This window comes from Buteo buteo, chromosome 3, assembly GCF_964188355.1.
Source record: "Buteo buteo chromosome 3, bButBut1.hap1.1, whole genome shotgun sequence".
Classification (NCBI taxonomy): domain Eukaryota; kingdom Metazoa; phylum Chordata; class Aves; order Accipitriformes; family Accipitridae; genus Buteo; species Buteo buteo.
In genome coordinates this window covers 48,347,442-48,866,759 of record NC_134173.1, presented here as the reverse complement: position 1 = coordinate 48,866,759, position 519,318 = coordinate 48,347,442, and the positions used below count along the sequence as shown (strand labels likewise).

The window sequence follows — 519,318 nt, the reverse complement described above, 5'->3', positions numbered from 1 at the left end:
CAAGAAACATCACATACTTAAATGATTAATCTATTAATATATGGTGTTATTTTTTTATAATTACAGTCAAATTACATGTGTAAAGTCGTTTTTCAAATCTATTAAAGCTTGGCAACACAACCAGTAGATGGCTCCAGACTAACATCTCTCTCACACCGTGATATTCTGGGTTGCTGGATGTTGTATTGGGGAGAGAAATAGTTTTACAGAGCATTGTATTATAACACGTACAGTAGAATGAAAAAAATTCTTTCTAGAAGATTCAATTCTCTGATGTATCAAGAGGTCAGAATGATAGATACTTTATACATAGCTGCCCAAAGTATAGGGAACCCACTGACAGTGCTGGGAACCAATTGAAGGTTTAGGAGGATTTGACTTTGCACTGGAACAAGCCCTCAAATGAAAACAAGTACATAAAGAAAGTGGCTTTTCTGACAGCTGGTGATGTACACGGAATGAAAATTTGAAGTAAAAATTAGACCTCTTAAAATGCTGTCCTTGCAAGCGAGGAGTGAAGTGAATACAGCTGAGCTGGAGACTGGATCCTGCTGAAAGCAAGGCAGGAATCAATGTTTAATTTCACTCAATAGTGCTGTCGCAAAAACATTTCTCTTGCTATATAAATTTAAAAAATCACAAGACTCAACAAAATGTTATGGAGTAATATTTTAAGAACTGAATTTGAGTGAGTATTAAAAGGAAGGAAGGATTTTACTGAGACTAAAGCACCAACCAGGGATTTGTAAATGCAGGTATGGTGCCTGGCAGTGCCACAGATTTTCAACTGACCTTGAGTCACTTATTTAAACCCATGTTTTAATATGTAAATAAAAATGGAAGTCATAAGAAAAAAAAAAAGCATATGGGACAATAATACTGTGTTGTAGACCACACGGTTAGAAAAAGCAGACATCGGTGGGATGTTGCTCAACTGGATGTGTAATTTCTATGTAATTTCTTGTTAGTAGATCTACTTGAGCTTGTTTATACACTTGAATTCCATAAGGATTTGGGTACCTAGTGAAGACATACGTCAGGGTATGTTTGGGTAATTGGAGCATGTATCTGTTAATCATACAAACTTTGAATTTAGAGGTTTAGCAGTTTCAACAAATTAGGGAACTCAAAAGTCCCAATGAAATGTAATATGAAATAAATTGCATCTGTGTATCTTTTTGCAATACGAAGTAGATAGTTTTTCTTTTAACAAAAATCTAGGAAGTGGCACATAAACAGGCATGCACATACCCCATAGTTTCAATGGTTATTGCCAAAGGATCAGCAAAGACAAGAACAGTTAGAAGAGCTCAGAATTAAAACTGCCCATGCAAACTTAACCTGCTCCTTTTGTGAAGGCACCTTACAATGGCCTTTGATTATCAGATCATAAACTATTCTTTCAGTATACCATTACCTCACTTATTGGATAGAATGGATGGTGCCCAGATAATTCACTATTTTCTTCCAGTTTCAGTGTGTGACCTTGGACTTTTTTTATCACTCTCTGCTCAGATGCTGTTTTTGATAGACATTATTAATTTCTTACAGACTTTTCTATGGTGTTCTTCACGTCAGCATCTGAGCATTTCACAAACAACCATTAATTTGTCTGCACTCTTATGAGATGAATCAGTGGTATCATCTTTGCTTTGTGGAAAGTGAATTAAGCTGATGTGTAGGTTGCACAACAAATGTATTTTGTGATGTTCCCTGAGATCCTTCAATTCAGATCAAGCACCTCAATGGAGAACCATTGATGGAGATTCAGGTCCAACTATGGATGTTTCTTTAACTTAGGAAGCAGGGCAAAGAGCTGGAGAACTGGTGTACATAGACCTTGTATGGATATGCAACCACTATATACAGATTTCAGTTCTTCCACATCTCTTAGATGGAAACAAAAGAAGTATGGCCAAAATTGTTCACTAAGTTTGGATGCCTAAGCTGAGGTACCTTGGACCTGATTTTTCATAGTAATTAATAAGTTCAGAATGCCTATAGTCTCCTGGAATTAAGTTCAAAGAATAGTAAAAACCAAAGAAGTACAAATCATCACAGTCATTTTGGTTTACATGAATAGCAGGTATCCTGTAACTCAACTTCTGACTAACTGTGGGTAGCTGCAATTCCTTTAAGACCTATAGTCTATGAAATGTTAGATTACAACTATGAGAGTTTAAAATTCCACCAAATCAAGCCATGAGGATTTAAGATGGGATTTAGATAATGAGGAAAAGAGAATTAATGAAAATTTAAAAAAATGTTGGTTTAAGTGATCCCAGTATGACCTTGGAATTTTATAGGGAAAGAGACGTTTGAATTCTTCTGGGCAATATTCATATTTCTTAATCCAGCAATCCTTATGCAAATGCCACCTCATTCACTGCTTCAAATTCCATTTCTACAGCAAATGAGGGATTGGCTACCTCACATTTAGCGTCTTCTTCAACGCAAGCTGTTGACGTATTCCCAGGTCTGGGTGAGATAGAGGTCTTCTGAGAAAGAATGCTCTCATTAAATGACCCACTGTTTGGAAAGGGACTCACACAGCTGAGCTGAATTAACATTATAAAAGCAATCTCAGATATGGTATTGCCTATCTTCTGAATATGAGTCACTTGATGTTCTCTTAATACAGCCTTTCTTTTGCCTGAGTGTTTTAGAATGCTAAATCACAAAGAAGCAAATACAGTATTCAATTTATATAGATTTCTTATTGTTGCTGGATCATTCCACATTTCCCGGCAGTAAGCATAAAGGAACAGAATTCAAATTTATAATTCGTATTAGCTACTCTGGCCAAGAGCAATTCCATATTTTAACATTATAGCTTGTTTTCAGTGACACTAGTTGGTCTCAGCTGCTTTCCTACTTGAACATATCTCAGAAGATGCTGTATAGAAGTGTGACTGTTTTAGTACTAGACTATATCAGACATTTATTTAAATTCTTAATTTATGTTTTTACCTTTGACTTCATAGTTCTTTTAAGCTCATGCATACTTGCATAATGCAGAAGTTCAGCCTTACAACAAATAAACTTAAAATGTGGATATTTGTTTTTCGATACTGTACTGGCGCAGTTTGGCATGTAACGTCCCTAGCTGTTTTTCTGGGTTCCTAACACAATATTTGTATGTATGTCTGCATTACTTTTTTTTTTTGCCATTATCTCCATAAAAAATACAACATGAAAAAAAATGATAATCAGTCTTATTTTAAAAATTACTTGTAGTTATACATCATGGTAACTCCATGTGTGCTAACTGTTTGTCCTGGTTTCAGCTGGGATAGAATTAACTGTCTTCCTAGTAGCTGGTACAGTGCTATGTTTTGAGTTCAGTATGTGAAGAATGTTGATAACACTGATGTTTTCAGTTGTTGCTCAGTAGTGTTTAGACTATAGTCAAGGATTTTTCAGCTTCTCATGCCCAGCCAGGGCACCTGACCCAAACTGGCCAACGGTGTATTCCATACCATGGAACGTCCCATCTAGTTTAGGAACTGGGAAGGGGGGGGCAGGGATTTCGCCGCTCAGGGACTGGCGGGGTGTCGGTCGGCGGGTGGTGAGCAATTGCCCTGCGCATCATTTGTACATTTCAATCCTTTCATTACTACTGCTGTCATTTTATTAGTGTTATCATTATCATTATTAGTTTCTTCTTTTCTGTTCTATTAAACCGTTCTTATCTCAACCCAGGAGTTTTACTTCTTTTCCTGATTTTCTCCCCCATCCCACTGGGTGGGGGGGGGAGTGAGTGAGCAGCTGCGTGGCGCTTAGTTGCTGGCTGGGGTTAAACCACGACACTGCTTTACAAAAAAATTTCACTCTGCAAAAGTGAAATTTTCTCACTCGGCAAAACCCAGCAATTGTACAGAAGAAATTAAAAAAATCAGCAATTAATTGATTTACTTCTTTTTCCATACTCATTGTTAACTGTGATTCCAATAAAAAGATAATTGACTAATAATAAACAGTTGTAGATTTTTGTTTGTGCTTCGATGTGGTGATTTTTGGTTGGAACCTCTCGTTTACACAGGGGAGGATATGTGAGGAGCTGCCTATAGCTGTTAGGCATGGAGGGACTGAGATGTTCTGACTTCTCATCTTAGGTTTGATATGTGCACTGTGGGCATTGCTAAGGTTCCCCACATCTCAGTTTCCACATCTGCTAAAACAGAAACAATTGTGTTTTAACAACTTACAGGTCAAAGAGTATTCACTTGTCACCTTGCTTGTCACCTTCTTTTCTGGATTGCAGTCAGAAATTATTCTTGTCATTGCCCTCTATGACTTATTCCAAGTGATGAGGGACCCTGAGCATTCCCAGTTCTTACTGGCTTGATTTGGAGGAGGAAGAGCTGTATGTGCTTCAGGAACTTTGAAGCTGTTTCTATTCTGGTTTAGAACAGGAAATGAAACATTTTTCAATTAGCAGTTTTGGATAAGCTGTATCTGACAGGTTTAAAGGCACCGAGGAGGAGCTTGACTATGAATGTTGATTTTCAATAACTCTTGCAACACAGGGGAAGTTTGGGGAAAGCAAAAGAAAGTTCACATGCCAATATTTAAAGAGAATAAAAGAGGTGACCCAAATAATTGTAGGCTTGTCAGTGTGACATAAATCCTTGGAAAAATAATGGAACAGCTAATACAAAACTGAATTAATAAAGAGTTAAAAGAGACTAGCATAATTAATTCCAGTTCATTTGTGTTTATGGAAAATAATCCTATCAAACCAGCTTCACATTATATTTTCTGTAATTTTGGTTGATTAAAGGATAATAATGTTGATGCATAATAATACTCAAACTTCTTTATTTGAAATGAGATGAGAAAAGTCTTATGAAATATCCCAAAGATGACAAAATCAACATGACACACATTAAATGCTTTAGAAACTGGCAAATGAGATCTCAGTTTAACCTGTGAAAAGAGTCTCCAAAACAGCCCCACAGAGATCAGACCTTGATTCTACCCTCTTTCATGTGCCTGTCAATGGTCTGTAAAAATGGAGCTATTGCTGAAAAAGTTTATACATGACTAAAATGGAAAATGGCAAAACAAAATTAAGATGACAGAGCACAGAGCCTGAAAATATCACGATTCTGTGATCAGCTGGGCAGAAGCAAACTATGTGCTCTGCAAAAGTTATGGTCATATGTGTAATGGCCAAAACCACTGCCCCCTTGCTGGTGGTAGCACACTATTAGGTGAGTTTTGTTGCCAGTGACTATGAGAAGTAGTCCCCAGTTGTTGTGAAAGGTCGACTGAACTGGGCTTCAGTGAGGTCCTGCTTCTCTGTGGCGCATTGGCAGTGATGCTTAGGCCTCCTCTGAAGACCTGGTTTCAGTTCTCTCTCCACAATGGGAGAAGTGGCTGTGATTTCTCCCTGAATCCTTTCTAACAGCAGACAGTTAATGACGCAAAACCAACCATGAATGATAGCTGTTACTTGGATATTTTAGCTTAGCCAAATGGAAATTGTTTGACTTGATGCAGAGCAAAATATTACTAATTGTCTTTTTAATTTACCAGATAAATATACAGCAAGATCCTGGACCTGAATATTGAAGCAATTCAGCCTAAATCTGAAGTACAGATATAAATTATTTTGCTAGGCTCAATATGTTCATTCAGAACTTGTTAAAAATAAGAATATATTCAGGAAACATGAGAATAACTTTTAGTTCTCTCATTGTTTCTTAATCCCTTTTTGCAACAAGTAAGTTGCAGCCTTTGACATACTTTCCAGCAGAAAACTCTGTCAAAGCCATTCCTAGGAATGTTTAAAAGTTTCTCTTTTGCAGCACATTTTGACAGCTCTATTTTTTTTCCAAAATTGTGTAATCATTTCACTTTGTGGTCTTGAGCTCATTCTAAGCCAAAAAGGTTATGGCATCATTTTGAATTTACTTTCAAAAGCTGCTGAGGATAAACACGACATCTGCCAAAATGTGTCAGTTGAGTTTGATCATAATGTATTTCAGTCTTTGTAAAAGATGCCTTTCTGATCTGCAGTTTATCCTCATTGCAGACAGTGGTTGGACTAGCTTGGCAAACTGCTGCAGCCAGTGAATGTGAAATACTCAAAAAGTAACCCAAACATGAAAACATGCAGGATACTGGATTGTGGTCTTCAGCTTTGTCTCCAGCATAGGAAGTTTTTAAATTTGCTGTCAGAAATGGCATCTCCTTTCTGTGTTCATTGCTATGCAAGTTTACTGCCTGTTACCTTACACTTGCTGGTTGAGTAAGTTTTTGTTTACACTAATACTCAAGCCTGAGTAATTGTCCTGATGTGTAAAAAATGCATTGCTAAAAGTATTTCCCTTCTGAATTTGTCTCCTTTGACTTTCGGGTTTGGTTTTAGCTCTTTCTTTGTTTGTTGTTAGTGAATTTCTGTTCATTGTATAGATTTTGTTAGACTGACCGAGTCATTACAGAACTTTCCCTCTTCACAGTGGGAAATATTCACTAAAATTAGGTGGGGTTTTTTTCAGTTTATTTAATTAGATTGATTAAGTGATTCTTTCTTAATTTGCTCTTAAGTTAGCTCAGTCAGCATCCTCTGAGGACACTAAAACTGGGGTTAGTATCCGAAAAGCAGTCACACAAATGATGTAATGTAGAGTTCTTGTGGGGTGAAACAGAGGAATTTTTACTTGGACTGCATAAATTACATTCCAAGTCTGGCCACAGTGTCACTCTAAGGAGTTATTCTTAGCTAGTTATTTGCCAAGGCTTCTAAAACCTGCTCCAAAGCAGCGATTCCCAGGAGAGGCTCCCACATCCTGAAACGTGACTTGTATTTCTTGTGTTGGATGGGTGATACAGAAATTCATATTTCAGTGTCTCTGTCCAATTATTCGGCGTGCCTTGTAGCAGCAGCTTGCCATTTCATTACCTGTGATTTTCCTCAGCTTTGTCAGACACAAAGTTTGTCAGGGATAGCTTTGGTTTTATGTTCTCCAGGTTAGATAAAATATTTTAAGGAACCTGAGGCCAAAAGGTCATACATGAGGGACTCAACTAGGAATACATCTTTTGGAGGATGCATTCTTGTTCACAATTACATTTTGTGATTTACTGGCTTTTAATCCATTTAGCATATGGTGTGGTAGTTTTGTGTAACTCCCGGTTTTGGAATTTAAATATAAAGTAAGGCTAAGCCAAATACCTTAAAAAATTATAACCTTATTGCATTGTCATTATTATATTTAACTTGGGGGATCCCATACATAGTTCATAATCACTTTCCCATTGCAATAAAAGAGTACATTGCATTTGTGGTAGCTGATCATTCTTGCAATAATTTGACTTGATATATATCAGAGAAAAACTCTGCTGCTTCTTGATTCTCTTAGTGTCATTCAGAAATCTTGATATGGGCTTTTTTTTGGCCTTTTTCCTGTAATCAAGATAATGCCTATGTTTTAGTCGGAAGAAACACTAAATATTCTCTGGAGCTGAAGCCCACTGACACATTCCCTGCTTAGTACTAACTTCATCCTTACTGACTTTAGCCTTACAGCCATTTAAAAATCTGCACAGTTGGAAGAATCAATACTTAAGGTATCATCACTATGAGCATAATTAATCTTTGGGATTTTATATATAATCAGTGTCAACATTAACCCCTAGAGACAAGGCTTTTCCTTAAGGAATAAAAAAGAACCTAAAGATCAGCTTTTTAATTGATCTTTTAGTCTCAGAAATCCTCATTTCCTAAAATGCTTGGCAACATGTCGTTCTTACTCAACTATTCAAAATCAGACATGTAATTTGAGGTCTAAATTAAGGACTCATTTTGGTTTTGCTCTTTGTTTTCAGAACTTGCGTGCATAACAATACTGGCCAGATATTTCACTAAGTTATACAAAATTATTCCTATGCTCAAGTAAGTGGCAGAGCAACTATCAGGTTCATAACCTTAACTTGGAACTAACTGAAGTGCATCTGATCCTTGATCATGTCACAATATTTTTTCTTAAAATCTTGATCACGTAATGCAGACTTGGGAGTGGGTTTTCAGAAAGGTATGTTGAGATCTCAGCATCACATAGAGGTGTCTGAAAAAGTTTCAAATGACCTGCCACCATGATTTCTGCATGGTCAATGGTGCAACTTAGCCACCTTCAACTGAGAGCTGCATAAATGAGCACCTTCAGGTAGGAGGTGTCAGCAGCAGCCCTCAGAGGCAAGGGTATGTCTGAGATCACAGCTCCTTTTGTGTCTGGTCTAGTGGAAGCATCTCCCTTCACCCACGGTTAATGTAAGAGCCTTCAATTAAATGCTGAAGGTCTTTCATCAGAGAAATCCATCAACAGCAAGGTGAGGGTGGAAAAAAAAGTCATTCTTCCTTTTAAGCAGCACTGCAGACAGAGAAGCCTCTCTCCCTCTCTGATCCCTTTGACTTGACTGGTTGGAAAGCTCACTGATTTCTGTATTAGTCTTGCAGCCTTTAGCTGTGCTTTCCAAGTGATCTGGATGGTAATCTAGGAAAAAAAAAAATAAATCCTTAAAGCCAATGAATTTACTTAATATAGGTGTAAAGGACAAACTTACAACTTCTCCAGTGTCCCCATACCTTTACAACCACTTCAGCTGCAGGCCAGGTGGGTATTGGTACTTGCATCTTCCTTGTCTGGGACTTTGTGTGAGGGCCAGGCAGCCTTCATCGGCACTGACATGGCAGTGAGACCCTCCAAGAGGAGGTTTCCTGGCACCAGTGGAGGTGTCAGGAGCCAGCAGCCCTAGGTAAACCACCACAGCCGCAATGTCTGACCCCATCCTCTGTGCATTTATTATAAGAAGTGTAATTTCCCTGGTCATGATCTCACACCAGCTGAGGTGGTCAAAAAGGTTGACAAATGAAAGGTTAACTCCCTCAGAGCCAGAAGGCTTTTCTGCTCCAGACCCAAGATGGGGTAAGGCGAATTTAGTGTAAGCTAACACTACAAAACAGAGATCAGTGATCTGGCAGAGGATCAGGCAGAAATAAACCTGCAGGTAAGCGCAGTGATGCTGATCAGTGAGCAGCTGTCTCTGAGCTGATCTGAAGCATGTAAAAAGCAAGAAACTGAGAGATGGGCAGGAAAGCAGCATTTCTCTTTCTCTGCTGGGTTTCAGTACAGCTTAAGAAATCTTCCTCAAATAAAAAGTACTGATTTGAGTTTGCAAATCCAACTTTAAATTAAAGTAGCACTATATCTGAGGCTTGCTGGAGTGAAATCCCAGTGAAACCAATGGATAAGGTCCCATTAACACAGCAGGGTTTTGTTTCTTTATTGGCTTGAATCATATATAGGATTGGAAGGGTCTTGTTTGAACTTTCATTCCACATAAATGTTAATGCATTTAAGAACACCCTGCCTACATTTTAACTCCTTGAAGATCCTTTGAGGGTATTTTTCTTAAGTTTCTAAAACATTCTCGTTAATTTTATTAAAATGCATCTCTTGGAACATTTTCACATATTAAGAGGGACCATTTGTCCCTTCGTACTATAGTAATCCAAATGACATTGTTTAAAATTAATCTACTGCAGTAGTCTCTTTTGACACCAGAATTTGTCTTTTGAAAATTTTCTGTAGTGTATTTTTCTGAGACTTTTCAACTTTTTTCCTCTTAATGTACTTGCATGTAACACCTCTTCTTTCCTGTCCCTTTGTGCTCTGAAGACCCGCAGTAACTGCTGCAGTATTTAGTACTCCATCACTGTTCTTGCACATCCTCATGCAATCAATAGCTACTGTAATCTGCTCTTCTGGATAAATAATGGGAGTTTTCAAACATTCTGCAAGTGTTCCCAAAACAAGGGGACTGCATGACAGTGTAGGATTCTCAGAAGGACAAACTGAAAGCCTGTGACACGAACACACTGATTGACACAACTAAAAAGTAAGAATGCGCCTTTTTTTCCTAGGGCCTCTCTTACTGTTTCAGCAGCCGGAGTTGGAGTCGGAGCAGCAGCTTTAACTGAGCTTTCCTTTCTCCCAGAATTTGGTGTCCCGTTAGTCCCTTAAGCGTCCATTGTGGGTGCATCGCACCGCTTCATTGCTGGAAGTCTGCTGCTAAGGGGGCTGCCACTTCTATTGACATATGGGGAGCCTCTGGTGAAAAAACCAACTTCACTAGTTTCACATCATCCACTCCCTGTCTCTGTGTACAGGGTATTTTGGAGGAGAGAACAGAGCAGATAGCTTTGGCGTGGCTCTGATACACGCTCCTAGGTCAGTCCCAAGGAGTGCCTGACATTGGAGCTCTCTATTTACGGTCCCTCGGCCTCCAGCCTGCACCCGCTTTTCTGTTCTGCAGTTTCTGCTCCAGAAACACTTGCAACACGTTTGCCAAGGCTTTCCTAGCCTTTGTCCCCATCTCTGTCATCAGTATCACCCTTGAAGACATAATGCTGTCCTGTAAAAGGGGCCAGGCTTGATTTGTGTCAGTGGTAACTGATGCCTCCGAAGAGAATGTTTTTTTTTAAGGGATGGAGGAGATGGAGAAAGGACCCTTCCAAGGACTCTGGGTGAGATGACTGGCCTGTTAAATCTCCACATTTCTGGCTCATTGACTTGACAAGAAACAAAGCAGGGAGTCACTCTTTTCTCTTTCGATGTGTGTAGAGAGAGAGAGGTGTTTCCCCCTCCTTAACTGAATCATTGGCTGCCAAGGTATGCCAGCATGGGCTTCCACATCATCTCACCGCTACGTGAGATAATGCAGTGAGAATAAAGCTCAAAGTAGTGAAAATTATGTTGAGGGCCATTTCAGCCCGTATTACCTGAGAAATGGTAGAATTTATCATTTAGATGCATCATTCCTCCATTTTGCAGAAGTAGGAAAGCATAACATGTTAGCAAAGCTTTTATTCTTGCCAGTGCCACTTACTATGTGCTTGCTGAAGTACTTGCTTTTATCTGAAAGAAGTCCATGAGTCCAAGGTCACAACAGAATAGCATCATATGTTTTCATTTTAAAATTATTTTGTCTTCTTCCTATCTGCACCTCTTTTGCATTTCCTATGTATATCTGGCAAGTGAACTGTCTGGTAAACCGCTAATTTTAAGCGAACATTGCAGTTTTAAGAAATGAATTTTGAATTTTCTACTGCTTCTGCTCACACCATGAACCTAATTTTAAAGGTTATCATAATCAAGCCAGGTAATGAAATATACTGTGCTCAATCAAAGCATTAGTATGATAAAATTTTTGCTCTTCCTGAAGAGCAAGTTAAAGAGCAATATTTGTAAAAACTTTGGAAATCAGTGTGGAAAAAGAAACCAAGAAAAGAGCAGAAAAAATTCAGATAGCGAGAAAGCAAAACTTATTTACTGCATTACTGACAAGGAATTATGTTCCTAGGAGTGAAGTACTATTCAATGCAAACAGGGACATGGCCTATATTGTGGTTGTTTTTCTTGAAAGATATTTACCTGTCCTGGTCAGTACAATAATCTTTATTTTGTCCTTAACATAATATAAACAGTTTTATACTTTTAAAACATTTTTGGTTGCATATTTGTAAAGCTGGACACATTAAATGTGTCTTACAAACTTAAATGTAGTTACCTTCAAGGAAACACTTTGCAGTATTTTCTGTAAAATTTCTGTTCTTCTTACCAATGTTTAGAGAAGTTGTTTTTCACTAATATAAACCAGAACAATTTTTTGATTTTTTGCATTCACACTTGAATTTATGCTAGAAATGCTTTTCCAGCCACTTCTTCACTGCAATGAGAATTAGAATAAAAGCAGCAAGGAGAAGACAGAAAAGTAAATTTTATATTGTGAATAAGACAAAATAAAACTGATTGTGAAGTCTGATTACTGGAAATAAACCTGATATATTACTGTCTCTTTTCTTTAGTACTGAGAGAAAACAGCTATTTTTAAATCATGAGTCCATGAACATTATTAAATGCAATATAAACTCTTGGGAAAGAGCTGATGGAAAAATATTTTAATATTTAAAAAATTTGAGACCTGCTTGCTCCTGTTTCATCTCTCTCTGACGGTTTCAAAGTCTTCAGCGTCTCCCATGCTTGTAACGCACTGAACCAGCCAACGAAGGGGATCGGAATCCCTTGATCTGCCTGGCTGGCTGCCTAAATCACATTGTATGAGTTATGCTGATCAATCCCAGTGGTTAAGTGCTAAAGACACACTTTCTTTTAAGAGCTCTCTCTTCTTTTGGAAGATGCAAAGACATAAATGCTCTTACATGAATATTTTTAAAAGATGTAAAATCTTAGGGATGAATCATTGTCAATTCAAACAAATTTTTACTGCAAGTGTGTAAGCTCTATGAAATACTATGTTATTTCACTGGGATTTTTCACTGCTGCTTCTACCATCCGCTAAAGCTCAGGGATTTGTCTTTTTAAAGCCAGTATGCACAACTACAGTCATCTAATTAACCTGAATACTTATCAAGATATTCAGATAGCTTTGCTACACCATTAACTCACAAAGCAGATCAGCAAATATCATACTCAGTGTAAAAACTGTAAAGTCATTCAATGACGGACTCACAGCAATGTTTGTTGGGGAAACCTCTGACAGTCACCAAGTTCAATCTGCTGCTCAAAGCGGGACCATCACCAGCACTAGACCAAGTAAGCTGTGCTGATGTCTAGGCACAAATCTTGAAAGCTTCCAAGGATGGAGATTTCACAGCTTTTCTGGGAAACCTGTGCTACATTCCCAGTGAAAAAGTTTTTCCTAATGTCCAACATCAGTCTCCCTCGCTGCACTGTGAGGCTCCTTGTTCTATCATTTGCCACGACTGAGGAGCTGTTGGCTTTGTCACCTTTGCAACTATCCTTTAAGTAACTGCTGGTTGCTCTTGCAGTGTCTCCTCTTCGCCCAGCTCTGGCAATCCCTTCTCATGGTGCTCTCGGCCCCTTGGCAGCCCACCCCCTTTCTCAGCACTCTTAAACTGGGGACCCCCAAACTAGACCCTGGTGCTGAGGAGGACATCAACTTTCCTTGATCTTCTGGCCACGGTCTTCATAAAGGGGTCCAGTATACAGTTTGCCTTACATAGATGAGAATAATAAAATGGTGTGCACTGGAAAAAAATGATCCTTATTTTAAAATGTTAGGAAATGAAGGGATATGAGCAGGCTTCAGGAGGTCACCTCGGGGTTAAAGCAGGTTCTTTTGAGGAAAATAGCAGCTCTGAGCCCAGCAGCATTAACAAAATGAAGCAAATACCATGCCAGAAGAATGATCAGAAAAGGAACAGAAAACAAAACAGAGAGCAGCACTATGCCCTTCTTCAAGTTAAAACCAGTATGCACAGTTTCAGTCCTATTTCAGAAGGACATACTAAAACCAGAAAAGATACGAAGGTTGCAAGGGTAGACACAGACTGACTCCTTACCAGTCATAGATACTAAGTAGTTTAGAATTCATCAGCCTGGAAGAGAGACAACTGAGTGAAAATGAAAAAAGAGGCTTGTAAAATTGTGAATACCATAGAAAAAGTAGACAGGAAATTTTTTTTTTCTTTGTATTTTTCAAGACAATAACTAGTAGATATCAAGTTATATTATCAATTGGAAGCAAAAGCAAAAATGAAGGTGTTTTTCACACAATGAATAGTTAATCTGTGGAATTTCTTACCACTGGATGTTGTGAATGCTGGATTACCACAATTCAGAAAAACCCTGGACAAATCAACAAAGTAAAATCCATTGTGGTTTATTAGAAGTCATATCTCTAGTAAGTGCTAGAGGCTGAGAAAGTACCATGGTAAAATATTCACAACATGCTTTCTCTCCTTTCTATATTTTTATTAAGCATTTGCCACTGGCCAATGTTGGAGGCAGGACAGTAGGAGCTAGAATGTCCTTTGGTGATCCAGTACAGCTATTTGATATGTATGTTTTGAGTTCTTATGAAAATCATATTTACAATGTTCATATTTATTTTCTCCTGAATTTAAATTAAGTTGAAAAGACCATGATACATAGATTTCTAAATCCTCCACAGAAAGAGCACTTCTGTCCTGTTAACACCAGTCCACCTCTTGAGTCCAGTGGTGAGACAGGAAAGACAGGAGCTGACTTTATTATAAAGTCCAGTGGGGATATGCTAAGTGAGAAACAGACAATTTGGAAAAGGAATTCACTACACTGTCAAATATTTGTCATATCTTAATCCCCCTGCAACCTCTCATGTAGGGAAGTAAAATAAAAAAAAAAGCTCTCTAGCTTTTTTGCTACATTATGAGTATTATTGTTCCCAAGTAGCAAAAGTTTCACCTTCCATGTACAAACTTTTAGCTTATGAGCTCTATTAACTTAGAGGCAAAGCTTCAAAATAGCTGGTGACAGCTTTTATGGGGCTGGAAAATATTTTCTGGGGACACTGGGCTTCTGATACTGAAAATGACAGTGTACTTCCTAAGGTCAGTACATGCTTCAATTTTTACATCAGCTGTAGTCCCCTTCAGTGCTATGAAAGTGATTTCTTTTGTGCTATCAATACAATGGTGAGACAGTTTTTCCCTTGCTTTTCAGTGAAAACTACTAAATAAAAGTAGCAGAGCCAATTTCAAAAGGCAACTTGAAGACATTATGCAAACACTATGCTTTCAATTAACTTAAGCATTTGAAGCCATACTCTTAGAGCATACTAAACAAAAGCTGAATCAGGATTTACAGGGTCCCATAAGTTTTTCCTCTCCATGGCCAGGATCAAAAGCCATTGAAGTTCTTGAGGAACTTTCTATTTGACATCATAGAATCATAGAATCGTTTAGGTTGGAAAAGACCTTTAAGATCATCGAGTCCAACTGTCAACCCAAAACCACCATGCCTGCTAAACCATGTCCTGAGTACCATGTCTAAAGTTTGAACACCTCCAGGGATGGTGACTCCACCACTTCCCTGGGCAGCCTGTTCCAAAGCTTGACAACCCTTTCAATAAAGAAATTTTTTCTAATATCCAACCTAAACCTCTCCTGGTGCAACTTGGGGCCATTTCCTCTCGTCCTATCACTAGTTACTTGATAGAAGAGACCAGCACCATCAAAGGGCTTTGTATCCAAACTAATTGTGGGGTGAGAGTAATCCCTGTAGCAACTGTGAAATGTACTTTTAGCTCATTTTGCAGCTTCTGTCATGTGTGGGGGTGTTCACGGCTCTTGCTCTTCCATGGGCATGCTTTTCTTGCAGATGGTTTAACGCTTCTGCTAATGTGAGCATCTTAATTTCATGTGTTTGGCTTCCAAGGCAGGCAGGAACTACCATGAGCTTGTGCCTTCCTGTGCTGGGCAGACCCATCTAAACACAGCAGTTAATGTGCCTGCAACAACCTGTGCTGAGCATCATGGCTGAGCCTTTCCAGACCTCAGGCTGCTGTCCCGCAGGGTGAAATCCAGCCAGCCGCGGCTCTGGTGCCCGCACTGAGCATCGTGTCACGGCTGACGGTGCCGCTGCGCGGGAGTGATCGTCTGGAGAGTCCCTCCCCTGACAGACTGTAGTTACAGCCATCTCTTAGGTCTTCAGGGGTTGTTCATTATGGATGGGTCGGTTATCCTTCTACAGCTTTTGCTCACTCATCAGCAAGCAGCCTGTTTCCAGATCATGCCCTCCCCACTGAATATGCCTGTATGTGTGCTTGCTCGATGCTGTTACTGTGCAACACAGACTTTGGAACAGTGCTAGAATTATTTAAAGAAATAAATAGATAGCAACCTATCCGTAGCTACTTCAAGAACAGACGTTTTGTTTTAAAAATGCAATCCTGAGCTCTTATTACTACCATTTAAAAATAAAAAGAAAAAACCTAATAAAGAGAAAAAAAAGACATTACTAAGCTTTGCATTTCAGCTGTGCAAAGCTGAACCTGTCATATAGAAGGTCTGTAGTGTAGTAATATTATTACATTGCTGTTAGTGCTTAAATACCGTTCACGTCCACGCATTCAATTTCACTTTTTAAAACTCTCCTCTAATACTTTGGACTGGAAAGAGGAAAGAAAATATATTCCAGCTTTTTACACCTTTCTGGCAAAGGCTATAAATCAGTTTCTGTCTGGGGACAAATATGTAATCTCCTATATAATCTGTGACCTTAATAAGAAGACAGAACAACCAAAAGCAATTTCTCTCGTTATAAAACTGTGAATACATAACCACTTCTAGAGAACCTGGTGACTCTTGGTAGGAGTAGCTGAAGAAAGGCAGAATTCTCATAGAGACAATGAATTTCTATTACTAGGCACAGGAGGAAACAGCTTTGAATGTTTTCAGAGATAAATTAGTAGGATGTGGAATTAGTATATTTGGGGTCCTGTGCATTTCCTACCAATTACTGACTTGTAAGAAGAAAACATATTTCTGTACTATACAGATGGCAAAGTTGTAGTCAGGTTTTGTGGTGCAAATCCATACCTTGCTTCTGTCTAGGATGCCTCCTTCAGAGAAGAAGTGGAAGAGGAGAAAGTTTCCAAACCTGAACATACGTTAAAGGGGCTGAGAAACGGTAGGTTCATACTCAGTGCAGAGCCCTGAGTTCAAAGTAAGCACAGACCCTCAGTATGCTATACCCACCGTGCCCCTCCGAAACATGCATTAGTAAACTATGTTGCACAGTGCCAGCAATGACAAAGGAGGAAATAATAACTGTATTCTTGGTAACACCCTATTTTGCATGCAAATGAAAACTTTTGAGCCTTGGTTTATTTTCTAGTCTAATTCCGTATTACTGTGGTCCATGTTCAAAATGCAGAGCTGTGGTAATTCAAGCTAGATAATGTATACATGCCTGGATTTTTTATCATTTTAGGCTCAAAATTCCTGTTCCTCATTTGCTTTCTCTATTGGTAGTAGACTCCCAAGGTCTGAGGCTTGCATAGGATACCATTCGCAATTCTTTACTTAATGCAAAAACTCCATGAATAAAAAAGATTTGCCACTCGATGATGCACTGTGAAACATCTTCAGAAACAACTTCAAACAGGGATTCATTAAGTTTGATTAATCATTCACTTGTGTCACTGCAATTTAAGCAAGATTCATTTAAATTTACAGTAAGTTTAAGCAAGAGGAAAAGCTGGCCAACATGGGCCATTAAAAACCACGGTGTTCAAAGTGATTTCAACTTCAAAGCAGGCTTTCTCCCCAGAGCCAGCTCACGGTTTTGTAGTGGCACAGACAAAATAGAAGTTCTGCCCCAAGCTGATGGTGTTGGTGACCTTGTCCTTCACCTCTGCAGCTGGCACTGTTCAGGGTATGGGGGCAGAGAATGAATCCTGGGAGGGTCTGCGGGAGGGAGGACAGGAGGGCGAGGGGAGATTTCGGGGGCGGTGGGTGACAACCATAAAGTGGCAGGGAGTGGAGGTGGGCTGGAGTCACAGGGCTCCAGGGGGAAAGGAGGTCTGTGTGTCTCCCCTCACTAGTATGAGTTACCTTCTCCACTGGGCGGGTGTCTCCTCCCAGCCCTGAACAGCATGCAGTTCATTCCCCCTGCTGCAAGGTGAGGGCAGGGCTGGGAGCTGCCCTTCATCCTCTGCCAAACCAGCCCCTACACCCAGGACGGGCAGTAGCAGGGGTTGTGCAGGCAGCAGAGACCCTGCCCTCCTCAGGCTTTTGAATTTCCTCAGCAGCCACCTACTCCATCTACTTCTGTTTGCAATTATGAAGACTTTCTGCTCTCAAATTGTCTGTTTCATACCTGTGTGGTCCTAATCTTTTTTGCAAGAATAACTGTAATTGCAATGCTTTTCTTGGATTCACCTACAGTATCATTATCCAGAGCAAAAGATTGCATTCAGCAAACATAAGTGTTAAAACAGATTGTGGGCTTGAGGTGGAATTCATGTGAAAATGTGGATATGATAGAAGCAGCAGATTATTTGATTTTCTTTTCATGAGTTTGGCCAGATTCTTATTGCACTTTTGATGATGCTGAGTCCTGGACTTCAGATATTTCTTGTTTGTAAGTCAAGGAAGTTTTTCCCGGTAGAATGACACCTAGGGAAGACAGATAGATTCAGTTTGGTAGAATTATAATAGGAAGAGTAAAAGATTTGGTAAATTCAGCCTCAAAGTCCAGAAATAAATGAAAGGCAATTGTATCAACTGTTTTACATGGCAAGAAATCAAAGCTATTCTATTTATAACATCACATCAATCAAATCCCAAGATTTTTCTTACTTATACATACATATTCTTTAACTGTAAACCTGTTCAAGTAAGGGCTAAATCCCTCCCACATTGAAGTTGAAAGATGATAAAGCTGTGGTCATAATTTAAAAACCCAACACATGTTTACATTTCATTATTCATAACAGCTAAATTTAGTTTTGCATCACATATCTAACTTCCTTTTTCTAGGTAACTCATTCATAATATCAAATGGTAATATCAATTTAAAACTAACTTAAATATTTTAAAGCTGTTAATGTAGTTGTAGATACATCTGAAGAAAAAGTTTACATATTTATTAGACGTATTGCACTGAAAATCGGTGAATTGATCAAAGCATAGGACAAGAAGGACAACAATGACAAGCAAAAAAGTATTTTTTATTCTAATTTTTTTATTCATTCTGGTAGCCTCTGTTTTAACAGGGGTCAGCATGAAATTGATGTGAAACATATAGTATAGGTGAACATCACTCAGATACTCCAGAAGAAGCTCCTGGCTGATATCTTAGACAAACCCTCATCTTTGGTCTTTATTTCAAGTCTTATGTTGCAGTGCAAAAAAATCCCATATGTTTTGTGAAGATATTTGTTGGTGTGTTATAGATGCCAGTCTGCCATGCCTAGAAAGCTCTCAGCTTGTTCTTGTTTGAGTTGGCTCTCCAAGAGAAACAGTGGTTGTCTCAGAGACAAAAAAATGGTCCTTGGTTTGTGCAATGGTGTAGGTTGCGTTTAGTGTTTAAAGGCATTCCTGTAATATTTTCGACTTTTCATGAAGGCTCACATCACCCAGATTGATGCTGAGTTGCACACAACAGCCAGAAATAACTGTAATTAGAAACTTGATTATTAAAAATTGAATGTACTCTTCTCAATATGTCAACTTCTTTAATCAGAGCAATTTTATTTGGGTGGTTGGCAAGACTGACTGTTCTTTCAATTAGTACCCACTTTCTCTATATGTAGCAAATCTACTTAAATCTTTCTGTCATTTGATGTAAATCTGGAATACTTCAGTTCCCATCCTCTACTGCTGTGTTGTTGCTGTGCTCTTAAATTGATGCTATAAGCCATCAAAACAGTAGATGTATTTCACTAGAAAATAATGTGACTAAATGTGAGTAAACATAGAGTTTGTAAAAGCAGTTGGGTATCTTTCATGATGAAAATGCTGTGCTGTAAGTAATATATTTGTTAGCCTGTATAAACACTATTTTTTTATTTGACCAGCTCAAAGGTACAGCTAAGTTGACTAGAGCTTATACATAACAGAATACATCTCTGGAGATTACCCAAACTGACATGAGACCAGATACTTTAATTTGAAATTTTTTATCACCTTAAATTAAAAAAAGGGAGGAGGATATTTAATACCCCTATCTGGATACACACATAGAAACTCATATTCATCCTACTATTCAGTTTATTCAATGTTTCCTCTAACTAATGTGGCCTTTTCAGTATTCTTCTGGAAAAAAAAAAAAAAAGATTGGAAGTTCATATTTTATTGCTTTAGCTTGAATTCCCATGTTTGAAAAGATTGATAACATAAGGCAAACAGCCAGTGCTACATTGCAATATAGAATGGCCTTTTCTTTTGCCAAAATGCTGATTAAATGAGTTCTGACCTATATTGTTTTTTACATCAGTGCCCTTTCACATGCACCAAAAAAGTGGAAATAGAGATAATTAACATCAATGAAGTGTGACTTAAATGGGGAACCAGATTTTTATAGGTTCCTAAGTGAAATATTCTTTTCTTCTTAAAATCCCTGTGGCTGCTTCTGTGTGTTGTGCTGCACATCCAAAGGTTCAGGCTAGAGGTTGGATTTAGAGAGATGCTTCTTTCAGAGACAAAGCAGGTGACTGTGTAAATATTTTACTCAGTAGCTCTAGATTTATGTTTAAAAAACAAGTTCTTCAAGTCACTTCCAACCCAAACTATTCTATGATTCTATAATTCCAAGTGGATGAGGTTAACCTTTCTTGCATCATTAGTCTGTAAGTGTACTGACTACAGAAGTGCTCAAATTTAGTCACTATAAGCAATTACTTACAGACCTGGGAGAGGCTGGAGTTTGTCCCCAGAACCCAATTTACACATAGTCCCTTTTTAATATATTAAGAAAAAAAATCTGCATCTGAACCCCACAAAATTTGTTTTGGGGCATTACAATTTGAAGATGAATTTTGCAGCATTGGTCCAACATCCAATATTTATGCTTGGCTTATGAAAGCACCAGCTGTGAACAATCAAATCCAAATAATAAATATCTGGTTTCTCTATTGTGTTGTTGGGGAAGAAGCAGTTAGTGTAGTTGCTTTTGCAGCTGGCCTTTTGTCAGGGTATTTTAAATGAGGTGGTTGTGGGGAATGAATTAGTTAATGAGTTTACAGAGTTGTTGCAGGAAAAAGATGTCCACTGAAAAATATATTCCTATAAACCAATATTTGTCAATTTTCAGTCTGTTGAAAAAGGTAGGCAAAAAAATCCTAAAATTAACTGGGAGACAAATTGATGATTTTGTATGTATCGAAGTGACAGAAGAGATTAGGACCATTAGTATCATGACCATTATCACAATTGTGACCATGCTGAAGTTTGCAATTCAACAAAGGATCAACATTTGTAGCTAGATGTGAGTGCATGTCCAACATCTGGAAAAAACCAATCTAATCCAGGGAGAAATCTTTCTTCCTATCCAGTTGAGACATCAAGTGTAAGCAGTCAACTAAATTTTAATGCAAAAGACAAAGGTACCTCTTTATATACTGCAAATAGAAAATTAAAATACTGTCAGGAAGTTCTGGGTGAAGTTTATAAAGTTTATGGAGAGGATAGCTGTCTTTTTTTTTCTTTTTTTTTGTGCCAGCAGCAGTCCCTTTCCACTTGAAACAATAGACTGGAAAGTTTCCTTGTACTACATGGAGAACCCACAAACACCTTCAACAAAGAAAAATAACTGAGCTACCAAGGACCAAAGAGAAGTAAGTGTATCAAGGCAGGCACAGATCAGTGCTCGTGTTCTCTTCTGGTCTTTTTGACTTGGAGAGTTTTTTCCTGGATCTCCGTAGAACACATTTTACAACAACTAAATACAGATTGTGATGATTTTGGAATTTCTGCTGTCATGATTTGTAAATATTGCTTTTATGTTTATTAATTACAACTGCATGCTGTTTCTCAGTAAGCCTTAAAAAATTATTTCATAACACTTAATGTTATCCCAGTTATTGCATATGAAGAAGTTTGTAGAGTGTTTACAGTTTCTTGTAGCTGAAGGAGTGTTTCACTTGAAGCCACCAGTTCCTTACTCTGTATGGTCCTTCAATTTTATTGAAGTTGAACAAGGTTTAATTATGGTAGATTGTCTGTCTCTATCTGTTGGTCACCCTGCATACCAATCTGCATAGGTATGATGGTTGTGCACATGTGACAGAAGTGCCTCATACACATTATGTGGAGTAACGCATTTGCCCTTATAGAAAGATGTCTCCTTTCCTCTGGTGCATGGGTTCAAAACCCAGACTGGCCAAAGTAGTTTTAGCTCTGGTCAGCATACCACTGCAACTCCCACTGCTCTGTACATCATCACTCTCTATTGCTAAAGGTGACTTTTCTGAGGTCTACTCATTTGAACACTACTGCAATATCAAAAACTAAGTCAGTGAAACAATTCTACTCCTTTTGCCCTCTTACAGTTTTGTTTTGTTTAGAGAGGAGCTGATGGTACTACTTCTGCAAATCCGAGGACTTCTAAACAGCCTTCAGGAGGAGATATATAGATTCAACAATGAAAGTCCCTTGCTTCTCTTTTCCTGGCCTGTCTGGGAAAAGTCTGAGTTGTGTTGGGTATCTCTGTATATACAAAAATAGTGTGGGAACGTAATCTGGATTCACCTCTCCCAAGGAAAGTAGCCCTCTCTGCTCCACTGATTATTAAAGTGAGCTCTGAGCTCACCAAGCAGGATCTACCTTAAACAGATTTGGGAGAGAGAATCTGGTCTGTATCCAACAACGTTTCATGGTCAAGTTATTAAGACATGTTGTTTGATCAACATCTGCTACTGCAGATGCTGATGCTAAAAGCAGAAGGTTCTTACTGTAGCCTATAAGTTTTGTTTGGCTCATCTTTAATCCAACAGCTGAATTTTATCCAGTCCCTATACACTATGTATTGCATAGCTTCAACTTTGAAATCAGTCTTATTATGCAGTAAAGTTTGAAAATCAAGCAACTTCTCTAAACACAGTGACATTATCAGCCAGTAAATATTGCATTAAATGGCCTCTTGACAAATACTAGATATCAGCATGTTTCACAGATTTAGGTAGTCACAAAACAGTGAGTCCGAAAAACACAGCTGTGTTCATCTAATCTTAATGGGGAACAGGAATGACAATCTGAACAATTATCTGGAATAATTCATACATAGTATGAATTAATACAAAGTATGAATTATTATTGAAATTAGGGAAATGCTTATGTTGCTGTTATAAAAAATGCTCCTCAAGAATCACTGTCTGCCACTGTATTTTCCACTCATGTAGCCAGAAATTCTTTCACGTCTCATTCCAATATAATGACCAAAGGTGGTGACAGAAACAGCTTAGGACAATGAACAAGCCTGTTAGCCACTTTCTGGACTAAACTGAACTACGGAACAGGGCAAAATTAGCAGAGACTGAACAGTGAAGCCAGAAGTGAGGCATCCAGCTCAGAGATGGACAAGGTTTTACTAGGTTGGGGGTTTTTTTGATGATATAAGGCAAAATGAAACACCCAAATTAAACAGGAACTACAGCTAAAGAAGAAAAAACTTATTTTTAAAAAAGACACAGATGGAGCAGCAGAAGTCTGTGGAAAGGGATAAAATCTATATCATAGACAGGAGAAGGAAATTCTTGAAATTATATGAATAAAACTGTAGGTCCAGAAATGTGTTGCTGCACTGAGAGAAGGTGTGTTGGTAGGTGAAGAGATATTTTAGGGTTCTTAAGAGGACACCATTGCATGGATGAAGTAATGTTATATCAGCATCATTAACTTTTTGAGCCAAACTTGAAAGGTCATTAAACTTCTAAGATTAATTATACAAGATTTATTGTCTATGAAGCAGAAAAACAGTTGAGACAGAACCAGGAATCAAAATACACTCTTACAAGATCCCCTCATTTTCCTAAATCTAGACCAGTATGTTCCCAAACAAATGCAGTTTGGGTTAGCTATTTAATTTTAAGTTAGACAAAGAACTGTGTTCTCATGTTCCACGAAACCCATTCAACTCCCAACTACAGAATTTCTCTCCTTGCTATCCAGTTAAAATACCAATTAAACACTTAACCTTGTTAATCTTTAATCAAGAAAATGAATGCTACTTTTGAACTCTTATTCAAGTCCCATACTGTAGCATAACAACAATAATTCCTCTCATTTATGAGGACTTTAGTGTTGCATCCAGCTGCTCTACTAATGTAACAGCTACGCAGTACTGGCTGGTTATTTGCATTCTTTTTTATGTAATTTATGTGGTAATAGAGATGGCCGAAATAGCTTGCCTAAAGTATTCAAATAATTTAATAAATTTTGTAACCTATTTGAGATAAGCAGATAGTATATTCAGTCACTTTTCTTTACTGCAATTTATTTTTCTGTGTGTATGTCAAGCTTCCCTTGCTGACGGATCTTGATAGTATTTTTGTTTGTTTATTAGTTGTTGGGTTTTTTTCTTTTTTCATTCTGTGAATGGTGAATGACTCAAATCAGATGAACTACTGCCAAGATTCCCCAGGTCACATGTACCTAGTATATGAAACTGTCTCTGGGTGGTATTCATTTCACCTAACTTTTACGTGACAAATATAACTGTGCCAGTATGAGATATGTTGGTAAGCCCTTTCTGTAATGGTGGAGAGGGATAAGCACCTCTAGAAAGCAGGGGACTAAGACCTGTGGGATAAATCAAGGTCTCTCTCAGAGACGGACTAGGTATTGAGCTTAGACCACATACCTGCCTTGCAGGTGGCTGTTTATGTTTGACTGTAAGTGTTTGATGTGGTGAAGGAGGCACATGGTGATAACCATTTAGGGATCGGCTCTTGAGAGCTGGCCAAAGCTATGTCTCAGTTATATGACTCTAAACATTTAGTTTCCAGTAAGTTGTACCCATACCAGTGTCACACAAGCTTCAAGTGTCTTCTCGATCTCACTATTCACACCTTGTCACAGAAAGTTTTAGCCCTGGGGCCATGACTTAATGGACCTGGGAATGGTTTGCATCAACACCGTAGTAGCACAGTAGTGGCTATGGGCAAAATGCACTAAGTAATGATTGGATTCTCTTTAATGGAAATAATTTATAGATAGAAAAATCCGTTTAAGCTATGCTCTACACTAAAAGGCAAATCCAGGCATGTATCCAGGCATATAGTTTTCTTCTACAAATAAATGTCACAGCTGTCAACTGTAATTTTGCACTGAAAAAGTGGTCTGCAACTTGTGTGGTGTATTCTTAGTGATCAAGCTTTTGCTACTATGGTATTCTAAGCAGGTAAATGAGGAAGGATCTGAAGTGAGGAGTAATACCTTTAATCAAGCCAATAAAACAACAACAAGCTGGATATAGAAGCCATCTTTTATGTCTGTTTTTTGCCTTTGTCTTTTAGAAGGAAGGTGGCTTTCTTGTAAAAGTATGAAATTGTATCTTTCTGCATTTGCATTCGGAGACAAATTTATTTTGGCAGAATAAAATGCATGTTCTTTTCTAAAATTTGCTTTTGAGAGATAATTGTTGCTTTGTTATTATTTTTTCTAGATTTCTCAGTGGAGGAACAAACAGGAAACAGTTGGCAGAAAATCATATGGTTAACACATAAGCCTTAATAGGCTTGGGTTGTGAGGGTTTTTTTTAGTGTTCCTCTTTTAAATTATTTTTTATTTTAGCACTTTATACTAGAATTCTTCACTCATATATGTTCTCCTGAAATCTTCATTGTAGATCCTGTGTTTCATGACACCCTCTTGCTCTTTTAAATTGAAAATACGTTATTCTCAGCTGTTGCTCAAAGCTACAAAAAATGTCTGCCAAAAAAATTTACCGGTTAAATAATTACCTCTTGTTTTGCATTATCAAAATCACTGTGTAGATTAACATCCATTAATTAATGAAAGATTTGCAGAAGTGCATCCATGACATGGGTTTACGAATATGCAATGGAACTACGCCTTGGTATTTTGTCTGTCAGTTTTCTTCTCCTGATACCACAGGTGCTCTGGAATGTGGCAAGAGAATTTGCATTTTAAGGTAGTTTGCTTCATCTGATTTATATTTACCATCTCCATCTCTGAAAAAGCCAGCACTGTTCCCATTCCCCTTGTTATTAATGAACACAAAGGAAAATTTCTATTTATTATCTCTGACTAATGCTATCTTACAGCTTTTGAAGATCCTCTACATCCTGTCATTTTGGTACATGGAAAGTCTTTCTTTTTTGCATTACCAATCTTGGCTCCTATCTAGCCAGGCATTCACGACTGAAAAGTATGCCACATCACTTGATAAAGAAGAGATAATGAAGTGTAATCAGCTTTTGCAATAATTGGCAAACCTCCCAATGACTGGCAGGGGTTGTATTTAGTACTGTTATATTTTTTCATGACCTCAGTTTGCAAAAGCATCATGCAGCTTTTGTTTCTAATCCTGCTCTGTGTGCAGCGTTCTTGCAGGCCAAGTTCAGCCCTCTGGGCACCACTTCTCTCAGCCTTAGCTGTCCTCTTCAGGATTTTAACTTCAGTTGTTCCTTGGTAAAAAGAACTTCATATCCACTCTTCTGCACTTTTGTACATCTCCTTTTCTCCTGAAACTTGATCTTTGCCATTCAAGAGCTCCTTCTGCCAAGAATTGACTTGTTCTTTCAAGAGTATTAAAAAAAAGCCAGAACAACATTTAGCTTCATAAAGGAAAAGATCATAGGATTTTTCAGACTGTCTGGAAGAAATTACAAATTTTCCTCTCCCATATTTGATCTCTAATGAACTCCCTTTTATTGATTTAAGTAAGGTATCTGTCTGCAGCTGGTGCTGTCAGGACAAGCTGATCCCCGTGGTGATGGCCCAGGAAGTGGTGTGCCAGGAGTGAAGCCTATTGCTGTGCAGCTTATCAGTGTGTGGGGAAAGAGCTTTGTCACAAGTGTACCAAGTCCCTGAAATCTCCCTAAGTCTTCTGACAGCAACTCTGGTTTATTGGCCGCTGGCATCTCCACTGGCTGGCAGTGGTTTCCAGTGTTTTCCCAACTGCTTTGATGCCGTCAGGTTCACCACTGATGCTGTCACACTTCCGTTGCCTGTGGAGTGACCAGGAATCAAGTGCCTTGTCAGAGCCCCTAGGACTACTGCCATGGTCAGGGTGGCCAATGCAGAGTTCCAGCACCCTTCAGATGCAGACAAACTGCTATGCCCCACTTTTTTCTCTGTTCATTATGGACTCCTTCATTTCACTCTATGCCAACCTTTAGCCCCTGTATGCTATATCGTTTGCATCCAAGGGACATTCCTCCCATTCCCGGTATACAGCAGGGGAGTTACAACTCCCCTCAGTCCTCTTTCTGGGTGGATGGAAACCCCCTTGGAGAAGTGCTGCCTCTACCCTTTCTGGCTTCTCTGCAGGCATGCTCATCAAGTCACACATTTTTCCCATGCCTATGACATGACTTGCAGCAATACGGAACAGTCATTGTTAACAGCATAGGGTCCTGTCCTTCAAATCCATCCGAGTGGCCACCATGGGGAAAGACCAGAAGAATGGAACCTGAAGTTGTGAGACAGACATGCTGTGAGGGACAGGTGTCAGACATTTGTCTTAAACATTTCTTGGTACTGAGGAAACAATGAGACTGCATAAACATTTCTTGGCATAAAGGAAACCACCAGGACAGAGCAGAGCCCTGCAGTCTACCTGTACCCCAACAGCAATACCCACAGCCTGGCACGATCTGTCACAATCTTGACGGTGCAGGCGCAACAAAGGTTTAGCAGGTAGTTGCGGAGACATGTGCATTGGACTGGATACACCACACGATCGTCGCATGGGTCTCTGTTACCTTGACTACTCAAGTTAGGACTGGACGGAGATTTTGGGGACTTGGACTACATAAAAGGACACCATCGGGAACAGAAGTGGGGAGACCTCCTGCACCAGGCCGACCTCTATCACCAGACCATCACCAGGTCGACACGCAGGGAGACCCCCCCACCACCCAGCCAAGAAGACCAGGACACCAGCAATCAACAGGACCAACGGAACTTCGCTGGATCCTAGGATGGTGATACCTTTTATCTTTCTCTCTCTCTCTCTCTCTGTCTTCTACATTGTTCTTCCTTTTCTCTTGGTGGCCAGCACCTTATTTTGCTCTTTCTCTTTCTCGCCGCATTTATCTTGCCTTGTGTACATGGTTTGATGTTATTAGTCATCTGAATAGTTCATCCATAGAGTTTAAGTTTCATGTTGAATCATTTTGGTAAAATCGGGTAAACTTCTCCCCTCCTCTTTCCCTTCAATTTTGTGACTTACTTGGCAGACAGCAATTTCTTGAGTTATCGTATGATTGTTTTGGTTTTGTTTATGTTTGTGCTCAATAAACAATTTGGTTGGTCGTTTGGCGTCATTTTGCCTTAACCTACTCTGAGGGGATTTTGAGCTTTCCATGACCTCCCGCGCTACCCAGGGTAGTGTGCTGTTCCGGTCGTGACACATGCCCAGCATGATCTTCACATTACATAGTAGCAAAGGATTACAGGTTCTAGCTGTTATAACTTGGTCGAGTTTGAGCAACTTTGGTCACAATAAGCTAGATGAGTTAAAGTAGCTGTGGAAAGTAGACGTTAATAACGATTAAAATGTATACACTGTTCCAAAAGAGTTGTGCCACAGAACAGTTACAAAGGAAAAAATAAATGAAATAGTTGCAGTACAAGTTATTTCTGAAAAAAAAGTTAGAAAAAATACAATAAAATGTTCTTTTCAAAGTTCTAAGACCATTATAGCACATGTAGTCTTTTGTCTTACTCAGTTATCAAGCCAATGCTTGCTTGCTTAATTAACTGGCTTCAGTTAAAGCCACTGAGGAGGGTGATTCTTTGTTGACTCTGGTTTCCCAGATAATTCCACAACTCTAAAAAAATCCACATCATGTTTTACTTTCCTCTGAGTAATGAATGAAAAAGAATTATAGTTGGCAGTAACATTACAGTCCCATGATGTGAATTTATATAAAAACTCAATGCTCAAGATAATGACTACACAAGGCTTTCATCTTTTACTATGGGTGCATATGTTTTTAATACCAGGTATTAAATCATCAATAGTAAATCATTAGTTCCTGGTATTAAATCATCAATACTCTTTTCCCTCAAAAGTTGGAAATAAAGTGCTCTATCTGCCACTTACATAAAAGGTATGTTTCTTTCATTCAATGATTTATTCATCCTTCTAACCTGCCTAAACTTGCCATCATGTTCCCTAAACATAAAACAACACTTTTTATGGTGAACATGACAAATTTACGGCCCAGAGGTATCACAAGTGTTGTCTCCAAAAGCATTGCTCATTGTCAACTCTACACTAGCCTTAGCTTTTAGTTGGAGGCCTTTTGATGGCATTATAAGAACTAAATTTTTTTCTTCCTGGTATAAGCAGTTGGTCACCTGTTTCTTCCTGGATCTCAATAGCATTGGCACAAATCTAAGGTGAAGATATCCACTTTCACACATCTTTCTTCTGTGTTTCCTAACAGATCAGACAACAAAAGTGGGAGGGGGAAAGGAAATTCACTTTCCTCTCTATGAATGTCACAGGAATTTGAAAGCCAAGCAGAAGACAGCAAGGAGAAAGTTTCATTATTTGGTGGCCTTGGTTAGACAGGATGGGTAAGGTGCCCTGCCTTGCTCTTGATGCTCAGTTTGAGGGATTACCTCTCTCCCATCTCCAGAGGCTGGCTGAGCACTTGGGTGGAATTGCAGAGACTCTTCTCATTAGTTCCCCACTCTGCAAGGAGACAGAAACATCGTACTCTGCCCACCTATCTCCATCGCTCCCTCAGAGCAAGGGATTCAGGTCTTCTGCTTAAACCATTCTTTTCCACCAGCCCTCCTCTCATGAGAATATTTTTGAAAATGTGTTGATTTTGACCAGGGGCCAGATGCCGACACCTTTCTCTCACAGTAACATCTTACTCCATGATTATCTATTGCCTTGTGGAATAAGGTGCTACTCAGTTAAAACAACCATCTCACATGTTAATCAGAGTTACTATCCTGAGAGACCTTTGGAAATCTTGGGAGTAGTAGCCACTGATTTTTACATCATTGTAAAATAATGGTGGAGGGAAAGATCTCTTTCTTCTTTTGAATCAAGCAGGGCATTTCATTAACCATTTCCTTCCTGGCATTCTTTGGCTATGTCCTGACTGGCAGATCATAAGGGAATTTGGAGGGCTTATATCCAAGTGCACATACTGGCCCAATCCTGACTCAGTATCAAGGCCAGACCCTGGGTGAGCATCAGGCCCTGTGTTGTCCCATGCCAGAGACCAGAAGCCTCAGTCCCAAGGACACACAGAATATGCACATTAGCTGGTGCTGTATGGCTTTCACAAACTGGGTGGGCCTCTGGATAAATGTACTGGCCTATTTTAGGATACATCATAAGAGTCCTTACGGGTAGCAGACAAGACTTGTAAAATTACCTAATTAAAAGAACTCTTTTGCCATTCAAATTTTGATAAGGGCATTTATCAGGATTCAGCTGTAACATTAAGTACATTCACTACTTTATTGCCTTGGGTGCAGGAGGATTCTTCACTTGGATAAACGGTCTTTCATGTATGGAGAATGTATACAGTACATAGTTCACTGTGGCAGAAGTAGTTTTATCAACTTTTGGTTTCCCTTAGAAGCCTACAGACCACTGAATAACTCCTCAAGTCTCTTAGCAGTAAACAGCCAATATGACTTCAAAGCAAAAGGATCAACTTGCTTTCTCTTAACTTCCTAGGTATTCTTACTGGGATTTACTGTTTAATTTTTAAAAGCATTGATAATCTGATATTATTAGCTAGACGTATGATAAACTATGTGGTAATGACTAGTGTCTATTTTATAATAAATCAGCGTATAGATATTCAATATTTAATAAGAGTTGCACACTTTAACAAAACATTAACAAAACAACACTGACTTTGGTGTGTCCAGGATTTCACCCCACATATGCCTCACGTTTGTTTTATTGTATTGCTCAAGTAAACATGTATTAAATATACTAGAGTCTAGGCCTGAGGTATTATGTTACTAACTTTCAACAAAATAAGATTTCTCCAGAAAGCTTTAGCTACTGCTTAGTGGAGGAGGAATACAGAAATATTAGTGTTTATTTTTAAAAGGGACATTTTAGGGTAAAATATTTGTCTCACTAGCTTGTATTTCGTAAGTTTTTTTTATGATATTCTGTTTTTAATAACACAAGCATTTGTTTGAACAACAGTTTCAAAAGTTTTCATTAAAATTCTTCTGGCAAATACTGCTTTATCCAGAATGAGAATATAGAGAGGAGAATGACAATTAAACCAAATCACTTAACAGCTGATAGTCACTTTTGACACTAATTACTAAAATGAAGTTCTGTTAAAAAGAAAGGCTTGCAAGCACTGGGAAGCAAACTTCACTGTGATTTTCATGAAGAAAACCAGTTCATCCTTTTAGAGATTATTCTTTCAGGGTCTCCATCCAACAAGACTGTTTAATCATTACGGCTACAACTGAATGTTTCAGTATCTGCAATATAAAATACTGAAACAAGACTTTTGTCAGTTTAATGCAGCTATTTTTATGTTATTGCTTTCAGCCTTAAAGTGTCATGAAGACTTAAGGTTTTATTGAAACTATTACTTAAAGTTTGATGGAAAGCCCCACTTTCCAGAGAAAAGGAATCTTCCCTCTCCCCCTCTTCTCCTCATCTCTCCCCTTTCTCTCCCCTTCTCATCTTGCCTTTGCTCACTCTTCCTTCCCTTTTTTAAGGCCTGCCTCTAGCTGTCAAGTTTATAGAGCAGCACTTGAAATTTGTGATGAGAGTACACATCAAAAATCTCTGAACAACCCCAAACAGAAAACAAATGCAGTGTCCACATGCATTTATTTTTCATGAGTGTTAAGCAGGAGCCCTGCTTATGAATATTTAGGGTTGACCTCTTCTTGCATCCCATACTACCTTCCTTCTCTTCACATGTCCATTCAAATGTAGACTGTTTTATTTTTACCTGCTGAAAACAATATCTCCCTCACCCCTCTGCTCTTGTGTGTTACTGCATTTCTTGCCATCTCATGTCACATGCATAGATAACCAGGACCTTCCTTGCTCAGTGCCTACCCAAAGGCTGTGAATTAAGGCTCGTCAAAAGCATCCCATTTTCTACTCTGTGCTACACTTTTCACCCAAGAAGAATGCAGAGCAGACATGTAAAAGGTGAGAAACACATTGCCTAGTCTTCTGCTGAGAGTTGCTCACATGTCATGGAGATTAGTGTGGTTAGGAGAAGCTTTATAAAGAATAGAAGTTAGTTTTCTATTTTTCGTGCTGAGGTCTCTGTACAGTTCCTCACACTAGGGTCCACAGTGTGCATGAGGTTGATCACTGATGGGGCTGCACAGACCCTTGAGGGGAGCAGAGCTCACTCAACGCTTGGCTGTGAATCTGAGCTAGTTCCTCTAGAAATGTGCCACTCAGCTGGGAAGGTCTCTTGCCCTTTCATCCCTTCCCAGAGCCGACAACTGATAATGGCTTCTGTAATGCACACTGCGGCATCAACATAACTGAATACTTCACTGTCTGCTAGCCACTGTGCACGTCTTCAGCTTGGAGATCTCAATGGAGATGAACAGAGAGCAGCCGTGCAGTGAGAAGCGGTCGGAGGCAAAGCTAACACAAGCAGGTGCTCTCACCAGCACCTTGGCTGGTGGTCTGTGCTGGTGAGAGCCCTGTGTGGTTGCCCACGTTCCCCACAGCTCAGCAACCACACTTGTGTCAGAAACAGGGGGCAACTGTGGATGCCTAAGGAAAAACACACACAAACCCGGGTCAGAACAGGCTTTACAGATCAGTAAAAAGAATGAGGAATTTGAAAAAAAATAGCTGTCTAGCAGTGGAATTATTTTGTGGAGTTTAAATTGCTGCTTACGGGCAAGAGATTGCTGTCCATTGGCCTCTAGGTTTTAGAAGTCATCAGCCAATTCTCATGCTAACTAGGAGCATTTGCTTGTTCAGAACTGCAGAATCCATGAGAATATGACACAGAATCAGGCATTTATGCCAATGTGTGAGCAAACTGCAGGGTCATTTTTCAAAGTCAAGCTTCAAAGTTAAAGTAAGGATATAGGGCATTTGAGTCAATAATAAAGTAATCCTTTTGTCTTTAAAGGTGGATGACTATTTCTCTGCTATTGGACTTTTCTGCTATAGGGTAAGCATTTTGACGGCTTTCAAGAATTTTATCTGGGCATCAGTTTTGTTTCTGGTACAGAGAAGAGCTTGCTTTGTCCTTGCTAGGTGGAGACTAAGTGCATTTGTGTGATTTGAGTAGTCCATTTCTTTATCACTTTGTGGATCATTAAGATGCAATGATGAAATTGAAAATAGTCAGAGCTGATATTTTAAAATGGATTCCAGTAGACTCAGATTTCTTACTGACCCTCTGTGCTAACTCATTTTTAAAGACTACCTGTAGAAGTGAGAACTTGGACAAACAAAGCAATAAGCTAAGAACCATGACAGCTTAACTATATTTAATCTCAATGATGTAGCACACTCATCTTGAGGGAAAAATGAATCTGCCAAATTGCAAGTGCTTCATCTATGTTCAGAACTTGAAAACATTTTACAACCTGTTTTTAAACTGTATTTCAAAATCATGTTTCTGCTATCCTTAAAGAGGAAACAGCCTTGGCAAAAATGTAAGGGAAACCTCTAGCACTGTTATCTTGAAATGACAGATTAACCTATTATTTCAGTGAAGGCTGGGGACATTACAGTCTTGGGCCAGTTGTATAGGATTACAAGAGAAACTGTTTTGCATCATTGCCAGTTAGTTGGTCTGAACCAGTTGTGTAATTTCTTTAAACTGGACATGGATGATTTAACACAATATTGAACCAAAATCTTTCCAAACTACCACAAGCTTTTTGGTGGTATGGTTTTAACAGTTCTATAAGGCAAATGACATTTGATGACATAGTGATGTGTAAAGCTAGTGCCTTTTGCCCAGTATGCCTTGAAACATTCAAATCAGAAGTGTTCCTTGCAGTTATGAGGCGTACTGAGGAGATTTGTAACTGGTAATTGTTTTAACAAAGAGCTCTCTATAGAGTTCTAGTTTGTTTTTTAGAAAGCAAATCATTTCACTTAGCAACTTTCCCATGCAGAAGTTTGCTATTTGAAATTCAAAAGAGATATTCATAAATTCTGTCATATTTACTACCTCATTGGACTTAATTTATTAAAATTTTAATGGCAGGATTCTGCACTGAGTAGGGCAACATGAGCAGTGCTATGAGAAATGGGCACAGCAATAAGATTCAAAAGGGAGATTTTTTTTTTTAATGTGCAATATATACTCCATATGAAAACATACAACATACTATGTACTCAAGAGCAAGACCTGGCACTGGTTTTTGTTCACTGGTTAAAACATTTCTCAAAGTGGGAAGTAGAAATAATATACTCTGTCTTAGGTGATCAATCATAAACATGCAGGAAAAATAGATAACAACAAATCAGTGTATCATTTATCCAAGGTATTTGGCAAATACTTATAAATATCAAATATGTACACAGCAATCAAGGTCTATTTATGACTGGCATGTGAACAGAAAAGAAAGTTTGTCAATATATTCATAATTAGACCTATTGTGTTCTGTAGTTACTTGTTCTATATTTTCCTGTAAACTGCAGTCAAGTGTAACACACAGTTTGCTGAAAATACTGCTGACCATTGGATCTTGGAAGAATATGTCACCCAGCATAATGAAGCATAAAATACCTTTTTTCTTCTATTGTTGTGTAGAGAAAAACATTATCTAGAAAGATTAGGAAAAAAGAAACATGAAAATCCAAATCCCAAGCAACAACTTTTTGTTCTATTATTGTGTAGGGAAAAGCATTAAAAAGAAACACAAGAACCCAAACTCTAAAAATCTTATGAACACAGTTTTTATAAACTATTGCAAACACTGGAGGCAAGTTTCAGAGAAAGTCCAAAAAACTTTTGACAATATATAAGGTACAACAGAGCTAAGACACCTCAGTGAGTGTGTCCTTCCCTTAAGCCTGTGTATACATATAGTTCTAAATGCATAAATACATTATTCATATGTATTTTATGGGGAATCATGGCATGACTGTATTCCTTCAGCAAATCCCAATCTCCTTCAGCTTTTTCTAATGAGCACAGAAAATGTTCAGTACATTATAGATGTAGATCCTCAAACAGAATTTAGATTGCAACCAAATTATTGAATAAAGGAGGAACCCCTGTGACATTTTCCCGGAGAAACTGCATTAGGTCTGTGAACACTTGTTAATTTAACAGCTACATTCCCTAATTCACAGTTATGCAACACACCATTAGTTTCCTTTTATCAATTACATCAAAGACCATATAAGTAGTTTTATCTAGTGAAGAACAGAATTTTTTTAGCACACACAGTGCAAGATGGTGTTGTGCAAAACAGCAGACAGCCCCACAGCTTCAGTGAATTTGGCAAATAGGCTTAGGCAGCATTCAGTTAAAATTTCAGACAGTTTGCCACCCTCTGTCAGTTCATCTCATCTTCTTTGTCCTAATGATCCCTGTTGCATTGTGCGGTATTGACAACGTTCTACAGAAATTAAAGTGTCAACTGCTAGTCCATAAATGCAGGAAGAAATGTTTTCTCCAATTCTTCTGTTCCTATAAACATGTGCCTTGTGGACATAATTAAGGGAATAAAACACATCTTAATAAATCTCCTGTAGTGGTCATAAGCATTGTGATAAAATACATTTGTCATCAAGAAGCAAGAACTGACAGTCTCATTTGAAGGAACAATATTATCTCTATAAATATGACTGTGCTTGTTTCTTGCTATATTTGAAACACTTAGTCTCTAAATAGTTTGACTTCCCAGTTTTCCTGCTATGAAATCAGCAGGGAGAATGTTCACCTACTATGAAGTGAATTTCATGTTAATTTTATTATGGTTTGAAAACTATCATTTATCACCAGCTTTCCGGTACTGTAGTTTGAAAAGATTAAGACATCAATACATGTGTTTTTTTGCTTATTCTTTTCAAGTCTAATCACTTTTCACTCTAGCTGCTGACTTACGTGGGAAAAGTTGAATACATTTTTCAAATGAAAGAAGAGTGCTTACAGTAATCTGTAGATAAGTGCGTTGCAGTGGTAGCCTGTGCCTCTTAGAAATAGGGCAACCAATGGTTTTCATGGCTTTAGAAGGAGGCAAAAGGCACTTAAAGGCCAACTTATCCCTGAAAGCTCTGAAAAATAAAATATGTAAAGGCATTCTCCTGAACTATAAAGGCTGCTTCCAGAGACAGATAGGGAGAAGAATGCGTAAAAGGAAAATATGATGTGGGATGCTTGGCAGCCATCTGTACACAGTTCAAAAAAGTACTAGTTTTTTTATGTGTATTGGCCCTGTGCTAATCTTAAGAACATTATCCGTAATCTAAAGAGAAGGCAGTGAAGTATAAATCAGGGGCTTATAGATGGACAGGTCTTTCATGAGACTGAAATGGCAAGTGGTGAGCAGGATCCAACTGAAAAGGAAAGATACTATTAGTAAGAAGCAATACAGACAATTGGGATCGCAGACTGAATGCATTAGTAAGCACAGTTTCTTAAATGCAAACCTTTAGTAGTAAACAGAGTCAGATTATTTTCTTACTTTTGATGATTGTCAGAAAATATCTATTTGGTGGGCTGAAGTTTTTCAAAGGAACAAACCTGAAAAAATGAAACACACCAGAAATAACACTGTCCCCAAATACCTTCTGGTCCTGTAGCTATGGCACTCAGTGTGGCTGTAGGAGACGTGTATTCAACTTACTACTTTACTGGGTACTTTCTTAAAACAGAGAATAGCTCTAACACATGAGGCTGTGAAAAGTAAATCTCCAGTATCATGGTGAGTAGGGCACCACTCTGCTCAGTTTCCCAAGGGGAAGATACAAACCAAGGACAGCAGTTGTCTCACCTTCTTTCAGCCAACCAGAAGTTGAGAATGAAGTATAAAATCTTCATTTAGACAGCTACTTTACTAAACGGGGAAAAATGTTTCCTGATAACGGTCATTCATGAAACTTGAAATGCAGCATAAAGGGAATGGCATGGCACAACATCTAATGACTAGACAGCTTACACATACAGTGCTGTAGGCAGGAGGCTACCGGCTGCCATTACAGAATTTGGTCCAAAATTTCTTTTCACTTATAATATCATTCACTTAATTATTATGAATTTTTCAAACACAAGTCTTTTCCTGAAGATTATTTTTAATAGCCTGATCAAATCTATGGGATTTTTTCTACTTTATTTATGTGCTGTAAATGATACAATTCAATATTCAGTCACAGTAGCATGCCTAAATGAGTGCAAAGTTTAAGTGAAGCTGTATAACTCTCCACTCAAAAGTTTCTCAAATAATTTAGTTCCTTTCTCAGAAATAAGTATACTGTGGTCTAGAGCTGGCTGAATAATGAAAAAAGTCATTCATGGGTAATTATTCTATGAGAAATGGCCAAATTTACAACAGGTTTTATTCACAATAGATTATTTGACCAGTTTCACTGGTGACTGCTGTGAATCAAATTTTCTAAGCAGTCAGGCTATCTCCTATATGAAATGCACATCTCAATGCTATTAAACGAAATTAAGCATTTCTGCAATATTATTCATGGTTCACTGTAGCCAAAGAAATACCTTATGTTCTGCAGCAGTTTTTATGGTGATATAAAATACTTCAAACACCTTTAAAACTATCAGAGTGTTGTCTTGGGATTTGTCTGCTGTTAAATACATCCTTTTCTGCATCACCATTTCTGTATCATTTCACTATTTGTATTTTACAATGCCTGCATGATGGCAGGCAATACACTGGCTTCATGAATAAATCATTTATTTGCAGACTGTTCTCTGATTAAATACCTATGAGATCCAAAGGGTTTATTGTACTTCAGTTGTGTATAGTATATTTTATTATTGTTTACTTATATCTTCTAACATCTTACAGTAGGGAGAATACTCTTGTGATGGGTAACAGAGATTTCAGCTGATGAGATATACAATTCACTTTTCAAGAGCAGCTAAGTGACCTGAAAGATGGCAGGGCTTACTGAACTGCAGAAAGCCACAAGGTACCCTGGATGAGCTTGTGAAGAAATCTGAGGAAGGGTGTGAAAACAGTTGTAAATGGAGGTAGAAACTGGATAGATTTTTGGAAAGTTAATTTGAGTCATTCTACTAATGTGGAATGGTTCCTTGAACTGCAGTCAGTGGCACTACACACAGAAAAAGCTGTCTGGCAGTCTTACCAAGTACAGGTACTCTAGCTGAAGTTTCCTCGGATGGTATGATTAAAATGCACATAGTTAAGAGAAGTGACATCAAAGGTTCAAGGCCAAAGTAGTCAGTGTTACAAAGACTTTTTTATGACCAAAAAGGAAAGATTACAATGTAAATTTATTATTATAATTTTAAAAATAATGGGAGCCATTACACAATCTCTCCCAAACTGCAGGAAAATAAACCAGTTTTTATTATGATACTATGACTGCACAGATTTTTACCTGATATCTGTAAGGAAAAAGACATTAGAAAAGATTAAATGTGAAAACCCCACATATAAACCAAGAGGAAAGTTAGTGTTACCCTAAGCTGGAAGGAGTTTATGTCAAATAAAAAGAAAACTAACAACCCCCAAATCTCTGTTCCTTCTTTTTAATTGTCTTTCATGTCCAGTTTCATAAACATAGTCTTTGTATAAATGAGAACTTTAGTTTAATTTCTCTAATAGACTATATTTTGATTTTAGTCTTTGACTTTACCACAGAACAGTTTTTAGTTAGTCCTTGGTGCCTTGTCTTAGTTAGAAGTTACTACATTTCCAATTTGCTTAAAAAAAATAATTCCTTATTTTTTTTTTCTGTCTTTGAAAAGGCCAAGGTAGTAAAATTTCCCAGACCACTGGTGCTTCCTTATTTGCCCTTTACCTTCTGTATCTGGCATCATTTTCTGCAGCATCAGAACTCTGAAAGTATAAAATATAGATATATATATATACACCTTTTCTTCTCACCAACCAAAGAAACACCTGTTATTTACAATGAATGTGAGATCATTGAATGATAGAATCATAGAATGGTTTGGGTTGGAAGGCACCTTAAAGATCACCTAGTTCCAATCCCCCTGCCATGGGCAGGGACACTGTCCAGTAGACCAGGTTGCTTGAAGCCCCATCCATCCTGGCCATCCAGCCAATTTCTTATCTGCCAGGTGGTCCATCTGTCAACTCCATACCTCTCCAATTTAGAGACAAGGTTGTTGTGTAGGACAGTGTCAAATGCTTTGCACAAGTCCAGGTAGATGATGTCAGTAGCTATTTCCTTATCCACCAATGCTGTAACCCTGTTGTAGAAGGCCACCAAATTTGTCAGGCATGATTTGCCCTTAGTGAAGCCATGTTGGCTGTCACCAATCACCTCCTTATTTCTCATGTGCCCTACCATAGTTTTCAGGAGGATCCACTCCACGATCTTGCTGGGCACAGAGGTGAGACTGACTGGCCTGTAGTTTCCCAGGACTTCCTTTTTTCCCTTTTTAAAAATGGGGCTTACACTTTCCCTTTTGCAGTCAGTGAGAACTTCCCTGGACTGCCACAATTTCTCAAATATGATGGTAGTGGCTTAGCGACTTCATCCACCAGTTCCCTCAGAACCATGGATGCATCTCATCAGGTCCCATGGACTTATGTACCTTCAGGTTCCTTAGATGGTCTCAAACCTGATCTTCTCCTACGGTGTGCAGTTCTTCATGCTCCCAGTCCCTGCTTTTGCCTTCTGCAATTTGGGTGCCGGTGAAGACTGAGGCAAAAAAGTCATTGAGCATCTCAGCCTTCTCCATGTCCCAGGTAACCTGGTCTCCCTTTTCTTTCCAAAGAGGGCCCACATTCTCCCTAGTCTTCCTTTTATCACCGATGTACCTACAGAAGCTTTTCTTGTTGCCCTTGACGTCCCTGGCCAGACTGAATTCTATCAGTGCGTTAGGTTTCCTAGCCTGATCCCTGGCTGCTTGTACAATTTCTCTGTATTCCTCCCAGGCTACCTGTCCTTGCTTCCTCTTTGTGTTTGAGTTTGTCCAGGAGGTCCTTGTTCATCCATGCAGGCCTCCTGGCATTTTTGCCCGACTTCCTCTTTGTTGGGATGCGTCACTGCTCCTGAGGAGGTGATCCCTGAATATTAACCAGCTTTCTTGGGCCCTTTTTCCCTCCAGGGCTTTGTCCCATGGTACTCTACCAAGCAGATCCCTGGAGAGGCCAAAGTCTGCTCTCCTGAAGCCCAGGGTAGCGAGCTTGCTGTGTGCCCTCCTCACTGCCCTAAGGATCTTGAACCACCTTTTCATGGTCACTGCAGCCAAGGCTGCCCTTCAGCTTCACATTCCCCGCCAGACCCTCCCTGTTGGTGAGAACAAGGTCCAGCATAGCACCTCTCCGCGTTGGCTCCTCTGTCACTTGGAGAAGGAAGTTGTCATCAAGGCATTCCAGAAACCTCCTGGACTGCTTATACCCTGCTGTGTTCTCCCTCCAACAGATCTTGGGGTGGCTGAAGTCCCCCATGAGGACGAGGGCTTGTGAACATGAGGCTGCTCCTCTCTGTCTATAGAAGGCCTCAGCTGCTCGGTCTTCCTGTTTGGGTGGCCTGTAGCAGCCCCCCACTATAATGTCACCTGTCCCTGCCCTCCCTCTAATCCTGACCCATAAGCTCTTGGTCAGCTCCTCGTCCATCCCCAGGAGGAGCTCCATGCACTCCAGCTGGTCATTGACATAGAGGTTCATTGAAATTGATATAGGTGTTTTCTATGTGTAGCATCTTAAAATAGATGCTTGGCAATAATGCTGGTGGGGTTTTTTTTAGCTTGAAATGCCTTTGCTAGCTCGCTGCACTTATCAGGATTCTGATTCAGCAGAAGCTCTTTGGAGCACTACAGCAAAGCCCTCATACCTTATAGCTCAATAATTAATACACTTCTTGTGGTCTATGGGAAAAGCAGGCCAAGAGCCTCCAGCTGGTGCCTTACAAATTTGTTCTTTGTCCTTCATTGTGCATGCTGCCTGGGACCCACTTGCCACTGAAATCTCTCTTTCTTTCTGCATCTTCATTGTTTTTGTTAAACTAACCTTTTTAAAAGCCTGAAATGGAAACAGCAGAGATCATGTCATGACTAGTAACATTTCAGTTCAGAATTACTTGAATTAGTGAAAAGTATCCTCCTTCCTCCAAATGTTGCTTCATATTTACCATAATTTTCAAATATTTTCTTGGATCTCCTGGAAGTAAAAAAAGAAACCACCTCACTATTTTCATAGATTTACCAATGCTTAGAAGGTCTAATTTTATCTCAAAGCAAAAATAAACAGGTTGAAATCCAGCATCTTATTACTGTCAACTTTTGAAGGAAAACTTACTGCTGAATGCAACATTGGTTTTATGGATATCCACTAATGAGAAAAATAAATGTAAAAATGTAGCTTAATCAAATTCAGGTTTTGGCTGTTCTCAAAGAAGGCTATCAGTCCCATTTCAGGGAAGATGAAAAAGCTTGTTATTGTAGGAAATTAAAGGCCATTGATATATGGGCTGTTATTTTCTTGGTTTAGACATTTATGCATGTTTAGTTCATTTGACTATACTACCTCAATGCTGGTTAAAAATGTTTGAAGACAAATTAGAGAAGATACTAGCTAGAGTTTTATAGGAAACTAAATGATGATTGCTGCTATTTGCCAACACTAACTGGGGAGGCAAAGGTATAAGAAAAAGGAACTGAATCAAATGCATCTTGAAGTGGATTTTTACTGGCCCACAAATATCTTGTGATAATTAAGGCAATGAATAGGCAGCAGACTAGGACAGTTGTGTGTCACCATTTCACCTGTGGTCGGCATAGTTCAGTTTATCCCGAAGGCTAACTTATTTCTCCTGTATCTCATTCTGAATGCGATTTATAATCACTCTGGGGAAAATACAGATATAAAAGATTCAGAAGAACTTGTGAGTGAAGCTTGTGGGTTGCTTCATAGGGGGCTCTGGTATTTTAAACTTTAGATATGAGACCATTCAGTGAAAGTAAGAAGTATCACTGTGCATGGTATCATGCATAGAAAGCCACTACAGTTCTCTGCTGTAAAGCTGGTTCTTGCTCTTACTGGTATAATTTATGAACAAAAAGAGAGACTCAAAAACCTCAGAGGATCCCTCTAGGTCATGGAAATAAGGTTGTATGGTCATGTGACTTTTAAAGAGTGAGCAGCCAGTAAGACATAACAGCTAATCCACAGAACACCACATAGGCTTACATTTGATATTTTAAGCCATTCACTGAAGAACTGTGTCAAACAGCATATTAAAAAAACAAAAATGAACCAGCAGCCCATTTATGCTGCTTTACTGAAGAGTATAAGTTGAGGCTTGGCTTAATTTTCTCCTGCCCTGGAGCATCAGTGAAATAAGACTCTAGAAGTTTTACTGTGTCACATAATGCCTCTGGATGTAGCTGGGCACCTTTGCTGCCACGCTAATCATGCTTTCAAATAAACTGCTATTTGACCCATGCTCTGAGAAGCTGAGGGGGCGAAATCTCAGAAAAATACCTTTGTCTCTGATTCATGACAAACTGGAGGGTGAGCAATCAAAGGATGGCAGAGGCATGAAGAGTTTAAACAATGGCCATGATTCACAAGGGAGTAAATAAGCATAAGGAACCATTTTCCTCTGCACCAGATTGCATTTTTGAAAGCAGTGTTTTGGCCTACAGTATCTGACACTTCACTAAATCTCTTTTTTGTGTGTGCTGGCAGAAAACAGAGATCTTGGCTTTGTTGTAAGTTTCTCAGTTTCCCAATGAGTGGGAAATGTAGGTAAACTGAAGAGTGTATGTTGTGACCTGGCTTAATTTGCTCCCTTCTAAGGGCATTTCCTAGAGAAATTATGATTCTATGAGTCAAACTACTTGTAGGTGAGTCAAATTACTTGTAGACTTGCTGCAGTAGCACCACATTGCCGCTTGCCTGGAAGCTATCTACAGAGTGGTCTTTTTATGAATATCTAGTAAAGCACTTGAATGAAAATGGTAACAGACTCAGGGTTCACATACAAAGCACATTTTAAAAATAAACTCTTGAACCTTTTATGTGGAAATACGTGCAGTCCTGATAAATCAAGGGACAGGTCTCTGGGAATAAATTCTTCTGAATTATTAGGCATGCACACACTATGTTGAAAGTGTCATTATAATGCATATAATTTCAACAAAATTATAGATAATCATCGTGAAGTGCTGGGTTTTTTTTGGTTCTCTTTCTTCAGTAATTGGAATAATTGCCAGAGGTTTCAGTTGTCAGCATTGTGTCTGGGGTGTTTCATATTATTCATTTCGGGGTCCATGAGGTGGAAGTGAAATTCCTTTACAAAACTGGTGACAACACTTGCTGAGATAAAAGAAAGAGGTAGCAGTATTGGCACTGAAGGGATCAGTCTGGCTGTCAAAATAGTACTAGAGAAAGAGGGAAAGGCAGTTAAATAAAATTGACTTCTTTTGAAAGTCAGACTGAAAAAAAAAGAAAATAGTTACATGATTTTGATGTTCTAAAGACAAAACATGCAAAATTTGGGAATGTTAAATCATAGCATTTGAAACCTGATTTTTTAAGTAGCTGCCTCGGTCTGCTGTACTCATGGAGATTTGTGAATGTACATGAACCTCATTAGAAAATGTCTTACGAAGTTTCTTATTAATTGCAAGACTTTCCATAAAGTAGTGAGAGACTACATGTGAAAACTGGCAGTCTCAAGGGAGTATGAAGCAGGGTCTTATTTTTGCAAAACTCTTGCATACATATGTAAGCATATATATACATATTCATCCTGACATTCTTGATGCCAAGTGACTACTCAGAATAATAATGTTAACCTCAAAGGTGGGCCCAGGAGAAGCATATTTTGGGGTCATGGGTGTCGTGGTTTAACCCCAGCCAGCAACTAAGCACCACGCAGCCGGTCACTCACTTTCCCCCCACCCAGTGGGATGGGGGAGCAAATCAGGAAAAGAAGTAAAACTCATGGCTTGAGAGAAGAATGGTGTAATAGAACAGAAAAGAAGAAACTAACAATGATAATGATAACACTAATAAAATGACAACAGTAATAATAAAAGGTTTGGAATATACAAATGATGCACAGGGCAATTGCTCACCACCTGCTGACCGACACCCAGTTGGTCCCCAAGTGGTGATCCCCCCACCCCCACCCCCCCCAGTTTATATACTAGATGTAACATCACATGGTATGGAATACACCGTTGGCCAGTTTGGGTCAGCTGCCCTGGCTGTGTCCTCTGCCAACTTCTTGTGCCCCTCCAGCCTTCTTGCTGGCTGAGCATCAGAAGCTGAAAAATCCTTGACTTCAGACTAAACGTGACTTAGCAACAACTGAAAACATCAGTGTTATCAACATTCTTCTCATACCTAGCTCAAAACCATAGCACTGTACCAGCTACTAGGAAGACAATTAACTCCATCCCAGCTGAAACCAGGACAACGGGCCATTGGTCTGGAGTACATCAGCCCAGGGGCATTTAATATAGTGTACATATAATTTTATAGTATTAAGCAGAATAATGTATAATTGGGAATTTTTATTTGAGTAATCAATGTTCCTAATCTATTTTAAATTAACTAAGCTAGTGTGATGTTTTCTGTCAAAGCTGGTGTTATGATTTCTAGCTTCATATTATGTTGAAGAAAATGGGATTACTTTATGGTAATAGATATATAGACATTTTCAGAGCATGTGTTGTTATAATTTTCCCTAAAAGGTAGTAGCAGCTTTCAGACAGCCTCAAATAAATCCCCAAATAAGAGAATCCAGACAGGTAATGGGATAATAATTTATTTGTTATCTCTCTTGTAACAATCCTTCTCTTCAAACAGTGCTAGAGATTTAACACTGGAAAAAGATAAAATTATAAAAAAGTAGCATTTTTCTGAATTATGAAGGCAGTGACGTGTAGTATAAACTCAGAACATAAAAATCTGAGAAAAATAGGTGCATTCATTTCTTGTCTAAAGTAACTGCAACTACTTTCCTCTCAGCTTTACTGGCCTAATGATCCATAAATTTTGCTGCTTCTCCAGGTACAGTAAAACTATGAGTATTGCCTTAAAAAGTAATTGGAAGTCTTTCTGGGTAAAGCTTGATATAATCCTATTTTAAATCTCTCAGCCACAGTTAAGATTGTGGAGGATTTAGAGAAAGAAGAATTATAATAGAGATTTTTTTCCTTTAAAGTTCTCTATTCAATAAGCCTGTATCCCTCTGTCTCTTTTTAGTTAAATGTTCAAGTCAGTGGCACTTGAGAAGAGTGCTTCATGAATCAGGACCTTGGTTTCTTGATAAAGCAGACTATTTTATGTCAGGATATGCAAAAATCCAAGCCACAGACCATTTGCTTGCATACATTTTAAATATTGCAGGCTGTAACTTCAGCTGATGTAAATCAAAGTACATCTTGGTTCCAGTGATTGCAGGTTAACCTACATCTGTTGGGGATGGTCTGCTTCCATTCTGCACTCATGGGTCTATATACATATGTTGAAGAAGAAAGGTAAGCTTTACTGATTTACTGTTTGAATCATACCTGAAGCTCCGTAAAATTCAAGATTCTCTATCAATCTATCATACTGTCCAAGAAGGAAACTAGCAGCACAATTTATTGTTAATGTTTTCAGTGTCACATGTACCTTTAACATTTAAAATAGACAGGAAGAGCTCATCATAGTGAATGGGCATGTGGTGCTAATCTTTATTTTGTTCCAGAAAAGACTGATAATGCTTGAGGTATTCAGTCTATATGGGAGAAACTAATGAAAAATTTCAGTAACTTCACTTATTAACTTCAGTAACTTACTTTATTGGGAAGCTTAGCAGGGTCTTGCCAAAAGATTAGAGAGTTACAGCAGAGAAGTTAGAAATACGTTTCAAAGCACAAACCAGCCACTGGCAGGTGACACTCCAAATGGAGTCAGGATTTTATTCCAGAGCAGCTTACCCTGAGGCATCTTGTGGCTGCCTTGAAACACTGAATTGTGTCCAGTGGCAGACAGAGGTTCACTCAGAGACTGAGTGGATCACTTGAGGGTGCCTCTGTTCCTGAAAATGCATGTCTGTTCTGCTGCCTTTAACAAAGAAGTGTGTCAGTTTGTCACAAGATTTATTTCTGTTACAGCAGAGAAACTATTTCACAGCAGCAAATACAGACAGTTTAGTTTCTCCACTGGAATGCATTAAAAATGGGAAACATGCACTGTGAGGTATGATTCACCCCCAAATAGAGAGAAAAATCTCTTCTGCTGTGCTAGATTTCAGAGATCCCCAGCACACATTCCCACAGTAGGACACCAGCTCATTAGATTTCCCCCTCTCTGCAGGCACAGCTGGATAGCATTTCAGCTCCAAAAAGCAGGCTCTACACATTTGATGCTCTCTCTTTCTCTGTGACGTTAGACTTACACTGGAGAATTTCAACTGCATTTCTTCCTACACACCTTCTTCTTGTGTGTTCTTCACAGCTGGAAGAGTATTCTGCTTCACAAATAATTAAAGAGGAGAAACTATTGTAGACCATAGATTTTAAGTACATAGGTAACTGTGAAGTCAGCTAGTCTGACTTCCCATCTGTGCAAGCCAGGCAATTCCATCCATATTGGATATAGGTGTTCCTGGGGGCTGGAGTTCAGACTGAAAAATGAAACAGGGGAACCCAAAGTCAGAGATCTCCGCTTTGTGCTTTCCTTCAGTTCATTAAAGCAAGCAAAACAATCCTAGCCAAGAAATGAGCAGCCTTTGTTGTATCAAGGGTGATAGATGAGACGCTGATAGGACCTTCAGGAGACTCTGCTGAGGCAGGAGCCACCTTGAGGGTGGGAAGGCAACACAGGAGGAGCAAGAGGACGCTCACCCAGCAGGGAGGAAGCCTGTGACTGCTAGCAGTGGGAGGAAGGCTCCTTTTCAACCTGCAGCTATTTAACCTAAAATATAGCTCCAATGCCGTGGCAACAGAGGAAAAACAAGTCCTGATGGGGAAAGATCCTGGGCCAGATATCTCAGCTTTTACAGTTAGGATCAGTGCCACAAAATGATGAGTGCAAGTGGAAGAGGGATGGCGTGAACAAGTGGAGCACAGGCATGGATGAAACAGTCTGTTCAGCATGGACAGGAGGACAGGAAAAGGAGGGATAATTGCATACTATTAAGGGGACCCTTGAATGTTGAAAAACTCCAGTAAGAAACGAGAGGTCAAGGTGGGATGGGATTAATTTTGGTACGTTATGGTGGAGGTCTGTAACTGACTACCTGGGGCAGAGGAGGTGGTGGATGAGCCTTAAATAGCTATTTCTTGCCCTCCTGGGGGGGCTTTCATACTGCTGGAGGGAGGACACCATGGCACTGAGCAAACCAGGAAGCTGAAATACTCAACATGGTTTTTTTGTCTCAGTCCTTACAGGCAAAGCCCTCTCGTGGGACATCTGCTTCTGTCACCATAGTTGGGAAGGAGAGAAGTAGATGACAATTGGGGAGCAAAAGCTTCAGGAGACTATTTAGTGTAGCTGAATGTCTTCAGATCCATGGGACTGGATGGGATACACCTAAGTGTACTGAAGGAGATGGCTGAAGTGATGGTGAGACTCATCTATCATCTAAGAAAATTCATGTTTATCAGAGGAGGCTCTTGCTGACTGGGGAAAAAAGCCAACACTACATCCTTCTTTGAGACAGGCAAGAAGGAGGAGGTGGAGAATTACAGCATTCTCACTGTAAAGCTGATGAAGTCCAGGCTGGATAAATGAGAAATTTTCAACCCAGATAGCAGTCCAGAGATCTCTGTTCAAAAGAGATGTTGAGAAACTGGAGAGGGACAAGGGAAGGACTACCACTGGCCAGAGACACAGAGCATGTCATCCACAAGGAGAGATGAAGCATCTGATTTTTATTTAGTCTGGCAAAGAGGAGCTAAGGGGAAGTAGGATAGCAGAATGCAACTACTTGAATGGGAGTTAGAAAGGTAACAGAACCAGTAGTGAGAAGTAATATAAAAGGGGCAGTGACCAGAAATTGCTACTTTGGGGATTTAGCCTGAACATTAGAAAAACCTTTTCACCAGAATAATGTAGCACTGAAACAGGTTTGCCAGAGAGGCTACTAAACCTCCATTCCTGCTTGTTTTCAAGACTCAGATATGGCCACAGCTGACCTGATGTAGTTGTGGGAATAGCCTTGCTCTGAGCAGGATGATGGACTAGATGACCTCCAAAGGTCCTTCCAGCCAACATTTCTAAGCTTCTTTGTCCACCACAATAGAAAGACAAAAATTAGGAGTGTAGTTATGCATGTGCTGGCAGAACAGCTACACTCATGTTGTCTAATACTTAATACCATATAGGTTTTGTGCCTGATTTAATATACGGGTCCTGATGTATTTTTTAATTAGACATGTAGTATTGCCACCAAGGATGCCCACTTCCCATATCGCTTAAAACTATCTCACTCTGAATGCTTTGGAGTCTGTTGGATGAAACAAACAGTGTGGTGTTGTGCAATATAATAGAAGATACCAGGTCCTAAGAAATGTTCATCTACATAGCCATCTGCACTGAAAAGCATTAGCTAATATTAATTGTAGAATAAGTTATCCAGCTATGATAGTTCTGCTTGGTTTATGCAGTTTGATACACCTGGAAGACTGGAATTTAATTTGTCTTCAGACTGAAAAAACATCCTACCTTTTACGTGCTTATGTGGAATAGAACAACTTTACTTCCCAAAAGACCTTATTTGGTTCTGTAACAATAGCTTTTTATTCTTGCAGAGCTGAGTTACTGATGTATCTGTAGCCTACAAGAGTAAATTCAGTTAGCTTGTCAGATAATGGTGTTGACCACACAGAGAAACATATAAATAACCCAAACATCCCCTCTATAAAAGGAAACCCTGCAGTATAATTAGGTCAGTAACAGCAACATGTTGATTATGCTTATTAGAAAAAAAGGAACAATAGGCTTTTTTAATCATTTATTGTAAAGTTCCTGGATTCATATGTGCAGTTAAAGGAATAGATTTCAGGGAAATGGGAGCATTTCTCTAACACAGAGAACTTTTGTAATTTTGATATGTATCCCTATCTTTCAATTAAATTTTAGGGAATTGATCATGAAGCAAATGACTGCTTTTAAAAGACCAAGCATGGTTGAGTTGTATTCCTATTTTTCTCTTATTTCTTTTATACTATGTTTACTTTAGAAAAAATTAGATATAAGGTTGTCCAGCATCAAATGATATCATGGTAGCAAAAGAACTTTGGAATAGGGTCAACATTGTCCTTCAAATGTATCTTTCTGGGAACCGGCAAGTTGTCACGTAGCAGTAAAACAACTACTACCTGTGCTGTATTCTCTGCTTTCTCAGGTGGGTAATAAGAAATAGAATTTAGGTTCTACAAATATGTGTGTAGATAGTAACTTGCTATTAGTGGAGGACAAACACATGTGATTAACCTTGCCGAGGTCAGAACAATTCCTTCCCCTCAGTGTCTCTGGGAATCATAGTCAATCCCCAAAAGATCACAAGTCAAAGAAAAACAACCCCTTCATTTCAGATGGATTTAAACATTTTTCATTTTTTCTTTTTTCAAAATATATCTTTAGTGTGGTGTGTCACCTCACTCAAATCACTCAAAGACAAAGTAAAACATCAGTGTTACAGTAGAGGTTTCTTTTCAATCACTGTCTCTTTCTTCCTGTGAGATCTGTAGGGATAGTGTAAAGCAATAGGAGAACCGATATATCTAAGGGTATGGCTCAAAGCCAAGACTAAAAATGAGTTCAAGAAAAATCTCTCTACGTAGCATCTGAAGCAATGCCATGGATAAAAATACATTCCTAGAGAAAATGTCTCCCTAGCTGTTTAAAATATGTGGCAGTCCAACCAGCATGCCAAGGAAGATTTAGAAGTATTTTTCTGCACTGCACAGTGCACTTCCAATGCTGACTGGAAGTGATTTCCTAATTGGCATGAGATCTGCATATATACTTTTCAGATTGAAGACTGCATTGTAGAACACAGTAGAGTGCAAACCGCCCAAGGTAGCACCAACTGTTGTATTTCAGTAACTATGTCAATTCTGCAACATCTCTGCCAACCCAGTGCTTGGCCCTTCTTTCACAGGAAAGATGAACTCTCTAGAATTTGCTGGCTGTATACTGAGACAAAAAAAATTATGAAAATCAATCACATTTCACTTCCAAGATTTTATTAAAGACCAGTAATTTACTCTTATCCACCCATAGCATCCCCACCTCCATCATCCTCCTATTTTTTGTCTTGTTCAAGTCATAAATTGCAGTAAGGCTAAATAATTTTCATTCTATGCTGTATCCCTTGCACAGAGAAATTTGGGGTTGATGAGTCTTAAGAGAAGATTGTTCTTATGATGTATAGTTAACCTGCCTCAGAGAAAATCAAGTACTATGACCAAATCATTCAAAATAAGTAAATTAGTATCTGTACTTCAGTGTATGCTGTAAATACCTTTACCAAATAAGAATTAATTCCTGTCAATCCAAAGATTTTAATAATGAAGTTTCATTGTTTTTTAAAGAAGTAAAATGCAATACAAGTAAAAAGTAGATTTAGATGAAAGTGAGTGTCTTCTGAAGGTAAAGAGTTGTGATATTAATTATTAGGTAGTAATTATTGTTCAACAAGACAGTTAATTTTAAAATATGACTAAATACCTATTTTTTTAATAATCACATTTTCATTTTTGTCTTCCTCATTATAAATTTTTTCAAAATCTTAATAATTATGGGAGACAATTAACTACATTGAAAGGATCTGATTACTTTATAGTTTGATATGGTGTGGTTTTGCTACAGGAAGATACTCTCTGTATTCTGTTCAGAGTTTAAAATGCTTCACTATTTGCAGCTTCTTAAAGCAACATGCAAATATTCCTAGACCTATTTCTCAGTAGCATGTGGCATTGTCAGAAATTGGTAGCTGTGCTGGTTTTAGGTACCAGACATCACTTAATGTCCACTTATTACTACTCAATGTCACTATAAAACTTTTGCAAAGTCTAACAATTTATCCTCATTTCTAATGTGTTTACCAACTTCCCCACCCACAAATTTTATATAGATCCTTAAGAATAGTCTTCTGTGTCACGGACTATTCACAGATCTCATCACATCTGTACAGGTAGCTTGCCCACTCACAGCAATGATACTTCTACCTTAGCAAAAGGGGAAGTCAAAGCCACAAGCAGCTTTTCTGAAAAATCCAGTGCTGGCCACTTGTAGAAACCAGATGCTAAATAAACAGGTTGCTGGTCTGCCTCAGCATGGTGGCTTGTATTTGCAGATCCAGCTTTGCAACAGTCAATGAGGATTCAGCATTATCTTTGTTTTGAACCCTTTGCTCCACCTGCATACAGCACACTAACTGATATAACACTCTTGGAACTGTTCACTTAAAATGCACTGATCAATAATGGAAGAAAAAGTTCACTTCCTCTGAGATAAAACCAGAACAGCTTCACGCATTTACTTCATACAGCTAAGCTCTAGGAGTATTTTTCTGTCTTTTCAAGGCTTTTCAGAATGCTGGTAGTGGCGACAATGCTCAGGTATAAATAGAGAATGAGTCAGTTTTTACAATCTTTTGATTTGTGTGGTTGAAGTTCAATTTCTACAACTTATGTACTCTGTAAAGGAATAACACAGTAGTAGAAAAGAAACCCTGGAGTTTCTGTCTGACTGATAACTCAAGACCAATTGGTTCACTCAGCCACCTGACTGAGAAGCCCCTTTATTTATTTGTTTTTATCTGAGCAGCACCTCTAATATAGCCTCTGGGGAATGCCTAAGAAGTAAAAAAAGTGTTCTTGTTCTCCTGATAATTGAAGCAAGGCCACTGAAATTTAAGGACCTGTAGTAAAGTACAGGAACAAAGGAGTTTCTGCAGGTACGATGAGTTGATCTTCATGTCTGAAGACTGGTTCACAAGTGAACTACACAACTTACTAAAAAGCAGTCCTGTCACATTTTAGGTACTACAGATACTATGCTGATTTTGGGTAACAGCAACATTTTACTGTGTATTTATTGACCAAAATATCACTGTAAAACTTCATTAAACCTCCCAAATCAACAATCTCAAACTCTAAAGAAGAGAGGAACTGCAGATGTCTCTCCCCTGGAGAACTGTCTCCACTTTCCAGATGTTCCCATGTACAGATTGATAAAGAAATAATCCAAGTTTGCATCATCTGCCAAGGCAGCTCTTAAGAAATAAAGACCATTCTGTATTTTCAAACTGTATTCAGTACAGTTGTAAAGTTGCAGAAATTTATCAGGATCCAAAAAGAAAACCAACTAACAAACTTTCCCTCCTGTTTGGCATAACTGACATAGTCTAATTCATTTACAGTTCTTGGTCTAATAGAAGTTTTCCATTTCACAAAAGCTGGAAATTTCAAACTTTAAAAATATCGCTACTGGAATGGTTTTCCTTCCTTTTACTGTGGTGTGAACTATGTCTATCACTTGTGTTTGATATTTTTCTTTCTTCTTCTCTCTTTTTCTTTCTTTTTTTTTCTTTTAAAGGAATTGGGACAGGTCATTTTGTAGCTTTTACACGCTTTCTCCGGTCTGAAGAGCTAGATCTATATACACATTTATATTCACACATATAGAGAAAAAGGCAGGAAAAAACATCCTGGATATCATTCATATGATTTTGATTTACCACCAAGTGCTACCACGAAAGAACAAACAGCAGTAAAGTACCGCAGAAGTGCAAAATTTAATCTGCTTCATCAAAATACATTTTGCAGTGAAAGTGACTGCAAGATGTTCCACGCCATATTTTTGTGTAATCATTCTGGTGGTGTTACTCTCTAATCAGCACAATCAGTAGTGGGAGAAGACACAGACTGTCTGGCCCTCTGCTTCCTTTCCTAAACGTCTATATCAGCCCCAAATTACCTGCAGACAGCCTTGTTTAGGCAGCGTATCACCTGAGCCCAACTTGAAAAGCAGGTTGGCAAAGGTGCTCTGTGGGAGTGGGAACCACAAGGGAGCCATGTCAGCCAGAGCAAGGAAATGAAACCACCCACCCTTTCTGGAAGAGAAACCCACCACCCTTTGTTTTTCCTTCTAGTACTGTTTTATTAGAATGTGAAACACTTTGCTATCACATAGTAACTTTAAAAAGAGAAAAGTCAGGTCTACTGAGCATGGATGAAAGGATGAAACAACTGCAAAAAAAAAGTGTTGAAAGGTAGTCTAGGTTGTGGATCCTTGGAAGATAAGTAGCTCCTTATACTCTGGCTTTCTAGTCGAGAGAAGGTCTCTGGCTTCCAGTGTTGGGGCAGTTCTCACACAATTTCCTCCAGGTCTCAGAGGTGCTTTGGTATGAATCTGTTGGATGTAAAAATTGGATGCAGAGATGTGCCCTTTTCCTGATGGTTCCTGCAAAGCAGGTCACAGCAGTTAGCAGTACTTAACTGGGCACCTGCCATCCTTTTGGCTCAACTCGCTTTAAACAAATGCAGTATCATGTCCACAGAGAGAGAGACAAGGAGAAGTTACACAGTCATACCTGCGGGTACCAGTGCAGACAGTTCTGCATTGCTGTGACCCTTGCAAACACATGGAGCTGCAACTACTGAAGAAGATTTCTCTGGGAAATCTATTTGTGCCAGAGTAAGTGAGAAGGAGGGTATGCTCCAGAAGATAGATCTGACATGCTATCCAGTGCTGCAGGGATGAGTGTATTGGTCATAAGATTACTATCAACCTACAGGTGTCACCATTGAATTCTCAAGTATCTTGAGTATGAAAATAAGTGGAACATCTGCATGGCAAAGTCAAAGACAGATGTGGTTATTCTGTCTGAACCACAGGTGTGAATTTTTAAACTGAATTTAATCTCAGTGGTACAAATGATGGACAAAACAAAAGCGTCTGCTGTGAAAGAGAGGTAGTTATGTGAAGATGTTGCGCCTGCCCATACAGGATGTAAGTGAGCAGTTATCCTACCTTTTTGACAAACTGGCTAGTTATACACATTATTTCACAAATTGTGCTTCAAAACAGCATTTCAAAAGATGCTAACATGGTTAATAAGTGTGTAATAATAAAATTTCCTTCTCTTATTGTTGCAGAAGGCACTATAACACCACATTGTTAGTACTGAGTAGTGTGGGTTCACAAAAGGTTCTGCAAAAAATATGCAAGCAAATGGAAATGCCATTTCACTGACTTCAGAGAATGTTAAAATATTTCTAGGTTTAATTTAGATATATACACTGAAAGAAGATAACAGCGTAGAAAGCAGCACTGCAGTGTACTATTTTGCCTAGAACCGTAGCTTTGACTTCATGCAACTTCTCAAGAAACTCATTTCACCCTTCTTTGTGGAATGAGTACTTAAAAAGTCCTGACAAGAGCAGTTATTTATTTATTCCAATAACAACAAGAAGAAATGCATCGCAAGGGAAGAGGGAAAACCTATTTATATTGTCCTTGCTTCCTTGTGTTGTTATTACAAGCTGAAGAGACAATGTTGTCTTCAGTTCCACCAAATCTCATGTGCGTGTATCGTGCAGGTCAGGGAATCAAACCTGACATTTCCAAAGTTTGTAATCTGTGTTCAGGTCCAGATATAAATTAACTATACATTCACAGCTCCAGTGTCTCTTCAGCCTGTCTCCTAGAAACGCAGAACATGGTGGTAATGTTGGCACACTGCTTCATACACCCAAGATGTATTACTGAGGTACACGGTAGAGGGATCACAAGTAATTATAAATTGTATCAGCCCTTCTGAAACGGGAACATCAGGCAACGCTTGTCCCAAGCCAGATGTGATGTGATGCTATGTGGGACTCACAGGCTCTCGTACAGCAGCCACAAGGTCTGAGATTGCCAGATACCACCAAGGACCTGGATCAGAGCAAGGCAGATATGTTAGCCATGGCTAGTGTTACTGCAGCTGCACACATGCTTTCTGAGGGCTGTGCTTGAACATGCCTGTCTGGCGACAGAGACAGGAAGCACTCCGGGACTGCTCAGTGCTTGACTGCTGCCAAAATGTACATACTCAAGCAAAAACTATTTGGTTTTTTTTGAGTGACTCTCTCTCTCTCTCTCTCTCTCATATCTACATCTAATCATAGAATAGAAGCATAGAATCATTTATGTTGGAAAAGATGTTTAGATCATTGAGTCCAAACCCAAACCTAACACTGCCAAGCCCACCACAAAACCATGTCCCTAAGTGCCACGTCTACATGTCTTTTAAATACCTCCAGGGATGGTGACTCCACCACTTCCCTGGGCAGCCTGTTCCAATGCTTGATAACCCCTTCAGTAAAGAAATTTTTCCTAATATCCAATGTAACCTCCCCTGGTGCAACATGAGGCCATTTCCTCTCATCCTATCACTAGTTACTTGATAGAAGAGACCAACACCCACCTCACTACAACCTCCTTTCAGGTAGTTGTAGAGAGCGATAAGGTCTCCCCTCACCTCCTTTTCTCCAGGCTAAACAGCCCCAGTTCCCACAGCCACTCCTCATAAGACTTGTGCTCCAGGCCCCTCACCAACTTGGTTGCCCTTCTCTGGACACGCTCCAGCACCTCCATGTCTTTCCTGTAGTGAGGGGCCCAAAACTGAACACAGCACTCGAGGTGCGGCCTCACCAGTGCCCAGTACAGGGGAACAACCACCTCCCTGCTCCTGCTGGCCACACTATTTCTGATACAGGCCAGGATGCCGTTGGCCTTCTTGGCCACCTGGGCACACTGCTGGCTCACACTCAGCCGGCTGTGAACCAAGGCCCCCAGGTCTTTTTTGGCCGGGCAGCTTTCCAGCCACTCTTCCCCAAGCCTGTAGCGCTGCATGGGGTTGGTGTGACCCAAGTGCAGGACCCGGCACTTGGCCTTGTTGCACCTCATACAGTTGGCCTTGGCCAATCGATCCATCCTGTCCAGATCTCTCTGTAGAGCCTTCCTACCCTTGAGCAGATCAGCCCTCCCTCCCAACTTGGTGTCATCTGCAAACTTGCTAAAGGTACGCTTGATCCCCTCATCCAGATAGTTGATAAAGATACTAAACAGAACCGGCCCCAATACTGAGCCCTGGGGAACACCACTTGTGACCTATATGTAATCTCTCTATATAATCTCTCAGAAAACCTAATAACTATGCTATGCTGTATATATATATATATCATTTTAATAATTCAGAAACTCTCTACTAGGTTTATCTGGTTTGTTTTAGGGAAGCTGTCAGACCCTTAAAGCAGCAGAAGCTAGCAATGCAGAAAACCTATCTAGAGGTAAAACATGACTATTGAGTTTGCATGTATTTGCAGTGCTATGTGGAAGACAGAGGGAGAAGGAATATATTTTCCCTTATAACACCCTTGGGAAGCAGACTTTGCTGCCTGCTTTTTCCAAATGAAGTCAACCTTCTTCCTAACAAACAGCTATCGTAACATATAGATAAGATTTGATAAGATATTATATCTTGACATAATATGATTAAGATAAATTTGTCATCCTGAGGACTGCATATCAGTGGTAAAAACAGAATAGTCATAAATATAACTACATCTGTGACTGAATAAATATCTTTATCACTCCTTCTGTGCAGGGACTTAGGCAATGTTTTTCCATATGGGTCTAGGTGCACAATCAAGGGTCTCAATGCTTTTTTCCTTCAGTCTACCAGGACACTCCTTCAGATTTTAAATGGTGAACTGGATGTGAATTGGAAAGGAAACTGCAGATAGAAAAGTGACTGAGACTGAAAGGAGAAATCAAAATATTTTAGAAAATTACCACTCATAACTACTTCTCACTATTTAATACTTCCTTTCAAATAGTTTTACTTTGGTCTAAACAGATTGTAATTCTCAAAGGCATGATATTGAACTTCCACTTGCTATAAGTCTTTGCTTAGATAAAAAAGGCTTTTTATGTTGGAAAGAAAGAATTGTTCTGCTTTCCCAGTTATAAACTCAGCAGATCTTTCAGTGATTTCTTTCCACATAAAGTGATGCTTATAAATGCCATTTAATAGTGTCTCTATATTTGGCGTGTTCAAAGACTGTCTATTTTACAGTAATGGAAAATATATAAACTTCAAGTAGAATTAAAAAGAGTGAGAAAAAATGAAATTTTATATTGAAAAATCAAGCTGTTCATAAACAACATTCAGCCCTCAGAAATCTGGAAATTCCTCACAAGTACCAGAGTCAATATTAAGGCAATCATAATGATTGCATCAGATAATTTTTTTTTTTGTTTATTAAATGAAGAAGGAAATTGAACTCCTTTTAGCAAGTAAATAGGTGTCCAATAGGAAAGTTATTTTTTTTTTAAAGAGTAGGCTGAAGCTGCCTCAGACCTGAGATTTTTCTAAAGGGAGCTACAAGAATTAGATTCTCAGCTGCTCCAATATGTCAAGAGAGATCAAGCTTCCCTGGGTTTCTCTGAAAATCCCAACATGGAGAGTTACAGTAGGTGGTGGAAGATGTGTCTGATTTCCTTCCTTTGAAGTTAATTTTTGTTTATGAAAATATTAGATTTTAGTGTTTTAAATTACATATTACAAGAAAGAAAGGAACCTGGGAAGATTCAGGATTAAAAACTAGGAGTATCTCCCTACCTGAAGGCCTTGCAGAGTCTTATAATCAGAATTAATCCAAAAGGTCTTAAATACGTGTTTATCTACACTTTTTGGAATGTTAAAATTTTGTAATAGTCAATATAGTGGCACAACTGCTTCCACATTCAAGTATGAAAATAAAGACCTATCTATACTTGTGATCTGTACACTAAACAGAAGGGGCACATAAGCAAGCAAGTAATTGAAATTGCAAATAAAGAATATGATCACAGGTTATAAAAATTTGCTTGTCTGTTGAAGTGCTCACTCCCTGGTGGCATCCCCATAGTAGTAAGCCCAGGAGAACCCTGTACCTTGGACTCTGTTCCATGCTGTGCTGCGCCTCTAAGTGTTGGGGCATGGTTTGCATTGGATTGAACTAACCTATTTGAATTAACCTTGGAAGGAAATAAGAAGCTCTGACAAATCATCTTCACCTGATGTGAGATCAGACAAATTCCAAAGGAGCTTTCCTGTTCTTCTTCCCTTTCCTGGCCTCACATTTGACCGCCTCCTTTTTGTCATCTGTTGTGACTGTGCAATTTTGCTGGAAGCAGGCTGGAAGTCTTACCTTGCAAAAACCCCAAACCCTTCTGCCCTGCCTCCCCCAACAATTTAGGAGTACCTTTCCAGCAGCTCAGCCAGTTTATTCAACCCACTCCAGAAGATCACTATGGTGGATGCAGGGTGGTGGGCAGCACTGCCGCTGCCTGGGGTAGTCCTCAGCTGGGGAACTTCCCGTCACCCACAGGTATCAGACTGATGTGGTTTAAACTAATACATTTTATTTTACGCTAAAAAAAAGAGGAGTAAAACTTGCAACTAACAGTCCTAGCTGCAATCCGGTTCCAACTCTGCTGCTTTCCTGCTGGTGTATGTGGCTGACACTGTCATGACCTGGACACCCCCAAAACCCCCAGGAATCTCAGAAGGCCACTGCAGAGTCTCCCAGAAGGTGTCTGGCTTGCCCTGGTAGCTCCTTTTTATGATCTAGTATGAAGAGTGAAATACAAATGTCAAAGCAGCTGTTTACATTCTGTGTCTCGCCTTTATGTAATTACTTGCAATCTACTTCTTTGGGTCTGCTCTCAACAGTGTCCATTTTCTCTTCTTGATTAAATTTGTGAATAATTATATACTTCCAATGTTCAAATATACTTCCAATCATTTTACCTCACAAATAAACTAGATTTTATGTAGATTGCGATGTAATCTTAGTTTCTCTCTGTCATAAAATGCATATTGCCAAAATCTGAGTTGTTTACAGCCCTTGACTCTGACCTCACAGTGCACAACAGATACATGTAACCTTTATACATATGATTCACCTCTAATTGAAATCTGTCATGATGCATGCATCTCTTCTCTGGCTGACCTCTGTAATGCACCATAGGTTGGGTCATACTTCTCACGCAGCATGAGAAACAGGGTAAAACTTAATCTGTAGGAAAATAACAAAGAGCTAGATATAAATGATAACTTCTGTGGTCTAGTGAATCACCTTAAGGAAATATAGTTCTAAATTAAACTGATTTGGAACAAGATATTTTAGTTCAATAATGTGAAATAAATTATGCAGATGTAGGAATGCCATTTTTTTCTTAAAAAGCAAACACTCACCTGCAATGCTCAACATTTTCTAATTTTCCCAAAGTGTTTCATTCCATGAGAAGTACGGGTATTTCCATTCTTGCTTTTAAGATATAGAAGTATTAAAGCTATTGATAAAAATCTCTGAAATATAACATAAATGCTGGAAAATTATTTTTCTCCACAGAATAAAAAATTTCTGATTTTTGTTAAGCTCTATTTAAGAGCCAAGTTAGATAAATAAGCCTGGTGCTACCATTCATTAGCGTGCTCACTTCAGCAGCTTCTTTGCAGTAAACCAGTAAACTTACCAGATTCTCTGCATGCAGCGGTGACTCAGTTTGTGCATGTCTGGGAGCAGCAAGAGCCTGGCTGGTTCAGTGAAGAGGATGAACTAGGACCTGAGAGTGGGCACGGCATGGGCAGGGCAGTGATGAAGGCACAACCCCACTGCATCAGGGCAGGGCAGTGGTGAGAGGGACAGGATCCAACTACAGTCTCAGGCAAGGTGAGGTATCAAGTCAAGTCTGGGGTGAGCCCAGGGATCTTCTCAGGAGACTCAGGAGCTATGGCTGGAGACAAAGCTACCTACAGCCTAGGTACAAGGTCTATTGAAGAAACCCACAAACCAGGACAGCCTGTTTCCTCCTTTCCTGTGCTCCTTACTAGGTAATGGTCACCAGATTAAAGGCTATCGTGTAGCCTCAGTTTTGTGGTTCAAGAGATTGCTGCAAGCTTCTCTTAAGGAGAATATAATTTTAAAGACTTCCTTTGAAGAAAAACTTTCAGTTATATTGAATAGCTGATATATACAGTCCTCAAACCCAACAATAAACAATACAAAGAAGAAATCTAGCCATAGTTTCCCAAGATCCTTTCCTTTGCCAGGGCTTGTGTATGCAGACTTGTCAATGCACAGATCATTGGGGACAGAGGAAGGGTCTGACACTTCTAAGTTAAAGGTCTCATCACTTAATAAATTTAACTCATGAAGAAATTAAGAGCTTCCCTTGAAAATTCTCAGAAAATTAATTTTTTACTCAAAGAGTAAGTTCAGTAATTTGTGTATGATTTAGTGCATTCTTTATACATAATAAATAGGAAGTATCACTGCAAAACTGAGTGCAAAACTATGCAGTTTCAACCAGAAGACTCTCTTTTTCATGCTCTTAGTAAAAACTGTAGCACATTATGCCTAATCACAGCAGGTCAGAAGACTCCTCTGTGCATAGTTTAATAGCAATATACAGAACAGCTAGGAATTATCACTAGATTAATTGTATGTATAAGAAACCAGACAGTGGAGTGCTGTAGCATGGGTAACACAGTCTTTCAGCTAAGCACATGAGCTACTCTTATGGCCTTTTTTTTTCTGAAGAAGCAGGAAATGCTGGATAGACGACCTGGCTTGTGGCGTAGCTTCACCTCCCAAGTTACCAGCAGCGTATTTGTACTTCTCTGAAGCATGAGAAGTGTAATGTAAGCTGAAACACTATAGTGTTGTCCCCCCTGTGCTGTGAAGGAGTCATTACAGTACAGTTTTGCTCAGTAACACTAGAAATATACAGCTGTAATGTGTCTATGTCTGCTTTATGTCTTGTAAGCCTCAACTTGCCTCAATCAAGTCCTATTATACAGTCTCTGATCATGTTGCACTTCAAGGGTGCAGACAGAGGTGCTAGAGATCCTCAGGTAAGTAGTCACGGAATAACCTGTTTCCACATTCCCTTTGTGCTGTCAGTTAGTGTTTAGTTTATGCACTGGAGGGAAAAAAATGTTTATGCCCTTCTTAAAAGAAGAACTATTCCTGTTTAAATACTCTTGTGAAAGTTTTCAGTATCCACAGAATGGCTAATCCCTTTCTGAATGCTATTCAAGCTCTTGGTTTTATTATCTAACTCACAAAGAAACAAATGATATTATTATTATAATTCAGGGAAGCTGGCTCAGATACTGCAGTTCTATCAAGATCCTCAGTTTTAGCCAAGAAGGACACTGTGAAAACTGAGAGCTGAGGAATAGATTTTAAAGAAATGCAAAGGCTCTGCATTTTTGTATTCATATTTTTGCTTTTTACTCAAATTATAAAGCTGGACATGGTTCAAAAACTGTTACATCCTTCTCCAAACTGGTATCTCTAATGCTGTTTTGGCTGATGGGAGTCTCAACAGAAACTTCTGTAGTAAATATGTGAGTATGTGAGCATGAATATATAGTGCAACAAAAGTTTAACAGAGCAATATACAAAACAAGAGCAGTACAGGTTATTAATTATCAAGGTAATACTAATATAAGAATAGGTAGGTCTTCAAAAAAACACACAGAAAAGGCCAGTGTCTTGTAAAAAATCTTGTACTTTTCTCCTACCTGCCCATTTTTATGCTCTTTTACATGGCTGCCCCTGTGACAGCCAGAGAAGTGCCCAGAGTATTACTTCACAGCAGCAAGAATGCACAAGATCTCTATAATGAATTTAACTGCTATTAAGAAAGAAACTCATTACATTTCTTGCATAATAAGTTTGTATGAGGCTGTAGTTACCCCCTTTGCATTATTCTGCTGCTACTAAGACAGAAGGAAAAAGAAAGATGTCTGTAACGTTCATAAAGCTCTGGTGGGGATGGATTCCACAGCCCTCATGGTAGAGATTGCACCTGGGAATCAGCCCTTCCTTCTCTGAAAATGACTCTGTTGGCCAGTGCTGATTGCTTTTCAGCCAGGTTTGCAGCTGGGTTACAGGACTGCTTTGGTGTAGCTTTACTGAGCAAAGTGTCTCTAACTCTAAACCAGAGGTGAACCTGTAATTCAAAGGGAAAAAAAGAAGTCTACATCACTTTTATGTTAGTTTCACAGTTCATGGTGAGAAATCATTCTTATTTTTCAAGCTCCTAGAGTGCTAAGCTGAGAAAATGGGCCTTCAGTAATTTTCTTTTAATTGGGAGCCCAGCAGTACGAAGATGGCACAGGCTGGGGTGTATTTTGAAATAGCCTGCTGCAGCTAGCACTGTGGCAATAATTGAGTCTAGGTGTGACTAAAGTATAGTCCATCTAATGGCAATAATAGGTGCTGAAGTCTGACGTACTTTCATAGGTGATAAAAGGATGATTTAACACATGCTATATCTGATTCTTTTTTCAGTGGGTAACACCAGATCAGGGTTTCAGTTCCTACTTTAGTTAAGTATTATAGGACTCACCAATAACTTTGAGTTTTATTGCTACCAACTTACTTTGTCCAGCTATCGTGGTTTAGGCCCAACTGGCAACTAAGTACCACGTGGCCGCTTGCTCACTCCTCCCCACCCTGGTGGGATGGAGAGAAGAATCTGAAGAAAAAGGTAAAACACCCTCATGGGTTGAGACAAGGACAGTTTAATAGGACAGCACAAGGAGAATAATGCTAATACTAATAGTAATACAGAATATGTAAAGCAAGTGATACACAATGCAATTGCTCACCACCTGGAACCTGATGCTTAGCCCATTTCCAAGCCGCAATCCTTCCTCCTCGCCCCCAACGTCATATGGTATCGGCCAGTTTGGGTCAGCTATCCTGGCTGTGTCGCCTCCCAGCATCTTGTGAAAATTAACTCTATCCTAGCGAAACCCAGGACACCAACCTACTTTTTTCCAGTTTTCTATAACTTTCTTTAAAAAATTCTCAGTTATATGAGCAGATTTTTGGAAACTGTTGCTGATGTGAATGTGAATTATACAGCTGCATGTTACAGTTTGAAAATGTACTCCCTCGGTCAAAACTTTTTCTTGTGTTCCTCTCCCTTTTTACTGGCATCTTCCCCCAGTTATCCTATCAAAAAAACACAGTTAAAATTGGAGAGCCCATCCAGGAACTAAACATCCACACTTATGCCATTTCAAATGTCTTGAGTAACTGAAACACCCTCCTGGGTCTGGCAGGTATGGGCAGGACTATGTGAGCCTCGTTCCTTTGTGGAGGATCTAAAGGGGTGTCCAAAATGACACTAGATGGCTGTGTTTAGGCATCTAAATTGCTTCTTTGGTGTTTTGGGATCCTGATGAGGGATGCCTGAGGATTTGGTGCATGATATTGCCATTGACTTCAGTATGACTCATGGACTCTCCATACTTCTCCAAGTCGAGAACACTACAACCACTGAAATATGTGTGTGGTATATAGATGCCTCAGTTCACTCTCGCAGTCCTCAGAGCCTTCCCCTAACTCTAGTCCTACCCATGCTGCTTTGGTTCAGGAAACAAGAAGATGCTAAGTCTGGACTTAGGCTAAGCTGCCTTGGGCTTACTATGTGTGCCCTGTTCACATAGCTCATGCCCCCACCTCATCTATGTGCATACAGAAAGTCTCCTCCTGCTTATATTTTTGGTTGGACTATCTCATATGTGTCTTTAGATGTTCTACTCTGGATCCTGAACAAAACATAGATTTTTATCCAGTGGCATTTTGCCAATAAGGTAACCTCTCATTCTGCCTTCCAAGAGCCCTACAGTCTTCCCTGAGATACTTACACCTGTGTTCTGCTCCTTGGGCCAAACTCTGATTCCTTGGAAACCCCTTGCTGGCCTCTCCCTCTCTGTCTTCCCTTTGTTTTTCCCTCTGCAGTGCCCTCCAGCCACTACCATTTGCTGTTTGCTTCCCTGAAGCAGATGCATAGCCTGTTTTGGAAAGCATCTGCCAGTGGGTCTCAGAAATATCCCTCTTCTCCTGTGGGAACAACCGGGATGAGCACTTACCTAATCCCGCTTTTCTTGTACCTCTGCTTTGTCCAGTAGCTCATTACTTAGCATAGACAACCCAGATATGGAATAGGCAGGACCAGCTCCCCTCAGTGCCTCTCGGACTTTGAGTCTCCCAACTACTACCTCCCTCATGCAGGGCTGCAGAGTTTTCTGAGATAGGACTTTTGGATTTTTCCAGCTGAAACTGTTCCTCTTTGTGTGAACTAAGTGCTCATTGACTATGAATATATATTCATCCTGAATAGGATGAGAGAAAGCAATTTGAGCATGACTTCAGCAGCTGCAGGACTCTACTGGGAAATGGTTTCTGCTTCAATAAGTGATCGTGGTGAGAATGTGTTTTATTTTGAGTATTCACAAGAGATTCTTGTAAAGAATATATATAAGAAGGGAGTTACACACTGATTCTGATGTGCTCCCTGTGCACCTTCAGTATCTTTTTAATGTAGACTTTATGGATGTCATTTTACTGCAACGTAGAATCACAGCATCACAGAGTAGTTGAGGTAGGAAAGAACATCTGGAGATCATCTTTTCCAGCCATATTATGTGCCACTGATGCACATCTACACCAGTAGGTGCAGGGAAAGTCTTGGCCTTCCTTTGCACCATGGATGGGCTGAAAAACCTGAGCTGGCAGCACATGTGCTGACACTAGTACCAGGAGAGCTGCAGGGCACAGTGTGAAACATAAGCTACCACAAACACACCCACTCTGGAAAGCAGTATAGGTGTATAGGTACTGCACAGTACCCACATGGTTATACTGCTTCTGCATCTCAGCTGAAGGGTCAACATAGGCTGCAATGTTAGATTTATTGGCTCAGACCTTTACTAGCTTATGGGTCTCCCTGGCACTCTCTGTTACTCTCTGTAAATGTGCTTAATCTTTCAGCCATGTGTTGCATTAAGCCACCTTCTTGGTGGGGGACTGCTGCTGCTCTCTCTGCTTGAAAGGACCCATATTAAGTTCAAATTAAAGACTTTGTCAAGAGATTCATTAAAAATAAAGGCTGAATAAAGGGTGTGAAGGGTAGAGTCTGATGATACAGGATCTAAAAGATACTTTTGATATTATAAAGCATCTTAATCTTACATAAGAACAGAGTAGATGATTAATTTTTTGCATTGCAGGAATTAGTAGGAGGAATTCTGTATTCTAGGTTATGCTGGTGACCAGATTATCATAATACTTCCTTTTGGCCTTAAAATATATGAAGAAAAAAAATTGTTGATAAAAACAATTAAAAAATTTCATCAGGATTTTAGGCTGAAATGTATTTGGCAAATTTCTGGCTCCATGTGATCTGGAGATTTTTATTTATTAAAGCATACAGTCTTGACTAAATTATAAGAGAAAATATAAAAAAATTAATAGTTCAGCAAGTTTTATATTTGTTTGAATCAACAATATCTGCAAAGAATATGAAAGTAGATATACTTTTTCAGAAAGGCAACATGCCACAGTAGCATGATTCTTGCTCAATTATAGTGATTAATGGTAACTAAACTCTATTGTTTTCAATGGCAAATGTTGGCTTAATTTTCTCAGCATTCCTGGAAACCAAGCCTCAGTGGGATGCATTCTTAATATTATGCATTTCTGTATTTTCTGTTGGATACCTTCATGGCTTTCTAAATTTTCACCTGCATTGCTATGGAGACCACTAAAATCTGATTATCATTGCTGAAGGAAATATATACCATCACCTCAGCTTGAAGAGATTAAATAATTTTCCTTTTGCACACTATTGTCATGAATGAGATTTTGTTACATGGCTTTGGTTTAGGAGCAATTTAGGATTTATTAATATTTTTGTGATAGATCACAAGATTAGGTTGTATTTTAACAGTACTTAATTACGAGCCAATTTAACAGAGTGATTCAATTGACTTTGTTACAATCAAATTTGCAACTTAGTTAAAGATTCGAAAATGGCAAAGATCACCCAAAACCTACAGCAGGGTTGCACGCAGATGGATGCTAAATCAAATCACACAGACAGATAGACAGACAAAAGAGTTCCAAACCAAATCACACAGAGACGGGCAAAATAGTTCCAAACCAAACTGCAAATGCACATGCACAGGTACACCCAACCCCTCAGGTTAACCTATGATTAAAATTCCCCTCATGAGTTTCATGAATTACTCACTTTTATGTGCTGGCATTCATCAATGGATGGTCAGTAAACCTCAGGAAATCAGGCCGTTAAGTCCTTGTGAAATCGTTGATGGACGATCTTTTGACGATCTTTCAATCCTAGTGAAATCTACCCTGAGAGACATCCCAGTTCAGGGGGAGATACTGGGTCACACAGCCCGCTGTGGTCCCCAAGAGCTCAAAAGGTTTCTCCTTGGATCGCTATTTATAGGGTCTTGAGGTGATTGCAGTTGGTCATTATTTTGCATTCTGGCCAAAACTGGTGCGGAGTGATTCTGATATACAATTCAGGCAGCAGATGGCCCAGGTGTGTCCAAAGAGTGCCTGACGCCCATGTCTCTGCACTTGTAACCAAGATAACAGCACAATGGGGGGGTTTCCCCAAAGTATGCATGGCTTATCCTGAAATCTCAAAGTGGCCCGGGGGGGTGGGTGGGGGGTGAGAGGGGTGGGGTGCGGGACTGCACCACCACAACTATTTGCTCCAAAACCTGGTTAACACTGTTAGCTTAGAACCACCCCTACTGGGGCATTTTGCTGGAAAGTCGAATGTGATTTATGACTTAAACTCCATTACTATGCTGATTACTCACAGCAGTGAAAATTTATACCCAGCATGATGTGAAATATTTAGTTTTAGAACTCTCCTGATGAAGAAACAGAAAGACATGATCTACTATAACGCCAAAGAGTCTTTCAATCTGTAGTGATTTTATCAGGCCAGGATCCTATGTAATCCACTGAGTTTCTTGCTGTTGCCAAGCGCAAAAGCTTGTGAGCCAGCTAAATAGCCTCTCTATTCCCTACATTCCCTGTCTATAACCAAGGGATTCAACCTTCTTCTTCTGTGACTGCTTGAGTTCTGCAGATGAAAAACAATCTATAAAAATGTTTTTAAAGAGGAGCTCATAAGCTCTGTGAGAGTTTATTCCTCCAAACTCGATCTCTTGCAACTTCACTGAAAAAAGTGAAGGTTCACACTCCTCAAGGAGTTTGCCCTGGGCAGTGGAGATGGGAAGGCATCTTCTCCATTTGCAAGTTTGTGGGTCATGCATGGGTGGGTGTGCATGTACCCATTCACTCATGCTCTTCATTCCTAGGAGGAGACCACTTCATCGCATTTCTCTTCTCCGAAAAACCTTGTAGTTTAATAGATGAGACAAACCACACACAAAAGGGGGATGAAGGTGATGGGTAAAAAGCTTGAGCTTGTCCCCTATATAAAGACACCTTGAAAAGTGCTACCTGAGGAAGCAGCTGGAAATCTAACATCTGCTCAGGTTCTTTGTTCCCTTGAGCAGGCAGCAGCAGCAGATGTGCTCTCTTTGTAGCTCTGCACAGCATGGAGTTTCACAGAGCTTCTCTTGTACTTAAAGTCTACATCTGACAGAGCGGTCAGCAGTATCATCTATCTACATGGCTGCCTGCATGCAATTCCATGGGCAGTGACTTCTGTCATTTTTCTTATTGCCATTATTGATCGTCTCTATCATGTCTGCTATCATGTTATCTTGTGACATGTCTTGGATCCTCCAAAGCCAGTGAGGAACAAATTGTTCAGAATGATCCACATTTAATCTGGTAGCATTCCTGGATTACTGTTTTTCCACCTTGTTGGCCTATCTACAAAAATGCTCAGAACTTGCAATTCACTTACAAATGATCCTCATATAAATGGATAAGTATCCAAATCTGAAAGGTCACTCATCCTTGAAATCAGTACAATTGATTTTATATAGCTTGCTGTCAAAAACCACTTTTGTGTTCCTGAGACATGACCTGATACACTTGCTCTCTGAAGCCTGCTACCTTAAATAATAGTGCTCAATGAATAGATTTGTAAAACAGCGTTTCATGCACTGATATATTGATTACAAGTTTTGTGATATGTTGTCACAAACACAGTAAACGTCCCAACATATATCACTGAAAGTTGTCCTGCATAGAACTAAGAAAAGAAATGTCTAGGCACTTATTTGCTTGATATCACGTACTGCGTAATACTTTGTCCTCCTGTGTTAAGTAGAGTACTGATGGAGACCAGAATATAAAAGACTGTCTGTCAGCCAAAAAAAAAAAAAAGAAAAAAACCAGCCCAAATTAATCACTTCAGACACTGATTTATATGTTTTATGCACAATGATTTGTGTAACAATTACATAAACCAGAATTTTGACTGACTAGAGATATGAGTTGTGGCATAGCTTCATTGTTGATAAGAACGTATCTGTTGCATTTTGATTTACCGTATGTAACAGCAGTGTTTTTGTAGACAAGGCAATCAAGCCATATAAGGATGGTCTAAGGGTAAATTAGAAAAAAACCCCAAACAAATAGGCTTGTACACCTGAAAGCTTTCCTATTTTTGTCAATTCTGCTTGTCAGTCTAAAAAGATACCTTTCTGCTAAATTTGTTTCCTGTTGTGTTTGTGAATGAAAATGTCTCTTTTTTGCAAATACTTTCTGAATGTTGTATTTATTAAATGTTTACTTTCTAATAATTCCTTCCAGTTTAACATGGTAGAGAGAGAGAAAAGTGAGATCAAAAAAAGAAATTAAATCAAGAAAATGTGCTTTAAAAGCTCAAGAATATTCTGAAAAAAAAATGTTTGTTGTCTTCCCCTACTAATCAGAGATAGTGAACATTGCTTAACCTATATGGGAATGATTTAAATAACTAAAACTGAAATAACTTTATAGAACACTAAGCCAAATTCTTTGCTGGTTTAAGACAGTGCCACCTTATTTACCTGAGAGCTGTTTAACTTATTTTTGCAATAAAAACTAGCAAAACATATAAAGCCACTTACCTATGGAGGAAGGCTAATATAAGGTAAAGTGTCCAGTTGCTGCTGGCAAACAGCCACTCAGTAGAAATCGTTCGAGCATGGACTGCTGTCTGTGTTAATTTTACTAGTGGTAGTGCCTTCTTGCCATCTTGTTATGATTACATAGCCCTTCTCCTCACAGGACCAGTGTACATTTTCTTGGAGTTTGGCATTTAGATTGTGTCAGAAGTGTAGTTGTATCATCTACACTTGTCCCATCAATGGAAGCACAGATTTACAGTTAATGTAGCCACACACATAAACAGACATTTATTAAATCCCTCCCCCACCTTGTGGATTAAACAACATGCCAAAATTTTGAACAGTGGGTTAATTTTCCACGTGACTGGCTACACATTGCTGAGCATTGAATTCTCATGAAGTTCAACCAAAATCACCTGGAAATGTGGAGGCTTAGCCCTTGAAAGAATAGTCAGAATCATGGCATTGCAGGTAGGGAAGTGAAAATAAATATATCTGTGGGGAGGTTTCTTCAAAAGTAAAATGAATACAAGTGCAGCACATCCCTTTTCGCTAATTTCCTCAGTCATCCCCAGGTAAGACCCTTTCAATGCTCATTAAAGTTTCAGCACCCTGTTCAACTTGCAGCCCTACCCTGTTGTATATCCTCTGCTCCTCCACCATGTTCCACCATGTTCCTGCTGCTGTAGCAGTACTAGCAACAAAAATATGAGTTATAACTTCTTTTTTCTTTAAATAACATGCTAAATGTTGCTGTAACTCCTCATAGGGTGAGCGCCGATAACAGTTTCTGCTTAAGAGGCCAGTTGGAGTAGACACTGAAGGTACTCATTTAATGATTGATATCAGCAGAATTACCCTAGGGATGAGCTCAGTTCTTACTTTCCACAACATTAGTTGTCTCTAGTTGAGAAGAAACATTTCTAATTATCTAAAGCACAAAGCAATGGAAGAATATTTTTTTTCCATATATGCATAGCTACATGTCATAGATATATTCACATATAGTAATACACCACAGAGTGGTCACGCAAAGCTTCTTCTCCATTACCTTAGGCTGTTAAATATATGTAGCAAAAATAGTATTAGAAAGTTTCACATATAACCTTTAGACACATTTTTTGCTTGGTTAGTTGGATTTTTACAGGATGGATGATATGGGAATTAAGTTTTCTGTTAAAACACTATGTGATAATTGTGGATTAATTATGTTCACACAAGTGTAGAATAGTTATTTTTCTTTGACAGGTTAACCAAATAAATACTATAGCAAGCCGAAAATATACATAAATGAAAACCAACAAGCTCTTTTTGTTGCAAATGAGTCTCAAATGCCACCATCCAAAAAACAATAACTATTTATTTCCTATAGCACTCAGTGTTTTTTCTAAGCAGTTTCTCAAAGGGTTTTCTTATCCGTTTTCATGATCAATGATCAATGCTTGATCAATGCTACCCGCTTACTCCATGTAGCGCTGGTTGCATGATGTGTAGAGGGGATGTTTCCTTTGAACATCCAGTGTAGCACGGGCAATCATGGTGTCAAGAGGAGATATGCTTCTGTACTGACAACTTCTGAAGCGGCTCGAACCCCCTCATATGCTGCTAGTATCTCTTTTTCAGTCGGGCTGTAGTGGGCTTCTGATCCTCGGTACCCCCGGCTCCAAAACCCTAATGGTCGACCTCAGGTTTCTCCTGGTGTTTTCTGCCAGAGGCTCCAGGTGAGACCGTGCTCCCCAGCTGCAGTGTAGAGTACATTTTGTACATCTGGTCCTGTCCGGACAGGCCCAAGAGCTACTGCACGAGCTATTTCCTGTCTGATATGCTAAAAGGCTTGTTGTTGTTCAGGGTCCCATTCAAAATAGTTCTTTTTCCGTGTTACTCGATAGAGAGGGCTCACAAGCTGACTATAACCTGGAATGTGCATTCTCCAGAACCCCACAAGGCCTAGGAAAGCTTGTGTTTCTTTCTTGTTAGCTGGTGGAGACATAGTTGCTATCTTGTTAGCCACATCCATAGGGACATGACGGCGACCATCCTGCCATTTTATTCCCAAGAACTGAATCTCCTGTGCGGGTCTCTTGACCTTGCTTTTCTTTATGCCAAAACCAGCTTTCAGAAGAATCTGAATTATTCTTTTTCCCTTCTCAAACACTTCTTATGCCTCATTGCCCCACACGATGATGTCATCTATGTATTGTAAATGTTCAGGGGCATTGCCTTGTTCCAGTGCCATTTGGATTAGTCCATGACAAATGGTAGGGCTGTGCTTCCACCCCTGGGGCAGTCGATTCCAGGTGTATTGGACACCTCTCCATGTGAAAGCAAGCTGTGGCCTGCACTCTGCTGCCAAAGGAATGGAGAAAAACGCATTGGCAATATCAATTGTAGCATACCATGTGGCTGCCTTTGATGCCAGTTCATACTGGAGCTCTAACATGTCTGGTACAGCAGCACTCAGTGGCGATGTCACTTCATTCAGGCCGTGATAATCTACTGTTAGCCTCCACCCTCCATCAGACTTTTGCACTGGCCATATAGGACTATTAAAAGGTGAATGAATCTTGCTGATGACTCCTTGGCTCTCTAGGTGATGAATCAGCTTATGGATGGGAGCCGGGGAGTCTCGGTTTGTCCGATATTGCCACCGGTGCACCGTCCTGGTAGCGGTTGGCACCTGCTGTTCTTCAACTTGCAGCAATCCCACCATGAAGGGATCTTCTGAGAGGCCAGGCAGCGTACATAGCTGTTTGATCTTCTCTGTGGTTACAGTGGCTACACCAAAAGCCCATCGGTACCCCTTTGGGTCCTTGAAGTACCCTCTCCTGAGGTAGTCTATGCCAAGGATACAAGGGGCCTCTGGGCCGGTCACGATGGGGTGCTTTTCCCACTTGTTCCCTGTCAAGCTCACCTCAGCCTCCAATATAGTCAATTCTTGGCATCCCCCTGTCACTCCAGAGGTCCAGATGGGTTCTGTGCCCCTGTACCCTGATGGCACCAGCGTCTACCAGCGGTGCACCAGTGTCTACCAAAGCCTTATACTTCTGTGGGTCTGATGTGCCAGACCAACGAATCCACACAGTCCAGTATGTCTTGTCATCCCTTTCCTCCTCCTGGCCGAAGGCAGGGACCCTCTATTGCTGTTCCTCATCAGAGTATTCACTGTCTGACCCTTGTGGTGCCAGACCAGAAGTCCCCTCACCAGAATCAAGGGAGGTGGTTTCAGTTCTTCTATGCCTGGAGGATCGCTGATTGCTTTCTTGGGCCTCTACAGCAACGACACTGACAGCCTTCTTCTTGGGTGACCCCTTCTTAACAGCTGTCTTCCCTCTCGGTTCATGTACACGGGCTTCCAGCTTAAAGGTGAGTTCACCATCCCACTTCCTCATGTCCTCTCCTTGATCACGCAGGAAGAACCAGAGTGTACCACGTGGCATATGCCTTGGGCTCCCTTTCCCTCTGACCAGGGAAGGAGAGGACTGATTTCTTGGAGCGTCCCTAACAGCCAAGGCACTGTCCTGTAGGGATGAGGAGACACAGAGATTTTCCTCAAAGTTTTGGAGCCAAGATGACACTTTCTCTACAGTTGGTGTTTCCATATCTGGGCAATACATTGCTGCCAAGCTGTTAGAATACGATGCTGGGGCACCTTAAATCACCTTTCTCCACATGGCCCATGTGCACAGGACATCCTCTGGATCTTTAGAGACTTCCTCATCATCTAGATCACTGTAGATGACTTCCACCACTGCTAACTCTCTCAGGTACTGGATGCCTTCATCTGTGGTAGTCCACTTCTCTGAGGAGTTCACAAGATCTTCCTTGAATGGATATCTTGCCCTCACACTTGAGAGGAGCTGGCTCCAGAGACTGCAAATTGCTACCTCTTTTCCAATTCCTCTTTCAATTCCCCGGTTTCTAGTGAGGGATCCCAGCTGTTGGGCTTCCTTGCCTTCCAGTTGCTGACTGTCAGCCCCGTTTTCCCAGCATCGGAGCAGCCAGGCAGCAATACGCTCACCTGGCTGGCGGCTGTAATCTTTCAGCAAGTCCAGAAGTTCTGAGGATGTCAGGGACCGGGTAGTTTCCTCTTCCTGTTTAAGTTCCCTCACTCCTTCCTTCAATTTCTTTATCGAGGGACCAGCTTCTAGATCAAGCCTTTCCTCTTCTTCTTCTTCCCTCACTAATCGATGGTATGGACCTGTTGATCTCCTTGTCCACTGTTTCCTTTTCACTATTGGGGCAATTACTGTAGTTGTTGTTGTTTGGGTCCCTATCTCGAGCACGGTGTCCTCAGATGCAGTCTGTGTCCCTGCCTCAACCGTGGTCCTCTGAGAGTGTTGAACTATGGCCCGGTAGGCATAGGCCAGGCCCCAGAACAGTGCGAGAAGCTGCTGGTTTTCATTGGAATAGGCAAGGCACCCTTCTATCAGGTGGCACGTCAGTTTGCCTGGGTTACTTGCCTGTTTGGGTGTAAAGTCCCATATTATGGGAGGTGATAACCATCCTAAAAATCTGCCCAAATCCTTCCATATACCCTGCCACCCAGGGACCGGTCACTTGAGGGCACATTTCAGTATTGCCTCACCTGAAACTTGTCTTCTCTTATACCAGGACAAGACCAGATTCCACAATACCCATAATATACCACCAGTATTAATTATTAGTATTGAACAGCTCACATAAGGGTGAACAAGGACCTTGGGAGCCTGCATAATAAAACCATTCACATCAATGCCCGGTAGGGAGAGGGAGATGTGTTCTTTCACCTCCTCCACAAGATAGCTCCCACAACACAGCAAAGCCATCAGCGCCAGGACAAAGCACATATAGACATTATTTGTATTAGCATGTTCCCGCGTTCCTTCATTCTCCCCACAAGATAGCTTCCGCAGCACAACAAAGCCATCAGTGCCAGGGCAAAGCACACAGCCATTATTTGCATTACCATGTTCCCAAACTCAGCAAGATAGAGATAAGCAAGCAGTCAACAAGCTCTGTGACCTGCACAGGAGCTTGCCATTTAATAACTAGCTATAGCACTCTTAATGCAAAACTGCCATTGTCGAGCCCCACGTTGAGCCCCAAAAAGGACTGTGGTGGGTTGACCCTGGCTGGATGCCAAAGCCGCTCTATCACTCCCCCTTCTCAGCTGGACAGGGGGGAGAAAATATAACAAAAGGCTTGTGGGTCAAGATAAGGACAGTTTAATAAAGTGAAAGCAAAGGTCGTGTGTGAAAGCAAAGAAAAACAAATGCTGTTATTCTCCACTTCCCATCAGCAGGTGATGTCTGGCCACTTCGTGGGAAGCAGGGCTTCAGTACGCGTAGTGGTTGCTCCGGAAGACAAAAATGCCCCCTTTCCGTCTCCCTTTACTTAGTTTTTATAGCTGAGCTGACGTCATATGGTATGGAATATCTGTTTGGTTAGTTTAGGTCAGCTGTCCTGTTATGTCCCCTCCCAAGATCTTGCCCTGCCCCAGCCTGCCATTGAGGGGAGGGCAAAAATGTTGGAGAGACAGCCTTGATGCTGTGCCAGCACTGCTCAGCAGTAGCAAAACACTGGTGTGTTATCAACACCTTTCTAGCTACTGATGCAGAACACAGCGCTACGAGGGCTGCTATGGGGACTATTAACTCCATCTCAGCCAGACCCAATGCACCAAGGTGTGCTGGTTTTAGTGTACAGAACTTTTCTTTCATCTTTACTCATAGCCTTGGCTGGAGTCTCCTTTCTTTAGGAATAGACTATCCGTAGTCAGGTCTGTCCTTAGCTGACTGGTGAGATTGGCAGCCACTGGCCAAACCAGACATCTTTCATCCTAGTTAAGGGTGTCCAACTGTCCTTAGGTTCACCACACACACTATCCTTCCTCTTGTGTGGGAGCCTAACCATACAGAGATGGCTTTTCTGATCTGTGGCTGCTGGATCTGAGTGGGTGACTTTGGTGAGCTCTTACCATGGAGAAGTTCTACAAGTTTCTTTCAGGGAGGCTAAAAGCCTGAAGTTATGCAGACATGGAACAAGGTTGTTGTCCCAGAGTGAAGAATTTGTGAGAGAAGAAAACTGTTTTGGGTTTGTGTGGTGGGGTTTTGGTAGCAGGGGAGAGGCTGCAGGGCTGGCTCCTGTGAGAAGCTGCTGGAAGCTTCCCCAGCTCCAAGTCAGACCTGCCTTGGCCAAGGCCGAGCCCATCAGTGACAGTGGTAGCGCCTCTGGGAGAACAGGTTTCAGAAGGGGAACCGGCAGTGAGTAGGAGATTGGAGTGTGTGAGGAACCCCTCTGCAGACACCAAGGTCAGTGAGGAAGGAGGGGAGGAGGAGCGGGGGAGGAGGGGATGCCCCTGCAGCCCTGGTGAGACGGCAGGCTGTGTCCCCCAGCCCGTGGAGGGGAGCGGGGGAGCAGAGGCCCACCTGCAGCCCAGGGAGAGAGGACCCCACGCCGGAGCAGGGGGATGCCCCCCAAGATGGCCAGGACTTCATGGGAAAGCCCGCTCTGGAGCAGCCTGTGCCTGAAGGGCTGCGGCCTGTGGAAGGGACCCAGGCTGGAGCAGTTCATGAAGAACTGCAGCCCGTGGGAAGGACTCATGTTGGAGAAGTTCATGGAGGACTGTCTGCTGTGGGAGGGACCCCACGGTGGAGCAGGGGAAGAGCAAGGAGTCTTCCTCCCCCTGAGGAGGAAGGAGCAGCAGAGACAATGCGTGATGAACTGACCCCAAACCCCATTCCCCGTCCCCCTTCGCTGCTGGGGGGGAAGAGGGAGAGAGAACAGGCGGTGGAGTTGAGCCGGGAAGGAGGGAGGGGTGGGGGGAAGGTGTTTCAAGATTTGGTTTTAATTCTCATTATCCTTGTTTTGATTTGATTGGTAGTAAATTAAATTGATTTTGTTTTTTCCCCAAGTTGAGCCTGTCTTTTGCCCATGACCATAACTGGTGAGTGATCCCTCCCTGTCCTTCTCTTGACCCATGAGCTTTTTCTTTATATTTTCTCCTCGTCTTCCCACCAGGGCTGGGGTGGAGGAGGAGTGAGCAAGCAGCTTCGAGGTGCTTCGTTGCCAGCTGGGCTTAAACTATGACAAAAATCTTTTTAATGCTTTGCTTTGGAGCCACCCTTTTTGGGCTCTTAAGGCAAAGAGACAGGATTCTATTACTTATGTGGAAAACTCCCCCACTTCTCTAATAATTTTGCATTAATTTTATAATGGTTTTCCCTACAGGTTCAAAACTCAAAAATATTTGTCTTTGTCCCTAATGGCAATGAATGAGGCTCAGAATGGATGTTCATACGAGCAAACAAAAAAATACTGGAATATAATCCTGACTACAATTTAATTGCATAAATTATATTTTCTATACTTTATTACTAATCATGCGAAAGGTTAAGTACTTCTGTGTTCCAAAAATATTTGTAAGGTATTGCTCCTTTGCCCATAAAATGTTAGATTTTTTGACGTTTTATCCATCTAACACTTCAGGATGCTCTCTCTGCTTATTCTTGGCTGATTGATGCCTTAATTTCAGTAATAATTGCCCTCATGCCCAGTATCATCCAACACAGAACTTGATTATCAAAGTGAACTTTTTGATGATGTTTATTACATAAGATCTTGACAGACAAGTACAGAAAGTGAAATGATCTTATTTTGTTATCCTCTTTCCTCTCAAATCAGATGTATTCCTTATTTAAATTTTCTAGACTATTGAGGATTCTTCTGAACATGGAAACTGGAAACTTTTGAAGTTCTCAAGCTACCTTCTTTAATAAAAAGGTATTAGAAATTATTTTAATTGGCTACTATTTAATCTGTAGCAGAGTTCTTTCTGAATGAGGAATTGGCCCTGTACTGTGCATAATAAGAGTAAGTTGTTTTTAAAGTTCACAAACTTGTACAAAATCTGGCATAGCTGTAACAGTAAGGACAACACATTTAAAAATGTAGAAAATTACGTGCCACATATAAATCACACACCTTTCAAAATAGTCTTGCTTCCCAACAGTTCCAACATAATTTAAAAACATTCTTGTAGACTTTGTAGACCAATTTTCCTTAGTTTGCCTGTACAGCAGCACCTTGTGAATGGAATAATAAACGATGAATAAAAAATGTGTTTGAATACTGAACAGAAAATTTTAACTATTATTAATATGGTTTTCATAAGTTATATTCATGCTAGTTTAGTGATGCATCTGGAAACTTCCAAGATTAAGAAAATGCATTCCTCAAAGTCAATGAAATATCACCACTGGGCCTCTCTCTTTCTCTCTCTCTCACCCCACTGAAGAATTCACTTTTTTTAGGAAGTTTGTCACATTTCTTCTCAGTCATTTTTTAACACAGGACTGGTCCTTAAATTTCTCAAACTGTTAAATTGATAGCAGTATTTACCACATTTTTCTTCATCTTTCTTACTTAACGTAAGTACTTCATAAGGTGGATGCCTCTTTCTGTCTGTTCTGCTTGGAAAGTTTGTGAAGCACGGTTGTATTACAGAACTTTAAATGGTATTTTTCCATGAGACAAATATATTTTTCCTGGAAAATTTCTTAGTCACATTTTAAGAGAAGAAATTACAAAACTGAATTAGTGCATAAATCAGAGAAAATATTTATTTACAGACATGTAAAAATTATGTTACAACATTTTAAAGAAAACTGTAATGAACCATCAATCTGCTCTACATGGGCAAACCCTGAATGTTTTAAGTCTAACTTGCAGTGGCACCTATTAAAAATATGACTGCTTACAAGATTGTAGCTATCTACATAGTTTAAGTACAATGATTTTTCAGAACTAAAAATGGATCTACAGAGAAAACTAATAAGAACTGCAATAATATGTAATACAAGAGTTTACAAAAGTAAAAATATTTTTTCTTGATCCAAACTTTAAAGCTTTTTAGTAAATATTTTCCATTCATGCATCTGCACAGGTTTGAAACAAATATCTGAAATAGACAGAGTCTATAGGTCTGTGTAGAAAGTGAATTGGTTTAATTCAGGACTGTCCATAAAGGATTTTATGACTGTTGACTATCCAAACTGATTGACAAGATCCTTTATGTTCCCTATTCTTCCATATTGCAAGGGATGAGCAATGTTAAAAAAACCCCACAACTGACAAAACTCGTGTAAAACAAGTGTAGGTAGTGATGGCAAACAACACCGAGCATACCGCATACATGAAAAGTAGAGAACTATCAAGCTCTGTTGAAGCTACCAGCATCCTCTGTAGTGATTTGAAGCAAACATGCCATTAAGAAACCTTGCTAGTAATTGACTGCACAGCACAACAATCTTCTGGCTTGCAGATGAAGTAGTGCCTCGTGGTGTTATCAGAGGTGTCTTTCTGTGTTCAAAATATATTCAGGACTTAAACTGTGGTGTGAAACAGTGTCGACATTATGACAGTGCAATCATTTCTGTGAATATGTAATCTAAGGGTAATGATTGGAAAGAATTTGTAAAAATCTAATAGAGTGCTTTCTGTGATTATTAGCTCATTTGGAATGGAGGTGGTGAAGAGATGATACACCCAGCTGTTTCTCATACATAATTTATTAACACCAACATCAGAACTGATCTCCTTGGACGACATTCTGCATCTTTTAAGTCAGCCAACAGTTTACATAATTGAAATGGGCAAAATGCCTGTTGAGCTGCTAAGGTTTGGAGTTCTTTTTTTTTTAACTGTCAGCCAAAGATGGAGATCCCAAAATGGCAATTCTTCTTGCATTTTTACAGTTAAAAATGATCATAACCTATACTAATAGATAGAAAGTGGAGAAAAAGTTCACCATTTGATTTGACCTAACATTTCATTTACACAGAAGTAATATTTTTTGCTGCACTTTTCTGGGAGAGTCAGCCTTGGTGGATTCTAAAGCTGTGATTCTTTATGCTCAGGTGTAACTACTTGTACTATTCTTTCCTTAATTAAGTAGCTAGGTACTACTCAGCACTTAGGTAAACCATGTAACTCCACAGACAATAGACAAGCTAAATATAAGATACACAAACATAAATGAGAGTGCTACATTACATAGTCTCCTAGTGAAGTAAATTCCCACTCAATAATAGATAATTAAGTTTAAATGTATGCTCTTCTTCTAAATGTTTGAAGAATATCAGTCCTTTGATGACAGTCCCCATGCTAGAAACCTGACTGGAGAACTTGAGCTCCCACGTCCTCATACCTCCACTGTTTGAAGTGAACCTATCATCTCAGAAACTGCTGGTTTTTATAGAAATTGAAAGTTTGATCTATTAAAGAGACTCTCTGGTACCTTTATCTTTCTCTTGCTTTCAGCCTACAGAGAACGATTGAAAGGGCAAGGCAAGTGTTCATCTTTGTGGTGCTGGATGATACCAAATACCCCTGGCCACCAGTGTCAGTGGACATCAGGGCTCTGTGCTGCAGACAGGCACACAGCTTGGTCTGAGCTCCATTTGACTGTGTAAGGTACTTCTTAAATTAATGTGTCTCCCTCTTGGAAGGCTGTAGCTATTAAGTAATTTTTTCCCCTGCAATGGCTTTAGACATGTCTTTTTCCATAGGAGTACATCATCTCCCATAAGTATGTAGATAAATAAATATCTATTCCTTGTTTCATGTCATCTGTAGTGCTAAGGATGTCTAGCTTTGGGATGGTGAACAAGTTGGTACTTTCGTTAGAGAAGACCTTGTGCCCATATCATATATGCTTTGATACCCTTAATATCTCAGTAACACAAGAGAAGTAATGCATCCATTCTGTTTGAAAAGAAATATGATTTATTAAGAAATTCTATACTGAGATTCCCCCTACAACACCTGTAATAATTAATTATTCCAACTGCAGGCTTTAGGAAGGCTTTAGGGGTTCAGGAGTGGAAAGACTACTGCCAGAAAATAAACCAAAAAGTAATCAGTAGGCTAACTCGGGTTGTCAGAAATTGGCAGTCTGTAAGTAATTTACCTGGCTAGACAGGTGACTGACGGTCATGTAAACTTTCCATATGGTAACAACAAACTGCCTTTAGAGACTTGCGGGAACAGCTGTAACAACTGTCTAGTGAATGGCATCACAGAGAGTGTTTATCTGAAGAAAGCGATTTACAGGAGGATGCAATTTACAGTTTATGAAGGATTGCTCTCTTATTTTGACATTTTTACTTTTTAGCAGCTATCCCTATTAGTAAACATAATTATTCCAATGATAAATATAATAAATAAAATAATAGAAAATACCATACAATGTTTTTAATTGTGATCTTGTTTGAATTAAGCTGTAAACAAAGAAGTGCAATATCACCTGACCCTAAATATGGTAAAACATGCTAATCATAAAAATAGCTTTTAGAAATATATATTTGTATACAGTGTTTCCCACACCTGTTAAATATGTCCTTCATATTATTATGATACAGTACATTGGCCTTTCAGACATCAAAATTAAAAAAATAATACCAATAATTAGCCAGAGAAAAACACATTTACAGTCTAAACCATAAAAATCTGACAATTGTACAGCTTAGAACATATAAGAAATGGAATTTCTAATATTTGAACAATAACGTCCATTTTAATAAGTAAATTGAGTTTTCATACAAATTGATCAAAGGTGTTGCTAGCCAGTAAGAAACTGCAGTTCACAATTTTCTGTGGGGGAGTCAGAGTTTCTCTTCTCAGCCTTCAGGGGGTTCACACATGACATCTCATCACTTGATCTGTAGAAACTGAGAAATGAAATGTTCACTTTAGTATGAAGGCACAGAATTTCCTCCAGCAGAAACTCAAAAGGAAGCCAAGACAACTGGGGAAAAGAGGGAAGAGGACTATGACTTGACTTTTTCGTGAATCAATCAAATATTGATATCTAACAGACTTTCCCACCTTAAGCCTTTGAGGGCTAAAAGAAGTCATGTCCCTGCAGCAGTGGACAATCAGGACTGTGCAACAGTCCTAAGTTAGACTGCATGGCCCAAAATAACGACAGTGAATCAAGCAAGAGCTGTTGAAGCTGAAGTATACTTTCCCTCAATAATGCTATGCAAACAACTGCTGAATAATTTCTATTTTAGCAGCAGAAAATAGAAGAATGTATCTTAGCTGCTTTGCAATGAAATGCTTTATTTACATAATAGCATTCAATCTAAATAAACTGCCTGTAGGATTCTTTGCTTCAGTCCCATTGCACTATTTATATACCTGATTCTGGACCATTTACATTGACTGTGTGCTTAAACAATGCTTATAGTTACCAGATTAATGGTTCTTTCCTCAATGGCTTCCCTTTTGACATTGTCTATTTTATTATTTTTCTTGTGTACATGCTGTAGGCTTTAATTGCATATCCTTTGATTTCTGTTGTTTTACCAGCCACAGTGTGAAACAGCAAAAATCCAGTGTCAGCCAATACTTTTGAGGGTCATTCTTCCAGCAGAGACTGGAGGAAGGTTGCATCTAAAAATCTGAGAGTCCTGCTACGCGACCTATTAATGCTACCAGCTTCAACTAAGCTTTCAGTGATGCTGCAGGGGAGCATAAGATATATCAGCTCCACCTACCCACAGCAAAACTGACAACACTTTCCCAATCACATCTGCTTGGAAAACTGACAGTAGAAAATGTTAACAGAAGTAGATGGTTTCTTTTTTTAAGTGAAATTTTCAACCTAAGGTTTTTTTTACTTTTGACAGGAAAAATATCTTTCAGCCAATTTCTTCTTCACATTTTTTTTTTTGTTGTTGTTGTAATATTTTCTATAACTGAGACTGAAAACAGCTGGCATAACCTGGTGCACTTCTGATCAAAACCCGAAAAATGTCCAGATGTTCTTTTCAGCCAATTTCCCCCTCTTTCAGTGAGTTTTAAGTCTGCCTTTTTCTTCCCCAGAAAAAAGGGACAATTTCTGTTAAAATTTCCATTTATTGAAAACTGGGTTTTCCAGTGAAAAAGGTTTTATCAGAAACATCAGAGTTTCTGCAGGACTGGCCTCCTGCCCTTTGAAGCACTCAGCCATCAGATTACCCCTTGTTGCAAAGGGAGCACAAGATTTCTGGTTGTACTCTTCACAGGTAACCAGGATTAGGGACAAAAGCTTATGTGAGAGATCCCAGAACTTTCTTCTTACAGTTAAAATATCCTGAAACTATTATTCTGTACTTGCATAGGGAAAAGTCTTCATATCCCCTATTTTTAGCTCCTGATCCCCTGACAGACTTAACTATATGAAAAAGATTTTTAAATTTTCCTGTTAAGTCTGAGAGAGGCCTAATGGTTGTAAAGTAGCTATTGATCTTACAAGAAGTAAAAAAAAAACAAACCCCACTGTACATGCTATTAGCTCCAGAAAGAGTTCTTCTTTGCTAGCCTTTTCTTCACCTATGCTTTGCTGTTCCATTATGCCATTATAAAAAGCAACAATTATGCAAGTAAGAAGAGAGACAGATTTTCAAGTTATTTATTGAAGCTTTTTCCCTGCCATAAACCTTTCAAGCATTTACCTGTCACCAGCACTAAAAAGCTTCATTAGGCTACTATTATGAAGCGTTACTGCTAACCATCTGGATCCAAGTCATCAATGCTGCTTTGCTGTTGTTTAGAAACAATGATAAAAATTTACCAACCCCACTAGTCCAAAATTTTGTGTTCTTCCTTCAGTACATGGGCTTGTAATTTGTCTCTTAAGGCAAATAATCTTAAAGGCTGAGGAGAAACTTTAAAATCTGAAATAGTCAAGCTTTTATTTTCCATAGAATGACAGTAACCCAAGGCTATGATTAATCTAGTGTAATTCAATACTAATTTTATTCTATTTCTTTCTTCTGAATAGTGTGCAATTTATCAGCTGGCTTTATGGTAGTGCTGATGATATTAAAAAAACCTCATGATGACTAATGTTTTTTTTAATCTTTTCATTTTCTTCCTGTTATATATAAAAAAAACATCCCGACACAACAAGGATGAACTGAATTACATTTAAGCCAGCAATATGGCTTTCATTTGATGTAGTTCTAACAGAAACCCGCTTTAGAACGCGTGATTTGAACATAATGCATTTTAAGAATTGAATAACCCAACTGAGCATATAGCCTTGGCAGCCATAGACAATATCAGAGAAATAGTATATTCTGTCCTAATTGCCATCATAATCTCTGAAAAAAGCTGGAGATAGGTTATGGAATATTTATTGATTCATTTTCCACCTGAAATTATTTCTGCTGTTTTTTTCCCTATCTGGATGGCTTTTTGAGCATGAGCTATTGGAAACAGTCTTCTTAGGCATAACACTGTATTTCAGTCTTCCAGAAATGCTATTGCTACTGTTATTATAGTCCCAATATGATCCTTCTAGCATTTGGGCCAGACTCAAATTATACTAGATTCAATTAATTTTAACTTTACATTATTACAATGTATATAACATTGGAAAGCCAACATTAAACACCTCACTAAATGAAAGTGCAATTCTACTTAATGGGCCCCAAACTATAATCACTAAAAATGATGGAGTAAATCAGATAAAATTCAGTAAAAATCTAGAGAGTTTTCCATCTTGTCTTTTAGAAGTTTAATGGTTTTATCAATTACCTCCCCTCAAAGCCTAGATAATTCCAGTCTTTACATCTGTAGATCTTTAAGAATGCCCTGCATCGAAAGGGCATTTTTTGTGGAAGTGCCTGGCCATCAGACCACCTGCCAGGGGACTATTTCCTCTAAGCTCTGTGCTTTGTAGTCAGCAAGCACGACACAACAGGAATAGTTTGCACTCTGTATTTCTCCTAAAAGCCTTTTATGAGAAGGTAAGCTCAATATATGCTAAAGAGCTGCAGGCACCATTCTTTTAGAATGAGGTGAGCCACCCCCTCTCCCCAGCCTCCCCAAGCAGCTGGAAGCTGTAATCGTGGCCACCACTTCTGTGGCAGGGGCGATGCTGCTCACTTTTCTAAACTTGTTCAGGTAGACTTTATTTGTCTGTGGGAGGTATGATTTTTGATCTCTGCTAGCTAGATCCAGACAGAACTCAGCCTCTTTCCTGGTCTGGTTTAGTTGTTCTTCCTTACAGTTCTGAAAAAGGGTAAACAATAGGGCTTTGTTTCTTCTTCCCCATAAATACCTAGTTTCTTTCTCACAGGGTTTATGGGAAAAAGTGCTGGAGTTTCTTTTTCACGTTCATCTTCCAGACCTAGATGTACAGGAATAAATCTTACTATCTGAGAGTGTTAATTCAGCATATATCCTTGGGAAGGAGTATTAGGAATGCACCACGACTAAATGACACAAAAGATGTACACAATTAACATCTTCCCTTGTAGTACATTAAGAAAATGTTTAGATAAAACTCCCACAGAACATGGATGTTACAGAATTTACCGTATTGTTTACCCCAAAATAATTATAAGCAATAAGAGCATCCAACAAGTATATGCAAGATGTTCATCTGACAAAATGCATCTGTTTTTAAACAATCTATTGCTTTGAATAGCTTTCATGATAACATTAATCTTAGAAATTCTGAGAAAATGCAGCTAAACACTGGATGGAGAGATGATGGTGCACTTATACACATGAGTTTGAAACCCAAAGCTTCAAACATCCTTCCTCTTGCTTTCCTGCCTCTTTTTCTTTGCCAGACAAACCATTCTCAGGACCAGACTTCTGAGTTTAATAACTGTAAGGGAGGCATCTGAAGCTAATTCTGACCACTGCTTGGTTTCAGGTAAAATTGCATTTCTACCTCTGTCAGGCTCCTGTTGAGTAGAAGACTTGATGCCTGACACCTTCCCAGGTTGCTGCTGGTGTCTGACTAGGCTTTGGTGGTGGGTTATGTGACTGCCATACATCACTTTCTGCAAAACAACTATAAGCCCCATTAAAATGCAGCTGCTGCACTGTCCTTTCACTCACAACACCGGCCCTCATACTTGCACTACCTCAAACTGCAACTGTAGCGCGATTGCTTTGATTGCATCTGATGCTCACTCCTATACTGTTTTCTGTACAACTGAGAATACTGAATCCAAGTCCACAGATGCTGCTCTTATGTCCTCTAGGATGACATACTCTGTTTCATCTCTAATAATTTCTTCTGATTATGAAATGTAGTTTCTGGACAGGCAAGGAGGTGAAAAACTGAATCTGTTTGCAGAAGAGTCTTTTTTTAAAAAAAAATCCCAAATCTTGGTTAGCCATTATTGATCCAGATATTTCCCTAAAATGAGAAAAATCAGGATGCATCACAGAAAGTAGTAGTGCAAATTGCCATTCTGATTATTTGCTGCGTCTAACTCAAGACAATATCCTTTTTTCTCTTAAGCAGGCAGCTCACTGAGTGCAAAACCCAGTAATTTATGTTTGTAAGGTACCATGGGGGCATGTGCTTCTATTAGCTTTTACACAGCATTCATCATCATGAATGGAAAACTCTAAGCAATGAATGGGGCTTACCAAGGAACCTTGAATTTGTATTAGCTATCACATTGACTTCACAGCTGTGTTCGTTTGAGATACACCTTGTGCTTTGTCCCTTGATTTAAAGCATGAAATCTCTGATTAAGTAACACAGTTATATAGGTGATTTAGTATAATGCCCCCATACGAAATGTAAACGCTGAGTTCAGTAGGTGTTAGCAGTGGAATGTGAATGTGTCTGTGTATTATGGGTTTGCTGCTGTCATTTGTAACGCTTGTAAAACATGACAGACAAAATTATGGCACTAAAGCAAAACTTTTTATAATGAGCTAGTGATAGAATATTCACTGCATATAACAAATAGGAAGAATTGTACAGTTTGGTAAATATTAATAAAGTATAATTAAAGGAAGCAGCTGCACCTTCTTTAAACCTTTCTTCAAATGATGAAACCTAATAATTATCTTTTATACTCTGTCAATCATACTTGAATTGCTGAAAACACTACAGAATCGTTTTTCTGTTCAGTGAACAGTTTAATTGCTTTGAAGTGTTAGTACTTATGTGAGTACATGTAAGAATGGCTGTTTTACTCAGTGAAAACAAAATTCTACCTCCTTTGTATTGAAATGCTCTGTTTCACTTGTTTGCCTGATAAAAATCAGCAGGAAAAATGAGATAGCCCTATCAAATACTGATTTTTCCCCTAGACCAACATAACTTTTCTTTCTTAGAGTCCCGTGTGGGCAGATTTGTGATGAATACTGTTGGGTGTGGTGGTGGAGACAGGATCTCATATTTGGAGAGTGCCAGTGAGGGCATGCTGCAGTTGAGATGATGGTCAGGTGTGAGGCTGAAGGAACGACTTTGGGATTAGAGTCACCATGATAATTTGATACCTTTGTTGAGAGGTGCTATGAGGGCAGCAAGGAGGGGGAGGGGAAGAAGTGGATCTGTCCCCCTCACTTTACTCTGTGGGTTTTCGTCCTACTCGACTGCTTTTTGCAGCAAAATCTTCCTCTACAAGGTCCTTTATAGCAGTAGCAGAAGACTCAGGGACTAGTAGTGTAGTTTCTGGAGATGGTGGGAAGGATCTGAAGCTGGAGGCATTGGACCTTCTGCAGAGTATGGGGTGGGCTGCAGGAGCAGGAGAACATGGAAGAAGTGCGAAGATGGGAAAGTGGTGCTTTTGCAGAACTTGTTGCCCTGAAGCCGTCACCCAGAACGCACTCACAAGGCTTCCCCACGGTGAAGCTGTGCTCCCACCACCACCACTCCATTTCGTATTCACTCTTGGCTGACAAAGCCAAACCAAATGCAGTAAGGCCTCACTGATGCTTGTCCACAGAATTCCCTCAGCTTGTAACAGTGTATCTTGACAGCAGCTCCACACCTTCTTGGGATGCAGTGCCAAATACAGCATAGGTGAAAATGTCCCACTTTCCTTTAACCCTGAATATGATTGGATGTTCATAGTGAATTCCCAGAGGTATGACTCTCATTGGAGACCGCTGGGTGTTTTTTGCTTCTTGGGATTAGGCCTGTTCCATGAGAAGCAAGCCTAGCTGAGTCCTAGCAGGATCCATGGTAAGGATTGTCCTTTATCATTCTGAATGCTACAAAGGAGATGGTTTTAGGGTGCAGGATCTGTCAAAAAGTTGTAGAATAAAATTCCTACTGGATTAACCTCTGCTCATTGTGAGGAGTAGGAATTCCCCAGTGTGAGGTGGTGGTCCAGTTAGCATTAATGCTGAAGGCAATAGTTCCTCTCCTACTAATGCCAAAGGTGCAGGTTTGAACACACAGCTTATGTGTAAAGGAACTACTAAAACTTGTACCTTGAGGCCACTCACTATGCCTACACTTTAAGTAGTGTGTTTTTAAAATATATGAAAGTAGGAGCTTACTAGGAGAATTACCTTAAACTAATTACACAGAAAACACCTGCTAAACTTTCCCAGTATTTCCAAATTAGAATTTAGATAGATATCAAAAAACAAAGTGCACCCATGCAGGAAAAAGAAATTGTACGCAATGATGGTAATGAGATCAGGAATGTCCTATCTAATCAACAGGAGATTTTTCAGTTACTTGGAGGCAGAAGTTTTACTCAACATAAAGACCAGGTGGAGCGAGGTAAAAAGCAAATTAATAGAGAAGGAATGGGGAGGAGAGCTTGCTGGAGGAAGCAGCTGGAATCATTTAGCATGAGATGACAGAGATACTGGGAAAGCTCAGAGGAAACCATAGGAAGGAAGGAGGAGAGGGATGAGACTAGCATTGATGCACAATGGATCCTTAAATAGTGACAATAATGTACTGAATTAAGACAGTCAGTTAAACATACAGGATGTAGCCTGCAAAAGACTGCTACCTGTGAAAGACTTGATTTGGGAATGTGATCCAGATGGAAATGACAATAAAAGTTGGTCCTATTTTAAACAGGTTTTGCCTGGCATTTTCCTGCGTAATACTTATTTGAATGCAAAGTTCATAGTAGTGCATAATATTTATGAGGATTTCAAGAGACATTCCTTTAAAAAGAAAAATTACAAAGCAAAATGGTGGACTTGAGGTTACATTGTGGTCTGCAAATGGTGCAGAATCACCTAATAGCTGAGAAGGGATTAGTATAACCCTGCAAAGAGGAAGCAGAGAAGAATTTAGCCTTTTGATTCTTTATTTATTGGGGCTGGAACACAACTTACTCATTTTGAAAGACGTTATAAAACTGTAGTGTACTTTTAGAAATCAATAACAACAACAATTTGGAAACTTCAGATACACATATCAGCATAACAGGCTGGCTAAGATGGCATTTGATTAACTTCTAAATCTTCATTTTGGCAGACTGAGCTTGTTTTATTCCTCACTGATTGCTTTTTTGTTGAAATGGCAATTACAGTTCTATCACTTTCTAAATAACTTCCCTTTTCTGAGGTCTGTAAATGCCTATGTACAGATAAATTCAATCTGCCTTTCATGTTTTGATATTAATCATGCAGAAAATCTTCTTAGTAACACTTTTATATTTTCTCAAAAAATGGAGACCTTTTGGAATAATTGGGTCACTAACTGCAGTGGCTCTGCAATTTGTATTGAAAAAATAAAAATGTTTAAAATTTGTGTCTTTTTATATGGAAAAATAACAACCTTTTGGCTTTTCAGTGTTTACCCCTCTTTACTTGCATGAAGACTTTCAGCAGAAGAATGTTTCCTCTGAGAGTTTTTCATTCAGCTTTCTTGAGGCTCAAGCATACTGATAAAGCCTGTGAAATGACTGGGTTTTAGGGGAACCAAAGCTATTTACTTTCAAAGACTGACATGCTAAGAAAAAATGTGTGATGCATGGCAATTCCTCAATTTCAGTTAAATCTAAGTATTTGAGGATTAAGCTGATAGGCTCAAATCCATAGCCAAACACAGACCCAATGGCTGGCCTGAGTTATTGCAGAGGATTTCAGTGTCCCAGTGAGAGCCTAGAAAACACCAGTGTCCCCTTCCTGTTCTCGCACCACTTTCCCACTGTACCTCGTACTGCTGCTTTGATATCTACACTAGGTTACTATCCTGATGGCTGTTCTCCCTACACAGGACTGGGGAATGTTGGTTGCAAACAATGGGTGAACCAAACCCAACCCAGCACCTTCTACAAATCATCCAAAGTCTACTGAAGTCAACCAAAATATGGGGAGGTAAAAGAAGAGCAACTCTACCATAATTAGTGAAAATTACATTGGCAAAAATATCCAGGGGTGGAAACTGAAATCAGTCTTTATATTTAAAGTGTTGAGTTACTTCAATTAAATCTGATGTTTCTTTACCAGCCATAAGTTACAGCAAAAATCTTGTGATCTTTTTATAAGCCACCATTACCCTCCCCTGAAAAGGGATCTAGGTTTGCTTCTGGGTGGTAAGTATTTGGCTGTCCTTGTTTCTGTACTGCACTCAGTGGTTGACTCTATGCTTATAAATTTCAGGCTAGCAAAATTTGTGGAGCTAATTCTCATTTACTTAGATAGAATATACATAACCAGGCCACTTATACTGAATATTAAGGTCAATTACATTGTATCAGAGATGAATTAATCTCATTCAGGCAAGTATTTTGTCAGAGAGAATTTTCGCCTGATCTGACAGCATTATTTGCCTTTGAATCAATTCACAGGTTGGTGGTTTGTTGGGTTTTTTTGTTTCTTTTTTTTTTTTTTAATTGGAGGCACAGCAGTTCTTTTTGACAGTTGAAGCTGAGACCTTAAAATTAAATATTTTGATGTCTCAAAAACACCAAGCACCATGACTATCTTATTCTTACCTAAAAACTTAAGATAAGCACATAGTCCTGACAAAAAATAAAAAAACCCAACCCCCAAAAACCCAAACCAAAATGAAATTAGCAGAAAAATGAATAATGAATACTAAATAATGATAAATCTACTGACAGTGGGTCAACAAACAGCAGAGTCCCCGTTCCTCCCAAAACAGAGAAAGCACACAAGCTACCCTTTCAAAACACAGGTCCACAGGAAGGCAGTGCATGAGCTTGACACAAAGAACTTAGATAATTTCCTCTGTTTATACCCATTTATTATCTCAGAAAGGAGGTACCCCATTTAAACTGCTGAACATAGGTGGTCCTTCTGTGCTCAGTGGGATTAGCAGGGAGTAGGAGAAGACGACATACAACTTTTTCTGCACTTGCTGTATGTGCCTGGGCATTTTGCTGGAACTTGCTGGCAGGGTTTATTCATGTTATCCCTGCTGGGTCTGAAAGGGACCTGCACAGAATTGCCTTGCATACAGACCTCAAAAAGAGAGGCCATGCTAATAATTCTTAGCAGAAAATGTAGGAAGTTAAATGGTGAATGAAACTTCAGGCAGGTCAAGGCTGATGGCAGGGTGCAACATAAAAATAAAACAGATTCATCAAAGAGTATATTCGATGTTGTTCAATGGGCAACAATAAAATTTGCAACTTTCTTGACCGGAAAGCATATAATTTGTATAAGTTTAAACCATGTTTTTGGGAATGCTCCTTTCCCACATGTTGGCTGTAAGGCCAAAGGCAGCTATTGGTCTAACCTTAGAAAGAGGGGCTGAGTCTACAGGCGCATTAGATCTGCTGAGACACATTGCCCACCACATTGGCTCAGTGGCAAAGCTGAGAATGGAATCCAAACTTACTGATTCCCCATCCTTTGCTTAAAAAAGAGATTAACAGACAAAAACCCCATTCTTTTCAAGCTCTTTTGCATCAACTCTAAGATTCTAATGGCTGTAAATTAATTATTTACATTATAAATGTTTTAAAAGTTTTATGATTTTCGGTTTGTTTTTTTTTTAATTGTGGACTAAATAACATAGAGCAGATTCAGAGCAATAGATGTGAAAGGTGAGGAAATTATTTTGCTCATTCATTTTACAAATATGCAATTACAGGCAGGGAAGTCTAGTAGAAAGAGAGACACAAAGTGCATGATAACAGTGCTTGCATTTTCTGCAGGTTCCCATGTGATATGTAGGGCATGATAGGATGTAAATAACAATTAGAAAAATATTATGTAGTCAGTCAGGAGTAACCTGGTTAAAACCCTGAAGACTGCTTAGGAAGCCTTCCTCTGAGAAATTGACTGCCAGGAAAAATGGGGAGGAGGACCTGGTAGCAAGGCCTTTCCAATGACTCATACAACAGCATGTGAACAACAAACACGTCTACTGTGCTATTGCATATATTAAATATAACAAAAGGGCACGTCAGGAAGTTTCTTACAATTTTTGATTTCATGACACGCTTTTATTACTTTCTCCATTTTTTCAGTCACAGGTTATTAGATTTACTGCAGCTTTGGAAGGTACAACACATTAGTATCTGTCGGGTATGCTGCCCCTAACGACTTTCTTAGCTTGCTCAAGTACAAACATCTTGCACTGATATTTATCAAGTGAACACAATCTTTTACCTATTCATTTATCTTAGGAATGAAGAGCTTCATGTTTCCCCTGATACTGAAAGCAAGACTTCAATGAAGTCCAAAATGTTCAGTGCATCAAAAAGACTAAATTTTGCTTGGTCTCAATGACATTTAAAGTAATGTAAATAAGATTTCTGGCACAATGTTGCTTCAGCCATTACCATTCATTAGAAGTTTTACCCTTTTTTTTTCTGTATAAGTGCAATCGGCAAGCTGCAAATTGTCACAGTAGCTATTGATCTTTTTGACATGCCTAATCAGCCTAATTCTGTTGATAATAGAAGAGTCAGTCTGGTCTGCCCTGATGCTATTGAGAGAAAAAAAATGTATCTAAAAGGGCAATGAAAAATCCAGTTTGATTACAATAATAAATTAAGTACTATCAGTCCTATCATATAGTCACATATTTGATCAATTTTGCTATTTGAGATATGCAAAATTGGGCTTAAAGTACATGAAATGCATTGGACAAATTTTTATTCCTTTTCTGTAGATCTTATTCTTCTCTCTGCTGAGTATTTTCATTGTTGAATGCTCATGCAAAATAATGAAAATAAAGAAAGTTTCACTGTTTCCTACAGATTTGCTATTAAATGACTTTGATTTCCCATAAACTACTTCTAGGAGAGGTATGATGGATGCACTCAACCCCTTAACCAAACAAGCAGTAGTTTGGTTCAGGCTCCAAAGGAGGTCAAGTCCTGAGCTGTAGCAGCCAAGAACTCCTTTAGTTTCAGTCTGTTCTCTGAAAACCCACAAAGGAGCAAAGTAACACAGTAAGCATCGATGCATATGAGCTTTGAACACCGATCATGCTATTAAAACATGAAAAACAGGTGGCTTTCTGAAGACTCGTTTATCCAGGAACAAAGAAGATTGTGGGTGCAAGGAGTCTCATGCATACCTTTCCTATCGCATGTAATTTGACTACAAGCCAGCCACTTTATTCCATAAATATGACAGCCTCAGTGAGCCTTCCTTGAGCTCTCCCGGCTAAGCAGCGTGGCTGCACGGCAGTGATATCCCCTTGAGCTGGGACACCTCTCAAGGTTGCTCCTCGAGGCAGAGACCTTTTGCCAAGGGCAGATCTTCGGTAAGCAACCGATATCACACATAACCTTGTAGTATGGTAACTCTGATTTGTGCCTTAGTAACTTTGATTTGTGTCTTGGTAGTTTTGAATCATTGTTCAAATGATTGCACCATACATTAATAATGTGAATCTTGCCATCAAACTTTCTTAAGTCATACTTCTACAACATCATATTAAACCCACTTTTGCTGGACAATGGTCCTTTCAATGATCTAAATCACTCATTTGTGACAAGAGGGAAATGTTTTTGGTGAGCTTTAGCCAAAGTACTAGTTGGTTCCATTGATTTAAATGGTATTTGCATCAGTTCCCACAAGAAATATAGCTATTATTATATCATAATGTTTTTACTTTTGCATAATGAAACTCAGTACTGCAAGACGATTATCCTGAGTTTTTTGTCTGTGGCAGTTTCTCTATGTTTGAAACATGATTGTCTATGAGACGTTAGAAACAAATCCGATAGCCTGAAACTATGCAGTGCAGAGGTGGAGAAAAGAACAAGAGTAAGAAATGAAATATCCTTGAGAGGTAACTGTAACTGAAATATACTTAATAGAAAGGGAACTATAATTGTTGTTGAAATAACTGCTGTAAATCTACATTGTAACCAGAACTGGGCCTTGCACAGTCTCTCTACCTTTAGTTTCTGATATAATTTAATAAAAATGCCTCTCAAGACATCTCATTAAAGGTGACTCATTATTGTGAAAGTCCCATCTAATGCTTGTGTGGCTTCATTATTTTTAGCGTAGCTACACCAGCGTAAAATCACAATGCTGTGACTATGAACATATCCTTCAAATTCCAGCCAAGCACTAACCAGAGTCTGATCTGAGTTATGACACCATAAATCTATTGTGTTTGAAATCATTAGGATCACATGCTCTACCAGAAAACAGTTTGCTCTACTGAATGCTTAACTACTGAACCACCTCTGTGCTATTATTATTATAGTTACTTATTATGAAAGGCTGACAGTTTGATAGAAACTATTCTTCTCAGGCAATGTAATATAGATATGAGTGCTTGTGTGTAACTCATTCCAATTAATTAGTTTGTTGGTATTTTATTAAGCATTAGCCAAAAGTGATTTTTTTTTTCCCAAATCTACAATACTTCAGGCTTTCAGCCAATTAATTGGATGCCACCTTTGTTATTTACAAGGGGATTGCGAAGATAAGTTATAGTTCATTTTGAGCCAGTGCTTCCTCAATGATCGATTAGTGCCATTTGAAACAAGTTCAGAGAAGTTATATGAAATGCTCTGGGCCTGCACTGAGTTGTCCAGCCGCTAAATCAGCAGAGTAAGGAAACCACCGTGCATGCTAATAAAGAAATGCATTTCCTGCATTCAGCCGCACCACACACTGCTAGTACTAATTCTGGTAAGAAGGGGCTTGTTTAAGAGGTGCTGAGGCCAAGCTGCTTCTCAAATATCAAAACCCATGTTGGACTGTGCTGCAAAGGTGGCTTTCTGCTCTCCTCTGTGCAGCCACAGGAATAAGAGGAGGTTATTGGCTTTCCTTCCCACTCCTTACAATTTAAAGCCATGGCAGGCACCTGAAAACTTCTTGATACCACTGACGTGTTCTGATGATTTGTGGCCGTTTTGTGATTTGTGTGTGAGGTGAATTTAGTAAACATAAAGATCTTTCTTCATAGGAACTTGTTTTCTGTAAGGCAAGATGGGAAGCTGCGTAGGTGTGTTGCTTTCTTCACAGCGTTGTTGAGGGTCAGTTAGATTAAAAGCAATAAGAGTGGATGTGTTTGCACTAGGAAGGAACACAAAGATTTTTAATTCACTGCAACTAGAAACTGTCCAATGGAGGAGTGGATGGAAAGCCTGACTCATGGGTCCAGTAAAATCTGGGATAACCAACTACTTGGTTTTTTATCTAAAGGGAGCAAAGCAAACAGACCTGAAGTTTTCCTCCACTCCAGCTACCTCTGAAGGTCAGTTACATGACATGAGTTGAGTAGCTCAGGAGCTACATTCCAAGTTAGTGATTATTTTACATATATATAGCTACAATATATTATTGCATGCCCTTGTACAAGAGGGAGTGGAAGACCACTGTGTAAGAGCAGGTGGGTAAGAAGTGTATGACACTCTTCACTGAGCAAGTTGAAGTCAACTATTCGACATGTCCGTACATATATCTAGATCATATATCTGAAATCACCATTTAAAGAACTCTTCAGTATGTCAATGCAGCAAAAGTCTTTGGGGATTGTTCTAAAAAGATCCTCAAGCTGGAGTGTCTGCAGCACTGGAGACACTTACTGAGAGGTGTTTGTGGGCAAACAGTTGGTACAAAAGAAACTTTCCCAAGAGGTGATGTTTGATGACTGCAGCAGATACTTCAAATGCAGCATGTCTTGAATTAGAGTTTAGATGGGCAATCAAGTTATTGCGCGTAAAACTTTTTCACACTTCAGCTGAGCCGTAACAACTGTTTGTGGGTGCGTCTTTAGTCCATAGAAAATGACAATGCAGGAATGAACAACATCCTGATCTAAATGGTGGATGAAGAAGGTGTGCAGCTGTTGAATGTGATGTGTTTTTCTGTGTGCAGCCAGGCAGGCAAATGAAGAGGCTAAAGCCTCCTTAAATCCATGCCTGACTCAACTCAGACTGCAGGCTAAACTACTTTACATTTCTTTACAGTTGGTCTAGGCTGAAAGCAGGCATGAGGATAGCTGCCATCAGTCAGTTAATGTGCAGTAACCTGTTCCCCCGAATAGACAGTGTGTGAATTTAGAGAACTGATCCTACCACCTAAACCCACAGCATACATCCTGCATAGTCACTTCCTTTACAAGTAAGAATTAGAAATAGAGAAAGAAATATAGTTTTGAGTCCTCTAGTCCAAAGATGAAGATGGACATACACAGATTCAGAGGTTCCATTCTGGCAGTATCTGGACTCTGGCAGCGAGTCTGTCCTTATTGAACACTTTCCTTTACTGACAGCCTTAGGGCTGGTCACGGGAAAAAAAGAGACAAAGGTATTGTGTTCAACAGTCCTGTGGCAGTTTATTGGCAGATGGCTTGGTGGGAGATTTACAGGTAAGTATGAAGCACTGCAAAAAAAGGTTAAGATCTAAATTTAAGTCATGTTCCTCTCTCCCTCTAATAATATTCTTCAGACTAGTAGACTCACAACCAATTTTTGGTGCTGAACTGGCTTCAGAAGATTAGCTATGCCCATTTCAAATGTTTTTCTATTTGCTCTGCTGCTCTTAGTGATAAAAGAAAAGAATTTTTTTCATCATCATCCTAAATCCCTTTAGCTTTATATTGTGAAAAGATTATAGATTTCATTAGAAAATGCCCTTTGGAGGTGTATTTTTTATTCTGAGTCCAAGGTTATGTTTTTACACATGAGAAGTTTGTCCTAATTGTTTCACATTTAACACTTTTCATGCTTAAAACCCCCTTTTTTTTTCCTCAAATGAGTTGTAACTTGCTCCATTCCAAAATGACACTTTTGCTATTAGTCAGCTCTTTTTCCTAAATTACTTAGTTTTCATGAAACAGGACAACAACATCTGTTAGGACTTCCTGTTTTATAACAAGATTATCTATCTATCTACTTTACTTTTCACAAAACAGAGGGTAATGCCAGATAGCAGGGCACAGAACTGGTAGAAGCAAACTGAAATCCCAAGTATTCCTACTGGCGTATTCACTATATATTTGACAGCATTCTTATTGACTTTCCAGTTACACAGCTATCAGTGATTGGAGTAGAAATTAAAACTTATAGGAATTGGCCATTATATCTACATAAATATATGTAAGTATAAGTGAAAACCAGGCTGAATTACAAGATGCATCATAAACTACCAGCTTCATGTTATAACATTACTGGCCAATACTGCTGAGTATTTGGGTAAAAACTGTGGAGGAAAGATGTACAGTACAATTTATAATTGCCTTTCCATGGGAAACACCCATTGCCTGAGATTTCTTTGAAGTAACCCTTTGTAGTGCAATCCTTTATCCCATCCCTAGCAGTTTTTCATTCGCTGGTCTCCCTAGGCTTTGCAAAAGAAAGAAAGTGTTATTAACCCACAGTAGCAGGGAGGAAAAAAAAGGTGAAGTGGCCTCTTCCAAAGCCTGAGGAAAATGACAAGGGAGGATGAAAAGCACAAGGATTTTTACATCAGTGGCAATCTTGGTTCTGAGCTTTAAAGTCTACAATACTGCCAGCTTCTCGACTAGAGAGTCCCAGCATTTGGGAAGGTGGAAGGCATGAGGCTGATGGGCTCCACTGCTCTAGCATTGGGACGGGCTGCACCTGACGGCGGTGATGCATGTAGGTGCTCTTCCTTGCCCTGTCCTTGCTACCACCATGTCAGGGCTGGGGGGATATAATTCATGAGTGCTAGGGTGCAAGGCAGAGGACATCACTCTCCACGTGCAGTGAGCCACCTCCTCCCGGCACTCAAGGGGCTCAGTAATGGCACACAGAAAAAACGGAACTGGTTCCCCACCATGCCTTAGATGTGTGGCTCAGACCTCTGAGCTGTCTTTGGAGCTGTGTCTGCAACACACTGCACTTCAACTAATTCCATAACATAAATCTTGGAAACGCTTTTTAACTTGGAAGCAGTGGTGTGCAAATGTTGCTGTGCCGATTCCAGACTTTCACTGCTAATGAAGTCTTCCTGTGCTGTTTGCTTTTTAGAAAGTTTCCTGCTTAGGCCTTTGCTAGATGAAAAATCTCTTCTACATCATGCTTCATTATATAGTATAGATATATGCTAAATATGTCATACCCACAGGGTGAAATGACAGCACTGAACAATCAGAGGCTAATATACTGTACTTTAACTTCTCCATTTAGTTGTCTGCAGTAGGGAGTATGACACCTAATTAGTGCAAAACCCACAACTCTTGTTAAACTGAGGTCACCCCTATTACTAATATCACTTCAGCCAAACAGGTATTAGCCATGGTGGGATATTATATTTACAACTATTTATTCATTACAAAATTTCAACTTGCTACAAATTCAGTGGCAACTTCTTACAGACGTCCCTCATATCTGTACAGGAGAACCTGTTCCTTTGAGAAAATGTGATAATGTCGTCTATTCTACATCACGTGTTAAAAGATGAGGGGATTCAGGTTGTAGTAGCTTCTCCTAGGCATAATGCTGTTCAGGATTTATAAATTCACAAGGGCCTTGTGCTGGCTAAATGGACACAAACCTTCAAATTAGCAGTAGGTTTAAATTGCATTTCCAGTAAGCAGTACAAAACACTGGTTATTCACATGCCCTGTTACTCCAGACTTCGTGTTGGTTCAGCTGTGCACGTTGCTGACTGACTTCTGTTGGCTTCACTGAATGATTTTAACCGTGTACACTTGATTAAATGTGTGTTAAAAAGCAAGCAGAAACAGTGACATTGAGCATCAAAAGTGATTTCTGCTCACAGCAGAAGTATATAAAAGCTGGGAAGAAAGGGAGAGTATTATAGAGTCTAAAACAATGTGACTGATCCATTCTTATTAGGAATGAACAAAAAAAGTATGAACCTGGCTTTCAAAATATTTTTTAATATGTTTTTCTAGAAGAACTTAGAAGTTTAACAACATGATGGGCATTTCATGAAATGTGCAGGCTCAAGCTGAAAACCCAAACATTTCTTAGCCAAACATTTCTTAAGGGAAAGTCCTTGCATCAGAAAAATCTGTAGCTGCCAACACAGACTACAGAAGATAATACACACGGAAGACAGGGACTGAAGATTATGGGGGACCGCAGGTTTACAAATGAGAAAGTTCTCTATTCTAGAATCTTATTTAATTTTGAAATGCTCCAGTTAACACCCTCCCTGCCCTGGCCAAAACCAAACCACACGATGTTTTCCTTTCTCATCTACATTTCAGTAAATGTAAAATAATAAATGTAAATCAATTTAAAGTACATTTCCTTTCTAAAATCACCAAGTGTAGTAAAATGTATTTTTCTTGTTTATCCTCAGAGGGCCCTATGCTTAAATGATACTACAGTGTATGAAGAAGGACTAGGCACTAGTTGCAGAACATCACAGTGCTGCTGTGAGCTTATTTTGTTAACCCAGATTGTTGTTTCTCTGTGGTTACTTGTAGCAACTGTATAGACAGACACGGCATGATTATTCCTTACCAGCTCATTGCTGCCATCCTCATCAAAATCCTCCTCTATCCCATCAGTCATATCTTCTCCATCCCCATCTGCATCTGGCCCTCCTTCAATTGGCTCTTCTGTAGAGTTATCTGCATTCTCTGATATGCATTCCTCTTGAATCAAATCAGCATTGTCTTCCATTTGTTTCTTTTGAGCTTCTGTAAGGAAAAGATACTCTATAGAGATTCAGTAACCTTCCCTATTGGTGGCAAAGAAAAGTGCTCTGGGGAAAAAAACTAAGCTTCCCATCTCCACATGTGCTAGCTTTGTAAAAATCAGTGTGTTAATATCTACCAGGCAAATATGGTCAAAACCCTTGTTTTCAAAAATTAATGCATAAGTCAACCATACACACTCATCTATCCCATGCAGTGGATGAAGGCTTGATTTACCAGTGGATCCAGCTTTTTGATTTTCTGGACTTTGCTTTGCCTTGGGAATCCAGTTGGTGTAGTCGCTATATATTTATTTATCTGCAGCCAATGAGAAATACATAAATCTCTACGCTCTAAGAAGTGGAATGCTGTTAATTGCCAATAAGTGAACAAGGATTTGCATAAATTTGCTGTGAATATATCTCAACAACCATACAGATAATGAACAAATCCTTCTAGACAACTGAACATATTTTTTATGGAGTAAAGTAACAGTTTTTCCCAGTTGGTATAATGTGCTGAGGTAACCGGAGAATGTCTCCCTCCAATTACCCAAATATAGGCTTCCTATAATTTCTGCAAAGTGGTGAAAAGAAAGACCATTTCCATGGAGGCCCAGAGGATCTGTCATGGTTGGCTTACTGCAGATAGCTTCATTGTTGTGATCATGTATTGTGAGACTCCTGGATACGCCGAGGAATTTCATCCAGCCAGCAGAAATCCAGAGGAGGACTGAGGGAGGAATGACAGAGGCAGACTGGCCAGAAGAGTGGTTGGAGGGATCAGTCTTATTCCTATGTACACCAGGAGTTTAAATGAAAAGCTTTATGTACTCAAAGTGAATACAGGCCAGAGAATTAGTTGCATGTAGCTGGAATACCAATGTCTTTTCAGTCTGAGGGTGACAATACCCATCAATGGTCCAATTTCTAGAACAAAATCATTTCTTTCTTCGTTATATTGACTGTTTTGTGACACTAGTAGTGCATCACTTATCTTGTTGGTCAGCCAATGAATCTGCAGATTGCCTGTGAAGCTCTATATTTTTCAACTCTGTGAATATATTATCATTTTACTATAAATTGTTACCAGCTGCATATAATATTCAAATCTGCTCATACTTTTCTGTATCATAGTCTTAAACCAAGACATTTGTTTTTCCTTCTATGTCTGCACATTTATTTTGCAACTTGCTTTCATGTCTTTAGTCTTTGTTAGTCTCTAGTCCCTCATTTTCAAATCCATTTACTGAAGATCTAGAACAATGAAGCTTTTCTCCCTTAGTCACTTAATTCCTTCAGAAAGATTCTTGGACTTAAAGAATAAAAAGTCATCTTATCTAACTGCTTCAACAGCACTATAGTTATGCATATTAGGAGAAGATTCAGCCCATGGAGCCTCATCATCTATTGGTAAGGTGCTCTACACAAAACCATGCTAGTTGTAAGTCATTGTGTTACTTGCCTTACTATCAAGGAAATGTGGATTGAATCAGCTTTGCCTACTATGTCCTGCCCCACCACCTTCTGCGTCAAGCCACTTCTGAGATTAACCCAGCTGTGGCAGTGACAACTGAGTCAACTTTAGTCAAGGCTTTCAAAAAGGGTTCCTGAAATTACGGACTTAATATATTTAAATGGGGAAACTTTTAGGATACAGCTGCTAAAAAATTAGGTCACTTACTTAATTGTCTGAATGAGAACATAGACTGGGTTCCTCAGAGGAGTCTAAAATACCAGCTCAGCATCTAACTCTTTTGGCTCTTCTGAGAAGCTAAACTTAAGATCCTACCTTTCAGCACCCACCTCTGATATTACAGGGAGAACAGTCTCCTCTAACAATTTTTTCACATCAGAACAGCTTCTTATCCTTGGCTTCCTGATTCTTTTTTTTTACAAGCAAAGGAGCTATTTCTGCAGTTTCCCTATGTAGAGGAAATCCTCTTATCTATATTTCCCCCATTGGAGTGGTCAGGGGCTGATAATAGTAAAAGAGAGAATATCAACTGTCACTGTAAGGAGAGTTTTCACACAGGTGTAGAGCAGTAACCAATGTATGCACTGAGCTTGTCCAGCTTGTCTGTTTAACCTTTCACATTCCTCCAGATGTATAACTTTTAAGATTAATAATTTAATATTCTTGATGAGAGTGATGCGAACTTAAGAAACCAGAAGGGCAAGATGATGGCTTGATTATTTTTTTTTTGTGTGTAAATGAGACATAGATCCTCTCTGATCCCAGTCTTAGTGAGGCCACGCCTTCTGGCAAAGGAAAGTAGGAAATAATATTGCCAAACCGTAAAGAAGGAACATCGTCTAACATCTGACATCATAAATGAAATAGTTCAGCTACTGATGTAGCTTTATCTTACACAAATCTTTTAGCTGAGGAAGCGATCATCTGCAAATGAATCACCCAGGCTGCGTAACCCTCTTCATCAGCTCAGGAGACTTAAATGAGGATCCAGGTTTACTGGTATCTCTGAGGTGTTTTTTCTCCTCACACTCTCTGAAGAGAGGCAAAGAATATGGGGGATAGGTTCTGCACCTGATGTTTTAAAATATCAACAATTTGAAACCAGTTTTTAATCTCTGAGGATATTATTCACTGCTTGTCTTCAAAAGTCATAACAGTATGATTCAATACAAATCAACGTTTTCCTCTTTGAGCTGATTTTTATTTAAATGAGTTCACTACAGTCCTTTAGCAGAAGTGAAAATTGGATATCAAAGTACAATGACATGGAGGTTGTTTTGCATAGTAATGGATTTTATATAAAAGTTCCCTGAAGCAGGGATGCGCAATCTCAGAGCATTTCAGTACACAAGTGATTCAATGGAGTGCCTTGCAATTATATCTTCACTGATTATACCAACTTTTATCTAACTTACATAAAGTACAAAATAGAATATAATGAGTACATATTGTGTATGGTTCTCCTGAAAGAGATAATCACACTCTGTACTAATGGTTTACCTTAGACTTGAAAAAAACCCAGTCAACTCATTTTGTGGGGTAAACTATAACAGCTGAGGGATTGGTCCTGGTCTGTCAACTTAGAAAATGATTGGAAATAAAAGGTAAGTTATTTTTAAGAGTTGGCTTTGGTTGCCTGTTTGTTTGTTTGTTTTTTTTTTTTTTAATTTGTTAACCACAAAATATTTTTCTGTAGTGTTCTGCCCTAGGAAGATGTTCATTAGAGTTATTTTGGAATAGCAGGAAACTTCTGGGTTCAGAGAGATACCCTCACAATAGATCAGGAAATAGGGCAGGCACTTGGGAACAGGAAGGATCCAGATCTAAATATCTATTTTGCCTGTGTCAGGTTCATGAACCTTGACTGCTAATTCCCACCAACATTTTAGATAGTCTTGATGGAACTGTCTTTATGTGTTCTGTTGGGTCTTTTTAGCTTCACGTAAATGATTTGAGTTAGGAAAAGGGCATAAATCTGAGTGCCTAGACACCCAGGTGGCTGTGGATTCTGAGGCAGAATTTTTTTCACACATTTGACACAAAATACATAAAAAGTTTTCATCAGAGAATGGAGGGGAGAAAAAAAAGGATCATTCAGATTTTTCATGAGATAAGGCTTCCATTTCCCCACTGGCTCTCATCAAAATGAGTTTGCTAGTACACAGCTCCTGTACAGAGATATACCATGTGATTTATAATGAAATAGCCAAGAAAATTCCACAGACAGTGGTAAGAATTGAGATTGTTTTCAACATATACCCTTGTGAAAATACAACCTTGTAAATCCCTTACAACTTCTCAGCATGGTTTTAAAGTGCTGCCAGGTGAGATCATTCAGCTAACAAAATGATCACTGCAATGATAGAAAAAAAGATCTTGATTAAATTAAAAAGCAGTGTTGGATTTTGTAATTCCTAAGGTTTGCCTCAAACATTTCAAGCCAGAGAAAAGCTGAACTAGAGATGCGTCTGGTTTTCCAGAGACGCCACAGCTTCACGCAACAGCTTAGGTTGGAAGGGATCTCTGGATTCTCCAAGTCCAACCCCTCTTCAAAGCAGGGCCAGACACAAAGTTTGGTCCAGGTCCATGGGGCCTTGACCCAATGAGTTTTGGACGTCTCCAAGGATGGCACTGCTACAGTCTCTCTGGGCAACCTGCCATACCGCTTATTTGCGTCTCTTTTCCTTATATCAAACAGGAATTTCCCTTGCCGCAACTTGTGACTATTGCCTATTGCCCAGGCAATAATTCCTGACATAGACCATCTAATAATTCTTAATGTAGATAGCAGAAGCATCCCCAAGGTCATCAACCTCTAACTTAATTCTGTCCAGTCAATTCTTTAGTGATATTTTGTTTCCAGAACATCTAGTAAGAATCTTTTTTTTTTTTTCCCCTCTACTACACCATAGAAAAGAGTTCTTGAAATGATGTTACATGCTTTGTGAAGAATATTAATTTATCCTCCCATAGTTCTACCTGAGAGTTAATTTACCTTGCTTCAGGCCTCCATTATGTAGCAAAATTTCTGGAAGGCTTTCAGTCTGCTTGACTGATAACTAGGTTCTAATTTAATTCATTTGACTACAAATTGCTTTCACCTACCTGCTTCAGCTTTTTGCTGCTTTTCAATCTTTTCCAGTCTCCCTAGCAAGGAGTCAATTTTTGTTTTGATTTGGGTTAATTCCTTCTTGATTGTTTGCAACTCGTCTGATTTCACTGTGGAAAGAGAGCAAAGATGCAAAACATGAAATAAAATATATTTGCAGCCCCCCATGAACAAAACATGTTTTTTTCTTTCCTCTAGTACAAAGTCTACTCTCTCATTTCTGTCAGTATTTTTAGAGGTTTAACTTCTAAAATGAACACTGTTAGTTAAAAATGCTGAATCCTAGGAAATCACAGCATTCTAAGCCCTAATGGCAAGAGGTTATGTGAGGTGTATTGCTCTGTAATAAGCACTTCAGGCAAAACACCTTAAAGGCATTCTTAGTAAATCCAAGTAACTTTTACTAAAAAACAACCTATAGTGAAAGAATGATTCAAATATGACAGACAGTTCACAGTCTTGCAATGCTATTTTGCTGGACTATTTTGTAATATAGCAACAATAATAAAAAGATCCTTCACAGTAGCAGTCAGTATTTTTCAACAAGAGTGACTGGTAACATAAATGCTAGGGCAGCCAGGAATGCAATATTATGTTCCAGCCAACAACTTCATTGCGATAGGTGTTAAGTATTATTACTTCAAAAGCTTTCAGTTCTGGTAATTTCTTGTACTTTTTCCAGCTGTGGATAACATATGAAAATATTTCTTTTTATGATCACATCCAGGCACATGGAGGCAATTCCTATAAATTAAGATCTGAAGTTTCCAAATCTTTGTTGCATTGCATTACTCTTCAATTATGTTCATTATTGCACTCCCATTGCCTAACGTAAGAAGGACTAATGGCTTTGGAGGTGGTTTGGCTTCAGAAGAAGCAGCACTGCAGCACTCATGAATGACCTCACTATTATGGCATTATCAGGACATGTTTCTATGCTCAGAATATAGTCCAAACAAATCCACTTTCCTTGTCTATGCTAGGATATAATGTTGAAAAGGCCAAGAGAAGAAAATGGGATCCCTGTGCTAGCATGGGAGAAAAAAGACATTTATAAAGGTCAGGAGTAGGTAACACAGCTATACAACTCTTGTAGGAAGAAATGGACCATCACCTTCAACTATGAGGGACTGGCAATGGAAGAGCACTGAGCAGTATTACTCATCCATCCTTATTCTTGCTGGAGGAGGATGTGCATTGACTTTGGTGTGTGTGTCCAGAGCAATGGGAGGGCCACTAGTGAGTCTGGGAAAAGGGATGTTCTGCCATGGAGAAGGACATGTTCCGTTTCTGTCCAGAGGGTCTCCTGGCTGCATCTGGCCGTATCAGTCCCATTCATTGACTCTTGGGCATGTATCTCATCATGGTGTCTCATGGGTATGTTTTATTGGACAGTCAAAATTTGATGATGAAGTGTGCAGGCAAACTACTGCCTGCTTCAGTGGCAGTAAATGAGTATGTGTCTGCTTCAAAATCAGCCTTATTGCAAACTTGGAGCACATTCACTGGGGTTGAAACAAAGGCTTTTTATAGTAGGGTTTGGGTCATACGCATTATAGTTATAACAAGTCAGCTAAAGGCAGTAGGTTGCTATATTCAGTAATGAACTTGTTTAATCATGTGCTCATATTTAGAAATTGCATATCTCACACTATCATAGGCTGAAACCTCTGATCTCATATTGAATGAATGGTAGGACTTAGAAAACAAAACTTGAAAATAACCTTTGTGGTGGACCGTTATATCCTATACAGTATTTGTTGGAATTATTCTGTATATTTATAGAGCAATGTCTTAAAATGTTCTTAGGGAAATAACGGGTCACTGTCCAATCCCCCAGATCTGTAACAAAATGTTAAGATTCTGACAACTGTATATTTAGAAGGTTACTGCTTCCCCAGGGGCAATGGCTGGTCCATGCTGGAATAGCAAGGTGGTGCAGATTCCAGGGTGAAATAGTGTGAATCTGTCCAATGAGGAATGCTAAGTGTTTGCAGCAACCTGCTATGAAGCCAGCTGGCAACATGTCCTGTGCAGCCAAGCTGTTGTGTTAGAGGCTCTCCCTTGACTGGCAAACTGCAGGCTTGCCAAGGCTAAAAGGTCAAACGTCAGAAGTGACACTGCAAGGACCTAATGGTATTTGTTCTCAGTCTAAAAAACAAAGCAGAAAACATTTGCACTTCTGAGTTTGGTAAGGAAACAGGCCTCATACATAGGGTCACTGTTCAACTTGGGTCAAACCTTCTGCTTCACAGGGTCTTCCCTGTGGTGTCGCAGTGAGAAACCAGTTTGGGAAGAAGACTGCACCAGGGGGAACACAGAAACAACAGTGAGGATTCAATAACAAAGAAAGATGCTGTAAATGACTGAGGAGCTTTATTGCTACCTTGCAAAATTCCCCCATGCCAAAACTGTTTCCTCAAGCTTTGGTCACTGAATCTGCAACTTATCATTCACATTTAATGAGGTGATTTCATCATACAATCAATCACTTCAAGTTAACACTAAAAAAGACTGAAAGAAAAAAAGGGAAAGATTTTCAACAAAACTGCACAAGATCCAAATTTCCACCCTGTTTCCAACATTGTGATGGTGTAACTATTTGAGTTGCTTATTGTCTTAATTTGTATGGAATTGTACAAATCTTCAAAATCATTCTCCTAGAGAAATTTCACTCTCAGTTATATTGTACTGGATATTTCTGTAGTAAGCAGCAATTACTGAAGACAAATTATGAAGAGTCCTGATGGACAACAAGCTGACTATGAGCCAGCAATACACCCTTGTGACAAAGAAGGCCATCAACATCCTGGGCTGCATTAGGAGGAGTGTTGCCAGCAGGTTCAGGTAGATGATCCTTCCCCTTGTCATGGTTTAACCCCAGCCAGCAACTAAGCACCATGCAGCCGCTTGCTCACCGCCCCCCCCCCCCCCCCCCCAGATGAAGGAAAGAGAATTGGAAGGGTAAAAGTGAGAAAACTCATGGGTTGAGATAAGAACAGTTTAATAATTTAATAATAATAATAATAAATGTAATGTAAAGGAAAATAACAAAGAGAGAGAAATAAAACCCAAGAAAGACAAGTGATGTGAATGAAAACAATTGCTCACCACCAACCAACCAGTGCCCAGCCAGTCCCTGAGGAGCAGCCCCCGGCCAACCTTCCCCCTAGTTTATTGCTGAGCATGACGTCATGTGATCTGGAATATCCCTTTGGTCAGCTGGGCTCAGCTATCCCAGCTGTGTCTCCTCCCAACTTTTTGTCCACCGCCAGCCTACTCGCTGGCAGGGCAGCATGAAAAACAGAGAAGGCCTTGATGCTGTGTAAGCACCACTCAGCAATAGCTAAAACATCCCTGAAGTATCAACACTTTCCAGCAAAAATCCAAAGCATAACTCCATACTAGCCACTATGAAGAAAATTAACTCTATCCCAGCCAAAACCTTCACACCACTCTACTCAGCACTTGTGAAGCCACATCTGGAGTACTGTGTCCAGTTCTGGGCTCCCCAGTACAAGAGAGAATGAAGAAGACAAAGCCAGGGTCTTCTCAGTAGTGTCCACTAACACGTCAAAGACCATTGGCACAAATTAAAGCATGTGAAATTCCATCTAAACACAAGAAAAACCTTCTTTTTTTTTCTTTTTTTTTCTTTTTTTTTCTGTGAGGGTGGTCAAACACTTGTACAGGTGGCCCAGAGAGGCTGTGGAGTCTCCATCCTTGGAGGTATTCAAAAGCCATCTGGATACAGTCTTAGGAAACTTGATGGAGGTGACCTTGCTTGAGCAGGGCAGTTGGACCAGATGAGCTCCAGAGGTGAGGTCCTTTCCAACCTCAACCATTCTGTGATTCTGTAGTGTAGAGCTTGAGAAGAACTTTAGGCTTTTTAAGCACAGTGTTGTGACAATGTCAAAATGTGGAGACTCTAAATACTGTACTTCAGGTGTCCTGCTTTGAGTATATAAATTGTCTCTTAAACCTTCATGGATTTTTTTTTTTAAATTGATCTTGGGCAAGAAATAAAGCAGTTGATAAACATGAAACCAGAGCTGCATGTGCCCAAAATATCTGTTCATCTGCTTTTGAGTAACAGAATAGGAAAATAAAGTAGCTTACTGCTTTTTTTTTTTCCTATTAGCAGATAAGCAAAGGCCAGCAGGTGACAGAAGTGCGTGTATTGAAAGGCAAAGAAATTACTAATGAAATTCCTCAAGCACTGACAGCAAAATGGCTAAAGATCTTCAACAACTTTGATGCAAAAAAGTAAATAAACAGGTGAAATTTGCTGATGACATGAAGTTGGAAGGTATCATCTATTCAGAGTGAACTGGAATGGAAGGAGGATCCAGGTGACTTTAAGGAATGCTACATTAGAAAGAAGATTAAATGTAATTGCGCTGCAAAAAAAGTCCTACATTTGATTGACTAACAGCAGAACTCCTACTCTTAACATTGAAGATCATCAGTGGAAAAAGACAGTGACAGAATTATCCTTGGGTGTAGTTGTAATCTTAGGTTGACAATAGGCTATCACTTTAATGCAGCCATGAGAAAGAAAATGCAGTGCTAGGATGTGTCAAATGATGTATTGCTAAAGATGGGAAAGTACAATGCCGTTCGTTGTACAAGGACCTGGTGAGACCTCATCTGGAATAGTGTGTACAGGTTGAGCCACGGAATTCTAGCAGGTATGTGGGGAGAAGGGCCATGAAGATGACCATAAGAATGGAAAGCCTGTAGTGTGACAGAAGAGTTTTGCTTGTTTGACCAAGGCAAAAGAAGGTATAAGGAAATAAAACTTTTAAGCACAACAGATATGAACAAATGAGAAACAAATTTAAGCTGGAAATTAGAAGAAATGGAGACAGAAAAAACCCAAACCCTAACTAGCTTTAAGATGGAGCTTAAAGGATTAGATGATGCAGCTACTTGCAACAGTAAGGAATTAGATTCAATGACCCTTTCTAGCCCTCTGCCAGGAATACAAAGGCCTTCCAGAATGCATCTTTCATTGAAGCATCTAGCACCAAAGGAGATGAACTGCATCCAGCTCAAAACAAGAGATTTAAAATTGAGGTCAATCACATTTTTAGAAATGAAAGTGCTGCTGTTGAATTACAGCTATATTTGTGAAACATTTTTTGCCATAACTACAAATTGATTCATCCACAAAACATGATTCAGATTTCTTTGGAAAGAAATGTCATGTATTTTATCTAAGCCCTTCATGTTTAATATAAAATATTTTATCATATTGTATTACTTTAGATTTCACTGAAAAATGGGTTAGCTGGTGAAGCTAAATATAAACTATGAGTCGAAATGAATTAATTTAAAGGCATAATTCAGTACATATTGTAACATCTTAAGTGTCTACTCCTTAATCTCAAGCACACAGGGTATAAAAAATGTATTTAGTGTTTTCCTCTTGTTTTCAAATGTACTCATCAATGAGCAAGGCATTTTTGGTATTATGTTTTTATAACATCTTTGCTGTGTGCTACAACAAACCTCTGTCTTTGGATTGCTGGTTTTTAGAAGTGAGTCTCTAATCCTGGTAATTTCACTGAGGGGTCCCCTGTGTTCTGACCTTTAATACTACATGTATGCGTTCATTTTCTGGATCCAGTCCGAGTGTGGAGAACAGCTATGAGAATAGTTATGCCCATGAGATTTCTACTTGAATCTGAAAAGTCTGTTAGGAGATGTGATCTCACGAGAGTTTTGCTATTTGCTAGAGGTGAAATCTTTCAAGTATAGGCAATACTGTTTTGACATAGTTAATTCTGAACCTGCAAATAAGCTGTTTTATAGTCTTGAATTCATTAAAATCCAAAATAATTTCCTTCCCACAAACTATATTTCTCCTTATTGAAGAGATCCTTTATTTAACTAGCAATAAATTACAATTAGAATCAACAGTGCATTAGTTCAAGGAGTTCAAATTAGCAGTGTAGAGTGAGGGGCAACAAAATATTAAATTGCTTCATCTGCCAATTCAATGTGATCAACTTTTCCAAGAAAATGGCAAAAGAAGCCAGAAAACACATATTCTCTACTTTCCAACTTGAAGCCCCTAAGGGAATGGCTCAGTTATTTCTCTGATAAACGTCTTACAATAAGCTGATTACATCCCTGTCCAAGTCAAAAAAATCATGTTTCTACCTTTATGATTTGTCTGTTGGACTTGACAAAAAGGGAAGTAATTCGATGGGGAAATCAAGCATGAAAGTCTGTATAGTGTGTGTCTGACTCCTTTTAAAGGTGTGCTGCATGCAGAAAGAATATTTTCTGCAATTTATTCCAGCACGATAAATAGTCTCTGCAGTTGTGTTCCAATTGCCATTGTAAAGAACGGAGGGTGGAAACCCAACAGAGGTCAAAATGTCAGCCCATGTTTTTAGTGATGCATCTTGCAGCTCTCCCTTCAGTGTTAAAGACCTGGATCCAAAGATGATCTTGTCACCTGGAGCTCTAGGACTGACATTTTTAGAATTTGCATTGCACCTGAATACATTGAAGGATACTTTCACCAGGGCATAACACTGTCTGTTAGGATCTCTACACTCCTGATTGCACTTCCATTAAATAATTTACAGGTTCTGCAACATTTGCCATGTTATGCAGACAGTGTTTTGGAGGTCTTATAGCAAGTGGCTATGGGTACTCAGGCTAGGGTTGAATCCTATAATCTACGTTATGCATTACGTAAGTCCTGACACAGTACTACAAAACATTTTCTGAAATGCAGAATAAAAAAGCAAATTTGCTGATTATTCTGAGGAACAGATATCTATATGTTAATGTAATATGCTCTGTCCCATTCACTACAATGAAAATCCAGATTTCCGGGTGAGAGATTTTCTTGACATCTATTGGGATATACTAAGGTCCTCAGCTCTCTAGAAGAGTTTTGGAGTTATTCTTGTTCTGGACAATTAGAAATATATAAAAAAAAAACTTATCTGAACATAGTTCATCTTCTCAAGGCAAAGTGAGTACCAAAAGCCCATTCTTATTAGACCATGCTTTAGGACAATTAGTGAATTGAACGCACTGATACTACTAACTTTTCATATGGATAAGGCAACAGTAAAGGATGAACAAAGGAGATCTAGAGAATGAACCTGTAAGTGTATATACTTACTAAAGCTTTGATTCACTGTGTGAAAACCCAAAGACTCAAGGGCTGGAAAAGACTAACAAAATAATTTAAATTCTAAGTCTACTAAAGTGAAGATCTTGAGCTGTATGCTTTCTTTTGAATTAATATATGGAATCATAATTCATTATTTAAAGTATTGAGGAAAGACAAAAAGTAGCTATGGATTAGTTCAAGAAGTGTGTGACAATGTCTAGACTCATGTACATCCTCCAGAGAACAAAGGAAGTATTGCTACTCCCAGACATCCTCGTAAGGTGTAAGTGAGATCCATAATATGACACCTAAATTTAGATGTCTTCCTGTGCACTAGGTATCAAAGTTCCCATTATTGGAAATGGACATTTAGCCAATTCATTCACTGGAGACTTGTGTGTGATTCAACTGTACAGCCAGCAGAGCCTTTCTTAGAACATCATCCTTTCCAAGGAATGGCTTGAGCTCCTTGCTCCTCAGTGTACAACGTTATCTTTAGCTCTGTTTATCACATTTCCATTCTTTCAGTTACAGGCATGTTTATTACATGTTTTCTGTCAAGGTGTCTCATAACATCAGTTCATAGAATAGGATGAAGAATGGATCCTAGTGGGCTCACTAGAGGTCCATCTTTGTTAGAAGCTAGTGTGTGAGATTTGGATATGTTATTCAAGCAGCCTATATCATTGACTCATGTCGATGCTATAATTAACCCCTCTTGCAGTAAGATGTACTGTTGGTGGATTTACTTATTTCGTGGTTGTGTGTAAGACAGCATGATGCTCTGTTGGGCAGTCTGGTACTGCAAATATCTTACTGAAGTCCCTTCATTCTTTCTAATATCTGATCCCTACCTGATCTTTCTCTTCCTCTTCCAGTGACGCTTCCAAGGACAGTATCACTCCACATAAGGGGCAGGGGAAGACAGGTGGGTGCTGAAAGATGCATGAAGAGGAAGATGAAGTTCCCAGGACATACTATGGGGTGGGGAGCTTGGTAAGCACGGAGAAGGAAATGCCTATTGTGCATCAGCTCTTCTAAGGCCAACTCACTAAAGAAGGGTTGAATAACCCCAAGTTGCTAATCCTGTTTTGGACTCCCTTTAGAACAGGCAAAGACACTTTGCTTCTTTTTACCCTCAAAGGAATCTGGCAAAAAAAGCACACACAACCCAACCTCCCCTAGTCCCTCCAGCCCACCTCCCACCAGGTCACATATAATCCTCAAGTCTCAACAGAAATCAGTATGCCTCTAACAAGATTATTAGCTTTGCTTTATTAGCAGGTGTTCACAAGACCTCATGGTGCATAAGCAGTCAAGATGATAGGAGATTTGAGGCTAGGAAATGACTGCAACAGAGCTATATAGTGGAAGCTGTCTGCTTGCAGAAATTACTAGGATCTTTGTTTCAATAATATCCAACTGATATGAGCAACTCACATTTGGATCCTGAGGAAGAAGCCCCACTTGAGGTGGATCGTGATGCTCCTTTCATGGAGAAAACCCCTTTGCCTCTGCGAGTTGTTGTTACAGCCACACGAGGACGCTTCAGTGGAATCACTGCACGGGGTGGTGGAGGGACACGGCCATGGTAATCAAACAACCTAGAAAAGATTAAGTCAGCTGGACTCCATAAAACCTTCTGTGATTTCTTGTCATGGAAGCCCTGTCAACTAAATTTTCATGTTATCTTTGAGAAAATTACCCTTTGAAACCATTATCACTTTATATCACAGTCAAATTAGATTTCAAGGACCTATGCACATTAAGTGCCATATTCAGATTTCAGTCACAGACCAGTGCATAGTTCAGTTTTTTTGTGTAATTTAAATGAGGGATGTGTTATGGGACTCTCTTATTTGCAGTATGGAAAATCCATAACCTGCTTTCCACAGGTCCACATCATTTCATTGCACACAACTAACAGCAGTACATTTTGTTGTGGTGACATTTCAGTTCCTTTATTACATGCATGGCTTAAAGTCTAGTTTTCTATCTGCTATTCTTAAGGATAGAAAAAGAAATACAGTGAGGGACCTGTATGTCCTTCTGAATGCATAGGACACAGGTCCCAGCATATGTTCTTTTTACTGAAGAATGAACTGATGTAGAATCACTAAAATAACCAGGCATGCTTAATAAAAAAAGTTTTTGTTCAAACCAAAACCACTGTAGCAAGTAGATATTCAGAGAATTACCACTACAGTCAATAAAAGATACTCTACAACCAAAATGAACTAGTGTTCCCAAACAGAATACCCCACTCCTAAAAACAATGTTGTCGACAGCAGCTAAACAACCTGTGTAGAAGAAAATAAAGGCAGTAGAAAAAGTGATCAAAGCTACAGATATATTTAGAACATAAAAGCTGTGGGCTCTGAATATGACAGGTCAGGAGAAATAAGTTCAGAAAATTATTTCCAATTCAGAGACTGAAGCAGAGGGACAAGCAACATTCTCACAAAATATTCCTGAGTTTCTTTCAAATGATACTTGCAACTAGTAATTATGGAAATTTATAACTGCATGTTTAATTTTGACAATTCTGACTACTGTCACCCAGCTGGGCAGATAGATACACATTCGAAAACAGACACACAAGAAACAGTAATTCACTCACCACAGTGTCTAACAGCATGCTGAACAGGAAGCAGAATCAAACTTAAGTCTTCTAGCCTGTTTTCTGGCAAGTAAACACCTAATGCTTAAATCTCAGGATCCTTACTGTTGTCTGTACCATAATACTAGAGACAATATAACCAGCTTCCTCCTTTTCCATAGCTGCCTACAAAATGTGTCACAGAGATCCTGTCACCCCCACTGAACTTGAACTCCACAGCCTTCAACATTCTTACTGAATAAGCAGTTTCTATCCATTGTGGGCATAACTAAATTGTGTATGAAGATGAACAGTAAAACATTTTTGGGGCTTTTAACAGAAATATTATTTTTTGTTGTCACTCATCAGTTATCATATTGGATGATCTGTAGGTTGGTCACAATCTCCCATTTGATATTACTGGAACAAAAAGTTTCAGAAGAACTCTAAGCTATCATGCAAAAGATCATTACACAATTACTCCTTCAAAGGTGATTTTTTTTCCTAGCTTCCAGTAGTTCATGTTAAGATAATGTAGTGAAATGCAAAACTATGCTTCTTTTTTGAAATATATAAAAGGACTGTTATCTAATATTACTATTCTTACTTTTATTTCTGAAATTATGTGAAGCTTTTGGGCTTGGTATTTTGTTGCACCAAGTTCTACATATTTCAATGATATGCTTTCTTTTAAAAAATGCTTCCTTTTATCAGTTTTGAAGTACCCTGCCTCTTTTTCTTGTGCTTGTAATATGAGAAATGATAAACAGAAATGCTCAGTTCTAAAGCAATTCTTTGCCCCCAAAATCACTAATGTGTGTACAACAGTGTCTTTTCTTTCACCCACCCTTCTAAATTGTGCAGTCTTGATTTTGTCAATCTGTCTTCATACAGATTGTATTTTACAGCACTAAGCATTCTTGCCACCCTTTTCTGACCCCACCACTGCTTTAATCAAGTTAAGATAGGTGTATTCTCCTTTCAGGGAGGTTGGAAAATTAATGAATATTAGAAAACAAGACCTATGGTTTGGGATAAACCACAGAAATTCAGAAAGTTCAGAAGTTCAGAAATTCTATGTGATTCTATGACTATATTTCTTAATTTATATTTCCTATAGGCATGGTGATAGTACATCAAACTCTCCATGGGATTTTCTTTTTCTTGCCTACTATATAGGGCTTTTCATCTTCCACGTCCCTTCACTTGGATCTAACAGAGACCCTTAACCTTCTACGGTTTTTATTGTCAACAGACCAGCATGTCCAGTCTTGTGAGGCCAACCTCCTATTTGGGTTTTCTACCATAAAAGTTCTGCTGTCTTAATCCTGGAAGATTTAGAAATCAGAAAATTATACTATTGAATAGATTTATGGACACATTTCACTGTCAGTGGTTTTCCATTATAAGACAGTCACTGAGACAGACACCAAGTTCCACAGAAACAACCTTTAATGTCCCGTAAGTATTTCTCTTGTTGTGGAAATGTAACCATTATAGTTGTTCATTTTTTGCTACCCATAATATACAGAATTAGGGAAAAAACTAAAGACACATAACTTTAATATTCAGGTGGCATAGATCAGAAACAGTACTCTGTTTAAAAACATAAAACTCCACTGATGAAATTTGGAGCAGTAACCTTGGGGAAAGTAAACACAAGCCTGTGGAAGTTAGCTTTTTACTGGACATGAGCTGCTCCTACTGTCAAGGCTGCACTGAGCAGGATTAAACTGCATTAATGGCTTTTACTCCATATGTTTATAGCTCCCTCCAAAGTGAGCATAGTCTTTTACATGCAAAACCAAAAGTAGTGGCTCAAATTGAATCAATCCCAGGAAAAAACAAAACCAAAAAACATTGTTTCTACATTTTTCCTACAGTGTTCCTAAGCAGAAAGGTGTATAGCACATGATAACTTAACTTCAGGGTGTAATCTGCTGCACTGCTATTGTCCATTCCTTTACATAAAAGAAATCTCAGATTAGAAGAGGTTGGTGGAGCAATACTTTGTTCTCCTCTGACTCACTTGGTCTATGCTAAACCAGGCTACTCTAATGCAGAGACACAGCACTGCTGGATCATGAGTTGGTTATCCGTGGTCATTCATGTTAACCCTGTGTTGTGGTGATTCTGCTACATCTAAATGAATAAATTCCCACAGTGCTGAGCTAGGCTCTGTGTATGTATTCAAGGCACAAGCCTCCAATTGCTCAGATATCCACGCTTCTTTTCCTCCTATAGAAACACACATGCTGTTCAACTTGTGGTTTTGCTTCCCCCAAGGTCCTTCTAGACTTCTAAATGTTCTTGGAAGACACATTTTTCAGGAGACATTCTATATCTTTTCATACACATGAAAGTATGTTCCAGTGAAAGTAAGCCTGGAAGAACTCTGTAGGAAGAAACACTGAGCAATTAAACTACCATTAAACTGTTCAGCACAGAAAATGCCCCAAAAGCTCTTAGAGAAGGATAAGACCAAAAGAGCTGCTTAATAAGCACATATTTGGTAGTGGTAATCTTCTCTGTAATATATTCAAATAGTCTTCTGATACACAATAGAAATAATAAAGTGAATAATATGTAAAATCAGAACAGACCTGTCTAACCAAAAGACATGATTACATTATAAACAAACAGTAGAAATGGTGTAGGATGTGCAAAAATATAACCACACATACCGATTGTAGAAATCATCTCTGTAGTAATCATAATCAAAGACATAACCACTGTGGAAAAACACAGAAAAACAAGAATGAACTGGCTTATAGAAAAATACACATTGATTAAATCTGTTGTGGTAATATTGGCTTACTTTCACATTCCAAGCCCTTCTTCAAAGTCCTTCCACTTCTTTTCCACAACCATACACTGTACATCATATTTGTCAATCCTGTTGTCAGCTGTCACTGTAGTATGTTTGGAAATGTGAAAGTCTGGGGCATGCAGAACAGTGTAAACAGTTGACAGCACATATAGAAAGGACTTAACACAGCACGACAGCTCTGTAATTAGAAGATCATTATAGTGTAATTCTCTGAGTGATCAAATGAAGTGAGCACTCTAATACTGAAGCCCTCTTCTTTGCTGGACTAATATAGCATAATCAGCGGACTAGGAAGACTGTTAAATACGTGAAAGATTGGTAAATGTGTGAGTAGGTGAGCAGAGATAAGACAATGAATTTGATTTATGAGAAACATGAAAAAGTTGGACTGTTAGTCTTCTTTCATCATAAAGAGAAAAGGAAAAATATTAGGAAAATGAATGGTGCAAGCAATAGTATTACAGAGATGCCTTTCCTCTCAGGTTCAGAGGGGAATATACATACCAATCTGGGAAAAGACAGGCACCATCAAGGGAAACAAATATAGGTAGGAAATTGCAAAGGTCCAGGGGAAAACTATTTTTGAACTGTCAATTGCAAAGTCAATCCTAGATTGATCTTCCTAGTTTTGCATTCCATTAGCAACTTTCTACCTTTATGGTGAAGAAATAGCAATGAAGTCTATCTATCTCACACATCCGAAAAAATAGAACCAAGGAGCTAATAAATGGTCTGCACGGAAAAGTCACAAGGGATTTGTACTCTGCCTGATGAAGGACTAGTAACACAAACCCCAAGTTTTTCACCTGCCTGAGAAGGACAATTGTGAATAGTAAAGTATGAGAGGCATGAAGAAAGTATCACAAAAAAGGAGAAGCTTTAAATAAGAAAGCAGAAAGGTAGAAAGGAGAGAGTTAGAAAGGACAAAGAACAGAAGAAAACATTCACTGAAAATAAAGGGGGATGAATGATGGTAGCTACATATTAATGAAGTTTGTCTTCACTGGGAATGGACTGGTGGATAATTTCTGCTCTTGAACATTGAGCAAAATGTCTTCAGGTTTTTTTAGTGCATTATTTGAAGAATGGCTCAAGAATTCCGAGTTCTTTGGGTTTGTTTTTCTTCAATACATAATGCCCCTTTTCCCTTTTCTTCCCCTTCCTATATTTCAGAGGTTGACCACTTAAAAGAGGGAAAAATGGCAGGCTTAAATTACCTCAGTAATCATTTCATCCCAGTGTTCTGATTTTGAAAGCTTGCAATTTCCCTTGTCTGCAATGGGCAAAAGCATCCATCAAAGGAACAGGAGGTCAGGGGACAGTTTCCACCTCTGCCACAGCTGCCTCGGATGCAAGTGCCCCAGTGCAAGTGATAGGATAGGTTGTACTGCCTACCCACGTAATACTGGACCAGCAGTGAAGATCATGAGACTCACCAGGTGAGAAAGCCGACTGTAGTCCAGTTGATAACTCATTTGAGAAAAGAAAGCCCTATATGCCTTTTATGTGAAGTGCTTATTAAATAAAACAGCCCTGAGAGACTAGAACCCAGCAGCAAGTAAGCTGTGTGTAGCAGAGGAAGCAAAATAACATTAAGTAATATTACTTAGACCTTGTATAGTTATCATATTTCTGTATCTTACCTTAACACAAAACTAGCAAAATTTTCCCTAAACTATGTGACAGCTCTTATTTTGTCTTTCATTCTGTACCAGTCTACATTGAACTAAGAGGTAGCAGGTAGCAAAGCTATTATTTTATTTACAGCTTTTCACAGTTTGCCAGTGGTTTTAGTTAGCTGAATGATTAATAGCTGCAGTAAGCCCATACTTAATATTCAATCTGTGCTTTTAAGAAGAACATAACAGATAATTTGAAGAAAAAAGATTAAATTTAAAAGGCCTGTCACATGAAACCTTTCACCTGGAGTGACATTAATTTAATTTGCATAAAGACCAGATAAATTCAGTTTTTCAAGGTTGAAGACCATGAAGCTGATGAAGAATAATTCACTTTACACCAGCTAGAGTAAGGCTGAAGGACAGCTATATTTTTCTGTGGCAACTCAAGTCTGGCCCATAGGACAAAATAAGGACTGCTGACCTTTCACTGGGCTTTCAACATGTGGAACTTACTTTTAACATACAAATGCCGTGACAGAGATGGCTCAAAGCCATCCCTGGGAATGGTGGCACGGATGAGGCACAGGAGGGAGAGAGGACTCAGGCAGAGATCTGAGTGTGCTAGTGAAAAAAGTCAGTAGGTTTGAGAGAGAGTCGAGTGGTTGGGAAAGGCTCACAGGTTTCTCAGATGAGGGTAGTCACAGGCAGTGGAGGTTTTGGGTGGGCAAAATGCAGGAAAGGGTTTCTGGTGTGACAACTGATTATTTTTCTCCTTCCCTACCTTCTGCTCTCACTCTGCCACTGTACCACTGAGTAGACCCTGTGACACCGCATTCTTCATGCAGAATATTTTTATATTGTTGAAAAATGTGGCTTATTAATTTTTTATTATTTTTTTAATTTAGTGTAACATCTTGGATAATACTTCTCTTTTAAGAGAAGCAGTTTTGCACATCAGTCAGCCCCTAAGAATTTCATTCTTTTGCTCTGTTCCCTGTTCAGGTAACTTCTGTCTTGAAACTGAACTCAGTTCTTCATGTTCCTTCAGCTTTGCAGATGACAGTTTCAACCCGCACGGTCTAATGCTTATCTGGGGGACCAGAGCAGGAAAAAGTAGAAGCACATTTTGGAGTCTTGTTATCACGTGGCAGTGTAATCTATGAATTCTTGTAAATTTTCATGTGTTGCTTATACTACCCTTTAAAAATGTTTCGCTACTTCAGAAGCATCTTATACTGTCAGCATGTGTTTAATTTTCACCTGGAGAAACCCCAGCAGTTTTCATATAGTGTTTTACAGCTGAAGCTATCTAAACAACTCTGCTACAGCTGTTGCCTCTAACCTTAAAGTTAAGGTGCTTTACATTTTTTCATGGTTTAGTTCAGTAGTATCCATTGCTACCAAGGTAAGAGATAACTGCTGGTATTCTGTATGTTGCATGACAGTCAGTCTCTGAAACGGGCAAACACATGGCTTTGGCTGCAGCAAATGTAATCCAATTTGTCATTCTCATCCCTCTCTCTGGCAAAATGTTACTGAGCCTGTGGCTGGGATGAGAGATGCAAACATATTGTGGCTTCTAACAGTGCAACCTGCTAGCACAATTGACTAACATGAGTTGATTTGGTTACATTTCTAGTCTGAGTTCATTGTAAATGAAATCATCACAATTCAAGGGCATCCCTGTTAATTGAGTCCCATATCCCGCAATATGGGTTCTGGGGACTCCAGCAGAAGGTAGGGAGGGAATCTCTGCTTTCCCCACAGATCATTTGGGATCTCTGCACTGGCAAAAGGCATCTGTGTGGAAGTACCAGTCATACGGAGTGGGAAAGAACCAGTTCTGCACGTACAGGACTCCTTACCTGGGACCACTGGCAAAGATGTGGCAACAGATACTTGACCCTCAAGGTAGGAATAGCACCCAGAGGTACTAGAGGTCTATGGGCTGCTATGAGCTCTCAACAGAACAAGGGGCTCAATTCCTTTTTCCCTTTCCCACTACTTAGTCTCCTTGAAGAAAGCTGATGGGATTCAAGTGTTGGTCATGGAGGAAAGACATTTATCCTTCCATGCTATCTATTAAAATAACAGAAGAAGAATAGTACTGTAGGACCTTATCTGTAAGTGTTGACCCTTATGGAATAAGACAGGTAAAGGAGAGTGGGTTTAAAGCTTTGGGAAATCTTGATGTGGATCCTTCTTTATATCCAAGATCTGGATCTCTTTTTCACTCTCTGAAATTCTACCTGCTGCTGTGACAGCACAGGCAACACAAAGGCAACATGCAGTAGCTCCTGGGGTTAAGTGTCCTTCACTGTGAGTGCTGAGTTAACAGCCCATGGATGCAAGACATCATGTCTTAGAGGTCTGGGGTTTTATAAAGGCAGTTTCTACTCCTCTTGGCTGTGAAGGAGTTGTCCTGCATGTGTACTGAAAAGGCTACGAACCAATGACAATGAAATGAACCCAAAATGGGTGACCTAGGAGGAAAAAAAAAATGTCTTCTGTAAATCCCTTCTGTTTTTCCAGCTGATCTCACTTGGCTTTTTTCTTTTTCATTTTTTTTTAAGTTGAATGACGATGTTTCATTTGTAATAATATGTTGAAGAGATTATACTGCAAAAGCAACCAGTACATCCATAGTTCACACTTATGCATGCCAAGGGACACACATAAGCTTTGGTCAGTACTGCGGTATAAAACACGAAGCACAAAATTAGCACAGATAATCACTGGCACTGAGATCAAGGTGACTGCAGGGCTCTTAACCTCTTGAGAGTTATTCCTTAGCAACCCAACAACCTGTGTTACGGAGGCTGCAGGAATCACTCGCACAGTGTTGAATACCAAATACTCAGCAAGTTGGAAGCAGAGAAGGGTTTAAATGAGCCTGTGAACTGGTGGAGTCAGCGGTTTCCTAATGGCACTGTAAACAGGCAGATTACTTACCCACAAACATATGCCATCTCTGCAATATTAACAACAGAACTGTGTGCATGATGCTGCTATTAAAACAGAAGACAGTAAAAGACACTGCAGTGCTCACACTGAGGCAAAGAAAACTCATCAGTAAAGCGTGTTTCTGTTAAGCAAAAGTCATGGTTCCTTTTTCTGACCTGGTATCATCAAGGCAATCTTGTATGAGCTGTCTCTTTTAGCTTCACTTCATCTAACACTATGCCTGCTTTAAATTGTGTATGCCTGAAGAATAAAGGATTCCCCAAAGACCATATTTTCAGAGTTATGATGCTGTACATATTCAAATTTCCTATGCAAATCGGCAGCAGCATGTGTGTCAATCAGGCAAATGCAAAGTTATACTTCTGCATCTTTGAAATAGACTTATGGATGTTATGTCTTTATCTGATGATATTGTATATTGAAAATTTATTATTACAGTGTAATCTTTCTTGTGTTCTGTCTTCTATGCCCACAAAAGATTTTTATAAACTAATGATCACATTCTGTTTTAATTTACTTAGCTCCAAACACTAGTGAGTGTAACTGACTTCAGTGGAGTTATTCTGACTTTAGAATAGTTAATGCAGAACAGAGCAGAAAAAGCTTTTGTTATTTTCATGGCAACAAGAATTTCTGTCTTGCATGTGAGTCACCCTTAGCTAATATCTCTTTTTCCTTCCACAGGTGCAAAGATGTATTTGTAAATCATAAATGTTGACAAACCAGGCATAATGTATCTTAATTCGATTGACAGTGCTATCACCATTTATACTGTCAATTGCTTCTCTGTTGTCAGGGCTGGATAAAAATATTAAATACAGAAGCAATATTCCTTCAATCAACCTCTTTTTAGGAGGCACATATCATCCTAATGGTTGAAACTAGTATTCCAGTCACTTGTAAAATCATTTCTCTTGTCATGTAAAAAGAGTGCTAGAAATTGTTCCTGTTGAGTACAAAAGAGAATCAGTCTAAACAGACGTGATGTTAAAAAAAGAGTGTGGGTGAGGGTAACTAGATGATTTAGAGATGGAAACATTCCCTGCTAGAAAATCAATCGGATAGCAATGACTTTCATGAGCTATTGAAAAAAATGTTGGAGATTTCAGGCCACTTTTCAGAGGATGGTTACCTACATTCCCCAAAGACATGAATTACATTGGTGGGCTGTATCCTACCTTTACTTTAGAGATGATTTGGTTTTAGTTAAGGCTGAGAATGCTGGTAGAAGTGGAAGGACACTTCTGTTTTGCAGTTCAGGCTGTATATTCTGCAGAGAAAGAGAATATTCTCCAGAGCCTGCTTTTTGCTGACATACTTACTGTCAAAAGACAAATTTTGTCAGTGATTCCTTCAACTAATATAATCTTGGAGGTTTACAGCAAAAAAGAGGGATCTGGGAGAGGAAAAATAATTGCAGAAAGGTATTTTACATTCATTTCCATAGTGCAGTTATGAGGGCAAATAGGTATAATTAAAACCAAAAAATAACCACCAAAATCCCCAGCCACTTGTCCAAAAATGCCAAATGATTGAACATAACCTATTATTTGTATATTTCAATTACAGATAAATTTTCATAGTAATTTTGTAACCATAAGTTAATAAAAGTTTTATTCTAATTCTACATGTTCATTCAATTAATAAGTGCAAGACAGATTTTTTTTTTTTTTTTTGAGGTAGTGGAGAAGTATGGAGTCAAGTTTTAAAAAGTACAGCAAGGAATGTAGTACTGCTCAAGGAGAAATTTCTTCTGCAAAAGTGAAAAATTTTTTGCAAATCTAATCTGAAGAGGTACATTTTGCCCAAGCAAGACATGTATACATAAAATAGCTGACATACAGTACTCCATTTTCCATTAAAGTATCTTTCTGCAGGCACTAGGCAGAATTTATTTGCAGTATGATTAGGCTGTATTTTTTTTCTGTCTTCAGATACATCCCTTCTTTACCTTCATCCTCTCTCCTGAGAACTATTTTCCCAATGAAATGTATTTTGGGAAAACTGTTGAACTTACTCTCCAACCTGAATTTTAGGCAAAACTTGGGCAAATATTGAAAGTTGCATATAAACTATCAGGTAATTAAGTCACTTAGACACTTTCCTGTAGAGGATTAGGCAAAGCTGGTGAAGCAGAGGGTAGCAAAGACGTCAGAATCAATATTCAGACTCTGGGGATCAGCTGGTCTGGGAGTTGTTTATGGCAGCCACACAGGCACAAATGATGCAGGGATTTCAAGGCAAAATTTAGCCCCAACAATTTTCTGTACAGCTAAGTGCTAAGTGTTAGAATTACTCGTAGTAAAAACTACTTACTGTGGCTGCAGGGACAGTCTATGCTTCACACTGTTAGCCTGATGCTTTTTAGAAACATAATAGTAGCATTTGTATGTAAAGAAACCTGAGTAAGTCTACTTAATGTCTCCCTGACCTTTCTCCTTCTGCTCTTAAACTATTTTTCTGTCATCGAAAGTAATCTCCAATTACTTATGTTTCCCATGAGAACATTTTATAGTAAGGTAATGAAAAAGTTTTCCAGTGGCCTAACCATTTCCCAAGGTATCCCTTAATTGTATAGAGTGCCTGGTAAATTCCTGTTGTCCATATGGTATTTTTTTTTTTCTTAGTACAAGAGTAATGAGTCCTGCCTCTTAAAAATGTGTTTTAAATTCAGTATATTCAAGGTACTACTGTCAAACCATACACATGTGATTGATTATCCAATTTATTAGTAATATTGTATACATTGCAGGACTGTCATTTAACTTGGTTTGACAAGTACAGAAGACTGTCATTGACAGGTGGAAGAATAAGTGATGGGTTTAGGCTTTAAAGTGTTTCTACAGCATTTCACTGAACAGCAGATTGATAAATTTAAATCGCAGTGGTAGCACTGGAGCTGAAAGACTAACCACTTAAGATTACAAAAACAGAACTCTGAAAACTTTGTGTACTTGTCAGAGAAGCAGTCTTAGAACCAATGAATAAAACAGAAAAGCACAGTCCACAAAAGGTTAATCAATTACAATGTGACAATGTCAGAATTTATGTAAAGAAAAAAAAATTCTAGAAAATTGCGACACATGCTTTCCTCTCCCCTTTTCAAACTGTCAGAAGGCTTAAATTAAATTTAATTCTGTTCTTATTTACACTAAGTTTAATGATGTAATTTAATTATTTTGGATTGAGCAACTCAAGGTTTAAACTAGCAAAATGGAGACATGAAAGAGACCATAACTGTCAGTGTCCTGAGTACAGCTTGTGAAGACAAGACATACTGCTTGTTTTTCCAAGAGCGCGCTTTGCAAGTGAAGTTACAATATAAATGGAAATACCAGATACTGTGAATCTAAGAAAGCGTTCTTGTACTCCTAACCCATTGTGCAATAATTTCCATGGTAAATGGATATGGGAAGTGCACCTGATACAAAGGAGATTCTTCTATAACTGAGCACAGGATTAGACTCAATTCCAGTCTGGTCAGAGATGAGTGGAAAGGGCAGTTGTGCATCACATGACCAGTTGTGTACCCTCTAGACCAGCGCTAACTATGCTGACTACCCTTCCCTTGGTTTCTGACAAATCTGTGCCTCCTAATACTTCAGCACTCTGAAAGGGCCTGTGTCCATTCACTTTCTACATATACAGTGAAGGAAAGATTTCTTTTCTGTAAGGGAATAAAAGGTCACAAAACAAAGGAATTCCTAAAGTATCAGTGGAAAGACCTTTTGATTTACAGAAAGGTAGTAAAATTTCAGCACTCTGAACTACCTCACTGTAAATCCAGAATAAAGCTTGTTGAAATCAAGGGATCAGACATATTATTTATCTTAGATGTATATCTGTTTTTTTCCAATATATTCATTCTCATAAGAGAAAGGATTTTTGTCCCAGATGACTCACCTGAGTGTAGTATGTAGCAAAACAACCTGGTGGCTTGTCAGGATATTGGTATTGTGGTTTCCTTATACAATTTTAGATGATATGGTATAGCTAGTGATTCCTTGTCACACAGATATGATGTGAGTATGAATCATCTAGCTGAAAATTTTCTACATATCTTTTCTAATTTGCAAAGAAGTACTGTTTGACACTTACCAAAAGACTTCTTCCCATTAGGAAACGCCCATATGGGTTTCTTTTGCCTGCTCTAGTGGCTCAGCCGACTTGCAAGGCTGGCCCCTTGTCCTCTGCAACTTAACTTAGGCATGGCATGCCTTGGAGGGAGCTTAGAAACATTTCCCTATCTGCAATGGGCAAGAACTGAGGTTCTGTGCCTGTCTTTTTTGAGGAATGTCTTTTTTGCTTAGGGAGGGATCTTTCTCAAGTTTCCTCATATGGTTGTGCTCCTGCCTTACTGGGCATGCAGGGAAGACAGTGCAGTCTAGGTACTCTCCTGCTTTACTCTGCCTGGTCCATTTCTTTATGGTTACCTTCTTGCTCTGAGGGCTTACTCCACTCCCTGGTTCACTGTCAGGGCACCCATCAATATGGAGTATTAACCATTTCCTCTCTTCCTCATTCAAGATTTTTTGTGGAGCATATCCAATGTAGAGTTTGATCAGGTTACATTTTTGGCTTCAGGTTTAACCTGTTTTTCCCAACCCTAAGCTCCTTAAAATACAGTAGTCATATTTGTAAATCACATGTTGTAACCTCTGTCAAACATTTTGGTAGCATAACAAATGTTAATCATCCACAGTCTCACTATTATATTTAGCCACCCCCCCCCCCCCGATTTGGGGAGTTCAGTATGTGTTTTATGTGATCTTCTCTTCACCTCCTCCCTTGCACTCCCTGGATGTTACAGGACCTCTTCTGGAGACTCCTTCATATCACCGTATTAAGCTCCAAGGAAATGGTTGCATAGATTCACGTTTTGACAGCTTGCTTGCAGCAGGTGGGCAAATTTCATTAGCTTATTGTTATTGTCTGTTAAGAACATAATACTAATATTTGTGCATAAGACACCACATTCAATGGCTACAACACTAGAATTGAGAATAGTTTTTTATCCTGCTTGGGGAGAACATTTACAAATGTTTCTTTAGTCTTATCAACCCTAGTAAAAATGATTCTGTGTATATTAAAAAGAAAATATTAATGCATTCAGACTCTTACTTAGAAAGACATTCATCACTCCTAAATAAAATATAGTAACCATCATGGTTTTTAGATAATGATCTGTATTTCCATCTTTTCTCTTTCATACAGATTAATTTCATAATATTTTAGATATTAAGAAAATGACGGCACAAAAGAGGGCTCAGGGAGCTTTATGCTTCCGTTATTGCCATTGCCATTTTCTATAACATGTGTCCCTAGATCATGTGGTCACATTCCCTGTCAGATTAGGGCTTTGCTTGCACTGGTATGCATCAGGGCTAGTAAACATTTGTAGAAAGTTTCATTTCAAGTGTTTTATCACCACAGGAAATGCACATTAGGAGTTAACAATACAGACACATCTTAGACTAAATTTGGTTTTATATAGTCTATTGAATTAAGCTACCATAACAATTTAGTGCTGAGAATTGCCTCCAGCATCTCTTCCCAAACCACAAGACTCTGTGAAGGAATTAAAACTGTTAAGGTCTCTCTCTCTCTCCCCCCGCTCCTTCTCCCTCCCTTACCTTCTTGCTCATCTTCCCTCACACGATTTTTGCCTTCTCCCAGCAAAACTGCATTACCATTACTCACCCTTATACAACTTACATGACTGGAATGTTATTTTTCTGTGGATGCTCTACACAGCAAGACAGTTTTATAGCCTATAAAGTATCAGCCAGAACATGAAATACACCTAACTACTGACACCTAGACAAGGTCTGCTCAAAACCAAATCATATTTGATTCCAGATTTAAAGTGTAATCATGATTAATATGCATGTGTGTGTGTGTGTGTGTATGCGAATAAAAAGATTAGTTTTGTGAGGATACGAGGCCTTATTCAATACCTCTCAGGTTCCTCCATCTCTTCTAAAGAAATGCGAACACTTTGGCATAATACTGCTATATAAGCCACACTAACGACCTCCAGTTTTGCTTCACTAGCTTCACTGTCTCAGAAGATGCAGCTTCCATTTCCATCCCCTATCCTCTTGTACACCAAAAAAGGATAGATCTGCAGGATGAATTACATTACTTGAGAAATGCTTCAGTTTTCTTCTTTTGTGTATTGATCCTAACTTCTGTGAAGGTGTTCGCTATTTTCAGGTAGTCAACAAATAGTTCATAGGAAAAATGCAGTCTGAAATTTGGTAATTTTTCATTTTGACTATTTGTTGTTCATAGGGTGCCTGGAAAGCTACCTGCAGTTTCTGTCCCTTGATTTAGATGGCAAGAGAATAAACAAGGCCATACCTAGCAGGTACTTTTTGGCAAATAATTGCTTCTGATAAAATTCCTAATTTGCCGGGACTTACAAGTACTTTGGTGGCTATCTGGGTGGTTATGAAAATGTTTGACAAAAGTAGCTAGCTACAGGATGATAGCTGATTCAGCCTCCCATTCTTTCCCCTGAGAGTAAGGGCTACAGGACCCACGCATGAGAGAGTTCAGAAAGGTTGTTTTTGTATAAAGCATTAGAAGCAACTGAAAAGAAAAAAAAATAAAAATCAGTAACTGTATTTATTGGAAATTGATTTATGCTTTTAAAATTAAACAAATGCTTTAGCATTAGCTACAGACTCACTACCATAGCAATATAAACTGTCAGTTGCTGGTCATGCATGACAGATCCACTCTGATATTTCTACTTCACATTTAAGGCACATCCTCCAACTTTTAATTCAACTCTAATATGTGGTTGTGAAGGAATTCTTTTTATTGAACAAAACTGATCCTAACATGAATTCAGAACCAAAGCTGAAGACTTTACAAATAAAAGTAATTAGAGCACAGTAATTAAACTGTTAGCAATAAAACTCTTAGCATACTATTGGCAAGACAGAATGTGACCTAATTACTATTTATTTTTGTGTACATCATCAGCAAAATTGTTACAACCTGCTACGTGTTACAACCTGTGTGTACACTCCCATGGGAGCGTGTATGGCTGATGTTGACAAAGCTGCACTTTGCCTTGCAGAATGATAAGAATTGTAAGAACCCAGCCTGAACCTGAGATGAAAAAATCCCCTAACTCAATGGATAACCACAGATTGCTTGTGAACTGCAGTTCATAATTAGAACTAAGGCAAAAAAACCCCAACAAACCCAAACCAAGCCAAAACAAAAACGGTCAAAATCAAGACCCTTCTTCTTGAAATCAACATCAGTGTGGGCCAAACAGAAGCTGTTGAATATGACCCTAAATACCCTCAACTCAGTCCTGCTTCTTTTCACATTAAGGTATGTAAAGGCATTATACCAATGTAGTTGAAAAGTGGTTCTTAAATGAGGTCAGATCTCAGATTAAGCTAAATTTGTGGAAAACAACCTATGATCTGATTAATTTTACTAGTTGAAAACTTGCCTCCTATCAGGACACATCCTGATTTTGTTTTATTTTGGATGAGGGGTATACTAGAGCATGGAATGATCCAATAAGGCAAGATGTAAGTTGTTGTTCCCTAGTATCATGCACAAGGCTATCAACAGGTAACACTTAAGACAATGTATCCTAGCCTGAAGTTTAATATCCTTTAAAAAAACCTTTAACAAATGTGAGAGACAAGTAGGACCTCCAATTCGCTCTGTGTCAGCAACGCTTCTCTCTGATGTGCCTCTTTTTGCATTGCCTCCTCTTTTAACAAACTTCCCACCCTGGGACAGGCCATTCTCCTGATTTCAGAGAGGGGAGTCAGAGTCTGGAAGTATCACTGTACACGCTCCATGTCCAACAGCTAATGTGGCTTCCCTGCCTATTCATAGAGCTGGAAGGCACTTCTAGAAGGTATCTGGTTCAGCCTCCTACCCAACGGGCTAGACCCAGGGCTAGATCAGGTCAGCCATGGCTTTACCTAGCTGAGACTTGGAAAAATCAGCAAATGGAGACTCTACAATCTCTCTGGAGGACATCTTCCATTTCTTCCATGATCTCAACTCTGGTGGTGCGGCTCTCTGTGGGACACAACACTTTACTGAAATTATCAAAGTTTAAAATGATATAGAATCAAGAAAAAAATCCTTCTCTCTTCCCATCACTATTCACAGTAGTAAGCTTCATCGTTAGGGTTGTAAATTACCCCTCAACATGAAACCTAGGACAGGGAAGAGAAATGATGGCCCCATTTAAACTCAGAAAGGGTACTTATGCTCTATGGTAAGAACACAAGAATAGAAGGGAAAATATGTCCCTTTTTATCATTTCATAATTTTGCATTGCAAAGAAAAAATATGTATTAAAAAAAATTATAGGTGATACTATCTTCTTTCTTCTGCCTCCCTAATTTGCTTCATCCTTACTCAGCCTAGCCAATTGGCCAGCATGTTTAGCATTGTTTTACATGTGCCTTGTTCTTTGATATGTTCCCTTTGCTTTAAAAAAAGAAAGATAAGAAAAGAAAAAACTTAAACTAGGATCTGTGGCAGTGCTCTTGATAGGGCTTTTTATGAGAATGTCAAAGTTTAAAGCACCCAGCCATTTTTGAAAGCCAGTGTATATAGAGACTGGTGTGGAGCAATAACTTTTGAAGCAAGACCAGCTGCTGATTGCTATTGTGATCATGGGTGGTCAAACTCCAAAGAAGAAATCTCTTTATCAAGAAGCTGCAAATTATATTACTGCAGAAGGATTTGAAGCGGTTTTTCAAGTACAAGCTAGCATAGCGGTACTGGTTGTCTTTCTGTGGTTTGGTCTTTTAAGCATACATTTGTCTTTTCTGTCCCATCTTTCTCTTTTAGCACAAGTGCAAGTAACATTTTTGGTATATGGACCAATCTCAGGTTTCACTTGCTAGTGAAAATGATTAAGCTGATTTCGAAGGTGGATTTGGAGGGATCAGCCATCAGATCCTCTCCAAATATTTGTATAAGCCCTAACAAGCTAAGAACTTAATATTAAGGAAAGTTTCAATTGTTACTATCATACAAAAGTAGTAAGAGCAACACAGAAGAGCAAGGGCCAAATACAGATTGACTGATTTGAACAGCAGTATAGGGAATTTGAAATTCAATATATAAAACTTCAAAATTATTATATCTTTCAATATATTTATCAAGGGGAAGATATTGAATTAAAACTTCTTTGTAATAATCTGGAAACCTGTGAAAATAAATAAATAAAGTCTTTCAGATGGCACCAGCCACATGAAAGATGAAAACCTGTCTCGGTTTTCAGATGTGTTGTGAGTAGGGAGTTAGATCTCATTTGTGAAATTGTTTCACGTGCCTGTTACCCTGCCACAGGAAGGTGTGCATATTCACAGAAGCCCATAGAGACTGATGGGCCAAGATGCTATGTTAATACCTCAGAAGTAGGAAATAGGAACACTGTGCTAACACAGAGCTCTCCAAAGACTTTCTATAACTCGTGGATCAGTGACCACTGTTTGGACAAAACCCAGTAAGTTTGAAGTAGTGTTGTTCCACGGTGAGGTTACATACCCAGCAAATATTATCCTTCCTTCCTCCCTCCAGTTTTCATTGTAAGAAAACACTGCCCTTTTTGCCCTTTTTGCTTCTTTGTGTAGTCTTTTTCCCTGGACTTTCCTTTCTGTTCTTATGTTCCTGCATCCCTGTTTATTTCCTTCCACTCCCTGCACCACCCCCCGCTCCCCCCCCCCGCAATGTTTCAGCCTCCTGACTTTCCTTCAGAAACATTCTCTTGCACATCATTTTTCCTCCTCTAGAGAACATCCTGTCTCGTACACAGGTGAGACTACAGATATTCAGTACTGAGGAATTGTTCATCATTAACCCAGAACATAAATGACTTGTATATGTATTGTTTTCCTAGAATTACTTATTAAAAGGTAGTCTTGGATGACAGAAAAAACAGAGAGTAAATAAAGGGAAAGGCAAATATAATAACCAGAAGAGAAGAAAAGTGATCTCATGCTCTGGTGCCTTTCTCAATTATGAAGTACATTGTTACTGATGTCATTAAGGTCAGAGAGGGGAAAAAGAATGTATTAAGGTGCATATTTGTTGCTAATAAAAGTTAACAGAATTATGAAAATACTTTTCTTTTTTGGCCAAATGTATTAGTCTGTTTTCTATGCAATATATATTTTTCTTTGTGTGTGGAAGTAGAAGTGGTGTAGAATGAAAAAGATCAGTGTCCTGGTTTCAGCTGGGATAGAGTTAACTGTCTTCCTAGTAGCTGGTGCAGTGCTATGTATTGAGTTCAGTATGTGAAGAATGTTGATAACACTGATGTTTTCAGTTGTTGCTCAGTAGTGTTTAGACTATAGTCAAGGATTTTTCAGCTTCTCATGCCCAGCCAGGGCACCTGACCCAAACTGGCCAATGGGGTATTCCATACCATGTGATGTCCCATCTAGTTTAGGAACTGGGAAGTGGGGGCGGGGAATCGCCACTGGGGGACTGGCGGGGTGTCGGTCGGTGGGTGGTGAGCAATTGTCCTGCGCATCATTTGTACATTTCAATCCTTTTATTACTACTGTTGTCATTTTATTAGTGTTATCATTATCATTATTAGTTTCTTCTTTTCTGTTCTATTAAACCGTTCTTATCTCAACCCAGGAGTTTTACTTCTTTTCCCGATTTCCTCCCCCATCCCACTGGATGGGGGGGAGTGAGTGAGAGGCTGCGTGGTGCTTAGTTGCTGGCTGGGGTTAAACCACGACAATCAGGAAAACAAAGGAACCATAAAATGATTATTTAGATTGCAGATGAGTAGAAAAATACATAATCTGGGATCTTTAAACACTGAGTAACAACACAAAACCACTGACAAATGCAGTAACAGCAAGGCAACACCTTTATTATTACTGTGGCATTGTAATCTCTTCTTCAGAGATATCTTCAAGCAAAAAAACTTTTTATAAATTTATAAAACAGTGATATTCATCTACTGTTTCAACGTCTTTTAATAATGGAAAGAAGGCAATTATAGAAAAGCTTAATCCTTGTGGGTTTTGGTAAATTGTTGGAAGAGAGGTATATTAGTAATACTGCTTGAAATTAAACCATATAGATTCTCAGCATCTTCCACATGAAGATTCCCAGCTTTCCATATGTGTTATCATCCCCCAAATCCCTCCTGTCTTTCTGGGGACTACACTGGCAGCCTCACCCTCACCATCCGCAGAGCCCTGGCAGTCCCCTGACTTCTGCTTCTGGCCTCCAGGCTAAACCTCACACATAATTAAAGAATTGGTTGGTTTAGTGGGTATTCTCTGCAACTGCAGAAGACCTGCTGCTGCCTATCTATCTAAGTCACAGAGCCCGAGTGGTTTTAAGCACAAGGAATTACTGCCTGTCTCTAGACAATGAGTTTAAATAATTGGCCACTGTGTTCAGTCCTCCCATGCTTTTCATGAAAACACAGATCCTGAATACCTGGCCTGAATGTGAATGAGAATTACAAGTCTATGTTCACATTGGTAGTTTTACTGGTTTCATATTAACAGTACAAAATGCATCCAGTACCTCCTCTTCTTTTTATATTTTTCCTCTACTGAAGGAAAATAATTTTCTTAGTTATCTCTCTTCAAAAGCTGGATGGGAACAGTAGGAATAGTGTCTGCTTCTTCCACTGGTGCTATCTGATAATCAGGATGGGGGACAATTGTTGTGGTATTTGTTGTACTGAAGATGACATGTGGCTACATTCTGTTTTGTGCCTTATAACCTATTGTCTGCAACCCGCCCCCCCCCCCGAAAAAAAACAACCAACAAACAAACCAAACCCTGACTGTGAATTGAAGGAACCTGCATATTTTGGAAGTGGACTGAATATTATCCTAACAGAGCCTTCAAGGACTAGGCTTTTTTTTTAACTATCTCACTTCTTCAGAATGGGATCCCTCAAACTGGTGTTTGAGTGCGGGATTTCCTATGGATCTCTGCAAAATGGCCATATGGGAAAGAAAATATTACTGAGCAAGAAGAAGAAATGTGGGTGACAAATTCCAGTTGTTAGTTGTTTCTCAGAACAATTCTGCCAGAAGAAAATGAAGGAATTTTACTTTTTGTATTTTGGAAGCACTTCCTAAAGCTGAGCCAACCAAAATTCCTCCATCTCTTCTAGAAGTAAGTAACCGTGATTCGAAAGGTACTGTGATTAAGCTGTGATTTGGAAAAACATGGCTCTTCAGTATTTTCTATTCTCATATACTTTCTAGAAACAGGACCTCGGTGAGGAAAGTAGTAGTTCATACAGATCTCCAGTTTTTTACTGAGAATGTAAAAAAAAATGCAGCAATTAGTGCCAATTTTACTTGTATCTGTCTGCTTTCTCCCACAACAGACAACAGCTCATCATGTAATAAATGCATACAATGTGTTCATTTCACTTATGTCTCTCTCTGGGCTTTCCACCTAAATTTATACTGTTTATAGCAAACAACCAATCTTGAAAAAAAGATAAGAATGAAAAAGTCAGCAGTTTGTATTGTATTTGTTTTTAACATCTACACAAAAGAAAGAGAAATAGATTGAATCTCAGTTGACAACCAGATGTATAAAACACATGCATTTTCCAAGACCATCTGACTGAAGAGCTATTGCCTGCTTATCCAGAAGTAATGCCATTCTTTTCAGCTGGCAGCATATGAATCTAACTTCTCACTAGCATCAGAAAAAATCAGCACTGTTTCTTACTCTCTCTCCCTGTCTCTTCTGTATTCAACAATATGGGATATATTATTAAATGACATCTAAAGAAGATAGATATTTTTAAAAGTTTGACAAAGTTATTAGTTGCTCTGATGGATTTTCTACCACTGCATGTGTTAAAGTAAAGACCGGATATTATTATGAAAGTTACATACAATTACAGTTAGATACAAACAAGAACTAATTCAAAGAATTTTTACTGTGCGAGACAGTTACAAAATAATTATGGTCTCTCTTGGCTATATAATACTATTACAGGTCTTAAAAGATGCTGCAATAGCTGCGTCTTACAAAATTAAGTTTTGAATTTTAGGGGTCAGTCTGATGACCAATTACAAATCTGCATGCAGTATTTTCTGGAATTTATCAAGGGCTAAACTTTACATACAGATAGTTACCATGAATCAGCTGCCATGAAATAGCTGGGTGAATAGTTAGTAACTGCATTATCAATTTAATCATCTAGAGAGAATGATAACAGTTTTGTTGAAGGGATAATTGTGCGTCATTATTAAGAACAAAATGCCAAATATGGAGAGCAAATGTGGATAGTTAAAAGTTGTTGACATTTTAAATATTTTTTTTTAGATATTATACATGTTTTGCCACAAAGTGGGATGAACTTAATATGAGCTGGCTGTTAAGTTGTCCTTTTTGCAGTACCCAGTTTCTTGTACCTCTTGACCTACCTGGTCTTTCTAGGTCTGAATGTTTCAAAGGCTTCTGCATCAAGTTAATTTGATGCATTGTCAGTAGTCTTCACTTTGGTGGAATTTTACCAGAACTGTTGCCTCTGATGGTAAAGTCTTCCAGGCATTCTGGCTACTTGCAAAACTTCTTTTTTATACTAACCCTACATGAACATGAATGCTACATAACTTGAAGAGGAAAGAAAATCCAGACAACTGTCTGTCTTGCTCAGGTTGAATATGGACACAAACCCCCAGAAGTGTGGAAATAACATCTGTGGGGAGAAGCATCCTGTGCCCCTACAGGCTAACACTCAGCGTTCAGCACTTTCAAGAGAAGTTTCAGCTTTCCCTATGGATTTTATTTTCGCCTCTAAGAGACAAAGGAGGACAACGTGCATCTCAAATTCAACTTTGTATTCTAGCTCAAAATCATAGCATTGAATTCAGATACTCTTACCTGAATAGATCACATACTCGATGAATTTTTGCTCCTGATTGCTACCATTAGAGAATTGCATTAAAGAGCTTACCGTTACTTCAGGGCCAAATTATGCCCCTGTCTTGCACAGGGAGTTAAGGAGCATGGATTTTTCTTCTTTGCTATGCACTTTGCATAGAAAGAAGGATAAATGGAGTTTCCTTTACCAAGGGAGTACAGGAGTTGTTCTCTCCCTGCATTTGAGATACAAACTACAGCAGCAAGAGGTGGGGTATGCTTCTTTCTGTAGCTAGCTGCTTTCTGAGAGAGGGGAAACAATGCACCATTTTAAGAACCCTTTTCCTTTGTGGGATCTCTCACGGGAAGGCTGCAGCCCTGCACATACATGCAAAGCTCAACAAACTGTGGCAGTCTTGGGCTCTTAGTCTGCCACACTTCACGTTCCCTTACGCCATCAAAAGAATTAACAATCGAAAAGCACCAAGAAGTTGTTAGCTAAGGCATAGCAAAATGAAAAAGCATAATTAGCCCATACAGGCAGTATAATGAAAATGTGGGAACAAATCTCTGTCGCAGAAGGTAGATGAATGAAAGGCTGGTGTGCAGGACCAAGTCATCTGTAGGCAACTTAAAGTAATTTAGATTGGTGTTTTGACCAACTCTGGCTGCAAGAGGCATTAGGGGCACCTATGTGTTAGTCTAATTGAGGTTGATTCAGCATTTCTTCTGCAAACATTTGCTGTATTTTAAAAGCCTGGTGGTTGCAGCCGCCAGTCTGGATTAAAACCTTAGATGCAAGTATTGGCACAAGAGCTCATCCTCTGAACAAATGAGCCTCCCAATTACTGTGGGACTAGGAGGAGCATCTCTCTGACTTAACACCAAGGAGGTGGATGATGGCTAGGACCCCTCCTCAGAGCACAGCGCTCTAACCTCTGTCTGAATCCCTCCTTTAGGGTGGAGGAAATACAGCAGTAAAAGGCAAAAGTAGCACAGAGGCAGGGACTAATTTTTAAATTTTCTACCCTTATCATTACGAACTCGCAAAAAATAATTCAAGTACATTACAGTCAAACTTCTGGGAAGTCCTGGGAAGAGGCTAAGTCTATTTGCTCAGATTAGACTTCCCAAGAGGAATCCAGTTTAGTAACAGTCACATACAATGGCTACGTGGAGGTAATGTGGATTTACACAGTGGCCACCAATCTGCTCATCTGGAAACAAACCCAACCCCAAAACATACACATAATGCTTCCTCCTAGGTAGACATCCACAAATAACCTAAAATTGCCAGCAAAGTTCTTAAGATCATGACAAGAACTACAAAAGTAGGATTTATTATTCGTGGCAATTACTATTAATATAATTGCTACCATTGTCTTTTATTTGCTTCCTGGATTTTTATACTTTCAAGTTTGCTCCTCAGCCACAACAGCATGCAACTTCTTTTTTAATCTTAAAGTGGAGATTTTCAGGTCATCACTTCATTACAAGAGTGGAGGCCTCAAAAAACCAACTCAATAGGACAAGTTACAAAGTGGAGTAATGAAGGGTAATAACAGAAGTGACTGAATTTGATAATGAATTTGGACATTTCAAAGCATGCAGACCAAGAGCAACCCCCCCCCCCCTCCATTTTGACCAGCATTGAACTTATTTTTCAATAATTTTGAGTTGGTAGAAAATAGAAATGGAAAGCAATTAATTAAAAATATACTCAAACAAACCAAAGTTACTTTATGCTATAGCGACTCAGACATATCTCAATCCTGCTTATGGTGATTTGTTGTTTCTTTGTTCCTAAATGACGCACTTCCTTTGTTTGCTAACTGTAATTCGCACTTCAGAACTTGAAGTAGTTTTTTGATCTGCAGTTAATACAACAATTTGGAAGCTACTGATAATTACATGGTAGAATTAACTGTTAAACAGCTATTTTGCATGGGATGTTTTGTCTGCAGTTTATGTTTTTGGTAGCATGAAGCATGGTGGTGTGAACAAAGAAAAATGAGAATGAAGAGACAAAGAATATACAGTTCTTAAGGAAAACAGGCAGTGAGAATGTTAGGAAACTTAGGAAGGTTTTAAAGAAAGAAGCTAAAAGGAAAACAGTACATGAAAAGTGAAATTCAGACTCTGAAGTAAAATACAGATACTTACCTTTAATATATATAATGGTCTACATTTCATAAAAGAATGGTAGGGTTTTTTTCAGAATATGTTGCATTTAAAAATAAGTTTTTAGAAAGGTGAGTTAATCATTTCAATATATAATAACTTTAAGCAGCTATGAGACTATGAAGACAATAGCTGTAATGTGCAAATCAGTGTACTGATCTATAATTAGGTTAAACGTGATATTTTTCTATTTTGTAAATTAGCTTTTGTTTCTGTTATTGAAGTATCAAAAAATTTTTATTTTAAAAGAAACTATCAATTATTTGTTCAGGGGCTTAGACAGGTGGTATAGACAGTATTTGAAATGGTTTCTGACTGAAGATCAGTGAAAACAAAATCATAAACCAGCTACCTTTCAATGCAACATTTAACTCCTATATGTCTTTTAGTATAAATTTTGGTTAGTCAATAGAGGCAAAACATACTTCTTAGTATTTTTTAAGGGAGATATCCACAACGGCTGACTTTATTGGCTAATAACTACTTTTTCTAAGCTTAGGTACAGTAAATAACCATAAAGTTGAAACAGGATGTTTATACTCAACATAATCTCGTGCACATATATTGTATGGTAGTTGAATATATAAGTATTTATGGAAATATACATATTCCTACTTACCCAACGGACAGGAAAGGCTCCTTTGATTCAAGTCTGTCAAGTGAATAACAGAAGTTTTAAATATATATATATTTTATTTCAAAACTTTTATGTGATGAATTTACAACAGCTTCTCTCAGTGTCAAATTTACTTGGTGACCAATATACAATTTAACATCAATAGAAGGGCCTGATCTATTATGCTAGGAGCTTAACATGGAAAAAATCCCATTTACCTAACTGAACTTTGGTTCAGAAATCAAATATTTACAAAGCAGCACAGGTAGGCCCTTTAGATTTCACAGATTCAGGTGACTTGTGCAGGTATTTACATGGAAAGTCTAGAGTGAAAAAGTAATATTTTGTCCTTTTTTTTTCATTTTTCATGTAAAAATTTTTTTTATTTATGGCCATGATTTAGGGAAGATAGTGATTTTTTTTTTTTTTTTACATTAAACATAAAATTTAATATGGGTGTAAGAACTTTCCTGATTTGAGGGCTTCCACATCCATTTTGTTTGCTTTCCAACATCCTCTGTTCACATGACATGGTCACTTCTTCATCGTGAGAACTTCTGGCACATCTGCCACAATCAGCCTTGCGCTGGAGCTGGGTGTCACTGGTTTGGTAGACCCAGAACCATGCCCAGTTCTAAACCCAAGTGCTATTAAAAGTGCTGTTCTCCAAATCCCTGCTGTTGCTGCTGTCTCTGTGAGGAGCTGCACCACTTGCACACTGGCAGGAGTCACTTCTACTGGTAGTTTTCACCCAAGGAGGATAGATTTAAAAATCTTTGTCTATGTTAATACTGTATTTCTGCTCAAGTTCCTGGAACTAGCTGCCTTTAATTTTGTAGTGTGTCCTGGCTGCAGTGCGTTTACTAATATCAGCCACTTGTTAGGACTATTAGCATGTGACTTTAGGGTCCTTTATAAATGTATTTAAAGCAAATTTACAACTCAATTGTTTTGAGAAGTTACACAACGTGCAAATGATGCAAAAGTTCTCTGTTGTGCTAATTTTCACTGAGAGTACCCTGTTAGGAAGAACAGCAAATAAAACCCCCAGGTACTTAATGTCTCTTTGTAGTCTTTAAGAAAAGTGTTTCTAACAAAGTGAAGTCTCTCATATCTAGAACTGAACATTTCATTTGTGATGACCCCCCTCAATCTGAAACCCACAACAGAATACCTGAAATGGAACTGTAAACAGGACTAATTGCAAATAAAAGTTCTGTAAATAATTTGTCAATATTTTAAAAATGAACCTTTCCTGCAAGTCTTCTTTGTAGAAAAAACAAGTACATTTGTAGTTACTATTGATTTAGCAAAAGTTTTGGCCAAAAAACTCACAAACCAATAGAACAGTTTAGTTATTGCCATCTATCCAGAAGGGTATTTACAAAAGGTGAACTTGTTACTGTGCTTTTGAAAGGATTATATGATTTTGTCTTTAATTGAAAAATATGCATATCACCTTTTTGCAAAACATTTACTACTTCTTTTCCACTAGTGGAAATAACCTAGGAGCCTGCCTTCATTGACAATGTCTTCTTCCAATGTACTTTAAACCTAATTTCCTGGGGTTTGATTTCCGGCAGTGGTAAGGACAACTTGTATAAGGCTTGAGGAAAGACCAAAATGTATCTGAAACATAATAACTTTTCTGTTGTCCTCATGGCAATACCTCACCTTTCTATTTCTTTCTGGGGTTGTGATCCACATGGAAGTAAAAAATAAAGAGGGGATCACTGATAGACTTGCATATACCTGGAAGCACAGTGAAAGCCCACAGCTGGGTGTCCCTGTGCTCTGGGGGATGCTTCTCCAGTGCCAGTGCTGCCACGAATACTTTCCTTTGCAGACTGCCATGCTTCACACCAAAACTCTCACAGCACCAAGAAAATCCTTAGCTTGGCATCCTCTGCGCGTAGGCAGTACAACCAGAGAGCAATGAAGTGATGGGGCCCTTCATGCATGGGGTTGCATCCTTCTCCTGCAGGCTCTGGGTAGCCACCCTGCCAGCTTCACGGACCAGCTTTTCCTGCTGTGGATCACACCATTACAGGAAAACATCTGCACCTTCTTTGTAGTTTGTCTCTGGTGTATGAGGAAAAGCCCAACTAGTGTTATGGGTTTGTTTCCTGTTTTTCTGCTTAACAAAATGAACCAGACCTGGGAAGTACCCAGTGTTTGGCTTGAGAGATTAACTATAAGCAAAATGAGCAAAGAATGAAAGCCTCAGAACATATTTACCCACTTCATAATACAGAAATTTTGTAATGATAAGAGACCTGGCACTATACTGATGAAGGACACTGGTAGATTTTTACTTGCAAATGAAAAGTGTGTGATAGAATGCCCTGTGGACAAAATACTGCAATTAAAAATCTATTTGAAATCCATTCTCAAGATAGAATTCAATTTGATTTAAATAGTGCTGCCCTAGGTTTGACCCCTCTCTAGTATGTTTGACTAAATGGTTTTAGATAATTTGCTGCATTACTTTAAATTAGTTCAAGTGTTCCTCATAGTAAAGGAATACAATTATCTGTTGGCCTTTTATTTAAATTGGTAATTTACTATATGGCAAATTAATATAAAGGTTTTAAAACTGCAACACCATATGAAATAGCATCCTATATCATCCTTACTGGTGACATTTATCAATATATGTTATAGATTTTTTGCCTTTCTTTTCTAGCCTGCAGTACACAAAATTCTCTGGAGTTTTCAGGAAGTCTTGCATAATTAAATATGATATCTCAAAAAGAGTGATCCTGATAAACTGTGAGAAGGGCTGTCATAAACCTTCAGGAAAAATGTTAAAACAGAAATTTTCTTTCTTGTAAAAACATGTTAAGCATGCAAGAAATACTAGGTTGGACAGTAAACAAAGGGAATAATGTTTTAATTATGTAGGAATGGTAATGAAGCTCGAGTGATCAGGATTTTTCTTTCTTTCCTGCAAAGGTTTTCCCATCAGAAAACTTCAGTTTGTCAAAATGACAAGGCAATACATCACTTGAATAGGAGGGACACAGGCTAATCGGTAGCATGACTGGGACATGGCAAGCTGAGTTTGTGTTTCCCTTTGATTCTGAGCTAAGATTTTCTGAAAGGTCTGACTTTCTTATCTACATATACTGGATAATCTTTTGCAGGAGGAAAAAGGATTTTTACACTATATAAATTGCTCAATTAATATCAGTCACTGTAAACCAAACAGGCACAGGCAATCAATTTATACCCATTATACCCCAATATATACCCATATACATTACAGTACTGTCACACTCTGTGTTTAAAACAAGGAACCTAGAAATTTCCCATTTAGTATTTCACCCCTTGCAACCTGTCTTGGAGAGACATTTACAAGATCTGATTAACATAATTGTGTATTTCATGATTTTCTTTGCTGCTAAGTTTGCTTATATTAATGCCAGTTATTTAAATCCCATCTTTGACATGGACTGAACATGTAGATGGACAAATTTTTCAAGGTTTGAAGACAAACATACAAGGAAATGTGACTAGACTAAGGGCATGTGAATTCCTCTTTGACTTGCAATCAAATCATTTAAGGACAGGAAGATCCCAAACTCCACTTTCCTTGCATAATTCTCCTAGTAAGATTACAGGCAAGATGTTTTTTTGTATCTGACGCCTGACCCAAGATACATAAATCAATATCATTTCTTGTTAAGGAATCCTTACCTCTCCTTCCCAAAACCTATTTACAGGACAAAGTGGATAACATTTCTAAAAATCAGTGCTGTACACAAGCAAATTAATTTTAGCCAAGCATTCTCCAAGGCAACTCATTATGAATCAATATATTCTTCCTCATGGTGATCATATAATTTAATCTCTAAGGAGTTAGTAAGAAAAACATATGGAATTTAAAGCATTTGTTAAGATTCTTATACTGACTTCTTAATATAACAAAACTGTCTAGCCTGATACAAGGAAAATGATGGTCAGGAACCAAAATTTTTTAGATGAGTCACTATTTTGGGGTACAATCTTCAAATCAGAATTCCCAAGGAGGATAACCAGAGTGTGTTATTGACATCACACATTTTCTGTTTGCCTGTAAAATGCAAGAATAGTGACTGCAGTTTTCAGGGGGACTGGAAGAGTTAATACCTCTAACAGAAATTCAGAGGATTCAAGCTTTTCATTCAAGCCATGTTGGAAAGTCAGGCCAACTAAAAAAGCATTTTGGACTTCAGTCGCTTGATGAATTGGCTGTATAGCGTTAATGTATATTTTGTATGATTGATGTGGCTGACATTTACCTGTCAAGCATGTCTATCTCTTTGCACTGTAGAGCATTAGGAACCACAGATTTAGCAAAAATATGTGAAGTCAAAGAATACTCAGATTTATAGCTTGCCCTGTTTGCCAATGAATTTAATTTTTAAAATTATAACCAAGGACAACTCAAGGGATCTTTCAAAAGAAACTGAGGTATTTTGCCATTCACAGTAATCAACCAGGGTTGCATTTTTCTCTGCATGTTGACTTCATGGTTTGAAGTCAACAGTCATTATTGATCAGAAGACATCTTCCTTCAGAAATTTTTAAGCAGCATGGCTCACATTTTGTCCTCTAATTCCTGTCCTTTTTAAAGCATGCGCATTATTACTTTTGGTAACTCCCAATATTTGTATGCAATGCAAGCAGGACTAATAAAAGAATAAAAGGGAAGAAGCTCATTCTGTCTTCTGAAACTTCCATAAATATAATTATAAACATTGGGAAGTTTTATTAAGAAGCATTGTCATATCCTGGAATAGATAAATGTTAGATCAACTGTATAGAAAATCTAATCTCTCAGTAGTGTTTCAGAAGCAGAGGGTATGGAGGAATAATTTACAGCTTCATGTCAACTTTTACACTTGTTCTTAATAAATTTAATAAGTTCAACTTCCAACTGATGGTTGACATTGCAATTGATGACTCTGGTTAGAAAAACAACATAAACTGCATTCATTTCACAACTATTGTGTAATATCAAATACTGTATTAATATGAAAATATGAATGCCCTGGGAAGTTCTATTCCACAGAGCTAAATGCTTCTGTTATTTATTGAAACATAAAAATTCTAGTACAAAATGAAATGCATCCCTCAAAGCATGGATAGAAACTAAAGTACTGCAAACTCAAAATGTCATTTCTTAGTGCAAACTTACTCCTTTGACATGATAACTGACTTATTGGATAGAAGAAGAAACAGATAATAGGTAAGACTTAGCCTGATTTTTAAAGCTTTTGATAGTGCCTTATGTAAAGTCTCATATTCAATCTGGGAACATATGATCTAATTACCTTAAGGTAAATACACATTAAGCCAAAAAAACCGCAACATGCACATACACAAATAATTATGCCAGTGGGAAAGAGGCCACATTAAATACTCGGAACACTCAGTGCTATGTTTTGTTCAGTTTTGGTTTGCATAAATGATTTGAACAACAAAATAGAAACTATGCGTCTAAAATAGATGACAAAAAGCTGGTTTTTAAACAATCCAGTGAACAGAGTTTGATAAATTGGAGAAATAGTCTGAAATCAGTGTAATGAAACTTAAAAAAGAAAAAGTAAGTCCAGTGAGAATTTGAGAATAAGAACTACTTTATATGTATATGGAGTGGAGGATAACTGGCTAGGTGTTGCAAAAAAACAAATTTCAAGAGAGCAGGAACTGAGTAGCAGGATACTGTTTAGTGTGGGAATATGCTAAAACATCTTTCCTCAGAGCTGATGAATCCCTCAGCTGCTGTACTGTGCCAGCTTTGGGCACAGCATTTTATAACAGGGTGGACTTAGAAGGAGAGAATCGAAGGAGAGCAATTAAGAGTTTAAAAGACGAGAAGGAGCTTTAGAGTGATGGAAATGCCATATCAGGCAGAGGTTATTAGGTCCTCCAAGTATCCTCTGTGAAATAGGTGCTTCTACCTTGAAAATATCAGCTGGAGCTGATGCTTTCAACTCTGGGTCTTCCTGCTAGTGATCTAGGAGTTCTGTCATTTAGATCCTTTCTGCTCCACAACAAGAAGCCTAAAGTTTCTGCACATACAGACCTTAGAGACTATCTGCCTGCAACAGCTCACTAGAGTCACAGAACATGAAAGTCTGGGGCAATCACTAGATGACAGCGGAGGAACCAAGTAAAAAGGCTACCAGTCTAAATAAGCATGCTTGTAAGCTATTGATGCTTCACTCCTGAGAAATAATTTTTACCATGTCATCCCTTGCTGGTTCCATCTAATTCCCATTTTGAAAGAAGTCTTTAGCATTCAGGACCTGCCAAGCAGGTCCTAAATCACACAGGTGCTTTGCAATATCTGCTCCAGGGATGTTTCAGGTTAACTTCCATTTCAGCCTATTTTAAATACTGACGTGTCCCAACATCTCACTTGAGGTACAGCTATCATGTGAGGAACACAACTTGATGCTATAACACAAGTATGTTGTATGTTACAGTAAAAACTGATGTTGCAACTCACACAGAAATACTTAGGTTCTCCTTTGTTCTGCATTTTTGTTCTTTATCTCCTCTGAATCATTGCAGTGGCAATGAGCAATGTTCTTCAATCAGCACATGCTTCATCTCTTCTACTCTCAGATCATAGTTAATTCGAATTTCATTAAAGTTCATAACTAGAATATTTAAGTCTACTAAAACTAAATTTTACTAATTACTGAAGAATTTATTCAATAATTAAGCTACTACACTAGTAAGCCCTCTAGGGATAAACAGAGGTTTACTTAAATAAGGTTATCCCTTTGGCTACCAGAGTGTCTATATGCAGATCTATATATAATCCTTAATATATATCTAGCCACTTAAAGAGTACTGCAAGAGTATGCATTCTGACTGACAAAAAGTATACAATTTTTCTAAAATCTTATGATTTCTGACAATTTTAATTATTTAACATTGAAAATAACTTAGATAACTTCTTGAAACATCAGGTTTTCCCCAGCCCCATGAGGAAAACATTGCACCCTAAAGAAGTTAACTTTCCAATATATCTGTAGGTGATGTGGATCTTATACAACCTAATTTCTGGTGATACAGAAAACTGAAAATATGGTTGGTCCCAGTGAGAGAGCATGGTTAGAGCGTTTTCTGTCTCTGAGTGCTCGCGCTTCCCCTAGATTTGGTTTGCACTAATGCAGTTACTCTGCATTTAATATGCTGCAAGATGGAGCTGTTTTAGCCAGAGTTTTGAAGTGAAAGGAATGGAATATTTGGCTTAGCACATATATCATATGATTTTTAAGCATTTTATATGTCCAGACACCAAAAAGGTATATGCAAAAATATCAAGGTTTTTTTTTTTTTTTTAATTTAAAAAAAAACCTGCAAAAATCACTGACTATTGATGTAGTACATTTCGTTTAGCCAGTTCTACTTAGCACCTAAGCCCCTGATAGGATCGTGCCAGAGCACTCTGTGCAGGAAAAGGTTTTCAGGGAACACTTAGCATAGGATACTGTCTGCAGTACCTGATGTCAAGCTGTCTAACCTAGCATGCTGGCATTGTGCGCTGAAAACCAGATGCAATCTCATGGGGGTTTTCAAAGTCAGCCCAAGATAAAGCAAGGTTTGTCCCTTTTAATTTCTTCTGCCTTACTCTATAATAGTTTTGTTACAGATGTACATAGCATATGACCACATTTAGCTAGTTTCCTAGCAAAATCTGAATCCTGTTACCTAATTTGTAAACATCAAATTCTTGACATAAGTACAAGTTTCAGAGGCTCCTAGGATTTATTTCCACATGAATTAATAGGACAGATAATCTTTAGCCATCAGTTAGCAGAGTATGACTGAATAGTCCGTCTGGAATTATCTCTAAAATTTGACAGTTGAAAAACTGAATAAAAGGTAGCTTTCAATACAGGGAGAAAGTGCTTTAAAGAGACTGCCTCTTCCCTATGCTAATTTTCACAATGGCAAGAGGCTTGGATGAAACATAAATCAGCATATGCAAAAGCTGGTTTTGATATACCAGTAAAAATGTACTTTGCCATGTTGGATACTGAGTGCGCTACTGTTATAACACATGGGATGGAAGGGTTTTTGTGTTGTGGTAGGAAAGGGAGGCATGGGGAAGAACAGTAAAGGAATTAGTTTATAATAATCCTCATTAATGGGTGGCCTAAATTTTAGGCGGCAAAAAGAGAGGAAAACACAAAAGATCTAAGTCATCCGATGATTGTGTAATAATATAGGTTTTTTTCAGAGACCTAAAACTAAAAAATAGTATCATATCCATCTAATAGAGTTTCAGTAGCTGATGATAGTTTGTACCTGACTTTGCTTTATTTTCATCTAGGAATCCATAATTTACAAAGACAACATGAACAGTAGCATGGATTCTCATGGCTGAGATAAATAAACTAAGCTGTGACTTGGAGAGAAATTAATTCAGACTCTACATATGAACACCTTCTTAGATAGTTATGGGCTACAGTTTCTTCCCACACCACCCAAGAGAAGTCTCCTGAAGCCAAACGGAGTGGTAAGGAAATTAAACTGAATTTAATCTGTACACCACATCTGTATGATGTTTCCAGTCATGAAGAAATGAATGCTTAAATTCAAAGTGAGATTCTTGCAAGAATCAAGAATAAGAATTCATTTTCCTTCAGCTAAGAACACTCCTAACTCTGATCCCCTTCCCAAACTGAAAACATGCTCAATTTGGTACCTTTGTTCAAGTAAGCAAAGGAAACAAACTCAGGAGAATGAAAGCAACTCCATGCCACTGCTGTCAATTTTAATTTGCTTTTTCCTGTGATATGCTAATAGTTGCTAAATTTTGAAAAAATCTATGGTCCCAATGAAAGAAACAACTTTGAAAAAAATGTAGTGGTGTACTTAGCTATCTACCTTAAAGTCCTCTTTCTGAGACCTTTAATCATTCTTTGGATGAAGCTGATGTCACCTGACCCTCTTCCCTAAATCAGAGTAAGAACATTCGGGTCAATATGTACTGGTCTAAAAATGTATAGAATGAGTTCATCAGGGTGGGCTGAACAAAACAGTGTTGACTGATCTAATGCATGCAATCAATACTACTTTACTGCATGGCTATTTGTAGTCACAAATAGATGAAGGTTAATGCAGGCATTGCCTTTGAGGATCCCAAGGGTAGAGGCTTAATCTCCTTTTCCCTCAATGACACTACTAACACTTAAAAGTAGTTACAGGAGGGCCACTGCTCTGACAATGTATGATTCATGTTTGTCATGCTGTTTCCTAGAATAATTTCACTCTTGCAAGACTGAAAAATACAACATATATTTTTATGCCAATAGATATTAGAAATTGCTCAATTCTTAGGACTCATAATAAATTCACATGCATTTATGAATACATTTGTTACTTTTCAGTAAAATAGCCAATGCTTTTGCTATAAGTCCTGGGAATACCGAAAACATAATCTACCAAAAAGGCATGCAATTTGTAACCTATTCTTTAAAAAATAAAATTACATTTGACATTATGCACCAACAGCTATCTAAGTATTGGTCCTGGCAGGCTGGATAACATATTTTCAGACAGTGTACTCCAAAACTAGCAGAATTCACCAAGAAATAAACTTGTGGGGTAATTTAATTGTTAATAATTCACTGCATATTAATATACTGCTATTGGTCCTCTGTGTTGCACATAGCATAACCGTCCATGCTATTTGTAATCTTACTTAACAATCCATTTTCTCTTAAACTAAGTATACTTTAAATTTCTTCTTTCGATATTATTCATAAGACTTTAAAATATATAACAAGTTACAGCCTCTCATTAATCCATCCTTCCTTATTTATTCTCAGAATACTAAATCTATAACCCAGCATCATATTTTTATTGCTGTTTGTAAGCCACCTAAACTGTGCCCTTGCAGTACATCAGCAGCTTCCAGACTGAATTACAGCCTTCTATACAATTAGAGGTGTTACATTATGTGAGAACCGATGCCTAATTATGAGCCCACAAAGTGGTGCTCTGAAGCACAGCCTTCCCCTGCATCGCTGATTACTGCTGCAATTAAGGGTTTCATAAATTCCTGAAAATGAAGAATCCTGCTGTTCATTTGAGATGTTAGGACAGGCCCTTCTCTATTCTGTGTCATGAACCCTATGTCCTTACTTTTAAGACCTCTATAAAGTTAATAAGACAGTTACCAAACAGCAGTGATTGTAAAACCGGATACTATTTCTATGATGTCTGCTTCACTAAAACTCAAATGTGGAAAAATGACCATGGTACCTGGTTTCTGATTTTTTTTAATATGCTGTAGGTACTACCCTTTTTCTTTTTAAGCTAACTGAAACACAGCTGAGTATCTACAGAAGACATTGTCTTTCTGCTAGAACACATTGAATCCAAATTCTGATTATTTCTTAAATCAAAAGCAAGAAGCCATATAGTAATAAAAGGTAGAAATCTCGCATGTAATAAGTGATAGGAACAGGGATCAGACTGTCAAGATCTAAACTGAATGAATGACTGAAAGTATTATTTCTGTTTGCCTGCAGGTGAAACCATCAATGCTCTGGATCTTTTAGGAATTTATTTTTTTGAATTATAAGCCAAACTTTTTTCATTTGTATTAGCAAATTCTTGGATAAGGAAGGAGTCATAATAATTTCAATGCCATCAGAAGGTTGTGAATATGTTTTCTGTTCCACTGTGGTATAAACAGTGATTAAAAACCATGAAAAGAATAAGATGGTTTTACGGTTAGTTACTTAGCTGTAGTATATTGCTTCAGGTTTCATAGGAGATCAAAAAAGTAAGAAAGAAGATTAAACACCAGGAAAAAAAAAAAAGCAATAATAGGAGAACAGGCTATTCTTCTCCAAACTTGCTAATCTCTGAGCATGAGTGTGATTATGGTGTCTGGGCTTCTGTGGAAGAAAACAACATCAGTCATGTGATACCATATATCATCTTCTACAAGAGGAAAAGTACTGAGCTAGGAAAAGGGATGCAGCTCCTCAGCAGATGTGTGTAAATTGGTGTCACTGTCTTCCTCTTAAGAAAGAAAAAAAATAAACTGGGAAAAGACTGTGTAAGTGTAAATAATAACTTGAGGGGAGATGGGAACAAAGGCAAGTACTAGTCTTTAAGTCTATGTAGGACATACTTTAAAATGGATCTAAGTTAAGACCATAGTTTAAAACCTCTGGTGAAGGTGAATATAAACAAATATGAGAAAAACGTAAGTTTTAAGATATACTGATAATCTGAGAAGGAATATCTGCCCTAGTCACTAGGGATAGATTCTAAAAGGGAGTTAGTAGTATTTTTAAAATAATGAAGGGGAAGATTTAAAAAAAAGAAAAAAACAAAACTAGTTTTGTTGTCCTAGTTGTTATTGGAGTTACCAGACATATTAAGAATAATATGATTGAATGAACAAATAAAGATGACAAGTGTATTTGATGTATTTTGGTCTTTTGAACTTTTTATCTATCTGTAATTTCTGTCTAGAAGCAAAGGTTTTCCTGGGTGTTACTAGGGTCCTGAGACACCCCCCCTACCATTTTCTCCCCTCTAAACTCATCAGGTGCTGCACATTCATGCTCTAGATCATGTGAAAGGGCAAACTTATGTCCTTGGCTGGCTCTCCCAAACCCTCTGAGCACATGGATTTGTTCTTTAAACATCTCTGGGACCAAATTGATTGCAGTTATGCTGAAATAAATCACAAATGCAGAGCTGCATGTGTTGCCTTCCATCAGCAGATTTTTTTTTTTCTAATTCCTATGATTTTAGTTATTTGACATGGGACTTCTTTTTCCTTGAAAGAAAGTAAACAAAAATTCAGACCAAATGGAATCACTGGATCTGCTGTAGCTTTCTATTTGTGCCTTTTAGCTTTTGTAATACAGTTGAGAATGCTACTTAATTTCTTGACACAAGCAAAATTTGCATTGTTTGTTGTGAATTTTAAGTGAGAATTTCAGACTAAATGATAATTTTTTCTGTACAGTAATGACTGCTTCATATGTGATCACTGAGAACATTCTTTGATGAAGTGAATGTAAATAATATCCTACTAGACCTAAAATTATCTCCATTTAAACATGCCTAGAAATGTTGTTTTATGGAAGCTATGTCTTTTGTCAGGATAAGAACTGTAGAGCAACACTCATCTTAGATTCATTCCATTGTACTGAAATAAAATAGCTTGTTTCATGAAGGAAGGTAATCAAAGGCATCAAGAAGATACATTTCTGTAAAAAGGAAGCACTTTGATTCAGAAGAAATGTCACACTATGTAATCTTAATATGAAATATTCATCAAAAGATTATGTTCCATAAGCATAAATGATTATTTTTCATTCAGTATGTAGAATAAAGTAAGAGGCATAATCACAATTCAATACAAATGTAAAGTATCAGAAAATAATTGATCATGTTTATTTTCTGTTGTCTGGACTCTGTCTTTAGGCTTCTGTAGGCCAGTGATAAAAATGGACACACAAATCCATTATGAAAACAAAAAAGGAATTAAAGAAGCAAGTTGTTGGAAGTCTAAGACAATATTCAATCAAGAAAGATCCGTATACCTGAAGTTATTTTTATTATATGTCAATACGTTAAAGCATATTGTTAATACACTGCCAATGGCACACTACAGCAACAATTATGTAAAATATTGCAGTATTCAGATAGAATAGTAATGCTTGTTTGGCACAGAATTTGTTGAGTTTATGTTGCACTTCCTAATGGGAGGAATGATCTCAAGAAGCCTCCTACCCTGGAAGAAGAGATCACATTGCTCATCACTGTGCCTTTCACACTTTCTCCTGAAATGAAGGGCACCCAGGACTGCTCTGAAAAACAACCCAAAATAATGGGTGGCTCTGTGGACTGAGAGGCAAACCAAACCACACCAAACTCTACAAATGATATCTTAAAATAAAACTGAGATGTTTAGAGCAAGTAGAGAAAGACTGTAAGCAATTCTTTAAACCTCTGCTATAAAATAAAACTGCAAAACCAAAGGAAATGCAAGATGTGTAACATAATCCAATCAGTTTTGTGATGGAGGTTATAAAAGTAAAATGTACTGAGGAAACTGATAAAGTATTTTTGTCAAAGAAAAATAAAACTTTGATATAAAACATAATCATACTCTGTAAATAGAAGAGCATCTCTTTCCAGTATATTAATATTAGACATTTAAATAAAATAATTTCCTCCAGAGGCCATGGATTTATGAAATTGTAAAGTAAAGTCTGTTTAATATGGCTAATTAGTAGCATGTTAAATCAAGCATGCTGAATATATATTTCAATTGCATTACATGGAGAAGTGGTTGGGAATAGGAAAAGACCATGGTGTCTAATACGACTCAGGGAGTGCTGAACCACAAGCCTGAAACTTCAGGGTCCAGCTTAGAAAGAACTTGCCCTTGAGGGACCCCTTTGCCAGGACCACCCCATGCTATGGATGGGCAGTGCTGCAGGAACTCAGCCACCGCTGAGTGGAGATCTGGCCAGCCAAGGCAACATGGCGAGAGAGGATTTCACTCAGTATTTCCTGGTCTTGTTGATCCGTCCACTAAATCCATCCTGCTAATTGTCTCACTCCAGGACATGCCTCATCTGGATGGATCCCAGGCTAGGCAGTTTCATGCTCAGCCAGCAATGGGAACACTGGGAGGAGTGGGGCTTGAATAACTCCTCTCTGCGCCTTCAAGGTGTGCCATTGGGGCAAGGCCAGTTTTGCTTATTGTGGCCTTATAAGGAAGCTTGGAGTTTGGCAAGGGTGAAAATAACTTACAGCGAAGGGGTTAGTCTTAGCTAAATTGGTCCTGGAAATGTTTATAGGACAACTACAATATTAAATTGTGTAGAGCAAAGAGATTGACTAGATATGCTGGCAGTGCTGAGTAAATTGCCTTCCCACTTTTCTTTCAAATCCTAGTCCCCTTCTTTCCTACATTACACAAATATTAGTTTACTCCTGGGGGGTCTGTCTTTGTAAACAAACTAGTTTTCTCAGAAAGCAGGCTCAGATGTGACCTGGGACAGTTTGCTCCCAATTCCATCCAAGTTGTACCAGCATCACTGCACTAGCTCTGGCTCCCCATGCCCTGCACGGTCTCCAGCAGGTCCCCACCACCACCTCATGCAGTGGGGCCTGCAGTAGCCACATTCATTTTCATGCCACTTAAAAATCTCATCATTCTGCCAGCTTGTAGCACAGCCTTTTTGTTATTTCAAGAGACTCCAAAAGAGGTGCCCCCCTGCCCTTGTTCTTCTCAAATCCCCCCCATCTTTGTTACCCCTAGAGGGGTGCCAGAGAAGATTTTGAGCTTACCCCCATGCTGACAGCCGTACAGAGGGGACATGGTGAGTCCATCCTGGTGCAAGGCAAGCCACAGACAATGTGTGCACGGTGGCTCTGCTCTGCCTGGCCTGGAGCTTGGGCCCATTTCTGGAGCAACTGGGGATGGAGCCATTAGCAACCTCCAGAGTTAAGAACTAGGAGAGCCTCGTCCTGTTTTAATAACCCCAGCAAAGACCTCCGAAATGGAGAAAAAGCTTTCAGACGTATTTAACACCTCATAACATGGTGGTGGACTGAAATGAACAATAAATAGTTGAAAAATTCTTTTATGATGTAGAGAAACAGAATGGTGGTCCATCAGAGTATTCATTGTTGATTCTACTTTGGTATGTTGGAGCAGAAACCCAGAGGAAAAAAACAGTAAATGGACTTTATGCCGACAGAGAACTGCTTTAGTGAAATACTGATCAAAACACCATTAAATAAAAAAGACAAAGTGTGATCCTTTATTTTAACACAACAATGCTCCCAAAGAGTGCTTTAACGCATTTATGTCAGCACCTTTAATCTTCACCTTGTGTTTCAAAGATATGAAGATTAACCAGTAAAATTAACTTCTGCTGGAGGCTAGACCAAAATAACAAGATGTAAAATAATTTTAAGATTCAGATTTGTCAGGCATTTGGTTTTGTGCAGAAGTGCTGTTCTAAAAAAGGAAATTCGCAACAATTTTGAACGTTCTGGGATTTACGTCCCCCCTCACATACTGAACAGCAGTGCAAATCAGGAAGAATGTTGCTGGAGCTAACAGCTCTGTTAGATTTAAGGTGATTCTTGGGCACTACCCTAAGCATATCTGTAGTTCTTCAATGAATATGCTTAAAGTTAATAATGTGTTTAGCAGCTTTCTAAAGCAAAGCCTAAATCTTTCTGTTCTCCAAGTATATTTAAGGCCTAATCCAAAATGGAAGTTCTTTTAGTACGGATTGAGTGGCCTCACAATGACATTGACCGGCTCCCACAGCACTCTAACTCCATCCCTGCATGCCTAGACAGTGTCTGTATATATCTCCCAGGCCACCTGTTGTTACTTCCACATTTTTATGCCTCTTTTTTATGTTTTAATTTTTTTCAGGAGCTCCTTGTTCATCTGTGCAGGCCACCTGCTACCTTTGCTTGATTTCTTGTTCATCAGGATGAACCGTTCTTGAACTTGGAGCAGATGATCCTTGGAAATCAGTCATCTCTTCTGGCCCCCAATTTTGTCTGGGACAGTGTCCCGTGGGATTATTCCAAGCAGTGCAAGTCTGCCCTCTAGCAGTTAAGGGTTGTGATCAATGGGATCTTCATCTGATAGGAATTAGAGTATTAAATTACATTTAAGAGAGAAGAAGAAGTGGAAGTAAATCCTAGTCCAGTGAATGACAGAATTTTTTTCTGACTTCGTTAGGTCCATGATGCCTTTTAAATTCTCTGTACCACTTTTAATTGTAGCCCTTTTTTCAATGATCTGTACCAGGAATGCTAGCATCAAAAAGATATGAAAAGAAGTATAAGTGAAACAATAAACTGGAGAACAAAGGAGAGTTTGGATATGTGAATGACTGCCTGTGTAAGTTGAAGAAGAAATTATATATGCTTATCTGTCTTGCATCTAGTTATTCCTATAGCTGAAAAAAATGATATGTCTCATGTTTAGGCTCATGCTAAATTTCACATAGGTGAGATTAAATGAGATTATTTCCACACAGACTATAAAACTATAAAGGATAAAAAAAAGAATGTAGATCCTGAGCTGATGTATGACCAAGTATTTTTATACCATTCCAGGCAAAAGTGGATCTAATGACTTGGACACAAGCAAATTACATGGGTATCATCATCATCATATACATCGGTTGCTCTGTATTACTCATGTGTATATCCAGCTATACATGTGATGCAGGTTTCTCTTCAGAGATGCAATAACATTAGTTGTAAGAATAGTTGTTATCCTTAACACTGTGTTGTACACAGTCACTGTTTTTCCATTGGATGTCTACCTTAAGACAGCTTCTTCTAGCCAAATTTCCTGAACATGATTACGAAAACTCCACATGTGGTAAGTGTCAAAGCTTGTTTAAATGACCATGTAGCACATCTACTGTTTTCTTTTTATCCACTAATTCGGCTATCTTGTCAGAGAAGGAAATTATATTGCTTCAACATAATTTGCTCCTGATTTTTTTACCATTTTATTATTCTCCAGGTGTTGATAAATTGATTGTTTAATAATTTGTTCTAGTACATTTCTGGGAATCAAAGCTGGGCTGACCTGATAATTTTCTAGGTCGTCCTCTTCTTAAAAATAGGTATAACACCTGCCCATACCCACTGGTTTTCAACCTTACGTGACCTCCATAAGTTTTTGAAAACAATCACTGATAGTGCATACACAGATTCAACTAGTCCTTTGAACACTTTAGGGTGAATCTCATCATACCATTTCCATTGAAGTCACTTATTCAAATACTGGTTAGCCAATTCTTTTATTCCATACCCTCTGGTTAAAATTGATTTTCTTAAATAGCAGGCCAACTAACCTCTTTTGCTAAAGAGATATCTGCTCTTTGCTCTTTTTGCTAAAGCAAAATAAGCCTTTTCTGTATCATCTACTTTCTGCTTTCCTTTCCCACTAAGTAACAGCAGTATAAAAAAGCAGAGGAAGTTACTCTAATGACAATCTTTTTGTTGTCTTTTATACTGTTATGCACCTTAGCCTTTCTGACATCCCGTTAGATGACTCTGCTGTTCTTGTCTACTCACTTCCAGTCATGGGGTTTTGATTCCACATTTTGTACAATTCCTTTTCACTTTTCAGGATGTTTAAGAAACTTGATGCTGCCATATTACTCCTCTATTCTACTTCTTGCTTCAGAAGAATTTCTCTTCTACCTTAAGCACACACAGTCAGTGTAAGATTTTCTGTACTCCTTTTGTCCCTAAAATTTCTTTCTAAGGTATCTTACTTACCAGTTGTCTGAGCTCATTGAAGTCTGTCCTTTATGAAATCCATTATCTTATTTCTACTGCTCTCAGTCCTCCCTTTTCACAGTGAATATTTTGTGATTGATAACTAAGTTTTTAACCAATGCCTCTTTTAGGCAAAATCAAATCTAAAGTAACCAGTTCTCTCTTAACTTTCTCCATCTTCTGGATTGGCCCTGGCCAGCAGCTAAGCACCCACGCAGTCACTATCACACTCCCCTAACGTTGTCCCCTATTGGGATGAAGAAGAGCATAGGAAGAGCAAAAGTGAAAAAGCCTCATGGGTTGAGAAAAATGCTGTGTAATAAGGGAAGGAAGGAGGGAAAAAAAATAAGGGATGCAAAGGCAATTACTTTCCACCTCCCACAAGCAGCCCAGGCAGTCTCCAAGCAACAGCTACTTTGGAAGGAAAAACCTCCCCAGTTTTATTTCTGAGTATGATGTTTTATGATATAGAATAACCCTTTGGCCAGTTTGGGTCAGCTGTCTCAGCTGTATTCCTTCCCACTTATTGTCCACCCCCAGCCTAATTGTTGGAAGGCAGAATAGGAAAAAGAGAAAGTCTTGAGGCTGTGCAAACAGCATTCAGCAACAGCCAAAACATTGGTGTGTTTCAGTAACAAATCCAAAACACAGCACCATATGGGATCCTATGAAGAAAGTTAACTCCATGCCAGCCAGACCCAGTATAATGCTTTGAAATAAGTAGATGTTCTCAGAGTTGTCAGGAGCTTTATAAGCCATTGATCTCTTCACATATTATTATGCTAACAGATACTGAGATAATGAAAGTTCTCCATTACTATCAGATGAAGGCTTCTCTTAGTTGCTCAAAAAAGCCTCTCATAATCTTCTAGAGAAATAGTCTGTACTAGATCCATAGAAGGATGCAACCTAAGATCCTTTTTCTCTTTAAAGTTCCCTCAGAACTTTCCACAGGTCTCTCTCTTATCCCTGTCTTGTCTGTAGAACAAGTATGTATGAGAAACCATTCAGAAGCTTAGAGATGTAAGTGCATATAAATGCCAGAAACCAGAGGACATCTTCAAAATTCTTTTGAATACTGACACGGGGACACAGTAGACCATGGCTACCAGTAACACCTGCAGAGTTTAACAGCTTGCAGTTGAGGGTAATGATAAAACAGGGTTCCTTTTCTCGAAAAATAATATTTCTTTTACTTGAGCTAAGGGGAACTGTATGATAAAACTTCACATTACTATTATGTAGCATGTGGACTCAGATCTAAAATGCTCCTGGCTGTCTCATTCTGAGATCCCATCCTTGAATTTCCATCTGAAGCTTTCAGACCAGACCAGGCTTGAAACAGTCCTGCTCAAGTGTGTCTGATTTCACTGCTGAGCTGTTGGTCTCAGAGCCAGTCTATCTGCATTTCATACACAGTAGAAATCAGCCCTAACTCCTTTCCTGGGTCTAGAGCATAAATTCTGTAGTACTTTTATGAGGAGTGAGGTTTATTGAGCAGAAATATATGTGTGCATGCTTTCCTGTCAATCCCCCTAACAATCTGTAATGCTTCACTAAGCTTAATTGATTTTGAAAAAAGGTGGGGGTTTCTTCAAGTTTGTACAAGCTGTATGAAAAAAGGCACCTGGGAATAGGAGAAAGACACTATCAATGCCCTCCTGAACACCTGAGGAAGAAGTCCAGTCTTATTAGAAGTTAGTTCTCACCCTTGACACACAAATCAATAAGAAACCAGTTCTGTTTCTCTGAAATTATTAATTTCACTGATCCCTGCAAATAAAAAAAGTCACAAGAACGACTCCATAGCCAAGCAATAAAGCATAAGGATTAAAAATTGAAATAGCACTCCATTAAAAAAAAAAAGAACAAAAAATTTTATTGATTGCAGTGCTAGAAGTGGGGACATTAATAAACACTTCACAAATCACACCAGTCTTTTTGTCAGTAGGTTTAGTAAATGAAAGATTTATAATATTATTGTGTACTTCATTATAATTTTGTTAAACATTACACTTTTATATGGGCCTAAAGTCTGCTTCTTTTCTCCTGCACTTCCATTTTCACTTCAGAAAAAGCAAAAGGAGGTGTGGAGGGAAAATTAAATTACTAGTGCATAAACAAATGAATAAACAAACATCTTTTTTAATGCAACACTTATTTAAATTCAAAGCTTGAATTCCAGACTGAGCACTTCAGTGGGGTCTTACATTTAGCATCCCTGGAACAAAACCTGTGCAAGGTGATTGCATTCTGCTACTTCATCCTAAAGGAGTGTCACTGTCAAAGATCTTTTCAAACAGCTTTTTAATATAGCAAGCCTCTCTGTGTAGTATCTCTTACAGTTTAAAGCTGCAACCCCTTCCTTTGGATTGTTCTTGCATTGGCAAATAACATCCATGATATGAATACTGAGAAGGCAGAGACCAGGTTTTGGCCTCAGTAAAATGCTAGGTATTTTCACTAAGAAATAAAATTCTGGTCTGGCTGATATAGTTTTTTCTATTCTTCTGAATGCCTGTATTATCATTTAAATATCCTAAGTATTTAATTTTTTGCAGCAAACAGAAACTCTGGTGTTTGTTTCCAACGAAAAGAGGGGAATTATGTGCATATTGTGATCACTGCATCTAAGCATCAGTCTGGAATTTTGTTTGCTGGGCTTACTCCTATTTAATGTAACTTAGTGTTTTTAAGACAGGCATCACATGGACAGTCTTTATCTCCAGAAGTTAGAACATTTTGTTCTGGGATGAGTCAACGGATACACTGATACACATACAGGTACACAACAGGCACTGCAATACTGGCACTTTTACTCACATTCAAAACCTTTCGGTGTGTACAGGAGCTTGATTATATTTTGTAGGAACGTCAAAGAGTGAATGAAAAAAAATTCTTTTGTCTCATTCATGGGCTACACAGTGACATTGGTAGATACATTGCAGGTCACCACAATTTTTCTAATAAAAACTGATTTGTAGTAAGTTAAGATGAAATCTCACTTACCTGTAAAGTGCTGAAAGTGGCCGCTTGTTGCCAGGTTTAGGTCTGTATGGTTTTGGTTCTCCTGCCATGTTGATATCTGAAAGCAAACAAACATTTGTTATTAGCAAGCCAAACGTGTGAAAGTTAAGAGTGAGTTTGCAAAGGCACCTTCAATAGACGGTGAAAATGGACAGCATACCTTAAAACACCTATCTGGTTTTTACCACTTCTGAATTGATGCTATAAAACTTTCCTAAAAATTCTTATTGTAATGCATGAAGATTTTAGGCAAAAAGTCAGTTATTGGTAACAGAGAGAAATGGCATTTTTTAAACATACATGAGTTTCCAGTCATGAAGCTGAAGGCAATAACATATTTCTATTTCAGAAGGAGATTTGAATGGTAACTTAGATGTTGAGACAAACTGATCTCAAGTCAAATTCTGTTGTGGAGGACTATAATGGTTCTGAAGAGTTCCCCTTTAGGGTCTAGAGAAATGCACACTCATCTTTAACTGCCACTTCACTATCTACTCAAATGGAGACTTTTCAAAAGCAAATAAAAGAGTATCTATTTCCTACACCAATTTTGTTTTTTTTCCTCTGGCTTTAAAAATTGTATGGAGAAAGAGAAAATATGCTTTTGCACATGTTTTATCTTAGGCAGGTACTTATAATTCTCAATAACACCAGAAATCTCGTGCATGCTTTTTAAAAGTTCACTTACATTATGTCTGTGTATTTATCCTTGAAATTTAAAAATATGTCAAGCTTATATAGAAATTAGTCATGCTGGTTCTCAAATAACTCTCTTCTTTTGAATCATACTCAAAGACATACCAGGAAATACATGTCCGTCATTTTTGTCTGCTTGTAACAGTCACCCATGGAGAAAGAAGCACAGACCCTTCTGTGGAGAATACCTTGCTTGAGCTTAGGAAGCTATCTATATAAACACAAACCTATATTAAAAAGCTTTCGCCCCGCCCCCGACTGAATGTTACAAAGTCGACATTACAACAAATGACATGGATAAAGTTAAAATTCTGATTAGGAAACAAATTCCATGCCACTTGAATGCTGCTGCTGCTAAATCTCTTCTCCATTTCACTAATGTACAGAAGACCAACAGTCAACAAAATCATTCAGAGTTATTTCAATGTAAAATTGCTGTGACAGAACAATGTATCCTGTTTACTGTGGAATCACGTGGTGATCACGACTTTCAAGGAAGCACGTGTTCTTTGTAAGGCCTATGTTTAACCTGAAATTGAGTGTGGTGGAGGGAAAAGAGAAGTAGAAAGCTGAGGTCTAGAATGAGGAAGCATCACAGCCCAGCACAGTGACGCTAAAAGCCAGACATTTTTCTTTAACCTATTCTTGACTTCAAAAGCTACAGTAAAAGTCTGAGACTTACTTTTATTTCACACAAAGTGGAAAAATAATCCATCTGACTTTTAACAATCAGAAACATTGAAAATGTTTTTACCCTCAGATTTTTTGACAGAAAAGATTTTTCCATTGAAAATTTCATGCTTCAATCATTTAAAAGAACTTTAAATATGTTTTCCATTTAAATTTGATATTTTGAGCTAAACCAACATTTATTTAGAATTATACAAGGTCCTGAAATGAAAAGTTTTTGTGTAGAACTATTTTATATAAAATATACTTTTTGATAAAATTTTCTCAATATGAAGCATTTTGGAATTAAATCTAGTTGTAATTCCTTTTGTAGGAGCTGTTTTACTCTTAAATCATAGTTTCAAAAAAATATTACATTTCTTGTTTTACTTATCTCTTTGAAGTTAGATTAATATTAGAGACAGTTTTCATACCTCCTTGAAATGCTTTCCTGCCCTTAATTGTAAGCAAGTGCTTTATTAAGTATATATTATTCTTCCTCTTCCATGGTTGTTAAAAATTCAGCTATGATTCCCTTATCTGAAGAAATATAAATTCTACTAATGTTGACCCAACAAGGTAAACGTCAAGCATTTCTGAAAGCCACTGAGGAATTTTGATAGCAGTGCTGCATTTCCATTGGCTCTTGGAAATAACAGAATTGGAACGAAATTTCTGTCCTGTGACCTTTATGATAATTAGACCTTTCCACAGTATTTTAATATGTCAGCTTTAAGGTCATTGACTGTATTGACTTTCACCATCTCCTGCTACAACTAGGTCAGATTTTAGGAAAAAAGTAGAATTATAATCTCTTCTTGGGAAATACCCGAGACTGTGGGATTTATCTTCACATATTTTTCATATTTCTCATCTGCTTCTCTTTCAGAGCTACAGCCCAGGTCACTATTGCTAGGCATATGAACATTAAAGGACTTTAAAAACTTTTTTCACATCCTTCTGGGGCAGATCAATACTATCTTGATGATTATTCTTGTAGATGTACATTTGCAGCTCTACAACACCCACTTTTAACAAAGACAAGTAGTGTAGAAGACTAAGGGCTGTTTGTTATGTGTTCCCTTTATTTTAATCAAACACTGTCAGAAAAGTAATGCTGTAAGAAAACACAGCTGAAAAGCTGTTCAGAATCAGAGTCCGTCATACTTAAATAAATCTCTAAATGTACGAGCAGAAAACAGTGAACTATGTTATACAGAGAGTAATAGCCAGAATTTCTCTTTACCACAGGAAATATTTCATAGAAAAGCTGTGCACATGGGGCTTTTCTCTTAATATGAAAGCGACTGAATAGCTCTGCAACTCCCTAAGCACCTTGTAGTAAGTTAAGAATGGATGTAGGAAATGGTTTGAAAAGTTGGAACAGATTTTCACCCCATTATTTTTCAGCACTATCTACTCCAACCTCAATTTTCTAACTAAGATTAGAAGTGAACTTGTCAACATTTCATGGGATAGATTATTTCTAGCCCAGCTGGAAATCTTGTGAGATAACATGTTCTCTTGCTTCATCCATCGTTAGCTTCACAGCAGACATTTACATTTACTAGGTCATAAACTGTGTGTCAAATAAATTTGTTGGCTGCAACACAGAGATTTACCTGTGCTAATGATTCCACCCCAAGGAATGCAGAGAGGTATCACTCCTTATGCTGTAAAATTAGCTACTGCACTTGTACATGAATATGAACCAGGCAACTTGACAAAGGACACATATTCACACAGCTTCTATGTGGGAATGGAGCAGCTTAGGGACTCTTACATTATTTTCTCTGCTCATATATTATAAACATTCACTTAGACATCAACTTTAAGATAAATGCAACACTGAAATTCAAAATATTAAGGAATCATTATGAATAAAAAAAGAGATTGTGCAGACAACAGCACACTGTAATGCAGCTGCCTGCTCCCTCCATGCTTTCAAAATGAAACGAGATTACTTTCTTTATTAAGAGAAATGCATCTTCAGTTCTATCTATTTCTGTTAGCACAGCAGTGGTTAGTTAAGGCATGAGATTTAGATTTCATTCAAGGTTGTGTGTCATCAGAGAATATAGCTAATCTCGAACATGGTATTTTTATTTCTAATTATACTGAAAAGTGCCTAGCAATTAAGGAGGAAAAAAAATTTGACTTAACAAAAAAGAATATGCAAACCGTTTAGAAAGAGCAGTGATTCTATTCAGTGGCTACATAAATTTGTCTGAAAGAGCCACTCAACACAGCATGATCTACCTTTCTCCCATCACCATTTCCTACCACTGCCTGCCTACCTGCTCTAGGCGGTAGAGTGTTGACCAAGGACACTCTGGTGCATGAAGCTCCCATTTTTTGAGAGGTTATATGAGCTAGCCTTGAGGCTTTGCTCATAGTTTTGCTGCCAAAGCAACCTGAGAATCTGGTCCTGAAGACAGCAGTTGCTTTTAAACAAGCTTTGTAAGAGTAAGCAATGATACCTAAAGACTATTCATCCTCTAGAAGTATTTCAGTGCTTCTCAGTATACCTTCCCTTCAGATTCTTTAAAAAGTTTTATTGGAAAAAACCAAACCCCAAACCAATCAACTATTCTGGTTGACAAAAACAAACTAGAAGCTTCAACAGACACTTGCTCAACACATGAAAACTGGGACTCCAAGGCTTTCTGCTGCAAATCCAGGACCTGTTTCTCAGGCTATACCTGTACTATAAAATTAAATAGTGCCCTTCCCAGGCTTTAGTACTCGGTTATCTCTTGTATTAAATTGTTAGAGTGGTTTTTGGCATGACTTTTAGCCCCATTTAACAGGTACTTTCCCATGCAATTTCTAGACATAGGTAGAGAATTGACATGAACTAGGGACCGTTGTTGAATAGCATTTTAGTTGTAGCCACTCTGCTTTGCAGGGTGAGACCAAGTGAAAGAAAATGGTTCCAAGTACCTGTAATTAAGTATTACTGACATGGCTTCTGAGTGTGGACTCCATGTCAGAAAGACTGGGAACCAAGACCTGGAGCTAAGAAAAATCCAAAGGTCTCCCCAGCTCAACAGCTAATTTTCTAAGACATGTTTCATCAGATGCTCTTCCACCTATTCTTGTCAATGGTTGCAGAAACCGAGACATTCCTTGAAAAATCCCACAGTTGCTTGACTTAAAAATTTGGATGAAAAAGGATGTCATTGGGTACTTCCAGACCAGCTCTGCTTTAGACCAACCTTTAATTGAAGAAATAGTAATTAAAATTAACGTACAGAGAAAGAATTCACGCACTGAATGTACAATCTATATCCAGAGAGATATGGATATAGGGAGATCAGAATGAATTTTCTCCCTTTTCAGATGACCGAAAGTATACGGGACAGAAAAGGAAGACCAAGAGGTAGATGCAATTTAGAGAAAGCCTCTAGTCACACGATTTATAGCATAAGTGAACACCAGCAAAGCTAAAGCTAATCTATCTTTTTTATATACTCTCCCATCTACCAGTCCTATAAATCTCCCTGCTGCGTACTAAAGGAATTTTAATGAAGTTATATGACATTTTTTACATCATAGACTTCCTTTTTTCTTTATATTTTACATTAATTACATGTCCTCTCTTCCCTTTTCCCTGTCTCTAACATGTGAAAAAAGTGGAGAGGAAAGGACAGTTATCAGTTCTGTTCAATTCCGTGCCCAAATTGCACAGCTGTAAAGAAGAAACTTCCCAGAAAATTGAACACAAACTCAAATTAACTTTCAAAGCTAGTAAAATATTAAATGAAGGTCTGGGTCACACATTTTCCTTTTCCATAATGGTATGAAAAATAATTTGCTTGTGGGGCTCTCAGATGCATTTGGATTTTCTCTTAACATTGAAGTAATTGGAAGCCTTTTTTTGTACAAAGATGACAGCTATTGTTAATGCTTCATACAGAAAGAGCCGCTTGTTGAATAGTGTATGAAATTGCTTTGTTCAACCATCTCTTCTTTCATTAAATACTGCTAAAATGAAATGAGGCTATAGGATTATATAAACTAGCATTCTTAACACCATTCAGTAACAGAAGTGTCAGGCGTTGTCTTGCCAGAAAATCTCTTTCTGTTCCCCAGAGAACTGGGTTGGTGTGAGGACAGATGACAGCTAAAAGGGGAAATCCTGTCCTGTCTATACACCCGTCACAAACTGTTCCATCAGGGTTCTGGAGACAGTGGTCTTTCCCCTAGCTGCCAAACGGATGCTGATGTGCTTCACAGCTGACATGGAGCATTGCCCTGCCTTGGTTTTTGTCTGCTTGCTGCCAACCCTGCACCTCCTGCCCCACATAACGGCATGGTCACTAGGCAGACCTTCCTGGGTGTGCAACCAGCAGCGGTCCATGTCATGCTCAGGGAGAGGCACCGCTTCTGCCTGGGGAAGCGGAGAATGCTAATTTGTGGCCTTTTGAAGATTGCCCGTGGATTCCACTGTGATTGCAGTGTCTGTGGCTGAGACCTCACAAACTGCTTCTCTGCTGGTGCTTGAATCCCTGCAGATCAAGTACTGTGATGGGGCAGGAGACATGCTGGGGGAAGGCTGGAGTACTGGGCTGCAGGGGAAGGGACACCACAGAGAAAAGGACATGTCTTGTGAAGGGCTTCCTATGGGAAGGAAGCCCTGTTGCTGGCAATCCTTGTCTCTCCTCCTCCTCAGCACTGGGCTTGTGGGTTCCTCTACAGGAAGACCCATACTGCTGTTTTGCAGGCATAAGTGGTTCAGGCTCAGGTACAAGGGACTATGTGGCCGTAGCCACTTCTCTGCAGACCAGCTGTAAGAGCTATGGGAGTTTGGATGTTAATTGTGGAAATCCCTAGTTCAGTCTGTGCGATGGCAGCCATGAAGTTGGCTGTCATACAAGCACTTCACCACACCAGAGCCAAATCATCGATGCAGGCAAGTATAGCCTTCCTGTAATAAGAGCCTTTTCATTTAATCAAGTTTTCAGCTGCTCTGTTTCTCACCCAGAGAGCAAGATTTTGACATGCCAAGCTTGTTTAACACATGGACTGGCCAATTCTGCACATGAAGAAGATTAACATTGCCATGAGGATATAGGAAAGCAATGGAAAAGTACATCAGGAATTTTCTCCTACCTTCAGGAAAACACCCAACTGTTTTAGTGTAAGTTTAGCCAGCCAAAAAAAAAAAGTTCAGGCAAGGACTCTCATATGATCCCAATCCCTGCTCACACTGTACCTTCTCATTGCTGCTATTAATGGGAAACAGAACTGGTCCTTGAGTTACAGCTTTTTTTCAGACAGTGAGGTCTTTAGCACCTTTCTTTCTTTGCCTTCTCTTGATCACAATAAAGATGCTGTTTACAAATAGAAAATAAAGCACCTGCCTTCTTTCAGATCAAGCACAGTCATTACAGGGCAGCAGCCAACAAACTCTCTGCTGCTTTTCTTTGGTAACAAAAGATAGTTATTACCATGAGACTCAGACAAAGCTTAATGTTGACTAGATGTCTGAGTTTCTCAGCGTTGCAATTAGCCTCAAGCAGCAACATTAAACAGTGTAGTGGGGTTACAGTATGAAAGTCCCTCATCTACCTCTTTCAGATTTCAATATGATTTATTCTAGGCAACATGCCCTGAACCTCAGTAATTTTCAACTCTCCCTCAAAATACATTTTTTTTCTCTCTCTTCTAATACTTGGCTACTTTCTCTGCCCCACAGCCTTTTCTTTAACTCTTCTACTAACGTTAGCTTCATGCTTCAAGCAATACTTTTTCATGACAATTGAAATCTGTAGTGTACAAAAGAGTTCACTATCCCCATGGCCCCAGTCCTTTTGTCTTTCTCACTTTTTTCCTGCAGATGGTCAACTTTTTTCCTAAAACAACCATCACAGTAACAATATTTTGCCAAAAATTACCAACATTCTTTTGTCTGCTTACATTTGAAGTGCATTTCCTCATAATTTTGAAAAGTGAATGTTCCCAAGACTTTCTGGGTGGCACAAGCAGAATGGCTTCCACAGAAATTCTTTCCAATGCACAGCTCATTCTGCACATCGCAGCAGCCCGGGGGTCTGTCCTGGTTTGGGCAGGAGGACCCAGCAGCCCCAGGGGCATGAGGCAGAGGCAGCAGGAGACGGTGGGGGGCAGAGGGTGTGGATGGACACCTTCAAGGTGCTTTAGGTGGGAGGGCAAAGTGTGTCTCTCTGAAAAGTTGGCTACTGTCCCTGTTTCTGCCCCTGGGGTTTGTTGATATAACAGTCATCACTGAGGTGTAGGTTTATTTTAGATACCCTGAACTTTGCTGTCAAAACCTTCAAGGCTAGGTCTGACCTTGAGGGTATTCCCACAGGCTAGAGGCTTTTATCCAGGCTGACAATGGATCAGAGAGGAATCACGCTGTGGATTTCACTGAGTCTTGAAAAATAACATCCACACATCACAGGAAGCTGGCAGGGGAGACAGGAATGGACCTCTGCAGCCCCAAGTGCACTTCTACCACTTTCTGCTACTATTCCTCTCCCAAACACACCTGATTTTATCCTCATTCTTTGTCCTGAAATCCTTCCTCTGTTTTCCACTCTTGCTCTCTTTGCAGTGATCTAAGCTTTCATCTTGGCCCCACCTCACTTCAGCAGGCACCCTGCCCCAAACAACTACTCTCAACTGCTTCCAGCTGTTTCATTCTCCTTTCTATATACCCTCTTACTTCCCATGATCTTCATGTTCCAGGTTTATCTGGATTAGAGGATCTATAGAAGATGTTCTTTTCAAGCTCCAAATACACTTTGCAATTGCATAACACAAGTCTTACAGCATTTCCCTTGAGATACAGTAAATTTTTCAGTGCCAGTGTTATGAAAACTTGTGTCCCAAATTATAGACTCATAGACTGGTTTGGGTTGGAAGGGACCTTTAAACACCATGTAGTCCAATGCTCCTGCCATGGGCAGGGACATCTTTCAATAGATCAGGTTGCTAAAAGTCCCATCCAACCTGACTGTGAACACTTCGAATGATGGGGCATCCACAGCTTCTCTGGGCAACCTGTTCCAGTGTCTCACCACCCTCATTGTAAAAAATTTTTTCCTTATATCCAATATATCACATATTAGGTTTCTGAAAAGTTTTGTCTTTGTAACACAACCATTGTAAATATGATGGACAGCCACTGAATTAGCTCATAATGTTTTCATGTAAAAACTTTAAATATTCCCTTAATGCTATCAAGGTTTAGTATTATAAAATAATGTAGTGATATAAAGGAAAATGCCCTGTGACACTGACTAACCTAAAGCCTAACATTTTTATTAACAGGTCAGGGTTGGGTTGAATAAAATGACAGCAGAAGTGGAGGTAATTCCACTGAAATTTGGCACATGGGAGGAATCATTATTGTGGAGTTGATTTACAAACAAATGATATGCCAAATCCAATATTTCTGTATTAGCAATGCTTAGGTTCTAGCCGTGTACTAACTCCTTTTCATTGCCAGTGCATGAAGTTCCCCAGTGGATTCAGTTTGACAACTCAACTGCAATGGCATAGAAGCCTATTGCAAAAGCAGGACATAAAATAATTGGAAATACTGACAAGCTTCAAAATGAACGATATGCAGTGTTGTTTTATTCAGGTGTCTTCGGCATTTCTGCAAGGAAAATACAAAAATAGTTGATAGGAATGGAGAAAATACAGTATCTTTTCAGACTGATGGTTCATATACTGTAGTTTTCTGCCTCCAGCTGCCCCAGATGCTGTGGAAGGAGATGCAAGAACCTCAAACTAGTTAGAAACAAGATTATTTTCCCGTCATTCTCTTATCATCTCAGCATGATTCTCCTCCTAAAATGCTAAGTAGTTCAGGATTACTTTAAGTCCTAAAGCATGATGTTTTATCTTTCCTCCTATACTGATTTTGTTAGTACCTAACTGGAACTGGAAATCACTACAGCTTCAAATAGCCTTGCTGATTACATAAATATCCAATTACTCTGTTATTCTTGCTAATACATCAAATTTTTTGTATTTATCAAAATGTTGTATTTTTTAACAAAAAAAATTGTTTCTTGATTCTCAAGAAGAAGTGAGCTCTGTTTTGGCCTTGTAATGCCCTACCATTCATCCCCTCAAAGCCTTTTTCAACCGTTATTCATTTTACCCATTGCTAATAACCAAAATCATAGAAGTCATGTCAGAAACCCTTTCTCTAAACATAAAACATCATTCTTCTCCCTGCAGCTTACTGGATTTTTGCTGTTTATTTCTGTAGATTTACATTTGGTCTTGCATGCAGATATGCTTTATATGCTGCCTCAGAGGTCCTCTCGCAAGTGGTTTAAGATGTACTGCATATTATTAATTACATTAATTTGCATATGTCATGAATCAATAACAGGAAACATTGTAATAGGTTACAAAAAATCATATTAGGAAATAAAGTAATTATCCTGAAACTCAATAAATTGAGTCCGAATATTAAAGGTTCTACCAAAAAGACCATATGACATATTCTAGTTTAATTTTAAAGAAGTAAAAATATAAATTACCATGCATATTAATACACAGTGCTAGTGAAGCTCTCAAGTTGGTCATTCGTCACCCTCTTACGTTAACTGAATCCACATTCTTCTATACTTTCCAGTACCATCTTCTGTCTACATTAGCTTTGCCATACAAACAGTAGATGTCTATTACCCACAAAGAAAATATGTCATTTTGGCTCAGAGATTACAGGAACCAAGAACTCCTCCACACTGAGTTAATTCCTTTCTCCAGAAACCTGTAAGACCATGAGATATCCAATTTATTTCTTCAGAATGTGACTATTTTGAGCAAACCACACATAAAGACACAGCACAAATGTTTGTAAAAAGGCTTTGGAAACTGATCTCTACTGCACTTGACATAAGAAATATAAAGAGCTAGACAAGGCAATAAACACCCATTGGACATTCCCTTCCTCAAAGGCTTTTTGGGCTTATATCAGATTCCTGTAAGGAGTCCAGAATCTTTATTTTTGTGTCAAGTCTTATTGGAAGCCGTAGTGTTTCTTCTGCAACTTGGCCATGAATTTAAAACTGCACAACCCCCTGCCCCCTCAAGATTAAAATTTTCCCCCATGTTGCTAACCCCTACGCAAGGTTCCTGCATTTTCCCTTTCTACGCAAGGTTCCTGCATTTTCCTTTTCCCTCATATATTTGTACATGCATACTTGTATGCAAAAAATATTCACAATAGAAACATGTATTTTCAACAGGAACAATTTATGTTAAGTTTTGCAATTCATGTTTATCACAGTTTCTGAAAATAGAAGGTTGCAAAGGAACACTGAGGAGTATTGAATTCCTGAATCTGAAGTTAAGTTATTGCTGTTGAAGTGGACACTGGAGTCAATTGCTTTAATATAGCAAACAAAACATTCTTTAGTCTCAGAAATGTCGTATCTGAAATTGTTATCTATCATTATTGCTAAGGGAAGACTGGTGCCGTAGACCTATCTTAAACCTCAATACATGCAGCGCTTAAAACTGTTAGATTCATTCTTTCTTTTTCTTGTTTTCCTTTCCCCTCCCCTCTCCCCCCTTTTTTTTTTCCCTTTCCCCTCAGTGCAATGAGAGATTCCAGTGGCTCATCAAATGAAACAGCTCTCTAAGCTCACCTGGAAACATTAGTATTCTGGACATACTGCATGAATGACTAATATCATGCCTGTCATTTAAAATGAGGAAGGGAGTACAAGAAAAGATGCAGGTAGGCTTTTTAAAGCTTTAGCATTGTTATTTTAATTCATTTTAAGTCTAAAAGAAGATCCCTAAATCTTGCATTGCAACAAACAAAAACGTCCAGAGAAAAACAGTGGGCTGGGTGATCCCCCTGAATAAAAATGAATGTGATTCAACATGACATTGCTTCAGCACGCTCTCTCCTAATCTTTCGCTTCCTAATGTTTAGCTCTTTATCAGACACTGCTGTTAACATCATGACATATTTTTTGCTTGAAAGCAAAGCCAGAGTTACAAGTGAACCCTAAAAATATTTATGCTGGCCTGATATAGTTTGGCCCAACAGTCTACAGCTAGCTGTACATACCTTCACTCTGCTGTAACCTCAACCTTACAATCCTTTCCTGTGATGCCTGATACTACTTATCAATCTCATAAGCATTTACAATCCCATACTTAAAAATATTTGTACCTATTTTCCAAGCAATTAGGCCAGAATGGAAAAGCAGTGCTCATGTAAGAAAGGAGACAACTTTGGATGAGAAGTTCAAAAGCTCTCAGTGTTAGTGCAACCTTCCATTTAAGTCTGCGGTAAAATCAGATTTAGGTCAGTGTTGTTCCTTTTCAATCTTCAATCATATATTGTATAATAATCAGAAGACTTGTGGGTTTTGGTTCGTTTTGGTTTGGTTTATTATTTTTTTTTTTTACTTACTGTGGTGGAGTCTAGTACACTCCAGGAAGACGGAAGAACATTGTGGCCTTTTACCTTTGCCTCTTGCTCATTCACATGGTCACTGTCAACCTGAGCTGCTTTATTTTAGGGAAAAGGGAAAAAATACAACCAGCAACAAAGCCTCCCAGGGATTCAGGATGTCACGGCCTGTAATGGAGGCGTTCCAAAAGTGACAATGGGAAATTCCAGCTGATCGTGTGATGTTTGCAGCTGTGTTTATGGAAAAAGTGTTATACAAAGAATGGCTGTGTGCTTGAATGCATGGGATTGCATTTTCTGTACTGTCCAGTTAGTATGCTCCATGCAGGACTGCACTGCTGTCTTACCAGCAGCTGCCCCCCATTCCCAGCTCATTTTCTTTTTATACAGTGATCCACAAAGAAATGAAAATAACATTGGGAAACAATAAATGTGTTCATTGCTTCTTTTTATGCCATTCACTAGGATGCTGAGTCACCACCATAATGGCTCCAGGATCAATAATGACAATTAACCCTTTTCGTGTGCACATTGTGTTCTTTATTTTGGTGTTATCCTCCAGAAGCCTTTTTTTTTCCACTTTTTTTTTTTCACATTTTAAAGAGTTCTAAAGGTTGAGATTAATGGAAAAAAAATCATGAACCAGGACATGGAAATGCTTCTCAGCTTCAGCTCATATAAGTGGATGCTGGCCAAGATCAAGAATCAGTTACGCACCAGAAGCCCAGTGCTTACGTCAAGATATTCCAAAGTTTTGATGTGGGAGGGATACATCACTATCTGGAGTGCATTCATGTTTTCTATCAACACAGTTTTTCATTTGGACTTGTCTGGAAATAGAAGCTGTTCTAACTGTTATTCTGTTTGCAGCAAGTAACCCAGAAAGATCCATCTTTTTTTACTTAAAATCAAATAACTAGTTTAATATTTGACACGTCTCCTAAAGGAAAACAGTGCTCAAACCTACTGCACTGAAGAGATCACAGCTACCCAAATTCTGCTCAGATATTGAAAGTCTATAAATCCCTTTCTCCAAGATGTGCAAAATAAATATGCCCACAAGTTATTACATAGAATAATTAATGTCTGGCGGTACTCTCTAAATTAAAACTTGAGTATTGTGTTTCTCTGATATGTGTTGCAGTTTTGAGAAGGTGAGCAATACAGTTAAGTATGAAGGAGTATCCCTAAAGGAAAACAAAATCCACTTGCGGATAACAGTGGCTCAGTTTGGGGTTCAACAGGTTCTTCAGGATACGCTACCCCTGGTGACACATGCTGACAAGGACAGTCATGATGGATGATGCACAGCACATCTTTTTTCTGCTAGGATGCCAGCCAAAACTGAAATGGTATTGCTGCCATGGCAGAACAGCAAGTGAGGGCAGGAGCAGTAGGGATTAGTACTGTCATTGACATAGACTTCAGCTGTCAGAAAGGAATACAGCCTGTTGTATAGTAGATGGGGAACAGGAGGGCAAGTGAATTGAGACCAGCCCATTAAGAATATAAATATTCCACTCAGGTCTCATAATGTGCATAAACTGGGTACGTCCTGCTTTACTTCTGCCTTTCTCCATACCTCTGATTGCTTCACAGGCAGCTCACATACGAGTCTGTGGGTTGACTGTGAAAAATTTTCTGGCATGTGTGACAGTGTATTACAGCAGAGTGGATGCAGAAATTACCTAGTATGGCACAGACATCCCCTAGGACTCTAAGGATGAAACTGAGGTCTTGATTTTCACAGGGGAGTATGATGAAGTTTTATGGTGCATGCATGTAATCTTGCATTTGCAAATACCTGAATGTATTTTTCACGCATTATCAAGAGAGATAACTGCTGGAGCATTTGTATACAAAAAGGCTCCCCCATGCACAGATTACCAGGTTCCAAGTTCTTCTAATCTAGGAAAGGTTCTAGCTATCACATCTTTAGCTGAATTCAATTTTATTTAATTCTTTTTACATGAGAGAAAAAGTTAAAAAAAAAGCAATCAGTGTACAAAAACCATAAAGCACTGGAAAAGCTACCATGTTAGAGGTGTAAATATACTTAATGTACCAATATATCTTACATATTAATATGTTACATTTTAAATCTGTATTTATCAAAATTTTGCAGTTTTACAGAATGCAGTATCTGCAGAATGACATGGGAGCCTGGTCTTTGCTTTCACTGGTTCTACTGAAAGTTAAGTATGAACATCTGTTCTGGTATAGGATGATATTGGGTGAGAAGTGAATCACAGGTCTTTTGCTTATATAGTCACTTCTATAGTTCAGTCACTGGCATCCCAGCAATGAAAGGAATCTATCCAAAGGTCAAATAAAAACGTTGTGTCCCGGAAAGTACATCTTGGCACCAATTTTAAAAGTTAATCTAAGTTAAATACACAGTGTCAGGTTTTTTTAATAAAATAATAAAATCTTTTATTCTACTGTTTACTAGGTATATTTGCCTTTACTTACTCAATAAATTATTTCCATGGTTACTATTTTTATCCAGTAATAGAAAACATACAAGAAACTTGCAGTGTTAAATCCCTGCACTGTGAACAGAAGTAGGAAGCTAAAGATCCAAACTTCTGCAATGGGGAAGACATAGCACTGCTAACCAGTGAGTAGCATAGCCAAAAGACTGCATTTTGGAAAAAATTCTTTCAGTCATTAATCTAGGTATCAATTTATGCACCAGTATGAAAAAACCCACAAACAACAAAACAGAACTATAGAACCAGCTGTATTTTGAGAAGACCTCAGCTTTTATTTACTTTCAAAATTTAGTTGTTTCTCCCCTTCTTTCTCTTACGCACATACATGCAAAACTCAACACCCTTCATTTCCTTTTTTATTCCCAAGAACAGGACTCATTGTATGTCAATTGCTTCTGAAAAATCAGTCTTTTCTCTTAGTGAGCTGCATAAAAGCTGAGCTTTCTTACAGGCAATCCATATTGTGAAGAGTGAACACATTTGACAGGCTGCCCTGGAAACAGCTGTATCCAAGATTGTTATAAGCAAGGTTGTATTGGGCAACAAGCTTTCATATTTATTGTGCCACCGTGAAATAAATGGTGCCTCCTTGATACGCACAGGACTCCACCTTTCATGTCGCACACCCATTTTGGCATGCAAACATTTGAGCCACATGGACCTCCGACCATCCTGGAGCAGTACCCCCACCCCCCCCACCCCCAGGCTCACACACACCACCAGGATGGCTGTTGCGTCCAGCAGTATCATGCCATGTCACAGCAAGGGATAACACACTGAGGAAGTGTTGGTGTGTCCACAAACCCAGGAACATTTAATACAGGTTTCTCCAATGCTAATTGAAATATTGACTTATTTATATTGTCGCTGCGTGACATGGTTCAGTAGTAAACCCAGTATTTTTCCCACAGATCAACAACAGCAGCAGTTCCTTTTACTGAAATGGCCACACCTGAGTTACAATCCAAAACCAAGATATGAAATGGTAAACTGTTTTAAATTATAGCATCAGAATTATCTATCTACAACCAGGCTGTAACTTTGTCAAAACTAAAAATACTTTTGGCAGTGCCACAGTTTCTATTTGGCCCAATGGCTTCATTCACTGAGCAACCAAAAACTAAGATCTATAATTTAATTTGTTAAGTGTGCGCATCCCTAAACTAGTTACTCCAAAAGACAAATTGTCAAGCCATTATAATCATTCTGTCTTCTCCTTCACTTTCTCCTTTGTGGCTCCATATGAATTTGGAAAAATAATTGGCAAAAATTTGAATATTGCTAATAAGATTGATTACTGTGCCCATCACTATATGACAGCACAGATATGGTCAACATAGGTTTGTAAGAAATTCAACATGGCTTTTGTCCCTGGGGTGCATATGCAGTGAGCCTGTGCTACCATGTGGGAGCTGGATAATCCAAACCCTGGGCAGGAAAGAAATCTGACTAGCCAGGAGTGCTGTCTTAGCTTAACTTCCAGTCCATCCTGGGAGTGACAAGGATGTCTGTGGAGCTGCTCCTACTGTCCATTTCTGAACCTCATTTCACTTCTCTTCAGTTCTCTGGGATATGTGAAAGGCGTCATAGGGCTTTATTCCTGCAACCATGTCCGAACACTTGACTGTATTAATGTATTTTGTGCTTTCGGATTTAGGTTCTCCCATAGCAAGGGAGACAGAGACAGAAACCAGATTTTCTTTCTTTCAGCTCTAACTCCACTGAGAGTAAATGGATTATTGCTGCTACTTGAATTCTTTTTGGATTATGACTGAACTGAGGATAGCTTTCAGAAAAAAAGTCAAATCTGTAAACACTTTAGAAAGAAAATGGCAATTGGGATTAGGAGTTTAATGATTAGCAATGAGGAGTCTATCTTTTTACACAATTTCTTTAAATTTCTCATGTACATATAATTTCTTGAAACAGCATTTTGTGCACTCTGTCATTTTAACTAGAACCCAAAGGAAGAATTTGTTACCTTTCTTCTGGGAAGGTACTGAAGAAAAGCTCACTGCAGTTAAATGCTCATCTTTATTTGGATATCAAGACTCTTAAAATATAACATATATGAATCTTCCTGCCATTTTGAAAAAAATTAGAAACAAGATAATGAAGAGAAGGCCTTGCGAACAGGAGATTAAAAAGGAAAAATAAGGAACCAATGGCTTAATCTTTCCCTTCTAATCATGAGCAGCCTGTTGCTGACAGTAATTATTTTCCTCATCTTAACACCTCTGGTCTCTAAATTCCGTCCTGAACATACTTTTACTTTATCTGTAGCCTTAGATAATAATTGTTAGCATGGTGACCAAACGAAAGGACAGAGTCTTCCCAAATGGCAGACTGAAAGTAAAGTAACAGAAATCCCAAATTATAGTTGTGCATTTGAGAAATCACAGATATTAATACTGTAAAAGCTGAAGGGAAAATCCATTTGGCATAGGAAGCGTGGGCAGTGGAGCATGTCATTTAGTTATACTAGAAACAGAATTAGTTCAAAAGAAGAGAACTGGTTCTTCATTTATGCCTAATATCTAAAATGCTTGTACCTGTGAAATTGAAATTTAGCTCAGAGAGTTTTTCTGTTGCTTGGTTTTATCAAGTTTAAGCATTTATTCTTGTGTTAATACTTCTGTTTAAAGAAACAGTAATCAACTGGAGGATGACTGTGTGTAGGGTTGTAAAACTGACATAGAATTAATAGTATTGTTATTTTAACTACCAAGAAATAGGGGAAAAAATCCACCATATTGGTAACAAGGTCTAAAAGCTGTAATTGTTGTGGGAAGAGACAGAGGCAGTCAAGAAACAGAGGCAGTTCAAGTGCAAACTCATCCACTCTACTGTACACATAAGACAATAAATATGACAAAAATTATCCTATAAACTTTGCTAAAAAGTCCACATTTAGCTAGTCTTACATGATCTAAAATATCACCCTTCATGAACATAAAAATGGCCTTTATGTTCTTTGCATATCTATGGTCTTATCAAACACTTCAATAAACCAATTTGTGAGTACTATGCTAAATCACAAAGCAAGACTAATTATACCTATACACTATGATGATTACCTCGTTCTACCATCTCAGCAGCAGAGGAAAGTGGTGTATCAGGATGAAAGGAAAATGCAGTGAGTTATCATATGTGCTCTAGAAACTCCATAACAGCAAACAGGAAGAAGCAGTAAACAATCACAGAGGTTGAGAAATACCACAAGAACAAAGAAAGGAATACAATGTATATATTTCTATTATTGAGCTATATCCAACTGCTCAAGCATATGAGCTATGAATAGCCAACACAACCTCATGCTGTGATAAACCGTCATTTCCTTCCACCCCGTACAAAAAATCCTCAACAGCATAGATGTGAAAAAAAGTTTTAATTTGTCAACAAGTGTTAAAGTGTGGATTTTGCAGCTCTGAGCTTACTGATCAGTAATTTAATGTACTTGACCAGTGTCACTTTTTTTCTAAATGTCGACTTTTCGCACTTTGACACTGCACCCAGTCCTGTCAGTCCCACTTACATCACGTTCAGGCTCAGCTCTGGGCATGTTCCTCCCGACTGCATGGATGTCCCGTGTGCTATGACTTAGCACATTTATTAACTGGTCTCCTTTTAGTACCCTGCAAGATAAAGCCACTGACATGCAAAAACCAAACATGACTTATGTTCCCATAACAGAAATGCCACAGATTATATATTGCCCTGTAGTTTTCTGACAAGAAATGAACAATTACTTCCTGTAATCTTGAACATGTTACTACTGAAGATACTAAGATTTCAAAATAGTTGCATAAATACATCCAATAACTACATATTTTACTTTGTAAATAACAATAATAACATTTAAATTGTTATCTGGACCTGGTTTATATTTTTTTCCAATTCTGTTTGAAAAATCTTTAGATGTTAATTAATTTTCTCATATTTAGTACCTGCTTTCGTGCTTATTTCACTAGCTATGAATGTAGCAGATTTATATCCATCTCAGATTCCTAATCAATATAAAGAAAAATAGAGTTAAGATGATGTAGGAAAACCATGTCTCTTGCCTCTCTAAAAATAGGGTGAACATCAGGATGAACACACCTTCACCTATCACCAATAAGACCACCAGCAAAGTATGTAAATTTGGAATAAACAAGCGCTCTGACTATTTTTGCAGGCAATGATTATTTCTAAAAGATTTAAGGTACAAGTAAGATCACAGAACCTAAAGTAGGAGGTTTGGAGCAGGAAACAAAGGAAGGCCTGAGCTAATCAGTCTTCATGGGGATATTTAAAGAAAGAGAGGACAACTGATCTATAGAGGACAAAGAATACCTAGATACACTTGAGGAACCTTACATCAGCTGTAACATGGTTGTAATGTTGATATGACGTTGACTGAGAGGATAATAATTCCTTTGTCTGTTTACCATACAAAGTGATGCTGACTGAGAAGGATATTGGAAGGAGAAAAATGAAACAAGAAAGAGGGCATAGCACATGCAAACTCATAGACTGTGGCCTTCACAAACCTCCTGTAAAAGAGGGAGAGAGGATGTAATCCTGCTTGGTAAAATGATTATTTACTTTTTCCAAAAAATGCAGATGGGATCAACTGATCTTGGCAATAAAGACTTAAAAACAGTTGTCTTATTTATACCCTTTGTTTTATCTTAATCTGTTTTTTAATCTCTGCATCACTGAATTCCTTCCTGCCCATAGCTATGGAATTAGGCAATTTTGTGCATATTGCCAGAAAAAGTATCTCTCAGGAGAGAAGGAGCCAACAGACTTGTACTGTCAAGGTTGTCCATATAAAAGGCTTTGACTAATGAGCTGTCTTCTGTGGTATTTATTGCTTGCATACTCAAGTCCTCCCCATTAATAGGGGCAATTAATGGCAGGGTACAAATATCAAGTTTAAAGGTTCTGAACTGTCATTTATTGCTATAGCTTTAAAACACAAAATGGGTAGGTACTCTGATTAATCCAAAACTAGCTACAGCGATGGCAGGAGTTGTAATGTAGGCAGAATGCAGCCTTTTAACCATTGTATTACACAAAGCTCTTGCTGTTGCTACTACAAATTGAGTTGCTTTAGTTTACAAAAGGCAAACATTGAAAGAAATTTGTTATTAATAATATAAACCTGTTATGCTTACATAATAAAAATATACAGAGCTTTCAAAACCTGTAAGTCACTTAGAGTATTACTGCCCCAGTACCTTTCTTCAGTACTGCCATTTGCAAAGAACATCATAAAATCAAATATCTGTAATTTATTTCTTGAACTTGTTCTAATACAATTTTAAAACAAGAAAAAAATTAAATAGCAAGAATTCATCAGAGTTGCAAAAACATGATCCTGAGTAAAAGCCAGAACTAATAAACTGTATGAAATGTTGGCTGGGAGAAATTTGAAACCGTGTGAAAATAGTCTATTGATAGATTCTTCCCTCAGGAAAACTTGATTTTGTAGTCACTGTAACTGAAGAGGATGGCAAACGATTTGCAATATACCAGCAATCTACCCTTCTAATGCAAATAACCTGAAGAAAGCCACATCACAGTTAATTTCTTAGTCAAACCCAGTGATATCTAATTTCAAATTTCTAGCATGGCAATTAATTAAAAATGTTGCACTTTCATCTCACAACACAAGTTGCTATGCTAAATGAGATATCTGGCTTCTGATCACAGAAATAACGATTGTATGGTACAGAGAGGAAAAAGCTTTTGCATAGTTTGACTCCCATGCTGTTGTCAAATTGTATGACTAATGTAATAACCGTGTTATTTCTAAGCAATTTGGATCTCTGCTGGTAGGATTAAGCAAGCCAGAAGGAGCTTCTGAGACCATCAACACATCATTGACTAAAGGCAGAGCTTGGGGGAAAAGGAGAGTTGTGGTCTGTGGGATACAGGGGAGCCACTGTCGACTCCCACTCATGAACTGAGAACACCACTTCCTCCTCTCCCACTTGAGTTATGAAGTGATGCGTAAGTCTCTCACTTTCTCATCCTTCTCCGTCCTCTTCTACATCTCTAATACTTCCCAATAGTGCAATGAGGTTCTCAAAAGAGGAATCAAATGGTTTTCCAAACCCAAGGACGGATGCATAGCACATTCCTTGCCCCTGCTGCTACACCATCTCTGATTAAATTCATAGCTGACCCAGAGCACCCATCGGTAAACGCTGGTGAACTGGTAAACAATTTACTCCCAAAATGGAAACCGCTTTACCTCAAATGGCTCCCCATGGAAACTGTCAGCATGCGCCAGAAAAACTTCTGTCCTCAGAACTTCATTGGAACTCCAGAGAGGGAGAATATTTGTTCAGAAAGAGCATCTGAGCATATCTCTTTGGGGATCTGATAGAGCATTTTGTCTCCTGCATAGGGTGTGTTTATCAGAGGTGGCTATGTTCAAACTGGAAAAATTACATTACCCTGGAAGCACATGGCCCATGATAAACACCTTGTATGTGGATTCTGATGATAAATACTGTCAGCACATATCTGCTACAAAGGGAATATCTTCTTAAACCCCAGCTAGCAATCAGCTTAGCTCTGATACAGAGGGATTAATATATTCAAAGGATTTTGTACCAGCCAGTGTAACTAGAAATGGCACAAACTGGATAATAAATCAGCCACAAAACATGGTTATAGATATCTATATATAGCTTCATTCATCTAAAGATGTATGCGACAAAAAGAACATTTCTGATCTTATTTTGTATTAACATAAAACATGCATCTTTCTTTAAAAAAATAATCTACAATTTCATACACATTTTTTGAAATCTGGAACCAAATTTTTTAATAATCTACAGTGGTTATTCTCAAACTTCATTTGCATCTAACCTGTGAGGTGCCAGTTTGTTGAACAGCCTAGTTTGGTATTAACCAATTTAGCACTAAGCACGGTATACAGATTTTAGTGTACACCCCCAATAAGCTGCAGCAATTTGATACTTAACAATTTTAAAAGATTAAGAATATTACCTATGACCATTTTTACAAGCAGAGAAGGATTAAGCTGTGTTTACGTGGGTTGTTTATCATCCAGATTAGCCTTTTGCTTTTGGGCTAATGCTGATGGGTTTAGCATGTGAACCTCGGTGACACTCCTGGGCTTCACCATGTATATCCAGGGCCTGACAGTTTTAAGATCTGTCACAGAGTCTTGTGTTCCTAAATCCAGGGGACTCAGAGTCATATTTCAGTGAGAAACTTAATAGAAACACTTGTCAGGATCATGGTAAACACCAAAATTACATTTCTTAAAGGAGTTTAAGATTAAAATTTTTGAAGAAACACAATTCTTCTGTGCATGAGCAGAAGTAATATCTGGGAAAGGCCACATGCATTCAGTTTTGATTAAAACATGCATCAAGCTAATTACTCTATCACACTGGCACATCCCAAGCTTATCAATGTCCTTGTTTAATTCCTGACTAGGCTGATTCAATGATCAAAATAATTAACCAGCTTTGTGGCAAATCAAATTTATATAGCTGTGGAAATGAAACAGGTGTGACCTGCATGTATTCTTAGTTGGTCTTTTGTCATGGGACTGCAGTCTCATTTTTTATTTAAGGACCTTGCCAGTAGTTACACATCACAAGATAAGGCTATGATTTGTGTGTCAATGAAAAAATGCTTGCTGTGTACCACACCTGAACAATATTGTTGCACTGATAACGAAAGAAAAGTGCCAGAAGGAGTAGCTCATGTGTGTTGATGAAATCAGGGAGCATTAATTAGACACACACTATTTAAGACTATGTAGCAGCCTAACATGCCATAAAATTAAGGGCATGATAAATAGCAGATTGATTGCACATCAGGAAAAAACTGATGAAGTTACGCTCCATAATTAATGAATCCCTTCAGAGTACAACTTTCTTAGGCCTTATAAATATCACCTGAATTACTGGAGTAGCTTTGAAATTGTTCCACTGGGGAAATTAATTAAAATTGATGAAAGACATATAGGAGATATAGCTATCTTCAGTATTTCTGGGTTCATTGCAACCTGCTAAGTTTCCAGCTGTTTGAGCTGTATTTCAGATAGAGAATCCCTGGTCCTTGTAGGTAGAGCTGTGAGCTGAAGAGCAACATAGCAGAAGTAATGTAGATTTATAATCTTTCATTAAGTCAGCTTGTGCTGTTCCAGTTTTGTGAACTTTTTTTACTACATAAAGAGAAAAAAAAGAGGACACTGTGCAGATTACCCCCAAATCCTCTCAGTGAGGACATTATTATAGCTGCAAGCATGTGATCCCCTTCCAAGGAAAAACTAGGATGCTGTTTCCCTTCCCAAGACTGAATTCAACTTTGTTTTCACAGAGTCAAGAGGGCAGCTGTTACTTCTCCAAAATGCAAGGTTCTGGCCATAATAGCATAATGGTCCCAGTACAGAATGGAACTGAGCTCCATTTCCTCTCTTCTCCACCATTCTCTCTTTTTCCTTATACCTGACTGACTTATTGTAAGACACATAACAAGAAATGCAAATTATTGCATAAAAGATCAAACAGCATTTAATTACACAAAATAGTTTTGAAGAAATAAGTGACAAATAGTTGCTTTGTTAAAGCAGTATAAATAGAAACAGATTGTTACTAAGAGTAAAATAAAAGCATGTTTGAGGTATGTGTCCTATATCTTACTGGAGTTATAGAAAAGTTGTGCGTGATGCAATTCAACGGGAAGGATCTGGGACGAGGCCCCCTCTGGTTCTGACTCTGATCTTTAATCAGCTTGTTCTGCTATTACTTTTGATCATTAAGAGTTTAGATTCAAGCCCAGAGATCACAGCCGTGGACAATATTCTATTTATATAGCCTACAACTGTAAGCCTCTCTATAGAACATTTCAATGATGAGTTTTATTATTATTACTGGTTTTATTTTTAACAAGTTAGTAAGGACAGCACATGAATTGCTCTAATATTTAGAACTTGCATTCATCATTGGACAAATCCTTCAATATATCACACTGACTCTGCCATGACAGCATTAAATGGAAAGAAAGATCACTAATACCATTTGATTCTAGCATCTCCATCAAAAGACCACTAAATATTCTTTTTAAAAATCTTCACCTTGATAGGATGGTATTAAATCCTTTGAACTTCAATACAGACATGTACTGTCATAAACCATTTTGTTCTTATCTCATATTTTCTAGAGCCCAGAGCACTACTTTCATGCACTGTCACATGAAGTGTTAAATTACATTACTGTCCTAATGTTTCTGAATAATTTATGTTTAGAAAATTTGTAATATAACAGTGAGCAGTATGAGTGTATTCTGAATGGGTTATAGCTTCCCTTAAAAAAACACTTATTGCAGGGTTTATAAATTGGCTGCTTAATTTGCATTTGCTTGAAGCACAGCCAAATATGTGGTTATTAAAAAAACCCCAACATTTCTTTTTCTTTACTAAATGTATTTTAAACTGATTTGGCTGGTGGCTTTTCAGAACTGAGAGAATGAAAATACATACACATGCTTTTTGCTGTTTTCAATGCCCATCTGATAAAAGACATACAAAACTGACTTGCCAAGTTTGTTTTACCTCTAGTGGGTGAAGAGAGACCAAACTGGGGGACAGATCTTTGAAGATTCAGTTAATGCCCAACAACAGCCCATGCTTCTTAAAAAGCATCAGTCTTTTGCACAATAAATTCTCAAGGCCTGAATACATAATTTCCCAAGGATTGCCTAAAATATTGTATCTCAGAATATACTATTTCAGTAATTCTTTTTTGCAATGAAACAAGTTGTCTGCCAAGTACATAAGTGCAACTTGGCTTCTGCTGCTGTCCGTGACAAGATAGCTTCCATGGCCTAAATTAAAAGATCCAGGTGTGCTTTTGAGCACAAGACGTAGTTGCTTTCTTGCCAACATCACAACTCCCTGATGGGGAGAGCTCCAGCAAGAGTCCTCACTTTTGTCCTCTCCTAGAGTCTGCTCTCTACAGAGGAAAACCTGAGCATGGAGTTGGATGGGACCATCATGTGTTTACCTAACATAGATCCTGGGGAGAAACTACTTCAGAAATCAGTTTAAATGCCGGTTTAGTGTGCATTAATATCTACATATACGAACAATAATAACCTGGAAGGTTGTTTACATACAGAGTAGATCCTGGACTTTTTAAAAACTCACAGGTAGGAAAATCTGATTACTTGGAAGACAAAAGTATGTTTTGATGGTGCAATGTCTAAGTATCTAATAAGTCCAAAATGTTAATGTTTAATGGCTGTGTGGTAGCTTGTGTGTAACAACAGTAGCTGTTTCTATTAATTTTTCTCAGCAAACCACTACAGCAAATGGTAGTAAACTGAACACTTTTTTTGAAGTTTCAACAGATGCTCCGACCAAGCGGCTGAAGCAACAGAATAAATGGGCATTCACTTGTAAGACACACCTTTCAAATTTGAGTTAAATCCCAAAGGAAGGGCTCCTGGGGCATGTTACATGGCTGTTTTCTGCGAATGCAGTGTGTAGGACAACATAATTGTTACTCTTTTCTAAGCAATAAAGCCTTGATTCAACACTATTTCAGTCAATGTGAATTTTGCCATTGATTTCAGTATTGCATGACCAAAGCTTCAGTAATCGATAAAACAAAAAGAACACCTGGAGAAGGCAATCAAAGACACAAAAAGCTGTTAAAAACCTGCTTGCTGGAACTGTCTTTCGTCAGAGATTAGCTGGCAAATTATCACTGGACTTTTTTCCCTTCTCTCTGATGCATGTCCTAAATTCTGCAGACGGCCATGGATAGTGTATATCATTTACATGTAACCTAACTATGCACAGAATATCTTTGGTTTTTAACTGCATTAAATGAGTCAGAAATAAGTTATAATGGCAAATGATATACATCAGCTACTTCCCTTTAATTTTAAATTCTCAACAAACAGCATTTGTTCATCATCTTCCTGGGTTATAAATTCCTGGCAGGAAGAATGTTACATAAGGGAAATGTAAACCTCTGCAAAAATTATAAACCAGTTATATGCATGATTTTTCTTCTCTTTTTTTTCCCATTTATCTGCATTTCTGTTTATATACCTACAACTTATTTTGAAAGTGAATATTTTTATAGAAAGTTTAGATGCTTCATGTTACCGATTGAAGCTAACAGGATCTGTGGACAGTAGCTGACCATATAGAAAAATACAGATAATTCTATAGCAGATCTCTTTTGTTTGAATATGTACAGCACATTCTGTGGAACTAGGTTTTAAATTCAAATGTAAACTTTATTAATAACATTTTTGACTAATAAAATATTTTGAAAACTGAATTCTAATAAGCATTCTGAGCTAATGTAAAAATGTGTATATATATTCAGGCAAAGGTAAAAAAAAGATGTAAATATGCATGCTAATATATTTTTAGAAAAAGGAAGAAAGAAAGCAGATTTCATGATGACCACACAAACTTTTGCCATGTGGAAATTCATGCAGCATTCATGGGCAGGTCCATCCAATAGAACCTGCATTTTGTGAGATAGTCTCCGTCCTCATTTTTTAAAAAGACCCTGGTCAAAGCATAAACCCAACTTATTATAAGAAGGGAATATAGAAGATTTTGTGTTTACTTTCAAAATCTTGTTAGCATTACTGTCACAATGTTAATTTTGAAAAAAGATTTTTCAGTTAATCACTGAAGGGTTTGTTTTCACTTACATGAGATACTTCATAAAAGCACATATATGAATATTTATACCTCTGTAGACTAGAAATAATTCATTGTCCGGGCACTTTTTGGTCAAGTATAAGCAAAATGTCTGTAAATAGCAGGAAAATACTTTCTTTTTGACAGAGATCAAAAAGAACCCAAGTAAGCTCATTTTGAACATGAGTGTTTACAACAGGTTGTCTGTGACAATCAAGATTTACTAAAAAATTACTCAAAATATCTGTAACTATACAATAATTTCTGCAAACATGCTCAGAAAACTTTTCATGCCAGATTTTATAAAAGAATTACAAATTATTGCATATGCATGACTACTCTCAACTGTTACAGAAGGGACTGGTGGCTGTACGTTGTCTACTCATTGCATGCCTCTAGCTACTCACTAATGAACATACTTTAAAAAAAGTTTTCTTTCCTGCTTGTGGTATCTGCACCAGCTGATCACTGTGAAGTGCAACGCAGTATGTGTGGTACATCACAGGTCACTTACATACCAAAATATACGTTACTGGGGACTGTGACACTGTAGCATGTTCTTCCTAGAAAGCTGATCACTGAGTACAAAGGATGTAAGGACAATGGCAAAAAGATTGACAGAGTTTCATTATAGAATCGTAGAATCACAGAATGGTTTGGGTTGGAAGGGACATTAAAGATCACCTAGTTCCAATCCCCCTGCCATGGGCAGGGACACCTTCCACTAGACCAGGTTGCTCAAAGCCCCATCCAGCCTGGCCTTGAACACTTCCAGGGATGGGCCAGCCACAACCTCTCTGGGCAACCTGGTCCAGTGCCTCACCACCCTCACAGTGAAGAACTTCTTCCTTACATCTAATCTTAATCTACCCTCTTTCAGTTTAAAGCCATTATCCCTTGTCCTATCACTACATGCCCTGTAAAAAGTCCCTCTCTGGCTTTCTAATAGACCCCCCTTTAGGTACTAGAAGGCTGCTATAAAGTCTCCCCAGAGCCTTCTCTTCTCCAGGCTGAACAACCCCAACTCTCTCAGCCTGTCTTCATAGGAGAGGTGCTCCAGCCCTCTGACCATCTTTGTGGCCTTCCTCTGGACTTGCTCCAACAGGTCCATGTCCTTCTTACGTTGGCAGCCCCACAGCTGAATGCAGTACTCCAGGTGGGGTCTCACAAGAGCAGAGTAGAGGGGCAGAATCACCTCCCTCGACCTGCTGGCCACACTTCTTTTGATGCAGCCCAGGATTCGGTTGGCTTTCTGGGCTGCAATAGCACATTGCTGGGTCATGCTGAGCTTCTTGTCAACCAACACCCCAAAGTCCTTCTTTCCAGGGCTGCTCTCAAACCACTCATCACCCAGCCTGTATTTCTGCTTGGGATTGCCCTGACCTGGGTGCAGGACCTTGCGCTCGGCCTTGTTGAACTTCATGAGGTTCCCACAGGCCCATGTCTTAAGCCTGTCAAGGTCCCCCTGGATGGCATCCCTTCCCTCCAGAGTGTTGACCACACCAGACAGCTTGGTATCATTGGCAAGTGTCGTGGTTTAACCCCAGCCAGCAACTAAGCACCACGCAGCCACTCACTCCCCTCCCACCCAGTGGGATGGGGGAGAAAATCGGGAAAAGAAGCAAAACCTGTGGGTTGAGATAAGAATGGTTTAATAGAACAGAAAAAAAGAAACTAATAATGATAATGATAACACTAATAAAATGACAACAGTAATAATAAAAGGATTGGAATGTACAAATGATGTGCAGTGCAATTGCTCACCACCCGCCGACTGACACCCAGCTAGTGCCCGAGTGGCGATTCCCTGTCCCCACTTCCCAGTTCCTATACTAGATGGGACGTCACAAGGTATGGAATACCCTGTTGGCCACTTTGGGTCAGGTGCCCTGGCTGTGTCCTGTGCCAACTTCTTGTGCCCCTCCAGCTTTCTTGCTGGCTGGGCATGAGAAGCTGAAAAATCATTGACATTAGTCTAAACACTACTGAGCAACAACTGAAAACATCAGTGTTATCAACATTCTTCACATACTGAACTCAAAACATAGGACCAAACCAGCTACTAGGAAGACAGTTAACTCTATCCCAGCTGAAACTAGGACAGCAAGCTTGCTGAGGATGCACTTGATTCCACTGCCCATGTTGCTGACAAAGGTGTTAAACAATACCAATCCCAATAGTGACCCCTGAAGAACACCACACGTCACTGCTCTCCACTTGGACATCGAGCCGTTGACCACAACTCCTTCAGTGCGACCATCCAGCCAATTCCTTATCTGCCAGGTGGTCCATCCGTCAACTCCATGCCTCTCCAATTTAGACACAAGGATGTAATGTAGGACAGTGTCAAATGCTTTGCACAAGTCCAGGTAGATGATGTCAGTAGCTCTTTCCTTATCCACCAATGCTGTAACCCTGTTGTAGAAGGCCACCAAATTTGTCAGGCACGATTTGCCCTTAATGAAGCCATGTTGGCTGTCACCAATCGCCTCCTTGTTTTCCATGTGCCCTAGCATAGTTTTCAGGAGGATCTGCTCCATGATCTTTCTGGGCACAGAGGTGAGACTGACTGGCCTGTAGCTCCCTGAGTCTTCCTTTTTTGCTTTTTTAAAAATGAGGCTTATGTTTCCCTTTTTTGCAGTCAGTGGAAGCTTCCCTGGACTGCCACAACTTCTCAAAAATGATGGCTAGTGGCTTAGCTACTTCATCCACCAGTTCCCTCCGGACCCACGGATGCATCTCATCAGGTCCCATGGACTTGTACATCTTCAGGTTCCTTAGATGGTCTCGAACCTGACCTTCTCCTACGATGTGCAATTCTTCATGCTCCCAGTCCCTGCCCTTGTCTTCTGGGACTTGGATGGTGTGGCTGAAGCTCTTGCTGATGAAGACTGAGGCAAAAAAGTCATTGAGTACCTCAGCCTTCTCCATGTCCCAGGTAACCTGGTCTCCCTTTTCTTCTGGAGAGGGCCCACATTGTCCCTAGTCTTCCTTTTATCACTGACGTACATAAAGAAGCTTTTCTTGTTGCCCTTGATGTCCCTGGCTGGATTTAATTCTATCAGGGCTTTGGCTTTTCTAACCTGATCCCTCGCTGTTCGGAGAATTTCTCTGTATTCCTCCTGGGCTACCTGTCCTTGCTTCCACCCTCTGTAGGCTTACTTTTTGTGTTTTGTGCTTTCATGAAAGGGATTTGTAGACAAATATATCTTAATGCTTAAAAACTGTTTTAATTTTAGGGAAAGTTGGAGTTAGGAAAAAAATGCTAGATCTAGATCCATACTGGCTTGTGTTCATCTTTATAAGACTTATTCCAGATCATATATGTTAAATAGAAGACATAAGATGATACTCCGTGGGAAGGCCAGTCAAATCAATACTTAGTGCATTAGAAGGTATGTTTCCATTTCTCAGGACAGGCTTCCCATTTTACAAGTGGCCAGTACCAATCACTGAGATTTTCTCTGGCTTTTAGTTCGGCCACTCAGGGCAAACTGGAAGGTACCTCCCTTACCCTACCACTCTCTCCCCTGATTTTTTTTTTTTTAAATGATAGGCAGTAAGTTTAAAAAAAATAATCTTCCCTTCAAAAAAGATAGCTCATAAAATGGAAAGACCATTTTCAGAATAATAAATGAGATTGCTGAGTGTTGAGACTCGCTGGCATTAGGTTTCAGTTCTGTGCTGATGGCACATGTTGCCCTGCAGTAACACAATAAAAATATAGCAAAACCAAAGTGTTGCAAATAGCTGTGCAAAACCTTCAGAGTCCTAAGGAAATAATATCTGAAAGCAAGCAGTAAAACCAGGCTAGAAGATCACACCTAGACCCAGCTTTATGACAGACCTGGAGGTGAACCAAAATCAGCAATAGAATTGCCTTTGGAAAGTATTAATAAGACAGATACCAGCAATTTGGAGAACAATGGGTGTTCTATTTAAAGAATTACAGTTGGATGATTTTCTAAGGCAATTTCTAACTCACCAGATCCAAAAGAAGACTTATAATAAAATATATATATTCATTATCTATTTATTTATTTATTTATGGTGAAAAGCAGCCCTAGCCAGACTTTATTTTGTGGGAATTGCAAGAAAAAACGAAGAGTAGTTTGTAGAAATCACTGCATGTTTCTGCAAAGGACAATGAGGAAGAGATGCCACCTTAGTTTTAAGAGGTGGTAGAAAAATCTATAACCATAATTCACAACATAAACCAACAATGCAACCTATTTTTCAGAATGTTTTACACACTAATAACTGGGGGGGGAAAAAAAAAAGAGAGAAGAAATTAGTTGGAACAGAGGAAACCCGAAATTTAAGGCCAAAAATTTGAACACTTCAAAACGAAAAATGTGATGCTGAATGCTCCGGATAGGATAGGAGCTGGAGTGTAAATATTGGTCATACATGCTCACAGTCTTCATTGTAATGCCACTCTAATATACCTGAGATCTCTGTCCCTTCTGGGCTGTGTAAAGAGGGAGAAAGGGGAATGTTTCCAAAGTAACATCCAGAAATGTTTCTGGATTTTACTGTTGAAGAATCTCAAAGATAAAACTGCTAAAAAAATGCTAGACTTTATGTAGCATTTAGGTCTTGGCTGATGCTTTGCAACCAGCAAATATCCCTTTAATGTTTTATCAAATTTTAGATACTAATTTGAGAGACTTGAAAGGCATTTTTTTAAATTTTATGATTTTTTTCCTTGTGAAGGTGTCAGTATGCACATACTGTGCTTGGTCTTATCACTGGTTAAAGCTGGAGGTAAGTCACTGAAATATCTATTAGAAGTCCTCTGTTTTTTTCATTTTGTATGTTTAATTTTATAATAAAAAGTCTCAGTGATTTATCGAGAAAAGATTGCACATATTAGAAAGACTGGGATTTCAGCCTGTCAATGGTTTTGATTATGGAAAGAGGCAGAGACACAGGCTTTGTCTGAAGTTAAGACCTGTACTGGAGGTAGGATGGAGGTGTTCTTTCCTGCTGTGTTCCTACAGAGATAGTACATGAAAGGCAACAGAAAAAAATCAGGTTAGCTATGAAAGCAAAAAAAGGTGTGCTTAAAATCAGGACTTGTACTACTTACATATGCAGTCATGCAAGTTTTCTTTTTTTTTTTAAAGTTCATACTTTATGTGAAAATAAGCAACAGCAGATTTTCCCTTAGGAGGACAGATTCTCTGTGTTCTGAACCCCTTGAGGATTTTTCTCCTTTTTCTGAGTAGACAGGTAGATGGCACTGCTACAGCAGCGTACAGAGATTTTATAGAGGAAGGCTGGAATCCCTTCAAGATTTCCAGAATTTTATAGATTTTATGACAATAATACTCTTTTCAGCTTGCAATATACTGTAAGGTTTGAATAGATACTTTGTAATCAGGTCCATAGCACATGTTTAAAAGAGACTTTTTAAAATAGATGAACAATATGGATTTAAAATCTAAGTGATGGAGAGGAGAAATTGCAAGTACTTTTAGTAAATTATCTCTATGACTGATTACAATCAGAAAATGTGTATCTTAACTTAGCCTGCAGTCATCTAACTTCAAGTTCTAACCACTGGACTTCTGTTTGCTCAATTTAAGACCCAGAATTGTCTTTCTATATAGATTGCTTTAGATTATTATTACCTTCAACCTGTTCACTGTTATTTGAACAGACTTCACTTTTTAAAACTATGACTGGTTTTGCCAGATCTCAGTTCATTACTGGAGTGCAGTCTCAGAACTTGTAACTTTTGATTCCTTGTAGAAGACTAACCAACATACAGTAAGTGCTGTTTCACTAGTGATAAATTGTGCTATTGATGGACATAGCAGCATTTGTTGACAGCCTGAGCAGGGCTGAGAACTTGAATTATATGTGTGCATGAAAACCAGTATTACATTCATATTTCTGATACCTTCTTACTTTTAAATGACCTCTCAAATACAAACTTTCAATGTGTGGTACATTCATTTGCTAATTCCCCTAATACACTTCAAATCACATAATCCAAATTACATTATTTGCATATGTTCATCTTTTTTTAATAATTCCCTTTTTATGATCCTTAGCAATGGCTGATGTGTTTTTACGAGATATCCCTAGCTTTCCAATTATTCTTTTTGTTGAATTGCTGTATATTGTCCACTATTCTACTAACTTATGCAAAATAAAGAAACATCTCCCAACATTAGAACCATAACCTTTTTAATGGAGCCAAAGCTATTTTTAAGGGTTTTTTCTGCCCTAAAGTTCTCCTCCATAAAAATGAAATGACTGGATTTCTTTCTTATGTTCTCCACTTGCATTTCAGGTGTTCTGACGTCTGCTCTCAGACAATTTTTTTTAGAAGTCACTTCTGAATCTGTACTTGCACTGTTTATTCCTTTCCCTCCCCTTTTCAAGATAGATTGTAAGTTCTTGATTCCCCAGGCTTTCCTCCTCAGTTTCAGAATTTCCTCCCAGCATTTACTCTACAGTGACAAAAAATCTACTTTTCATCTGGAGGCAGACTCCCACGGAGCAGTGGGGAGCATCATGTAAGTTGTGAATGTAGGGTTTGGTCAGACTATTAGTCTCTCAAAAGATGATTTTGAAACAGTTATCTTTCAATACTTTTGATTCCCTTGTGCAGTCTAGAAGCAGAAAAAAAAAAAGTTTGTTTAGACGCCTGCATAGACAATTGAAAAAGTGTCAAAGAAGAAATTCTATCTTATTTACCCTGCATGCTTCACTGAGGGACATATGTCTTAAGTTTTACTGTTTAGCAACATTGGGAAGTGAATAATTTCAAGCAAGCCAGCCTCCTCAGGTCACAATGAATTCCCTTCAAAGCTATGAGAAGAGCTCTTCTATCCCTGAAGTCCCTGATTTGTTGAGTAGCAATTATATTTTTTTTTGTATAAAGATGTTATCCATGTGATGTGAATATTCAATGACATTTGTACTCCTGCAGGTCATGAGTGTCTTCTTGCTCAGCCTTATTACTCATACACTTAATTGCGCTGAACTCTACTTCCTCAAAAGGTATGCAGCAACAGGAATATCCTGGGGCTATTCTAGGATAGCTTTACATGAAGAAAGCTGTCTCTATAACATGCTGAAGAGCTATTCCCTTGTTGTCTGGGTCTCTGATGTTTTAAGGAAATAGGCAGAGTTTTCTTATATGTATCTAGGTCAGTAACTACATTTGTTTTCCCCAATGAGATTTGGTTTTCCAGTCACTTTAACTCCTAGCACACACTGTATTAAAGACTGCTATTTTCTTTGAGCAACAGCAGCTTCAGTACTGGGGGCTCTTTATTGCCCTAAGAGGCAAAAGAAGATTCAAATAATCATGGGCTGATCAAACTGTAATATAACAAGACTCAACAGATGTCAATTCTATTTTTTAAGGCTGAAAGGGATTACGCTATCTGTAAAGGTGGACAAAGAAAATGTGAACACCAAATCCATGATGAAAAGATGGCAAGTGGGACCTTATCAATAAAAGAAAATATAGCAGGCAATGCAATAGATCAAAGAATGCTGATAGGACAAAATCAAAATACTCCTTCAGACTGGAATTTCACAGAATTTCTCATCAGATGTTATCAGTATACACAAAATTCTTTCTCCAGTAAGACAAGGATACTTGACAAACACACATCAGGCAACCCCTGTGGACGACACATCTCTAAATACAGCACTAGTTTAAGCCAAAAATGTTATGACCTTCTGCAACAGCCACATGCATTCTACATTGCAGCAGCTACCTGCATAACTTTTGAAAATAATTTTTTACTTTCATTTTACTGTCGCTTATTTATCCCTTTAATAAATGCATGTTACTTTCTACAGCACTCTGCATGCAGGGAAACCTAGGACTGGACAAATGAAATTGGGGACTGAGGGCATAATCCATTTGACAACCACAGGTAAAGCTGTGACATATCTCCTATGAGGAGAGAGGAATCACCAGAATGAAAGGAAGCATGATGTCTCACCTCTCATTAGTCTTTAAAAAAAAAACCTGAAATATAACTAATCATCTGTTGGTTTTAAAACAAGCAGAATCTTTACAAGATCTGGATGATAGTTTTAAAAAAAATATTACTGTTCACAGCATGTCAGCATAAAAAAGAGCAATAACTATTACATCTAAGCAAACTATAATATGCAATGGAAACAGGTATTTTACATGGAGCTGGTAGCCAAGCCATGGCAGAATTCATTAATGCATTTGGAGCACAATTTCAAGGCCATTAAATGTTGACAGCATTCTTCGTATTGTCATGAACAAGTTTGGGATCAATGCCTTGGAATTAACCCTTTGGAAAGGGACAGGATCTGTAGCTGTGCTTATGATAACTGTTGACTTTATCAATGGTTCCTAATATTCAAAAGTAACTGCTCTTTGCCTCAACTGACATTGTACTCTGATCGTCATTGCCGACATGCATAAACAGTCCCATGAAGAACTGAAAACATGAAGCTGAAGAAAGCAGAAGATAAGTCCTATTATTCCCCTTAATTTTTCCATCTTTGCCTTAACTTTCCAACCCTCTGTTCAGGTGTGTAGCAGAAAGTCCCACACCAGCCTCTGCACTCCAGGCATTGCTCTGTCATCTCCTCCCAGGTGCAGCTGCACACCTTCCTCAAAACATGGCTGCCTGCCACACTGGCCTTTACTGTCTCTTTCTCCTCTTGCATTTCTTCTGAGTCAAATTTACAGTGTTAGACTGAAACGTCATTAAGGATCACCTTTTCATTCTTTTCATACACAGCCCTCCACAAGGTGGTCCTGATTTAAGTTGTGAAGCTGCACTAACCATGAATGTGTGCAATAATGTGAATTTCTTAAAGTTGGTTTATAGGTAAGTCATTTTTTTTCCAGTGTTATTGTCTTCAAGGGTAGTAGCCTGCTTTGATTCCTGTAACAGTGAAGTCTACAAGAAAGACCCCAGTGAAAAATGGATGCCTGCTACTCGCTTCATGAGAGGAGGCTTGGAGGCATGGCATCTCCAGAAGATGTGAATGACTGCCTCTCCATGGAGAAGACCCACATGTGCGCTGCAGCCTACCTCAAGGCTTACCCTGACCATCCTCCTCAGCAGCTGCAGCCCCAAAGCAGGTCAGTCCAATATTCAAACCTTTTGTTTCAGAAAAGCTTTACCACATGTGTTAACTAGTTCTTCAGTGTTTGTATGATTGCATTTATTATGATGGTTTCCCCTCAGTCAGTCATTAGGTCCATGCAATGAAATGAGAATCCAGCCTATCGGCTAGATAACGTCCTCAATGAAGGATAAAGCATGCTATAAATCTGGGTGTGCAGACAAATTTATGCGTGGAGACTGTGTGTATATATGTAGGTAGGTACACACAAACACTCATACAGAAATAGCCTTCATCTGAATTTTGTTTATTTAGTGATGTAAGTTTCACAATTTACTGTGATATTTAGGTTTAATTCTCATTAGTTACAATCATGTATGGAATAAATAAAATATGTTAACTACTTAATATGAGTGCCACTTTGAATAGAATCAAAACCAAAGGTACAATGAAAGCAAAACATTAAGACCAGTTTTGAACTTAGAAGACTTATGTGTGATGCTGCAACTGAAAAAATATGTAGGGAACCTTTTTCTCATTCATACAGACAGGTAAGTAGACCCATTTTTTTGCACCTACTCCTCTAGCAACACTTTTGTACCTGGGTCAAAAATTGGAAGTGGGGATGCCTTATATTTTATGTTAGAAAAAGGTCATCATGTCTCTATTTTTTCCATCCTCCTCTCTGATCTGATATGCTTTTAAATTAAGTACAAAATGCCTTTACAACCTTCTTCAAACATTTAAAGAAAAAAATGGGTTAGGAAAGCAATGCTTATAATACTGTTCAGAGCGTACCAAATCCAGAAGCAGAACTTCAATGAATAAGAAAAAGCCACAAAGCTCACTTTTCTTTTATGCCACATGTTCAAGTGTTTTATTCAGATGTAGTGAGGAGATATAAAACCCAAGGTTTACCCTACATATATTGGAAATTATATACTAAGTATCTTTTATTATTGTTTATTAAGGGTCACAAAAAATGCCTTCAAGTTTGAAATAGAACATATTTTTAAATGTAATGGACAGAAAATGTAGTACTTGTCTACTGTTTAACATAGCTGCTAGCATTATCCCTTGTATTTCAGAGAAACAATTGCTTAGATGAAGTCTAGCTTTCAAAAACCCATTGGGGGATATGAATAGGAGCAATATCAAAATTACTCAAATTGTTTTGTTTGTCCGTTAAGTCTTTCACACTTGCTAATTAGCTAAGTGGTATTAATAAAGCATCCATGTATACAGTATTGATATTTAATATAGCGGAGACAGTTTTATTGTGATATTTTACTGATTGGGATCTTAAAATTAGAGACAATTTAAAAAAAAATGTAACAGCCACCCTCATAATTACAATTTGATTCTAATTATGTTTGGGTTTTTTTGGGTTGGTTTTTTTTTTGTTTTGTTTTGTTTTTTGGTTTTTTTTCTTTTTTTTTTTTTTCTTTTGGCAAATCACAGATTTTCCTGGGGGTCAGCAGGGATAGAGGGGAAAGGGGAAGAAGGCAGATTCTTTTCATAAAAGCATTCTTAAAAGCCTCTTGTGCAGTTTTTATGAATGACTATATCCATACAACAAAAAACATAACAACTCAGCTACCTAGTCACAAATTTTCTTATTGTACACCGTAAACAGGCTTGGACAGGAGAGAATGCAAGAATGCAGCTGGCTATAGAAAGAGCTCCCGGTTTACATAATAACAGTGAGAGTAATTAGTATGTTAAAATGAACTAGACTGTAATCTGCCTGCATATAAATAATTTTCTTTCACTGCTGCTACGGGAATGAAAATTATGATAATTTATTTTATTGAATGTGAAGCAGATGATTGATTTCTGTTGCAGAGATTTTAGCAGAGATTTGTCCTGCAAACTTTCTACATGCAGCACATCCATTTGTTTTCAGCAAGAAAAACTGAAGGAGACCTGCACAGATTAAGCTCTAAGGATGAGAAGCCAGGCTCAGTGATATAGCTGTATATATCCCTTCAAATCTGAACAGTAACTATGCTCCTGTCCAAATAAAGTCCAAACTTATCTTCTTTTGAATTGATATTCCTTCCCTCCTGCTCTCTCTCTGAAAGCACACAGTCCCTATATGGCATTTTTCTTAGAGGAATGTCTTTTTTCTCAGCCTCAGACATGCTCTCCATTTATAACCTGGCCTCTTGCTAGATTTCCTTACAGTAACACGTACTTCTTGACATGACCCACAGCACTTCATTTTTATTTGCCTCAATCAGCCTTCCGTAATGTTCTGGAGGAGACAATATTGATACTGAAGTTCCTCTGGCTGATGCCATAGCAGTTTAAAAAGTCAAACAGGTGCTTGACTGGAAACTCATACATTTAGAAGCCAGCGAATTTTCAGAGCTGGGGTGTCTTAAATACACAAGAGACACATGCACCCTTCCCTCTCCCCAGTTTCTCTTTCTGTGGTTTAAGCAAACTAATTAATTCTTCGAAAGTTGTGATGAAGGAAAATAAAATAACTGCTTTTAAAGTTCTGGTATTGCTGGTTCCCTAAAGCGAACCACATAAAAAAGTCTACCAAGTGAAAGCGTGTCAACCCTGTCAAGTCAAAGGCTACAGCTAGTCAGTCATTAAGCCCTGAATAAAGGATGCTGTTCGGAACTAAACTTATAATTGATCTCTATTTCTTTGTTGATATTATAAAGCAATCACTTACTGAGGGTTTCCATAGTAACAAGTAAGCTAATTTTTTATTTTAAAGCTCTTTCATGCACTTAACATACAGATACACTGGGATAATTGGCAGGGAATACTCTTCCTGCTTTCCTGGTATTATTTAACCAGAGCAGGGTAAAGTAAAGCATGGTTTTCAATGAAACTGGAGATTTATTTTCCCTCTTCTGTAAGAACATTAAAAAAACTTTACAATTTACTTACATCTTTGGTTTCTGCGTTTGCTCTTGTACATAGTCATTCTGAAGAAATTCCACTTTCTAAGAAGTAATTGCCTTGAACACAGACAAAAGAGATGAGATCGTGCTTCTGCTTTGCAGTGAGACAGTTGCTCACTGACAGAGGGTAACCAGCAATCTCTCAGAGAAAGGCAGGGTAATACCATTCTCCTAAAATCCAGGGGAGATGCTACTGGCTCTACCTATTTTCTCTGTTAAAAAGCTCAGAGAAAAAACATATTTATTTTCATTTTTTTTTCAAGTGTGTTTGATACCAGCTAATAAAATCCAGAAAGAACATAGAATCATGTAATCAGACAAAGTGCGGTAACGTGCTATTTGATAGTCTGACATCAAGATTCCTCAAAAAAGCCCTCATATAACTAAAATTGCATAAATGACCTCCTAAACTAATAAAAACTAACTTTTCATTGAGAGGTCTTAGAATTATGTAAATGAGGACATTCAAATATTTTGGGTTAAATTTTCAAGCAAAATTGCTATTAAAAAAGATCAACACATGTTGATCAATGAAATCCTGACTGCAGGTCTGAGCTGATTAATAGCTTATTCAGGAAATAACATATAAAATGCAATTTTTTTTTTTTCATGCCTATATTTACTTCTGCATTATCTTTCAATGATCTATTTGGAGAAAGTTATTTAAGCAACATTCTGCTGATTGCTCATTTTTGTAACTAATTCATTGCCCACTAGTCTGTTGAATCACAAGGTCATGGGAAAAAAGTGGCAGCATTATATGATCTTCCACATACATGTATGTTGCAATTTCAGAGAATCCAGACATCCTCCTAAAGGGAGCAGGGGAAAGGGGAAGAAATTCTTGCCATGTTGGGGAGATGAGAATTATGACAACATTCAAGAAAGAAGATGCCCATAGCAGCTATGGAGCTGGAAAGAGGTGGAAATTCCAGTTCATTCAGCAATAAATCTGCCTTCAGTAAAATTGAGTGAAAGTATTTCTTAATGGTTTAAAAAATTCATGTTTTGAGATCTTGATCCCAGATACCACAAATACAGACGTGTCAAAGGATTAGAGATAGCGGGTGTAGTAATGTAAGAATAATGCGTATAGTGACTGAAATGTCTTGAAACCTACTAATAATAGTCTTGTTGTTTAAAATGCATAGATTGACAGCAGCTTTCTAAACTACTCAAAGAAATCTAAAGCTAATATCTTTGGCTTACATAAAAAAATTAACATCTGGTGCCTATGGATCATTCCTGTTTCAGAAAGTAAAAAACTCCTTTTCAAAGACAGGAACAATTTACAGCATCCATCTAAAAACGTTGACCTACAGTTATTTTCTTTATGAAAAAAACCCCAACTCTCTCAAAATGCCTACCCTAAAATTATAGTTTTTCCATCTTTTTTCCCTCTCAGATTTTTTTTTTAATATCTCCAGTATAACCATTTTTAGCTTTATGAATAATTTAATTTTTGTTTCAGTTGTTTGGTATTCACATATCCTCACATTGGCACACCTCTAGCTACTGGAGTGAAATCTTTCCTTTATATTGGCTCTATTCATCTACTTTTCCACCCTCTGTCAAAACCTGACCACACATCTTTTCATTTGCTTTGGATTTGTACCAGCATAGCTGAAGATAAAGTGTAGCCTGAAGAAAGTGAAAGCAATGGATGTATTTTTTAGGTTTATTTAGTATTTCAACTACAGTGGTTTCAAAATGCCACAGTTGAAATAACACCATCTCTATTGTGGAGGTCAGCAGAAAGGTGGGAAATTGCAAAGCACATCAACAGTGACAGGAAGGAAAAAAAAATGGCTAAGTCATTGCTAAACATAGAGGCAGACAAAATGTCTGTACCATATAGAAAGACCCTGCATGCCATATACTCAAACAGCTTTGTGCAGTTTATACCCATTGAAGTCAGCATTTTTGCAGCAATTTATATGCGCTGAGGATAATTCCGCAGTTTTCCTGCTTTATTTTTTCCTCTGAGTTAATTTCCAGCCGAATCAGGTCTGTGATCTGACTCAGACTACAGATATCTGTGGTCTTCCTTTAGATTTGCTGTTTTGTGCAGCAATCTTTGTTTCCTTTTTTTGCTCTTTTCCTACTTCTATCTGAAGGCTCTCATCCATATTATTCAGTTCAAATTTTCCTTCTTTCATTGATTTGGAAAGATGTCCTCAATCTTTTTCCTCAGCCCATATTAGATCTTAACTATAGAACTAATTCCTTTTCCTTATCATTAATGGCTATTTTTCTGTTAATTTTTGTCATGTGTTTAACCTAGATATATGTTACTAGCTCTCCATATTATATTATACATAGCACATGCAACAACATGTATATTTTTCCATTGTTCTTTTGTGCATTATTCTATTACAACCATGTATTTGTATGCGAATATCTTGGTAATGGTATAATATAAAAATATAAACTAAATGGAAATTCCATGGGATAGGAATTAATTTATTTCAAATCAATGATCCCTGAAAACACAGTCTTTATTGGTTTTTCTTTTTGTTAATTGCAACTCTGATTACTTCTTCAGTACAGTGAAATGCATTTGCTAAATATAATGTAAATACACTCTGTTTTGTGAATCATTCTAGGTCTGTTCATAAAAAAATATTGCAAGAAAAGTACTTGAATGTGCTGGCTAGCTTTGAGTGGGCACAGCAGCCTCCTGTTTCTCTGTGTTACTGTTCTCTGTTAGGAGAGTTTAAAATTCACTTTCACACTATTACAGCTTTAAAAAAAGTCAGAATCTTGCATATGGCTGGTTAAATGCAGCAAGCTTAGTGAGGTGGGAAGAAATGAATGGAACCTCTGAGCAACAAAAATCACCTAGTCACATTAAGCTTATTACTTTTCTACAAGGATACATCATCTTAAAAGATTACAAAAGTTTAAAATAGTTTTAAAACAGTTTGTTGGAATGAATTTTATCAGTTCATTGTTGCTGGTGGTAACTAATAATTAATAATGTACACATCTGCACATCCCATATCACCTGTCACCTTTCTCTCCTCCCCACCCTACAGGTCCCAATAAGGAGTTTTTCTCTGAATACTGCAGTAAATTTCTCAACCTGTTTCCTAAGCAGAGGAAAAGAAAAAATACAGATATTTTACCAATATAACTGCTGACTTAAATGTCACATATTACTCATCAATAAACACTTTTCCTGGGCTGTATCCTCAATTTTATTTTTAATGAGCAGATCTTAGACAGAAAAGGAAGGTGGAGGAGGCTTAAAGTATGTTCTGTCTCTCAGTGTTTAATTCAATACACTCAAAGAGTCTTCTTAGATAAAATCCTTTTATAGCTTCCACTATGGTTATTTTTATGATGTCAACTAAGAAAATATTACATCTATGAATATGAATTAATTTTTTTCTTTAAATAAGTGATATGTGTAGGCATCAACGTTTAACCTCTTCCAAGTAATAAACACTCCTTGATACTATTATTGATCTATTAAAAATATGCACTTGATGTGTACACCTTTTACTGGTAAAAATTCAGACAATTATCTGGCAATAATGCTTTTTAACATGGTGTAATATTAGATAAATAAAATTAACTTTACCAAGAAATGCCATTTAGCTATTAAGGCAGGTTTATGATAACATACTCTATTTATGATGTAATGAGAACAGAGCTTAAAAGGTTGGCCAAACCATACCCCTGACAAATACTGGTACAATACGGAACAAGCTGTGGCAAGCAGAAAAAGACAGAGCAAAATTTTACTTCTTGTGCTTACAACTATAAGTTAGACTCAAGGAGTTCCATAAATGCTTTTCAAGAGACAACAAAGCTGGCTAACATTTGTGAAGCAGACCAGAAATAAAGATTGATGAGAGTGCCAAAGAAGGAACATGTCTTAAAAGGTTACCTGTAGACTAAAGGGGTCAATTCAGCTGCCTAAACATTCATGTCTAGCACTACTTTGATGATTTACGGCATCCAAGACATCCACACAGTGCCAGAAAATACGGCACAGGACCTGTGGGAAACCTACAACCTTCTGGAGCACTCTACTGAAGCCAAGGTCATCTTAAATGGATCTAGGCAGATATTTAGGCAACTGAACCCAACCCAAAGAGTTTATATTCTAATCCTTCTCTGATAACTGTCATTATTCTCTGGCTTTTTTATACTTAGGGTCATTGTTTCAAAGTGGCACCAACCTGAACTCCCAGACCTTGACCCTGCAAGAGTTGACGGATACACATGGAGGAGAACCCCTACAGAGATCCACTGAATAAGGAACAGGACAAAAACCTGCCTGTTGCAGGTCTGTGATTGATTGCAGTAGGAATGATATGGAAAGCGAAAATGATAAGATGTATGAATGAGAATTTTTAAATATCCTCAAAGAGGCCACTATTAGTACACAATCCACAGCTGAAACAAGGTACCATAATACTTTCAAATCAGCAGTACTTCTTTTTACTAAAGTAAAAAAGCCTGTCAAAATGTTTTCACAGTCTTCCTTTACTTCAGCCAGTTTTTAGTCTGCCCAAGACTTCATATCCAGATTATACAGTTTGCAAGATGGCCTAAAAAGCTCAGGTATTCCTCAAAATCTGCTTTAGAATGAAATTTGTTACATTCACAGCATTCCCATCATCACCTAATTTAGAACAAAACATCAGAAGAGATGATTTTTCTTTTTTTCTGGAGCTGTTTGATATTTAGAAAACTATTTGGCTGTTTCTTGTTTCTATTATCTTCTACATTTCTGCTGACCTGTTTTACTTCAGCATTATCAGACAGTAATGACACTTCACCACAAAAGATTCTTTTTTGGATAGCAGGAGAAAGTCCCCAAGGTACTGGTCCTACTTTCACCATAGGAAATTTTCTCTTTTCAATGAAGCTTCTTCACTAGAATATCATTTTTCTCATTGTTATACTAGCATTTATCTTTAATCTTTAAGGAATTCACTGTCAAGTTTCCCTCATTAGACTGCGCTCTTTTTCTCAGATGTCACTATTACCATATAGCAATATGATCACAGAGGTATGAAACAAAGCCTGCCACCTTCTTTCTCAAGTAGGAGCCCATACTGGCTCTTCCTCCTGTCCTTGCCCTGTTCACAGCACGTTCTCATTCTTCCAAGAGCATTAGAAATGCATTTGGATATTTTTCTGTGACTAACAATTTCCAAAGTTTACAGTGTCACTTCCTACAAATGTAAGGTTGGAATCCATATCTGCATTTCTGAAAGTAAAATCTTTATCTATTAGTAAAGATAGGAATTTCAAAGAATGACAAAAGATTAGGAAAAAAACAACCCAACCCAAACCAAACCAACTAAGTAGAGGTACTTCATAAAAGTTCTTAAATACATGAAATATTTACACACACACCAAAAAGAAAAAAAGGAAAGAGTTAGTGAATAAACCATTTTTCTGTGTCTCTGGAGGTTAGAACAGTCATGGACATACACTGTAGCAACAGAGATTTAAATTAGTTGTTTGGAAACTAACTTTATTATTGATAAGAGTAGCTATACATTGCCTAAGAAGTGTTAAAGGATTTTAGAATATGTTAGGCATCTCAGAGGAGCCTGCCTAGGAGATGGATAACATAACATCTTGTAGTTTCTTCCAAGCCTTACTTGTGATCCCATATGCCCAGATAAAATAGCAACTGTAAGATTCAGCACTACCCAAGATTCAGTCTATGTTAGTCCTTCAGCTACCTAATATTAATGGAGCATTTCAGATAGGAGGAGGCTAGCATGATATGGGGAGACCTGACACCAGGTGTGAAGCATTTGTCCTGTACCTACTTTTAGGGCATCCTGAAAGACCAACCTCGGCTCTTGACACTGGAGTAGCTTCTTCAACTGGGAATGAATGAGATCACCTGTGTTTGAACCCTGCTCTGAATCTTTCCAGCTACAGACACTCATCTGCTAACTCAGGCACCTATAGATACACATTATGAATACCCTTCAGAATTGCACTGTGTCCTCAGTTACATTTGGGTAACTTCCACAAGATGCAGAAGAGCTAGAATCTATGAATATGCTGGAAGGCTGAACCTTCCACTTTGCACCTCAGAATGATGGTTTTACACAAAGAGGTTTCTCCCCAGTCCCAAAGACTGACAGAGGCTCTAGAGAGGTTTGATACTTTCCCAGCTTTAACTCCTCATTATTCACACAGTCTTACATAACCCTTGAGTGAAACTTGGCCAATTCTGCCAAACAATGTAGTTATGAATGCCTGAAAGCTCTGCCCTTTTTTCCAAAAAAAGTACTGTACACAGTAAGTACAGGTCCCGTTAGACTGGTAGTGATAACATAAAGCTTTCTGTTCCTCCACCTGAGGAACATTTAGCTATTATTTTAAACCAGGTATAATAAGAAACTCCTCTTTGAAATGTCTGAAAAAACAATTAAACTTCAGCCTCAGAGTTAGATATTCTATATGATAGATTCTACAGTGGGAAAAAAAAAATCTTCCCTTCTACTTTGGCAAGTGGAAAAATGGTAAATCAATCTCAGATGAATGCTGTTTTTACTCCTTTCATTTGCTTTCCACACTCTGTAATATCCAAGTTTGTTCTTCCTATCTTAGATCATTTTCTTTCCTATTCCATCTCTGTTCTTGACAAGTTTGTTCTTGGCTAGTTTTCTTTTGGTTTTGAGCAATTTTAATGTTTTGTTTTGTTTTGTTTTGTTTTGTTTTCCTAAGTCCTGGCTTCTTTTAATCTCATCTTTAATTTGATTTTAGCCAGGTTTTATCTAACCCTGACAGGTTTTCATTTGTTCTGCTACATGCTTTGCTTGCTAGTTTGGCTGGGACTTTTCAACTTTTTTTTATTTCATCTTGATGAGGTTGTCACCATCCAGCAACAATACTTCTTAGTAACTTTCACACTATTTCTACACACCTGCTTAACAACTGAGACAGTCTTATGAGATGTTCTGCTTCAAACTTCTCAGATTATGGGACTAAAACACACTTCCCTTCCATTAAAAGGAGATAGAAGGATCGTGTCCCAAATTGTTTTCCAAATATAAACCAAGATTCTATTAAAAAAAAATTAATTTCTTCAGGACTTACATTAATATAATTCAAAATGCAAATTATGTATAAAAAGGTGGTATGCATTTTTCTGATCATTAAAGTATTTCTTAGTAGTTCAATTTATGAGCCATATTACTAGAAAAGCTTCCCTGTATTTCATCTTACAGTAATCCTTTTAGTGATCATGATCTTTAAAGTTTTGCAAAACATACTAAAGTTACAGTTCACAGATTTTCCTAAATACAGCACAAACACAATCCTGTACTTGGAAACATATTAATTTAATACAAAATTGTAGAAAAATGGCTATCAGATTTACTGTAACAATTTTTATCTGTGTGTAAGAATTTTGTTAGCCTAGGTCTTTGAAACAATTCTAATGTGTCTAGAATTAGCATTTCAAAATGTAATATTTTTTATCCAGTAGGTAAAATTTTAATCTTAGTAGAAAACTGTCAGAAAGTCATTAAGTAATAGAAATTTTTTCTTCCTTGTTGTTAAATCTGAAATAAGTCATGATGCCTTTAGCAGGCACCAGTTTCCATCACCTCAGAGCTGGTAGATCTTACAGGATACTACAAATATAAAAGGGTGGACAAATACCATGTGTGGAGCAAAAGCAGCTCTGCTGAATTAAAAAGGTATTTAGGCTTTTATAGACTAGCAGGTGCTCAACTGTGGATTTAATAAAAATGTTCATAGATATCATTTCTAGAGAAACAAAGTGGTGAATATTGGTGAGTTTTCATGAAAGGTTTAAGACAGCTTTTTCTATCAATCTATCCTGATTCTGCTTAAGTAACAAAATCATTCCACTTCAATATAGAGAGTTGTTTTGAATGGGAATTACACCCACTGTGTCATATTCTGCAAACAGATGATATCTATTTCAATTTGATTAGTGACATGCAATTCAATGCTGCCCTGTTTTCCTTTTCACATTTCTTTTAATTATCACACTGATGAGACACTTCAGCATGCTAAATTTAATGGGACAAACCTTCAGAACAGAATCCGTTCTTGCATAACCAAAGAATGTTGCAAAAATACACCTCAAATTCATGTATCTTGATTCCGCTTAAAGGTTCAGAAGTACTTGGACACCTCAAACAGGTTTTTCAGACGTAGCCATTTGAAGAAACCATTTACTATCATCACCATTGCACTATGAGATCCTATTTTAAAGTCTTTATAAGTTTATTGAAACAGCTTTAACACATGTTCAAAATGCATTTTCAGTTCCTCACTCTAGTGAACGTTGTCTCACTTTGTCTACAAAACAGAAGAGAGAGAGCTTGAAAAAGAACATCTTGTGAACAAATGAGGAACTTAAAATGTCCATTTAGAGCTCAGCAATGCAAACTGATGATGTTTTATGGTACAGCCAATGAACAGCTGCTGCTTCAACCTTTCATTTCAGACTAATGCTTTAGAACAACAATCAAGAGAAAGCTGAAAATGTTCCACTCTCTCGCTGTATGGGATCTTTCTTTCTCAGTGTGTAGGACTCAAGACAATTTTAGTCATAATCAATCAGTGTAATGGCTGGCTAGAGAGGGAGAATAAGGACTTTAAACAGAGACAAAAAGTAGAAGATTGATTCTTGGAGTGATGGAAAAAGCTGTATTCTCTCAATTCACCACCAGACCATGCTAAAGGATGTAACACTATCAGCACACATACAACAACATCCTTTGAATTACAGGGCTCTGCTCACTCTGTGCAATGTACCAGTGTAACTCCAACTTCACAACTGCTCCTGCTTTTTGGGGTGTGTTTATGTGGTTTGGGTGGGCATATGTGCATGTGCATGTGCCTATGTGGGGTGGCAGGGTGGGGAAAGTGCTAACAAGAAGTTATTACAATAAAATTATTAAAGCATCTGATTTAATATCTTAATTAGATTGGTGGATGGCGGGGGAGGAAGCACCTCTTCCCTAGTCTAAATGAGGTTGCATGCCTACGGTGGGATTACATAAATTTTGAGTCAGCTGATTTCATAGGTTCAGTTTTTAGAATATGCCAGCTACATGGCAACTTCTCTAAACGTTACAACTAAATCAAAACCAAATTCTGAGTCAATGGTATCCTACCTAGAAACAAGATATTTCCTCTGTGATTACAGCAAGACAAGTTCTTTGGTTTTGTTTTAAGCTTAAATAAGTTTTTAATCAAGACTGGTATGGCACAGTAGTGCTATGTAACATTTAACACCCAAAACTCTACTTTTTCACTGAAAAGTTTTAAATATGTTGTTTATCCATTTGAGAAAAGGATATCAAACATTTGAGACACATTTTGCATTTAAAAAGTTCTGGCTAATAGCTAGAAACCCAACGTTTTAAAGAAATAAAAGAATCAGTCAGTAATAAAGGACATTAGAATATGCTTTTGCATGATAAAGTACTTCCAAATGAAACACATTCTCTAGTTAGGGATATTTCAAAACCACAAGAAGAGGAACTTGGAAAGACTAGTACTTCTCACCTTGAGGTTTTACTACTAAAAATCAGATCATACTGCAAATTAACTGCTAAAAATGCACATAGCAACTTTTTTCAACGGGATAATGAAACCCAGAAAACAGAAGTGTGTTCTCAAAGACCTGAAGACAAACTGAAAAGAGATGTCAGTATAGTAGAGGAGATAAAGAACATTTTTATCCCCCCCCCAGGATTTAGCAGGAAAAATGCTTTCTCATCAAGGTAAATAGTTAAGAGACTAGGTACAAATGTGAAACAAAGGTATGCAAGATGCTTTTTTAAACCCTAGCCTAAAATCATAGGCATTGAAGAATTTAGGTGGTAAGTTTTCTATTCCCTCTTCTATGGCACCTTGGAAGGGTAAAACTATTTCAGATGGCATGAGAATGGCAGGTAAAACTATTTCAGATGGCATGAGAATGGCAGCTTCTGGAGATAGGCTGTTCAGAGAAGATATCAAAACCATACTGATATCCTAATTAATTTTTGAAAAATCTGTCCCCAGATCACTTCCATTCTTGAAAATTTCAGTTCTTGATTCAGCTACACCAGACAAAACGTGCTTATATTTTTTAATGAAGTTTGGCTTTACAGATAAGAAAAACCCTCTGTAACGCTGCAGCAAAATAAGAAAGAGAAAGATTAAGAAAGGCAGTGTTACTACTCACCATTTTTCTCTAGACTGAAATTCCTGCTCATGTCTTAGAATATAAAAGGCATAGCAAATTATTTTGAAACTAATATTCATAGGATCCAGTTTAACTAATGTTGCACTGAACACGTAGCTCCCTCCTGCCATTACTGAAAGAGTAAGGTAGCTACAGAAGCTTGCACAAGAGTGGTCATAAGTGTTGACTACACTGACTTCTAGAAGATAAAGATAAGAAAAGTTACAAGTCCTCTCGAAAAGGGTTTCTTTCCTCCCTCAGAGCAATGATTTACAGAAAGGAGAATTATAATTAGAATATACTAAAATGAGAACCTTTGCTCTGAAGTATGACAGGAACATTAAACTTTGTGGGAGGCTAATTAAAATCAGACAAAACCTTAATCTGCAAGTTTTTTTACACATAATAAAAAAATGCTATGAATGGTCCACATTCTACACTGAGTCAAAATCGCTTATTTAAGCCCACCTACACATTGTTGTTTGGAACGTAGACCCAAGCCAGTCCAGATTCAGTTTACTTTTTGCCAAATGAAAACCAGTACCATGCAATTTTGCTATCTTACAAATCCAAAACCTGGACTATTCCACTCACAAAACAAAGTGATGAGCCCTGAACATTATTTATTCTGGAGGGTTACAGTACTTATGAACCAGATATTTAAGAAAATGAAGTTTGGAAAATAAAGGTCCTGCTGACCTTGGAATCAAATGCTAGAAAAAAAGAACATGAGAAGATTTTGGGGTTTTGTTTTGCTTTTCTGATTGGCATTGAGCTTAGTCTCTGTCACCTTTCCTGGTAGTTTGATACTTTGACTGTGCCTTTAAGGGCCGAATCTGAGTGGTGGACTTGACAGTATTAGGTTTATGGTTGAACTTGATGATCTTAAGGGTCTTTTCCAACCTAAATGATTCTAAGATTCTATGATCTTAAGACCAAATGAAAAAACAACTACACTGCCGGATTTTCCCAGGGAGCGAGCAGACTGATTTTATCTGGCAAACATTCCTGGGTGCTTGGAAAAGGCAAAGCAGAAGAAATGCAAGATCATGTCAAACATGATAAAATCAAATTGGTCCAACCTTAACCTAAAACACACACTATGAAAATGATGATTGACATTTTCAGTGACTTCAAGTAAATGCAAAAATAAATCCACGTGAAAACCTGAGGTAGGGTTAGCTGATATAAAAATTATTGCAAAAAACATTACACTTTCTCCAAGCTGTATTGTGGACCAGAAAACAAAAATACACTGAAGTATTTCTCTTCAGACTTTCATATGGCCTTTTTCAACATTCTACAGCTGAATATTTTGAACAGCAATCAAAATATAGCAGATCTGACCAAATGGGAAGGGGAAGTGTTGGAAATCGATACACTCGATGGAAGGGTCCAGTGTAGAAGTATAGTACTATCAAGTGGATTTTTGATACATTTTCTCACAGTTACATCCCCCCCGCCGCAAAACAGTGCCACAAACTCCACACTGTTCCGACAGCAGCAGAAGATGGACAATTATTTTTAAAGAGATTAACAATTTTGAAGAGGCTAGCAAGACACAGTTCTACTGAGCAGCCCTCATTCAGACTAATAAATGTTAGTGAAATTATTTTTCAAATGTTAATAGAGGAATTGCTTCTGAATAACATCAAATTAATAACCTTTAAAACACCTGACTTTGGGGAAGGGGAAATAGGATTATGTTTCTTGTAAGTTATCATACAGGAAACATAGAGTGAAGTTCAAAAAAGCAGTATTTTTTATTAATGAGTTCAAGATGAAGAAAATAGTCAAATTTTCAGCTGTTGTAAATTAGAGATTATTATATGACTTAGTTGCCTGCATTCATGGATGACTGAGTTTTATGATGTGGGAGGTTCTACATTATGCAGCATAAATCTAGGAAAATCATCAAAATTATTTTAATTTAAATTAACTGAACATTTGGCTCACAATTCTTAATTTTCCAATTCAGTAAACTTAATAGCTTAATCTTTCAAATAGAGGGATAAATTTGATCTGTAAATGGTATCTCTGGCTAAACATATGACTAATCATGCCATGTCACTGCCCAATCTTTTCTCTTTTGGTGAAAGCATCTTATTGGAAGTAGTCTTGAAATTTTCAATGGAGTCAATACTTCCAAGGGGAGTTGCACTAGAATATGATAATGTGCAGCCCTTCAGAAAACTGCTGAAAAATAGGTGTCTATAATTAAACAAAGAAGATTTTAGGAGTTCCCTTATGTCCTGGTTTCAGCTGGGATAGAGATAATTGTCTTCCTAGTAGCTGGTACAGTGCTATGGTTTTGAGGTAGGTATGAGAAGAATGTTGATAACACTGATGTTTTCAGTTGTTGCTAAGTAGTGTTTTGTCTAAAGTCAAGGATTTTTAGGCTTCTAATGCCCAGCCAGCAAGAAGGCTGGAGGGGCACAAGAAGTTGGGAGGGGACACGGCCAGGGCAGCTGACCCAAACTGGCCAACGGGGTATTCCGTATCCTATGTCACGTCTGGTATATAAACTGCAGGGAGTGGGGGCGGGGGGATCGCCACTCTGGGACTAACTGGGTGTCGATCGGCGGGTGGTGAGCATATTGCACTGTGCATCATTTGTATATTTCAATCCTTTTGTTATTACTGTTGTAATTTTATTAGTGTTATCATTGTCATTATTAGTTTCTTCTTTTCTGTTCTATTAAACCGTTCTTATCTCAACCCACGGGTTTTGCTTCTTTTCCCAATTTTCTCCCCCATCCCACTGGGTGGGGGGGAGTGACTGAGCGGCTGCGTGGTGCTTAGTTGCTGGCTGGGGTTAAACCACGACACCTTAGTAATTGCACCCATAAAGTGATGTACCCTTAAACCATGATCTAGGATCTGTCTTGAGATACTAGCAAATATGGAGCATCACACGTTAAGCAAAATAAAATACTACAAAGGAAACTAGAATTAAATTGTCATAATGACAAATACAGCTTTAAAAGTTCCTTTCGTAATGCAGGCATATTTTCTTGTTTCACAAAGTTATAGATAATTGAAAACAAGTTTTTCAGCATTTTAAAAGAAATGACACCTACTGAAACATTATCATCACAGCTTATTATACATTGAGATTGCTCAATTCCACCCAAACAAAAATGTCATTGCATTTTAGTGTCTCACCTCACTAGAAGTCTCGTCAGCATTTAATAATAATCCAATTAAAAAATATAGCAATTTAAAACAAATATATGAGTTTGTCTACAAAGGCACCATTAAAAATCAAAAGAATCCCAACTAACTGAACAAGTAAAGTATTCAGCCTCTCCCAGTAAATGTTAAGTAATTTAAATAAATGGATACTTTACTAAGAAATATCTTTATTTTTATATGCAATGTTACTTTTATCAGACAAGTGTTAGAACCAGGTGCTATATTAAAAATATATGCTTCTTCCAAGCTCCAAGCACCCTTCCAAACTTGATTCTACATGTCAGTTAGACTAATCTCTAAAGAACTGGAAGACACAGAGAGGTAGCCTATGCTAAATTTGGACCATCCTATCCTTTGTGTACGTGACCTGTATGATAACTCACACAAAGGAACTAATAGAACATAGGTGGAATAGGCCCATCTAACCTTTTATTTTAAAGTGATCAAGGTAGATAAATGAACAAACTCCTTTATTTAGATGGATGTAAGATTCAAAGGTGATTCACCATTTATATGAAAAATGGGAATGTTTTTGAAATGAAGAAGTAAATTGCAAATCTAAGATACTCTAAATCAAAACCCAGTCATGACCAAGATGATAACATTCTTTCATTAAATTTTAAGTTCTTCACATTGACACATTGCAGACAATTATAGAGACTTATCACCAAGGTATTCATAATTTCCTACACAGATTAGCAATTAATTGCACGCCAGTGAGCCTCAAAATCTGGAATATGAGGCATCTGTACTCTGAACATATTAACAAGGACCTAAGGCGAATCAACCAAAAAGAAAATAAGGGTGAAAGGTGATTTCCCTCCAAATTATATGCAATTGTCCATTGTCTCTTTTGTCTGGACTTGATTTATGATGTCTTTTTTAAGGTGTGGCTCATGGCCTGTTGTACAAAATCACCTAGGTATTTTCAACACTCAGTGCTCTGCAGCAGATTGTTTTGCATGATATTTGGCCTCCTCTTCCTAGAGATGATATATTGTGTTCATTCTTCTGCATGTTGAGGCTGCTCTTCAACCTTAACACCAAAGCAATTTCTTGCTTCTTTACCTTGAGCTGTCATTCCTATCTGTTACACCAATTTGCCAGAATGGGTGAGATAGATGGGACCATTTGTGGTCAGTAAGTGAGCTTGTTTTTTCCCAGTTTTGACACTGAACTGTCATTCATATTCATTCATATTCTTTCAGTGATTAGATTTCACTTATTTCCCAGGTCAGTTTCAAAATTATCTTTTTTTTCCTCACTTATTTCTATTATCAAAATCAAAACTGACACAAAATACTATTTTGTCAGTTTGTTTATCACAGAAAATTCTTCTTACATAGCTTTAAGTGTTTGTCTAGCAGTTGCACAGTCACCAGCAAACTTGGCTTTTTTTTGCTTTTCCTTTTTTCTCTCACTAATATTTTGCAGATCTATTGCTTTTCTTATACATGTCATGTTTTGATCATTACAGTTGCCATAAGAAATTCCTAGTCTCTATCTTCACATACTCTTATTCTGTTACTGTTCACTAGATGCCTTTTGCTTTTTTCTTGTCTAAGAATTTTGACTGGGAAAGATTTTTTTACAGCCAAATATGTAAAACTTTGATCTCTTGTAATATTTTTCCTCAATTTTTTATAGACCATTACAAAAAAGAAAAAAAAGAAACACCAACAAACAAAAAACCAAACCCAAACCGTAAGTTTGCTCCAAGCTGGGAAATATGCATGAAATAAGATTTTTGACATGCATATTTAATATCCATAAAGAATCAAATAAAACAGCCTGCTTGAGAAAACTCTACATAACAGGAGTCGCAAGTACCAGATGTTAAAATGTAAGCATGAGACCCTATGGAGAACCAGAGAAACTGTGTGAGTGCAAGGGGAAACTGTTGAACATGATGAGCCAGAGAGAAAGGGAGAAACACTGATAACAATCTGGAGACAATGGAATGAGGCAGAATATCTGTTTTTGTTATCAAAGTTTTAGTTACATTTCACCAAAACAATCTGACCCAAGGCATTTTGTTTTCAGTAGTTCAGATCAACAGGGAGTACTGCTTTGAGAAAGACTATTTCAGTTAATTATCATTCACTGCTGCCTGTATAACTACTCAATTAAAGGTGGTGTCTTCCTTGGGGTGTCTTCCTACATTTTAGTTACTTTTGCTTATCCTCTGAGCCCCTGAAGGTGCAAGGACTCCCAGCTTCTGTGTGAGACTCAAATGGCCCAGAGGACCTAGACTTTAAATGAAGTGCAGGCTAACAGCTGAGCTTGAGGGTGCTCAAAAAATAACAAACACTCATCATCTCAGGCAAGTATCTCCAAGAAAAGCAACCTGGCTTTCAGCTGCTTATGCAGGTTCCCCACCCAGACTGTCTAAATCTCTCCCTTTGACACTTGCATGGCTTTGTTAAATAATAGTTGGTCTCTCCAGCAATATTTCTTCCTGACGTCCCTTCCTTCCTCCTCATCAAACACCTTCCTTTTTGTGAAGGAAATGTCTTTTTTTCCCAAACAGCACACTTCAACAGCTCAAAATGTGACAAAACAACGTTTGCTTTTGCAACCTGCCTAAATTTAACCTATGGAAAAAAGCTCGTGAAACTGCATCAATGACACTTACATGAGTGATGGGACAGAGCCAGTATCACAAAGGGTTTATAATACAAGGCAGAGGGAATGATCTTCAGTTATGACACTTCGCTCTAGGGAAAAACTTAAAAAGAATAAAATCTTTAAACTTAAATCTCCAGACTCTTGCTCTGAGCACAGCGGCAGTCTCACAGCTATGTCTCCAGTGCCATCTGCTGACAGGAGCTTCCATTGCAACTCCCAAAGTAAAAAGTTCCTCTGAGCTTTGTGACTGTGGTAGTTGGTGTGATCAGAAATTTCTTGTCGGAAATATAGCTGTGATTAACTCCACTTGTTTTTTAAAATTTTGTATGTTCTTTGAGGGCATGTGGGGGCTTTCAGTAGGACTACTTGTTTGTATTGCCATCATACATTGCAAATGAAGATGTTTAGAGGATTCTGATTCTTCTCAGTGCATTTAAATGAGAAAAAAAAAGGTGCTATATGAAAATCTTGGAGTTATATTATAAACTAAAGTAGGCATTTAATTTATAATAGGGAAAAAATAATTTTTTGTAGTAGCCAGCTGCAGATTCAGTATGACCAGGTTGCTTAAATTTGAGTGAATATGCCCAAATTATGCCCTGGGGTTGTAATTTGACATTACAATTGTTTTCTCTGGTCTGCTGGTTTTGAGTTGACGTACTTCTTGCCCATCTGAAAACCATTTACAGCCAAGAAAGATCTTGGCTTTTAATCACACTATAGTTGAAGATGTCTATCGCCTTAAGGTGGCATCTCAAAGTGGGAAGGCATAAAATGCAAGCATTGCACTTTCCAGTATGAAAAAACTGGACAACACATACTGGAAAAAAGAGATGCAGAGAGCAGTTGCCTGACAACACTAGACAAAACCAGCAAAGTTTATTTTTTTTGTTGTTCAAACTTTGAGACAATTCACCAGAGTTTTTACATGGATCTGGCGAAGTTAGATTTCTATGCAGTTGTTTCAGAGGGACACCAAGAAATAGAGAACTCTCTGTCTTCTTCCCTTCTCATACAAAGTACAGTCAAAATTCCCATTACCAATATTTTTTTGCATGCCTTTTTTTCTTTAGATGTCTTAGTTGAAAAAAGTGTTAGAAGCAGTAATATAAATAAGATCTTCTGATAGAAACAGTTAAGTGCAAAGAAAAATTAATTTATTATTGGAGTAGAGAATTTCAGACAACTGTGAGCCTGGTAATAGCAGTGGGAGATACTTAAATATGCTCATATTTACAGCTTATATGAGAGATTTAGCATGATGTGTAGGAAACATATTGTTTCAGGATGACAATGGTAATGCTAATCATGGGAAGAACAGCTACACTGGTATCCCAGAGCACTCCCTGCTTTGAGGGACAAAAAGCATTTGGGGAGTTACAAAAGTCCAATATTCTGGTGATGATAAGATGAATAGGCAACTGAGTTATATTTTGAACTCAAAATATGAGCATGTCCACAGAGAGACTTGAATGAGACTGAAAAATCACAGCAACTACACTGACAAGTACACTTTCCTGAAATGGAAGATAATATCTGTCAGGAAACAAATGGAAAAGGCAAAGATGGTTGGTAAGAAGTGCAGGTCTTTTAAAGCATGTTTTCACTACAAAGTGAAATCCTTGCTGCCTTTAAAGAGCAGTTCTGCATCTGAAGACAGTAGGATATGTTCTTGATCTGCAGTTACCTCATTATGAGCAAGAAAGGCCAAAGGGATGTCTTTTCAATGGGGCATTTCAGGTGTTTTAGTGAGAGGTACTATGGCAGAAGTGGAGAAAATTAAAAAATGTTCACAGGCTGAAATAGTGGGAAAGAGAGAGACCAGTATAGAAGTTACCTCCTAAGGAGTCGGAAAAACAGGTCAGTCAGGACTGAAGACCAGGTTTTAGTCTCCATCTTTAAAACATTTTTGTTCCTCTGTCCCCCCCCCGTGTCACATGTTGATTCCAATGGAAATTGTACATGAATGATTGAAATGAGAGCCCATTAGTCTGAATTCAACCAAACTTACTTACAGCAGGTGATTTATAGAATAATCATAGAAGATCAGAAATAAATGTCTTATTTGAGCAAGAGTTCTTTCTCAAGGATACAGGGTTACTAGCAATAGGCAAATGCATTATTAAATTAAAAGCCTGGAAGAACAGCTCTGTATGCTAAGCTCCAGATGCATATCCCACTAAGCTAAGTAAGAGTTTTCGAATAAGCTTCAATGAGCTTTGCATCAAGCTATTTATCAGGGAGTTCAAGGTAAATATCTCCTTGGTAAGAGCTTGTTTACTAAGAGTTTTCTTTAAAATGCTGAAGAAATCAGGCTTTTACAGGGATTGTATCTGAACCTTTGGCATTTTTTTAATAGCATCAGTTCTAAAAGCCAGTTTATAACTTAACACTTTCTAATTTACATTAGCCACACAATGTAACAGAATCAAGACACAACAGATACCTGGAACATGCTGCAAGAGGTGTGCAGAAAGGAAGGAGGAAAGTTATTTTCCTGATACAAGGTATTTTTATAATTTTCATATTTTTACTTTTTCTGCTATGCTCCCATCATCTCCCAGCCTTTTTATTGCAATGCCACAGATTTTTAGATTGATGTTCCTCCTGCATGATAGTTCTGTGAACTGGGTTACCTGGATTGAAAAGGAATCTTTTCCATCTCTCTAAATGCATTAATGAGATGAGTGAACACCTATGTTCATGCAGTGTTTAGAACATGCAGTAGTGAGTGTGGACCTGAGTCTGTAAAGAGGAAGGCAGGGAACAAAACCGCCTGGCCTCTAGTGGCAGCAGGACTGTCTGCTCGTAGGCTTGATTAGTGAACAGAATTTCAGTATTCCTTCCTCTGGCTATGGATTTTTGAAATGAAAAGTAGCTAATCAATAGGTAGTATAGACAACATATAAGAGAATAAACTTCAAAAATGAAGAATTAAATTTGAGTGAAGTGCAAAAGAAAAGTCCCTGTAACTGTGACACAGCAAGAGAAAATTTAAGAGAAACTCTTTGGTCGGTGCTACCTACACAGAATTTGAAAAACATTGTGTCAGTTGCTAGTCAGATCAAAAATCTTATCACAGAAAAATATAATTTGGAAATGATTCAAATGTTTCTCAATGGTCTTATCATGAAAGGATCTCAAAATAATTTAAAAAATTGTTTAAATTAATAATAGCGTTCTCCATTATTTTCTTTGTAGAAAAGACCATGCTGGATTCAAAAGTTATATACTTTAATATTAATAAAAAAATAAATATGTAACAGGAAAAAAAGAAGGCTAGAGGAATTGTCACTGCCACCACACTCTAAGGTAAAAATTTAAAAAAAATAATATTTTTTGCAAAATACCAGAGCAACAAAGCCTCCATCCTTCTCTCACCAATTTTGCAATCAATAGATTACCTGTTTCTGTGCAAATCAAAGGAATCTCTGATTGCCAAAATGCAATATATTTTGGGAAGAGTCTTACATACATGTAGCTGCAAAGAATTTGTTATTATTGGATAGCATTTCTATTCTAACAACTGATTGAATTTGTATGAAAGTTTAGCATCTGTTAAGAGCAATAAACACATACTATGTTCTTGTGATGTTCATAAATTGTCAGTAAAATAAATGATATCATATAATATGATCATATAATAAACCCATCATATTTCTTTGTTTACTCACAAGACTGGAAATCCAGATGTAACAAGAGGAATCAGAGTCCTTATGTGTATTTCCTCCTTTGACCCTGTTTCCACCTTGTTGCATCCTTTTCCCTGTCCTTTTCCCAAAATAGGCTTCTTGTCGCAGAAAAGTGAAGAAACTTTGCCATCTTGTGGTCAACGGTAGTTATGCTCTCAAACAAAACCACAAAACGGGCTGCAAATACTTCAGTGGTCACGATGTGGAAAGCTGTAACTTCAGTGAATTTAAGGAAAAAAACAGAACAGAACAAAATTTTTAAGTATAAAGAAAGTGTCAGACACTTTTACCACTGCTGCAGAGATAACAAGAGTAGAAATGGCTCAGAGCAAGAAAGAACAAAATAGGGTGGGCTGTACATTTTTTCGGATTCAGCTGACAAACTCTGTTAACCGCTAGAGATGCAGCGACTATTTTCTTTGGGCAAATAGCTTACATTTGCTAAGCAATTCTATCATCAAATTCACAAGTTGTCATAAAAAATTTAGACTTAGGTGAGCTGGGAAAACCTCTTAAGGCTGTCATGGATCACCAAAGTAATTGTTTTTCATATTGCCTGAGACTCCAAATATGTGAAATGTTCACGAGTTACAACTCACAATGAATACAGAAGATAAAGGCAGCAGATTTTACTGCCAGATGCTTCCCACAAGACGTGGACAAGCTGTAGTGGCCACCTCCCTGCCTGCAGGCAGGTCCCCAAGGACAAGAAGTCTCCAGGTGCTATATACATGACAAGGCAGCTCCTCTGTCTGCCTTTTCACTTGTCATGGTGGACAGATGGAAAGGTCATATCTATACTCTGGTGATTCGTGGCTGCTAAAACCGTCCACAGTGAAAATTATTTTTCTAATTTATGCAGGCAGCCGGCCTTATTCTCTCCTGGCCATCTGAGCAGACCTCCCAAAATGAAAGTAACATAAATTCAGCTTCTTTTGGCCTATATAAAACCTTGACTGACTGGTGCAGTGTGAAGGAACAGTTAGTTCTTCTTTTGCTTGAAGAAGTCCAGGTTGTCCACTGCTACGATCTTGTAATTTTTTCCCCAAGTCTTGCAACAGCTTCAATGGGGTTTTTTTTGGATACCATCCCATGCAGTTAATGTCACTGTTCTGTTAAGGAAGAATAACTCTCCCCCCAAAATATGCCATTCTTTTTGTGCACTTCAAATGACAAGCTCTCATGTAACCCCTGGAGTAATGATGCTTACTGACAGTGATATGAGTTTAAGAATTTCTGGATGTTGAAAACCCTGTAACAACCCATAGTGGGTACTTGAAAATATAAACCACCTAGCATTTTTCTCTTGCATCAAAGGCTAACTATCATGGAATAGCCCATGTCTATACAATTAAACACTTTTATTTCAAGACAACGTGGCTGCATACAGAGTACCTATTAAAATGGTCCTTGGCTCAAGCTACTTCCCAAACCATGCCTTGGTGTTGCCAGGTAAGTGATAGTTGGCTCAAGCCAAAAATCAGCCCAGGGACTGTTCTAACAATTTATGCTGTAGATAGTTGAGGTCCTGAGCCTGGGAACATTCCCTGGTTCAGTTTAATGACTATTAGGTGTAGCCAAACATTTTCACCCCCAGATTATGGCAGTGGATTTGGCTCTGAATCCTGAAACTAAACACTGAGTTATGAATAATCTTGTTATTGATAAAAAGGGCATTATGTCCATTAATTGTAATGAAGCTCTTGTCTCAAAAAAATAATTTTTCACCTTATTCTCTGTTATCTACTTGAAGAAGAGAAAAAAGGCTGTGGGAGTTCCATTGAATGAGGAAAAGAAAGGTATATGTGATATGGCTTAAATGGTGCTGGAAAGTTTTTTTTCTTTTTCTACTATGGCTTTAATGTCTATCATAGCGCTACAGCTAAAATTACAACATGAGAGCTTGCAGATGGTATGCTGTATTTGAGTTCTGCTCAGGTGAATTAGAAAAAAATTAAACCTGCATATTTGTTAATGACAGAGAACTTCTAAATTGTTAACAAAAGAAAAGACACATTGCCAGTAAAATGTTCAAATACTTTGCAATGAAAATGAGATCCATTCTACCCTACCTGGAGGGAATGGTACTTAGGGCAAGATAACAGATTTATTTCTAGGAAATCTGCATGATTCATGAAATTTCTATTACAAAATTAAGAGAACAGTGTTGAACTTGAAGTAGAGGCAATTTATTTGCAATCAAAGGCAACAATCACTACAATGAAGGAAGCTACATGTAAGGATAATATAGGTTATCTTTGAATTGAGGATTTAATTTAATGTCTGTCCTAGTAATTAGATTCTTTGCATGAATATTAAGAATTAGGTAGTCTGAACCTAGACAGCAATATTTGAGCCTCAAAACCTGTTCCAGATGGGATCCCACTAGTGACATATCTGAAGAAATAGTTTGAAAGCTGTGAAGCTTCGTTCTAAAGAAAAAAAAAATGAAGATACTAACAACCATACATAGAAATATAAACAGAAGTATATTTAGTTATGACTCATTTTTAACCATTGCTGGCTGCATATAAAGAACAACCTGAAAGGTAAAGAGAGTCTCTACCAGCAGTGTCCCTGTGGTCTTGGCTACAAACAATTTCATCATGGGAAGTATTGATGAAGATGATAGCAGGTTCTGCCAGGCTACCACTTCTGTGTGCCTGGAGTGTGGACTCCTCCTCTGCCTTATCTCACTGGAGCCATGGGGACTCTAAGGAGCATCAGGCATGTACTGCATTTAATTTATTCTGCCCCTAGGGAACAGCTCAGTGCCCGTTTATCATGGAAACTAAAGGATTTACAGCAGTCTATGCCAGAACTATGCATCCAAATTCTCAGTTCAGAGCTTGTGCCTTAACAAGATCCTGACCATAGGCAAGCTTAGGTCCTCAAGTTTTCATCCAAAAAAAATCTAGTTGTAGGACAGAAATGAGTCCTGACACATTCCATCAAGTTTGCTGATTTGGATGATTAGGATGACCATGGAATTACAAACAAGTCATGGAGCTTGCCTAGACTATGGTCCAAATATAGACTCACAGCCTAGCTTGAGGGTGCCTTTTGATTACACACCTATACACAATTACTCTTGTCAAGAAGGTAAGCAAAACTCTCTATTTCCTCTAGTCTCAACAGATTTAAAGAAACTTTTATTCAAAGACCAGTTTCAGTAACTAAAAAACTATGCTACCACATAAGTAACTTACATTTCTTTAAACAGAATCATTATGTCTGTCTTTTAGGCTAGGAAAAGTTTTGTTTGTTGCTAAGAAAGAAAGTCTCCTAACAGAAATGCGTTTTATGAAAGCTCAGAAAGTTCTCCTGAATATTACATACGACACAGTTGCTTGAGCATAGCGAAAGTAAAAGTTGAATTCAGATTGACCAGAAATTACCATATGTGTTGATTACTATTAAACATATATAGCAAAATTATTTACCACTTGTTATATAGTATGTACTGCAGAATGCTAGCAGAATCTTAAAAAGTCTTTGCAGCCCACTATATTGGAGTAGTACATGAAATTTGAGCAAAACACGACTAAAAAACTTGTTTTGATTAAGCTTATATATGTTCTTATAAAGTAAACATATAATGCAGTTAAGACATTTGATTGCTGAGAAGTCAGTTGGGTAATATACAGTGAAGCAATCTAAAATATAATTGCCAGAATGAATGAGTAGCTCATTCCTCATTCACCTGTTTCTTCATAGCAACCTTAACTATTTTGCTTTTGTGCATACCTATGTACACTTCAGGGTTCTTCTGTACCTAGATCTCCAAAATGCTCTTCAAGTCCCTTGCTGCAATGCTGCAGAGTGAATGTCTCCTACAGCGATTAACATTTTGTATGGTAATGCACAAAGGTAGACCAAACACACAAATCAGCAAGCTTCTGCACAAAATAACTACATTTATGGCTGACAGGAGAGTAAAACTGCATGACTGAGATTCAGCTGTTGGAGAGTCAAGAAGTAGGACGGTTGAAATACTTTTGAGAGCTTCATATTTCTGTCCATGCCATTCTCTGTAAACCAATAGCTCCGCCTCCACAAGAGTAATCACATAACCAACAAAAAAAGCTGAAAGATTTCAGTTGTAAAGCACCATAAATGAGGTACATTCCTCTTAGCGTTTATGTCAGTTGAACTATGATGCTGAGGTACTTCCCAGTGAAATGTCCTTTGCTGTGAAGCCTCCACTCCTCTGAAAGAGGTAAAACTTCAGAACAAAGGGAACGGCCTGCTTACTTTATCATGTTTTTGAAGAATGGAGTCAGGGGATTACATGTGGGCAGACAATGTCAAAGTTATAAATTCTGCTGAGCTGATGAAAATTAAGTCATCTGTTCTTCCTTGTAGGAGATATCCTACATACGTTTTACATATCATTGTCAAAGAACCTGAGGAAAGAATGCAAAGGAGCCGTAGTATAGCTACTGGGTGTCACTGTGCCTCAGCAAACCTGTCACACCCAAACCAATGGGGGAAAAGATGGTAAAAAACAGGATCCCAAATAACCAAGAACCGGAGAGGGTTGTCAGCAGTGGATAAAAGGACACCAATCAGGAAACAACAACAACAACAACAAAGTACTTTTTCTCTTCTCCTGGCTTTGTAAATATCACAATTAAGACCTCACACACGCCATGACTGGAGTTTGTTACTGAATTCACCCTGTCACAGAAAAGGGCCCCAGAACATCAAATCTATTTTTGAAAAGAAGTTGTCTGGCTCGTCTAACTGCAAAGGGCTAACTAATAATACTCAGTTGACTTTTCAGAGAGCTTGAAACAATGGCTCTGATAGGGGCTAATTGCCTCGATCACCACACTCAGGGCTCTCTGAACCTGCTGCTCTACAAGTTAATTATTTTTCAGAGTAAGAAAAATACAGAATTCAGTGTGGAGAGAGTTCATTCCACCATGGCCAGATGCCAAACATCTGTTTTGCTGCTCTGCTTCATCCTGTCATTTTCTCAGTTCCTTTTTTTTCACAAAAAGTACTGCTTGAATTTTATTTCCTCTTTTACTTTTCACTACTACAACCAAAAAACAAGGTTCAAAAAAGAGCGGGGACAAATATCCATTCTGTAAGCAGGGCGTAAATAGAACCAAAAGCTCAGATTTGGCCACTACACAGCTCAAGGGATAGAGGAGCTGCCAGAATGGAGCTAGCTGAGATGCTGAGCCACAGAAGATCAATATAAACTTTCTGATTCCATGTCACATACAGTGTAAGGAAAGGACACGTCACTAAGAGTGAAGCAGTCTGGCCTATAATAGTATGACTGAGTTGATGTTTTAAAGTTACAAAGAAAATTATTCGCATTTGGAATTTAAAAAGCAAACTCTGTTGTGGAATAAATGGCTTTTCCTTGGGTGTTATACTTGAGTGCTGCAGACTTAACTCAGAGGATAACTGTTTCCTACCATGGAACAACTCAGTTGCATAATTAAACAATGATTCAAGAGCTTACTTTTAACCCTGACTTTTAAAGATCACAGACTATATTAAAAGGTGCGACTTGAAGAGCTGATGGAGTACCTGAAACTTGTCCCTGAAGCTTTAACATAAATTATATAAATAGTCTCAACCATTTCAATGAAGTCCCTGCTGCAATTTAGCCCATGGCTCAGTCTTTCTTGACAGCTTCAGCAGGACGACTCCTGTCTGCAGGTTGTCCCAGGCTTGCCTGGTCTTTGGTGATGCTTGAAAGGAGAAGGTATATTTTTTGAAGCTGCTCAGCCAAGAAGGGAACTAATCCCACATGTCTTACATTCTGGGAAATTTTGAACTTCCTCCAACAATTTATTTCAGCAAAAAAGTGAGGCAATTGATTGTGCGCAAAGACACACCTCAATCCAGAACCCGTTGCAGGATCTGAAGCCCAAGCTCTGAGTGGCTTCTGAGATGGAAATTGGGATCTTCCCTCCAGTTTCTTTTCTTGCTTAGCATCCCTATTTGGCTAGTGGGTGTGTGTGACTCCCTTTCTGACAAACTGGGCTATTCATTGTAAAGGGATCTAACTTGGGAATTATGTTATCATGAATTTCATTTTTCAATCTCATTTCCAGATACATTTGTAATAACGGATCATCCGTAGATTCCTTCATAGATCTGGGCTTTCCTAACCCCCGATTTCTGAATACTAGGTAATATATGAGCAATGTAATTGAAGATTATATCAGATGGTGGCAGCAAAGGACCTTCCAATGTTCGCACCTCAGCAGTGTGCATTCAGCCTACTTACTGCTCATCCTGTGTTTTGTTTTCAAGTGCTATCTACGATTAGGAGTAAACATTACACTGCATTCATTTCAGCAAGAGGAGAAATAGCAAGCACATGGTTTATTGCTTGTTTCTCAGAAAAAAACTGTTGAAATTGGATGTAACTCTCATAGCACAATCAAATGAAACAGAAGAAAAAAACAAATGGGCAAATGAAAGCAACCAAAACACACAAGTAAATAAAAGAATGATGAAATAACCTGTAATCCCCCAGACAGTGAGAAATTCCTTGGATATTTTTGTCTAGGTGTTAGAAGAAATTCTAACATAGACTGACATAATAAGTATTATTTTCATAACTAACATTGTTCTCAGTATTATTGACATAAAAACAATTACACTGACAAAATAGGCAGGTCTCTTTTTGCATACTTGCTAGGTCTCATCCACAAGTAAAGAATCAAATCTGCATCTAGAACCTGTAGGGCGTAGAATATTTTCATTATTTGTAGATGAGATTTCATAATTTAAGAGGCTGAAGATGGATGGCCCTGTTCGGTACTATTGCTCTGCATTATGCTACAGCTCCATTAGCACAACTGTGGGCAAATAATTAACAGCAAGGTCAGATATTGCCTAGAAGAGACTTGAAAATGGATGCAGGAGAAGAGAAAAGCAAAAGAAAAGTAGTATTAAATTAGACTTGAAAAATTAATGGAGGGAAAAAAAAAAGAGAAAAAAAACCCAGCACCAAAAGCTCCTAGCTAGCCTGAAAACTGAATACAGTTCATATCATACTGCACTAACTTGCACAAAACTAGTTTTGAGCATTTCTTTCCAGTTACTATCCAGATCTCTGGCTTATCATTAGCTGAGTTTGGCTGAATCTCTCTATTGGGTGTGAGAGTGAAGTTTAAATTTAAACTTTAGAAAAAAGCTCTTATTATGTAAAGGGCTTTCCTGTGACTGGATGTATGTGCTAGCACGGAGCTTTAAGGACTTCAGGGAGGGTGTGTGAGATCCCCACCAGTCATGGAGAAGCAGCTGGATGACTAAGACAGTATATCCTAATCAATCAAGAAATTGTGTACATCCTTTCCCAATTACACCATCTGTTTACCCAGCAAATTCCACTCAGTTATTGATAAAAGGTCAAAAGGCATTGTCAGCTCCGTAGACTGAACTCATTGGATCCATCAGGGGTTGCCTGCATCCCCCTGTCTGCTGATTTTTCAAATGAAGTGCACACGCTACCTCCTACCTGCCTCTCATCCTCCGGATTTTAAGGATGCACCGACACCCTCCACACATGCTATTGATGACGGCTCTGTGCTGTCTCATTCCCAAGACCTCTGCTTCTCTAATACTTCCAGTTCCTATTTTAGCACCACCATTTATCTCACATTCCTTTCTCTACCTCATGCATATCTCTGCTGGTCCATTCCTTCCATAATATTTTCCCTATCTCCTCTATCATACTGTATCTCAGTCCATGGCATGATTTTAGTGGGTTTCTGCAATTCCTATATTATTTTTTTTTTCAGTGGAAAATGTCATATAAAGTATCAGCACAGACAGCTGTTCTGAAAGCACTGAGATGATGGAAAGTGCTAATTATCTTTATCTTGGACACGCAGAACTGCCATCAGTTCATTCCTTGGCCTATGGGCAATGACACCAAAACAGCTAATTACAATAGTTGCTGGATCCGATAAGCCAATTTAGAAAAAAATGATTCCTTGTGGTCTTCTCTTCTGTATTTCAGACTTTTTTCCAGAGCAGCAAGGTCCTTCCTACGGTACCTCAGGTCACTCCCATACATCTTGGAGTCGGTGAGGCATATAGTTATTCACAAATGGCATCCAGAGCGATGCATTCAAATTGTCAAAAACTGACTTTGGTTGTCTAGTGATGCAACTGTTCTATGTCTGAAAGTCTGCTTGAGGTGTTTGCACAGATCCATTCAGTCAAATAGAACTAAGTATTATCTCTCTGTAGCTTATAGGTGGGCAACTTTAAACTGCCACCATGCAGTCCGCTCCATGAAAAGTGCTACCTTGAGCTCTGATTCAGACACTGTGGCTTTGAGCTCTAAGTCTATCTAAACCTTTTTGTTCTTCGCTTTAAGCTGCTGCAGCTTTAATAAACTCTGCGCCATGACTTCAGATAGCCAATATGTTGAGAGGAAATATCCCCATGCTCCATCTCTGTTTCCCCACAGCTTCTCCATCTGCACAGAGAGCAGCCGTGCTCCCTGCACAGCCACCTTTGTTGTGCTAGGGCATCTGGGGTAGCTTCCACCTAAACTTAGTATAAGGCAGTTCTGCTGAAAATCAATAAACTAGTGAGGAAACAAGTTACTCTGAACACAAATAGCAAGTTTGAAACCACAGAAACGAAATGTGCCAATCTTTCTTACATTATCAACATGCCTAACTGCAAAACAAACATTTGAAAATCAAGCAAAAAGCATTCTCTTCGACCCTACTGGTTTACCAAAGACCTCAGCAAGACTAAAGAAATCTTCCCAAATAATAGTGGCACAGGACATTTCATGGGATTTTTTCGAGAAATATACATGAACAGTGTTATCTAGCATGATAATACATCCAGACTCAATGAAAATCAATAAAGACCAAGGACAATATCTTTTACATCTTAATGTTTCTCATTTTACCAGCTTATTTAATTTTATTTTTCATATGCTACTAGATTGGTCTGTGCAAGCAATCATACCTTTTCTTAAATTCTAAAGGTAGGCTATGCACATGTAGTTCACACCAGAAAAAAAACAACGTTAAAATAAATTGTAAAGGAGCTATGAGAAAATTATACTGGCACTAAAATTAAAATATGTGTGTATTTTTAAATATCATGGAGAGAAAATAATACTAAAGTATAATAAACAGAAACCAGAAATGGAAGTGAGTAGCACACTCAGTCAGCACCTGGAAAAACTCAGACAGAAAAGAACCAAAGTGTTTCAGCTATCTCCAGTTAAAACACTTCAGATACCCTGGAGAAATCCCAGAACATAGCCACAGCTAATGGAGCCAAATGATGCAATTTTAAATGGTTCAAAAAATGTCGCGTTTGGGGAACTCTGAAAACTTGCACCTGGATGATGCAGTGTAACCCATTACTTTATTGGCTGTTTCATGTATCAGAAGTGGGGGGCAGAGAAAGCTTAAAATCTGATAGATACCTAAAAAGAGTACTAATCTAGAGTTCCTAAATTAGGCCATATGGCTTTAGAAATAATTAGGTTATATAGTGTCATAAAACACCATACAAAACACACAAGTCTGCATGTCACTGAGAATTATCAACAGAAATTGGCAAAGATTTGCAAGGTAATAATTAAATTCCAACCCGAGAATGACCTGAGAGTCATTAAACTCTCCACAGCAATAGGCACTGCTGAGAGCCTTTGCAGATAGTGACTAATAGGGATAAAAAAAATCTTTACAAGAATCTAGGATGATTTCAAGCTGCCCTTAACAGGAAAGAAAGGCAGGAAGGAAGAGAACAGCATCTTTTTTTTCTCTTTGAGAGCTGCTGTGCTTTCAGTAAACACGGATATATTTTTTTTCTTGGTGCTGTATGTTCCATCTTTCTCAATCTTAGCATCATTGCAGACACAATGAAAGAATGGAAAGCATTTTCTACACAAGAAAGTAAAGATTTGTTTTCTGTGGGTAAAGGCAGACAACTTACTGGTGTGGCATAATTATAAGTATTCTATTTTTGAAGATTTGAAGGAAATTTCAGATTTTTCTTATTTAAGGAGCAGAGTCTGCAATAGGACTGTGACAAATTTCCCACAGCTGCAGTAAGAAAAATATGCATAGATCTGAAGTATGACAGATCAAATCTTGTGCATGATTTCAAGGTCATGTGTTCTGAATGAGACTTTTCCCTGTCTAACATAATATATATGTATATGCATACGTATATGTACAAAGTAAGGGAAGTCTAGGCTGCAGTACCTCAATGACAAATTTATAGAAAACATTTTTGATCAATAAACTTTAAAACTGCTAAAGGAAGGATTATTAAAATTGTTAGAGCAGTGAGAAACTTACATGGTGCTTTCTGCAAAGACATTGCAATGCTCACTACTTCTTTCAACCTTTGCCATTAGGTCTTACCAGAAATGTCACCTTAAGACATCCTTATTTTATTAACAAAATCTTAACACTGGTAACTTGAAGTTTGAATGACAAGATTATTTGTCTATTTAATTATCTGATTTTAAACCTCAGCTTCAGGACTCCTGTGGCTACAGTCAAGATAAACTTAAAAAAGATGCTAAGGAAGGTTTGGCAGTGGAAATCCTAAAGACCCTAAAACCTGTGTTGTGAAGAAACAGAACACACGACTGTTTGTTGTTTTCAAACGAAAGCAGCAACTTATGATTCACAGAGCTGTATTAACGATATTTATTCCTCTGAGACTGGAGGGCTTTTCACTTGTCTGCCTACTCCCTAAGAGATTGCCAAGTACTGACTTGTCAGCCATGAGTGGGACATACATGAGGCATTACTGTCAGCAATGAGTGTAAATAATACCACATCTAATAGCAGCCTTCCTTGCTTTACATAAAGTCATTTTCTGTCATCTACAAGACACACAGTTCAGTCTATTCTACCCTTATAAATCCAGAAAGGTTTCAGCAGAGGTGCTCATGATTTTAAACTTGATTCAGTTCTGCACGGGGAAATAATGAGCCCTCTCTGTCCTCATCAGAATAGCACATAGCCCAGGGTAGCACTGAAAATGAGTGTCCCCTATATAGGGTGGATACTGTAACTTTGATCTTGTAGATAAGTGTGAAGAAAGGACATTCCTCTCTCCAACAGTGCTCTGAGAAAGGCACTGACCTTTATCCGGTTCAGCCAGAAACAACCAGGGTGCAGAAGGATGGAGTTCTTGCTGGAGAAGATGCCTTTGGTAACTCTGAGTGAAGTACCAAATCTGCTGGGAAGGGCAGATTTAAGATCTGTGCCTCTCCTTGGTATTAACAGTGGGTTAACTTAGACATTCTCCAGCACAGGATGCCAGCTGCTATAAAACCTTTGCAATGCACTTTATCTCTAAGTTGTAGAGGAATGTTAGGTGCCCAGGTCAGCACTGCAGAGTCCCCATGGGAGTCGGCTGAAATGGAGGTATTAAAAACTTTCCTTGTTGCCTCCACTTTCTCTGTGAATCTGGCTCCTATGCTATCTATACCTGGTTCATCCATTTTTGAAGGTAGCTGCATTCCTATTTCCCCAAATAAGATACTAAATGCACTAAAGATTGCGGAATATTCAAATGCCAGAGGAATACGGGGTCATATAAGTATTTTGGATAAAAAGCAAGAAAAGGCAGGGAAAAGCAACCAGTTCCTGATGCAAACAATACCCATTAAATGTGTAGTGCTTTATGCTAAACAACTGAGCAGGAGAAAGTGTGGGGCAAGAAACCATGGGGATAGTCTACTAATTAGTGAGTAATTAATTCAGAGTGTAATCTGCTCCCACTGAGAACAATGTAGTTGTCTCAGTAGGACTTTTAGAAAAATAGGAAATAATGGACTCTGATAATTGCAATAGGTATGTATCCACCTTGGTGCTCAAATGCTTAATTACTCTCCTGCTTTCCTGGTATTAAATCTATATCTAAGCAGCTCAGAAACCTCCAGTTTGAAGCCATCACAGCAACTGTCAGTACTCAATAGGCAGTTCTGAAGTGGGGTCTCTGCATACCTGAGGCCTGCCTTGCACCATGAAGGGGGCCATTCCTTGAGCCAAAATTTCAGTTTTAATGGGAAGAAAGCGGCTTGGAAAGGTTTCTGTCATTGAGAGGGAGAAAGCATAGCCAGCAGCAGCAGGAGGAATAGGTGCTGCTTTGCCTACCTGTTCTTTCAGAAAGAAGTAGAGATTGTAAGGAATGATGACTGTTCACAGCTGGATGGAAAATGAATAGTGTCTGGGAAATATACATACATATTCTGGGCATCCGTGGACAAAAAAAGCTTGGAAAGACAGGTGTTTACTAGCAAGACAACTGGAGCAAGTGAACTTGTACACAGACACACTGAAATCATATTACCAGTAAGTCTCAGCCAACTATTCTGCACATTTCTAATGCCATCATATCAGTAGATACATAGGTCCCAGGCTTGCAAGTTTGTTTCCTTCCAGAACTTAAACATTCCCAGGAAGCTCTCACATCTCCTCCAAGTTTGGAGGGATGATGGTAAGGCTATGAACTGTAAGATGAAAAATACCACTTTTTTTCCTGCAAAAATTGTGGGATAAATTACCTTGATAGAAAACGATGAAACCATACATTTGGAGGTCATGTATTATATGATATGATAAAAGTACACATCAGCTACTTTTCCCACCTTACACTTAATTTCTCGCCATGAATATATTGCAGTGGTAGCACTGCAATACCTTCACAATAACACAAGTTCCATGTGGAATTATTACATATCCATTAAAAATATTTGAGCCTGTATCTAGTAGGGTCATGGAGTGACCTTCCCACTGCATGGGAAGCTTTGCATATAACTACTATATGGGGGGTCTCAGAATAGTAACGTGAAGAAAAAAATCTCCTTGGAAACACAAGTGTATGCACACGATGCTGAGCAAAACAGATTTTCTGATACTAAGGATATGAACAACTGGGAAAAGCCATGGCGTTTTTGGGGGGGAAAGATGTCTGGTTAAATGGTAGCCTAGTTTGTTGGTTCTCCTGAAGGAGACTACAATTTCCCCAGTTGTGTCCATGTGCCTCACTGAGCTGCTTCAGAATCATTTAACCAGACTCCTGCTAAGTTGCGGTTTTGAAATGCCCTAAATGCAAAAGCTCTTTATGAGTCTCAAAAAACACATTCATAAGAAAGGAGGTCAGGCTGAGACAACATAGTAAAGGGTTTCATCAGACTTAGCTGAAATACGTTATTGAACATTTAACAGGCTGTGTTTTATTTCTGCCCTTCTGGTTTAGGTTAAGTGTAAATGCTTCTCTAATAAAGTCAGTAAAGGTCATCCTGGAGCTTTCACCCTCATGGAAAAAGTACAATCAGCGACAGTGCGTCTGAGCTTGCTAAAACTAAAGTATCACCATAACACTTTTGGTGAATCTTGGTACTTGGGCCCACCCAGTATTTCTGAGTACTAATCCATAGGTATCTTGTTGGAAACCATTTTAGACCACTGAGAACTGATTTTCCCTTGTTATTGTGGTCTTTCCAGGTCCAGATTTATGATCATAGTAGTTAGGAGAATCCATTTAAACTGGGACACTTCTCTTCCTTCTTTCCCTATGAGCTGGGACTCCCTCTGGGTCCTACCCAGCTGTAACACATTACTGCTCTGGTGTGCTTCAGCCTTTGTCGTGAGAAAGGGGCTATCTTCTTCAGGCATTAATGGAAAAAAGAAGGGTGAACAGCCTGTCTCCACCCCATCAGTCTCCCACCTGCTAAAGAAACTGGACAGAAACATGGTGGAGGGAGATTGCATTGTGATCTTTGTAAAACAAGGCACCACATAAGAATATGTGATATTACTGTAATTGGGCAGTGTATCACTTCTCAGCCAAATTACTCATGTGGCATTTCATCCTGCCTATCTTTGAATCCTGTTTTACATTTAATGAATATACCAGACCTAATCTGATAACCCTTGAATTTAAAGTGAAGTGATATATGTTACGTAGAAGCACTGAATCCAAAGAGGCAATTGAGAGAGGCTCTTTCTTTTGGAGGCAGGGAGGGTCATTCTCACATTCAAGGTATTGAATAGCTTGAAACTGGAGCAGTTGAATGATTATCTATAACACCAGCATAAGGACTTGGATTTTTAGACCAATTTTCAGTTTTGGACACTGAAACTCTTCATTATAAATAGAAGATTCATTTGTGTAAAAGACAGGTTTCTCAAAGATCACTCTTTCACCATGGAAAACTTCCATAAGAGCTCAAGATAATCAGAAATTGTATAGATTTCCATTCCAAGTACAAACACATCTTGTTTTCAGTAATAGCAAAGTTTGGCAGTATGTTTATAAAAAAATTACCAGCTCTCAAAGCATGGTACCCTGCTTGCACATTCAGTTTTCCTTTAAGAAGGTGCTATTAGAAAGAGAGGACCACATGGAACAGAAATTAGCCACAGTACTTACTGCTGTACTGGAAGGTGCTTTAACAATACGGCGATATGATGTTAAATGTAGGTGCTAAAATTGAATTATTCACAGTGAGCCTAAACTTTGAAGTGACAGGTACTCATGATTTAATTGTTATTGATTTCAGCTGGAATTATTGGACTAAACACTTACTAGAGAAGGTTGGCTTTTGCGAAGCAGGAAAGCATAGATTAAAATAAGATCCTCATTGTAAAAGAAATTACCTTTTCTATTAAGAACTACAACCTCATAGCCAAATCAATGAGGAAATAATGACATCCTTGGTACACTGTACACTGAAATGTACAAGAACTTAGGGAAAAATATAATGAAAGATTGTGAGGTCTCTTTCACATGTTCGTTAACACAACCTCATCATCAGGATGTTATTGCCTTGAGCACACAAGAACTGAATTTGCCTGGTTTTGACCCTGATAGTAAATGTAATGGTCTTGTTATTACCGTATCCTTCAACTCACTGTGGAGTTGTAAGTGAACATTATTTCAATTACTTTGTTCTTCACAAACAGGCTTTTTTTTTCTCTGAAATAATTTGGATTTTTTTCAGACTCAGGGAGACTGATAAAATTTTCACCATCTCTCTCCCACTGCTTTGTATGTTAACATATAGGAAGCAGATATCATAATGATTATTGCTCAGCCTTCCAGCTTTAAGTCTTGTCTACTTGTAAACACCCAGGTTAATAAAAAAGCATGCATGTAAGGTCATGTTCCAAACAAAGACATTTCATCCAATTTGGAAAGCTAGTTTTAATGATTTACTTCTGTGTGAATGAAATACATTGGTTACAGTCTGTAGTTTTGGATCTGAAGTCGAATAGACTTGAAATTTGCATAAAAAGGGTTATAGGAGCAACTAATAAAGCCAGAAGGCTAATTCTTCAGTGTGACCTGGAAGCCCTGTCAGTGCCACATTCTCTTGATTAAATTGGTATCTGTGACAGGCCTGGAGATGTGTGGTTTTGGTCACAGTGTTTTTATTGTCTTCACTTTCAAACTCTATTCCATTTCACCGATTGATTTCTGCTGCTAATGTACATTGCCATGCGATAAACAGGCATAAAAAAATAGATCTTGAAGGTACTAAGTAATTCAATATTAAATAAAAATTACTTCTCTGAAAAGTGAAGGTTTCACATACAGATTAAGTTTAATGCAAAGCTTCAGCAATTTGGCTATGGTATGGCTAAAATGTCTATCATTCTGTTGACTACATACAAATACGGATGCACATTATGCAAGCCCATATTTATGAAGTACATAATAGAGTATTACAGGATGCATTTGTTTTGGATAACCTTGGGTAGATGTATACTGAAGGTAATATAATTGCAGATTTAAGAACTGCACCAGAGAAAGAAAGGTTAGTTAAGGTTACACATTTTTTCCTAATGACAATGCAAGCAGGTTTAAGTATTCATTACATTGTAATATTACATTGATATAGCTGAGCTCTTTGTTAGTCTTTAAAAGGACAAAAAAAGAGTTTCTTATTTTATAACCAACAGTTTTTAGCCAGCCATGGTCAAACTGATGAAATTAAATGGTTCCCTGTCTTTTTTCTCTCTTCTTTTTTTTTTCCTTTTGGACAAAACAGCTTTTGAGATGTACTGACCAATTCAGCTGAGAGAATTACAGGCTTAAATAACATACACATTTCGTGCAAGCAGTATTGAAAAGTCACAACCATTCTTAAGTGAAAAGGCTTCAGATCTTATTCCAAATTCCCAGCTCTTGTTTACACTGAAACTACTAACTTCAGATTTGTTGTCATTTACAGATTCATGTTTCATGCCTAGAAGCACTTCTGTATGTGCTTGGAGAAACGTGTTCCATGAAAGAATCCCTTGCTACACTGCATGGTGACATCTTTTGATCCCTTTTGTAAACTAATCAAATTACTGTTCAGAAACTCATTGGGTAACTGTGGAAATACAAAGATTAAGTACTGAAGGTCAGTGTAAGTGATGACTGATCATAAAAACATGGGATGAGTCCTGGATAAAGAAACCTCAATACTGAATCTTCTGTTTGAATTGAGAGTAACAGATTTATAAAATGGCATCTTTCAGCAACTTATGTTGTTTGTAGTAGTTTTTTTTAAATTTCAGTTTAAGTTTCATACTCTTCTTTTCCCAGGACAAGCCACATAGGAAATCCTATGTGGATGCGAGTAAAAAAATACTTCAAGGCCAGGGGAAATTTTTTTTTCTTTTGCAGATGGGAGGCATTATTATATACCTGGCCTCCTCACTAGGTTCGAGTCAACCAAAAAAGTGTTCTGCTTTTAAACTTGAAGAGTAGTAGTGCAAATCCACTTTTTAGCACTAGGGAACTATGTCACTTTTTTGTGATCTTTTGTTTAATCAGAACGATTAATCACAAACACCAATTTTGTTTCTGTAATGAAAAAGCAAATGAGTGCAGCTCTTTCTCATAGGATAGCGGCTCTTCTCTCCTAGTTCATCCTTGCACAAACACATACTACTTTAAAATAAACTCTATAGTGTAGTTATTCACTAACTATAATCTTCTATATGTTTTTATTCTCTCATGTGACACTTGAACAATAAACACACTCTTTAATGAAGAGTCTGAATCACAAAAACCTCTAAAGTATATCAGGTAAAACTGTATTTGGGAGTACAAAAACCGGAAGTGAGTGTTTCTGCACGTACTCTGAACTGAATATTGCTGAGCTTTGCAGTTGAGAAAGAAATAGTGTAGATACATTGCAACATCTTATATTTTGAAAGTAACAGATCAGCAAAGCATCAGTACACTAATGAATGTTTCACAGCTGCAGCATTATAACTGAAGAGGCAAGAAATACATTAGAAAGACACACAGCTGACTAAGGATGTCTCTGTAAGGAGGTATTTAGCTATATGAGGATCCAGTTCTCTGATACCTAATATATACAGTTTTTGAGGAAGTTTTGACAGAAATTAGGGGGTATTCAAATTCTATTTATTATTTATAGTCTAAGTATCTTTTAAAACATGCATACATGGACAAATGTCTAAAAAAAATATTTACCCCAAATTTAAAGGCAAATCTGTAATAGTGGTCAGATATCAGCTGTTTATTTGATATGAGTAACTTTTAATTTCCTCTCTCCTGAAAGTTATTTCTTTTTTGCAGGTCAGGGTCTAAAATGTCAGAAAACTTGAAACCATATTGAATGACAGTGAGGAGTTCAGGGTGGAAGGAGAAAGAGGAAAAATGAGAGTGATGGCACTATTATGATGTAACATAATAAATGCTATGAGAGTTCTGGCAGGCTATGGCCAATAAACAAGTTCCCAGCTGAAGATAAGAGTATATGAGGTTTACCAGGTTCTCCAGATTATGTCTGGCCCAGATGCTTAGGCCCAGGTTCTTGCTTAGCTGCATTCTTACTCTGAATCAAAGTTGGACCAATGCACATACTTTAAAGCTTTTTTTTAGTCCTCCTCTGGAAAAAGTGATGAGTTTGGAGAGGAAAAATCACTGGAATCCATATTAAAGAGAATCTCACTGGTTTTTCCAAAAGACATCATGATGGAGTGAAAATTGCAGGTAACCAGAGAACTGCAGTGAGCATGAAAACAACGTGTCCAGTCTGCCATCTATAACTGGAAATACTGTCCTAGAGGCATCCTTCTGGAGTGCCATGGTTTGCTCCAGTTGAAGCAGTGCAGATTCATACTCAAAAACTGGCTTGTCCATCTGAGAATGAATGACACACAGAGCCCCATCCTCCAAACCAGTGTGCACAGTTACATCCCTCACCTGACACAAGGGCATCTGGTGGTCCCTCACAAAAGGACCATATGAGTTTTCATGAGAGGCCGCATCTAAGTGCTACAGGCTGATCAGACCCAGTATTTGTTCCTTATGAACAGTCTTTCCAGAGGCTTTTTCCTTTTTCTCCTACTCCTTCTCCCACACTCACACCTATGCCTAGGGAAAAAAATATTCCCCAAATCCCATTAAGCATGTTCCCTTAAAATTTCCTAAGTTAGTCAAATACCAGACCAACACTGGTTCAACATTAGACTCAGTTCTTGGGCATGAATTCTATTTGTAGCAGACTTTTCCAAATCTGTTACATTTAAAACATTCCAGGAAGTCATACTATTTGGCACAAAGCTGATGAGCAGAAGTCAATAAAGATCATTGCCACAGCATCACTTCCTAATGGCAACAAGCAAGAGCTTCAGAAATTTTCTTTTCAAACAACATCTTGGACGTACATGTTTATTTCTATTTACAAAGTTAAACCTACAAAACTTCATTAATCTGCAGCTGAAATGCACACTCTCTGGTCTGTATTCTTCAAGCTTTTCACATGTTAGAGAAAAAATTTATAGCAAGTTATTTAGTATGACCTTCTTATTGAGATTGTTTACTTGATTTTTCTAAATTTCTGAATTCAGGGCAGCATTAAATACATTGAGGAACGATGTAAAGCCACAAACTAATTCTGAAAAATACATATAGAAATACAAGTATTTTTTAAAGAACTCTCTTGGTTTTTTTCTTGATTGCTCACTCATACAGCTGTCCAGTGTGCAGTTGTATCTCTGTTATTCTGCCTTCTTCCTCTCCGTTCCCCCACAACTGTCTCTACCCATTGCACCCCATCAGAAAATTAGTCCTTTTCTTTTTTCACAGGGTACCATGTGATCTTACTACGAAGTGGGCTGTAAGAGTCAGAATCCTATACATAATAATTGGCATTACTTTTAATGACAATAGTTAGCTTGTTATAACTACTGACGTAGGAATGAGTTGAAATTTTGTAATATTTGTAGAAGTAGCTCACTTTCTCATTTAGTGGGCAAGCAATATAGTGCATAGTCATTTGCTATAGAGCTGTGTTAGATATTTTACAAAAATACGTAGGTAAGAGGCTTCTACCTTTCTATTTTTAACCTTTGTCTGCTTTTCTGCTGCCACATTATTAGGGATGAAAAATAAATGGTCTGTCCTGGGTAATTTAGAGAAATTCACATGAGATGATTCCAAGTTGCTTAATATTTTCAACCTTTTCCTGCTTTCCCAGTGCCATTTTATTAAGAATAAAAAAATTAATGACCTGACCTTTTCTCAAAGTCATGAATGTAGAAAGGCATGTGTACAAATGAAGAGCAGAAGTTTCCAAATCAGAGAGAAATGTATAATATTAATAATAATCTATAGCTTTTGGAGCCAAAGCTTTTATGCTGCATGCCCTCTTCATTTCTCCATGTGATTAGATTCTCTCATTAGAATGAAAACCATTTATCATCCTCAATGTACAGATAATATGATGATTGATGGCTTTGCAACCAGCTGTATAATATGCAAATATGTGACTTTTTAATATTTTACGAAACACAGCATTCATGCATGGTTGTTTTAATCCCTTTAACACTCACATTATAAGCATGCTGTGTAACATTATCACAGTAGGGCCACTGGACCCTCTCTTATCAAAACAGACATGATTTCAATAACAATCCAGCATAAAGCTTTTTTTTTTTTTGTTGGCATTTTCGTAGAACACTTGGGTAGCAGTTCTATAAATGTAATTTTTTTGTCTCCAGTACAGATGCAAAACATCATCTTTACTATGAGTAGGTTCATTAAAATGTTCCATGTTATTAAGAGTCTACGTATTTACATTTAGTAAAGACTAGAAAAATCCTGCCACCACCTAGGGGAGATGTTATATGTCCTTCTCACATTACTTTTGCTGCTGGCATTTGTGACCTATGGCAATGTGATGAACAGATGCAAGGACTGTATGGAGCCAGTGAAGTGAAGTCTGTGGCTTGTGGGAGCCAGCCGCTGCCCCTAGCCCAGGGAACGGCTATAGATAATGTATGCTTCACTCTGAAGAAGGCAAGGAAGAGGAGGATGACTTTATAGAGCCCAGCACTTAAGGAACTCGCTGATTTTCATTTGGATCAGGAACTGATGAGACAAGAAGAAGCTAGAAAAGCTGGAGAACTCTCTTTCACATTTATCACATCTTTGAGGTCCAATAGAGGAGTCCCAGAGACAAATGATCTAGTCACAAGGAAATGTCTCTTATGACAGACAAAAACATGCACCATAGCCTAGCGGACCTTCAGCTTTGGAGAGAGAAGTCAGGATGTTCATCCTGGTTTCCTCCCATTTCAGCTAGCATGGTGCATTCAACACATTTCAAGACAAAATTAAGAAGAACAAATTAGCACTGTAGACTAGATGTAAATGTGACTGCTGATGAATTACTCCCTTCCCCTCCCTCTATTTTTTTTTTATTCAAACTCAGCAGCACCTGACAAGCACAAAGTGATTTTGTTTTGTGGAAATAGCAAGAGTTGTATAAATTGATTTTACTGAGGTTTACTGCAGACCTCCCTCTGAGCCTTCAGGATTCTTTATGTATTTTTAAGGTTTTTAGACTCCCCTTTTCTCCAAGGACTTCTTCATGGCGCTGTGTCTGAGAGGGACAGATTAGTCTCTCTTACAAGATGATGAACACTGCTTTTTAAACAGTTGGACATTTTGCCATTCACTGATATCATAAACTTCACAGTGACATTTTCTAGAGCATCCATTTCTTGTGATGGAGATGGACTTGCAGTTACAAGGGAGCAGGGGATTGGTGGGGCTCCCGTGTGACAGAGCACTCTCAAAGGCTTGTTCCCTCACTGCAGAAAGATCTACTTGAAATGATATTTTGACACAAATATATCCCCAAATGTATATGTTGTACAAGAACACCTTCAAATTCTTTAAATTCAGTATGAATATGACTTTCAAAACTGTCAGTTATGCCCTCAAAGAAATATCTGCCTCACATCCTCTGTTGCTCCTGTCAGAGAACACACTGGGGAGACTGGAAAATAGTATGCTTAAGACCATTTTATCCCTCAAGGTAATGACTCAACAACCCTGTTTTTCTGTCCAGTGGCAATACAGCTACATTCAACCAAATATTTGAAAAGTTATTGCCCAGAGTCCTCCAGATGAGGTCTGGCTGTAGCCTTCCCTCAAAAGAAGGCTAAGCAGGGAGCTGCCTGTCACCACAGGTTGGGTTGAGATGGCTTTTGCTACCTCCAGGCACTGACAAATTCTTCATCCCTGCATGCATGTGGTGAATAGCTAGCTTCGATATCAAAGGATTATTCATTGGCACTGCATAATTTGTGAAGAATGTTATGGTTGGTCAGCACGTCTGTAAAATGATCAGCTGGCCCTGCATTTTGCAGGCCAGCTGAGGGTCTGCACACCTGGGCCTGTGACTTCGGACACTTAGCCCAATATCTGGATCCCTTCTTACCTCTCGCCAACACTGTCTTGATCTGCTACTTTCTGGAGAAGATGAAAAAATTAAGAGGAAAGAAAGGAGGAATGCGAGAATCTGTTCTTTTCATATTTTTCCAGGTAAAATGTCTATATATCACTATCAGGACAGTGACATCACAGGACTGTCCACCTTTCCCTATCCTTTTTCTCCAATTAGTGTGTTTATGCTTCACCTTTCCTACAATGGTTTGCAGGTCCCTTGCTGAAGACGTATGTGTGGTTTGCTCTCCAGGTAGAGAAGACCTAATATTTAACACTATGTATTTTTCTTAGAAGGCTAATCTGGCTTTCATGGAGAAAAAAAAAAGGAAAGAAAAAAAAAAGACTCAAGAACACATAAAATAACTTAGGGTTGAACACTTTAACTAATCATTTCTTCTTCTGGAAGATATTCAGCAATTCTGATTTGTCCATGTTGCAAGGAAAAGCTGTTCCAAACATGTCCTTCACTTTCAAAATTGGCATGTATTCTGTATACTACACTTCTTAGAGTCTGGGAATTACATCAACCAAACCCTTCTTCTTCTACACTGATTTTGTATTAGATCTTGTCATTCTAAAAACAAGAACAGCAATGTGACATCTTTATATATTTCTTGTTCTTCTCATCAACCTTGTGATAGTGGTGGTTAATTTGTATAATTTTGCAATATTTTATATTATTCTTAACACTACCACCTATAGTCTTAGCAGGTCATCAGAATTTCATTTTTTATTCTCCCTTTTCCTTCTAAGAACAAATGACTGGATATATGTTTATTTAAAAACCCCAACCAACCAACCAATGAAATATAAATGGGAAAAAAACCCAAACGACAAATCACCAGCCCTCTCATGTTTTTTTATTTTAACTGAAACATTTGTGAATAACTATGCTGCTGTACCCTTATATTTTAGAGGGTACAGCAGAGGCCCTTCATCCTTTGAATCAAGGCTTAAGAGGTGAAACACCTGTATAATAATTCAGCAAGTGCTGCCTAAAGGATGGTACACTGAAGTAATACTGATGAGACTGCACCCTGCTAAGCAGACTGACTTACTGGGGAGTAACAGACAAATGGCTATATATGTTCTCTCTTTTTCAGTATAAAACAGAGATGCAGCTTTTATTGTAAAATACACTGCATCCTAAGGTAAAGCATTGTATAAAAACTATTTCTTACAGAGGCATCACTACCAATTAATCTGATTTCAGGATGTCGTTTTCTTAGTAAAGACTTTTTACTAGTTTATGATACAAAATCACAAACAGCATTTACTCCCACTGCATCAGTTTTCTGCTCACTGGAAGCACAGAATTTCTTCCTTTCTGCAAGAAATATACTTATAACACATATATCTAAGATAGTGTTTTCCTAGAATAAAAATTTTAAAATACTGAGCATTAATTGGCGTACCTTTTTTTTTTTAGCTGCCAGTTCTAAACTTATAAAAATAGTTATAGTGAGGGTGGCAGCCCAATACGAGGTATGAATTACTGAGATGAAATGGAACTGCAGAATCCTCCATCAAGAGAGCAGAGTCCCGAGGACAGTGAGGAAAGACTGCACTCCAAACTCACAGCCCTGCAGCTGGGGCACAGCTGTTTTCTTTGGTCTCTGTGCACAGGAGAGGGAAGACAGCAGCAGCACCAAGGTACTGAAAGCAAGGCCAGGAGTTGAAAGAAGGAAACAGTTTTAAGGAAGGCAAGACTGGGCAGAGGACAGCACTACCTCATGTTCTGCAAGTGCCATAACCTATCTGGAAGTCTTACCAAGACCAAAAACTTGTATGGAAGAAGTCTAAACATTTTTTTTTACAAACATTGATAAAAGAAAAATCAAACTCAAACTGTATAATGACTTGAAGTATTATTGATTGATAAAGGTAAATGCACAATTTATCTTCTTTATAGCCCAAATTAAAAATATCATTACTTAACGATAAACTAACAGCATATTTGTAATACCATAATCATTTAAAGCCTGCTAAAAGTTCTGAATCTTAGAGAAGGATGAATTTGCCCTTCTAAGTCATTAACATTACAGAATCCTGTCACTGTCCTCCTGCATCTTCCCCACATACTCCATCTTCTTGATTTTCATCATCATAAAAGTAACTATGACTCTGACAAAACTAAAAAGAGAAGGTAAAATATGCAGAAATGTGTGTAAAATCAGATTTTTATAGAGACCATCTTATTCTGTGAACTTTAGGTCATGGAACTGAAAAATATTTAAATATTCTGGCTCAAACAAACATTTTGTTTACTAATATTAGTGTGATAAAAGAGTCTTTCCTACTTGACCTGAGGTAAGTGACATTTACAATAAATGTATTTCACCTTTGACTATGGTTTGAGATCATTCATTAATCTATACACACCGTGTACTCTCAGCTGAGATTAGATTTTAAATTCAGTTATTGTTCTATTGTATATAACATTTAAATTTCCTTCAGAATTCTGTTATTTAATAACTACTAATGCAAGCTTTTTATTTCCTGCTTGAGCCTCAGAATACTCAGTTTCATAATTCAATATTATTTCTAATTGGAGCTGTTAAGTTAATAACAGATGAGCTTTCTTAAATTCTCCCACTATCTTCTGTACATTTTTTTGAATGGGTAGTGTAGAGTGCTGGGACTTCCTTCTTTTTTCTATCAGCTTACGATGTAAAATACTGGATGTTGGAAGAACTTGGGCCAGATTCAGAAACTTACTTAATTTTAGTTTAAACTAAAATCCTGAACTTAAGATATGCAATGCTTACTTTCTAAGCAGCTCCCACTCTTCCTCTCTTTCCCAAAGTGGATAAATTGACTTCCAGTGCCAACTGTCCTGATCAAAATATCTGCACGTAGAACAGGGAGAGACCTTCAAGAAACACGTTCAGCATGGTGGCATTTGGAGCTCATTGAACATACATTTTAAATTCTTACCTTTACTTTCAAATATATATTATTCTATCAGATCTGACTCTGTATATACTTGTATTAGTCCGTCACTCTCCGTTAATGGTGAGAAACCACTATAACAAGATGAAAACTGGCCTGCAAGGGACCTTGTTCAGATTGTATTAGGCTACCTGTAATATACAAATTAGGGACAAGACAATAATGCAGACTATTTCTACCTTTAGTTAGATAAACATGGAAGAGCTAAAAAAAAAAGCTAAATTTCAAAACCAGCACATCTTACAAAATCTAATTAACAGGTAAAGCTGTGCCTTCTCAGAAAATTAATTTTAAATTCCAACTGCAAATGCAACTTCTTTGGGTGAATGATAACCAGCAGAATTCCTCACTTTTGTCTAAAAGTTCAATAGTGAGACAAGTATTAGGTATTCACACGGTATTAGGTGAAGTATTTCTGTTCTCCATCCCAGAAACAAGACTACCAATTTGAAATTCTTCAAGTTGTGTTTTACCTTAAACTGTAGGATTATACCATCTTTTCAAGGTTTGATACTACCATCTCCTCCTCCTATTTAAAGTCAGTGAAGTTCATGGGACTATTATAATGAGTAAGGTTTATTCTTTTAAGGACCAAATCTCTAAATTAATAATCATACAGGTGTTAATTTCTTATTCTAATATTTACTCCTTTTCTTATTCTGATGCTTAGTATGAACACTCTTTCAACTTAGAGAACAGCTCAATAAACTTTATGAAAATGTTTGAAAATAATACTAAAATAAGTGTGGATAAAAATTAAAACCTGAAAACAAAATAAAAAAAAGGGTATTTGTGTTCCAGTTTCTAGAGTTGTTGGCATTAGCACTGACACTTCTGCTTAAAGCTTCTGAGAACCAGCCCAACAACCTACATTACAACCATAAAACACCTCTGTTAAGCATTAAAATCTCTTAAAGTGTCTATACATACTTTTAATGCCAAGATGCGTATGCCTATGCACCTACAGCACCTGAGGGAAGTCATTCCCCGATGTGTTTGTCTTTCTATTGAAATGAAGAGGAAAATAGATTACCGTTTCAGGGTTGATCATCTCAATTAAAAATATCTGTGATGCCATTACCCTTCTTCAGGTAGTAAGGAGAAAGTATCCAGAGATGTACCTCACTCCTTTCTCCATCCCAAATACACACCAAATACAAGCAGTAGGAAAGAAGAGGGCTTGTCCCAAGGCAAATTCCTAGGTACCTGCAGTTCAGTGATGAACTTGTGTAAAGTGTGTGTTCTTCACTGAAAAGCAATCTGCTGGGCAAATCTTTTCTCCTTTTCCCTAAACATACCCTGTCCTAAGGAAAATAATTACTGAAACTCAAAACTTTGATTTTGTCTAACAGTATTTGCACCTTAGACTGAGGGTGTTTGCTGCTATTACAGTGCTGATTTCCTGTTTTTCATATGTGTATATCTTAATGTAGACATCCTCATGGAAGTAGAAGCTGTCCTTTGCTGCACTGGATATGACTCAAAGTTCTGAAAGGTGGATTTTTTTTTTTTTTTCTTTAGAGAGTAATGAAACAAAGGAAATTTCTCTTATCTTTTAAAGAATTTTTCCCATTCTCGTGATCAACATTTCCTCATTTTTTTGTTATAACTCTTGATGGTTATATAGACTCTTAAAATAATTAAGGCTAAAAGGAACCTCTTTGTTAGAGGTTATCTAGTCCTATCCCCTACTCAAAGAAAAGGACAACTAGTTTAGGGTGCTTGGAGCCTTGTTCAGTCAAGTTTTAAATATCTCCAGAGAAGGAAAACTCACAGGTCTCTGGACAACCTATTCCATGGTTTGATCACTTTCATGATGATAAGTTTTTTCCTTATATCTGGTCACCGTTTCTGATGTAGAAACTTGAGTCCACTTGTGTCCACTGCCTGTCCTCTGTGTGTACCTCTGGGAAGAGTATAGCTCTGTCTTCTTTATGCTGTCCCATTAGGTAGCTGAATAAGATCTCCCTGAAGCTTCCCTTCAGGCTGAACAAACACAGCTTTCTCAGTCTGTCTTTGTATGCTACATGCTGTCACGTATGCTACGTGCCCACGACTTTCCTGATGGCCCCTCACTAGGCACTCTCTAGTACATTGATATCTTTGTTGTACCAGGGAGCCCCAAACTGGACCCAAAGGGTACTCCAGATGCCACCTCAGAAATGCCAGGTAGAAAGGAAAAAACACTTCCTTTTGCCTGCTGCCTACACTTTCCTTAATGTAGCCCAGTATGCCAGTATGCTACCAGCCTTCTTTGCCACAGAGGCACAATTTTGTCATGAGGAACTCCAGATCATTTCTCAGGAAGCTCCCCTCTAAACACTTGGCCTGTAGTGTTGTGTGGGTATATACAGGTACAGGATACAGGATTTTGTTGTCCCTTCTGTTGAACTTCATGAGATCCCTGCCAGACCATTTCTTCATGCTGTCCAGGTCCATCAGAATAGCAGCCCTGGCCTCCAGTGTATCAGCCACCTCAGATCACTAGTTTGGTGCCATCTGCAAGCTTGCTGACCTGGGTCATCTGGGTCCAAAATAAATGCATGAACACTATTGATTCCTAAGATACATCACTAGTAACCAAGCACCAGTTGGACTTTGTACCACTGTTTACAGTCCTTTGAGCCTGGCAGTTTAGGCAATTTCCCACCCACTTTATACTTCATTTATGTAGATGTCATCAATTTGGATATATAAGCATACTGTGGGAGATTGTGCCAGAAGACTTGTGCATTTTCCTGCATATTACTATAAAATGTGGCCCACTCATGCAGTCATTTTTCTCCTAACACTGAACTGCTGTTGAAATCACCCTTCCTTAGTTTAAAAAGGCTGAAAAAACTTCAGTAGGAGAGAACCAACTGCATAGGTCCTATTCTGTAACAAGTCCCAAAGTTCTTAACACTTTTAATAAAATTCAACAGTGTTAATAATAGCAGTTAATTTAATGGCTGATTTTAAAAGCAGAACTGATTAAAGCTAGTATAAAAGTTTTTAAAAATAACCCTTTGCAGCACTACCGCCATCCTGCTTTCTGCCGCTCATCACTCTCCTGTCATTCTGCATTCCAGACTTCACTTTATCTGCCAGGGTCTTACAGAACTGCTGCAAAGAGTCTGACATTTAGCCTTTTCTGCTTAGCTTTTGTCAGTCAACCCTATTCCTTGTCTGAACTCCCCAAATGCACTTTACAAATAGTTGGGTAGTGTCAGGCAGACTACAATTGTGAGATTGACTGTTTCTTTCCCTCCAGAAAGCCTGCAATTGTGCCAAGTGTAACTGTTTGCTTACTTGTCTTATAGCCTATCTATCACTTGCTTGGTACAGGACGACCTGAAAACTGTCAGATAATGGCTGAGCCAGGGCATTTGTATCAGCCCTGGGAAAACACCTGTCAGCTGTTATGTACAGCCCAAAGTTCAGTAAGCAAGACAACACAGAAGGCAAGAGAATCAAGAGAAGAAAACTAGTGACTCTCAGAAAGCAGGTTGGGCAGAAATTGTTGCTAGCTGTGCCCATCAGTGTCTCAACTGGCAGCTGTTTAGTGTTTGGACTGTTCAGAAGCATCTCGCTGGTAGACTGGGGTATGTTCCGTGGGTTGAGCGACTTCAGTCTCATTTTTGCTGCTGTACTGTCATTTGTAGGAACACCGTTTCCAAGAATGGGTGGGTGAGAAATGACAAAACATTACTGGGCAGTTTGGAGTCCTAATGAGCAGATGGGTATTTTACTACCTGTAGAACTGAGCACTCTATCTGCTTTATTAAAAAAGGTAGAAAAAGCTTTAAATGAGAATAAAAGACAGGTTAAATTATAGTAAATAGACATAAGAAAGGATACACATCCACAGAATTCAGAAAATTAGGATACTGTTTTTCTGGGATGAAACAAAATGTTCAAAATTTAAACAATGCTTTTATCTCTTTTGCATTAAAAAGATAAACCTAAATGAATGATGTGGAATTGATATCCAGAAGTTTTGGAAAAGTATTTTTCTGGAATTAAACTTTGGGCATGGTCCTAATTCTACAGAAGATTTTCTACAAGAGAAAGTTATTTGCTAACTACGGCATGCATGAAGAACACACGCTGATGAATAAAACCTTTCCAGTTCATTACAAGATCATCTAAGGCACTACAAAACCACTTACGCAGAGACAATAGTTCAGAAAGGGACAACTACATTGCTAAGTAATTCTTAGGAAAATTAATTTTCATCTGAGGCTGACTACTCACTTAGCTAGACTACAGGAACAAATAAGATGATGGTCCTTACTCAGAGTAGTTCAGGGTCTATTAAGGGCATACAAAAGGTAGAAGAGAGACAGCCATTTCCCCAGAATCACCCTGCTGATAAGAGGCAGAGGGAGGATTATAAGCATGACTTAAACACCCTTTTCAAGTCAGTAAAACTACTTCCCAGAACAGCCACAATCTGGAGTACAACACTTAGCCAGATGTTGTGGAAGCATGGATAATGACCGTAAAAATGGGCTGCTAATAAGCTGAGCATGAGCTTTTCTGACAAATGAGCTGTTAGGAAGCAGTAAGGTTGCAGCAGGTGAAGCTTTCTTGAACTGAATGTTGAGGTAGCCTAAGTGCTCTACACCAGTACAGGATGCTGCTTGGGGAGCTTCAGACGGCATCACCCCTCTCTTCCCTTTCACCTCTTCAAAAAAACATGTTCAAGTGACCAAACATTAGGATGGTGAAAAGAAACATTTGTTTCTGCTTTAAAATTTAGGCCTTTTAATCTTATCTTCTACAGTGCGGAGCATTTCTGGCTGCAGCTACATTTCGTAGAGTGATATGGTTTCAGAGTGGAACCCCTGATTGTCCCCACCTATGGTGTGCTGGCTCAGTTCACAGATGGGCTTTTGGTTCATGATAATCAGGCCTCTTCTGGAGAAAACTAAAATGGGAGCTCCACTCCAAGCACGCACCAAATGTTCTCCTGTACCTAATGAGGACAAAGACTGCACCAAAGAGAGGTACTTCAGATGGCTTCAATCATGTGTTGTCAATGCCAAACTAAATCTTGGCTGGAGCAAATCCCTGAATCACGTACAAGGAAAATGTAGGAATTATGGTGCCAACTGCTTTGATTACTGGTCCATTTCTGCTTTGCCAAATTGCTTCCTAATCTAGACAAAACTTCAATATCCAAAAAAAGATCCCTTTTCTAAAGTCTTCTAAATATTGAGCTGGGGTAAGAGACAGTGGGGTACAGTAGCATGCTGTGGAAAAACCTTCTGAAATTTGGGAAATGTTTTTCTCCTGCCTACCAAAATAAAACCTCCTTATAAATACCATTAGCAAAATGATATCAATTGGCATTTCCTTAGCTATTACATTAAAGATTCAAAAATACTTAGGTTTTTATGTTTGGCACTTTACATGCACTAACAGGCCAAGCAGTTGTGCCTGTGAGAAGCTTTCTGTGCATGGCTTAGATTCATTTCAACACTTGCCCAGCAGCAATATACACAAACCGTCTTGTTCCATAGGGCAAAAAGAATGCAGCTTCCCTGCCTAAGGTTATTTTGGGCAGAGTATCTTCCTGCCTCTGCCAAGAGGGAGCTTATTATGATGAAAAGTGAGTACGTGATTAAATTCTTAGTAGACTCCTTTAGAGCATCAGCATACAGAAAGTTAGTTACCTTAAGTAATACTTCTTTGAGATTTGTTGTCTATGCACATATTTATGTTGTGGTTTCTGCACAGTCATGCTGTGAAAGAATTTTAGTCTGGGCACAGACATGTCCCTCCCTCCATTCCAAATGCAGATACTATAAAAAAGCAAATGAAATCCCATCCCTTGAGCCCTCAATTCCAGTGTTTGTCTAGTAGGACTCCACTCTAGACAGTAACATAGTAAAGTGGGCTGTAAATTATAACCTCCTTGACAGAGGAAGAGAAGCAAAGGTAGTATTTCTGTATATTCACAAATTCTATATGATATGTAATAAAAACTTAAAGCTGAAGGTACTGAGTTTGAAAACCCTCGGAACTGAGGTTGTCAGGCTTATTCTCTCTGCCATTCTCTCAACCTGCCTGCACTTTTTTTTCACCTGGCCTAGATCTAACATCAATTTTTATTCCTGACATGTGGCTATTTTTTTTTCTTTCTTTTGTTTACTTTTGTATGGCACAACTACAGTTTTATACAGTTATAAGTAAGAAATAGTTACTCTGTGTAGAGTGAGATAGCTAGGACTCTAACGTAATGATGCAACATCCGTAAATGCAGGCTTGATGTGATAACAGAGGCTTTGAGAAGCGGGGGCATAGGAAGCTGTGCAGAGGAGTATAGGCATGGTATGATAAGAGATGGGGCGCAGGATCACCAATGGTCAAATAAAGAAAGGCGGATCTGGAACTGGACAAATCTTATTTTAGGGGGAATAAAGAGAACAACAAAATAGTGTCTAACATATGTGAAAGGCACCATATGTACTATATTTGGATATGACATGGAGTTGCAGACCAATGAAGAAATAGCAAAGGTGTAAAATTGTTTTAGCAAACATAAAAATGACCCACAGTGAAAGAAAAAAACCCAATTCTATGATTACAGTTGAGATTTCAGTTCAGTTATACTAACAGTAAATTCTTGGCTTCATAAACAAGGTGTATGTCTTTTTTGTCCATAAACAAGGTTGCACAAACAATTTCACAATGGATACTCTTAAGTATCTGTAGGTCTCAGGCTCTTTAGTCAAAGACCATTTCCCTTTGTGCACTTCCTCAGAAGTATCAGCATTAGTGCTACCAAAGTAGCACTTCAGACTGTGCTGTCATCAGCCAAGTTAAAAAACAACATTCTTCCCACCCCTAGTGGGAATGTGGCCATAAATGGGAGAACCCTCACAGGCTACTCAGGACTTTAAGTTTAGCAGGCTTTTCTGGAATGCCACAGGAAACCAGTCTACTGCCCAAAAACCCAATAAATGTTATGCAGAAGACAAATCAGAAATCTTCAAATCAAATACTGCCACCCCCATATCTAACAGTGAAAAAAACCCCAGCAAATTACACAATGCCTCCCATGGAGTCATCTTTTTTTCATACCTTGTGTAGCACTGTGAAAACAACATGAGTATCCTTTCCCTGGAAACTACTTCAGAAGAACAGATTCTACCTGAAGACACTGTAAATGTGTATAACTCTCTGCATGTCCAAATATGCCTATGGACAATCACACAAAGGAGAGAAACGAGTAGCAGTCATACCTTTGTTATCGGAGGTCTCCTAGGAGTTTATACTGCACCATACTTCCCTTTAAAATACACCAAATAAACATGCCTTACACAACGTACTATAAGAAAATAACTATGAGAAACGTTGGCAAGCAAGGAAAGTCAACTGGAAGTGACTAAGGAAATCCACATTATAAACTGCTGGGCAGAGTTTCAAACCTCTGCTCCCTAGACAACACTGGCACTTGCCTTGGGGAACAGCCTCATACCCAAATAGAGCCATTAGAAGTTGCTGAACAACTTTGAAACTGGAAATATTTGAAGATATCCCTGTATTTTCTTTTCCTGCATCTATCAAAGAATTTGGTGTATTTCTCTCTCTCTGTCTCTGGCTGAAACAGAGTCAGCATATTTCAGGCTGCAAAACTGACTTTCACCTTCCCTCAACCATCAACTTACACCGGCCTGTCACAAATTTCCCTATCAGCCCCCCCTGACTGAGTAATGGGAAGGAGCAGATGTCCAAGTCTGTATCTATCACTGCAGACAGCTCTCTCTGTTATTTACCTGTGTGACAAGCGTGGACCTTCCTTGTGCTGGAGAAGGGAGAGCCTGGTATTGACCGAGCTGTCCGCCTACATCTGCATACTGGAAGTGCACATCCATTGCTGCAGCTGCAAGGAGGTAACTAATTATAGACTAGTGATAGTGCCTGGAACAGCACAGAACTGCCACTGTGATAAAGAATGATGGATTCTTGTGGAAAGAAATTCAGTTTTCCCTTTCTTTTCAGAAATATTATATGTCTTGTACAGATATTTACATGTGTTTCAATCTAAATTGAGCAGGAAATCCCTTGTACATAGTTTCCACAGACCTTTAAATGTTCCAAAACTGACAATTTACTGTAAATTTGTGAGGGTAGATAAAATCTATGGAGAAAAATGGGCAGTAGCAACCATTTACAACCTGGTGAGAGGAAAACAAAAAGGAAAAAATGTTATGGTGGAAACAAATATCTTGGATTATGCTTCCATAAGCTCTGATGATTAACTTCCAATAACTGTTGGCAGAAAGCAGTTTTTGCCCTTTGCTTTTCTGGATACTCAAGATCAGCAGAGCTCAGGAGAAGTTGAAGAAGAGGTATTCATCTAGTTCTAATTGGCACAAGTCCTCTAGTTCAACAATGTCTGGAAAATATTTTTACTTAACAACAACAACAATATCTGGAGAGCTTGTTTTTGTTAAGCAAATAAAGGGAACTCCTACTAGTATAAAAACAAGTGAGCCAAGTAACTGCTGCACTCAAATAAGATAAACACTCCTGTATAAAGTCTTATTTAATCCAAATACATTTTTGATTGAAAATATTTTTTGTGATTTATTTGAAAAGAGTTTTTAGTCACATGCTCTCAAAGAAAGTGCTTCTGTAGAGCTGAAAGCTTCAAGGACTGGTTTACAGCTTTCTCTGGGCCTCATTTAGACTGACTAAGGATCAAAACTCAAGAGCCTGCTCTTTGACCCAGACAAAGCAGAGATTTGAACTAAGATCTGCCAGTATCTTTTATACCGAAAGTTATAAACCTTTTGTACTGAACAGGAGTATAAGTTTAAAACATGGCATCAGAACTGTAATTGTCTTCTGGTGAATTCTAGTCTGAGGCTTCTTTTAAGGCTGTTGAAGCAATGTTTACACCTATGCTTCCAAACAGATATTTAATTTTGGTAAGTGAATGCTAGTTCAATCTATTTTTGCACTCTGTTTTTGAATAGATTTAAGACATTTAAGCAACCTCCTAAGTTATGTGCACAGAACTGGTAAACCTGCATGATGTATATATTACCCTTATCCTTGGGCTCAGACTGGAGATAACTGGTTGAGCTTATCAGCAAGTTGCTAGAGCAACGTTCTTCCGGCTACAGCATTTTAACCAGCATGACTGAAGTTTGCAAACTGTTAATTTGTGAACCTTTTGCAGTTAGGGTCTATGTGTGAAAATGAACAGGTTGAGTACGTACAATCTTCTTCTAAAGGGCAAGGACAGATATAGCCCCCAAGGAAGTGAAGTGGGAGATGGTAGGGACCATCATTACAAGAATATCTCCATTTTCCTACTAGGGAGAATATTGGTTGATTGATAGGCTGGAATAAAACAGTTTCATACATGAAAAGTGAACTGACGGTCATTTTCAAAGGACAAAGTCTTCCAAAGCTGTTGGCTGACCAAGGGAAGAGGAAGTCTATCTCATCACACCTTGTCCAGCCATAAATTCATAGGATGTTGCCTTAGGACGCGGTAGTTTTTTTGAGAATCTATCAAATAGAGACTGCTTTTAATCAATAACTGGCTTTTCTTCATGTTCTAGGCATTTTACAGGTGGAGAATGGAAATTGTGCTTTGGGGGAGTGATTATGCATAGGAAAGATAATTCATACTTAAATCAACTCTTGCTGAGAAAACATGACTGTATCAGGAAAAAAACCTGTTCTCTCTAAAGAGAACTTTAAGAAAAGGATAACTGGCATCAAACAGCAAAAGACTGTTACAGAGAAAGCTGTTTTTTGTTTTCTGTATCCATGGTAGACAGGAAAAGAAATTGAGTTCAAATCACAGACAGGAAGATTCAGAGTCATTATTAGAGATAGCCTTTTAACAGGAAACATAACAAAACACTGCAATAGATAATTCAGGGAGGTTTTGAAGTCCCTCTGCTGCCCACTCTTAACTCTGTCAAATCATTAAAGATGTTTAAGACTAGCTTAGAATGATCTAAAAGTAACTCTCATGAATAATCCAGCATTACAAATCTTGCCTTAGGACTGAAAGGGCAACTACAAAAGCTCTTGTGATGCTTTCCTACCTTATGATATCCTTAGGCTAGTAAACACTGTCTCTTCAGGTTCTCTATTTTGCTAATAACTATTAGCAAATAACTATTAGCTAATAACTATTAGCATAATCCAATGGTGAAGATGTGTCCTGCTACGTGACTTAAGAAGAAACAGTCTGGCATTTGGAAAAACACCTAAAAGTTCACTAATTAAATGTTTCTCAATTCAGACCCACTATAGGTGAATCTGTTGTGTTACAGAAAGCATATTTCTAAATGTATGTATCTTTCTAAAAGTTAAAAGGATGCTGATTTGCTTATTTGGGTTTTTTTATTCTAAATCAGGAAATGCAGAAGACTACCCTAATCTGTGTTTTAATGTATATAGGGAAGAGTTTCAGTTAACCAGAGGTGTTGGATGAGGTAAAGATTTAGCTTTGCTTGCTAACTGTTACACCCGTGGCCCAAAGCATAGGCCATGCCAACTTGTGTAAAAGCCTGTGCTATCAGGTACAAGTTTGAGCCAGAAAGTGTCTTGTGCTCTGCTGGGCATACTTTCCCTGTTACTGCGGTGTTAAGACACACCATGTAGTAGATGCTGTACATCTTTGCTGTAATGCAGGCAGCAGAGCACTGTTACAAGATCTTCAAGAGAAGACTCAGTGATGTTAGAAGTTCCCTGGCCACATCAGGAGCAGTGAGATGACCTGAGCAGCAGACTCTCCTCTCGTCAGGATAGGAAAGCACTCATCCAGCTCTAATGCAGGAAGATGGTGCATGTAAAATATATAATGCAACAGTTTAGCAGGACACCTATAATACATATGTTGTTGATGAGGCCTGAAAGCAGTAACTGAGTCTTTAAAGTGACTTTTCTCAATAAATTGATTTGCTACTCATTTGTCCAGACATCTAATATCTAATTCATCTGGATTTCAGTCACTTGTTAATGAGCCTACTCTTCTTTAGAAGTTACAGTATAATTCAGAATTAGTTAATAGGCACACTGATATTACCTTAGTTTGGAACCATTCTAAAGTAGGTGGCCAGTCATCATTAATTCATGTGGTTTTCACTGTAGCATTAATCATGAAAAATTAATTCACTTTACAGTTATGTGTGTTATGTAACTTAATTTACAAGAGTTGCTCAGTAATTTTGCAATTAAAATGCCATTATCTTAAAATGTTACCTAGTATCTAATCTCTCTTTTTTAAAACTTTATTACAATATTTTTTGCATAAATACAAAAAGATCAGCAAAATTCTTAGTTAAAGATGCCATGTAAGCGGAAAAACTTGTGCTAAGGAGTGCTAATCAAATTCTAAGAGCAGCAGCCGGGGAAACACTTTCACAAAGGCAACTCAATAGTCAAGCAAGTATAAAAACATTTAAGGAAACTATTCCACCGATAATGCTCATCCAATGCACCATTAGTATATGTTTTCTACCATACAGTTCTCCTATTTTGGGGTGCAGGAGGAAGGTGGGAACAACGTAAAAATGAAGATGTAGCAAAACATTTATTGTGAAATATTTCAGTCAAGATGAAGTTAAATATGAAGCTTTAGATTACCCTCCATAGCTGCTGACGTCCTGTCTGTATTCATTTTTACCAACCTAACATTTCATCTTAATAAAAATAAGTTACTAACACCACTTAAAACATGATCTAAATGAATATCCTATATACTACCAGGGTCTGGCTGTGACATTTTTCTTATTTCCTCTCATATATTTATGTTTCACGAGTCTTACCTCTAGCCACCTAAATTTACAATAGAAATAATGGAATTACAAGCAATAGAATTGTGGAAGTAGTATAGAAAAATAAAGACAATGTACATACTAATACTTATGCATTGTACATCTGTATAATTTGGTTATCTTCATATTTAGATATAGGAAATCTTAAGGAACACAAAACAGTAACATGACAAGAAGGAATTTTAGCAGTACCAATTTCATAACAAGGAAAATGTATGGGTTTTTTTTTTGTAAGTGATGTTACCCTCTGCATCTAGCAACAAACAAAATGTGCAAAGTAACTTGTCCACTGATGAAATGAGTAAGAGACCAGCATGAGATAGCCAGTAAGACCTGTATTGCTTAATTTCCTGCTGACGGCTATTGCTATTAGTGCCCCAACAGAACTTATTTTTTTGTTCTGCTCAAGGTTGCATTTACTTTTCATAAAAAATGTAAAATGATGGACTTCATACATGCCCATACATAAAAGACAGAAAGAAGTACTGTCCCTCCTCACGTGCCCAAGGAGTACTAACAAATCTTTAGCTTATATTACCCTGAATAGAGAACTTAGTTCAGATCCTCACAAAAAAATAAATTCCTCCTTGTACAAAAGACTCTTGAACATTTGGTTTGTAAGCAAATCGTACTTCAAATTAGTAATTAACTTTGAACTGTGGTTGTGTATAGTTCTATACCAATAGTACTGACTACAACTGTTAATGAATTTTTAGTAGGTTAATATCAAAGACTATACACTGGATTAAAAACTGGGGTGGGGAACAGAATACAGAACAATCCCCCTTACAAGTAATAAATATCTACCTAAATTTCTAATAGCTTCCTTCTGTTCATTAAAAAAAAAAAAAAAAAAAAAAGAAAAAAAAAGGAAGCTCTTGAGTCCCTAAAGCTAGAAGTCAGGGAAAAATTATTCAGAAAAGATAAATACAGCCCCTGACTAGAAAAGCAGGTAGGGAGATGGACTCACTGAAGTCAAATGCATGATTAAGTAGCAAAATATTTCTGCCCCAAGCCTTTATAATGTCATTTTTAGAGAAACTAGAGAACGCAATATCCTCCAAATACAAGGCACGAGTATTTAAAAATCTGTGAGTCTGGGCTCAGGTGACTTTCCATCCTTTCCCAGGAGAAATGTGAGTAGAAATTCAAGTGGTCTTGAGGTGTTACTATAATTGACTATAGAGATGTTTTTCACCTTCTCTGATTATGGCGAAATACCTCATCTGCAAGATTCCCTCCTCTCCCAATACTGCAGTATGTTATTATAAACCAGTAAAAGGCTTTTTTTTCAGGACTGTCCCTTGGTGCAAAAACAAGTGCTCATGGGTCTCAGTGTCTCTTTGCAAATCAACCTGGAGACATGAAACCCTCAAACACATAGATGCCATCTTGTTATAGTAGTTCTTCACCAGGTCCTACTGAACTCAACAGAAAAGCTAATAACTTGGATCACGTACTATTTATTTTTTTTTATCCCTCATTTAAACTCATTTGTCTCACTCAGAAATAATGAATAAGTTGTAGAACATAGCACTGGAGGTACCCAAAGAGGAGTCAGTAGCTGGACTTGAACCAGAGAAAGTTTCTATAGCAGAGCAGTTGGTTTCTTCACCTTAAGATTTCTGAATGGAGTCTCTCCCATCTTGCCTAGTGATGAGAAAATAATAATAATACTATGACAAGAAGGCATTGCAAACAAAACCATAACAAGATCCAGCAGCTGGAAGTTGCCACTGCACAAAACTCAGGCTCGAGAAACACATTTTGTCTGTAGAGAACATGGTAGAACTTACTGTTTCCAAGGTTAAGTGTCTAACCTCAAGTTTGTTTTCTTTTTAATTAAAGATGTACATTTATTAGAAAAGATGTGCTCTGCGGCTGATCACAGCTGTCAGGCTTATGGCAGGAATTATTTCTAGGAAGCCTTATAGTCTGTATTATTCAGAGATCTGCCTAAATTATTGTAGTGGACCCTTCTCTCCTTAAAATATGTGGAAAGTGGAATTTGTTTCTTGACTGTTAATATGTTCTCAATTTGGTTCTGTAATTTACTGTCCAGAAATATTCCAATTCTGAACAAATAATTTCTTTAGCATCCAGATTTCTATACTTACCAATTAACATAGCAGATACATATTTATAAGAGTGTTCTTCTTTTTGCTTGTTTCAGAGATTAGACATCTTTAAATGTGAAAGTTCTAGCATATTAGGGCATGGGAAAAGCAAGGGTCCATCTTTCACTCTTTCTTTCAGAACTCCATTACGTGTAACAGAAGTTGAATGCATTTTTAAAGAGTGTTTGTGTCAAGATGAAATATATAAAGTTCAAATGGTAGTGTAGTTTACCAGAACTGCAGTGAAAGTTAATTCCCCTTTTGCATTCTTTTCCTCCTTTTCAGTTTAACACTTGACTATTTCTGTCTATTTCTGATACCCTATATCTTCAAGATGCTGACCAATCTATTGCAAGAAATGAAAGTTCAAAACAGGATAGTATTTTCATGGCCCTTGATTTAAATGCTGAACTGGAATACAAAACAAACACACACACACACAAAAAAGCAAAACTAACCAAAAAGAACTCTTAAAACATTCTAATGAATTATATTGAAATGTTGTGGTAGAAAAGATAACCAAGTAATTTTGTTGTCTACCTTTTTGCCTATCTGTCATATTTGAGGTTGTGGTGTTTTAGTTTGTTTTTTTTTTTTTTTCTTTCCCCTATTGACTGATAAACAACATGTCATTCCATTTCAATATTGCAAAAAATGTTTGCGTTTCAAAATCCATAATGGGAATCAGACACTTTCTCTAATGAAAAGGAGTGATTCTGACTGCAGAGAAGCTAACAGCTTTGTAATTAGGGCATTCACTTGAAAATTGAGAAAGACGGATTCAGGTCTCTATTGTATCAGCCTGATCAGGGACTTCAATCCAGGTCAGTGTCCTAAATAGCAGACTCTGTTGCTTTGCAGCATAAGTCTCTCTTTCTTCCCCCAAATGGCTGTCTCTCCTATTTCAGGGGGAATGGAGGTGGTGGTGTGTGAGGTAGCAGAGAACCTGTCTAGATCCAAGATGACCTTTAAGGGGAAGGTTTCATTAAATCAGTTACAATTCTGCAGAAAAACTTTTGCTTTAATGACAGTGTTTTACAATTTAAAAACCCACAAAAAAACATTTCTTATAGTAACTTCTCTTCTCAGAGGAAGATTTCTGCAGTGTCTTCTGGGTCAATGATTGTGTGGAGGTATAACCTAAAAAAATAGTGTGATATTAGAACTACAGATTTTGGTATAAAGCACACTGAGTCCATGCATAGTACTTTTTTGTTTTGTTTTACCTGTACCTTGCACAGGTAAAACCCACTTCTGTGTAAACATGTAGTAATGCAAAAATACATAAAGTAGGTCTCTTGCTCCATATTCTGTAAATGTGTATTTAAAAAACTAGATTAAAAAGTAGTACCCCAGACAAACACAGTTTTACCTGTATAGTTCTCCCCATTCTACCCCACAAACATGCAAAGAAGTCTACTGAAATATTTGACAATTCCCAAATCAACTGCTATAGTAAAACCAGCCTGTAAGTAGCTTGATTGGCAATCCTTTTTCCTTCTTCCCAGGAAACAGCTTTTTAGCACCCCTTAAATATGAGTTTTGCAGAGTTACAGCTTTTAGTACAGAAGAAATATATTGAGCAGTAGTCAATTTTCAAACCAAATGAGATGTAAAGGTCATGAAGAATGAAAAAAGTCTAAAGCTGCTTTTATCTAAACAAAGATCTGAATTGAGTACAGTCAAACGACACAGTTGGCAGTACAGGTGCATTAAGACATTTCACCAGGGATTACTTTGGCAAATATTCATTTTAACTCTTATGGATGGCCTAATTACACTTACTTTGGACTAACCACATCAGAATACCTCTTGAAAGTTAAATTTCTCTCTTTAACTGCAATTGCATCTTGCAGTATTATCTCAACCAAATGTTGGCTTCATTTTACATATGAGCAGAGACAAGGTTGTGCACAGCAGCCTGGCTCCTGGCTCCAGACATTGTTCAGGGAAGTTTCAAGGAGTATGGGATTTTTTTTGTGTGGCTGTCCTTACTGCTGGCTTAAAGAGGTAGGTTGTATAACTATTCCAAAGCAGAAAACCACAAAGATGTGCAAAAGGGATTATAGGTCCTGTGTGATTTCAAACACTTCTTATTTTTCATTTGTGGGGTAAAGTGATGCAATACCTGAGAGTGTTTGGTGTAAGCAGGTTTATTCTTAAACTCCCTGAAATCAAATGTGATTTTGCTAAGGAAATTGACTTAATAATGCTAAAACACATTCACAGATTCTGCAGACTTGAAAGGTAGATTGATCCTCATGTGAATGAGTTTTGTAATCCAGAGATGCCTTCTATTACAAAATCTTTTTTTAAGCAACCACATGTACTAAAATGTAGAAAATAAACATTAGTAATCACCAACTCTAGCTGTACTTTAAAAGAGAAAATTAATTATCTAGAACAAGTAGCAGATTTTGTGTTTTTTTCTAGTTGAAATGATTCACCAGTCAAATAATGTTACAAACCTCTTTGCTTCGATTCCTGTAGTTGGTATTTCTAATAAGAACTGGAGTTGATTAATTTTGATAGAAACTTTGAACTATTCTTTACTCAGAGGCAGTGGCTGAAACATTCAAAATATCAAGAAAACTTACTTCATTTTCTACGTTATTTGCCACCAATGAAAGAATAGCCAAAGTGATTACAATACCTGTATTATGGTGTAGAGAGATAACTGAGAGGACTTTCTAAATCTCAGGCAACACTCTTAAACAGGCTACTAAAAAATTTCAAGCACCAGAAAAATTAGTTTGCAACCTGCCCAACACAGGTTTTTTTATGATTCAGGAAAAGAAAAAAGCTTGCTTGCTGATAAGAATGGAATAAATCTCAGTCATTGTTCCTAAAACATATGTCCTGGATTAAAGAATAATTTTTTTTTCTACAGTAGATTTATAAACATAATTGCTTGTAAATAATTAATATCAACAATAACCCAGAATTGTAGCACGTGGTGCAAAAGCAAAAAAAAAAAAAAATTAATAAATGGAGACAAATTAAGTTTTGTATGGTGGGTTTAAGAATAAAAAAATCCACAACACAACACAGAAATATTTGCTGCGCTTAGTACTTGCAGTAAAAAAATATTTATCAAATCTGTCCAATCCTATGCTCATTACATGGGAAATCCTTTCAGCAAATTAAAATTATGTGAGATCAAGACTTGTATTCTATCAGATGTCTGCAAGTTTAGGTGGGCCATATTTATTCCTGGGAGAGAGCACCTGTAATGAGTCTGATGTGCGTGGGATGTATCAGTCCACCTTTATTTGTGTTTCACAGATGGTTCTACAATAAAACCAAATGATTTAGTACTTTTACCATTCAGGCAGAATGTCCCGTGCAGGTTGTATGCATAAATCTGAATGTTCCCAGATGTGTTGGACTTTGTGCACACATGCTGTCAAATTTTCTTCTAACACTGTCTTGACAATGCTTTGAGCTTTAAGCAGGTAGGGCAACTAATGCAAAAGCAACCTTGACCAGAGCAAGCACCACTGAGGCAATAATCTGAAGTAAAGCAAGCAAGTAACATCTGTCACAAGAATAGAAACCAAAATAAAATATGAGCAGATTAGGGCACTTGGCCTGGACATAATGGTGTGTACTGTGCAGCTCGTCAAATTTCACAACCCATGTAGATGGCCTTGCCTTACCTAATTTTTGTATTTATTTCTGCTTAGTAACATCTCTAAGCATTGTCCAAACTTTCTTTTTTCAAGTAACTCCGAGTTCCTGTCTTCCACTTCCTAGAAAGCAACTATTTTGAAGGCATGCTTGATCAGGGGAGTTGGACTAGATGATGTCAGAACAATTTTGTGATCCTGTGATTCCATGGGATACTCTGACCAAGATGCGGTACTTGCATTCTGCTCTGTCGGAGAATCACTGCTATGAAGATCTCCTCTCCAGCTGGGCTCCTCAGCCAATCTTTGAAACATCTGCCTCCTAAACATATGCACATCTCTTGAACCAATCATCCTGTTGTTTGAGCGAGCTCTAACATTTGCAGGAGAATCCAATTACTTAAAAAAAGAAAACGGTCTTAAAGAAGGCCCCAATAAGGACAAAGCTTCCTTTCTTTGTGAGGACCATGCACAGAGAGAAGAGCCATACTGTGATGCGCTCTTCATGAACTCTGAACCAGCTAGAGCGTATTTTTTGCATGGTGATTTCATTCATAGGTGCAGCATGTAATCATGCCTGCAGGTCACAGAGGTGTGCATTGCCGTGGACAAGTTTGAATTTAATGTGACAGGGTAGAGCACCCTTCCAAGCATAGTAGGAAATAAGTGCTTTTTGGATCCCTGCCTATTTCAGTGTCCAAAAGCAACAGTAAATTTCGAAGCAGCAGAATTTCAGTAAAATAGCAAGTCTGCCAACTGTCTCTATCATCTAAAGGCAGATGTGTTCAGTGGAGAATGAAATCTCAAGGTTATGAATTTTTAAAAGTCTTTCCTTTTTGCCCACATCAGCCTTCTCTTCACTGTTAAAAAGTTCATCTTCACTCACTTGCTGATCTTTCATAAGACCTTGAACTGAGGAGAAAGATTATTTAGTGCAATTTGAGAGCAATATTGAGTGCAGTAACATTAGACATTGGCCATACACTTTTGGTGGTACTCTTCAGCAGTATTACTGGACTTCATAAAGAATAGAGAAGGAGGACAGGCCCAGCTGTGAAAGCAGAGAGTTTTTTGAAGAAGATACCATGTTTTAATATGACGGAAAGTGTTTGAATGAATCTTAGCAACCTTGTGAATCCTTAATATCTCTCTGAAATTAAAGTATTCCTAGACTGAAAGGGTTTAAGTGTTGCTTATCATCATTCAGCTTTATGTCTGTTGTCCTGGATCCCCTCAATTGTCTGAAACTCAGCAAGGAAGGGCAGATAACAACACTATTGAGATGTAGTTAGTGCCTGCCAGCTGTTCAATTAGCTTTTCTAAAGCATACCATTTCCAAATTTTTTCCTCCTCATTTTCATCACAGATCTAGTATTTGCTATTTCTTGCCATTTTCAGCAATGGTTTTTCTGGTTTCTTTTGTAGCTACGTCCGCAGCGATCCATGCAATCCTACAGCTTCCTTGAGGACAGCCTTGCTTTTCTCCATTTCCCACTCTGGAAAGAAACCAAGATTTGAGATCCCTGTGCTTTTCCCCAGCTGCATTCACTTCTCTTTCTCAGTGCCCCAGGCTCCCAGTTTCTCCAGTTTCTCTTTGCTCCACTCTTCTCCAACCATGACTGCCCATCCTCCCCAGCTCATACACCTCACAGCCCTGCTACCCACCCAACTCTCACCTCTTCCTTGCCTCCCAGGCTGTCTGAGACTCTGCTTCCCTCCTGGCTTCCCTCCATCTTCTCCAAGATGCCACCACAGGAGGGAAAGGACCAATTTTCAGGTATGATCTGCCAGCAGCTCCCCACATTGTATCTGGTCTCTTATTGCTTTCATTGGAAGCCATATCTGGTTTCCCACACAAAGCATGAGTCTCAGGGTAGCCTCCAGTGGCCAGCAAGGCTTCCTCTGCTTCAAACTTACAAGTCAAATGCTAGGCCTCTTCAGCTAGAAACTCCTTTTTTTTTTTTTTTTTTTTTGATACTGTGTCTCAGTCAATCATCTATTTCAGCCTCATGGACTAGATGTGATCCAGAAGCCACATACTGAACAAGCCAGATTTTAAATACTGTTTACAGGGAAAGATGTACTCTACAGAAATCTTTTATACTTAAGTGAAATAAGTTTCCTGGAGGGCAATCTAAGGCAAATAAAAGATCCATTTATATTGTTGAGATTCAAGGATAGCTATGACTTAAGTTATTTTTCCCTCTTAAAATAAGAAGGACCATCACTGATGCTGGAGTGGACCACACAGAGAAGAAAAGGGGAAACAGGTTCTTAATACAGCTCTTAATGAATGTTATCTAGTAGCAAAACCATGAAACAGTACTTGATGAATCAGAAAAAAAGTATTATTTTTTCTGAAAATGAAAATAAGCAATCAATTTTCTGTGAAAGCACAGATTTAGCAAAATCAGATATTGAGTTGCTCAATATTAATGGAGCTGAACACCTGGATTTTCATACCTACATTTCAGGTCTCTGTTTTTATGACAGTGTGTAAGGAGTAAAGCGAGATAAAGAAAAGGCAGAGTATCAAGCTATGGAAGAAAAATATCTGTTCTCCCCCATCCTCATCAAATGGTCTTGCCTATAGTTTTTAATATATTATTTCACTGCTCTTTAAAAATAACTCCATAACCTGCCCTGGCTGTGCAAGTCATGGTCAAACACTGCCCTGTTCCTGTTGTGCTGCATCAGGATCCCTGGAAGAAATATGCATCTCTCAGGGAGGGACAGAGGAGTGTTTTGAAGGTGCTGATTCAGCCCTGGGGGCATAAGGGCAATACAACAGTGGTAGGTAGCAGTTAATAAAAAACTTAGCTAAGCTACTTTTTTTAAAGTTTGAGTTTATAGTCACAGGGAGACCCTTGGCAGGTCTACTCTTCTTATGTCAGAACAAACACAAATGGATATAAATATTCAACATATAAAGAGTGTTGCAGGGAAAAAGTAGGTATATTCCCCTTGCAAACTTAAAATCCATAACTACTTTATAGCAAGCACATTTTAAATTTAATGAACAGAACTGAAGGATGATGTATGGTGCACCTAAAGGGGCCTAGAAATGCCATACAAGTAATGGATGCCATACAGGAGGATTTAAAGTTGTTCTAGAAGCTAAATAAAAAGTAAGGGCAGAAGAAAAACATTAAATATTTCAGTCAGTTCAGTGTGCTGCTCCTTGGTGTATTGACCTTACTCAGTCAGGGGGTGCCTTGGGAAAGAAGCCATAGTTTCAGTTCCCTCCTAGTCCTTTCCTGCATCCATGGGCTTGACCTTTGCACTGACAGTAAAGGAAAAAGGAAAAGCATTGGAAACCCTCACCTTTCCTGCAAACCTTGTTGAATAAGATTGATTGCCAGCTAAAATTTGTAATCTAGTCCAAGAACATTCTGCTGAACATGTGACATGAACATCTGTTTTCCCCCAGGTACAAAGGGTGTAGTTTCACATAGACCACAATAAATAAATAAATAAAATAAATAAAATAAATAAAATAATAAATAAATAAATAAGGCAATTCTGTAAAGAGGTTGATGCAAAATAGTCAGGAATTCCTCATCCACTATTTTTCTCCAGCTACCACTTGTATTCTTCATTTTGCATATATTCTTTCACCTCCTTGTCACATTTTCATTCCCTACACTTAAGCACATGCCATTCAACCTGAACCAACACCTGGATTATGGTTTGAATGTTTGGATCATTTGAGGCTGACTGAAGTCTTTGCTCCCAAGTGTGACTGCAACTGGGCCTGTGGGATGTGGGAACTTAAAAAGTTAAGATTCTCCTGCCTTTTCTGAGTGTGAAGTCAATGAGCTACTTTCACAACACCTTCAGTACACAGCATGGTCAGAGCCCAAACTTTTTGGACCAAATGTGCTAGGAACAGGAGCAAAATAACACCAAAATAAAATGAATACGTGTCAATACCAGCAATGTGCAACCATTTCTATTCAGTTCACAAAAAGGGATGGCAGAAAAGGAAAGGGGACAAAAAATGAGTTGCACTACACTCCTCTCCCAGTCCTCAGAGAGACAGCAGTATGGCCGCTGAGGTTTTACACTACCATCCCCAGAACTTCAGACCTTGATGGGCCACAGCAAGAGCAGGGAGCTCCTAGAGCTCTCTGCTGACTGGCAAAATTGCTGAGAGGCCTCTTCAGCTATGAAAAAAAAAAGAAGATGGTGTGTTTCCAGCCAGATGTGGGGCTAGGAGGGGTGCAAAGCTGTCTGGAGGGCACAAAATGATTGATGTGGGGCTGGGAAGCATATAATTAATTGATGTTGCTATACTAAGAATGCATAATAAATTGCTGTAGGTCTGGAGGGACACAGATTAATTAATTGGGGCTTAGGGAGAAACTGGTGCTCTTAGTACCACTGGGCAATATTTTATGCAAATATGTGTAATGTTATGCAAATTAAAAATCTACTGGGGTTTTTGTGCCATAAGATATTGGCAGAGATGTGCCTGCATTGTAAAACAAATTCCCTCTGCAGCTACAGCCTGACTAGAATTGGGTGAAGAAGGTAAAAATTCTATACTTTCAAATATTATACTGTTTGTAAAATTGCATATTAAAAATACTTTTTACTCAGATGCATACAAAAGCATCTCATTTTCCACATATGCTTTTATAAATGTGTATTGGGCTAAATAACTAACTGAAAAAAATACAGTAAGGAAACTTTTCAAATTATTCGAAGATCTCTGTGTGGCTGAGCTCTCATCCAGCAAGATGTGCTGCTTGGGAAGAGAAATTACAGGATGCCCACGAGGGGAACAGCATTTCAGGGTAATGTGAGAGGACTGTAATTGCTACACTCTGATATAAGAGTCAGAGAAAGAATCCTGGCTGCAACTACTAAAATAAGGATCTGAAATATGAGGGCAGTAAAACCCTAATCTTTTCTGACCTGGTGTCTGCCCAGACACACAATAAAGAACCATCAGGGATTAATCATTTGAGGAAGGAATTCGAGAAGAGTTATCGTATTCTCTGCTAAATTTTGCAAGACTTCTCTGAAGAGAAAACATTCAGGATTGTGGTGGATGTGTGATCATCATTTGACGTACTGCAGTAATTTAAAGTAGAACATAGCTACAGAAGAAGAATGAGATCACTAATGGAAGCTTCAAGTAGCAGTGATTCTAGAAAGAACAGTGCACTTTCTCCAAATGAATTTGATTGTAGCCCTTTGCACTGGGGTTAATTTCATCCTAAGAAAAAAACACTTAAGACATTAAGATGGTATTAAGCTAATGGCATTATTATGTTGTCTTTTTTTTCCTAAGGACAAATAACTTTGTCTATGATGGTCAGAAAGTTGGGTGCAAATATGTCTCTGCTTGTCTGGAATGAAAAAGATTGCAATAAAAAAAATTATGGGTCTGATGGGGAAATCTTTTGCTTCTGTAGCACAGAAAGCTAAAACAAGATTGATCTTATTCACAATTTTTAAATTTTCTTACAGATTATTAACAGTTTTGTTAATATCTACTTAAATGTAAAAATACCTTGTAACAAATATATTTTAAAAAAGACAATTCTGTAGTGTAGAAAGCTCGGTTTTCTAAATCCCATTCACTCCCTCATTTATTTAATTTTAAATGTCACCGGCAAAAAGCTACTTATTTCTGATGGCTAAATTAAGCCAAGCTTGTCATTAGGTGGACATTGCTAATCTAATTTGCAACGGTGCTGACACAACAAGACCATTTGTGTAATTTCTATAGATTTGTTATTAATATCAGGCATAAATCAATAGGGACTTTAATAAAATTAAAAGTCTTTCTTTTTTTCTTGATTTATTGTATTTATCCAAAGAGACTGAAGAATCTGTCTTTGGAGGTTTCCATGGCTGGTCCAGACAAAAAAATTCAGTCTGCATTGGTATAACAGACCAGAGAACTTCCTTGAATTAATTCTGGGCTGAGCTAGGACATGGCCTTTATAATAGTATCCCATGCTTACTTCAGAAATTTTAACTGAAACTTTTAGTAAACTGTTCCTAATGGCCCAACTGTTAAAAATGTGCTCTATTTTGAGGTTTGCTTTTTCTCACTTCAGCTTCCAGCCTTCAGATTTTGTTACACCTTTCTCTCCCATGCTGAAGAGCTGATCATCATGTTAGATGTTATACTTAGAGCAGTCACACTTTTACTCTGACTTCTTTTTTGGTATTTATTTTCTATTTTGATATCAATGTCCTGTTTTCTTCATCATTCATGAACCTGAGCATCTTTGTGCCCTCTACAGAATTTATCAGTTATTTTTGTTGCCTTTCCGACTGGGTAAAAGAACGATTAAAAAACTGATTCTACCATGAACTGCACCAAGACAGACACCTGCTGTATGATTATTTCCCATTTACCAGTCTTTTGATTCTAGTTTTTAATCCATTTGCTGTGCACCATACCTGTGTCATAAGGCAGTTTCTTAGTCAAATTTCCACTTGGAATGAATCAAGTACCTTGCAGAACTAAGGTACTGTTACTTGTTGTAACTGATGTTACATCAGTTCAACCTTACTATGTGGTGTTAAAATATAAAAAAGGATACATATTTAATTTCTCAAGCCCTATTTTCAGTAAAGGCATGTTGATTCCTGATCAGTCAAGCCCTGCACCAGCAATTTCACCATTTTTTCCTGTGATTTAAAACAATTATGGCAGGACTATTGTTATGCAACCTGTCCTTCTTACCATTTTAAATTATTTATACAATGTTCATTTTTTTTTATTGGGTGTGCTCTATGGGCCCACCCTTGGCAAACAGGCTAGGATAACAGCAGCTGACAATAGAGGAGTGAGTCTAAGGATGTGGTTGAGCGGGATGTACAAACTGCCTGAGATGGCATTTACCCAAGACTGATGTACGTGAAGAGGAAAACAACCATTGACCTGATTAAACAGTAACTGGGGAATTGTGAGAAGACTTCTGGGAAAAAAAAAAAAAAGAAAAGTCAGCTAAACAGAAATGCACGTGAAACACAGATCTGCAGTGGGCAGGAGAAGAGAGGAGCAGGGCAGGAGTGGGGTTGGTGTGACCCTGCCAGGCGTAGCCCCATGGCCCAGGGCCTCTGCCTGGGCCTGGCAGCATGGCCTCCCCATTGGCAGCCCCAGCTGCTGCCTCCAGCTTACCCACTGTCATCGTGGGGACTCCCTGGGACCAGCACCCCTGGGGGCTCACGATCACCTCCCAGGGGCTGCCACCGACACCTAGGGATGGGGAGGGAAAGCTGGGGCATTCCTCTCCCACTGCAGGGATGTGCTCTGTTGGGCTTAATTCTAGAAGGGGATTTAGAAATTTTGGAAGCATTTCTTAAAATTTTGCAAGTGCTTAGCATTGAGGTTGATCTCTTGTTATCGATGTGGGTCATGAGTTCCAATTAATTTTGTGTTGTTAGTAAATCAATAAACCACTTCAATCCTGATTTGGTTTAAACTATGTGAACTGAACAATTTATTTCTGTGAAAATTCTACCCTTCTGAAACTCTTACTACAGTTCAAGACTTACTGAAGATAACTCTCCAAATGTTAGCAGCTGAGAACCTCCCTGGAGAATATCCCTGAAAGTTCTTTAGAAATTCTGGGATGAAAATTAATTTTCAGTATTTAAAGATAACTTATTTTATAGCTCTGTAATGAATTCTGGAATGGAAACCATTTTATCAACATTCTGTGATCTGAATGTATCTGGCAATTTCCAAATACGGGAGAAAAAACCCTTACAGACACATCTATATTGAAACCAAAACAACAAACACCACACGTTTCTTCCCAGCAATACATTGATACCCTTCTTTCAAATGGTCTTTGTTTTTTATACTTAAAATACTCATAAATCTAATCTCATTTAATTTTTGTACATATTCTATTGTTTCAGTCACCTACAGCTTTCTCAGATTGTGAGTTTTTTATGGCGTGTTTTTAAGCAGACCATCTTCTTTTCATGATTATTTCTCTTTTGACAATAATGAAAATATTTTAATCGTTCCTGATCATAATTATATTTGCCCATTTCAGCTCTTTCTCCAAATTGAGCTTGCTCATGTCTACTTTCAAGGTTTATAAAATTGGCCTTTATGAGCAGCAAGTATACTAAATAAGAGCAGCTTGTGACCATATGTACCTAAGCAACCAGTGAATTTTTGTTCCATAATTGGTTCTTCTTTATCTATCAACACTGATTTCTTCTGCAACAGGTTTTGAAATTAGGAAATTGCATTTCATACTAGATAGACATTTGGCTTGAGTTCAAATTAAGCACAAGAAGTCTCAGTGAAGCATCAATTTTCTGTCTTTTTAAACAGATTTAGTACCCTTCTCTCTTTCCCATTACTTTATCTACTTTATTTAAAAAAAAAATAAAAATCCAGGTTAAATTTCTAGATTCTTGAAGGACATTAAGACATTCTCTTCTTACCAAGATGTCAAGAGCATAATGGCATGTAGTCTGAAGGAAGCTTTATTGAAGTGAATAAACTGGGATCTAAATGACATACTATGGAACTTGCTGTATTTTTTTTTCCTTGCTGTTCTCATTCTAGATATATTAGGATGGGTGCTCAGCAATCATTAGTAAGCACTTTTCATGTCTTCGTATTTCAGAAAATGCTGACTCAGCGAAAGGTTAGGTGACTAGCCTTCATTTCTGTAGACATAAAGAAATCATATGCCAAAGTGAGTACAAAGTATGGTAGCCATCATTTCTTTGGGATTTTCATTGTCTCAGCTCATGAATTTTATACCTTCTTATAAATTCTAAGAACAATTTGACATTTTCTGCTAGTATCACAGAGCCAGAGGATCCCTGTGAATACTAATGAACTTTTACTTTCATAAATATATAGTATACAATGGTGATGCAGTTCACTGTCAAAGTATCTCACTATAGATATACTGCATACCATCAAAATTTAAAACAGGTGGCTTGGAAAACTACTGGTAATTCTACTGGTAATTTTACATAATTGCTTAAAAAAAAAAAAAAGATTACATTCCCTGTGAATTACTAGCTCTGGACTGCCCTTTCACAGAATTCATGGAGCACATGGACCAGGACTGGGAGAATACTCAACCCTTTCAGGAGTTAACCTCCTGTCTTGCTCCTGAGACTGGGGTTAAATCCATTAGTACCTGTGACACCAGGCCAGGCCCTGAACCCATCTCCCCTTCAGAAGTTGCGTCCAAGGCAGTGTACAATTTCAGACAGAAAAGACGTGAAGATGCAATAAATTATGATGCTTCACCTTTCTACTCTATGCACTATTCCAGTTAAGTGAATATGAATCATGGTGAAATAAACTCACGTGGTTCAGCTTTTTACAAAATATTCCTGTCCAGTAGCTTATGCGCTTTAGTCATATTGTCCAAACACAACCAAATGAATCACATTTTTGCTTTTGTAAAACAATAGCACTTATGACACTTACTACAAGAAAATTTGATTTAATGTGTCTTTTGTCATATTTTGGGTAAGCACGTCGATGAGGAACTGGCAATCCTTTTTTTGTCTCTCATCAAAAAGTGCCATGGGAACCTGCGTCAGAGCTTTTGTCATACCTGGTATGACCATGCAGTCCTGCACCTCCACCCTTACCTAACTCCATCCACTGATCCCTCAGTGGGAACCGAAAGTGCGCAGAATTGCCAAAGCTCCCTGTTAGAAGCTGAAGGGAACAGCTCTGAGGAACAAGGAAAATAGCAAGGGAGCAAGAGCTGTTGATTAAATAGACACTTGCTAGGGTAATAAAAAGAAGAAAGATTTTTATGGGAGAGGTAAATAAAAACTGGAAATGGAGGAATTTTATTGAAAGGATCAAAATATGTTTTTGGAATGAGTGAATGTATGATGATGATATCTTGATGGTTGGACACGATGATCTTAAAGATCCTTTCCAACCTAAATGATTCTATGATTCTATGAGCAAAGTGATGATATCAATGTAAGGAACAAAGAAGTTATTCTTCGTAAGTATGACAAGTGTTAATAAAAATCAAGGGTGCCAGATGTCAGGATGAAAAGCAAAGGAAAAAGAAGAAAAAGTGATATAATGGGAACATTCTGTTAAAAAATTATCTTTGTTGCTCTTAATGCACTTCTGTTCTACTGTTAGTAGGAAAAAAAGAGCAGGATTTTGTGGTGAAGCTGGTATTCTTATTGTCCACTATGTTATGGTCAATATGTTCCTTATGGAAACAGTGTCATTTTCCTTCCTTCTTTCTTTTTTTTTTTTTTTTTTTTTTTTGACATTCTTATGCACAAAGACTTTGTTTAGGATCAAAATATTGTTAAAATTCCAGCAGATTAGATTGAAATTGTTACCTCATTTTGTACAACGCTAGACCAAAGGAAAAAAATCATAACCACTTTGATTATTTACATCTAAAAAATCCCATTTCTTCTTCCTTTTCTTCCTTGTCTGCCTGTGGATTTAAATACATCAAACCCAAAATTTAAGACTAGGAAACAAATAAAGCAGCAGTAAGTGCCAATTAACAGAAAATAAAGACCTCTAAATTCAGGCTGTAAAAATTCACAACCACTTTTCCAGCTGCTGCAATGTTAGTTTGAGTGTTGATTTTATCTTGCTGTAATTTGATTGTTTGCATTTAACTTTTCTCTAACAGTTTTGAACAAAACCTGGCCAAGAAACAAAATGAACCCTCAGAAAGCATAAAAACTGGAACAGCAGCCACCCTCTTACCCACAAAACTAACGCGTCTTCCACAGAAGTGGTGGCATGGAAGTGTTTCCATAAACGCAGTTTCCATGCTCTTTTGAAAACGTTATTAGAATTAAATTTTGACTGAGGTCAGGATGGCTTAAACTTCAGCACAGTTCACTTTGGGGTCTTCATACACAGTTGCCTGAAATCTAAATGTTGGGGCATAATGTTATGCACATGGTTTAGATAAGAAAACCACATTCACTTGCACTGTTAAAGTTTTGTTAATACAATTGTTTAAATAATTGTTCTCAGAAAAATGGCCTTTTAAGTTTCTAAAAAATTAAAAATAGTCTTTTTTTTTTCAATTAAAAATAGCCCAAACCAAACCAAAATAACTTGATGCACTCTATAAGTTCAATAATTTGCCTAAGACATAGATCTGGTTGTATTTACCCAGTTGTCAAATTTCATTGCTGTAAATCAAGACATAACTAGGTCCTTTCAAACTTTGGCAACTGGAACTGCTAGAACTGCAGCAAGATCATTTAGCACCAAGCTTGATTTTCAAAGTCGGACAAAGGCAAATCGTAATTTTCACACTAGATGTATCAATTAGGAGTAACTCCTTGTCACTCTGGAATGATAATTTGTCCCATTTGTCACATGCACTAAAGCATATTAGGTAAAAAAGCAAACCAAAACAAAACCCCAAGAAACCAACAAGAAACCCAAGCAGACAAAAAAAACAACCCAAAGCCTTTTGCTAGATTTCTGAATTTCTAAAACTGCATCTGTTTAAAATATTCTCTTAATTGTTCTAATCAATATTGTAACTGTGCCTTTTATGATGCATTTTAGAAAAGAGATTCCAATTAGAAATAAATCTTTCACCTTACATAAATATTTATTTCCTTCCAAATCTATCTAATTCTATAACCAATGACTCTTATTTCTATAATATATTGTTTAATTTCTTTTAATGCAACTGTTTCACTAGCAAAGAAAAGGAAAATCCTACCTACTACCCCTACAGCCCAGTTCCATAAGGCTCCAAAATACTAATCATTAACATTGCACAGATTTTCAGAGCACCAACACATTACTCCTTTCCTGTATTTTCTTCCACCCTTTGCAGGAGAACTGCCCCCTTTATGGACACAATCCAGATCAGCTGCTGGGGTCACTATAACATCAAAGGTCTGTATCATCTATTTCTTTGCAGTGCATTTACAAAACAAAAAGCTTTTGAAATCTGATTTAAATTCACAATCCTGTTACTCTTGTCTTGACTAAGAAAAAAAGAAAGCGATATTTCTGTTGTGGAAAAGGGAGGATGCCAAGGAATTTCTTGAGTTTCTTAAAACCTAGTGTGGTGTCTGTTTTTCTTTGAATATTAAGCTTGCATAGTGATGGGCTGAAATATAAATTCCTAATGTTAAAATAAATATCAACCCTCTCTATGAGACTTGACAAGACACAGCCAGGGGTGGTAAAAGAGCTGGCTGGTACTATTGTGAGGCTGCTTTCTAGCACCTTTGAATGGCTGGAGAGATCAGGAGAGCTCCCTGATGACTGGAAAAAGGCAAATGTCACACCCATCTTCAAAGAAGGCAAGAAATAGGCTCTGGGGAATTACAGGCATAATCAACGTCACCTCACTCGATTGGAAACATTAAGGTTTGCACACAGATGGCTAATCCCAGCCTCTGGCATAACTAGAAGGTAGTAACATGAACATGGCAAAACACTGCAGATTTAAAAAACAAAGGCAGGGTGGTATGACCTTAACAGAATTCATGAATATGGGAGACATTTCCAGGACAATCTCTTATAAACAATACATAAATTTGTAAAGTTAACAAAGCCAGGAAAAATGGGTTATGAGTAGACAGGGACAGACTTTTTTAGAAGGAAATAAAGTGGTAAAGTGGGAGAAGTTGGAAAAGGTTGAGGGGGGAAAAGGGAACATAAGGACAAGCAAATAATGCCCTCAAGGCTTTTGGGAGGTCCCCATTCAGGAGCCCTGTATCTGATCTATGCATCTTGGAGCAGGAGAATAAATATGCTGCTACTCCAACATATATGTCAGACCTACTTCTGTGGTCAGGATGGACTTTAATGTTGAAAAGGGACCAAGCAGATAAGACAGACTGGACAATAACAATCAAATCATCCTGGGAGCCGTGTCCAGCCTCGTGAAGGACAAGATGACTAGGAGCAGCCAGTACATTTACTGAGGCAAATTATGCTTGACCAGCTCAATAAGCTTTCTATGATGGGAGGAATGGCTTAGCGAATGGGGGAAGAGGTGGTGTAAGTGTTCTCCACCTTGACTTTAGTAAGGTCTTTGACACAATCTTCCATAGCATCCTTGCAGACAAGACTGGGAGGTATGGACTGCACGAGTGGATTATAAAATGGCTGAAAAACAATCATCTGGACTGTCACTGCTTTGAGTCAGCCCTGCTTTGAGCAGGAAGTTGGACTAGATGACTTTTAGAGGTCTCTTCCAACCCAAATTATTCTCTAATTCAACAATTCTATGGCAGTATCAAATCAAGGATAACGTTTAGCTGAAGAAATCACAAAAAAGAAGTATTTTTAAGTGTCTCTTTAAAATTTAGGATGTTGAGTTATCACATAATGTACAGCTGAGAAGTGAATCACATCCTGAAATGGCTTCAGATTTTGCCAAGTACAGGTTTTTCCATCATTTAGTATCTATTTTTTTATTATCTCTTTGTTTCACACTTGCTATTTTCAGTCAAATATTGTCTTCCTCATCTGAAAGACTAATTAAACAGACACGGATTTCATGAAGTGAGGAGTGACTTTGAGTCCAGAAAACTTAAGGTAGTAGAAGAACTAGAAAACATTACACACTTCCCAATGTCGTTTCAAGACTTGAAAGTTACCACCACACTTCAAACTCATTAAGTTCTGTTCCACTCTCTTTCATATTTGTATGAAGCATCAGGAGCAGACTGAAAAAAAGCACAAAAGACTTAAAATTTGCCATTTAACTGCAAACAGTAAGAGAGGTGGGACAGATGTCTACAAAAAATTACCTCAGCAGTCAATTGGAAATCCTCTCTTTTCAATGAAATTTTAACAATGTGTAGGAATGACTGTGATCATAACAAAAGTGTTTGTATAACGTCAAATCAGTGAACACTTACATCGGGGAGATGACTGGATAAACAAGCAACAGAACTAGACTAAAAAAAAAAGTATTAAAATACTGAGATTGACACAAAGGAAAATTAAGTATTTTAAGTGTTTAAGCACAGTATCTCACAAGTCAAAAAAAAAGAAAAAGAAAAGAGGTCTTAGTCATGGTATCAGAGGCATTCAAGCAAGTTCTGTCCAGCTTTTATAGGTACATAAAATAACATGTATCTTTTTTTTTTTTTTTTTTTTTTTTACAGTTTGATAAAAGACGTGTCTGTGATGTGCAACAAAGTGGGGCATAAAGAAAACTGTCATCAAGCTAGTTAAGAAACATGAAGTAGAATAGCTTCATTGGTAGCTGGGAGACAAGTTTTAGCTAGCTTTAGCATGGATTAGTTGTGGAAAAGATTGTACTCTCTGGAACAAGCTATGGAACAAGTGTATGTTCTCAGATTTCTGCTATCTGGCTGTTATCATCTGGTGGGAGAAAGCTCAGAACTCATATATCTAAACTTACATATATGTCAAATTAGAAATTCCAGGCTGGGTTTGAACATAAGCAGTGTATTCTTATAGATACAATATCAATTTGTAAGTAATTTGAGGTATTCTTTAAGGTATAGAGGGACTTTACACAACTTACAATAGATGTGAAAATATCCAGCTTTATACAAAAAACCAAACTAAATTCTTTTTCAGTTGGCCTTTTAAAATTACAAGTCTTACTATGGAAAAAGGTCTGATTCAACTGCCATTAATTTTCTAGAAAAGACTTAAGTCATTTAAACAGTTGTAATGATCAAGAACCTGAACAGTGTTCAGTTCTGAGTCATTAAAATACCTAGAAACTGACTGACTTTTACACAAAACTTCATGCACTATGGTGAAACTCAGTAATACTAAAATTTCTTCTGGGTGAGAGCAGAGCAGTAGTATAGAATCTGAGCACCTCATTTGTCAAATCTCACTTTTTTTGCTTCTGAATTTCACTTTGCCTGTATGAAGTGTTGAAAAATAATTGAGTTATTAATAAGGTGTTAGCTTTATTTTTTTTCCCCAATATACTTGATTTACACAGCTTTCCTGATGAAGTTGTCTATCATTGAAGGAATTGTAGGATTAAGTGTGAAACTGGAGATAGACCCTTGATGAGAAAGAAACAGATCTCCTCCTCTGTATTTTCCTTAGGTGTGAAATGAAAGTAGTCTTAAGACATGAAATAAAATCTGAGATACCAAATATGCCTTCACAATCATTTCTTGTCTCAGTTAAGCTAAACGGAGAAAGAACATTTGCATTTTAGCTGACCTTGCTGTTAAGAAGGGAAAGAAAGAGAGGAAGAGTTATCCTGAAAGTTCATTGTGCTAAAGAGCTGCCTCCATGAACTGAGACTATGATTGGGTGAAGGAGTTTTGTCTGCTACATCAGTATTCTGGTAGCAGGAATATTTGCTATACTTTCTCCTCCAAACAGCTGAGTGATGTCTTGGGAGGGAAAGCTATTTCATGGGTTTAACAGTCATAGTCCAAAAGACAAATAGCAGGACTGGGATTTGTCTGGATTCCGCAGTATACTAGAATAGCATTTCTCTGTCCTGTCACCAATTCACTGCTGAATACCTGGTAAAAAACCCCCCATACTTCCAATTGTGGGTTAGAAAGATAAATATTGGCAACTCAGATTTAGATGAGAAATCATCTGACCTGTGCCCTTTCTATACACCCATGTATAGAAATTCTATGAATTTCTCCATATGCCTTTTGGAACAAGGTCAGCAAGTGAAATGTTTTAACAAAAGAATAAGAAAACATGGAGATATGTCAGACACACATAGAAACCAGGCGACATGATATTAATAACACTAACTCCACAAATACATGATGAAATAGTGAAGAAAGTATTGTTAAATGATCAAGAAGAAAATAACACTCAGTCCAGATGAGATTCTGTTTGAAGTGAAAGAAGCCAAATGCATGGAAGATAGTCTATCAAATTGAATCAAGCTAGATCAAGTAAAATGAAGCTGTAGACAACATGAGACCTCCTAGAACAACAAAACCAAAAATTGCAGAGCATCCTAGAGAAAATTCTTCTTTTTATACAGTACATCCCACATGAGACACTGAGACAAATGTTATGAGAGAACCTATCATGACTGTTTTTATCACCGCATGATGTTATGACAGTTCAGAATGAAACATAGAATAGCTATACAAATTTTAATGATCCTAGCAGTCGCTAATGAAAGCAAGTATATTTAAGATACAGGATTTTGTCTGCCACAAAGGAAAACAATTTTTGTAACTTCTTATAGAGCTGCAACAGAAATAAAAGAGAGTTATATTCAAATCAAGAAGGAACTACTGGATATTGTTTGCTGAAGAAAATAACCTCATCAAGATATGCATGGAGTAAAGGCTGAAGTACTGGGAACTCTGAGGTAACATTGCCTAAAGGTTTTGGAAAGCATGTACAAAATTACAATAAGCATATCAGGCTCATGAACAGGTAAATATTTGTTGCAAGCAGATTTGAGGGACTTAAAGTGTAGCATGTTAGAAAAAGCAAGGATGAAGTTATGAAAAAAGTAGCATTTAATGCAGATGAGACCCTGTGCTATATACAGACATGACGAGCAGCAGAAAAGGACACTACCTTGTCCATGACTTTAAAGATGAGCTGGCCATACAAAAGACTAATTGAATCCTAATATACTTCTGTACACATCCTTGAAGGAAGGTTTTTCTTACAATAACACCTGATGACGGCAAGCAATCAAAGCATTATTCTTGGCATTATGACAGAGGAAATACTTAACATTTGCATGAGCTGACATCAGGCTGTTCAGAGTACAAAACTTTGTGACAGGCACAACTTTGCAAATTTTAATTTGTCATAGTTTAGGAATATATGAAGCATTTCACAGCAGGAGACCCCAAGCAGTCAGAAAGGAAAGCTTTGCTCTCATGAATTTGCCTCATAGATAAACTATTTTCTTAATATGTACTTGGTACTCTTCTGAACATGAAAATACTTTAGTTCTGCCAGAAAGTCAGATCTAGATTGTAGTTTCAGTTTTCATAATGAGTTAGAGTGACCAAGTCCCACTAAGAGAGAAATAGAACATTTTTTAAGATATGGGGAGTAAAACTCATTCTTATTCTAGGCATTCTCCATCTAATGAAATGGCTCATTCCGTTAAAATATGGATTTTTGTTACATGATGAAACATTCAACTTGCTCTTCTGGAACAGGCATCCATCAGTTGTGCAATGGTGTCCTGCCCTGAACCACTGACAGAGTGATGATTGTTAAAAATAACCCTTCCTACCTTTACATGAGTTCCTTTATATGCACAGATAGTACCTGAAATGGTGCACTTCAGTGTGACTATAGGATGAGAAAATACTGATTAAAAAAATGCACAACAAACAGGACTATGGAGTAACACCAAGAGCTAATAATCTTTTCAGGTTCAAGAGGATAAGACAACTGGGTTATACTGCTGTAGCATAGTCTGCTGCTATGGCTGTAGACTATAGCCACAACGAACATTACTGATGCAACGATAGAAGGTATAAAGGTATTTGGAGACACCAAAATGTGTAATGGGAATGGACATACAGAAACTACCCAATATCAGAAGACCAATATGAGCAACAATCAGTGGTTGTATCCAAGGTTGCCTACAGTGAGACTCAACAATAGTGTCTGTTGTTACACAGGCTGCACCAAGACCACAAGGGCATGGTTAGGCATCAAGAAGGTGGAGACCCATGAGACAGATTTAGACAGGGTCCCTGCTCCTGAATGCAGGAGTAGGCTGAAACAAGATTACACTGGTTCCCAAACATAGGAACAGATTGAAGTAGGATTAAAGAGTCTGTTCTAGTGGGTAAAATTTAACAACCTCCAAACTAAGCTGTGGAAGGTTAATTAATAATTTTTCAGAAGTTCTGTAATATTCTGCTCATGCCTGAGGGCTGGATGATGAGGACATTGACTAAGATGTGATTTAGTGGGAAAGACTTTATTAAAGACAGCACAGGTCTAAGTTGATATCCTTAGTTTCACTCTAAGTTCCTGAGACATCGAAGGCATTACTTTCATCATGACTACATATATACATTTCTTGTGGGTTTTATTTGGGTTTTTTTGTTTGCTTTTGTAAGAAGACAACTTGGCATTTAAATTTATTCTTTATCATTACTTTATGTTTTGTTCAAGACAAAAAATATTGGATCAAATAAACTTTCTCAAAACCTGGCTCTGATGTTGACAGCTATTTTGCAATAGTAATTGATCTTATCTGGGGAATTATTCAGCAAATAGTTATACGAGTTCAGCAAATGTAAAAGTCACCCCCCCAATAAGCCAACATCTATGACATCTCATAGGTTTTATGGGTTTGTGGATAGGTTTATGGATAAATATTTTCTGCCGATTCAAGTATTTGCTTATTTAAACATATTTTTTGTTTAAACTTACATGATAATGATAATTCCGTATACAGCATTTCACAAGTGTGCTTTTGCTTTTACTTTTGCTTAAACACTACTCAGAAAAAAAGTGTATTATTATACCAGAAGAACATAATATTCTTTGAGGTACAATGTTTAAGTGTTGAAAGCCATAAAATATGTAGTTATTACAGCTTATCAGAACTTAAATACCTTGCTGTCTAAGTCTCACTTGGGTAAACAATTACATGCATATTACTGAGTTACAGTTCTCAGATTATTTACTCATGGTGCAATGCTGATAAGTACAAGACATCGGAACATGCATCTTCAAAAGTTACGACGAGCTGAGGGATTTTCTATGAAGTGTATTGCACTTTCTGGTCCAGGAATGTGAACATGCAAAATCCAATCTTATGAAGGTATAAGACTTGAAATATAGCTTGAACATATAATTAATCATTACATGAATGTAATATTTGCTATTTTTAATGTCTCATTAAAGTACTAAAACATTCCCACTTTTTGATTGTATCAGTACAATCTCTGAGGTTTCTCTAAGTAAGCCATTGTCCTTGCCTAGAATGTTTTGACCCACATTAAAAATCTTGTCTTTACAGACTTGCCAGAAGCAAAATAAGAAACCTTTCCAGTTGCTCCTCCACTATACACTTTAAAATGAGATCACATTGCTTTTCTGTTATCCTGCACAGGTGTATCCTGCCATTATGGTAGCTGGAGTTAGGTGGGTAAGAGTAGCAAGATTGCTTTAATAAGTCATGAGTTATGTTCATACAAAAGCATAATTGTTGTATTTGCATGCTACTCACTGAAGGCTGATGGTAAAATTATAACTGAATAATCACTAATTCAGTTCTGAATTTCCTTTCTTAGTGTACCATTGGTTTAAAGAAAGCTAAGTCACCAAGAAAATTTGGATAAATGTACATCTCTCAAACCAAAGTACATTTTTCACAAATGAGTTCACTAAGGCAGCATAAGCATTTTTTTTTTTTTTAAATTCAAACATTCATGACATAATTAATGTTGTCTGGATTTCAGATTGAGGTGAAAAATTGATTCATTCTAGATAGTCCTAGTTCTGCAAATACGTAGTTAAGTCTCTCAGTGTTGCTAGACATTATAAATACAGAACAGAGAAGATCTGTTTTGAGTAGAGGGAAGGGAGACAAAAGGAAAAAAGTCCTATTGTCACATCAATTCAATTTACAACAAAGGTATATGCTGAGTCTCTCTAAAGGCTCTCTTTATTACCTGCTCTTCTCCTTGCATGTTTTCTACTGGATAGTCATCATTTAGAAAGCCCCTGCAGGGCTTCTGTGGTTCTCAAAAGGATGTGCAATAGAGTATGTCACCCAAAATAATTATCTGGAACCGCCATCTTACCTCAGGCTACATGACAATATGCACTCACTTGGTACTCAGAGACTGCATCTAATTTAGACCTGAAGGCAGACGTACGTGAATAATACTTAAGCAACAAAACAGGATTGAACTACAGTGGAACTAATTTATTAGTTAAAAAGGGCATCAGCTGAAGAACTACAGTGTCTTTCATACTCTTGGTACTGTAATCTTTTTCCTTTTTCTCAGCATCTAAGAATGAAATTCTATGGTGTCTTAAAGAAGAGACCAAAAGTACTAGCCTTGCAGCATTTAACTTGCTTTCTCAAGGTGCCTGTGAGGTGGCTTGGGTCTTATTCTAGTGTAAATCAAAACATATTCTGAGGTTAAAGGAATTATGCTGGTTTAAAAATGTGTGTGAAAGAGGAAAAAAAATAGGTCATATAATTATAAAATATAACACTATGAACTATAAACCAAGCAAATCAAAGGGACATTATCATGTAGAAGTCACTATGATAGCTATACCAGAATTTTAGATGGAAGTTGTTACACATATTTGCCAAATGCGTAAGGTAAACAGGAATACATAATATAAAGTTACGGAACATTAAATGCCTTTTACGTGGCATTTGTCTTCACAGAATTCATGTGTGCTGGAGTGGATAAAAAAAGTTAAATAGCATTGCTGTGACCCTTGTGAAGAACTAAAAAGGCAGAAGAAAACATCAGGTGAAGAACTTTGTTCTCCAATGTGTACCCAAATGTTTCATTCTCTCCACAGCTCGCTCCTCGGCCCACAGCTGCAATGAGGGACTTGCACCATTGAAGCAAATATGGGCAAAAGTTCTCTAACTCGTAGATATTTTTAAATGGATGAAAAACTTTTGAGGTGATATAGCAGAGGGAATTATATGGGTGTGTTCCCACAACTGGGAACATAACTTGCAGTTTTGTCCTAGACCAACCTGAACATTTTCTTGGCTCCAGCCTGAAGCAATTCATAAAATAATCATTGTGAAACAGACTCCTGTGCACAGTACTGACCTGTGGGCAGGAAAACATGCTATCCCCATGAAGATATAATATAACTTCAAGAAACTACACTGAAGTTCACAATAATACCAATAAATTTCTTAAGCATGTTTTTTTGTGTTCCTTTATGATCTCTTCCCCACAGCTTTTCAGACCATGTTGCACTTCATGAAACAGAAAACTTGGAAATAATCACACAGCTCATGATACCCAGTTCCCTGAAGTTACAATAGCCACGGCATAGCCATTACACGTCAATGGCCACCAAACACATCAGTAGGAGCTTGAGAGTTGTCCGCAGAGACCAGCACGGCAATTATAATGACCCACAGGAAGATGGTAAGACTGAGAGCACTACCAGTGCTTTAGATTTGTACTTCTGACGAATTTGTTAAACAAAATGACCTATTATCTGTCTATGGAGCCTAACACTTTGGGACTCCACCTCAGACAAAAGATTTAGACAGGATCTTCAGTGAATTGTGCAGAATTGTATACAGCCATAGGAATTTACAGGTTCAATTTTTAATTTCATTTACATACATGCGAGCAGTTTCTGACTCATGGGTAAAGCTGCTGTAGAGGGTATCACAATGTTGAATGGCAAGACTCCATAGAAGACAGGAGCTAACATAAATGCTCAGTTTGCCAAAACCATGAAAGAACTAATGTAGATTAATAATGCAGTCTAAATTAAATTATTCCTTCTTTTGTGAGGTCTTGAGTGTTAGAGTGTGTAGTAGTATTAGGCATATAGTATGGGATAATCTTTTTCAAATATTCCTATGTTCAAACAGCTTTCCACAACTGACTACCATCCAGCCCTCATTATATTACTAATTATACTCTAATTCCATCTAAAAGAAAATTCAGCTATGCTAATCAAGTTTATTTGTACATCTGTAAAAGGCTTTTCTTGTCCCCTTTCCATACCTTGACTGTTGATATAAAATCACATGTTCTGTTTATTTCAGAATGCAAGGCTCTCAGGATAGAGAACAGTCATTTTTCATTGAGTAGTTTCACAGTAATGAGTCTACCTGTTACTTCCTTCCATTCAAATGCACAATTTTCACGTAAGTTATTCTTCTGGGTCATAATGCCAAGTGAATTTTATCTATCAGCTCCTCATTATTTTGAGGTGACTGTTAATGTCTACTCCTAATAAAAAGAATTCATAGAAAAAGTTTGTCTAAAAGAAAGTACCACTTTTATGAAGTCATTTTCTTTGTCAAACAATACCGATGACAACTGTGTTTCATATACAGAAAGATAAATGAGGTTTGGAACAGCTAAAAGAAAATTTCACCTTGCTTATTCTTTATATTCCTTGATACATCAGGAATTGAGGCATGTAATATGCCATCACAAGACTTTGCAGAATAATCAAAGTATTTTAAGATTATACAGTTGAACTTAGTATTGAATAAGCCTTCTGTTATTATTAAAAGATTTGAACAATTCAAGTAATTATTGGTCCCTTAACTTTTTACAACAACATCACACTCCCTTCTATACAAAGCATAAAAGTACTTTGAGTAGAGCAAGGACATCTCCTTGTACAAAGCACTTGGCATATTATAGATGCCAGAAGAAATACTAAAAGAGACTAGCAACAGTAGTCATAGTAATAATAGATCTATTGCCTTAGGAAAACACAGTTTAAAAAATCTGGTCAGACCAGTGTGTAAGGAGCTGTAAATAATGCACTGATGGCATTACATGGCCTATTGCTCGGAGACCACCGCTCCAGGAAACATCTTCTAATAATGCCATCCCAGAGACTGACTTTGCTGCCTTGCTTTTATCACTTGAGTTCTTTTATTTCACTCATATATATAACTTTTCCTAAAAAAGTTGTAAAGTAATCTCCCCTAAAATGTAATTGGATTTCTTTAATCTGTTTTTCTTTTGAACCCAAAATACAGGGGTTGTAAAACTTAAAATTACTGTTAAGCAACTGTGACAAAACAACAACCCATCTAACACAAATGCCTCAATTTCTACAAATAATCAGAAAAACAGATTTCCACAGCCTGAGAAATTGAAAATGAATAAGCCATATCCATTCTTTATGACTTGTTACAGCCAAAGCACTAGCTACACTTCACCTTTTCCTGACATAGCCATTACACACATGGGTTTGGATCTGAGCAATATAGTTCAGAGGTCTAGTGAAAGATCTCTGGCTTCTACCGAACATCATGCTGTACTGTCCATCATTACTATATATATGACAGATGGGGTTAGTACTGTAGTCCAGATGATTTTATCATTGACAGCCTCCATATCTAATTGCAAATAGCTTTCGCAGGTAACACTAGCAATAAGAAACAGCCAGATCTTACATAACTGGTCATGGCAAAGCACTAGAAAACAAAAATATTACTTTTTTTTAATTTGGAGTTGAGATGAACAGTGTCCACAACATTATGTGGGAATAACTTAAACCTAAGTTTTTAATAATAAACTTCTTTAAATGAGTAACAGCATTACAGTTTGATTTGGTACAATTTCAAGGACTAACAATACTCATTCTTTTGCTTCGGTATAAAATCTGACACACTACTGGGCTGGATATTATTTTAGATTCATTAAATGCAAGATAACCACATGTATTAGACAAGTCTTGTTATATTACATTAAATTTACTAACTAGAGTCTAAGAGAAAATACTTATATTTTCCTCACATGAGTAATCATGTTCACTACAATGGGATTACATAGAGAAGTATAAAGCAGTATTTAATAAATCAGCAGTTTATAGCACTAAACATTTTGTAATATCTAGGTAACATCTAATATATTGAAAATTCTGCCAGAGCCAACATCCTGGAAATACGCTTAGATGGAACAATGGCAAACAAACTTACTAGTCCCCAAGGCACCAAAAGCAGATGATATTTCAGATAGAAAGGAAAGAGAAAACAATATTTCAATTATATGAACAAGCCCTTACCTAGTGGCTGCCCTGCGATGATCCTGGCATTCTCTCCTGCCACTGCAGCCCTTGCGTGCCTCTCGCTCATGTACTGTACAAACGCATAACCTTTGTGCACTGAGCAGCCAACTATTTTCCCATACTTTGCAAAGATTGCTTCGATGTCGCCTTTTTTGACAATGGCTGTGTTCAGATTGCCGATGAAGACTCTGGAGTTGATGGACTTTGGGTCGTTCTTATTGGTGACGTTGCTGGTCTGTGTTTTGCCGGTCATGGTTGGATCACTTGGCTTTAACCCTTAAATAAAGAACAAAGAGAATTATGTTTCAAAGCATACAGTGACTCCTGACTTTGGATGATTTTTCCAGCAGTAATTCACTTTTCATTTTTCACTTAGGGTGAATCTAAACTCAGAAGAGTTGTACATTCTAAAAATTATTATCAATAAAGCCAAGGTAGCACATTTTAAAGTACTGTTCATAAGTCAAATTAAAGCTTCTTATTTTTATAGATATAAAATATACCAATACATCTCTTAATACAATGCCGTGATAGTGGAGCTTTACTGTAATCATATGTGGATTTCTGCTTAGGAATTCAGTATTGACTTTTTAAGTACCTAGCCATCTAGAAACTGCAAAGCAAGAGAATGAATCATTATCTTATGTCAAAGAAATGAACATTCAAGGCCATGTAGAGAACAAACTCTAAAAATGAAAGACAACTCTGCTTTTGTTTGTTAAGTGTCAGCCAGAGCACATTTCTCACCAGTTAAATATCATTGACAGTTGTGAGAAGTGCAGGGCAGGTAACATACAGTTCTTTACTACGATCAATATGTTTCTATCAGAACAATTTTCCCTATTAATTCAGTACAAAAAAAGGAAAGAGAAAAGACAGGGGAAACTCAAGTGACTTATGTTCCTAGAATTAAAAAGTATGAAAAAAACCTTCCTTAATTATAGGAACACAGATTTTCTTGCTGCTTTGCTCTTTCCTCTGAGGTCGCAAGTCTAAATGCATCCTGTTGTATGTCAAATGGAAATATCCACATTACTCCTGGGAAAGAATTGGCAAAAGAGAAAAAAACCCACACCACTTTTTGTGTTCATCTAGCCTCACACTTCTGGAGTGCACCTGATTTTCTTAATATGTATGCAAATTCCACCTGCCAGCAGGTCCCTCCATTTACATCAATTTACTTAGATGGAGGTGAAATGAAAGAAGTTGTCCCATGTCACTGCTGGGTTTTCCTTAGCTATATTAGGCAAAAGAAATGTCAAAAATATGCATACCTCTAAATAGTGAAAACTTATTTTGTCAGAAGGAGATCATTTAGACAGCAGTCAAATATAGGCCATGTCTTACAGCTAAGAATTATGTTACTATTTTTTAACGTGTTCATACTTTTGATCATATCACTGTAACAGCTCAGGCGAGAAGAGAATCCAGCTAAATACTGCTCACAGTTAAAGCTCAGTTCATTTCTCAAGATGAAAAGGAATAATGACTTCTATTCTGGACACCTAAAGCTTGCACTAACTAGCAGAAGTTTCATATTTTAAATCAAAAGCTACCATATATTAAGCTAGACTGACAAAAAAAGAAACCATTGTTACTGAACTCCACACAATTCCTGGTGAACAAAGCGGCCACAGCCACAGCCTTCAGCACTTTGACCGCCTCCATCACACAGGATCCAAACCCCACCCTTCAGGTAAGAACACACAATGGAGATGTATGGGCAGTCCTCCCAAGTCCTAGCAAACAGTCTGCTTTATTAAAACAATGCATGCAGTGAAGCTATCAGTCAAATAGCTTTCACTTGCTTAACAAGGTAATATGACAGCTTACTTCATATTACAGCATTTAGAGAAAACTGTAGAAAACAAGAAAAAATGTGTTTTCTTGTAAGTTTATCAACTTTAAATACATTCTGGAAAAACAAAATACTGTATACATGCACAAATTTCATCATGGAAAACCGGTAAAACTGCCTTGACCAAAAGCTTTATCATATGACAGAGTCAATACTGTATAATTCTAGATTGCTGTGCAGATCATGCATGTTGGAGTCATGTCTATATATAGTTAACTTGAATATTGTGAACAGTTGTAATAGTACGTTTGGTACCATAATAATTTGAAGACAAACCACCTGTGAAGCATAAATATAATGCACATTCAGCTCCATGTAGGCATAGACTGTTGATATTATCTGAGAACTAGTAAGTTTAAACCCATTTTAGATATACCCGTATTTACACAGGAGTCAAAGTGACAATATCATAGCCATGTTAGCGCAAAGAGCCCTAATGACCCAAATTGAAGAGGTAAGGCGGCAGAGTAGCTAGGCATAAAGATAAAGGTTAATGCAGTCAAGTACCTGGTGAACAGGGAACCACTGGTGTCCCCTGAGGTGCCAAGATACACAACACCTCAGTGTGCAAATACCACTTTGTTTTGGGTTTCTGTGGTGGGGTTTTGGTAGCGGGGGAGGGGCTGCAGGGACGGCTCCTGTGAGAAGCTGCTGGAAGCTTCCCCAGCTCCAAGTCAGACCTGCCTTGGCCAAGGCCGAGCCCATCAGCGACGGTGGTAGCGCCTCTGGGAGAACAGATTTCAGAAGGGGAACCGGCAGTGAGTAGGGGATTGGAGTGTGAGAGGAACCCCTCTGCAGACACCGAGGTCAGTCAGGAAGGAGGGGAGGAGGAGCGGGGGAGGAGGGGATGCCCCTGCAGCCCTGGTGAGACGGCAGGCTGTGTCCCCCAGCCCGTGGAGGGGAGCGGGGGAGCAGAGGCCCACCTGCAGCCCAGGGAGAGAGGACCCCACGCCGGAGCAGGGGGATGCCCCCCAAGATGGCCAGGACTTCATGGGAAAGCCCGCTCTGGAGCAGCCTGTGCCTGAAGGGCTGCGGCCTGTGGAAGGGACCCATGCTGGAGCAGTTCATGAAGAACTGCAGCCCGTGGGAAGGACTCAAGTTGGAGAAGTTCATGGAGGACTGTCTGCTGTGGGAGGGACCCCACGGTGGAGCAGGGGAAGAGCAAGGAGTCTTCCTCCCCCTGAGGAGGAAGGAGCAGCAGAGACAATGCGTGATGAACTGACCCCAAACCCCATTCCCTGTCCCCCTGTGCTGTTGGGGGGGAGGAGGTAGAAAAAATCAGGAGTGAAGTTAAGGCTGGGAAGGAGGGGGGAGTGGGAGGAAGGTGTTTTAAGATTTGGTTTTATCTTCTCATTATCCTTCTTTTGATTTGATTGGTAGTAAATTAAATTGATTTTGTTTTTTACCCAAGTTGAGCCTGTCTTTTGCCTGTGGCCATAATTGGTGAGTGATCCCTCCCTGTCCTTGTCTCGATCCATGAACTTGTCTTTATATTTTCTCTTCTTCATTCCACTGGGGCTGGGGCAGGGAGGAGTGAGTGACCAGCTTCATGATGCTTTGTTGCCAGCTGGACTTAAACCACGACACACTTCTGTTGGAAAAACTTAACGTGGACAGTATTGTGTTCATCTTTATGAAGATCCAGCAAAAATGTATTTTTATATAGCTTCTAACACAATGACGTGACCTCAGCTGGTACATTTGGACACGATCGACACACTAATAATAAAAATGGCAAGGGGACAAAATCTACAGAAAATCTTCTGCCAGACAAGACTTGTATGAAAATTATACACAACACAGCTCTTTAATTATTACCATCACAACTGTTTTCAAAACACCAGAGTAATACACTCTGTATTTCCTCTATTGTTTAGCCATTTAACATGGGATTTAGTGAACTATTCCTTTTTTTATTTCATGAAAATCCTCATTTTATTTTTGCCCAGTTTTGCTATGCACTAATTTAAATAGACTTTGAATAGGACATTGAATGTCTCTCTCTTGTAGTTCTTTGCAATGCAAATTTACAATATTTTTATAACACAAAGAAAAATAGTTGTCTGGTGGGTTCTCTCATATTCAAATAAGGAGTCAGAAAAACGTGCTGCAGAAATTCAAAGGTTGAGAATAATATTAACATGTGAATAATTGAGATTTGATTGCCTTGCTGGTTGACGTACAATACTATTGTGAATATTTCATAAAAAATCAAAGATACATGGGATCTTCATTACAATGAGAAAGAACTTATGGTAAGTTTTACACCTCACTTACAATATGCATCTGTGAATACTGAATTATACCTATCTTCTCTGAGTTATCAGTAAAATCACAAGCATTGTAACTCATACAACCACAGAAATAAATGAAACAGTGAAAGAAACATAGCTGAAATAATCTCATTTCCTTGCAGCCTTTAATAAGGTATCTCACTAATTTACTATTGTTGCAGTGACCCTTTCTGGTAATAAATATCCTCTATATGCCCAACATATCTTTTAAGAATGCTTTACGAATAACACCTAGCTGTCAATACACTTCATCATATTTGTTTACTCAATACACTTCATTATATACAGCATTGTTTTATAGTGTAGCTGATTTAATTATTCTACCTAGAACTAAATAGTTTAAGTCTTGGTATACTTGAAACTAAAATTTATAAATTAGACTTCTTCCATTACTAGAGAGATCACTGATTGAAAGCATAAAGTTCACAAATCTGTTTTAAACATTAAGATTTCTAAAATGTTAAACAGGAATGAAAATGCAAATAACTAAAATGAGGTTCCTATTGTCCAGCACACACATGGGACAAGTTTAAACCAGTCAATTGGAAGTGCTTAAGATGGGGACAGACTTTAAGCCCTGGCTTCCTTCACTTTTCCAGCATTTTCTGATGAAGTTCAGTTAAGCACCAGCATGACAAAGCATTGCTTTGTGTGCTGTGAAACTCATCTTCAGTCCATAAGATAAACACTTGAAGTCACATCTCCCATTTCATAGATGTTCCTCCCATGGTGCCATGCCTAACCCCAGAATAATGAAGACAACGATCTGTTTTACATTTGTGCCGTGTCCCAGTGCAGGGAAAAGCACAGGACCTGAAGCAAAGGGAAACAGTGTAAGTTGTCAAATTCTACATCCCAGTAACTCCCAGGCATTTCTGTGCAGGGGTAGGGGTAAGAAAGGACTGTGGTAACCTTACTGGACCTCTGCTCCCTATGCTACTTATGCATTTTACCAATGACTCTTCACAGTAAAAAAAAAAAAAAAAAAAGAAAAATTTGGCTTTGAAGAGACAGAATTATTAAAATGTTTATCAAGAAAAAAAATCTAAGGCCATAATGTATTTTCTTTCCTTCTGAATTACTTTTTAGCAACAGTGACAACATTAATCCTTCTGTAGTGTTGCAGACAAATTTAAGATGTTTAAACATTGGAAGTGTCCTTCTGTGGGTGAAATGTCCTACAGCATAGATTTATCTTGCATTGCTACTAATATTTTATGGAGAAAATTTAATATTCATGTTAATTCCTTTAACATGCAGTCATTCAAAACTATTTTATCTCAGTTAAATCAATCCTTGACAAACCCCTATAAAATTTTACATACCTGTTGGAAGTAAGAATATTGGATATTTCATGGTGGGGGTGAGGGATGGAAGGAGGGAAGAAAGAGAACAGAAAGCTATCAGATAAAATATATTTTGTCTTGGAAAATCCTTTCTTCTTTATATTTTAAATTCATTTTTAATGAATTCCTGTATCTAGGTCACACAAATAAAGAAAAAAAGTTATTCATAAGATGTTTAGTTAAATCCACATCAAAATATTCTGGGCTTTTCCAGTCTTCATTAAAGACAAAGAATCTGCTTCCCCTCCGTCCCCCCAAGATATCCTGCCTTTTTATTTTTTATTTTATTTTTTTATGGCTTAGCTTTAAGTTTTCCTTTCAATTTTTTTTAAGAAGGGGTGGGCACATCATGTCTATAACACAGACAATGCTCCTTTCAAGCTGGCATTTCTGGAGCCATATAAATGACAAAATGCATCGATACTTGTTATGCCACATTGCAGAAAAAGAAGGACTAAAAAATAAAATGATGTAGCAGATCGCACTTCATCTCCTGTTGTCAGTCTTCTCAGAGACAAATACTCTCTCTTTGGGGAGGGTGAATAAAATGTATGTACTTAAAAAAAAATCATCTAGATATTAATAATATCATACCAAAAATATCATAACCCACTTTTAGGAATACATTATTTTGGGTTAGTTGTACAAACATTTGAAATAGTAAGGGGGAGATGTGCACTCTGTCTCAGGAGCAGCACCACCTCCAAGGAGGGACAGGAAAGAGGAGAAGGTCTGAGGTCTGTACAGACAGACAGAAGCTACAGCTTCCTATTGCCCTGCACTAGCTCACTGTGCTGGGACCTTCTCCCACCCAAATGGGCAGAAGAAAACAAAACCTGTCAGCAGAGAGTTATAGGGATTTTCCCTCCCATTCATATGCTCTTTGTTCTCAGGATACAGAAAATAACCCACATAATCACATGAAGAAATACATTTCCCTAATATAATTTTTTTGATGAGCACTCTGATATGGGTCCCTTCCCCCCATCATATTTAACCCCTGTTAAATACAAGGCTTTCTCTATTTATGAAGTGTGAAATCAAACCATAGTCCTGTTGGCTGGGATAAGAAAATAACTCTAAAAGCACATACTAGTATAGCTGTATAAATAATACAACAAATTCATGAGAAAAATATTAAAATCAAATCTAAAAAAAAATAAATTAGACTTACTTGGGATTCTAAGTGAAGAGGAGTTTGAAATAGGATAAAGATGTTATGTTACCTAACTATCTAACCCCATAAAGAGATATGCCCTTCCAGGGAATACCTGAGAGATCTGGACATTGAGGTCACTTAGCAAATACCAAAACAGGAGCTTCAGTATTATCCCTCAGGTAATGCCTCACCTTTTAAAAAGTCTCCAGGAGAGAGAGTATGATCAGGATATTTTGACACTAATGCAAGGCAGACAAATAAAGGGTTAACTTCCATACTTTCCTTTAACATGCCTTGGTTGCATTGGATATGTCTGTCCAGGAAACTTTTCATCTTGGGATGTGCTGCTTTTATAGGCTTTTGGAGATAGAACTGAACAAGATTTCTTTTTTTTTTTTTTTTTTTTTTTTTTTTTAAGAAAAACGCAAACAGAAGTTGGTGACTTTTCCCTTCACTTCCAATATTTTGACCAGATCTATTTGTAGCCAGCTATCTCATCTCCTCCAAGTCATCATTTATCATTTATACAGCAAGCTATTTTAATCTTCCCTCACCAGTCATTCCTGCTGGCTTCTTAATAATTTTTAATGTATTTCTGACTTTCTACAGTTTCTGTGGCCTAAATCTGTTTTCAATCTTCAATTTTAGGTATAGTGACACTAAAAGATGCAGGACTGCTGTCTTTCCCTTCACTTGGTGACTTGGTGATACTATGGATTGCCTAAAAACAATCTTAGCTATATTTGCTGTCATATGACATTTCAAACTAATCTCATGTTCACTAGGATTGCTTGGTCTCATTTGGCAGTGCTGCTTCCTCTGTGTTTTCCTTTCTCTTCAGCTTCATATTACTGTGAGGATTAAATGAGCCTTGGCAAGTAAGACAGTCTCCTACTATAATTTTTATATTTCTAACCTTCCTAATAGACTTCACCAGTTTTCTCTGCTCTCAAGGGACTTTACAGTCCCAAAGTAAAACATCTGAAATTTTAATCAGTGAATTGTTTTAATGCTTCAGAATTTAAAGCCATTGTTTAAAACCAGGCCTAATAAGGATATCCATGGCGTGGTTAGATGTTTCCCCTACAACACAGTTCTCATTCCAAACCTTCTCTGTTATATACTAAGCTGTTTTTTAAACGCAGCTAGGCCAATATAAAATAATTTTTCAAATTATTTTCAAGGGAATAAGATTCTTTTGGCAAATTTGTCATGCTTTTTTAAAGTAGCATCCAGTCTTCATTGCTTGTGGAATCACTATAAGCGATTCGCAGATAGACTATTTCAGCCAATTTTATTCTACCAAAACCTCCAAGAAAACTCAGTAACATTATTCTGACTATAATTTTGCTCCCTTATATTTCCTCTATTATTTTATAAGAGTTTGAAATTGGATTTGAGGAATGTCGTGGTCTAGGCTGCTGAATACCAAACAAGAAGTCAAGAGATTCCAAATTGTAATGCTAGCTCTGGTACAGACTTGAAAGGAGGCCTTATGCAAGTCACTTAATATCTCCACCTTGTCCTCTTTCTTCAGAAACTGGCAATAAAACTGATGACATTCCAGCTCAGTGGGTTGTTGCATGAATTGAAATGAAAGAATGCAAAACACTGCAAAAATGCTGTGGCACTAGGAAGTGTAATAGAAAATATACGGTTGAATTGAAAACATAGGACTTTGTTTTGAGGATTAGTGAGATCTTTGTTTTTCCTTTCTATACCACTCATACCTGTATATTTCTGAGTATTTTTCTGTATTTTCTATTCATGAGTATTTTTTACAATTTATCTCCCATATTAGATGATAAAAATAATCATTTTATCTTTCATAATGAAGAGAGGGATTTAAGAGTACTTGACTTTCATAATCAGAGGCAAATTAGAATCACATTTGCTATTGTATTCACTCCATAATGTCCCTCTCAGAAGTCTGTCTTGGGGATTTATGCCAGATGACCATATTTTGCATCTGACTTACAGGAAGAAAAGCTAGTACTGACAACCAAGTAATTCTGATATCTGACTATAGCTCCACCAGTAACTTTCCCAAAATGATGCAGTAAATCACTGGTATACTGTGCTTTTGCTTTATCCATCCCATTCTTTTACCCTGGTTAGATTTTTGTACCAGTCATGCATGAACTGCATCTTTAAAACCCAAGCACATCTGCAGGCACCATATGGTAGACTGCCACATCCCTACAGAGCCTTGGTTTTATTCCTTATCCTATACAGTGCATCCTGATTCAGGAACCCAGGGTAATAGGCTATCATTCATCACAAAACACCTGAATGCCTTTCTAGTCTATCTAGAAAGTCTAGTCTATCTTTTCACAGACTGAATCTCATGTGCATATATTGAAGTTTAAGACAACAAAGGTAGTCAAGAAACAAGAGATATTCTCACCACTGAGGATATGCAACAAGATATCTGAAATTACTTTCCCTGATAAAGCTTAGAGTTCATTGTGTCCACATTGCGGCAATAGAATTTTCTGCATGGGATTATTAAAGTTCCCATCATCTATATATACAGTATACGGGCATCTGATGAAGAAAAACTTAAAGAAAATCTGAATATAAATTGAATGATGATGTTGTTAGAGTCTTAAAGTCAGTTTTGTATTTGGATCTGACCTCAGCTACTTTTTCCACCACGATCATGCAACAATGAGCAGAGTCCTTATAAACTAGATCCATGGACTCTCCTGGGCTTCTACCATCTCATAAACAGAAATTCAAAGCTATCTGTGGCACTCTTCATCCTCTATCATCTCATCCTGAAGGCATCTGAAGCTTAGTTGTACTTTGGTTTCCGACATTGAAGTTTACAAGTAGTCTAATGTTCTGCAGAAATATCTTTAAAATTTTTCAAGACTGAGGGCTTGATACATGTAGCATGTTTAAATCTGCTCAAATTCATTCATTGACCTGTCTTGCCTGCAGAGACTATTTCAGTAATTTTCCTCTGTCATGACTATTAAGGACACAAAGCCCAGCAGTGGCACCTTTCCCAGTGTTTTAAATGATTGTTCAACAGTTAGGACATTCCCTGGGACAATGGAAACCTTCATTTGATTCCTCTGCTGCTGAAAATTAGAATGTGCATTCTTGGTCTCCTGAGAGTGTGCCTTGACTCTCTTAGCAATCACTGTAGCATGGCTGCTTCAGGGTCTAACCCCTACATCTCCCTTTCTAGACTATCTTCAAAAGCATTTGACATTTACTTTGTAGTTAAATCTATGGGAGTTTTCATGCCAAAGCTTTACTAAGCACTTAACTTTTAATGCAAAAATAATTTTAGTATCTGACTGTTTGTTTTTCAGTTCTGTGCTGACACATTGGAGTTAAATGAAACTTAGCATAGTAACATTTTCATTTTACTGAGATCACAAAGCCTGCAGTTCCTACTCTATGCCCCATACCATATAAAAAAATCTCCTAGATAGTTTAAGAAACATGTTAAAAGCAGTGTGTTCAAATACTGTGTGTATCATTGAGAACTCCTGAAATGATAGCCTGCTTTAATTTTTCTGTTTAAAATTCATTATATATACACACAAGAAGTCTCATCTGTTCCCTCTTTAGCATTTCATGGAAAGCGAAACAAAAGCGGGATGAGAAACTTTTTTCCGATATTTCTCAATCTTTGTAGTCTCAGCAGTAACTTTTTGCTGCAGCAAGTAGATTCAAGTGATATTTTAATGTAGTTTGGGATACTAGTATGTCTTAGTGATGCTGTGATTTTACTCTAGCAGACATCTGATGCCCAAACACAATGGTAATATTCCCTACTCAGATAATTGTTTTGTTTATTTAATGCTCTTTTAGAGACTCATTTAAACAAACACATTGAAATAATAATATGTCAAAGATATTTTCCTAAAAAACATTATCTGAACATTAATCAACCACATTAATACAGACGTTTTGATGCAAACTATACAAAACCTGTTGTCAGTGTACCTTTTCTGGTAGTATGTTATTTGAGCAAATAGTGATTTTCCAGGACATCACCTAATAATTTAATGTCAGCAGGTAACTTGCCCTCTGGAATCCAAATCTGTGTACATTTGAATGCTATAGAATTTGGTGCTGGCTGCATATTCCTGGTTTTGGTTAACCCTTTGTAAATAGACAGCTTAGAAAAAAATCAGTTTATATTCAGTTATAAGTCTAAAACGTCATTCGCTCTTCTTGTACTGACTTCTTGTATCATAAATGTCATATTTTCATTGCCTGACTCCTATATCACCTGTCTCATATATTCTCTGCTTCTTTCCGAGTCTACCTTACTCTGCTCAAGTCCATTCACACTAGTTTTTACTCAAGTCCACTTTGTTTCTTCCATTCCGCTGAGTCCTTCCTACAGATGTTCGTCATCCTCAGCCTTAGAAGAGTGACACTGGTATGAAGTTTGTCACACTGCTTTTGTTTTTGCTTCATATGGGTCTGTCCAGTGGCTGGCTAATTTATTTCTATCAGAAGCTTTTTTTTCACTTGCTATTACTTTATATTGTACTTAAAAGAGTGTTGCCTTGTAAGTACTGGGACTGGCAGCACCTGAAGTGAATGTAATCCGTCATTCTCTATCAGGAGCCAACTGTATTACTACTCTTAGTGAAACTGTGGCCCTGCCAAAGTCAGTGGCAAAAAAGTAGGACTTGAACTGCAATGAAACTGAATTTTTGCCTCTTAATGTGCTTCAGAAGGAACCGCACTAGATCTTTCAGCCGCATAGCATTTTTAAAGACTATAAAAGAATGATTCTAGTAACACTGAGTACATAGTACATTGCTTTTTTTCTTCCTTCCACACTTGTAGATACATATGGGACGGGACAAAAAAAGGGGAAAAGGAAAACATTTCCACTAAATTTTCAAAATGCAAAGTGGACTATGATTTATTTTTAAGCCAAAAAATACAAGCCTGCAAAGAAAATTTTTAGAAAACTCAGTAGAAAGCATTAAAATCCAGAATGTTTAACAGAAATATACTTCATATTATCTCCCCTGTATCACAGGAGATTGGACAAACTTGAGTGTAAAGAAACCTCCCTATGAATCTTATATTTACATAATTTATTTTATTGATTATACTCAATCTCAGACGTCATGCTATAGAGCTGTAAAATATCTGATAGGAGTGCAGTAAAAACTGGTTAGAGCAAATAATTTACAATGAATAATTTATCCCTCAAATTTTCTAACCTGTAAAGATTTTTCTATAGCTCTTGCTGTCACAATATCTAACCTCTGGTCTAATGGATGATATTTTTAGAAAGATTCATTATTAAAGGAACTCTGCTTTAAACCACAGTGTAAGCTTTCATTAACTTAACTGGGACAGAAAAGGGTATAAATTGAAAGGAGGGGGGTTTTGCTGTTGTTTTTATATTATCCCCCAAAGCGAATCTGAACAGATGCACTTTTTGTTATTCAACAGCTTGCAATGAGTAAGGATTTTTTTTCTTGTAAATATAGATCAGTTACAAACAGCTCTTTGACAGCACTTGAATTTCAATATTAAATAATCTGAATATTCTTTAATTTTATCTAGTTTACCTAGATTTAATTTGAGCTAGTATGTCTAATGTTATAGTTTGGTTCCAATTGACTTTTAGTGTGTTTCTTCCACCAAGTTTGCTCAGGAAGCTCTCAAATGTTCAAAAAAATTAACACCAATGAAACTTGGCTACTCAGAGCTGAAATACAAAAAGACCATGAAAGCAGGCAAAGTTAATTATGAGTGTGTATGAAATCCATGGAAGAAAGTTGCTTGTATTTTTTCACTTGGCTTAAGTGATCAGCTTTGGCAGCTCAAATTGATTATTTTCAGTCCATATTATCTTATCATCCCAACTAATTACAACACATGTGATGCTGCATGCACTTAACTTGGTCTTGTCAACAAATATTAATTATTTGACAGAGCTAATTATTTTGAAACTAAAACATATTCAGCAGGGACCACACTGGTCTTTTAACATGCAAGTCTCAGTTCCCCAACCACATTGCATACAACATACAGTCTTTAATTTCCATCAGTATTGTTAGTTGTTCTCCTGATGTGATTATATATTCTTACATTCCTTTTGGAAAAAAAAAAATAATCCTACTAAAGAGCATCTTATTCCTTTTCAAAAGTGTATAGCTGCTTTGTTAACAGTACAACACCAATTCCTACATCTCGTTTGTGTAAGTGATGAGAACTGCCGTGTAAGGAAGGAAGTACTTGTCAATTCTTGCACAAGTTACATAAATCCCTTTGAAGAAAAACATTGCTGGGATTATTTTAAATTCTAAGTGTAAACTGTAGCTGAGTATCATCACTGTCGTCATCATTAAATTGTGCCACTTAAAATAGACTTTTATTATTTTTATCCATCATTGCTGTGTTTTCTTTAAAACTGATTACATGTTGATTACAGATGTTCTGATAAGTTACTCAACTCCTGATTATTGGGAAAATTTACCGGATGTTATGGAGTAAGAAACCAGACTGGCAGACCAATAGGTACAGGTAACATTTTGAAGAGAAACTGGAATGCACCTACTTCTGTAGATCAAATCTGTTAAGTTAGCACACCTCCAATTTATGTAAGAATTTACTTTTTAAATTATCTGTATATTTACAGCAAAAAAGGTACTGATTTAATGCTTTTTATTGTTCTATTTTTATATTTTTTTTTCATAGAAAGAGTTAGGACCCTTAAGAAGAAAAGGTGTTTGAGGAAATGGTTACTAGTCCCTTATTTCTTTCACTTTAATAAATTTGTGACTTTCACCCCTATCTTTAATATTTATGTAAAGGAAAGGTAAGTGTTATCAGTTTCTATAAAAGGAAAAGTACCTTCACAACAAAAATGGTTAGGAGATGGATCTGAATGAAATTTCACCACGTAAGTATTTCTCAGAAGTTATTTCCTTAGATGTTTCCAGTAGGTTTTATTTAGCTTTCTTTTTCTGTCTGTCAACTCCTCTAAAGGGTATAATAAAAAAGAGTGTAAAGAAACACATTTAAGAAAGAGTGGAAAATTGCAGCCATCTCTGTTTTTTTATATATTGGTAATCTAAAAATAACAACTTACTATTTGATGCATTTTCCTGTCTTCTGAATTTTTGGAAAATGCTCTGAACAAGACACCCACTCTGCAATGCTGAAGTTCTTTTGGATATTGAGGTCTTTACTACCAGTCCAAGATAAATTAGTTCTGTGTGCACACACATCTTTAGAACAGCAACAAATTATGTAGATCTGCACTAATACTTGCTTTCCTTGCTACAGCAGTATACCAGAGACCTGTGAATTGCTGTGACTGATACCAAAGGTAAAGTGTAGACTGTAGGATCTAAGGACAGTAAAGATGTCTGAGAGAGTCCTTTTGTTTGTTGCTGTCTGACCTATAAATCCTCGGGTGCATAACCTACACATTTGGACTGCTTGACATGAGTATGAAGGGATACATTAATCTACATGGAAGTATGAGTAATACAGGCAGTCTAGTTACAATAGCTAAAGCAGAGATTTGAAATAACCTTGTCCAGAAGAACAATAGCTTTGCAAAGCATAAACATTTAGAAGTGTTTCTGCACAGTTTAGTCTCTGGCTACCAAGACAATCCCTCCAGAAGTTCCACAGAAAAATGGGAAAATATCTAATGTAACATTGTCAATCTGTTCATGCGTTGGATGTATAAAATTATCTCCCACCCCCAGATCTTATCTTGGAAAGAGAACCACCACATAAAATCTTGAGACATGTCCTATTCCTTACAGGAGGCAGAACTTGGCAGATCTCCCCAAATGGAGAAAATACTATCCTCTTGCTCTAAGACTAGCCTGCTAAATTATGGTTTAATTTTAAATGTCATGCAAGATAGCTTTAAAAATATAATGTCCTGAACCTCCTATAATTAAATTTATTCCCTGACCACCAGAGCTCTGTGAAAGTGTATCACACTTTCTTTCTCTGTTTTTTTATGTCTCTCTAACTTCATTCCCCACCTAAATTTAAATGGACTGAGAACTGAAGATAAATACCTTCAAAACAGTAGAAACTATGTCTTTAGTTCTGTCCTTGGTTTAGGAAGAAGGGCAGTTTGAAGTATTCAGAAACAATTCCTATTCTAATCTCCTTGATGTGAAATCCTGAAATATTGAAGGATTTGGAAGAGCAAAATATCGTGGGATTAAGTAGAAATTACTGTTATTAACAACAGTGGCATTTTGGAAAATGAAGATTTTTCCTCACATATTGAAGATTTAGAGGACAAGTCATTTCCACATGCCTTTTCCCAGGAAGGTTTTATTTTTCAGAAATATGATAGCAAAGAGGAATTGAAAATAATACTTAAGAACAGAGAAACAACCCCTGACAACTTAAAGGGTGATAGCTGCAACACAGGGTGGGAATGTAAGGTGTAATCATCTTTCTTATCTGTATATGTACTGTTCTATCTTTGTAAAATATGCAGAAATAATTCCTTCAATTTTACTTGCACGATTTTTTAAAATATATTTTAATTCTGTAAAGTTTAGGAAAAATAGGATGGGATTATTAGACTTCTTATTTTAAAATGTATTTCTAAATAAGTTTTCATCAATATTTAATGAAGTGCTGTTGACATCCTAAAATATCTTATCATGATCTATACCTAAATCACATAAATAGCATTTATACATTTTTTCAAGGGACTTATCTAGGGTGTTACAATTCACCTCTGCAAGTGAAAGGCATACTTCTTTTTCAGTCAAAGGAACTCTAACCAAAAGGGAAAAGTAGGCCTTTAATTCTGGGGCAGTTACAATTTCTAACTCCATATATTATACAGAAAAATGTGTTGTAGCACATAGTCAAGCAGATGTTTGCATCCAAGTTCTGGTACATTCCAAGTTAGAAATTTAACCTTAAATAACAATCTGCAAATAGAAGCATGCCACCCACCATGAGCAAAGCACAACTCTGTGGTTGTTAAAATAGTCTAGACAGACTAAAAAAAGAAAGAATATGATTTAAACAAATGAGATGCCTTTATTACAATTCTGTTTGAGAGAGCTGAATGAATCTGCCAAGATTTTATAACTCACAGGATTCCTAATGTTACTGAGAAGAAAGCTGTAGACATTGTTTGTATAGGTGTCAGTCTCAGACAAAGGACTTCCCTCAGCTCTCTTGGTAAGCCAGGTTGATGCACCTACCAGCATATGCAATGCAAGACTGAAGTTATTATGAGGAATTCAGGCTCCATTTAACCAAAGTTTATGAAACATTTTATAGAATTCAAAGCAATCACTAAGATACTATATTATATTTTTACTTTTAGCCTTGGATTTTCACATAAGTAAAAAAAATGTAGGTTTTATTCAGACAGATTTTGCACTAATTTCGAATGTGTTCAATGATTTACTCTGATTTTTTGAAACAATACTGTATATCTTCTACTGCTGACAAAGTAACTTTTGGCCTACAGTTAAGGCGACTTATCAAATGGTCATTTACATACTTTTATAGAACCACCTGTATCTATACTAAGTTGTATTGGATTTCTCAGGAACCAGGGCATTTCTACTAACTTGCCTACCGAAAGTATCATAGATGCTAGGAAAATATTTACCTCTGCCTCTGTATCCCTGTTTGTATGAAAAGTTCTACTTTATATAAAAGTTATCATAAGTTAAGTTTGATGACAGAATTTGTTATGAACTATATAGTGAAATTTTTCACAAAGCATCATTGACAAAAGCATGTCATATATGTATAAAAATAGTCTCATTCTTGGTGTTAGTGCTACCATAAATACTTTCATGGCTTTTGCCTTCATCCTACACTTCAGTAAGTAAAGAATAAAGAAATAGATCCACATGCAGTCATAATTTTCTGTAATCCAAACTTTGTCCAAAAATAGAAAAGCGTATTTCCATGCCACCTACCTGAACAACTATCTACCTACCTTTTCAGAAAGATCTCTAGAATTTTTTTTTTCCTTCTATATGCTACAAATTCACCAAATCTTTAAGGTAAATAGCAGAAAAATTCTGTTGAGAATCTGAAAATATTAACACACTCTCAAACAACTCAACTGTAAGGATTATAAAGCAACTGCTACAAGCTTGATTAATGATCCTCTAAATTCAAATGTCCTTCCTCCTTCTCTCTCTCAATGTATAGTTTATGAAGTCAAATAGATACACTTTAAAAGTTTACTATACAAATGTTGAAGAGATGCATAACAAATTTTTCCAGCTAGTAAGATCTAAAGAATCTTTAGAAACTAACAATTTGCAAATTAGGATGCATTTTTAATTAGTCTGTAATTACAGAATCAACTAAATGACATAAAGGGTGCCAGAGAATATCTGTTCCACCTATTCTTAACAGAATCTGCTCCAGGAAAAAGCTGTGGAGAGTAGACTTTTCAATTTCCTGCTGATTGAAGTGAAAAAAGAAAATTTTCAGATCAATTTAAAACAAAATATTTCCCCCCCTTTCAAACCAAAGTGAAAAACAGGGGGAAATATATTGTCTTGGGTAAAAGCTAGAAGACAAAACAAGACAGGAAGGCAGACATTTTAAAACAACAGCATATGAGAAAATTCAAAGCTATTTTAGGAAGTGTCCATCTAAAATGCTTTTATTTTTATTCTCTCTCAATTTTTCACGCTGAAATACTATGATAACTTTGACATAATGTTAAGTGTTGGCTGCTTGGAAATTTTGCAGTTTTTCAGTGATTGTTCCACATTTTCCAAGTGGCATCACTTCACAAACATTAATGAATTTGCTTTCACAATGTCTTCTGCTGGGAAGGAGGTTCTCTATCCCAGCATAACAACAAGCTAGCAAAGTTGTAAAATTTAAATAATTTTCTCAAAATATCTTTATAGACATATGGACTCAGCATTAAGTCCTGATCAAGTACTTATACACATATGTAATTCCATTTGAAATATAGTCTAAGCGGTTTATAGAAAGACTTAAATGAGAATGGAGAACACTATATTGACATTATTCTATTACATCTCGCAAAACCTCTCTTATGAATATTTGGGTTTATTCCATTTTAATATCAGTTAGCTAAAGTTGTTACCAAGATTTTTTATTATTATTTCTCAAAGAACAAAAATGTCCATAATGACAGGGCAATTTTAAAAGGATGCACACAATGTCACCTACACTTGGATGAACTTTATTCCATTCTGGCCTTGCTTCTTCTGCATGTTTCAACAACATTTTTTTTATAGAAGTGTCTGTTGAATCCTCCCCAACATTTATATAGTTTATGGTTGCACAGTATGTACTGTGGGTATTTCCAGATGCTGTGAGGTTATATAGCATTTCAAAATAAATACTGCAGGCACCATACCAACTGGAGGCTTATAGATAGCTGATTGTGAAAAGACATTAGAAAGTCTGAGTCCATGTGGCAGCAATTTCTGACTGAAATAGTGCAATGAATTGTACCCACTGCTTATTTCAGTTTGGATTTTTTTTCCCTTCTAACAGCACTCAGTACAGCAAACAGCCTTCCTGTTCCCCGTCACAACCTTTCATGACAGACCAGTGGGGAAAAACTAAAAAGTAGAAAACATACCTACATGACTTTCCTTATTGTCCAGCCCCTCCCAAGTTCCGAGTGAATTATTTTCCCAACAATGTTTCCACTAATGTTTTCAGAGAATGTTTGTGATTGCATGAGGCTGATATTGCCAAATATGTCATTTAGGGGGGGATATAAGATAGAGAAAACACTGAAAATGAGTCCATTGGAGCATGTACCTACAGTGCAGAAGGAAGCTCTAGCATAATTTCTCTCTGGGCTCTCACCACTGATATTGTGGGCTCTCACTCCCTCTTTTCATTCCAGTTTCCCGTCCTGACAGAGAAGAGCAGAGCAGGAGCTCTTTGTAACCCCAAGAGCACAGTGTCAGCCATGGGCACCCAGAGGAAATAGTGGGGCAGTCTCCTTATAGCCAAAGCTCCTTTTGATTTCTGTGAGGTTTTAGGATGCTGCCTGGTAAGTATAAAAGAGTTAAAATAAACACAGAGAAACATAACCATATTTGAAAAAAAAACATATGTGGTTTAACAGGATTTCTGGAAGTGAAGTAAAATGAAACTTTTAGTCTCTCGTTGTCAGTTCCTAACTTCCCTCCTCATGTTTTTAACAGATGTAATAGTTTCTTTCTCTAATTTTCCTTTATGATCTCTGATCTCCCATTGAAAACAGGCAGAACCCCTTTATGTAAATGTTTTCCCCCTCAGCTGACTGCCACCCTGAGACCCAAGGAAACAAGTTAGTTAGCAAGCAAGGAATTTGCTGCAGCCCAGCAGCTATTCTTCCTAAATAGTAGGAAGATGTCACTGTGTCATCTACGAGACTATGAAAGCAGCTTGACACTCAGCAGACCTCATCAGAAACTTCTCTGGTTTCCATTGTGTAATGTCACCAGCAAAAACTCTGGGCTTCAAGCAAGTAACTGCAAAAACATGATATACTGAATTCAAACTTTGAAACACTAGGGGTCTAACTTTGAAAGGAAACCAAATGCTCAACACAGGGAGTATAAAAATGGTTAAAAAGCACAGTGGAAAAACAAGTTGAATTCAGGAAAAAACATTTATAGATGGAGTAATTTTTCTCTCAGGAGTGTGAAAACAAGAAATGCTTCTCACAACAAGATTCTTAGGTGCTCTCTCCCTGCCCAAGAAAAAGTTATTTTAATAGATTCAAAAGCTTCACTTTACATTTGTAGTGAAAAATATTATCCATTTGTAAACATTCATTATGTGCAAACAAAATCCTAAGTTAGAAAAGCAGTAAAGATACTAAAACCACTGCTTCATTTGCATGGAGTGCATTGTATGCATCTGTGATTGAGTGAATCAGGAATAAAAATTATTCCTTTTGTGATTCTTTTCTCCTTTGCAGGAGATGTAAATGAGAGGCTACGGTATGAGTGTGGACACTCAGAATAAAAGTAATGCCACTCCAGAAAATCTATTTCTTCCCGCTCTTCCTGTTCCATTGTGATACAAAATGTAGTACTTAAGCCAAATTTCTCTTGCAACATAATCTCCATTTCTCTGCTTCTCATTTCAAATACAGTAAAGTTCAGGCTGTCCTAATTCGCTGGTGAGCTGATGGGCATTTGTGTTGAAGAGTTTTTCCTCCTCGTCCAGGTCAAACACATTAGCAAAATCAACAGCTCTTAGAGTATATAAAACTAAGGATAATGTTACGAACCTTGAAGAATCTAGTCCTAAGTGCCTCAAATTTTTTACTCAAAATCAGCAGATGATTCTGATCTCTAATATTTCTGCAACTCTGTTTCCATAGGAAAATAGAATAATGTCTTGCCCCAGCAATATGGCCTGAGAACTCAGTTAATACAGTGGCTAGTGCCATAGGAAAGCTCATGAGGAAATGGAAAATTCTATATGCAAAACAGGCTTTGAATGCAAAAAAGCCACTTTTTTAACAAATTAGAAAAATCTATTGACTACTGATAATTAAGTAAATGCTGTCATCTATCCTGGGAACTGAATGAAGCAGTGATCCTGTGGAAAAAAGACTTTATGTAATAATTTAATCCAAAGCCTGCCTGATGATACATAGCCCAAAGCAGGGCAAATAAGAATTAAAAGAGTACATTAAAAAAGCTGTCATTTCCCAACTTCTGAGGTTGACTTTGCATCCTAACCAAAAAAACCCAAGCAAACAAACTTTTGTTTGACAAAGAAACACTAATGAAACAAATCAATCCATGCCCCTGCTGCCCTACCCTTCCTCGTCCCCGCCCCCGCCCCCCCCCCCCGGCCAAAAAAAAAGCTATTAACCGTCACTGCCACCCATATGAATAGTCAACAGGTATAAATCCATCACAAATGCCAGGAATTTTATGGCGTGGTCCTTTTCTCTGATAGATCTCTGAACACACAATTACTTCAAGCAATAGCACTGAAGCACTGATACCAATTCTTTACAAATAGGTATGTTCTCAGAGCTTCTCACTGGCAGCTGTACTTAATTTATTCTAGGTATTTTCTATAGTCATGTATGGTTTGTAAACACATACAAACATTTTTTTAAATTTTTCTTAAGGCAGAAGTTGTGCAAGATTTCTTAAAAGTGATCCTATTTAAACCTTTGTCTAGACACCACCATCTCTGGTACCCAAAGATGAGTAATGTAAACATGTTTTGCATACACAGATCCTGACCAGTATTTACAGTACAACATCTCTACAAGAAACATTCTGTATTTCTGAAATCAAATTTTTTTTGTTTGTTTGTTTATATTAATGGTTTTGGATGAAACTGCTTATTCCAACAGGCTTTAAAAGGTATGACAAATGCAAGAATCCAAGTTTTCTGAGGTGTTCGATAAAAGGAAATTATTTAAATATATAAGTATCTTTAAACGTTTTAGAATCCCTTGCATGTATCTCCCAGAGTTTGAAGCTTTACAATTTACAATTTAAATTTTGGTTGGTTTTGGTGGTTTTTTTTTGGTTTGGTTTGTTTTGTTTTTTTCCATAATATGTAGGACTGGAAACTTAGATTAAGGAAAAAAAAAGTCAAAAAAAACCCCCAATATTTTCACATAATCATATCATACTGTAAGATGAGGTACAAAGAAAAAGAAGAGTCTTTAAGAACGTATTATTAAACTTTTGATAAAATTTGTATTTCTCAACAATAGGGGACAAGCATAGAATGATCTACAGTAATTAAATCTCCCAGGTCATGGCTTATGTATAGTAACGAGGGTCAAAATAAACCTTGTTAGTCTGAAAAACCTATATAGTGGACTTTGACCTTTCTCTGGTAATTGATAAAAGCTAAGTAAATTTAGTGTTCATGATAGATGTCAAACAGAAAATCTTCAGATTTTATAATACCTTCACAGAGGACAGAAGAGCTGCACTGCGGCAAGTTGAAGATTTGGGAAATCAAGTTACATAGTAAAGGAATAATTTTTAATCTTCACTTATCTACCTAAACCTCCTTGAGTTTCCTTTCAGAAGCTCAGTCTATAACTCCTTCCATGTTTGTACCTCTCCTACCTCTTGTTCCACAGAGAAATAAAGCAAAACATGTACTAGATATCTGGCCAGCACTTACAAAGCAGTGTCACTGAAATATTTTTAGTTTATATTTTTATTTTTAGTTTATATCACTGGAAAATGAGACTGAGCTGGAAATATACTATTAAGATATTGTATATCAGTGCTTTGAGAAGAAGGATGTGTTCATGAAAACATCAGAAAAATTTTCACCGTAGGGGTAGATGTTTTACAAACACCTGGGTGTGATTTTTGAATACAGGTCCTAAATAAGTTCCCTCAAATTTTGATATCACTCGAAATTCCATTCTCCTGAAAAAAAAAAAAAAAAAGAAAAAACATCCTTGATTTGTGCTCTAGACTCCAACTTCTATCAGTTCCATCATTGAAAGAGGAGCAAGCTACAGAAATAACTGTTTAAAACCATATAAAAAGCATATCTAGCTCTAGAGTTTATTCTTCTGAGAATAGGCAACAGAAGCAAAGCACAATCAGAGAATAATCTGCAATATGCTTTTTACATCTGTTGCCTTCATAAGGCATCAGACAGCTTATTACATGTACAAATTCAAAATACTGAGTAAATCCAAATTCAGAGGAGGACAATCAAGACTACAATGAGTGATTACACTGAAATGTATATGACAGAATGAAATATCCCTTGTTGATCTGCACCTCTCTGAAATGAGTCCCAGCCTAGCTACTTGGAGCTGGGCAGAGAGTGCCCTGCCAGTCCAAGGAGGTCAGCCAGCAAGGCAGGCAGATTTGGCTCCTAGTCTATTTTACGTAGTTTAGGACAGGCAATTGCTTCTTCGCAAACTGCACTTTCGTACTGCAAATTAGAATAATTACATAGGCAGCTTAAATTCTATTTTAGTTTGCACTTTCAAATGGCACTTCTTGGGAAGCTGAAAACAGTCCACAGTTTGACTTTCGACCCCAGTCAGTCATATTCATATTCTCAGTCACATAAAAATTGCTTGCACAATAATACTTGCTGATTTCATAGCTTTGGTGTTCACTACATTTTTAGCGATAACAGAATTGGGTTCAAAAATTAATACACAGTTTAGATTTCAGGCATGACTATTAATTAATTTCTCATTTTTGTTACTTAAAAAAGTATAAAAAAAGATCCCTTTTTCAGTATATTCCCTATTATTGGAAACTTACGCTGCAGGTAAGGGAGACTGGGAATTGGGAAAGAATAAAGTGCATACCCTCTCTAAGGCATGTGTAGGAACTGGCTAGAGCTACTCATCTGTAATTGGAAAAAAGTCCACTTATTCTTAATGTACTTTTGCCTCTGTATCTGAAGTTATGCCAAATTTACATATACATACCTTGATGATAAAAACAAGACTGCTTAGGTATTCCCCAAAATCATAGAGGTCATCACAGACAGTGCTTTCTTTGCTTTTCATCTGTGCTAATTTTACACTCCAAAAGGAAGAGAATGAAATTCCCTTCTCCCTGCTTATTGTTTATCTCAGAAAAATAGGGGAAATAGGAATAATATGGGTTTTAGAGGGCTAAGAAAGTGAAGTAATGGACACATATGTGTATGTAGTAAACAGAATGCTACTTACAAATCTGTAGAAGAGCTATTACAATGCTTTTATAAAAAAAGGATGGAGACAAGTTGCAAAACCACAGCTATGCAGTCACAAACAAATAATCTCTTAGACCTGCCAGTAGTGCCTGCTCTGGGGAGATGGGTGCCTATCTTGTGCTGTGACCATAGGGTAGCTACAATGGGACAACGACTGAAACCAGCTGACGTGGTATTGCTGGTGCCACCAGTCCTTTGAGCAACAGGGTGTGGATCAAAACTCTCTTTCCAGAGATGCAGTTTCTAGTCTCTCTGCAGCCTGTGGGCCACAATGCCAGAATAGCTGCACAGTGCCCTAATCACTTATCCTGGGTGATGGCTACACCATCCTCCCCTACTTTAAACATTGTCTCAGTCTCAGGTTAAGTGTCCCAAATGGATATTGCAAGTACCAAATTCTACCTGCAAGTAGCAAGGGATAATAATAGCTTCTATAGGCTATCACTAAATCCAGTGCATCCATAGATGAATTTGCCTTTCCTGTAAAAACTAGATCAGTTCTGCTACCTTCAGTCAAGCTGGATCAAAGCTTACTGCACAAGTAATCCCTGTTATTTCAATGGGAACATGGAGTATGATGGTACTTAAACTGGGTACAAGCTGCAGGATCTAGCTAAATTACTTAAGTCTAAGAACTGGGGCTGGGTAGTGGAGAACAAAAGGAAGGTGAAGGAATATTTCTTTTGGTTACAACATACAAGATCCTAAGGCACTATGCAGAGGTATGGTAACAGGAAATACAGAACAGCCACTACATAATGACAACCTAGAATTTAATGAAATTTACAAAAAAGAAGTTGTTTTTTCCATAAAGATGCATTAATATTATTTTGCTTTTTAAACACTGGATGAAAAACAATTTTCTTTTTGTGATCATTTTCCACCAAAAAAACTTCATAAATGTATGTATAAATGTGCACTGATCTGAGGATCTGTGCTGGCAGTGTACAGCCCCCTGCTCAGAAATTGCTCAGGGATCTGGGGGATAGTCCACAGCAAACACATCATGATGTGACTAGAGTAACCAATTCAAAAAGCAAATAGTCAGTTACAAACAGCAAACTTCAAGTTGCAGAGGGAGGATTTCCACAGTAATTCACAAACTGCGGTAAATAATTTGAACAGTTCTGTATCATACGTGAACTCAGACATCACAGCAAAAAGCAAAATGATACTTTTGACACTGATAACTTCTAAAGATAGAGACAAAATCATTACATTTACTCTACTGACATTATTCAACTAATGGTTTTGGATCTATAAATATAAAAAATAAAAACTTCATATCCGAAGCAAATACGTTATTTGTAGCAAATGGGATAGCTAGTCAGGACATCTAGTTTACACAAGGATGTGAAAAGAACTGGCAATTTGGTATAACATTCTGTTCTGCACTGCTTTTATTAGAAGGCTACTTTTGGTAGGAACCTTCTGTTGCATACTTTTAAACAGCCATTTAAATCACATTTAACTGCAATTATACAACTAACAGTGCCAATTATTCTGGATAATGCATTTTAAGATATCTTATCACATAAGCAGCTAAATTCCTTGGATCCTGGCACTCACAAACATTGGAGAAATATAGCCCACTTACTCCCACACAGAGCAGAAAAGTCAAAGAGTCTGAGCAGAAGAAAGACTAACTTGTTTCAGACATAGTGTCAGTTAAATTGCTGTTGGATTACTGCATTAAAGAAAACTAGAATATGGATACATGTAATCTGACGACAATTTATGAGTTATGACCTGCTCCATATGAAAGTAAGATGATACCACACAGCAGGGCATTTGAGTCTCAAGGTTTAGCATTGTACTGGGTATATTTTCTGGTTTGGGGGTTTATTTTTTTTGTAAACAGTAACAACTGCTAGCAGGTTAACAAAACCTGTTTGTAAACAAACAGACAGGAGATATGGTGTGGTGTGTACAGTTGCCTTAAGTTTGCTCTCTTGCTGGCCAAATTCTCAACAGCCAGTGTAGAAGATATTTCACGTATTATTCCTGTTACCGGATTTGTTCTGTCAGTCACAGCATTATTCTAATGCTTATTGGTAAGCCCTACTCAAACCAACACTTTGCTTTCAGCTCCATTTTTAGTATCCAGAGATGCTGGTTTTCTATTAATAACTTCATTCCCAGAAAAAACCCCCACTCTTCATACTATACTGTAATTCATTGTTTTTCTATTATTAAAATAGGTTAATAAAACTTCTCTTTTAAATATAATTTGCAATAACCCAAGGAAACATTTCTCACACTAGAGCTCCTGACACAGCTTGCTGCACTGATCTCCAACCAACATTCCAGACATTGCCTTAAAATGAAAATGTTCTTGAAAAATCAGCATCCAAAAATTTGTATTCCTTCCAAAACTGCAACACAAGAGCGTATTCCAAAAAAATACAGATAATGATTTTTATCACTCTGACACTTTCTCTAACACCACACAGTTTGTCTTTCCATGCCTCAGTAATCCTGGACTTGTGCACAATCAAACCAAGGAGCCCATGAGTCATGCCTACAGGCAGTCCTCTCACTGAGATCTATTTCTCCTTCCTAATTATGTCATCATTAGAATATAACCAGTAGCATGTCTTCCAGAGGGGTAACCATTCATTAATGCAGACAGATAAGACTGTGGTCCATTGAAAGTAATGAAATGGAAACATGCACATTAGTTCTAAAGCCTTTGAGACTATGCCTGCGATATCCTCAGTAGTCCACAAAGCACTGTCAGGCACCTTCCATTGTAACTGCGCAAGTGAAACAATTACTCACACAGCTTGTGGCTCTGGAGTTTGCTGGGTCAGGAAGAAAATTTCAGTGTCTCATCTGCTATCTTTATACTCTCTAGCCCAATCTTCTTTATCTTTCCTAACAAGCTTTTTTTTTTTTTTTTTAATCATGGGATTTTTGTTTGCTATTTGCACTTAATTCACAGTCGAATGAAGACCACCAAGTGGGAAGATGGTCAGACATCAAATACATAAAAGGTTTCTGCTATAAAAAGAAATAATGTACTCTCCATATCCCTGATGGAAAGGACAAAAAATGCTAAGGTAAATTACAGCAAGGAATGCAGGTAAAAACAGTAGCAAAATGTCTAATGCTAAGGTAAATTACAGCAAGGAATGCAGGTAAAAACAGTAGCAAAATGTCTACAGTAAAGACAATGTAAATGTACACTAAAGCCCCTGAATATACCTGTCTTGTGAGGCTGTGGGATCTTCATCACTGGATGTCTTTAGGGTTAGACTTATATAAATATCATTCTTGACAGATACATTTTAAACTTGTTTCAGAGCAGGGAACAGGTTATATGGTCTCAAAATCCATTCTGGATCTATTTTCCATACTTTGGTGATTATTTGCCATGTTATGGCAAGATCAGAAAAGTCCATTAAAGTTCAGCACCCCAAAGTGCTAATCGCTGTACAAGTGCTATTTTAAGAGACAAATCCTTCCTTGGAGAATTTATGATCTCATTTCAGATAAGACACAAGGAGAGGTTATAACAGTTGAAGGAATGGTGGATGGCAAAACAGTGACAGACAATAACTTTACAGTTTGTTATTTTCAGAGTGCAATTTGTGCTCTCAATCATGTAAAAACTCTTGAAAAAAGATGGTTTCATGAAATAGACAGCCATTGATCTGCCAACCATGTACCTCTGAGTGATGGGTTACTCTGGCAAAATCCATGCAAGTAGCACCTATTCTGACAAATAGACCTGTTAGCTTGAGGAGTGTGGAGCACCAGGAGGGAGTAATTTCCATTCAGTCTCTGCTGTAACATCAAAATCGGCAGAAATGTACCTGCTCTTCCTTCCCACACATCCGCATCTTACATATCTCGTTGGTCTTCCAGTCCTGAGGGCAGCTTGGATCAGAAGCTCAATTTTACTGCTCCAGATTGCTCTCTGGAGGGGACTTTCCCTCTCCATGGAGAAGTCAGGGAAACTAATAGGTAAACTAAGAGAATGACAATGAGTTTTTCAGTATTTGTTGAAGTTCCACTTCAAGAAGGTTGTTCTTTCCCAAGTTGTAATTAAAGCCATGTGAACTGTGCATTTTGTTAAAAAGTATATTTTTACTTAGTAAAGGTCTGTTCCTTTGCAAAGTTTCCTTCTATTCTATAAGACTTGCCACTGTGACTCACAATTCTCATGTAGAAAGGATTCTGCAGCAAGTACTGTACAAAAAGGAGCCTGATTCCAGAAAGCTTGCCCAAAATGTTTTCCACCACCTGAACAGCCACATCAAAGCATGTAATTTGGGAACAGTTAACTTATTTCTGATAGGCTTGTGAGTTTTGTTTTTATAACTCTAAAACTAATAATTTTACCTGGTAGGAAAAGCTTTTTCAAAAGATGTCCCCAAACCAAGACTAAAAAGAACCTTTCATATGTTTATAGACAGCGATTTTCAACAATTTTCTACAAACAACCTTTTCCTCCTTCAACATCTTCACACTCTTGACTGTAAAGATACAAGTAGTGTTAGCTTTCTTTTCCCAGCTGATCTAACCTTTCCAACTGAAATTCTCTTTGGTTAAGAACTCAATTAATTGTCAAATCTCCACTTCTAAAGCTCCAATTCTTTTAGTCATCTTTGTGGTTACACCGGTAGAATGGGCAATAATCCAATTAGCCAGGAAGCAAACAGAGCAATCGTCCATGCTGCTAAGAACACTCACAATAAAAAATTTCTATGATGTAACCCATAATATCAGAACCTTTAATTTCCCAAAATAGGTTAGTCACCTGCAATGACAGTAACAAGAATTTCTTGTGACAAGATCCAATTCTTTTCTCATGCTATCTTACAACAAGGCTTTGCATTAATTTTTTTCTTAATATAAAAAGCCTGAATACTTTCCTGGGAAAAGGACTGGTTTGCATAATATGCAGATTATTTCAGTTGCTTGATCATTGTAATAAATGCCAGAGAAGATAAACAAGCACTCCTTGCAAATGAAGCATTGCATAAAAATGTCATTTTTATTGGAATGACACTTGGTGACCTATTCTGGAACCTTAAATTGATAAGATTTTCCTAACAAGGCATGGTTTCTAATATTCAGTTAATGAATATAAAAAAAAACTCCATGATTTTTATTTAAAAAATACATACATAAGAAACCTCATTAAAAACTTGGGATGGAGAATATTACATTGAAAATGCTTGAGTAGAGAGAGATTATTACAAAGCGCAGAAGAGCAACATTTCATGAATAAATCAAAAGGTATTAAGATTAAACAAACATGTAAAGTTTGAAAATTAAAGGAGGTCAATTAATGAAAGCAACAAATTAATTCAATTTTCATTCGAGCACTTGACATTAAACTTGCTGCTGTACAAATAAATTCAATTTCAAGGTGTTTGATGCAGAAACCCATGTCGCAAGAAGGTCAGAATTTGTCTCAAAACTTGAATTCCCTGATTGCTGGGGTAATACAAGCCATACCTTTATCCTGAGTGGTATAAGGATGCTGGATTAAAAGCATATGATATTCAAATCACCCCTCATTTCAGAGCAAAGAAATCAAGATGAACATTGATCACAACAGAAAAACAACATGCCTATTACAAGTGGAAAAGCAGCTATATATGACATGGAGTATATTCTTTGTAGACAACCATGTGGGTACTACACCTTATTTGAAATTAAAGGAAGGTGTACTGCTGATGCTCAATGCTATAAAGAATAATCTGAAAGCACATCAGTTCTGGGAAACAACAGAAGGATGTTTATATGTATTGTAATGTACCACCGTATTGAGACAAAAGTCTCCATATATGTAACATGGCTGAAATGTGGATTTCACCAGTAAGGCCTCTGTGACAACTTTTTAACCTATTCCACTGCCATTCAAGAATCAACCAACATAGGACCAGGAACCACAGCTTCTCAGTAAATCTGATTTTTTGCTGCACGCATAGCACTCTAGAATAAAAAGAGAACAAGTTTTTGTGTCTATGTAGCAGACCCAAATAACTACACAACTGCAGAGCTGGCAAGCATTTCTTTCAGTGCTTGTCCATACAAAGTTCACTATGGACAATTCACATTTATCTAATACTTAAAGATGAAAAAGAAGTGGAAGATGACATCTGATTTTGAAATCTTTGCAAAGAAATTACTTAGATGGGTCTTTATAAAATACTTTAATTAAAACTTGGTAAAGAATTTCATTGATATGAACAATATTTTGGAGAATGGCTAATAAGAACACAGAATGACTGCTCTGGAAATCCAATTTACCTTAGGCTTCACTACATTTTTGCTAAGTGAATGATGTCTATGAAACTATAAGTGCTAAAGGAGTTAATCACGAAAATTTAAATCTCTCACATTCTTGCAGCAGAGATGCCACCTACTAGAAAATGTGTCTGGTCAATGACAAAAAGATACGTCTAGGTCTAGATACCAGTTCAAATCCCTTCTCTGCCTGCTCAAACTAAGAAGTAGTCTCTAGGGAAGGATACACAAAGGATGGAGACGGTAGAAGGAAACTGAGCATGGGCAGAGACTAGTTGCTTCATATCAAACTACATGTCAAAAAGAATATAGGAATCATGCTTTTTTTTTCTGAAATTCTGATTTGATAAGCCCATATTTTACCATGGAATGGCATCTATGTAGACAAAACAATAACAACCTTGGTACAAGGTAAGGAGAACAGCCTTATTCATTTCACAAACAAAACTTCTCCTGCCATGACTTAATACATAGCTGAGTCTTCAAGTAGGGATGTCTCTGTGATTGTGCTCCTCAGTGAAGCCTACCCCTTTCACAGCACCCTGGGAGCTATGAGGCACAAATGCTCACATACTCAGGCAGCACTGGAACACAGGCACCCAGACCTCTGAGCTCTTAACTTGAGGCATACTCACAAAAAGTTATGCACAGTTAGTTCCAGTTAAATACTAAATTTTTCATTTGAGAACTGTTTTGGTTTTTTTTTTTCCTATTCCCCAGAGTTTATCTAAAACAATAGATTTTTTTTCCAAATTGTGACTCAATTCCCAAAGGTATCTTCTGAATAAGGTATTTTGAATCTTTATTTTACTGATAGGGAAGTTCTGAAAGGAGACATGGTGACAGACGAACGTGGACTGAGTTTGTGCAATAGCAAGAATCTTAGTCTGTCTTCTGTCTTTTGCTCATATCACTATATCCTGGCCTTTTAGAGAATCCTTTTCTACAGTGTAAGAATTCAACTTTTCTGCATGTAGTCATTTTAAACCTTTGCAAAACACATGTTTTTGAAGAAATACAGGATTTTATGAAGTGGATTGTCATATTATATCAAGCATTTCATCATTCTTATTAAAAATCCTTGCTTAGGGGCTTGGCACTGATGGTATGATTTGTTCTACTCTTTGATATACAGCATTTGAGTTTTTATTTAGGTCAGCAGCACTTGAAAAAATAGTTACCAATTTATTTTATGGCTTGTTGAAAATCACCAGATCTTAGGACTCTCAGCCAGATAACATGGGACCTTCTCAAATTGCTATTACTGATCAAGCTTGCCAAGGTTTTCTTAAGTCAAATATGCATGTATTTTAACTTACTAGTTTTAATCAAGACAACTTCCTGTTTATATTGTTTTTTTCTTTCAGAGACTTCATTTTTGTATTCATTCTGGGTTGTACAGTTAAATTCTTCATTTTCAGTAGAAAAAAATTATGCATTTTTATTTGCATGAGCTGCTACAGCTGTACAGTATTCATGAGTTCATCCTAAGTGTCTGAGAGGGTATCAAACCCAGCAGATACTGTTCAGCGTTACAGAAGAGAAGCAGTATTGAAAAGCATAACAAAGTCCTCTCTGGGATACATCAACAATGTCTGAGTTGGGTAGCTTGAAATGCTAACAACATGCCATCTGTGTTTTAGTGAGGGTTAGCAACTGCTTAAATGATTGTGATTAACAGCCAGAGCTTTATACACTAACAAGCCAAGTTTGATTGTAATTCTTTGGAGAGTAATCATCGCTCTACCCTGCAATTATACACAATGTGTGTTGAATTAGAAGCAAAGAAAAAGAACATGAAATAACTTTCAGACTTGGAAAAGCAGGCTATTGAACACAAGCCAAAGGTGAGATGATTGGTGAGAACTGTGATTCATTGTAATATTGCTGATATACCATAAAAAGATCAAAGGAAATGACAATTTGAAGAGTTACTGGGAAAAAAATGAGGAATATGTCAGGAACATAACTTGCATTAAATAGGCAGACAAGCAGCATATAATTTCAGAAAAAAACATAAACATTTGATTTTACAACAGAATTATGAACTACAGAAAAATTTTGACTTTACCTCATGCCTTATTTCTTTTGCTGATAGCTAAGTGTTGAATGACTACTTTCACTTGTGCCCACTCACAACAGATGTGCTCTTGCTGCCACTTTCAACTTAATCTAAAGCTGTAATAAGCAAGGCTTAAAAACTAAATAAAGTTCAATTGAAATCTTTAAGCCTAGGTTAATCTTGTTGAGAAAGGAAAAAGAAGAATACTAATGGCCCAAAAGCAGGTTTTTCAGCAAAAAATTAGCCTTGCTTACAATGAAGACACACGGGGATGTTTTTTAAAAGGTGCAAGACAGCAAAAAGATTAATTATTAAATTAACACACTTCATTCATCTCTTTAAAGAATGTTTAAGAAATATATGTCAGTATGTCATAATTGTTAATAATTTCTATTCCTTTGTGACAAGCAGCCTATAACTGAGGTCACACCACACACAAACTAGAAACCATACATGTAACTCCTGGAGGTGATACAGAAGCAAAAAAGGACTAGTAAAATATGTTTATCAGTTTCCTTCTCAGCTTTCAAAGAGAACAGTGCAGTCAAACTTGCATTTGATAGATTTAAGGAAAAGAGAGGAATATTTAGCCTAGGAGAGTGAAAATGTTCCCCCTGAAGCATACATTTCTTCTCAGTCCCAAAGTAGGGCTATTGCTCATTTGACAACGATTCTGTCTCCAGACTTACAGCTCCCTTTTCAACCCTTTCCCATTCTATATCTAGTACCAGATCTGTTCCCCTCACCACATCCTTTCATTCTGCAAGACCCAGATCAAGGCAATGCTGAATTTTGCTGCTTCAGGGACAGACCTTGCTGCTGCTGTCCTGGGAAAGAAAAGAAGGTGAAGATGCAGCAAGGCAGAAAAGTAAGGCACAAGATGCGGAGCCTGGTTTGCTACACCCACTGCTGGCAGAGTAGGTGGGACAGGGAGGAATCTCCCTCCCAGATTTGCAACCTCTTCTGTATTTCCTCCCTCTGAGAGAGAGAAACTGTCACTAGGCTGCCTTTGCATAACTCTGCCACAGGCAAGACAGGCAGCTCGGCCAAAGCTGCTACTCAAAGCAGCTCCCCACTCCACACAGGCCTGGAGCATCCCACACCTCCGCTCCTTCCAGCAGCGCTCGGCTCCTTTCCCTCCCACAGCCATTTCACACTCACACCATCGTGACTTGCTCTCCTATCCAGTGCACCTACAGTCTTGCTGCTTTGTGTCAAATAGGAGGGTTAAAGAAGTGGCCATTTATAGTCCACATCTGCTCTCTAGCCCCCTTTTCCAGCAACATAAGCAGCTTTTGCCTAGGTCCCTAATCATCCATAATCTTCTCCTTCCTGCCTGATTAGCTTCTATTCTGCCAATTTGATGCTTTTCTTGAACACCCACTCCATCACTCCCTGCTTCTCTAACAGCCTGTGGAGAAATACTTTTCCATCTCTTTTTTCTTTTCTTTTTTTTTTTCCCCTTTAATATCTCTTGCTAGCTCAACATTCCCCTCTTCACACTCCTCACCCAAAAATACACATTCTTATTTAGAATATTTATAAATTTCAGGAAAGGCAATTAAAGCTCTGAACAGCCTTTTTTTTTTTTCCTTCTTTTTAAAGTTGCAAAAATAGTGACCCTAAAACAGTAGAGTTTCCCAGCACCACCACCTATACACACACATCAAAAGGAAAAACCTTCCACAGTTGTCTGAAATGAATACATCAGATCATCACCTGTGTCCCTTATCTTGGAATAACTACCTATCCAATTCCACTGATACTTATCTCCAGTGGTAGGACAGAGATTTTGCAGCACTCTTGTCTTGAGGGCATATAGTATTAACTTGCCTTTACATGTGGCAACTGTTACGAAAGACGATTTTGAAATGCAAAGTAAACAAAATCAACTAACTTTACATATCTGTCAACTACCTCATTTTTTAAAATCCAAAGCTTTGTTCAATTGATAATTCTCCTTCATTTATAAAATGAACATGTTGGAACTGGAAGGTTATCTTTTTCTCTTTTCATCCATTGGTATGACTAAGAGATTTTTCTTACCATATGAAAAATATTTGCTTTTTCACTCTCTTTTTCACAATCTCTCTGGTAGCTGGCATGATGATATCTCAGCAGCACTGATCCCTGTAGAGGCCCCAAGGTTTCTGAAATGCATTGTTCATCTTCAGCAAGATTTACTATATATTCTTCCTTCTATTTAGGATTATTCTCTGCAAGAATCATATGGAATACTCCAGAACCACTGTCACTCTTCAAAATGTAACAGTACAAACATGTCAAGAAAACAGGGAGTTTAACTACTGTTTCAAAAAGGGGGATGAAAAGTCATTTTTTGGTGGATGTTTTCTCTAGTCATGCTCACATTTATTGCATGGCCACAGCAGCTGTGATTCTGAACCGCGGACGAGGCTCCCATTGAGCTCTGCACATTTGACAGAACTAGGGAGCACCAGCAAGCCATAAGACATTGCTCGCTACCCTAAACAGCCCTGTCAGAGACCTTCTGTCAGAGTAGTATTACCCTTGTTGCTAGCCTGGACATAGAAATGGCTTCCAAAGTGGCCACATGTTGATGTACACACTCAAAAAACGTCTGGATAGAATCGAAACCAATATGAGATAACTCAGATTGTCCCTCAGGACAAGCAAACTCAGAAGGAAAGTGCCTTTCTTTGAGCATAAGAATAATGGCAGTCCCATGGGCGTGAACCAGAAAACTGCCGGTTTATTTACTTGAATTGCTTAGAGGTATCACAGAAGAGCTGCCAAGAAGAGAGAACCATGAACATGTGGCGGAGAAGGGAAAGCATTTTGCCTTTTTAACACCTTGCTCCCCCTTGACTGCAGCTACATAGTGGAGCTTCACCTGGGTCACCAGACCAGGTGGGTAGACACAGGCATGCAGTCCTATTTCCATAAAAATATGAGAGTGTCCTGGTTTCAGCTGGGATAGAGATAACTGTCTTCCTAGTAGCTGGTACAGTGATATGTTTTGAGTTCAGTATGTGAAGAATGTTGATAACACTGATGTTTTCCGTTGTTGCTAAGTCATGTTTAGTCTAAAGTCAAGGATTTTTCAGCTTCTCATGCCCAGCCAGCAAGAAGTCTGGAGGGGCACAAAGAGTTGGGAGGGGACACAGCCAGGGCAGCTGACCCAAAATGGCCAAAGGGGTATTCCATACCATGTGACAACATGTCTAGTATATAAACTGTGGGAGTGGGGTTGGGGGGGGATCACCACTCGGAGACTAACTGGGAATCGGTTGGCGTGTGGTGAGCAATTGCACTGTGCATCACTTGTATATTTTAATCTTTTATTATTACTATTGTCATTTTATTAGTGTTATCATTATCATTATTAGTTTCTTCTTTTCTGTTCTAGTAAACCATTCCTATCTCAACCCACGGGTTTTACTTCTTTTCCTGATTTTCTTCCCCATCCCACTGGGTGTGGGGGGAAGTGAATGAGCAGCTGTGTGGTGCTTAGTTGCTGGCTGGGGTTAACCACGATAGAGAAGTTCTATTTGCATTTCATTGTGGAGTCCTGGTGTTATGAAGTCTTTAGAGCTGCCATGCTAACATACTAAACTTTTCCAAAGGTATTTTCCAAAGTAAAGAATCTTTCCTGAATTACTGCAACTAAAAAACTATAAAGAACAAAGTTTGTTTATATATATACACACACACATACTAAATATATATGTTAAATATATACATTTGGTTATATATATATACATGCATTGAAATACTATAACCAACAAACCTTTTGCAACCTATGTTTGCCAGATAGTTGACTGTTGGTTTCTCTTCTATATAAAAGGTGGTCTGTCCCAAGCATCAAATTGTATTTTTATAGAGAAGTGGTATCATCTTCTCAGATATAGCTATCAGGTTTACAGGGATCAACTGATTTCATTATTGTCAAATTCCATAAAAGAAGACCTCCCAGCAGATAAGAACACAATTATTTTTAAGCCTATGCAGTATAAATTGTAGGATGGTTCTATATCTTTGGTACATGTAAGTTATAAATATGGACTATTTGAACTTGTATTTCAAGATATCTGGGTTTGTTTGGCCCAAAACCAGAAAAGAGAGAGAGATTTAGCTGTTCAAAGTAGAAATGTATAATCTGTATGAATAAACCGCGAAATTAATTTGAAAATAAAAATCATGGCAATTGGCATTAAAAGCTTTACTTTCAAATGGAGTTTTTCATAATCTATTTAAAGCAAAGACAATCCATGTTCATTTTCCAATTAAGGGTACAGAGTTGAGTGCACTGGACATAATTTTTCTTTAATTCATTCAGAACAATGTCTATACATGCAGTCAGCAGAATAAATTCTTTGCCAGTGTAGGAAAGGGAGAAAAATGGTTACATATCTGTATCTCTGGAATTCCCATAACCTGTGGTAAGACCTATTTGAAAGACTGGTATTGATTGTCTACACTCATACTTTTTGGCAAGTTAGATGCCTTAGAGAAGGGTTAATTAGAATAAAAAAAGGAAAGTCCTGTAAAAAAAGAATAAAACCGATACATTTTATTTTTAAGATTACTCATTACAGTCATATCTGAATCTCTAGGGGAAAGAAAACTGAGAAAATTGCAGTTGTGAATTGCAGTTAATATTTGACATATTTTACTTTCCATTTTGGTAAAGTTGATCCCCCCTAAACAGGTCCTGCTAAGAAGAATTGGGATATAAGGAAATTTACTCCACTCAGGATGGCTCAGCTGCTATAAACTTGAATGGAACAAGATACAACCCAAGTCCCAGGCTGACATTTTATGCAGTGAACTTGCACAGGCAGGAGGATAACATGTTGTCCAACCTCAGTGACGGACAAAGTACTAGAGTAATAGGACTATCCCTGCAGCTGGTATGTAGTATTAACCAGGAGGCAACCTTCAAACTCTCCAGAACAAGTTTACTTAAATATGACAGTGGAGGAAAATGTTCTGTTTCACTAATAACATAAATACATGCATTTCTACTAATTTAATGTATATTTTAAAATTAACTTCAAATAAAACTTTGTTTTAACTGGAAGTAACAGTAATCTTCAAAAAGACTAATCCAGACTTTTAACCATTTCCTCCAGAATTCTGTCTCAATATGATACAGTTAAAATAGCAAATTCACCACAAAATACTAAAAAAATAAGAAGTCAAACCACAGAAATGATAAATTGTCTTAAAAGCTCCAGGACTATTTTAGAATATATTTATTTTGTTTACTTTCTATATTGGGTCACAAGGTCATGAATTCAAGGTTGGTTTTCCTGCACATAGAATGAAAGTACTTGTGTTTTTATTTTCCTCTTGGCTTGTTTTAAATGAAAGGTTAAATTCTAGTGAATCTCTAGTGCAGTAAGTCATGTATGTGTGTGTGTGCATGTGTTTTTTTGTACATATATGTATAGATACATAAAAAAAAATCAATCAGAAGGTATATTAGAAAATTTGAAAACCTTGCAGTGTTAGAAGTATTAACTGAAAATGTCTTTTACAAATTCTGAAATACTTTTGATTTAGTGTCCAAGGAACTGTATCCAAAAGCAATAAGCAGGGCAAACTCTGCCTGAAATTCTGCATTAAATTAAGACAAAACCACAGAGTTAGAAGATCTATAACTTAACTCTCTTATGGGGAGAGGTGATGTAGGTGAACACCTCTCAAATACCAGCTATAACTCCACTAGAAATAATCACTTAACATTTTTTTACATGTATCTATTTTTATACAGTGTTCATCTTAAAGCCATCAGTTAAATTCCAGACTGGCTTGTTTAAGTTTACATTGTAAACATCCCATCATTATTGGCTTAGAAACTGGCAGTTAATGTGCAGTAATCAATGTCCAAAGTAGATCCTTGCTACAAACAATGTTGTGTCTACATTTTTCAGGTACTTTTATATCAATATTTTGAGATGAATACAAGTCTGCAGACTTTTGTAATATGAAAGCTGTCTTCATGTCTTTGCTTTGGGAATACATTTGCAGAAATTAAACTCCACTCTTTTGGGAACTTCAAAAATAAAAGATGCATAAGATTAAATGCACCTACACAGGAAAATTCTGTGTTCTTGTAGAGAGACAGACATTTGATAAGTGAATCTGTCTTCTGTATGTCACCTTTGAAGGGGATAGCATTTTCTTTTAATGTGTGAATAAAAGAACAAAACATGTAAAAACTTTCCTGGGCACAGATTCCACCATTGTACTTTGCATTGCTAATTGGACACTAGCAGAAAGAAGTAGCCATTGAAACTCCTTGCCTGAAGGCTGTGGAGAGATATTACCATTTAAAATCCAGTCACAGTCTCAGAGCAATCCTCAGTTCTGTATCAGAACCTTAGGCCAATGGAAATTGGATGGCAAAGACACTGACCATCAATCAGATCAGATGAAAAAATTCTCCATTCACATGAGTGTTCAGACATTAAATTAATTTGCTGATGATTAAATAGAAAGTCTCTAACAACACTCTTCTACATATTTCAGAATGGAATTCCACTAGACTTGAAGTTGGCAACAGAAAAGGCCCAGCTTTGCCCTGCTTGTCTTGGTACAACAAGCTTAGGTGAAGGGCATCATCGGTATCCATAGTTCAGCAGGTTGGTTTCTTCTGTCTGGGTTAGAAAATCACAGAGAGAGAACCATTTGCTGCATAAAATACAGTCTAAGTGGTTCCATGCTGGGTCATTAAATCCCTCCAAAATGACAGAACAGACACTGCGATTATTGCATAAAAAGAACCTTAAAACTGGAGTGGTACAGACCTCCATTTTCAAGAATTGCCACATTTACTGTTCCTGCCATTGGCACAGTTAAGGTGAGCATCCAGGGCGTAAGAGCACACCAAGCACAGACATATCCACAGCACATGGTATAAAACCTGTACCCCAGATTGTCCCAATCCTTGATAGAAGTACTACGAGTTACTGCAGGTGGGAACACACCCTCCACTTGGGTTTCAGAGGACAAGAATTTCAAATTTAGTGTAAACTCCCTAGCTTTTGTCCAGCTTGGCTCCACGTGACTGGCACCCTAGTCTGTGGACTAGGTGATCTTTACCTTCTGATTGAAGTTCCTTTATAATAGTGCTTTCTTACAGAAGTTTTACTGAGAAATAAAATAAATAATTACTTTACTGCCCTTTTTCCTTCTTTATTTTTCACATTACTTTCCATTTTTTTGCCAGCTCTCTCCTTTTGCTCCCTTCCAAGATGTAGATGAAGAGGGAACAAACAGTTCTAATTCCTAAAATCAAATGTCAGATCAAAATACGCTTCCAGCTGAATTCACTTTAATTCTTAGTAATTTAAAATAATTCCAGTTTAGTTAACTTCCAAACCATTTCTTCCTTTTCGTACTTTTTAAAATGCTTTTAACAAAATGTCACTGCACAGTAGTTTCTCTCTCTCTCGCACAGACAGACACACACAGACACACACACACAAATATCACCAGCTATAAACTGTGTGCAATAAAGATATAATAAAGATAAATGTACATTCTCTTTCCACTGCACCTTTCATTTTTCCAAAAGACTGGTCTGCTGACAGACTGACTTACTAAGAGATTTTATTTGAAATCATAAATAACATTTATTCACTGATCTAAATTAAATGAATATTGTAGAGATAGTGCTACAAGTAAAAATATAATGAAGAATAATGCAGGTTGAACAAAAGCAAGTTTGAAATATTCATCACATAAAGGAATTATCATCCCATTTTACATTCTTAGAGTAATTGACATTGAAAAACAAATGCCCTTAAGAGTTGTGCTTAGAAAATAAAATCTTTGAATCAATGTTAAAACCATCTCTGTTACCACTCAGAGATTACATGATATGCAGAAAGTGTATTGTGTTATGGATGTAACAACAGCATCAATTAATTTCATGTTTCTTTTCATTGCCTTTTACATGACCTGAAACACTCACTAAACCAGACCTGTCTGATTCCCAAGAATTGCTGAGACAGCATGAAAGACTGGATGACTCCATTACCCATGGTGAATCCAAAAATGCCTCGGTAGCCCTGATCTCAGAAGCTTTCCCAGTTATCAGCACTTTCCAACTATTTTCAGCGTATTATGGAACAAAGGCAGTGCAAATGCAAATAGTCTTTTGAGATCATGAAGAGAACAATTTAGTTGAACAAAGAGAGCACATACTTTAATTTATTTTTGAAGAGATGTAAGTGGGCATCTTAGGCCTCTAAGGTTAAAGCATCCCTGTTCTGCAGGATTACACAGAACGCTGCCATTTTTTCTTACACCTCTCTTTTATCTTTCACTCTGATCTGATACCTCCTCAGGCCCTGATCCTTCAGCCTAATTGGTTTTCCCTACTCCCTAATCAGCCACTGGGCTGAGAGGCTCTCCATCTGCTGAGTAGGACCACAAAGGCAGTTCTGGTGCTGCTGCTGTATGCCGGTGAGCACTCACAACAGCAAGTGAAGTGGCACAAGGCTCCAAGCTGTAATCCTTTGAAAGCCTGCTCCTTAGGGCTTGTTTATTATCCACAAAGCAACAGCAAGTCAACCGCAAAGCACATGGCAATGGTCCCCAGAGGCTTTCCAAGCTCTGGTCAGCCAGGACAGAGGGTCACACTCTCCCCTCTGATTACAGTCCTCTTTCTCCCTCTTGTTCCAGCAGCCATATGACCAGCTAGGATGACTTTAATGCCTTACTGGCTGTGTTTACCTTTCCCTACAATGTTTGCATCTAAACTCAACAGGATGAAATTGAAATTCAGTGGAATTTCTGATTGTGAAAAAAATTTCTCAGCAGTAAAGGTTCATGGCAAGCATTTTAATGGCCATAAAATTAGGGCTTTTGTTCCCACAGCTAAAAGAAAATAGAATATCAATACAAAGGTTTTTCCCAAGACAATAACTGAAAACATTTTCAATCTAGGTATTCTGTATACTGGCTGACTTACTAGGATATTTTACACAATCCCTGGCAATGTTTATCTGATTGGGCCACTGCCAAAAAAGAAAACAATTTGGAATTCAGCACAGGTTACTCAGAACCACCCGCTTTGCTATCTATTATTATGCAGCCTCCTACTATAAGCATGGCAAAAGAAAAAAACAACAGAATTTTGAAGCCTGTCTGTATCACACTACTTTTTTTTTTCCACTCTAATTTGCATTTTACTTTAGAAGCAGTCACCAATTTAAGACCACCCTTTGGATCTTGCCCAGAGCCAAATGACTCAGAAAACAGGATTTACAAATGATATATGAATTTCAGTACAAAACTGCAGTAGAAAAATCCCATCCCACATTCTAAAAAGGTTTTCTCTTTGGCTTGAAAGGCTGTGCCTATATTAGCCCAGCAACACAGTCTTGAGAAAGCTTTCTTACTTGTGTCTACTCTAGAATAGCATAAGCAGACAAATTACAAAACAACCGATTCCTTTGTGCTGCAGTACTCCTATAGTACCCTGTCAGAAGGCACTGAGAGGACACAGGAATGAGGGTGCTTAGCTTAAGTGAAGGAGTAGGTGGTGCTTATTTCTCCACCAACCTAGCTATGATCCAGAGTTCACACAAAACTGGCACCATGAGGCAAACCCATGCTCAGAGAAGTATACAAGGCAAGTATAACAGTATAGACATAGTCAATCAGGCATCCAAATTATAACTGAGCCTCAAGGGCAGCTGTATCGGCTTTGTGTGGCAAGGTTTTGGTAGTGGGGGGGGTTGCAGGGGTGGCTTCTGTAAGAAGCTGCTAGAAGCTTCCTCTGTGTCCGAGAGAGCCCATACCAGCCGGCTCTAAGACGGACCCGCTGCTGGCCAAGGCTGAGCCAATCAGCAATAGTGGTAGCGCCTCTGTGATAACATTTTTAAGAAGGAAAAAAATGTTGGGACAGACGGAAACAGCAGCCAGAGAGAGGAGTGAGAACAAGTAAGAGAAACAACCCTGCAGACACCAAGGTCAGTGAAGGAGGAGGGGGAGGAGATGTTCCAGGCGCTGGAGCAGAGATTCCCCTGCAGCCCGTGGGGAAGACCATGGTGAGGCAGGCTGTCCCCCTGCAGCCCATGGAGGTGCACGGTGGAGCAGATCTCCACCTGTAGCCCGTGGAGGACCCCATGCCGGAGCAGGGGGATGCCCGAAGGAGGCTGTGACCCCGTGGGAAGCCTGCGCTGGAGCAGGCTCCTGGCAGGACCTGCGGATCTGTGGAGAGAGGAGCTCACAGAGCACGTTGTCTGACAGGACATTTCTGCCTGTGAAGAACTAGATGCTCACATGCCCAAAAGCCGTGCCACTGAAGAACATCGAAATAATGAACAGGTAGGCAAGGCTGCCAAAATAGAAGTAGCTCAGGTGGACCTGGACTGGGAGCGTAAGGGTGAGTTACTTGTAGCTTGATGGGCCCATGAGACATTGGGACATCTGGGGAGAGATGCAACATATAGGTGGGCTCATGATCGAGGGGTGGACCTGACCATGAAGGCCATCACGCAGGTCACTCATGAATGTGAAACATATGCTGTGATCAAATGAGCCACAAGACTAACGTCTCCCTGGAACAGAAGGTGGTGGGTGGGTTTTCGATACGGTGAGGCCTGGCAAATTGACTACACTGAAACCACCTCCCTTGATTCTGGTGAGGAGACTTCTGGTCTGGCACCGCAAGGGTCGGACAGTGAATACTCTGATGAGGAACAGCAATAGAGGGTCCCTGCCTTTGGCCAGGAGGAGGAAAGGGATGACAAGACATACTGGACTGTGTGGATTCGTTGGTCTGGCACATCAGACCCACAGAAGTATAAGGCTTTGGTAGACACTGGTGCACCGCTGGTAGACGCTGGTGCCATCAGGGTACAGGGGCACAGAACCCATCTGGACCTCTGGAGTGACAGGGGGATGCCAAGAATTGACTATATTGGAGGCTGAGGTGAGCTTGACAGGGGACAAGTGGGAAAAGCACCCCATCGTGACCGGCCCCGAGGCCCCTTGTATCCTTGGCATAGACTACCTCAGGAGAGGGTACTTCAAGGACCCAAAGGGGTACCGATGGGCTTTTGGTGTAGCCACTGTAACCACAGAGAAGATCAAACAGCTATCTACCCTGCCTGGCCTCTCGGAAGATCCCTTCATTGGGGGATTGCTGCAAGTTGAAGAACAGCAGGTGCCAACCGCTACCAGGACGGTGCACCGGCAGCAATATCGGACAAACCGAGACTCCCCAGCTCCCATCCATAAGCTGATTCATCACCTAGAGAGCCAAGGAGTCATCAGCCAGATTCATTCACATTTTAATAGTCCTATATGGCCAGTGCAAAAGTCTGATGGAGGGTGGAGGCTAACAGTAGATTATCATGGCCTGAATGAAGTGACATCGCCACTGAGTGCTGCTGTACCAGACATGTTAGAGCTCCAGTATGAACTGGCATCAAAGGCAGCCACATGGTATGCTACAATTGATATTGCCCATGCATTTTTCTCCATTCCTTTGGCAGCAGAGTGCAGGCCACAGTTTGCTTTCACGTGGAGAGGTGTCCAATACACCTGGAATCGACTGCCCCAGGGGTGGAAGCACAGCCCTACCATTTGTCACGGACTAATCCAAATGGCACTGGAACAAGGCGATGCCCCTGAACATTTGCAATACATAGATGACATCATCGTGTGGGGCAATGAGGCAGAAGAAGTGTTTGAGAAGGGAAAAAGAATAATTCAGATTCTTCTGAAAGCTGGTTTTGGCATAAAGAAAAGCAAGGTCAAGAGACCCGCACAGGAGATTCAGTTCTTGGGAATAAAATGGCAGGATGGTCGCCGTCATGTCCCTGTGGATGAGGCTAACAAGATAGCAACTATGTCTCCACCAGCTAACAAGAAAGAAACACAAGCTTTCCTAGGCCTTGTGGGGTTCTGGAGAATGCACATTCCAGGTTATATTCAGCTTGTGAGCCCTCTCTATCGAGTAACACGGAAAAAGAACTATTTTGAATGGGACCCTGAACAACAACAAGCCTTTTAGCATATCAGACAGGAAATAGCTCGTGCAGTAGCTCTTGGGCCTGTCCGGACAGGACCAGATGTACAAAATGTACTCTACACTGCAGCTGGGGAGCACGGTCTCACCTGGAGCCTCGGGCAGAAAACACCAGGAGAAACCTGAGGTCGACCATTAGGGTTTTGGAGCCGGGGGTACCGAGGATCAGAAGCCCACTACACACCGACTGAAAAAGAGATACTAGCAGCATATGAGGGGGTTCGAGCCGCTTCAGAAGTTGTCGGTACAGAAGCATATCTCCTCTTGGCACCACGATTGCTTGTGCTACACTGGATGTTCAAAGGAAACATCCCCTCTACATATCATGCAACCAGCACTAAATGGAGTAAGTGGATAGCATTGATCACACAATGAGCTTGACTGGGGAAATCCAACCGCCCAGGAATTCTGGAAGACATCATGGACTGGCCAGAAGGCAGAGATTTTGGAACATCGCCTGAGGAGGTGGCTCGCGCCCAAGAGGTGCCACCATATAATGAGTTATCAGAAGACGAAAGGTGTTATGCTTTGTTTACTGATGGATCCTGTCGTGTGGTAGGGAACCATCAGAAGTGGAAAGCTGCTGTGTGGAGTCCCACACGACAAGTCATTGAGGCCACTGAAGGAGAAGGCGAGTCAAGTCAGTTTGCAGAAGTAAAAGCCATCCAACTAGCCCTAGACATTGCTAAACGAGAAAAGTGGCCGGTACTCTACCTCTATACCGACTCCTGGATGGTGGCTAATGCCCTATGTGGGTAGCTACAGCAGTGGAAGAAGACCAATTGGCAACGCAGGGGTAAACCCATCCGGGCAGCAGCATTGTGGCAGGACTTGTGTCCCCGTGGGGGACCCACGCTGGAGCAGTGTGCTCCTGAAGGACTGCACCCTGTGGGAAGGACCCATGCTGGAGCAGTTCATGAAGAACTGCAGCCTGTGGGAACGACCCACGTTGGAGAAGTTCATGGAGGACTGTCTCCCGTGGGAGGCACCCCACGCTGGAGCAGGGGAAGAGTGTGATGAGTCCTGCCCCTGAGGAGGATGAAGCGGCAGAAAATAACGTGTGATGAACTGACCATAAACCCCATTCTCCATCCCCCTGTGCTGCTGTGGGGGTTGGTAGAGAATCCGGGAGTGAAGTTGTGCCCAGAAAGAAGGGAGGGGTGGAGGGAAGGTGTTCTGAGATTTGCTTTAATTTCTCATTACCCTACTCTGGTTGATTTGTAATAAATTGAGTTAATTTTCCCCAAGCTAAGTCTGTTTTGCCCGTGACGGTAATTGGTGAGTGATCTCTCCTGTCCTTATCTCGACCCATGAGCCTTTTGTTATATTTTCTCTCCCCTGTCCAGCTGAGGAGGGGGAGTGATAGAATGGCTTTGGTGGGCACCTGGCACCCAGCCAGGGTCAACCCACCACAGCAGCATACTAAACCATACAATCATCTAACTTGTAAGCTACAGAAATATCTTGCAGAGTAATAACTAATCTTGCATCCATACAAGTACAGACAAAACAAAGACTTATTACTCCAGTTACAGTGACTTTTAATCTAATTATTACAGTTTATTCCTCATAATGACAGAATTGAAGCTGATATGCACAAAGTTATCTATTTCACTAGTGTTTGACTTCCTATGTGTCGGTATGGTGAGTCACCAGCCCCTAAATCATTTTATGACTCGAAGTATGGTGGTTGTCTATGAAGTTTTGCCTTTGGAGCATGTCCAGAACTGCCAGAGCTTGTGTATCTATCTAATTCACCCACCTCCAGTGGATCAAGGTGCAGTGCACTCAAATCAGCTGAAGGACCAGTAGGCCAAATAATCCCACACTAGCAGCCTACAGTTCAGTTTAGAGCAAAACACTGCTTTTAAATAATTACATTAAAGCACCTCTGAAAACAAGCTTAACCACTAGGTTATATAACCACTGTTCCAGCGGAGGTAGTATCCAGCCTGGAATTATAAGTCAAGAGTCATTGTAATGATTATTCTCCAAATATGAAACATCAAGAACATTGTTTTTTAGCTGAGATACCAGCAAAACAAAACACTTCCTCATCATAACATCATAATAAATAGGGTTACCAAGTGTATAGACATGACCCAAAATGAGGATCGTAGTCCTAGAAATCACAGTTCACTTGTTTCTGTGGTTTTCCTTTGTGGAATAAAACATTTCTATTACATTTTTGCAGAAATGAATCAACAATATCCTTAAGTATGAGTTAGCAGTATGGAAGAATCTTTAAATGCTTTGATATTTTACCACCTTAGGTTTGCTGTGCACCAGCTTGACTTCATTTTTATGGCTGCTCTAAATTTCACTGCCCATCAAAGGTTTCTAAGGTGCTCCTATAGATACTGGGAAAGAGCATCCATATAGAATCACAGAATGGTTTGGGCTGGAAGGCACCTGTAAGGATCATCTAGTTCCAACCCCCCTGCCATGAGCAGGGACACCTTCCAATAGACCAGGTTGCTCAAAGCCCTACCCAACCTGACCTTGAACACTTCCAATGATGTGACATCCACAACTTCTCTGGGCAACCTGTTCCAGTGTCTCACCACCCTCATCATAAAAAATTTCTTCCTTATGTCCAATGTAAATCTACCTGTATCGTGTTTCCCAAGCTGCTTTTACCCACAGCATCCTCAGAACACAGAACAGGGCCCTTCTCCCTCCCTGTCGCAGAAAATATGCACTGGATGTAGTTTTGTGACAAGCTATTTGGGTGCTTTCATCTGGCAATGTGGCACCAACAAGGAAAATTCCAATTGGACTACTTGGGTATACATTTATTCTCATGTAATATTCATGGCTAGCAGCAGACAGCTAACAGAAAGAGCAGACAGATAGGCTGTTATGACCCTGGAAGTGGAAATCTCTGCCAGGTAGAAAGAACTTAACTGTCACTCCAAACAAAGTTGGAAAGGTCAAGCTGATGCTGAGACAGCTTGTCTTACAGGGAACAGCCTCTTCTTTGTGTAACTGGTAATGGAGAAGAGACACTACATTCAGTCTGTAGGGAACCACTTATAAAATGGGTCAGAGAATACATATTTCAAACATTAGACTGTTGGCTATAAAGGGTGTAGTTTCATTCTATAATAAACACGAACTTGATGTTCACAGAAATAACGCTGTCAGAGTTGCCCTTTAGAACATTGATCCAGTGCTGGTAAACACCAGGAAGAGGACAGGAAGCTTGCTGCAAGTACAAGCCACGGACATTATGTTATCGAATTGCAGTGAAAGCAAAATAACACGAATAAAGCAAGCTTGATAAACTCATAATGCCAAATATTTTTCTCAGTAATACAGTACCTGCAAACAATCTGCACTGCTGCCCATAAGGAAAAACTCATTTTGATAATCTAAATATTTGCCCGCTAGTCCCAACTGATTTGTCAGTAACAGTGTTAATGTGCTAGGAATGGTAATGCAATGATTTTGAACACACTTTTATGCTTCCTTTGATATTCCAAGCGTCTCAGTTGCTGTCCCTGAACAAGAAAATCACATAATTACTTCTGCAAAGAGGCTTGTCATAATCCAATGTTTAGTACAGACCTCTTCTTTCTTTAGAATGTGAACTCTGAAATGCTAAACTCAATAGGAAACAACCAACAACTGCACACATTTTTCAATAAAAATGGTCTTGTGCTGACAAAATCATAGCCTGCTAATGCACCTCTTAGATTGATAAATGTGAATATGAAAGCTGAACAAAGCAACTTTCCTATTAAGTTTTTCATTTACATAGGTTACCTCAAGGTCACCATTTAAATTATTTGGTCTCTTATATGAAATCAACAAACATGAACCACTCTATTTCTCAGAACCAATCTGCCCTTGTTTCACTACTTTCTCCTTCCAAGCTCTTCACCTCCCACAAAGTACTGAAGCTTGTGAGATCAAAATGTGATATAGCAAGTGAACTTTCCCATTATATAGTAAAGGTGAAAAAAGGGATTCACAGAAAAAAGACCAGACAATAAAGAAGAGCTTGAGCTAAGATAAGATTAATTTGTTTATAACCACAATTTTTGCTCATGATTCAATGGTTAGCAATAAGAAAAAACAAGACACAGAATACATAGCTTCATGGGACACATGGGCTATGGTAAAGCAAGGGTAAGAAGCAAAAAACTTAAAGGGAACAAGTATCCAAACACAACAAAGAGTACACTGTGCACAAAAAAAGAAGAATTCATTGACAAATCCTGTGCAGGCACATATTTTTGCCAGCTTTACCTCACGCTTGAAGAAACGCTGGTTAGAGCCATACTAAAATTGCAGGTTGCCAAAGCTTGCCTTCTGACCTTGAAAGGGAGAGGCACTGCACAGCTCTCATTGATCTGGCTAAACTCCTTCCTTCCTTCTTGTCCTTTCCCTTCCCCAATTGAGGCAGCTATGTTTGAACCATCCCTGCCTTGTTCTTCTTGCAGACTGCACCCAGTGATAAGGTGCTGGTTGGCGCAGGACACAGCACAGCGAGCCACACGCCGTTGACTAAGCAGTCCTGACTGTCTTGTGGCTGTGCTTGAAATTCTGCCATGGCCCTGTGTTAGGCTCCCAGGGCATTGTGGAAAGAAAACTCAAAATGCAGCGCTCTCTTTGAGAAGTAGGACCTTCCAGGTCAAGTTCAAGGGTTTCTTTCCTGAATTGCCTCTGAAGGTTAACCAACATTGCTCTGTGCAGAAAGCTGCTCCTCAAAAGACAAGAGCTGGCCCTGAAATCTGCCTCCTAAGGATGACAAAATGCCATTGAAATATAAGATCACAGGGGACATGAAAAGCTTCACTGATTTCCTCCGAGGCTGGGAGAAGCATACAAATTGTTGCGCCCTTTGAAAAGAGAAGAGGTGCATCCTACAGAGCCATCTTTCATTTCTCTATACACCCATTCCTTAGCTAGCACAGAGCTTAATAGGAAATTTAAAAGCAAACTTGCTTGGTTCAATCTGGTTCTCTTGGTAGAGAAAGAAGAATGGTCACTGGAAAAAAGAGAGATATACAGGAGGAAAAGAAGAAAAACCTGTGTCTGCTGAAGTAAAACAGCAATAGTTTACTTACAACTAGGGTGACTGCAAGAGGAGAGGGAGCGACAGCCAGAAAAGATTGCTGAGATCTCTGAAAAAGCAGAGATTTCAGCTACGCAAAGCCATATGTGGTTTTGAGTGGACTTTCTTTGCTCTTTTAGTTTGCTGTTTGCTTCCTCCCTCCATTTGTTCCACATGCTGTGTTACCCACACAACCTTTGCTGCTGCTGTGTCACACCCACTTGGACACAGCTTCCCTGTGACTTAGTTGCTGCCCCTTCCACACCTGAAAACAAATCTTATACTTATCTAGTCTATTTAGATTGAAAGTGTCTTGGGTAAACTGCCTGTTACTTTATGAACTGCTCCACACAGCATAGCATCATTTTAACTAGTCCCTAGGCACTACCAGAGTATGTCTCTCCAAAGACACAGTGAAAAAGAGTATAGAAAGCTTTTTTTTAAAAAAAAAGAAAAAAAAAAAAGGATCAGACTGTTTCCTGTCTGTATGAAAGATTTTATTACGCTTTTTGAAATATGAACAAAATAAACCTAGAGATAATAAGTGATGGTGTGAATAAAACACAGGTAGGTCTGTTCATAAGAAGGGAGGAAAGAGTCACATGAATCACACTCAAAGTCACATAATGACAAAAGAAACGTATTTTGGTTAAACCAGCAAAGTGAGACTGAGGTTTAAAACATTTTACAAATACTTAAAATATGACCTTGATCCTCAGTGGTACTCAGAGATGCATCTTCCATTGGCAGTCCAAATTACCATGTGGTAGCTTTATTAGAAAAACAACACAGATCACAAATTACCACACATATATCTCTGAATACCTTTTAGAATTAGCTTTCATGCTTGAGTGAACTAAGTAGTAGTTGATTTCATAAGAAATACAAAGCTATTCCTGAAAACTGCTGAAGCTTTTCAATCCCACCAAACAATGCACTACAAGCAGCACTCTAAATGTCACCAATTGCAGTCTGTACCTTCCTTACATAGAATAATCATCCCTGTAAGCAAAATAATCGAGGAGTGCAGAAATATCTGTGCAACTACAAAAACAATGCAAAAAATAAACTTACTTTATCCCAAGAGTCTAATCCTGGCAATAGTCATACACAGGAATAGTATTATTCCAGTCTGAACAGACAATAAATACTACAACAAATATTCCTGTGCAAGTGTTTCCAGGATCAGTTCCCAAATCTATAGAGAAATGATGTTAAGGGCTCAGGTAAAGTTGTTTTCTACATTTATATAGTTTACATTTGAATAAAATTACATAAAAATATGTAATTTAACATTAAAGTTGTGCTAGGAAATTGAAAAAAATTGCTTGTTTTTTCCCCTCCATCAGCTATCAAAAAAAAGCAATCTGAAATCGAATAAAAAGGGAGATATTATCTGAACTATAGGTGTTGTGAAAACTGTGCAGTGAAAATTAAAATACTAGTTTGTGCTGCAGCCATAAATTACTAAACTAATTATCTAGTAGCAGGCATAACTGAATCATTCAAAGGGGTAATTAGCAATCAGACATAATGAGTACTGCTACTATTTCTTGTCATACTGTATTTAGCTTCTGTGCAGCCTAGAGGAACTGAATTATTTCCTACCCTTCTCGGAGGGCATTACTGCTATATTGAGTGCATCAGCCCATATTATTACTCCCAGTAGTTTAATTCTTCACTGGACTGCACACTTCTGATTTCTTCTGTCAAAGTTTTGCCTGATCTCCTGGGTCCTTTTAAGCAGGTATCAACTTCACAGTTTCCTCCTTGGCCTTAGCATAAATGTAAACTGCAACGTAATCGAATTACATGGCTCTTTTATTATTTTTATTGTATTCCTGTCCATGAACATATGCTGCATCTTATAGATAGTTCATGTTTTCTATAACATTGGACATTATACACAATGTAAAATGGAGGGCTTGCATAAAGCTGTATATCCAGAGACTGTAGAGCAGTTAGACTGTTAATGCTGACCTTTCAGATAAGAAGGTGCAAACCCACATATGCTGTTTATCAAAGGTAGTTTGGAGAAAAACCTTTTTTTTCCCAGTGAGTTCTACTCCCACATATCACAACAAGGAATAAAAATTACAAAAAACAAGCAAGTGTTGCTTTTATTTGGGAAAAAAGATAGTACAGAGAATCAAGATTCCTCAGTTAATACATTCTGCTTGGGGTCTGTTTTAACTTTGTCTTTGAATGCAAAAGTTTATTTTCACCCAGCCAATGTCTTATTGTCATAAGTTTCACATTACTGATGGCCTCTTATTTTGCTCCAAGTTTTTGTACATGCACATACTCAAGAATATATCACAGTGTTCAGTAGAACATTTCTTTATAAAAGCCAGATTCTACCAATATCCTTGCATTTTTGCAGTCCAGTCCAAGGACCATCTAGTAATATGCATCAGTAGAGAAGCTGATCATCTATGAAAACTGGTGGAAGCAGAATGCTGTAGTGAAGGAAGTACTACTATGATATGAAAACTCTAGAGTTTTCAATATTATAAATTTATTACATTATGTTAATATTAGAAATAATGATAAATAATATTCACTAATAAATGATTAGGAATTAATGTTCAAATTTTCTTTCATCATTTGCAGCTTCAGGCAAAATTTTCCTCTGCCCTTCACCAACTCTCAAGGGCTCTGGCTGTTTATCAAGTTTTTATGGAGTGACGAAGTCCTTACTTGTAAGGGTCTAGGCTAATACCAAGCTACCAAGGTTGAACTCCTTGTAATGAGTTGACAGAATAAGGCAACGATGCAGAAATCATCGGAACTATTTTCAAGAAGATATCTTCTCACTAAATATAGTATAGCTTACATATCAGCATGAGTAGAGCCCCCCCCCCCAGTTTTTTCTTTTGAAACTTGCAGTGACTAACATTTGCTGTTGTGGTGGAAGGAAAGGGAGAATTGCAGTGCAGGGTTATTGACCAGCCTGCCTCTGGATGGGCTCTCCATCACATCATTTGTTTGCTCACTTTTGTGCTTCTACAAAGGCTGGGATTTGGCACAAAATAGTTTGGACCACATTCCCAAAGCCAGATTAACATAATTTAGTGCCAAATTAACATTCATGGCTGAACATTGACTGCAACATCAGGGCTGCTTGATTTAGAAAGCAGAACAGAGATTTTATAAGTTGCATCTACTTTTTAGTCAGTATCCATGTGTCAGTAGTAGCTCCTCTCTGAATAGACTGATAAAGCATTTACTTGAGCCAAATCTGAGTCTGTTCCACTAGTTTCCAGAATCTGTTACTTTTATTTGAAAAATATCCCACCCTCAAGAAACTGCTCACCTCCAAACATCTAAATGTGCATATTGGTGTGGTAGCCTGAAAAGAGTCTACTGTATTTTCTTTTTTGTCAAATAATCCTGCAGATGCACTGCATTTGAATTAAGGTCTTCAGAAGTTATGGTAGTGGCTTCCTTGCACTGTAACTACCAGTTTCATGGCTTTGGACTGTAAATTTACATTGCTCTTCACATTTAGATAGTATCTATGATGCTAGTGCCCCAGACCCAAATACATTCATTGAGGCTAAGCAGATGCATATACAGAGTTCAAAATAAACTGGATTATTAGCTATCTTTATGAAACAAATACATTACACTTAGAAAGCACATAGTTTTAACTGGGCTGTTATTAGTCATAGAAAGAAGGAACTTTGAATTCACATAATTTATCTTCAAACTCTTTAAAAAGAATTAATGTGGGGTTTAGCAGGTTACTGAAATTTCTCTTTAGTGAGATGCTGCAAATAATAAACCAAGTTTAGGATTGCAAACTACTATCTGATTTTTATTTGGAACAATTATGACTTCCATATTGCCATGCACATCTTCAGGGAACATTACAAATTCAACTGCACGTTTATATTTTTGCTTATTGTATTTCCCAAGCATTGAAATTTTGCTTTCTGTTTAAAAAACACATTAACAAGGTAGAATTAGTAAATGATGAGGTTAAGGCATATGTCCAGAAACAAGTTTCAAATGGATCACAGATTAAATTTGTGATTATACTTGTACCAACTCTCCTCACTGGACAATTTTATTTTAATTTATTCAGACATGAAAGTCAAGCCTTTATTCTCACTGCAATTTTATCTTATGTAATCCTCCCATGGAATGATTTATAGCATTCTTCTTTGATGTCAAGTGGTCACTATGAATGCTAATATTCTTTCAAGAAATATGAAGCTTCCTGTTTTCCTTTTTCTTCATCTCTTCACTTCATCCTGCCTTCTCTTTTTGTTATCAAAAGGAGAATTAGGGCATTTTGATTCAAAATGCACATCACACAGATGGGTTAAAGCTTTTCCACTTTGATCTCCTAAAAACCTCTCAAACCTCTTGATCAAAGAACTCCTTCCTAAGATCTGAGTCCTGCAGCCATTGGCTGTTTCACTGAAATTGGTGAGACTAGAACCATTCCCAGGAGCACATCCTGCAAGGCTGGCCTTGAACAAATGGAGGGAGAGTGCTAACATTCACTAGCTGCATTCAGATTTCCTCTTTCTTGGCAGTTGAAGTTTCCTCATTATCAACTCTTCCATATATCTGGCAACTGATCTATTTCTACTGTGTAAAATCTACATGTTTTCACATTCTACAAGGATGAAGATTTAATCAGTTTGTATCTTCATTTATTCTACACATTTTCGATTAAAATTATTTTATTTCAATCAAGTGATAGTAGATTTCATACCCGACAGCTAAGTCACAACACTTTTCTAATCAATAGCCATTTTTCCCCACTTGAACTTATTAATTTAAAAAGGTCAGTCTTGGCTGCATTAAGAAGAAACATTGACTTGCAATTTAAATTTGGACACATAGTATCCTGAAAAAAAGTTTTAAAAGGCATTATATGCGCACTTATTTACAAAATGCGTACACACAAACACAAATCCGTCACAGTTAAGGAATTTTTTGTGTTTTAACCATCTTAGCAGAAGCAAGTTAATATAGAAGTACTCTAGAATATGGAAACGTATGAGCTCTGGTTCAGGTTCTACTCCTGTGGTTTCACCAGAACTGTGTGAGGCTTGACCAACGCCTCTGCATCCAGTCTGGTCCTGCCTGCAAGATAATCTCCCTTAATTGTTCTGTTGCCTGTGGCCTTTGTTAATCCTGAAAAGCATCAGATTACTATGGTTTATTGCACTCTAGATGCATCTTTGTATAAAGCAGCCAGAGAGGGCATAAATGGAAGTAAATGTTTCTTCTTAAATATTGTTCCTAAGTGTGAACTTCATTTTATATACTATCATTTAAAGTACAGCCATAACCGTTATTCAAATATCAAATTGAACTTTGAGATTCATTACAGCTGAACAAGATAAATGTTTCTTGCTTTCCGTTTCCACACTGCCAGAAGTTGTTGGTTGTAACCTGACATGGAATTCAGCTATATTTCATGTTGGAACCATAGGTTTTCTTACCCACATCCTTATGCCACCATAATTACAGCAAAATATCACTGTAATAAAACCAGCTGTCTCGATTCCTAAGGTTATTGTCTAATCAGTCTTTAAATGTTATTCCAATCACTGACCACACAGGTCTGTTGGTAACCATTTTCTCATCTCACTCCATGCATTTAACAATTTTTTACATAAATATGTAAGCCTCAGGTGAGAAGGTACTCAGCCTTTCATTGAGAAAAAAACTGATCTTCTGGGGTGTTTCGACACCCAAGAGCTTTGGGTACATGAAACCTGAGATTACGTTGCTCTAAGAGCAACACACCATAATTTATGGGAATGATCTTGGAAGTGTAATTCCTACTGAGTGAAATTCCCACTGGGTTTTAAATCTTTGCGGGGGCGGGGGGGAAGGCAGAATTGATGTCTTTTTAGATGCAGCTTGTTCTGTCCCATTGCTCTCTGGGAGCAGGAAGGGAAAAGGAAGAAAACCATATTCTTCTCTGAAGGGGATGGAAATGTTTTGGAGATTGAGACCTTGAGTTATGCTATACTGAGTCTTGAAATCTTACATTATGGACAGTTACCAAGAAAAGGTTCTTATAGAACAGAAGTCAGGTAAAAGGACCACAAATTAACTTTCTTAGATTAAAATAACTGACAAAAAACAATGTTAGTTTGGAAAAGTTAACTTCACTACTTTGATGGCAGATTTTAAGAGACATTTTGAGAGTCCCAAAGTTTTTGTAGAAATCTTTTCCAAATTTTTTATTCTTTGTCTATAACTGGTACATGTCACATCTAGTTTATCTCAGCACAACAAAATAATGAAAGGAACAATAAAAGGCACTTTTAGAAGCACACTTTTAAAAAGCATCTGTGTTCCTAAAGTCCCCTCCTGGACTAAACTTAGCTACATGATTGCAACTGAAAGCAGAATTCCTCACAGGTTTTAAATATGTAGTTCCAATGACATACACTTAAGGAAGAAATTATGCCCTCATATACACTTCAGCAGCTGGAGTCCAGTACATGTTTTGAAGGCAGAATTTACCCTTAAGAAGTAAAATAAAGGACAGTCTCATAACTTTCAAGGGGGTCACACCTAAATGTGATGCCAAGGGGGCACAGTACCAAAACTGACAGAGCAGCAGCTGCATCTAGTATATTAGAATCCAACTTTTTAAAGTAAAATATTTTTAATATAAATATATATTGCATATAATATTCAACAAAAGCTTTTCTCCTGTTTTCTAGATAAAGCTGATAAATTTATTTTCCTATAATGGAGGTAATTTACACTTAATTTTACCATTCTGCACTGCTTATAATTTTTGACTTAGTAAAGACAGATTATGAATGAAATTTTCAGATATGAAGCATACTAGCTTTTGAATCTAGTTAACTAGTGCTCTTCCTGCTATTTTTACTTTGTAAAACAGAAACAGCTTAAAATATTGTTCTTTTTTCCACAATTATTTATTTTTGAATGATTAAGAAGGCTATTCTTGCTAAAAGGTCTAGAAATTGCCACCAAACTCTCATATTCTCAGCATCAGAATACAATATTTGTTATGCAAAACCTCTGAAGTTTCTAAATTTGCATTCCTTCCAGCACTGTAACTGTGCCCTTTTCTAGGCTGGTTTTAAAATCTTAATAGATTAAACTCTATTGTATTTAGAAATGAAGATTCACACATATTCCATATAAAACCTAATTTAATTTGATTTCAAGTGCTGCTTAAACAAAATACACCAATTTATCTGCTATTTATATTTTAATTTGCAAAAAGAAACAGAAAAGCTTGCATGAAGACTTCAGTTACTGTCATTTTATGGTAGACACTACATTTGCTTTAGAAAACACCTAAATTCAACTCTGAACTCAATTATTGTTATTATTCCAAATATCATGATGGCAGCATTTCTTCAAAGATTGACATCTACTTTCTCAAATTCAACATTTGATTGCACATTCAATGGGTTGAACAACTATCCTTCAAAAGTTGTAATGTATCCATTTTCTAATGACAACATGCAGAAGTATCAGGCACTGCAGGAAAGCTCAGTGTACTTCTCTGAAATGTTTTCTTTCAGCACCCTTTCCCACTTCAAAATACTTCAAAGAAAATGTCTTTGTGTACCTGCTCCATTTCAAAATGGACAATCACAATAAAAAAATAATCTCTTTAATTTCTTAGATTAAAGTCCAATTAGAGTCTGATTTCACAGCATTCTTTTTTCAGGTTTTCGAGAGTAAATGTTCACTTCATATATATTTGTATTAGATACAGAGAAAAGACACAGGAACAAAGTTAGTAAGGCTTCTAAATACAAATAATTATTCTATGCTTATTTATTAGAACCTCGAATTCCCATTGTGCTAGTAAAAGCATTATAAGAAAATGATACGGTGAAACCTAGACAGAGCTAATATTTGTTTTGTTGGGGTTTTTTTTGTTTGAGTATATTCTGTTAAAGAGAAGACGGAATTGCACTTAAAGTCTTGGTAGGTAAAAGAACACATCCACCTAAAGGGAGAACTGTTCTCAGTTAGCCTTACTAGTTTATGAAGTTTTCACTTATGAACAGGACCAGAACTATCAAGCTTCCTGTGCTAGGGAGTTTGATAAAATCTTATTTCAAAGGGTTAGAAAAACTAGCACAATATTCACAGAAAGAGCATGGAATAGCTTTGAGCTACCAACATGTACATCAACTTAGCAATTCAGCATACTGCTGTAGTTATATATTTCAGTGGTCACTTACCTCTATGGTATCTACGGCTTCCCTGTTTAGGTTTAGCACAAACTTATCAGAAATTTGCAACATCAACATTACCACAATGCAGTTTCTTCCCATATCTCTGCCTGCTTTTTACATCAAGAGAATTCCAGAGATGATCAAAGCTTGCACAAGCAAGCTATTTTCAGAGAAGCCAGTTCGGCATAAATCAAGGAAGCAGTCTCCAAGACAGTAAGGCTTGCTGGCAGAAATCGCAGTCTCATATCTAGTATAACATGTCTAGCATGGTCAAACATCACAGTGTTAAAGCTTCTGGAGACAAGTGTTATAAAGGCTGTCTGCAGCACTGACTGCTGACAAAAAAAAAAAATAGAAAAGGAAGAAAAATCCAAATATTTTCCTAAGTAATCAAAGTCAACGATGAACAGTGGGTGATTATGCTTTTATTAATGGAGTTAGGTTATCCTAAAAACACCAGACAACTTCTCTGTTGGAAAGATATATTGTAAGATCATTTCTGGTAAGGGGAAAAATATTCAGATGTCTTCTCAAAGGAAAAAAGCACTTGTATACAACTTGACCTACCAGAAGTTTTGAAAATGATGGATTGTCTACTTGTCCTTGGCCATAACCTCAGAATCCTGTCTCCACTGGACACTTCAATGCTCATAACAATATCTCTTACAGTAGATTTTAAAAAGAATAGCTAAAGTATAGCTATTATTAGAACTTGAGTTTAATTTCGCAGAAAGTTCAAGTATCAGATTCAACAAGCCGAAAAAGATGCTGCATTACAAGGCCCGGATCATTGCATTTGGTAGTTCTGGAATAAAAAATATGTATGAAAAACCATCTGACTTATCAGTGTGAATTTGATTTACAAAAACTGAGGGATTAATGAAAACTGGGAATTGATATACATGAAATAGACACACCTGTAGGACTTCTTTCTGAAGAAAATTCCTCCTCATTCCATGCCCACATATACAAACAAACATATGTGTTTGTAGAAACTTAATACTGTAGCCTTCGACAGAACTACACTGAAGTTTCAGTTTGGGGTTTTTATTTTGGTTTTTTTTTAGGGGGGGGTATAACTAGCTCTATGATAATATGTAAGGAAAGTTTCAAAGGAATAGATAACATGACTAAGGCTGAAAAATCAACTGAAGAATTCTCCTCAAAAACAAATTGACTACTTTCATTTTCCACCTCTGACCAAATCACTATTGCTTAATTGAAATAGATGGAAAGATAGGAAGAGGACTAAAATTTATAAAAATTAGTACACTAATCACAATTGCCAGTAGTTTGTTACTAAAAACCACTCAAATCACAGAATATTAGATATATGCAGTTTGTTAGAAAATATGACATTTGATTTATTGAAATTTTCCTCCATGAGCCATTGACAATCACGGGTTTTTAACCAAAAATCTTGCTGACTTTTTAAAGTCTCATGACCGAAAGGAAATATCTGCAAGTCGAAACTTCTGAAAAAGTAGCAGTTTAAAGTTTCACAATTTAAGAAAACCTAGTATTTTGAGTGTTGAAGTCAGGCAAAACTGCAGTTGTGCCTCACAATAATTAATTTTTCTATTCCCATATTAAACAGAGCATACGCATAATTCATGAAGGTGAACATTCAAGGTCTGACTCCTTTTTGGGATGATGTACAGAGCTTTTTTACTACCTGTTCTGTTTTATTCATAACTGTACACAAAATATGCAGAAGATTCACCTTTCCCCACCTAACATTTCCAGTCATATGCTAAAACGAGCAGAAAGCCTTAGGCACTAGACAATATTAAATTTACAATTTGTTGCTATTTCTAACTACTGGGAGGGTTTATGTGTTACTTTGGAAGGGAAAAACCCACCACATCATTATATTTCTGATGCATGTTTCATGTGGCATTTAAGTTACTTACAGGTTTTCCTCCAAGACAACACTAGCAGAATGGCAATGGATTCTGTGTTAAAAACTTCAGCATTGTGAAGTCCAAGGGGTAACTTACAGCTGAATAAAATGTATACCTATGTTTTCAAGCACTAAATTGGCTAATTAGAACACAGATTAGTTTAGGAACACCATATGCCAACTACAAAGCACAGTTTTTAAGGTCTTGTGAAAAACACTCCCCATTATTATTATTGTTGTTGTTGTTATTAATTTGAAATCACGCAATAGAAGAGCACGTAGGTCAGTATCACAGCAGAAACTAAGGCAAGCTTAGAAGAAATCAGCCTGTTTACAAAGGGGACAATCTTGAAATCATGCATTGCAGACGTCATTGAAGTCACAGATGAAAGGCATACATGGATTTCTCCACTCAGAGTAAGTGCAACACTCTGAGAAGTGCAAAATGAGCACTTTGAGAAGGGTAAGATGTCACTCATTTAATACTTAAAGAATCACAAAACAATCAAGCAAGCGTAAATATTATACGATAAGTTTTAAGCCTGTTACCTTTTTAACTGTTCTTACAATGATCATTACTCCCAGATTACTTAAGGAGTTGAAATAGCTGCAATCTTTCAGAAACAATTCAGTGAGTTAAATTTACCATTAAATAGTAGACCAAGAATGTACCAATAGTTCATTGCATTATTTCAGCTGACTCTCTTTTTCTCCCTTTTATATGAAGACAGCCCCCTCGCCCCAGCAGAATACCAAATCCTCAGTAAAAATTAGCAGTCTCCCAGCCTCAGTCCGCACACCCCCATTGGTTTACACAACTAGAGAATAATTTAGACTACAATAACTCATTTGTAATCAATACAGTAGCTTGCTCTTCTAGAAAAGTTGTGTAACTATTCATGATATATATTGTCAGTTACTCACATAAGCCAGTGGTGTACCTGTGAGGATTGCAGAAAATTTGTTACAATTTCTACGGGATTGATGCCAAGTATATAACCTAAAGCCCATTAGTAGATAGGCTGACCCTCCCTTTTCCTCCTCTTCTTAGCTCCAGATAATATAAGCCACTACTTAATAAAAACATGGAATATAAGAGTAATATATGTTACTCATATACATTAACATTTAATTCTTAATTTGACCTTTTTTTGATCATTACACAGATGGATTTTTTATTTTTTTTTTTTAATAAAGATTAATTAGGTGAGTGTCTTGGTGCTGAGACAGAACAGGGAAGAACTGTCTGTCAAACACAGCTGTGATTCAGTTCCAGGACTGGAGCAGTCCACAGTCTCCTCCAGAGCTAATACAGTATTTGATCAGTTTAAATGTACACAGCAGATTAATGCACAAAAGTAGCACGACTGTGGGAGGGACCAGCTGAGTAAAACATTCTAATGAGGATTCATGGAGCATTATTTTGGCATTAGGCTTTAATTCTTCATACTGAAAGAAATAAAAACTCTGAAGTGATGGTCTGAAAGCTTTGTTCCCTTGAGATCAACACAAAGACCTCAGCTGAGATGGAAATGAATATTCAATAAAGAAGCAAGCACTGAAATCTTAACAGCTGAAACTAATTATTAGGAATTTTTTGCTATGGATTATGACAGAGTCAGAACCCATTACAGAAGCACTAAAACCCCCAATATTAATGAACTAAGCAATATTTTCCAAGTTATATCCTTAGAACTTAGAGTCTGATTATCTCATTTACTCTTCACATTAGAACTAAGACTATCTAAAACCTATAGAAGACCCGAATAGAACCCATTGAGAATTAAATAATTTTGTAAACATATAATAGCCCAGATGAACGCCTGTGCTCTCTTTAAATCGTAAGCTGAAAAGGACTTCTGAAAATGTGTAGAAGTGTCAAGTACTTAAAAGTTTTGGGGGAGTTGTGTTTTGTTTTTTTTTGTTGTTGTTTGTTTGTTGGGGTTTTTTTTGTTTTTGTTTTTTTTTAAAGGAAACTTCTTACAAACATGCAGAATCATTCATGAAGATATAAAACAAGACTGCAAGTATGTTTCAGTACTGAACAAACAGCACAGAATAGGATTTCTGGATGCATTTTCTCATTTTATATTAAAAGCTTATTTCAAGTGTGTTTTTTACATAATCAGAAATTTAAGGTATTTTTATACTTTTGGATTTGAAGGCATGTGAAACAATTTAGTAACTCAATTGCTTGAGTTGAATTGAACCACATTTCTAGATGGGTTGTCTTGGAAACCCATTAATTTCAAAGTATTGAAAGCTGTCTAAACCCCAGATAAAACACTACACGTTGAATCATATTTACACAGTTCCATATGTAAGTAAACAAAAGCAAACCAAGAAACAACATTTGCAGAATCATGCTGGTTGAACAACCAAGCAACAAACTTCTATAAAAACAATACCTTGAAGTTATTAACAATCTGTGATTGTCCTGATTTATAAGGAGATCAGGAGCTGAGTCCAAGTTCAATGGACATCAGGACAACTCTCTCTTCCTCATATCTTCCCCCACCTCCCAGAATAAAACAAAGCCATTTACAGTCAATTTTTTTCCAGTGAATTTAGCAGGTTTTAATAACATTTTTATAAAGTCATTGCTAATTTATAAATATTCCATTTCATAGAAGAAACATTGCCTGCAAATTATAGGTGACGCTGCTCCTTCAAGTCCTCCACCTTTCCATACTCTTTCTCACCATGCCAGTGAACATTATTGGCAAGTTTGAGAAGCCATTGCAGCAGTATTAGTTTCCCTACTGTACTTTAGATACTCCAAAACTGTTCAGGATAATGACCTGCTATCCATTGCCCCTCGCTCATGCATACCTGTTTCTTTCTTGTACTGAGCACGCAACAGAACGAGTCTAAATGCTACTGAATCATTCCTTCACTTGTTTGGACTTATAATACGTTTCACCATCTCCCAGAGTCCCTGGGCTGCATGCCCAAACTTTGATCACCTATTCACAAGAGCATAGAACACTTTAAAGGAAGTGTTTATCAGGTCGTGATGGAGCTAGGCTTACTTTCCCCTAATTTGCCAGAACTGAGTGGATATACTAAACATTCACATGGAACACAGCAAATCCTGGCCAAACAGGGAATTTCCTTAAGGACACTACTTTCTAATTCTCAATATCCTTTTAATCTATGTAACTGAAACATTTGCAAAAAGAATGTACTTCGTTATCATAATTATGGCTTCTAGAAAATACGTGCAGTGGCACCTCTCAGAGTTGAAACTTCACAAAAACTTTTTAGCATCTAGGCAATGAGTAACTAAATAAAGAAAACAAATATTTGAAGCCCACAGAGTTACCGAGATGTGTGCTTTCACAGAATACTAAAATATAAGTCATAAACACACAGAGTTTACACAAAAGGCACCCACATTCTGGAGAGCTGGTTGTTCCCACAACCCACCAGGAGCACTTGCTACTCAATGTATTCTATCTACTTATGCAGGAAAGGAAGCGACGGGTTCCAAAAACCAACTAAATAACAGAGTTCTACTCAAAACACAACAAATACATGCTAAGGTATGAGTCTACTCTCTTACAGCATCACAATTTAAAAAGAAAAACACAACTGTCAAGAAGCTAGTTCAGCATCCTAAGGTCTTTAAAGAATCTTCTAATTCCTGTTACCTCTGAGATATGAGCATACCATCCTCTGGTGCTATTCCTGATCTTAAATACCCCACAAGCTAACCCACTTAAAAAATCAGCTGCTCATGTATTGCTGTTATTTTTCAATTATTCAAGTTAACCTAAGATACTTCACCACAGTTGAAGTGCAGCTGATGTTCAGACCTCTTCTCCAAACGCTAAACTTAACCATCGCACTGTTCATAATTGCAGCAGATGGTTATAGGCTTAATATGCACATGTGAACTTTGTAAGGTCTGTTCTCATCTCCAAAGAAGAGACATGGAAATATGTCAAGGTCATCAAAACCTTTCCTTTGCTATCCAACTTGTGGGGGGGGTGGTGGTGTAAGAGGAAGAGAAGGGAATGGCCAGAAGCAGAAAAAGAAAAAACATCCTTGCCATGGTAGCCCAGTCTTCCTGTAGTGCTGAGTCTGTGCTGGCAGCTAATGCAAACTGAGACATTCTGCTGGTTCCAGTCCTTTGTCTTTTATTTATTTATTTTAAAGATTACTCCACCTCTCCTTCTATGATAACTAGTTTCTTAGTTTCATCATAAGAATTTAATAACTGTTAGTGATTACTATTGCTGCAGATAATCATCATCTATAATTGTCTCCATTTCTACTCAGTAAAAAGTCCCTTTGATTTAGCACGTGTAAAGCAGTGGCTTAGATTCAAACCAGTAAAATTAATTTTAAAAAACATGCTATCTTCCCTCAAGTAGATTTTATTTCTCACCTAACCCCTAACAGGACTTCTTCCAAATATATTTTTTATTGTTTCATTTGTACATTAACTTTCCCAGCTCATGGAGATGTTGGAATATGAACCTGTGAATATATTAATGAATACAAATCACTCTTTACATTGGATAATGAGCACTATACTGACTACTATAGTATGCCTTATCATTATAACAAATGATTAAATACCCATTTACTGTCAGTGTTAATGTTTTTTGATTCTCTTCTCTGTTTCAGAGCTATGTTAAGAGAAGCCTGGCTTGTGTATACTACCTGTTGGCAAATTTAAGAAATGAAAAGACAAGTTTAAAGCAGGTAATTTTCTCAAATATTCTTACAGCCGAAGTGTAAATGAGGGCCACGTACAGCTGCAATGTGCAATGGCATAGGCACAAGAAACAGCCATAGAAGAGGAGATTTGTGATGTTGATTATATCGACAAATGGTGTATAAAGTGTGGTTATCCTCTTTTCAACATTGGCTAATAATAGCTCCTTCCAGGCAAGTATCGAACTGCTATATCAGACAGTTTTATGGAAAAAACCACTTACCAGATAAGTGTATTCCTAATCCTGCAAAGTCACCAAATGCCTGGAAGCACGACAGCTGATATTTCTTTCAGGTTTTTAATCTAATTTGGAACAGCTGAAAACAGCTTAAGGAATGAGTTAATAGAAAACAGCAGAATAATTACCTTCAATTTCAGTATAAAGATCTTGTTAAAATAGTAATTAAAAGGAAAAAAAATCAGGAAAAATTCCTCACACAAAAATCAAGTGTGATGAGAAGGAAAGCCTAATACATAGGAAGGAAGTAGGTTTTAAACCCTAGAAGGAGAGTAAGTAGAAACAACCCAAGGAACTTCCGTCCCACTGAAGAAAAACACAAGTCAAAAACACTGCATGTAACTTCATACAAGCCTGTTCAAAAGTTTGATGTTGAAGACCAGTTTTATTTCTCTTCAGGTAAGGGAAAAAACAAATATGGACAGATTCTACCTTTCTGTGATACACTGATATTTGCAGAGCAAAATCTAGGCAGTAGGAAACAAAAGAGGAAATAAAAGGACTTTGGAAGTTAAGTCAGACAGAAAAAACAAATACGAACAAAATATTCTCACTGTTTGCTCCTCTTTGATCTATCATCTACAAAGTCTCCCTCATAACTCAGTCATTGGTGATGAGCCAAGTTAACACAGCTGCTCCAGAGAATCAAAATTTTCAAATGTTGCTGCGACAGCTAGTCTGGTGAAAATAAAAACAGGATGATGACAGAAGAGAGAAAATAAAAGAACCCATATCCCCAGAAGGTAAATGAAAACCTCTGAGAAGCCCAATCCACAACATGACTATTTCTTTTGGTCTTCTGATTGGTTGACAGACAGCAAGGATGGAGAAACATTTTCACCACCAAGCTTGAGCAAGACTTGCTATGTTATTGTGAAGTACTCCCAATTGCATGGGCATATGGTCATAGTAACTACTGCCTTGAGCTTAGAGTACTGCAGAATTCTTTACACAGGACTATGTTTAGAGACTTGGACACCTGAAACCTCATCGTTTATGTGAGGATTTTTCTTGCTTAAACATTAAACCATGCAGAGAACACATTGCATCAGCCATCGGAAGTTGTCAGTAACTACACTGACAGACCTTCAGATTTAAGTTTTCTTTGAACTCTATTGCCCCTCGAGTCTGCCCCTGCTGATGGCTTTACCACCCTATCAGCTGATGTTTTCAAGGACTGACGTACACTGACAGTGTCCATTTAGGCTGTCCTGGCTATCAGGAGAGCAGCATCTAGCAGACAGAGTATGAAGAGCTCATGTGTTTAGATTAACTCTAGATTAACTCTACCAGAGCCAATGCCTTATGCAGAATTTCCACTTTTCCTCAGCTCAACCTAGCAGCAACCTGTTTTAAGACAGTGGGAAAGGAAGAAGAAATTTTAGATCTGTCTTTCAGGCATAATGCAAGCACTTTCCCCTTGGATCTTGAACATATACACATACTGTTTATTATTTCTTAGGTTGCTGCATAGACCTAAGATGAAGGGTGCTGGGGGAGCAGGCAACTACTGTATTCCAAGACTTTTCACAGTTTTAGTACCTTGGCAAAAATAAAAAGCACAATGGCTTCAGTTAATGTTAAATTTAAATGATCCATTAATCTTAAACCAAATTGGGGGGCTTCTGGAATAGTATTTTAGGTTTTTGGTTTTTGATTTTACTGAGAAAATAATTTCCTATTATTCTTGTAACAGTTTCTTAGATCAGTGTATTGAGTTTAAGTGGTAAGGTTTTGGTAGTGGGAGGGGGGTTCAGGGGTGGCTTCTGTGAGAAGGTACCAGAAGCTGCCCCCGTGTTGGACAGACCCAGTTCCAGCTGGTTCCAAGATGGATGAGAAGAAGGGAGGGGGGTGGGGGCATGGTGTTTTTTGATTTGTTTGTATTTCTCATTATCCTATTATGCTATTAACTAGCAATAAATTATATTAATCTTCCCCAAATCAAGTCTGTTTTGCCTGTGATGGTACTTACTGAGTGATCTTGTCCTTATCTCGACCCATGAGCTTTTCATCATATTTTCTCCCCCTGTCCTCTTGATGGAGGGAGAGTGATAGAGGGTGTTGGTGGGCACCTTACAACCAGCCAAGGTCAACCCACCACAATCAACCACTTAAACAAAGAACTTCTTAAAACAAGATCAAATTAATAGAAAAAAGTTATTCATTTTAATCTAAGAATATCTGCACCAGATGAAAGTCATCTTCCTAAGAAGTTTGATACAGGCCAAGCAATGAAGACATTAAATGTGGCAGACGATCTCCCCCCAGGGATGTGTGAAAGGACTCAGGGGTAGCTACTAACTCACATCCTGAATCCTGGGTAAAGCAGCAACGTATCACCTCATAATGGAGCTTTGCTCACCTCAGCAACATTGTTATTTGACAGATTACTGAAGAATCTAGAACAAAGTTGTCTGCAACAAGTTACAGAAGAGAATGGAGGCAAGGATGGAAAAACATGCTGTAGGTGGGTGGTAAATTTAGGATTGGCTGAATACACATCCTAGAGTAGAAATCTCCTTACAGAAAAGTAAGGGAAGAATTAGACTCATGTGCACACCTGAGAGCTGACTTGAATGAAAAAATGCTTTGACTAAAAAAAAAAATGAACACATACATTTTGTTTGGTAGGATAAGTGTATTCTTTTGCTAGGTCTGAGTGCGGAGGGTTTTTTTGCTTTGTATGGTTCTTGAAAAGGTGAAGTCTAAATGAACTTCCTACAAAGTTGGAGTTCTAGCAGTGGTTATACGTTGGCAACATGTATGTTGGGAATGGAGGGCCGGAAATTGGTGCTGGATGATTTGGACTGATGGGACATGAGGTTATGAGACCACAAAATAGCAACAGCGATACTACTAGTGAGGTTTTACAGCGCTTAAGGTACAATATACTGGGACTGTCACAGTACTGCACAGTCTCCAAATGTGCATTCTCACCCCTTCCCTTGTGAAAGTCCTGATACTCATGTAATTGCATACAAGGAAATTTCAGAAGTTAATTCTAGAAAAAGGTGATTTGACCTTTTGATCATATCTTTCTGAAGCAGCTCATTGCTTGGTGGTGCAGAACCAGTATCTGTACAAGCAAAAACCAGAAATGCCTAAGCGAGAGCAGTAGAAAGCATGGGACTACAGCAGTTCCTGCTTTGCTTAATTTGTGCTGATAGATAACCATACCTTGTAGCCTACTTTCACACAAACCAAGGCAGTGAGCCCTTGCCACTATTCTTTTTGCCATACAGAGGAAGCTTAAATGACCCAAGCAGCCTGGACCTAGAGACCATAATTAGGTGTCTGGGTGAAAATTGCTTGTCATTTGTGGCACCATGTGCTTGGATATTTTAAAGCTGTGTCATAAGCAGGGTGAAATTTCTCCACAGTGCTGTCACTAATAGCTGTGACTCTCAGTGATATTTTTTAGACTCCTCAAGTGATATAGCTCCAATCCATTTAGAGACTTCATTTTTCATGAAGTCTAGCGTCTTAGCACTTCAACAGGCCATAAAATATCTTTATGAAGTTTGGCAACAGTGTTATGCACAAACTGAAAGCTAGAGAGTTTCACTTTGTCAGATTCAGTGATGTGGCAGATTTATGGATAGAAGGGAAAAAAGGACAGCTGCTAGCTTCCTCTCCATGTAATATTGTTTATTAAACAATATAAACACACGTGCACAAACTCCCCTCAATAGACAACTTGCATTGTTCTCTGACTCAGAGGGAAAATAAAGTCTATGTATATGGACTTAGAAATGAGATTTTCTAGTCCCTACAAGAATAAATCAACTCATCCCATATCTTCTTGCTCCTTTTTTATACATGACAAAAAGTGGGAATTTAGGCAGAATATACCTTTATGAGCTCTATCCCCCTCATGTTGCACTAAAATATACTTGGTTTATGTCATTGTCATCTTTAAAACCTTTAAATAAACATCTCTGTTCTATAATCTATCATAGTCAGGAGACAGAGAAGAGATTAAATACATGCAAACAGTAACCTAATCTGAAGGACATCAGCTCTCACCTTGCTTCTGTATTGCAGGGTCCTAATAAAATTGCTGTATTGATTTAGACTACTGGCTTGCCTTTTCCAGTAGCCAAGACTAGCTAATAGCAGATATTTCTGAAACAGATTAAAAAACATCATTAGAGTAGGCTACTCATATTTCCGTTGAATTGAGTCATTCTAGAAAATACTCTGGTTGGAAATATTGTCAGTATCCCCAAATGTGTGCCATGTCTTTAACCTGCAATACTTATTGATCAGACCAATATATTGTAAAGGAAAAATGCAATTTAAAAGAAATTGTTATATAAAATGAAAATTATGAATCTCATTTCTGCCCCTCACTTTTAAACAGAAAGTCACAGAATGGTTGAGAGTGGAAGGGACCTCTGGAGGTCATCTTGTCCAAGCCCCCAATGTCAGATTATTAAACAGTGAAAAAGAAGGATTTGTTTCTTCCCTACATGAGTTTTCTTTTTCCTTTATCTCTTTTTCCTATCTCTTTTCTCCCTCATCTCCCTTCTCTCCCATGAAGTGAGAAAACTGTCAAAATGTAGTAACATCTTTTTTTCCTCTGTCTTAGATAAAGTGAAATACTTCCTCTAATAAATACCATGACTTCATGACAATTTAAGCTCAAGGTCTTCTCTTGTTCCTCCTCCTGTGCAAGGAATATTCATATCTCTTATGATTGTTTCAGTAACCTCCATGCTGACTATGAATTATTAGTCAAAAGGTGAGATTTTTCCAAGAGTGCCTTTCTAAATCCCTTGACTTTTTCTGCTTAATAGAATCATCCTCCAAATATATTGAGCTTATTTAGGATCAATAAAATGAAGATAAAAACATATGAGCTGTTTTTTATATTAATTTCTCTCCTCCTGCTCTAGAACTGGCTAATCCTAGAAGCAGGAAATAAACAAAAATGCCTAAGGTCTTAGTTACACTCACTCTGTGGAAATTAAGTCATTTGTTAATACAATTTTATTACATTGGTTTCTTTCTACTCTGTATTGCATTGGAAAGCTGAGAGCAGTCATGTTTTTTTGTATTCCTAGAGTCTGAATAAATATACAACATATATAGTTATGCAATTAATCTTGTAGCATGGGTAAGACTACACAACTTCATGAAAGTATTTCAGGATCAGATTTTTATTCCACCATACTTTCTTGTTTGGTTTGAAAGCAGTAGATAGAAATGCAAAATGGGAAAAATAATTTATTCCTTACATCTATGGTCCAGACATTACAGAGAAGGCACATAGGACAGATTTATGCTGAAATTTATCCTATCCTTCTCTCTCAGCACAGTCAGACATCTGACTGTTGTGGTTTTTTTCTTTTTCTTTTTTTTTTTCTTTGTGCAAGAGGGCTTGGACACCTGAAGAAGCAAACAATTCCCTAGAACCATTTTGCAGTAATAGATTCTCTCAATTATGCTTGATGGACAAGAAGATGTTTGTTTTTAAATAAAAAGCAGTAAATTATTGGGAAATTAATCATTTACTTGGCACAGGATACTTGGCACAGGATAATTGATTTTTCTTATGCTATATGAATAGTTTGCTAATTTTCTTTTCCATGAAGGGTCTGTGACAATACACAAGCTTTCCTTTAAGCTATGAGAAACTATATCTTTCCACTTTCTGTTAGTACAGGTTATAACAATAAAAAAGAGTAGAGTTTTTATTTGAAAATTTGCCACAGGCAAATGTTGCTCTGCCAATGATTTTAACTTCTCACTAGCTGTGGGTTTCAATCTCCTGTAATCTACACACAATGTTATTAGGCTGGCCTAGTTTAATAGACCTTAACATTTTCAAGTTTTTAATTTTCTCTCATTAATGAACATGAATTCAGCAAGGTTAGGTCAAAGACCTAAGGTCAATAAAGACATTTATGTGTTTCACAGCATTTGTCATGGAAGAGGTAGGGATTTTTTAAATTAGTCTAAAGAAGTAAAAATGCAGCAGTGACCACAGGTATCTAGAATTGCTTTCTTAGCACACTGGGGATGTCAGTTGTCCACCAGTTTCTATTCATCTGGGGGAAGAAATGGTTGCATTAACCTCTTTGTAAACTATACCACATGTGCAAGACTACCAAGGTAACAAGCAGAACAGGAGCCATAGCTCCTAGCTCATGAGCCTATATGGATGGACTCTTCCTCAATATAATGTGTTTTATGATGATGATGATGATGATGGTTATATGGTTTTGCGCTGCATTATACTTCTAAGCAAATACTTTGAAAACTGATTACAGACATGTCAGCTTTGTAAAATGTTTGTTGTTTTTGAGATATGCATTCACACAATAGAAGACAGCTTTGTTGTTAAAGTACTGAAGTCTAGAGGAAAAAAACCCCAAGGATCAGAAAAAAAAAATCATTTCTAGTTGAACAGAATCCCATGATCTAAAAATGTGTAAACATGAATTGCCTCAAGGACAGATATAGAAATCAACAGAGGCTACTAATCAATACATAACAAAATATCAGTCACAATTTACTTCCTGACTCACTTTGAAAGGTAAACATATCAAAACATACATGATGCCCTTCGCAAGGATTTTTAAACAAGTATTGCATTTTTGGCAGTATAGAAAAAGGACCATGCCCTGGGCTAACTTCCCCACGCTTGTTCTGAAGGACTACTTCATCACTGTGGAAACTGATTCTGGAAGGCAACGATGCTGAAGATCCCCTCCCTGAGAAAAATACCCTCGTCACACACTGGCCTGCACAGTCTTGCACACACTTACACTGTGACATTCATGCTATTGACATCCAAACAACGGTATGAGCAATTCTTTATTGTCTTTGCCCTCCTAACAGCTCTACTCCACCTAAAAATCTGTGACTAATAGGTGAGTAATTAAGTTCTATTTTCCTAATGGTTAAGTGTTCAGGTTGTGGCTTGGCTGATCGTGGTAAGGGCAGTCTGGGAGGTGTCATCCAAAACAATGGCCACTAATATCCCATTGGTTAAATTGTCATTAACCAGCAATGTCTTGTACAAATATCTAAATATGATATCTGATTTCATCTACTCTTTGTGGCCACCAAAACGTGCAGAATTCAGGGAGCAGCACTCATATCAAACATGATCAATTACCTCAGAACATGCTATGGAGGGATGGTGCATGAGTTTTCCTAGACTAACTCAAGATCCCACTATTATACAAACCATTTATTATTCAGGTGTATTTGCTCATTTTCTCAGCCTATGCCACTTAAAATCTACATCCCAACTTCTCTAGGTCATCCTAAAAATTTACTTTCTCCACTGCAATGATGAGCAGTCTGGGGGAAGCGGTTCTGTGTACAGAGCAGCCTGTTTCTGGAAGCTCATATTGTGACACAGGAAAATTTTGTTCACACAGATCCAGAAAGGTCTGTTTCTGTATAAGGAAGTCCCTGTTACACAGATCAGGTATGACCTTACTGAGAAGCACTTGTTCTCCTGCTCCAGAACCATGCCTGCAGGTATAGAGGTTTGCTGTGTAGCTGCAGCACTTCAGTCAGAAGCCTTTATAGCAGACAGAGCATCTCCAATTTCTGTGTCAGAGAGCTCTCAGAAGCCATGAAGTCCAAGTGGCTCCCAGGTAGCAGAGAGAGATTTCTGTTTCTGTTCAATGCATGTGTGGTTGTTATAAAAGCATAGCAAGAAGCTTGTAGAACCAGAAAAGGCTCAGGTACATGTGTTAGTATTCCCCAGTTATTTTACCTCCCTAAAGTGTTTGAATGAATTGTTCTGAGATACCCAACTGTAAAGAATATCTGGGATCATTTATCAGCCCAAAATTGACAGTTTATGCTAATACTGACTATTGCTATTTCTGGAGAGATTTACCTTCTCTAAAAAGAGTACTGTGAATAGAGGAGGAAAAAGATGGTAAAAAAAATCAGAACTGAGTTTGTGTATGTAGATTTTTATTTTTGGATTGAAGAAAGTCTGTAATGAATTTTTAAAGCTTGTATCTGCACAATTGAAACATACAGCCAAAATTAGTCACACTGAGTAAAGTGGCTTGTCATTAGTGCTGAAAGTTCTGAGAAAGTCACTGTGCAAGTCAAAGGACTATTCATTTTAACAACAGCTTACAGTTTGATGGTCCAAGGTCATCTGACCTAAAATAAGAAATAGATATAGATAGTTTTAAAAACAAGCACGAAATTATGAGATACAGAAGAAATAGCCTGCAGCTACAAGACTTTGGGCTGTGAGCTCATTAGATTTCAAAGTGTCAGAGGCAGCCCAGATCAATACTTGAGTGAGACCAATATGGAAAATGATTTGAATGTTTCAGAAGCATGCTGGAGTTTCAACAACAAGCTTAGAGTCTTCAGATGAGATTTAAAACAACAGATTCTAAAACAGAACATATCATAATTTAAAACAGATATTCTCATCTTTTGCCCTCCTCTATAAGTGTTCATACCACCTTCTTCCATTCCAAAGATAGTTAGCATCAATAACTGTCTTTAGTTAGCTTGAAAATGGTATTTTGTACTTAACCCTCAAGGACGGACAGATTTCAGGTCTAATACCTTAAGAGGACTGGAAGAAATAAATACCATTTGTATGGGAAGGTGTAGATTCCCAGTAGAAGTAACTTCTGCATTGACTTTCCCAAGAACGATCAGTATTAAAAAAATCTCATAATAAAATAGTTTTAAATAAAAAAATCATAATTTAGACAATTTGTTTACACTTCAGATCTTGTTTTATTTTCCAGAAGCTTGAACTTACTTACAGAGTCATAATTACTCTAACAAGCCCATAGGGACAGAAAGTATGTTATTTTTTCCACTTTTTTTAATTTTGGCAACTAAATACATGACAAGAAAGGTAACACAAAATAAGCATAACAGAATACTAGTAAAGAACTTTCAGCCTTAAACAACAGCTTATGCTAAAGCAGATGAAACTGCCACATAATGGGGGCCAGATCTCTTGAGTACAGCAGCTTATGCTCCAAAAGGGTTTATCAGAAATCATAAAGCAGTAAATTTATTCAGTTTGCCTTGCACCAATTAAAATTATGTGGCTAACCCAACAAATGTGAGGCAGACCAGTGTATCTCAATACGAATACATACATAAGCTATTACATTTTACACACACAAAATTTAAGATGCAAGTTTGGCACACATTTGCAAGAATGAATATCTCTTAATTTAATAAGGCTTCAACCAGAGATGGCTCTTATCTAGGGTACAGTGGTTTCGATCCCCCCTAAAACTTCATAAACCCTGCTAAAATCTGTTCTGCAGAATGATGAAGAATGGCCATTACCTTGAAAGGACCTTGCAACTTTCTCCTACATGTCTCCAGAAAGAATTGTGAAATGCAAGTGTCACAACGTACAACAAGTTTCATATTTGAATTTCTGTATAAACCTGAGCAGTAGTCTTCAGTGGTGATTTCACTGGCTATATCCAAGCCTGCAGAAACAGGCAAGTGGCAAATGAGGCTAGCTTGGAAAGAGACATATAGGAGAAAGCTACAAGGTATTGATCATTTTTAATCTTTACCTATGTATAGCACTTATTCTTCTGTAGTTAGTTTTAGCTTGATAATGAATAACTTATGGTATTCCTTTTTTGTATGATATTGATCTGTTAAACCTCCATTGCATTATAGATATTTGCATACTGACATCTACCATAAAATTTTCTGTTGATATCTCTGCCAGCTAAAAAGCTTCAAAGCTGCCACTGGCTTGAACACAATTCATTAATTTCATTGTTCTACCAAACAACTACAAGGAAGTAAATCAGATGCTTTGAGGTAACATAGCAATGCCTGTTAACATGACAATGCTGCAGTTTCTTATGAACAACATGATATAGTGTAATTCAAGAAGACAGAAAATACAAATGATAAAAAACCCAATTACTGGCTGATAAAAGTATGTAAATACTCTCTTCATACTGACAGTCCATAAAACTGCCTTATAGCTAACTGCAAGATGAAGCTTAGGTCTCAGACATTTGATATATGACAAAGTTTCTTAAATTCTTCTGATCTGAGCCCTGTAATGATCCCCCCAAGGTTGCAGGCTTTATACCTGACAGATCATTGTTTTATAGTTTAATACATTTTCTTCCAGCAAAGCAGTGCATAAACAAGTGCTTTAGCAATTAAACAAATGTTGCAGGGGCATGTAATGGTACCCATACCTCATTTCTATGAGCTTGGTTATCTGTATAATAGAGTTAATTGCTCCCACAGTGAGGGACAACATGGACTTCTGCCAGCCCTATTTAAAGGAGTCTTCTACTGTGTGTGACCAGCATGAAAACCAAATAAACGTTCTGTGCACCTACAGAGACTGTCGGAACTGCTCTTTCCCCTAGAAAGGGTGAAATAGCAACAGTGGCACATCTGGCCCATCACAACAGGTGGGGGCAGTAGGTAAGTTTATGAAAGTTAGGTTCCTCTGAGTAAAACCTATGGGGTTTGTAATAAATTTATGGGACTAAGAGTCCTGCATCAAGAAGTCTTCTTAAGCTCTTGCAGACTTTTTTCCCTTCTTCTGTGAAGCCAGAAACTAGCCACAATCAAAAATGACTCCAAAAGACAGTTTACATGGACAAGGGAAGTGCAGTCACTTGCATGACAGGAATCCTGAATAAATCAAAACTCCTTGAGCAAAAGAGATACTGATCTAGCAGCTTTGTTGGCTACCTAAGAGTGTTATATGAGCTGGTTCTTACAACAGCAGCAAGGGACTAGACTTGATTAGCTCAGAGATCCTTCCATTTCTGTGTTTCTAAGCTGACAAACTGAGAAGAAATGATTTTTAATAATAACTTAAGAAAAAAACTGAAGGATCTAATAATGTAAGATAAATTTCAAGCAAAAAAGGAACTGAGAGTAATGAGTAAAAGGAGTGGCAGGTATTTCTGTAGTCAACATCACCAGCCAATGGGAACCTTGAATAGAGCTATGTGGGGATTTCAGAGAAATTTCATCAGGTTGACAGAGAAAATGAGGGGGGTGTTAGTAGTTAAGCAAAGAAGGTAGCTTCCATTGCTTGAAACAGAAACTGGATGAGCATTTTCTATTGTTCCAGTGTAAAAAATACCATTATTTTTTAAGATATGAAACTCCTGTTAACCATACATTTCAGGAAATTGGGAAAATTAACATTTAAACTCAATTATGGCATATGGGAGTACAAGTTCTTAGATTTAAATGCTTCAGTAACGGAAGACAAAGAAGGCTGTAGAAAAAAGTGTGTCTAAATAAACAAATGAATAGCAATCTTAAACTGCACAAGTAGAAACCATTAGTGAACAGGCAGTTATCAAGGCATCTATCTATAACTTAACTTACATTAGTTGGGACAGAGCTGGCAATATAAAACATCAGTGATTTCTTGAGTTTCAGTAAGAAAACAGCAATAGTTTGTGTAATGGCTCCCTCTTCTCCTGCCGTACTCTGGGAAGTATAACAGTGCCTTTTTTTTTTTTTTTTTTTTTTTTTTGCTTCTCAGAACACTTAGCTTAGAAACTAGCACACAAACCAGTCACAAACATGTTAGTAGCTCTCAGGCCTTCTTCCCTAGAGTACTCCATCATCCATTTGGGGAATAGAGAGAAGAAAGGAGATTTCAGTTTGGACAATGACGTCTTCTGGACAATGCTAAGTTAACAGTGAGATAGCAGCCACTGGTCCCCAGCCAAACAGAAACAAGGCTGCTGAAAATAAATTGAAAGCATACAAATAATACATATGTGCATACATATATGTGTGTTTATATGTGAATATATGCACGTTTCTACATAAATATATACACATACATACATTTCAGAGAGGATGGAAGGAAACAACTTGTTATCTAATTTGGACATATAAAAAAAAATTAGCAGAGAAATAATCAGAGGCTGACATTTTCTGCTCTGAGCTTTCTATTCTGCAGTACGTACCATGTGGATAAGCCTGTTGATTCAAACGAGTTCAGAGTGTGGCCTGAGTGTCTCAGTGAAGGCTGGGGGCCTGCAGTAGTGTGGTGTTTACATAAAACATTCTTTCATTATACCAATCAACTTTTATTACTGAACAAAATCAGTTCAGTTGCGAAAAGCATTTGGTGTGTCAGCAAAATAATTTTCTCTTCAGCCTTTAAGTTTTCCAAAGAAAGGGCAGTCAACTTGTTTCTTGCCAGCAAATCAAAATGAAAAGCCATTACAATTTTGTAGCTGTTTCAAAGGCAAACTGCCGTAAAGATTTTAAGCAAAGTCCCTGAAATCTGTTTTTGTGTTGTTAAAACAGGCTAATGTAATTTGAGAAGTATGAGCTCAGCAAACAGCAATATTCTTTTGAGCTGCAGAACACTGAGCACTCCAAAGGCACTGGTGTAGCAAGCCTACCGGCAACTTCTAGATACATAAATGGTTAATTCTAAAGATTGTTCTGTGACAGCAAAATGAAAAATTTTGATCACTCTTTCCAGTAACAATGGACCATCAAGAATAAAAGGTGAGCTCTTTTAATTGGTAACAGTCTAAAAGTTGTGGAAGGAGAGGAGTAGAGATAAGGTTTGTGAACCTCTTCATTAGTGTTACTCTGCTATGGACTGGAAAAAGGGATAGCAGTGCTCTGCAAACTGCTGAGAAGCAGCCTAGGCAGAACACATGCTGCATACCAAAATGCAAACCAGCACAGGATTACTCCATAATGCTTACTAAAGTATGGTGCAGAGATGCCCAGTGATGATAGGTGAGGCAGAGTCCTTGGGGAGCCATCCCTTCTCATGCAGTGATACTCCCTCAGACCCAGAACAGCACAGCAGCCTTAGGACCATGCACAACCAAATTAAAGGATGACTCCTATCAGTACAAATTATCAGTGGAACTTGGGCATGGTACTGTGCTGAGGAAAAAACACTCCTTAACCAGGGAAGTCTATCAGCTGACGTTGCTCGACCCTGCAGTCCACCACAGGAAGTTTGCCTTCTGACAATATTTCCAATTGGCTTTACCTGAGCTTTCCTCTGTTGACCATTAAGTCTCAACAGAAAGCTACTGCAACAAGGGCTAACACAATTCCTCAATATAGAGAACAGAAATTTTCAGGCAGGATGACTCTGTGTACAACACTGAGATGACGGTCTGTACTGTATTCAGTTTTTACACTTACTTAAAAAATGGAAATTTGAAAGAGATTAACTTGTCATGCATAAGGATTTCCTTTTGACCTGACAAAAATTTCCAAGTGACATGAATATGGTACACAGTAATACACAGAAGAGTGCTACTTGAAACTAGAATAGACTGTTTTTCTTATGTCTAAGAAACAGCTATGAAAGTCATGAGTTGGAGTTAGACTCCCAGCTGAACACTTGATAAACATTTAATCAATGAAGGTTAAAGGATGTGGAAACCTCTCCATTGCTAGATGTATTGTTTCCTGTAAATTGATCTAGGATACCTTTTAATCACAGCTTACTCAGCTGGATAGAGGGATGACTGAGGAAGTAATTCTGTGAGCTGTTATATAGGTCTGTACCAGAAATACTAATATTCCCTCTGACATTCAGGTCCATGAATTTCTGGAAGAGATGTTAAAATGTGAGAGGGACATGCTCATTTTTCTTTTCCATAGAGAAAGTTTGTCCTGGCCGTGAAATCCACATAGTTTTGCTGCACCAGGAGCAGGGTTTATAATCCTCACAGGGGAGGTAATGCTGGTAACAAGAATTGAAAGCACTGCATGGGATGAGATATGGCTGAAGAGACAATGCTCAGAAGAATGCAGGCTGACAGAAAGGAGCCAAGGGGAAAAATAGGATTTGATGAGGCTGACGTGGCACAAGGGAAACATAAGCAGCCAGGAAAGCCTTGTGGACCAAATGAAGTTAATGTCACCAAGCTAGTCTGGGTACTTAGCTCTCAGCATGCTGCATGGGGCCCAAAAGCTGAAATGAAAAGGATGGGGGAATAGCAAAAGCAGCCTTTGTATGAGAAGAATACTTTTAGACGTAAAATCACCTGCAGAAAAATAAAAAAAAGAAAGTCTGCCTACTGTTAGGCAGATTCACGTGACCCACAATACAGATGAGGAAATTTATGTCTCTGGACCACTGTAGTTATTCTCTAAGGCAGTAAAAGATTCAGAATACTTGTGTGTTTCTCCAAAGAGCTAGTCAGTGCACAGGCAAGGATTTGAATAATTTACAGTGGAATGTCATTAATCCCACCACTCCAGCACCTTATCAAAGTGCAGATTAATGAGAGGTCATATAACTTCAATGTGCTACTGCTAACACAAGCAATCACTCTGCTGCTGAACTATTATACTTCTTTACTGCGCATGAGCACTTTAATGAAAGCAACAACTTTAAGTGGCTGTATAGGAAAAGAAGCTTTTTAGCAGAGATAGCGGTGACTTAACTTTAGGCTACAATCGTTTATATTAATTAGATCTGGAACATTTATATTCTACCATATGAAAATAAAGAAGCAGCAATAAATAAATACACAAATAAATAAATCTGACAACACGGTCCTCAATTATTTCCTGCCTTTCAGGAGTCTCCACTCCACAGACTAAATAATTGAAAGTGTAACCTGCATTGCTCCAGAGTGAGTGGTAATGCCTTGAACTGAGTGAATCTAGCTCTTCTCCCTCCATCCAAGCTGACTGGCGTGGCAGAGAGTTCCTAACACCACTGCACCAGAGTGGGGTTTTAGTGCATAGCGCAGAAGTAGGTTGGTACTAACATGTCCAGCCGAACCGGGGTGGCTGTCAGTTCACAGGGACTAACTAGCTCTTTCTATAACACTGACTCCATTGCTGCATGTTAGCAGTTGAAGGCATGCAGCCAGTGCATGCAGACTGTGCTGCCTGGGAGGAAAATAAAGTTATTTTAATGGACTACATTAATGCTAACAACTCCGCCTGTAAAAGCGCTGTAAGTTCGACTGACTGCACAGTTGTACTGTCTGACTAAAGTCTATATAAAACTATATATAGGAATATGCTATAAACAAATGCTCTCTGATTATAAAGACTTTTAGTCAGCCAGGACAAGAACAGAAACTGAGATTCAATAAACTGACATCCTACAGTAAGTACAGTTTCTGAACTGACCCTTTGTATGTGCATAGCTGCACAGATGAAAGAAGGTAATCAGCATTTAAAAGAGTTTGCTTTCCTGTGCTGAGCTAATTTTGACCACTGGCCTGCAGACATGTGGTAAAAACAGCCATATGAAAACTGCTACTCTTCCGTTTTAGCTTTGTCCAGGTGGTAACACTAACATGATACTATTCAGAAGTGGGCGAAGGAGGCAAAGCACAGACAGCGTCCTTTAGTACAGCAGCCAAATAATGCTGGCCTGCTGAGCCTCCTAGTAGGAAAAGCCAGTATTCCTCTTTACAGGAGGAGAATTAATAAAATTACTTTTGCTGAAACTGCATCTCTTCTAGATGATTGAAGCTAAAGCTCATCTCAGTGAAATTGCCACAACTTTGAAGCAAAACATTAAAAATTGTATTTGGGAGGTATATAAAATTCTAGAAAATAATGATGATTAATAACAGAATGACAGGGTTAAATAAAAAGGGAAACTTTAAAGCTTGTAAAACCAAAAATGTTCTGTTAACTCAGAAGTGGATTAGAGTGTTCAAAGTGCTTCAGGACTCGACACCATGTAAAGGCTGATTTATACTCCAGGCATCATAATGCCTACCTACTTCAGAATGACAAATAGCACCGCACTGAGATCTGAATGGCAGCCCCAGAGCACTAACGGCAAATGTCTTCCATCTTAATAGCTGAGCCTCTGCAATTCTCCTCACTTAAAATTCTGAGCGTTTAACACTTCTCGTTGCATCTAAATCCAGATACAAAAACCTTCAAATCAAACTATTTACCTCAAGTGAAATCTACCCTGAATAATTCATAAGCAGCAAGGAGGCTGGAAGTGAAGGAGCTGAAGAGTGTTTTAATGAAGTCTAGAGTTTAAAATATAATGGTATAAAAGCTATTATGGATCTTTTCTAACCTTATAAGAAAGAATATCAGTCTCTGTAACAATGAAAGATCCCAATGAACAGGAAAAGAAACACAGTTCAGGTGTCTTGTTGTCAGTGACTGATGCTGCTAACAGAATCGCACAGATTACTGCAGAGAAAGGGCTGCTATTTGAAGCAATTCTTGACGAAGGATCTGAAGTGTTCAGATTGATTCTTATTCATCCTGCCCCCGTGAAGGAGTATTGATCCTTAAAATAGCTATAATAAGCTGCAATTCAATTAGAATAAAGTATGAAAGTCAAGAAAACGCACAGAATGCAGGGCGTTATGCTGGCATTTACCTAACAAGAATTTTTCAGCTTTTAAAGACCAGGCAAAAAATCACTTATTATGTATCATAGCTGGTTATTTCACTGTGGGAATAAAGGTTTTTTATTTTCCTGTTTCAGCAAATCCTTTTTATAAAATAGGTACTACTAAAATGCATGGTTGATTTGTCTGGGATATCGGTGACAAGCCAGCACTGTCATCAAATAGCATCTGCCTTCTAAGCCAACTGCTGACTTATTCTGAATTTAGTTCTTTTTAACCACTTATCCACAAAAATGTGAAGAGAATAGAGATAGGTTGTGAATTAAAAATTCAGTAATAACACTAACTTTCAGAAATTTAGGGAAATTGGTGTCTTCAATCAAAGTTCTTCTACATTGCTGCCACACAATAAGTTCATTCTTCTGTGTTACTGATTAACAACATCAGTGTATGGGCAATCTGATTACTTTAACTATTGGGAATATATCATTCAAGTTTTGTTGTGTAGGCACATACCTGAAATGGTCTAGGCAGCATTTTTTTTCCCCCCTGTTTTCACAATAAAAAAATAGAATTCCTTCATAAATTGGACTGCTGAGTAAAAGTATGTTTCTATCTCAACAATAAGAGCATAAATCTTACTTTTGCAGGGCAGCATACCTGTGATAAAAGTCTCTTAGAACAGGTATTCTCCTAGACAACACTAATGAAGGTGTAGATATATAATACTACTTACTACAAAGACATACTGGAGAAGAATTTTCCAGTTTTGAAGTACATATTACCTGAATCTGACTCAACTGTAGTAAAGCAAAATAGTTAACGCTTCTGTATACATTTAGAGTATTAATGTATGAAAGCTGTTCATAGATCAGTGTTGCAATTTGAAGCTGAAGTACATGAAGAAGTCTGCTTTATTCTGGCGAAAGAGGACAGGTTTCTGCGTAAGACATCTCAGGCTTGGGACATCTAAATTAAGTTTGCAGATCAAAGATTTTCATAAGGCAAGTCACTTACTTAATTTTTTCAGACCTTATTTCCCCACTTTCATGTGTATTTCTCAGAATGTTGAAAGGACAATGAGTCTTCCTATACATCTGTTAACAGGGGCTACAGATATATTTGAGAAAAATTCACATAGCTTCCATAGTAAATAATGCTGTTCAGAGACAAACATTTTAAACACAGAAAGCCTATGAAATTGTTCAGTACCAGATACAAATAACAATCATGTGGTAAAACATTCCTTTCTAGCATCAAGGTGATATCTTGGAATACAACTTATTAGAGGTATCTAAGGATTAACGTATTTATTTTAAGTGAGTTTTAGGAACTTTTACCCTCTACTTTTGAGACTTTTGGGTAGAATTAACATTACATACACAAAATTGAAACACGTCCCTGCTCCCTCTGCTAAGATGGTAGAAGTTAGCTGGCAGCGTTAGGGCTAAAGACAGAGAAGAGTACTCTTTCTCTAGGACTCCCGTGTAGGAAAGGCAGTTGAATTCATCTTGACTGAGGAAGAACTATGAGATGGAGATGCACCTAAAATGCATCTCTTCCTATGCCTGTCAAAATCTGCAAGTCCCATGCTTTATATGCTGATGTAGGCAAACGACCTGTTCAAAGAGTAAGGCCCCTAAACCCCCTTATTTATTACACCAAAGATTTCATCCATGTCAGTGCAGGCCAAGAAAAATGAACACCAGTGCTGACACCAAAAAGTTTCACGTTACAAATCTGGTCTATGCTTTGAGGTCTATCAAATGGAGAACGAAATGTAATTCTATGAGGTGGAAATAAAGTCAGACAGCTGAGGGAGGACTGCATCTCCATTTTTCTTATTGTACTATACTGAAGGAGTCATATCATCACCATTTTCTTTCCCACCAACCACGATTAACTCCCGAGATAAAGGGATTCCTAGCAGGAACCAAACCCAATGCAGAAGATGGTCAGAACACCACAAAGAGGGCAGGGGATGAATGATGTCATCTTTGGATTTTGCTTGGGAGAAAGGAGAGGAAGAAGAAATTCTGACTACCTTCTGGTAATTATGACTTCTAATTTGACACCCTCCCCTCTGGTCCCCCAACACACATCACTTTTCTCCTTTAAAATAAAAACACAGCCACTCAAATTATCCAGCCTGTGCTAGCAATTTCTGTCTCCTCTGGTAGGGTGACAAAGGGATGCATTTGGCAATCTACTTTGTGTTCTAGTAGGACATGCTCACTAACATGCCCTTTATAAGCCAATTCAGAAAATGCTCTGTTTGCTGCTACTTTTCAACCCCGCCTGTCCAGTTTGTCATATGGGAAGTCTCTCAGGTACTGGGCTGAACTCTTGCAAAGGGACACTCCTGCCATGTCTTGCTCTGGGCAGAGAGGCAAGCATAATTCACCAAGTAGCTATACTTTAAGGGCCAAGGGCAGCAAGCTACCTAAAAGGAATATTGTGCTCAAAACTCTGCTAAACAATGTAAAAGGTCTTCAGAGAAGAACAAGGACAAGCCTAGGTGAACAAAAGCAGAAAAACAGTGCCATCCACCCTCCATTCATAGATCTTTTTCTTCTGGAAATCTACAGCATAATTAAAAAGAAAAAAAAAAAAAGAAAAAAAAAAAAGGCTTTCCTGGCATCACTCATGTTTATCTTGCACTTTTGCTTTCAAATTCATGCTGAAGAAAGTTTCAAAATTTTCCTTAGCCATCTATTAGTGAAATAGGAGTTTTTTCCCATGAAAGAAGAAATAATTTTGGTGACGGTTAGCTTTCAATGTTTACTGGTCTTTTATCGTACTGCTTTTGCTGCAGATACAGCATTAAGGATTGCTTGGTACTCATTACTCACATCCTATGTTAATGGTCTAAGTGATCATTGAAATGTATTTCAAGATTTTGCTTCTGCATCTTCAGTCCATGGCATTAAACAAATGAAAAAAATGTGTTAAAAATAAGTTTATAAAATTTCAATTAAGTCACCAGCATGAAAGAACAGAGTTCTCTAATAGTCTATGCCATAGGTACAAAATCCGTGCTCCTCCCCAATTATTGCATACATTTCACATCAGTAGCATAAATAACAATTACCCTTTTGTAATCACACAGTTTATCAGCCTGTTTTGCCTGGAATCAGTGTGAATAAGGTGAGGACCCAGTTTTATCACCTTTACACCCCCTGTTTATGGAAACTGTTTCCCAAATTGCTCTTCCACATGGAGACACTTTTGCAACTGCAGCCACACTTTAAGCAAACTACAGAAGGCTTCTGCTGAGCTTCACAGGAATACATAAGGAACGGCATGGCAGGATAACACTAGTTTTATGCCAGTTCACTGGCACAGACTGTTTTAATGGCTAGAAAAATCAAGAAAGCATGCAAAAATCCTCTTCCAGATTCAATAACACAAAGCAAACATCAACACCTGAAAGGATTAGAATACCAAATGAAATTACTTTAGAAACAAAGACCACTTTCAAGAGGGTAACAGTATAATCCATTTATGAAAGTGCTTCAACACAAAGCACTTTCCCCTTCTGAAACATTCCTCCTTCTCCCCCCCAACATTTCACATGAATGACTCATGCTGTAAAACCCTTCAGGGCAGAAATCTTCTATCCATACATACAGTTGAGTAATTCAAAGCAAGAGTTGTTAATTTATTTGCTCTGATTTCCTGCAAATCTGTGAGGATTTAAAAAAGAGCAAGGTCTGAACTCTCACCTTCTTAATCTTAGGGCTGCCATTGTGAAACATATTCCAGTAGTGACAATGATATTCTACCTCTGCATTCAAGTTTAGTAGTGATTTTACTAAACTTTATTCCCAGGCTTTCTAAAAATAATTTGATCTTTTACTGATCCACACTGCTTAAATAGTACAATCCCTGCATATTGCATGGTTTAGAAGATTTAAACCCATATATATATTAAAAAAAAAAAGTTTTGTCTCATCAACTGTAGTTTCAGAAGATGCATAACAACCATTTTTCCAAACGTTTGTATTGGGAAAGCTATGATTCACTGGGAAACCACTGATTTTGAGATGTATTGAAGTGAACTGGTTTTTCTTCTAATGTAAAGCTGCATGTACATTTTATTTCCTTAGATTTTATTATTCACTAAGGACCCAAATAAATTATGTATGATTCATGCAATAACTCTTACATTCTGTATCACTGAAAATTTGAGCTTATAGATGTTGCCAATTATATTCTTTTCAGGGTGATCTGCCTCATTAATGCATTCTCTCTGTTCATCTGTATGCATGATGTATGGGGTTTGGCAAAGTGAAAACTTTTGATATGATAAATTGTGAAATAGAAAACCTTTATAATAATGGAAATAGTGCTTTCTGAAGATGCTGTGAACATCGCTAATGTTATGTTTACAGAATACATGTTTTCTCTAACAACTTTATAGCTAATTTGGGTAAGGAAAAAATAGATCGTTGTTATTTTATGCATTACTCAATATTATTAAAAACTGGAATCTAACCTCTCAAGCATTAAAATAATGAAGAGCCCAAGTATTTGAAAAGTCTTAGATTTCATTGATCCTGCTGCTTAGTTATATTTTGGACCAGAACACCAAAAAGCCCATCCGTTTGTCAGTCCAATGACTATAAAACCTGCAAAGATTTTTTTCATCCCTTGTAATGATTTTTTGCCTTTTAAGTTTCAAGTATATCCTAATTTTTTAAAGGATGTTCCTTGGTCCCTGATACTCTGTTCAACCAACCTTAGTGACATGGAAATGTAAAAGTTTCCTACATGGTGATCAGTATCCATCAGTTTTGGAGAAAATAGTGTTCAGTGGGAGAGGAGGAGTTAGGATGAAATTCTGGACAGATGAGACATACAAAGCTTCCCTCTCACCACAGAATACATTATGTTTCCCATTCAAAATATAAAGATTACAGTTACAACTATAGTGTTAAGGTTGTGTGAAGAAGACATACATCCATTTTTGGTTTTTGCCATCTTACGTCTGCTGACTTCTTGTTCTTTCCAGGCTTTTAGATCATATTTCAAATTATGAGTTAAATAGGTTGCATGTAGAACTGCCAATACACTTAATTCAGTAACCTGTGCTTAAGGCTTTATGTCAAGAACAAGCTCTTCATCCTGAAGTTTAAATAGTTTAAAAACTAAATATTAAATAATAATAATTATTGTAATGCATATTAAACAAATAAACCCTAAAGTTTAATACTTTAAATAAAAAACTGCTAGCTGAAATAAACATTGTCTTTCACTCTCACCTACAAAAGGTGTGCATATTTTGTAAGGCTGTCTATTTATGCCAAACATTTTCAGAGCTTTCTTTCTGTTTTCAACTGAATTTGCATCTACACCTTATCAAATAAGGCCACCCATGTAGTAAAAATTTTATGATGCTAGCCAGAATTTTTTGCCTAGTAAATATCAGCATTTATTAAAACTTAATCTGTCACATTTCATTAGAAAGAAGGAACATTTTCATGGCTATTATATCCCGTCAGTTTTCCTAGCTGCATAATTATTTGAAGAGTGCTTTTGAGTGTATTTTTATTTTTACATCCTATTCCTCCTTACATAGATTTTATTTTTGATTGGTTTTTTTGAAAGTAGCTGTTCACAGACTGGTGGCCTAAATATATTGCAGGCCTTACAATGCCTGCAGCAAGAACACTGCAAGTTATGAGGATAGCGCGCTCTCCGCTTTCTGCGGTACCCTTCCATATATTTATGAAGAAGCTCAGAGACAGTAAGAGACAAGCCATTGTTTGCAGTCAGATCCTATCTGCTTTTCTGTAGAGGAAAGCTGGGCATGCAAGTAACATTTGCAGTGTAAGATTTCACTTTCAGGAGAAGGATCATGAAAGAACAGTTGTTGAAAGATGTAAAACCAACCTTAGACAGAGGGGAAGATAAGTCACCCAATGCCTATCCATTAAAGTTGGGCTTCACACTATTTGCAGTGTAGCATGGGAAATAATTGAATACTTATTCACCTGAGCACAGAGGCTGACTGATGTGGACACTGCAATTAAAAGGTGCTCTTAGGACCAAAATCCCAGCTACTTTTTGTTTCACCAGTGCTGCAGCTGTGGATTTTGTGTTCTTTAAGACTGATCCCATACTCCTAAAAGGGCACAGCTCAAGCTCTGGAGACTTATTTTGAAAGAGAAACTTGTCAAACAAGGCATGTTTGTGTACTGCTTGGAGTTCCAAAGATGAAAATGTCAAACAATTTGGTTCACTGACTTCTTTTTCTTCAATACAGACTAAAGAAATTAAAACCTTTACCTGCTGAAACCAGTGGGATACTTCCCATCAACTTCAATAGTATCAGAATTTTATCCAATATTTCTTCATATATAGATAGACACACAGCACAGAAACATGCATCACATCTGATGTTGCAGGAAATATTGCATACAAAAATTCTTTTAGAAGCCTTAGAAGATTTGTAAGAAGTTATTCCTTCAACTCTAAAACTATCAGTAGCTGTAGAAGATCCTTGATTTAAAGTGTGAAGTATGGATCTATGTGAATTTCTCTCTTCTGTAACTTAAAAATCTTCTGTATCCCTTTGTACCTGCCAGGTCTTATAAACTGACGCCCAGCAACAAAGACTGTTGATTGCAAAGTTCTCTATGTGGCCCATTCTATGTGCTTACACTGCTTTTTGCATCCTGACATAAGCAGAAAGTGTATATAACTTTCAGGTCCTCTTGTTATCAATTAATACATATAATATGACTGAAGTAACCAGGGAGCTGCTAAAGTCCTGTTTACAGCCCCCATCAGTTAATATTTAAAATAGGGAAACAACAACTAGACGTGACTTAGGGTTCAGGAACTAACTATAAACAATGGGGCTTTATGTTTATGTCAGAAAAGGTAATGGATTGTGGTCTGGTCAATAAACCTTGAAGAACTGCTTGGAAGTGCCAAGACTAGGGAAGAAGTAGGTTAAAGGTAATTCCTACAGAGGGAGACTGTGACCACTGATTCATTGACCACCTACTCCAGCAATACCAGCTACTCAAAAGAAGACAATGAAAGAAGAAGACAGAGTCTGCACACTAATTTACATGAGGGGTGAAGAACATAGTCATGACACTATTCGCTGAAAGTATTGTTGTATTTTTTAAAAGCCATCTATTTACAAATAATATTGAAACTTTTACAATCATGTTCTTAAATGGATCTTAATAGCAGCTTCCAAGAAAGGGTTTAGTTCCAGACAACGATTAGTCAGTTTATCCTTAAAGCCAAAAAATTTAAGGAGGTTATGGCTCAGTTGCACCCTTAGTTACTCTAGTTCCTGGCCAATGCCTTAAACCAATAAATGACAGCTATTCTAAGTTCTGCCTTCTGCCTTCCACAGCTATCCTTCTACTTTCTGCCTATCCATGAGTCAACTGCTGCAGGAATGACAAGTGTGAAAATATAAACACATATATGTGCATACACACATATATATCTATATACACATACACATGGATGTGTATCTTTCAATTCCAGGCTGCTGCCAGAACACTTTCTTCCTAACACAGATGTTCCCACACAAAACTTTCCACCTTCTAACTGGGAATAGGAGAATGAAGGGAGTGACAGTATAAAGTGCAGGGAAGATAGACTGGCATGGAGAATTCTGCAGGGTAGTGAGGGATATCACAGCAAGAAAGGCTAAGAGTATTAGAATAAAACCCTCTTCAGCATTTGTGGACTGCTACCCGAAGCACAAAGTGATAAGCTACACATTCTTTCTCACAATTCCTTATTGTATGAACCATAGGATATATTGGTATCGAAGCCACAGGATGTTGACCTCACTCCTTTTTGGTCATATAGCTCCCAGTTGCTTCTCAGCCATCTTATTCAGGTTGAACATACGAAAAAAACCCAAACAAACAAAAAACAAACAAACAAACAAAAATTGTTCACTTTACTATGTATCATCTTAGAGTGAAATCCAAAAACCCTATTTTATTGGCATGAATTCTTCAGACTGGTAGTATCCTACTGGAGTTACTTTAACAGTGATATTCCACCAAAACCATACCGTGTACTTTAAAGAATTAGAGATTTTAGTAAGTGGGGATAACTATAATATCATATGTTTCTGTAGATTTTTTTATTTTCTCCTATTAAAATCATTATTATGACCAGAGTAGACCAACATTGTGTGCTGGATAATATAGATTTAAATTCAAGAAGGTATATAGCAGCTGATAAACAAAGATGGATATTTACAAGTGAAGATAATTTATGCTGTTTGCACAGTACTAGCATCAATTTTGACATGAATGACTTCACTAGATCCGAATAACATAACATCTAGAGTGACAACCAACAAGGAATTTTATGCATAAACAGGGTACTGGAATCCAGTCACCAAATATAAATGGAACTGGAACAGGTTGTCAATGACATTGAAACCTAGTTTTTGTTATATTTCATATTGGTTAAACTGACATATAACCAAGATCAAATCTAACAAATAACTAGAAGAAGGAAAAATATTAAGAAACATAACCTAGCACCCCAGAGTTTAAAAAAAAACCCACATTTTTATTATATAAATTAAACATTAATCATAAATCCTGAGCTCAATTTTGTTAAGATTAGGAAAAAACCAAAAGTATTTTAAAAAGAAATCAATCCACCTAATGAAAATTGCATCCACTCAAGGTTTTTTTAAAACAATTCTATGATTTTTTAAAGGAGAACAGAAAGCCATTTGGATGAATCAAAATTAGGGGCTTTTCCTTTAAAATCTTTATGGTCTGATGAGACTGACAGACAAAGTAAAATAAAAAATCTTACCATTTCTATCCATTTAATTGGCTGGAATTACTGCTGTGAAACCCAGCATCTCTTTCCTTGCTCTTTCACATTTTCTAAATATTTGACTTATTTTCATTAATCTCATTTTTTTCTCCAGAATGCACACCACAGCAAAACACGTCAACAAATGAAAGTGAAATCTGATAACCTGTAGTTACCAAAAAGTGAAATACCTGACCCATTTTTGAGACAGGTAAAGTGTTTACACCTGTCCATAGCAGTATTTTCAGCAACAGGCTGAATCTGTATGTACTTTGCTTAACGATTTGTGTTATTCAAGTGTTCCAAAAAGATGAGACAGTTTTCTCTAAGAATGACTTTGATTCAACGGCAGAATGATACATGTTAATATTCCACAAGAACATGGCTGTGTAGAATTGATTAAAGTATATATCAATATCTAACTCTGCTTTAAATAAACCTTTTGAAAATAGATTTTACATTGTTGAAGTAACTACAAAATATAAAAAGGTCTTCAGAAATTCCACCTAAAATATAGTACAGGTCTAGTGCTTCTGCCTTTGTTACACAGACAAAAATAGTATTTTTTTTTAACTAAATGAAAGACTGGAGATGCCCACATAGTATGTTTTATATACATCTATACCACTGATAGGGAAGTAAGGACAGTGTTCTGGGAAAATTTCAGTGCTCTCCGAAAGGATTTGAGTGCTGGCCCTGATCTCTGAGCTGATTGCAACACTTATAACTTTGTATTTCCAGTGGAGTGAGGGATGATATTTTACAGCTGAAAAATATCTATGGTGTATGTAAATGCATGTGTATGCACACATGTGTATGCATGTGGTGGCACATGAAAGCTTCATCTGATATACTTTCAATTTCAGTTTAGCTGGCACATGATGAAAGAATAGCTTCTTCAGGTGAATTTGTGTATTCCAACTACAATACGTTATCTTTTCCTCATCATTTGAAAGCAGTAGAGTACTCAGTTCCAGAGCTGTATTATGCAAAATGTCATCCCTGAAGTAGAAGCAACAAGGGAAGGGACCCATCAGAAAAGCCTTTTTCACTCACATTGCAGTAAGGTCACACCACTTTGTAACTGTTTAGTGCACCTCTTACACAATCGTCTCAAAGCTTAATGTGAAAATCTTACAAGTTCTGTTGTAATCACATAAAAGCTATCTGAAGAGATCTAAAATTACAATAAGCCAAATGAGTGAGACGTTGAAAATTGAGGTATCTACATTTCCTTGAATTTGGAGAAATAAAAGAATTTGAAGATAAAATAGGACATGACATAACAGTCAAATTATCACAAGCTTTAGCTTATTCTGTTGATGCTAGATTTTGTATTCTTAAACAATTTATGAATCAGAGTGAGGAGAGGCTAGGTACAACACCTTCAGTAAATTATGGATAAATTTTTAGGAGAGAAGTGAATCTCTCTATCCTTCTGTTTGAAGTTCTGCTATTAGAATTTTATTGTAATTTATTGAATAATTTATCATTTATGAAGGAAAAAAGAATTCATAAGAGCTGGAGAGAGGAGCAGGGATTTCCTTTGGACAACAACCTAACATGATAGAAACATAAGAGCCCTTATATGTTAATATTTAAGACAGAGCTTTATTAAAACAAATTCCATTTTCATCAATGACATCGTGCAGAACTGAAGTCCTCCCTAATGAATGACACAGGCACTTCTATGGAAATAGCTAATGGGAACAGAACCTGCATCTTATTCACAGTGGTGCTGCAAGTGTTACAGAAACTGTCAGTTCAAGTTTGTAAGCTGTCAATCTACATCAAGTCTTTTAAAAATTGCAATAAAAAGATTAAGACTTTGTTATAATTAAGACTTTTGAATCAGCAATGATCAGACTTTTGCAGAAAACTGCTGCAGTAACAGTCCATTAAGACAAGCTGTAGGAACTAGTTTTCTCCACTGACATCTCATGAACAGTTTCTGCTGTATTGTCTAGTTAGGCACAAACCCCTAAAATATTCCTTTTTTTCTCGGAAAAAAATTCCTTAAAAATAAACATTTATTTTTTGATGAATAATTTCAAAATATATTTTCTCCACATTTTAGAGACATTCTCCATACATGTAAATTTTACTACCGAAAACTGTTTTGTCAGCTCCAGATAGACTATTCTTATGAGCCAGCTCTGTGTGCATTCAATTAGTTGTTGTTGATCACACGTTCTCTAAAACAAGCTTTACCAACCCCCACTCCCAGCCAAAAAAACCCCACCAAAAAAATCCAAACCACAATAACTGGGAATTCTATCTTTCCTTGAAATGTCATTCTTTTATATCAGAAACTCTATTTTGTTGTTCCAGATTGGGTTCAAGGCTTTTAAATTAGACAGTTACAGTAACTGCTTTGGCCCCAAAGACTTAAACTTTGGTGATCTCTATAAAATAGGGGGTATTGTATTTAGGGTATGCAAAGATGGTGATTCAAAGATGTGTATGGTGGCCCAAGCCACAAATTCTTCCTTCAACCTACCATGGTATAGCAAGATCAGACCATCCAAATCATTATGGGATTTGGACAGCCTTTGCTGCGTGTCCAGGCAGTTTGTATTTTGGGATACAAACATAGACCCGTGTTTGTGATGTGGAACTTGCAGTAAGGAAGGAGAAAGGAGGTGAAGGAAAAATTCCTCCCCTCTGTCAGTCACTGGTTTATTATGATGTCTTTTGGAAAGAAAACCTTATGGCAAGTAAACTTTCTATGTTCCCTCCTTGATTCTACAACTCCAGCCCAGGACTGTCCAGACCTTAACTTTCCAACACTGAAGCATCTTCTCTCCAGTTACAATCATGGCAAAGCTGTTGTCCAGGCAGGCAGAACAACAAGCATTACACATATTGTACCTTTTCCCTTCAAGTATACCAAGTCTTTTTTTATCACTCCTTTGATCTACTCTTTACTTGAAAAAATCTGTTTTAGAACCAAGTTTTACTTTTAAAATCTTAATGTTCTGAAGAAAAGTATGGCAAGTTATTATCAAACTGTTACTGATTTTCAGCTACAGTTTTGAAGACCTTCCTAAGTTCTTAGTGGCAAGACCACAGTAAGACCAGAGGCAAGACCACAGCATTCTAAGTGAAAGGTTTTTCATGATTACTGAATTGCTTTACTATTCACACTCCTTAATACATTCTGAATACATAGTCATCTTGTACAACGAAAGTTTACCTGGTGGAAATCATCAACATGGGCCAGAAACAGTGGAAGATATTCTGTTGGGAACCCCAATGCTAAAAGTTTCCTAGGTATGCGGTCCAAAGTATACAGTAAAAATTATACCAATTTTGGTAAGGCTACTTGATTATCTGTTGGTATCATCTATAAAGGGTTCTTTATGCAGTAAAACAAAAACTTTAAGTTATTTATAGCAGTTAACAACATTTAAGGTACCATCCTCAGCCTAACAAAAGCAGAAGGAGAGAGACGAGTTAACAAAAATATTCATGAGAACAACAAGTGTCAACAGAGAATAAACAGTAGTTACGTGAGGGTTTGGCAGGTCAGCAGTGTTAGGGGCAAATCTATAGCCAACGTCACTATGCCAAATCCTGCATCAGCTGAAGATATGTTCAAAGATGTGGAGCTTTAGTAGATGGCTGTCAGTCCTAAGAGACCATAATGCTTTCTGGCTGCCCTGAGCTACACGTGGTCAGAGCCACCTCTGACTGCAGCGGCAGGCCATTTCTCCCCCAAGCTACTTTTGAGATGTGCCCCTTCTAAAAACTCACCATGTTCCTTTGTTTTAAGTGACTGAAACTGCTCCACTCACAAGAAAGCTTTCCAGGAAGCCACAATGGCCATTTGAAGTAATTAATGGAGAAAGTGGATATTCTTTCCTGCCATGATTGTCTTGAAGTCTCTTAGGTTCCCTTCAAATCATGTTTTTCTAGGCATGTATTACCCCAGAAACAGCATTATAACATAGCATAACTGAATCTAGAGATTTAGAAATGTTGTGCAGCCTGCTTTTCCATGCAGACAATATAGATGATATTTTTCAGTATTAGACTAATACAGTCTGTATTATGCCAGTAAATATTGTACTGAAAACCATATCAGCAGTATATATTTAGGTCCTTAGCATGACTAAGTTATCAAAAAAAGATAGGTAACCTCTCATATTAAATAAATGTGCAAGACCATCTGAGATTTGACAGACATCAATGGAAAGACTCACATTAGCAATAGGTCTTGGATCAGGCCTTTAAAATCAAGTGCTTCTTGTAAGAGGTAATTATACTCTTTGCTTATAAGGAAAAAAGAAAAACCTCAATGGGAATGTAAGTATATTTAATGTTTGGATTTTATGATGACTAGTTATGAACTACTTCTAGAGGTTGTTGGTAAGTAACAGGAAAAATTAGAGAAATTTATAGGACTACTTGACTTCAAATAAGAATTGGCCCTTTTGCTGAAGGTTATGTGTAACTACTTTTCTCCAAAAAACCCCATTTGTTTAAAAGCAAACCAAAAGCAATAACAGATTTTAAGAACCTTGCTTTTAGTTTTCTGTTTCCACCTTTACCTGTGTCTTATATCCCCAAAATTCATTTTTAAATCATCATGTAACAGCACACAATAGCTGGAGATGTTAGTGTTATTTCTATACACTACCCAGAAACAAAGTCTGGTGGAATATTATATCCAGGTTATTTATGTACTTGTTGGGGGAAAACACTTAATTAGAAAAAGAGTGAGACTAAATAGTAAAGTAGGTGTTAAAGGGTACTATTATGAACTGTGGAAGTCTCCGTTGACTAATTAAACTGCAGAGGAGATGAGTTGACATGTGTAAGTAAGTATTCCCAATGTGACTATGAAGTTGGCTAAGCACTGACTTGTGTTATCCCTTGAAAAATAACTTCTTGGTTATACTTTTTCTGAGACAGGGACTGAGGGATGGGCAAGCAGGGACCACCTGAGAAAAAAGTCTTTTTACAAGTCACTACATCTTCTGTACTGATACTGTCCCTTTCACCGCCTCAAGTTTAGAAAGACTTCCCCATTTCAGACTTCCAACTTCAGTGACTTATGTGTTTAATTTAACTCCAGCAATAGTTCATATTTAATAAGCATTCCTGGAAAGTACTTATGTATGTAGTCAGATGTATTCAGCTCTCTCTCTTGTTACTAGTGTCCTATTCTTCCACCTAATACATTACTTTTCCCCAAAAGCCCTACAACTAATAAGACAAACATCCATGTCCCACTGAAAAATACTGGAGAAGGCATTCAAAACTTGCTTTTATTTGAACAACTTGAAGTTTTGCAGTACCAACTATAGTCACTTTTCTAAAACTTTATTTAAAAAAGCAAGTGTGGAAGCCAATACATCAGTAATGACAATATTGCTATCAGATTAAGACAAAGGCCCATATCCCTACACTTCACTGTTTTTTATGCTCCTAAGCAGAATGCTTGACTTTGTTAGGAACAATTTCTTGGTCCAATTGAGTTAGGAGTTAGCACTGTAGAAGTGCCTTACCTATTATTATCTCTAATGATGCTACCACCATATGTCACAAGTTACTAATTGGTAATAACACCAGTATCAGTTACATCCAGATTTCAGACTAATGATCTTAAAATATATTCCTCTAACGATTCTTGCCAAGAATAAGGGTTACATATTGAATTTATGTAACACTTCAGTTGTCTAGATATTTCGTAATCTTTCTAGAGAATAATTTATCTATTGCCTTGCCTAGCTCTCATTTGAAGCAGTACTTGATTGTAACTTCTCTCCCTTCCTAATTGAGAAAGTCATACAAGCATCACAGAACTTCAGAATTACTCAAGAGGAAAGAAGTATCCTGATCCTCCTAAGAGAAGGCCAAGGATACTCAGTTATCCTCAAGTATTAAATTTGGGGAGTGGGGTGTTTTGGGGAGTTTTGTTTGTTTGTTTGGTTTTGTTTGTTAGTTTTGCTAAAGCTAGTCATGGATAGTAATTTACTTTCTCCTGAAAACTACAAAGCTATCTGTCTACAAAACTAGAAATTATTTTTGGTTTCATATATACAAAAACTTCTATAAAAACACATTGACAGATATAAAGTGAAATTACTCTGAAGGTCAAACACATTTTTCAAATAAAAAACTTTCTTTTCTAGAAAATCAGTAAAATAAACATTTCACAATATATCCAAAACCTTTTGAACAAAATGTAATCCAGCTAAATCCACAGAAAGCCTTGAACCCAACCCTCCTAAAGTGAAATTCTCTAAACAGTGTTTATCAAATGCTTATGCGATTAGGGAGAGTCATATAAGCTCTTTGGCTTTAGGGTATCTATTCCTCAAATCTTCAAAATAAATCCACATTTTACTTATATTAAATAGCTGTTTAGGGCTCCTAAGCACAGGTAAAGATACCTGAAGACCTAACTTCCAAGAATGCACAGGATTACTTTATAATCTGAAAGTACTAGACAATAAGCACGACTGTAATAGAGGCTCCCAAAGCAGGCTCGATCATGCCGAGATCAGAGCCAAAGACTTGCTGCCCAGTACAGTGGGTGTTAAAATATCTTCAATGATGTAGAACTTGGTGTTTCTATCATCTATTTATTATTTGTTCTATTTGTATTTGTGCACAACTTTTTAAAACATCAACAATTTGGTTATGTTGAAGTGTTGCGGATTTTGTGAAATTATCTTTTCTCATTTACTGGGATTTTACTTGTCAGTACCAACACATGGAATCTTTTCTTTGCAGACTTTAGTCACTATTGCTAACTTGGACTTGAAAACTTCTGATTTCTATTTGATATGTATTGGAGTTGCACATCCTTTTCACTTTGTGTACCTCTATCTGATCTACCAGAAATTCAGTAGCAATTTAGTGATAAAACCCAGTATATTGCCTACTGTTTTCTCCACCACTCACTAAACCTCAGATGATTGTCTCCTGCAAGTTAGATTTTTAAAGCTGGATGAGAGCAAAGTTCAGAAGGGGATGCTGACCATAGGGCAGGATCCCTGCGTACACCCTGAGGAAGGACAGCCACTGAGGAGCGCTGGGGCCAGGGCTGGATCTGTGCTGCGCCCCGGGACCAGGCGAGGTCGGTCCACCCTGAGCTCCCAGCTGCTTGTGTCCTCGGTAGCTCATCTGACGTTACTTCAGTTCTCCTGTCATCCCCTCAGCGACAGTGACAAGTGCATAAGCATAGCCCGAGCGCAAGAGGAGAGAGAACAGATGGATGCAGACAGGGGAGCACAGGGAAACCGTGGGACCATATTGGCAGTCGTCATAACACATCACCAGGCTAACTGTCGGCACGATCCCTGCAGGCATCACAGCAAAGGGAAGCTAAGGAGGGATTTGAAGGGGATAATGAAGTAGCCCAACAGGCATTTACAAAAATCTCTTCCCAAGCATGAGGGGCGGTGGAAGCGAAAGGAAGGTTTGCTGAAACACAGAGCGGGAAGCAGGGAAGATGCTGACATCGGGAGTCGTCTGGGAGCAGGAGTGAGGCATTTGACACCGAGCGGGAAATAAGCAGGGAGGAGTGATATTGTGAAGGGCCTTGAAAGCAGAGACAATTTAACATCTGATGCAGCAAAGGGAAAGCAATATTGTCAGAATGACTGGCTAGCAAACCGTTGTTTGCAGCAGCAGTCTCTATGCATATCAACACAGTAATGACTGTTGGGTAAGACCATCAAAACAGAAAAGGCTGGGTTTTTTTTCTGCACAGGAATTTATTTCAAAACCCCTTCATTTTTCATAAAATAGAAGCATTGCAATATAAGCAAAAATAAGTTTGCCTAATAAGAAAACCAATTGGCAGAATCTGGCCAGTTACATTTCACTGCATAATACCACCATTAATTCTAGCAATATTACCAGTGGAACAGGCTGAAATTGTCATTTCTGACAGAACAAATATTTTGGAAGACAACCAAATCTATGATGGATGTAGGCAGGCAAAAATCCATTTAAATCAGTGGTGCAGCACCCGTTTCTGTCAGCTGCAATAGTCTCCCTTGATGTTTCATGAAGTTTATGACAAACAAATTACAATACGTGGAGAAATCAAAACTTGCTATGTACCACACTGAGAAATAAATATGCCACAAAGGTTACTTATTGAAACATGCATGTTCCACTCCATACAACTTCAGTCAGATAAGACCTCACAGAAAAAGCTGTACTGAGATAATACAGGCATAAAAATACAAAGTTTTTGAGAAAAATAAAAATAAAGAATGGTCTAAACAACTGATTGTTTCATCCTATACTCAAAGTGCCATTCATAGCATTTTAACCCTCACTTATTTCAAACTGGACATTTGCAATTCATATTCCTGCAAGAAATGTTAGAATAGTCTCCTGAAGACTACTAATTGATAATAATGTAGCTTTAAAAAATTGTATTTGTCCTCTTTAGTATCTAAAATGGTTTTAAGATTTTTTCTATCTACCTTCAATAACTTACTTTCTATTTAATTTAGCTAATAGCTAAATAAGAAAGAAATATTTTTTCTTAATAAGAAAGCATTCTGTATAGTGAACAAGCTGTTCTGAAACACCATGAAATACAGAGAAGCTAAGTAACTTAACCATATTTGCTAGAATAAAGGTCCACATGAACACAGGAGAAAACTAATAATTCCCATATTTTTTCCTAGTATCACTTGGCCTTCTATAGATCTGTGAGTATAATTACTAGTGAAACTGGCTTGGCTTCCCAATCACTTTCACAGAAGACCTCAACCTCTCATTTTCAGATCTTTTGCCAAAAAGATACATTCAACATTGACAGGTTGTTTTTCTCCTCCCCTGATTTTTCAGAAGTCAAAGCAAACAAAGTTTAATTTTAGGGAGTAAGAAGAGCCACTGAGCAATTACCTCACTGCCTAATGGGAAGAGAATTTGAGTCTCCTATGAATTTCCACATCACACACAGAAGATGGCAATTTCTGTCCCTTTTTTGGAAGGCTTTCTCCCTCTTTGCTATAGCATAATAATAATAATAAAAACCTTACAAAAACCTTATGAGCTACATAGTATCATCTTTTGGTGGTAACTAAACTAGGATGCAAAATTGTTTATGATGTCTTCCTTGGCCAAAGGGAAGGAGTCACAGCTCTATAGGAAAAGAAGGGTCAAGAACTGCCTCCTATAGAAAGCAGTAGAAGGGTTTCCTTTTGAAAAGCCAAAAAGAGCCCATGTCTCACATTAAAACTCCTCCTATCACTATTCCAATATATTGGTTTCCACAGTGCTGACAAGAAAAAGAAAACACTGGTTAATTCTTTTATTTTTGTTTTCACATTGAACTATTTTTAACAGAAGAACTGCAACATTATGATGGATATCTATAGAAAAAAGGAAACCAGCCAAACTTTGCCATTACTAATGTACCACTGAATGTTTTCAGACAAAGAAATATTCATAAGCTTGGCATTTTATAGTAAAAGAGGTTAAAAATCTGAGTGACTTCATACAATTTTTCCTTGAAGAATAGCCTTATGTTACTTTAAGGCTGCTGAACAGCACAAAGATACCCGAGAAGCTCAATTCCAGTTGCAAGAAAGAGTTTAGTTTAGCAGTAAACAAACTACCTGTGTTCAATACATAGTAAGGTTTCATTCATCCCCCAAACTCCCTTGCCTTTATTATGCACATATTTTTAGAGAAATACATTAAAATTTAATATTAGTTAAATTTGGTAACAAAGGCAAGGACAAAGACAGCTCATATGGCTTCAATTTAAGTCAAATATTTAATACACCCTATTAGTAGATCCAGTTTTTAGGACTTAATGACTGTTTGGCAATTTAATATTCTGGAGCTCTGATACAGCATCATAGGGAGTGCAAAGCACCAGTGCAGCTGAAGAGACAGCTTATCTATTTACTGCTTTCTCATGCTCCCAGGCATGGAGGTAGATGTAAAAATATATTCAGTTCCACAGATCTATCAAATCAGGTAATCAGGCAAAATTCTGAAGCAAGCAGAAATACTGTTACAATTAGAAGCAAACAAATGCTAGAGTTTGAGACCAAGAGAATTCAGAATCTCTGGGCAGAGGTAATGACATTAAGAATTTATAAGCTTTTGATGCACATTTCAGATATACATTGTGTTTTCTTATAACCACAATAAGTGTACTTTCACACTACCCTTAATGTAGCATAGTTTTATGTATTTAAGCATACCTTTGCAAGACAGATCAGCTAACATTTTTGTCCAGTGTACTAGAGCACAAGATTAATACCTAGTTTTCATGTTTATACAGGAGACACTTGCAAGAAAGTGGTATAAATTACTGACATTTCCAATCCTTATTTTCAGTGGTTTAGCAGAATTCAAAAATCTTTTGTCCGCTACTTATCACAAATAAAAATTATTACCTAGGAGGCATTCTGAAGAAAGTTAATGAAATAAAGGCTCTGTTGTGAAAACAGCTAGAAATAAAATATCACCCTACCTTTTATGTTGTGGAACCGTGCATTGGAAAACTGGTTTACAAAGTAATATCAGAAGTGTGGAAACAGCACAGTACATACTAACTATAGCATCTCAGCACCTCACTCTGCCTTCTGATTGAGGCAGGGCAAGCTAGCTTTTAGTCATCCCCCAAAAACATGAGTCCCAAGGGTCTACCTGAATGAATGGAGCAGGCACTCAATATTATGCTTTCATATTACCTAATGCATGCAGTGAAATGGATCCCTGCCTCACTGCAAACAAATCTTTCCACCACCATAGCCAGCTTTGTTTCCCTATTATTTCATTCTTCAAGGATCTCTAGATACTCAGCCTCTCAATTAAAAAGGACTAAGAAAAATCTGATCTCTGAAGTCTTAGCAGATGTCTGAGTTTTTCCTCTCTAAGAAGGAATACAGTTAGGACGCCTCAGCACTGTAAGTGCTTCCAGACCCCAGTTTCTCTTGCAATATACTGACAACCCTGTGGAATTGAGGAAAAATAGGTACACTTAAGGATCAGAGCTGTTCCAGCATCCCCTTGTTTCTTTGTAGAAGAGATCACGCGAAAGCCTTAAAGGAGATATTCTCTCCCTGCTCATTCAGCCACTTGCTGCCCCTCAGGAGGGTGTAAAATTTTTCTACAGTGGAGATCTTCTCTTCTATCAGCATCACATAAAAATCCCCCAGGACATAACTCTGGTAGCAGATACATTTCCAGGGACTGTGGCATGAATTCTACCTGTCGTCAGCTGCCAAATTGTCAAGACCCAGTTAGGGAAGACAGCTTAGAGGCCTTTACACTCTGGACCTCAGTCATTATCAAGATTTTGCTCAACCCAGCCTTTTAGTTTCCCAGTAATTTAATGCATTCAAAATAATTATTGAACTGTCCATGATTTGTTCAAGCAAGTTTCCTAAATATGGAAAGCTGGAGATCTTACACTAAGCAATGCTTATCTGTGGTAATTATTTCAGGGAAGTGAGCACAGCACAGAGTCTAAACCCCATTTTAGTGCAATACCCACACATAGGACATCACTGAAAATACAGTATAAAGAAAGCACATTCATTAACCGTGTAGGGCTAGACCCACAAGTGTGGTGAAAACATTCTGTGCTTCGATAGCACCTCTATATGAAGCATATGTATGCATATGAAGCTTTTGTTACCCATGTTACAATAATGCCCTTTTTTTCAAATCCCTTCTCTTCCTAAACTGGTTCCAGTTGATGTCTGGGGAAAAAAAAAAAAAAAGAAAAAAGAAATCCTACTTGTGTTTGTATAGATCTGGTGCTCTCTTCAGCTTGAAAAAACAGAACTCTTCCCCCAGCTAAGGGAACTTCCCAGCCGTACAACCGGTTCTGTGGCATCTGGGCGCCACAGCCCGTCTGTTCATGCATATGGGTGTAGTACAGTGACAGCTTTACTGCGTATTAGTCATGCGTCATGTAGCACATTTCTTGACAGAGGCAAAAGCAGTTTACCACTTGAAGCAAATCATTTTATCCCAGGGGCTTCTCAGAGCCAGGCAAAAGGCCAAGGCTTAGGTCAACAACTCAGAAGTTTGGCAACTATTTCCTATCATTGCTTTCTTTGAGAGGGTCTGTTACCTGATCATGTTGAAGAATGTGACCCTATGTTACAATAGAGAAAGCAGTTTGAGACAACTAATAAGGAGCTGCAGTGTCCATGAGCATGGGTTATTCAATCACAGAATCACAGAATGTCTGAGGTTGGAAGTAACCTCTTAAGATCATCTCGTCCACGTCCCCCGCTGCTCACTCAGGGCCAACTAGAGTCAGTTGCCCAGGTCCATGTCTAGTTGGCTTTTGAGTATCTCCAAGGATGGAGACTCCACAACTTTTCTGGGCAACCTACCTGGGCAGTCTATCACTTGCTGCTAAAGTCCCTGAGGAAACAGGGCTACCAGAAGAAGGATGCATAATCTCAGTATAAGTTGGTGTCTACAAACCTATATGGGCTGCAGGTTAAACATCCTGAATGAGGTCAGCAAGCTACAAAAGCTCCCACCAGCTAAAGTTGCAACTAAAGGGCAACTTTATGCAGTAACATAGACACTTTATATGCCCTGAAATTATACCATGCAAAACAGGGTGCAGCGACCCCCAAGGTAGCACTGAACAAGCTACCGCCTAGAACTGCCTCACCTTGCTGTTTTCCCAGGGCGAGGGAAAACATACACATATACACAACACTGTGTCCAGACAGCACACTTCCCAGCTGCCTGTAGAGATGATGGCTTGGATACCACTGAAATAATAACTTAAAACTTCACTATTCAATATAAGCATGCCTCTGATTTCCCTGTAAGTTTTAAAGGTAAAACAAACCTAGGAATTTTAAAAGAAGTTAAGCAGCTTAGAGGTTGACAGATAAAGGCCAATCTTACTATGATAGATTCCACAGTGTATTAGAAGACTGTATAATATAATAGAGAAAAAAAACAACCACAGAGTAACAGATTCCAGCACATAGACATGCAATTCAGATTTTGCAGTAAGAAACTCTATACCTATTCAACTGCCTCTTCACTGACAGGAATATATTATACCCCACTATAGTTATCCAGCAAGTGCAGGAATATTAAAAATGCTTTACAAATACTTCATTCTTCTAAGTCAAGCATTTCTTAGAGAAATAAAAAATCCTGCTAGCTCCACTCTAAAGGTCATGCCAACTATAAAGTCTAATAAAAAATTTCCAGATGGCAGCAGCCAATTTCCAATAAGATTTAATTTGGTTAATTGACTGTCTTATTTACTAATTTATAGGAGTATGCAGTTCATTTAAATTAACCTCAATTGCTGTCATGATTTAAGCAAGGTTAAACAACCTGAGATGAAAAAAAAAAGAAAAGTTGTGTGTGTGTGTGGAGATGACAAAGAGGATATTTTCCTATTTGACATACTAATATAGTCATTGGGACTGCAGAGATTCTCATTTTTGTATAGAACAAGGAAAAATAGGAAATACTGACTAAATTAAGTTAATATAAGAACTATTTAAGCACGGAACATCCATTAATCATTAAAAAAACCCCAACAAACCTCTAGGTGAGACAGGAAAACAAATAAGCCAACTAACGGGAATAAGGGACTGACCTCAGCTTAGAGGGTTTGTACAGAAAAAAATTCTCCAACGGACACGGTCCTCAGGACTTAAGCTGTAGCACCAATTCCTCCCACCTTGGTTCTGCAAAAAGTTAACCACAGTATCAGCTTTTTAGTACTGAACATCCAATTTTTCTACCATCTTTCCACACTCACAGGAAGGATAAAAGAAACCTTTTTTCAGCCCAAGTCCCGGTGACAGTTACCTACTTCTCAAAGGAAGAAAAAGAAAAATAAAAAAAGGCAGTATTAGATTGTAATAAGGTATTTGTGGCATTAGCCAGTTCTGATTGCTTATCAGATTCATCTGGGACATTGCTTTGTTTAATCCTGAATGAGCTTAGTAAGGAAGGAAAGTTTTCACTGGAGAAAGAAGTTAGTCCTTGAAGATATATAAAACTTCTGGGTTCCTACAGACTGTTTCAATTGAAGTTTTTGTCTGAAAATGGAAACTTTCTTCTGAGGAAAAAATTGCAAAGGCCTTAGTGAGCTGCCTTTTCTTCTTTTCTTCCTTGCTTGGAAAAACAAGAGAGCGGTAGCCTGAGAAGCCTGCAGAGATGGGGCTGGATGTGTGTCAGTTCATGTGCCCCAGGCATCTCTGTCCCACTCGGGCCACTCCTGGCTGTGGCACAGATTGAAGGTTGGGGAAAGCGTGGGAGAGAAGAGGCTCGATTGTTCTCTGAATTCTTGAATGGCACAGAGTTAGAGGAATGAGCATATGTCTGTGCTCACAGCAAATTGATCAGTATTCAGTGACCATGCCCTTGCTTGCAAGGTATTTAAATTTCAGAAAGGGTTCTTTTTTATTGTTTTGTTTTGGCACTGGATTTTAAGTTTCTCCTCTATTGTTTCCAATTCTCCAGAGGAGGAGGTTTTTTGGTTTTTTTTTAGTTGTGAAACCTAAGGAGTATGAAATAACATGAATGAAAGATCTGAAGCTTGAAGAAAAAAGTTCTACAAATTGCAAACCCCTTGCTTTAAAGTCCCTGACAATGGCAACTTTCAGGAATATCTATGTTATGAAAGACCAAGTTCTCCCATCTACCGTATAAAACTTTATTCATAATCAAAAAAATCTAATACACCTATAAACAGTACAGCTGGCTTCCTTTTTAATGGAGCTTGATATATCTCCCCACTAGGGAGCTGTTTCAGACAGAAACGTTTTTGTGAAATGTTGGCAAGAAACACACATGCAACAATGAAAATGCACTGCAAGATGACTTCCTGGAAGGTCAAGCATTGATGTGACCATGCTCTGCTCACTACAGTTCTCAAGTTTTCCCGACTTTCATCACTATTTCCATCCTTAAAAGGAAATCTTCCCCCCAAATCAAATCTAAAATCCCCTGAATATGTACAGAAAGCAGCCTGTGCATCAACATAAAGCAGGAGAGGCTACGTTCACATTAGCATATCTGCTGCACACTCAGAGTGCTGTAAGCGCAGGTATGACATGATTGCTAAATAGCTCATTTGTACCTGACACTGCAGAGGTACCTGGTGCTTACAAGCAGCAAAGAGCTGGCTGGGATGTTGAATGGGATGTCCTTTACCTTCATCTCCTGATAAATCTCATAAAGGCAGTGATGTTTTCAGAAAGTAATCGTTTCTTATTCTATGCAGTGGGAAGGCTTACATAGGGGCCTGAGCTAAGATAGCTCACTTAGAAGTGTTTCCAATGGGCAAGTAACAAAGCCATTCTATGCATGGAATTTGGTAGATGATTTTTCCTGCAACTTTCTATAGAGCTTTCTTATTTTCAGCTAATGTCCCATTAACGAGAAATAAGAAGTGACAATTTCTAAACTACGATTCAGGGAAAGGCCTCTGCAGTGTCTTCATGCCCAGCTGGGAGAGGAACAAGTGGCTATTGCCAAAGAAGGCTCCTTCCCAGGCTTTCTCTCTGAAGCAAACACTCCCCAGCTTTTGAATGAGGATTGACAGTGTAGTGAAAACACCAAGAAAAGTTATTAAGAAAAAGGAACACTTCTAGAGTAAATGTCATGCAGCTCTGCCTAAAACACATGCTTGTTACCATCTGTTGTATACAACCTGTGTGCCTCAGCTGCGCTCTGAGCACATTACTGTTCCTTGGGGCGTCACTGGGAGCTTTCTCACTCCGAAAATGTTGGACGTGGAATTGGTTTGGTGGTATATCGAGCTAATTCAGAGCGTAGCACATTTATGTGATTAATTTGGAAAGAATCTCTGCTTTGGAGACAAGAGAAAAGTCATTTAGCACCCTGCTAGACAGATTTTGCACACATGGGTAGTTTTAGCCAGGCTCAGATTTCAACCTGTGCAGAACTGGCACTTCAAGCCAGATACGGCAGTGATTTTGTTGGTTATTCTTCTGTTCTTATTTTGCCTCCATTATTACCAATAATAAGAGAGTAGAAGAAGCATATTGCTTCAGGAGACGATATAGCTGAAGCTGTCTTCAAGAACTTTGTGAAGTAAGGAAAAGAGTCTCTCTTGATTGATCTGTAACCAAAGAAGTCGTATTCTGAAACGACTGCACTAGTTCAATAGCTAAAATATATGACCTGAAATATGTATTGCCAGGCAAAGCAATGTAGGATTAAGAAATGCTTTTAGTAAGGATTCTCCCTCTATTTCCTCCTAGTAGATATTTATCAGTCTTTTAAACTTTTAGGCTGGAAATTTTCCTCTTGTCTTAAACTGTCTGAATAAATGTTCAGATTGCAATATTTATTTCAGCTATCTCATTTCCTTGAACTCCAGTGGTAATTTGCTTGCTAAGACATACAAGCTAAGACTGTCCGAGTGTATTTGGAAAATACAGTGACTCCAATTTCAAATAACTAACTAGAGAGGTGTTAAAAGGATCTCAGAGATATGTAGTGCTTACTATTATTAAGAGGTCATAAATGTGTCTCCACTTGGACACCTGAAAACAAAACATCCAAAACAGTTTTAGCAGTACTCTGCTATATTTTTTTCACTGCTTTCTAACCTATTGTAGATAAGTTTTACAGTCTTTGTGATTTTATGTTTTTTTTTACCATTCTATGGAGATTTTTTTCCTACTATTTGCAGTGGTAAAGTTCCCTATTTGTTAATTTTGACTCCATCTACCTCTGTCACTCATGTTAATTTCACATTTTGGATCTGCATGAGCTGCAATCATTCTATACTTAAATATTTACTATTTAATATGGAAAAGCACATATACAAAAATTAAAAATAGAGCCAAAAAGCAGCTAGCTCTCTGACAGCCTTAGCGTAAATACTCCAAAGTCTTCTGTTCTTGTAAATTTCTCTATTGACTTGTTTAGTTTTCATCTATTCACTTTGTATGTGTTTAGTCTCTTCCTATGGTCAGCATCTTCTTCAGCTCATTTGGTTTTGCATCCTAGCTCACCTCTCCACAGATCTCCTTAGGTCCTAACTTTTTTACATATATTCCTGCTTCAGCTCAGTCATAACTCTTTCCTTTTCTTCTTAGCTAAGAAAGAGAAGTATAGGTTCTTCTAAAGTATCCAACATTCCTTGTTTGCTTATATCCTCTACTTCTTTTCCTAGGCTCTTACAAACTCTGTGAGTGGAACACTAGACACAAAGTATTTATAGGCATCATCTACTGTTGTCTCAGAAAAAATTGCCAATAACAATGACTCCATGCACTTTCTTTAGGCTCTTTCTCTCAGTCTCTTAATTTTTATTTTTATTTTTTAATTTAATTTTTACCTGTGGCAATCCATAAACTTGCATGAATGTGTCCTATAGAAGAGTAATTACTTGTAAGTACTTACTATCACTTACTTGTAAGTGAATTATTTACCTATCTTCTTTCTATATTGCAAAGGAAATCAATAAAAAATTCTAACTTCACTTGTGTCAGAAATTGACCCCTTGAGACAAGACTCGACTTAAATATCTTTTTTGGTTTATGAGCTCTAATTTTAACATTAGCTACTTGTGATCATTTTCACAAAAGTAAAATACACAGATAAATCCATTTAAAAAGTTTAGTGAACTCTTTACATCAATTCTTGAGTGGGATTGATCTGATCAAGTAGAGTAAAGGCTTTATTTTACTTCTTCAGTCCAAGCACTGTTTGTTTTTTTAAGAACAATTAAATCTGTAACATTTTTTATTTGCTGGCTTAACTCAGACTCCTTATTTATATTTGTAGTACAGACCTTTGGCATTATCTTGACCATAAACTTCCCTCTCAAATCTTTAGTATACTATTCACGATCTTTGTGACAGCCTCTCCTACCACAGGGATTTGTCTCCACTCTACAAAATAGCGATTTCCTGTCTATTTTTGGCATGTTCTAGTTTATTTGGCATTCTGTGCCATCAGTCTTGCCTACCTATTAAGTTATGTTAGTATTGTTGGTCCCCTATATGAATCTGTTATGACTCATGAAGACAGTGGTTCATGGCAAGCAATCTTGTAATTCACCTAATTCTCAGTAAATTTTAGCCTGCTTCCACATAATCTGCTACAGTTGGTCTTCTGCAACTTAATGCAAAGCATATCAAATCTGATAGCAATTTTACACTAACTTTCATTATTTTTGGATTCAGCATCAGTCTTGCTCATCAGTATAAAATACTTATGCATAGAGAAGTAGTAACAAAAAATATTGGGAATCAAATTAGAGTTTGGATCTTTGTACAGCTTCAGAATGAGAATATTCTAAATGCTCTGAATATACGTTGACTAAAATGCATATGCTACATGCAAGTGGAAATGCAACTTTCAGATGTCAATGCACATCCAGGATGTTTATTTCTACATAAACAGAATCAGAACATATGGCCAACCAATAACGGTATATCAGCAAGCACATTTTACTCCTGAGACCGTGCCTTGAAGAGAATGTACTAGCATATGCCCCTTCTGGATATTGATTCTTGTCCCTGTTCAGCTGCCTAGGCACAAAAAGAATGTGGTGCTTCTTAGAGAAACAGCAATATTGTTAATTTGAGTGTCAAACTACTAAGCCTTGAAATACGTATATTCTACTGTAATTGTGTTCAAAGATGCTGTTATGTGCTAAGAAAAAAGTCTACCCTTCTCCATATCTCCTCTATAATTTGACTTCCATCATTTAAGCTGTTTAAGAATAGGGTGATGTTTTCTTAAACTTCTACTATAAAAAAAAATAAAAATTCAGCACTGCAGTACATCAGCATTGCTTTTTCAAAGGCAAAATTCTAAAACCTGTAAGGATGTAATTTCCATCCTCTGAAAATCAGAGTAAAGGTTTATTTATCATAACAGAAAATTTTGTCTGAAACTTTTAATAAAATTTATTTTTGGAGGAACTTTAAAAAAAACAAGTGATTATTCTTGAACGGTAATTGTTATCTCACATTCAAAATTAGGCCAGCTAGCCTCACAAATGAGTAACTGGGAGGCATAAAAGATGGTGATGAGCAGAATATGATGCAGATGCAGTTAGCATGGTAAGACTGCAACAGCAAAGGAAATGATATTTCATATTTTTCAGATTTTATTAGAGAAAAAAAGTTTGGAGGCAGTCAAAGAAATATCTACATTTTAAAGAGACTACTTAAAATATAAAGCATATTCTTATAGTATTCTATTTATGTATCTGCCAAGCAAAATAAAGAATGGACTCCTAGTTTTTAAGGCAATCAGTGGGAAAAGCAGCACTGTTAAAAAGACTTTGTTTAGTTTCTGTATCTGAAAAATCCTTTCTAACCCCCTATTTATGCCTATCAGAAATCAGCTCACTTGGCTGGCAGTTCGATGTACTAGCAGTAGTCCATCTGGTTGGAAACCCTGAGGAAGATCTAACTTTTTGCAGATAAAACAGGCAGGATTGCAGTCAAGTTAATAGACTCAGGCAAAATGACATAGTGAACTTTCATTTTTAAATAATTGGCTATGACATAAAGATGTGGAAAGTAGAACACACAGAGGAAAAAATGAAAGACTGAATTAAATTCTGTTTGAGGATGTCTATTTTAACCTACAAATAAATTAGAATACAATACAAATTATTGCCATAATATTTTTAAAGAGTACATCTATGAAATGACAATGTGACCATAAGAAGTAACCCAAACACCAGTACCTTGTTGGTGCTGTAACCCTATTGAAAGGTGAGTGCTAATGTATTCAGAATCATGTATATATTTGCTTTTTTCATGTGTTTAGTCATACATAATTACTGACTAGCTAGGGGCTGATTTACTAGGTTTTGGTATTATGTAGAATGCCATCAGCTTCACTGCCTAATGTATCCAGAAAAAAAAGTTGGTGGGTGTACAATATAAGCGTATCAAATTAATTTTAAAAATTCTGGAAATCATCTTCCATTTCTACCCTTACAAAATTTGATACTGTATGCATGCCTTCCTAACAGGATTCACAAAGTTGTAGGTTATAGGACTGAGACATTCTTTCTCTGTGTGTATTGCGGCAACTCTGAGACATTTCTGTTAAAAAAACATAAGAAATATAGAAAGAGAGAGGATGCAGTGATTAATATTTTTCAGAGGGACATTATGTAATATATGTGTTAAGTATATAATTTTCCTGTAGGGCAAAATTTTGAGTATTATAGTTCTTACTAACTTCAGCCAAAATATGAGGAGCACAGCACTATGTAGGGTTGAGATCACACGGTCATTCTGAACACAGTGTACCATTTTCAGCTAAATGTTTCAGATTTCTAAGATTTATCTAGCATAACAGCAAAAAAGTTTGAGATTTTCAAAGATGAAATTTCAAAATTCACACAATTGATTTTAAATAGCATGGACTTTGTGACCGGACAAATAAATTGTGCTGAATACAATTGCAAACTACATTATTTGAAACTGAGACTCTTCTCTGTCTTCCTAATGAAATTATCTTTAAAAAGAGAAAAATACTGAAAGAGAAACACATGTACTGATAAATATATTAATTAATTATGTAAGTTTTTGTGTGTAAGTAAACAAAATAAATTATTTCTACATATCTAACATTTATTTAAGATCCTTTTGATCTCATAAGAATGTTAAAATCCCTAAAAGAGACCTTTCAGTCATGTTTAATCAATGGTCTAGGTGGTGTTCTCATCATTATAATTCACAATATACTCTTTGAAAATATTTCCACTTTGCTAGTTTTGATCTTTGCTTCATAAAATACTAAATGCAGGTAGTACTAAAATCATTAGTTATTTATTTGCTTGTACAACCACAAAGTGTTTTCCTACAGCACAGTTCCAAAGTTAATGTGATGAAGCCAAAGAGGTACCACAAACTCTGCCTTATCTGGAGTCTGCCAGCCTCCTAAAATGAAAATGTTCCCAAACAGTGCAGCACTGCCAAATTACTTAATTTTATGATGTATCTCACAATATATGGCATTTTTCTTAAAACTTGCACCACAAAGATCTGCAGATTACTGGAATATTTTATTTTCAGTTTGAATAGATTGTATGTCTGAAGCTTATGATTACAGTTTGAGGCTGAGCTGTAAGCAAAATACATGCTACCAACTCACATCAAGAGACCAACGAAAACACTCAATATTTATCCATTTAAAAAAAAATCATGAATTTGGAAGCCTGATTTGTGATTTTGTTTTAAAAACCACAGGTTTAGAAATTTTATTGTAATCAAGGTAATGCTACAGCAGATTCTCGGGATTCATTAAAACATATTTCACCTTTCAGTCTGCAACTGTGTTCTGTAACCTGCTGAGGTCCTTCAAAACAGTGTTCAGAAATAGAATAATTATTGCTTCCACTTATTTAGCTGCATTCATTTGAGGAGCAGAATCAAATATTTATGCTCATTAACCTTGTTAAAATAGAGCTATTGATACAATAATTAAAATTGCATTTGTAATTTTTACTGTCTCTTCTATATTTATAGCAGCAACCTGTAAAGTCTTCATAGCTTTACCATTTGTTTAAAAAATGAACCTGGGTTCGATGAGTGTAATGCTTGAAGAGATATTAGACTTGGAAAATAATTACCTGCACTCATCAACTGCTGTAGAGGTTTACTAAAATCTGTCTCCATAGGTAGATTTAAGTCAGGTCTTCATGGGGTGGAACTGTGTTCATTAATCAGAACATATTTAAAAATGCAATAAACTTTTAGATGGTGTCGCTCTTCCTTGCAAGCAAGCTCTCAGTCTTAGGAATTAAGTTCAGTGTTGTGGTATTAACAAATCGTTTTTATTGTTACCCTCATCAAAGATGAGGAAAGGTGTCCAGTGCCTTTTGTTGTCCTTAACACTTTTGTGAAGATGTAAAAGGTGGAGAGAAATTTCACCTAAAGTAAACTGAGACCCAGATAATTAAAGCAATTGTTTGGGGTTTTTTTTTGTTTGCTTGTTTGTTTGTTTTTTATTTCAGATGAGAGAGAATGTCTTGTAAGGTATAAAGATTTCAGATTTGTAGCAACCTAGACTACTAGTTGGCAAGTTTAAAGCATATATGCTTTCCATTTATTGCTATTAGGTCCTAAATCAGAAGTGAGATCCTGAGAGCTTACATTCACCTAGCTATCACATTCTTATGTTGTTGTGGTTTCATTCACAGACCTGATGGCTACTAAGGTACTATTCCACTTTCAGCACTTTTCAATTCTGTCCCATGACTCAGGCTCCAGGATTTTTTCCTGTCTATTATCTTGGAGTCTCTTATGGTGGTGTTACTGTAAATGAGTTTATTGCCTGAAATAACAAGACCTCCCAGTCCTATTTTATTATATAGCATTTATGGATTTTTCCAGAAAAAAAAAATAATTTGTACAAGTGAGAAAGAATTTTGCTTATTATTAATTTTCATATAAAGAAATTTTTTCCAGGATTTTTTTTCCAAATGTTCTTGATAAAAAAGAATAGATACTACAGAATGACAGGACTGTGCATGCTGACCTATAGTACTGAATACAAAAAATTTAGAAGATACAATTGGAGTGACTATACCAAGAACTCATATCAGCCAATAGTATAAGTCCAACAAGACCAAATATATTTTCTTTCTCCATATTCTGTAACACATGTTTTCCCTTTTTTCTGTGCAAACATCTTTGTAATGAAGAAGACTAAAACTGAAGGGATTTTCTGGATGACAGAATGCAGTATGCTCTGCTGTCACCAGCAGCCAGACGTCCATTTTGTAACATGTTCAGACTCCTCTTGGGAAGCTAATCCAAAACCTGACTGTAATAACTTTTAGGAAACTTCTTCTAATATCTCTCTGGAATGAACTGATTTTTATATGTACCAGCACTTCTGTTAACCATCTTTTTAATTCCTTGATGCATATACAGACAATAGGATCAGATTTTATTTAGGCTAAAATCCCTGAGATAATTTTTCTGTATACTTGTACTGTTTTGAATACCTGCCCTTTAAACTTGGGTATCTGGAATCATCAACACTACAACACTACCAGTCCATTATCTAAATCAGAAATATTTTCCTGATAAATGTTAACTTAATGTTTTCTTTTTTTTCATATTTGGATACTTGTAGTAAAATTGTATGCTTCCAAAGTTAACTTCTGGACTGCACTGTGGCATGCCTTGGGAACAAGCTACCCTCATGTATGGCTGCAACTTAAAGGAGAAGGCAGATAATATTTGAGTTCAGCTCATGATCTGTGATTAAGTAATGTACACAGATCTTTTAAAACAGATATGTCACCAAGGACATAGAAAAAAAGTAAGAAAAAAAAAGAAAAAAGAAAACAAAGAAAATAGAAAAGAATGTTTGGGTTTTTCACTGTTGTATTTTATCTAAATTCTCTTACTCCAGTGTTCAAGGACATCCCGTTTTTCTTGCATATCTGAGTCCCCTGCATTTTTATAGTACCTCTTAATTTTTTTTTTTCAGCAGATGAATCCCATTAGCACATTTTTGTTCTTATTTACACTGCTCCTAATAATTGCATTGTAACAAACACTTTTCTATGTAACATTTTATGAAGTTCAGAGAGAATAGAAGTACAACAATTCCTTTGTCTAGAAAACCAAAGTCAATTCTTCAAAATACCTTCAGTTCATTCCATTGGAGTTTGGCAACACAGAACCTCAAACCTAGCAGTTGGTTATTTACCAGTTTCCTACTGTGACCATCACCCATCAAATTAATTTGGTAGAATGTGAATACCTACTATTATTATAGGAGCATGACATTATCATCAAATGTTTACCTTTTCAGTCTCCACCAGCAGTGTTGATAAATCAATCTATAAATGCCCAGTCTTTTCTCCCATTGCTTCTATTGGGATATTCTAGACTGTTTTGCAGGCTCACCACCAGAAAAAGAAATTCAAAGTCTTAGGCCCCTGGTACAGGTAAGAATGGCAAGATTGATTTTATATGCTAGTGTGTGTGCATGCAACCATGACTCACAATTAAAAAAAACCATTAAAAAGCCCAAGAACTGTAATGCTGAGACATGATAGCTCACCCACTGACCTCATGCAGAACTAGTCAAAATCATATGTGTCTGACCCAGGCAACTGTGGATGGCTTTATAATCATCTCCTTAGACATGAGTATGAACAGTTGTAGGTTCTTTATATTCCTTTCACAGTGCAATCAAAGGCACTAATCCATCCTGCTTATGTGGGTGAATAACATAAAATATTTGAGTAATCCCTCTGACTTCTCTCCGAAACTTCTCATGAGCCATCAGCTACTTTCATGTATCATCATGGCTTGTTTTTTCAACAATAACAATTCAGACTCAATAAAATATATATGGCAGTAAAAGGTTTTGCAGAAGACGAAAACCTAGTAATTCAGTAAAGGTAAATGTTCCTAAATTCTTTAATAGCTTCTAGGTCTACTCATTCTTTTTAAGATGTATATTTTATTTCTTGTTCCTTTAGAGAAAGTGTTCATGTCTTGTATTACTTTGAATAGATTTTTCTATTTATTTTTACCCATACTTTTTCTATCTATTCTATTTATATGTACCCATATATTTGTTTGCACAGCTTCATAATGGATGACTGAAGTAAGTCACTAGCAAGTAATGAAACTAAGAATTTTTTCTTCTCCTCACAGGTAAGTGTATCCATTATCCACTGTTCTAAGAAATGTATCACGTGCTCAGCAAAAAACCCTAAGAACTGTCAATTTGATGAAGTACAACTCACATCTCATTAATGTTGAGCACAGAAGCAATATTCCACATCAAAAATGACTGCTAAAATATTCGCAATTACCAGCTGTTCAGCATCCATTTTATATAGATAAAAAACATGTCAAATTTAATTTATCAGATTTTTTCTGCTGTCATTCTTCTTTTTCATCCAATGTACTGAAAAGTTATCAAAACCCCTTCACTCTTATTCTAGACAGGTATCATATAGGCAAAAAGAATCACATAAATGTTATGTATCCAGGTATAATAGCTACCTACATGGATAATCTTCAGAAAGTTTCTTCACTCTAAAAGCTGTATGAACATCTTTAAGTGTTTATCTTTTCTGGAAGGAGGGTCAAAATTTTGTTAGTTTGTTCATTTTGGATACTGCTACTACAGGCAAGATAAATAATTAAGAGTATCTCAGTATATATTATTTGCTAGCTTTCCTGGAAAAAAAAAAATAGAAAAGACAGATTTCTTGTAAACTGAAGTCATAAAACACACCATCATATGAGTATGTGGGGCAGCATGGGGAGTGCTTATTTAGATCTTCAGTGATGTTGTGGAAAGAAGTTGGTTTCTTAGTCTTGAACAGATCACAGAGGGAGAGAGAGCCTGAAGCATTCTGAAGGCAAAAACTAGTAGTCTAAAATAGATATAATTATTCAATAAGTGGATGAGCAGTGCTTTTGTTGTATTTTGAAGACCTCTAGGGGTCTGGGAATGACTTAAATTGCACACCAGAGGCTAAGTTGCAGGAGGCAGCAACAAAGTTATGCCAGCTCAGATAAAGTCCTGCTTTACGCTGATGTTTGGGCGAGGTAAATGGAGGTGATCATTGCCCCTTATTCTCTGCTTGTGAAGCTGCATCTGGAGTATCATGTCCAGCTTGGGCTTCCCCAGTACAAACTGGAGAAATCAAACTGGAACGAGCCCAATGGAGAGGTACAAGGATGGTTTGGGGCCATATAAGAGGCTGAGGGACCTAGATTTTTTTCAGCCTGAAGAGATGTCTGTAATCTTGTGGCTCTGGAGCAGCCCATCTGACCCCATCAGTCAAGGGTCCTCAGAACCTCTGCAGCTATGCATCTAAACTCATCTATACCACAGTGGTATAGCTGAGATGTCACTGCATCCCTAAAGGATGAAGCAAACTCATCTGATTTTGGAAATGTATGCTTCAACATTTTTAAGTAACCTTCCTTAGAAATTAAAATTTAACAGAAATTTAAAAAAAAAAAAAAAGAGGGGAGCGGAATTCAGGTTCATTTGAATGGAAACTGGATTTAAAAAATTCTTAATCAAAACCTCGTTTTTTGAGCCACTTCACATGAAAGGTCTTTTATTATTTTGCCCTAACAGATGGGAATACTAAGGAAATATCTACTGCCCAAGAAACTACAAAGCTGTTAATAAATCTCCTTTATTTGTCAGTATCCTTAGCTATTATTTCCCAAATCCATTTTCTTTTCCTTTTCCATCAATAAGGTTTTTGTTCCAGACTGAGAGCTCACAAGAGAAACCATTAACTTTCATAAGGGCCCAGTAGAGTTATTTAGTTTTTCCAGGTTTCCAAGTGAAAACTGAAGTGGATTTATCGATTAAATTTATAGGGGATCCTCTAGCTACTCTCAGCATAACCTTCTTTGTTACTTTGTTACTGACTACTAGCAAAAATGTTCTAGTTTACTTTGATTTCATAAAACAACACACATAAATGGTGACTCCCCACCATCATGTTATTTTAAACTAGTTCTGGTGGGATTGGGAAGTTCAGTCCTTTGCTCAGACTATTTTTTACATACTATAATGAAGGCTGTAGCAACTAAACCAAATATCAGCTCAGAAAGTCTCCAGTTTGCAGCAAGATAATTTGATAGAGATCTGCTTGAAAAAAAAAAATTGCTTCTTTATAAAATGTCTCCACTTGGCTATAAACTAGAATTCAAATGTTTATCATTTTCTCTTAATTTTAGGTCTGATTGCTGTGTAAATCTGGTGGTATATCTACAAATATCTCAGTAATATGACTTGTGGCTTCAGACCTTCTCCTATGGTTCAGCATTCATGTTTCACCCTGAGGACTCATCTTTCTGTAACTAGACACAATTTTGTAAAAATAAGTTTCCCTACATTCTTGCAATTGACTTTGTCCCTCTTTGTACTCTGATTACCATTATTACTTATTTAGTATTAACAATGGCTATATGTTTCCAATGTGAGGAAAACTTTTTGACCTAGAAAGATTGCAGTCTAATTTGTAAAGCTCATTTAATTATTCACAAAAAAACCCAAACAAAAAACAAACAAAGAAACCACAACCCACTACAAAAAAAACAAAAACCCAAACCAAACCCCCAAACCAACCCCCCAAACTGACAATTATACCCTTTCTTTTTGTCAATAAAGCATTACAAAATATGGACCAGTTACTATACAAGTTGTGTGGTCATATCAAGTATTCAGTAAATAATGGAAAATATTTCAATCTATGAGGTCTTTGAATATCATTCAGTTCAGCTTTTTGTTGGTCATTAACTTGTGTGATTGGTCTCCTTAGGCACATAGCACTGTTTGTGCCTTCATTGGATGATGAAAACTTTTTAAAAAGGAGAAAGACAGATGATGAACAATGGATAGCAAATGTGCTTGTTCCTTCTAATGAGTGTGTTTGCATGCACATAAGGTTACTAATTCAGTCAGACCTTCCCAAAAAGCATATGCAAGGCAAGTCTCATTCACATGGATGGTTATAAATACTGACCACACTGGTGGGTATTGATTCAGCTGGTATTTTGAACTGTAACAAGTGCTTACAAACACTGTGTTAGCAATATTTCATATATACCTAGATGATACGAGATTGGAAGACTTTTTCCTTTACTTTAAATCTACATGTAGCATTACCTTATTACTACTTTCATTCTTGTAACAAGCCTTACCTGGACACAGTTTACCTTGAATGAACAAAGAAACCCTTAACCACTCCTTTCTCTGCTCCTGATAATGGCCCTTGTCTCTTTTTCTCCTAAAGTAATTGAAGAAAATCTCACATATTCCAGACATAGCATAATTTGTTTCCTAACCGTGGTGAAACCTTGCTCTATTTACCAGTTCCTTGACCAACATCTATGTCTAACAGTCAGGGCAGGTGTGGTTCATAAGCCACATTAAGTCCTGATTGCTTGTTTTTTCTGGGTGGGATGTGAGCATACCGTATGCTCCTGTTAGCATCTTGGGTGTCCTTCTCTGCATTGTATCTGGATTTTCTTCCTCTGAAATTCAAGGATATGAACTCAGTACAAATATGGGTCCAACAGCCTATGCAAACTAGACGCCCAGATAACCTTTCAGTGTTTCAACTATTCCAAGTATCAGCACATAGGCAGTTGTAGCTGTGACATCAAAGAATGAAGATTCATAGAAGAAATATCCACAGTCTTGACATTCCCATATTTTAGATGTCAAGTCAGCTGCTTCAGATCTCAGGATGTACATTTCTCTCTTTATCCTTTTCTCTATATGCTTCTAGCCTGAGCCCCTCTGCATCACACTTGAACTAGGTGGTCCCAGGAGCCTGGAGGGGAGCATGTGATTACTCTCCTGAGCTCTCATTTCCAGAAGGTGACTGTGGTGGGTCTCAACTACATTCATCTACATGGTTAGGCAATTTTTTTCTGAAAGCAAAACCTGTTTAGAATTTCACAGGTTTTGGTGTCCTCTGCATGGCTATTTCCCACATGAAAAACCATCTAGCTCTTAATTCCTCAGAACTAACTGATGGATCAAGTATATTATACTAGAAAAAATGTATTCTTTATATTCAAGGTGTCTGGATAAGTGGTTTTGTTCCAGCTGAATTTCTGATGATGTGAAATGTACTTAGCAGCCCCCAGTATCCTGCACCCTCTTTATGATTAATAAACACAATATGTTAAATTATTCAGTTCCACAACATATACTCCATATTTAAAACAACATTCAGAAAAATATAGCCTCCAGAAGAAGATTATTCAGGGTCTCCAAATCAGAAAATCACACTGCATTTTCAGTTGCTGTCAGTCTTTAAAATGAAAATAAGCAAGAAAAACTAAGCTTCAAGAAAATTTCTGGGTCATGGACACTCTTACTAAATATTTTATAAAAGTTGTTACTGTCTAGACAGAAAACTGATGTAAGGGTTGCATACCAGTAGCCACAAATAATCAATATGACAATTTTGGCATGGAAGCATAAAGTTGTCTGCAACAAAATCAATAACAGCATGAATCATCATGTCCTGGTATGCTAATTATGCTTCTAATTTTAACCATTAGTACCTGAATAAAATATAAGTTAAGAATATATCCTCTGCAGCTGTCATTAGTAGTTAAGTGCCGACAACTAATTATCAACCTTTTCTGAAAGTGCTAGATGTTTTATTAATGCACTGCATTGGTAGATTACATAAGTGGATAAAAAGTAATTCTCTTTTTAAAAAATCCCTTCATAACATTAAATCTGATAAGGTCTTAATAATGAGCTTCTATATATTTATATGCTTTAAGCAGCTTATACGAGAAGGTTGCCATCCATTTTAGCTTAATCAATATTCTGTTCTTCAGTCCATTGTCAGCTTAAGACATTTCAGTATAAGTTATCATACAAGAAATTGTTAAATGGCCTTTTGCAGCTGCCCCAAATACACCACTGATAGGGTGCGGGCAGACAAATAAGTAATTTATGTTTCTCTCCATGTAGTTAATATTTCAGTAAAACAGACTAGGAAAAAAAAAGTCTCTGAAAACTCTAGATAGTAAAAAAAAAAACTTGCACTGGTGATGTATAATGCATTCACCCAGCTGCTGAAAGAGGTATCTCATTATCTCACCATTTGTGACTTTGAATATGCTATGGCTTAAAAGCAAATTTTCACTATGGTCATTCCTGGAGTTTTAGCTTGAATTCGGTCTATGCGAGAAATGCATAGACTTATGCATTCTCATGAGTCTAATCACATATGTTTAAAAAAGTCATCATTTACTTTGTTAGAAGATAATAACTGTGGTTTGAGACAGTTCTGGTAGTCTGAAGCAAAGTTTGCCTTGCAGATTTATTTTTTTTTTAATTGACAGGTAACAGTTACCTGTTTTCCCCTATTTCAAGGACAGCATGTTAGGTCTATAACTATTGATGCTCTGCCTTCTGGAGACTACAATGTGGTGCAAATGGCTAAGCTGAACAAGAATGAAAGATCAGCTCTAGGGAGCTGGAGCAGATGATGAAATATTTGGGGAAAAGTAGGTATGCAGCAGTGCAGCATAAAATGACCTAGAAGTTATACTGGCCCACAAACTGCATATTGGTCAAACAATAGCAACATGCTATTGTTTCAAGAGAAAACAATGTCACTCTGACAGGTTTAAAGAGAAATGTTTTATGAGGAGCAGAGAGGTGCTATGTCATTCTGCTAGATGTTGGTGAAGCTTCAGCCAGGAGATGGGTCCCAGTATGCCTAAAGAAAAATTGGAGGGATCTGGAAGGTTAATGCTAACCACAGGTATGTGAAATTATCAGAAGTTTATAAAACATGACCTGTGAACAAAAACTGAACAAACTGGAAACGTCCACTGTGAAGGACATGAAGTGGTGACATGGAAGCAGTCTTCCAGCATGTAAAATTTTATTATTACATCAAAATACTAATCATTTCTCCTCTATGCCCACTAGGAATAGCACAAGAAGATTTCTAATTTGCAAAGGTGTGAGATATTAGGAGAGGCTTTCTGCCTGTAAAAATAACAAAACACTATCAAGGTAACTAGAGAGGTTGTTGGTTCACTTTCACTTCATGTTTTTAACAATACTTATTTGAGTCAGTCATGGATGATGAAGACACACTTGATTTGACTTTGTAAGTAAAGCAAATGAAAACAAGAAGGATCTAAAAATATAACTCATGCCAAATTTGTGATCCAGGGCATGCTTGCAGACCCTGAAAAATACACAAGATCCACAGCTAACAGAATGCTGAGCATCTATATGATGAAATACATGAGCAACAGCATTGGCATTGGAAATTTTTATCAAAATTATTGCAGTTGATGCAATCTGTCGAAAAGTGTTAGGTGTATCTTCAAAACGGCATATTATGGAGTAGTTCTTTTAACACACTGGAGTGAAATAAATATCCATAAATATCTATATGTTTGCTCCAAATCACCAACAAACATCTGCATATCTTGTTGGCTATGAAAAAAAAAATCCCAACTCTGTTAGCTAGTGTGATAAACACATACACAAAAAAATTTATAATGGACTGTCCATTTTGTTTATATAGCTAAGGTAAGGGGCCTCCAACAAATTTGTGAAGCTCTTGAGGTAAATAAAATCCTAATACTATGAAGACATTATCTTTCAAGTACATATTTGCTAAGAGTAACCTTTTTCCATACCTGCAATTATCTTACTCTAAACTGATTGTTGTTGACATATGTAATTAATGCTTACAAAAGGACAAGCCAGGAATTAAGGCAGGCAGCAATTATTTGAAGAGTAATGTCTGCCAGATTAATGTTGCTGTAATGAATGATCATTGTGTATTAAAACTGCATGACAACTACAAGAAGAGCCCTTGAAAAGCTGGTTCAGAGGAAAAAATTAAGATTATTTATATCTAATAAAAAATCAGACTGAAGAGGCTGCAACCCACAAGTTAATTTTTACTTCTTATCTAAGGATTAATTGGACCCTGTATATCAAAATGTCTCTTTGCCAGCAGACTTTTCTCTATTTGTTTAGATTGTGCTGCTCAAGGACTTGACCTATGTCTACTGAAGTCAGTGGAAGGACTTGGTTTTACTGAACGGGATTTAGACTCACACTTCTAGTAGGCTCTTGCTGGCTGCATAGAAAATGATGGTGTGCTTAATTATCTGATTTTTATTTGGTTTCATGCATATCCTACCTCTTATTGCCAGGGCTTTTCTTTTAGCTGGGATTCTGAGAAGCTCAAAAAAGATGCTTTAAATAGACAAGCAAACATTTAGAAGTTCATTCGTACCTCCCCCTTCTGTGTTTCAAAATAATAATAGTAATAATAGAAAAAAAACCTAACAAAAATATTCTGAAATATATGGAATTTTCTTTAAAACTACGTATTTGCAAAGAACTGCCAGCTAGATAGAGGAAAAGTGAAAATCACTAGATAGTGTATATCTTTAAAGGAGAAAAGAAAACTAAAGAAAAGGAAAAATACATTGCATTGATTGACAAATACTTCTGACCATAAACAGCAAACACAAGTACCAAAATAATTGGTTTAATGAAAATTGTTTCAGATCACTGATACATATGAACAGTACATAAAAGTAGCATATACTGCTACCACCCACCCCCTCTGCTTGTAGGCACAGGGGTTTTCTTCAAGCTTATGCCTGGACACCCAGACCTGCCTTGAGTAAAGCTGTCAGTGTCCTGAGCCCAGACCTGTCTCCTGCTGTCCTGGTTTGCGGGGTCCCTGTGTAGACCTTGCACGTACACTGTAGGTAGCCTTGTCTCCAGCCATGCCTACATGCCCACTGCCCTTCCTGAAGGGATGGGTCCTTGGGCTCAACTTGGACTTGCCTCATTACCTCACCTTGTCTGGGACTGTCGATGGACCCTGTCTCTGTCACCACCCTCCCTGATCATCAGGGAGGGCACTGCCCTGCCTGTGCCGTACCTGCTCTCAACTCCCAGCTCATCCTCCCTCATGGATCAGCTGGCCTCTTGCTGCTCCCCGGCACAGACGTGCACTGTGGGTGCCATCTAAAAACTGCAAACCTCAGATTAGTATTGTTACCATCACCTTGTGTTCATATCAATGAACTTTCAACAAAATACTACTATGTACCTCAGCTGCTTGTAAAGTCCATAGAGAGATGTGGCTTCACAAGCAAGCAGTTTTCGGATGTGACTAGAATGGAAATATGATGAAATAGTCGCTGCATAGTTGTTGAGGTGCAGCAGTCCCAAGCAAGTACTTACTGAACTTTTTCAGAAACTGGAAGCTACACAGCTCACAGCTGGTTTATCATAGCATGCAGTTAGAGTTCTTCGTGATACTCTAAAATCACAGAATTGCTGAGGTTGGAAGGGACCTCTTGACATCATCTAGCACACACCCCCTTGTCAAGCAGGGTCAGCTAGATGGTTTGCCCAGGTCGATGTCCAGATGGCTTTTGAATTTCTGCAAGGATAGAGACTCCACAACCTCTCTGGGCAACTTGTGCCAGTGTTTGATGACCTTCACAATAGAAAAGTTTTTTTCATGTGTTCAGATGGAATTTCACGTTTCTTAATTTGTGCCCATTTCTCTTGTCCTGTCTGTGGGCACCACTGAGAAGAGTCTGGCATCACTGGAGCGTGCAGCATGTCACACAGGTAGCATGAATGGAAGAATTCCTTTGAAAGAAGCCCAGGCAGAACTGTCTGGAGCATAACGGGTGTTTGTTTCCATAAGCAGAAACTATGGAAGGAAGTTTTTTTAACTTTAAATTGATTGTTCTTTTGTTACTGCTTATTTTTTAAAAGATTAAGACATATTGTCAGAACCTTGAATGTTAGTTGGACTCCACAGAAACCAACAAGCTTTTCAGAAATCAATCAGTAAGTATAATACACAGAAAAATAGTTCTCTGACAAGTAAAAAAGATCAAATGTATGAATTAGTTTGGCATGCTTACAGTTTTGAGTATTATTATCAATGCTGGAACTTGATTCAGCAAATGATTGTCTGTAAGTCAACACCAAGAATACAATACCCAACAGAAATATTTCTTTAAGCTACGTGCATACTGTGAAACTAAAAGTCTCCAAATGATAACTATTAAAGTGGAAACATTAATTATATCAGCATCCCATATTCACGCTGTTCTTTCTTCACCATTTAAGACTGTGGTAATTTGTTATGTGGCACTGATCTGATACAGTATCTTTGATGCAACTGCAAGCTCCATGCTGTTCCCTCTTAATAGACCTCAGAAGCATCTCCGTGGGTATTCAGCTGAGCTTTCTCAGCATAATGGAGGACAGGGCTTTAACAGTTTTCTCTGCAGCATCATAGCTAGCGCAGCTCAGTGCATGGTAACTGGGCCAAAGTTAATGCCGTTTAAGCAGCATTAACGATGTGTTGTGGAGTCCACTGAGCAGCAGCTGCTGAGCAGTCCTGAAGCTGGACTGGAACAGCCTCAGGACCACCTGTACGCCAAGAGCTGCTTCTGCTATCCCTGCATTTCTTGTCGAGCAGATTGGAGAGGGGAATGAGATTCTTCCTTTTATTTTTACACTTCAGTGTTCTTTTCTCACCTGGCAAGCAATGTATGAAATTGCATTAAGTGTAGATCATTAAGAGCTGTTTGAATATATGAACAGGTTGTTACTTTTCTCTTTCTGAATATAGAGACTACATCATTACTGAAATTTAAACTGTTATATTCATGACTCTGAAAACATTTATGGCTCCAGACATGACAAGCTGGACAGTTTAATACTTTCATGGAATTCACTTTTGAAAACAAGGTCTTTCAGACATATTCATTATGGTAACTACAAGGACAACAGGGTACAGTTCTCAATAAAGTATGTATTTTTTCATGAGATTTCTTTCTTAATCAGGTAAATGCACCTGTGATGCGTGTGCTTAAAAGAAAAAAGTGATTATACTCCAGTAAATAAGCAGGCTTTTACATTCTGTCAGAAAAGGTGGATTGGGCGTGAGAACAATTTCTGCTTCATCAGAACCAAACTAGATTTCTAGTTTTCTGCACCACTGTAGGAAAAAAAAAAAACAAAAAAAAAACAAACAAACAAAAAAAAGTTGGGGATTTTAAAGAAAACACATTGTGACATTGCTGTTATAATTCTCTGATTTTTTTTTTTCTTTTTTGTTCTGCTCTTCCTCAGTGTTTAATCTTTGCAAAACAGGCCCAAATTGCAAATAGATGTTTGTCTTGTGGCTTTCTAAAAACCCCATTGAGCAAATAAATTAATTCGAATATGTAAAATTCAGAAGTTTGAGGAGTTACAAGGGTATTATTCAGTTGTTCAATCACAGACTGAAGAATTTAAATTTATCAAGTTTAATAAATTTTGAAGTCATCTGCTTTTAGTGGGTTATTTTTACCTTAAATAAAAGATAGCATGATTTTCCAGAGGCTTCGGTGTTAATAGTAACTATCATACCAAGAAAAGCTGTTCACCAATAAATCTACTTTTGTAATTAAAACCAGACATATATGAATTGACTTTTGCAGAGCTAGATTAGCTAGAGCTAATCTATGCACGCATCCACTATCGGGGACAGGAATCCTGGGGTAGATTTGAAATTAAACTATGCAATACTAGAAGACTTTTTGTAAAGTGTGGGCTTGCAGTGCTGGTAATCAACTAATCCTGACATTTCCAAGGATACAGAACATCATCTTTGAAATGCTCTTGGCAAATGGAGGGAGGCAATGTTATCCTGCTACTGCCTGTGCCACTGGAGACTCCAGGAACTGTTTGTTCTTGGCTGTTCCTACCGTTTGCTGAAGTACTCGTGGTATTATTGCCTCCACGAGCTCCCTGAGTGGCACGAGGGAGAGCAGAAAGTCATTGGCCTCTCAAATGTCTATCTACACTCTAGCAAAGTAGTTGGTTTAAGGTTGGAAAAAAAAGTTTGATTATCAGTTTAAGATGATTTGAGGTTGCATATGGTTAAATGTTGGAACTTTATTAAGTAACCCATTTATTTGCCCATTTTCAGCTGGTAGTTTTGAAGAGCTTCAATAATGTTAAGGGAACTAATGACATGTTCCTTCAGATAACACTGAGCATCTTAGACTAGCATTTAGACAAATATCCTATATTTCAACTGTTCAGAACATTGTGTAGTGTGTGATCTCATTGCATCAAGAAATGAAGTATATAGCAGGTTATTTTTGAAAATCAATGTGTTGGCTAGATGCCTTTCTAGAAAATAGCTATTGAGCCATAGCAATAATGTGATCAAATGTTCATCGCTCCCAGTTGTTATTCTGATTTTTTCTAAACTCCCCTTGTGTCTAGGTTTATTTTATTAAGAGCTGGGACCTGGTGTTGACTACAAGTAGACCTATTAAATTCATCCTTTACATTCAATGGCTTCTGGAGAGCCTGATGCTAATATGTAATCTCTTCTTGTGTTGTGAAATCTCTTGGTGCTGACAGTAAATGATGATTTGGATGCACTGTGTACTCAGGAGAACAAATGACTACCAGAAGTCATTTTTACTCCTTTGGTTTGTAGTTAGGGTTTGCAGGAGGATTATGGTGATACTGCATTGACTATTGTGTTATGTGTCCCCAAACTACTACAAGATTTGGCTATGCAAGTCATACAAATACTATCAAGTAAATCTTGCAGTCTTCCAATTTTCTGATCCTATTAGTACTTATGCCTAAATTTCCACAGTTTGTGGGTTCGTTTTTTTTTTTTTGTCAGACTGCAATGTCATCACATTTTTGTGGGTTTTTTTGTGTTCTACCAACAATATTTCTTAGCAGATAACTGTACACTTTTTGAAAAATCAACACATATTTTGGGTTTCTTCTGGACATGCTTAACTTCCAGTTTCTCAAAAGATACGACTGTAAGATGTTCTTTCTATAGTTCTACTAATCATAATCATTGTTCTTTTGACATAAAAAAGAAACAGCTAAAAAAACTCTATAGTGGTAATATTTCCTGAGTTTGTTTTGCTCCATGTGTCACATTCAGTTATGTTTATTTGAGTGTAGGTTCACAATATTTATGGAATTATTATTCCTGCTCATATTAAAGTAGAAACAGATAACAACATAAAACCAGCAGAGCTACTCAGTGGAAGCTTCTGTTGCCATAAGTAAATGGAAATGGCCAAGAATTTTTATCCTAAGAGCTGCTGGATTCAGTCTAATAAAATTTTCATCTGAAATCTGATTTCAAATAATAAAATAACCCCTAGATTTGTAAAATTATCCTGGCTGTGTCCTTTAATAAGAATACTTAGCAAAATGCTTAATTTTTATCATGGAAACAAAAAGTCAGAATGAAATCTGAATCAATGCTTTCTGTAGCAGAAACACTTCAGGAAAAGGTAAGACTCAAGACAAAAAAGCATCGTTATCCAACTTAAGGAGTTTCAAAATCATGAATTATCTTGATATTATCCTATGACTGATTTCAGAACTTTAGGCAAAATACTGGTGCATGATAATTAGCAGGTAGAGCCTCTTTCAAGCACTATGTTCAGGCATGCTCTTATCCAAGTTTGTTCTTTTTTTTTTAAATGGTGATTCACACAGGAGTCAATATTTTAGTAGTAATGCACTATTACTAAATAGTGCACAGATGACCTTGCATACATGTTGCATTAGAAAAAACGTAAATGTTTATATATTTATGTAAATTAATCATAGGCTATATATTTGTTGAGAAAAAAAATGATGTATGGATTTTGTGACAACACTTAAGATGTTCTGTATTTCGAAATCTCACTTGTGACAAATTATTTTTAGTAAAGATCTTTAGTAATTAATTTTTTTCCTTTTTTTTTTTTTCACTTTTCTTCTCCACTGACTTCTATTAAAGTGCTCTGTTGGTTCAGTATCCTTTGAGTGTAAATTTGAGATTGATTGCTAGGTGTATCTTTGCATCTCTCCTGCCTACAGATACAATAGGAGCCTTGAACACCCTTGCTCTGGTCTCATATTAAACAGCTGTGGGTAGCATGGCAGAGCAGTTTCTCAGATAATAAAGACATGCTTTTGAGTGCTGGACTCTTCAGCCTATATTGGGAAAAGGGCTAGAAAACATGTGTTAAACTTTGATAGACCTCTGCTGATGTGCAGTGGTTTCCTGACTGTCTTTCAAAACATAATTGTAAAAAGTACATTGAACCCCTGGTAAAACTATCAGAGGTCACTGGAAGGCATGAATTCCATATGAACAGTTATGCAGCAGTGGATGTTCTTTCCTATATTAACATCAAATATTTCATTAAAACCTGAGAAAAATTGTTTTCTGAATAGGTCTATGATTCATTTCTATTATGAGGACAAAACTGGAAAAGAGGGACTTTTAAGATGTTAACAGCATGGGAAATAGTAATACTGAATTATAAATATTGAATGCCTGCCCTTAGGTCAATGCTTAGACAGCTGGACTATTCTTACACATGGTATTAGTATCATTGTGGGTAGAGCTGTGTGCTACCTTTTACACCAAGCACTTTGTTTTATAAAGCAGATTCAATAAGTCCATGTAATGTAAATTTGTGTTGGTTTTGCTGAACTCTTTATTAAGGAATACAGTCTCTCAGAACATCTATAAATGTAGCATCAAGGTTTTTATCCAAAAACATTTGGATTTTTTAGTTTGAAACTGTTCTTCTCAATATTTTCTGTAATTTTATTCAAGATAAACACTTGATACCACTTTAAAAGAGCCAACTTCAAAGAAATTTGCTTTCATCAAAATAAAACGTGTTAGTTTAAACTGAGTTTTTAAATTTCTGAGACAGATACCACCCTCCACAGTCCATTATTTACCCAGCTTCACCAGTGATATATAATGTTCCCTACAGAATGTTGACATTTACTTGATTTTATTTCTGTGACAGAGAACTCCCTAGAGATTGTTATCGTGAGCAAAAACCTTTTTATTCTGACTGTTAGAGGCTACATTTAGCAAACAATAGTGTAGAAGGAAGAGGAAACATGTCTTCTTTGCACTGTCATTTGGAAAGCCAAGAAAGCCTTCTTTCCAGTTACTTTTTGGAGGATGAGTCAGCATACCAGCTTCCCCAAAATTAATTTCACATTACAGACAGTATTGCTACACCAACATTGTATCCTATACTATGATTCAAACTAGTTCAGTTCAGTGGGGTTAATTTATTTCTTCAAATCACACAGCTGCTCCACAATTTCGTGCTCAGAGTAAGACACAGCAAGAGATGCTTAAACACTTGCATCTGCCCCTGATTAGCTATCTTGGAAACTAATTAAGCAATCAATAAACAGAACAAGTACAAGTCAATGGCATCTCTGATAAGCATGCATGATCTTAAATGTAAAGCAACATAGTTGCTAGCAATTACAAGGAAAGCTATACCATCCTAAGGTTCATTAAGATACACTTGTACAGCTATTAAATGTCCATCTACTAATAGATTTTGTACAATACACAAGGCGGGTTGGGGCAGTTGTCTTTAGCTTCACTGGTGTATAGAGTAAATTTCACTTAATCATCAATAAGAAATACCAGATGTACAGATGTACTTGCATATATATGTATATATGAAGCATAAACAAAAATCCTTTTTCTTAAGAATAGTTAACATTCCTGTTAAACTTCTGTCAGTATTTCTCAAGGCTTGGACTTGATGTATCTAATGTGTTGCTATGGAAGCATTATGCCTCTTTTCATTGCAAATATTATATGCCTGAACATGAAACAACATCTGACTGATTTCAATCTTTGAAGAAGTCCTGACACATGAGTTTGATGATGAGATTTTAAATTATCTGCTTATCTGAAAACACGTACAGTTGCTTTTTAAGCTAAGCAAAAATACAGATTTTATCACAGCACTTAATCTTATCAAGGATGTTATATATAATTACAGGGCAAACCAAAGGAAACAACAATCCTGTCCTAATTGGAGCCCTTTTACTAAAATAATGGCAATGACCTTGCTGTACTTTGTCATTCCTCCTGCAGGTTCCCACATTGCTTTCACGAACCATTCTAGCTGCTGCTTCTTGAGCTCTGGGATTACTGGAGCTGTACTTTACAATATTGGCTTGCACATATGCATTATACTTTCCACTGACATTCACCTTATTACTTGAAAAGACTTAGGTTCTGTTTCAACATGATTGTCTTTAAAAAGAGTTAAGTAAGTGCTAGTCACTTGCCTTTGCAATTTAGGTATTTGTGGAAGGGTTCAACATTATTTCTGCTCCAGCTTCAGTGTTGGCAGAAGACTGATTAAGTAATTTGAGATTTTAAAATTCTCATCCTTCCTCTCTATAAATAAAAAATGCAGTTTGTATATCACCAGCTCAAAGTTAATGGGGTTTTGCAGGTGCCTAAAACTGTGCAAATACTCAGCTGTTTAAAGGAAGAACATCTTATGTATGTGTTTCACAGCATACAAGAAAAGTGTATTGAGACAGAGGTATCATTAATATAAGAAACCTAGCATGTCACTTTCCTGAATTATTAGCTTCTGAAATTCTGATCTGGATGTTATGTGTAATACTTTCTTGCATTTTATACATAAGTTAAATTGCCATCCCACTGATTAAAAATGGGACACTTCTTTAATTGAGTTAATAAATTGATCGGGGTGACAATTCAGCAAGGTAGATAAGCACGTAATGGATTTAACACTGTGCTCCAGGTTAGCCACATGTCTAATATCTAGGACAGTAGGTAAAAAACAGGACTTGCTTTTTGAAATAGAAGAGGCGACTGTCAGTAGGCAGAATGTAATTTTCCACATTGGAATTTGGCCAGCACAGTGGGTGCTCTACAGTACAACTCTTCCAAAAAGTATCTTCTGCTCTTTAATGACTACAAGCAGTCAGAAGGTTGGTTTTATGTCTTATCTGAAACTTGGCAGCAAGCTTATATAAGCTCTCATCCAAAACACTACAATCTTTCCAAAAGTTTCACATGACCCAGATGTCCTTGTAAGGAATCATCGCGAACTACAAAGATTAATAATAATAATAATAAATGTTATATTGCTAAATATTCAGCCTTAAAAACAGTGCTTTTGCCAAGGCAATATCATGATTGATTTTCCATCACTTATGTACAATTGTGATTTAAAAAAAATTCCTCCTTTTGTCATTGCAGGGTATTACCCTAAGATTATTGTCAAGGTATATTGAAATGGAACATTATTATTTCATTATTTGACCATAAGAACATCAGGTGTAACTGTCAACACTGTCAGTTGAATGGTGATGTCAAAACATTTTTTTATATTTCACATTTGCCTTTTATTTTTTGTTTTATTCTAGTGAAGTATAAACAATCCATTGATTTAAAAAAAAAAACCAAAGCACAGAAATCCACTCCAAGACAACTTGAAAGGTGATTACTATAGATCTCATCTTTCTACTTCTCTTTCCTGTTTTTATGTTCTTCCCTTTCTTATCGCGGTCTCCTCTTATGTTTCCTTATTTTCTTCCTATTTTTCTTATATTTCACTCCTGCTCCTTCTTCCTTTCATCTCTGCTCCCAGACTTTCTTTTCCTCCTTCCCTTCCTCACCTACTTTCTATGACCTTTTCAAGTTGCTCATTTGTGATTACTAAGAATCTTTTGCCAATCCCAAAAGCAAATGAAGAAATAGTAAAAATCAATAATATTAATTCTGTGGTGTTCCATGTGATTTCTTAATTAGACTAGATGACTGAGATTTTTATTTACAACCTATTACGTTATCTGTTTGTACAACACCCAGAAAAATGTTGAACACCATGCCCTTTTTGTTTACATAACTGTGAAGTGGAAGTAGCTCCACCAGTGATGTGAATGGAATAACCCTGGTGTAAAATTAGAATAAACCCTACAGCTTCAGTATTACTGCATCACCTGCAAAGACCTTGCAATCTCATGTGAACTCTCAGAAAAGCTTGCAAATGCAAGCGACTACTCACGTGAGCAGTCAAATTTGCTTAATTGTGGCTGCTGGCATTTGTAAAGCTGCTCACCTGTGTAAACATTTGACTGATCAGTATTTAATACATAGCATGATGACATGGCATGTTGACAGGGGCTGAAAAAATAGAAGGGGACAGCATAAAGTAGGAAAATTAATGTAAAATCAAGACCATTTAGAGATGAAATTCACATCTGTTCGCACCTTGATGAACTGGCTCTTTTGCTTTTGACATATAAAACCCTATACTTATTAGTGGCTTTTACATACTATGTTAAAAACAAAATTCACGAAACTTTATTCCCCATGTTGTCCTGAATTTTCTTACCTTAGGCAAATTGCTTTTCTATATGGCCTTAACATTAGAATTCTTAATTATTAATTTAGCTACTAGTGATGGAGAGTGTCCTTGAAAAAAATGTTTTAACACCAGCATGGTAAGACCTAATATGTAGGTCCTGGTTCCAGAATCTGTAATGACATAAGCTAGATACCAAAGACTTTAAAATAGCAAAGTGGAGAGTGGCAGGACATCGGCTCAGGTACCATCCTACAATTGCCTGTGCTATTTAATTATTAGCACACTCCCTGACATGGTTTTGACCTTGGCAAACTAGCATTTTGCCAACAATGCCAAACATGGTTTGGGAGATAATGTATTGAAGGAACCAGTCAGTATGTATGAGACCTGTTTGGGGAGACCTGTTTCAGGAGAAAATCTAGCCCTAGAGATGCAAGCCATGCTGTGCTGTGTGTCTATCAAGCCAGAGAGAATTTACCAGAATTGGCAAATCTTCAGGCTACCACAGCGTACATAAGCAGCATTTGGTTCCCAACAATCAGACAGATGAATGCTAAGGTGTTGAAGTGACCCAACAGGATAGGATGTGCAGACAAGCCCTTTCATTCTGAACAATATTAAGGTGCAAAATGTTGATGGCTTTGAAATCCCTTTCAGGGCTGTAACTCTGTTAAAGAACTGCTCTTCCTCCCCAAAAGACAGAACCTTATAGACCAGTATCACACTTGGTGCCATCTAGGAAGGAAAGGCCAGGATTCCATTTTATTTGCAGCCAGGGAGAGATTTCAAGTCCCATCTCTGTTTTCAAAAAAGTGCCTTAGTAATCATCTATGGGTTGTTGCAGAAATGGAAAGGTGATGGAAGAGGTTTCTTTCCCATTAAGGATTCACTCTCCATGCTATAATTAAAGATTTCTTGTGCCAGGAAGAACAAGGGAGAATAACTGCAGTATGCTGGTTAGGACTTCCACCTTCAGAGGGAAAAACAACAGTTGTAAGTTGTAAACCAAATCTAAGCCCTGTTTCAAATTGTCCTTAAAATCAGGTTTTCCCCACTTGCAAGTGCTCTAAGCACTGAGCTAAAGTATCATGGTCACAGGGAAAGATATTCCTCCTATATTTGGTTGCCTGCTTTTTTGAATTGTAAGCACATTTTTATCATGCATATTCACCATACAATCTGTTATTAATTTTAATTATTTCCAGTATTAAAGGCCCATGACACTATTAGCTGACCATTAGAAGTCATCTATAGCTCATTATCAGTGATTAATCACCTGCTGTCTTATAATTAATGTTTATTAGGGGAACAGCAGTTTAATAGCTGTTCCATATTTTCAGTGCTAGTCAAGAAAACTTAAAATGCAGTTATAGTGGACTCTCAAAAGTTTCAAAAAGCATTTTTTGACATTGACTTTTACATCTTAGGAAATAAACTGTCATTGAGAAGTAAATTTACTAACTAAAAAAGGTGTAAAAAAGGAACCACACTAAAGACTTATTTTACCGTAATGATAGTCACTGAAGCCTTAATGGACTATTTTCCCTTTGTTGAGACTGCTTAGATTTCCAGATATGTGAGTCTGGCCATGGCAGGATCAGCTTGCCATATTTGGCTAATAGGCCTATGACCATCTTTCAGTATTGTGCATTCTCTTTTGTTATGCATCTTCCTGGAAGAAACCACTTTGATACAGACAGTCTCAATAAAAAATTAGAGTGACCTTTCACTCATATTTTTTCTATTTTTATTTAGAACCATTCAGTTATTCTTTTTGTTGTTGTTGTTAAATATGGGCAAATATTTATTTCTGCAAATTTATGCTTTTGGTTGTGTAATAGACGAAAGGATAAAATAACCACTGAAGTAATGGAAGTAAATATTACTTCACAGTTTTTATTTATAGAAGTAGCTGTTCAGATGTAATCTAAGTTCAGTATTGAACAATTTAGGTCATTTTGAAAACATTGACTTTAAAAATCAGTGCAGTTAGGAATCTTCTTAGGTAAAAAGGGCCATGACAGGTAAAGTGATCTCATTTGCTGAGATGTAGTCTCCATCTGCTGTCTTGAATCTCTGGGATTTGGGAAATCGGTATGCTACCACTATGGTAGCAGATGTTTAACTTTGGAGGACTTCTGAACACACTGGAGCAGTGCAGTATCACCAGCTTGCAAAATATTATGAAAATAATCTATGTCTGATACTATGAGGAAAGCAAATAAGAAATTTCAGCCTTAACCTGCTTGATCTTGACAGAAGTTTCTTCTCAATCCCTATTAAAACATACAAGTAACTATCCCAAGTGATACATAATATACTGATTTTGTCATCTGCAGATGAATTCCCCACCTACTTCTTCCCACAATGAGACAAAAATGGCTGAGCCCCAGCTTCCCCGAAGCACACCCAGCTTCCTGCTGGTCACAAGAGAAAGCAAGTGCCATTCCTTGCAGATGCAAACTCTAGCATTGTGAGAGCAGATAGGGATTTTTCTTCCATTACTTCTGGGGAGTGTTTCCAGAACCCCAATGCTTTAATGATCCACTATCCAACTTCCCATCAGAATTTATTCTGGGCCATCCTAGATGCATTTGTTCTATTGCCCAGACTAAATTATATTTCAGATGTTTTTGTTCTCTCTCTTTTTTTTTTTTCTTTCCTTAGAGTTTACATGTACTCTTCTACCTACACACAGCAATAGTCTCCCTTCTCAGCCTCAAGTTTATTAGGCTAAATTAAACAATCCCTTTCATACTCACCTGGTATGACAAGTTCTGTCTCCCTATCACCAATTTTGCAGCCCTTCTCTGTGCTTATTCGCATTCGAAATCACGTTTCCAAAGCAAAGGTATTGTATTTAAGATAGGGCCTTGCCTGTGGCTGGCCAGGAGGTATAGCTATACCCTTGCTCTGTTGAAAACATGTCTGATATAAATTTTAGTTACATACATTTCTTTCTCATGGCTGCAAAATATTTGTGCCTGATAGTATTTCTGGGATGACCCTGAGGTCTCCCTCTTTCTCAGTGATCTATTACTGATAAACACCTATTTCATAAATAGAGGTTTCGTTAAGTAACCCCACATTCCTGGCCTTGCATTTTTACACTATTATACTTCAGGCCATTTCTATAACTCCAGTCTTTGATGTCATTCATTTCATTTATGATGCATTCCTTTGAGTTAAAATGATGAAGGATAGCCTTATGCTGTTAGCAATCTCTATCAGATCTCAGCTTTTGTACAAGGGTTGTGGACTGGAACGTTAATTAAAGCCGATTCTAGAGAACTCCCTGTGGGCTGTTCCCTGGCACAACAGTTTCCTTTCCTGCACTGTCTTACCACTGTCCTGTTCATTTTACCTTGGAAATTCTAATCCCCTTCTTGTCTCACTAATACATTTCATGTGACACCAGTAACTTGGAGCAAGCAACTTTAAGCAAGTACCTAAATTCCATAACACATAATCAACTTAATACGGTTACAGTATGCACACACTGAAAGGAATTTTCTCATTTGGAGCAGAGCCCAAATTGCTACACGATAATGACAGACTTCCCATTGTTTCAGCAGTTTGGGGGATAAATCTGTAGGGATCTGTGTTGCAGATTCTCCTAACCATCATGTGCAAGAACTCTTAGCCGCCAAATGTATACTTAACTACAGTCTGCTCTAATGGCTTTTTCTCAGTTAAAAGCTTCTTAAGTAAGAGCACTCATTGAGAGAATTCCTTTAGGTCAAAGAATGGAGGAATACCACTTCTTAATAAATATCCTGAAGATGCTGATCAGTTATTAGCTTCTGAGTAGTTATTATCTGTATTTCAACAGACACACAATTTAAATAGCAATAGTATTACCTTGCATACCAAAAAATCAACTTGTGTCTTACAAAAATGTGCACAAAAAAATCTACCATTTTTGGCCTTGATAGACAGTTTTGAAATCAGTGAGTAACTGAAATTCTAATAGATTTATAAAGAATTAGTAACAGTGCTCTTCTACTTTAAATATAGAAAGTCCTAGGCTAATCTGATGAGGTGGCTAATCTGAGACTGGTGACTTCTGCTGACTGATATGTACACAACAAATTGTATGAAAGTTTTCCTGAGATATGGGCTATGGGTCAAATTGGTGATATTTCTTAATGCCGTAATATATATCTAAAAAAAGCCTTCATATTAGTGTGAATGTCTGGTTCTCTCTACATACCTTGTTAGTAAGATTATTGTCTCTGGTCACCACAGTTATGATCTCCCTTCCTTACAATACCGTGATCTGGAAAGTGTGAAGTAAGGATCTTTTCTGAATCAGAGGAAGAATTTCAGCTAACATAGCACAAGGGCATGGTTTGGCAAGCCCTTTTGGCACTTGCCAGGCTGCTATCAAATGCAATTGTCAGCTTTCACAGGCAGGAGGTAAGCTTATAGCCCTCTGCACCCTTCAGCTCCCACAAAGCAAAGCTAAAAATAAAAGGGGAAGAAGTCATTCAGCCTTATTATGATACTTTTCACTTTTCTTTCCCTCTGTTTTCTCTTTGCTTGCACAGAAAATGGTCAGCTAAAGTTAGAAACCTTTCTAGCTATCTGAAGTCTTACATTGGGAATAAGGTTGGGAGATATTGAGATTTCCAAGTTTTGCCCACTGACTTTTTCCTTTGAAGTAAACTCAAGGCAAGCAGAAAAATGTCAGGTGGTTGCTGAAGGTTATTTTTGCTATAAAATTCTAAACATTGGGTTTTTTTCTTTACAAACTCTTATTGCTTCTATAAGGAGATTTAATAACAGAAGTAATTAAAAAATTGTGTGGAACTATAAATTTATATGAGGCTATAAGCATATAAATAAGGCTGCATTGCATTGTTTTGCCTGTGATATTTACCGCGTTTGAGTTTCATTTATCTTTAACTAAAAAGGAATTGTTAGCCCCAGTAGAAAGGAGATTCTGCTTAATCTTGAGCATAAAGGGCGGTCTAGGGGTTTAATTCAGAAGATGCACTTATTTGGGAGCTAATGCTGCTCCCAAGTCAGTGTTAAGAACCTTCTGACTCCAGGAGTAAGCCCCAGGAAAGCTTTGTGCTGACACGCAACCAGAAAGCTGAAGGGTAACTACTGCCCCCCTCACTTTAATTAGAAAAAGAGTTTAAATCTAGCTACCCATGTATATTTATGAAGCAAGTAAAGCACACTGTTATGACTTCTAAAGTTATAATAGCATGGATTAAGACCATAATATATTTATTGTACAAATTGCATTTGATACTTAATAGTAGGGAGGATGAGAGAACAATGTATTTTTCAACACAAAACCAAGGAAAAAACCTTTGTATTTTCATAGTCCTTTAGCTGTTTGTAGTCATATGTGATTACTAGTCAAGTTATCATTGCGACAGTTTTAAGGACAAATAAATAAAGAACATGTCCTTACTGTAAAAATCAGGAAATGGAGGCAGAGAAATGTTATGACCTCTGACTTCTATAAACACAAGTCTCATGCTTCATGAGTAGCCCAGTTAGGGGCTGATTTTTCAGTTGCATATCAAAGCACTTAAGGAAGGACTTTACTCATTGCTGTATTAGAATAACAGTTAATGAATTTTGCCTTGCTGTCCTATTAAAAGTAATGGCAAAATGAGGAGCAGAATTAACCCTTCTGCCAGTTTCTGTGCTCTGCTATTCCTATGGGCCAGTGGGCTGCTTGCAATGGACACAGTGCTATTATTATCCTGAGGAGATTTTAGGTGTAAAAGGTCAGAGTTTGCTAAAATTTTCCTTGGGGATTTCTCTTGCTCTGACGCACCCTTCTCATCCACTTTAACCAGCTCTTGAAGATGGATATTAACAAGTTGGTCTATTCACCTTTTCAAGGTGATATTCTACTTTCAGAACCATTTTCATTTAATGACAGAAATATAAACAATTCCCAGTGCTTCAGATAACCTGGTGGTAACTCTCCATGGTAAAATACTGCTCTGTTTGTAGAAGAGAACTCTTATTTCAGGAATGAAACTTCCAACAAGTGCCAAACAGGGTCAGTAAAAAAAAAAAAAAAAAAAAATCCATTTCTTGTTCAAAAAGGCAGACTTTCGTTATCCATGTAATTATATTCTGGACCACGTCTGTGTTGAATAAAAAGACAACAATTAAAATTCTACCCTTCTCATTAATCTTTATATCAGTCCATTCTTCATTATGAAGTGGGTTGAATATATTGTCTATCAGAAGTTCACATATTTCCCATAATTGAAAGAACTTATATTTATTTGTAGAATTACTCTTTCATCCTCAATGTGTGACTGCCAGTCATGTTTTGCAGCACAAGTTTCAAATACTTCTATTCTTTACCAGACAAAATAAAAATTTAACACTAGAATAAAATAAATCTAAACTCTCGCAGGTTCAGTATCAGTCCTTATTCTGCCATCTAAATTATTCTATTTTTAAAAGCTTTTGAAGATTTTTTTTAATTTGGATATCTGTGGCTTATAAATATGTCTCAATGTTAGACAGGAACTAGCTCCACCTGAGCAGCCCCTGCAACATTTTGGAAAGCAAAGCTACTGCATAAATCTGTAAGTGTTAACCAACATCATGTCACTATTCCAGTCAGGAAAGTTATCAGAAAGTGATAACTGAAATTTTTTACAAATATTTTCTTGAACTTTCTCTCTATTTTATATTTCTAAATTTAATTTTTTAATGTTATATGTTTTTTTAAACTCTTTTGCTGTGCTGTGGGATGTTTGTTTGTTTGTTTGTTTGTTTTCTTAATTTAAGAACAAGAAAAGGGAAGAATGGGATTTGTAGTTAATGACAGCAATAAAAACAGCCAGTTATATTCAGTAAGAAAAGCTATTCCAAACCAAAAAATCTAATCAGAATGAATTATCACGAAGAAAAACCTTGGTCATTTTTATAGCAGTATCAAGAGGCACAGTAATATTCAAAGCAAAAGCAGCTATATAACATCTGGTAGCACTAGTACATCCACACGTGAAACTCCCTCACTCAGCTTTTCCATGTCCATGTTGTCCTGTAAATTTATGATCTTTATAACCAACATGAGACAATATGACTGTTGTATATTGCATAACTTGGTGCCAAAATCCCATATTTGACCTAATTCTTATTTTTTTTAATGAAATAGTCTTTTGGAAATTTATGACTGGGTATGAAAAATGATCCTTTGAAATGATAACATTAAAAGGGAATCTGTAAAAGAGACTTGCCCAGGCTGCTATGTGTTGCCCTTGAGATTCATCTTCTTGTATCTTAATAAATCTATCACAGGATGTGTGCATAAGTACCATATTGAGCCTGAAGCCATGTTACCTAAGATTCACTGGGCCTGCACAGCATGAGAAAGGGAAATTGTTACTAAAGGTAAGGCTAATGAGCAATGATTCAGTTAGGGGAACAAAGCAGCTCTGCTGCTGCAAATGTTGCCCTTTGGGTATGATTTAGAGGTGTTTGCCAGACCCAAAGGGGGAAACAGGAAGAGTCCAGGCCATTTTTGCCACTTTGTCACTTTGAATGTCCAGTCTAGTTTCAGTGGAATATGACTTTCAGTTCTAGTTCTCTAGCACCAAAGCAAAAGGAGAAATCGGATGAGCTAGTAAAAAGCACCTCAGAACAGGCACTGCCTTTTTGCTCAGTGGGAAATCCAAACTTGGGTGTTTTCACCCCAGCATTCTGAGGTAACCACAAACATAAGTTTTGATTTGTGATATTCAAGGCTATTACCCTCAGCCTTGTGACAAATATCAGCCCCTCTCCCTTTCATCCAGTGAATATTAGAGCAGTTTTATGAAGTATAACAGCTTCCAAAAGGCAAGAGGAAATGTATATCTACAACAAAGATGTTTTATTCATGCAAAATTACTTGACAGTGGCAAATTGTTCTTATCGACTGCATTTTGTATGAATTGTACTTTGCCTTTCTATTAAAAAAAAATAAAGAGATTTTTGTGCAATTTAGGTAGCGGTTTTTTTATTGCACAGGTGTATTCATGCTGGATCATGCTTTATCCTCCATACTGTCTAGAGCAGAAATCTGAGGTATAGCTGAGAACTAAGTAAGAACCAGTCATTTACTCTGCATCCTGAGGATTGAACGAGTGACCTGTGACATGAGATGCCCCAGAACTGTGCCTGCTTGCAAGGTATCTGGAATGGAAAATGAGAGTCTGAACTGAGCAGCTCTGAAACATTCACTTAATTCTCCTGTATTTCATGTAAAATGAAACTTTCCAACCAGTTGACTGGAGCCTTTTGTTGTACATTTCTTAAACCCCAGAAATTTCCTGAGATTTTTTTATAAGCATCATTACATTTGCCCAAATTTTTCACTTGCAAAAAGCTGTTGATAAAATGGATCATTCAGAAAAGTCTATCATTGTAAATAAGAATCCTTGCACCCTTATTCTCCTCACATAAAAATCAGAGGTTATTTAACATTGGATTTCAGCTCACACTTATATAAAAAAATGTTATGTTGAACTAGATGTGATTATTTTCTCTTTGATTTTTTAATCCAAATGAAGCCCACAAACATTATCTGAATTTCACATTTGATTAATAAAATAAAATAAAATCAAGTCACTGGGCCTCTATTAAGTTGATGGATATCTCTTTTAGATACGGAGATTTGTTAATTCAAGAATATGTTAAGTCCTTTTTTTATCTGTGTCACTGAAATCTTGAATTTCACATTCTGACATAAACAATACTTCATATAAATCTCCATAGATAAAGGGTAGGATTCAGCTCACAAAGTAAGACACTTGAATTAGGTGCCTACAGGTAGGTGCTTGTTTATGTACTAGGTGTCTAAGTACACATTATACACAGGCAGCAGATCTGACAGATATATTCACATCACCTTACAACAGACCTACATATTGTCAATGATTGTATCACCATTAGGTGTAATGGTGGTTTAGTCAAGGTTTTTACGTAGACACCTAGTGAAAGGTTCAGTTGCTTAAACATAGGCATATAGTGCCATAGGAGATAATCTGGAGCATCCCTCCTGTATCTTAGCCCTGCTCCAGAAAGGTGCAGCTCCCTCATAGCTCCACACTTGCTGGCAGCAAGATGCCTATGTTCAGGCAAGTAAATTCAATCCTGTATGCAGACATCTTGACGTGAGTGTCTTAATCTGCAAGGTGAAACTCACCTTTAGTTTGACTAAATTTCTATTCTTTGATTTACTCTGCATATGTAGTTTTCCTGCAGACTTTCTTCCCTGAAAGGTTTATCTCCTTTTATAGGGTGGTGAAGTGCTGAAGGCTAACATAAACCATGTGAAATATATAGTTGCTACCAATTTTCTCACATAGACCAATGGTGAAATAAGGTTCATGTCCTCACTCTGAAAATATGGTATTTCCATTAAAAAAACGGGGGTGGGGTGGGGGGGCAAAAAACCCCGCCAGCCTTCTGTTGTCTATCAGACTCGCAGATTTGTTTCCCTTATATTTTTTTTTCACCTCTGCAATTATACCTGGGGCCAGGGGGGAGTTACTATACCCTTCTCCATCCTCACAATAATTGTCTTTTTTTTCTTCTGTGCAACATAAGTCCCCTGAGTCATTTGAGATAAGCCCATCACATAAACACAGCCCACCATGTGAGACTACATCCAGTCCTTTATACATTCAAAGGGTTGTAACTAGTAGGAACCCACAGTGTACTTTCTTGTAAGAAGAATGTGTTTCAGGTTTGGGGATTTTTTGCTATGTGGTGATGTATTTCGGGTATTTTGAAAGTGTTTTTATTTATTTTTTGATGATTTTCTATTTTTCTTGTTTTCTTACATATTGATATGGCTTGTAATGGTTTGGGTGTTTAATAGGAGAGCTTGTTTTTTTAACATCTTTGCTGTATAATTTCCAACATTTATTTCTACTGCTTGAAACAAGGTAGAGAGTTCTATGGAACTGAAATTCCCAGTGGCTGTGTATGATGTTATACTTGAAAACTCCATTTAGAGGACAGAAAAACACAGGAAATTAGAGTCCTTTTTACTGGTCCCTAAGTATCGCTAAAGCATTTGTTTCCTAATCTGAACACTTCATTTATTTTGTTCATTTTTTATTTTTAAATGGGGGGCTGTTTTGCAAAATGCCAAGGTCAGTATTACAATAATAAGAAGAAATGAGTTTTACTGCTTCTAACACCATTTACTTCCGCCTGTACTGCAGAGAATATGACATTATACACACAAAAAAAAAAAATTCTCATTCAAACAGACATTTTCTGCTTTACCGCTTGACTTTCTGTGAATAAGTAACCTTTCACATTGCGAAAAATTTTGTGGCAAATTATCTCCCTAAATAGAGTTTATACATACTATATGTCATGCTACAAAAGCAAAAGCAAATAAGAGGGAGAGACATTGCAACTTGTCTTGTAAAGGTTTATCAGTAGGGAAAAAAATTCATATATTTGTTATTGCAGTTCATTATCACTTCTGTATTACCAGTGGTGAATGTTGTTATGCATTAAATATTAAAGTCTGGAGATTGTATTTCTATTAATTTAAGGTACTGTTGAATCTCTTTTTAAGTGTTAATCTTGCCTTCTGTATCTGGAATGTATTATCATATTGCTTGAAAGATCAGCTGACTTTTTTTTTTTTTTTTTTTTTGCATAGGCAGAGTAGTATCTGCAGGGTTGAGTTTCCCATGCTTAGGTAGAGAGCTATTGCAGCACACATACTTCACGTCAAAGAAGAATACCAGCCCAACATATAATTCACTTGTGGAACACTGCCACAAGGTAACATTGACATCAAATGCCTAGCATGATTAAAAAGAAAACTAGACCTTCACAATTCAAAATGAAACTGAACCGCCAGCTGTGGTATGCTTTGAAAGCAACTCTCCTTGTGTGCAGGCTGGGTCTTCAAAGTCTCTTGACCCCCACTCAGCACGATTTCTTAAACTGAGGTAAAATATTAAATAAAAACAAAGTAGGTGTACAGTCAGACTACAGTTATCCAAGCACCCGCAGATGAAATCAGGTACATAATAGCACGTAAGGGTCAGCTGACATGGACTGAACACAAGTAGGAATTAGAAATGTAATATAATCAGATATTTTGAGCATTCTGCTATTGGTCTTACTTTGTCTAAGTACTTTCACAAATGAAGTCCTTGAACATTCTTAATCTAAATAGCATCTGAAAAAGGATGTGACAGCCAGATCCAGAAGAGGGTTCACAATGTGAATGACAGAATATACGTATCTATACTCAAAGCAGTTATCAAGCCTTGATTGCTGCTTATCAGTTACTCAAGAACTCCTGTATCTAGATCTGGTTTCAACATGAAAACCACTGTAAATGCCTCCCCTTGTTCTCAGAATGTCTGTCGAAAGTAAATCTTGTGTTTTAGAACAACAAAAAACAACAACAAAAAACCTAACAACAATAATATGGGTTTAATAATAATTATTATTATTCCCATGTACATATGGCCAGTGCCCTTAGATAGGATGATGTAAGTATGAATTCCCTGCCCATATGGGGCCAATATCTAAGCTCTCTTTCCCATGAAGGTTTGGACCAGATGATCTTTCAAGGTCCCTTCCAACCTGAGCTATGCTATGCTATGCTATGCTATTCCATTCCATTCCATTCCATTCCATTCCATTCCATTCCATTCTACGATTCTAGTTCAGTACTTTGTGTCAAAAGTTATTGAATAAAATGCATTACCAGTATTTTTTCTAAGCTGCAATTCCTGAATTCAGAGAGTGCCTACCTACAATTCTGAATGAGGCCTAGAAGAGAAAGGAAACTGAAGACAAATTCTTCTGCCTTTGTGTTTGCCCCAGTGGGAAGCCCCGCAGAGCAGGGAGTCTTTCTCTGGGCTGGTTTTCGGCTGTCCCTCTTTAAGGCATCTAACCAGGGGGAGCTCGGAGACCTGCAGGTCTCCATCATCAACATCCAGTGTCCTGTACGGGGGAAGACACTGCACTGGTCTTAATTTTCTCTTTGGCTGTATTCAGCCCTGTGTTTAACTCTTCCCAAAACTCTTCTCTGCCTAGGGAACATATACTCAGTGCATTATGGTTTTGCACAATGGATCTCGCCTCAGTCACTTAGTCCATGTCTACATGGTAAGACATGGACCTTCAGCACTTGGCTGAATTGCAAGTGTCCTTCTCACACACCTGACTCAATTGCTTCTGGCTCAGCATGGCGTAGCCCATACGTGCTCGTTTCTTCTAGACACACCAGTGCACCAGAAGGTGCTTGTACGCAGCCAAGCCTCACGGGGCATTGAGCCAAGTACTGTTCACACAATTCATACTTAGACCCAGCCTTAGGGATTTAGAAAACATTGACCATCAGGATCCTTTTCATATCCTTCCTTTTCTTTTACTATCATGTAATTTCCTCCAAGAATAAGCCAGAGCCATGGCTTATTCTTGGATAACAATGTCTCATATCTTATGCTAAGTGTCTTAGCAGAATATTTCTGAAAGTTACGGTGGCAGGGCCTGGAGGCTGAGGAATTGGAACCATAAACAACCAATAATAAAAAGTGACACATGACTGCTAGTAATAAAATATAAGAACAGAACCCTAAGTTTCCTAAACCTTATAACGTCGTTTGAGGTATTATTCCTTTTGCACTTTACAGCATCAGTTAAATGGCAAGGAACTTACTTCCAGAAAAGATGTTGGGTTTTTCTCCTGCAGAGTGCATTTCAATTTCCAAGAAATCTCAAATAGCTTCAAGTTGTGAATTCCTAATCATTGAATCCAATATTTTTGAATCATAACCCTAAATGAGAACTCAGATTATTTTGGTGGTTATAGTATGCTGTGATGCAGGGAACATAATTATAAAAAGACAGGTACACTCTTACTCTGGGTCTGAATTTTAATAAATGGTTTCAACAAAAACATATTCATTACCATGATAGCTGTTTTCCCTTCTCTATGTTAAACTCCAGAACAGAATTATTAAATAAGTCAGTTTATTGAAATACTGAAGTCATCCTACATTAAACTAAAATTGTTAATTGCTCACAAAAATAAGTATTCTATGAAGCCTTGTTTCCCTATAAACAGATTTCCCATAAATTTAGCAGACTACTTTAGTCTCATCACAAGAGTACACTAGAGGAGAAAGAAAGTCATAAAATAAAGGTGACTTGTATTGTTGTTTTTAGCTAGCTGTAAAATTATAATATTACCTCTCTGTTAATATACTAGGCAGTAAACAGCTTCCACAAATGTTCTAACTAAGAGCAAAGATTTTATACAACAGCCATTAGAACCAAAATGCAGAAGAATACAAATTATAAAGTATTTATGTAACAGATTGGTAATATAAAAAAAGAGTCTTCACCACTAAGATTTGTTAGATTAAGATCTATAATATACAATAACTTCAGATACACGATAGAAGTAACATGGATTTCCTCTTAAATAATGTTTTGATCTCCCCTATTGAAATCTTACATCCACAGACACTGAAAAGCTGTAATAATATGAGTATAGGTTGTGTCTGTGTAATTTTTAAGCTGAATTATGAACACACTTATTCATGTGTTAAACTTCTAAAAAGTTACTAGAGCGCTCCTGGAAATTAAGCACACTGATCCTACTGATCAGTAAAATTATGTGTTCAAAGTTCAGTACATGAAGACAGTTTTTTACATAAAACTCGTCCAGAATATCAGAATGTTTTTGTAGGTTTGGAATCAAACTTTCTCACAGATTCATAGCTCTGTGAATATAATATAATTTAGTGTATCTCTATGCCAAAATCACAGGAAGTATTTGTTGTCTTTTACTTAAGCTGTGCTTATTTTGGTCCTTTATTACATAGCTTTACTTTATTAATTAGGTTCTGTTGAAGCAAATTGTCTTCATTACTGATTTATGTTTAAGTTATATCATTATGGATCATCACTGCTTCTATGAAAATTATCAATAAACAAATACTAGTTAATCGGTGACCACCTATATTTTTCAAATAATATTTAAAGACGTCATAATGGTGAAGTTTTATTGCTTAACTACACTACATTTCTTTACATAAAAATAATAATTAGAGTGTTTGATACTTGTTAAGTAGATTTAAAAAGTCACTTTGATGGTATTCAACCATTGCTAATCAGTCTGTGCTATTAATTAAAACCTAATGACCTGAATCTTTCTGATATTGACAAAATGTGGTTTATAATTACACAGGAATTTAAATAACACGGCTAAAGTAATGCTAAAAGGGCAAAACCTCAACAGTTTTCTTACTCACAGAATGAAGTAAGATTTCATAACTAAGCTTGTCCTTTTAATTAATAACAAACTTGGTAAATTTTTCCTTCGCTTAATAAAGTTGATCACTTTGTATACTTTTGTAAATCAATCCAGCACAAATATTCAGTGGAATTTTAGTCTATACGCTGGAGATACAATGGAAAGTGTTTTATAAGTCATTGCTTAAATGGCCACCAGGTCATAAATTTCAATTCAATTAGCTTTTTAATCTAACTTATTAAGTCTTGCAGGTCTAGTCTTAATGTGCAATAACATAATTCTTCTACATATTAATTATACTGTTTCTATTAGAGAAAAGCAGGAGATACTGCCCTTGAAAACAGCTGTTTGCCAGTACTCTAGCCGATAGTATAATGTTTAAGTCAAGATTTTTTTCTAGTTCTACACCGAATCTGAAGAATGAGACAAAGTCTTTTCCATCGTGTCCTGCATTTTCATTACATAACACTTTCAGGGTCTGCTCCTATGATGTGTGATGAGCCAAACAGAGAAGGAGCTCAGGACCTATGACCGTCAATACATCTTATCCCTGAAACTGAAAGTGTTATCACTCCCTTCTTCCTCACAGCAAAGGCAGGAGAACCGATCATAACGCTTTCCCCTGGGGGGACAGAGCTGGGCAGGGGCACGGGTTCCCAACAAGGCTGTGCTGGCTCCATCCTTGGAGGTTTCCAAGCACCAACATGGCACAGCCCTGAGCAGCCTGGTCTGAGCTCCCAGCTCTGAAAAACAGCTTGGACTAAGCTATTTTCTGAGCTCCAATCTTGGCCTGTTTGAGTGCTAATAGTTTCCATCCCCTCCCACCATTTTTTTTTTTTTTTGTGGTTTATTTTGGTTTGTCCTGTATTTTTCTCCCTCTATTTGTCCTTCCACTTCAAATGAATGACTCTAAATGCAAAACATTTTCTTTCATCTTTTTTATTAGCTAAATCCAAATCAGTGAAGAAATAGAAAAGTTTCACTGAAGACATTATAGTTATGAGTAAAAAGTTGTGAATTCTGAGGTGTTTTGCTGTTGTAAGATGTGAAAACAGAGATACTGAATATGTTGATTTTATTTTATTTTTGTATGTAATTAAATTAGTAACACCTGATTTTCATTTAAATAAAAAAAGGTAAGTAAATGAAAGGGGGGTTAGCCATAAATGTAACTATCAAGACCAAATTTTTTTTAAACAGATTAATTTTAAATTGTATATATTCATTAATAGATACATATGATGCTGATTAAAAGAAACAAAAAGACATATCCAATCACTTTTTAAAACCTTGGCTTCAGGGAAAGAGATTTCCTAGAGCTAGGAGCGACATCTTGAGTAACTTTTACCAAGACTGGCAGCACTAGTGAAATAAGTACTACTTAACTGCTTGCAAAGTTTTCACAATTTTTAAACCATATTTTCCTGCACAAATTGCAATCCTGGTGTTAGTACTTGGCCTACAGTGACTCCTGCTGCAGTTTCAACTGGTTATGGTACCTTTTCTTCCTATTACAGGCTTTTTGTTCAGAGCTAACATAGACTGTTTAGAGATGCTACTTTAGACTTAGGTGCACTTCTGTGGCTTGTGAAATCATTCTTGCCTGTGGTATGTGGCTTTTGAGATATTTCTGGGAAAAGTAATGTGGCAATATCAAACACTATCATAGGGCTAGATTCCTGTTGACAGCCCCACTCTTGAGGGAAAACTAGCTGACAGGGGTAGGCAATTGTAGCTGGCTCTTGACTTATTTCCTCACCTTCTACCCTTTTTTCTGGGTTTCACAAATGGCAGATTAAAAAATGATCCTGATCCATTATTTATTTTGATAAAGTAAAAATAAAATCCATACAACTCCTCAGGTCCTACAGAATGCATAAACCCAAGAAAGTCTGTAAAAAGTTCCAGCAAGGGAAAAACTGAACTTGTAAATTCATACACAAGAAACAATGAAAAAAAAACCAAGTAACAATAACTAGAACAGTGATCAAAAGAGATACATTAGAAGATAAACTTTTTAAGCAGCCAACAGAAGTAGTTGTAAAATTGCTATGCATTTTTTTTCTTCAAATAGATTTGTCCAAGAAACTCCACTATATACCTATTTTCATTTATGGTGTTTTCTTTACTATGTATTTACTGGTCTTCTAGAAAATAATGCCTTGAAACTTCATTCCAACAATCCACTTCTATGAGATAAGTTTTTTTCCATTAGCTTCAATAGTGAAATTAAGAAAAGGATAAAACCCCCCACATTAAAACTTTTCCTTCCTCTTTATTAGAAACATTAATTAAATTCTGTCATTGTTCATTGCTCTAAGTATTGCTAATCATCTATAGTAAATTCTGTTAAGTATTGGTGCTTTATGCCAATAAAATATAAATTATGATAGAATAATTTTAAGAGGATGTAATGGGCATATAAGGGTATATGGGCAAAATATTATTAATGTGTTAATAACCAAGCACCCTCACTAAAAATACACACATTGGAAGTGAAAAATAAAGCCACTGTAAATACCAAATTATTTTCTTTCTAATGTCAGCATTTTTCACTTATTCGGTTAGAAGACTTTCCCTCAAGACGTGCAAGAAATGCAAAAGTATCTGTATGATAGCACCATGGTATACCTGACAGCTTTAATCATACATTGTGTTTGAGATAACCCATACATTATAAGTAATCTCTTGTAAATAAATATAAAATCTAAGAGAACATTTTCCATTGTATAACCCAGTGTCCTGGTTTCAGCCGGGATGGAGTTAACTGTCTTCCTAGTAGCTGGTACAGTGCTATGTTTTGAGTTCAGTATGTGAAGAATGTTGATAACACTGATGTTTTCAGTTGTTGCTCAGTAGTGTTTAGACTATAGTCAAGGATTTTTCAGCTTCTCATGCCCAGCCAGGGCACCTGACCCAAACTGGCCAACGGTGTATTCCATACCATGTGACGTCCCATCTAGTTTAGGAACTGGGAAGGGGGGGGGGGGGGGCAGTGTTTTTTGGCCGGTCGGGGACTGGCTGGGTGTCGGTCAGCAGGTGGTGAGCAATTGCCCTGTGCATCATTTGTACATTTCAATCCTTTTATTACTTAATGTTGTCATTTTATTAGTGTTATCATTATCATTATTAGTTTCTTCTTTTCTGTTCTATTAAACCGTTCTTATCTCAACCCAGGAGTTTTACTTCTTTTCCTGATTTTCTCCCCCATCCCACTGGATGGGGGGGGAGTGAGTGAGCGGCTGCGTGGTGCTTAGTTGCTGGCTGGGGTTAAACCACGACACCCAGTCAGTCATATTTGACCTTGTAAAGATACTCAGCTTCTTATTAAAGCTTACAAAAATGTTTATCCCAAGTTTCAAGAAAAATATTTATCCCATGTTTCAAGCTCCATTCCTTAAAACACATTAGAAATTTGAGTATGGAGAGATGGTGGAACATTCGTAATACTTTAAGAGTATCAAACATTTCCAAGTCATTAAATAAAAGTAATCAATCAATACATGTTCTGGCATTGCTCATTAATACATCACTGAAGTTGAGATTTATCCTTACGTTGTAGGACCTAGAATAGAAATATCTTTCATAATTAATTAATTGAAAGACATATGATGTTGGATTACTAATCAGCAAGTAACAGTTATTCTCAGCAAAGTATTTTTTAATTGGGTCAGAAGTGAAAACTGAATCTGCTGGCCAAAGTAACCTATTTTTCTCTGTAACCACAATGGAGTTAGTCTCTCTCTTTGGCATGTAGTTTCAATTGTTTGAATGACACAGTTAATTTTGCTTCTATCTCTATGCATATTTATGCACAGAAAAAATGAGATGTTAGAACAGGAGAGAGGCTACTTAATCTCTCTGAAGGTCTGGACATTTGAAATCATTCCTATAGCAGGAAGCTGCAGCCTCTTCTAGCACAGAGCGAGTGTTGTCCTGGGGTCTTTTCAAAAAATGTTCAGCATTTATTAAGTCTTTTAAATTAAAAATCCAGGCTGCTGACAGGAAGTTCAAAATGTGCAAAAACCTAGGTAAAATGTTCAGCTTAGTGATGCTAATTTTCTCCCTCCCAGAGGCTCAGAGGAAGCAATTGCCACTTATTGACATTATCTGCTAGCTATGGAAGGTGGGTTCCAAACACCTTTACACTGTTTTTCCAGATTTTCTGTTATTTTTAACCCAAGCATTTAATTGACTTTGACTGCTTATGAAAATCCCATTGGGAGAAATGTCTGCTACAAAGAGAGACATTTCAAGTAGCTTTGACATTTCCCAGTTAATTCTATAGTTCAAACATGAGATGAAATTTTGCATTAACACCAGAAAGAAGTGATGTCAGAGCTCATTGTAAACCAGAAACATTCAAATGGCTTCCACAAAGATGTGGAACCCTTTTATACAATTTTAAACTGGGGCCATGCAACAGGTCAAAAACTAATCTCGGGGTACTCATTATCATTCATTCACAGTTCACTTTGCCAAAACTCTGCTCTATGTTCCTGAAAGGTGGCAAGGGTCAGAGATACCACAGCTCCATTACAGGAATACATAGTAGGCTTCAGAAAATTCGGTTTGGGTATAAAAGCACTGAGTGTCTGGATTATTATATATGCTTATTTCCAGTATCACTAACAGAAGGAAGTTTGCATTCTGCAGTTATCAGTTTAAGATTATACAGATTGCATGAGATGGAGTAGCATTTATTAAATTTCAAAGTCAGAGATGGCTTATATAATCAAATTGAACTATTTTGTCAGAGTTACCATATAGAAATAATTCTTCTTTGTCACCCCCTCTACCATATTTCATGTCAATTTAAACCAATTAATCACTAAAATATTATTAAAATTTATTATCCTAATCTTAAGCAGAAATGTCAGCTACAGAACAAAGTACTGAGATTTGCTAAGAATGAGTTATCCTTTTATGACTGTCCTATGCCCTTAACTCCTCTGCTAGTGGTTATATATGACTTTGAAGAGTTCAATGCACAAAAAATCACATGTTTCTTCCTGGCTTGCTAAAATGGACATTCCATTCATTCTCAGCTCTGTAAAAGAGAGGGTAATATTATTACTGCCCTGACTGTCTTCTTTTCCTCTCACATCTAACTCCAATTTGTGTTTCCTGTACTGACTTTTTTGGAAAATGAATGGTGACTTCCAAGAAACATGAAGCATTCTTTATATGCAGTAATTTCTGTGCTATTTTTCAGGAAGCATTTAGGGAAATCATAGAGTATATATCTTTATGACCAACTTCCTTGCTAAATCTTCAGAAAATCCCACTCCAGCTGATTTTTCTTAGAGCGGTTAACTATCTCTTGAATATTTATTTCAAAACAATCAGGTTCCACTCATCCAAAATAATTTTCTCATTTTATGCACAATTCTTACTAATTGGATATAAATTATTGAATATAAATTATCCAATTACTTCAAGAAATACAGTTTCAAGAAATATAATTGTCCAAGTGATGACAAATAATTGTTAGTTAATTATCCTTCTTTTCCTACTGATTATTCCTGTCCATTTCCCAGCTCACTCTTTCTCCCCTCCTACCTGATCCACTGTGATTTTCCTTCTTAGCCCTGAGCAGACAGCAGAAAAGGAGTCCCTAAGGCAGCACAGACAATTTCTGTTGACCATGAGAGGGAGAGTTGTTTTTTTTCTTTCAGAAACTCTGCCTATGTGTCTATCCAAGAACTACAGGAAATCGGCATCTGACATCATCATGAAAGGTCTTCAGGAATTCCAGATCACTTCATGAAAGCTGGTATCCTCCTTCCAGCCAAAAATATTTTATCAAATATTTATTAAGCTCTATGATTCATGAAGCTTTTGGAATTGGTAGTTTTCTTCCAGAGAAATAAGATGGGAGACCTTATTTAACGTTTGACTAGTTTTTCTGTTCATTTTGTCATTTCTTTATCACTTCCAAAAGTCACTCTTCACCTCTACAACAGCCTTGCAAATTCGTCATCTAGCATTTTGTTAAATGGACCTCACCTCAGCAAAGCAGGTTTTTTCTTTCTCTTGCAGTGTGTGAGATGCAATTTTGTGAAGATGAAGAATACAGCCATTAAGGCTCACAAGCAAAAGGAAGGTTTTGGGGCCAGAGACCTGTGAACCCTTTCAGTATAAATACCATTTAGATCAATCTTGTCCATTAACAACGTCAGGATAAGTTTCAGGGTTTTCCCTAGTTCTACACCTTCAGGGGTCTGTCTCATTCCATGATTATTGCCTTGTGCTGTGCCTTTATGATGGGCCAAACTATATTAAATTCATCAGTATGCCTAGAAGCCTGCTGTCTTTGGGCAGGCATGACCTGAACTTGATCCTCTCATGGAGAAAGGAAACTGTCTTACTGATCAGTGGGTGCAAGAAGAATTCAAAAGCAGCTACTGTATGGAGGGTAGTGACTACAGACTTAGTTGTGGAGAGATCTGTAGCGCTGTTTTTGAGCTCAGTCAACACCTGGCACTTGTTCTGTCTGATCAACACTAAGGGGGGAAAGGCTTTTTTCTTTAGCATATCTGCAACTCACCTGTACTTGCAATAACATTAAAACCAAAGATTAAAAAAAAATTAAAATATGCAGGTATTAATAAATTTATAGTCTTCCTGAGCTATTAAAGAATTCCATTAACTCTCCTGTCTCTTTCTAGGTATTTCTGCAGGCAATCCATAACCTTATTCTTTACACATTATGCATCTTGCTTTATAATTTTAGTGAAACTGCAAAATCAAATGAGTTAAACATTGCAACAGAAAGAATTTGGAAGCTACTACCATTCAAAAAAATCTGCTTTTCCATGAAAGGTTAAAATAATTCAGTTACTAATATGATAAATGGGAATTAGTTCTGATTTGGCTCTGGTTTGAAGGTATTTAATATGAGATCGTGTTATTTTAGTATATGCAACAGAGAGAGCCTAGGCAGAGACGTATTACATTTATACATATTTTTCCTTCATCTGAGTTCAAGTCTTAAAAAAAAATAAAAAAATGCCAGTATCTCTTTCATTTTCAGGGTTTTCTACAGTTGTGCTAATGAGGTAGGAAAAATATGCTATTTTTGTATGCATATTAAAAGTAGGAATGACACGAGTTGATGTCAAGAAGACAGAAGGCAACTATTTAAAGATGCTTGTAGGAAGAAGTATTGTCACTTTTGTATTCTTTTACTGTCACAGCCACACCAATTCTACTATTTAACAAGCTATTAAAAGGGTTACTTAACTATGAATTAATATAACCTTCATTTTGTTAATGTGGATGACTGTAATATGTATGCTGATTTTGCTAAAAATGTTGATTTCTTTGATTTTTTGCAAAGACACCTATTTCTACAATGGGTGGCATTCTAAGATGATGGTTTTAACATCATATAGTGAATGGTTTTCAATTAAATGCTTGCCATGGCCGGGAACAGGCAACATTACAATCCCTGCTAAGACTGTAATGGTTGAAGTTACCGGGAGAAGAATTTTTTTGCAAAATATCTTTTCCACCAAAGTGCAATGGAGCACTCAGTGAGATATTCCAGTGCCTGTGAGTTGATGCCTTCTAGAAAAAAGGCTTGGGACTGCTTCAGCTAAAAGTACTCTAACAGGCAAAACCTCTGCAGTCTCTTCACAAAGACTTTCTGTGCAGAAACACAGCTGTCTAGGGGAACATTTCCCATATTGTCACACACCTCCCACTTTCCACTACACAGTTTTTCATCCTGCTCTTACCAACAGACATGGACCAGCAGGTGCAGCTAAATAACCAACAACAATCATTTCACATTGTCATGGATGACCTAGCTCTCCAACAACAGGACCAAAATAATAATAATTAAAAGCATCCAGAGAGAACAGCATTCAAAACATGTTAGTATAAAGTGTTTTCAGTGCTTTGGTAATTTTAATGTCTTTGATGAAGTCAGTGAAATGCTCATAATCTGTGTAGTGTTACTTTTACATATACAGTTGCATATAATTCTTCTTCTTTGTGATACCTTAGTAACATAGTAAAAGAGATACAGAATCTTTTGTCACTAAATTTACCTACTACTGCCTTAGAGTAAAAAGTAATACATTTTTTCAAAAAATTCTGTGGAAGGCATAATGCTGTACTTGATCAATGACATTTACCAAAACCCATTAAGCAACAAGGTAGGCATATAATTGTGTTTTCACACACAGATCTTAAGATGTGATCAAGAAAAAGGCTCACTATGAAAACCTGTTTACTGAAAACCAGTTGGAAGTCTTTAATCCCGCCCACCAGTAAGCGGACATGCGGTTCCAGTCCTGAGGAAGGATGTGACAAGCGCAGAGGAGAAGGCCTTTTGCCCTATAAAGATCCAGAGGTGAATGGAAAATGGCATGTGGTGGTGGTGGAGTGAAAGACTGGATCAAAATGAATACATGCCTGGGGTGATAATTCAGGTTGCCTGAGTAACCTTAATTCAGATGTTTCGTAATTTCGGGGTTCTTCGGGTGCAGCCTTAGCGCTGCTTTGGCACAGTTCAGAGGCAGTGTAATAATAAGGTTTTACAAAATAATTAACCGTATAAAGCTGCTGAAAGAATCTGACCCCTTTGGGTCCTCAGCAAGGACAGTTATGCTGAAGTTTCTTCAACTACTTGAACCACTGACAACACTGGTAACACTGTTAAGCTTTAGCTGGTCCTGTGCTTCAGGGAATGAAGGCACACTTAAATTTCTCTGTTATCTTCCAAGTAAGGGAAAGCTGATGTTCATGAATGATGGAATTCATTTCTGTATCTTAAAAAAAGAAGAAGTATATTCTGAGGTTTTTAAACACTTCTGTACCAAGTTCCCTGTGAGACTTTCCCTTACCCTGGCATCCTGTGTAGTTCCTTTCCCACTGTAGCTCCCAAACTCCTGTTTCCTCAGCTGACTCCCATCTTGCCTCTTCCTGCCCCATACCTTCACTTCTCTCTCTGACCCCACAGAAGCCCACATTCTTCCCCTTAGCATAACTGCTACTGTTCCCACCTGCTGCTATTCAATTTCTTGTATCTTCCCCAGGAATGTTTATTTCATCTCTGTCTATATTCTCCCCCCTCGCTTCTTTCTTTACCACAGTCCCTCTTGCTCCTGCCCTGCCTGGCCATTTCCTTTCTCCCCTTCATCCTCCTAGATGGCAGAAGGAGGCAATGCCAGGGGGACAGGTTTTGTATTCTTAAGCTTTCTTAAGAAAGAGCTTATTTTAATCAAAACTTTAACAACATATCTGAGGAATATATTCAGCATAGAGTATTAGAGCCACAATGGTTTACATTTGGCAGAGCTATCAGCAACTGAAAACAGAGGCTTATGATTGAAAGCTTCTGGCAGCCTCACGTATTGGCATCAGAACTCCACCACCTATTACAACATGCTGTTTATTTAACAGTTTCTGTTAAATTAAATTACTTATCTTTAATCATGGCAGATATATTTATATCTATTTTAAATAGCCCTCCAAATGTTTCTTTTAATTCTTGCACATAAATTCTAGTGTAATGAGGTAATTCTGCTGCATTTTCATGAGTATAATAAACCTCTTACGGTTTGGCCCAAGTTGAATATATCAAGGAAGGGAAAAAGGGAAGGAGTTGGTATAATCAGAAATTAAGTCACATTTAATATGTTAAGTTTTAGAAAGTACCGAGGAAGTCCACAGTGTAAGGAGGATGAAAATGACATGGAAAAGAGCAGTACCTTCATTTGTACAAATATTAAAATACAGGCTTTAACTTTATGAGTCTAATTCTGCTGTTATGTATCCTGGTAAATCTTGTTTACTCTCCATGTAGAGGGAGTAGTGAAATCAATGAAATCAGTGAAGATAAACAGAAATAAAACTAGAATCAGACCCTCATGAATGTAAATGAACAGCATAGAAGAAGAAAGATGATCTTTCGAACAGTGCTGGGGTACTCATGTAGGAAAGCTCCCATCATGAAAAGTTAATGATATTTAAGGATTTAAAAATGATTAGAAGGGTGAAATATCAAAAGTAATAGTCAAGATTATTTTCTACCTGTAACTGCAGCTTGAAAAATGGCACTTTTTTATGTATAGTAATACTTTAATATCTTCGACAGGATTCTACTGAAAAAAAGTTACATTTGGCTGGGACAGCATAAAGATCAACTTGTATTGAAAATGCCATCTACATTTTATCAGATTTTTTTTTCTGTTTTCAAATACATTGTAACTACCACCCCCCACACACACTCTTGCCACAAACTATTAGTGATTCACAGACACATAAGCAGTATGAAGGAAGACTAGAAGCAAAAAGGTTAATTATATAATCTTGCAATAAACTTCCCAGCACTTGTAGTATTCTATTAGGTGCATAACATGGCACTGTATAAAATGCTTTTTCTTTACTCTCTTACCAACATTGTTCATGTGAATGTGAAGGTCTTACAGGCTGAATCCTACTGACAATAAGTTTAATAGCTCCGCTGTATAGCTTCTTTCTTCCTGAAATGATTTTCACTGCAAATCTATGAGTTTTTCAATATCTAAAGACTCTCATCTTTATTGTTCTTTAAATAAGGATTACAAATCAAATTAAGTGCTGGAAAGTGAAAAGGAGGATAAGTGAGAGCAATCATTTTCCAAAAGGTGTTTTTAGTATATTTCCTTCCACTAACCAAAAAGTCATGTTGCCTGGAATTGAATTATACACTAACTTGAGGGTGAAAAAATACCAGAAAACTGCAGAGTAGTGTGTGTTTAAAAATTATTTCCTAACAGTGCAATATATCTACCATTTTTCTTACTCCTTCCCATCAAGAAGACCAATGCAAGCCTCACAGAAGACCACATCAGTCATTTGCTCCCATCTGCATCCAAGCAGAAAGCTCTGCGTTGTGAGCAACTGTAGCCCAGTACCAGCCACTAGCCCTGAACAAAACGAAGCATCTGCCTTGCTGCCTTGCCATGGGCTTTGCTCACCTTTCCAGGAGCAATTACAGTGTTTTCTTTGTAAGTCTGCATATAGGCCAATGAAGAGGCATTGCTCCAGTCGATACACAGGGGGGACTGTTTTAAACAGTCTGCTCCATCACGTGATAAACCCTTGACTACTGCACTATAGGAAAGACTAGATTTATTTGAGGTACAAAATGGCTCTCCATGAGCTTCTCAGGAAGACCCACAGCAGAGAATCTATATCTAGATGAGGCTAATAATTAGAGGTAATATGTCTAATATATTAGAGAAAAAGTTCTTTAAGTACATAACAAAGAATAAAATTATTCTCCATTTTTAAGTAAAGCATTACTAGTAAAATGATAGCATCTTGCCACAGTCTTTTTATGCTCATTTTAAATCTTTCTTGCAATTATCCTGCTTGATACTTCCTTTGCTTTTAAGTGATTTTAAAAAAAATAATCCAGCCTTTTCTTTTTCTAAAGCAATTATTTGTCATGTTAGAGATGTAATGAATATAGATCTAGGCTGATAACTAACATAGCAGTGCTGCTGCAAGCTTTCTGTCAAGCATACCTAACATCAGCAATTATTTCTACTCATGGGCTAAGTCAGTGATGCTGAGGTGCTATTTCTTTATATTTATCCCCATCCTATTCCTCTGTTGTTCCAAAAGCAGTTCCCTGCCAAAGACAATAAGCTAATTAAAATAATAAAGTCCCTTTTAGCTGAAACAAAGACTGTACCGAAAATTCTCAAGAGCAAAGGCGAATGAGCTCACTTACAGATGGTTTGCCTCACCTACCATTTTCCTTGTCCATATTTAGTTCGAATGTCATAGTCTCCCTTGTAGTCCACTGAAACTTGTGATTTATAGTTTATTTCCCCATCTCCACTCATATTGCAAATACAGTCTTATTAACATCTTGGAGTTTTTCTACCGTGTTTATCAAATAAATTGAGGGAAGAAAAAGAAGGTATTTCCTCACAACAAAATCTAAAATAAATTCCGTTATATATTATCAGCCACTTGATTAAAATCAATCATCCTTTAACTGGAATCTTAATATCTGAAACCTATATAAGTTGTTAGCACTGTTAGATACTAAATGGCATGCATCTGTATCACAGGCACATTAAATGATAGCTAACTCTTCTGGGAGACTCATCCAACAGTCAAGAGCAATTTGGCAAAACCTGTCCTCTGTGTGCTATCATCTCCCAAACAGCAGATGCGTTGAGAGACACTTGTAACCCATGCACTTTTTTGTAAATAAATTGAAAACTTCAGTATTTTTAGTGTATGTCAGTTTAAATAACATAATAATTGAAAATTCTCAAAGGAAAATAAAAAGCCGAATAAGCTTGTTGCCAAATTTCAGTTTAAGGAAAATTTCCTGGCTGAAGAAAACAAAACAAAGTTCTATTCAAATACATATATTTATCACAGAAAGATGGCTTCAGACATGAAACAATTTTCAGTTAGCATCATAAATGAAAATAGAATATCCAATATCAGCTAAAGATGCAACCCAATCCAGGGAAATGAGATTTACAAAAAAAACCAAGGAAACAAAACCCAAATAAATTCCTTTTCATCACTTTGCATAGCCTTTTTCACAACACCCATAAAGATATCCTTTTTTTCAGGAGTATACCTGAAATGGCTAGGATACATGTAAATATCATCTCCCACTTTATTTTCTCACCCACAAAATATTAAAGATATGGCACTCAGCTGCCTTAATAATGGAGGTAAAAAATCCATTTTAATGGATAGGCTTTAGGCTATCTCAACTGCAAAGTCAGTGAGGCAAAATCTCTCAAAATAATCACCTCAGCTAACGGTCTTTTTATTATATAAGGTCTGTGACCTTACTAGATAGCAAGACTGGATGCTCGGAGAGCATGAATGTAGTTTATTAACAAAGCATCAATGAAACCTGATAATCAGAGTATAAGAACGAAGGATGGCAAGTAGACTAAGACTCACAGATATATTGGTAGAGGACAGAATTACTGTATTCTGAAGAAAATCAAGGGAAATATACCCCTCAAACCAAAACAAAAAATAGATTAATTGTTAAAAGAAAAGGTTTATTTAAAGAAGAGAGGAGGACAAAAGACAAAACACAATATTTGGGGGATTGACTGTTATTGATAGTTATAATTTCTATCAGCTAAAAGCTCTTCTTGCAGACCTGCACTGTGCCATGCTAAATTCTATATACTTTATTTTCCCTATTCCTGCTTGTAGTAGAGATGCCAGGCCCTGCTCTTGATGCATCTTCTTTGAGAATGCAGGTGGTTGATGGAAAGAGAGTTAATTAGTCTTCCATATCCTAGATAGCTCTTAACGTGTGGTCTCAAGTATGGCTGAGAATACATGGTACCTGCTTGAACCACTAGTGGCTGGCGATGTGATGAGCCCTCCAATATTGTATCAATAGCACCCCATGTTGCTGAGCCCTGAGGATGGCACATGGAATCCTCAGAAGGAACAGAAGTGAATTCATAGGCATGAGGTTTGCAAAGCTAATCTCAGTGATGGCCTTGGGAACCCTCCCAGGGATGCTGGAGTGCAGCTCACATTGTCAGCTCACTCTCTAATGTCCCTGTTGACAAGTTTCCCCTTAGCAGCTTAGCTGAAAAAGTTGATGTGTAAACTTCCTTAGTTTCCTCCCTTAGATCAGCTGGCATGTTTTTTGTTTGTTTGTTTGTTTCATTGGTTTTTTTCCTGTAGTGACCTCCTAAAACTTGGCAGATATAAACTCAACAGCAAGAATAAATGTAATCATTGCTATTATTGCCAGTGTTTGACATGCAGATTTTTATACCTCTGGCTTATTAACTCTGCACAAGTGGATTTAGTGTGTGTTTCTATAGGAGGAGACATAGGTGCTAGACAAAAAATCCACAAGGACTTTGCCATGCCAGAAAAGGAGTGGGCTAGCATTTGGTTAATAAAGCTAGCTCCCAAGGAAGCTGTGGATATGGACTGCATACGAAGTACTAATTTTTTTCAGAGCCAATAAGAAAGCCGCCTTTTAACTGGACTAAATTAGCTCTTTCATGGGAGAGCAACAAACCAGAGCAAATTGCTCAACAGTATCCCTCTAAAAATGTCAAAAGTATTTTGTCAAGCAGAATCATTATTTATATCATACAGACTTCCTGCATCTGCTTTTACTCTTATCGTGGCCCAGTTCAGAAGTATTCACAGAAAGCATCACCTACAAAGAAATAAAGATAAATGGTGTAGTTCACAAAACAGAACAACATCATTCCATCAGAAACTTATATTCTGCAGAGCTCCGGGCTTTTACTCGGCTTGGATTTCTTGCTATCTGTGAAAGATTAAACCTCTGGAGAGCTACTGAATCTGCTGTTTGCAGGTAGAAATTTTCTTCTATTTTATCTAAGAGAGTGCAATAGTCAGGAGAAATCATTATTACAAATCCCTAGAACAGTCTATTTTTTTCAGATGTTCTCACTATTTAATATAAATCTGCTTTCATTTTGCATGAGGACCCTTTCACATTTAAAGAAAGATTAGGTATTGGAGGAGAGGGGAGGAAATGCTTTTCTTTTCCTGTTTTCCTATTTAGGTCAGATTTCGTGCTTGTGTAAATCAACATAATTACCCTGATTTCAACAGAACTTCAATAATTACCCTGTTTGAAAACATAAGCCTTTGTGAAAACAAAGAACTTTCTGTAGTTAGCCCTATTCTCTATGAAATCTATATGCTTTAATTTTATGTTTTTGTCCAATTTGTCCATACCACAATAACACCTTGCTTTTTGATTACTTTGTCTGTCCATCATGCTCTCATATCCCTTGATCTTCCATGACGCTGAGGAATTCAGTATATGATGTAGTAAATGTGTGATAAAATGCTTCAAAATCCTTGAGCACAATCACCTCCTCGGTTGTCTAATTAACATTCTGTTCCCATTGAAGCTGGGCAGTCCAATGGAGGTGGCAGGAGGATGCATTAGTGGAGGTCTCATTAGTCCCCATTTCCTCATTTGTCCCCAGATGTAATGCTGGCAATCAGTCCTGTGTACAACTGTGCTGTACTCAGGCCTTCCTTGCGGTGCTCCTGTCAGGCATAATTAAACAGCACTTTTATTGATTGCATTTTGTGTATCGGCTTTTAGACCAGAAAAAATGCAGTGAATAAACATCCCTCATTGTTGCCCTGCACCAGGACTTCCTCGCCCGGTCCAACACAGAGACCATTCCCATTGCATTACAAAGGGCAGATATCCTAGATGTTAAGCTTATCATGCTTCCAGGGCTGGTCAGGCTGCTCTCCCATCCCCACCTTTTGACTGCAGGGCTGCATATGCCCTACTCAGAGAAAGCTCTACATCCTGTATCGGAAACCCTACAGGTGGATATAGTAACAGGACTGATATCAAAACTTACCACTTATTGCCTCCTGAAGAAAGGGAACCACTTCCAGGAAGAATTTACTTCACCCCAACCCAAGGCGTATCTAAAAAGCAATTCTTGAATAGTACAGTATAAAAAAAGACTTCAGAGTTTTCCTCTGGGCTTAAAGCTAGGCACTTCTATGCTCTGAAGTCCATGTTTACTCGGGTTGTCCTGTAATATGCTGCGCTTCAAGAAGTACTCTGTACAGTTGAGGTTCTCAGTTTGTAGTCATCTTAGTCTGATATCTAGCTTTTCCAAATTATCTTATTATTGACACATTCACCTATATTTTCCACAGGCATAAAGTTCAAGCCATAACTCTGATAATACTAAAACATTTCTTAATTTTTTTTTTAACTTCTATAGTTACTCCACAGCATGTGCTTTTACTGAGAATTTTGCTTTTTTTTTGGGGGGGGGGCAGCAGAGCAAAATTTAAAAAGAAGAATGAGTTACTATGCTGGATCTGTTGCCTGTGGTGCAAGATGAGGCAAAAGGAATGAAAGAACAAGGAAGCAGAACTTTTATTTGCTGCTGGGCTCTTAAGGCATAATGGTCTAACTGGACGAGAATGAGAGAAGATGAAGGGGAAATAGTGACAGGAAAGTCAAAGGATGTTACAAAAAAAGCATAAGGAGATCCACACATCTTAGCTTGGTGGTAAACACCACATCTTAACACTTAAGATATTTCTGTGATTTTTCTTTCTGGTCTGTCATAGACTGCTCATACAAACACTTTGTTGGAAGATGAATTAAGAAAGGGAAAAAGCATTTAAGAGTCACATAACATCTCTGCTTTTAGCTAATCAGAGGTATGCCTCAACTGCAATCTTAACTGATAAATATAGTTTCATAAATGATTGTTTATGAATGTGACGTTACACTGATTAGTGGAAAATTGTTCACATTTAAAACACCAGCCAAAGCAAAACTTTTGAAAAACACAAATGATGGAGCTGATGATCAACCTTAACTCTGCCCATAGTGCCTCATGCCACATGCACTTGTGGCACCTGTATCCTCACTTCTTCATACCAACATGGTTAGAGCTGCCTGCTCCAGTTGCTTAGTACCCATTTCAGGGTGAAGGTTCGGGCATTGTACCTTGGTGTGCACTCTAGCTCCACATCCCTGACTTTCAAGGCTTCTGTTTCTATAAACTTCATACTCAGAAAGACACAATGTAACACTATTGTCTTCTGTGGGAGGATATAAATTCCCTTTTCCAATTGTGTGGTGGGTTAGATTAATTGTTCTGGCATCTCAACCCAGATTCCCAACGCTACTGCTCATATGCATTAAATGAGGAGGGAGAAGCCATTGCAGGCAGTCCCAAGTGCTTCACTGAGTCAATGTGGCCAATGCGATGAGAAAGGCCAGGTATCATGTGCTGAGTAAGACTCCTGGGTTCTTTCCAGTGCTCCCATGCTTAACTGTGGGAGAGCAGTCACATGAGTGACACTTTCCGCTAGCTCTGTGCCACCGGCTATTAGAGAGACAGATGTAAAAAGAACAAGGCAGGCAGAGACCCACAGCCAAAATGGAACATGCACCCTCCCACGACTGCATGTGAAGAGCTCACCTAAAAGGATATACAAACAGTAACAATGTTCCTAGTTATCAGAATTTGTTCCTGAGCAGTTCTCAGAAAAAGGTTTCTTTTCCTTTTAAGCTCCTAAATTAAAACTTAATGTGTATCGGAGAGCTATTTCATGGCCCTATCCATGACTTATACCTTGTTTTAAAGATTTAAATAGATCATTATTGACATATGGGGATTTGCATGTAGCAATCAGCTTTTTCATTTGATTAATCATTCAATATTATAACATGAGAATGATAACAAGCTACTAAAGAGTCCACCACAGGTAAAGATATGAACCTGTAAGGCATTAACTTTTGTTTTTAAAAGGATATCCTTTTGTTCAGATATACTAATTTATATAGATAAAAATAAGACAAGCAAATATTAAATCATTTTTATTGGCTAGAATCCAGAAAACCCAGGTTCACTAAAGTCTAACTATAGACTATAATTAAACTGTCAAAGTTTTTCTATTAAATAATTAAATACAGTATCAAACCCAGCATTAATAAATTGGGTGTAACGTGTCTCTTCCTGGACAATTTGACTGAGGAGGCTTTGAACCATGCTTTCAATTTCTCTTATTCAATGAAATGGTATTGCTTCTCATCCAGTTATCAGATGAATTAGTATTATTAGTCAGTGCAGATGGTAAACTACATATATATATATATATAGTATTATTATGACTTCACAGCTATTGTCAGTCATGAAGATAATCTTGCAATACTTCTGACCTGCTCCACATATTAGCATAATAGGCTCAATACAAATCTGATGAAAGTCAGATTTATCAGTAGATCCACTGTTTTTCAGTTCAATGTATCACCATATTATGTTAATGGAAAATATATAAGCAATCTGAGTCAAAAAATGATAACTGCTATAGCAAAATAATAAAACAGAAATTACGGAAATATGATCACAAAATCGATGCTTCGAGAGTAGTTTTCAATTTCTAAAGTAGTTGTTACCATTTTTCTACAATATATATTGCAGAGCCTTGCTGCTTTGCATGAACTGGGAGATCTAAGAGGAACCAAAGACACAGGAAAACCTGAAGAAATCAAAAAAAGCAACAAACGAATAAGACCCATTTATAAACACACAGATTACAAACTGTATTTTGTCTGTTATGAAATTAAGATGGTCGTTTCATCTATGAGTACCAAGCAGGTCCTGGTGGGTATGTTTCCCCCGCACATGCTCGTTTTCTGGAGTGAATTATGGCAACCACCAGAGGAAGGAGTGGAACCATGGATCTGCTCCTGGGAACAACCTCACGCCCTGGGTCTCCTGCAGAGTGAACACATTCAGCCTGGATGGTGACTGCAGCCTGTGGACTGTACTATCAGCTCCTGAGCAGATCTGAGTGGATTGCATTTAAACAGTATGTCTTGGCAGCATCTTGTCTCTGTTGTTAGCTACTTAGGTACATACGTGCCTTCCCAGGGCTGCTTTCACTGAGAACATGATTTCGCTGCCATTGTGCAACATTCTTCACAACGCAAATACGTCTGCATGTCTGAAACATCAGAGCCTGGATAGCTGGCATGAGTCTGCTTTTACACCAACCCTGCCTGATGATTTAAGCTTCTAAGCCATACGGTGTTTTCCATCAGCTTCTATGTGGCACTAAGTAGTTGTAATTTCTATTGTTATACACTGCAAATTCTCAAAGCAACACATTCAATAATAGTTCAGAAAACCCAGAGTTCTACTTCTGTCCTTGCAAAACTTGATCAATACACTGGACCTACACCACCAGAAAACAACTTATATATTGGACTCATCCCTCAAATTATTAATTAGTTAATCACAGAAATGTCTATCTATTAAGATGAAAAATAACTCAGCACTTCCGATTACTATAACCAAAAAAGTTATAATTAGTATAGAAAACTTCTCCATTTTAAGCTCTGCATTTCTGTGCCCAGATCAGTGAAATATTAGGATTTACACCAAATCCACAAAAAGGCTTTGCAATATCTTACAATGCTCAGGGGTTTAATAAAGCTATTTCTGCAGATGGTCTTGAGGATTCTACTTAATTAATTAACTTAATTAATAATGCTATATGAAGATTTTTAGGGAGAACATGCACTCTGGTTAATTTCTTCGCACAGATAAAGTTGCCAATCTGCAAGAAATCCTGAAAGCAGTACTCAGGAAAGGAGCACCACTGATAGCAATACCTTATTTTGCCAGTTTGAAGTGATCTGGAACTCCTGAGGTCTGCCTAGCTTCTGACTATAGTCTGGGTGAGCGAAGAAGAACTATCTTACCTCCCTACTTGTTTCTGCTACCTCCATTAGAAGTTAGGTAGGACTGAAATCTTAATATTTAATGACTTCAAAGAAAACAAATTTGCACAGCATTGTCCTGACAGTCAAATTTTTTCTGTTTACACCAACACTGCTAGCACACAAATTAGTTTTGAACCAGGCCATACTGGTTGTCTTTTTCAAAGTAACAGCTAAGCTCAGCTTACTGTCATGCTAGAGAAAACACCCTAATTAGCATATTTTTTTAACATAATCAGTCCCCTGTTACAGAAAAGGTGCCCATGCCAAGCACTTTCAGCTTCCAGAGATCAAAACATTTTGGCAACACTTTAGGCAGTACTTGATGTTCTCCCTCAAGTACTCATAACATAAAAATGTTCATGTGTACAAATATGCATTATTATAATTGATTAAGCTACAATAGTACAAACAAGTTAGTGAGAAAGTTAGATCTCAAGCAGAGCTCTAAAGACCAATTATATAGTTTTCTTACATCTAGATGTAAGATGTCATTTCATAGTTTTTAAGACAGCTACCTATGTAGGAGTCAAGAAAACATTATCTTTTAACTTTCTGATGGATACTGAAAAATACTTAAAACAGTTAAATAAAATGAAAATATGAAAATGGACTATGCAATTGTTCTTTTAATTACTGCATTTGGGAGATACACATGTATATACATATATACCCTTTTGTTACACAGGATTTCTAGTATTATTACTTGCATTTTAATATAAATGTTATAATAAATTGCATTATATATCCCCTACAAGATTAATTTATGAAACCATATTGTGGTTGGTGGTGGCAGCTGAACCCCTCAATGGAATTAATTAAAGGATAATCTCCATTGCTTTGTAGCATACAAACCAATAAATGGCTGCTGAGATTAATAGCTGAAGCGAAGCTAAAGTGTTTAAGGAATTTCAAACCCCATTTATTACACACACCCTACAAAGCAGGAGAGATTATAGCTGTACAGCAAACTGGAACATCAAAAAACCCCAAAACAAAACCAAAAAGAAGCCCACACAAGGGAAACATCATTTCCTTCCCTTGTGAATATTTGAAAGTGATGCTTCTTTGTTCAACAATTCTGTGGCATACAGATGAACTTGGCTAGAATGAAAAAGAAGCAGGGATGAAGCTAAAAATGTGTGCTGGCTCTTTTGATTGTTCATCTAAAACAAGTGCCCAGGGAAAACATTTTAAAAAAAAAATTAGAACAGGATATTATTGATGAAAATTTAAGTAAATTTTTTAAAGAGAGGTTGTTTGTGAAAGCTTATATTTTTATATTCAAGACAGCATTTCCCAAACACAAACTGGGAAATTATAAGGCTTGCAAGGTGTTTGGAGAATGTTTTCTTTAGATCGACGACTATGGTATCCTTTGGATGGAATTGGTTCTGCACCTTCACCAAATCTCTTTAGCTACCAGAAATGAGATTCGTGTGATATTCAGGCCTCTTTTTGGCTTTGGTAGAGAAAATGGAGTACAGGTGTATGCTACAGCAGATAGGAAGTTGTGCTTTCAGAGTTTGTCCAAGTGACAATTTTTCAATGCCATTTTCAAAGGAGTTGTATGAACCTTCTTTGACAGCAACCAGTTTATTCTGTTTTTTATTAAGTGAATTGAGGGCTGTTTTTAAGTACTAAAACATACTACTTTGTCTCATTTTCTTTGCATCAAATATTATCCTTAGCTTTGATTTCTTCATGAATATAAGTCTCATAAGCACTCCTATAAGCATTTTATTTAATTCTTTCCATTTCATTCTTCCACAAAAATCACTGGCAAATTGTGACATTTCCATTTTAAAAGGGGTTTTCATTTTATTTTTCTGGCTATAGAAAATTAATGAAGTTTAAAGTTAATGAGGTATATAGACTGTGAGTTAAACTCACCCTACCCACTGTGCATCTTTAAAGCTGATGACGGCTCAGCTTTCTAAATAAAATGTATTAATTGTCATCTGAGGACAAAGACCTGTTTCAGGATAACAAATGTATTTAACAGAAAGGAAAAAAAGAAAGTGAAGTATATGCATCACTGCCTGGTCTGCTAGCATCTGCTCTGGTTTCATGTCTGCCTGAGAAACCTGCCTCAAGAGCAGCTCTCTCTCTCAATCCATCTGTGTGAGAGGGAAAGGGAAAGAAACAGAAATCTCCCAGGACGTGTGGCCACTTTATCATTCCTTCCAAGCTTAACCCTTTGGAGAGCAATAGGAAACACCATGTCTGGAATGGAAGAAGCAGAATACAAAGAATCTCACTTCTGTTAGCCAGTAATGTTTTGAAGGTAATGCAATTACACTAATCAGCTGAGTTAGAATTATAACCAATAAAGTTAGGTCCAAAGATATATTTGTAATAATGAGCTGAAAAGGTCATTCTTTGCATTCTCTTGAATATTGCTTTCTCAGCATTAAATTCAGGAGTAAATTTACTTCAGCACCTTTCTATTTAGCCCTTAATTACATTTGTAGAATTTTACTGCATTACTGCAAATTATTCCTAGACCTTCAGTAGAAATGTTCTTGTTGGTCTTCCTTTAGATTTCCTTAAACTCACACTACTCTAACTGGATGTTATAAGCCTTTTTTGTATAAAAGCCTACCATGATACAAATAATTTTACAAACAGGAATACAGAACTAAACCAGGAAACATAAAGATGAAAAGCACCAAACTGTTCAAAATGTCACAAAAATGTTGAGGTTGGGGGGGGGGGTGTCTTTATTAGCCAGATCCTAAATTAATCTGAACTGTGAAAAAAAACTCAACTTTCTTTTTTTAAATCCCAGCTCTCTTATTTTATTTAAAAGATTTTAATTTTTCCAGAATTCAATTTTTTAAACTCCTACATTAAAATGAATGTTTTAAAAGACTATCTTGTCAATCTGGAGCCTTGAGTTATTTTGAACACTCAGAGTTTAATCTGGTGAGGTACCAAGAGTTTCCACCTCTTTCAGCAGAGATGAAGCCTCTTTCCTGCTTTGCTGAATGAGGTTTTTCTCCTTCTAAAGATCATATTTAGTCCATAATTCTCACATAAATTTCAATGTATCCACTAACCAACGTAAGATTGACACTGCCTCATATGAAAGGTCTGAGTTTCATTCCCAGTGATAACATTTTGTAAAGCATTTTTAGACAGCTCAGCTGAAGTATATCAACTATTATATACTACTATGCTTCTTCTATAAACATGTACAATATTTGTTATCCTCTATATTTAACCATTATAATTTGAGTTGAAACTCTGCGAAGTTCCTTCTACTGATGTAAACACGTTCATTTGATCTGAAGATTATTTATCTCTGACACAAGTATTTCCCCACGTCCTTTTATATATATGTACCTCTAATGTATTGTTAATATGTGACAGAGCACAGCTGAGTAGTTCTTTATTCATTAGGTGAATATAATATAGCTTACTTGCATCATGACTTTTTGCAGTCCCAATGCTCAACCCTATGTTGTGCACTGTTTCTGAGCCAGGCGGGATTCATCCCAGTTTCAGCATTTGTTGGACAAGAATCTTTATTTAAGCTTAACTGAAATTCAAACTTGAGAAAGCCTGGTTATCTCAGAAGAGCTATTGAACATGCCACAAGAAAGGCTTTGAAATGAAAACAGAGACCTGAATATTTAAAATAAGACTTGATGAACTAGCTACCTATAGGGTCTTTCCAGTTTAAATTTGACTTGGTCTTCTGGTGAGCACAGCACAAAAACGGCCATGTAAACAGGATGCACAGGGCTAACCTGTTGCTACAAAGATAGTGAGATGGGAAAAATAAATCTCTTCCACAGCAGGGACTTGTGCAACCGGTCAGCAGCAGGAGCACCCAGGGTAGCGCACACTGCTCCAGACACAGTCCCCCACTCCAGTTCCTCTGGGTCAGTGTATTACAGCTGCAAAGGACCTGCCATCTACCTGGCTGCCACTGAAGAGCATAGACTGATTCCTTCCCATTTCTGTGTTGCTAAACAGAAAGCTTCAGCTGATTTCTTTGTATTCTTATACCCCAAATCAAAATCACAGTGATCATTCTGGAAATGGTGATGCAGAGCCTTCTCTTTCTTGACTATTTGGGCTTATAGCTTCTGTTTGACCTATTACTCTTCTCCAACTCAGACAATTTTACAGTTTGGCACCTGTAATATACTTCTGTGAATTGTCTTTAGCAAACAAGATTGCTGGTTCCACCTCTGAGCAGTGAACTAGAATCAGGTGAATCCCTAATGTTAAAACAATTTTCTATAGTTACCTTTTACCAAGAAGCACCATTCCTGGGAGACTGACATAGTTTCTCAACAGAGCTTCAACAGTTCTGCCCATCCAATCAGGTAAAATAATAGAAAAAACAGTAGGGAAAATGTGCTTTAAATATTTTCATGCATTATTTATATTTGGCGCTTCTATTTCATAATAGTTACATAAATATGTAGGGCAAATTTCTTGATTTTGATAAACATTGCAAACCCCTATAGTTCCAAATGGTTATATTCACTGCAAAATTCCCTTTAGTGGCCAATAAGAAAAAAGTTTAAAAAAATGGTTTACACATTTCAGGAACTTTCATCCAAGAGTCTCCAAGGGGCTGCAGAGATATGTTCTTAGTAACATTTTCATCTTATAGCTAAGGGAATCAAAGGCTAGAAAAATTAAAGGCCAAACCTTTAAAGATGCCTTTGGAATTAATTGGAGCCTTGAAAACCTTTCAGGATCTGCATCTAAGTGACTTGTCCAAGGATGCACCCTGCACACAACTGGAAAATAAAATACAGGTGTCGTGAATTCCTTTTTCATTATTTCAAGGGCACCAAAGACAAATTATGTGTATAGAACAAGCATAGCTAAATGACTTCATGCAATTCATAGGAGAGAGATTACCCCATCGAATACAGTCCCATAATACTCATATGACACTCCAAATAATCTTGTTGCCTCATGACAGCAAGCATAGACAATCATTGTATATAAATATATAGTCTAAGGTGTAATGTAGTCTTGTCATCCATTGCATTTGGAAAGACCTCTAAACATGCAGGAATTGCCCTCACAGGTCATGATCACGTCTGTGTGCGCATGTGAATGTGCACATGCACGTACACACACATCCAGCTCCAGAGGGTTACTTGCAGAGTAGAGAGGAGTCACGTTATGAAGATTTTGATGTTTTAAGCTTAGAAGACTAACTTTCCTATCGAGATAGTGGATAAAGGGCTGCTTCTTTCAAAAGGTAATCGGAGTCCCAAAAGGACTTGTCTTGTTGTCTGAAGTTGGATGATGTGAATACATCCATCAAGAAATCCACATCCTGAATCAGGTTCAGCTGTTTAGATGCTTCGTTTATGTTCCGTGCTGACATACAGGGAATCATATCAGCAAAATGGAGGGGAAGGAGGAATCAGGTTTGAGTAACCTAACTTTCTGCAGAATTTTACAGGAATTTAGAAAACTTCTATACTTCATAACATGCTGACATGGTTTCTGTCAATGACATTGACTAAGATGTGATCCTGCTCCTCTTGAAAACATCACTAGTTTTAATGGTATAAGATTGGACTTTAAAGGCATTTATACATTTTATTTAACATTCTGTTATTAAATATTCTGCTAATGAAGTCAAACACAAGATGAATTACATTTATATTCAACATCTGTAGTCCTCTTTGTACTTTTTGTATGTATTTTACATATATAATAAATATATGTTGCAATATAGAATTTTACCCAATAGGCTTAAGTAAAAATATTTTTATTATTGAATGTCTAATTTGTTTTCAGGATTTTTTTAATATCTGAAATGCTAACATTTCTCAGCTTGGTGCTTTGAAGAAAATATTGACCTAAAACAGTACAGTATGCTTTGAAAATTACAGGTATGGAGAAAACTGGAATGAAAAAGAAACCTCCTGGGTGAGATTACTCATCAGAAAACATGGAAACACTAAATAGATCATAGTTTTTGAAAGAGGAAGAACCCTGGAGCAGGCAAGATTTGCATACTAATTAGAGACAAAGTTTATTCAGGCTCACAAGCCAATCTATCTTCCATCACAAGACAGCTTGTTTTAGAAGATTCAACTCCTTTTAGGTTGGCTGTTGGTGTTATAAAAGCTGAAATATTTTTCATCTTTCATTATACATTTTACTTTTGGGAGTTTACAATTCAGTGAGTATTACTTTTTTCATGTTTAAGGTAATTCTGTTTAGAAGCGATTTTTACTGAAAAAATAATTTCACCATTTTCCAGATGTGTTAAAAAAACCCCAACACTGTGCCTAAGGGGTGTGATTTGCAAAATAGTTAAAAATCAACCCAAGGCAGCATGAAATATAGAATGTCCAAAATTAATAAGAGCAAAAATATACAGGACTGGAAGGGCTCTTACAGCTGAAAACTGATGTTGATAAATAAGTCTTACTTATATTTTTAACTGCATTTCTACTACCCTAATCCTGAAGGTTATTCACTTTCTCCTATATGATATCCCAGTCCTTCTCTGTATTATTGACACCATTTTGCCCATCTGATATGAGCGAATTTCACCAGCACACTCCTAATATTTACCAATATCAATAGTGAAATGATTAAACAAAAAAAATTATCTCAGGATCATTTCCATAAAAGTTCCAGTTGTAAACTCCCTGCAGCACAATACATCCCAATATGACACTGCTGTCATCTGTTCATTTGCAAATTCCTTACCCTCTTTATGACTCTTTTTACTAAGCCCCATGTTTTCCTTTCTAATTATTTCCAGTGCAGCACTATACTTGACATATATATTACCTTCCCTATGAATTTTAATATCTAAAAATATTCATTAATTTGGGCAATCTGCATTTCTGGATAGCTATCTTGATTTGATTGCTATGAAAACATTTAGATGAAAAGATAGTCTTAAATGTTTCAAAGTGAATATGTACAAAATGTGAGGTACCTAATACCTTGTGAACTCAATTGAAAACTTGTGCTCAGTCCCACAGGAAGAAATTGTCAGAAAATTCAAAAGAATGAAAGGTATTATGGTGTCAGTTACTTTAATTAATAATTTTAACTCATATTAATATGAAATATGATATACAAGAATATTCTACTACTAGCATTGATTCCTTTCCCAGACCACAGCTTAGTCACTTATGAAAAAATACTGGCAATTCTTTCTTAGTCATAAAACACTTTTACTGAGAAAATTAGTTTTCATCAGTCACATACATATGTACAAGATCCACCTGAAATAGTTGTCTGATCAGTCCTCCAATTTTAAACAAACATGATGCCTAGGGCTATCATGCTGCTTCTTCTCTTAGATGGGCTTTCTGTTTCTACCTGAAACTTTTTTCCCGATGACATTTGAAGGCTATGGTCTTCATTCACAAGTTCCATCTGTTCACTCGCAGACACTTGACAGCTCTAATTTGAGTATATTTGGCAAATTTACTTGGCTCCTGCATGTTTTCTTAGAGATGATGATCACTCTTTTGCACCCAGCCTTAGTAAACATGGCCTTCTCATCTGCTGGTTAGAAGGTAAAACACCTCCTCTTGTCTCTGTAAAAGCAGGGATTATAGCAGGACTACTGTAATCTCATATCCTGCGAAAGCAGTTGTTGCCTTTACTGGACTTGTATTCTGGTGCAGAAAAGCATAGTAATATTGGGTTTGGTGGTGCCATTCAATCTGTCACCTTACCTTGCCTTCATACAGCTGACTTTATGGCCAAAAAACCACCGTGCAGTCTGCCCTGTCCCCTCTCAAACAGCAGGTTCATCAAATACAGGTTATTTCATTCGTCAGTCAAATCTCTATTTAAAGCTAAAGGGAGTTTCACTCAAGTAAGACTTGAGACCCAAGTCTTCCTCATCTACTGAAATGCAATGCTATATTTTTGCACCAGTTATTAAAAGACCATGATAAGAATGCCATGCTTCAGAAAACACAGATCTGAGCAAGACAATTTAAGTTTTTACAGCATTAAAGAGAATGACAGTTAGCTCAGTACAGCTAATATGAAAAATGTTCCCTCTTTACAAAGGCACATGTTTTGAGACAGCTGTAGCAATTCATCTTGAGACACGATGCCATTCCCAAAACTTCTGCTTGTAGGAGCCTTTCACAGATCTAGTTTACTTTGGGTTTGCATAAGCAAAATTAATTTGGCCAAAGGATCTGTCACTACATAAACTGATCCCAGTATAAGTCTGTCTAGAAAAGAAGCAGCTTCAGGCATGATCATTGCGATGCAGCCAAGACAAAATCATGGGCTCTCAGATGTTAATGGAAACCTTGCCTTTACCTACCCCGGAATGAGGATTTCACTCTCTCTCACGTTTAACACTTGTATCTACAAGGCTTATTTTACAGCTGCGAATAAATGTTCACCTACATCCCACAGACAGGCTTCGGAGCACTGCCGTTGCTTCACAGCATGCTAACGGCAGAAAGCAGGACGCAAGGGTGATGAGCACAGCGTGGAGAGATCCCGCAGTGATGCTGAGCTGCCAGAGTGGGGGCCACATAATTTCCCTTCCTCTCAACTAGTACAGAGAATGGCCAGGGGAAATAGGACAGGACTCAGCGTTCCTGGCAGTTTCTGAATGTGGTAATAACTCCTTGGCTACTGGCAGCTAAAGGAATTTTTGAGCAGCCCTCTGGCACAGAGAACCACTTTAAGGAGTGCAGAGATAACCATACGCCCTTTAACACAAATAATGTCACACACAGCTGTTATGAATGAATGCCAGGTACGAAGCAAAATGTTTTCTCATGACTGTGTATTACATGTCTTCCTCAGTTCTCAAAGTGGTCCCTGTATAGTCTCCATTCTTAACAGTTTTTTCCAGTCACTGTACAATCTTCATGAGATAACCATAAAGAAACTCTTTCCCCTTTAATGTATCGAAGTACATCATTGATGAACCAAGTTCCGTGATTTCAAATGGAGCAAAAAACTATAAACTCCAAACTTTAAGTATAATTAACAACAAAATGCCTGCTTGTGAGATATATATATTCATTTATTTCATAACACTGCAATGGTGTTCAAAGGCATAATTGAATTACACATTGCCATGAATGCTGAACTTCAGGACAACAGGGTTTCAGCTCTTTTAATCACAAACTAACTTTTCCTTGCTGAGAAATACTCATCTTCTTGATGGCAAAATTTAATTAATGTTGTCTTAAGTTCCTGAGTGTAATATTGGTTGGTATTGTTGCTGTTATGAAGTGAAACAACTAACATTGATAATATTCAGTATTTCCAATCTTTTACAAAAGAGTGCAATTCTAAAAGGACAGAAGAGAAAAATAAACAGAATAGACAAATATATAACAGATAGAATATAAGCATGTTCATATACTGTTGAATTTTAACAGGGGATGTCTAATCTTTCACAAACATGAAAATGCATTGTATTATTCACAACTTCAATTTAATTATAGAATCATGAAAGCGAATTAGAAGACACCTTAAAAAGTCATCCAGTCTATGCCTTGACATGTGATGTCTGATCTGGGGATTAGTCTCAATATGTAATCAATCAGCTTTGCAAATGAAAGAATAGATGCAATTTTCCTTACATTACTAACAAATATCTGTCTCAAAAGTGTGACAAAAACACCATAGGAAAACTTCGTATTTTAAGTATGGAAACCCACATTAACTACTTGTGCACAAACAGCAGTTGGCCATGATTCATAACTCCTTTTTATGCAGGATAAATTACCTTGCTCCATCTTTCTCACCCAATGGTAGAAACTGCTGTATGACCTAATTAATATATTCTGTACAATAATAGGTCTAGGTATTAAATACAGGCTATAATAGTTTATAATAAATGAGGTGTCACAGATAGAAAGCAAATTAAAGGAAGTATTAGTTATTAACCAGAAAAAACAGTATAACAATTAAAGAGATTACAATAGCCAGGTTACTCACCTTAGAAATGGATGCTCGCTAACAAGAAAAAAAGGCATACAAGATGCAGTCTGCATTTTTTTTTCCTTGGCTGAAAATTATTGCTGAGCTTAATGGATATTTTTCACGAGGATTGGGTTGACTGATATTAAATGAGGGCAATTACCTTGACAAAGTATTAAGTAAAGAATTTTAAATGCATGATGTCAGGAATTGAGAAAGCGTATTCACAACAATATTAACATGATCAGTTTTATAATGTAACATATTTTAATTTCGACTTGAGTTATTTCCTGATTTTTTAGAGATAATAAGCACTATCAGCTGCAAGTAAAGTCAATAGCATCATAGTTATCATTTCTGAAAGTCTGACTCTTCATCTATAGCGGAGAGTTTACTCCGCGGTTAATTTCACACCCAGCACTGCAGTCCACAACATTTACACCACCTAATAATCCCAGTACTGCAACGGAATGCATGGATAAGCACAAAACATACGAAATTAGGTTTAAGAAACAATTTCTAAGCAGTCTCCCCTATTTATTGCCAATGTTTCAATAGCAGAGAGCTGTAGTAATGTCTACTAGTAGTTCTGTACTTTCCTAAGATATACTTAAAAACATTTAAAGCATGATACTAAGTGGTTTATTCTACATTTTTAAATCTGAACAATCTATATCAAATCAACCTAGAAAGTATTTTTCTGAAAGATCATACTTGCTGCAATTTGTATTTATCATCCCTAATTCACAAAGGGTGTCCTAATCATTCATGCAAATTAGCAGTTGTAATCAGTGGTGTAACTTTAGAAATGAACTTGTTTTATAAATTACACAAAATGAAATGGAAAACTCAATCCTGAGCTTATAAATGTCAAGGGTAATTTTGTTGCATGTCAGACACAACTACACTTTCTATGTATGTAAAGAATTTGCCATGAATGTAATCCACTTTTGTGGCTGTGGAAAATGCAATGATGTTCAGTACTAATAAATAAATACATTAAAAAATGCAGTTATATTAAATTCAGTTTCCACAGTGGGCCAGATCTAGCACAGGAGTAAATCAATAGAACTCTATAGAAGCTAAACCATTTCTGACAATTTGCTCTGGATCTGGCCCTCTATGTCTCACTGAAATAATTTTTTTAAATGATTAAGTAACGTACTGCACATATCAGGCATTGATTTTTATCATTGATTTTATGCTGGCATTTGAGCCAAGCCTCAAAAAGCTTGAGCGTTTTATGTATTTACAGCTGTCTGTTGGCAAGGAATAATTCATTCACTCCAAATGAAACATGCTCCTGAAGCTTGTAAAAACACCATTTTTCTAGACTAGATTTACAAACAGCTTCTTTGAATAAGAAGTTAGAAAATGTACTTTAAATCACTGAAACAAAAGCAGAAGTCTGTTTCTTGATTTTTTTTGGCTTGTCAAACATATAAGACAGATATAGATTTCATTTTCCTCCCAAGAGAGCTGTTCCATCGACAGAGAGCAAAGATCAATGATGAATCATCATCTCATTACAAAATATTTCCAGTGACAAAATGAAGCGTATTGTTTAGCATTTTTGGTTAAATATGTATGTAGGAAAATTTTGGTTGCCTGTCACTGTGTTTTTTTCCTAACAAGACAAATCCATCCATCATTTCACAGCGAGAGCAGTCTTTTCTTTTTGGCTGATCAGAGGCAATTTCAGACACAGGTCCAGCATGAGCAGAACCTACCTCTGATTCATTTCAAAGCCTCTCTTGTGTCACATTCTAACACAACAATAAAAAGCTATTACCTATATATAGGAGAGTATCACCCTCACAGAGACCACTGCCTATTCATTTAAACCACTCAGCTCCCTCAAGTCTCAACTGGTTAATATGTTATTCCAGAATAAAAAACTTCTTTCCCTTCTTTTTCAGAACACGCATCCACTAATGCTAAACTAGAGGACACTGCTAGCTACAAGGGCTTTGCCAAAAAGGAAACAATGGGTGGTAAAGACAGTTATTCCACACCTTCCAGCCGTATATATTCTCTTTCTACTGGTCTGAGTGACCTTTGACTAAGCACAACATCCAGAATAGATAGTAGGTTTATTAGTATTGGGGGCTACCTTTTTGACATATCTACAGACAACTTTGTGACTGTGGGTGAAAACACAGCTGCTAAAGTATTTGCTTTTAAATCTTACAGAGTGATGGATAACTCAATATATGAATCATCAACAATAATTTTGATGATGGAGGGTTTTATTCCCATTTCAATGATGGGAAAATACGAGGCAGAGAAGGCACAGTTCAAAAGCATTAGAACAACCAGGACAGCCAATAGCTGTAGACTGAGTTGCAAATGTAGCTCTGACCCCAGTGACAACTAATGGTGTTCAGGAAACGTGAAGGTTTGCGTTCAAGTTTTAGATTGATTGAAAACTCCAGCAAACCAGTTTTAAAGCCACTGTTTACAGAAACTCTCACAGATAAAATCACCAAACATAAACCTCGGATTCCTCTGCCAGGTGTCTCTTCATTGGTGAGGCAACTAAGCAGTAGTCATCGGAACCACATGACAAGGACCTCTTGTGCACTATCTCATAAAAAATTAAGAGAACAATAGAGAATGTTTATACCACGTTTCCATCAACCATAGGTTTTATATATCCCATACTTACATTATTATTCAGCAGCCTGAAAGTTTTTTCCTTTCAATAAACAATGGTATTTGGCACACCATTTATTTCTGAATTGACTCACAGAGGCAGATTCTTTCAGTTTAACATGCTGATATTATGATCTAAGAAATGTTCAGGGAAGGCTAACTACAGCCACATTCTGGCAACAACCTTGCCTTTTTCTAGCATTGAAGAGAGGTCAGGAAAAGCTGCCTTTTAAGACATTTAAGGATCCTGCCAGTATGGGAGAATTAACAGCAGCTATAGCTTGTAACCATATCTTACCCCTCTACCCAATGGTACATGCCAAGACTCTGAAAAATTATGACCAGAATGTCCCATACTTTGGCAATTCCTGCTTAAAAAATCCTTTTTGGGAGCCATTGGCACAAATCAAAGCAGCTGCTAATCTAAGGAATTACAAGAGTGAGAAGCAAGCCAGCAGATACCTCTGTTTCAACTCTCCAAACTCTTAGGTCCTTCACTAAGTGCAGCTTCCTCAGTCCCCAACAGTGCATTCAAATGGAGTTCAATAAAACTTAATGTGAAAATGTGTAGTCATTACATTTTCCTATTCATATTCACAAAGCTTCTGCAAAGTACCTTCATAAAAATTTCAAATTTTGTCCTTTGATTGTTTTCAGGGATGTTACAATATCATCTCATTTATTTATCAGTCTTGAAAGAGCTGCCAGCAGTGTGGGCATTCCCTAATAAAGTGTAAGAAATCCATCTTAATACCATTTCTTGCTGCACAGTTCCTCTTTTATGATTGCGGTTTCATTAAGATAGTTTACATCAACAAGAATGTATGTGGTTCCAACTAGCAAAATAATTTGAACAACAAGAACAAAGAGGCTCAGAAAGACTACATGATATGCTTACACCACAAAGTCAACAGCAAAACCAAATCTACCTACTGTCCCATCTTATACTTGATCCATGAGGTGGCAGCTGAGGCTCAGGTGGCATGAATATGTTTCCAGGTTTTATCCCTTGTATATATTAATTCTCCTCCTGCCCCCTTTCTTTCATACTGAAAAGCTGAGTTTCAGAGAGATTAAGCTAAGTAGCATATATTAACTATGCCTCATTACACATACCAATGGAAAAAAAAAATAATATTGGTTCTAAAACACAGAAGAGGAAAAAAAAGTGTTACAATAATGACTTTTTCAACTTATGGATAATTTTCTCTTTACCAAAAGAGAAAAAGCCCATATTTTTTTCTCATCAAGAGCTGATCCTACACTTAAAATTGTGTCGTGTATGGCATGATCCTTTAAGCCCACTCAGGCATACTGGCTCCAATGCATACTTCCCAAACCAAACTGCAATTCTTGATCCAAAGCAAAAAAACAGAAAAATGGTGTTTTGACAGCTGAACATCTGATGACTGTATCACTTGAACCCTTCTGTTATTTAACCCTTCTCAATATTTAACATAATAACATGGTCCATTTTACCTCTAATGATCTATCTAAAAATTGGGTTATCGAATGATGGCACATTTATCCTTTACACTTAAGACCTCAGCGGGCCTAATTAATGCCAAAATTTCTAGGATCCATTAATATACTCTTTGTCAATGCAGTTTTTGCTAAGTAGGGCGTATCTTAGTGTATGTAAAATGTCTGATTGATTATAATCAATACACTATTCAAGGCACAAGACAAATTTTTCAGCAGTAGTGTTTATAAAATGGCTAAAGAATATGCAAGCTTGTGCCCACCACTCTCCATCAGAAACAACTGACTTTCTAACTATTCTTCCGCTATGAATAATGCATTCTTCTAAATCCTCTCAAAATGCAAAGGAGAGGCTCTAGATCTAAATAGCTTTCACCAAAAAGATGGTTTCCAAGTTCGTCATTTCTGTGCTCAGGTTTCATGTGCATCACATTTCCCTCCACCCTCCACATACGGCACACACATGCATTACCTCAACATTTTTAAAGCTCCATTAGTCATTCTGCAACAAGACTGAAATGATCTTCCCAGTATAGAACTAATCATCCTATTTTCCACAACTTATCGCTAAAAGGAAGCAAATGCCATTACATTTGATATGAACAAGTTATGAGCATAGAACCAGGTAATCAATTCTCCATTGATTTAATTGAGACATCCTACCAGTTTATACCAGCTGCAAATACTGGTCACTATGTCTGAAAATGTCCAGGCCATGGTATTTTCAAAATTTTAGCTTAACTTCAAAATAAATTAGCTTTGGTAGCCTTCTTGCTTTTTACTATTTGCTTATGGGATTATTTGTATTTGATTTTGCAGGATTAGTGAAAAGATTTCAGACATATCAGTAGCTCTGTAGAGGGACACATACAATCGACAGAAGGAGGCTTCCACGTGAAACTGAAATCCTAAAGAGAGGAAAGGAGGAGAGTAGAGGGCAATCATAGTGAAGGTCCAGGCACTAATTGTTTCTGTTGTACATACGCATCCTTCTGTTAGATACCATGCTGCTCTCACTGTCCAGTAGCTTTGCAGTTTCTACATGTTTTTTTCTTTCTTACACCATTCTCCTATATATCTGCAGGAGGGAAGACTCCTCTACATGTCCCATAAAACGTGACTATGGTGGTGGTCAAAGGTTGAAGCCCATTAGTGAAATTATCTGGATTATTTCGTTTAGCTCAAAGGTTAACTGTAGTGCATGTATGTAGAAGAAATTAACCATAATAAATGGACGATTTACATCAACAGGAAAAGTATTTTCATATCCTCAGTTTTCTGTAAAGAAAACATGATATCCCATATCTGCACATCAATGATTTTTTATTTCTGTACTTTTAAACAAATATTAAAGTAAATAATACCAGTGTTTATTTTCAAAGTGCAATCACTATCACCTTCAGCCCTAATGGTCATAGGAAAGAGATTAATAAGGAATTCCCCACTAGATGAATTAATTAATATATATTTAGTAAAAAAAGCAGGTGTTGCTGGACTAGTCTTCTGTTTTCCAGCAAATGTCACTCATTCTAGTTCAATGGACAAGGAAATTCTCTTTCTTTATGCTGTGCCCACAGCCCAAAACACCGATGCTCTGCAAGGGGTTTAGGGAGCACTTGTTTAGATGGGAAATTTTACAGAGGACTGAACCAAAAAGAAAAGTTTGAGCTGTGGGTTTGAAACCACACTAAGTCAGCACTGAGTTTGACTTAATAAACCATACCTTGATTCTTCTGAAAGTCACATAACACTACAAGATCTTAAAGACATTGAAGCTGGTGTGGGCAGAGGGGCTGCACATGTGTCTGCCTTGTAGAAGTGTCCTCAGAAAAAAATGTTGAGAAAAATGGGAAAAATGTTGCCTAAAAGGAGCCTAGGAACTGAGTGACAAAGTTCTCTCCCACTGTCTGCCTTCTGCTGTGTACAAGAGAAACTATCATTGTTCATTTTTCTAAATAAACATGACTTCATAAAAATAATCAATTCCATTAAGAATATTATCTAAAACCAGAAAGAACCTAGGTAACCCCAAATATTGAAATAATATTTTTGTAACATGTTTTTGAAAATTACTGGTTTGGATTATAGCCCTTTTCTATACACTACACGAACAATATCACCACAATCCAAAATACTCTGATTTACAAACACGTTTTATAGAAAGATGGGGAAAATTCCTAGTGTTGGGATTTCGCAAAGGACAAGTGTCTTATATTAACAAAAATTCATGTGATGGCAACATTCCTCTAAGTCTTTACGGGGAAAAAAAATTACAGAATTTCGGCTTACTTTATTTTGCAACAAGATTTCATTTTAAACTGCACCCTAAAAGTTACAAAATTTTGGCTATGCCTGACACAATTTTGGATTCCCAAAAGTGGCAGTTGTAGATGTCCTTCTGTAGCAGCCAGTTGAATCTAGAATCTCAGAAAAAAATCTTACTAGCTAGTTAAGTCTGACTTTAGCAATTGGGTGAAAATCTGACTACAGAAAACATCAATACTGAATGAGAAGAAATCACGCTTTATCTTATCCAGTACTACAGCAATTTTCAATATAGTATTGCAGAATAAAGTATTATGAAGGGAATCTTCCCCCAAGAAGCAATAATTGCATTTCAACTGCACAGTAATTTTTGTCCACAAAATAGCTATATATTATTCCTAGACAAACTGGTGAGTTGCAGGATTTGACCATATTTAATTATGTGATCATGTAAAGTATTAACTTACAATATGAAACCTTGAAAGAAGTGCCTGTTTGGTGGTCGGCAGGTGAGAAGTCCTTACCTGCACAACCAAGGGGAATCCTAACCAAGGCCAAAAGCCACATCACTCCCTGTTCCACCACAGACCTTGCATGCTTTGCATCAGCTAGGTGGAGACTAAGTATGCAAATGAAACTATGTGTTTAAGCCAGACTATTAGCTCATGCAGTATCTTTCTGTGATTTCATATCAACTAACATTTGGTTTCACTGAAAGAAAATTATTTCTTTTAGTCTTGCTTCTGAAAACAGCTGTCTTCCTTTTTAATGATTCAGTTGCCATCTAATACACAGTGCTTGACAAAAAAAACCAAAAACAAATTGATTGTCTCTGTAGTAAGTAAACAGAAATTTACTTATCTTACACCATATATCATACAAGATAAGATCATGTAAGATATAGGACATCTCAACTATATATATCTTATATGGTATATGAAGGAACAAATTCAGCATCTTCTCAATAGATTCTCTTTAACAGTTGGAACATAACTACTTCCATGAAAGTCAGCTCATTTAAAAAACAAAATTAGCTGCATGTCTTTTAAAAATTTTGACTACAAAATGGCCGCAGGATTTTTCTGAAGATTTCACTGTGATAACTTCTCTATTTGTTTACTTGGCTTTGATGTCTCTTTCTGCTCCACCTGATCTGAAATATGCTGTTATTATTCTATTAATAAAGATGCTTTTTTTTTCTCAGCTGAAATACTAATCTAATAATGTATTCTTACTTCATCATCTTGCAAATGTATTGCAAATGAATATTTATTTATTTATTTATTTTTAAAAAATGTGCTTCTGCTTTAAGCATACTTTCCACAGTATATTTTAAGGTTTTGTTTTTCTACAGAATATGAAGTTGCTGTTAATTGATATGATCATTAATAGATATTATATTTACTTTGTTTGGTAAGATAGTGTGATCTGTCCTGATATGTATCTAATTGTAGAGGGTATCAATTTCTCTATCAATTTATTAATATTGATAAACTATAAAATAAACTATAAGTAAACTATAGGCCAGTATGGTTTATCCTTGCACTATTATTCTGGTATTCTATGTATTCTACTAGAAAGCAGGCTCTTGCGAGAATAACATTTTTTTCTTATTCTTGACTACCAGCAGAAATGGAATAATAAGCTAGCTGGACCTTGAGTTTGACCCACTACATCAGCTCTTTTTCACTTTTAGTATACCAGAAAAAATATGTACCAACTCATTTACTAGGAAAAACAACATTGCATTTTTTATGTTAAATCAGATTTTTATTATGCCATCTTCAGAATCCCTGATTCAAGAGGTACCAGACTGTCTGTTCTATTGACTTAATACCCTGTTCCACATTTATATCAGAAACACAGCCTATTGTATTGAAAACAGAAGCCTGATCTTGCTCCCAATGAAATCAATAGCAAAGTTGTTATAGACTTAATTATAAGATGGGGAGTATCCTTGGATACAGTTACATAGGTACACCTTCTACATCTCACAGTACGCTCTGTACTATTCAAAATACATGAGACTGGGAAAGATGGACTTTTACAAGAAAGGATCATGCACAATTTCTCATCTTTATTATAAAAAAATCAAAACAAGAAATTATGTCCTCAGATAAAACTCTGTCACAGCACAATCCAAATGGACTGATGTTCAAAGTGCTGCAAAACTGCAGGTGAGAGCAGTACCCAACTCACAGTTTCTATGTGGGTTCTGTCTTGCTACAAGCTACACATTTTATGTTCAAAGTGTACCTGGTAGGCCTTGTGCTTGGCATATTTACTTAAAATATCTTTCATATATGAAGTATTTTATTGATAATGATGGCACCCTTCATTCAGTCTTCTTTCCACCACGATTCTCTTTTCTAGGCCAAATAAAGATTGCCGTCATATACAGTAATCTACATTCTACACACAGTAAATCTTCCATAAAGATGGTGAGGTCAGGTCTTTAGCTCTGTATTTAGTGGAGGTGGCCAAAATTGTCTTGACTTTCAAAAGTATTTATGCTTGTTGCTCTGTGTGAGCAGCAGTTAACAGGTGAGTATCACAATTTGGGTATCTTGCTTTGAATTTCACAGAAGAAGTCTAATACCAGAAGACTAATGTAAATTATTTCAAAACTTACATGTAGCATCCAATACCATGAGATACATTTTATATCACATTCCAGAGGTCACAAAGTATTTAATTTGAAAGAAGCAGATTTTAAACATATGTAAAAAGCACTACCCTTTCATGAAAGGATCAAAGCTTTCAAAGTTTTCATTAGGAAGTTCCTAGCTTCAAAGGTGCCCACTCTATTACCCCACTTCTACTATAAAGATACTTTACTGATGCAATGCAAGGCTGTAAAGCATAATAGCAAACAGCTGGTCATAAAAGAAATTGATGATTATGGATTATACTGTAGTTACATTTTGAAGTGAAATGGCAATTGCTATATGAAATTATTTTGTCATACTCTGAAGGAGAAGATAAAAGTTGCAAAGCAAACTACAAAGTTGAAATATATATCTGTGGCAGAGATGATAGAGTGGTAGGACTGAGAAAAGGCAAAGGATTTGAGTCAGTCCAAGGAAGTCATCATCACTACACCCCTGATTTGAAAAATATTTGCTTCAGATCCATTTTCACAGCTCCTTCTTCATCTTACTTGTGTGGGCAGTCTTCCTGACCTCACCGACATCAGTGGTTTCAGAATATCTACTTACAAGAGCAAGAAAGTCAGCTTTCTCCCCTTTGCAAATGACACCAAATTCTGCAGCATGGGATGCATTGCATCACATTTCAACAGCAGTTAAGGTCGAGTTTCAAATTCCATAACTTCTGTTGTATTTTCAGCTAAAGTTACCTGAAGTTAAGAGAGCCTTCCTTTAATTGACCTTACATAACACTTAAGGCTGGAAAACATGGTCTCATACCTCAAAGAGGTATGCAGATTGCCTGCACCAGTGCTACCTGCCTTAAAAAAAATAAGCTCCACCTCAGGCCATAAGTTCCCAAAGGCCCAGGGAAGTCTTCTGTGAACGCTCCCTCTTTAACAAATCCCAGGGGAGGGATGTGCTGAAAGCAGTTCCCTGGTACAAGCAGGGGGATGGACATGCTTTCTGCCAAGCACATCATGGTGCATGCAGGAGCTCCTGTTCATCCTGTGGGTCAGCCACAGCTCTCAGTTCAGTACAGTTCGCCGGGGAATCTGGGTACCTCACTGAGTTGTCCCAAATGGCTCCTTCAAGGTGCCTACTTTTTGTAGAGACTGCCCAGAGACATGAAGTACCAAGTTTAGGGGCTCTGAGTACCCTCCTGAAATCAGAAACCTACTATTCAAGTGTGTGACTCACATTAAGTTGGGCACAAATAATCAAAATCTAAACAAACTGTAAGAGCAATACATCAGGCAGACTTCAAAACCAACTGAAATTTAAAGTTTCTAGTCAGGTAATGAGGCAACAGCCAGTTGCATCAGTTTACACTGTATCTTTTAAGAACATGTAATTAAGTTCTCCTAAATGTTAATAAAAATTAACATATTCTTAAACATAAAATCCCTGAAAGAAGTCATCGTTTTCTTGCAGTTTTATGGACTGTTTTTTTATTTAACAGCATGTTTGCATTTGACCTATTGCATTTAGATATGCATAATACCTAACAATTTTGTATACAGTACTTTTTTTAGAAGTCTTTTTAGGGTATAAGATTTATTTCAGCCTTTTGGACCTCATCATTCTGCTCTGGACCTGTTCTACCAGCATCTGTAATGAATACTTGTTCCCTCTGGAATTTGTTGAAATCTAACACCTTTCTTCATTCAGTTACCATAATTGATTATAGTATATAATAAGCAATTGGGAATCCTTAGTATTTGCCATTTAAAGAATTAAGTCTGCAAATTTGCAACTGGGCTTTGTTTTGTGTTGGCTCAGTGACTACCCTTTGGCTTTTTGTATCAGGCAGATTGGCATAGGGAAACCATAGGACCCATTTAAGCTCTAGGTTAAGGAAATACCTTCTTAGAAGGACCAATTACTGGATCTACCCTTTTTATTAACACTCCCAAAACAACCTTGTCAGGTAGAAGGGATTCCTGGTGAGAACAGCTGTGAGGAGGCAGGTACATGTAAGGATGAAAACAGGTTTGGCCAAAGAGTCCTTTTCATCCGAGCACTCCTTCACCTTCACAGAGGCTGGCCTTCCAGCTGGGAAGAAGGGCCAGACACCAGGACCAAGCCAAGCGCTGGACCAGCACTGAGTAGTGGGGTCCCTATTTCTTGTCTGTCTTGCAGTCACACTGCACAGCAAAAAATCAGATTGCATTTTTCACTCTGGTGGGAGTATTTGGCCTACAAAGCTGAATAATACACTGCAAATTTCAAACTAACTGAAAGAATTAGGAATAGTTTTTAATTTATACTCTAAGATAATGAGAGGTAAGAATGACCCCTGGAAGTAATGCTTTGAAAGAAGGGAAGGTAAAAAATAAATAAGTAAATAAAGACCAGTAGAAAGTCTGCTTTTGGATCTAGATGAATAACACTGAAGCAGTCGTGTGCATGCTGATATAAAGGGCTCACCTTGGGTACCAAAGGAATGAGAAACTTTTTTTTTTTCTCACTCATGAAGTATGAAACCATTTCATACTTTCATTTCATACTTTCATAGTTAAAGAAGTAAGTCTACTTTACTAGGAGAAAAATAACCCCACTTAAGAACCAGTTACATGAATAGTGTCATGTTATAACTTGTGAGAAGAGGGCTATATTTTGTTGTTTGCAAGGCTTTAATTGTTCTGGTTTTGTTCTTTAATAAAAAATGGAAATGAATAGTGAAATATCTGCAGTGTTGATGAAAGCTAAGGTGGTGGAGAGGGTGAAGGGCCTGAGCCCTAGGGGAAGATGAGGAAGAGCAGGGACTGCAAACATCCCCATTATCTGGAGCCTTAACTGAACTGCTGGGGATTTTTTTCTCCATTTCTATTGCTGCCCCTCCTCCTTCTCTTTCTATTCCTCTCCCCTCTTCCATCCCTCTCCTATTGCTTCCTTTTCTTTCATCCTTCTGAGCTGTGTCGATGCCAGGGGAGAGGTCCAGAGCAGGAGGGAAGATCCAGCAAGTCTGAAATAAAAAAACATTACAAATAAAAGATAAAAAGGATCCAGAAATTCAAATGAACACACCCAATATTTTAAAATATACTTTCCTCTGTCTGTCACTGCAGACCAGTGTGACATGCGTCTCAATGATAGGGCTGATTTTGATCTTAAAAGATCTGAAAGTGAAAAGTAGCCAGTCTTATTCTGATTATGATGAATATTTACAACATTCATTAATATTTGTGACCAAGTATCAAGAATTTCTGAACCCATTTTAAAATTTCTGAGATGAAATGTCACACTATATAGAATCTTAACTTGGGCATCAAATAAGGAAAAAAAAAATAATTGTGGCATTCCTGAAATAGCTTATTTCTTTGAACTAAACTGTAATTATTTTCCTTGTAATGTCGCCTTTCACAAGCATGTGTGCATGAGTGAAAAACAAAATGTTATGGTGCATAAATGAAACAGGGAAAAAAGGCAAATACTTCATGAAGTCTGCAAAGGGTTCTATCCCTGTAAATCTGTCTTACATGAATACTGCTCAGACAACGCATTTTTGAGGGACAGTACAAAAACCTAAGGTAGAAATATAGATACATTGCGAAGAACAAAGATGAAGACCAAGCGGTGGTGAAGTGTATAACTTGTTCTGATTCTGTGACACAGTAGCTGCAGCTAACAGTTTATAGTCCCCGGAACATATTACTGTGCTTACTTGAAACAGTTATTTCAAATTGCTGAGAACTCCAACTTTTTAACTCCTCAATTCTGACAAGTCCGTAAGATTTCCGAATCTACAACGCATTATAATGTGGCTATAAGAGCTCACAGCTGCACCTTACTCTATCATGGTAGTAACACTACAGTATTTGGGCAATTAACTCTTACTACACTGAGTTTTGCACTTATTCCTATTATACCAAATGATTCATTTCTAATTTGGATTCAGCTTTTCTTCGGTTTCATACTGTGCTGTCAGTGAAAAACACAGCCTATGTAAGCAGCTTAATGACATTTGCACAGGCACTTGGATAATGCCGCTCTGAGAATAAGACAGATCCTATGGTGGAAATATGTACGCTGTGTTCACATATTTCAGTACCTGTACAAAATCTTACAGAAAGACCAAACAGATATTGAAAGAAATAGAAGAATTCATAATTTGTGGAAAAAAAAAGGATGATATCATAGCATACTGGGCAGTGGCACAAATTGGCCCATGCTTTTGCATCCTGCTACTCACAACAACTTGGGACAGATCTAAAGCAAGTCACTGAAATACACTTTGTGTAAGAGCTGATTTATACAATGGTTAACACTCTGTCTTATAAAATTTCAACCTTCTCCAGAAAATTACCTGAGACAGGGAAAAATAAAATCTATCTGGATATTCAAAAATACAGGTTTTACTGGAATCTTTTATAACAAGCATGTATGTGAGGATATTAGTGGTATGACATCAATAGCTAAATATTTAACCTATGTTGCCTGGATCACCTCAGTTCACCAACTATTATTTTTGCATTATTATGTTAAAACATAATAAATGTTTTAACAGTTATTTAACATTTTAACATAATATAATAAAGCCTTCTTCAGAGCTGTCTAGAACTTTCAAATTCAGGTCTTCTGCTGTTTGTTGATCTACTAATGATTTTTTAACACTGTGACTATATATCTACATTCATTTACATATGCAAAGTGCAAGTAGCTGATTCCATTGCCACCTACATAATCTTTATCTTTCCATTATTTTCAAAGGTTCCTCAAGTGAGATCTATGATTGTACCCAATAGCTCAAGACCCTGGATTTTAGAACAGGACTCTGTGAGGAGAACTCATTGAAGAATCAGGTTGTAGGATTACACTATATACAGTCAGAAAACTGGATGAAGCAATGGAAAAGAGGCATGAAATCTTGGCCCCAGCAGAAATGTTAGGGAATTTTGTCATAGTCCAGAACTGATTCAAAGTGTTTAGAAAGACATTTGCATTTCTGTAAAAAAAATTACTGCAGAAGTTGAAAAGAAATTAAAGTAAAAACTTAAAGCGATAAAGATTCTAGCAGCCAAAAAAACCCCAAATCCTCTTCAATTAAATATTTCATTAAGAAATTAGTATTTTGACAGATGGGGGGGGGCAGGGCGCGAAGCATGGGATTCATCTCCTCTAAATTATTCCATCAAAAAAAGTTAGGAATTTAGTTTAAATGTCCCATTTAGATTCTCTCTCATCAGGGAAAAGAGAGAGGCATTTTAGGAAGGTTGTTCATCTCAGCTATCCATAGATGCCTCTCTTGGGATGTAATCTGTAATTCTCTGGAGGTGTCTATATATCTCCATTGACTACAAAGCCTTGAGCGACTGTGTTAGACTTCAGTGACTAACTTTTAGATGGCTAAAATGATGACTAGCTTAGCTCTGAAAGCCTATTTTTTAAACAGCAAGGTTAAGTGAGATTAATTGAGCCTTTTGTGTAAATCACTTTATCAAAAAAACTACAGAAAAAAATGTTTCAACAGGAAATTTTGACCAGCGTCTGTATCACTGATTTTAATAGGACCAGGGTTTAATTCTGCACCTTTCTGTTTCTATATCACCCACCAGAGCAGGGCACATGCTGAGGAATGGTAACACAATATGCTTTTCTCATAAAATAATAAACAATAAAAATAGCATCAATGTCCTGATGAACTATCCCCCTAAAGCAAAAGTGACATAACTTCAAAATTTAAATGTTGTCTCTCTTTTCATTGTGCATAATGTACATTAATCATCTACAACTTACAAGTACCCAACTAGAAGATGCTAACCTCTTCAGAGCTAATCTTGCAGTTGTCCCATTTACAGAACTCCCATTTAACTAGAAGTTGTGTATGCAGGAATAAAACATAATTACATCCTTCTTCTTCTGCAGTTTGGAAAAAAAAAAAAGTGGATGTGAATTTATACAGTGGAGAATACATTAGAAAACTGACCTACTGTGCAACATCTCAAGTGTTGGGTTTTACCCTGTGAAATCAGTGGCAAATACAAGATGAGAAATGAGATGATAGCACTGTTACTTTTGTTACTTAGAACAGTATAATTAATCCCTTTTACAGGTACCCAAACAGGAAGTTTTGTTTTAATTATATCTTCAGGGTGTCTGTTTCATAGACACTGCCTGACAGTTTGCACAGCACATTTTTAAATGTTAGTTATATAACTTCTATCCTAATATTTATTGCGTGAAAAAGCTTTTGATAAAGTATTGTAACTAGGTAGAATTTCTTTTCTTCTATAAAAAGTAACTCTGCGTTACAGCTTAAGCTCAGAAGCATGATGATGCAATTACTAAAAGCACGGTGTTTCATTGTAAAAAGTCAGTGAGTTACTCTAACTCCCTCTACCCACAAGAAACACTGCTAGCATTCAGTAACTCCTGAGTGCAGGCCTGGTGTGCAAAAATGCACAGAACTATCTTTGTTACATTTGTGCATTTTAATTTTTTTTGCATTTTATTCATTCATATTGCTCTAATAAAGAGGATGCCTAGGATAGTGCAAACATTTTAGTACTTCTGAACTGCATTATAACACAACCAAGCAGAAAGAAGGACCAGCATTGTCAACACCATCCAAATATAATTCTTTGAGACTGAAACTCCAGTTCTTAAGTCAGCCTAAAAATACTGCATGCAAGGTATAACATGTGCAGTGCCTCTTCCAAACCGTAAAGTTAGCACTATTTAACAAGATGTGTCTTGTATCTATTTGACATAGATGCTGTTTAGCTCTGTGCAAAACTCTCAGCAAAAAACAGAGACATCTTTTTACTGAATGAACTGTACTAATGCGATGTTTTTCTACAGAACAAATTTAGCCTTGCTTCAGTCAGGTGAAGAATTCCATTAATATTTGATTTGTGCCAGATAGCCCCTTTTTGTTGACCCTGCACAACACAAAGCGCATGCCTGACTCAAGAGAGGATCTTGATGAAAGCAACCGATGTGATTGAGCAGGCTGAAATAAAGGCTGTTGGTATGGGGCACAGTTGGAAGACTGAGACTTGGCTTTCACCAAGTCATTTAATAATTATCAAGGTCTAATAATTATCATTGGATCCTTTATAGTTTCTTGTTCTTTAAATAATAATAATAATAGCTTATGAAAGGTAGTACAAGCCATGGCTATCCAAGGGACTGTAAGCACTTCTCAGAGGACCACAGAATTGCCCATGCAAATTCTCAGCTCTTTTCAGAGCTCCACGTTGACTTAGTTGCTCAGACACTGCACATCAGTAGAGGCAACAACCACCGACACCAGGAGGCGGCCACCTGGGAACAGCCACTGATGTGGCCCAAGTTTAATCACAGCTCTGGGTGTTTTGGGAGAAAGACTCAGGAGTATGCAAAGGAAAAATAAAGAGCCTGGGAAGTGTCATTCATATTCCACCACGTTCATACCCACTGTTGGTCACCACTCATATGACATCCACCTCTGCTTCTTCAAATCTCTGCCAGCCAAGTCAGAGTAGAAATTATTATGTTTACTACCATAACCACGAAGGAACTAGAGCAGAGCAAAAACCTCTTCCTGAAACTGAAATGCAACTGCAAAATAGTTGAGCCCTGACATCCTGGCAGGGCAGCCGGCATGCAGGGACCCTGGGCTGGATGCTGGGGAAGCACACAGAGGAGTACCACGGAGGCAATTTAACTCTGTACCTTTTGTCAAGTGGCAGTAGATAATACTGGTGTGTATAAATTTGCTACACAGAGGAAGTTAAACTGCTCTTTCTTAAACAAAGGTGTTGGTTAAGCCCTAGAGGATAATTAATTAAGTAAGATTTCTGTTACTTCTCTGTCACACTAAAAACATCTCTAAAAATATCGATCTATATGATTTTATCTAGTCATCTACCTACCTATCTTTTTATTCCAGAATATCACAACGATAAAAACAAATTAATCATATTCACACTAAGCAACCTGAGATTTACTTAATAATTTGAAGGTCTACTTCATTATTTGCTTTAATTGTTGGCAGATGATTCATTGAGATGGAAAATCACACTTCGTTGTGCAAAAATAAACTTTTTCAGAAAATAATTCCAAAATTGCAGTATAAATGCTTTTGAAGGATTAAGTACATTATAGAGATTAGAGTGTCATTGTGAAATAGGAAAGAGTAGAGACAAGAAATAAAAATGGTACAAATTATTCTAATGTGTGTATATGCAAAACAATAATCTTCAAGCCATTTTACTCTGGTAATTGTTCAAAGATCATATAATAATATTGGTACCTTCACAAAGGTGAAAATGTTACATTGTAATCTTCATACCATTTAAAAGTAGCATTTTGTTTTCTTCTGTCAGTCTGGATCTGAGTTTAAGGAAGCTATGAACTGGATGACTGTGTAGACAGTGTCACAGATTACATAATTTTTCATCAGGAAATAGTCATCCTTAGCCTTCTGTTCAGAAATTCTGTAAGTACTTAAAACATAAAGGAGTCAGCTCCAGAATTTGACAGAGCACCGCATTCTCTAAGAAGACCAAGGGAAGTTAAAAACATTCATCTGAGGGCAGACCTAGCAGTCTTCACAATCCTACACTTTAAACACTATTGAGCTTTTTTATCTTTTTATCTTTTGAAACCGACAATGCAGGGATTGAAGAAAATAGGGAAAATTACACTGTAAAAGAGAAATAAACTGCTTTTAGAATAATGCTTTAGAGGACTAGAGAGCTAAGATATAAGCAACCTGGGAAGAAACTAATAAGGAAAAGATATTTTAGAAAGCACTGTAGCCAACTTTCACCTTTATTCCTGATAGAAAGCAGTCCCTGATACATCATCGGCTCAAGCCCATTCAGGTTCCTCTGGCTGGTATGAATACAAAATACTAAAAAAAAAAAAAAAAAAAAAAAAAAGAAGATTCTTGGGAGTTTAAAAGTCAGAGTGTTGCAGGAGAAATTCCTGAGAGTCCTTTGCTGTTACATTCTAGCCAGAGAAATTCAAATTGGTTAGGCAGTGGAAGGGAAGGTCTGCACAGCACAAAGCCTGTCTCACCAGAAGAAGGCATATCCACAAGCCCAGCTCTGGGTAGAAACATTCGGGCTGATGTGAGAGCCAGAAACCGGACTGCCATGTTTGCAGCTGAAAGCAGAGCAGGCCAGCTTGGGCAGCAGAGGATTTGAATGCAGCTGCCCTGCTTCTGCTGCAGCATGACTTTGGTCAGAGTCCGTCTCAACATCCCTTCCCAGCACTGACCACACTACCGGGAACCTCACCCCAGTAAGCCCAGCAAACGTGAATGAAAAGGGGCTGTGATTGCTCTCTAGAAATGTACTCTGAAGAGGAGCAGAGACGTGGAGAAGGAACCTCATTGTCTGGGGACAGCAACGGCTCCCAAGGAGCATAAACCATCTGAGAATAAATTTAGGACAGGAATGAGGTTTCTAACAGCCTGAAGAGTGAGGCTCTGTCCTGCCTTTGAAGAGGTGCAGTAGGAGTGATGCCCTAGCTAAATTTAAAACAGAGCTTGCTGAATCTGAACAACATAAGAAGACCAGCCTAGTGTCACAGCAAAACAGAGTTGATGACTCCACAGGCCTCTCTAGTCCTATGTCCATGTAGAAAAATGTGAGAAGATATGCTTCTGTTGCCAATTCAGGGCACTACAGCAGCTAAAAACATGTATTTATGAGTCAGTGCTCTGGGCAGTATACAGTTAGTAACTTCTGTTCACCTGTTCATTTTTATTTGCTAGTAAGTACTGCTAATAATAGTTATGGAGGAAGAAAAGAAAAATTGCTTTCCAAAGCTTTCAGTTTACAGACCTTTAGAAAGGTATCTTAACTGCCTAAGCTCTCCTGAATATCAAAACAGATGTAAAGAAAAATAGAAGATGTCATTTAAGTCTGGACAATTGTCACTTTCAGGAGTTAGGGCAGTACAAGTACAACTCATACTAAATATAAGAAATGTAATTTTATCATCACTTGTAGAAACAACACTGTGTTCTTAGACAAAATTTGTATTCATCTCAAAAACACAAAAGGACAATTGTCTTTTACACTGACTATGGCTTTCCAAACATGCTTTCAACAGCATTAGTCATAGCATAACTATGGAAACACCAAGCTGGAACCGATTTCACCAACCCAAATCCTACTGTGCTGACATACTGCAGGATGCAGAGGTATTCTCTTTCAAAATTAGCTCCTTTATTCCTATTTTAAAGTCCCTAGGCTGTTTGATATATATGAAATCATACAACCTCAGATTGCTGCAAATGAAATGTATGTGTATTAATTACCATGCTACTCAGACAACAGGTGTTTTGCAGATAAAATCTGGGTGCTGAAAATAGTGCATTCCTAAAACTTTCTTTCTCAGACTTCAAGATAAGACTAGGTGAGCAGATCAGATCTTCAGTCAGCAACTATCTGTACAAAATTACTCACACAACACACCTGCAATATTAAAAGAAAGGACAAAAGGCACATCATTCTGGAAACTGCTAGCCTAGTTACTTTATTTCAGTGCTCTAGCAATATCAAAAATATTTTGCTTGCTGGCAGTTTCACATAATTTAAAGAAAAACTTTAATTTAAAAATAAGGAGGGATGGAAATAAAAAGAGGGGTGGAGGATAAAGTTTCAATCACTCTCGTGTTTTAATAGCTTGCTTTCAAATTAAATCATGAAAAAATAAGCAGGCTGAGTCTTCTTAAAATGTGGAGTATTGACCCAACAGATCGTAACTATTTCAGAGAAGTCATCATAATCCATCATGCAAATATCTAGACAGTGTTTTTTAGACATATGGATTATTGACCCCGATATACTGCCAAAAGTGTTCCATCATGTCAGAGCAGAAGCCATGCATAAATATGTGCTAAATGTTTTTATTACATTTAAGCTGGAAAAAGCCACTGTAAATACATAACAGATATGTTTCTAGAAAGACAAATGAATTTATTTTTCAACATGACTAATTACACGAGAGAATGCTGAAGACTTCTTATACACACTTTCTACTTTAAAGGAAGCTGTTACAAGAATGTAAATACAAGTTTTAGAAGCCTCAAACTTCCAAATGCATTTGTCGTCCTACGAATTATTTCTGCTTATACCACAGTGAGAAAAGAAATATATCCCCTGCAACTTACTTTAGTTTCCACATCTGAATACACAGCATATCTTTACAGTTATAAATCCCTAAAAGCTGTTTATATAAAATACGTTAAGCAATCCCACCACAATAAAGTAAACAACAGAGAACACTGCAGATCCAAGCATTCAGCACTTCAACTTTAGCATAATATTGCATTATATCCCTTTCTGAAAAAAAAACAACAAAACAACAAACCCAAACAAACAAAAAAAAAGCAAAACCAAAAACCAAACCCCAAAACAAAACCAAAGCCAAACCAAACAACAAAAAAAACCAGCAAAACAAAACAACCAAAAAAGCCAAAACACCTGTCATGTGGAAAAATCTTTCCAAATTGTATTACAGGGAACCAATATCCTGTCTCTACATCAGGGGCAGCCTCTGTTAAGCATTTAAGTGCTCTCAATGAAAAGTAACAGTTTCTTCTCCAATCCTGAACTCTCAGTGACCGTCACGGAAAGTAACAGTTTCCCATTCCCCGTCAAGCAGTGGCATTAATAATCATCAAAACAAAACGAAACACCTTCAAGCAAATATCTGCTGCTGATTAATCTCCATCCCAATGAATTAAATTCATAAGAGGCAACCTGCTGCCTTGTTTACGCCTTTTTAATATGAGGAGCAGAAGTTGGATATAAGGGTTTTGCTGCCCTTAGGGCTCCGAAATATGCCTCATGTGGCAGTGAGCCAGCTCTCCGAGGGAGCCTCCTTTGCTGTTTCTCTCACAGCTGTTTTCTAATGGATAATTTTTAAACAGACACACACAAACACACAAGTCACCACAATACAGGGCTCCGGTTTTTGGTTTTGTCTAAAGTCCTGCAAGTATTTGTACTCATAATGAGGATCTCAAGGTTTCATCCATTTCGGTTTGGGGTTTAGTTTGGGGGTTTAGGTTTGTTTTTTTTTTAATGGGAAGGGGGAGTTGGGAGGGGGTGTCTGGATTTTTTCTTCCCCAGCTGCCTTCCCCTCTATACAGCACAGCACATAAAACACCTCTTTTCAGCTTAACCTACCTAGGCTCAATTAGTGCAACATTTTGCACACATCCAAGCAATTAAGAGACAGATATTTAGTTCAGTCCTCATGTGTATTGCACAGAAACATTTAGTTAGGGGTGGAAAGAAATTTCTTAAAAAAAAAAAAATCTCACAATGTAATTTACACAGCGTGGAAACGCCTACAAGGAGATGAAGTACCTGCACTGGGGAGATGTTCAGTTGTTCACTTCATCTTCCGTTGACAAGGAAACCAAACCGCACTTCATTCTCCAGGAAAACCTTCCACTGCCATCATTTGAAAATGTATTTATTTGTATATATGTATATATCTATCATCATCATCATCATCATCATGATAATAATAACCATCATAAAATACTGCTGGCAAAAGAATAAAAAAGTCAAGGTGCAAAATGTGCAAAAGTAAGGATCATCCCTTTGGCATTCTGTTTTGCTTTGTTATCTTTAAGGAGGAAAAAAGTATTTAAAAATTATAACTGTAACATGCTGCAAGAAAAGTTTCACATTATAAACAGGCATCAAAAACTGAAAAAGAAGAAAAAAAAAACCTGCTGATTGCACTGAGTGTCAAAAAAAAAAAGAAACAATAACAAAAATAATAAAATTAACATCTTGCTCTGTGGCTTCCACCAGTATTGCAAGATTACAAACTCTGTGTAAACACTGCTGTAAAATGCATTTGCAATTCCCATCTCTTTACGAAAAAAAACCCTTTAAAAACACCCAAAAATAAAAATAAAGCAACACCAGAGAAAATCCTCTGCAAAAAGAGTTAGAAACATGCCTTTTCTCTTATCTTTAAAAAATCAGCATCATATTTCACATCGCTTTTCCGTGCCACAACAAAACCAGTTGCATATATAGATATATAGCTACTAAATGTATATCAGTTGTTGCTGGACTGGCAAGTCTGTATTATTAATATTATCATTTTTCATTCCCAGTGACTCCCGGCCCCAGCAGCACCTTTTGCTTACAGTTTAGTAACCATCGCATGCTAGGAAAAAAAACTTGTCATCAGCAAAAGATCAAATCCATTTAAACAATAATCAAAGAGGAAGAAAAAAAAAAGCAAAAAAACAAAAAAAAAAACAACAAAAAAAGAAAAAACAAAAGGAAGAAAAAAAAACAGGACAAAAAAAGGAGGACAAGAATGTCAGCGGAAAGGTACTCACCGAGCGGGAGTAAAAGGGAGGAATAAAAATGAGAGTTACTATAAAATACAGTATGGCGGTGGAAGAAGGAATGAGGCGCTTTTTTTTTTCTCTCCTCTCTAGTCTCTGCCTCCGGCAACCGCCACGTGATCCGGAGCCGGGCGGACTGGCAGCCGGGAGGGCGCAGCGGCGGCGGCGGCGGCGCCGGGCGCGGGCGCGGGCGCGGACGCGGATCCGGCCCCGGCCCCGGCCCCGAACCCGGACCCGGACCCGGTCCCGGCCCCGGCGCGGCCCCGGCCCCGGCCCCGGCCCCGGCCCGGCCCGGCCCCAGTCCGCCCCGAGCCCGCCGCAGCCGCCCGGCTGCCGCCGCCCCGCCCTGCCCCGCGCTCCGCACCCGCGTCGCGGCGGCCGCCCGGCCTCGGCGGGTGCCGCTCGCACACGCGCTCACGGGCTCGCACCGAGGCGCGGGCACGCGGGCGGTCTGCGCGGGCGAGGCGCGGAGGCGGGCGCGTCTTGCGCGGCAGCGCAACTTGCTCGCCGGCGCTGCGCGAAGTTGCCGCCCGGCGCCGCCCGCCCGCCTGTTGCCCTCCGGCCGCGGCGGCCCCGCCGGTGCGGCGCCGCTCGCCCCCGGGACCCGGGGCCGGCGGCGGGCGCGGCGCGGCGCCGGGGTTTGCCCGGCTGGGGGGTGCCGTGCCCCGGCGGCGGCCCCGGTCCGGCGCCGGGCTCCGCCGTGTGTGCGCTCGGGTTACCCCTCCTGCCGCTCCGGCGGGGGGGTGCTGTGTGTGTGCGCACGCAAGGGGGTAGCCCCCGCCGCCCAGCTCGCCCCTCTGCACTGGGGTGCCCGCTCGCCCGCCCCGATTCCCCGCGTGTACACGGGGGTGTCCCTCCCGCAGCTCCGGCTCACCGTGCGTGCGCGGGGGTACCCCGGCGTGCGGTGAAGGCACGGAGGAGCACCCCCCGCCGCCACTTCAGCTGGGGGTTTGTGCAGGGGGGCACCGCGCCCGCCGCTGCGGCCGGGGGGGTGCGCACGGGGGTTCCCCTGCTGCCACTCCCGCTGGGGGGGGTGCGCGCAGCTCGGAGGGTTTCTCTGCCGTGCGGCGGGGCTGCAGCTACCGTGCCACCCAGTCATGACGGAGCAGTGCTTCTCCGTCGCCTTCCAGGGAGCGTTTCCCATGTGCAGCTGGGGAGAGGAGGAAAGGTACCGGCAGTCCCATCTCTTACGATGTGCTTTTGTTTCTTGGCCTCTGCCCCGCTGCGTGGCCTCTTCCTCCTCCCGTCCTTCCAGTGGCCGGGCTGTTGCTTCCCGTAACAAAGTTACTGGCCGAGGTGGGAAGGGAACAAGTGTTTTCGGAGGGGGTGGCTCACTGCGGGGGGAGGCGGGGGGTGCGCTCCCGAGCGCGGCCCGCCGTGGCTGGCGAGTAGCGAGGCGCAGGGCAGTGGGCTCGGAGGCAGGGACAGCCCGGGTGGGCACCCTCCCACGGCAGCGCAGGCAGCTGCCCGCAGCCTCCGCTCTTCGTGGTGGAGGTGTTTGGGGCCGGGCCCCAAAGCACGCACGGGAGCGGCCCCGAAGCGGCTCTGTGCTTGGCCGGGGGGGGCAGCTCCCTCCCTTTTCCTTTAACAAACAAGAGATCTACGGGAGCAGGCTGCGTGCTACTGTTGCCGAGAGTTTCCTCCAGACGCTTGCTTTTCCCTTTTTAGCTCTCCTCGCCTGTCTCCTTATTAACAAACACAGCAGTGGCAGCGAGCGGCGGGGGGCTGCGAGCAGCTCGGCTCCGGCTCCGGCTCCGGCTCCGGCTCCGGCTCCGGCTCCGGCTCCGGCGGGCAGGAGCCCCTGGCCCAGCCCCGCCAGGCCCCAGCCCGCCGCCTCCGCTCGGCCCGCCAAGGCTGTGGCCTCACTGCACTGGCCCCCAGAATGTTCACAGCCAACAGCCTCCCCCCAGACTAACTTAATTACTGCTTCAGCAGTAGAAGGAAGAGCAGCAAGAGACATCTGTACGAGATAAATTAGCAGAGGAATAGAAGTGCGCATCCATAAACCAGGCGCTGTGATGGAGGGGGCAATCTAGGCGACACTTCCCTGCTCCCTCCTCCCCCCTTCTTCTCCAGTCACTTTTTTTTAGAGCCCCTCTCTTTTCATCCGGGTCAGGAGGCAGGCGATACAGTCAGGTTATTACTCTATAAAAATTACTCTGGCCAGTAGGAGGATGCCCTGCTATATAAAAGACTGGTGAGGGCACCAGCCTGCCTTCTTCGCATCCTCGCACAAAGCTTTTTCCCTTGCCCTGACCATTTCTTTCTTTCTTTCCTGTCCTGTATCTCTTCCCCAGTGCTTCCAGAAAATGAAAAGAAATGCTCCCTTTCTTCTTTGCTCTCAACTTCTTCTATGAAGTATAAAAAGAACACTGGCCAAAGTTTAAAAATATGTACAAGCAGTTATGTTTTCTTGCTTGCTTTTTATTTTGGCACTCAGCTTGTTCTGGCATTTCCTACCAGTCCTAGTTGTTCTCCACCTGCTAAGTCTGGCTCTCAGGAGTAGAGCCCTACCTCTGAGAAGGTTTAAAACAAACAAACAAACAAACGAAAAGGAAGTGCTTAAAGATACAAAAATCTCCAAGAAATGGAAATGCTTGGTGCAAAAACTAACCAACTTAATCGTACAATATTTTACATACATATGACAATGAACTCAGTCATATTGTCATGATGGTATCACAAACTATCACATCTTGAGATTTCAGGTGTGGGAGGTGTATTTCCCTGGATGGTGCACTCTGATTTTGAATAGCATTACGCACTGCATGCAGAAATACAGTTCGATGGCTGATGTGGTTTTTAAATGATATTTGACATCAAAACATGTTTGCAGAATCGAGGCCTAAATAACAATCCTATTTTGTTGTTGCTTTTCAGTTTCCATTACTGTTTATGTAATTTTTGAGCACATATGTCTTCCTGAAATAGCAACAACAAAAGTTAAAGGGTGGTGTTTTAATAATCCAAAGTTGTATAATAGATCTGACTTGTAAATTTGCATCATGTTGACACATATATGGGAAACCGGATACGTACATTTTGGACAATATCTTTTATGTATTATTTACTCAGTAGATTCCAAGAACTAGGAATAAGGGAAACAGGCAAATATATCTGTTTTCCTTTTCAATGTGTATGTATTGATTTGTTATACTATAAGTGAGTTAAAAAGTCATTATGATACATTGGGTAAGTCTGGATGTAAACACTTCAAGGTGCAGGGCTTAGGGGCAGCTTGAAGTCCCAGGGCAGTGCAGTGAGCTGTTCCAGACCAGGTCTAGAAACAGAGCTGAAGGGGATCCAGACTTAGAAATGGTGACAAAATCACTTCCTGCTATAGTTAGCATTGTAAATATTGTGAAAATGAACTGGTTTTTAAGGACTTAATCTTAGGGTTACCTAAGGAATCACCAAAGTATGCTTCTGTTACTTTTCTGCTTACAATCCATTAAAGTGAAGTAAGCATTAGGGACTAAGAGCTGCAAGAAGTTTGGCAAGAATACATGTTTGGAATAGGTTACAAGCAAGCAAGTAAGAGGTTGGGAGAATGTTATTTTCACAGAATCCCGGGAAGCCTTTATTCATCAGTGTCTACTTTCTGGCTACTGCTGCTTGAAGTTTCCTCCAAGAGCAGTTGTACACTTGATGCTGGACCAAAAGAAAGGAAAGTTCAGCACATTGCACACATTATACCTTGGTTATGTGCAGTGCTGAACAAAGTATATGGTAAAAGAAGGCAGCTGAAAAAGAAGGAAAAGGAGCATCACTTAGATCGTTTCCAGGGCATAAATGTTCATGTGCAATCCAGTGCATGCAAATATAGTGTCTGCTGGCATTTTTTTTAGGCTTTCCATTTTTCCTTCTGCAGAACAGCAACTGAGCTCCATTCCAACATAACTAAGTTATCCTTAAAAGTAACCAAGAATTCTGGGCAGGAAATGTATGAACTAGCACTTCTGTGCATCTGCCCTGGCTACTAGCACAGAGATGCTTCCTGAGGTTCCTAAACATTGTACTCCACAGCCAGTGCTCTGTGGCTTATGCTGGGCTCGCTATTCTTGTTAGTCATGCCATACTATCCCAATATTTCACATCCCTTTCCTGCACCCCTGCAGTACCTCTCCCTTCCCCCCTCCCGTCCCCCCGTAGGAGCGGAAGTAAGTACATGCTAAGATTACCTCATCACCTATAATCTGTTTTTCTTGACTGCATTTAAACATCTATGCTCTCAGCAGAGGGCTGCTGCTGTATATACACCTTGCTTCGGCAATTTCCTTCCCTTTCTACCGATGCTAGTATTGGAGAAACGCACGCTTTTTTTTGCATCAATTCCACTGCACTTACACTTTCCTAAAATAAAGAAGCTTCTCTTTGCAGGTTGTAAGCAATTAGTTGGGAGTCCAGCACTAACATACTGGCTTTGCACAGATCCATCAGCATGAATCAGCAGCCTGCAAGCCTGAGCTCAAGTTGCAGACAGTTACTAGTATCTCCTATTGCACTGGCAAAAGTCAGCTAAAACAATACCAGATGCAAAAATAGCAACAGTAATAATAATGATAAAATAATTAGTGGTCCTTTTTGCAGATACAGCTGCCTGACCCTGCTTTAATGGCTAATTTGTATGTAATCCCTTTGAGACCATCCAGTATAACTGTAGGGCTATAAGGTTGTAGGCTTTTTTTGTTTGTACATGTTGTTTGTATCTACCATGACAACAGGAAAGGGAAAACTAGTTGACTGGCAATAAATGCTACGTGAAAGAATTACTTGAAGTTAGCCAAGGTATTACATTGTTAAACTGTTAAAGGAAGAGAAAACTCTGTATTTCTCAAACTTTCAAATTAATATAGAGTTAGCTATCATCATTTAAATCCATTTATGTCTTGGTTTTCTTTTGACTAAATTTCTGTACATTAGAGAATATCAAACTGAACTACTTCACATTTTTAAAATCAACTCCAGTCCATGTTGATAAATATGGGATATTACTTTAGACTGAAACAAATTTTTAAAAGACTTTTCCTTCATCTGTTTTTCTCTGCATGTTATCATTGTCATTCTTGCTTTGTTTCTACAGAATCATTGTTAATTTTCACAAAATTCTGCACTTTTTCTCCTTCTACTTGTCTTACAGTGCTTCTAAGACACTGTATTTATCTATATAGTGAAGCTAACTCACTTCTATTACCACCTTTTCAGCTGAAATTTCCAAGTGGCAGAGCACAATGCAGGTAAAAAAGTCCAGTAATAAATGACAGAAGAAATAAAAGCAAGGCAGCTCTGTTTAAAGGAGGGCAAATAAAGTACCTGAATGTTACACCCACTACGTAGGGGAATGCAATAAAAAATAGGAAATCTTCAACACTTTCATGGCACCCTTTTTAACTTCTTTTGTTGGGTTAGAGGGGTTTTTGAGAGGGAGAAGTTTTTAACTATTTAGCTATTTAACTAGCTTTGTACTCTGGAAAGTTCGATCTTTCAGCCCTTGTGTACTATGCTTTTTCAAATAATCATGATAAGGGCACACAGCATACAACAAGCTTTATGTCCTCAAAATTGCTATTTTCACATGCTATTTCATATAAATAAACCAAAAGTGATATCTGCATTAAAAATCACTGAGAATCTTGTGTACCCCAAACATCTTTCTAGTTCCTGAATTGTTGCCTTTTGCTCTCTTAATTTGTTCTTTTCTTAGAAGGGTTAATTAACGAGTACAAGTTATAATAAGCAGGTCTCGGTTTGTGAGTTTTGCAATAAATAATTCTGGCAACAGTGTGAGATAAGGCAGCTTATGATCAAATTCACTGGTCTGCACCATCTGTTCTTATGCATTAATTTTCTATATGATAATCTTTCCATAGAGCATTCAAAACATACTTTCAGGGTTTTTTTGTGGTTTTGGGGTTTGGTTTTTGTTTGTTTGGTTGGTTTTTTTTTAAATTGTGGTGTATCAGCCAGAATTAAATGATGGATGATGACTGGCATTTATGGTTGAACGTAATGACACTGAAAGCTGAGAAATCGCATATATAGGGTTAATCAGACACAACACTGGAACATGTGCCTTTGCAAGAAAAGTAGTAACTCAAGAAGAAAAGAATACATGGTGCAGAAGATTAAAAAGAAAGAGAGAAAAAAGAACATTAAAAATTTCTGGCAATTTGAGTAATGAAGTTGGAAGGATTTTTAAAAATTACATCTAAACTGATAAACCTGGCTTTGGCAGAAACAATGGGAAAGAAGAGCTTTGTCTTCTGTGAATCAGATCCCACATGCTCAAGTTGGACACTCATAATATGAACAAACATGTATTGTATTAATCTTTCTAAGTCTACTTTAAGTGATTCAGCAAGCATAACGTGCCTCTGTGTCAGTCAGAACTCAGTTTACCAGCCAAGCATTCATCTCCCTAAACTTACAACAATCCTTGTTCTTCTTGCCTTCAGCTGCTTCAATTTTCAGAGACGTGAATGAGACATGAGCTACGCAGTGTCCTTCTTTACTACAGGGCATTGTTTTGCATCTTGAGTACCATTTGTGAGCATTGCATAAGGCAAGGATAGATGAAGAAATAAATATGTGACCGTATGGCTGGTCTTTATCATAATGATTGTGCACTAAGAAGTGAAATAAGGTTGCATAGGCAATTCTAATCCAGGAATTTCCTGAAAAAAAGAAAATGTTATTAGCATTCCACTGTTCATAAACATCTTTTTGCATGCAGGGAATGCACATATATCCATACATAGGTACACCTGCATTACATAACCTGTTCTACCATCTTCTTTTTTTGACTCTGCATTCTAGTTATGAACAAGAGCTAATCTTAGCTAGCTAATGAGATCTGACATGATTGCAGTCCATAGCAGTATGGCTGGAGGCTAGAGAATTTTTGTGTATGTTTTTTTATTCATGTGTTGTCCTGGAGAGGACTGGAAATATCACATAAGAGTGCAAAGCACTCAGTGTCCACCTTTAGGCAAAATACAGGTAAAGGACTCCTTCAAAATAAAATCATATAAAATTTAATTTTTATTTTTATTTTTTTTTAATGGAAAGACAATTTGTAATAGAGCATGTCTGACTCTAACCTCATCTGCCCTGCATAAATGCAGAGAAATTCTAGACAGGAGAAGACTTACTCTATAATTACATCAGGTAAGTTGAGGTCAGTAATTTTGGAAACATATATCAGCATACTGAGTAGCATTTATTAATCTATCTTTTCTTATTTTTATCCTGAATAACACAAGCTCTTTTTCACAATCATAATTTCTTCATCTCCTACTTATCAAGTATTATGTTTTAGGACAGCATCCCATTGTTCCTTTGAGGTAAATCTTTAGCCTGTGAGACCATGTAGCAAATCTGTACAAGACAGATTTCCCTTTCCCCCCCTTTCTCAGTGCAGCTGCACTAAGATTTTTTTTGGGTTTTGTGTTTGGCTCTCTCATACAGCTAAATCTCTGCACTGCTGCAGATCTTTGAGTGCCTTGCAGCTTGTAAATGACTCATGCGGCACACTCCCTTCCCTCTAGCCAACACGGAGAAAGCCTGGAAAACTGTGTTTGGGAATGATCCTCCTTCTGGCTTACATCACAAATTACTTCTATTACAGGATGATGCCCAAAGGCACAATCCAGCCTGAAATGCATAGTCATCATGAAACATACAAATACAATTGCTCTTAACAGAAGTTATATACCTAGAATCATTTACTAATTTAAACCCAAATCTCTTTCAAGTCTACCTTTCCAAACTTTTAAAATTTGTTTGCTTTTTTTGGAAGATGCCAATAACTTGCAGTTATTGTGTTTGATGAGAATGGACTATGTTGCAAGCAAACAGAGACAAGATACACAAAGCCACCCAAACAAATTCCATTATTTTCTATGAGATTAAAGCAGCAGTTTCAGCACAAATGAATCTTGGAAAAGATCAAGATTCTTCAAATCTGCCATCTCCTTTAGATAGGTAATTGCTGCAAAGACCACTGATAGATACTCAGTTCAATCTATATTCTCCTTACCAACTATTGCCCAAACACTAGCTTCCTCAAAAGAAAGAAATCTACAAATTTGCAATTTGTATTCCAGTAAAAAAAAAAAAAAATAAATCATAAATTGTCCATGAAATCAGCATTTATGTAAGGAGCTGGTGTTGTCTGATCTTTAGAATCACCAAGTGACCATGAAATTGTTGTTATGGGTGCCCAACCTTCTGACAATCAAGTCTATGCTGCTCAAGAGCATTACCAATTTAGATATTGAAAAAACTTCCACTTTTATATTAAAATACACCTGACTGTGAAAGAGGGACAAGTTTGTGCTCACCCTGTAATGGGTAACTTTGCTATTGTAATAACAGCCAAAGAAACGGCACTTAGTTGCCATCTAATTGTGTTTGAGTATGCTTACTTTGCCATATACAGTGTTTCCATGACAGAGAACAAAATTTCTTGTAGAAGATATACCACACCTGTTAAAAAAATGGACTGGAGTAGCTCTCACTTGTGTTAAAACTTCACTTTTCCCCACCAACCCAGCAGATTTAGTATCTGGGTTTTTTTTTTTCCCACATGCTAAACCGTTTCACCAGTTTCACACACCAAATGAGAACATTTTGAACTGGATAAGCTTAAAGCAAACTCCAGAAATGTGTTAAATAAAATGCCTAATCACACTAAAGAAGTAATAGTAAGAGAATCAAGTATTCAAGTGAATGCTGTCTGCACCCTACAACTGCTGGTGCATGACACCCACTACACCCATTGCTGCTGCACTGTAGGAACAGTTCTGCTTTCAACAAAGGCTCAAGAGCCAAGTCTCTGCTGGGAAATGAAGCAATGCTAGGAAATATTTATAGCTCAAACACCCATACTCTTAAATTATTAGCCTATATTTCGGCTCACACTAGGCAAACATTTCCAAACTGCTCCCAAAGTCAGTTTGGAGACTTGGTTCTGGGGCACGTTTAGTGGAACAGAATGTGTGCAAACAGGGAGGACAATGTTAGTCTGGTACTAGAAGTGATTAGTACCTGCAGAGAAAAAGGAGGACTTACAGTGGAATGGGCTCTATCTCCCCTACTGCTTACATAGACCAAACAGCACTGGCCACTGTTTTAGTCTGGTCACTGCAGTTACCAGAAGCTCAGTCTCCAAAATCCCAAATGAAGTGTCACATGCTGAGGCAATATGATTCTATGCTCTCTGCCTTCCAGGTTCCTCATTTCTTACAACATATTCATCAGATGGAAGTCGTTGAACAAAAAAAAAAATATAAAATATAAACCAAGTCAGGAAAGCCTGCATGCCACCACTTAACTTGTTAGGATATCACAAACGTATTGCTAGTGATGTATGACGTTCATTGCTAGTAAATTTTTGAAGCCCATATTTTCCTAATTAAATTGGGAAATGCCTTACAACTTTAATAGAAAATTTTAGATAATTTTCAATTCTATTAGAATACAAAACAGAACATGAGTACAAAGGGAGAAACATCACAGGTTATTTCTAGAGAAGGTATTGGTTTTCCCTAGAACTTCATTTAAATAAAAATCCTTCCTCCTGTGGTTTTTGAAAGCCTAAACACGCAATATTTTTCTCAGCAACAGACCTGCTCAAGTACAACGGAAAGTCTATCAGAAAACTTTGGAAGGTGTCACTAGGAGGACTTTTTCTTCATTTCTAAAGATACACGTGAGAAATGCAACTACAAGCATCAAGGCGACTTTGGAGGAAACAATTGTTGATAGCCCTGTTTTTAGAGGTTTTTAAGAGGAACAATTATAGATCTCTCAAGGTAGAATTACAGATTTTTATGGGAATGTTAGCTCTTAGCTAACATCTACCATACCAAGAAAGTCACCTGCAGTGCAATTGGTAATACCAATAACATAGCAATCCCACAGTGAAGCATTAAATCAGTATCAAGAAAATGGTATTTAGCTGATATCAGGTATACAAAGGGAAGGTAGAAGTAAGAAAGTAGCCTAGTAATATATATTTTTTTTACTTTCTCACACTTGCCTAATATTTTTTCCCTCTATATTCCACAACATGACTGCAAGTTGGAATAAAGTGCATTTCTATTCATATATTCCTCTCTCATCTACAGACTATCTTACTTATCTGTTCAAAAAGGAAGTATATATTCTTGGTTTATAGTGGTGCTGATAGGGAGTTGCACTGCAGCTCAAAAAGAATAATATAAACCCAGGAGAAACCAGTAGCTTCTGGTGACCATTTTTATGAATGAGAATGACAAGAATAGAGGGAGGAGAAAAGGAGGAAATCGGGAAAAAATGAACCAGTCTGAAGATTGCCAAATGTAATACTGTTGATAATGTAAGCAATCTGCTAGAAATACTAATTATTGATGGTTTCTAGAATCATAATTAGAATATAAGCATTCATATAATTTGTAGCAACAAATAAATCTGTGCTCTGTAAATATGATGTTCATTTGTCACAACAAAATAACATTTCCACCCCTGTCTACATGTTGTAATTGTCTGCATGTAAGAAGCATATTCTGTGATTGTTATCTGATATTAAAATCTTCCAATTATTAAAAGCTGTACATCAATATGAAAAACAATTTAACTTTGAATATAACCAGCACATACATTTTTACATGTCCATTTTCTTTTTATGAGTTAAAATAATGTACATACACATAGTATACACAGAGAAGCAAAACAAGGAAACCAAAGTTCTCAAAAATAACAGGAGTCTCTGTATTGCAAGCATTGATTTAAGTGGTCTTCATACAAGTAGCAGTATTGATTTGAAGTGAATGCTTCTGTGGCTGAACACTACTTATATTATTAAAAATTTGCAGGAAAGGATTCCAACTTGGTGGAGATCCCTTTTGGCTCCACTACCACTTCAAGCTGTGGGAGGATTTTCTAAAATGTGGATTGCCATTAGCTTTTCAAAGCTGGAAATACTCTTGTAGCTTCATCAGTATGTAAGATAAGATCCCTGCTTTAAAAAGAGTTTGAAGTTTCAGGAGGAAATAATGATGGAGTAGAGGGATAAAGAAATGACCAAAGGCTTTATCATTATACCTTTTGTTTATCCCTCCTGTTTTTTTGTTTAGTTTTGTTTCTTTGAAGGTGAGACTGGGAGTCAAAGAATTAAGCTACCAGTAGGCATGCCACTCTGACTTCAGCCTAAAAAGGGTAACCGGCCTACCCTCATGGCTATTTATCTCTGCTTCCCCATCTCTCTCCTGCTAGAGGTTCTTCAGATACAATGACATAACTGCATAGACAGTTGATGCAGTTTTGTCAAAATGATCCAGATTTTTTAAAAAAGATCCACTGTTACAGTGTTTATGTGGATAAGGATATACAAAATACAATACATGGTGTTATGCTGCAGTGATAGTATCAGCTGGAAAGGATTAGTGGTGACAAGCAGTCATCTTGTAGATGGCAACCTTCTCGTTGTGTAGCCAGATCAGCACATTCACAGTTTGCCAAAAAAAAGATCCCAAAACATAATGGAAGATATAGACTCAAGAAATCCAAAGAAAATTTGGAGAAGGTTGAGGACTAGAGGAAGCGGTTTGAATTACGATAATAAGCCAGCAAATAACCTGCAAAATGGTTTAGAAGATAAGTGAGGTGTATTTTTTTTCAACCTCTTTTTGAACATTTTTGAGAGAGAGAGAGAAAATAAACCAAGTAATAGAGGTTAGGGAGAAGCTGCAGGAGATATAGGTGAAATCTGTAAGAATTGGAGGAAAAAGGATAGAGAATTAAAGCCAAGAGGAAGTTATGAATGCAAATATTGAAGAAGTGCTTGAGAAAGTAAAAGGAGTAAAAAAATTAGTGCTTGGGTTAGAAATTGCCTGAAGTAGGAGAAGTGAAAGATTTTAGGTCAGGCCATAGGCAATTCTAGCAAAGTGAGTAGGGAAAGGAATTTTTTAATTCAAAATTGCAATAACGTAAAAAAAGTTGGTAATCAGAGAAACTACGTGAAAGTTTTAAGAAGATAAGCAGTGCTGTGGCGGATATTGACCTGATAATAAAAATGGAGTGTGCCTCATAGCGGTAATATTCCTCTTGATAATTTCCCAGAGATTGCCTGTTGGCATTTTTGAAAAGGTAAAGTAGGAAGTCATAGGTTGTGAGGTATTCATCTGTGTCTGCTGAGATTTTATATGGTCTCAACATGGGCATAGCGCTTAATGGACTTGGTCAGGAGACAGGACAGTTGGCAACAGGATAGGAATCAGGAACACAAGTTGCCTCAGTAATGTCTGTGTTGTATAGCTGTAAGTCATTAAATTGGCAAATGGAAGAGTAAAAGGAATTTCATTTTATTTGATTTATGAATCAGTAACTCCTTACCATGGCACCCGAATCCCTTAAAATATTTAGATTTGCTTTTGTAATCTGTTCAAAGACTAAAGCTCTCCATTGTCTCCCCTTTTCCAAAGATGAGGAACAATCACAAACTATGTCTCAGGAGTATCTATAATTCCCAGAGTTTGAGCCTGCATAAATGAGAGTAAAAAGCTTTATTCAGTCTGATAGAATCCTTTCTGAATATGTTGGCTGAATGCAAAATAAGCATGTATGAAGAAAGGACCACTCTTTAACCGTCTTTTCAGTGAGGATTGGGTTCTGGCTCACACATCTGTTGGCTTCACAAGTAATTTTAGCTATCTATGCATAGATGAAAACATCTTTACAGAGAAAGAGAAATTTACAGTGCATGTCTTTGCAGCGCATGTCCTGTATGTGCGAACAAATTCAATAGCTCCTTTTTGTTAGTGTGTAATTCTTTAAGATTTGTTACTGTAATTCGTCCTGTGCAAACCTTCATTGCACAGAAAAGCATGCAGTGCACTTCTATAACCTACCAATGCATTTTACTAAATGTTACAGGGACTTGAAGATTATTAGATCATTAGAACAGGATGAAGAACACAGCATGGAACTGATGTTCAGGTGCTTCTCTGTCTTTCCACGTACCAATTTTCCTTATTCAAATGAGCCATAATCTCTCCTGTAAGAGACATACACATTGGTTGCAACAAATGTGGTCAAGAGAAATAGCACCTTCAGTGTTTTCTGCTTTGACTAGCACAGATTTGTCACAATGGAAATACTTTCCTATTCAGCTTTTTCCTACTAAGTGGACTGGAATCACATGTGGTAATATACGCTAATGGAAAGCAGTGGATTTATAGCCCAGGAAACTGTTTACTTTCTCAGGGATAATCAAGGAACCTTGGGACTAGTAGCTTTTGTGTTTCTAAATAGGAATCTTCAATATCTACATGTGAGATCTACAGATAATATGGTGACTCTTCTAAGGGACAGGAACAACAGTGTTTTCAAAATTTGAAATATTGAAAGTACTGCTGCCATACTTTTATTTGGAAATGGATCCTCTAAAGTAGGTAATGTTACATTGTTCCTTGCTTTGTCATGAACATGGCTGGGGACTCTCAAAGATTATAAATACTATAGCCTTTAGTTAAGATTGTGCATAGATAAATATACTATGTACAGGACTTGAAGACATTAAATACATACAGAATGTATCAATATTACGCCTTAAAGCACTTTCTGTACTGGCAGTACACTAGTTTCCCTTTATGGGAAATTCTGTTGGAATAAGCTAGAGACAATTGTTGGAGTTTGACAGAAGCCAGGACAAATCCTGTGTCTTCCTTCCAGAAAGGGGATGCGACGAACAAGCAATACTGTAGTATGTATCTCCCTTCCTTGAAGAACAGAGGAAATAAAAGGTTATGAACTCAGCTGCATGAGAAACCCCACCATGATACTTTGCTTGAGCAAGCAAAGGTAAGACTGCATGTGAAGTATAGTCAATGTCTTTAAAGACAGATGTCTTTGGAGTTCCAGTCTTATTAGTGGGAGAACACACCCTGGTAAACATTGTACCTCTGCAAGGGTGTATAAAGGGAATAGACCTTTCAAACAGTCCTGCAATTCTTACTGAAATCTTGCTAGATTTTTTTTGTAGAACTGTGTAGTTCATCAATTGTGTGTAGCAGCAATGTTTTTCTTTACTTTTGATCAGTGGTGGGGATGCTGTCTACCTTTGGGAGCCCTCCCTGTATGCGCTAACATTACAGCTCTCCTTTATGCGAACTCGTTTAGCTGAGCCCACATAATGACAGCTTCTACAGAAAAGCAGAGAGGAAGGTGTCACATCTGACTCCTCACTCATCCAAAGGTGCTGTCAAAATTTGGAATTTAATCTTTGAGATTAGTGCTTAAAAACTCAGAGCTCTAGAGTCAGGATTTAGGCTTCGTAAAAGTCAAGCTACATAATTATATGAAAGCTCAGTGGTCAAACCCAAAAAGCTCAGACTTCAGCTAAGTGCAGCTTTTAATAATGTTAGTTCATCATTTCTATAAATGCACAATAACATATATATAGTATAGTATAGTACAGTATAGTATGGTATAGTTACTGACTGAATGGGTATATTTTCCTGATGATAAGAATTGATAAATCAGTTAAATGCGTTAGCATGGTATACAAAACTTTCAAACGATGTTATTCATGAGGCAACTGCCTAGCCTCAGTGTGCAGAATACGCTTGTGACAAGAAGGAATGATCAAAGACAGCTCAGATATGTATAGATCAATGCTTCAAGTTCCTGACTGTAGTGAACAGTCTCTGAGAAACTGAGCACTGTGCAGGAAAACAAATGAGTTCAGGCTTATTTATGTACATTTGAGTTTTTAAAAGTTTTAATGAAAGATGGGTTTGTTTGCATTCCTTTCTTTAAATTTTATGAGTTTTAATAAGCACACCTTTGTTTTGCTTTTTGGAAAAGAAGCAACAGCTTGTGCTCCTTGATTGGCATACTTTTTAAGATGGAATGTCAAAATTGGATAATAATTTCTCTAAATGTGTTTATCAAGTCCTTACAGATGATTTTTTTTAGACAGCTTCTAGTATGAAAATAAAGCTGGATGTTTGAAAGTGTTAGTAAACCTCTGCTTCTTGTGGGATGGTTTCAGATTGCTGGAATTTTGTTGACTGAATTCTGTTCTGATGTCCTGAATCAGTGATGATGGGCATATGTACTCAAGCAGCTGAAATTGAATATTTTGAAAATATAATTTCATAAAAACACTATACTATATGACTAAACAATTTGAACTGTTTTTCAGTACATTTACTTTTACGAAACTTTTCAAACACTGATCAGGTCTTAAATCCAAGGAAAAAAGATATCTTCTGTTCTACACAGTCGCTTGCTTGCTTATACCCACTTTTTGATTCCCTTTATTTTAGCTGTTTGTATGAGATAGCTCCTGATTCATAAAACTCCATGTGTGTAAACTTTGTCTTTGGTTTTATTACTGTTTCTGCAAAACATGATGTTGAGTATTTGGCTATATTGCATTTTGATAAATAGTATAGAAGCAGTTTTCCACCATAACTGAAATTGTATTTGGTCTGGTGTAAGTGAAAGCAGAATCCGGCTTATTTCATTCAAACAAATCTCTTGTTTTCTAGTGTTATACTGATCTATTAAACCTATGTAAAGTATTTACTGTCTACTGTACTGAGTTCACTTTCACAGACTATTAGTTTCTAACACACTACTAATTCTTAGATCTTGGCATTCATGGTGACATTACCGGATTCAAGAGGGGAAAATATTAGGACAGAAGGAGGGGAACCATGAGATTTCCATTGTGTGGAACAGTTTTTTTGGATGTAGGCCTGATGTATCTCATTATAGCTACACCAAAATCTTTTAAAATAGGAACTTCTATATATTAGGCTTCCTACATGCATATTTAAATGCTTGAATAAGTGAAATGGTTTAGTAACTGCTGACTATTTTAGAGTTCATTCAATTCACCTCATTCTAGTGGAAACAGGATTCAGTCAACTGAAGTTCTGTATTCCTGTCTAAAGTTTTCTTTTGTTTATGGAAAGATGCAACCATGCAAATACCATAAAGAAAACTACATTGTTTTATGTAGAGAGAAAGTGTTATTTAAAGTATTCTCATTTTAAGGATTCTCACTATAATTCTTTCCTCTCTTCTACTCAAGGTCTGAATCACCATAGACTAAATGTAACTTGCTTGAGCAAGATTCACTGGATCACTCCATTATTTTCTTATCATATTACCTCTTATTTGTTAATGTAAGTTAATGTTAACATCAATAGTATGTTAATGTCTATAAAATCACACAGATGGTGATCAAAAACAGTTAAGGTTTTTGACTTAAGCTATGGGAGTTAGTTTTAAGTTCTTTGTAACTACTGTGATAGGTTGTCTAGTTCATCAACACTCAAACAGCAGAGAAGTGAAAGAGAATAGATTAAAACAGGACAAGTTGCTGGAACAAAAAAAAAAAAGAGTTGGAGAGGAGTCTTTAGAAATGTTTGGGGGTTTTTTTCAGCTGGAAGTTAAAACACAAGTGCTTGCATTGCTGAAGGCAAGATTTAATATGACCCTCTTAAGAAGTATTTTCCTAGAACAAAGTGTCCTTGAATAGTTGTGATTAAAAATCATTGTTTATTACATATAATTTCTGTGTAGAACTTTTCTTACATCAAGTGATTTAGAAAAACAATATTCTTCAGATGGTGTGGCTTAGAAGAGACTGCAAAGAACATGTTTGAGAGGAATGAGGTTTTGATTTTCAAAATAAATCTATAGATGAAATTATGATGTTTATTACTATTATAATAGAACTTTGAAAGAGGGAAAGCAAAGAAACACAGTGCTCTTAACATGTCATGAATTTGACAGTGTTTCCATGAAGTCAACGGTACATCTAGAAAGGAAAAACCTATCATAAAAAAGATTTAAGTTAACACGGAAATCTGTTTGGGTAGGAATAACTTATTGAATAGCACTTGAACAACTTTCTCTTTTACACCCCTGCGTTCTGTTAGGAAAAAGTCTGTACTTCTTGCTTTCCAGCTGGCCAGTCCCTGCTCATTTGGCCAGTCCCTGTCAGATCCCTGTTGAGAGGAACAGCAGTGTTCAGGCTTTTCCAAAAGGGCCTTGACTGCTTAATTCCTGCCAGACCTTCACATATTGCCCCTTTGTTTTCTACATCTAAATAGATTCCAACAGTTCAAAGTGGGACAGAAAATAAGATTTTAAAAGGTAGGTGTTAAACAGATACAGCAGAAATTAAGTTTCCTTATTGTTACATGATGGGTATCACATAAAGATTCAATTCCTCAATTATTTTTTTTTAATTCCATGCAGAATCCTGACCATAACAGAGAACACAGCAGTAATGCAACCAGGCAAAAATGATTTGTGATGAACATTCACATTGAAGAGAGAAGGTGAAACTCTTTTGAATTATTGAGAAGGGCAGAGTGATCAAACACACTTTTTCTAAGGAACTCCTATCACTTCTGTTCTACTTTCAGAGTCTCATTTTATTTCATCATGAATACTTTGCATTTATAAAGTGCCTACCACTGTGGTATGTGAAGCCATGAAAATAGCAATTGGATTAAAACTGTGAAAGGCCCAGGCAAATCAAAGAGTTTAAGTAACATGATTCATACACCCAAACTCAAAAGACTGTCCCTCAAGGAATAACATTATTTTAGCACCGAATTATTTATGTCATTTCTCTTTATTTCTGAATTTCACCTGTGTGTCCTGGGGGTGTTTGAAGCCATAGAGCATTAGATAAAGACATCAGGTGACTTTAGTCTTGCTATAGATACTGTCTTGGTCTGCTAGGTTGTGAGAGGTCTCCTGTGCTTTCTGCTTCCCCCACCTCCATTTTCTTCAGCTCTGCGGCACAAGTCCTCTCACAGTCCTCCCCTTCAGTGATTCATTATTCAGTGCCTCCAATCAACACAATCTCCTCAACCACATGTCTGCCCACCACCTGGAGTGAGACACAGTCAAAACACTGGTGGCCTAATTCCTCTCTGTGAGGTGAATGGAAGAGGAAGAGGAGGTCCAGTGGGTGGTGGGGAGAATAGAAAAGACCCAACTCTGTCTCATGCTGCAATTTTTGCCAGGGGATGAAAGTCCTACTAACCCAGGGACTAGCATTGCAGAGAGACAAAAAGATCTGCATGCTCACCCACAGCTCCCAAAGCTTCACTGAACCCTCACTGTTCAGAGAAACATTGATATAACATCATGATATTTGATGATATTGTACTTTTGGGTATCAGCATCATGAAAGATTCAAACAGTAACATCCAGAACTGCTATCAATAAAAATGCTTACGAATCCCTCTAGTTCTTCATTTGGCCTCAAAAACAAACTGTGTGGGAACATTTATGGCATAGATTCCCAGAACAAAGTCATCTCAGATACTGGCTGCAGTATTTCAACTTGCTCATTGTGGAAGTGGGTACTCGGTGACCTCCAAACAGCAACTTGTTCAGTGCAGCTACAAGTCAGCATAATATTATTGGTTTTTATTTACTCAGATCCATGAATAAAATACAGAATATAGGAAAAGGAGGACTGTATTGTGAATTTAAGTGAGATTAAGGGATGGAATCTATCTTGACGTCCTTGACGCTAGTTTTTTTTTCAAGAAAACTTCACCATAGCTGTTAACTTAATTTGATTAAAAATCAAATCAATGGGGGTAACTGCACAAAAACTGGAGAGCAAAGTTGAACCTTAAGTGCAAGGATGCCTTTTTAACAAATGGCGATTACAAATGCAAAATAAATACTGAAATTAATTTGACATAAAAAGTCCATGTTAAACAGATGTTGTTATATTATCAGGAAATGTGAGAGAAAAAAGCTGGAAATTAATTTCAACATGCCTAATGAAGCAAAGAAGCTTAGAAGAAATCCCCTCCAACTCACTCACAAAGAACAAAGAAAACAATTGCTCTTTCCAGGTATGTCAGCTGTGTTTTGTACACTTGTTAATTATCTTGTTTCACAAATGCAAAGATTAACAGTTGTATTTTTCTAAAGTTCTGGTGGATTTCATTATATTTGTTAAAATCCTCCTCTGTGTATAAACTCAGAATAATCTCTCCACAAACATTCCTTCCTCACTTTCCTTATATATTTGGTTATTTTTGTGATTTCCAGTTTGAACTCTGGGAAAGGAATTAAGGGCATGACCACATGACTAGGAAAGCATCCTTATGTACTTCAGTTCCTACCAGAGTATTTGTGATTTGTTTATTGCAGAGGGTGAGGGGAGCATAGGGAGATCCTAGAATCTTACAAAGAGCTCCTGTTTTGCAAAAACACACTTGGGGCATTAAATTAAAATTAAACTCAAAATTCTTAGTTTGGGGAAAGTTGTTCCAGAAGTGTCTTGCCTAAAGTCAGTAGGACTCCAATGACAGAATTCTTTTCTGCTATAACTCATTCCGTCTTGTGGAACATCCTGTGACAGGCACATCCAGGCTTCCCCACTGGAAACATATTTCCTTGTATACAGGGAACATTTCATAACAAATAAAAAAGTAAGAAATTCTTGAATTAGTGCTTCTAGACATATCAGAATACTTGCTCAGGGTCTTTAGAAGACAGTAGGAATAAACATCATCATGTTAAAAATTCCTTTCTGGAGCAAAGGACAGGGGGAAATTTCAGTTCAGTTCACCATTCACAATCAAACCTGGGAAATGCAGGTCATTATTCATAAATTCAATTTCCGCTAGAATGCTGAAATACAAAGCAGGTTCTTTCCTGCTGAAATCTGCACATTTAAGAGGTATATTCTATGTGTATTCACATTTTTTATTTCTTCACATCTTAGGTCATGAATTACTAGTTTCATTAGTATGATAAAAACACTTCAGAGAAAGCGTGGGCCAAAATACTTTTCTTTCTATGACTTTCCATAAGAGCCTTTGGTATCTTTCTGTGGATGAGTTGCATGGTCATATTGACAAATTTCAAAATAATGTTCTTATGGTGAAGAAAATTTCCCAAGCCACAACTTTTGTATACCAATCTGTATAGTTTTGTACAGAAATTAAGAAGACAAGAACAAATTGAGTACAGAATTCTAAATTAACTTTGATAAAAAGTAAATCTAAAACATCAAAGCACTAAATGTTTATTGCAATATTTTCAGGTGGAGAGTACACCTTCACACACACAAAGTCTTTGCTGTGATTATTTCACATTTCACTCATTTGACTGATTTTTTTTCTTCTCTTCATTTACAGTTTGTTGTTCTGCAAGTTTTCTGTTTCCCATAATTCCTACACTGGACTTCAAGTATAAAAATAGTTAGAATGGCCATGCTGCAACAGATCAAAGGCCTATCTAGCTTCCTATTATTTCTGAAAGTGTAAGTCAAAAGCAAGTGTAAATGTAAGAGCACAAGAACATAAGACCTGGACAAGAATATATGAATTTATGATACTCTCTTACTTCTAACGTCCAAGCACTTTCATCTCAAGAACTTCCAGAGTTGAATATAGTTTCTGTCTATTTAGTAGCCCTCAACAGATCTCCATGAACAAGTCAGGCCTTGCTTTAAGCTTATGTAAACTTTCAGCATCCTTTCACAAAATGTTTCATAGCTCAGCTACCTTTTGCATGAAGAACCACATCCTGGTGTTCGTTTTGAATATACTTCGCATCCTTATAGTGTCATCCCGTGCCCCTTATAGTACAGTCTTAGGATACCAGATGGTGCCAGGGACTTTTGGCAAGAATTGTCTCAAAACCTCACATTTCAATTGAAACTGGGGTTGGCTGGAGTGCCAATAGGTACCATGGAAGTTTACAAAGTACTTCAACCTGGATCTTATATAACGGCTTACATGGAGAGGTTTGGTGGTAGCTGTTATTTTTGTTACAGGAACTACCTCATAACATTCCAAGAAATCCAGGAGTAGCTGAATTTACTGTGGCACTGTTAGCTGTAAATTTATCCTTACTTCCTCCTCCCTTCATAAGAAGCTGGCTGTATACACTGGACTGCTTCACTGGTGAATATGAAGTCTCTAGGTCTTTTCTTGCCTCCTTTGCTAGACATACATCTATCCTTCTAATGTTTTATTCCTCTTATCTGTTTCATCTTGTTATAAGGCCTGGAAGATGTGAGTGAGTACATGCTGTTTTAGTTTAGTCCATAGCACTTCTGACTGCTCATTTCTGGACCAGTGTAGAGTCAGTCACCTTTAATATAGGACCCTGACTGTCTTTCAAAATGGATAACATGATCATAAGAAATCTTTGAGCAGATCTCTCTTAATTTAAAAAAGTTTGGCAGTCCATGTGAGGTCCCCTGGTTTATTCTGAACCTGCCTTGTAACTTGAAGAAAAATCTGTTGGACATTAACTTTTTCTTCTCTGGATCTTTGGGAAGTATATGAGGAAAAATTGTCTTTATAGAATGGGAAAAGTTCATTTTCTTGTTTGGTTACCTTTTGTTGTGGGAGTTAAAGTTAAATTATTGGTTTTATAATTAATACATGATTGCTTGTTAACTATATGGCAAGGATGCCTAGAGCTTGAGATAAGAGCTTTTGAATATTATGTACAAATCAAAAGTGAACAAACTAATCAAATTAAACAAACCCAAGAAAATAAGGCCCTTGCAGAGGACTGAAAGCAAACAAACTTTATTTCCTCCAAAACTAGCTTCTAGATTATGTGGAAGTTAATTTTTCCTTCTTTTAAATATGAAACCTGAGGGTTACTAATATGCGAATCAAAAGCCAGGAACTGAAGCTAACGTCATATCTTAACTTGGAGATATTTTCAAGATTTCTGTCAGAGGCCACAGGGAGATTACCTCAGAATATCTGAACGGATTTAATTTATTTAGCTGCTTAGTATTTGTAAGCCACATTGCTCTGATCTGCTGTAGCAGAAAGGCAATGTGCAGGCAGGGCACTGGTAGGGCTCTTAACAAAACCCCAGGAGATTTTCTTGTTTTCCCAGGTCTGCTGGGAAATGCTGACTCATTCAGGGCAAGCTACTTCTCTGGGTATCTCAAGTTACCCTAGCTATGAGATAGGACTAAAAATGTTAGAGATTTGTTTTAAAAAATACTAAATTAATGAGAAATATGCAGATTCAGAGGACTCACAAGTCTGAGTAGAATTCAACTAAGTCTCAGCCAAAAAATACTTTGTATTATAATTGCAATTTAAAATAAAGAATGCATAGCATGTCTGCATTTACAATTGTAGATTTCAGTTCGACACAAAATTTAATTGATTGTACTTTGTTTTGCTGTTTGGGGTCACTCACGTCCTCTTCCCTTGATTTCTGGTTTAGCACTTAAACAAAAACATCTGTTATTCCCCGAGTTCTAACTAAATTATTTTGCAAGGGAGGTAAATATTGAGATTTGTTAAATAATAATTTGCGCAGGGAACAAATATATTACTATTACTGCCTCTGACTGAACTGGAACTGGGAACAGACTTTATGGCATGAGTGTGGGAGAGTAGGGAATGAAATGTCACTGTCACTGCCTCAGTGGGGTTCTTTATCTCCCCAGTATACAACATGTCAGGTTAGGAGATTCTCAAGGCTTAACTAGACTTTTCACTAGAATTTAGCAGAAGGCTTTGTTTGCAGGAAGTTTAGGAATATTAGGTCCTTTTTTAGAATGTGAGTTGACCTTTTAAGCATGCAGGGCTTTGAGGACCTTACATATGAAAGTACGTAAAAGGATAAGATGGCAGCCCACGTAAGAAGGACTATTCACTGATTAACAACTTGAAATGTATTGTCATGTTGTTTTGGGTTTTTTTCTGCCTAACTATTTATTTATGAGGTTCAGTGCAGTAGCGTTTGCAGAGATTGAAATGAGTTATTGAAGAAATAACACTGCATGAACTAAATCCTGAAATCCTGCTCAATTTTATGCAGATGGAACTCCTACACTAGCATGATTTTTATACAGTATCTGCACTTTGTCAGCAATAGATTTGCCATATCTGTTGATAATAGCTTTTAGTAACTTAGGAGTTGTTATTGTTCTAGAAGTATGTATTACTCATTAGGAATCTTTGAACTGTTAAACTGCTTTTTATCTCATAGCTTAATTTAAAAATTCTTTGAACATGTTCAGTTATTTACTTTTATCTGGCAAGGGAAGCATTTCTTCCACAAAGTAAAATGTTCTTATAAATATCTATTACTTTCCTTGGAGAATCATGGTTGCTCACAGACTTCTGTTCCTTTGATTTTCTCCTTGTATGATTTAGTGTATGTTTCCTTCCTTACTATTAAAAATGATCAGTGTAGTTGGGACCATTAGGATATTTTTCTATGTGGCAGCAGAAAATGTTTTCTACTTTTCTTCAGGACTTAAGTTCATTTATTGCATTGCTTAATATTTACAAGGCAGTAGCAGTTCTGAGTAATCATTACAAATCAATTGATAACATTGCACAGTAGGTTTTTGGAGTGTGGAAGTGAACTCCATCAAAGGAGGGTGATAAATCAATAAAAGTCTATGGTTGTTTTGTGAAGTTTTTTGAATGATCTCACTGCAAATAGCTAGAATATCAATTTCTAACTACAATGACAAATTAATATAATGAAAATTTATGGGCATTTAATTTCAGTGTCAGATTACAAAGAAAAATAGTGTTGTCTGACATCTATAAAGACAACATCACAAGTGCAAAGCATGTTTAGTGTAACTATACTAAGTGCATTTTATAATCACTGACAGTTTCAGACTGAAACATAGAAATGGGTTACATTGTCTGTGATGCAAGAACTGCAGCATGAATCATCAGGTGGGCAAGAAGGGCAGTACCATACAGGTGGAAAAACACTGAAAAAGACTTCAAAATAATTTTTCTAAGATACCAGAGAAAAATTTTAGAACAACACACTGTAACCAGGCCAGTTAATTTACAGTTGTGGTCACATATTGAGAGGAATAGTAATGGATAAGCTAAGGAATAATAGCCAAGTCCTTCTGACCTCTCAGCAGAATCCCATGCCCATTTCTCAGACTATCAGAATTTCACTTGATATATATGGACATCCCATTCTGAGCCAGTCAGCACAGACTCCTGTAACTATTAGAAATCTTACTGATAAGAGTCAGTGAAGCCTTAGGCACAGTTCATAACATTTTTGGATGAGCTTCAAAATAAATCTACCAAATTGTGTCTACTTCCACTTTGGGTAGTAAGAATGAGTTTAGTATGCCCACCTCAAAAGTTAGATGAATCCACCTACCCTATTGTCTGTGCTTTCCTCCAAACTCTATCAATTTTTTTCTTAGGGAGCATGGTACCAATCCGCAGATATCAACAAAAGCATTTTCATTGACTTCTGAGACATTGTGAAGTTGCTACAGTCTCTAATCTTAAACCAACCTTAAATCCAACAGTTAAATTATGTACTTTTTGTATTACCAGTCCCAGTTTAAGTATTAACAACTGTTTCTTTCTAGGAGGCACTGAGTCTGGGTAGGGCTGATGAAAATTTTGGTGCCTGACAACTGGGGAGCAAGTGTGATTATTAAGAAAATCTTTGGAGAAACACAATAAAAAACAACTGTCTTTAAACCTTTGATAAAATGTATTAACTTTCAGTGATCAACCAATATAGTCAAAATTTATTCTAAGATTTGTTTGATTAGTGTCACACTTGGACTGCTGTAAACATTAAGTGCAAATATCTCCATATTTGCTGCAAATACGAATTGCCTTTCATGTTATAAATGCACACCCTGTGTCTGGTTTCCATTTTTTTAGTATTAATGTCCAAAAACTGAAGTAACATAATTTGCATCATTGCCATTTAACTGAAAGGGAAGATTCAAATATTGTCTGAGACTTGAAACAAACAATGCAGAATTAAAGCTTAGATCTTTCCCTCTATTAAAGCTGAAGCATTTCCAAATTAAAGTATTTCTATTGTAATGCTGTTGTATTTATACACATTGAAACTTTTTCTATTGTCTAGTTATCCACACAAAGAGATACATTACTATGAAAATCTGTTTCCCCTATTACAGACTATGAGGAGTGCAAATATACATGCTTACAAATCTGTTCACTGCTATGTTCAAAGTCCTCTTTGAAAATAAAAGGTTATTTTATATGATTTCTATAGTTCATTGTTGGCATGATCATTGCCATGATACAATAAGCTGATTTTTTTTGTATTTTTTAATTGGACACACCTATATATTTAATTAACACAAAAATTGCTTTTTAAATTTGCTAAAGAGGATTCAATAATATTGAGGAAATTATGTGACTAATTTAGTCACAGGTACACTTTCTGTTTTGCAGAAAAGAGATGGTTTATGTATTTAATTGTTGAGTAGTCTCTCTTCTTAACTTGCTAAATTAGGAAGCCTTAAAGTTCATGTATTTTGCAGAAAATATGGATAGGTGTTTCATTGTCTGGGAAAGAACTTATTGGTGTTAAAAGATCACACATTTTTTTCCTCTGAATTTCAGAAGATTTGTTCAAATACCTTAATGTATTAATTGTAACACATTTTAGAAGGGCAATAGGAAAAACATCATATTAAAGAAATAAATATTTTGTAAAATTAAATGCAGAACTTTCACTGATCCATTGTAAAAATGTTTCACATTTTTGATTATGGAGTCTAGACCTTATTTTTTTGAAAGAAGGATCACTTTGTGAAATCTGTATGGCATTGTGCCCTTTATTGGCATTTCTTACCCTGTCATGATAGGTATGGCGTGAGAAAGATGACACTGAAGCATCTTAAGTTTTTCAAGACTCTAGTTTCCTATTACTGTTTAAAGTTTGTCAGGTACAGTGGCTTATACCTGCTGTCTAAGAATATCATATTATCTCTGAGTTTAATAGCACAACCTTTTGTTTTGGGTTTGTGTGGTGGGGTTTTGGTAGCAGGGGAGGGGCTGCAGGGACGGCTCCTGTGAGAGGCTGCTAGAAGCTTCCTCGGCTCCAAGCCAGACCCGCCTCTGGCCCAGGCCGAGCCCATCAGCGAAGGTAGTAGCACCTCTGGGAGAACAGATTTCAGAAGGGGAACCAGCAGTGAGTAGGGGATTGGAGTGTGAGAGGAACCCCTCTGCAGACACCGAGGTCGGTGAGGAAGGAGGGGAGGAGGAGCGGGGGAGGAGGGGATGCCCCTGCAGCCCTGGTGAGATGGCAGGCTGTGTCCCCCAGCCCATGGAGGGGAGCGGGGGAGCAGATGCCCACCTGTCCCCCCCACACCGGAGCAGGGAGATGCCCCCCAAGATGGCCAGGACTCCATGGGAAAGCCCGCGCTAGAGCAGTCAGTGCCTGAAGGACTGCGGCCCACAGAAAGGACCCAGGCTGGAGCAGTTTGTGAAGAACTGCAGCCCATGGGAAGGGCTCATGCTGGAGAAGTTCGTGGAGGACTGTCTGCTGTGGGAGGGACCCCACGGTGGAGCAGGGGAAGAGTGAAGAGTCTTCCCCCTGGGGAGGAAGGAGCAGCAGAGACAACGTGTGATGAACTGACCCCAACCCCCATTCTCCATCCCCCTGTGCCGCTGAGGGGGTAGGTAGAGAAAACTGGGAGTGGAGTTGAGCCAGGAAGGAGGGAGGGGTGGGGGAAGACGTTTTAAGATTTGGTTTTATCTTCTCATTATCCTTTTGATTTGACTGGTAGTAAATTAAATTGATTTTGGTTTTTTTTCCCCAAGTTGAGTCTGTCTTTTGCCCATTACCATAATTGGTGAGTGATCCCTCCCTGTCCTTCTATTGACCCATGAGCTTTTTCTTTATATTTTCTCCTCTTTATCCCAACAGGGCGGGGGAGTGAGTGAGCAGCTTTGTAATGCTTTGTTGCCAGCTGGGCTTAAACCATGACATCTTTGAAAATCTGCGTTTCTATCTTATTGGGGGGAAAAAAAAAACAACAAAAACCCCAAAACACAAGAAAAGAAAAAGGCAGCCTTTGGTTTTTTAAACCAAAGCCAAGGGGTTTTAAACCCTTGACCTTAAAATTAAATGCATAAAACCATAACTAAAGTCTTAAATATTTCAGCTAGTTGGAATATAATGTTTTTTCTTTTGGACAGAGGACATCAGTTTACCAAAAGTGAAGCAATTTGTGAAAAAGTTTATCTTGCAAGAATTTAGAAATGTACATTATAAAAGAGCCCCAAAACTGGATTCCAGAAATTTAGTTTTACTCTTAACATGGCAAATTGCAAAGTTAAAAAAAAAAAAGGGGTGGGGGGGAGTTTCCGTAATGCTATAATAAATTAGAAATAGCCACACTGAAAAAAATTACCACCTTGAGCCACACTGCAAATGCTTCATATTTTTGGTTTTGTGCTTTTGTTTTTTTTTACTGAGACTTTGCACATCATTTACAAGAGGGATTTTTTAATTTTTGATTTTTCAAACCTTGAAAAATCAAAAAGCAGCTCTGCAGTGCTTGCATGAGACTCTACTGAACACAGGTGAAGTATTTGCTAGAGGGAATGAAGCCCATAACTCCTACTGCCTAAAAGTTGGAAAGTTATTAAAATTGAATGTCAGTCAAGAGATATTTCTTAAAAACTGTAATTCTGGGGAACAATATTATCAGTTCATATTCTGCGAAATCACTCTGTCAAGTGCTATAGGAGGAGATAAATAACTTTCTGGGAAAAGGATTCCTGAACACACAAATGGCTTGACAACTTCTGTATCATACTAAGGAAGGATGTGTTCAGCTTTCAGAAGAGAAGCATGAAAATCTCACGCTTATCTAATAACTCAAGAATCTTTGGAGTTGTGGAACATATTCTATTCTTTCATATTATTATTTAAATTTCCAGGCTGGCATAATGGTCTACACAGCTGCCACACAGTCAGAAATAAATAAAGCAAAACAACAAAAAAGAATAAAATGGCGCTGTTTGGTTTTTTTCTTTTTTTTTGTGATGTTCTTTGAATTTGGGATAAGGATGGAATATTGCATGTCTTACATTACTTATAACTAGAGAGAGCCCTTAATGAGAATTCTAGATATGATTTCCCAAAAATGGTAAAAACTTGGACTGAGATGGGAACCTTGTGGCTGTCCTCCCCAGTACTAATGTGTGTCCAGTTAGACTGTTATATGCTGTCTACCACGTGACATAGTCTTAAAACACTTCGGTATTTTATTCAAAATGCAGAGGCAGATCGTATTCCTCATGTTTTCCATCTCTGGTCTAGAGGGATTGGAGCTCTTTTGGCTTGTTGTTGCTATTCTGGGAAGCCTGTCTGGAGGAATATGCTTTGCCTACTGCTCTGTGCTGCTGCTGTTCACAGTCGTACTGCTCATAGCCATTTCTGAGACTGCTGAGTATTTCTACGTTGTGTCTTTATAAGTCTGTCTTTGCTACTGAAGCACCTATGGGACGTTATATTATGTAAGAACGGGAAGACTCAGAGATAATTTCAGCCAATCACACTGACAAGAAGGGTGAAATCTTGCAGCTATTTTTTTTTTTCAAGAAGAAGAGGGTAAAGAGCTATTTTTTTTTATTGTTATATTTATATTCTGATTCACCTGTCACTACTCAGAGTGAATGAATCAACTCATTTTAGGTTTTGATTTTGGAATTCATATGTGCCTGGATGACATTACAAATTCCCACGTGAAGAAAAAATATTTACACAAATACAAGCTGTGAATTTTTATTTTGAATTTATGACACTGTATGATACTTCTTTAGCTAATAGATGTTTTAGTATAATCTTTAGTTATTTGAATGACCCCATTTACTAACACTTTATCTTATTCTAGAAAGTGTTCTTTTCCCTAAGACTTTCACACTCCCCGTCCATTTCAAAATACATATTGTTCATATGTTTCAAAATGCATATTCAGCTCATACTTTCTAATCACTTCCAAGACTCAGATATCTTTCAATATATCAACATTTTTTATCTTAATGGAGATATGGAAATGTTATATTAAGCAGTGACTCATCCCTGATTTTTCAGAAAAGACCCATAAGGTATTTCATGTACCTGGATGAGGCAGCAAACTATTCATTTAGCTTTCCTTCATTTGTCTCAGATGAATTTTCGGCGCACCCATTCCAGATTCCATTTTGTTCTTAGAGATATTGATGGATACTCTTAAACTTCATGATTCCACTTTCAGATTTGACAGTTTTAATGACAAACTTAAACCAATGTTGATAAAGTAGACTTCAGTGCAAAGATGGACAGAAATGGCTTATTAACTATACACAATTTGATACCTGAACATTTGTATTTCTGTAGTGGATTATCACAAAATCACTGCATACATTTTTTTTTCTTTTAAAAATGGAGGAAATTCTGTATCAAACACTGGAGGGCTCTAAAAGTTGGTAATATTAAATATATTGAGATCTTAAATATCTGGAAAAAGCAGATGATATACAATCTGATAATTTTTCTTCTTATTTTTCTCTAAATTTGAGTTTTTCATTCCTGTTTATTTGTATAGATTTGTTTTTATATATATAATGATATGTCTGTTTAAAAATACATTTTTATTATGTTACATTTCAAGTTCAGAGGTTATGCACATGATATCTTAGCTATAAACAAACTGTCAAGGATATGAACACTAAAATATCCTATTTATATGCAAGAGTATTCTGATATTACTTTCTATATAGATAGAGTAATAGTATACAGCATTGCTACACTCCCTAATCTGGTACTTTTTAAAATAGTAGGGACTGTTGGCTGTTCTATTGGAATTCAACACTCCCAGTTACAGAGAACTATATCTAATTGGGTAACTGGTTCAGAATTAAGAGTCTGTTGGTGGACAGTGCTTTTACGGCCCTCTAGTTAGGAGTCAGTGCAAAGCCTTTTCATTTTTGGCATGAAATACATGATGTAGCAGCAACAGGTCTGATCTATTCGGCACTGTTATGCTGAAATCTCTGATTGTTTTTCTGCCTCAAACTGTCTTGCAGTTACCTTTTATTTCCTCATTTGTCTGTTGCCTTGTTGGAGTAAGTGCTGTTTTCTTTTGTTCTTGTCTAATATTGTATACAGTGGTGTTTTGGTCTCTGACTGGGGTGGTAGATGCTACCTCAGCAAACAGCAAGGAAATCTCAAAGATTATTCTACCATCTGGAGCTTATTAGAGCACACTCTCATTCTTCCCATAAGCATACTATATCAGTTTGTGAAGTTAATTATGGCAGTCCAAAGTCACCTGCAGATGCCCAGGCAAACATGAGACTACTTTAACAAGTGAAACTAATAACATGAAAGAAAATTGAATTCTGCTCCTACTTGCCTAAATAGAGAACAATAATACAAAAATGTTGGCTGTATTTTCTGGAGTTTCATGTAGTCTGTGTTCATAATTTTTGATTTTTCACTTTATTGATCTGTGGGGATCTATTTCCTATGCTGTTCTCAGTTCAAGTCATCGGGGATTAGTTCTTAGTCATGTTTTCTTCACTTGTTTTGTATAAGACTAAATAGTCTAAACCACTGTTTTAAATCCAACTCTTAAATGATATTGATATTGACCCAGCTTTTTATAATTCTCTGTCCAATCCTTTTTACTCTTTGGAAATAAAAGCATATTAATCAAAAACATTTCAGTGAAAGAGGGTAAAATCTCAGTGATATTAACTCTATATGAATCACAAGATTTATCTTATCTTGCATTACATTTTCTAGGAAAACATGAAGCTGTTTGTCTGGGGATGTACCCAAATTATGTAACCTTTATAACACATTTACAATGAATTTTTCTATGGATTAAACCATGTGGTAGATTACTCTTTGCTTATTTTGAATTCCAATTTTACCTTGAATAAAATAATACACAATGTTGATTGCTATGTAGTTGCATTGACTGGCATTCAACTCATAATTTTGGCAACTAGTCTGAACTAGGTAGCCACTTTGGGAAGAAATGGACTACCCTCTTTCTCAGCCAGAGAGGTAGCCAAAGTAGCAAACTTCCTCTACACACATAACTTGCAGTTGGGTAATGTTGGGGTAGCAGAATCAGAACTGTTACAAGACTAGATACTCTTAAAATTTCTGTGCAACAGCACAACAAATTTTAAACAACAAACAAATTAGAAGATATAACTGTCTGAAAAAGCACTAATCAAAAGGTAATTGCAATGACATCTTTAAAACACCTCTGCTAGGATGACAATCCCATCTTGCGGCACCATTTTCAGTTTCAAACTTGCTTTTGTTACATGCAGGAATATAGAGGTCTTTTTCAAACTTTTCAAAATGTCTGAGTTTTTATATGTGGAAAATATATATAAGCCTGCTTTTTTAAGGGTATATTCAAGGCTCTCACACATCTGAATCCATAAACTCATCTGTCTAGGATCGAGAAGTCTCTTTCACACACAGAATATTCCTATGAAACTTTATAAAAATGATATATTAACAGTGTAGCAGAAGAGCACTTTTGTCCCAAAATTCATATTTAGTGACATAAATAATACATCAGACAGCTCTAGTCATAAAGCATTTTAGAATGATTGACCCTTCAGATGAACAGGACCTGTGATATTGTTGTGGATCAGTGTTCTAGTTGATACTTCAGAGAAAGTGCTAATGAAAGATGTGCTATAGATCATCAGTCTGGACGACAGAACAAGTTGAGCTCTTTAAATTTCTATCTATATTACATACAGAGTTATATATTTTATATTTTATCCCGGATAGCTCAAATGCTAAGCCTCTATTATCTATTGAAACTATATTTGAATTTTCTAAAAAATAAAACAATGTGTAGTAATACCAATTCAAACTCTAGAAGATCTCATTGATTGCTGCACTAAAAATGATGGTTTGCTTGCATGCTAGTTTATTATGTTAAGCGAAAAACGTAGCACAGTCTCAGCCTATAATAAATGTCTTGCTATTCTAAAAGGGTCAGTTTCCTGATGCTGAAAGCCATCAGCTACAAAATTGGGTGGGAAGAACGTTAATGATAACAGAGAAAGTGAACACATTTTATTACATGCCACACATCCCTCATAAACCACACAATTCTGCTTTCACAGAAGATGGCTCTTTTATTTTAAAGCTGTCTCTGTTGAGAGAGAAAGCGGTCATTAAATACCTAACAAAAATAACAAATGGGAAAATATCTGGGCATACATGTAAGTTAAAAGTGTTCATGAAAACCAGTCTGTGGCTAGGATCTATTTCCTTTACTAAGGACATGGATAAAGTACAGATGTGAAATTCTAACAATTTTATTACTATTAGCATAGATAAAGCTGATGATAGTTTACAATAATTCAGAACAGACTTAAGCAGTCAAAATAAATTCCTACTCAGTATTTGGAAAGAGCAGATACAGTAGTTACCAAGGGGTTCATTGAAGAGCAACTGCTAAATATTTACAACATAAAAGTCAAGTATTACCAAAAGTGAAAACTACTGAAATATCTGTCAGTGAGTCTGATGACCTCTCTGAAACCATAAGTACTATTTATTATCATCACATAGAAAGCTAGTAAGTTGTCTAAGGCCCAGCTGGAACAACTGAAAAAAACCCGTACCACTACGTGAACAAAATACAGACCTGAATTATGTAATGAACTTGAGGAGGGTTACCAACAACTAAACAATGCAAAGAGTGAAATGGGAAGCAGTATGTGCATAATTAAAGGAATATAACCAAATTGACTCTAAACAATGTAGTTTATAGCCAATAGGCGAGTAATAAACCCAATACATTTTTAAAATGAAATTATGGGTTTGCTTGATAAGTGCATTTAATGGAAGTTTGTAGAGTATTTTCACTGAAAATAGAAGCACAATTAAAAATAGAATGGATGTTACCTAAATTAAATTAATAAAAAAATACTACATAGATAAAATTAGTTTAGAAATGGGAAAATTATTTTATGGAGAGGAAGCATGACACATTGGCCTGAATTATTCTTATAATTTTTTGATGATTTGTGGAAAAATATAAAAATCACTGATTACAATATTTTCAGATCATATTTAAATGTGGTGTTTGTTGTCATAAATACTTTTGGGAGCCTGTCATTTATACTGAGTGTTTTAGGGTGGTTTGGAGGATTCCTGAGAAGGCGAACACACACACACTCACTATAAGGGAAGAAGCAAGCATTTATTGACTACAGACATGCATTATGCTAAGGGTATCTTGTAAAGCAAATTAACATACTGACCCGAGGACTGTGAGGAAGATGGACCATCCGTATATTCTTGTGCTATCTTGCGCCATGAGCTCAGCCCAGCAATCATTAGGGGCCAGCTTTATGTGAGTGTCCACATGGAGGCAACGGTGGCCTTGTCATACACCAGCCCAATGCTCTTTGGGAAATCCCAGTATTTATACATTTGCAGAGGAACGGGTTTCGGCACACGTGGCCAGCGGGTGCCAAAACATGCCTCGGTTGCAACATAGGGAGCCTATGACGCATGTGCTCGCTGGCCAGGCGCGTTGCACGAGCCATAGCCATCCTGTCTATTGGTTCATGGGCTTTGTACACGCAGCATATTGTCATCATCCAGCAGAAACGCGCTGACCTTGCTCACAGCTGTACTGTGCAACAGCCTGCTGCACGTCCTCCCCCAGTATTGCTCAGCTCTCTTATCTCCGTGGTCAGCATTCCAAGCAATGGGCAGCAAACCATCCGTTTTCTGTGCTGACTGCGTTTTTCTCGGCTATCTACTTCTCCCTCATTGTTCATCCATGGACCAAAATTCCATCTTTTAACCCCTCCATATACTCTGACTAATCAGATTTGAGCCTTTTTTCTATTTGTAACCCTACTACAACAGCAAAGGACTGCTTGATGGGCACAAGACTTGCTGTAATCCTGGAAGACATCTTTGTACTTGAAGCACAATGCGCAGTATGTGTATTGCCAATGTAGGCAGCCATGCTTATGCTCCTTCTGCACCATTTTCTCATTATATTTCTATAGAATTTAAAATTAAAACATGTTGCTAGAATCAGATTTTAAAGCTGTGAGTGATGTAAGCCCTGTGAATAGCAGCGATTTAACTCAAGGGTAAATAACATATACTGTGAACTCTAAGTGAAGGCAGTGCATAGTTCACCAAACAGCCCAAATAACATAACAGTAACCAAATTGTGATTCAGGCAATCACAGCTTGATGTTTGTTTTTCAGAAAGTCCTAAAGCTTTTGCCTCCATGCTAGTTTAATTGTGACAGCCACAGACTGTGATATGAGAATTATTCTCTGCATTATCAGGCTACTATGGTAGGAGAGGAGAAGCATCCTAGTAGCATCAGTATTCAACACCTAAAGAAGTAGACTGTGAATTATGATCTGTCCATCAGTGAATTCCCATTTGTCTGATAGAGTGATATGAGGAGGAGATAACATCGTGTGCTAGAATGAAAAAAAATGACACTGTTGTTACTGTGAACTTCAGGATGTGCAGCTTGCTGTCCCTGAATCTCTTTTTAGCTAAGAAACAAAAGGCATTTTAACTTACACAGCAATGGATGCAGTTCCTACATTCAGTCAGGTCTCTCTCTTATTGATTTTAGCTGCATAATTTTTAAGTATTGAAAGTCAGACTGTCTGGTATGTCATACCTTCTTCTGAGAGTCAGGAATCCAAGGCCTAATACCTCTTTTTCATTTATACGAGTTTTGATTGTTTGATAAATCAGTTCATTTTCCCCTGTCTCACTTCTTACTTGCTTATCATGCCTAACACTCTTACCATAGTACTGTAAAAATATGTTTCTGCACAAAGTTTATGAATAGGTTCCAGTTCTTCAAAAGCAATACATATGCTAAAATTTCAGATGCTTATAGGAAATTATATTTTATATTTTTATTTCATTTTAATTTGTTTCTATGACTCTGAGTAATGCTAAATTTATCTATCAGTTACTAGTTATCAGTTTTCAGTTCCTTGGAAGGCTATAATGCCACTGAAATACAGTTCTTAATGTGTTTATGTAGAATTGTCTTCAAATTTATGCCCTATAAACAGACACAACCATTTCAATTTAACAATTGCTTTAATCAGTATTTCAGAATGACAACTTAGAATTATCCTATTAACTTTGTTATTGCAGCATTTATAGCCTTTGCAATAGATAGCCATTTGGATGCTATCACTGTATAACTTCATTTGAAGAAAAGAGTGAAAGGAGATAAATGCACAACTTTAGTTTCTGGTGCAAGAATGTCCTTTTTATATCTTACAAATGTCAATATTTGTAGGTCACTACTTAATAATGCTGCTAGTTGGAGAATGCTGTATGATCTACTTGTGTTCTTGAACATATTGCTATACCACCATTAACCGTAAAAAGATGATACTTTTTTATGGTAATACAATTTTAAATCTTTATTTTTCAACTAAATAAAACTGTTCTATAAATTTGAAAGAAGAGTCAGAAAGATATTTTTCCATTATGTCCTCTTGACGACCTTTATACAGCTATTTCATCAGCCTCTCTTGGCTATAAAAGCAGTGTCACAAGGAAACAAGAATACATTGGACTTGTGACAGACCTTATCAAAATGTAAGATAACAATGCAAAGAAATGACAACCTCTAGACAGATCCTTTACGTAAATACATTTCAGTAGCATCTTTAAGTACTCTTATTTGGTGGCTTGTGCCTGAGAAAATGACCCATATACATGGCTGCACTTTGAAAATCTAGCCGACAGAGGAAATCCCGTTTCAGCTAAAGTGAAAGCTAGCTGAACTGCTGCAGACAATTAACTTTTAAGACTTGGATCATTTGCCTCTGCTACCTTTCTCACTGGTCTTGCCCTTTCATGTGATATATTTAATAAGCATTTTTCAATAAATTTAGGATTTCTTAAAAAATAGTATTTTTGTGGCAAATGTCTTTAGTCACACACACACACCAAACAAAGCATAGCAAAGAACTGCCAGGGGCAATGAAGACCACGCTATCTCCAATACAGAAAGAAAAAAAGTATAATTCATAGCCAGAGTGGTCTTACCCCTCTGTTATTCTGCTTTCAGGACTGTAACACCTGAGCTGATGTTAACTTGATTGTGTTTCAGTTCAGTGCCATCATGCATGTAGACCTCACCTTGCATAACTTGTTGTTTGGAACTTAGGTTGCCCATTCTTCTTTAATTTGGTCCCTTTATTTAAGTTCATGATGATTCCATGTAGCCACATCATTGAAGACTTATCTATATTTGCGCTATTTCTGAATTCTTTTTTCCAGGGAGTCATCAAGTCCCTACCTATCAATCCCATTCTTCATTTAGACTCTGTACCTCACAACCCTGTTTACTTTCTTCCCCATTTTCCTGCCTGCTTCCCTTCTGCCTCTCAAGTTCTTTCCCATCCCTGTCTTCTACCAGATGTGTCAGCTGCTCTTTCAACATTCAGAGCAAATGTTTTTCTCTACTATGAATGGGAATTAAAAGAATTGGAAGGTTCTTCATTCTGGTGATAGGGCCAATATGAATTTGTGCAGGATTTGTAGATGAAAACTTAGGAGTCTGAGACCAAATTGTAGAGGAATAGTCTCACTTGAGCAAGAATCTTCAAAAGTGTTAGCTTCAGGATTTTAACATGTACCAAAGGATAATTTTTTTTACCCCAAATGGAAATGAATTCATCAAATCACAGTGTATTTTCCTTATGAAAGCAAATGGCAAAATGTTGAGACATGATTATCTTGATTGATCATCAGATGCAATAGTTAATCAAATAGAAGTACAAAGCTATATAAAGAAAATAAGCACAGAAATATGTCTTTGGGAGTACTGTGGCATTCATGGAAAATTACTGACTTGATAAGCCTATTAAAGAATTGGGTCTATTGCTATTAAAATATGTCAAGAGGTGATTTTTTTTTCTCCTTTGTACACTGTAAATCTGGACTAATCACTCCAATTTTGGGGTTGCTGCTCAACTATTTTGTAAATGAAAGCAGAGCCTTCTCCTTTCTTATAAAATTAAGATGAACATGGTCTGAGAGAAAGCAAATACTACATTTTCTAGAAGAAAAATCACATTACGCCAACATATGTTATGCCAACCTGTGTTATATTTGGCTTCAAATCCCAGAAGACGATCACTGTTATTTGATATGAAACTTGTTCCCTTCTGATTTTTCTTAGCAGATTGCAAGAAACAACTTTTCTAGTCAGTTCATTAAATTTTGAATAAACAAAGGATCAAATAGTTAATCTATGTAATGATACTCTCCATAAAAAAAGAAAGACTCAGTAAAATTCCGTCTCTTAATTGAATCACTAAACAGTGAAAATCTCAGTAAGAGTAGACAAATGTTTCTTGAACTTTAAACAACATGAAGAAAAAGGTCTTTAAAGGTAATGTATTCAAGAACTAGGAACACAAAGCATATTACCAGACTAAGGCATTCACTGGCTGAACAGTGAATGCAAGAGATTAATGTCTAAAGTGTGGTCAGATGAACTGTATTTGTATCTCTCAAAAATGTGACTGCAAAATCTGTAGTGACAATTATGGTTTTAGATAGATTATCTAACTCATTTTGCTTAAAATAAGTAATGGTCTGTGATCAACATAGAGAATCTCTAATCTTCCTGAAACAGGTAAGAGCAGTCATCGTTACTAAAATTCTGACAATTAGGGTATAAAAATGAGGAAGGATAACATATTTCTGTTTATTTGCAACAGATATGACTTAGTTCTTAACAGTACCTCTCAGGGTATAAGTGAAGAATACGGCACATATAGTAAGGACCCCAACAGGCTTTATTGTTCTGACCCAAAATTTGCTTAAACAGTCTCAGTAACCTGAGACTTCACTACAGGCACTCTGCTATAAAATAGTTGCTCAGATATGAGAAGAGGCTGATGGATTTTAGATGTGAATTAGAAGCTAGAATAATTAGTAATTAAAAAAAAAAGAAAAAAGAAAACTGAATGTTTAATGTATTAGCAGCCAGGCATATCCTGTGCTCTTCAGATTTTGGAAACATCTCAAATACTGCCATTACAGAGAAGCTGCTCTTAAATTTGATTCTTGTTTTCCATTTTAATGCACAGAAAATGTGAAAGATGGCTTCTGCATTTTGAATCTTTAAAGTTCATTTCCACATACATCTAAATTATAGTCTTGATAATGCATGACAAATGCTCCCATTACAGACAGTACCTCAAAAACCCTTTTAAACAAGGTTTTAATAAATAATATTTCAAGGCTTCCAATTAGTCTTATTTCTAGCTCTTGCTGTGATCTAAAACAATGTAAACTAATAATGTAGAACAGTGCAGAATGACTAAATGACTAAAACACCTACAAGTCGATCACCATCACTCTTAATTTGTATGGTCTGACTGTGCTGTAGAGTTCAACCCACAGCTAGACACTTAGATAGGTAGATATGTCCTATTCAGTCTAGAAAAAGAGATAGGAGCTTCTGTGGACATCTAAGAAACTCCCACATTCAACTAGTTAACTACAGCTAACCAAGATGAAGCACTGAATACGGGTAATGTTTTATTTTTTTCCTTTTCCATGACTAATTGAAAAAAAAAAATTATAAATGTATTTTTGAAAGGTCTAATGGTATGTGTCAGGAGACCTTTGAATACAGTTACTGCATCAAGATCCTAAAAATCATAGGCACTACTTCATTTTGTACTCTAGTTCCCCATAGGCAGGAGCAGTGCAGGAGTGGTACAGCATTAATTCAAATAAAACTAAAAGGTGGCTCCTAGGTTAGTGAGCCAATTATTTCTCTGGGATATATTTTGAGTGTAGATGATAAGCCTATAACTCTCACTTAAAGATGTTTGTTTACCTTGTGGATATCAACAGCTGAACTAGTTTGCTAGAGTCCTTTTGTGGCCAGTGGAGATGCAGTTACTCACCTATTTATTTCATATATCTCTTTTAACATAAAATGAACTGTACCCTAGGAGTAGTTGGCTATAAAGGAATGGTTAAGCAGGTGAATAACTGAGGATTAGTGAATATTACAGAATGAACAGATGAATTACTCAGTTAAGGCCATATGTTTATGACCATAATTACTATTTTGGATATAATCCTGAAACACTTCAGGTAGTTGTTTTATGGTGAAAAAGAAGCTACAGAACAGCATCTTCATCATAGAGAGATGAAACCACAATAAGATATTACTGATGGTTACCAAATATGGTCAATGATTTGGTTTTTAGAGTGTTTTCTTTTCAATCAAAAACAAACTTCAAGTTATAATCCAGTTATGGAGATAATTTATCAGATTGGCAGTAATGTTTTTTACCCACATAAGTAGGGGAAAATTATGAGTGCTACACTTTTTATCAGTCTTTTTAGCTTCATCTGTCTTACTGTGTTCAATTACCAGCTGCTGGCATAGTCTTTTTTTTTTTCTTTTAATGCCCTGCAAAGAAAACTGCACTTAATTTCCTGTTTTTGTGGAGGGGATAAAGTCCACCTCTATTCTCACTTCCAGCCTGACTGTCTTACAATCTTTCAGATAGGGCATTCTTGGGAAAATGGGAGATAACTTCATATACTCTCAAACAGATAAAAACTTGATTTCAAGTTGCCCATATTCTTGGTCCATGGAAGGACCTCTAAGAATTAATTTATTAAATAAAAGTACATCTCCTCTCTAAATCCATTTTCTTTCCTCCCAACTTCTCTCCATCTGTCTCCTCTCTCTTCTTCCCCAAAGGAAATCTACTTAGAGCTATTTCACAAATTTGGGTCAAATCCAGTTTTGGGATGAAACAGACAGTAGTTCTTCATAAACATATTTACTTAATTTTCTTTTTTTTTTTTTTTTTGACTGCTTGAAAATGATAGCATAATTTGGCTTCATATTTATACATAATGTAAAGACTGAAACAAGTAATGATTCCTTTCTTAATTTGATGACATGTAATTCTGCCCCTAATTCTTGACAGTGTAAATTAATTAAGGCAGATCACCACACTAAAGCGGTTATACTGATTCTAATACCTAAACTATCATTTTCGAAGATAGCTTGGATTATCTCTGCTTGGCACTCCTTTGCACTGTGTGAAAGAACACATTTGTCTCAAACCTACTGGACACTGCAGGAATAAAGCTGCTACATGCCTCAAACCAAAATAAAATTATTATATCTCCTCTGAAGAGTGCCTAAATAGAAGATAAAATGTATTTTTAAATAGTCATTAATAGTATATTTATTTCTGCATTGAAATTGCTGAAACGTATGCTATTAGCATGATTTTCAGCAATTGAGCTGGTGTGAATTGTTAGTAAATCAGGCCTGTAATCTTCAAACATACTCCCTAGGCCTTGAATCTAAAACCATCTGGACAGTGTGACAGTGTTCTATTTATTACATACAACTGCTTGGATACTGCCAATGCATAAACAGTAATTAAGCACACAAGCCAACCATGCATGCCAGATTTGCTAGAACTATCCTTTGAGTATCTTAGAGTTTCCATGCCAGTGAGCTTATTGAGGCATTGGCTGGTGATTAAACATTAATGATTTATGGTGTAAGCAGGGTTCATTTACTGCTTACTGAAATATGTTTGACAGTATCTTTGTGATTTTTTAAGAGATAATGCTTTCAAAGATATTTTTCCTGACTAATTTTCTATAGTGTTTTCAGTAAGAACGCGATGTAGAATCTCATAGGATAGATGCTTGTATGTGTGGTTCTCTTGCTGTTGTATCTTTTGCAGCAAGAAAATGGGTTAAATGCAGCAGGAATTGGTAACTGTAACAAAGTGTTCTCTTTCCTCAGTTTGAGGGAGCTTTCTAAAAACCAATTCCAAAGTCCAATAATGCAGACTCTTACTATTGAACTGTGCGTCTATACAGGTGGATTTTTCCACTGTTTTTTTCCTCATCCCAGCTCCAGGTGACCTTCCTAAAGTTTGCATTGGGGTCCAACACACTTTTCACAGGGACATAAAAAAATTGTATGTATTGCTAGTCTGTATAGGGGTCATGAGAAAAGGCTGAGACAAACCAGGTACTGAATGTTCAATTCATTGGGAGAAAATACCCTGTACTGCAAGTGGATGATAGTGAGACACCATCATTAAGGAGCTATCTGTCATTACTCAATTACAAGAACCATTGTCCAATATGTCATGCTTATGTACATAGCAAAATTTTGCTGTAAAGACAGAAATATTTTGGTGACCACAACCATAAGTTTGAAACTGTGCTTGTGATGTTTGTCTGGAAATTATACAGGACTAGAGACTCATTATTACACAGTTTCAGCATTTATACCAGTAGATAACTGCTCATGTGTGTCAGTGTCAGATGTTTCTTCCTTCACCACACCAATCCTGATTTACTAGTATTTCAAATTCCCCTAGGAAGCTAGGAAAGTTAATTTCAAATTTGCACACCTAACCATGGAAAGCTAGATATGATTCACTGCCTTGACAACACATGAGGGTGCTGATCAGGGATTCCTGGAGTTTTAATCTTAACTTTGGCATCAGATAGATCTTGGACCTGAAATAAATCCTGAACTCTCCAACTGAACTAGTATTTTGTAGAGAATCCTTTAACACATGTTTTGATAACTTCTGTGGTTGTATTGAGTAAGGTACAGTTTAGTGCCAGTTTGTGATGTATTAGTCTCAGATTTCAGAATCACTGGTATGGAGAGGTTAGTGCTATAAGAAATACAAAATACAGAGTTTTGTAGAGTTTTTACCTTCCAGTAACACCCTACAGTCTGGGTTTAGAGACAGATGCTGACTCTCTATTTGGATTATGTCCAAGTTTCATTAGCCATGCAGAAAGATTATAAGCAAAACTGAACCCACAAAATCACGTGGTATGGCAGTTTTCCACAGTGCGGACAAGCTAACACAAGTTAAGAAGCTAAGCCCTACATAGGACTGAACCTGTCAAATAAACAGTAGGCTGTGTTGGCTTTCTCAGACATAAGGTCCCAGACTGTAGAAAGATTCTTGAAACAGCTCAGCAACATTTAGCTCAGAAATTGGAAGCAATACAGCAATGTTAGTGTCATGCCCCAGATAATAATCTCTGCTGAGAGACAAGGGTAAATTAACCTGGAAACAGAATCAAATTAATGCTCTTAACACAGCTTCCAGGATGCAAGCAA

At 37.6% G+C, this 519,318-nt stretch overlaps 1 protein-coding gene across 1 annotated transcript; it reads right to left on the bottom strand.

Moving 5' to 3' along the window:
* Nucleotides 1-79,281: 79,281 nt before the first annotated feature.
* Nucleotides 79,282-478,015, bottom strand: RALYL (RALY RNA binding protein like). Its single transcript, XM_075023507.1, has 10 exons — nt 477,299-478,015; nt 280,755-281,033; nt 157,115-157,190; nt 136,784-136,816; nt 115,377-115,424; nt 111,534-111,697; nt 110,948-111,028; nt 102,949-103,062; nt 98,192-98,370; nt 79,282-80,284 (listed from the first exon to the last, which is right to left on the bottom strand). The coding sequence occupies exons 2-10, from the start codon at nt 281,008-281,010 to the stop codon at nt 80,267-80,269; spliced, it is 969 nt and encodes a 322-aa protein (XP_074879608.1). The 5' UTR covers nt 281,011-281,033; nt 477,299-478,015; the 3' UTR covers nt 79,282-80,266.
* Between the last annotated feature and the right edge of the window lie 41,303 nt (nt 478,016-519,318).

Excerpts from the sequence above, each read along its gene's own strand:
- RALYL (XM_075023507.1), bottom strand. The coding sequence starts at position 281,010 with ATGACCGGCAAAACACAGACCAGCAACGTCACCAATAAGAACGACCCA. Across the intron at positions 157,191-280,754 it reads CATCGCAGGGCAGCCACTAG|ATATCAACATGGCAGGAGAA; the intron begins GTAAGGGCTTGT and ends GTTTGCTTTCAG. Across the intron at positions 98,371-102,948 it reads GCAGCAAAAAGCTGAAGCAG|AAGCTCAAAAGAAACAAATG; the intron begins GTAGGTGAAAGC and ends TTTTCCTTACAG.